This window comes from Schistocerca cancellata, chromosome 6 (genome assembly GCF_023864275.1).
Source record: "Schistocerca cancellata isolate TAMUIC-IGC-003103 chromosome 6, iqSchCanc2.1, whole genome shotgun sequence".
NCBI classification, from domain to species: domain Eukaryota; kingdom Metazoa; phylum Arthropoda; class Insecta; order Orthoptera; family Acrididae; genus Schistocerca; species Schistocerca cancellata.
In genome coordinates, this window is record NC_064631.1 from 609,024,349 (window position 1) to 609,595,189 (window position 570,841).

At 43.4% G+C, this 570,841-nt stretch overlaps 1 protein-coding gene, 1 non-coding gene and 2 pseudogenes across 2 annotated transcripts; 2 read left to right on the forward strand and 2 right to left on the reverse strand.

Moving 5' to 3' along the window:
• Window positions 1-19,090: 19,090 nt before the first annotated feature.
• On the reverse strand, window positions 19,091-369,177 carry LOC126088450 (ras-associated and pleckstrin homology domains-containing protein 1-like). Its single transcript, XM_049906592.1, has 4 exons — window positions 368,801-369,177; window positions 262,201-262,634; window positions 92,685-92,821; window positions 19,091-20,617 (listed from the first exon to the last, which is right to left on the reverse strand). Exons 1-4 carry the CDS (start codon window positions 368,941-368,943, stop codon window positions 19,091-19,093), a joined length of 2,241 nt encoding a protein of 746 aa, XP_049762549.1. The 5' UTR covers window positions 368,944-369,177.
• Window positions 87,176-87,293, reverse strand: LOC126089941 (5S ribosomal RNA; annotated as a pseudogene).
• On the forward strand, window positions 350,247-350,353 carry LOC126090332 (U6 spliceosomal RNA). Its single transcript, XR_007521177.1, has one exon. It is a non-coding gene; the product is annotated as a U6 spliceosomal RNA (small nuclear RNA).
• An 86,088-nt stretch (window positions 369,178-455,265) lies between the features above and the next one.
• On the forward strand, window positions 455,266-455,383 carry LOC126089525 (5S ribosomal RNA; annotated as a pseudogene).
• Window positions 455,384-570,841: the final 115,458 nt, after the last annotated feature.

The window sequence follows — 570,841 nt, forward strand, 5'->3', positions numbered from 1 at the left end:
TCGTAGACCACACCTAATGCAAAACGAACCAACAGTTTGTTCCTTTTGCCTAAGCTGGAGGAAGTGTGTAATAGTCAAACTTTGACCCTGCACTATAGGATAGTTACAGTAAGACGATCCTTGTGTTGGGTACACAAATAGTTCGTGGCCTAAGGGCTATCCAAAACACTTGACCCTACCTTTCCATCACCAATAGAAGCCGAGGTATGAGTTCCGGAAAAATCTCGTTTCTATGTACGGCGTTTTGGAACAAATTGTTAGTGCACGCTGCCGCACGCGTTCGGATTGAGTTAAATGCCGAAGAAAATATTTGGAAGCTATCGATATTGAAGACGACATGTGACTGTTTCACACTGTTGATAAAATTTGTCAAACAGTTAAAAAACAGTTACGTAATGGTCTCCTCTGCATTGGCAAAATGAATCTGGTATTGAGTTGTACAGTAACTTACTGGAAGAATAATAAACGAATACTTGTAAATAGCGAGAGATAAACGAACCTAATAAAAATCCAATGCATTCGGTTGTGTGGCGTGGCGACAGTAGCCATCCAAGTAACATAGACAACTTGAAGCAGGAGCCTTATCCAACCGATCTGAAGATGAGGTCTTCGTCGTGAACACCACAGCGTCGCAGTCCGAGGAACGCACTGGAGTTCCATGCGGTGATGGGGCGTCCTCTGCCTCGTGGTATTGTTCCCCATGCAACGCCGCTCCCAGAGCTCGGGTCGTATGTGAAACACGTTGCGCGCAATTGATATACGGCTGACACTAACGTCGCAACATAGTATATGTTGCACGAGCACACTGTTACCCAGACAAGTGACATGTGTCTACCTGCAACTGCCGCACATTTTGTTCTACATTGTTCGTTGAATTTGTTCAGGGCGGACGTCCGATGACACCCGTTCAGTTTGTTCGTTGATCCGTTCGCTCAGTTCTTTTATTCGAAAGGGTAGCTAACGCTTTGAACGAACACGCTTTTTTCTTTTTCTTTTTTTTCCTCAGCGCCGGCACAACTCAGCTGCAGCCGCTTTATGGTAAAAATGGCCACGCATATTTGACGACCGAAATTATCTTGCGATTTTCTCAGTAACGCTTGAGAAGTGCGCGCAACTGCTTACACATTTTGTTGTCCTCATGGAGTACTACGAGTGTACGAAGTTCACAGTAAATCCGCGTTCCAAACGTTGTGGCCTCCCCTTGTAAGTGGCCACACCTGCAATGGGTAATGTTTCGTAACTATTGGGTCGGTGCATATGTTTATAGCGTTTTTCCATAAGTTTTTATACAACATATACATATAACAGAGACATTACTCATCACTGTCCTTCACTGTTTACAACAGTCTGTCAGGCTGGGGTATCTTCACGCTTCTGCAGTGTAGAAATTGTGTGGTTTTGAGCCCAGGGTGCAAAGTCAGGTGACTAAGGCGAATGTGGAATGACTTCCCAGTCCAAATCTTGTGTAGTGTTTTGTCGAGTGCATGTTATCATGGAGTAGCATCAGTTCACGCGGTCTTCCTGGTCGTTGCCAGCAGTGGTGGATACACCTCGGGAAAGCAATTCGTCGTACACCACACCGTCGCTGTTCCACGTCGTCTTTTGTGGATCGCGCAGGTCTTTGTACAGGGAGTTGCTGCTTTGTTTGGGGGACACCATTCTTTCCTCTTCCTTACGTTAGCTTAAGGACACCACTTCTCGTCACTAGTAACGATACAGGATAGGAATGGTCGGTGTTGTTCACGAGTCAGTTGATGACGATCAAGCACAGACGCAGATATGGCTTAGAGCATGTAGTACCCTTACACCAGATTTTTGAACCGTCTCTACTGCATAGCAAATGTCGATTTTGGTGAAATCATAGTTCATCATATTTGCTAGTTGTCAAGTACACTGACATGAATCATTGTGTATTAATGCATTTAAACGATCTTCATCAAACCCTGAAGGTATTCCTGAATGTGGAGAGTCACTAATGTCAAAACGATCCTCCTTAAAACGAGAAAATCATTTTCTTGCTGTCCTCTGTCCAACTGCATTACTCGGCCGCTGTGGCCGAGCGGTTCTAGGCGCTTTAGTCCGGAACCGCGTTGCTGCTACGGTCGAAGTTCGAATCCTGCCTCGGGCATGGATGTGTGTGATGTCCTTAGGTTAGTTAGGTTTAAGTAGTTCTAAGTCTAGGGGACTGATTACCTCAGATGTTAAGTCCCATAGTGCTCAGAGCCATTTGAACCATTTTTCCAAACTGTATTATCCCCATACGCAGAGCAAACGTTTCTGGCTGCCCCCACTACTGTCAGCCCTCTACTGACGTCGAACAGAACAACATGTCGGAAATGATCAGATTTCTCGTCTTGGCACTCCACTTTCTGGCGTCCACGGCTCCACTCACTATCGCCAGATGACAAAACACGCTATGTAAACTAAAATAGCAACGGTGAACTACAGATAAAAAATGACAATTGGTAAATACACCTACAGCAACCATAATTCCAACATGCAAAACAAAAACGCTATGAACTTATGCAACAACCTAATAGTTTCTTGCACCCCCACTGTCATGATGTCACACACTAATTATGCAGAGAGAAGTAGCAAGTATGAAGTTGTTACATTGCAAAAATTGTTGTGCTAACATAATATTACACTGTTCTATTTGTCTTTTGGTGTTTTTTGTTAAATTAGTGCTGCAGTAGTGATAAAACATTTAACATTGTGTATTTCCATACATCTTACAATGGAGGTGTTGGTATTTGGGGAAAAATGGTAAAATGTGGGTGTGCTTACAGTAAATAATGCTTCAAATGCCTCTGAGCACTATGGGACTTAACTTCTGAGGTCATCAGTCCCCTAGAACTTAGAACTACTTAAACCTAACTAACCTAAGGACATCACACACATCCATGCCTGAGGCAGGATTCGAACCTGTGACCGTAGCAGTCGCGCGGTTCCTGACTGAAGCGCCTAGAACCGCTCGGCCACATCGGCTGGCAGTAAATAATGTCTTGATGGCTTTGGGGAGGGGAGGGGGAACTATTTTCCTATTGGCCCACAGGGCGTGACCTTGTCATCTGTTTGAGAACTCTCCCATGGTGCAGTGACCTCGCCGCATGTTGGGAAGTCTTATCTAGGTCAAGGTCGTGAAGAACTCTCTCAGTCGTGCTATGACCTTTTTCCCGACTTTTGTAACACATACGACAGACCAAAGGGGCGTTATCTTGGGGCGTTATCTTGGCTCGTAACGGTACAGTGGATAGGTGTCTTTATTTTACAGTCAATTTAGGTCATAAATTGGCCTGAGAGGTGGCGGCGGAACGTCACACGAAATTTCCCGATTTGCGGAGAGTCATATACGCGGCCTTTTAAATCTAATTTACGTCAATCACCTTTACATTGCGTCCCTTTAGAGTATGTCCTTTTACATTTCGTCTTTTTAAATCTAGAACTGGCCCTGTTACGCTACTTGCACTAACAGAAAAAAATGTAGGACAAAGTCTGTTGGCGTCAAAGCGAACTACTGCGAGAAAGGAATGAATATTTTTTCACTTTTCTATTGGAGGTCAGAGATCCTTTCCTTGGATAAAGCCGGAATGTGAAGAGCATTTGCAGAAGACGATGCTATGAACCTCGTCATCAAACATCGAAGAAAAAAAAACCGCTAGAACGAGGAGTGACGTCACGCAATGCATATAAAAAACAGCTGCGAGGGAGTTTGCCGATTCTAGATGCAAATAAGACATTACAAGCCACAGAGAGATGATAGCCCGTCCGAAAAAGTGTATTATATTCAGCAAACACTTTCCAGTTTATGACAGAGGGAGATTCTGTAACATTTCTCCACACTCCTGTTCCATTCCCGGGTTCACAGGAAGCTTAATTGTTGGTAAGCCTCTATATTAACCAGAATTCGTATTATCCTGCCATGATCTTTTCATTAGACGTATGTGAGGGTAAATAATTTGTTGCATGACTCCCTTGAAACGTACACTCTTAGAAATTCAACAGTAATCCTTTTCATGATGAACAACAAGTCTCTTGTAACGTCTACCACTTACGTTTGACGAGCACTCCTATAACGCTTTCGTGTTCACTAAAAGATGCAGTAACGAAACATGTCGCTCTTCGTTCGACCTTCTGTGTATCTTTTGATAATCCAATACGGTAACGCTACCAGACCGATGATCAATACTCTAGAACCTGTGGAACGAGTATAGGGCACTTCTTTTGTAGAAGAATTACATTTCTCAAGATTATTCTTGGCATCTGCTTTCCCTGCAGATAGTATTATGTGGTCATTTCACTTTAGGTCGCCCCGGACAGTTATTCCAAGATATTTCACAGTTGTTTCTCTTTCCATTGATTTATTCCCAATAACGTAATCTTCTGCTTTCAAGCAATACATTACACTTAATTACTGTCAGAAAGGTCACAGTAATTAACGGGAAGTTATCGAGTCAAATAGAAGTGATGTCTGTCGTACTCCAAGGAAGTGTTGTAGCCCCTCTGCTGTTCCTATCCACGTAAAAGATTTAGGAGGCAATCTGAGCAGCCCTCTTAGATTATTTGCAGATGATGCTGTCTTCAGATGACCAAAAAAATTCCAAAACAATTTAGACAAGATATATATACGGTGAGAGAAATGACAATTGACTCTACATAATGAAAACTGTGAAGTCATCCAGGTGAGTATTAAAAGATGAGTATTAATTTCGGTTACATTATAAATCACACAAGTCTCAAGGCTGTGAATCCAACTAAGTACTTAGGGATTACAATTATGAATAATTTAAATTGTAACGGTCACGTAGATAATTATGTGGGGAAAGCTAACCAAAGACTGCGATTTATTGGCAAACAGAAGATGCAACAGGTCTACAAAAGAGACTGCCTAAACTACGCTTGTCCGTCTTCTGGTGTTGCTGCGCGGTGTGGGATCCGCAACAGATAGGATTGACGGACATCGAAAAAGCTCAAAGAGGGGCAGTTCGTTTTGTTTTGTCGCAAAGTAGAGGGTGTCACGAATATGATGAGAGTTAGGGGGATAATCATTAAAACAAAGACTTTTTCGTTGCGGTAATATCTTTTCACGAAATTTGAATCGCCGACTTTCTCTTCCCGAGTACGAAAATATATTGTTGGGGCACACCTACACAGGCAGAAATGATGTTTGTTATAAAATAAATCAGAGCTCGCACGGAAAGATTGTGTTCGTTAACTTTTTGCGCGCTTTTCGACAGCGGAATGGTAGAGAGATAGCTTGAAGGTGGTTCGATGAACCCCCTGCCAGGTACTTGACTGTGAATCGCAGTGAAGTCACGTAGTTGTAGATTTAGACGTTCAGGACCAACAGTAACTCCTCGTGCCAGACGTCGATCTTGTGCAGGTCTGTCAGCAATTCACTACAGTTTGCCTGAGCTGCTACTTTTTTATATACAACAGCATCATCTGCGAACATCCTAACGGAACTTTCGGCAGTATTCACATCGGCTATAGGCTATACCGTGAATTGTAAAGTGCTCTATAATAGTCTTTTCGGTCACACCTGAACTTAGATTCACATCTGACGATTTCGTCCCGTTAACGACGACGTCTTGAGTTACATCTTCTAGGAATCCCTGTCACGTACCTAGTCCGATACTTGGAATTTTTTTCATTTGTTTATATTTTTATTAAGGCGACAAATGTAGAACTGTATCCAATAAATTCGTGAGTCAGTTTCTTTTTATTTCGGATCTTGTTACGGCACACAGTTTTACCTCGTCGCGTACGGCCAGTGCGGCCTGTACTCTGCTTACACCAAAAACATCTTTTTCTCAAAACATTGGATTTCTTCAATTAACACGAATTTCCAAAATTCCCAGAAGGAAATCGGCCTTCACTTACCTGTTTACTTACCGTATCCGGGAGAAACACATCTCACTATTCCACAGCAAAATTCCGCAAATTTAACGCCCTTTACTGTGGCATTTGAAATATCTTCTTGAGTACAAGATTCGTTTGTGTTTTGACAGATCAGAGGGTGAACAGGAACCTCGACTCGTAAGATGCTACACGAAACGTCCTGCACATGACCCCATGCCACCAAACTGCTTCTGCTGCTCCTGATCTATTAAGGGTTTTACAAGCACCGTAACGTAGGCGGAAACCACAGCTAATTTCTTCCCTTGGACTGAAGCCTTCTTGCTTCAGAGCACTTTCTTGCCACAGGAAAATACACTACTGGCCATTAAAACTGCTACACCAAGAAGAAATGCAGATGATAAACGGGTATTCATTGGACAAATATACGTATTATACTAGAACTGACATGTGATTACATTTTCACGCAATTTGGGTGCTTAGATCCTGAGAAATCAGTACACAGAACAACCACCTCTGGCCGTATTAACGGCTTTGATACGCCTGGGCATTGAGTCAAACAGAGCTTGGATGGCGTGTACAGGTACAGCTGCCTATGCAGCTTCAACATGATACCACAGTTCATCAAGAGTAGTGACTGGCGTATTGTGACGACCCAGTTGCTCGGCCACCATTGATCAGTCGTTTTCAATTGATGAGATATCTGGAAAATGTGCTGGCCAGGGCAGCAGTCGAACATTTTCTGTATCCAGAAAGGCCCGTACAGGATCTGCAACATGCGATCGTGCGTTTTCCTGCTGAAATGTAGGGTTTCGCAGGGATCGAATGAAGGGTAGAGCCACGGGTCGTAACACATCTGAAACGTTCAAAGTGCCGCCAATGCCAACAAGAGGTGACCGAGACGTGTAACCAATGGCACCCAATACCATCATGCCGGGTGATACGCCAGTATGGCGATGACGAATGCACGCTTCCAATGTGCATTCACCGCGATGTCGCCAAACACGGATGCGACCATCATGATGCAGTAAACAGAACCTGGAGTCATCCGAAAAAATGACGTTTTGCCATTCGTGCACCTAGGTTCGTCGTCGAGTACACCATCGCAGGCGCTCCTGTCTGTGATGCAGCGTCAAGGGTAACCACAGCCATGGTCTCCGAGCTGATAGTCCATGCTGCTGCAAACGTCGTCGAACTGTTCGTGCAGCTGGTTGTCGTCTTGCAAACGTCCCCATCTGTTGACTCAGGGATCGAGACGTGGCTGCACGATCCGTTACAGCCATGCGGATAAGATGCCTGTCATCTCGACTGCTAGCGATAGGGTAACCGCAGCCATGGTCTCCGAGCTGATAGTCCATGCTGCTGCAAACGTCGTCGAACTGTTCGTGCAGCTGGTTGTTGTCTTGCAAACGTCCCCATCTGTTGACTCAGGGATCGAGACGTGGCTGCACGATCCGTTACAGCCATGCGGATAAGATGCCTGTCATCTCGACTGCTAGCGATACGAGGCCGTTGGGATCCAGCACGGCGCTCCGTATTACCCGCCTGAACCCACCGATTCCATATTCTGCTAACAGCCATTGGATCTCGACCAACGCGAGCAGCAATGTCGCGATACGATAAACCGTAATCGCGATAGGCTACAATCCGACCTTTATCAAAGTCGGAAACGTCATGGTACGCATTTCTCCTCCTTCCACGAGGCATCACACAACGCCGGTCAACTGCTGTTTGTGTATGAGAAATCGGTTGGAAACTTTCCTCATGTCAGCACGTTGTAAGTGTCGCCACCGGCGCCAACCTTGTGTGAATGCTCTGAAAAGCTAATCATTTGCATATCACAGCATCTTCTTCCTGTCGGTTAAATGTCGCGTCTGTAGCACGTCATCTTCGTGGTGTAGCAATTTTGATGGCCAGTAGCGTATGTTGACGTCGGATGGTAATGTTCATTGCAAACCTTTTTCTAGAGTTAAGGCTATGTGCTGCAGGTGTACAATTGTGCATGAACTGTTTTTTATTGTACATCAAGTGTTTTGGATTTTCAGTCTGCTTCTTCCGTTCTATTCCCCCGCTGCTCTGTATCTTAAAGGTGGAGGTTCTGTGCTGGCCAATGTGTAGTTCTTTGGTAGTTGTGTTGGGCTAAGGCACATTATAACTAAGGGGACTGACTAGTTTAAAGCACAGTTGGCCGGAGACTCTAGGACTTTCTTCCCCATGTAGCACTCGTCAGATTTCTCAAGGTGTTTCTGTGGCAGACTTTTCCTTCCCAACCTGTACAATGTATTATGAAACATAAGTTCAACTACCTAAAACGTCTTTCCTTGGGCCGTTACATGTATGTCATCGCCTTTCAATTGTGTCAGATCGCCTTGCATCTGAAAGATGTGGCTGACGATTCGTATAGATGTTGTAGAGAATCGGGGACAACATACTGCCTTGAGGTAATCCATTCTCCTGGGTCTTTGAGAGCCTCTTCTTGCCTTACAACGTTACATCTGATCTTCTGCTCTGGAATGTACAGTCGTGGACAAAACGATCGAAACCCCTCGCCTTTTCATTATGCTCATCCGCACAGCTTTAAAGTCTGCTACACAGTATAACAGGCAAGGCGACGAAGTGCTACCAACATACTATGCACAGGCGTGAAATTGACAAACTATCCGAGCTTGGTCAGACTGTTTTCAATCATCTGTAAGACTATACTAATGCTGATTAGTGTGTTAAACACAACACGTAAATATAAGATATAAACGAAAGATGAAACGCTAATTAGTATGAACTGTATTAATAAACATGAAAGTCAGCTTATCGAGACAACATAACTGTTTTAGTAAGACAAAGTACCCCAGATAGTTACGAATTAGCAAAATATTAAGCGTATTCGGCCGCGAAACGGTCTGTGTCATCGTTCAGATCAGTCATACTGGATCCTAACATAGAAGCTCACCTTTTGACACCACCAAGGGACCGTATACCGCAGGAAGTGCGATACATTTCCGCTTATTATGTCTACTCGAAGTAAACGGGTTTTAAAAGTTGTGTAGACAGACAGACGGTCAAGAAAGTGAGACTAGTAGGGTTCCATTTTTACAGATTTAGGTGGCGAAATCCTAACAAAGAAAATAGCTACGACAGTTACTAAAGATGAGGGCCGCATAAATGATTCCCCCTACTCTTTATTCAAAATGTTCTAGTTGCAGTCGATACATCAGCATATTAACCGTAGCTACGCTTTCGAACCAAAACCCGTTTACAGGAATGCAGATAAAGTCCATTTGCCTATACACGTGATAATTCAGATCCCAGTATTAATGCCAATGCGTTTTAGAAGTGCGAGCATTCCCATTGCTAGCTAGCTTAAGAAACACTTCGGCTAATGAACGTTTTCTCGCTGTGGCGAGTCTAATGGAGAATTCGAAAAATTGTAGAATACGTTTGGCAACTACGTCGCCGTTTATTTCCTGGGGTGGTGCAGAATTATCCTACTATATTTACTCGCTAGTAACGGTATTTTCTTATTTCGATAAACATTCCGAATGATTGTCACATGAGCGGTGACATAAAGGTAGAAAATTTTTGGTTTTTGAGTCCAGAAAACTGTGTGCAGCAGAAATTGCAAATCATTTTGTCATTCACATTGCGAAATTGCTGGCTTATTCGTGTCTAGGGTAATAATAGAGGGCTGTTTGCCTGGGATGTCTGCTAGTGTAGTGAAAGGTGTTTGCTACTGCAAGGGAGGTCTGGTTTGTTTTCTGTTCTAATCTCTATGGAGGAAGATAGACTATCAGTAAAGCAATTTTAAGAAATTCTCGCGCCCCCAATACATTTTATTGCTACCTTTATTCTGTACCGGCTCCCTGTTGATGTCAATATGAAACTCTTCTAGAATTTCATACTTGTTACTGCCTACTTTGCCGGCCGGCGTGGCCGTGCGGTTCTAGGCGCTACAGTCTAGAACCGCGTGACCGCTACGGTCGCAGGTTCGAATCCTGCCCCGGCGTGGAAGTGTGTGATGTCCTTAGGTTAGTTAGGTTCAAATAGTTCTAGGGGACTGATGACCTCAGATGTTAAGTCCCACAGTGCTCAGAGCTATTTGAACCATTTGAACTAATCAGCATTAATGTAGTCTTACACATGATTGAAAACAGTCTGACAAAGTTCGGATAGTTTTTCAATTTCACACCTGTGCATAGTATGTTGGTAGCACTTCGTCGCCTTGCCTGTTATGCTGTGTAGCAGCCTTTAAAGCTGTGCGGATCAGCATAATGAAAAGGCGAGGGGTCTCGCTCGTTTTGTCCACGGCTGTACCTCTGAAACGTTCATCAGCCTGAAATTATTTACCATATCGTATAGTTCTAAGCCTTTTGATAATTACCACATCGTATGGAGCAACGAGGTCTATAAAAGCTGGATCAGTGACGGCCATCACAGTGGGCACATCAGATACACAGAGAGCATCGGCATCGAAATAGTGGTAGCTAACTGTTCATAGGAAAGTTCCAGGAATCACCTCCCTTTAAGAAAGCAGACGCCGTCGCACAATAACAGTACCTGTGACTTGTTTGAAACACAAAGGAGAAAGTGCGGAAATTCTTTATTGTAGCGGCACCACCGTTTAGCATAGGGAAAGTTAGTTTCGTGCGATATTGTGAGCACAAGTTACAGCAGATGCGGGCCGGATTGCAGTAAGTTACACTGATCAGCAGTTGCGAAGTGGAATGGAAGCCACAGGGGCAATTGAACTGCAGAAAAGCGTAAACGCAGCGGTTTGCATATCGCAAGTTACAGGAAGAAGGGGCCCACTGGCGAAACTGGAGTGTGGCGCATACGTGACTGGAGCGATGCGTTAGCGAAACAGAGGCGCGCGGCCGAGTATAAATAGGTGTTGTTTTCTAACGAGATTCATTGAAGTGTGGCAGCTCTCCTGGACGACGGCGAGTGTCACACCGCCGGGCTACATGCAGAAACAGATGGGGCGACAGCGTCCTAGTCCACGGCGGGTCGTTGGTTCGACCCTCTGAAGCCGACGTTGGGTCCGCAGCCAGCCAGGGTGGACCACTCTTCGGATCGCTACCGCGGGCAGTCGTCCCAGCTCCCGACACATGCCGTGGACTTTCGTGGCGAGGGCCGTAGATTCGGACGCCGGATCGCGTGCGGTAGTTGCCGCCGCGTTCCCAGCTACGCCAGCCGAGGAAGAAGCAGCAGCGGGGCCGGCCTACGGCTCCCGGCGGAGCAGCGCGGAGTCAACGGGGACGTGGCCGCTGAGTCGGCAGCTGGCGCAGCCATCCTGACGTAATTGGAACTCTACAGCTGGCGAACAAGGCCGGCACGACACAGTGTTGCGTTGCACAGGTCGCTGGGATACTGGCATCAGCAATGCGGGGCCTGTGACGCGGACCGAGGTGGACGAAGCTCTGTAGTGGAAATGAATAAATCATTTGGAAAGTTCTCCGACGAGTTTTAATACGGCACCTCCTGGCACCCATCCGCTACATTTGGTGCCACAATAGCGGACGTCGTCTGTCCAGTACGACGTTCGATCCCAACGCCTGCAGTACAGTCACAAGATGTAGTGAGTGCTGTCAAAATTGTTCTTTTGAGTGTTGGACTTTTTCTTTCTTGTTGGTGTTTTGAGTATGGCTTGCCAGAAGCTACATTTTAGATGTTTTGCATATGCATATTATTTATTTTGTCAGAATAAGTTTTAGTGTATTTGGGACAATAAGATGTTTTTCGTGGCATTTCATTACTTTGTATTGGTTTATGATGTTACTGAGTATGATGATACGGAGTCGTAGGAAGTCAGATTGTTCTTGTACTTAGTGCCGAAACAAAACAACTAACTGAGAACGAAAGCAACACAATGGCAGAGTCAAGGACGCAAGGTGTATTGGAACCTGAAGCGGTACGGATTTTAATGGAAAAGATTGCACAATTGACAGCGGACTATACGCAGTTGGGCAATGAATTAACATCTAGAAGTGAGCGGGAAACCGCATCTGATCAGTCGTTGTTGCCTAGGGAGCAGAAGATTGACCCAGCCGCCGTGAGTTTGATTATTCCATTTTCTGACAAGGCATCTGAGGATGTGCGTTCGTTTGTGGAGGACTTGGAAATTTCAGCTGCGATGAATGGTTGGTCTCATAAGCAGTTGTTACATATAGCCAAGATTAGATTAGATTAATGGGTTAAGCGAAAAAATATGTAAGGTGTTCTGAGGCCTTAAGGAAGGCAGGACAGTTTAAGCAGTTAAAGGAAGGGCTTTTACAAAGGCACAAGAAACAGAATAGCGCTCGGTACTTTAGGGAGACGTTAAGTACAAAGACAAAGAGACGGGGGGAGGCGGTTGAGAAATTTGCGGACAGGATAAGGGAAATTTATGAGTACACTTATGAGTTGGGTCAGAGCGATGAAGCAAATAGTGTTCTGTTGCAGGAGGCCGAGCAAAGGGCACTTGATGTATTTTTTGAGAGGGTCACGGAAAGTGCGTGAAGGGACTCCGAAAGATTGGTATTCGGCTATTCAGCTGGCAATTCAGTGTGAGGAAACAGACGTGGCAACAGGGGTATGCGAGAGGCAAAGTTATAAGTGTGGACGTACAGGACATGTGCAAAGGCAATGTACCCAGTCACTGAGGAATAGAGGAAAGGTGAAAATCAGCAGCGTGGAGGATGGAGAAATGGAGATAGGAAAGGTGGACAAGCGTTAAACGACAGAGGGGGCCCAAGACCCACCTAAAGAAGCTCCCGTTTAATTTCAATGCTACGAATACGTATGCAGATGTGGAATGTTCAGTAGTTGGATCCATAGGAACTGAAACGTTTAAAATTTTGTTGGACACTGGGGCCCAAGTGTCAGTGGCTACTAAGAATATAATGGGATGAAGGAAGTTAGACCCACCACATTATATGTTGCTTGGAGTGGGGAGCAAGGAGGTCACGCCTTTGGGGGCAGTGACAGTTGACTTTCGCATAGAGGAAGTCCGATTTAATGCATGCATCGAGGTAGTACCACAGGTGAGCGAGGGCTACGACATGATCCTAGGAGTAGATTTCTTGCATCAACATCATGCCAAAATTGACTTTGGACAACGGACTGTGGAACTTAGTGGAATGTTATTTCCGCTATGGGAAACTATTGTCAATGCAGAGCTGTCGCGGGGGGCGTTCAAAGTAATGAACAAACCAATTGAACCTCGTACATTAGCACTAAGGCTTAATTCACATGAGTATGTGTCTGGTGGCACCGAGAATCTACCTGTGGGTACTGTATGTATTATTGAACCATTGGAGGATAATGAAGATTTGGGTTCATTGGGTTGTTTTGTGAAACTTAGTGTTGTACGCGTACAGGAGAGGAACGACGGGTGAGTAGTTCCCGTGAACGTGGATAATATTAGAGCTGTAGACGCGAATTTGAAGAAAGGAGTTTTAGTAGCAAATTTGGATGTGCCAGATGATGAAGACTGGTGTTCGGGAGGTAGGCGAAGCGATCAACCACTAATTACCGATAGAACCGCACTGCGTGACAAAATTAAGCATTTGAAAGGAGGAGAAAGAGAGAATATGGATGAATTATTGTGGGAATTTAGGGATCTGTTGTTTCCACATAGGCCGTTACCAGCAACTCCATTAGTTCAACATAGGATACCAACAGGGAATGAAGCACCGGTTTACCGTAAACCATACAGAATACAGAGGTATTTGCAGCCGATTGCAGAGGATTTCATTGATCAGCAGCTTGCGGACGGTATTATAGAGCATAGTAATAGTTGCTGGGGAGCAGGCAATGTTATTCTGCCTAAAAAATGAATAAATCGTTTGGAAAGTTCTCGGACGAGTTTTAATATGGCACCTCCTGGCACCCATCCACTACACCATGATCATGTGAAACGTATACTGGAAAGACAAGACTCCATAGGAGGGGCAGCATTTATAACCGCAACTAGCGGAGGCATTAGATATTGCGTCGATAGGAACGAGTCCGACTGCGAACTCAAGAAGGAAGAAGGAACGGATGAAAGAAGGAAGCAACCTTAGGGTATTACGTCCAGTCGACGACGATGTCATTAGATACACAACAGAGGTTCGGAATGAGGAGTGACAGGGGAGGGAGTTGGCCCTGCTCTTCGAATGGCTCTGCATTTTAATAACGATTTAGAAAAATCGCGACAACCTAAATCTGGATGGCCAGATTGGGGTCTGAACCGCTGTCACTCAGAAAGCGAGTTCATGGTCTTACCAGTGCGGCCCCTAGACCCGCGAAAAATATGATAAATTATTTGCATACTCTGTGTCTTTTCCAAAGCTTAGATGCAATAGCCTACGAATTATTTCCATGCACTTTACAATATCTGCATTGACATATCTGTGACAACTTTGGTATTAATAAGTTCCTATTTGATTTGTATCACATCCTTGAGAACCATTTCTCTCAAAATCTGTGCAATGAGAAGTAAATCTAAACACACAAGAATTTTGTGTGTAATATGTACTTTGTTTATGACATTTTGCTTATTAAGGATGGTCCTCTGGAACGTACAGTGTATCTATTTTTACATACAGTTATCTTATTTGCTATTTCAAGAATTACAAATTAAACGCCTCACTACACTGTTGTAAAACGTTTATACGTACCTTCGGCCCTTTATCTTCCTTTCTTTCTCTTTCTTTCTTTCTTCTCACTACTTTTCGTTGAAATCTAGTAGTCAGCCAGGTGATTATTGCAACTGTAGAAATGGAAAACTTTCTAAGCGCCAGCTCTGATATTAGTTGGGAGAATGAAAAAATACTTTATCTCGTTTGCATGTAACTGATTTGTATCCAGATAATAAGAAAGTAATCTGATACCACAGAATTATGATGCTCACCACAAAATGTAATAAGAAATATTAGAAAATACTTTATTAAATCGTTCTAAGTGCCATACCACGAAACTGACTGTTCCAAGGTGCCAATAAGAATTTTCTTAATTTCTTAACATACCCGGAAATTGATGTTTTTAGGTGCCAATAACAAAATTTCTACAACTTGACTCATGCAAAGAAAAAAAGCAGCAACCAGTCGCTGTTAATAACGCTTTTTGCTTACACGTTACAGGTATTGAACGGACAGGTTCATCTTCATACGGCTGTTCACGTTTAATTAGATTAGTTATTGTTTAAAATAGTTGTTAACTGTTTTTTCCAATAACTAATGTAAACAACAAAGATGTACTTGTCGGTTCGAAAGCGGTAATGGCGCTATTTGTGTAAATAAATAGCATTATGAACAGTGGCTGGTTACTGTTTCCTTGTTTACAAGAATCGGCTTGTATTTTGTACATAACCACGGGCCAAAATTGTCAGTTTTCAATAAACTAGCAGGAATAAAGTTTTTGTTCCAAGTGCCATTAATAATAAGGATCTACTAATGCATGTTTGAGAGACTTCGTGCAATATTTGCACCTGGATCAGATATAGAAACATGCAACCGTGTACCGACAAAACAATAGCTTGAAAACGCCTTTTTAAAGAAAATTGAACTCCGAGTGTTTTCCATTTCTACTCTTCAACTGATGATAAAGGATTGTAGGGAAAGGAAAACAGAGGTGAGTGTGTTACATCATTTTAATTTAGTTACCTGCAGCGCAATACAAATGCACAAACTTAACAACATTATATAAACATTAAATATTTGCATTACTGTACAATGTTATGCACATTACTAAAGTTTCTATACAGTCTCACTAATCTGAGTTTGTGTTTTGGCCCAGACAACCAATACATCACAATTCGTGTGTTTCTAGCGACCATCAACTAGTTTCGTAAATAGCACCATAGAAGTACACACTGAACATTAGAAAAAAAGGCACACCAATGAATGAAACTGGTGACTGTAGGAGTATTCTGTAGCACGCTGTGTCCTGTCTCGCCCTTTCACACACATTCAATTGTATCTGAAAACAGCTTTAGGAAATGTTCGCTGATCATAGTTCCTGCAGCTCGTATAATATTTCGCAACAAAATTACTGCTACTGGAAAATGTTGGTGAAGTTCTGCTGTAGACAGTAGGAAGCATTTGTGCTAAGTATCCGACATTCCTAACTTTAGGCACTGAACATAAGGCACTCCTGATATGCAGAGGACGCCATCTTACAAGGAGGAAGCAAAAAAAGTATTAGGTGAATAAGATAAAGACAGAAACTAATAACACTTCCCAGAAACCGCGCATCAATCAGGGAAAAAAATAACTTTGGCCATCTACAGGTACTGTGATTAACGTAATAGAAACTGACGGCGAAGCTGATTACAAATAGAAATGTTAACTTGTTACCAACCGCTGTTGACGTATATGGTACGGTCAAACAGGAAATTGTCTAGAGTTACAGGACTTAACATGTTAGTCAAACACAGACTGATTAGTACACGCTTTCCTACACTGGCACATTGGATTGCTTAACTCAGAACGAAACCGCTATAGGTGCATCTGTACTTGCTTGTTGATGACACATGCCGAGAATACATTGGACTGCCGGACCTACCAACAAACATATCACACAGCTCACTAAATTAAAAATTTCTCTTGTTAGCAGAACAGTGAGATAACACTAGTTTACTTTGTCAATGCAATAGGATTTTCTCTCCGAGAAGGAGTGTCATTCCACCTACGGTGAACAGAAAAAAATTGAACTAGTAGCCTCATGATCACGGCGCATAAAACACACAAAAACAGAGGCGATCTTAATGCTGAGCGGAAGGGAGCCGTCTACAATGGCTCATTATGGACCTGAACGGAGCCAGAAACGATCCCGACGGAATGTGTGGCCAGATCTGAATCTTCTGCACAGTCGACGAGCGTTGCTTCCTTTTTTGTTTGGCGCTGAAGAATAAAGTTACGATTATGTGCAGTTTCTTGCATGTAAATGGGAGGTTTTTATCATTATACTGATCTCGTAGAGTCCGGGCAACAACTTGCGTCACGAACTGCCCGCATCAGAGAGTGAAGTTGCTCTGTTCTCCACAACGATAGCCTGTGTATTAGGACGTATGCAAGAAATCGCGCCCTCTTTGCTAGTAGGTGCCGCGAAGTGGCTTTTGGGGGATACTGAGAATAAAGGGGAGTTTACTGACGAGAGGGATTAAGAAGAATTTCCTCCTCTGTGCAATTAAGTGCGTGCCAGTGAATTTGAAATTAGCGATGAAGAAGAAAGTTACGTGCAGTTTCTTGCATGTAAATGGGAGGTTTATACTGATCTCGTGAATTTTTCGAACTCTGTTCAAAAAATGGGATTCACCTTTCCGCAAAGTTCTTGGATAACAACGGGACTCCAATATTTTCAAACCTTTTCTTTTTTTTTTGCAGGTTACCTTCTTCAAAAAATTACGAGCGCAACAAATGAGTATGCCACAGAGAGAATACAGACGGTGACTCCACTAATAAAACATTCAACGAGACATACATGAAAAGTCGTTTATTCGGAACAATTGAAGATTCTGAATTCGAAACGGAATTAGATGACTGTTCCACCGAAGGTTTGATGTAACGAATCCCATTTTTCCAGGATGTTTTCTCTCGTCTGCAATTTTTGCGGGTGTCCACTAATCCTATTCCCTCCCCCCCCCCCCCCCCCCCCGAAAAAAAGCAATGTTTCTTCTCTCCACTGTTCGCCATCCCTCTCCCCAGACTGGTTCGAGATCGCCACGCATCTTTCCCATAGCGGTCGCTGACCACCCAAAAAAACAGTCATCACCCAGGCCTCACTTGTTTCTGAAAATGAAGATATCTCATTTTCTCAACCGTTCCTACTCCCTGAAAGTCCCAAATCGTGAACCACAATCATCAGCAACAACGCCAAACACCAGAGGCTTGTATCAGTTTCAATTTACGTAAACATCGAGTAAATCCACTTTTATTTTTTAAGAAAAACTCAAAGAAAACCATTGTTTCTTTAACTTCTAAATTCTTAAATTTCTTTTCAAGGCTCTCGTGCTCAAGGACAGATATGCTGCCGCACTCACTGTCTATTCATACTTGACGGAACGGAACGTCGAAACGTCAACAATACATTTCAAATGGCGGCAGTCAGTCAGGCAGTGAACGGTACGTACCAGCACGTCAAAGATTTCTCGCAAAGACAGTTTTGACGTTGGCGTCCATGACGGATGGTGTCTTCGTCTGCCATCGCCGGAACTTAAATTGTTCTCTCTGCATCGCTCATATTATATCTGTGAATATTGAGATTTTGTGTCTTCTTCGTCTTTATTTTATTGTTTTCTCTGTTTCCGTGATACACTGCAAAACTTCTATGACGACACGGATATTTGTCCTAGGAATGTGCACAAAAAGACCAGATACCTGAAGCGGCAAATGATTTAGGTTCTAGAATACCTGGGCAAAGAAGACGTCCACCCTTTTCCCAAATAATAAATAAATTGATGAAACAAGTTTCTTTCAATAATTTTTCAATAACAGCGAAAAGGCTCTGGTGAAGGAGCGAATTATAGTTGCTTGCTTTGGCGTTATTTGGTGATTAGAAGGGAAACAAAACGAAATCGATAAGGTAAAAAGGCTATACGTATTGCCTTCTAAATATTGTCTGATGTACTTATATGCGCTTACTTTCCTAGCAAATAAATACAGATGACTCGAAATGTTTGGACGACATTTTTCCTATTGTTCCACTGTCTGCAGTTTAACATTCACACTTTGTCAAGCACATTTATCATAAATTTTGCTTTAGCCTTTAATGTACTTTAACACTGCTAGCGACTTAACTCCGGTAAGGCGTTTCGACTTTTCCTGTCTGGTATGGTGTGTCATAAACTCGCTTTCACCGTTCGGTACGCGATGTGACGTGCAGCCTAGTGTGAGGACGCCGCAATATGAGGGTAATGTCGCTTCTGTTCCGTTCCGTGTGAATCGCTCTTTACTCGGCAGATGATTGAAAGGCACGTGGTCGAAATATCGGTAGCAGTATTGGCGTTACTAGTGTTGCACGTCGGTAACATAACGCACTGTCAACACCTGTAGATGTAAATAATTTACTTGTGTTTAATCTCACAGTTGACCGTCGCTTCTGTTAGTTAAGAGGACGTTCCACACATCCCCCTGTGTTCTCGACAGAGGTGATCGAAAAGAGAGGCTTACATGGGGAAGGTGAGTTTGCAGCGGCAGAGTGCCTGAGCGGTTTTGGTGTAGCACGGAATTGGGCGAGTTTGTAGTGTGTGAGGCCCGGCGCCTCCGCCTCCCGCCTAGGCGTCGCGCGGGACCGGCTGGTGGCGGCGGCGCGGCGTGGGCAGCGGCGACTTGGTGCGCGGGGGCGACGCCTCCCCCGAGGCGGAGGCGGGCGCGGGGGCGGCGACGCCGTTGCGGAGCGGCGGCTGCGGCTTGGGCCCGCGGCCCGGGGGGCTGCCGGGCGGCGCGAACGTCTTGAGCTGCGGGGGGCCGCCGCCCGCGGCCAGCGGCGGCAGCACGCGGAAGTAGATCTTGCTGTTGAGCTCCTGCGCCGAGGACTGCCGCGGCGGCGGCTGCGGCGACTCCCTGCGGCCGCCGCCGTCCAGGCTCCTCCTGGGGGAGGGGGACGCCCTCTCCCTCTCCCTCTCCCCCCTAACCGCCGGGCTAGGCCCGTTCGCCGCCTGCTCTGCCTCGCTCGCCTCTTCAGCCTGCGGTTTGTCCCTCAGGTCCTCTTCACTGATGTGCAGCACCGGCAGAGCATTCGAGAGCTTCGACACTTCAGACTCCTTCTCGTCCGCCAAATCCGACTCCGTTATCTGGAGGACCGGTAAATCGCCCTTGTAATGTTGGGTCAGATAGTCTTCCCGAAAGCTCGCTAGCGCCGATTTGGGGGATTCCAGTACGCCATCTTCCTCGGCACCGTCCACTAACGGCTCCTTTGCGTCCGTCTCCGTCGGTGGAACATCGCTCACAGTCGCATCCGCTTGTTCGGGAGCAGTCGCGGTCTCCACCTTTACCTCCACTTCTACGGTCGGGTTTCCCATTTCTACAGCTGTCACTGGTCGGTTTTGCCCTATTTCGTCCTCCACGTCACGCTTCGTCTCTTGCGAGACTTCTGTTGCGTCAGTTGAGGTTGCGGTGGGTTCCTTGTATTCGCGGATGGTCAGCGTTAACACTTGTGGCGTATTTGCCGCTGGAGCATCCTCGGACACCATTGTATTCGAGGGCGACTCTGGCGTGGAAGCAGCCTCGACTTCTGCTGTAGTCGTCAACTGCACAGTGTCGCGATTCCCCACTTCCTTTTCCGAAAGTTCTGTGACTTGTTCTTCTGTAAGTTCCACTGCTTCTGAAGGTGCAGGTCGTTCTGTCCCTTCGGCTGACACCGCCGCATCACTGCTGGGATGGTCTTCAGAGGTGTTTTCAGTCGGTGGCTCATCTTGAGCTCCACCCTGCCTAGAAGCGTCAGCCCCCACCGACTCAGCGTCATCCACGGCCATGTCTTCCCCCTCGGCCAGCGGGGCGACAGCCTCCGCCCGCTGCTGCTCCCGGTCGGCCGGTCCCGCTGCAGAGACAGGGGTCCTCGAGTCGTCGGCTACTTCTGCGGGGGTGCCACTACCTTCGGCTCCAGCCGTCTCCTCCACTGCTGCCTGCTGCGTCAGGGACACTTCCGTCACCGGAGACTCTTCTGGGCTGCTCGGTGGAGGTGTAGGTGCGGCCACGGTCACCACCACTGTCGTGGTTTCTGTCACCTCTCCCGACGTCGGGGCAACCACCGCCACGCCCACTTCAGCCTGCTGCCCTGCGTTTTTCGTATCGCTTGTCTCCTGAAACAAAAATAAAGATCTACGTTACGTTCAACTGCCGATATTCCCGAACAACTTCTCCAAGAAATACAAATTTCTTCCCATAAGTGCAACCTTCCCCCCCCCCCCCCCCTCGAATGATCAAATAGAACTACTCTCAGATTTCTTTTTGGAGGAATTCCGAATGCGAGTCGAGTGTGCTAACCATTACGCCAATATTTTTCGGATAAAAAAAAATTAGCGTCATAGTTAGCACACTGGTCTCGCATTCGGAATTCCTCCGAAAAATATTCGACCATCTACCAACTACCCGCCTAAAATCCAGGAAACCTATATGGGAAGACGAAGTCCTCAAATTCCCAGAAAGGTACGACATAACAAGGGAATGGAGGCAATACTGGTCGCTGAATAATCACCATCCTCTCATCACTTATTGTGATCCTTCGATACCGCTGGAAGGAATGAAAATGCCCAGAAGAACTTGGTGCAGACTTAATCGTGTGAGGACTAACCACGGCAGGTGTAAGGCCATCCTCCACAAATGGAAACTCACTGATGACCCACGATGCGACTGTGGTGCAGAAGAACAAACACCTGATCTTCGAATGTCCTGCGAGGAGGTTTGAAGGAGAATGGAGGGATATCATGAATGCTACTCCACGTCCTGTTCAGTGGGTGACGTGTTTAGATGTGGACTTATAATAGCTGCAGCGGCTGTCTCCCTAATCTTTCGCATGTTGTTGTTTGCAATCAATCATTTAATAATATATTAGTAATTCGTTTATTATATTAATTAATAGTTTGTGTGCAATTTTACTCTGCAGATGCCATATGCTAAATAAATAAATAAACCATTACGCCACCTCAATCGATCTGTGAAACACAGGCTGAATTACTTTGAAGAGTGGTTAATATCTGTTACAAATTAATGGTTAAGTGCGAAGAACCAGTCCATAAAGCATTTGTAATCAGTGTTAACCTTGCAGCTATCGCCGTGTACTTTAACGTTTTTATTTGAAATTCCAACCGTTTCCACGCCATCAATCAGTAACCTATTGTCATGTTTGAAACTACTGAATAAGCAATGGGTATGTGATAACTGCCTGACAGCGTTCCTCGGATATTTTCTCACGTTTTAGTGACACACACACACACACACACACACACACACACACACGTTGTTGTATTTTAAACACAATGTAAGTCGCTTAAAAGAAAGCCATACAACATGTAAATACGACAACATGTGTGGGGAACTGTTAAGTGACGTCTCTGAATTGTATAATATCTCTGCTTTTGTAATGGAAGATGTTTTGTAACTTCTGTGATAAAGAAGTTCCGTGTAAATAAACTTGTATGTTACTTGTAGTTAAAAGCACTTCGTTTACCACACATTTTCGGGGACCGAAAGCTGGTAAAATTCGACACAGACGGAAACTTTGGGAATCCGTGGGATGTCTACGATACTTCGAAGGAACTCACATACCGATTTCTAACGACTAAACGGCGGAATTTATTCACGCGTAACATACAACGCACACTCTCAGGTATGTCATCTACGCATTACAATCTTCAGCTACTGTAACGTATCAGCTTATTGCACGTGTACTAGCTGCTTGAGTAATATTTGAGTAGAAGGTAGAAGAATAATTTGATCACGTAACAAGCACATAGCTGACCTCGAGCGAGAAAGTTTGCCGTTTACGCTTGTCAAGTGCTGCTACCTGTTAGCGAAGCTACAACTACGACTAAACGTGAGCAAAAACATTGTACTATCCAACACCTTCCTTGTTAAGATGAAACGTAAAAAATACTGAAGTAACAAACTCTCTTTCTTGAAACGTGAACTACGAACGCAGCGATTCAACGTCAAACGCCTCATTAACCAAATAAATTCGTTTGACGATTTCACGCTAAATACTGAGATAGAATAGGTTCGCAGTCGATTGTAGGGAACTTTAGCTAGTACCATCCAGGAATACAAATCCGAAGTCTTAGCGTGTGAAAACTATACAAACTCTGTGAAGCAGGCGATCCTGACGGCAAAATAGAGTACTGAAGGCACACTTTCAGACATCACGGCCAACACGACGATTTTTGGGGCTTCTGCACAGTCGTGGCTTGTGGCGGTCCTGCCACCAATTACATTAGAGTCATTTTCTAGTGACACAGAGCACTGGACTCGTTTCTGGGAACAGTTCGAATTCTTTATCGATGCAGATCCGAAATTGCCAACTGTCAACGAACTTTAGGAGAACCCAAGAGTTGGATAAAATGTATCACCGTAACTGCAGCTGCTGATGAACAAACCTAGGAAATTTTATGAAGAGTTAGTTCCTTGTTCCATCGATCAAATTCACGAACATGTCAGCGGAACGTAGGACACTTATAGCTGGCTATTTACAGTTTTTTAATAACCACTTATCTCTAATCAAGAGTTTCTCTATGGTATGGAAGGAGTTGTTAAGAAGAAACATTTTTAATCTATATTTTGAAACACCGAAACTATTTATCACATACTTTATGTCCATGGGAAGATTGGCAACGAGTTTTATAGGTATAAATTTCACCCCTTTCTGTGTCAAATTCAGGCTCATTAATGGGTAACACACATCATTTGTCCTTCTATTGTTGCACTTAAAAATATCTCGGTTACTTTCAAACTTGAATGGGTTGTTGATAAAAATTCTTAAGTGAATAAATGTACTCCGAGTTTGTGGTTAATGTTACCAGCTGCTTAAAGAGATACATGCTAAATGTGTATGTGTGAGCTCCGCACACAATTCTGATTACTTTCTTTTGCGCAATGAATACTTTTGCTTAAGTGAAGATTTACACCAGAATATTATTCCAGAATATCAGTGAATGAAAATATGCAAAACATGTTAACTTATTATATCATAGCAATTATTCTTATGACAAAAGTAGCTACATCTAACCGTTTTCGGAAGTCTACTATTTGGTTTCTCCAATATAAGTTTTCATCAATATGCACACCTAAGAAATTACAGTTTTCTACCCTGTTTTATAACGTTTTGTTGGCGTACTACGTTAGTAAGAGGTGGTATATTTTTTGACAATTGAAAACTGAATGAATTCCTTTTTTTCAAAGTTTAACGCGAGCCCGCTTGTGCAAAATTGTTCAGTAACTTTAATTTAAAAAATCATTTACTGTTTTCTCTGTTGCTGCTTCTTTGGTGGGTTTCACAACAATGCTTGTATCATCTGCAAACAGGACTAACTATGCTTACTGATTCAAATAAAATGGCAGATCATTAACATAAAGCTAGAACAGTAACAGACTAATGATCGAACCCTCTGCTACACCCACTATAATTTCAATGCAGATGACGTGGCGTCCGTCTTCAACTACTCGAACAACCTAGGGTAACTTTCTACATTCAATTTATTAAAGAAAACCAGGCATTATCTGAACTACGTACTCCATAAAATTTTAACTTCTCTAATAGAATATTATGACTGACACAATCAAATGCCTTTGGTAAGTCGCAGGAGATCCTATACGTGATACCTTACCATTTCAAGATTTTGTTATGTGCTAAGTAAATGTATAAGTAGGCCTACCTGAGTCATTAGAATGGCCCTTTTGAAATCCAAACTGTGATTGGCTAAGTGTCCCATTGCTTCACATGCAGTAACTTACCGTCTCAAAAATTTTCGAGAAGTATGTAAGAAGTGACACCGGGCGGTAGTTACTGACATCTGTGCAGCCATCCTTTCCATACACAGGCCTAAGAATGGCATATTTCAATTCTGCCGGGAAAACAGCCAGAAGTGATTAAGAAAATTACGTATTACAGGTCTACAACTTTTTAGTGTATTGTTGGAGATATTATCCACCCCACACGAGCTTTTACTTTTTAGACTCATGATGACTAGCGTTATTTCAAATGATGATATGTGCTCAATTTTTATTCACTAAATGTCCTCTGCACTGGTTCTTCAGTGCTCTGTTTTTCTTTCTCCTCTGAATTATTTGGACCAGTTTTCTCATGTATTTTTAAAAAGTAATAATTAAAGATACCTGCTACACAAGAACTCTTTTAAAATAATCCCTTTCTCTTCACCAGAAATAATGACACTTTCTGTGCCTTCTCTCCCTGACTCTCTTTCAATAATATTCCATACTGATTTGCTGTTATTATCTGATCTGTCAATTTCAGACAAGCTGTGCATACTCCTGGATTTTTTTTACAACTTTCCTTACTATGTTATAGCACTGTTTTTAATAGAAAAGTATTTCTGGGTCGTTACTTGTTATGGCTACCTTGTACATGTATTTTTTTCTTGGTAAAGTGAGATTGATACCTTTAATGATCCAATGTTTCATCAACGACTTGAAATTATTACATTTAACTCAGTTTTTAGGAAAACTACTTTCAAACACGAATACGAACTCATTAGGAAGAACGTTGAATTTTAGAGTTAGCATTAGGCTCGTTGTAAACACCACCCCTCAACATTCTTTAAGCTTTCTTAAAATCTTCCATAGGTTTGTCATTAATCATGCTCACTGCTTTCTTAGAGTGATGCCCCGTAAGGTCTCTGGTGCAACAGGACGATTGCAAACCGCTCGTTTTAGCATGGCCCCTGCATTCCCAGTGCAGTTTGGAGAAAATTGAGGCCATTTCATCCATCTGATTCTATGCTCCACTAGGGACGTACTCACCAGATTGTGACGATGATGGCGTGCTTTGTCGCCCATCAGTGTGAATCCCGCTACAATATGTTCACCAAATGGAGCCACAATGCGTGCGTGGGTGTCGTCCGGGGTACTTCACAACAGTCATCCTCCCGCGTATTGGCGAAAAGGGTGTCCTGCGGCCATACACGATTTCACTCCAAAATGTGACTGAACTGCCTTGATAAGAGTAACGGTTTGCGATACAGTTAAGGTGTAAAAGTTGTCCTCGTTGCCTCCAAACAAGGATATCATTATTGTGAGGATGGTGACTTATACGGATCTAATCAGAAAAGAGCGTTGTGTCCCAATGCTGCCCAGTCCACAAAGAATGGTTTCGTGCCCGTGCGACACGAGTGCCTCTCCGAACCCGATTTAGGAGAGGAGCCTTGAGAGGTCTTCCGGCTCTTAATCCCTGTTCATGGTGCCTATTTCCTATCGTTAGCGTTGACACCTGCACTGCCGTAGCTGTTTGGAACTGCCACCGTAGACGTGTAGTACTGTGCTGATGGCTCATGTTTACTGTTATACGCAGATACCGTTCCTGCACAGCCTTTGCTTTTCTTCTGCGGCCACTTCTGTGCCATCCTCAGCTTATCCTGTCGCCAGAAACTTATTTCACATTCTGGAGGCAACGCTGTGACTCACAACGGCGTAAGCTGGGGCCTCGACCTGTCTCACTCCATGCTCCATTAGAGTGGCTATTCGGAGCCTCTGATCGGCGTACATTACTGTTGTCCGAACCATCCTGAGGCAATACAACTCTCGTATGGTCGAACAGCACAAGTGATATGGTTTTCACAGACTGCACATACTGTCCCGTCAATGAAGAATATTGACTGTTTCCGCTACAAAACCATTGTATTGATATTATAACTTATTTCTGGATCAAAATGTGCCATATTAAAGTTTTAGCAATATGCAACATTTATTTTGACCACTGTATTTTCTGCCACTACACTACATTTATGTATATGGCTTTGTTCAAATCATTTTTGATCAGTGTTCTATGACTGCGAGCGTAATGCAGTGTGATTGTGCTGACACGAATATAAAAATGAATGTGTTTCTGTTCTTTTCGTCTTAGTGCTGCTTTCATTCCATTTGTGTGCCGTTGCTGCATTGTAAGTAAATGGGAGTTGTGAATCAACGTTGCAAAGAACTTCGCTCATTTAAATTATTTTTATCAGAAGTGTTTTACAAAAGTGGTTCGCTTTGTTTTTGTATGTTTTTTTGTATGCAGCAATCTTTTGGAGCAGATAATTCTATTCAGTTTTTGTATCTTGGTGTGTGGTTACGTAATTGTAAAAGTCAGGGACATAACAAGTTCAGATATTAGCTTGTTTGCATTCTATACTTAATTTTTTGAAGCAAACGTGTGTCGCTGCACTGGAATAATTGTAATTTTCGACACGCAAGTAGGGGCAATAGCTCAGGATATTCAATTATTATGCAGTTCAGTGTTGTTTCAAAACGGTCATTCTTTTATTACGTTCTGCACGCTGCAATAGCAATTTCACAATTAATTCATATAATACTTTAAACGTTTACGATCCAAAGGACCCGCAGCGTATAGAATATCTGTTAGAGACTTTCTGTAACAAAATCCAGATTGCTGCTATGCTAGTTTTATAATGTCTACATTTCGTCTAGCTTGCCATCTTCAGATCATCTGCGAAAGTTACATAACTTTTTCATTTTATTATAATGTTGGTTAATCATATTTTCGGATACACAGATTACATACTTAGTCTATATATCATCAGTGGTCGATGTCTCTCCGTATCGTATACAACGTGGCGTAGGTTTACGACTCCTACTCTATAAGCTCTTCTGTGGTTTACTCCTGTTGCTAATGGCCCTTTTTTTGTAGTTTTTATGATATGAGGTTTTATCGTCAGAAGTGACAGATGGATAGTGGCGACAGTTGGCCACACATACAGCCCGAAATGATAAACTTCAACACACCACAGCAACTGTAACCATATGGCATCTTTGGTCAGCTGCCGCAACTGTTAATCTGCCAAATCTGACGACAAAACGTCAAATTACACAAATTACAAGAAAGGACCATTAACAACCGAAAGCGGACCACAAAACAGCTTATAGCTTACGAGTCCTAAACCTACGCCCCACGTTGTAATACAAAACAGAGTGGCAATGACAAGTGGTAACATATGGACGTTTAAGTGCCAAATTTTTATATCCGAAAATATGATTAAACAACATTATAATAAAATAAAAAGCTTATGTAACTTTCGAAGATGGTCTAAAATTGCAATCTAACCTAAACAGATCCATCACAATAAATAGCTCATTAAACTGCTATAGAAACGATCTCGATTTTACTTTATAGTTAGTTCGAGAGCTGTTCTGCTACAGGCTGTTCCATACCGCACCTGGCCACACATGTTTATATTTTCCGTGGTTTCCCTAAATGCTTTAGGCAAATGCCAGGGTGGTATCTTTTTAAAGGACACGACTGATTACTTCCACTATTCTTTCTCATTCCGAGCTTGTTAACCGTCTCTCTCATCGACTGGACGTTAAACTCTAACCTTCCTTTTCCAGTCTGTTAGAACAATGTGGGGAACTGATGTTATCGAAGATGTTTGCATAAGGACCTGCGTTCACTTTACAGTCGCCCATTAATTCAGGACCAAAACCGGGCCCGACTCCGACAGCTGTGGCGACAATGAGATTCGGGGTATACGGTGAGGCACATTCACGGTGATGCCTTGCGCGAAGCACCGGAGTAGTTACACAGGCCTATGACAGATGATTACCTTCCGTATAAGCCCGAATTTTCGTATCTTCCCGTCATGGACACTTCACGAAATGCATGTGAGAGGACGTAACACGCTGCCCGACACTTTTTAAATGTTTCCTACACATACTCCAGGGCACAGGTATTCAGTCTGTCGAAAATTTAATTTCAGTTCCTACTTATCATATTCTTCTACTGATTTTCTTGGCATAAAACATATCATCCTCTCCACTGACCACCACTACCTGACCATCTGCGAAGAACAATGTATATAAACACTTATCCTTTGATATCTCAATGATAGAACACTTGCCCAAAAAAGACAAAGATACCGAGTTCGAGTCTGGGTCCGGCACACAGGTTTAATCTGCCAGGAAGTTACACTAACTGTTATTTATCAAGCATAACAGGACTACAGTATAAAAAACTGAAGTGTGTATTAATCTGATGTAAACACAAAACTAAAGTCTAATACGGTACTTCCCTATTTAAACAGTTTAAGGGTCAAAGTGTTAAATGGTTCAAATGGCTCGGAGCACTATGGGCCTTAACATCTGAGGTCATCAGTCCCCTAGAACTTAGAGCTACTTAAACCTAACTAACCTAAGGACATTACACACATCCGTGCCCGAGGCAGGATTCGAACCTGCGACCGTAGCGGTCGCGCGGTTCCAGACTGAAGCGCTTAGAACCGCTCGGCCACAACGGCCGGCTGCTGAAAGTATTAGAAAAGTTCAGTATAGTTAATGATTTCTTGTACGTCTGTTATGAAATAAACTAAGCACCACTGCTTTGAAAAGATCAAGAACAAGCTAATTGAAAAAAATGCTACCAAGGACTTAGTGCAGATATCTGACGTTGTCAAGGGCGTGTAATACGTCCGTTTAGTATCTACCACTGGAAGTTTAATTGAATTCTTCTTCTAAACCTTCTGGAACATGGCAGAAACGTTAACTTGTTTTTGGTTTGAGCTCTTTTTTTGTATAATAAAAGTTAGTGTTGTTGTTTGTTGTTGTGGTCTTCAGTTCTGAGACTGGTTTGATGCAGCTCTCCATGCTACTCTGTCCTGTGCAAGCTTCTTCATTTCCCAGTACCTACTGCAACCTACATCCTTCTGAATCTGCTTAGTGTATTCATCTCTTGGTCTCCCTCTACGATTTTTACCCACCACGCTGCCCTCCAATGCTAAATTTGTGATCCCTTGATGCCTCAAAACATGTCCTACCAACCGATCCCTTCTTCTAGTCAAGTTGTGCCACAAACTTCTCTTCTCCCCAATCCTATTCAATACCTCCTCATTAGTTACGTGATCTACCCACCTTATCTTCAGCATTCTTCTGTAGCACCACATTTCGAAAGCTTCTATTCTCTTCTTGTCCATACTAGTTATCGTCCATGTTTCACTTCCATACATGGCTACACTCCATACAAATACTTTCAGAAACGACTTCCTGACACTTAAATCTATACTCGATGTTAACAAATTTCTCTTCTTCAGAAACGCTTTCCTTGCCATTGCCAGTCTACATTTTATATCCTCTCTACTTCGACCATCATCAGTTATTTTACTCCCTAAATAGCAAAACTCCTTTACTACTTTAAGTGTCTCATTTCCTAATCTAATTCCCTCAGTATCACCCGACTTAATTCGACTACATTCCATTATCCTTGTTTTACTTTTGTTGATGTTCATCTTATATCCTCCTTTCAAGACACTGTCCATTCCATTCAACTGTTCTTCCAAGTCCTTTGCTGTCTCTGACAGAATTACAATGTCATCGGCGAACCTCAAAGTTTTTACTACTTCTCCATGAATTTTAATACCTACTCCGAATTTTTCTTTTGTTTCCTTTACTGCTTGCTCAATATACAGATTGAATAACATCGGGGATAGGCTACAACCCTGTCTCACTCCTTTCCCAACCACTGCTTCCCTTTCATGCCCCTCGACTCTTATAACTGCCATCTGGTTCCTGTACAAATTGTAAATAGCCTTTCGCTCCCTGTATTTTACCCTTGCCACCTTTAGAATGTGGAAGAGAGTATTCCAGTTAACATTGTCAAAAGCTTTCTCTAAGTCTACAATGCTAGAAACATAGGTTTGCCTTTTCTTAATCTTTCTTCTAAGGTAAGTCGTAAGGTTAGTATTGCCTCACGCGTTCCAACATTTCTACGGAATCCAAAGTTAGTGTTATGATGTGCAAATTCAAAACTTCTGAAGCGTTGTATTGTTGACTACTCTAAGAGAATTTTACAAAGGAGCCTCAGCTTAAGAGATGTGAGTTGTGGACGTGTCTTCTTCGTCAACCTCCGTTTTTGGTACCTCGTGTGGGTTGAAAACTCTTCGCAATATCATATCGTCAGTCAACTCCTCTTCAACAGCTAAATTTCTGACTGTATCGATCCATTCGTCAACTTCTGCTGCTAAAAACGCACTCAATTCATTAGCCGGTACAGGATTTACCATTTGCATCGCTTTCCATCTCTGCTACTTCGTCCAGTGTAGGGCATATTTTTCTCCAGGTCCTACGCAAAGCTTAGCAGCTTTTGCTCAAACATTCATCTGTACCTGCACTTGAAATTATGTATGGGCCGTTGGTCCATGAGTTTAAATACTGATGTAAAATTGGCAGAAAGAATGTGCGGAAAATATTATCTAACGCAAGCTCTGATTCTGGATGGTGAGCTCTGAAATTGTCAAGGATGAGAACCGCGTTAGAATTCATAAGTGGCTTATTTTTCCCAAATTTTCTTTCATATCTGGAACGAAATGGTAAAAGAACCAGTCTTTGAACGACTCGACTTTCATCCAGGCATTAATCTGTGCACCGTACATAACAGGCATATTTGTCACAACTTTCAGGGGTCTAGGCTTTTGATATTTTCCAGTCACAAACAACGGCAGTTTATGATCACCTGAAGCATTCCCACATAATAAGGCAGTGACTCTATTCTTTATAAGTCCTTTGCGCTGGACTCCTCGGCCGCTAGAGTTGAATTTGGCGAACACCGCCATAACAGGTCAGTCCCATCAGCTCCAAACTAAAAATGTGGGAAAATTTCTATCGGATCTACCGCATTATCGAGTGCTAGATTATCGCGGTCTTACTGCATTTTGGTATAAGGGGCCTGGGGTCTCCGGTTTTTCGTTACTGAGTAATTTCATGTCGTTTTTCTTTCTTACCTCCTTTTATCTTCGTATGTGTGTTGCTCTGAATATACCTGCGCAGCAGTGCGAATGGCAAGTGCGTGCACTGTTGTTCTTGTTTGGAAATGAACTAAGTAGTTCCATTCACTGAAGGTACTTATACTGTTGACGACAGTAAATCTCTCTTCGCCCTCAAGCGTGCAATTCGCCCTTCTTGTTTGCTTGAAACGGATCACAAATTACACAGACTATACCCATCCACTATTTCGTAATGCGAGCACTTAGCGGCTTCCAACAAACTCTTATAATTTCAAACCTATCCTAGACTTTTTATCGCTTACGTGCTTAAAGTCAGATATTTAAGACATAACTCTTGAAATAATCACACGTTGAAGGTGCGTTACATAAGGGAATTCTGTTCTTTAGAGGATGGGGGTTTACTGGTGTACTTACATTCAAAAATTGAAAATTTTTGCTAGCTACATGAACGGAGCAATATTAATTGTAAAGCTGCATGAGAAGTAATACTACATTGTAAAGAATCCTGTGACATTCTGATGTGTGCATCTATTTTCTTTGTAATCCCCTACATATTAAGCTACCAATACAGGATCAATATAGCCGAGGCTGCAGCAACCTTTTTCAAAGTAGCCCATTTTCTGCTTAATTAATATGTTAACTTACTTGGCGGATATACAGTCGGCACTTAACAAGACAGTGATGGTTTACTGTTGGTACAGAATACAGATAGTAAGAGTTGCTTGTCTTATGTTAATACACGACGGCGTGCCGAAAGTAATGTCTACGAATTTTTTATGTGAATGCTTTGAAGGCTTTTGAAATTAAATAAACTTTATTAACATGTCATGTCTACACATTTATTTCTCAATATAGTTACCCTGGCGACGAACCGCCTTCTCCTAACGAGAGACCAGTTTGTTGGTACCGTCACTGCAGAAAGTCTGACTTTGTCGTCAGAGCGATAACCTCACCTCTGCTTGCACCGCTTCAACACTATCAAAGTGCTTTCTCGAAGGTGTTCTTTAAGTTCCGGAAAAAGATGAAAAGAGGATGGGGCCAAGTCGCGAGTAAATGGAGAAAGATCGATTACAGTGAACCTAAGACCTCGGATTGTCAAAGATATCGCAGCGCTCGTGTGTGGTCTGGTATGTCAAGCTGAAGGAGAGGGTGGACGAACTCTTCGAATTCATGTTTTCAGCTTTCTGAGAGTCACTCACACGTACTGGGAGCCCTCTAGCAGCAGAGGGTAGCAATTTGCTTGAGTGAAGCGAAAACGTGGATCGAGTAGATGCACGGTATGTAATACCTCAACTGATATGGAGAGTGAAAAAAAAAATTCGGAGGCATACCTTTTCAGCAAGTCATCATGCATCTTGATTCGATCCACATACCTGCTGAGCGTTCTCCTTCTTGTTGAGACGTATGGAACACGAAAGAGGAATGAAGGAATGAGACAGTGCCGATATCTGTGACGGCTGAGAGCTGGTGAAGGGGACAGGCGTGGCTGGGTGAATCACAGGAGCGTGCATCGTGCCGGAAGCCAGCCATCGACTGCTGAAGATTAGCTGAACGGATTCTCTTACACTGCTTCCCGCGCTTATCGGCATCCACTGAATATCCCAGCTCTCATCCTCGCTGTTTGGCGCCCACAATTCATCACACAATAGTAAAATCGGTACAACAGTGATCACGTCTTACTAGGAGACGCTCGCCAGTGCATCGATGTAGGGCATTTGCCAAGAAGTCGCGTCACATTGCATCTCTTGACAGTGTACGGCTCAGTGACATTCAAAGAAAGGAAGGCTTGGCTTTGGCGTCCCCTTGACTACTGGGTCATCAGAGACGGAGCCCAAGCTGAGATTGCGAAAGACGTTGGGCTGTCTCATTTCCAGGAAACGTCCTGGGACTCCGTTAAGCAACTTAAGGAAACCATAGAAAATCCTAATCTGAATGGTCGGACTGGGATCTGAACCGCCGTCCTCTCGAATGTGGTCCAGTGTGTTACCATTGCGCCGTCTCGCTCGGTAACGAGGTAAGTGTGGAGAGTGTGTTTGTTTACGTGTCCTCCCCCTTGTGTTGGGTGGGGGTGAGTGGACCTCTCAACTGCGGTTCCAGTGGGGTTCGTCAGTATTATTCTTCTGCTTCCTGTGCGAGAAAATTTGTTGTTGTCTCTCAGCAAGATTGGTCCTACAACGGCGCAACGAAAACGTTGAAAAAAACCGTTATACAAAATGCTCATCTCGCTCGGGCTTAAAAATTGATTTCATTGATCCACATAACAATAGCCGTGTCAATTGTTGCAGCTGGATTGAAATTGAATATAAACAGTCACAACCGCAATAAACTTTTTTTCTTTTTATATAAGGTTACCGGTTTCAGCATTTTTTAGACCATCTTCAGATCCACACCATGATGGTAGATGTTGGCTCTGAATGGAGCAGACGCTATACCTCCACGAAGCAGTTAGCGTCGTAGGTTCGAATCCTGCCTCAGGCATGGGTGTGTGTGATGTCCTTAGGTTAGTTAGGTTTAAGTAGACCTCAGAAGTTAAGTCCCATGGTGCTCAGAGCCATTTGAACCATTTTTGTTGTCACCGAAAAATACGATAACATACTGACAATTTTTACGACAGTCTTTTGCACTAGTGTTTGTTACCAGTAATTCTTTTTTACACATAGTGATTTACACTGAACAGCAGTGAAACTCACCCACATATGCGCATTATTCACATTTTAAAAATTATATGGAGTAGAAGCAGTTTTCAAACAAATATAATGATTTCTGTTTGAGTTTGAATTTTATATTGTTATGTATTACATTTTTACTTGTAATAAAGTCCAAATCGCAATAAATGGCAATTATTGCAACTATTTTCGATGATCTTGTCGTTAGACAATCGTCGATTTGAGAAAAATTGTTCTTTATGTCTTCACAAAGCTGTATCAGCTGTTCTCAACATCCGACGTCACACAGACAATTGCTGTGAAGCAGTGGACACAACCTCAAGACTTAAAAGTAAGATTTCTCTCATGTAGACGAATGATCGAAATCGGTTTTAAAATGTATTATTCCCTCATAGATATGAACATATAATACGATGTACCGAAGGCACATGAACGTGATTGTTGTTCGCAGCAATACCGTTCGGCAACAGGTACTTCGTTTGCCCTCAATCTGCCGCCACGCATGCGCAACCCTCTTCCCCTCCACGACTACCTATCGCTCCGCCTCTACGCGCGGAAGCGTCGTCTTACGTGAAGTGGGCTACAGTCTTGGCTCACTGTTACTGTGACGACATTTATGTGGAGTGTACTGCATCCGAATAAAGCATTGGGCGCTTCATATTTTCGTAAGAAAATGTAGTCCTTTGCGACTACGCCGTCTCGTTCACACGTGATACACCGTTTTTTCCATGTTTTAAAATCAAATCTAACAGACAAACTAGTTTCCAAAATTGTGAAATTTAAAGTTTTCTCAGCGAATTAAATGTTCAAAGAGAGATCGGGATTTCAACCAGTCGTGGTAAACTTCATTCCACAATACTTCAAATGGACACCTGCCAGTCATCATCGAAGATGGCTGGCAGGTGTCCAGATGAAGTGTCGTGGAGTGAAGTTTATGAAGACCAGCTGCAATCCCGAAATCTCTTCGAACATCGCTTAAATTGCTGCCTAATGACACATTTATCAATATCGTCCGTGGGATATTTTATTATGTACACTCTCCTCCTCTTCCTTCTTCTTCTTCTTCTTCTTCTTCTTCTTCTTCTTTGCGTTAGATCTTCAACCCCACTGCGCTCAGCATCCGTTCTTCTTTCCGTAATTTACAAACGATCGTGTTAACAGTTTGATTTGCACGGTTTGCACACCTGCAACCGGCTCAGTCACTCCTTTCACTTTCTCATCGTCAGTAAATGCTAATGGCGTTAACAGCCAGACGTCGCGCACTATCCATGGCCATTTTCCGTGCTTGCACTACGATGTGTCAGCTCGCACTACTTTGAACAGGAAAGCCGGCCGCTGTGACCGAGCGGTTCTAGGCGCTTCAGTCTGGAACAGCGCGATCGCTACGGTCGCAGGTTAGAATCCTGCCTCGGGCATCGATGTGTGCGATTTCCTTAGGTTAGTTAGTTCTAGGAGACTGATGACCTCAGATGTTAAGTCCCATAGTTCAAAAAAATGGTGAAAATGGCTCTGAGCACTATGGGACTTAACTGCTGTGGTCATGAGTCCCCTAGAACTTAGAACTACTTAAACCTAACTAACCTAAGGACATCACACACATCCATGCCCGAGGCAGGATTCGAACCTGCGACCGTAGCGGTCGCGCAGTTCCAAACTGTAGCGCCTAGAACCGCCCGGCCACTTTGGCCGGCAAGTCCCATAGTGCTCACAGCCATTTGAACTGGAAAGCAGGTATACCGAGTCTACGGACCGGTTTGGCTAGTAATACAGGATTTTTCCTATTAACTGTCATCGTTGTTTGCAGCAAGACTTTTCTCCTTTGTTGATCACGATAATGTACGAATTAGATGCAGCTACAGACGCTTACTTGCTACTGCAACAACACAGAGCGACATGCTGTGCAGTCTGTTCTCCACACCCTTCCCCTTAGGCCGGTATTACACTATCAAATTTCTTTGTCAAAGATGTGATCAAATATTCGTCAAATATATTTGACAAAGATCTTTGACATGGCGCTAAAAGGGGGTATTACACTGTCATATTTTTTGTCAAAGTTCAAGACAACAACAACTTGTTATTAACCGCAGCAGTTGCATGTACCACAACTGCACTGTGTGCACATGCGGAGGAGAAGCGGGGGAAAAGAAGGAAACGTACCTGGGTGAAGCCGTGGGTTTACGACGACACGATAAAAGCATTCAACAAAACTTTTTATGTGAGCTTATAGTGGACGTCAAGTCGTACATCAATTACTTAAGAATGGATGAGCATAGATTTCTGTATGTGCTCAGTGAAGTGTATCCTCATATCACAAAGCACAATACTCACTTAAGAACTGCTATATCTGCAGAAGACAGGCTCAATGTGACACTCCGATTCCTTGCTACAGGAGAGCGTTAGGTTAGGTTAGGTTAGGTTAGGTTAGGTTAGGTTAGGTTAGGTTAGGTCAGGTCTCCAATCTTCTTAATCTATTTTTGTATTCAGGGTGCCTCACTTTGCAAAGCGCCTCATCAGCTTCATACATCTCTATTAATTTTGTAGTTGTCAGTACACACCAATTGTATTTACTGGCAATGTTTATAAAAACACTACAGATGACAGAACGCTGCAGAGATGCTAGAGCTCCACGTGGTAACATGTCACATTGTAGTGAACAGAAGACAAGCGGCTTCTTTGATCAAATCTACAGCGAGGCCCTAGATTTGATTAAATATTTGACGACATTTGACAAAGTTTCCTATTACACCATCAAATTTCTCTGACAAAGATATTTGACATATTGTAAGTAGGCTGCTTATGTTTTCTTTATGTAAGTAGGCTGTTTATGTTTTCTTATTGGCAACGTTACGTAGCGCTCTGTATGAAAATCACTGGCTGTGCTGTGTGCAGTCTGTGGCTAGTTTGCATTGTTGTCTGCCATTGTAGTGTTGGGCAGCGGCAGCTGGATGTGAACAGCGCGTAGCGTTGGGCAGTTGGAGGTGAGCCGCCAGCAGTGGTGGATGTGGGGAGAGAGATGGCGGAGTTTTGAAATTGAACTGCTATATATATTATGATTATTAAGGTAAATACAGTGTTTGTTCTCTATTAAAATTTTTCATTTGCTAACTATCCCTATCAGTAGTTAGTGCCTTCCGTAGTTTGAATCTTTTATTTAGCTGGCAGTAGTGGCGCTCGCTGTATTGCAGTAGTTCGAGTAACGAAGATTTTTTGTGAGGTAAGTGATTTCTGAAAGGTATAGTTTAATGTTACTCAGGGCCATTATTTTGCAGGGATCTTAGATAGTCAGATTGCGTTGCGCTAAAAATATTGTGTGTCAGTTTAAGCACAGTCGTGTATAAATTGTTCTAAGGGGACGTTTCAATATATATTGGGCGAAGAAATTTGATAGTGTAATACCGGCCTTAGACCACAGCCAGCCTATTCCCCACTCACGTAGTATCCCCTCAATCGTCGCGTCACGTTTGTATTCAGTCGATCAAGAGAGTGTAAACTAAATGGTAGATAACGGGTGAGAGTCTCCGACGCTGTTCATACACAATGTAGCTGTATACACGAGGTTCACGTTCTTAGAGAAAAAAATGAAATTCAGAAACACTTTTAGTATTTTCGTCATGATCAACATTTCGTGCAAGGACTGGCAACTGACGCTAAACAAAAATTACTATGATGATATTGGCATAAATGCACGATAACAGCCGATATAATTTGATTATTCACTTAAGTCTGTCACAACCGTCAACTATCTAGTAGTGCTGTATAAAGCGATTTGCGGACAGAAAAATCATAAATATCTGGCTGTGAGGAAAGGAGATATCGGATTTACATATTTATCGTAGGGGAATTAAGGAAGCGGTCGCCTACAAAACGCTCTTTCGACAGATTCTTGATTTTAGTTTCAAAGTATGAGCCATACCTACACTTCAGTTAACGCATGAGTAGGAGGGGACTGAAAGAAGAACTTCGTAATGAGTTTTCGACTACACGAAACAGTCAGAGAAATCCTCAATGAACTCTAGTGGGAGACGCAACAGAAAAGACGTTGTGCATCGTGGAGAACCTTATACTTAAAGCTGGTCTGAAGACGTGTGCGTGACGTTACACGTTTGCAACAGCTAGCCTGTTAGGACACGCACAAGGTTGTACGTGATGCAGCAGGCAAACAACCGCAGCCTCAAAGTTCTTTCCAGCAACTACTAGTTCTAACGCTTTGTCACGCCCGATGACAAGTGGATTACGGCTCGTAAGTGAACACTACGTCCCACGCCCCACTTGCTCGACTGACATTTGGTATTTCAGCGTGGCGCCATCGCCATCCGTATTAGCAGACAGCGCGGCTACAAATGAGGAAGCCGTCATTTTTCGTTCTCATACCCTACTACTACCTACGGGCTCACATATCGGCTTCGCTGGCTGAAGATGTGTCAAGCAGTGAGTTCGCTGTTAAAGTGTTTATGAAATTAAGTATACTTTCGTTCCTTATATCGTCAGCTTTTTGACTAGTTTGATCCTGTACTCATCTTTTATAGTGTTGTACAGATCTTTTCTCTCTACGTAACTACAACAACTGACATCCTTTACGATGTAGTTCGTTTGTCTACAGCTACTATCTTTCGCCGCTACTGCCCTTTAAATTACAAGTTAACTATTCGTGGAGGCCGCGGCGGATGTGTTTCTAACCTGTACCTTTTCTGGTAAACGTCATAAATATACTTATTTTCCCGCATCTTGTTCTTACTAGTTCATTTCGTGCTTTATCCACCCAGTTAATTCTGACGTTTTACTACGGCAACACATTTCAAATGCTTCACGCATCTTCGTCTCCGGACTTCCGAGTTCCACTTCCATACAATGATGTCCTCCGGGCGTACACGTTCAGGAGCTTCTTCCGCATTTCCATATCTATATCTTGTATCACCAGAGCTCGTATACTACCGTGTGCCAGTCTACCTCTTATGTCTTCCTAGCTTCGGCCAAAAATGGTTCAAATGGCTCTGAGCACTATGGGACTTAACATCTATGGTCATCAGTACCCCCCCTTTTTATTTTAATCTAATGAACCGCTGCAGGAGCAGGACGACGGGTAGGGCAGGGGTCGACACCCGAAGCCTGGCCATCCCGCCGCCACGCCCAAGCAACGTGTTCGAGTTCGAGGGTCGAAGGATCAGGAAGAGGATGTAGTGGGTTTGTCGATGTTGTTTTATTTATTTAGTTCTGTAATTTTTATAACTTTTTTTATAAATTTATTTGTGTTTCATTACAAAGAAAGATCCTACAACTGCCGTAGTCGTGCGGCCGAGTCGTCTTCTCGTCTGTTGGGAGGGGTTCATCCCTATTCCGTCCGTAGAGGATCAATATGCTCCAGGATTCTTCTTCATTTTCAGCGTCTCATACCCGGAACGCCCCAGTGAGCAGGAGGATCCACAAATAATGAACCTAAATAATTTGCGAAACGAGTTCTGTACTTCGGGTGGCGGCTGAAAGCTGCATGTGTCGTCATCAATAGGGACCAAAAGTCGAGCGTGCCTTTGGGAGCATCGCAAAATATGTAGTAAACGGCCATGCCTTTTAGCCAGTTAACGGCGTTCGTTCTGGTTGATGGAAAGTATACGCTGTCGGGGCGCAATACTTCATCAGGGGAGATGGAGTCCGGCAATCGCCGCAAGAGTAACGCCAGCATGCGCTGCGTCAGTAGCCAGCACTCGCTGGTCGCGGCACACGTCAGACGGTGTGCGTCCGAGTCAGCGACTGAGCATGTCGGACACAAGGGGTCGTCCGTCAGATGTATGGAATGTAGCCTCTGACGAGTAGCGAACTTCCCATTCACAACCACGTACCACAATGAACGCACCGTCGTAGGTAGAAAAGGCGTGTGTACCGCTCGCCACACCGTGTTCCAGGCAACTTCAGGATGTCTGTGGGTGACCGTATTTACAGGTTACTGCTGTTGATAGAGGCGATAATAGTCTTTTGTGCTGGGCTTCCGTGTCGTCGGAAGTTCTGACCGTAAGTAGCTGAAGTCAATCAAGAACTCTCAGGTGTGGGTGAGTGCCGGTGAAATGTGTCCTACAGAAACCGGGGGATGCAGAGAGTGTGGCGCCACTTCCGCTATCAGGGTGCCCGTCAGAGTGGCGTGGGCAGAGGTCCACTTGCGACGCATAGTGTTGAGATAAAGCGATCGCGCACGGTTATATACATGAATTAAACCGAGACCGCCCGCCCGCTGCGGCAGCGTCAGGGTGGCGTATCGGACTTTAAAAACCAGACCGGTGCTTACGAAATGTCCTTATGCTGCTTGAAATCTGTCGGCCATCGTAGCCGTCTAGGGAAGGATATGCGCAAAATAGTTCAGTTTTGAGACAAGATAGGTGTTGACATAACGTGTTCTGAGAAGCATATCCAAGCGACGCAGTTTGTTGTCCTGCAGCAGAGCACGTGTCTGGTGTAGGAGCCGGCGGTACGTAGCCGCCGCCGTGCGGCGGACATTGCTATAGAATTGCACTCCTAAACACTTGAGTACGGGCACCTTGTCAAAGGGCACCGCCGTTGTGTGGGAAAGCCCCCCTCCGACATCCTTGTATTTTGTCTTCTTCACGTTGATGACGCTCCCAGCGACCGCCCCGTACTGGCGTAGCCACTGTAGCGCCATATGCATTTCATTCTCTGATCTGGCCAGGAACACCACGTCATCGGCGAATGCACCACAACGAAAGGTCTCGTCCCGCAAGGAGATACCATTTAATCGCTGTCGTAGACCATGTAAAGCTGGTTCAAGCGCTGCAGCAAATAATATACCCGACAGGGGGCACCCTTGTCGCACTGACCGTCCAACAACAATGTGACCAGACTGATAACCGTTGACCATCATGCGGGAGCGCGCTCCGTGGACCAGTCGAAGGACCACCTGTGCAGACTCCGGAGAGAGGCCCATGTGTTGCAAAACTGCGCGTAAGAAGCCGTGGTCGACGCGGTCGAATGCGTGGTCAAAATCTACGGCGACAAGGGCGCCTCGTATTTTGCAGGCCGCCGTCAAAGCAATTACGTCGCGGTATGCTCCTAACGCCGTATGAATGTTGCTGACACCACCTAAACATGTTTGATCGGTGTGGATGGCTTTCCCGATAGCGGTGTGGAGACGCGCGCGGAGGATACGGGCGAAGACCTTGTAGTCGTTGTTGAGGAGTGTGAGTGGGCGAAAGTCCTGCCACCTACAACCACCATTCGGTTTCGGTACTGGGATCAAGATGCCTTCTGTGAATTCTGTGGGGACAGTGAAATCAGGGCGGATCAGGTCTTGAAACATTTGGAGCCACTTGTCACCCATAAGGTGGTAAAAAGTGCGGTAGAATTCCAGGGGTAAACCGTCCGGTCCAGGCGACTTGTTCGGTGCTCCCCGTGCCAAGGCCGATGTCAGCTCGTCGGGTGTAATGGGCAACAGCAAACTATCATCGGGTGCCACGTCCCGAGGGTCGGGAAAATCGTGCAACAGCTCGTAATAATCACGTACATTTCGCGGATCTTCCATGTACAAGGTCCCATAGTGTCTGGCGAACGTGTGCGCGATGTCCGTTTGTGTCACTGCGCGGCCGCCCTCCTCCGTATTTACCGCCGTAATGAGCTGACGTTTGCGGTGGCGCCTCTCGCGCACAATGTGATACACTGACGCTGTTTCGTTGGGGATGCAGTCTTGCACTCGCGCACGGATGCGGACACCTTCGAACTGCTCGGTCCTGATGCGAAGTAGACGAGCTTTGATGCGTTGTACGGACATCTGACGTTCGGGAGACGGCGGTTGCGTCGCCAGCTCACGTAACGCTGTATAGTAAAATTCCGATGTTGCCCTTTGCCAGTTCGATCTGTCACGTCCGTAGGCCATCAAGGTCTTTCGGAGTGCAGGTTTGACACATCCCAGCCACCACAGCAACGTGGAAGCATACATGGGCAGGCGCCTGATACATCTACGCCACGTGTCAGTGACTGCTCGCCGACACGCTTCCTCGCGAAGGAGGGAGACGTTCAGCGTCCACGGGCCCCTGCTGCGTCTTGTGAGTTGTCGGGGTAAGGTGACAGTGCAGATGTACGCGAGATGGTCCGTGAAGGCTGACGGCCAGAGTTCTGCATCACGGGTTGCTGTACGGAGGGCACGCGAGACGTATATCCGGTCCAGACGACTGGCAGAATGGCTGGTAAAGTGCGTATATCCACTCTGGGTCCCATGATGTAAAAGCCATGTGTCGTGGAGCGCGAGGTCACGTATCAATGCTTGTAGAGCCGGGCATGGGACGTAATGCGGTATCTGGTCCTCGGGCCGCAGAACACTGTTAAAATCGCCGCCCACTATGTAATGGTCCATATTTCCTTGCAAAAGTGGGGCTACCTCCTCCGAATAGAAGACATGCCTGTCACCACGGTGCGAATTACCGGAGGGAGCGTAGACGTTAATGAGGCGGACTGCGCCAAGTGTGAGTGCGATGCCTCGCCCGTTCGGCAAATACGTCGCGTTCGTCGCGTCTATGCCATCTCGGAGAAGGATGGCCGTTCCTCCTGCGCCATCACCTAAGGGTAGGCTGTAGGTGGTGTAGCCATATAGGTCTAAACGCAGCTCGGGACGGACCTCCTGGAGAAGGGCAATGTCCAAGTCTGCCGCTCTGATCATGTCGTGTAACATGCGGGTCTTGACAGTGGAGTGGACACCATTTACAGTGACTGTTCCCACACGGTATGACTGAGACATATCAAGTGGCGGAGGCAGTGTGCCGGTGCAAGCCCACAGTGATCTCACACACCACACAGCCATCCATCTGCATGCTGTGCATTACTGTGCCGTATGAGTCCCTGACTGGCAGAGCCCTCCGGGCTCAATGTCAACCATGGGCTCTGGTGGAGATATCAATGTTTGCTGTGCATCATCTGCCTCCATATCGTCTGCCCAATCACCAGGAGACGATTGTGATGTCATTGGGGGCTGGTCGGTTTCACAGGAGCCCACATTTTGGGAATCGACGCAATGCGCCTCGTTTTCTGGGCCACCAGATTTAGGAGAGTGTTCCTTGTCTTCAGGCACCTTCTGGTGAATGATGCCACTGGAGGCCGTTGCAATTGTGGACGAGTCAACGAAGTCGATGTCTTCCGCCGGCTTCACATCCCTGTCCTGTTCTTCAGCTGACAATCGCCTCTTCTTGTGTCGCTTGGGTGATTTTTGCTTTCGGATCCGAGATTCGACATCCACTGGAGGGCGGGGCTCGACACAGTCTCGGTCGCTCGGAACCCCTGTGTCCGATTCCGACAGTGACGGTGGCTGGGTGCTCACGACGCTGCGGTGTGCAGAGGCTGTAGGAACCTCTGCACCGTTGGGCTGCGGCGTCGTCGACGGCGCTGACTCTCCAACGGAGCTGGCAGCGGCTCGAGGAGGTAGCAGGTTTTGATCATCCATCACATCATGTCGTGCCGCCTCCACGTATGTTAGCGGGAGAGAGGTCATAGTGGATCGTTGGGGAAGTTCATTGCGCGGCACCTGAACGAGGCGGCGCTGCAGACACTCAGTTCTAACATGGCCTTCCTGGCCGCAGCCCGAGCAGGTCCTCGGTTGTCCATCATATATAACAATTGCGCGGCAGCCACCAACGAAAACATATGAGGGGACGTGCTTCTTAAGTTCTATGCGCACTTGTCGTAACCCGTTAAGGACAGGGTACGTTTCGATTGTGTTCCATTTCTCCTCTGTGTGGCTCAGAACTGTGCCGTATGGCCGCAGCGCATCAACGACTAGGTTGGCAGGAACTTCGAACGGTAGTTCAAAGATGCGCACGGTACGCACCCCCAGACCAGCATGGTCAACTCCGACCACGCTCACGTTACCGTCTGCGTGACAGAAGCGAAAGCCATTTGCAGATCGTTGGAGTAATCTGTCGCAGGCCGCTTCGTCAATCAGTTTGAGGTACACTGTGCTGGTTACAATAGACAGATGTATTCCTATCAGTTCTTGTGGTTCTATGTGCATGATGTCTCGTAGAAACCGTTCAATTTCATGGGCCTTCGGTCTCGTGTACGATGCGTTGAACGTTAGTTTGATTGTAGCTTTTCGATATGAGAACGCCATGTCGGGTCGGTACAGGTACTATACGGCAATACGACGACGCGACCGCGCGCTAGCGGGTAAACAACACCTGCGGAGCACTGCCCGGCGCGCCGAGCCCGTCCGCACGGTATCACGGCTGAAAGCCGACTGTCCCCTAGAACTTAGAACTACTTAAACCTATCTAACCTAAGGACATCACCCAACACCCAGTCATCACGAGGCAGAGAAAATCCCTGACCCCGCCGGGAATCGAACCCGGGAACCCGGGCGCGGGAAGCGAGAACGCTACCGCACGACTACGAGCTGCGGACTGCTTCGGCCATCCTGTGCAATCTGGCACCCGAGACAGGAGGATTCTCTCGCTTCTTGCCGCTGTTGTGTCATTTCCACTTTTCATGTTTAACAACCAGTTATCATCCTTTCTGCTACGCTTCGTTTTCGTCTTCGCTTTGGTTCTCCCCAGGCCGCATTCCGTGTTAAGGATGCTGTTCAATCCCTTTAACAGGTCTTCTAAGTTTTCCATAATTCGTCCAAAAGGGCTACGTCCTTTGCGAAGTTGGCACTGGAATCTTAACCTCTTTTATTTCGATGCTTCTTCCGAAATTTTGTTGCTATTGCTTCATCTCACCCAATGTCGCCAATTACATACGTACACATTCTAATATCTGTCCTCTCCTATCGTTTTTGCCCCCGACGGCTTTCTGCAGTATTATGGAAGTTACTTTCTGATATCGTAACACACGTCCTTCCAACCATCCCGTCTTTTCTTCTAGTTAGTGATTTCCATATAATCATTTTCTTGCCGAGTCTGAGGAGAACCTTATCAATTATTTTCAGAAGAGTTTATTTAATTTTGAACATCCGTGTATAGAACCACGTCTTTCTTCCCCGTTTTCGCTCAGTTCATGACACATTTCCATACAATTCCGTGCTCCTGACGTAAAAGTACATTCTCAAAAATTTGTCACTTGTTTTAAGGCCTATATTTGATGGACTTCTTTAAATGAGATTGCCCACTCTATGCTCTTTGCTTCGTCCGTCATACATTAGTTTGGACCAAGTTGGCAGAAATTTTTCGCTTCCTAATTTTGATGTCAAGTTTGTCGTTGATCTCCTTGCTGCTCCTCCATAATCCCTTCAATAGGTCTTGTAATTCTTCCTTACTTTTACGGAGGGTAGCAACGTCACAAACGAACTTACCACTGATGTCCTTACGTCCTGAATTCCCCTTCTGCTCGGAGAAAGATTGATTCTTGTTTTACAGCCTCTTCATGCCGAGCACTTCTTTCTTCGTCATCCATTTCTGTTGTCACCTCTTGATTTTTGCACAAGTGGAATATGACCAGTCTTTCTCATATAATTACAAATCCTGTGACACGTCCAGTATACACTGAAAGTTGATCCACGGATGCATAAATCTAATACTGCTAATACTGATACTATTTAATCTACAGCGATTGCAGAATAAGAATTACGAGGCACGTCTACAACGGCCTGCACGGAGTTCGCCGACTGACACGGTAAATCGTTCTGACTGACTGCTCTTCTCTTCTCTTTCCCGAGAATTTCCGTTGTGAATACACACTTGCGCCGGGAGATATGATACCACAGAATACAATACGATGAAGTAAACAAGCCTAAGCCCTTAGACATCCGAGGCAGCAGTGATTATTATTATTATTTTATTATTATTATTATTATTATTATTATTATAGAGGTGGTTGAATTTAATTTTTGTTCAGTATTCTGAATGTGATACTTCAAAAAGAGCTTTCCACTTTCCTTCAATCACCTTTGGACGAGACTAGTGACCCCGATACTTAAATAAATTGTGTACTGTAGAGGAGGCAGGCCCACCATTTTAACTCTTACTGCAGAATATGCAGTCTTGGTCACATTTAAATTTATTTGAATATATAACCGGTGTCGGCTCTACAGCCAGCGTCTGACCTAAAAGAAATGCAGCGACACAGAGAACGCATCCTCTAAGTCGCTGCTCCCCCCCCCCCCCCATTAAAAAAAAGATGATGGCTGTAAAGCGGAAACGGTTTATCTACTCAAATACGTTTAAATGCGACCAAGACCATAATTCCTGCAGAATGATTTTAAAATAGTCCGCATGTGTGATTATTTGTGCTGTGGTCGCAATAAAATTTCGCTTCTGTGGCAGAAAATGTATGCACTGCGTTTTGTTGCAGTTCACCTTCAATCTGTCCTCTGTAATCCACGTGTTAATGCCATTTTTTACCGTATTCACTAAATAAATTATATCAAACATCATGTCTGTCACGATAACACTTCTGTAAACTTCAAATAGAAAAATTCTTGAATCACCTGCTATGTTAGACAGCGTGTCATTTAAATACTGAGAAAAGCAACGAACCTGGAACAGAAGCCTGTATCAAACCCCTCTTATAAGCTCTTCAGATCCATTCCCTGTTTGTTGGCACAGGACAACCTTCTGCTTCCTTTTTTCCAGAAATGAAATACAACGTGCAACGGCCGCATGTATAAGCGCGGATGTTTGGACAAGTCTAAATGCACCTCTACGTTAACCGTCGACTGTGCGACGGAACGGGCATCCAGTCCCTAAAGGTTATAAAAAAAATTTGCGCAGTCATGACGTGATGAGCGCTATGACAGCGACGGAAATGCTCTCCCTATCCCCATTTGAATTATTCCAGCTTGTGGTTGTCAGTAATGCTTTGACTTTGCTTGAATCTGTGATGCTTTCTCTGCTCACGTGGCACTTTTATTGCATTTCTACACTCAGAAAAAGAGTGGTGATGTCCCAAGAGAACAGTTACGGAAACCAGGAGTTCCATCGTCCAAAAGACGGTGGGCGACTAGTGTGCCGATGACAACACAACACCCAGTCTTCGAGAGGAGAAAATCTCCAACCCGGCCGGGAATCTAACCGGGTCCGCTCCCTGGGAGGCAAGCACGTTACTACTCAGTTAAACATCGCGCTCAGTGTGTCGTTAGTATTCGAAATTTTAGTGCGCCGCATAGACACCTAACCAGCTTTCAGACGTAGTTACAACGTTAGTTATTTATCTATCAACAGGACGGCGCTCCACTGCAATAGACAGTCACAGCGAGGGAACAATTAATGACGCAACATGGACGCAAGGTACGGTATATGCTGCTGTCTGCAATGGAGGAATGTTCAGTGCTAATATGATACAACACGAACCTGGACTCTCCTACGTATGAATTTACCGTTAACAAGCAATAAATTATATTGTGTTCCTCTTTTCTGACATCCCAAACGCATCCCCCTATGCTTTGGAGCGATCGCGGCCGCTCGCCTTGCAGATGGTTGCACGTTCGTGTACCTCTATCCCCCACCCTCCTCGAGCAGCAAGTGCCCCACTTGACACAGCAGCACCGTGCTATGCAGTCATCTGAGACGGCAGGCAGCCGGCGTCGTCGGATACGCCGCGGCCTGCTCGGCTCAATGGCCCGCCAGCTGAGCCTAAGCGGCTAATGCCAGGAAGCGCCTCGTCACGTTAATTGCGACCGCCGCAACGCAAGGCGCTCGTTTCGCGAACGGCTTTCGCGCGGCCCCGATTCCGCATGCGCCCGCGACACAGGGGCTAGGTTTGCCAGGCGTCCGACTCCAGCCGGACACGTCCGGCTTTTACGGTCGTGTCTGACCGAATATATTCAAGTAGCGAACGCGCAACTCAGGTCCGTTGCGAGCAAATGACGTAGGAGCGAAGAGTAAGTGTAGGGAGAAATAAGGATTGGTTGTTTCGGGGAAGGAGACCAGACAGCGAGGTCATCGGTCTCATCGGATTAGGGAAGGAAGTCGGCCGTGCCCTTTGAAAGGAACCATCCCGGCATTTGCCTGGAGCGGAGAAATAAGGAGATATACTATAAGGACATAGAGGGTGTTACAAAAAGGTACGGCCAAACTTTCAGGAAACATTCCTCACACACAAAGAAAGAAAATATGTTATGTGGGCAAGTGTCCGGAAACTCTTGCTTTCCATGTTAGAGCTCATTTTATTGCTTCTCTTCAAATCACATTAATCATGGAATGGAAACACACAGCAACAGAACGTACCAGCGTGACTTCAAACACTTTGTTACAGGAAATGTTCAAAATGTCCTCCGTTAGCGAGGATACATGCATCCACCCTCCGTCGCGTGGAATCCCTGATGCGCTGATGCAGCCCTGGAGAATGGCGTATTGTATCACAGCCGTCCACAATACGAGCACGAAGAGTCTCTACATTTGGTACTGGGATTGCGTAGACAAGAGCTTTCAAATGCCCCCATAAATGAAAGTCAGGAGGGTTGAGGTCAGGAGAGCGTGGAGGCCATGGAATTGGTCCGCCTCTACCAATCCATCGGTCACCGAATCTGTTGTTGAGAAGCGTACGAACACTTCGACTGAAATGTGCAGCAACCACATGTGTCGTACTTGTAAAGGCACATGTTCTAGCAGCACAGGTAGAGTATCCCGTATGAAATCATGATAACGTGCTCCATTGAGTGTAGGTGGAAGAATATGGGGCCCAATCGAGACATCACCAACAATGCCTGCCCAAAAGTTAACAGAAAATCTGTGTTGATGACGTGTTTGCACAATTGCGTGCGGATTCTCGTCAGCCCACACATGTTGATTGTGAAAATTTACAATTTGATCACGTTGGAATGAAGCCTCACCCGCAAAGAGAACATTTGCACTGAAATGAGGATTGACACATTGTTGGATGAACCATTCGCCGAAGTGTACCCGTGGAGGCCAATCAGCTGCTGATAGTGCCTGCACACGCTGTACATGGTACGGAAACAACTGGTTCTCCCGTAGCACTCTCCATACAGTGACGTGGTCAACGTTACCTTGTACAGCAGCAACTTCTCTGATGCTGACATTAGGGTTAACGTCAACTGCACGAAGAATTGCCTCGTCCATTGCAGGTGTCCTCGTCGTTCCAGGTCTTCCCCAGTCGCGAGTCATAGGCTGGAATGTTCCGTGCTCCCTAAGACGCCGATCGATTGCTTCGAACGTCTTCCTATCGGGACACCTTCGTTCTGGAAATCTGTCTCGATACAAACGTACCGCGACACGGCTATTGCCCCGTGCTAATCCATACATCAAATGGGCATCTGCCAACTCCGCATCTGTAAACATTGCACTGACTGCAAAACCACGTTTGTGATGAACACTAACCTGTTGATGCTACGTACTGATGTGCTTGATGCTAGTACTGTAGAGCAATGAGTCGCATGTCAACACAAGCACCGAAGTCAACATTACCTTCCTTCAATTGCGCCAACTGGCGGTGAATCGAGGAAGTACAGTACATACTGACGAAACTAAAATGAGCTCTAACATGGAAATTAAGCGTTTCCGACCACATGTCCACATAACATCTTTTCTTTATTTGTGTGTGAGGAATGTTTCCTGAAAGTTTGGCCGTACCTTTTTGTAACACCCTGTATTGATAAATCGACCAGTGCTATTCTAAAAATAATGTTAAGTTGGATCTTAGTAAATTCTTTCATAAATAACAAAATTTGACGAAATTCATGAAACAAAAAGAAAAAGACTACTCTGTCTTTAAAAGGGAAGAAGAGGACAGTCTATTTCAGATCACAGTATAATGAAGACATTTATTCGGCTTTATTGAAATTCGCAGATTATTATTTTCAATTCCTCACCATAAGGCAACTGTCGAAACTAAGTTTGCTTTTATAAACGCCCTATGGGCAAAGGAACTCAATAAACTGCAAATCGACACAATTACAAAGATGTTGTTGTTGTTGTGTGATTAAAAATTATATTGTCAAGAATTCCATGAAATAATTTCCAAGAAAAATATCGTTCTTCCTAAAGTGGGTTCAAATGAAAAATATTATTACTTAACTACCGATTATTGTCATTTCTTTTGAGGTCTAATTGAAATGACCATAGTTATTCAATATTATTTTCCTTTCTGTCCCAGAAGAATAGATAATTGTTTATTTTGCTTAATGAAGAACTTTCAGTTTCTTTTGACATAAGATTATTTTAGGAAGAAGACTGAACAGTTCAGAAAACTGAGCACTTAGTTGCCATCATAACTGCCAAATGATAAGGCTGTTTACTGACGGTCTTTTTTCTGGTTGAAGTACGTTTAAGGTTGATCTCGCAAAAAAAAAACTTAATGTAACTGATTGTTAATAAACGACTGAAAATGTCTTAACTAATTATTTCTATTTAAAATAGGTAGTCCGACTTTTACAGCAAAAAGTCAGGTTGAATACAACGTCGAGTCCGGATTTTCTGTATCTACACTTGGCACCACTACCAGAGGCTACAGTAGACACAGGCTGCAGTGTCGCTAACGACGACACTTCAAAGTTAAGACGGGGAACCGGCACAGAAATTCTGGGAAACAGTAGAAAATGAACCACAACAACATGTACACTATCGTAGCGGCAACAATAGGATGGCGACTCTATGAAGCTACAGTCCTACCAAACCTGCTGAGCAATTGCACTACAAGTTACAACCTACACAAAATAATATCCTAAAGTCGAATATCAGAGCCCTACCGTGGGAAAGAGTCGCCCACATGCAAAATAAAAATTGTAAGTAGGCGTCCCTCAGTCGCCTATATGACAAAGAATTTTGGATCTTGACGCCCTTCAACACGAGATAATGGAAATTGCGTCCAGAACAACATGCCAAAATTTCCTAAAAGTCACAAAGCACAACTGTAAGCGCAATTTACAATCAACCCCTCATTACTGTGGTCAATCAATTTAACATTATTAGTGTAGCAGGATTTGTGTAACCCTATAATGAATTCCTTATTTGGAATTAAAAAGCATATCTTCTGTTCAAAATATGTTGGTAACATTATTAATGAGCCTTGACAACATTCATCAATTACAAAAAAGTTTTGCATTTTTTCATAACAGCATTATTTCTCAAAGTTCTGAAAAGTTTTGTAATTTTCAATCATAATGCTCACACTGCCAATAAGAGAAAAAAATAAGTACATTTTAGTTGTAATCTATAGTTTGTCTACGTATAATATTTAAAGCAAACAAAATTAATTCAATGTTTTCTTCATTATCGAGACACCATCCTCACTTGGAGCAATGTGTTCTTAGCACAAATTTACTGCACGTATGGCACCTAGTTTTAGTCCTTCGCCCTAGGAATTACGGTACACCTGCTTTGTGATGATACTTTTTAGGGGCACTTTCACTGGAATTTCTCTCACAGTTCCTTTTCATCCTCAATTGAAGATTTAGATTAAAATTCATTACGCCAAAAAAATTTCCTACGTCACAGTTGTCCTGAAATCCTCACTGAACAATTGAGTTACAAATAATCAACTCATGAACTAAGAAGAATACAACTTATATTATGGTTTCAACTTGCCATATTTGTGAAAACAGAGACACGCCATTAATGTGGTGGTGTTTGATAAACCTAGCAACTACCTTCCTCCACAGACGAAGTTTAACTGATGTTAATTACAATAACAACTACAAGTACAAATTGTGCGCCCTCTCATTACAATGTGAGGAATACGAATACACTGACTGGCGTGTGTGAAAACCCAGCACAGAAACGAAGGATTGAAGTTTGTCTTAATATTTTTGCACACGCATCTTAACCCGTAACGTCTCAGGTGCGGTCTCACAGACTGCTAGCGTTTTCTGTCAATCTGTTGCTAATGCATAAACGTGGGGTAGGAGTTACAGCGTTGTGTACTTCCTCTTTCCCGGAGCTGCCGTGGTTTCCTTTGTTAATAGCCTCTATACTATATTACTCCTCATTTCGTGCTGGCGGTCTCTTAGACCGCATCTCTTAGACCGCACCTGGGACTTCTTGTTTGGATTAAGTAGCCAGATGTACCTCTCTGTTCATGTTGAACGGACCCTGACTTAGAGGATACTGCTTTAAAATGGTTTGCACACAGTTTCGGAACTGATGGATCAGATAGTGACAACGTAATTCAACGTGAACATTATTCGGAACAGGAACAGTGCGAGAGTGAAGACGAATTTATTTTGACACATGTAAAATCCTTCAATGAAACAAGTGACCAAAGTGATGATGACATCATTGAAGAGACTCTATCTTTAGCTACAGGTTCTGCTAGAAATATATTTACTTGAAGCAAATATCGCTGGTCGTCTAAGCCTCTACCAACGATTTCCAATGGCATTATTTTTCCGCATGCTTGATATAAGTGGGGTGAATGCGAGCAGAAACTGTCGAACGATTGGAAAAACGCAAAACATGCTCCGCGTGTGACCCAAAACAGAAGAGGAAGACATCTTATATTCGCCATTATAGCAAGAAGTCAATCAAACTTGAAATCTGTATAAAAATTTCCAGCGAATGCAAAGAAAACCTTTGAGGAAAAAAAGCTGACCACCAGGGTAATTTTCATTTTTTTGTGTTTTGTGGGAGTTTTTATGTTTTTATTATTACATGTGTAATAAACAATTTTTGTTTGTCTTACGCTAGAAAATGGTGCTGCAGCTGTCTTGTGTTTCTTTTTTTTTGTCACAGTGACTTAATATGTCAGCATAACGCCCCAACACAGAACAATGACAAAATTTACAATATGCTCCTGTGACATCATTTTCAAGTCTTTCGATCCACTCTGCAAATTTACTATCGCGCAGCCATTCAGCCCTAAATTTCTGTGTACACTGTGCCCTCACTTTATCCATGTTTAGCCCTAAAACAACATTCACTGATATAAAATAACAACACTTTGACACGGGCACTACAGGTATCACTCGCACAATGTATCCTGGGCCCTGGGCAGTCGGCAGCGAACGTAAACAAACGAGGAATTGCCCGCAGGGCAGGCAGCCAACCCCCGTGTTCTCTGCTTCTGCGAAAACTGGACTGACTTAATGGTCATCTGCGTCGCTGATCCCGTCGGGTGTTGAGAGAGTCGTATTCGAAAACCAAAACAGATAAACATTAGTCTCTGCACTCATTTCAAAATAAAAAATGGAAACATCGAGCAACGCAGAACACAAAGCAAAGCGAAGTACACAAAGCATTCTGGAACGGCTACGGCGCAATTGTTACGTGATAGTTCAGATGCGACCTCTATCAGTACATTACGCAATCATAGACCAACCTCCGCCCCCCCCCCCCCCCACACACACACACACCTAAATTGCCACTAAAACATTCTGCGGAATATATTCTATGCATCCAAATGGAGATTTATTAAAACTACAGTACATAACAATATGGGCGTCCACAACACGGGAACGAAGATAGCATAACGTGTATTATAAATGTTTAGCTGATATAAATGTAAGAGCTACTGGTCGTTAGGAAATTAAATAGTGCTGTTACTGTTTTTTGCATGGATCGAGTGTTTTTCTTAAAATTATGTCATACTACGCAAATATTTTTTTTTCAAATTCACCATAATTCCCACTAGCCAGCAGATGCAAAATTTGCGCTCCTGAGTGGCACTCAAGAGCATCAGATTTAGTGAGAAAACCACTAACTTGGCAACGCTGCTCTGCGCGTAGCGTGTTTGTTACACTGTATGTTACCCGCAACTCGACCATCGCTGCTCCCTGCGATCCTCCGCCAGGCGATGATATCGAGCTGGTTTGTGTTTCGCGCTGCGACCATCGTTGTTAATGTCCTCAAACTTGAGCCGTGATTAGCTGCCCCGAGGTCACTCCAGCAGTGCCGCATTTGACGGTATGTGTGCTTCATTTGTGAACAGCTGCGGGAAATTACACCGCGGCGGGCAGCGCGAGGTGATGCTGCACCGAAAATTGCAACGACGCTACCGGCTAGCAGAGAAGTGCGATGTGCCATCAGCGAGACAAACATAGGACACCGTCATTGTTGTTTTAGATCCTTATGGTACATTTTATTCCTTGTCTCAAATGAGCTCGATGCCGGCGGGCCGTTAAATCTTAATCTTCCTTCCATTTCTTATTCCTCCTCAGGCTTATCCCTCGCGCTTACGTCATTGGGTTGGAACGGGCTATAGTTCTGCGTTCACTACTTCATCGCTGAAAATCTTAACAAAAGCCGGACAAGCAGACTTGCAAATATTTATCTGGTCGGACACGACCATAAAAAACCGGACACCGGGCAACCCTAGGCAGGAGGAGTACCAACTAGGAACATTTTGGAGGGAATTTTCTGTTCTGGCATTTGCTTGTGATCAAGTGAAACCTCTCAAAACCGTGGTCGGAACCATGAGATGGGATCTATTTTTATTTAAATTATGAGTCAAGATGTAGCAGACAACATACGGAAAGCCTGGTGTATTTATTTACGAATATGCAGAGTTAAGTATATAACTTGCTCAACATGTTGTTGTAACGAATATACGGAGTAAAGTATAAGACTGGCTCAAAATGTTGCTGTACCTACCGATCGCAAGAAACTTAGCCAACAGCGATCTGCCCAAGCCAACAGACTTCCCGAATTGCAGTGTAAATTTATTGTCTACCAGTAATCAAGTGTAATGGTTCAAAATACCATATTTGCGATGTATAATGTAACCTGAATGATTTTGTGCAGTGCCTGACGTCAGCACTTGAGTTGCAGATAACAATAATTGCTTAAAATTAACCATATAAAGTGCGTACAGAATCTGTCACAAAACTCAGATAAAAGCGATATTTTGTTAGCAGTATATGATAAAATAATCAGAGAGGTCTATCACAAAACGCAGTAGATCAGCAACAACACGCCTTCCCTGGACAAAGGGACAGGAGAGAACAACATTCTGGTCCCTATTTTCTCGAAAGGTAGGACAAACGAAGTCACTGGTGAGCATGTCCCCTAACGCTCCAACTTGCCGAAGATCAGAATTGGTAAGAGCCCACATATTCTCGAATACAACAACATTATAATCATTGTTTTCGAAGTCGGCGCTTCACACGTAAGGAAGGATGGTTTCAAGAGAGAAACAGAAGGTGTGTTTAAGAAATACAGCTTTTAAACATGGCCGCTGCTAAGCTGTTGTCGGCGATTCACACATGCACGTTGCCTACCTGCTTCGTTAGCCCTCCTCTCTCTCTCCCTCTCTCTGCACATCTCCTCCCCCCCGGTCTGTCCTGTTTCGTCTGAATGTTCAGTAGCTCCGTACACCTCCTCCCTCCCTACCCACTCCCTTAGCATAATCCCCACCCCTTCTCTCTCTGTCCATCACCTCCTCCTTCTTCTCCATGCTCATTTCTGACTTAATGTTCAGCAGAATATCGTGTAAAAATTTGAAGAAAATCGGTCATGAGGTGTTCGAGATTTTCGGTAACCACATTTTCCCTTTATATATTATGCCATTACCATCCACAATCACGAACCAAAAATTTTCTTTCGTACAAAACTTGTTCTGACAATAACGAAGTGATGATCTTTGATACATGCGGTAATTGATTTTTATTTATAGAGGGTGATTCACGAAGATGTGCAAATATTTTACTATGTTATTCTGCAAGTAAAACTAAAGAGAAAAGTTCATAAAAACATACATCCGCAAATGTTCAGTTACGGAGTTACGGCTAATAAATGATTTTTCCTGAAATTTAGCAACTTCGCTAATACGAAGCCATCGCAAAACTGTACTTGTATAATAATCTTTGCTTCTCTGCATGTTCCGAAAAACTACTGCAGATACACATCTGGGACATGTTTTATTACATTCGTCAGACCAATAACAACAAAATACATGGAAATCGTGCAGTTTTGCGATGGCTTCATGCTAGCGCAGTTGCTAAATTTCAGGCAAAATCTTTTAATAGCCATAACTCTGTAACTGAACATTTGCAGACCTGTGTTTATATGAACTTTTTTCTTTAGTTGTAGAATAACATATTAAAATATTTGCATATCTTCGTGAATCACCCTGTATAGCTGTTCAGTTAACTGAAATAACTACCGAGTGAAGAGTACTAACAGCAAATCATTTTCTGTGTGCAAATGAGGGGAAATCAGTCGAAAGTCAGCAGCACATTAATGAAGTTCATGGAGAAAATACTATTAGCGGTAAAGTGATTTTAAAAAAATGGATGAGGTCGTTTATAGCTGCTCGTGCCAATGTTCTTGATGAAGTGCAAGGTGAGCAACCTTCTGTCATACTCAAAACTTTGTGTTGTAAAGTTGCAAAAGCTCAAACAAAACTAACGTTGTTATTTAGGTCTCTCAGTCTGAATCAGTGTCCTTTATAAAATTCTTACAGAAAGCTTAAACACAGTTATTTGTACTCTAGATGGGCACTGAAAATCCTGACTAAAGGAGCATAAATCCAATCGAGCAGGCAAATGCTTTTAATTTCCCCGAGAGGTACAAAGATGAAGCTGATTAGTCTCTACGCCGAATGGTCACTGGAGACAAAAAGTGCTACACCATGTTACGCCAGAACTGATAACAGCAATCTATGGAACAGACGCACTCAAAATCAACAATGAAAGATTAAGTACAGTAAACTCACTGTTATCTATGGATAGATTAACTGCGGCCCATTTTCTATTAACCCAGGAGTGGTTGCAGGTAAGCCATAATCTCACTTTACAACACGAGTGCAGTAAACCATGTGCCGTTCGAATACTGTAAAGCCTGGACTGTATTTTGTTTCAAAGTAGTGGAAGATAATGTGAAATTGGATTGTACTGTGTTCGTCGTAAGTACCGAATTTTCAAATATACTATGATGATTAGTGACCGGGGAGAGTGGGGGTGTTGTGGATTTTCTTGGAAGGTAACATGATCAGTGTCAGATATTGTGATACCATAAGGGGCTCCGGAACGCCCTATACTTGCAATGTTAAAATAACGCTTATAAATTACATCTTTCCTCGCAAAGTACTTGAGGTAGGAAGTTGAACATTTTACAGATTATTTATTGGAATATGGGCTACAACTTAACACAGGGATTTTACAAAATTTTAGTTCAGTTATTAAAGATGATTATTTTTCAATTGTAATGAAAATTCACAACATTTTTTTGCTATTTTTTATTTATATATTCAAAAATATACAGTTTTTTGGAAAAAGGCTGTGTTAAATTATGCAGAAGGTACTGTGTAACATTTACTGAAAGTTTGAAACAAATATGTTTGGAAGATCCTTAGAAAACATGTAATTAGTATGAGAAAATAAAAGTTTTGGGAATGGAGCGACAAAGATTGGATTAACTTTTTAGTGCTTTCCAGGTCCATAGGATGGATTATCTTCATCCTCTGCAAACTCCTCCTCCAGCTTCCTCTTGTTCCTCCTCCTGTTTACTCTTGCTTGTATTTCTAGACTCTTTACAGCCCTGTCTGCAGCCCGAAGGCGTTCCTTGTCTAAAGCAAGCATCGCTCGTACCATGTTAGAATGTTATTATTTACAGTAATAACACATACCTTTGGCTTTCCAACATTTCTCCTTTTCTTAAAAGCCTCCAGAGGATTTCTAATAACTTTACTTTTACTCATTATTATACTTCAACAAAACAGAGACTCAAGAAACAGAATTAATTACGAATATTTTCGAGATAACGACAGAGTAAATAAAAATGAAACAATCGAAAATCACACCAGCGATATACTGTATATTGAACCATCACAGGTTAGCCACAACACATACTTTATCTCACATCACTAAAATGTACCTGATGAACACGGACGTTAATAATAACACCATTTGACAGCAGTTTAACAGCGCCACAGTGGGTCACGCCCATGTAGAACACATTTAAAAAAAAATTAAAAATAGTTGTAGTCTTCGGAATTGAATAAATTATATATCTATTAAAAGGTAATAGTCTGCAGATTCAGAAAACGCAAAAAAGTAAAAATTGAACTTTTCATGATTTTGAGCCCCTTAACTGAACTTCATCCAGTTATGCACACGAAAACTCGTGCCAAGCTCAGTTACGAGATTTTTTTGTTTCATGACAATGCCCGACACCATACGAAATACCAAACACAGCCCTGATTCAGCGCTCACTAATGACCACTTGTTCGAGTAACTGGAAAAACATTCAGGCTCTCATCGTTTCGACAATTATGTCAAAACGGCAATTCAACAGTGGTTGGTAAACGAGGCGGCAGATTTATAGCAGACCCGAACTCAGGTGTTGGTTGTTCATTATAACACGTGTTATAACATTGGAAGTTATGTGGAAAAGTAGAATAAGGTAGGCCTATGCATCCATGTAATAATAGGGTAGTTTTAAAAAATGCATGTGTGCTTAATCTAAAAACGACACTTATTTAAAAACGCACGCTTTATATTTTCTATGGCTGCTGCTTCTCAGCCCAAATGTATCCTATATTCCAATATTCCAGTTACAACAGTGGAAAAGAAAAAATAATACACGGACCAGCGCGTTTGCGTCAAACATTGGCTTCCTCGCTTGCAGTGTGTGTACAGAGATGGGAAGAAGTGCGGGGCCCCTGTGCCCCAGACATACCGCAAATTGTGAGCAGCTGCGGGCAGAACGGGAAATGGGGATGACGACCTCCATTAGCGCAATGGGAGATGAATGCGCGTATCATGTCTGGCCCGCAGCCCGGCGCTGCATGTGACGGGCGGCTCACTCACCGCACGGCCACGCAGCTCCAAGGTGTGTGCCACGCGACGGGCGAACACGAAAAGATGTTTGCTGGAATCGGCTCACCCTACATCTATATGACTACTTTGCAACTCACAATTAAGTGTATGGCAAAGGGTTCAACGAACCACCTTCAGGTTACTTATCTAGCGTTCCACTCTCGAAAAGCGCGCGGCAAAAACGAACACTTCAATCTTTCCTTCCGAGCTCTGAAAAATTTTCATATTCGGAGGAGAAAGTTCGTGATTGAAATTTCATGAAAAGATCCTGCAGCAACGAAAAACGAACTTTTTTAATGATTGGCAACCAAATTCAAGTGTCATGTCCGTGGCACCTTCTCCGCTATTTCGCGGTTAATACAAAACGAGCTGCCCTTTGAACTTTTCCGATGTCCTCCGTCAGTCCTAGCTGATGCGGATCCCATACCGCGTGCAATACTCTAGAAGAGCACAAGCAAGAGTAGTGTAGATAGTCTCTTTAGTAGACCTGTTGCATTTTCTACGTGTTCTGCTAGTAAATCGTAGACTTTGGTTCGTTTTCACCACAACACTATCTACGTGCTCCTCCCGACTGAAGTTATTCGAAATTGGAATCCCTACGTATTTAGTTGAATTTAAAGCCTTCAGATTTCTCGTATAACCAAAATTTTTCCTTTTAGTACTTATGTGCATGACTTAACATTTTTCATTATTCAGTGTCAACTGCCACTTTTCACAGACAAATATTTTCTGTAAGTCATTTTGTAAGTGGTTTTCATCTTATGATGACTTTACCAAATGTTAAATGACAGCAACAGCTGCACACAACTAAGAGGGCTCCTCAAATGGTCTCCTAAATCGTTGATGCCGCTGTGGCCGAGCGATTCTAGGCGCTTCAGTCCGGAACTGCGCTGCTGCAACGGTCACAGGTTCGAATCCTGCCTCAGGCATGGATGTGTGTGATGTCCTTAGGTCAGTTAGGTTTAAGTAGTTCTAAGTCTAGTGGACTGATGACCTCGGATGTTAAGTCTCATTGTACTCAGAGCCATTTGAACCATTTGAAATCGTTGATATAGATCACGAAAAGTAGAGGTCCTATAACAATCACTTCCAGATATTATTTCCATTTTATTTGATGACTGTCCGTGGATTACTAAGTACTGTGACCATTCTGACAGCGAATCTTGAATCCAGTTGCTCAACTGAGACGGTACTTCTTAGGCACGCTATTTGATTATTCGCTTTTGAGGAACGGCGTTAAAAGCCTTCTGCAAATCTAGACATATGGAATAAATTTGAGATCCACTGTCGATAGTATTCAATACGTCGTGAGAATAAAGAGCTAGCTCTGTCTCACAAGAACAATATTTCTGCATCTGTGGCGGCTTTTTGCTAGTAAAGCATTTTCTTCGAGGTAATTCGTAATGTTAACCACAGCATATGTTCCAAAATCCTCCTGCAAATCGCCGTTACTGATATGGATCTATAATGACTCTTATTTCTTCCTTGAGTTTTTATGTGACCTGCGCAACTTTCCAGTCTTCAGGTAAGGACCTTTGGTCTAGCGAGCGGTTTCATATGATTGCTAAGTGCGGATCTATTTCATCAGCGTACTCTGAAAGAAATCTTACCTTTATTAAGTGACTGAAGGTGTTTTGCTACTTTGAGGATATCTACTTGTAAGTTACTCGTGTTGGCAGTTGTTCTTGATTCAAGCTCTAGCTTACTTGCTTTGTCTTCTTTCGTGAAGGCAACTGGCACTATCATCCGTAACATTACCATTCCTATCGCGCAGTGAAGATGTTGATAAAGTTGCCGCTAATGTACTTTACATACGATCGGAATCTCTTTTGAGATCTCGAGACAGAGTTTTGTTATGGAAACTATTAAAAGCATCTCGCACTGAAGTCCGCACTGAGTTTCGAGCTTCAATAAAACGTCGCCAGTCTTAGAGGTTTTACGTTCTTTTCGATTTGGCACACTTTTTACGTTGTTTTTGCAACAATGTTCTGACATGTTTTGTATAACGTGGGAGATTCGTGCCATCTCTTGTTAATTTATTTGATATATAAACCTCTCAATTGCCGTCGGTACTATTTATTTGTATGCAAATCATACCTGCTCCACGCTTACACTGTCAGATTGGAAGGAGTGGAGACTGTCTTTTAGGAAGGCGTCAGGTGAATTTTTATCTGCTTGTTCAAATAATTATTTTTCGTTTATTTTTGGTGGATTTTAGTGATTTACTTGTGAGACGAGTACAAACAGACTGTTACATACGGCTAAATAATATCGGCTTTGGTACTGTAGCAAAACTAAGAAGAAAATCAAAGAAAGACAAGCATTCACACAGAACAAAATTGTGTATAATGGCAAAGTGGTGAAATGGACAGATTACACTCTTTGAAGAGTGTTTCCTACAGACATTGAATGTTATCGTTAGCTTAAAAATATATTTTAGGTAAAAGTAATCGGAATTGGAGTGCTTTATTACATAATTTCTTTCCCTTAAACGCTTTTTCGTTATCCTTCTGTCAGTTAGGGTTTTTAGGACAATAACTGTTTTTAATTTGTTATAAAAATGTAACAGCATTCTTTAGCATAAGGTTGCTACAATCCTTACCTGTGGGCTACTGATACATTGCGGGGGCCGAGAGAAAACCACAGATCTGCAGCTATTTGCCGAGTTCGCGTACTGGTGGTAAAGGGTAGTTGTGTGCGAATCGCAGTATGTCCGTCTTAGCTATTGCTGCAGTCGTCAATATCATCAGCAATTTGACCACTGCTGCATAAAAGTCTTCTCGAGATTCGACCAAGCTGCCACCATTTAGTTTGAAACAACAACATTAATCGCACTTACCAACAATGACGTCATATGAGAAAACTATCCATAATTTCGTGGAAGATTACCAGATCAAATCAGCTAGATGGAGATGGATGGGCAGTCGGCCGTGTTTGTATGGGAGGAAATATCGTGCACTGGCCTGGAGAGAAGCAGGAAATTCGCGGGAAATCTACATCTGGATGGCCGGGCCGGAATCCGAATAGCCGTCTACCCCAAAGAGGCCGGAATACGAGCCTGGTAATTAAACAGGGAAGCACCTCGCCCCATGCCACCGAGTTATAATGCTAGTTTACCGTCACTCAGAATCCTGCTCCGGACATACTTTTTCTGCCCGCGGACTGGGTGTTTGCGTTGTCCTCACCATTTCATCATCATCATCATCATCATCATTCGTGACAGTGGCAAAATTGGACTGTGAAAATTGGAACTTCGTACGGGCGCTGATGACCGCTCAGTTGAGCGGCCCACAAACCAATCATCATCATCATCATCATCATCATCATCATCATCATCATCATCGAACATACTTGTCCAATGCACATTTGATTCGATCCATTAGAAACGGTTAGTGAAAGGGTGCGACTGTACAAACAATGGATTTGTTTGCAAACAACCTTTTGGTACCAGTCTTTTATTTATGTTTTGCACGACACATTTCCGGAAATGATTCCCATTTTCAAGTGCGCTTTTTCCCGTGTACCATGCCATTTATTCGTGAGGTTCTGCATTGTTCTGTTGTGGTCCACTGTACAGCATAAATGTACATATTTATATACGTTTGTTATTTATGATTGTATATTGTGCGCAGAAAATTGTGATGGATGTTTAATATGTGTCAGATTTTGCATAAATGGACCACAAGAATACTAAATGACAACAAAACAGTACAGAACCTCATACATCATAAACGTCACGTACATACCGAGAAAAAAAAAACACTTGAAAATAGGAATCATTACCCGAAATGCGTCGTGCAAAACATAAATAAAAGAAAATCGTGACTGGTTGCAGAAAAGTTATTTAAAAACAAACCCAACGCACTTTGTACAAAGCCGAGAAAATCATTGATATCTGCATGTGCAATAGATTAGATATCTAGGCCTTAAAATAATAAGAGTAAATTTTAGATTTCACTGTTAGAGCTGCTACTATATCACGGAACGAAGAAGTTTTCGGATTGAAATTCCGTTGCATCTTAAAACAGTGTGTCGTACTTGGACTCGAACGTGGAACCTTCTCCTTTCGTAGACAAGTGCTCTCTATCGACTGAGCTACCGAAGCACGAGCCACCTTCACACTAGGGATGGGAAAAACCGACCGGGTAAAACCAATACCCGTATTTAAGTTCTAAATAACCGGTATTTTTCGGTATTTGTTCTCCATTATGACCAGTGTTTTTATTTTTCACTAACAACTGGGTAAAAAAACGAAATATCAATTAGCTATAGCAGCAGTGCTAAATTTTTTTATTTTTAAATAAACCTTTTTTAAAGAACGAGTATTTTTTATTCGTAAAACTTCCTTTGCTTTGTAATATTGCGTTATTATAGAAAAAAGGAAAAGCGATCTGTATCATTTTAATGACAATGCCAACGGAAACGAGTAACGAACACCTGGGCTAAGAATTGGTACAGCATTGCCGAGACAATATTTTACCTGTTACCACGTGGCGTGGCCTGATAGGTGGTGTGCGTGTACATGCAGTGCGGCTACAAGACTTGGCTGCATTTTGTCTAGATGGTAGTTTCTCACTGTCGTCGTCGACCATCAGCTGCATTACAGAATGGCACTATCTCTAGTCTGGGAATATTCTACGAAGCGGAATGCTCTATTTGATTTAAAAGATTATAAAAGGGAGGGGGCACAACAAACTTGTGACATAATGAGGGAAGCTGAAACTTAACGATTCTTTCGTAGTTAACAACGAAAATAGGAAACAGCTAATCTACTTCCTGTGTTTAGATAATGTGCCCTTATATGCTCGCGGCCCTCGAAAACGGTCAAATTAACACGAAATATATTCTTCAACCTAAGTTTTCACCCTTTATCACTGACTGTTCGTAGTGTCTAGGTAGTGGTATTAGTGGCATGATCCCCAGTTAACAACAAGAGTTTTGAGCAAGTTTTAAAAAATTTGGATAAGCAAGAGAATACTGATGATTTTTCGTAGTAGTCAACCAATTATCACTTTTCGAGAAATAAAGCGAACAGTCCACGAAGTTAAGTTTCCTTTTACTTCCGTATTTAATTTAATATTTTAATTCTATTTCTCTTGAAACCGAGTCGAAATTTTACAGTCTTTGTTTGATTTCCATGTTTATTGCAAGAATTAATAGGAATAAAAAACAGAAAATCGGTTATTTCAGAAAACGGTTATTTTAAGCGGTTTCTACTGACCGGTTAAACTGGCGTTGAAAAACAATTTAAGGTTTTTTTTAAAAAAAAAAAGCTATAACCGCCATCCTTACTTCACAACTCCACTTCCAACAGGTTCAAAGTTGCAAATTGTGACAGTGATCGAATATCGAACAAGTAGAAAGACAGTAGGAAAGAAGTCGATCCGAGTTAACGTGATGTACAGATGGCTAAAATGAAAAGAAGAAGAAGAAAGCTACGTGTCGATTGTCAGGTAGAGACATGCTGATACACGCAGCGGCCGGCGTGTGTCCAGCTGACCGGATTCCGCTGCGCCCACGCGGCTGCCGGCACAAAAAGAGCGGAAGGAACCCGGCCGCCGCTGCTGCCGCCTTTTAAACGCGAGTCGTCGTCCTTGGCGGACCCGCCCGTCAGCTGTTCCCGTGACGTCAGCAGGCTAGCAGCGGCGAAGACGAGCCGGCTGCTCCGCGAGGTCAGGGCCGCCAACGCACGAAAAGGCCGACCAAAAATAGTGCAGGTTACGTCGCTGGCCGCGCAGTGACCGTCAGCTACACCGAGAGCTGGCCATCTGCGCAGTTTGGCTACATTTCTCAGACCGTAAAACCGATCCGGAGAAGAAATCTAAATCATCACAACCATATTACAAAGCAAAACTCTTTTTTTAAAACTATTTCACTAAGGCAGATGGCACTGTATTTTCTCCTTTAAATCGTTGCACGAACGTAAAAATGACAGATATCGAAATATGTAACCATAAGACAGAAAAACAACTGAAATCGTTCATTGCAAGAAAGGCCTCTGGACACGATGGGTTATGATCATAAATACGAGTACAGTATGCGGAAGAACTAGCTCCTCTTCAGTCAGCGTGTACCGCAGGTCGCTGGAGGAGCGAAGCGTTTCTAATAATTAGAAAAAAAACCGCATGCCATTCCCATTTTCAAAAAGAGTCTTCGAAAAGACATACAAAACTATTGGTTTATTTCACGAATGGGCAACCCACACGATTGGTTTCAATCTGGACCGTGGAAGGAATTGGCAGAGAGCGAGGCGCTGGCGTTGTATTCCCTCCGGGGGTATTTTCGGACATTCGCCGTTCTATTGTTCGCATTGTTCCTCTTTGGCTTCTATATGATACAGCCGATGTATGCTCAGTTCAAGCTATTTTGACGTTTTAAAATGAAGAAAGAAATGATGACTTAATCTACTTAGTGTTGCAAAAACAACCCGTGCCTATGCGATAAATCATCAGAAGTATTTTTGGACAAATATTTAAAAAATGTTTGCTAATAGGGTTTGTTCATATTAACACACTATATATCAAACACTCTAATGACATGCCTAATTGCTTGTCGACTGGGATGCCTGTCTTATGACCGTATTTTAATTTTCTATTCTTTCTCGTGTCAACATTGGCCGGCCGAAGTGGCCGTGCGGTTCTAGGCGCTGTAGTCTGGAACCGCGAGACCGCTACGGTCGCAGGTTCGAATCCTGCCTCGGGCATGGATGTGTGTGATGTCCTTAGGTTAGTTAGGTTTAACTTGGTCTAAGTTCTAGGGGACTAATGACCTCAGAAGTTGAGTCCCATAGTGCTCAGAGCCATTTGAACCATCGTGTCAACATTAGTAAATACATTTTGTCCACTGTGTGCAACTGTTGAAATGAAAGCGGTTGGGGGTGGGGCGGTTGGTGGTTCAAATCCCCAGAAATGTTGACAGCTAGAGAAAAGGTAGAAGCGATCTCAAAATCGATTACAGAGTAATCTTTATTTCAAAATAACAGCGTTTTCAAACCGCGGCTGTTAACCAGTGTGGCGTGGTACGCGAGGAAAATAGGCAGCTAGGAAGCCAGCGCTAGCGACAGTATTGACATCAATGTGTGGGATGAGTCTCAAGGGAATGTGATTTCTCTGAGCCCTGGAAAATCCAGGTACCGCTGTCGCTGCATGAGAGTTATGAAAGGTTGTACATCAGTAGTCATTAACCGAAGATGGCCCCTAAGCTATTCTAGAAGTAAGTAAAACCTTGCATGAGTTTTCCTGGCAGTAGCTGGCCATTGCCAACCTCAGCGATCCAACACTGTTGTATCATTCATAATTTGATTTCCTACTCATTACTACCCACTGAACATAACGTTCCTATTCTGTCCTTTTTTGTCTGTCATTCCTATTATAGCACTGTTTGAGATGGGTAGTGCCAAACGCAGTAGAATCGTTTTCGGGATAGCTGGGTTCAGCCCCAGAATGGGCCATCCAAATTTGGGTTTTCCGTGGTTTCCCAGTTCACTCTAGGCGAATGCTCGGATGACTCCCGTCCATTAATAAAAAAAATCCGAGCACTCAGTCTCTGTTGACGTTAGCTGTCGACGAAACATAAAACACTTAAGTCACTTCGTTACTCGTACCATAGCAGATATTCAGTGGGTCTATGAGGTGGAAACTGTGCATGTGTTGTCAGCCCTGAGTACTTCTCTCTTTTCGTGACGGTGCTGCTTTCCCCCTCTCATTAACTCGTTATTGTTTGAAACTGTTGCACTTGTTGGAAAGACGTGGATTGCCGATGTGTATGCGAAAATGTTCACTGACGTCTCAAAACAACGTTTACTGCCGTAGAAAAACACATCTCCTTAGAGATACCATCGACAAAAGAATTTTGATACCATCGACAAAAGAATTTTACTGACTGATCTGTGCTTGATGATGAATGATAATATATATTAGTTAAATGATCCACAATAACTGAAATTACACATCTATTTTGTGTTCTATCACAAGTCCACTTTTCACAATGTCCATTAATTGAACCTCCCCTCCCCCTTCCCAGAAATCGATTCCTGGCTATGCCTATGATTTATAGTGAATTAGCAACAACCACGCTTTCATAGGCGTTTATCTTTCCCCGACTACGTTTCAACATCTCTGAAATCCCGTCTTAACATGCCGATATTCATTTACGTGTTGCGAACATCTTTTTTTACTAACGGCGTTGCAGAATTTTGCAGCGGAGGTTTTCAAGACGGCTGTTGTAAAATGTAATAAATAAAGAATCAAACTTGTTTGTACATGACAGTCAACAGCATGTATATATTTCAGGAAATGTATGACAACTTTGCTGTACTGTAATTCATGAATTTATTCCTATCAGTTTGATTTCTAAACCATCGTCCACTGAAATACAACAACAAGACTATTTTTACATGTCATACAACATGCCGCAGATAAATGGCATACTCTGTTTTGGCATCTAAAAGTCGTATTGCTTTTCTATTTCCCTGGACGTAGAGCCGGAACATGGCGGGAATTTCAATACAACAAAGTTGTCATGCATTTTTTGAAATAAAAATGTTCACGACGCGCAAATAAATGTAAACGTCTGAGAACAGAATATGAATGTACTCTCAAAAACGCGTGTTTTGAGGCATAATTTGCTGGCACGGTGTGTCGGAAAAGCGGAGGGCGCTACAGTTTTGATTTTATGCGCTAGGAGTGTTGCTATCGCATCAAGTGGCGAGCCGGCCCCCCAAGCTGACGTAGGTATTCAATGAGGCCCGCGGGTGAGCAAAGGCAGCCGATGCCCGCTCTATGTCTCTGACGTCGGTCTGTTGTAGAATTTTGGAACACGTATTGTGCTCGCACATTATGAAAATTCTGTAGAAATCACAATGGGTTTCTAATGCTACGATCGTGTGAAACCCAACTCGCTCTCTTCGTCCACGAGACCCAGAAAGCTGCAGTAACAGGCACCCAGTTGTTCCTTGACTTCGGAAGCCGTTCAGCACCGGCGCCTAATGACCAAACTACGAGCGTACGGAACATCAGACCAGCTGTGCGGCTGGATACAAGCGTTTACAGCAAACAAAACACAGCATGTCATTCTCAATGGAGCGAAATCTTCAGGCGTAAAAGTGCGACTTTTCTGCTTTGAATGATCGTCTCTGTCGTATCCCTGAACGACAAATTGTGTGTTGGCTTCTGTCTCGGGTTCTTCGGCCGACGTTTGTTTGATGATTTTTCTAACGTTTCGCTAGCACGAGTGCCTGGCATTGTCGAAGCCTCACCCTCCGTTGTGGTGGACAGGAGTCGAGCTCGGGACTGCAGATTAGATTATATGTATGTACAGGGGACAGGTAAAATAATGTGAACAGTGGTAGTAATGGGATGGTTGTGTTTGACGTTCAACAACGCAGGTAACACGCGTGCGTGTTCAGTACGGACTAGGCACCAGTGCAGGTTGTTTAGAACAGTGCACTCTCCGAATATGCATTCAGAGACCAAGTCGACGTGCAATGAAGGACCTAACAGAGTTCCAAAGAGGGCAGATTGTGGGGGTCCGATTAGCTGCAGCATCAGTAACCAAGACAGTCAACTTATTAAATGTTTTAAGTGCAACTGTTTCAACAGTCATGACAGCCTACGCAACACATGGAAAGACTTCACCGTGTAAACGTAATAGTGGGCGCAAATCAAAACTAAATGACAGAGATCGTCGTACGCTAGCACGAATTGTGTCAAAACAACATAAAACTACGGCGGCTAAAGCGACTGCATAGTTCAACAGCCATCTTCGAGACCCAGTATCTATCGATACTGTCCGCCGAGAACTCCATAAAGCGAATATTCATACCGAAGCCAGTAGTGACGACAACCAACGTAAAGAAACGTAAAAGATGGTATCAGGAGCATAAATCCTGGACAGCTTATCAGTACAACCACGTCATATGGTCCGACGAGTCAACGTTTTCGTTATTTCCAACATCGGGCTGGTTTGCGGCTGGAGAGCGCAAAAAGAAGCCTACAATCCTGATTGCTTGCTGCCAACGGTTTGAGCTTGGAGGTGGAAGTGTGATGATGTGGGCAACCATATCATGGTATTCTGCTGGTTCCATCATTACTCTCAAAGGCCGTATTACAGCCAACGATTATGTGGATATTTTACGTGATCAGGTGCACCCCATGATTCAAATGTTGTTCCCCAAAAATAATCCCGTATTTCAGGACGATAATGCACCCATTCGCACAGCCAGGACAGTACAATCGTGGTATGAGGACCATGCAACTGAACTGCAGAGTCTTCCCTGGAAAGCACAGTCCCCGGACTTGAACATTATCGAACCCATGTGGGCGGTATCGGAGCGCGGATTCCAGAGCAATTTCCGCCTCCTCGTCATTACAGGAGTTAGGTTCTGATCGAAGAGTGGTATAACATTCCACTGGAGAATATACAATCATATGCCAGTACTCCAAGAAGAATCGCAGCTACATTATGAGCAAATGGGAGTCCAACCCTTTATTGATAACCTGTTCCCAAGTAAGTACAGGTGTTCACATTATTTTGTCTATCCCCAGTTCTTGTCACTCCAATGTCCGAGGGCTTTTCTGTGGTTATTACCGCTGCGGTTCTCCTCTTGCTACCTGCAACGGCCGTTCGCTACAGCATGGGAAACCAGTGTCGGTTCACCCTGTGGCTTCCTTCTTCCGTGTTGAAGCTGTTGTCATGTTTGTGTATTTCTATAGCTTCCCTGAACAAGCGGGTGTGATAGCTAAAGCAAGAAATTCTGTATCAGCGAATTTTACTCTTTTGGCGAATATACAGAGGAACCTAAGCAACACAGAAGCCCTACCACCTCGGCTCTATGGATTAACAAGGGTCCACGAGTATAACGTTTCACTGAGGTAAAACCCTTCGCCTCTGTGTCCTCGACCGCACGTGGAAGAGTCTGACACATACATAAAGGACTCACGACATTTCATTTAGAAGGGCAAGAAACTAAAACTTGGACTAAATGACATTCTGGTCAGGTCTGGCGTCGTCTCTTTGTTTGCAAAATGCCACTAGTAATGCTCCGGAGTATACCGGTTCCATTTTTGCTTAATGTATAAGGAGCGATCAAAATGTTTCCGTTCGAAGGCCACAGTAACCCCTCGCCGACATGCTGATGCGCCACATACAACGGAGACAGCTTACAAAACCGTTTTCCGACCAAAACTAGAATACTGCAATTTAGTGAGGGATCTGCACCAGACGAGATTGCTAGAGGAAACACAGAAGCTCATAAGAAGAGCAGCACGTTTCGTACCAAGTTGGCTTACTAAGCGCGAAAGCGTCACGGAGATGCTCTGCCAAAATGCATCGCTGCAAATGAGGAGTCCTGCATCAAGGTGTGGTTTAGTGTTGCAGTTCCGAGAATCAGTGTATTGATTCCACTTACGTATGTCTAGGAAAAGACCACGAAAGTAACGTTTTGGAGATTCGAGTTCACACGGGCGCTTACCAGCAGTCGTTCTGCCCGCGAGCCATTCGCGACCGTGACAAGAAAGGGGGGAGGGGGGAGTGACAGTGGCCTAGAAAGTATTCTCCGCCATACACCGTAAGATGGCTTGCGGGGTATAGATATAGATGCAGGCATTTCCTGAATGTGATTGTGATCACTGTGAATGTTTACGAATAAAGCCTCTACATCACTTAATTTCAGATTCGAAACATTAAAAATTAAATGTTTTGAATTTTAGTGTTTTTATTAGATTATTAGACATACATTGTGCCAGAACAAGGTGAAAAACAAGTGTTACATAATAAATTGAACACATAGGGTGTGGTTTCAATTTGAGTCACTGCGCATGAAATGCAGTTGAAATGCAGTTACTTTTGGTGGTAAGGTAAACTGCAGTTCCTTTCTGCAGTTAAGCAGAGGGCTACTTGACAGAGCAAACTTCCATCTGTTTCTGCGAGGTTCCTTCTTTGTGCTACAGCGTACACACTGCCTTGAGGTGCCTATGTATTAGTAGACGCTTTACTTCTGTTGTGTCTTTTTCAACTGAAACAACAGTTTTACATTTTTTTGGTAATCGTTCTTTGCTCTCGCTCTCTGAAATAATGCAAGACCACTGATGTTTTCGTTCGAAAATCGAGATCACTGTCTTCAGCTAACAGCTCCACCTTCAGTGCTACTGTCAATCTGAGTCAGCATCAGAAAAAAACTCTTCCAAAGGCCACGTCAGAGTTTCCTCTTCCTTCATTTTGCGAGAGTACATCGTGTGAAACTGGAAATATAACAGCCTGTCACAGCTACTCATGTTGCCCTTAAGGCCGCGGTGGTTTCAAAAGGAACCACCATAACACTTACGAAAATAAATACATAAATTTAATTACTGTCGCAATACACAGAGTATAAATTTGAACAAGATAGTTTTCTGTATCTACTCCATGCGGAAAAGATGCCTTATAGACACAAATTCAGTCATCACTTGAAACTTGAAAACTAAGATAATCGTCCACCGCACATGAAAATGACTCCTACGCTTGCTCGTCTAACTGCTAACGTAAGATTGGAAGTAGTTCAAGCTGTAGCCGCTAGAGGGCATCATGTACTGAAGACGTAAAGGTTGACTACAGATGTCGCTACTGTGCATATGCCACGAAACGAGAAAATGCTAGGTGGCTCCAAATAGAACTAAATCATCTGAAAGGGTTAATTCATGTGGTAATTTATGCCTCACTTAGCAGTCCGTTTTATTGCAAATGACAATGAATTTTTTATCAAGCTCTAAGTTTTCATGTAATGACAGCAGGTGCTGAAGGATCGTTGTGTTGTTGTTGTTATGGTCTTCAGTACTGAGACTGGTTTGATGCAGCTCTCCATGCTACTCTATCCTGTGCAAGCTTCTTCATCTCCCAGTACCTACAGCAACCTACATCCTTCTGAATCTGCTTAGTGTATTCATCTCTTGGTCTCCCCCTACGATTTTTACCCTCCACGCTGCCCTCCAATACTAAATTGGTGATCCCTTGTAAACAAAGAAGTTTGTTTAGCTAACAAGATGGCCTTGTTCACAAAAGAATTACCACAATCCTCTTCCTCGTGAATTCGATACTCGCGTCTATTCTGATCCACCGCATCACCTCTAAATTATTCGGAAGCTGGAAAGTAACGCAAATAGTGACACTTGCCGTCAGTAAATAGCAGCCGCCATCTGACGGTGTCGAGAATTTGCCCCGAGGAAATATTGTGGGACGTGCAAAACGTGACCTAACGGGAAATCCTGAAGAGAACACCAGGTGAAAAGTGTTCACTGCATAGCTTTGTATGGTTCGCGCTAAAAGTTTTTCTTTTTGAAGGCAAGGGCAGAGACAGTCCTTCATAATCCGTCAGTGAGTAAACATTTATCAGTGTTGTTGATGACGTAAAAAGTTACGATTGTCGACTTCATGAGAAAAAGAGAAGATGTAATTAATACGGTATTTAATAAACTTCGAATTTACCGCACTTTTCATTCGAGTACATGAAAGTAGCTTCTCTACACAGTACAACTGCGAACGACCGGCACTTAAAAGTAACACGTGAAGTTAGTGGGTTTGCTCGCAAGCAAATACAGAAAGGGTCTAATCCACTAAAATAACATTTGTTTTCCTTTGTTGTGTTATTTGAACGTATTATTACCAGACAGGCTGAAAAATATGTACACTATCAGCAGTAGTAATTGCATAGCATTTTACACAAATTAGCAGTGGCTCGTGACGAAACCTCTTCACGTGTTTTCACTGAAAGTGTCACCCGCCTCTCTAGCCCCTGAAGCCGGCACGGTACCTCAGCGTGTTCGGTTAGAGAGCTGCCCTCCGTAATAAAAAGAACTGAGTGTAGCACTCAACGGTGAACTTGAAGTAGTGTCATGTCACGCCAAATGCCGAGAGCAAAAAAAGTCGCCAACACACACGCCTCTGCGGTGGCGCTCGACTCACAGTAAACCGATTCGAATCCTGGGGGCGAATGAAATTTTCAGTGCCAGTATTTGGCTGACAACGGGAGGAGAGGTGGCATAAAGTTCATGATCACCAAACCTGGTGCCATATCGTCATGAATAAAATTCCAAACCTTTCCGCAATGTCTCACGAACTGAGGGCATTGCCACAGTCGATGGTGATGCGTCTGTCGGGTGACAACGTTAGTACCCCTAGTTGCTTTTCCAGAGGACTAGGCTATATGCCGGCACCGGGTTTTATACCCTTTCCCTTCTCTCGTCGTCTCCTACACAAACAAGAGACTACACTACACAGACCCACCCATTACACTCTCCTGCACTTAACAGATACTCTTACAAACACAGCTCGTATTTCGCGAATGAAAGGTACCTGCAGGCACAGATAAAAGGAAAAACCTATCCAGTTAAGCGGCTAAACCTGCCCTTCGGGATCTCTTAGCCACTCATGTCCACGACTTCACTAAAGTGTCGTACGGTGTGCACACGTGGGGCAGAAGAGCAAGGAAAGCATAAGCTAGAGATGGGCAAACGATTTACCACAGCCGCGGCTTGTAGCCACACTGCGAAAGAGGCTGGCAGGCATCGCGATAGGGCTGCTCCACCGATCATGTTTCACTCCTGGACAAAGTCTGTAGCTGTTTACACAATGAAAATTGGCGCGTGTACTTAAATATTACGGGATTTAGCACGGGCGGGTTCTGAGTCGTGACTGAAATTATTCACACCGTAAACACAAATACCACACGTTCACCTGCTCATAGCATATGTGGAATTCTTATTTTAGGGTACCATGCCCCGTCAGTACAAAAACTTTCGAGACGGGATTACTAAAAAATAGAGTACATTAAAATGGTGGTTTTCATGCTTAACGTATTCTACAAAGTCTCCCCTCATATGAGTGCACCGCACAGAACTTCCATACAATCTTGTGAAAGTGCAAGAAATGTCCTTTGGAATGTTGTTCAACCCGCGCTTCGCTCTGGTTTGAATGACCGTTACCATATGTTGTCAAGGCGTTGACCCTTCACGTGAATTTCTGCGCCTAATCGTTTTGTGGTAGATTCGTGTTGATAAAGCCGTCTCGTCACCCGCTATAATTTCTTCCACAAAAGAACTGTCCACGTTTTGCATTTCAATAATATCGCGGAAGGCGCCCACGCGTCTTTGTTCATGTTCTGGAGTCTTGGTGTGTGGGGCAAACTTTGCACATGCTTTTCTCTTCCTCAAAACATTCTGAAGAGTGTCCTGAACACTTGATTCAGAGATGTTGCTCCATTGCGTTTGCGACAACAACAACGTTGGCACAGTATGGCCGCACGTCTACTTAATACTGCCCTCTTACGTCTGACTGCTCGCATGCACGTCTGTTGTTTACAATTGTTAGTTCCAGCTGCCATCGTAGCTGTTACTACGAAGACGACGCTTGTATGCCCGGAATAAAATCAGTTTCGGAACTTTTTAGGCGGACATGTATATTCTGTGACAATTGTTGCAAAAAGGAGAAAAAGAAGCTTTTTGGAGCTCCAACACTTCCAGCAGCAACAACAATGATCGATGCTCACATAGCCACTATTACTTCCGCTTTCCTTACAAAGGCCGGCCGCGGTGGTCTAGCGGTTCTAGGCGCTCAGTCCGGAGCCGCGCGACTGCTACGGTCGCAGGTTCGAATCCTCGGGCATGGATGTGTGTGATGTCCTTAGGTTAGTTAGGTTTAAGTAGTTCTAAGTTCTAGGGGACTGATGATCATAGATGTTAAGTCCCATAGTGCTCAGAGCCATTTGCTTACTAAAAATAAAAAAATAAAACGAATATATAATCAGCGACTTTGACAACGTGGATTTTCAGGGACCAAACAATTGATAAGCTTACACATGAATTTAGTCAGCTCTCTTATACTTTCCCTATGTTGAAGCAACATATTAATAACTTCACAATAACTCTTACCTTCGAAGGTCATATTTAATATTAATGAACCACGAAGAGATATTGAGTAGATATAAAAATAAAAAAAAGATAGCCCATTCCGTAAGAGCACTGCGTGCGAAAAATAAGGCCCCTGGTTCAAGTGCTGCTCTGACACACAGTTTTAATCTGCCGGACATTTCACTGTTTACTTTTGTTTTCTCGATCAACTGTTACATCCAAACGTTTGAATGCCTAACACAAGAAGCAGTTCGCAATTGTCTTTTGGACCTAACTCAGCAAGAGCCTGACATTTGATCTGACGTAATATAAATTTACTTAATGTTTAATGTAAACACCGAATCACGGTGCAATTAGGCATTTTTCACATACATAAATTACTGCCTGAGATGAAAGAAGCGATAAGTGATACAAATAATACTACAAGATACCGATGATTGAACCCTTGACCGTCGGAATTGTGGTCTGATACTTTGCCACATCTACTAATTACACAACTGTATGTTAAATGAGAAGCTTCAGTTTAAAGTCCTCACTAAGTTGTTAATTGCTCCTTCCAGTAGGTTTCAGCAGCGCATTTCAGCTGCACTGAACCCTTTTATTGAGGACAGATGACTGAATTGAATATTTATACTTTATGACTCTCATCCGACGGAAAGATCACTGCCACAAATGTCACACGCCCTCATCCCACGAGACAATGTGGAGAGGTTTGTAATTTAACCCCCCAACACTATCGCAACGTTTTGTGATCTGCAAGTTTAGTGACGACCTCTGCTCGCCTTGCAGAAGAAATTCTGGCCATTAAAATCTTACCCATTACGATTCGAACCGGGTACCTGCGAGCACCCGTCAGTGATCTCGCCTGAGAAGGCGGTTTATGGATACTACTTGGCAAGCAAGGCAAGCGCAAAAAATCTTACCCAGGCAGAGAAATATGTACTTTAATACTTCAGCACATTAACTGACTTTTCAAGAAGGGCGAGACATTGGGGCTCTACACAGACATCTACTCAAGGATTTCACAGTAATAGTGACTTCGTGCTGACACTGGACCAATACCCTGTCAGTAACGTAAGGGGAATGTTGAAAGGGCTTTTCGAACTGGATGCACCGTTCCTCCTTTCTTCAACTGGGTGAGAGATTTCAGTGTGAACATCTATGTTTTGATTTGAGCGGATCTGTAATTACAGTGTGAAGAACGAGGATGTGAGTAGCTTGGACAGACGTTCCAAGTCACACAAACGGTCACTGGGGAAGTGCTGAATGTGGATTTCAATGTGTTCAAAAATCTGGCGAGGAATTGTGAATACATAGCACTTAAGAGAACAAATTTAAGCTGTGAGCTCGCATACCGGCTTACAAAACTTTGGCGGCAGTCCCTTCAGAAATACTGCAGGACAGGAAGCCTATGTCTAAATGGGACTGTGGTATTTACAGTTTGGAATGTTAAGGCGACTCAAGTGGAAAGTTCACCAAGTCGTACTTACCAGCATTTAATGCACATATTACGGAACGCACAATTAGATCATATTATTTTCTAAACTTCCACGGCCTTACCCGCCATTAAAAAATGTAGATTATTTATGTCTTAGGTTAGCAATAGAATTTGACGTAGTGTTTTATAAGTAGTGATACACGCTAAATATACACTGAAGAGCCAAAGAAACCGGTACACATACGTAATGTCGTATAGGCCCATCGCGAGCACGGAGAAGTACCGCAACACGACGTGTCATGGACTCGACTAATATCTGAGGTACTGATGGAGGGAACTAATACCATGAATCCTGCACGGCTGTCCATACATCCGTTGGAGTAAGAGGAGAGGAGATCTCTTTTGAACAGCATGTTGCAAGGCAATCCAGATATGCTCAATAATGTTCATGTCTGGCGAGTTAGGTGGCCAGCGGAAGTGTTTAAACTCAGAAGAGTATTCCTGGAGCCACTCTGTAGCAATTCTGGACATGTGGGGCGTCGCATTGTCCTGTTGGAATTGCGCAAGTCCGTCGGAATGGATGAAGGGGATCAGAAAGGATGCTTACATACGTGTCTTCTGACAGAGTTGTATGTAGAGGTATCAAGGGTCCGATATCACTCCAACTGCACATTCCCCACAGCATTACATGTCTCAACCAGCTTGGACAGTCCCCTGCTCACATGCAAAGTCCATAGATTCATGAGGTTGTCTCCATATCCATACACGTGCATCGGCTCGGTACAATATGAAACGGGACTCGTCCGACCAGGCAACATGTTTCCACTCATCACAGTCCAATGTCGGTGTTGATAGGCCCGGGCGAGGAGTAACGCTTTGTGTCGTGCAGTCCTCAATGGTACACGGTGGGCATTCGGCTCCGAAACCCATATCTATGATGTTTCGTTGAATGGTTCGTACGCTGACACTTGTTGATTGCCCAGCATTGAAATCTGCAGCAGTCTGCGTAAGGGTTGCACTTCTGGCACGTTGAACGACTGTCTTCTCTTGAGTCTTCGTTGGTCCCGTTCTTGCAGTATCTTTTTCCTGCATCAGAGATGTCCGAGATTTGATGTTTTACCAGATTCCTGATATCCATGGTACACTCGTGAAATGATCGTGCGGGAAAATCCTCACTTCACCGATACCTCGATGATGCTGTGTCCCATAGCTCTTGCGCCGACTGTAACACCACGTTCAAACTCACTGAAATCTTGATGACTTGCCATTGTAGCAGCAGTAAGCTACCTAACAACTGTGCCAGACACTTGCTGTCTTATATAGGCGTTACCGACCGCGTCGCCGTATTCTGCCTGTTCAAGTATCTTCGTATTTGAATACGCATGGTTGGACCAATTTCTTTGGCGCTTCATCGGATTTTTTTTATTCCGTTCTCAATACCGGTTCAGGCATTGCACGTCTTGCAATACTGTTCGGTCAACTTTCTCGTTTTACTTACGCAACTTGCAACCTGCTGCCGCTAAGGGGACCGAATTGTAGGCACGACTTGAAGATGTGTAAGTAACTGTGTCGGTGCGTGAGAAACAGCGTCTTGTAATCGGATTTAAAATTGGAAGAGATCCACACATGGAGTACCCTCTCCTTCAGCATGACGCATGCCGGCCGAAGTGGCCGTGCGGTTAAAGGCGCTGCAGTCTGGAACCGCAAGACCGCTACGGTCGCAGGTTCGGATCCTGCCTCGGGCATGGATGTTTGTGATGTCCTTAGGTTAGTTAGGTTTAACTAGTTCTAAGTTCTAGGGGACTAATGACCTCAGCAGTTGAGTCCCATAGTGCTCAGAGCCATTTGAACCATTTTTTTTTAGCATGACGCATCATCAGACGCGTTACACTCACTGTTGTCGATCATTGTCCCAAGAGTCCCGACTTGGCCCCATACACTTTTCATCTATTTCCATAATTTAAAGAACACCTTCGAGGCCTTCACTTTGGTAGTGCTGACGCAGTGTGGGCCGAGGTGAGGTTGTAGCTCCGTCAATGAAGTCAAACATTCTACAGTGACGTATCAACAACCTGGTCTCTCCTTGGGAGAAGTGTGTTCGTTGTCAGGGGACTATGTTGAGTAATAAATATGACGAATAAAGATGTAGAAAGTTAATAAAGTTTGTTTTATGTAAAATGTTTTCATAATTTTCACATTAAAATTCGAAGGCATTACTTTTCAGTACACACTCGTATGTGAAAGGATGCAATACTTCGTTTCAGCAGAATGGTTGTTTTAAAAATACGAAACATGTTTCGAGACCTAGACATTCATTTACAGGCAGATGCACTGGTGGTATTTCATCAGTGAGCAGATACACATGGTGTTTTCTTTCAGAGTATTTATTTGTGTATAAATATTACGGATTTATTGGCAAAAGGAATTAAACACTTGCCTCGCAATGATAAATGCGGAGGGCCGGCCGCGGTGGTCTAGCGGTTCTAGGCGCGCAGTCCGGAACCGCGCGACTGCTTCGGTCGCAGGTTCGAATCCTGCCTCGGGCATGGATGTGTGTGATGTCCTTAGGTTAGTTAAGTTTAAGTAGTTCTAAGTTCTAGGGGACTGATGACCACAGATGTTAAGTCCTATAGTGCTCAGAGCCATTTGAACCATTTGATAAATGCGGAGATGTATGGCATATAGTGTAAATTACATTATCTTTATTCTGTCAGTGAAAAAAATTTCGTCACTTGTTGTTACGTATTTATCAATACTGGTAACAGCCGCCCCACGTGATGTACGAAGGAATGTTTGAATTACTGACTTGAAGAGGAAGAATTTTAACATAACTGCTGGGTAATAATATGCTGTAAACATTTTTCGCCTGAACGTTTTAATACTGTGGTCTGAAAACAAAAACAGTACCGACTATTTTCATTTCTTCTCCACATTTAGAAATTAAAGGGAGTAGAAGAGAAAGCCATAATTTTGGAAAAATACGTTGGAAGCCTCATCTATTTCAGACAGTGAAACATAAGACGCAGTTTACTCTTATTTTTAACATCATGATTGTGAACAAGTTAGAGAAAGAAAATTTCAACCGATTGAGCACGCAGTTTCAATTCTTGTTGCTTCATCACTTGTACTGAATTTAATAAAAGCCATAAACTTAGACGTCTGCTTGTGTAAAAACTGGACGCGATGGAAAAAAGCGAATATGATTCCTGTCAATAGAAATAAATTAGACGAATTTTTGTAGCATCACTTGAAATGAAATGCTTCCAACAGATTTATACTCTACAAGTGTTATGTGACGGCTGAACTTAGTGTTGTAAAGAAAAAAGAATCGTTGTCCAATGTTTGTAAAAATTATCTACAGACGTAGTTGTAAATAAAATGTTTCAAACATAGTTTATTATACTTTTAGCTGGCCAAATTTTAAAATGATAAATGTTACATACATATATTGGAAATGTTGCAGAAACACGTTAACTGTAATACTATCGCACAGGGTGATTTTTTTTCCACCGTGTTCAAACTCTAGGGATTCATCGATGAGATGATATGGAACAAAGAAGGTCTAATGACCTTGTGTCCGGAAATGCATGGTTTCCAAGCTAAAGACCATTTATTCAATCATACTTTGTTACAGAGACTGCGGTCTAATACACTCTGTACCATGCAGCATCAGTTACAGTGCGCATGGCTTCCTCCTAGAGGGTGGTACTGTTCCTCATACGTCATGCCCTAGCGCCCTCTCCTGCCATAGTATTTACTAAAGTTGTGTCCGATTCACTTTTCTTTCTGACTCACCTTGTAGTGGATATGATACAGCGTTGTACACAATGGTTCCGTATTCGAATCCAGAGCTCCGACATGGTGTTTACTTTCGGAAAGGCAAATAGCAACGGGCAGCGGGCGACAAGGTTGTGTCAGGACACCTGACCTCGCCGAAAACTGCCACAGAATTCAATGTTTGCAACAGTGTTACGCCGTTTGTCTGAGACAGGGTCGTCTCAGGAAGCAAGAAATCATAAAGGGCGTACCCGAAATGTTCGGACACCAGACTTGGAGGAAAATGTGATTAACACTGTGGAAGGCGACCGCTGTGTCAGTATGAGGCAGTTGGCCTGCCTGTGCTGGGTAAGCCAGACGACTGTGTGGAACATTTCCCGTGACAATCGTTACTACCCTTATCTCTTACAGCGTGTGCAGGGGTTACTAGCGACAGACTTTCCACATTGGGAGCAGTTTTGTCACTGGTTTCTTCACCAGGCAACTACTACTCCAGATTTGAGTCATCCATCCTATTCACAGATGAAGCCTCCTTTACGCGGAGTAGTATCTTCAGCTTTCATAACAGTCATTTGTGGGAGAGTACGCAGAGCCCTCGTGGTATAGTGACAGCGAATCATCAGCTTCAGTGCAGCCGGAATGTGTGGGCCGGGATCGTATCTTGGGACCAGTCTTCCCTTAACCTCGCCTAATAGGCCGCCACTACCGGTGTTTCTTGAAGGTGAGTTTGCCTCCCCTGCTTAGAAGTGCCGTTGATGATTCGAAGGGTTATGTGGCTGCTACATGATGGAGCTCCAGCCCATTTCGTCGCTTATGTCCGGACGCATCTCAATCATGTCTACCCTGGTCAATGGATCGGACGAGGGGGTATAGTTGCATGGCGTGCTCGTTCACCGGATCTCAACCCGTACGATTTCTGGTTATGGGGCCATCTCAAAAGTATCGTGTATGCAGAGGCCATTCCAGATGTGGAGACACCGGAGCAGCTATCCACGCTGCTTTTGACACTGTTAGAATGCAGCCTGGCCGATGTGATCGTGTGAGACAGAACATGCTACGGCGCGTAGGTTGGGGCACATGGAAACCATTTTCAACACATACTTTAACTGTGGCTGCATGGTACAACGCGTATTAAGACTGCAGTCTCTGTAACATTGTGTGATTGAATTAATAGTCTCTAGCCTAGAAACCACGAATTTCCGGATATAAGTTCATTAGACTTTTTTTCCGTATCCTGTCATCGATCAATCCATAGAGTTTGTATACGGTGGAAAAAAAAATCAGCTTGTATATATTATACTATTAGAATACGTCGCCGGCCGCGGTGGTCGTGAGGTTCTAGGCGCTCCAGTCCGGAGCCGCGCTGCTGCTACGGTCGCAGGTTCGAATCCTGCCTCGGGCATGGATGTGTGTGATGTCCTTAGGTTAGTTAGGTTTAATTAGTTCTAAGTTCTAGGGGACTGATGACCACAGCAGTTGAGTCCCATAGTGCTCAGAGCCATTTGAACCATTTTTTTTAGAATACGTCGCTTAACTGAAGACGTCGGCGGAAGAAAGTGCTAACCCACAAGAGCGTATTTTGAATTGTGTTATATAATATGTTGGGTTAGATTCAAATACAAGAACATAAATAGAGTACGACAAAGCAATTTATATAGCAGGCAGCATATTCTAGCTGTTCATATGGAACCACTTCTTACTAACACGTGATACATTCGAAAACAAAACAGATAATGTGAGCAAATCAATCCTCACTAAATCTAGGGTAAGTACTTTCTTCTGCTGACCGCTTCAATAGTTCTAAGCAGTGCTTGATTTCAGCTAAAATGTGACAGACGTCTCCACTTGTTACAGCGAGTAATGACAAGGATTCTGCGTTATTCCACCCATCATATGACTGCGATGTTCGTTTTCAAAGCTCAGCATGGTAAAGACAGGAGCATGTACGGTTTAAGCATTGTATTTATTCTCTTTAGAAACAAGAATTATCATTCCACTATTGCCAAGTAGCAGTGCGCCTTGGAAACCATATACTTAGGCAGGATAAAAGTCATATAACAGCGAATAACCGATAAGCCGGTTACAAGTGACTTCTCAGCACTTCATGTTTTTATAGGGAAAGTCATCAATAACGCGTACACAACAGAGAAAGAATTTTCGAAGTTATTATCAAAGGAAACGAGAAACTGTGCGGCTGTGTGAAAGATGGCACTGATAGAAATAAGGTTTATGATCGCTCTTCACATTTTACAGAGAAAGGATTAGTACTGAGATAAGTAGGGGCACAGGTGGCGATCAGACGGCACAGCACTTCCGGTCGGCTATAAGGAGGACCTTAAGTAACCTACTGAAGCACCGAGATTCTTTAGAAACAAAAAAAAAGTAAGGTGATGGATACAGTAATAGTAGAAATGAGAATAATGACTTCATCAATAGCAAAACTGGGAACAACACAGCAGTGAAATAAGTGAAAGAATTATTATATTTTAGGGAGCTGACCTACACAGGAATGCCGACGCAAGGAAGCAGACTGGCGGAGACAAAGAAACGGTTACTGACATAGACATGAGGAAGAAATTGCTTGAAGTCTGGAGCACAAGCACTGAATGAAAAAGAGACAAGGACCATCTGAAATCCGGAGGAGAAGAAAGTGCAAGTGTAGTGCAATCGAAGAGCGTTACAAATTAAGTAGACATATTAAGCAGTGTACACCATTACCAGAAAGAGGATCTACATCTACATCTACGTGATTACTCTGCTATTCACAATAAAGTGCCTGGCACAGGGTTCAATGAACCACCTTCAGGCTGTCTCTCTATCGTTCTATCCTCACACAGTGCGCGGGAAAAACGAGCACTTAAATTTTTCTTATTTTATCGTGATGATTATTTCTGCCTATGTAGGTGGGTGCCAACAAGATGTTTTCGCAATCGGAGGAGAAAACTGGTGACTGAAATTTCATGAGAAGATCCCGTCGCAACGAAAAACGCCTTTGTTTTAATGATAGCCACTCCAATTCAAGTATAATTTCTGTGGCACTATTTCCCCTATTTCGCGATAGTACAAAACGAGCTGCCCTTCTGTGTGCTTTTTCGATGTCACCGTCAATCCCACCTGATGCGGCTCCCACACCGCACAGCAATACTCCAGAATAGGGCGGACAAGCGTGGTGCAAGCAGTCTCTTCAGTAGACCTGTTGCACCTTCTAAGTGTTCTGCCAATGAATCGCAGTCTTTGGTTTGCTCTACCCACAATATTATCTATGTGATCGTTCCAATTTAGGTTATTTGTAATTGTAATCCCTAAGTATTTAGCTGAATTTATAGCCCTCAGATTTGTGTGACTTATCGCGTAATCAAAATTTAGCTGATTTCTTTTAGTACTCATGTGAATAACTCACAATTTTCTTTATTCAGGGTCAATTGCCACTTTTCGCACCATACAGATATTCTTAGGATTATCTTAGTGGGACACCTGCTATACCATCCACTAATAGTTAACTCGACAGTGGAAGGAGCAGAGAGAAAGACTGGCGTATGCAGAATAGATTATAGACAGTACTCGGAGTAGTAGTTACGTAGTTATGGATAGACTGGCACAAGATATGAAAAAATGGAGAACTGCGGCAAACCACACGAGAGACTGGTGGCTAGTGCCAATTACTAGCCCTTCGCAAATGAATAGATTTAGATTGAAATGTTTTCTTGAGCGTTGACTCCATTTGCCCGTCGTTATCGGCGCCTGTTTGTGAGGAATCCGCGACGGCACGTCGCGTCAGCAGCCAGACTCTGGGGTCAGCTCGCGTGATTGACCGGCGTGATCCACCAATAGGCGCTCGTCAACAGCCGTGTCTGCTCGCCAAGGAACGCAGAGTTTCGTCTGGTGGGGCGGAACAGCACATTTCAGTGGCAACTCACTGACGTGTACAGAAATCCGCCCTGAGTGCCACTCCAACAAACACCGACTAGTTTCAGACACTCTGAACTTTAAGGTATTTGTCGGGTGCTGGTGGCAACAGTTCTCTAGGACCCACTAAGTTTTTCCTCGTATCGAATTGGCACGAGGATTCCATTTCTACGTTTACAAAACTTGTCCAGTATCTGATCAAAAGTATCCGGACAACTCTTACGGGATGCGGAATTCACCACTCGATATCACGAGAGATGGACCCACCAGTATAAAAGACGGCAGGGAGTGTTGTGTTGTCAGCACAGTAACGTTAAGACCAGAACAGGTCGAGCAGGAGAACTCAATGACTTCGAACATGAACTGATCATTAGATGTCAACTAAACAGAAAATCCATCGTGGACTTTTCAACGGTTCTAAAGCTCCCTAAGTCGAATGTTGATGATAGGCCGGCCAGAGTGGCCGTGCGGTTAAAGGCGCTACAGTCTGGAACCGCACGACCACTACGGTCGCAGGTTCGAATCCTGCCTCGGGCATTGCTGTGTGTGATGTCCTTAGGTTAGTTATGTTTAAGTAGTTCTAAGTTCTAGGGGACTTATGACCACAGCAGTTGAGTCCCATAGTGCTCAGAGCCATTTGAACCATTTTTTTGTTGAGTGTGAAGTGGAAACGCAACGATCCACTACAGCTAAACCGAGACCGGTCAGACTTCACGTAGTGATGAACAGGGACCGTCGAGCAATGAGAAGGGTGGATAAAATGGTCGAGTAGCACCTCATAAGCCACCAATTTCTGTAGTCAGTGCTAAGCAACGCTTGAGGTGGTCTAAAGAGCGATGGCACTGGAGTGTGGTGGATGGAAACGAGTGATTTGGAGTGAAGAATCAAGCCGTACACCCTCTGGAAATCCGATGGAAGGGTTTTGATTTGGCGAATAGCTGGAGAACCTTACCTGCCATCATCTGTAGTGCCAACGGCGAAGTACGGAGGAGGTGGTATCACGGTATAGGCATGTTTTTCGTCGTTAGGGTGTGATCCCCTTATTGCGCTTAAAAAAAAAAGAGCTACATGCGGAGAAGGACATTAACACATTTTACAGCGATGTGTGCTGCATACAGTAGGGAAACAGTTCAGAGACGATGACTGAGTGTTTCAGCGTGACAGTGAAATTCCTGAAATGGACTGATGGCCCAGAGTCCCGATATGAATCAACGGAACACCTTTAGGATGAGTTGGAACGTTCACATCGCTTCAGATCCTAATTTCTAACAACATTAATTTTTCTGCTTTCGCCTCTCGAAGAAGAATGCGCTGCCATTCCTCCACAGTCATTGAGACACGTCACTTAAAGTGTCTCCAGCAGAGCTAAAGCCATGGTAAAAGCAACAGGTGGCCACACCCCCATGTGAAAGCCCATTAGCAGATGTCCGGAAACTTCTGATTAGATATTATACATCTTATATAAACTTTTGATTAGATATTATACATCTCATATCAGTTATTTTGGTTTTTTCTGTTCCACTCATTTATGGCTTTGGGTATAATTATGACTACATGCTTCATAGCATCCTGATATGTTTCTGATCATATCTTCACTTTTCCATACTAGTTTGGTATTTTGATCGGTGAATATCGTCAGTAGTTACGCCCTGAAAGTCAGTATTCGTAATTTTCTATGGTGTTAACACTGGAAATACACTTGGAAAACGTTTATTATATGCACATGTAAAGACAGACAGATGGCAGCAGTACATCCAAGACTGTGCGATGAAGATGAACTATCCTGAAGTGTGTTCCAATAGGAGGAGGAAAACACCTACCCAGAGGATGTTGGAGTGGATGGAAACTGACCCGATCCTGGCTCGAAACCAGCTCCGTCTCAGACAGACGAAAGGCGGAACGCGTAATGGGGCCTCTGCCAAGTGTGCCAGCACCACTGCTGAAATCTTGAAACTATTTCGCTATTCACCGCGAAACCAATGCTAGTCTTCGTCCCTGCTTCCCCTCTCCCCACTTCACCCATACTTCAGATCCTAAGCACGTTGTTGATGCGAAGTTGGTTGGAAGAAATGTGTGATACAGCAATGCGGTCAGAATTTGACAGTTTAACATCATATTTCCGGAGAATATAATTTACGTCGTTTTCCATTTTTACTTGTAATTAACAGGGAGTGCAACATTTTGACCACGGCTCCCGCAGTTGTAATCCTGTAGCCACTAGCTACCAAACGAGCGACTTTCAACTCAGGAAGGGCTACGGAAAGTTGGAGAATGCGCTGCTCCCGCAAGGGCGTGGGCCGTAAGGCGAGAAACTGTGCTGCAATTTCCGCTTCGCGGCATAAGCGCCACATCAAGCCTTATTGCTGCACCCACTCACGCTAATTAGTGCCGACCACCGTAAACAATTGCCGACCTGGTATGCAAAGCAGCGGAGGGACGGCTTCGCATCTTCCGCATGACTTGCGCCCTAAATTAAGGATGTCAGGTTCTGCTCTCCCCATAGGGGATCCTTATATGAATATGCAGCAAACAGAATTTTTAAAACACATCATTGTAGATATACTATAAATAAACTGTTTCGAATTAGATGGTGATCAATAAACCTCTGATTTTTGAAAGAATCCAATTCCCATGTATAAAGCAGCTTCAACGTCTGATTACTTTACAGATGAATTACTGTGTTAAATATTTGACGTGTAGCAAGTGAGCGGGAAAACGTATGGAAATGTTTGACGTTATGCTTCAAGTTTGCTGGAAGTCGCTAAGTGCTCTCGTTATGTAACCATGTATGAATATAGCATGCCACATTTTAAGCGGGATCTCAGTGTGTATGACGTCATATCTTCCGAACTACGTGTCGTACAAAGATATAATTTTGCAGGTAATTTTGCAGGTACAGTCAATGGTATATGTGGATACTGTACGCAAACTGTGTTTCGAATAGAGTCGGTAGTAAAGAACTAACCAATCAAAACGTCATACCTGATGTTGAAGTTTGACTGCATGAAAAGTGAAAATATAGTAAGCAATAATTTTTTTCCTTTCATCATTTTGTAGGGGATATCAGCGAGAGAAAGTTTCAGAAATGTCTGAAATTATGTGTAAAGTGTTTTGAAAGGTGCTCTCATTTTCAAACAGTGGATGAATAAAGTCTGGTTATTTGCGCGCCGTCAGTTACGCTGCGTCAACACCAACATACAGTTTCTAACTACAATACCTGGCATTTTGTTTCAAAGTTATAAGATTGTACCTCTTAATGAGTAGATTAAGACAGCGTCTTAAATTTTTAAACTCGGTCAGACATCACGCTGAATATTGAAAATAAAAATTATGTTGCCCCTGGAAGCTGTTAGGTAGGCAACTAGCCATTGCTACCGGTTCCAGGATAGTCGTTGGTAGTAAACATTAAAAACCCTAAACTCCGCTCGAACAGGCCATGAAGGCCCAACGGTACCAACCGGCCGCCGTCTCATCCTCAGCCCACAGGCGTCACTTGATGCGGATATGAAGGGGCATGTGGTCAGCACACCGCTCTCCCGACCGTATGTCAGTTAACGAGACCGGAGCCGCTACTTCTCAATCAAGTAGCTCCTCAGTTTGCCTCACAAGGGCTAAGTGCATCCCGCTTGCCAACAGCGCTCGGCCGACCAAATGGTCACGCATCCAAGTGCTAGCCCAGTCCGACAGCGCTTAACTTCTGTGATCTGACGGGAACCGATATTACCACTGCGGCAAGACCGTTGGCTAGTAGTATATTTTATAAGGAAAAAAAGACGACGCACCCCGAAGGAATTGTCCGAATGGGACAGAAATCGGCATGCGTGATGGACATGTACAAACAAACGAATGATTACAGTTTCAGAACAATTGGAGGATTTATTCAAGAGAAAGAGCTTCACAGACTGAGAAAGTCAATAATGCGTTGGCCCACCTGTTGCCTTTATCCGAGCAGTTCTTCGGCTTTGCACTGATTGACAGAGTTGTTATGGTGGTCCTGAGGGATACAATTCCAGATTTTGTCCAAATGGCACGTTAGATCGTCTAAACCCAGGGCTGGTTGACGGATCTTGTTCATAATGTCCTCAACGTTCTCAATTAGGAAGAGATCCGGCTGGCCAGGTAGGGTTTGGCAAGCACGGAGAGATGCAGTAGAACCTCTCACCGTGTGAGGGTGGGCATTATCTTGCTGAAATTTAAGGCCAGGATGGCTTGCTATGAAGAGCAACAAAACGGGACGTAGAATATCGTAGATGTACTGGTATGCTGTAAGGGTGCCGCCGGTGACAACCAAAGGGGTCCTGCTATGAAACGAAACGGCAACCCAGACCATCACTCCTGGTTGTCGGTTGAGTGACAGTCAGGTTGGCAACTGTGTAAATCTGAAGAGGGAAAAATCAGCCAACCAGTTGCAAATAAAGGTTTATAGCCCATGACCTAGGTTTCGATATTTGTAAAAGTATCTTCTTCAGAAGTAAACGAGGCCCTAAAAATGTATACAACCAGTTACAAAACTTCAAAAATATTTGTGAGGTAAGCGTACTCACTTGTTACATCACATGATTATACATTAGATTAGATGAAGCTGAGCGGCTCTTTTCAGAAACAAAAGAACAAAAATTATCGCAAGCCATGGCTTTAGATAGCAGCCAGATTACATATATTGTACTTCAGCATGGAATGCTGACTCGTAAATTCCTACAGGTAGAGAGGCCCCTGTCAACATAAAATTATAATAGGCGTCACAGGATAGAATATTTGCCAACTTACGTGTACCTCATGCCAGAGGCTAAGGCCAACTGCTACAAATATACAGGCTCAAGCGACCACCAAAAATTGGGCTGCAGAGCATGCTAAATACATGCGCGTAAGACTGTGCCTTATTTGTGATCAACGAGAGCATTTTACATTAAAGTGAGCATGGAATTTCCTCTACAAGGCTATTACAAATATAATAGATTTAGAAGTGTACATTACGTATAAAATTAGTAATACATTTGCTGACAGAGTAATACTGTACATAAATTCAGTGTGCAGAAGATAGAGTTCTGTTTACAGAAGATCACTGTTACAAATGCATGGGGAAAGAAGAGCAAATACAAGCTAAAACAACGTCACTAAAAAGAAAAAAACTTGGGCTTAACACTACGGAAGCTTAAGGAAAATAGGAAAGCACTGGGCGCTATATACAATATTGTGGTATTGCTTCAACGAAAATTTGCTACTTAACACCAGCAAGACGCAGTGCTTACGCGCAAGTATAATGTAACGTTTCGCATTCGTAGCATTGTTTTCGGTTGAGAAAAAAAATGCGGCGCATTACTTTCTCGGCAGCCCTCGTACTTCATAGCTGCTAGTGTCATAATTCTGGTCTTAAAAACGGAAGGAAATGTTCACAACGGCTGCCAACAAAATAAAACACCTTCAAAAGTTAATACTTTCTCGAAACTGCGATTACTGTGCTGTTCAAGATGCCATCCTCGATCATTTTTTGGTGTATGAAGAAAGGAAAGGGATGAAAAACAATACGAAGAACTTAAAATTTGTGACTACTTCTCACTGCCATTTGTTCTAAGTTCTTTGAACTATCCAACATACAAACGTTCTTATAATTTAATTCGATTTTACAAAATGAATCTTTAATAGTACTTCAATTTTGTAGTTACCACCTGACCAGTTTGTTAGTACACAGAAAAAAGGCGTACCACGAGGAATTTTCCGTATAGGATGAAAAACGCTGATGTACACGTACAGACAAACAAATGCTTACAGTTTCAGAAAAATTAGACGATTTATTCAAGAGAAAGAGCTTCAAAAATTGAGAAAGTCAATAACGTATTGGTCCACATCTGACCCTTATGTTATTCGGCCTAGCATTTATTGATAACGCAGTTGGATTACTTCCTGGCGGACATCGTGCCAAATTTCGTCCAGTCAGCGCGAAAGATCGTCAAAATACCGATCTGGTTGGAGGGCCCTCGCCATATGCCGGCGGGCATTATCTCGCTGAAATGTAAGCCCAGGATGGCTCGCTATGAAGAACAGCAAACTGACACAAAATATCGTCGACGTACCGCTGTGCTGGAAGGGTGTTGTGGATGACAACCAGTGGAGTCCTGTTATGAAAAGAAGTGGCACCACGACCATCACTACTGTCTGTCAGGCCGCATGGCGGCCGACAGTCAGGTTTTGCTGTCCCACCGATGTCTGGGGCGTCTCCAGGCACATCTTCGGCCTGGAATATCATCGACTGGAGTGGGATTGTCTTTAATGATGATGCGTCCCACGCGAAAATGAGCAGACGTCCAGGGCAGCGGTGGGATACCACTCTGGCTGCTCCCCGTCACAGGGCCTGACAAACAGGAGCGACGCTCCGGGATGCCATTTCTTTTCGTAGCAGGACCCCTTTCGTTGTCGTCCACGGTACAGTTACAGCATACCGGTACGTCAACGATATTCTACGCCAGTTTTTTCCCATTCATGGCAAGCCATCCTGGGTTTAGAATTAAGAGCCCGACTCCGCACGACGGGACTTTCTACAGTTCGTCTTCGTGCTTGCGAAACACTACCTTGGCTAGCAAGGTGGACGGATCTCCCCCCAATTGAGAACGTTTGGATTATTACGGGAATTCTGACGACCTAAACCGCCAACTGGGCAGACTTGGCACGATATCCCTCAAGAGGACATCCAACAACTCTAACAATCAATGCCATGCCGAATAACTGCTTGGAGAAGGTTAGATGTGGACTAACAAGTTACTGACTTGCTCAGTTTGTGAAGCTCTCTCTCTTCAATAAATCATCCATTTTTTCTGAAATTGTTATCATTTGTTTGTCTGTACATGCACATCACATCTACCGGTCGCTGTCCCACTCGAGTAATTCCTTTGTGGCGCGTCTTTTTTGTATTAGAGTGTATAAAGTGAAAGCTTACCTTCGCTCGTCACGATGCAGAAAATATCTTCATATTCACGAAAACAAAGCGTTAAAATACCGGGTGATCAAAAAGTCAGTATAAATTTGAAAACTTAATAAACCACGGTATAATGTAGATAAAGAGGTAAAAATTGGCACACATGCTTGGAATGCAATGGGGTTTTATTAGAACAAAAAAAGGTTCAAAAAATGTCCGACAGATGGCGCTGGACAGCAAAGCGTCAGTGACTGCGCATGACAATCGTGTATAAAAGGACTGCAATGGGAGAGAGAATCAGATGCACCAGCAGTCGCAGCATGTTGACGTTACCTGAAAAGGCGCTTTTAGTGAAGCTGTATTATCAGAATGGGGAATACCATCACTGGAGTGCAGCCAATAAAGGAAAGAATAAGACAGACCGCTCAATATTTCTATGAGAAATCACAGCAGTCAGAGAACAGACTGGTCTCGAACCTCGGGAACCAGATACACAGAAGGGGCACCACAAGATGGCCCGACCTGCTACGGCAGTAAAAACCACCACAGTAACGATTATTAACTAACATAAAATGCTCATAACAAAATAGGACCAACACACACGTTAGGCCCACTTATAATACATATTAGGAAACGCAGGAATAGTGCAAAGCACTTAACTTGCTTAACCTAGAGATAGTCAGGCACTATCCAACTAGGTAAAGAGCGAGAGAGAATCAGATGCACCAGCAGTCGCAGCATGTTGACGTTACCTGAAAAGGCGCTTTTAGTGAAGCTGTATTATCAGAATGGGGAATGTGCTAGTTCAGTGTTACGATCCTATCGCCATAGGAAGGGGATTCGAACGGGTAAAGGTCCGTTGACAAATGCAACTGTGGCGAGAATGATTTGTTTAGACGATAGACCCCGTAGTGGCCGACTGAGCACAAGGCGTAATGCTGCTGAACAGGTCAGGAAGAAATGGAGACTGCAGCGGGTTCGTCTATGCACGGGGAAGTCAACGCTCGTGCAGTCGCACGTCGCACCGGCATTCCGTACACTACTGTTTGGTTGGCACTTAGGCGTACCCTCCGATGCTATCTGTACAAAAACCATCGGCATCATGAACTGTTACCTGGCGATTTAGAGAAGCGGAGGGCATTTGCGGTATGGGCGTTTCAAAAGATGGCGGAAGATGACGATTGGTTGAGTAACGTGTTGTGGACCGACGAAGATCATTTCAGGCTCCAAGGGTCTGTCAACGCCCACAATTGCAGAATTTGGGCTACCGAAAATCCTAGAACTGTCGTGGAAACTCCATTGAACGACGAGAAAGTCATGGTATGGGTTGGATTTACCACATCTACCATTATCGGCCCTTTTTTCTTCAAGGAAATGCGTGATTCTGATTTTGTAACTGCTACCGTGACGGGTGAGAGGTACGCCGATATGTTACAGAATCGCATCATCCCCAGCCCTGCTGGAACGTACGATGTTTATGCAGGATGGCGCTCCACCCCATATTGCTAGACACGTGAAAGATCTCTAGCGCGCGTCGTTTGGTGATGATCGTGTGCTCAACTGCCACTTTCGTCATGCTTGGCCTCCCAGGTCCCCAGACCTCAATCGGTGCGATTATTGGCTTTGGGGTTACCTGAAGTCGAAAGTGTATCGTGATCGACCGACATCTCTAGGGATGCTGAAAGACAACACCCGACGCCAATGCCTCACCATAACTCCGGACATGCTTTACAGTGCTGTTCACAACCTTATTCCTCGACTACAACTATTGTTGAGGAATGATGGTGGACATATTGAGCATTTCCTGTAAAAAACATCGTCTTTGCTTTGTCTTACTTTGTTATGCTAATTATTGCTATTCTGATCAGATGAAGCGCCATCTGTCGGACATTTTTTGAACTTTTGTATTTTTTTGGTTCTAATAAAACCCCATGTCATTCCAAGCATGTGTGTCAATTTGTACCTCCTATCTACATTATTATGTGATTTATTCAGTTTTCAAATTTATACCGACTTTTTGATCACCCGGTATAAATGTAAAAAAATCATTATGTTAGTGTGCTATATTTGAAGTGGTGTTTCTGAACCATGTACCTGGTTTGATGAAACATTGCCAGCTTATCCCTAGAATATTTCATCAATGAAATTCGGCGAGAAAGCCTGCACTCCCGTGATTCGACACGCATATTTTCCGTTGATAAAAACAGCTAGTGAGATGAGACTTACGGCAGGTGGCGGCGTTACGCTGACGGTCGGGGGTGCGGGCGCGGGTGCTGGTGGCGGAGGCGCCCTCCTCTTCTTGGGCCGGTAGCTGGGGATCCTCTGGGGGAAGCCACCCTCTGCCAGCGTCCAGTTGGAGCCCGCTGCAACACGAGAGGCGCACAACGTCTCAGGGGCCGAAGCTGGCGGCGTAGCAGCGTGCAACTAGCAAGTTGCGCATGCAATCCGGCTTACACGTATGCACTTAGCAGGCAATTTTTTCCATCCTCGCATATGCCAATGCACCGCCCAGCCAAGGTAGTCCATGCTGTAACCAACCAGTCCAACACCTCTGCGGTCCAGCCCTGTATCTCCCACACGTTATACCAACTGCATTGGTTAATAAACTTCCACCACAGGGCCCATCACTAACAGCAGAACACACCAAACACTACTGCTTGTATGTTCTGTCTGCATGTACGTCCGTACTCCCACGGCCAGCAAGATTCCAAGCTTTTTCCCAGATACAAGGTAAGTGCGACCAGCTCGGATGTCAACTCTATCCCAATGTCAGTATCCAGACTGTCGAAAACCACTTACAGTAGTTAACGACATACTGATAAGTGGGCTCCCCCTGTCAAGTTCTTTGTAAGCGTGACTCGATTTTGTAATCCCTGACATAACATAACACACCCTCTCAATCCGCCAAGTTCCATTCTGTTTCCCCCTTCCTTTCTGGGTACATTACAGATCAGGTTGTTCTTATTCTGCTTGTTCCCCAGTGATGACTTTATATTTACTTCAGAGAACAACATTTCTTGTTTTCAACAGGGTTGCCAAACCCAGCTGTCCTCCTGCGACTCCTACAACAAATGACTTACATTCTACACAGCATCAGATTTACAATTATGATGTTGGGCTCTGTTCGCCATACACATTTTATGACAATGCAGAATATTTCATGCAAAATAAGCTCATTAGCTACAGGCGACAGTTACATATATTATTTTCTCCTGTACTCGAGAGTTAACAAAACAGACAAAACATTCAACCAATCTGCAAATTTGGAAGTACCTCATCTGTTATTTCAATGTATTAAACATACAGCAAAAATATGAAATCCGCATTGTTAAAATGTGAGCGCGACTTCAGCTTCATAGGAATGCGACTGTTGTTCGCGGTTCGATCAGTTAAGAGTATTTTAGCTCGAAGTGTTGCTCTTAACCTGTATCAATGAGGTCGGGCTTTCTTCACAAATGAGTGCAGTGTATGTCAGTGCAGAAATTTGAAGTAAGCAGTTCACATAATATGCAAAAAACTGGTGATTTCTCAAATTGGGGAACAATCAAGAATGGGGTGCCGCAAGGTTCGGTCTTGGGTCCTCTGCTGTTCTTAATACATATTAATGACTTGCCATTCTATATTCACGAAGATGCAAAGCTGGTACTTTTTGCCGATGATACAAGTATAGCTATCACACCCAACAGACAAGAATTAACTGGTGAAATTGTAAACGATGTTTTTCAGAAAGTCATTAAGTGGTTCTCTGCAAATGGGCTCTCATTAAACTTTGACAAAACACAGTATATACAGTTCCACACAGTAAATGGAATGACCCCATTAATAAATATAGACTTCGATCAGAAATCGGTAGCTAAGGTAGAATATTCAAAATTTCTAGGTGTATGCATTGAGGAGGGGTTGAACTGGAAAAAACACACTGAGGATCTGCTGAAACGTTTGAGTACAGCTACTTATGCTATTAGGGTCATTGCAAATTTTGGCGATATACATCTCAGTAAATTAGCTTACCACACCTATTTTCATTCTCAGCTTTCGTATGGCATCATATTCTGGGGTAACTATATATATATATATATATATATAGTTACCCCAGAATATATATATATATATATATATATATATTCGCTTATGAAATTTGTTATTAACAATCTGAACGAATTCAAAAGTAATATCAGTGTACATGGCTACAACACTAGCAGAAAGGATGATCTTCACTAGTGAAGGTTAAATCTAACTTTGGCTCAGAAGGGGGTAAATTATGCTGCCACGAAAGTCTTTGGTCAGTTACCTAATAGCATCAAAAGTCTGACAGATAGCCATATAGCATTTAAAAGGAAATTAAAAGAATTTCTTAATGGCAACTCCTTCTACTCATTAGATGAATTTTTGGATATAATAAGTGGGTAATTTCCCTAATACCCAAAAAAAATTAAGAATGTTAATTGTCAAGTAATATTTTGTGTAATGTAATATCTTGTATAGACACCTTTTATTAACCATATACGTTCCACATCATTACGAAGTGTCGTATTCACGATTTATGGAACAAGTACTAATCTAATCTAATCTAATCACGCCTGGTGACTGTCGTAAGGGAGCGTGTGTAGACGGCCAGGTACAAGTGGGCCCCCTCAGTCGATCACGTCAGTTTAGCAGACTGGAAGTAGGTCACCTACATTTTGGTTCGGTGTAACGCACGGGTGTAGGACGTCTCTGATCACTGTCGGGGTACATCTGAGGGCTGTGTAGAAAAGGAACGAGGTCATTCAACCGATAGTAAAGCCCTAAAACCAGCATTTCGGCGATGGATCCGTCTTTCAAGATTACAATGCACTACACCGGTCCCATCTCACAACCACCTTCCTCCAGGAGTCAATAATCAACCGAATGGAAAGGCACGGAGTGTCTGCATACATGAAACCGGTTTAGCACGCCTGGAGCCAGAGTCGTCACAACACTCCGCGTACAGTGGGACAGGCTTTGAACAGCGACATCGCCGTCACCTTGCCAAGGACGATGCGAGGATGTTACAACGCACGGGATGGATCAAGAAAGTACTGGACGTTCCAAAGCAAAAGATTTTGGTTACACAGATGAGGAAAAAATGTGTATTTCTAAACATACAGCTTTTATTAAGGTTATTGTTTTGTTTTTAGTTCAAATCAAAGTAATTATTAAGCTCCTTAAGGCCTAGTTTTTTTGAACATTTTAGTTCCCCACGAATCAAGCCCATAGACGTTCGCAGATTTATGGACAGTGAAAAATATTTGTTTAGCTGTTTATATGAACGACAATATAATCAGCTCTATGAGGGTATTAACAGATGAAGTAATTGCACACAGCGAGAAGCCATCGTTAGGAGCTTGTTACGGCATTCAGAGAGACTTGCAGATGATCAGTGCTGGCGCAGACGTTGACAGCAGACTCTGAACATCCATTGTCATCTGAAGCGCGACAGTAACTGAAAACTGTCGTAGCAATCACACCTAAAAGAACAGTGATGTAGTACCAATATCAAAGAAGCAAAACGCTGACAGATGTGAATACTACCAGGGTACCACTCTAATGACTTGTGGTCCAAAATACTAACACGAATTACCCACCGAAAAATGGAACGAATGACAGAAGACAATCTGGGGGAAGATCAGTTTGGATTATCGAAAAATGAAGGAATACTAAAACACTACTGACCCTATGACTTATCGTAGAAGGAGATGGAAGACCCTGCGACATACCGATTCCCGTAGGCCATTCAAAAGTAACCTCTGCGAGGGGATTTTGTTCACCATACTTCCGTTTTCGAAAAAAAAGAAAAAAATCTATAATGCCATCAACCAGGATCCGTTTGTGTAATTATTATAAAACTCGGAAATGACGTAATTTTGTTTATAAATACAATTTTGTTTATAAACACCAGCCCCGCCAGCCAGCAGGGTCCGAGGAATCCAAGAATTTGTGATTTCGGTTCTTCACAGATGTAATATGGAATGGATATAATATAGATATGGAACCGTAGTCCGCACGTTTAAGCTGTGACTTTACAGAAGCATCTTCCGTACGCATGGGCTCGATTCACATTTCATGGAATGCTTTTCATTATATATATATATGTATATATATATATATATCCCCCCATGAACCATGGACCTTGCCGCTGGTGGGGAGGCTTGCGTGCCTCAGCGATACAGATGGCCGTACCGTAGGTGCAACCACAACGGAGGGGTATCTGTTGAGAGGCCAGACAAACATGTGGTTCCTGAAGAGGGGCAGCAGCCTTTTCAGTAGTTGCAGGGGCAACAGTCTGGATGATTGACTGATCTGGCCTTGTAACATTAACCAAAACGGCCTTGCTGTGCTGGTACTGCGAACGGCTGAAAGCAAGGGGAAACTACAGCCGTAATTTTTCCCGAGGACATGCAGCTCTACTGTATGATTAAATGATGATGGCGCCCTCTTGGGTAAAATATTCCGGAGGTAAAATAGTCCCCCATTCGGATCTCCGGGCGGGGACTACTCAGGAGGACGTCGTTATCAGGAGAAAGAAAACTGGCGTTCTACGGATCGGAGCGTGGAATGTCAGATCCCTTAATCGGGCAGGTAGGTTAGAAAATTTAAAAAGGGAAATGGATAGGTTAAAGTTAGATATAGTGGGAATTAGTGAAGTTCGGTGGCAGGAGGAACAAGACTTTTGGTCAGGTGATTACAGGGTTATAAATACAAAATCAAATAGGGGTAATGCAGGAGTAGGTTTAATAATGAATAAAAAAATAGGAGTGCGGGTTAGCTACTACAAACAGCATAGTGAACGCATTATTGTGGCCAAGATAGACACAAAGCCCATGCCTACTACAGTAGTACAAGTTTATATGCCAACTACCTCTGCAGATGATGAAGAAATAGATGAAATGTATGACGAGATAAAAGAAATTATTCAGGTAGTGAAAGGAGACGAAAATTTAATAGTCATGGGTGACTGGAATTCGTCAGTAGGAAAAGGGAGAGAAGGAAACATAGTAGGTGAATATGGATTGGGGGGAAGGAATGAAAGAGGAAGCCGCCTTGTAGAATTTTGCACAGAGCATAACTTAATCATAGCCAACACTTGGTTCAAGAATCATAAAAGAAGGTTGTATACCTGGAAGAATCCTGGAGATACTAGTAGGTATCAGATAGATTATATAATGGTCAGACAGAGATTTAGGAACCAGATTTTAAATTGTAAGACATTTCCTGGGGCAGATGTGGATTCTGACCACAATCTATTGGTTATGAACTGCAGATTGAAACTGAAGAAACTGCAGAAAGGTGGGAATTTAAGGAGATGGGACCTGGATAAACTGAAAGAACCAGAGGTTGTAGAGAGTTTCAGGGAGAGCATAAGGGAACAATTGACAGGAATGGGGGAAAGAAATACAGTAGAAGAAGAATGGGTAGCTCTGAGGGATGAAGTAGTGAAGGCAGCAGAGGATCAAGTAGGTAAAAAGACGAGGGCTAATAGAAATCCTTGGGTAACAGAAGAAATATTGAATTTAATTGATGAAAGGAGAAAATACAAAAGTGCAGTAAATGAAGCAGACAAAAAGGAATACAGACGTCTCAAAAATGAGATTGACAGGAAGTGCAAAATGGCTAAGCAGGGATGGCTAGAGGACAAATGTAAGGATGTAGAGGCTTGTCTCACTAGGGGTAAGATAGATACTGCCTACAGGAAAATTAAAGAGACATTTGGAGAGAAGAGAACCACTTGTATGAATATCAAGAGCTCAGATGGAAACCCAGTTCTAAGCAAAGAAGGGAAGGCAGAAAGGTGGAAGGAGTATATAGAGGGTTTATACAAGGGCGATGTACTTGAGGACAATATTATGGAAATGGAAGAGGATGTAGATGAAGACGAAATGGGAGATAAGATACTGCGTGAAGAGTTTGACAGAGCACTGAAAGACCTGAGTCGAAACAAGGCCCCGGGAGTAGACAACATTCCATTAGAACTACTGATGGCCTCGGGAGAGCCAGTCATGACAAAACTCTACCATCTGGTGAGCACGATGTATGAGACAGGCGAAATACCCTCAGACTTCAAGAAGAATATAATAATTCCAATCCCAAAGAAAGCAGGTGTTGACAGATGTGAAAATTACCGAACAATCAGTTTAATAAGTCACAGCTGCAAAATACTAACGCGAATTCTTTACAGACGAATGGAAAAACTGGTAGAAGCCGACCTCGGGGAAGATCAGTTTGGATTCCGTAGAAATGTTGGAACACGTGAGGCAATACTGACCTTACGACTTATCTTAGAAGAAAGATTAAGAAAAGGCAAACCTACGTTTCTAGCATTTGTAGACTTAGAGAAAGCTTTTGACAATGTTAACTGGAATACTCTCTTTCAAATTCTGAAGGTGGCAGGGGTAAAATACAGGGAGCGAAAGGCTATTTACAGTTTGTACAGAAACCAGATGGCAATTATAAGAGTCGAGGGGCATGAAAGGGAAGCAGTGGTTGGGAAGGGAGTAAGACAGGGTTGTAGCCTCTCCCCGATGTTATTCAATCTGTATATTGAGCAAGCAGTAAAGGAAACAAAAGAAAAATTCGGAGTAGGTATTAAAATTCATGGAGAAGAAGTAAAAACTTTGAGGTTCGCTGATGACATTGTAATTCTGTCAGAGACAGCAAAGGACTTGGAAGAGCAGTTGAATGGAATGGACAGTGTCTTGAAAGGAGGATATAAGATGAACATCAACAAAAGCAAAACGAGGATAATGGAATGTAGTCGAATTAAGTCGGGTGATGCTGAGGGAATTAGATTAGGAAATGAGACACTTAAAGTTGTAAAGGAGTTTTGCTATTTAGGGAGTAAAATAACCGATGATGGTCGAAGTAGAGAGGATATAAAATGTAGACTGGCAATGGCAAGGAAAGCGTTTCTCAAGAAGAGGAATTTGTTAACATCGAGTATAGATTTAAGTGTCAGGAAGTCGTTTCTGAAAGTATTTGTATGGAGTGTAGCCATGTATGGAAGTGAAACATGGACGATAACTAGTTTGGACAAGAAGAGAATAGAAGCTTTCGAAATGTGGTGCTACAGAAGAATGCTGAAGATAAGGTGGGTAGATCACGTAACTAATGAGGAGGTATTGAATATGATTGGGGAGAAGAGAAGTTTGTGGCACAACTTGACTAGAAGAAGGGATCGGTTGGTAGGACATGTTTTGAGGCATCAAGGGATCACAAATTTAGCATTGGAGGGCAGTGTGGAGGGTAAAAATCGTAGAGGGAGACCAAGAGATGAATACACTAAGCAGATTCAGAAGGATGTAGGTTGCAGTAGATACTGGGAGATGAAGAAGCTTGCACAGGATAGAGTAGCATGGAGAGCTGCATCAAACCAGTCTCAGGACTGAAGACCACAACAACAACAACAACATATATATGTATATAATTGAAGATGTGCAACTCAGACAGAACAATAAATGAGAAATATCTATATAGTTGCTGAATCCCTCATGACGATTGTGTCCACTGTATTCAATTTCAGAAGTATTGGCTGATTTATTCAAGAGAAAGAGCTTCACAGATTTAGCAGTTCTTCGGCTAGGCCCTGACGGATAGAGTCGTTGCATGTACTCCTGCGGAGTATTGGCCCCAATTATGTGTAACTGGAGCGTTAGATGATCAAAATCCCGAATTTGTTGGACGGCCCTGCCAATAATGCTCCATCCGATGTCAGCTAGGGAGGGATGTGGCGACCCTGCTGGCCAAGGTAGGGTTTTTGAAGCACGAACACAAGCAGTTGAAACTCTCGCCGCAAGACAGTCTGGCTAGTATCCAACCGCTGTCTGGGGCGCCTCCAAACACGTCTTCGGCCTGGAATCTCATTTACCGGAGTAGAATTTCCTTCAGTGATGAGTACCGCTCCGCTTCGAATTGAACCCTGATGACCAGCAAAGACGTGTCTGGAGGCGCCCCAGACAGCGGTGCGAAACCAACTGTATGGCCCGATGTCCAGGAAGATGGTCTGGGATGGAATTTCTTTTCACAGCAGGGCCTGTTTGATCATCAGCCACGGTACCCTACAGCTCAGCAGTACGTCGACAGCATTCTGCAGAATTTTTATTATTTATTTATTTATTTATTTTTTGCGCTTCATGGCAAGCCATCATCAAGATGCTGCCCACCCGCACAATGTGAGATTTCCTACTGCTTGTCTTCATCCTTGCCAAGCCCAACCTTGGGCAGGAAGGTCGCCTGATCTCTCCCCATTTGAGAACTTTTGTACCATTACGGGCAGCGCCTTCCAGGCATCTCGGGATACTGACGATCTAATGAGCCAGTTGTTACTCCACGTAAAACAAATTTTCTCAGGAGCAGGGAAGAAGGCGATGGCCCATATGCCAACAAACTTTGGTGGCACGCGTTTATTCCTCGGTTAGATATAATTTTTTTCCATTTTTACTTGCAAAACGTACGATTATTGATCTCTTTTATGAAATGTAAAGACGGAAAAGAGACCAAAAGTTTTGTCCAATTGTGACACGTGATCGTTACGATCGCCTAATTAATGGCCCATAACACATACAGTTAATAACATAAATTTGCAGCGATAAGCTGTGTGCAAGTGTACATATTTAAGAATTCTCCTCTATAAATTACACTAGTTTATCCAAGACGATACGCCCTGAAATAAACAAGCAAGGTAAGTGCCTCCGTATGCGTAAACAAAGTACGCGTGCCTGGGTGCAGAGGATTACTCTGCTTTTCCAGGCGCGAGAAAATACGAATTAATGGGTGCAGCAAATGGCTCTGACGTTAACGCAGTTCTTATACAACCTGGCCACCGGTGTTGTTACCAAAAGACTTCCACTTGCAGTATCTGTGTGTAAATGATCGAAATCACATTTCTAAGAAACAGTTGTGTTACGGATCTGATAGGCGTAAACCATACCATCAAGTGCTTTAACGGTTCCACTTCGTACTAAACGGATCCCGCTTCGTGACATTCGACCTCGATTATTGCGCAAACGGAAGCGCAGTCACCTGTGCTGTTTCGGAGTTAGCATCGAGTGACGCCCCAGTCTCAGATTGGCTCGCATTTATCTACAACCACAATCAGCAAGCCACAATACCGGGCACGGTGGACGATATTTTGTATCACTAACAGCCATTCTCTTGTCTGTTCCACTCGCAAATGGAGCTAGGGAAGACAGTGTACAAACCTCCGTAAGTTCCCTAATTTCTTTTGTCTTATCTTCGTGGTTCTTTCGTGAAATGCACGTTGGCCGCAGTAGGATCTTACTGCAGACAGCTTCAAAAGACGATTATCTAAATTTTCTCAACAGTATTTCACGGGAAGTATGTCTTCATCCCTCCAAGGATTTCGATTTGAGTTTACGGAGGAACTCCGCAATACTCTTGTGTTGATCGAACGTACCTTAACAAATCTAGCAGCCCGCCTCTGAATTGCTTCGATGTCTTCCTTCAATCCGACGTTGCGGGGATACCAAACACTCTACCAGTACTCAAGACACGTTTTGTACGCGATTTCCTTCATATATATGAGCTACACTTCCCTAGAATTACCCCAATAAACCGATATCCACCATTCGCCTTCCCTACAGCTTGTTCCGTCCCATTTCACTTCGCTTTTGCAACGTTACGGTTGGATATTTAGTCGACATAACTGTGTCAGGCAGCACACCACTGATACTATATTCGAAGATTACAGGATTGTTTTTCCTATTCATGTGCTTTAACTTACATTTTCCGTATTTAGTGCAAGCTGTCGTCCATAACACCAAATATTAATTCTGTTTAAGTCATCTTGTATTCTCCTACAGTCGCTCAAAGACGACAGTGCAGCGTCATCAGCAAACAAGAGCGGTCGTATCGCTCTTCCCTGGGGCACTCGCGACGATACCTTTGTGTCTTACGCGCACTCACCTCCCACCCCAATGCACTGTGTTCTTTTAATTAAGGTGTCTTCGTGCATACGGAAAACTGTGTCAGACGTGCGAGTCACTCGGACCTCCGTTTACGGTCTGCAGTGGGGCAAACGCTTTACGAAAATCTTGGAGTATGGAATCTGCCTTTTGGCCTTCATACAATATATGGTTCGCAGGATATCGTGCAAGAAAAGATCAAACTTGAGTTTCGCACGAGCGGTGCTTTCTAAATAATTTTCGATTCGTGGTTAGAACCTTATCTCTCTCAAGAAACTTTATTATATTCGAGCCAAGAATGCGCTCAAAATTCTGCACCAAACCGATGTTAATGATATTAGACTATAAGTTGGTAGGTCAGTGCGCTTTTATCAAACGATTGGGACATCGCGCTGGGCGAGAAATTCGCGATGAATTCAAGCTAATGGCCAGTGCTGTAGAGTACTCTCTGTAAAACCGAATTGGAATTCCATCTGCTCTTGACGACTAATTTGTTTTCAACTTTTTTAACTGCTTTTCAAAGACAGGGATATACATTGAAGAGCCAAAGAAACTGGCAAGCCTGCCTAATATCGTGTAGGACCCCCGCGAGCACGCAGAAGTGCCGCAACGCGACGTGGCATGGACTCGACTGATATCTGAAGTAGTGCTGGAGGGAACTGACACCGTGACTCCTGCAGGGCTGTCCATAAATCCGTAAGACTACGAGGGGGAGGAGATCTCTTCTGAACAGCACGTTGCAAGGCAGTCCAGATGTGCTCAATAATGTTCACGTCTGGGGAGATGGTCGCACGGGAAAATCCCCACTTCATCGCTACCTCGGAGGTGCTGTGTCACATCGCTCGTGTGCCGACAATAACACCACGTTCAAACTCACTTCAGTCTTGATAACCTGCCATTGTAACCGATCTAACATAGGCGCCAGATACTTCTTGTCTTATATAGGCGTTGCCGACCGCAGCGCTGTATTCTTCCTGTTTACATATCTCTGTACCTGAATACGCATGCCTATACCTGTTTCTTTGGCGCTTCAGTGTATATTGCTATGTCGCCTATACGGAAGTTCGTGCACGCCCGAAATTTAATGGACTATTCATTACGCCGCGAGAAGTTGAAAATGCACAAATTGACGTCATGCTACGTAGCTAGTAGCCGCACAGGGATGACTATTATCGCAACTGTGACGATATTGGAAAAAAATAAAAATGTTCGGAAGGTAATCTAAAACTCGTACGGAAATCAGACTGCAATCGTAAGAGTTGAAGGCCATTAAGTGGAAGCAGTAGTTAGGAAGGTTGTGAGACACGATTGCACGATTGTGGCCTATCCCCCATGATGTTGCCCATTCTGTACAATGAGCGAGCAGTAAAAGAATCCAAGGAGAATTTTAGGGAGGGAATTTGAGTTCAGGGAGAAGAAATAAAAACACTGAAGTTTGCACATGACATCGTAATTCTCTGAGGGACGAATTCAAATGGCTCTGAGCACTATGGGACTTAACATCTGAGGTCATTAGTCCCCTAGAACTTAGAACTACGTAAACCTAACTAACCTAAGGACATCACACACATCCATGCCCGAGGATTCGAACCTGCGACCGCAGCAGTCGGGCGGTTCCGGACTGAAGCGCCTAGAACCGCTCGGCCACTGCGGCCGGCCTCTGAGGGACGGTAAACATCTCGGATGTTAAAGTCAATTGAATAGGTAGTGTCATGAAAAACGTCACAACTTGCACAAAAAAAAAAAAACGCCGGTAACGGAATGCAGCTGGGTTGAATCAGTCGATGCTGAGGGAATTAGATCAAGAAATGAGATGAAAGTAGTACATGAAATTTGCCATTTGGACAGCAATATAACAGACGCTGGCTAAAGTAGAGAGGATATAAAATGCAGAAAGGCTACAGCATAAAAAGTATTTGTGAAAATGATGAATTTGTTAATATCTAACACGACTTTAAGTATTGGGTAGCCGTTTCTGAAGATATTTCTCTGGAGTGCAGTCCTGTACGGAAGTGAAACGTGAACGATAAGCAGTTTAGACAAGAAAAAAAGTTTTCGAAAAGTCGTGCTCTACAAGAATGTTGAAGATTAGATGGACAGATAGAATAACTAATGGAATGGTACTCAATCGAGCTGGGGAGAAAATAGCTACATGGTACAATTTGACTAAACGAAGAGATTCGTTGATGGGACATATCCTGCTGCATCAAAAATTGGTAATTTGGTAATGGAGGAAAGTGTGGGGAGGCAAAATTGTGCAGATTGCATAATAAAAAGGTTCAAGAAAGAGGTGTGTGTGTGTGTGTGTGTGTGTGTGTGTGTGTGTGTGTGTGAAGGACGAGTGAGGGGAAGGAACTATAGAGAAAGGCCTAAGCGTGACAACAGTAAAGAGGTTCAAATGTATGGAGATTGCAGGAGTATGTTGCTGCTACTGAATATCGGTTCAAGGAGGCTGAACATCTGTCATCAGTCTTCTATTCACACCTCATCTGTCTGCGTCTCGATTAAATTCTAGGTGCAATTGTGAGAAAGCTTTCCAATTGTTTACATAGCTTGGATACAGGAGTTATGTATAGATAAACGGGCCTGCACAGGTTAGACGAGTGTGGAGAGCTGCGTCAAATCAGTCTTCGTATTCAAGAGTACAACAGAAATTGCGTGTGGACTGGGAGTCGAACACGAAACTTAACCTAGACCCAGCCTAATCTGCTCTCTACCGCATCTTTTCTTCCGGACGTCCCTGTGCTATAAATTTTTGCAGTAGAATTTCTGTGGAAAATAGCGTCGCACGAATGGTACCGCAATTATTTTCATTTATTTCATGAAGCGTTTATTCACAAATCTGTCATAGTTGCAGTGCAAAGTAGTGTAAAGCACCTATCGCCATTTTTATATTCGTTATTAAGATAAGGCACTTTCAGTGCAGCCTCGGCACTTTAGGCTTGAGAGTGAACCAGGTGGTTCGAGAATAGTCGCCAAGCATTTGTACTGCAATTGTGACAGGCGTACGAATAAACGTGCGATGTGATCAGGTAGGCTTAGTTAGTACGACAATTTACCACGAAATACTATCGTCAGTGGAAACAGGAACGATACCACGTCAAACGCTGAGTTATTACAAATTTCCTCTGCGTCCAGAGGAAATCTACTGTATATGTTCACCTGTTGTTAGCCAATGAACCCCTCTGACTGGAGGCATATCACACCGCGCGTGGTTCGTACCGTGGAAGTCCCGAGGTCGATATCCGCATCAGTGGTTTTTCCAACACTGGCTGCGCCGTAGATAACTCGCATGCTGGAAAAAGGGGCTATTTCCATGTTCGCTATTTTTATCTACGTAACGTATTAACTGCCATTTGCCTACCTACCCATGTAGGTAGCTCATGTATCCGATGCATTTCGTCTATCTTATTGTATTCGTCACACCTCTATCATTATGTTCCGTCGCAGTCAGAGCACTTTTAACCCCTCAAACAACTGATGTGTTTCAGATGATTGTTTATTAATATATTTACTACCAAGGCGATAAATTCGATGCATGTAACTAATCATAAATTGATATAATAGCAACCTGAAAATTTAGCTACCAAAAGCCTGTGATTGCGTTGTTACGAACGAGCATGAAATGAGAAGCTGAAAGGGATGAAACTTGCTAACTCACTGCAGAAGACATGTGAGTGTCAAGTGATCACCTGAAGCCTTACTACCATCTGCTGTCCGTTGCGACCTCTCTTCTGTAATAAGTTTGGTGTGCAGTTGGAAATGAACATTTATTTCATTGTCAGAATTCGTGTCAGCTATCAAAGATCCTTTGGTAGTATTGGTTCCAACACGGAGACATTAAACCGTATTAAACATATATATGTGGTACGTATTGTGAAGCCTTCAGTAACACAAGTCGAATAAAAGCAGGCGGGAAGGAAGAGGATCCAAAAAATTTGGAGGTATAACAGGAGAAAGATTTGGAAAGCGTATCGAAATGCGCAAGACCAAAGTGACTACTAAAACACAGACATACAGCATATTAAATATAACATTACAGGGGAAGGCATTTGAACAAGTGAACTGTTTCACTAACGTAGAAAGCATACTTAATGCAGATGTAACCTGTACTACTGAAGTAAGAATAATGACTGCACCTGGAAAGGAAACGCTTGGAGAAATAAAGGGCTTACTGACAACAGCAAAAGGATGCTCAGAAGTATTTAATTTTTCCGTCGTCGCTGGAGCTATGTGGAACGAAGTCACATGGTTACTTAGGAAAAAGTAAAGTGCCCCAGATTGCAATTAAATGGTCTTCATTGTATTATATCATGATCGATTTCGAAGATTCTAGCCTCATCATCAGATGTGTATCTTACGTGTACATTGAATCGATTTGCCGATTTGCTGTGTAGTAAACTTCGGAGCACGTCTTACTAACATAAATTGTCCTCCATTGATGTGCCCTTTCAAACAGGGACCCACAGAATCACTCACGAAGCGACACAGTCAGCGGCTGGTTGCAGACCGTTACCACTCCAACGACGAAGCTCATAGCCTAAGGAAACGCCCTGAGTCCAACCTATGAATCATAGCTCCGATTTCAGAAAGAATGAGTTACCAGACACATGTTTATTGCCCTTGTTGTTCCTGCTTAGTTGAGTACTATCATCTTTCAAAATATTCGTCACTTAACGCTCTCTGTTATGACGGCGATGATGATAGTGTTACATAAGGCCTATTATTGAATAACCATGGATCGTATAATTAGATAAGATTATAATTTCTTCTAAGTTATCTTTGAAGCGTGATATTCGCACGGTTAGATAGCTATCGAAAGCGTTGTACGAAAGTTCCCAAGATGGGGAGCCTGCTTTTGTTGACGGACTGACGCAAGATCTGCATTTAAACAATAATTGCTCTGTTAACCTGAAAGTGCAGTAAACACTGTACTTTATAAAACAACTGGTGACGTAATCGTGGACCGAATGTGGCTTAATCGCTACCGAAGGTAAGCGATAGTATTTAGCTGATTTCGCAGCGTGCCAAAGTTTCACGCGAATACTAGGAACGGCTCAAGATAGTACGAGCGGATTTCATAAAGTAAGTTACATATTATTACGACAGACCACTTTTTTTTATTCACTCGATGACGAGTTTCGGGCCGAGTCAGTTCCGAAACTAGTCGTCGAGTGAATAGAAATGTGAAACTTGCAACTTGGCTGATTTTCCATTGTACTGATAAACAGAAATTGTCGACCCACAGTTATTCCAGCATGCTGGAATTTCGTATGAAAAGGCTGCTCAGAAACCGCTACCAGGTTTAATGTAACAACGTGTTTCACGTTATGCATCTCATCTTCAGGCTGTAAAAAGCATTATTTCTGTGTTGCCTCTGTAGCCTGTAGATGACGTTTGTAACTCGAAACATATTATTGCGAATACATAGAAAGAAGGATCCTTTATTGTATGATTATATGATAGCGGAACAAACACTGGTAGCAGTTACTTCTGTAAAATATCTGGGAGTATGCGTGCGGAACGATTTGAAGTGGAATGATCATATAAAATTAATTGTTGGTAAGGCGGGTACCAGGTTGAGATTCATTGGGAGAGTCCTTAGAAAATGTAGTCCATCAACAAAGGAGGTGGCTTACAAAACACTCGTTCGACCTATACTTGAGTATTGCTCATCAGTGTGGGATCCCTACCAGATCGGGTTGGCGGAGGAGATAGAGAAGATCCAAAGAAGAGCGGCGCGTTTCGTCACAGGGTTATTTGGTAACCGTGATAGCGTTACGGGGATGTTTAACAAACTCAAGTGGCAGACTCTGCAAGAGAGGCGCTCTGCATCGCGGTGTAGCTTGCTCGTCAGGTTTCGAGAGGGTGCGTTTCTGGATGAGGTATCGAATATATTGCTTCCCCCTACTTATACCTCCCGAGGAGATCACGAATGTAAAATTAGAGAGATTAAAGCGCGCACGGAGGCTTTCAGACAGTCGTTCTTCCCGCGAACCATACGCGACTGGAACAGGAAAGGGAGGTATTGACAGTGGCACGTAAAGTGCCCTCCGCCACACACCGTTGGGTGGCTTGCGGAGTGTAGATGTAGATGTAGATATTGCTTCAATAAGGAATTTAAATAAGTCAGTCAACCTTTTTTGCACGAACTTACAGCAAGGTGGAGTAGCTGTGGGTCAGCAACTTCTGTTAATCAGTACGGGGAAAAACCAGTCCAAAGTTGCAAATTTTACATTTTTTTTAAATTCACACGATGACTAGATTCGAGCAGAGACCCATTTTCAAATCATCGTAACATAGTCAAAAATGGTATTTTCGAAGGTATGAAAACCATGTCAAAAATGTGCCACGAACAGTTGCAGCGCATACAGATAAACGTAAAAATTGCAACTTTGGACTGGTTTTTCTTTGTACTGAATAATTCTTGTGATTGGTAGCGGTCTCACAAAAACCTTTTCACAGTAATTTTTATTGAATGATGCCTACCAATCGTTCATCGACGACAGAAATCCGATCCTTGATTACGGAGTCACTCGAGAACCGCGAGTGAGCGTCCCCATCGTTGGAAAATTTCTTTCTCCCGAATGCTCTTGCCGAAAAAAGATGGAAATCGCGTGGTGCAAGATGTGGACTTCCCGCTCACCATCATCCTCCTATGTGCGGGCTCGGTCAAACTGTTGGAACCATTTTACTACAGCTGGGTGCGATACTGCATTAGGTCCATACACAGCCAGAATTTCACGATGGCTCAAAATGGCTCTGAGCACTATGGGACTTAACTTCTGAGGTCATCAGTCCCCTAGAACTTAGAACTACTTAAACCTAACTAACCTAAGGACATCACACACATTCATGCCCGAGGCAGGATTCGAACCTGCGACCATAGCGGTCACGCGGTTCCAGACTGAAGCGCCCAGAACCGCACGGCCCCGGCCAATTTCACGATGACTCTGCGTGCAATTTAGACATTTTGCGCACAAGGATCGTACTTTCCCACTTAATTATACTTTGGCGTACCTTCCGAGTTGCCGCGCCATTTCAATTGCACAGTGTTGTACACCTATTACCCAAACCGAAGCATAATTGTGTCTGCAGGATATCCAGACATATACTCTCTTCTGACAATACACCGCTCTTCTTGTACAATGGTCTTAGTGTGGTATGGTTCATGTAACTTACCTTCTGAAGTCCCTCCCTATCTCTATCAGTAGAGCCATGTTGTTTGTTACAATTTGATAATATGCATGCGACAATATGCGTACCTAATATGTTCCAAATCGCCACAAATAAAAAGGGGATTTTCTGATGCTCGTACCTCGGGTACTGTTAGTGATAAAAAGGTAGAGTCAATTGTTTTGGTTAGCCCTTGGGCTATGGACCATTTGTACAACGGAAGGATTGCTATCCTGCGTCAGATGTGGACTACAGTGGGCTCGACGGACTTACGGAGGCACCATTACTTCAAGGGCAGTTCCTCGGAAAACCCTCATATATTTTCACCGTCGCCAGCGGAGTAAGACTCAACCGAATATTCCAAGACGACATGCACAGCAAATTGTTGATTTTTTTTACAAGATATTCCTAAGATCCCAGTCTCGAACAACTTCCAAAATTTTCTTGATATCTTCATCCGTTTCCAAGGGACAGAGGTTCAAAATTATCTCGCTTCTACATGTAACATGGGCAACGGACTTGCCGCAGTGGATACACAGGTTCCCGTGAGATCACCGAAGTTAAGCCGCTGTCGGGTGTGGCCGGCACTTGGATGGGTGACCATCCAGGCCGCCATGCGCTGTTGCCATTTTTCGGGATGCACTCAGCCTCGTGATGCCAATTGAGGAGCTACTCGATCGAATAGTAGCGGCTCCGGTCAAAGAATACCATCGTAACGACCGGGAGAGCGGTGTGCTGACCACACGCCCCTCCTATCCGCATCCTCAACTGAGGATGACACGGCAGTCGGATGGTTCCGATGGGCCACTTGTGGCCTGAAGACGGAGTGCGTCTACACGTAACATCCGGTGTGACGTGAAATCTAAAAAAAACAACCGCAACAATTTTTCAAATTTTAACGTTATATTCTCAAGGCATTTATCAAGAAGAGCCCTCTCCCCGTTTTAAGAAATGTTTATCCGTTATCGAGAAACGGCCCAAAAACTAATTTTTTGGATGTCAAAGCCCAGCCGCGGTTTCCGAGACGCTATTAACAGCAAATGGATGTAATTTTTTTGATGTGTTTCTGAGATCCCGATCTCGAACAACTTGAAAATTACCTTGATGTTTTTATTCGTTTCCAAGATATAGAGGTTCAAAGTTACCCTACTTGTACACGTGAGATACGCACGTAAAATTCGTTGAGAAGCGAAAACGTAGTTTATAAAGTGCCGCAGCAGTGAGAAATATGCTGTAAAGTGTCTCCGTTATAATCGGGGAACCTCAAGTTGTAGCATTGAAGCACATGCAAAAGTTTTTGCACTTAAGATCCTTGTGAGGTACAATTATGTTTGCTTAATTTCAATTTCACAAACGTAAAGAACCTACAGTTTACTGATCGATACATTTCATACGAATTAAAGGTCCTGCTGCAGCAGGGAAAAGAAGGGAACCAGCGGAAAAATGCTTTTATCGGAGCACAAAAATTGCAAATACATCTCTGTTTGTTTAAAAGACTTTGACTGAAAAGTGGGGTACCAGCTGCCTCAACCTTCCTCAGCACCTTTAAAAAACTTTACTAGATTTTTGATATATTTGCGCTTTATTATGCCGAGAGAGAGAAGAAGACAATGGCAGTGGCAAAGAGACTGAAAAATAATAAATACTGAAAGATAGCAGACTGTGGTTGTCTCATAGAGAGAGGGAAGGAGACAATGGCAGTGTGAGAGAAAGAGAGGGAAGCACTTGCAGTGAAATACAGTTGACAGTGACGGAACAGTGCTAGGTGAGGAGTGAAGGCGACAGTGATAGGGTGAGGGGGAGGGGGGCGAGAAATAAAGAGAAACGGAAAGTGGAAGTGGGTGATGACAGTGATAAATGAGAGGCAGACGATACGACAATGACAACGAGGAAGGAGAAAGAGTAACATCGAGAAGAGACGGCAGCAATAGGAAGGAAGAAATGAGATGTTAACAGTAAGAGACAGCAAGGGGAAGACAGTGACAGTGAGAGGAGAGTGTAGCAGTAGGACAGGACGAAGGAGACAGTGGCAGTTAGAGACACATGAAGAGATATTGACAATGATTTGGGCTGAATGAGTGACTGACAAAGGGCAGCTGGGAGTGGGTGGGTATGAGTGAATTACAGCGATGGGCTGGTGGGTGTGAGTGAGTTACAGTTAGGGGAGCTAGTGGGAGTTTGAGGTGAGTTGCACTTTTAATGCTATCGTATATGTAGCACGCCATCACACAACAGCGAGCCACATATCTGTGACTGAAACCGACAAGCAAGTGACTTTCATCCGGCCAGAGTTTGTTTACCAGAGAGTGAAGGGAAGTCCCCTGGGCCACAGTGTTGAGCAGTGGGCGCTGTTGCTGCCCTCGGGCCATCACTGCCGTTTAGCGATGTGCGCAGATCGTTGCCGGCTCGGCCGCCCACTGCCCCACTTAGCGGCTGCGCGTCAACTGGTGCGGGGGCTGCAGCCGACACCGACATTCGCACTTCCTAAACGCCGCCAACCGTCACCGGCCTTGCGCTTTCGTATCTCAGTGCTTATCGATCGTTCACTAATGAGGGGACGTTGCGGTCTCGGACATTCACTTCGGGGATGAGACTTCAAGGGTGGCCACCCATAAAAGTTGCAAAGCGCGCTACTCACAAGATTCCGAGAAAAGGGCTCCAAAGTTCTACGCGCAGCTCATATACCGATCGATTTATACGCTATGGCAACAAAGCAAAATGGTTGCGCGTGTGGTATTGCATGCCACACAGGCGATCTAGGTTCCATCCTACCTTCGGATAACTTTTTATTTTGTTGTTTTTATTGTTTTAAAAATTATAACAACTTTTAAATAAAGTTACAGAAAATCCGCAGCTGTGATACATATTATGTAAACTGAACGCGGAGAGGAAAGGAAAGGAAAGGAAAGGAAAGGAAAGGAAAGGTAAGGTAAGGTAAGGTAAGGTAAGGTAAGGTAAGGTAAGGTAAGGTTTATGACACTTAGCAAACCTAGAAATAGTATGTTTGTACAGCCAAAACTGAAGACCTAAGACATACCCTGCAAAGAAGTCAGCTACAGCGCTAGTTTATGTGGAATCAATGGCAACGAGTGAAAATGTGTGCCAGACCAGGATTCGAACCGGGGATCTCCCGCTTACTATGCAGCTGCGTTAACCACTGCGTCATTCGGACACAGTGTTTATCGCACTTGCAGACTACCTCGGCACGCCTCGTGGCCGACCCACATCCCACCTGGCGCCACATATCCGCCATGCGCGCTACTTTTAGATAAGCGCACTTTAGTGTGTGCTTTATTAGAGTTTTTACCTGTCTACATAAACAGACGTCACAAGGCTGAACAAGAGGAGTAGAATTTGAAGAAATCACTTTAATGTTATATGTCGGTGATTTCTCGTCATCCAGATGGATTTCGTCATATAATTAGGGCCTCTCCTGTCCTCCCAAGGAGTCAGTAATTGATAGAAACTGTTTTTCCCCACACAAGACTTTAAACAACGGTTGAGAATATCAATATACAGTCCTGTAATTGGCTTCCCTGATTTCGAAAATAATATTTAGGCCCTTGACTTTATTTTAAAGTTATTATAATTATAAACAAAAAAGTTACAAGAAGGTAGGAACGAACCTGTATCGCCCGTGTACCAAGTGAGTCCGCTACAGGCGCAGCCATTTCGCTGTAGTGTCATGGTGTACGAACTGACTGGCATGTGAGCTGCGCGTAAAACTTTACAGCCCTTTCTCTCGGAGTATTATGGCTAGTGCGCTTTGCAACTTTCATGGGTGGACACATTTGAGGTATACTAGAACCTGCGAAGTCTCATGACGAACTGAATTTCTGAGACCGTACTATCTCCTTGTAAGTGAAATTCCAGAATGTTTCTGCTGCCTGCTGTGTTATCATCATCAGGTGAAATGATGCACCTAAAATGCAAAGGCTTGTCTGTGATACGCATTTTCCTTTCTAACACGAAAGTTATCTGCCTTTTATGCTACGCCTTACTTCCCAAAGCCTGGCTTCGATACATCACATGTTGGAGTTTATCATCTGCATTATCTGTGATTACGCCTGTTACACATTCTGGAGACATCAATACCACTGGGTATCGATAACTTCGCTAATGAATAGAACAATTCGTACGTAACTACGTTAATTAAAATGTATTACCGAGCGAGGTGTCGCAGATGTTGGCACACTGGACTCACATACGGGAGGACGACGGTTTAAACCTGCGTCCGGCCATCCTGGTTTGGTTTTCCTGTGGTTTCTCTAAATCGCTTCAGGCAAATGCCGCGATGGCTCCTTTGAAAGAGCACGGCCGACTTCCTTCCCCATCCTTCCCTAACCCGATGGAACCGATGACCTCGCTGTTTGGTCCCGTCCCCCACTTCAACCAACCAAAACTTATTATTCTATGCATAATTATCTATATTTTATGCAGTTAGGAAGGTTCTTTAAGTTTTAATGTGAAAATTTGTAAATCTATTTTACCAAGTTTTACTAAGTTATGTATCTGTTAATCCAAACGGTATCTTTGAGAGAAAGACGTTAATCATTTAAAACTTTTTGCCTCAAATGTTATCCGCTTGTTGGTACTCGCGGGAGGAATGATTGTACGACGGAGTTTTGGAAAGACGGTTGTCTAAAATATTGATGTTTAGTTGCGGAAAGTATGGTCTCAGTTGTGCGACTGGATTCGCGACTTCCTGTCAGAAAGATCACACTTCGTAGTAAATGACGGAAAGTCATCCAGTAAAACAGAAGTGATATCTGGCGTTCCCCAAGGAAATGTTATAGGACCTCTACTGTTCCTTACCTATATAGATGATTTAGGAAACAATCTCAGCAGCCCTATTACACTATTTGCAGGTGAAGTTATCATCTATCGTATAGTTGCGTCATAAGAAGATCAAAATCAATCGCAAAATGATTTATAGATGTGTACGATAAGAAAAGTACCAATTGACCCTAAATAATGAAAAGTGTAGGTCATTCACATGACTGCTAAAAGGAGTCCGTTAAATTTCGGTTACACGATAAATCACACAAATCTAAAGGCTGTCAGTTCAACTAAATACAAAAGAACTACAATTACGAACAACTTAAATTGGAATGATCACATAGCTAATGTTGTGGAAAGCAAACCAAAGACTGCGACTTATTGGCAGTACACTTCGAAGATTGCGTCTACTGAAGAGGCTGCCTACACTAAACTTGTCCGCCAACTGCTGGAGTATTGCTGTGCAGGATGGGGTCGTTACCAAAGAGGGTTGACGGAGGACATCGAAAAAAGTTTTTTATTCTCGTCATATAGGGGTAGAGAGTGATGGATATGATACAAGAGCTGGCAATCATTTAAACAAAGGCGTTTTTCATTGCGGCGAGATCTTTTCACGATATTTCAATCTCTAAAATTCTCTTCCGAATGCGAAAGTATTTTGTCTGCACCAACCTACACTGGAACGAATGATCATTATAATAAAATAAAATAAACCGGAGCTCGCACGGAAAGATTCAAGTGTCTGTTTTTCCCAAGCTCTGTTCGAGAGTGTTACGATAGAGAAATAGTGTGAATGTAGTTCGATGAATCCTTTGCCAGGCTCTTAACTGTGAATTTCTGAGTAGTCATGCAGATGTAGATGTGTATGTAGAAGAAGAGTTTTTGGAACCTTTTGTGAGACATCTTGTGAACCTGTTTTCTATGTGTTTTTGATTACGGAAGATTCAATCAAGAAACTGGTTTATGACACTTAGCAAACCTAGAAATAGTATGTTTGTACAGCCAAAACTGAAGACCTAAGACATACCCTGCAAAGAAGAAAACGAGGTCAAATTCAAGGCAATCAGCTAAGTAAAAAGTTATATTTCAGTAACGTGAACACACGCTGGAATAACACTTCCTTCAGAATAATGACGTCACTATATAGGTGTTATTGGTATGGTGTGTTATTACTATCAGTACTGTTGTTGTTGTTGTTGTGGTCTTCAGTCCAAAGACTGGTTTGATGCAGCTCTCCATGCTATTCTACCCTGCGTGAGCCTCTTCATCCCCGAATAACTGCTGCACCCTACATCCTTCTAAATCTGCTTTCTGTATTCATCTGTTGGTCTCCCTCAAAATGTTTACCCCCCACGCTTCCATCCAGTACTAAATTGGTGATCCCTTGATGTCTCAGAATGTGTCCTACCGACCGATCCCTACTTCTAGTTAGATAGTGCCACAAATTTCTTTTCTCTCCAATTCTATTCAGTATCTCCTCATTAGTTGCGTGATCTGCCCATTTAATCTTCAGAATTCTTCATTAGCACCACATTTCAAAAGCTTCTATTCTCTTCTTGTCTAAACTGTTTATCGTCCACGTTTCACTTCCACACATGGCTACACTCCAGACAACACCTTCAGAAAAGACTTCCTAACAATTATATCTGCATTTGACGTTAACAAATTTCTCTTCTTCAGAAATGCTTGTCACTGGCATTGTCTGTCTACATTTTATATCCTCTCTACCATCATCAGTTATTTCGCTGCCCAAATAGCGTAACTCATCTACTACTGCCGGCCAGTGTGGCCGAGCGGTTCTAGGCGCTTCAGTCTGGAACCGCGCGACCGCTACGGTCGCAGGTTCGAATCCTGCCTCGGGCATGGATGTGTGTGATGTCCTTAGGTTAGTTAGGTTTAACTAGTTCTAAGTTCTAGGGGTCGGATGACCACAGATGTTAAGTCCCATAGTGCTCAGAGCCATATGAACCATTTCATCTACTACTTTTAAGTGTCTCATTTCCTAATCTAATTCCCTCAGGCATCACGTGATATTTGACTTCATTCCATCATCTCAAATTGCTGTTGTTGATGTCCATCTTACACTCTCTTTTCAAATAACGGCTCTAAGCACTAGGGGACTCAACTGCTGTGGTCATAAGTCCCCTAGAACTTAGAACTACTTAAACCTAACTAACCTAAGGACATCACACACATCCATTCCCGAGGCAGGATTCGAACCTGCGACCGTAGCGGTCGTGCGGTTCCAGACTGTAGCGCCTTTAACCGCTCGGCCACTCCGGCCGGCCTCTCTTTTCAAGATATTGTCCATTCCATTCAAGTGATCTTTCAAGTCCATTGCTATCTCACAGAATTACAAAATCATCTGCAAACCTTAAAGGGTCTGTTTCTTCTCCCTGAACTTTAATACCTACTCCAAAATTTCTTTTGTTTCCTTTACTGCTTGCTCAATATACAGATTGAATAACATCGGGGATAGGTAACAACTCTGTCTCACCTCATTCTCAACCACTGCTTCCGTTTCATACCTCTCGACTTCCATCTGGTTTCTGTCAAATTGTAAACAGCCTTTTGCTCCCTGTACTTTACCCCTGCCACCTTTAGAATTTGAAAGAGAGTATTCCAGTCAACACTGTCAAAAGCTTTCACTACGCCTACAAATGTTAATGTAGGTTTGCCTTTCCTTAACCTACCTTCTATGAGAAGTCGTTGGGTTAGTACTGCCTTGCGTGTTCCGACATTACTTCCGAATACAAGCTGATCTTCCCAGAGTTCGGCTTCTAGCAGTTATTCTATTCTTCTGTAAAGAATTCGTGTTAGTATTTTGCAGCCGTGGCTTATTAAACTCATATTTCGGTGATTTTCACAGCTGTATGCACCTGTTTTCTTTGGAATTGAAATTCGAGGGTATTTTGCTTGTCTCATACATCTTGCTCACCAGATGGAAGAGTTTTGACATGGCTGGCTCTCCTAAGGCCGTCAGCTGTTCTACCGGAATGGCATCTACTCCCGGGGCCTTGTTTCGACTTAGGTCTGTCAGTGCTCTGTCGAATTCGTCACGCAGTACCATATCTCCCATCTCTTCTTCATCTGCGTCCTCTTCCATTTCTATAATATTACCCGCACGTTCATCTACCTTGTATAGACTCTCTATATACTACTTCCACCTTTCTGCTTTCTCTTAGGATTGTTTTACATCTGAGCTCTTCATATTCATACAGTTGGTTCTCTCTTCTCCAAAGGCCTCTTCAATTTTCCTGTAGGCACCTATCTTTTCGTTAGTGGTATATGCTTCTAAATCCTTACGTTTGTCCTCTAGCCATTTCTGCTTAGCCATTTTGCACTTCCTGTATATGTCAGTTTTTAGACATTTGTATTCCCTTCGGCCTGCTTCATTCACTGATTTTCATATCTTCTCCTTTCATCAATTAAATTCAATAGCTCTTGTGTTACCCGGGGATTTCTACAAGCCCTCGTCTTTTTAACTACTTGATCCTCTGCTGCTGTCACTGTTTCATCTCTCAAAGGTACCCATTCTTCTTCTAACGTAGTCCTTTCCGCTGTTCTTGTCAATCGTTCCCCAATACTCCCTCTGAAACTCTCTACAACCTTCGGTTCTTTCAGTTTATTCAGGTCCTATCTCCATAAATTCATACCTTTTCTAATTTCTTCAGTTTTTATCTGCAGTTCATAACCAATAAATTGTGGTCACCGTCCACATTTGCGCCCGGAAATGTCTCACACTTTAAAATATGGTTCCCAAATCTCTGTCTTACCATTATATAACCAATCTGAAACCTTCCGGTGTCTCAGGTCTCTTCCATGTACACAGCCTTCTTTCGTGATTCTTAAACTAAGATTAAACTATGCTCCGTACAAAATTCTACCAGGCGGCTTCCTCTTTCATTACTTACCCTCAGTTCGTATTCACCTACTATTTTTCCTTCTGTCCGTTTTCCGATTATCGAATTCTGGTCCCCCATGAATGTTAAATTTTCGTCTCCCTTAACTATCTGAATAATTTATTTTCTCTCATCGTAGATTTCTTCAATCTCTCCATCACCTGCGGCGGTCGTTGGCATATATAATTGTACTACTGTTGTTGATGTGGGTTTCGTGTCTATCTTAGCTACAATAATGCGTTCACAATGCTATTCATAGTGGCTTATCCGCGTTCCTATTGTCTTATTCATTATTAAAGCTACTCCTACATTACCTCTATCTGATTTTGTATTTACAACCCTATATCGACGAGACCAGAAGTCTTGTTCTTCCTGCTGCCGAATTTCACTAATTCCCACTGTATCTAACTTCTACCTATCCAATCCCCTTTTTAAATTTTCTAACCTACCTACCCGATTAAGGGATCTGTCATTCCACGCTCCAATCCGTAGAACGCCAGTTCTGTTTTCCTGATGACGACATCCTGCTGGAGATCAAAATGGGGGACTATTTTACCTCTGGAATATTTTACCCAAGAGGACGCCGTCATCAGTTAACCATACAGCAGAGCTGCACATCCTCGGAAAAAATGACGGCTGTAGTTTCCCCTTGCTTTCAGCCGTCCGCAATACCAGCACAGCAAGGCCGTTTTGGTTTATGTTACAAGGCCACATCAGTCAATCATCTAGACCGTTGCCACTGAAACTACTGAAAAGGCTGCTGCCCCTCTTCAGGAACCACACGTTTGTCTTACCTCTCAACAAATAACCCCCTATTATGGTTGCACCTACGGTACGGTTATCTGTATCGCCGAGGCACGCAAACCTCCCCACAAACGGGAAGGTCCATGGTTCATGAGGGGTGGACTATCTACACTGATATTCATAAAAATTGCAAAACCCAGACGGAAAGGTCGAAATCACTCCAAAATAGGGCTCTATGTACAGCAGTGGAACCGTAAGTGATATAAATTGCAGAGAGAGGCGTATTAGGCAGGTCTAGCAGCGCCTCGCTTTGTGTGATCGAACAGATCAGTGTTGCGTCACTCTCAGTCGGTGCAGAGCGTCAAACGAAGTTGAAACGTGTAAGCAAGTGTCAGTATGCCTCGTCGGCGTAAAGGAAGCAGTATAAAATTGTAACTGAGCTCGAACGGGGCAGAATGATGGAAGTCTGGGAAACGGCGTTTGTCGTAGCGTGACATTACGGCTCGTACAGGACACGATGCTACGACAGCGATGCGTGTGTGGAGCGAGTTGATATAAGACGGTCGCACACAGCCATGAGGGGTACTGTACCTCACAATGGGATCACAGCTGGGCATTGGAGTACTGCAACAGGTGTGCACGCCATCTGCTGCGGGCTGCACTTCTAGTACGCATGCCTTTGCGTCGTCTTCCACAGGGGCCAGAAAAGACAAACGTTCCAGATTCTAATGGCGCCGTCAACCCCATCACTGGCGTGCTGAGTGGCTATATGTGGTGTTTTCGAACGAGTCCTGCTTCAACTTGTCCTATAGTGATGGCTGCGAACGTGTTAGATGCTACCGCGGTGAACGCAATCGAACAGGCAGAACTGTCGAGCGGCATAGCGGAGAAACGCCAAGTGTTTATTTGGGTCGCTATTGGCAATAGCATGCAATTTTATATCCCACGTATTGAAGGTAGTCTGAACAGCAAACGCTACACCACGGAGTGTTTTAGAGTCCGAATCGTCGACCGCTGTGACCGAGCGGTTCTAGGCGCTTCAGTCCGGAACCGCGCTGCTGCTACGGTCGCAGGTTCGAATCCTGCCTCGGGCATGGATGTGTGTGATGTCCTTAGGTTAGTTAGGTTTAAGTAGTTCTAAGTCTAGGGGACTGATGACCACAGATGTTAAGTCCCTTAGTACTTAGAGCCATTTGAACCATTTGAGTCCGGATCGCTGCGCCTCCTGCTGTCAGGTTCACATGACATATTTCAGCAGGATAATACCCGGCCACGCATTTCGAGGAATGCAAGCCTTCTTAGAAGAACCACGGGTACCACTGTTCCCGTGACCTGCACGTTCTCCTGACATGTCGCCCGTAGAACATGTCTGCGGTATGGTGTGTCGGTCCTTCTGAAACCACTCTCGATGTTTTCTGGACGCGCCGATACACCGCGTGGCAATGTGTTCCACAGCAGCGCATCTAGGCCCTCTCTGATTCCATGCCGCGACGTTTAGATGCTTTGATTGCAACACGTGACGACTTCATTCCGTACTGTATTCTCAAGGTCAAAGTGCACGAACCGTTCTCTAATTCTAATAATTTATGTATTGTCGTGTCTCTAATCTGTGGAATAAATGTAACCACATCTCCATCTCTGCACGATCTCCAGGGACAGTGCGTAGACGGCTGAAGTACATTCGTGGTTTCTGCCCTGACGTTAGAAGTTTCCTAAACCGGTTCTCGCAACATGTAGAGTGTCGTTCATGGAACGTTTAGCACTTAAGATTTTTGTTTCACTTTTCCGCCGGTCAGACAAAGATGCAATCATTCGTAACACCCTTTTTTGTATACTTGCGATGTTCCTTGTTAGTCTGACTTGAAACGATTCTCAAGGACGTGGGTAATATCCGAGTATTTGCCGCCCAAGTTTTTTGTATGAAATCTGTTTTGTAGAAAAATGGCAATTCCCAATATCCTGCCAATGTGTCACATTTGCTTCACCTAAAACTGAGTTGATGCGGCCTCTCCACTTTATACATCTACGCACCGTCCCTTCCAGATGTCTGCACATGATTGACTCAAGCTGTGACTCGTTTATCCTCATGTACACCGATACAGAGTGCGTTCCATAAGTAATGCGACCAATTTTTTTCTGACGCAACGGTACACCACAGCATGTTGTAACTAACTGTGCTAAGGGGAGGGGGGGTGTTAGCTTCAAAACGCTCTTTGTCTCATTCGGCTGCAAGCTGCCGGAGAGTCAGGACATTGCGTTTCCGTCAACCCCGTTTTGAATTTATGTAACACGGCACAATGGATCATTCTGTAGAGCAACGGTACGCTATCAAATTTTGGGTTAAACTTGGGAAGTCTGCCACCGAAACGTTTCCATTACTTCAGCATGCCTTTGGGACTGATTGCTTGCCCAGATCACAAGTTTTCCGATGGCAGAAGTCGTTCACGGAGGGCCGAGAGGAATCACCGACGAACCTCGCAGTGGACGTCCATCAACCGCACGAGTCGACGAAAATGTGACGCGTGTGCGCGATTGTTTGAACTCTGACAGACGGCTGAGCCTTCAATTGATAGCACAAACTCTAAACAAGTCAAAAACAAGCGCTTTCCGCATTGTGACCGAAGATTTGAACTTCAGAAAGGTGTGTACTAAACTCGTCCCAAAAGTGTTGACAGACACACACAAGGGTGCCGAGAAACATTGGAAATGTGTGAAAATGATCCTCATTTTTTTAAACTCAGTTGTCACTGGTGATGAGTCGTCGATTTTTGAGTACGACCCTGAGACAAAAAGGGAGAGTTTAGAGTGGCACACCCCATCGTCGCCCCATCCCAAGAAGGCACGCATGAGCAGGTCAAGGATCCAAACCATGCTCACTGTCTTCTTTGACGTTAGAGGAACTGTAGACGACGAATTAGTACCTACTGGGACTACAGTGAACTCAGCTTTCTACTTGGAAGTGCTCAAGAGACTGGAAAGGAGGGTCTCGCGCTGCCGAAGGGACATCAAGAACAAGTGGAACGTTCAGCACGACAACGCGCCGAGTCACAGCGCCTTCAATGTCAACGACTTTCTGGCGAGGACCGAGACCCCATTGGTTCCCCAGTCTCCCTACAGTCCTGACCTGGCTCCCGCTGACTTTTTTTTGTTTCCTCGGATAAAAGGAGTCATGAAAGGAAAACATTGGGACAAAACTGAAAGCATCTAGGAGCATGTTACATCAGCTCTAAAGGACATTCCAGAAGAGGTATTCCAGGATGCCTTCTACGCATGGAAACACCGCCTCCAGAAATGTATCGATGCAAGATGGTGCAAGTTTGAAAATTTCTGATCATTTGTACGAATATATTCAATAAATGACTTTTTATGAACTTGGTTGCATTACTTATGGAACGCACCTTGTATTCATTTCTCTGCATTAACAGCTCGTTGCCAGTCGCCTCATGAGGCTGCTGTTTTGTCAAGGTCTAACGAGATACTGCTTCAATCATTACACAATGCATTTTCCTAATACAGAAACGCATCATCTGCTGAAGGCCTGAGATAGCAACACTTGGTTCGCGAGGCTTGTTTAATGTATATTATTGAACGGCTATCCCTGTTCACCGTTTATGATTTAGTGGCTCAATCCAAGGCAATAAAAATTTGATTTTCGATCTTTAACATAATTATTAAACTAATTTAATATTTTAAAATGCTGTCATAATCTACTCATTAAGAGGTCTAATCTTATTTTAAGGGTTTAACACAGTTTATGTCTTCAGGCACTGAAGCTGACGGATCGCAGATCACCCAGTATTTGAGAATGAGAGCATTAGTGACGGCCAACATACTTTTCGCAGAATGCCAAACATTTACGAAATTCCAGAATGAGGTTTTCACTCTGCAGCGGAGTGTGCGCTGATATGAAACTTCCTGGCAGATTAAAACTGTGTGCCCGACCGAGATTCGAACTCAGGACCTTTGCCTTTCGCGGGCAAATGCTCTATCATCTGAGCTACAGAAGCGCGACTCACGCCAGGTACTCACAGCTTCACTTCTGCCAGTATCTTGACTCCTACCTTCCAAACTTTACATAAGCTCTCCTTTCTTTCAGGAGTGCTAGTTCTGCATGGTTCGCAGGAGAGCTTCTGTAAAGTTTGGAAGTTAGGAGACAAGATACTGGCAGAAGTGAAGCTGTGAGTACCGGGCGTGAGTCGTGCTTCGGTAGCTCAGATGGTAGAGCACTTGCCCGCGAAAGGCAAAGGTCCCGAGCTCGAGTCTCGGTCGGGCACACAGTTTTAATCTGCCGGGAAGTTTCATTCACGAAATTTTTTCTCGCCGTCGACAAAATGATGGTGTAAAAGTTCAGCATAAGACAAGACGTTTTAATTTACGATTTCTTTACTACTAATTCTATTCGGAACACATTTTGCAGTCAGTACCTACATATACAATGAATGCACCTGCAAAATTATATCATTGTACGACTCATAGTTTAGGAGATATGACGTCATAAATATTGAGATGCGTGAAAACCCAGCTCCTGCTTAAAATAGAGTGCAAATTACCCTCACTGTGCTCATCCATTGTTTGTTAATGGCAGCACTTAGCGACTTCTAATAAATTGTAAACATAATTTCAAACCCCTTCTACACTTTTCTCGGTTACATGCTTATATACCTTCAAATATTCAACACATTAATTCATTTGTAACTTAATCAGACGTTTGAAGTTTTTTTTGTACGTGGCAATACGATTCTTCAAAGAGTCGGAAGGCTGTTGGTAAGACTCTGAATACAATTCGGTTTACAGACGTACGAGATGTGTTCAAAAAATACCGGAATATTCGTAATTTCGCGCCAATGGTGTGTTGGAGCGAAATGCGGCTGGCATCCCTGCACACGCCTTTGTTTATGTGTAACTGCCGGATTGTTGTATGTCTGTTAGTTTTTGTTCAGTAGAGATGGGCAAACTGAAACACGTAGCTGTTTCGAAACAAATGAAACAGTACAATGTAATGTTTCGATACGCTGTTTCGAAACAGTGAAACAGTTTGTGTTTTGTAATCTAATAAACCTAGACATTTTATCATCTTGAATGTCTACTGTATAGGTATGTCCAAATAAACACAAATGAGGTGCGAGAGCACTAATCATATCGCAGAAAGTATGAAACTATCACTTAAGCGTCTTGGCAGTTTCGTATTTCATGCAGCAAATACGCTGCTTTCGTGTCGTGTGACTTTCATACTTTTCAATTGGCTGAGGACAGCCACAGGTGAAGACAGAAGAACCACCACGAACGGAACTGGAGGTGGGAGCGAACTGCAGAAACAACGGATATGGTACTGGGATTCCCACATTCCGCTAGTATGGGAATATACCTATCCTGCTAATTCCCATGCACACAAAGGGAATCGTTGTGGATAATAGGCACAGTAACTATAGACTCACAAATAATGCCAAATAATTCGAATAAATAACGAAATATAACAGAAAAAATTGTCTTTCAAGGCGTTTCGAACCGTTACTATAAGTTCACCATGCTTCCCAGCCCTTCCCGTTCACCATTACACTATCAGTGATATGTCAAACAGATTGCTTGCAATTATACCTACATTAAATTTATGTATATTTATAATAACTGTCACTCTACGCCTTTTTTTTATTCAAAATGTTCTAGGCTTACTTGCGTTTCTTAATATGATTACTGTACTTGAACAGAGAAACGTATGGTATAAAAAAAAGTGTAATTTAACTGAATGATTTTCACATATTTATTATTTTGAATGTGAATAGTATGCGTTGTTTTATTGTTTGGTTAATGTTTATAAAGCAAATGTTACGCTATTTCGGAATAGGACAGTCATCTAGAAACGAAGCTTTATTTTCGGATATCTTAAGCTTCATGCTGTTGCTTGTCAAAACGATTTCGACACTCTTGAAAGTGTTTCACGAAGTGGTATGTTGTGTTTCAGTACCTGTGCCGAGCCCGAATCTCGTCCGACACAGAGCGGAATGAAACATCACTGTTTCGATACAATCAGTCCGTTCCAAGCACAGGTGGACTGAAACAGCCTTATTTTGAAACAACGATACAGTTTCTGTGTCTGGCTCGAGATCGAATCTGGTCCGGATATCCGAGACAGGAGCGGAATGAAACACCACTGTTTCGAAACAGTGAACCACAGCCGTTCTGAAACACTGAAACAGTTCCACGTATCGATACACTGTATCGAAACATAGAAACAGTGGCCAAGTCTATTGTTCAGTGCTGTAGTGAGTGGAACATAATGTCGCACAGTCTGCGAATTTCGAGAAGGCAGAGTTAGAGGAGCAACGCGTTTGCATTAAATTTTGCGTGATACTCAAGAAAACCTCAAAAGAGACTCTCAAATGATGCAGGAAGCCTACTGTGATGAATGCTTAAGCCGTACTCGGTATTACGAATGGTTCGCACGGTTTAAAAATGGCCGGACAGAAGTTAAAACCGGCCGTCGTGCAGGACGCCCTTTGACATCTACTGACGATGTTCATGTCAAGAGCTTCAACGAAATTGTACGTGCCAGTCGAAGACTGTCCGAGACATTGCGCAGAAGAATATGACATTTCAGTTGGATCATGTCATGTAATCGTGACAAAACGTCTTGGAATGCATCGGGTTGCCGCCAAGTTCGTCCCACGGCTCGTGAGTCAAGACCAGAAATACCTTCGCCTCGCAGTCTGTGAAGAGCTTTTGGATCGCGCAAATGAGAACGAAATGTTCCTTAAGAGAACCGTAACTGGTGATGAGACTTGGGTGTGCGGTTACGATGCTGATACCAAGGTTCTATCTTCCGAATGGCTCGGGAAAGGTTCTCCACAACCAAACAAATCTTGCTACGTCAGGTCAAATGTCAAAATCAAGCTGACAGTTTTTCTCACTTTGAAGGATTAGTTCATCATCAATTCGTGCCACAGAGACAAACCGTTAACCGACGGTAATATCTGGACGTGTTGCGACGCCTGCGAGAAAATGTGAGAAGGAAACGGCCTGAAATGTGGCGAGACAATTCATGGCTCTTGCATCACGATAGCGCACCCGCAGATTCATCCCCGTTGGTGCGTGACTACTGACCAAAAAACGAAATCACTGTGCTGCATCATGCTCCGTATTCTCCAGCCCTAGCCCCTCCAAACCTTTTTTTTAATTTTGAAGGATGAAACCTGTGGTGTCACCGCCAGACACCACACTTGCTAGGTGGTAGCTTTTAAATCGGCCGCGGTCCGTTAGTATAAGTCGGACCCGCGTGTCGCCACTGTCAGTGATTGCAGACCGAGCGCCGCCACACGGCAGGTCTAGAGAGACGTCCTAGCACTCGCCCCAGTTGTACAGCCGACTTGGCGAGCAATGGTTCACTGACAAATACGCTCTCATTTGCCGAGACGATAGTTAGCATAGCCTTCAGCTACGTCATTTGCTACGACCTAGCAAGGCGCCATTACCAGTTTATATTGAGATATTAAAACATGTACCGTCAAGAGCGATGTACACCAATTATGGATTAAAGTTAAGTATTCCAGCAACTACGTTCTTTTCTTACTAGACTCAACTACTTTACATTGTTCCAGACCTCACGCCAGTCTGCGTGAGCTTAAACGCGTGCATTTCGGCCTCCTCTAGCAACACGGTGTTGGCTCTTCTGCCAACACAATAAAACCCCCATTAAAGTTCTAAATCCCGATGAAAGGACGAAGATTTTCTACGATAGACGAGATAAAAGACAATTCGCAGACGGCGCTTCGCGCGATCAGCAAGAGGCGTATCAAGACTGTTTCTGGAATGAAAACGGCGTTGGGAGCGGTGTATCAATTATGGAGGCGAGTATTTCGCCGAATACCACGCACAATAAGCGAAAGGTAAGCGTAAAAAAATCTTTGTGGACGAAGTTCCGGAATTTTTTGAACAGACTTCGTATGTCGAACCGGTAATCGCGAAACTAGTTTCACTTCACGCGTGTGCAGTTGCTTGAATCCGTCCTCCACGAACGTCAGAGCGACATTAGTATCTATAAGAAACCGGTATGGCGGCACCCCGTTTATTTTGTAGCCAAGTTTTCTCATAACTCGACCCCGACTATGTTCATGACTGAGCACGAACCCCATCTATTTTCGATGAAATACGATAAAACACGTACGTGAAATGTATCTTGTGCAGTAAAAACGTTTTTATACACAGCTGAAGATGTGCGTAATGCCCAATAGTTGCTTTGTTAAGACTGCAGCAATATCCACATTAGGCAGTTTCAGTCGATATTTTTACATCAACTATTATGTCCAACAAAGGTGAGTACATGGCAAACTATGTAACAATCAAGTACACACCAAAAATGTATCCACAACACTACCTAAATACCAACTGTATATGGGACTAAACATCTGTGGTCATCAGTCCCCTAGAATTTAGAACTACTTAAACCTAAGCAACCTAAGGACATCACACACATCCATGCCCGAGGCAGGATTCGAACCTGCGACCGTAGCAGTCGCGCGGTTCCGGACTGAGCGCCTAGAACCGCTCGGCTACCGCGGCCGGCGCTAACAGCTATCGACAGTTGCAGATGACATGATGTATGCCAAAAAAACGCGGAAAATATGCCGGAAACAGCGGCAACAATCGTAAAATCACGCTGTAACGTATAATAAATAAGGCATTATACAAAAATAATTAACGGAAAACAATATTTGGAACAAAACAATACACATGCAAAAATGTTTTACTGTGTTTTGTAAGTATGCTACTTCTACAAGTTTTTGAATCAAAGAACCCACTTACGATGGCGATATTTGAAGATGAAATTAGTTTGGGGAATACATAACGAAAGTGTTTTGCATCAAGGCGGACCCACAATCCCATGTTGATTTTGTATGCTAACACGGACAAATGGAAGAGTTTCAAGATAAAATTAAACATTAAGTACGTTGATGTGGTCGTTTTCATCAGGAAGTGCTGATTTATGAATATTCGTTTTATAAATTAAAGTCCTTTTTCTTGCTGCAATAATAATATTTAGTTTTCAGACGCTTTTTGCCTTTATAGTGAAGGCATCCTCGGTGAATTTTTCTTGAATATGGAATAAAGTTGTGCCTTATCCCAGCAAAAGTTAAATATAATTACTACAAAAACAAAAGACTTTTACTTGCAGTGAGCCAGGTTAACTGCAGTCATTCAGAACACGCAACAACACAGTCTCGAATCGCGTTGCTTGCAACATTAATGCGAATCGTTTTCCGTTGTTGCACTGTCAATCAATGTAAATCCGTTAACAACAAACGCAACACATGCGGTTTACACGTTCGCTGCATTGGTCCACTTGGAGCGACTGTGTCTTTATCTACAGTACTAGCTGAAAACAGTGCGTTTCCGTACCAGGCAGAGGTACTACTCGACCACGATCTGGGCCGTTGCTGAGTGTTTTGGCGCCGAAGGCGAGAATTGAATAACGACGCCCCTATTTTTTACTACCATCGTTCTCTTCGATATCCTCCACCGCCATCAACATCCAACGGCACAAAAATGCAAATCTCCTATTATACTTTTAATCATTAAATTAAGATGACCAGACGTTTTCATTTCCTGGGAACAGACCCGAATTTTCACGCTCTGTCCTCAGTTCCTTTAAAGCTAATTGCCGGTAACAAATGTCATAAAGTTCTTATATTTTGTCCTCAGTTTTTGAAAATTTCCAGAGTAACTGAATTAACGAGAATATGTTCAACATTTTGAACTAGGACTCAACTGAAATACCAATGCAACTAAATTTGCCATCAACTAATCAATCATTAGTAAGTAAAGACTTTTCAGGTCACTGTTCCGTATGCTTTTGAACACAATTCGGTTCCCTGTTGTACATTTTTCTCCTAAATTTTTTTCGCTGTTTGATTTGTAATTAATTTTTTCGGCCCTTTCCGCCCCTAAAATTTTGCTGCCTTAGGCGGCCGCCTAGACTTGTCTAAAGGTAGCCACCACAACCACTTGGCCTCCCGTGGCCATTATCGGAAACATTCGTTGACGTACAGTTAACAAGTACAGGGGTGATGAAAGAAAACGCTCGCACTGTGAGCGCTGTCAGGACACTTGTGCGTATGTCATCATGTGGTTCAACATGTCTTCGTGAAATATCGCGATAAAAGCTCACTATAAGCCGACCGAAGGCCCTCGCTTCTAGTCTACAGTCCGTGACAGAGTTTGTGGCCTCTGGGCCGGGGTTGCACGGTGGACAGCTGCGCACTAGCGAATCGGCGCACAGTGTGTTTCCGCGTTCTGGCTCTGAGCACTATAGGGCTTAACTTCTGAGGTCATCAGTCCCCTAGAACTTAGAACTACGTAAACCTAACTAACCTAAGGATATCACACACATCCATGCCCGAGGCAGGATTCGAACCTGCGACCGTAGCGGTCGCGCGGTTCCAGACAGTAGCGTCTAGAACCGCTCGGCCACTCCGGCCGGCTTCCGCGTTCTGTACTGTGTAAACTTCTGTCATGTTTGAGAGTTCTGTCGCGTTTTACGAGGGCGAAATAACGACTGACCGATTTCTGCGTGTTCTGTGAGATTTCTCGTAAGTCTGAAACACTTAGAAGGCGCCATGTGTTTCACAAACGGCAACGGACCTTATTTTTAAAGTGCATTTGTTCTTCAAACGTGGGGCAGATCGGGCGTGCCAGCCTTGCGACGTTGCCAAGGTTCAGGAAAGTAAGGTCGTTGTTGTCTGTGCGCTTCCAGCCGGGTTGCAGCATTTCTTGTTAGCTGCGCGGCCAGAGGACATTAACGCGGTTACCGATTATAAGAGTTCTTAGAATCGTTGATCAATTTGCGCTTCCTAATTTTTTTCTAGCGTCACGAACCTGCGGCGCGACGGTATAGGTGGCCAGGGCTCGCGCCCCTGCCGCCGTAGCCTTTTTAAGGTCGGGACACACACGTCCGGGCCGTGTCAGGGCCGAGCGTCGGACTAAAGTGACGGCCGTGCTCCGCTCCTGCAGGGGCCACACATGACCGGGGCACGTCCGTGTCTTTGTTGTTCCTTGTAGTGACTCGGACGCGGTGATCTGTGTTTCTGTTTGTGAAAGCTTTAAAACATGTTCACTAATTTTCGTTATAGTGAATTATGCCTTATAGCACTTGCTTTGGAAAAAGAGGAAAAAGAACGAAGGCAAACAAGAAGAAGAAAATTATGGAACCATTCGGTATATTGCAACAGAAATTTCGAATATTTAGAAGAATCCTTCATGGAGATCCTAATAACCTTACAATGATTGTGACTGCTGCGTGTGTACTCTACAACTTTATTCGAAAAATGGAAGGTTATATGGTGCCCGAACAGAGGATGGATCAAAAGGCAACTGCTTAGGGATCCGGAAGATCATCAAATCTTCGAAACCTACTTCGAATTCGTGGGAGATCAACAGATGCTGCTTTTGCTGTACGAGAACAACTCGAAAAATTCCTGTTCTCCACAAGGGACTGTGGAATGGCAAGAACATGTCGCCTTGGCGATATAACGATGACATAAACCAAACATCTGTTTGTAAAATAAGAAGTAAATAAATATCTTTCGTGTATTAAAACTTGTATAGTTTTTATTTTACCTTTGGCTTGTAGATCTGTTGCAATTGTCTTCCAGACTCTGTCTTTGTACTCGATATTCCTGTAGTTTTCACTTCCCTGATCGTAAAGAACAGGAAATTTACGAACTTCTTCTATTAGTCGTTCCACATCCATGTTTTGTACACATAACAGTCTTGCACAGTTGCACAGCTCACAAGACAATTCTACCGTCAGGCCGTGTCCGTCACGTGAAAAATTAAACACGGCGAATCCCGCCCGGCCCGGCCCCGGCCCGTTGACATTCCCCGTGCACGGCCCGGTTAAGTGGGGCCCGCTACATTTGTTCTAATGATGTATTTCGTTGTCCGGGTGACGGCCGATACTCGGACGTGTCTCGGCACGGACACGGTCCGGACATGTGTGTCCCAACCTTTACGCAGTCGTGTACTCTACGCTCGTGGTGCAAGGCTGACGGCTTGCGACGCACGGTAGCGTCGCGCGCGTTAATTGTGGGTGTTATAACGGCGGCGGCGACGGCGACAAAGCAGAGTTAAGTGGCGGGGGTAGGGCCGGCCGCTGCCTGCCCCCGGCCGGCTCCGCTCCCACGCAATGCTCGCACAATGCCACGCTTAACTCACCCCGCCAGCCGGCAACCGACCCACATTAACTACCGCCTTCAGTAAGGGCCTTCCCGCGTCCAGCAGCTGGCGGCACGTCGGTCTAACCGACAACTATCTGGGTTGGTGGTGCTCCACTGGGAAGTGGCCGGATCCAATCCTGCTGGCGGAAGACGTTCTCGACAACACTACTTGGCCAGTAACGGGAGAAATGGTAATGTGATGCGCTTCCCGGTCGCCGGACTCGGCAGCGAAGTCACGGTTAAGCCGTCGGCACACGGACCGTGCTGTCGAACATCAACGTTGAGCGTGCTAAGTTCAACGTGCTGCTGAACGCTCAGGAACGATGCGACTTGTGCATACGGTACGTGGGCCCCAACGTGGTACACGCTATTGCAACGCACTCCAGCGGCAGTTGCGGGAAGTTTCTAGTTCGTAAATCATACTGTTCACTAAACGGGCGCGCGTAAAATTCCCACGTTAGCTCTATTAAAACACACATTTCCTCCATCGTCCACGAAAAGGGAAGTGCCATCTCCAATCAATAAGGACACAGGCTTATAAAAGTTACAAACAGTGCGATACAAATTTGCAATACTTATCCACATAAACATTATTTCATCATTCCCACATTTTAGTAAAACCCCAAGTCAGTCTTACTTGATCGCTGGTCCTACTCAGTAGCAGAATCTTTGCAACACGTGAATTACGAAGCGTAAAAGAAAAAGGAGCAAAATATCTTTACACAAATAGCGCAAGGTGTCCTGTAGATCAAGCCAATCGAACACCCAAAGAAAGGTGAACTTATACTTACATAACATCAAAAATTATAGTATATACATATATTAAACTAATAATAAAGTAACAGAACCTAATGAAAACGCAAATGTTAGGAAAAAAATTAAGTACTTGCGAGTCGCGAACCACTGCTTAGGCATAAATATTTCACCAATCAGTGAAGCTACTCACCACGCTAAACCAACATCATGAAGTTAGTTGCCATTTCTAGATTGTTACGAATTTTAGCACTTCTGAAATCTTTAATCGTTGTTAGGTTACTAACTGAATTTTAATTATAACAAATTGTGCATCCTCAGTGTACTGATGCCTTCAAATAGCATACTCTCATAATACGCAAGTTACAATAGTTCTTTTGCCACTAATATGATGTTTCTCATTATTTTATTGCAACGGATCATACAGTTAACAACGGGTTACCCAGTTATTCTCAATTTGCTGGTGCTCAGAAACGGCATATATATGTATAGGCTTGAAACGAATGCCAATATGGCGCCTCGCAACTTTGTGCTGATGGGAGATGGCGTGCATGTGACGTAGTTGGCGTTGTGCCATGTCATTGGTCGACGCTCAGACGTACGCTCAGAATATCTGACATGCTAGATATTGCTCTGCACGTTCGGAAAGACTCCCGAATGTGCTATTCCACGCTATGACGTCAGAAACTCGGCACGTTCAACGTTTGGATGCACGGTCCGCGTCCGACGGCTTTAGGTACGAAACGTGTCCGCAGCGTCACGTGGGGCAGGGTGAGTGATACTATCCGACGTTGAGGCGTTACGCTCAGCGCTCCCCGTGGCGCTATTCCAGAGGAATACTCGACACACCGGAAAAGCGTTTCACCTTCTACCTTACGCCCCATCATCATCAAAAACATCTACTGAGGTGAAGCAGTGGTTCAGATACTGGACACACGCACCCGGGACGACCGAGATTCAGATCCCTGCCTGGCCTGTTGGATTCAGGTTTTCCGTCTCTCCCCAAGCTCTTTTGATGCAAACACCGGAGTGATTGCTTAGGAAAGGACACAACCGATTTCCTTCCACATCTTTAGATAAAAATCACTATACCGCTAGCTGCGTCTATTAGCGTAAAAATATTACTTGAGATTTTTTTCGAAACTAAACTGTTTCATCATCAGGTACTTAAGGACGTAAATAAGTGTCTGACGATGAAGCGTTTTACAGTAGCTTCTAAATCGACCCCATACAGTACAGGGTGTTTCAAAAACATCTCTCACGACGCATCATTTCATTTATTGCATACCGAAAGACCTGCTGCCTATTTTAAAAAGCAGGTCGTACGTTTTACGTTACAATACATTCTTCCATATTTTTAATGTTTTTCTACTTTCCTAAGCAATAAAACAAGAGTAACAATAATGAGTTGGTACTGAAATAAAATGAACATGAATTGAGGAAAAGAAAACAAACGATTTAAATTTAAGAAGAAGCTAATAGGTGAGAAGTTTTTAATGGAAGAAAGTGTCCCACTACCTGGCTGTTCTAGGTGGGAGGGCATCGGAGCCAGACCCAGATGGAACTGAGATTTATTTAGATCCAAGTACAAATGGCAGTAATATGTTATTTAAATTTTTTCATTAAATACATTACATTAGTATACATTTCTCATATTAATTTTACTATTGATTACTGGCAATGTCATGGCTTTTCCTGCGGGAAGGGAGCCTCGGGAGCTCGTCGAGGCTCTTCTCCCCAGGAACTTTCAGCTCAATATATTTCTGTAATGTACGCCGTTATGAAGTTAAACTTAGCAATTACTTTTCTATAGTTACAATCCTTATACATTTACACATTATATTTTTATACATTTCCTATCGTTGGATAATGTTCAATACATACTTTTTTCATTATTCTTCTTTTTTTTAAATTATTGTATGACACCATATTGTCTTGTTCTGAGTTTGTTGAGGCATCCGAGTCAGTGGTTGTGTTGTTGTCGGAATCGTTCCATGTGTTTTCTTGCCTTGTGCGGTGATTCCCTATTCTCCGTCTCATGTATGGTCGCTCATCTCTGTATGTTGTGTGGAGGGGTTGCGAAATTTTGTCGGCGACGGTGTTTAGTTCTAACCAGTCATCTGGCTGTCTTATCCATTGTCATATGTCAGTGTAGTACTGTTGCGGTCGTATGTGTCTAAACATGTCCCAATATAATGTGATGTGTTCCGCTGTGTCGATTTCTACACATGTGCATGTGTCTGTGTCACTTGGTCCAACATGATGGAGATGTTGTGGGTACGGTCCATGTCCCGTAATGAAGTGGACGACACCACGTGTTGGATCCATATACTTCATGCTCATTCGTTCTCGGATGTTCGGGAAGAATGTGTGTCTCTCTGCGCCCTATTTCTGTTGCGTCCCATTCAGTCTGCCAAGTATCATTTCCCCATTCATTAAGTTGTTTCTTGTCAGTTATTTGTTTTCTTGTAATTTCCTGTACTTTGCCCTGTCGTCCCTTTTTCATCCAGTATGCTGCAGCTCTGAAACGTACTGTAATGTCTATTAGGTACACACGCAGGACGACGCATAATGCGTCTACAGATGTTGTCCCTGACATTCTTAAAAGGATGCTTCTCTGTTCGCGTCGTACAAAGGTTTTGTGTGATTTGAGGCAGAGACGATGGGCCCATGTGCAGGCTGCAAAGCTCAAAAAATGGACTCAAACAAGGCGATATGATAGGTTCATTTCATCTGGAGTGGTAGTCTAAACTGTGCAGTGTTGAGTCTGGCTAATTAATGCACCAGTTTAGTCGCTTTGTCAGTCGCGAGTTTTGCGTGGACTTCCAATGGAAGTTTTCCGTCAACATACACTCAGAGGTATCTTGTCGTAAGTTCTCGTTGTGTGGTGGTATTGTCAAGTCTGATGTTTGTTGTTGTAATGCTCGCTTTAGCAGTAGGTACACAGTTTTGTTGGCTACTATTTGAAGTTTGTTGATGTTGCACCAGTTATTTACTTTTTGCAGGATCTGTGTTGCCTTTAGTTCTAGCTTTGCTCATGAGTTGACCGATGTAATTCCCATTACGTCATCTGCATACGCAATTACTCCTATTACCCTGTTGTCCTCATCAGGAGTGTTTAAAAGAGGTTCTACAGCGTTGTCCCAGAATTTGGGACCGCATAGACCGCTGTGGGCAGCCTTTCGTAATTATTTTGATGACCCTTTGATGACCTGCAAGCAATTCTACAAATCTATTATCGCAGTAGTCTAGGACAATGTAATATGACGGTGTGGGTATCTGCATTTCCCTAAATCTTGCAAATAGTGCAGGCTACCAGAGGCTATCAAAGGCGCCGGGTATATCGATTAGGATCGCAGCTACATATTTGAACGGCGTCATCTATAGATTTTCATGGACTGAACCCGAACTGATCGGGAATAAGCCGAAAAGCTGCCTGTGCAATGGGAGTGTATCGCGCAGCAGTCTCTCCTGAACCTTAGCCAACGTGTTTATCAAGCAAAATGTCTTCGGATCCGTTGGGTCTCTGTCCTCAGTCTTCTTGATGATTACTGCATCTGGAGATTTCCATGTTGTGGGTATCTTGTGTTGTTGTAAGACGTCATTCAGTAATTCAGTCAGAAATGGTATGATCTGCAGTGCTGCATTCCTAACAGTTTCTTGGTGAATTCCGTCCGGCCTTGGGGCTTTTATGGGTTTGAGTTTGTTAATTGCCAGGGCAACTTCCTCCTGGGCGAAAGGGACGGCTACTTGGTCAGTAGCGTTAGTCGGCGGAGATTGATGTGTTGTTGTTGGCCCTCAGTTTGGCCATCGTCCGGGAGAAGCTTTTGAAGAAACTCTGGAGGGCTTTTTCATCCTCGCCTAGTGGAGCCATCTGGACGTCTCAATGGTGTTTTGATTTTGTCAGTCTGCAGTTTGTACGGTTTTCCCCACATATTATTTTCCAACTGAGTACGCACAAAGTTGTCCCACTGATACTGCCATGCCTTGTTAAGTTCGGTTTTATACCTGTCTTAAGCGAGCGTTGCGATATATTTGGAGTCTAATTTCCCGTTCTTATGCCGTTTTTGACCTTTGTAGTGTCGTCTTGTGTCTCGTGAGTCTTTCCAGAGTCTGATCAACGTTGTGGACCATGGCATTTTCTGTTTCCGTCCTTCGTTTGCTACTGCGATTGGGCTTTTAGTAATATATGTGTCAGTGGGTAAACTCTGAAATCAATGCTACCGTGTGTGGTGTAGAGGCATGAGTTATTGATCTCCTCTCCCAGAGTTTGCCAGTTTGCTTTGTGTAGCAGCAACCGTGAGTGCTGTGTTGCATGTGTGTTTGTGTCAGTAGTGGTTGCTGTGTGTGTGACTATTACGGTGTGATCACTATGTGTGATTGTCTAGGACATGCCAGTTTAGAATGTGTGTGACTATTTTTCATTTGCGAGAGTAATGTCGATGTTACTGGTTCCAACTGCATTCCAAAGAAGGCATCATCATCTACATGAATGAAGATAAAACCTTGGGGTAAATTTTAGCTTGGTCCGCTTTTGTAGCTGACGACGAGAACACGGCAAGTGCCATAATCTGATTTCCGAGAAACTTCGATCTGTGGAAGAGGAGCCAAAATAAAAGAACACGTGTCTAGGCTAATCTGTTGATACTCGACCGTTTCTGAGAGAACGACCGTCAAAATTTTCGACGTAATTTAGATGCCTTTCCGCGCGCGGTGTGCTCAGCCGAACCGGTAGTTTAGTGGCTAGCGTCGCGGCCTCTCACTTTTGCGTCCTGTGTTCGAACCCCGATATTGTTATTGTTTTATCTTATTTTTTCATTTATTTACCCATGTCCATAGAAGCTTAGTACACGAATGTTTCTTATCATGTTAGGGCATACAATGGTGTTAATGTAAAATAACACCTGGGTTTCACAATAAGTGTCATACATTTATTAGATGAAATACACTGATAAGCCAGAACATTATGACCAACTACCTAATAGCCGGAATGCCCGCCTTTGGCACTGATAACAGCGGCGACGCGTCGTGACGTGGAAGCAACGAGGTCTTGGTAAGTCGTTGGAGGGACTTGGCACCACATTTGTGCACACAAGTCGCCTAATTCCCGTAAATTCCGGGGAGGGGCCGATGACCTGTGACGCCACGTTCAATCACATCCCAGATGTGTTCGATCGGGTTCAGATTGCCGAGTTGGGGGGCCTCCACACCAACTGGAACTCGCCACTATGTTCCTCAAGCCCCTCCATCACACTCTTGGCATTGTGACATTGAAAAATGCCACTGCCGTCGGGAGACAACATCGTCAGGAAGGGGCGGATGTGGTCTGCTCCTTGGCCGTCACGGAAGCTCCACTGGACTCATGGATACCCACGATGCATTCTACACACGGACAGCACGCTCACTGATGTCACACACACCGTGAGTGTGTCTGACTAGCAGTCACTCCTCCCCCGGCGGCGCTGCTATTGCCTGGGCGGGTTTGTATCGATAGTAGTTGGTGGTCATAATGTTCTGGTTGACCAGTGTATGTGTATATGGTATTTTCACATGGTACATTATTTTTAAATACTCGTTTCTGATATTCATACATTTGAGTCTTATCTCAGTTCTTACTTTTTATACTTCATTCTTCAGGAAGATTTGGTGCATTCCTTCAGATGACACCCATAGGAGAAACATTCGAAACAGAGAAATTCAGAGCGTTGGCAATAATTTCGAGTCAAACCACGCGTAACGGATCACTTTTTCGAAAACTGGCGCTTACATTGATTTAGAATCAAGATATACTAAAGGAATTACGTCGAAAACAATTTAAAATAATTTTTCCATTATTTATTGATTCTTTCTTTTTCTTTAAAGTCCGCAGCTCGTGGTCGTGCGGTAGCGTTCTCGCTTCCCGCGCCCGGGTTCCCAGGTTCGATTCCCGGCGGGCCCGGGTTCCCAGGTTCGATTCCCGGCGGGGTCAGGAATTTTCTCTGCCTCGTGATGACTGGGTGTTGTGTGATGTCCTTAGGTTAGTTAGGTTTAAGTAGTTCTAAGTTCTAGGGGACTGATGACCATAGATGTTAAGACCCATAGTGCTCAGAGCCATTTGAACCATTTATTCTTTAAATTCATTCATCAGACATACAATCGGTAGATGAATAAGGACAACATTGTTGATGGTGTTGAGACAGCAACCAGCCATAAATTTACTTTTGCCCCTTTATTCAAAAGGCACCATTACCGGTTTCGAATCATTACGATTCATCTTCAGACGGTTTAGCCGCTCGGGATTAGCCGAGCGGTCAGAGTCGCTGCAGTCATGGAGTGTGCGGCTGATCCCGGCGGAGGTTCGAGTCCTCCCTCGGGAATGGGTGTGTGTGTGTGTGTGTTTGTCCTTACGATAATTTAAGTAGTGTGTAAGCTTAGGGACTGATGACCTTAGCAGATAAGTCACATAAGATTTCACACACATTTGAACATTTTTTTCAACGGTTTTCATAGTTTCATCACGTGTGGTGCGTTTTTTTACAGATTAATTGTCGTGAAATGTCGGTTTGTAGTGATGAGTGAGAAAAATTTACGTGTGCAACGATAAGAATGCAGTGGGAATGTATTCTCATCTCTTGGACTATAAAAAGAAACACTGCAAACCGACATTTCACGACATTTAATCTATAACAAAACGCACCACATGTAATGAAAGCATGAAAACCGTCTGAAGATTAATCGTAATGATTCGAAGCCGGTAACGGTACCTTGTAAATAAAGGAACTGAAAATAAATTTGTGGCTGGTTGCTGTTTCAACACCATCAACATTTGTCTACATAGTAACAGCCACGGTTTCCAACCACGTCATCATAAGATAAAATTGCAAGGACATCATCATTTCAATATACACTCCTGGAAATTGAAATAAGAACACCGTGAATTCATTGTCCCAGGAAGGGGAAACTTTATTGACACATTCCTGAGGTCAGATACATCACATGATCACACTGACAGAACCACAGGCACATAGACACAGGCAACAGAGCATGCACAATGTCGGCACTAGTACAGTGTATATCCACCTTTCGCAGCAATGCAGGCTGCTATTCTCCCATGGAGACGATCGTAGAGATGCTGGATATAGTCCTGTGGAACGGCTTGACATGGCATTTCCACCTGGCGCCTCAGTTGGACCAGCGTTCGTGCTGGACGTGCAGACCGCGTGAGACGACGCTTCATCCAGTCCCAAACATGCTCAATGGGGGACAGATCCGGAGATCTTGCTGGCCAGGGTAGTTGACTTACACCTTCTAGAGCACGTTGGGTGGCACGGGATACATGCGGACGTGCATTGTCCTGTTGGAACAGCAAGTTCCCTTGCCGGTCTAGGAATGGTAGAACGATGGGTTCGATGACGGTTTGGATGTACCGTGCACTATTCAGTGTCCCCTAGACGATCACCAGTGGTGTACGGCCAGTGTAGGAGATCGCTCCCCACACCATGATGCCGGGTGTTGGCCCTGTGTGCCTCGGTCGTATGCAGTCCTGATTGTGGCGCTCACCTGCACGGCACCAAACACGCATACGACCATCATTGGCACCAAGGCAGAAGCGACTCTCATCGCTGAAGACGACACGTCTCCATTCGTCCCTCCATTCACGCCTGTCGCGACACCACTGGAGGCGGGCTGCACGATGTTGGGGCGTGAGCGGAAGACGGCCTAACGGTGTGCGGGACCGTAGCCCAGCTTCATGGAGACGGTTGCGAATGGTCCTCGCCGATACCCCAGGAGCAACAGTGTCCCTAATTTGCTGGGAAGTGGCGGTGCGGTCCCCTACGGCACTGCGTAGGATCCTACGGTCTTGGCGTGCATCCGTGCGTCGCTGCGGTCCGGTCCCAGGTCGACGGGCACGTGCTTCTTCCGCCGACCACTGGCGACAACATCGATGTTCTGTGGAGACCTCACGCCCCACGTGTTGAGCAATTCGGCGGTACGTCCACCCGGCCTCCCGCATGCCCACTATACGCCCTCGCTCAAAGTCCGTCAACTGCACATACGGTTCACGTCCACGCTGTCGCGGCATGCTACCAGTGTTAAAGACTGCGATGGAGCTCCGTATGCCACGGCAAACTGGCTGACACTGACGGCGGCGGTGCACAAATGCTGCGCAGCTAGCGCCATTCGACGGCCAACACCGCGGTTCCTGGTGTGTCCGCTGTGCCGTGCGTGTGATCGTTGCTTGTACAGCCCTCTCGCAGTGTCCGGAGCAAGTATGGTGGGTCTGACACACCGGTGTCAATGTGTTCTTTTTTCCATTTCCAGGAGTGTATATTGGAAAATATTCGTGTAGTAATCTTCGACGAGCATGCGTAGACACTCGTAAATGTAAAATAAAAATCTGGTTTCGAACACAGAGTGCAAAAGTGTGAAGCCATCACACTAGCTACTGTGCCACCCTTTCCTTTGGACTGTATACTCGCTGAAACGCACATAAAATACCTCGAAAACTTTGACGTCGTTTTCTCAGAAATAGTCGAATATCTGCGGACAAAACGGGACACGAGTTCGCTTATTCTGACCCCTCCTCCTCTGAGCGAAGCTTCTGGGGCGTCAGGTTACGGCACATACCGTGTTGCTCTCGTTCGCAGTCAGCTTGGCTGACTGCTATGCCGGGGATTCGGGTTCGATTCCTGGTACCGCCAAGGATTTTTTCCTTGGTGGGAGGTCTGGAACGTGGTGTACTCAGCCTTATGATGCCGACTGAGGGCCTACTTAATCGAATAGCGGAGCGTCTCGGAGTGGAGTGTAACGACTGCCACCCGGGTCGGGGCCGACTGGCTCATCTGTGGCCGGAACTGCGATGCTGCTGCTGCTTTTTAAATTGGGCGTAGGATAACAAGTTTTTATTTTCGAAAGAGCCATCCGATTTTATAAGGACATATTTTTGAAATGGTTGCAACCTTTGGGTACTTTTTTTCAAATTACGTTTAAGTTCCAAGTTTTGATATACTATTCACAAATGTCCAGGCTGAATGAACTGGGTACGATTTGAGACAGAAACTTCGCTGCACTTCCGACGGACACATGAGGAATGACCAACTCTCGGCTGGCACGACCAGTGATTTTTCGCAGTGTTGTGCTCTCGACGAAAATCAGGGCGCGCACAGTTTAAACGGACTGCACCTGTTGAACGCAAATCGCCGTTTGTTACTGTGCTGCTGCTATCTAGACGCAGACTGAATGGGCGAGGGAGCGGGAGCTCTGCACCGAGCACACCACCACGTGGGCCGCCAAACTGCAGCTGGCGCCAGTGAAAACCTTCACTTTCGAAATGTCAGTTGCAATTCACCCCAAGTTTCATCTATCTCCAATGCGTTTTGAAGATACAGTCTTTTGAAATCGTATGAATCTTTTTGAAAAAGTCGTATTTCTACACCTATAAATGAATGCAGCTCAAGGGAACATTACAAGTACCATTTCTATCTACCACCAGCAGTCCAATTTCCTACTGGAATGGAACCAAGAAGAAGAGGTCCTGGTCACTCTCTTACCATGTCGTCGTGCCGAGACGTTAAACCCTCTCATTTTTTCCTCCTGATCACTAACTCCTTAGAACAATATGCATTCGTCACAGTTACCTATAATAAAACAGGTACACTTGAGACACCTGACACGCAAGCAAGGCTTTTAAGAGAACCTGAAATCACGCCTAATTCTGTTACAGGAGAATCAACGAGGGGGACTGAGTTATTTGCAGAAGAACAGGAACCGAAATGTCAAAGTTTTTCGTTGATATTAATCTGTGAAGGTGCAACGGGAAACTACACAAATAACTGTGATACATATATTGTAAGTAGGCTGTTTATGTTTTCTTTATGTAAGTTTGCTGTTTATGTTTTCTTATTGGCAACGTTACGTAGCGCTCTCTATATGAAAATCACTGGCTGTGCTGTGTGCAGTATGTGGCTAGTTTGAATTGTTGTCTGCCATTGTTGATGCGAACAGCGCGTAGCGCTGGGCAGTTGGAGGTGAGCCGCCAGCAGTGGTGGATGTGGGGAGAGAAATGGCGGAGTTTTGATGATTTGTAATACTGGATGTCAATTATGAATATTAAGGTAAATACATTGTTTGTTCTCTATTAATATCTTTCATTTGCTAACTATCCCTATCAGTAGTTAGTGCCTTCAGTAGTTTGAATCTTTTATTTAGCTGGCAGTAGTGGCGCTCGCTGTATTGCAGTAGTTCGAGCAACGAAGATTTTTGTGAGGTAAGTGATTTCTGAAAGGTATAGTTTAATGTTACTCAGGGCCATTCTTTTGCAGGGATTTTTGATAGTCAGATTGCGTTGCGCTAAAAATATTGTGTGTCAGTTTAAGCACAGTCGTGTATAAGTTGTTTCTAGGGGGACGTTTCATATGTCGACCCTTAGCCTAGGATACCTCACTGGAATCTTCTGATTTTTTTCTTGTAGTTTGTGTATTTAGTGTAGCTTTTGTTTATTGCTAGCGCGTAATTGTAGAGAGAATCTCCTTTGTAGTTGCAGTCTTTGATTGTTGTACTGTAAAACAGTTGTGGCATGCATGTAGATTTGCACCAAGTATTTCGCAGCTGCGCTTGTAATTAACTACATATTATTTTCAGTGCTATGTTAATGTGTTCTCTTATTTTTGCTATTCAAATTGTGCTTTTCTGTGTTATCGTGTGAAATATTGTGACAATAATGGCGTGTGAAAAACGTAACACTCGGCTCCAAAGTAAACTGAGAAATGACAGTGAAGACGAAAGCAGTGTGTTGGCCCCACCATGTAATGAATTAACTAATATTCAAAGTAGTAATTTGGTAACTGTGCATAGGGAAATGGAGCGGGCGTCAAACAATGGCGTAGGCAGTGAAACAGGTAGTGAACAGGGAAGCATTATCGATCGATCGGTCGGCAACAGCTCGCCTCAGGAATCCGAAATGACAAGACACAATTTTACAAATACTGTAGATTCAGGTTTTGGGTCCTCACCGGTTTCTCAAATGAGTCAAGACACATTTTCTGCTTGTCAAAATGTGAATGCTGCCGGTGAAAACGCACTGCCGAAAAGCGTAGAGGAACAGATTCCAGACACTAATGCATTGTTATTACAACTAATGCAACAAATGAAACAAAATCAGAGACAAACACAGCAACAGTTAGACACAATGGAACAAAATCAGAGACAAACACAGCAAAAGCTTCAAAAGTTAGACACAATGGAACAAAAGCTTCAAAAGTTAGACTCAGTGGAACATACGCTTGAACAAACACGTGAAGATTTAACTACTGAGTTACATAAAATCGTATCGAAATGTCAGAAAGTCTGTAATGACGTAAAAACACAAATTTGTGAGCATTTCCAACCTATTTTTTCGCGTCATGAGAATGAGTTACAGAATCACGAAGCAGCCATAAAAGAACTGCAGACCACTGTTCATGAAAATCATGAGACCTTGCAAGCTAAAATGGACTCAGTTGCATCTACCGATTCGGTTACGCAACTTGCAAAAACTCAGGAAAACTTAAAGGACACAGTAGAAAGACACATGGGGGAAGTTAGTTCATTATCAGAGAAAGTAGTTGAATGACACAAAACCAGTAGTCTTTAATGACACAGAAGAGTGCGAACAAATTAGGAAATTCAAACAAAATCAGAATCAAATTAATACGCAACACCAAAGAGAAATCCGGGAAGTACAAAATCAGCTGACACAGGTAGTACAAGAATTACGTATTTCAGAGGACACTCGCGCTCCAACACGGGAAGAGGAACTTAGAAATACGCAAAAGCCACAAAATAATAACACAGGGGATTTCGGTAATTATGAAAGAAATTGGCAAGGTACACCGAATTTTGAGATGGAACCGCCGACACGATATTCTACTCGCCGACACGATGATTTTGACTATAAGCTGTTCATTACTACACGTAAATTCAAAACATTTAAGAATTCTGGCAACGACATTCATCCACAAGCGTGGCTCCATCAATTCTCTCATTGTTTTCCTCCCAACTGGTCATTAGAACACAGATTAGAATTTATGTGTGGCTACTTGGAGAATGAACCAGCTGTAAGAATGCGATCAGTCATTCACGATTGCCACAGTGAAGGAGAATTTTACCATGCGTTCCTCTCAGCATATTGGTCACAAGCTACACAAGATCGCGTAAAACATAGCATCATGATGATGAAACACTTCGAACAATCAGAATTTTCCAGTCTTGTGAAATATTTTGAAGACATGTTGCACAAGAATCAATACCTGTCAAACCCATACAGCCCCTCAGAACTCATCCGCATTTGCTTAATCAAACTGCCTGAACATTTACGACATATTATTTTAGCAGGACGTTGCAAAGACGACATTGAAGCTTTTCAGGGACTGTTACAAGAATTATAAATTGACACAGACAGTCGTGGGATGCGAAAACAGGAAAACAATCACTACAGGTCACATCCGTCACAATTCTGTGACGACAGAAACGATAACTGGATGCGACAAGGCTATTCTCACCACACAAATCGTGACCAAAATAGACACCACCCGTATGACAACCGTTGGCAGAGTAGTAATAATTACAGGGAAAGATCACCTCTCCGCAGTAATGACTATCACAGAGACAATCAGAGAAACAGACAATATGGGAACCAAAATAATTATTATCAAGGGAGACAGAATAACTTCAGGCGCAACGGTCCAGCGCGCAGTTACGATTCAGGGAGAAATTCTCCACCACGTGACCGACAAGAAAGATACTATCGAATCTACCGACATGACGACAGACGATATGATCGTAACGACAGACCTGAATTGCATCAGAACTGGCGAGATTTAAACAGAGCAGAGCACTCTCGTCACGATGAATTTGTAGAAGTTAGGTCTCCAAATCCCAATAACGACACGCGCCAACAAAGAGACAATAGGCAATGACTCACTCCGCTGGCAGCGACAATACGTACTTATGAAACTGACGACGCAGCTGCCGTAGCTAGTAATTACGTAAAAATGGAAGACATTAGGGACATCTTACTCCAGGAACACGACGTAAAACATAACAACATTGCATATCCTGTGATTCACATTACTGTAAATGACGTAAAATTTACGGCAGTACTTGACTCTGGCAGTCCCATTTCAGTAATTAGTGAAACAGCTTTTAGCAAATGCAACAAATCGAACGATTGCCTCACACTTCCGTTACGTAAGATTAAATTACAGGGAGCAATCTTTGGAAAAAGTGTAGATGTACGCCAACAAACCAATTTAGAATCCTTTTGCCAAAGCCACAGCTTCTTTATGAACTTTTTTATTGTTCCATTATTGTCGACGGAAATTATACTGGGAGTAGACTTTTTGAATGAATACAAAGCAATCTTAAGCTTTCACGATGCTGAAATAAGTTTAGAGAAAGAAGGTAAGTCAATAGCTTTGAAATTTGAAGACTGGCTCTCAAACCATGATGAGGAAATTAATCGGCTTTACGTTCTGTTAGACAACAGTTCGGAATTTTCTACGGAAGTAGACACTAACAATCACTCTGCAAGTACTGACAGGGTTGACATCGACGGCATATTTGAAATTAATGAGTTAATTCAGAATAAAATTCAGACAATTGAGAATTGTAATGACACTGATAGGCAGGACCTTTTTGAGATTTTACAAGCACATTCCACAGTTTTTACTCACAAAACAGGAACAATCAAGGGATTTCAATATCAATTTCGTGTTCGTGCGCATACTAAATTTTGTGTTAGACCATACGTAATTCCAGCACATTATAGGGACCGTGTTAGAACAGAAATACAATCTATGCTTGACGAGGGCATTATTGAGCCTGCAGTAAGCTCATACAACAATCCGTTACATGTTGTTGAGAAGAAAAATGGATCGATCAGACTTGTCTTAGATTCGAGACAAATCAATACTATCATTATTCCTGAAACAGACAGGCCGCAGACGATGGAAGAACTTCTTCAAAATTTTAATGGTGTAAAAGTGTTGTCTTCCATTGATCTCAGATCCAGCTTTTATCAGATCGAACTACATCCAGAATGTAGAAAATACACAGCTTTCCTTTGTTTCGGCGTTTGTTATCAGTTTCGGAAACTTCCTTTTGGTTTGAACATTTCTTCAGCAGCATTCATTCGTGGGTTAAATTCCATATTACCTGAGTTCTTAAAACGTCACATCACCTTATATGTGGACGATATTCTAATAGCAGAAGCTTCATGGGAACAACATAACCGCATCCTCGACAGTTTGTTACGTATTTTTGCAGAATCTGGAATTACAGTTAACTTGGAAAAGTCTGAATTCGGTAGGTCAAAGGTGAAGTTTTTGGGACATACTATTTCTTCTGAAGGCATTCAGCCGGATCCTGAAAAGTTAGAAGCAATCAGAGCCATTCCAGTTCCATCCACAAAAAGACAAGTCCGCAGTTTTCTAGGTCTCGTAAATTTTTACCGTCGTTTTCTGAATATGCAAATTCTAGCTACACCAAAACTTTGTTCTCTCACTGGAAAAAATACTATTTGGAACTGGGACGAACAAGCACAGTTGAAATTCAATTCTTTGAAAGAAGCGTTACTTCACGCGCCAATACTAGCTCATCCAGATCTGTCACGAGATTTTTGCCTTAGCACGGATTCTTCTAAAGTCGGTCTTGGTGCCCACTTATTTCAAGAAGCCATAGAAAATGACACTACTGTTCAGAAAACCATTGCTTTTGCTAGCTGAGTGCTAACAAAATCTGAAAAAAATTATTCCGTTACTGAATTAGAAGCTTTAGCTATCGTTTGGGCATTTAACAAATTCCGTTTCTTTCTTTCTGGTAAGCACGTAAAAGTATACAGTGATCATCGTGCATTACAATTTCTTATGTCTTTAAAATTAAATCATGATAGGTTAAAACGTTGGGCATTGTTTCTGCAAGAATTCCGCTTCACAATAGTCTACATTCCCGGCAAGGAGAACATTGTTGCGGACGCGCTGTCACGCGCACCGGCTGGGCTTGAGAAAAGTAACACAGAAGGCAACCTCGAGAAAAATTTCAGTATTCTTTACATTCAGAAAGTCGCCTTTGAAAACTTCATGACCACATCTTTACAGGATATTGCTCATGAACAAGATAAAGATCCGATTTGGAAAGATATCAAAAGTAAATGGCATGAAAAGACACACACTCAGATTCGGCATTATTACCTGGTTAGAAACAACATACTCTTCAAACGCTGCACTGTTGATGACAAGCTATGGGTACTTTGCATTCCAGACGATTTTGTTAATAAGCTCATTTGGTACATTCATTTCAGCTACGCACATTTTGGCCCACGAAAATGTTATCATATTCTTCGAACGACTTGTTATTTTAACAATATGGAAAAGAGAATTCGAAGAGTCTTGTCTATTTGTAAACTTTGTCAAAAGGCGAAACCGTCTACTATCTCACATCGTGCTCCGTTATTTCCTATTATTCCTTCTAAATTAAAAGAATTTGCTGCTGTTGATCTTTTGGGACCCCTTGTCAGAACATCGAATGGATTTTCGTACGTTCTAGTCGCTGTTGAACTTACTTCAAAATTTGTTTCTTTCACTCCGTTACGTAAAGCCACTGGACGGTCTGTATCCAACGCCTTTGTTAAAAATTTCTTACGTGAAGTTGGACACATTAGTAAAGTCATTTCAGATAACGGACCGCAATTCAGATCTGCTGTTTGGTCACGCATGCTTCGGAATCATAAAATCAAACCTGTTTTTATTTCATTGTATTCACCACATTGTAACCCGTCTGAACGGATTATGAAAGAAATCAATAAGCTTTGCAGACTTTATTGTCACAGAAAGCATCAGCATTGGGACAGATATTTACACTTATTTCAAAATGTGCTGAATGAAATGCCTCATGATTCCACTGCTTTACCACCTACTCTTGTACTGAAGAATGAAGAACCTCCGAACAGAATCAGAGAGCTTGTACCTTTCCCGAATACACGTAAACTTCGACACAAAGACATAATTGATTTGGCTCTAAAAAATATAAAATCTGCAGCAGACAAAAGGAGAAAACTACACGGTAAAGCAAATGCAAAGAAATTATATATTGGTCAGAAAGTTCTCATTAAAGCTCATTCATTGTCACATAAGAAGAAACACTTGAGTCACAAATTCTTTCTAGTTTACAATGGACCTTACAGAATCCGACGTATGCCACATGATAATTGCGTTGAAGTTGAAACTCTGCGTACTAGGAAGAGTAAAGGTTTACACCACATTTCTCATGTAAAACCATTTATTGACAGATAATCTGCTTTTTAACTTAGTCTTTGCAATTTTCACTTCACGCTACTTGTACAGTTTGTCAGACTTAAGAAACTGTTAACATGCAACTATGTTTTAAAGCTAACTAACTATCCAGTCAAGAACATAGCTAACTTAGACAAGTAATTGCGAATGCATTGTTATTGCGAACAGACGACACAGTGTTGTTATTTATACATTCTTCCTTGTTAGTTGCACGATTTTATCACGACGTTACTAATGAGTGACAATTTACAATGTTGCTTTTGCGGTGTATCTGTTTGATATCTGCACAGTTTTTCTGAATTCTTCTGTAAAGTAAAACATGTTTTAGTAGTAACTTTTGTGCTATTTATTTTTAAAGATTTTTGAATTACAAAGAAAGTTTTTCGCAATACATTTCATTCCATTGCTGAAATCTGTAACACCTGAGGGTATAATTACAATAAACCTCAGGGGGGTACACGCCTACTTTGTGTACCATGTGTTTGGCAAGCACAAGGAGCCCTAGCTAATATGGTATTTGCTTATACAATTTAACACATCGGTACCATATTTCTCTAACACATAAATTACACAGCTATCTGATCATTTAACTGAGAGAGACAAACTTGTTTATTTCGTCAGTGACAGATGATTACGTGATTACACCGTTGGATAACTTCACACTTAAGAAATTGTATTTTGTCTGTACTTTGTGAACTGTTCATATTTTTTCAGAACCATTGTGATACTATGAGAGCTTTGAATGATGTATTTGGTAAGGGAGCATGATTTTAAAGTACGTTTGAGGCAGATGACACTTTTGACATGAGCAGAGAATTTTGTTAGGTTTTGAAATTATTGGAGGAAGCTACGACGATTTTGACATTTGACTGAGGTGTTATGATGTTATTTTTACGACGACGATGTGTATTATGCTGTTGAGGTATGTTTATGTCAATAAAATTCTTGACCTGTGAAATGTTTTTATATGAGACTGTCACTGTAGCGGAAACTACTGTCGTAAATATTTCCGTAAGAAAGTTAAGTGACCACCTGCACATAATGTGACGTGGGCACCCAGGTGTGTCAGACACCTGGAGAACAAGCCTTTTCAGACGCTCAGGTAGAAAAGAAAGCCATTAGGGTGTGCCAGAGGCACAGGTGGAAGAGAATGACAAAGAGAGGCCTATACCACTGTTAATGACATTCCTTTGTAGAGGGCATCGCTAATGCGACACGCTCGCTACTTGAAAACATATGATTTTTGTAATGCGTTGTGGGCACACAGCTGTGTCAAACACCTGGAGAACAAGCCATTAAGGTGTGCCTTTCACCGCTAATGCGACACCCTCGTTACTTAAAAACATATGATTACTCGCACTTTGTGCTAATTATTGAAATGCTTATGAATTGACAAGAAATATTTTTACATCTGCACACCTGATTATGACAAGAGTCTTTGTACGAGAGTTGAGAGCAATTAACTTATGAATTGAAATGTCACATGACTACTGAATGATATTTTTATGCTTTGCTTTTCATAGTTGCTTATTTCATTTGATATCTGGTTTCCAGCTGTGTTGCAGCATTGCTTTTATAAAATGAAATACATTTGCTAATGTGAACACTTTCTGTCAACAGATCTATTAAATAATTATTTTATGATCCACATTCTTTAAAAAAGGAGCACTTGGAAAGGAAAGAACAATAAGAAGGAACTAGTAACAGTAACACATAATTTTCTTTTCAAGTACATGGTAATATTTCTTTTTACAATAAGTTGTTGTGGTGCACCACTTTAATTACATAGACATTAAGATGTGAATATGCTTTTCCCTTGTCTGCATTGTTGTTTTTACTGTAATATTTTTTCTGCTTGAGCTATGTCATGTTTAGGTATAAGTTGCTGCTGTTTGCCAGGCATAGTGTTACTGAATTGGACTTTGTGTTACTCTTCTAAGCTAGTTTTTCTTGTTTCCTGCACAGTGCCTTATATTAGTTGTAATATTGCACTTGCTTTGCTAATTTATGCTGCTAGCTTTGCCAATTTGCATTTTTTGTCATTTCTGTTTGTGTTGATTTGTTGTGATGCTGCATTGCCTCGTCCCTTGGTATATATATCTGAGCTCAGTAGATTTAAGTTAGCTTAAGAGGGGGTAGACTATACAAGAAACTGACTATGGAGAATAGGTAAAGAATGCATTGCGAAGAAAGATTTGGGCCCCAATGAGTATTGTACAATCAGAAATAATTATTTTGAAAGAAATATGAATAGAATACAGGAACGAGGTATAGGTAGGATTTTCTTGGAAATAAATGATGAGGTAAGCAATGTGTGAACATATAAATACAGAAAGCATGCTTGGATAGGATTTTTTTGGTGGAAACAAATGTTGAAATAAGACGAAAGATCTATCGAATGAAGTTGTGGGGTGGACTGCAGTACCAAATGTTACACTGAAAACACACCCTGTCCTTTCCTTTTGTGTTACTCCGCTATATGTTTGTGTACCCTTGTGTATTTGTGTTTTTCCTGTCCTTATGTGTTTAGCTGATGACAGCTATGTTGTAGAATTTTTCTAATACTCTGTTATTTACCTTGTAAAGATGTTTAGACATTATTTATTCTGTTTTAATGCTCATGTGTGAAGTTGACGTTTCAAAAGTGATTCTGATCTTTTATTTTTGTACTCATGTCATCATTCCTGTAACACTGATGTATCTGTTTATTTCTATTCTTTTGTAAAGCCCCTATTACTACAAATGTTATCTGTATTGTTATGTTTTTAATGATGTATTTTGTATCTTTGTAATTGTATTCTTATGTTATATAATATTGTAATTGACACCAGTTCATCTAATTAAGTAACTTGTACATTACATTTCACTGCACACATTCTGTTGGTCACAGTATATGGACAATATGTGAGAAGTAGGGAGTGTTAGAGTTTGCACGTGTGTTGATAATTCAGCAAGGGACTGGATAACAGCATTGCTGGATTCCAAACACTTTGTGAGTGCACAAGTGGTGGTTATGGACTTGTTATATTAACTGCAAGACACTTCACTGGTGATTGTGCACCCGCACAGTCACAACAGATGGCTGCTGCCCGTCTCTACAAGGACTACAGTGGGTCTGCACCTCTGGTGGCCCACCAATACCACAATCTCTACCAGGACTACAGTGGGCCTGTCCACAATTTCTACAAGGACTGCAGTGGGTTAGCACCTCTGGTGGCCCACCAATACCATAGTCTCTACAAGGACTATAGTGGGTCTATTCTGTGATGACCTGCCTACCAATCTTATTCAAAACGTCGAATGACTCTTTCCTGTGGGTTTGCTCTGTTGTGGCCCATTACCTGTCAGCATTTCAAGAGTCAGCACTGTCTTTCCGTTGGAAGGACAACACTACTTCTTCAAGACTGCATGGAAATCCACTACTTCTGTGTGCAATTTCTTTTACTAATGAGACTTTGTGAAAAAAACTGTAATTACTATTATGATGAATGATCAGGACTGTCTTTATGGACTGTGAGAAAATTTTAGCTTTTGACCAACATTGTATCAATAAGTGTGTGCATTGGATATCTTTGTTAGTGTAATTATGAAAAATTTTATCAAATCATTATTGGCCACTGGCCAAAAACATTTGTAAAATTTTTTGTGGTGAGCATGGGGGCTATGTAAGTAGGCTGTTTATGTTTTCTTTATGTAAGTTTGCTGTTTATGTTTTCTTATTGGCAACGTTACGTAGCGCTCTCTATATGAAAATCACTGGCTGTGCTGTGTGCAGTATGTGGCTAGTTTGAATTGTTGTCTGCCATTGTTGATGCGAACAGCGCGTAGCGCTGGGCAGTTGGAGGTGAGCCGCCAGCAGTGGTGGATGTGGGGAGAGAAATGGCGGAGTTTTGATGATTTGTAATACTGGATGTCAATTATGAATATTAAGGTAAATACATTGTTTGTTCTCTATTAATATCTTTCATTTGCTAACTATCCCTATCAGTAGTTAGTGCCTTCAGTAGTTTGAATCTTTTATTTAGCTGGCAGTAGTGGCGCTCGCTGTATTGCAGTAGTTCGAGCAACGAAGATTTTTGTGAGGTAAGTGATTTCTGAAAGGTATAGTTTAATGTTACTCAGGGCCATTCTTTTGCAGGGATTTTTGATAGTCAGATTGCGTTGCGCTAAAAATATTGTGTGTCAGTTTAAGCACAGTCGTGTATAAGTTGTTTCTAAGGGGACGTTTCAATATGTTTTCTAAATTTTGTATTTCTTAGTATTACTCAGTTTCTTGTGAATATCATTCGGTGGATATACTGTATGAGAGACATCACAGAAAACAATTGTTCCAAAAAATGAAGTATACAGACATTTAAAGAGATCCTAACGAAGTGTCATAACCACAGTGAAAGTGCAGATAACGTAAGCATGTCTTTTATAGACTGTCTTTATAATTGACGGCGAGGCTAGACAAGAATTTAAAGGTCGAATCGATGTCTCATAGATTTCAGAATTGTGTCACACAGTTTGTTGGAAGTACATAAGAATAATTCGAAGACTGAGGGCGATCGTGAAACAAATCGTTTAGTGTTTTCCTAAGCAAATATTATGAATTTGTACTAGAAAGTATGTATAATGTTAAACAGCAAGCATCTACATCTTTATTCAAAATCATTTTATAAAAATCCATTGTTACCAGTTTCAAAATTTACATCCATAGACGATTTGCATCGTTTTATCTTAAGACCTTGCGTGCACAGCAGTACTGCCCCAAACTAAACTGACATTAACAATTCAAAATAATTATAGAAAAGCCGGTTTGCGATTAAAATCCAATGTTAGAACATAACCTTACGCGATATAGCCGTACGTGACACTTCTTTATCGTGCACTATAGGAGGTAATAATCTGCAACGTCATCATGGGTCATTTGTGAAATTTATTGAATTACGAACCAAGAAAGGCGATTTATATATACGATGTTTCAAAATGGAGGAAACTGTAGCTTTACTCTCGAAATGTTCTGCATAAAATAATGACCACTGTTGAGTTTATAAGACCGGAAGAACAGTTTTGGTTCTCGTATTGACAGAATAATCAGATGCGAGGACAGTCAACGTTAGAGCGTTTCATGCCGTCTGCTTGAGGCAATCGGTACGACAGCTCTACAGATGTCAGGGTGCGGCAAGAAGCAGCTATTCTAGTTATGAAACACGACATTCGCTACCCGAGCCAATGTCTACGACACAGTTAACGCGAGATATGGTAGGTCGAGGATTTTTACTCGTCGTATCGTTCCCTCCTTCCGGCTACTTGCACTTTTTTGCCTCCTTTGGCGGTATGTTGTGTGACGAGCTCCAAGTAGCGATTGTGGACACCCAGAATGATCCTTTTACAGCCTTTCAACTCCATCTATCGGATGCCTTTTGAACTACGTAAACCGTCATGCTGATGGTTTAGACGTTGCTGTCGAGGAGTACGGACATTAACATAATCTGATATTTGTTTATTTGTTGCGTGCGTGTATGTATGTGTACAAATTCCGCGAAAGCTTATTTTCAGCAACACAGACACTTGAACTGATTTAGAGGGTGTACGGCGAGTCATCAGAATCGGACAACGGTATTTGCGGGAGCAAGCGTGAGGGCATAACTATTTGGGACACGGAGAACATTGCAGCCGTCGCTAAACTGGGTAAAGAAGACTGGCAAGCGACATCTTTGACACAGAAGAAACGAAAAAATCCCAAAAACAGATCTTTTGTGGATGTTATACGAACATTTGAGCAAGAGAGGCTATGAGCAACTTTTGTCCAAGATGCTCTGACACAAGAGTACATGGATCATCGAAATGAGTTTTCTTAAGACATTTTAGACAAGGTTATTACAGTTGGTGAGGCATTTGTTTCGCGACCCTGGAACGAAACTATATTGTTGAAAGAAGGTGGGTGAACATGACCAAGATACAAAAAAAAGTACAGAAAGTGTCATTGGAAAGTTGCCACGTATTCAATTTACTCTAGAATTCTAGGACGCCCTTGTACAAGCTTCTGAACAGGAACCATTTCCCTACAATCTTCTTTCTTACCAATGAAATACGGACGATTTTAGTGTGTCGCAACACGGGCAGGCCGAAGACGCGAAAGCAGCGTCAGACAGGACTGGGGAACTTCCATGTGTGCAACTGTAGTGATGGTGGCGGTGGTGAGGGCGGGGGCAATGACCAATCCATTGGTTGTTCAGCGGCAATATTACACAATGGCAGAGTCTAAGACCAAAAAAATTTTCTATCCTACAGGACAAAGGGGCTGAATATTTATTTATACTGGTAAACAAAACATTGTGTAGCAATGCGATTAGAACAAACATTTCTTTCACAAATCTCTGGATCTCTCAGCATGGGAAAAGAGTGTCTTAAGTTGCAGCAATGAAAATTGCTGACAGATAATGTGATCAACGACAGGAGGAATCAGAACTGGTGAATCGTCAAAGGAGAATTTTGCCGAACTCTGGGGGGGGGGGGGGGGGGGAGAGAGAGAGAGAGAGAGAGAGAGAGAGAGAGAGAGAGAGAGAGAAGGTGTTGTACTCCTACTACGAGACACTTTGCTGCTACGGCTGATGTCAACATGTGCTGGGAGGTCTCTCAAGAATTTGTTTACGGGTATAAGTGACAACCATCGAGTCCTGGGCCACACGCATGTGCACACAACAGTCTTTGTCTCACGTGCACAACCTGTCGATGCTAGTTTGAGTGTCCACATACGACTTGGAAATCAAATGCACTAATGCACCTGACTAGTTCAACTGCCACCGTTCAATCTGACTCAAAGAAAACAAATACTGTGTAGAAAAATGACGCACAGAAAATTATTGATAATTATTAATTAACTAATACAATTACCGTATTACAATATACACTGAACCGGTATAGGCATGCGTATTCAGATGCAGAGATATGTAAAGAGGCAAAATACGGCGCTGTGGTCGACAACGCCTGTACTGTATAAGACAAGTGTCTGGCGCAGTTGTTAGATCGGTTACTGCTGCTACAATGGTAGGTTATCAAGATTTGAGTTTGAACGTGGTGTTATAGTCGGTGCATGAGCGACAGGCCACAGTATCTCCGAGGTGGCGATGAAGTGGGGATTTTCCCGTACGACCATTTCACGAATGTACCGTGAATATCAAATCTCCGACATCGCTGCGCAGGAAAAAGATTATGCATGAACGGGAACTACGACGACTCAAGACGCTCGTTCAACGTGACAGAAGTGCATCCTTTTCGCAAATTGCTGCAGATTTCAGTGCTGGGCCATCAACAATTGTCAGCGTGCGAACCATTCAACGGGACATCATCCACATAGGCTGTCGGTGCCGAAGGCCTACTCGTGTACCCTTTATGACTGCACGACACAAATCTTTACGCCTCGCCTGGGCCCGTCAACACCGACATTGGACATGTCTGGAAATATGTTGCCTGGTCGGACGAGTCTCGTTTCAGATTGTATCGAGCGGATGGTCGTGTACAGATATAACGACAACCTCATGAATACATGGCCCCTGCATGTCATCAGGGGTTTGTTCAAGCTGTGGAGGCTCTGTAATGGTGAGGGTGTGTGCAGTTGGAGTGATATGGGACCCCTGATACGTTTAGATATGACTGACAGGTGACACGTACGTAAGCATCATGACTGATAAACTGCATCCATTCATGTCCATTGTGCATTCCGACGGACTTGGGCAATTCCAGCAGGACAATGTGACACACCACACGACCGGAATTGATAGAGAGTGGCACTAAACTCTTCTGAGTTCAAACACTTCCACTGGCCACCAAAATCCGCAGACATGAACATTACTGAGCATATCTGGGATGCCTTGCAACCTGCTGTTCAGGAATCTCCAACCCCTCGTACTCTTACGGATTTATGGACAGCCCTGGAGGATTCACGGTGTGAATTCCCTCCTGCACTACTTCAGACATTAGTCGAGTCCAAGCCACATCTTGATGTGGCACTTCTGCCTGCTCGCGGGGGCCCAACACGATATTACGCAGGTCTACCAGTTTCTTTAAAGGTAGTGCTCCATAGAGCGAAAGAATTTGTAAAACGTCGTATTTTAACTGCCAGTAACAGCTGATAAATATATCTTTCTTCACAACTGGTTTCAATTTTCAGGCAGTCATTCGACATTTCCAAGTCTCCTGTAGCAGCTCATGTGGCAATATTGGAACTGCAGCCTCAAATAACGATGTCCATTCCAGGTCCCTGCCGTCAGTAGTAAAATATATTACACACTCACTCATACAATGTATTTTACCACTGATGGCGGTGATACCGGATGAATTTTATGTTAGTAGACGCCACAGGTTAAATATTGGAATGTAAACAGTTGTAAGTAACTTTAAGATACCTGATGATGGTCTGAAAGTTGGAACCGGTTATGAACAAACAAATTATCTATCTGCAGTTATTGACAGTCGAAATACGATGTTTTGTTTTTAATCTTAGTCTGTAATACATGTTACTTATTTGCATTTACATAATTATTTAGCTTCGTATATGGTAACTGACATCAGTTTAACTGTGATCCAAATCAAATAAATGTTATGGAAATAACACAATTGTAGTGCATTCTATTTACAATCCTGCAGCTGTTATCCTAATTTTTTCTGATTGCTAACGCTATATTTACGTGCAGTGTTTATAACCGATAATTTCGGTTCTGAAGGCAGATAGTATAATTAATCCAGTGCTGCATAAATTACAGTTTGGTAGTTAACGACAATAGCATCACTTAAAAATCTCCCCAACAAGGTAAGGGCCTGAACCAGATATAGTTGATTGTTTGGGCCAATTTCAGCCACTGTTGCGATTTAATACGAGTGATTACCGGTTTCGGTCGTTATCAGCCATCTTCAGATCTTTTCAGTTTTGTCACGGTGTAAAGCAACTTCATCGGCGTGTGTGGCTGTCTCAAGATTAAAATACGAAGTTGATGTGGTACACTGTACAAAGCTACCTAACTAACCCAAGGACATGACACACATCCATGCCCGAGGCAGGATTCGAACCTGCGACCGTAGTGGTCGCGTGATTCCGGACTGAAGCGCCTAGAACCGCTCGGCCACTCCGGCTGGCTGTAAGGTAAAGCAGGCAGCATACTTCACTTCATTGGTAGAATATTAGGAAAATATAATCACTCTACAAATGACACTGTTTGCAGAACGCTTGTGCGAGCGTTTCTAGAATTCTGCTCAGGTGTCCGGGACTCCCACTGGATACTGAACGCATATCACAGTGGACACTGAATGCATACAGAGAAGGTCAACACGAGTGCCCACAGGTTTGTTTGAACCATGGGATAGTGACTTGGAAATGCTGAAAAGGCTGTACTGGCAAATTGTTGAGAAACATCCGTAAACAATTCTGTGAGAGCCTACTTAGTAAACCAAAAAGTTTCTTTTCTGATAGGCCCGCAGCATTCATTAAGTCTGAAAATGATATAATATGTATTTTTCAAGCTTCTGCTGCACATTGATTTTATTAGCTCGTTATTTATATCCGACGAGTACAGCACAACAGCCAAAACTAGACATGTAATATGTAAACAACGAGCTAATAAAATCAATGTGGAGCAGAATCTGAAAAAAATATATACTATATGTCATTCACATACTCAGTAAGTTTCAACAACCTACTTTGTCTGAAGAACGTAGGTATATACTAAAATCCCACAAGTATAGCTCCCGTAAAGATCGCGTCGACAATAAGAGACCAACTGCAGCACGCATAGTGGCGTTTAAGAAATGATTCTTCCCTTGCACCATACGTGAATGGAGTCCTAATAAATGGTGCAACGAGAAGTACCCTCTGCTTAGTACTTCACAGGGGCTTTCACACCATGTATGTAGATGAATAAAATATCTGAAGATGCCTGTTAACGGCAGAAACCGATAAACGCCTACATTAAATCGCAACTGTGACTGAAATAAGTAATTAGCTATAACTTTCCTACAGTGACTATGTCTCTTTGCAGACTTTATGTCAGCCCTTATATGTATCAGAAACATTTGTGTCCTTGTCATCGAGTGCGTTATTTGACTCAACTATGGCGGTGAGTCAAGAAATGTCTCGAGAAGTGGTAATGTTAGCAGAGAAACTCTATTTTCATAGGCTTTCGTGGCCGCAGTCAGTGTCAATAAAAATCTTGTACGTCATGTTATAAAGTGAAGAACCAACCACTTTATCATGGGTGTGCGATACTGACTGACACTGATCGAATGTTGGTTCAAATGACGCAGCCTGTAAGATAGCAGAATTCTGTGAAAAACAACTCTGTGTTCTCGCATTTGTTAAGATTAATATACCGATAAATACGAAGATGGAGAATTTTATATTTTAGTATAAAAATCAAACACATCGGAATACAATGTACAAAAATTCAGTGTGCTGGACCATCTGTTGCTATAGAACTAACTCCCTAGTTGGCTTTACTTGTATTAATGGAGGGAAGACTGCTCAAAAGGACGGAAACTGTACAGAAAAACAAGATTGTGCGTTCTCAAGCTGGTCGTTGACTCACAAGTAATTCTTAGACTGTCACGTCATTGCGTCATATTACCAGCTTAACGATTTCCGCTCATGACTAGGGCCCGAATTAATACGTAAATACATATTTTCGTTTTAAGTAATTTTCATTCTTTTTGCAGTTTTCTACATAAACCATGACATCTGGAGTCTGAAAATGTAACTTTCATTCTCCATATTTCAGTTTAGTCCATATTCCTCCATATTTCAAAGGTGGGTCCATATTTTTACATCAGAAGTGCATGCATCCATATTTTCAGCGCTAACTTATATAAAACTGAACGTTTTACAGTGCAACAGCATTAAAAATTTATTAAATTGCTCTTCAAAGAGCGATTCCTGGTCTCGGAGTGGACGGGCCGAAAACACAGATCGCACCATTTGAAGCAGCCTAGTCTTTCATCTACATCTACATCCATACTCCGCAAGCCACCTGACGGTGTGTGGCGGAGGGTACCTTGAGTACCTCTATCGGTTCTCCCTTCTATTCCAGTCTCGTATTGTTCGTGGAAAGAAGGGTTGTCGGTATGCCTCTGTGTGGGCTCTAATCTCTCTGATTTTATCCTCATGGTCTCTTCGCGAGATATACGTAGGAGGGAGCAATATACTGCTTGACTCTTCGGTGAAAGTATGTTCTCGAAACTTTGACAAAAGCCCGTACCAAGCTACTGAGCGTCTCCTACAGAGTCTTCCACTGGAGTTTATCTATCATCTCCGTAACGCTTTCGCGATTAGTAAATGATCCTGTAACGAAGCGCGCTGCTCTCCGTTGGATCTTCTCTATATCTTCTATCAACCCTATCTGGTACGGATCCCACACTGCTGAGCAGTATTCAAGCAGTGGGCGAACAAGCGTACTGTAACCTACTTCCTTTGTTTTCGGATTGCATTTCCTTAGGATTCTTCCAATGAATCTCAGTCTGGCATCTGCTTTACCGACGCTCAACATTATATGATCATTCCATTTTAAATCACTCCTAATGCGTACTCCCAGATAATTTATGGTATTAACTGCTTCCAGTTGCTGACCTGCTATTTTGTAGCTAAATGATAAAGGATCTATCTTTCTGTGTATTCGCAGCACATTACACTTGTCTACATTGAGATTCAATTGCCATTCCCTGCACCATGCGTCAATTCGTTGCAGATCCTCCTGCATTTCAGTACAATTTTCCATTGTTACAACCTCTCGATACACCACAGCATCATCTGCAAAAAGCCTCAGTGAACTTCCGATGTCATCCACCAGGTCATTTATGTATATTGTGAATAGCAACGGTCCTATGACACTCCCCTGCGGCACACCTGGAATCACTCTTACTTCGGAGGACTTCTCTCCATTGAGAATGACATGCTGCGTCCTGTTATCTAGGAACTCCTCAATCCAATCACACAATTGGTCTGATAGTCCATATGCTCTTACTTTGTTCATTAAACGACTGTGGGGAACTGTATCGAACGCCTTGCGGAAGTCAAGAAACACGGCATCTACCTGTGAACCCGTGTCTATGGCCCTCTGGGTCTCGTGGACGAATAGCACGAGCTGGGTTTCACATGACCGTCTTTTTCGAAACCCATGCTGATTCCTACAGAGTAGATTTCTAGTCTCCAGAAAAGTCATTATACTCGAACACAATACGTGTTCCAAAATTCTACAACTGATCGACGTTAGAGATATAGGTCTATAGTTCTGTACATCTGTTCGACGTCCCTTCTTGAAAACGGGGATGACCTGTGCCCTTTTCCAATCCTTTGGAACGCTACGCTCTTCTAGAGACCTACGGTAGACCACTGCAAGAAGGGGGGCAAGTTCCTTCGCGTACTCTGTGTAAAATTGAAATGGTATCCCATCAGGTCCAGAGGCCTTCCCTCTTTTGAGCGATTTTAATTGTTTCTCTATCCCTCTGTCGTCTATTTCGATAGCTACCATTTTGTCATCTGTGCGACAATCTAGAGAAGGAACTGCAGTGCAATCTTCCTCTGTGAAACAACTTTGGAAAAAGACATTTAGTATTTCGGCCTTTAGTCCGTCATCCTCTGTTTCAGTACCATCTCGGTCACAGAGTGTCTGGACATTTTGTTTTGATCCACCTACCGCTTTGACATAAGACCAAAATTTCTTAGGATTTTCTGCCAAGTCAGTACATAGAACTTTACTTTCAAATTCATTGAACGCCTCTCGTATAGCCCTCCTCACACTACATTTCGCTTCGCGTAATTTTTGTTTGTCTGCAAGGCTTTGGCTATGTTTATGATTGCTGTGAAGTTCCCTTTGCTTCCGCAGCAGTTTTCTAACTCGGTTGTTGTACCACGGTGGCTCTTTTCCATCTCTTACGATCTTGCTTGGCACATACTCATCTAACGCATTATGTACGACGGTTTTGAACTTTGTCCACTGATCCTCAACACTATCTTTCAGATAGCCTGCACGCCTATTAGTGTTGCTTCTTACGAATTATTGGAAGAGGAAAATAAGAAAAATCTCTTCCGCGGAGTTAAGCATTGAAATAATGTTTTCGGAGTGGTGGGGAGGGCGGAGCAGTTTTTGACGTGTTGTCCACTTCTGTCAACATACCCTTCCCCACCAGTCATCTCCTGTAGTGAAAATGTCTCACCAAAGTTACAAGCTTTCGTGAAAGCACATTTACAAACACGCTATTATCAAAGGTGATACTTGTTTGTAGTAATGAACATGACATTCAATTAAGGCACTTATAACGCACTTTCTTTCGGTTGCAAAGGTTGTTGGTACCCTCAACGTCCTGAAACCTGCCAGTCGAAACTAGGGTGCAAGTGCTCACTAAGAAGTTTACCGACAGTACAATGTATGCCGTGTTCGTAATAGACATTTCACATGATTTCTATTCCTCCACGTTTTCTGTTTCGTCATTCGATTGTCTTTCGTGTGGAATGTAAAACAATTAGATGTTATAATCAAGCGAAAAAATGATTCAAATGGCTCTGAGCACTATGGGACTTAACTTCTAAGGTCATCAGTCCCCTAGAACTTAGAACTACTTAAACCTAACTAACCTAAGGACATCACACACATCTATGCCCGAGGCAGGATTCGAACCGGCGACCGTAGCGGTTGCGCAGTTCCAGACTGAAACGCCTAGAACCGCTCGGCCACTCCGGCCGGCATAATCAAGCGAGTTAGTTCATGCCAGCGATGCAAACAATAAGGCTGCAGCATTAAACGTTTCCATGTTGTTACACCCAAGTGTTTCGTTCACCACGCAGCGTCTGACGCGCACCTCCACAAGAAGTCCGCTAGCACTTCAGGTCCGTGTCATTCACTGTTGATATCAGCGAGGTTTGCCATACGCATCATTGTGTTATTTACACGCAACTACGTTATTTCAGATACAGAAGTTGCGTATCTCAGTCTGTGTGCTTGTGGTTTTTTTATATATACATAAAAATGCCGAAGGACAAGCAACCGTTGTGTTTCAAATTGCAAAAATATATTGAAGATTTCCCAATCCAGTCTTTGAGTACAGATGGTAAAGTGCTATTCCGTAATGTCTGTGGAAAATGCGTGTCAAATTAGCAACGGTTCCTAATATCACGGCACTTATCTACCACAAACGTAAGGTAAATATAACAAGGAGGAATAAATTCAAACAACTATTTGCTTTCTGATGTAACAGCCAGTGGCTTCCAAAGTTCTACCGTCTCGAAAGATTTGTGCTATACCACGGCTTGTACAGATATACCTTCCTGGAAACTAAATAATCCAGTGTTTAAAAGCTTCCCAGGGAAGTATTCAGGCAAACATATTGCTGACGAATCCACACTTAGAAAATCTATGTCAACAGCATTTACGAGGAATATTTGGCGTCGATTAGAGACGTAATTGAGGATGTTCCTGTATGGGTCGTAATGGACAAGATTACGGGCACCCAAGGTCGGTGCATTGGAAATGTGGTAAGCGAACGACTATTTGAGGATAAATCGAGCAGACATTTTTGTCGGCGTGCAAAGCCTAAATGTAACCACCAAACATCAGCAAAGCTATTTAATGATGTTATGAGTGTTTTATGGCCTAATGAGGTAAAACACGAACACGTTTTCTTGTTGGTTACCGATGTTGCTCCTTGTATGATGATTAAAGCTGCAGATGTGCTGAATGTTTTATATTCTAAAATGATCCATGTAACGCACTTGGCACACGGAATTAATAGATTAACTGAATGCATATGGATAAATTACAAAAAGTTGATAGTTTAATATCAAACGTGGAAAAAATATTTTTGAAAGCTCCTGGCAGAATCTCAAAATTTAAAGAGATGCATCTCGATATTATTTTGCCACCAGAACCAGTACTGACACGTTGAGATACATAGCTAGAAGCAGTTGAATACTACTTTGAGCATTTTAGTGACATTAAAACAATTATTTTTTTAATTTGAAGAAAAGTCTGCTTGTATTTTGAATGCAAAAGAACTTTTTGAAAATGATACACTACGGAGTGATTTAGCGTGCATCAAAAGCAATTATTGTTTTCTGTCGCTCGAGATTAAGGCACTAGAAAACCCTTCAACATCTCAGAAAGACAATGTATAGACTATAGAAGACATAAAAATGAAAATTAGCGAAGCAGAAGGACCCGTTGCTGAGTGGTTAAGTAAGAATTGGACTATGTATGCTGACAAAAATTAATAATATGCTGTGCGGAAGAACAGATGACAACCTTGACGTCCCCTACTCACTTCCAGAATTCTGCAAATTTATGTTTGTTCCTTTCAAACAGCAACAGTTTTAATTTTGAAAATGTAAATAACACGTGTGTTGGCCGATCCACTCTTTTAATCAAACCGTGCCATAAATTTCTTTTTTCTCCGATTCGATTGAGTATCTCCTCATTTCTTGTTCCGTGTACTCATCTATGCTTAACATTCTTCAATACATCGTATTTCAAAAGCTTCTATTTTCTTGTTGTCGGAACTGCTTATCTTCCGCGTTTCACTTCCGTACAAAAATGCATTCATCCAGCCGCCATAATATCACAACTCCGCGTTGGTTTTCGTGAAAAGGGAGGGAGAGGGGGGGGGGGGGAAGGAAAGGAACGAACAAATTAAGATTTCCTTGCCGTAGAACACTTTGTATTATACGTGCAGTAAAACTGCGATGCATATTAACTTAGGGCTATTGATCAAACCTCAATATATCGATATTTTTTCAAAAAGTATCGACATATATCGATGTATTTTTTCTCCGTTATACCGATATAGAAATGGCAATATCGAGTGCCGACATTTTTATTTTATGTTACATTTTTTTGCAATTTTCGATAAATATTTGAAGTTGTTCTTTTGATATCATAGTAGAACATAGTTTTACTTTCACTATGTGAAAGATTCTTACTACTTTTTGAGCTTTCATCACGTCCAGTCTTTCTCTTTGGCTAAGTGTAGGAAATGCAGGGGGGGGGGGGGGGGGGGAGTTTGGCGTTGCGAAGGGAATAGCAAGGTATCCGATGTGAAGAATTAACAGACTAGCTGCATTAAAAAACAATTTTTAACGCAACTCGTGAGTTATTTCATCACATCGGCATTCTTCAAAAACTTTTGCTGACACTGATGAACAAGAATCTAAATGACAAATTTGATCTTTGCGATGGGTGGAACGTGTGAGGGGCAATGATGACGAAATCGGCGCTCGGCGCTATCAACAGAAGCTACAGCGTTTAACTTCACCACGCAGTTTTGAGACAACTGCTATGTCGTTGCCGTTCTCAGAAATGAAAAAAAAGAAAAAAAAAAGGAAGTCGACATTAAGTGTTCCAGACAACTCCGACTTGTGAAGAAACCGAACGAAGGACCCATCGGAGACCTTTTACTGTGCCACTTACCTGCAGTTACCATTGTTACCAAAGTGGTTATCGCTAAGCGTTAACGTGCATCGTTTTCTTTTCAATTCTTGGTCGGAGGGGGATAAGCAAGTTGCTAGCTCGTTGATGTAAAAAATATCTAATAATATGTCAATACTTGGAACATATAGCTCTACAACTGGCAGTATATTTACAAATGTGCTGCCGATATTTTTTTCGACTGGTACATCAATGATTTCCGGTCGACATATCGATAATGTTTCCGATACTTTGAGGGCCAATACCGATATATTTTAAGTATAGATTTATCGGATTCCCGATATTTTTAAAAATACCAACAGTCCCATTGGTAACACTTTGACTGCTAATCCCGTCAGTTGACGAGAATCGGAAAATTTGGGAGAATACCGATCCCGTCATTTGGCAGCGTACGATTTCTCTCGCTTTTAAAAACAAAATTACATGTATTGACGGATTAGATCGGTCTTCATTGTGCTGCAGGTTACACGTAGTTTCTAAAACAGCAATAAATATGGCGGACATTCTGAGAAACGGTAGGTTTAGGTGGCCTGGAGTGCTACGATGTCCCAATAGTGTGGCAGCCTCAGGCATTTTTAAATGAAGTGGCTAGGAGCCAGTGTGGCTCAGTGCAATCTATAAAATTCGTGTTTGATCAAGAAATTTACAGAAATAGTATTTTTATAGGCTGCAGAGAACTTTTTTGTGAATGACCGCCGGCCAGAGTGGCCGAGCGGTTCTAGGCGCTACAGTCTGGAACCGCGCGACCGCTACAGTCGCAGGTTCGAATCCTGCCTCGGGCATGGATGTGTGTGATGTCCTTAGGTTAGTTAGGTTTAAGTAGTTCTAAGTTCTAGGGGACTGACGACCTCAGATGTTAAGTCCCACAGTGCTCAGAGCCATTTGAACCATTTCTGAGCGATGACCAACAATATGATACGTCGTGACCCGGAGACGGCAAGCAGGGAGCAGCTGTTCAGGTTATCACTATGCAGCGTCACCACAGGAAGATCATATCACGCTGCAGAGACCCATACTCCAAACGAGTGCAGCAAGTCTGCAGGAATCGGACCGACCCATCGCCCTGAGATGACCTCACAGATAGCTCATGACGGCGAGAGGTGTTTGCTTATGCAGGCCTTTCGTGACGTCACGAAGTGGCTGCCGGCCGACACTGCCAGACCCTCTGACTGCTGACGCAGCGTCACGTGGCGGCACGGCAGGAGGCGGGCCGTCAGCAGTTGCAAATAGCAGCCACGTTGGAGGCGAGGCGCTGGCATCGCGCCACGCGCAGAATTCAGCAGCTGGCCCGACAAACCAGGTGTCGCTCCGGCAAGCACACATGGCACGGTACTCACACTACAACGTTAGTAACAATATTTAGTGCATCTGTCCACGCATTCTCAAACACGATGGGGAGAATGCTCCAGTGAGACAGCTCGGAAAATAGTTCTTCACTATTACTGAAACAAAAGGCTTCTCCGCTTATCTCAACAATACACGTGTGCGACGTAACAGTGTAATGTACAAAATGTTGTTTGGTTCAAATGACTCTGAGCACTATGGGACTTAACATCGGAGGTCATCAGTCCCCTAGAACTCAGAACTACTTAAACCTAACTAACCTAAGGACATCACACACATCCATGCCTGAGGCAGGATTCGAACCTGCGACCGTAGCAGTCGCGCGGTTCCAGACTGAAGCGCCTACAACCGCTCGGCCACCGCGGCCGGCAAAATGTGTTTTTATGACATTAATTAATTATCCGTATTCAAAGTCCGTACAACATATAACAGAGACAGTAGGTTGCTTTTGTACAAACGTTTATTTTAGGGGTCACAATTGCTCTTCTTTCATTTCACCCTACTTTGTGGCACTTTAAATCAATCAATTTTTAATGATCTTTGCCCTTCAGTTAGGTCATTGTTATTTCAGTCCATCCGATCTTGCTTCCCTTTCTTTTTCAGATATTTGGATTGTTCTTTCGGTTTACATTTTGGCTTGGAAACTCTCTTGGCTCTGGTTATTTTTTCGTAGTTTTATCCATGATTTGGAGTTCTCGGAAGTCCTCCTCCGTTTTTTAAAACCAATTTAGCTGACTTTTTTCTTTTGTTGCGGAAGTAGTCAAAACATTTTTTGTTGATCTATTTGGGTTCATTCCGAGGATGTGTCCACACAAATAAATTCTTCTTTTGTTCTCTGTATCAGAGTTTTTCGGTTGTTTGGTAAAGGGTTTCATTTTTATCTGAATCAGTTTGTTGTTGTGGAATCTGGGACCAAGGATTTTTCTTAATATCTTCCATTCTTTGATCTCCAGCCTTTCAACGGTTTCACTTGCTACAGGGCTTCCGGTTTGATTACTGTGTTATAATGTCATATATTTGCGTTCCATGACAGGGACTTTTTGTTATGTGTGTTTTTGATGAGTTGGAAGGCCAGTTAAACTTTATTTCTTCTAGATTCCAGTATCTTTTCCTCGAGGACATTCCAGCTGATCCATTCTCGAAGACACTTGAATTTTCCACAATTGTTTCATTACAAACCTGAACTATATGTGTAAAATATGACCAGTGGGAACAGCCATGTACAACTAATAACGTATTAACACGTCGACCACCTATGGTACTTCAAGACGTGAAATGCATAAAGTCTTTTGTGAAAACCACAATTTGTGACTGAAGGTTATACACTTCTGGAAATGGAAAAAAGAACACATTGACACCGGTGTGTCAGACCCACCATACTTGCTCCGGACACTGCGAGAGGGCTGTACAAGCAATGATCACACGCACGGCACAGCGGACACACCAGGAACCGCGGTGTTGGCCGTCGAATGGCGCTAGCTGCGCAGCATTTGTGCACCTCCGCCGTCAGTGTCAGCCAGTTTGCCGTGGCATACGAAGCTCCATCGCAGTCTTTAACACTGGTAGCATGCCGCGACAGCGTGGACGTGAACCGTATGTGCAGTTGACGGACTTTGAGCGAGGGCGTATAGTGGGCATGCGGGAGGCCGGGTGGACGTACCGCCGAATTGCTCAACACGTGGGGCGTGAGGTCTCCACAGTACATCGATGTTGTCGCCAGTGGTCGGCGGAAGGTGCACGTGCCCGTCGACCTGGGACCGGACCGCAGCGACGCACGGATGCACGCCAAGACCGTAGGATCCTACGCAGCGCCGTAGGGGACCGCACCGCCACTTCCCAGCGAATTAGGGACACTGTTGCTCCTGGGGTATCGGCGAGGACCATTCGCAACCGTCTCCATGAAGCTGGGCTACGGTCCCGCACACCGTTAGGCCGTCTTCCGCTCACGCCCCAACATCGTGCAGCCCGCCTCCAGTGGTGTCGCGACAGGCGTGAATGGAGGGACGAATGGAGACGTGTCGTCTTCAGCGATGAGAGTCGCTTCTGCCTCGGTGCCAATGATGGTCGTATGCGTGTTTGGCGCCGTGCAGGTGAGCGCCACAATCAGGACTGCATACGACCGAGGCACACAGGGCCAACACCCGGCATCATGGTGTGGGGAGCGATCTCCTACACTGGCCGTACACCACTGGTGATCGTCGAGGGGACACTGAATAGTGCACGGTACATCCAAACCGTCATCGAACCCATCGTTCTACCATTCCTAGACCGGCAAGGGAACTTGCTGTTCCAACAGGACAATGCACGTCCGCATGTATCCCGTGCCACCCAACGTGCTCTAGAAGGTGTAAGTCAACTACCCTGGCCAGCAAGATCTCCGGATCTGTCCCCCATTGAGCAAGTTTGGGACTTGATGAAGCGTCGTCTCACGCGGTCTGCACGTCCAGCACGAACGCTGGTCCAACTGAGGCGCCAGGTGGAAATGGCATGGCAAGCCGTTCCACAGGACTACATCCAGCATCTCTACGATCGTCTCCATGGGAGAATAGCAGCCTGCATTGCTGCGAAAGGTGGATATACACTGTACTAGTGCCGACATTGTGCATGCTCTGTTGCCTGTGTCTATGTGCCTGTGGTTCTGTCAGTGTGATCATGTGATGTATCTGACCCCAGGAATGTGTCAATAAAGTTTCCCCTTCCTGGGACAATGAATTCACGGTGTTCTTATTTCAATTTCCAGGAGTGTATTTTCCGTTTCATATTTTACAGCTGTAAATCAATGACGGCTTCAACAACAGCCACTATGGATACAACTAACAGTGTGTGTAAAGTGTGTATCCCAGTTATGCAAGTCATCTGCGACCTGAACCTCCCTCGACGGTGATCTGAATGACGCTATATTCCACAACATATTGTTTCCCATTGTTTGTGAATAGTGTTTTTTTTACCACACCAAAAAAAACAATATCTGATCAGAGTACAGAAGGTGGAAACTAGCATTAGCATATTTTGAGAAGCCAACCACTAATTCATGTCATGTCGCACTAACATTAATGGTTTTCATATTCACAACGCGTAAGTATAGACCGTCTACTGTGACAATCATACTTCTATAAAGCTAAGCGAGACGCTGTACGCAAGCGAGATTTGTCAGCGGCGCCATTAGTTTTGGAACAGGATTTTTATCCACCCTTTTAAGTAAAGAAGTCATGTCGCATGTCCTCCCTTTGCCGCAGGGAGTGGAGTGCCCTAGTGAGTCAGCAAGCCTGTTTTTTCGGTTTGATTCGTTTCAGCGACTTTCTTCCCACGCGCACTGGTTTATTGGCGCAGTTAAGCGGCGTAAACGAAACCTCCGCTGCGCCACCAACAATAGCGGACCCGCCCGCTAACTGCTGGGAACACATTCTGCGCAGTCGTGTGTCCTACCATCAACGCGTTAAGTGGCCGCTAACTGGGCCCACAGCTATTCTTTTTGTCGCCAGCCACTTGTAGCACGATGCGCCGCAAACGTGTCCCGTCAGACACACATCAATTTTTTTTTTCTTTTTCACCGTTATTTAATCCCCCTGCCCCACACGGGTTTTACTGGGGTGTCAGCGGAAATGCAACCGCTCTTCACACAGATTTAGAAAGCACATTAATGTGATTTAAAAACATTACAAGATGTTAAGTTACATAGGGATTGCACACTGAAGGGAGCCAAAGAAACTGGCACACCTGCCTAATATCGTATAGGAACTCCAGGCGCCCGCATAAGTGTCGCAAAACGACGTGGCATTGACTGATCTAATGACTGAAGTAGTGCTGGAGGGAACTGACACCATGAATGCTGCAGGGATGTCCAGAAATCCGTGAGAATACGAGATACAGAGATCTCTTCTGAACAGCAGGTTGCAAGGCATCCCAAATATGCTCAATAATGTTCATGTCTGGGGAGTTTGGTGGCCAGCGGAAGTGTTTAAACTCAGAGGAGTGTTCCTGGAGCCACTCTGTAGCAATTTTGGACGTGTGAGGTGTCGTATTGTCCTGCTGAAATTATCCAAGTCCGTCGGAATGCATACTGGACATGAACGGATGCAGGTGATCAGACAGGATGCTTATATACGTGTCACCTGTTAGAGTCGTATTTAGACGTATCAGGAGTCCCATATCACTCCTGCTGCACACGCCCCACACCATTACAGAGCCTCCACCAACTTGAACAGTGCCGAGTTGACGTGTAGGGTCCATGGAATCATCAGGTTCTCTCCATACCCGTACACGTCCATCCGCTCGATGCAATTTGAAACGAGACTCGTCCGACCAGGCAACATGTTTCCTGTCATCTGCAGTCAATGTCGGTGTTGACAGGCCCAGGCGAGGCATAAAGCTTTGTGTCGTGCAGTCATCAAGGGTACACGAGTGGGCCTTCGGCTCCGAAAGCCCTTATCGATGATGTTTCGTTTCGCACTCTGACGCTCGTTGATGGCCAAGCATTGATATCTTCAGCAATTTGTTGAAGGGTTGCATTTCTATCACGTTGAACGATTCTCTTCATTAGTCGTCAGTCCCGTTCTTGCATTATCTTTTTTTCTGGCCGCAGCTTCCGAAATGCTGTGTCTCATCGCTCGTGCGCAGACTCTAACACCACGTTCAGGCTCACTTAAACCTTGATAACCTGCCAATGTATCAGCAGTAACCGATCTAACTGCGCCAGACGCTTGTCTTCGATAGTCGTTGCCGACTGCAGCGCCGCATTCTGCCTGTTTACATATCTCTGTATCTGAATACGCATGTCTATACCAGTTTCTTTGGGGCTTCAGTGTACGAATGTCTATAAAGAAAGTTTACATTTGAAGTGCTCTCTAAGGATGCGCAACAGATCGCAGGAGAATGGAGGATATGTTCAACGCTTGCTTGGCCTTTAGGAATCCAGTAGATATAAAGCGCTTCTCGGGAGCGGAGCGCACTTTCTGAGTTTGAGAATTTTTCAAAAATGGTGATTCGGCGACTGTTGAACAGGGGAAATTTTGCAGCGATCGTGGATTGCATAATGTAAATGATGCTCCAATCGTTCCTCTTATCCAGAAATGGATCAAAACGTTTGAGGAAACTATCAACACGGGCCAAACCGAAATCCGGGTGAGAAAGCTGATCAAGAACGGGCGAATCCGTGGAGAGTGTAAATCGGTCTGTTCACGACGGTCCTAACCTCTTTAATGTGCCTAGATCATCACTGCGCCGAATTCTGCAGAAAGACCTTAAGCTGCACCCTTACAGAATCCAATTGATGCAAGAATTACAGCCTCAGGATGCCAGGTGTAGGCTGCAGTTCCGTGTGACTGAGTGCCCTTCATTCAACAACATCTTGTTTTCTGACGAGCCTCATTTTCCCCTGAACGGCCACGTCGATAAGCAAAACTGCCGGTACTGGAGTGCAAGAATCCTGTTATTGAATGGGCTGCGATGTCAGTTCGAGAAATAATTGGCCTGTACTTTTTCGAGGATAAGAGTGGTCGTGAAGTTACAGTGAATTCGGATCGTTATGTGACGATGTTATACGACCTTTTCGTACCTGAATTGCAAAACTTTCCTGGTTATAACCAAAGAACATGGTTCCAACAAAACGGAGCCACAGCACACACTTTCAATGCTTCTATACTGTTAGTTCGTGCAATTTTCCCTGGAAAATTGATCTCTGCGTAGGGTGACATAAATTGGCCCCACAAAGTCCAGGTATGAGCCCCATGGATTTTTTCTCATGGGGATATGTCAAATATAAAGTGTACGAGGTGCATTCAAGTTCTAAGGCCTCCGATTTTTTTTCTAATTAACTACTCACCCGAAATCGATGAAATTGGCGTTACACCTCGACGTAATCGCCCTGCAGACGTACACATTTTTCACAACACTGACGCCATGATTCCATGGCAGCGGCGAAGGCTTCTTTAGGAGTCTGGTTTGACCACTGGAAAATCGCTGAGGCAATAGCAGCACGGCTGGTGAATGTGCGGCCACGGAGAGTGTCTTTCATTGTTGGAAAAAGCCAAAAGTCACTAGGAGCCAGGTCAGGTGAGTAGGGAGCATGAGGAATCACTTCAAAGTTGTTATCACGAAGAAACTGTTGCGTAACGTTAGCTCGATGTGCGGATGCGTTGTCTTGGTGAAACAGCACACGCACAGCCCTTCCCGGACGTTTTTGTTGCAGTGCTGGAAGGAATTTGTCCTTCAAAACATTTTCGTAGGATGCACCTGTTACCGTAGTGCCCTTTGGAACGCAATGGGTAAGGATTACGCCCTCGCTGTCCCAGAACATGGACACCATCATTTTTTCAGCACTGGCAGTTACCCGAAATTTTTTTGGTGGTGGTGAATCTGTGCGCTTCCATTGAGCTGACTGGCGCTTTGTTTCTGGATTGAAAAATGGCATCCACGTCTCATCCATTGTCACAACGGACGAAAAGAAAGTCCCATTCGTGCTGTCGTTGCGCGTCAACATTGCTCAGCAACATGCCACACGGGCAGCCGTGTGGTCGTCCGTCAGCATTTGTGGCACCCACCTGGATGACATTTTTCGCATTTTCAGGTCGTCATGCAGGATTGTGTGCACAGAACCCCACAGAAATGCCAACTCTGGAGGCGATCTGTTCAACAGTCATTCGGCGATCCCCCAAAACAATTCTCTCCACTTTCTCGATCATGTCGTCAGACCGGCTTGTGCGAGCCCGAGGTTGTTTCGGTTTGTTGTCACACGATGTTCTGCCTTCATTAAACTGTCGCACCCACGATCGCACTTTCGACACATCCGTAACTCCATCACCACATGTCTCCTTCAACTGTCAATGAATTTCAATTGGTTTCACACCACGCAAATTCAGAAAACGAATGATTGCACGCTGTTCAAGTAAGGAAAACGTCGCCATTTTAAGTATTTAAAACCGTTCTCATTCTCGCCACTGGCGGTAAAATTCCATCTGCCGTACGGTGCTGCCATCTCTGGGACGTATTGACAATGAACGCGGCCTCATTTTAAAACAATGCGCATGTTTCTATCTCTTTCCAGTCCGGAGAAAAAAAAATCGGAGGCCTTAGAACTTGAATGCACCTCGTATGTCAATAATCCGACTTCTGTGGAACAGATGAAACAGAAAAAAATCAGTAGCGAATTGGATGCCATCCCAGTGTCCACATGTCGAGCCTACACGCAAAATTTTGTTCATGGTTTAAACGAGTGCCATAGGGGTGCTGGAGTGCATTTAAACATTATTTTTAAAAAAATAAATTTCTAAACTGCCTGTTTCAATAATAAATAAAGATTCTGTCGAAAGACTTCAACATCTAATTTGACACATCATATACAAACTGTATGTTAAAATAAAGAAACTTCCTTTAAATATTCTTAAAATACAAGATCGGGATTTCTGCACAAAACTGGCGCCTTGCACTGATGTTTCTTGGTGGTAATGGTGGTGCACGGTGTTAGGACAGAGAGGGAGTAAAAATGGATGAGAACTGTAATTTGTTGATTTTAGCGGGAAAGAGTTTTGGAAACGAACATGAGGATGAAGGTCCCAAACCGAGCTGCTGGGGAGTGAGAATGAATGGAGGGAAGGAGAGGGGCCACGACATGGAATGGAAAAGGAAGTGTTCTGTTAAATCTGGAGGGATGCGTAGATCTCTGGGCGGATTTCATGTCAGACGGGGAAACGACTTGGTAGTCGCGCTGAGACAGGATGTGGAGAGTGTGTAGATATGCGGATGGGGGATGAGCTGGTATAAGTTCTAAGTAGGCTGTTTATGTTTTCTAATTGGTAACGCCACGTAGCGCTCTGTATGAAAATCACTGGCTGTGCTGTGTGCAGTCTGTGGCTAGTTTGCATTGTTGTCTGCCATTGTAGTGTTGGGCAGCTGGATGTTAACAGCGCATAGCGTTGCGCAGTTGGAGGTGAGCCGCCAGCAGTGATGGATGTGGGGAGAGAAATGGCGGAGTTTTGAAATTTGTAAGACTGGATGTCATGAACTGCTACATATATTATGACTTTTGAACACTATTAAGGTAAATACATTGTTTGTTCTCTATCAAAATATTTCATTTGCTTACTATGCCTATCAGTAGTTAGTGCCTTCAGTAGTTTGAATCTTTTATTTACCTGGCAGTAGTGGCGCTCGCTGTATTGCAGTAGCTTGAGTAACGAAGATTTTTGTGAGGTAAGTGATTCATGAAAGGTATAGGTTAATGTTAGGCAGGGCCATTCTTTTGTAGGGATTATTGAAAGTCAGATTCCATTGCGCTAAAAATATTGTGTGTCAATTTAGTGATGATCAGAATAAGTAAAGTGAGAAATGTCTGAGTACGTTCAGTTCTGCTTAGCTGTTTGAAAATCAAATAATGTAAGAGATGTATCAGCACAGTAATTCATTAAGTTTTCTAAGGGGACGTTACAAAGTACTGCGCAGGACGAGCGAGCTGTCAGAAATGAAACGTTTGGGTGTTTGGCACCAGGTTTGCGTGAAGTACAGGTGTTGCTTAAGAGAGAGCAAACGGAGGAAATACGAAGCTGACCCGGGGTGCGAGAGAGAGAGAGAGAGAGAGAGAGAGAGAGAGAGAGAACGTAGAGTGGCATGGAAGGCGAGGCAAGAGAGAATGGCAGTAGAGAATTTGGATGGAGCGGCAGAACTTGGGGGGCGGAAATACATACATAATAGGAGAGCAGTGATCGGATTCAGGCCTTGAAACAGACGTGTAGTGTGGTGGAGAAATGCAATACCTATGAGCAGCTTTCTGTTTGTTGTGGGCTGCTTGTTGTATGGTCACTAGGCGGGGATCACGTGTTAGTTAACAGTCGACGGTTAGTTCGAGGTATTCATTTAGAGGCATCGTATTACCGTTCCTCCTTTCCACCATCATATGAAAATGAAAATAACAGATATCAAAATAAGTAAGATTGAGTTAAAAATCAACTAAAATCGCGCAGCTAAAGAAAAGCTGCTGGCCCTGACTGAATACCAAACCCATTCTACGTTGAGTATGTGAAAAACCGTGCTCCTCTTTTGCAGCAGTCTGTCCTATACGTTGCAGGAATGAAGCGTTGCAATTGATCGGAAAGTCTTATATCTTTATCGGCTACAGATATCGATAACGTACGTTCCACGGGCGGCGATAATGAAGTATTATAATCCCCGTCCACGCCAACCTGCTGCGGAGCAAACTACGCAAGGGCATTGTAACCGACCGCAGAAGGGAACTACAGATTCTACTAGGGGAAGAATGCCGTCGCAATGGAAGCCGCCGCGGTCGCAGAGTACTTTGCCGGATTTCACCGCAACCACGCCTCTAAGGACTTTGACACCATGACGCGTAGCGCCTTCGCATCGCTCCTGTCACTTGCTAGGACGATATCGTTATAGGCATGAGTCATCGACAGATGTCATCAGCTGACATGGACCTGAGTTACAGAGCTTTACGTAGTTGTACTAGTAGGCGGCAGAGGTCAGCAGTTGACGGGCAGTGCTAGCAGTCGTAGTCAAAACAATGTTGTAAAGTTATGTTTGATTAATATTTAATGTTTCCAGAATGAGATTTTCACTCTGCAGCGGAGTGTGCGCTGATATGAAACTTCCTGGCAGATTAAAACTGTGTGTCCGACCGAGACTCGAACTCTGTTTGCCTTTCACGGGCAAGTGCTCTACCATCTGAGCTCTCCTGACGAGGTACTGGCAGAAGTAAAGCTGTGAGGAGGGGGCGTGAGTTGTGCTTCGGTAGCTCAGTGCTAGAGCACTTGCCCGCGAAAGGCAAAGGTCCCGAGTTCGAGTCTCGGTCGTGCACACAGTTTTAATCTGCCAGGAAGTTTCATATCAGCGCACACTCCGCTGCAGAGTGAAAATCTCATTCTGGAAACATCCCCCAGGCTGTGGCTAAGCCATGTCTCCGCACTATCCTTTCTTTCAGGAGTGCTAGTTCTGCAAGGTTCGCAGGAGAGCTTCTCTTAAGTTTGGAAGGTAGGAGACGAGATACTGGCAGAAGTAAAGCTGTGAGTACCGGGCGTGAGTCGTGCTTCGGTAGCTCAGAGCAGTCTGCCTTCGGCAGGGCAACAGAGCGGACGCGTACGTGTTGACTTCGTTCGGAGCGCGAGCTCGCCTTGTTTACATTCTGACGGCCGTTGCTTTAAGTGAGTTCAAATGGCTCCGAGCACTATGGGACTCAACTGCTGTGGTCATAAGTCCCCTAGAACTTAGAACTACTTAAACCTAACTAACCTAAGGACAGCACACAACACCCAGCCATCACGAGGCAGAGAAAATCCCTGACCCCGCCGGGAATCGAACCCGGGAACCCGGGCGTGGGAAGCGAGAACGCTACCGCACGACCACGAGATGCGGGCGTTGCTTTAAGTGTCGGCTTACCTTGTACGATTCATGGCGAACCGTTACCGTAAATCAACACTCCGATTTACTTTCTGCAACGATTATGCCCGACCCAAAGCATTCGAGGTGGAGCGTTTTCTGCGAGAGGAAGTGAAGATCCCGGCGACCGATATTATCGGCATACATTTGTCAATCGTGAGCAGCACGGTCTATGTGAAAATCATTAACGACGCGGCGTGCGAACGCATACTACGTGAGACCAAACAGGGGCTCCGCTTCTGTCATGCTGATGGCAATGTGGGGGAGGTAACCGTCGACCACGCAGGCTTAGGTATGCGAACGATACGCATTTTCGAATTGCCATTCGAACTTCCTGCTGAGGAAGTCGTCGCGGCACTACGCCCATACGGCACAGTCCACGGCCACACTGCGGAGAAGTGGACACAGTTTCGGACGTATCCTGTCCTAAACGGGGTCCGACAGATCACCATTGATCTCTGAAGCCACGTCCCGTCCTACTTACAGATCGGCGGATGCCGTGCAATAATTATATACGACGGCCAGCCTCGGACATGTTCCGGGTGCGGCAAAGAAGGCCACATTAGATCCGAAAACCTGCAACGGCGTATTAAGCAACTTCCAGCTGCCGAAGAACCACCCACGTCGCAACCTACAGTGCTACCGGTGACCTATGCCGCTGCTCTAGCTTCTCCTACCGCTTTGCAACGTCGCCCGATCACCACAAACGACGCCACCAACGAGCCCGACCACACACCGACGGAGAGCGCCTCGGACGGCCCGCCGCCTCGGCCGGCCATCGACGCCGCTGCGACGATGCCGACGCAATCGGACGCTGACCCTGACCCCAGAAACACGATGGAGATCGACTCGCTCATCGTTCCTACAGCGGCCTTTCTGCCAGAACGACGCGACTCCCTTCCGTCTTCGGACACGGAGGGTCGCACAAGGAAACAACGTTCTCCGAAACGTCGCAAGCGAAGACGTCGCACAGTTTCCGGCCAAGAGGAGACGTTACAAGTCGAGGAGGACGCAACCGTCGACCAGCACGAGGCCTCAGAACCCGCTACTGCTGACGAAGACGTTAGGAGCGCGGAGACATCTATTGGTGTGCCTGCGCCCCGTGCTGACGCTGAACTAAATCATGAACGTATCACAGGCGACACTACACCACGCACCATTACAACATCTTCTGCAGACAAAATGGAAGATACACCAGTGTCCGCTTCCACGGCGTGGCACGAGGAGGTCGAGGAGCAGGACCCGTTACGGGACCCTACGCCGTCACGGCCGCACCACTAATCATACTCTCCCCAGACTCCCCTGCGGGCCAGCGGGATAACGTTCCGCTGCGACGCCCACACCCTTGCGCGGACAGCGGAGTGGACCAGCCTCCAGCAATCCGCCACCAGGCCTACCGGATAGCAACCATCAACACCAACAACATCCTTTCCAGGGTCAAAATCCGCCTTATGCAGGAGATGTTCTGGGCTTCGGATATTGATTTCGCCCTTCTGCAGGAAGTTCACTTAGCTAGTCTCCCGGATATCAATGGCTATACCGCCTATGCCTCCGCGAGTGATCCTATGGGCCGCGGAGTGGCCATCTACGTCCGCCACGGGATTTCTGTGACCGATGTCGCCTTCCTTCCATCAGCTCGGGACATGGCACTCACTGCCATGGGGACACGTATCGTTAATGTCTACGCTCCCTCAGGCACCGACCGACGGCATGAAAGAGCCCAATTTTATTCCGAGGAAATCGCTCCCCTGTTTTTAGGGCGTCATGACCATTGCCTACTAGGAGGTGATTTTAACTGCGTTCTGCATCCCAAAGATCAGATTCCCCACTATACTATATGCCAGGAACTATGTGTAGTGGTGCTAGACCTCCTGCTTCACGATACCTGGGAAGTTCAACACGGCGACCGTTCTGGCCATACCTTTCTTACCAGTCATTCCGCAAGCCGACTAGACAGGATATATGTCTCACAAACTCTTAGATCTGCGATACGGGGCGCCGAACGCTGGCCGCTGGCCTTTTCCGACCATTGCGCTTACATCTGTTCGGTCCTCCTTCCGCCGCAATCAGTATGGCGCAGCCGTGCGCCATGGAAACTCAATACTTCACACTTGCATGACCTGGCGTGTCGCCAACAAGTCACTGAAACGTGGACAGCCTGCGAACGACGCCTTCCCCGCTACCACTCGACATTGACATGGTGGTTGGACTGCGCCAAGCCGGCGATCCGGAGGACACTGATGAGATACGGGAAGGACATGGCCGACTGGCATCGCACCACTGTTGACTTCTATTATGCGATTCTCCGAGATCTGGACGCTCAACCGCCAACCCCGGACAACCAGTTGGAACGGCAAAGAACTAAGGCGAAGATAATTGCACTGGCACGCTGGAAACTGCAAAGGGTCGTGATACGGACGCGACGCCACGATCACGCGGATTTAGAAATTCCATCTATGCATCATATAGTGTCCGACCAACGACGGCGTCGTCGACAGATCATCAGCACTCTGACCACGCCTCATGGCACGCAGGCGACCACTCAGAATGACATCGTCCACGCATTCGTCGAGCACTACCGTCGTACTTATAGTGAAGAAGACCGCTGAAACTGCAGCAGACGACTCCATTTTGCATTACGTCACGCGCACCCTCCCCCACACGGAGGCGGATGCTTTGACAGTGGCGGGCACGCTACACAAAGTCAACAACGCAATCGCCAAGGGTGCTGCCAACAGATCGCCCGGTATTGACGGCTTAGCAACTGAGTTTTACCGCACCTTTCGGGACCTCATGGCACCATGGTGGACGACTATGTATCAAGAACTGATGACATCTGACCAAGCAATCCCACCTGCCTTTGCTGAGGGCATCATTATACCAGTCCACAAACCAGCCCGTGGTTCGATGGTCACGAGTTACAGACCGCTCACCCTACTCAATGCCGATTACAAGATTTTCGCGCGCTTACTGGCAATGCGGCTCCGAACAATACTCCCTCATATCCTCTCGCCAGAGCAAACGACACCTGGAGGACAGGTTAACATACAGACTGCCACAGGGGAATGCCGCGACTTAATTGCGATGGCGGCGGCCTGCAGACTCCGTGCAGCGGTCGTCGCTATAGACTTCGACAGCGCCGTCGATAAAGTGCGTCATCGTTTCCTGTTTTCGGTGGCAGCCCGCATGGGCATCCCCCCTCCGTTTCTCGACGTCATGCGGCGTCTTTACGACAGTGCCAGTTCACGTGTCCAAGTCAATGGACGTTTAGCAGGGCCGGTACCTATCTGCCGTTCGATACGGCAGTGGTGCCCCCTCTCTACCCTCCTGTATGCCTTTGCCCTTGAGCCCCTTATTGGGGTCTTGACGACCAAGTTCTCTGGCCTCACCCTACGCCAACACACTTTTCGATGTCGGGCATATGCTGATGACCTCCTCCTCCTCATTCGCTCCGGCTCTGAGATTCGAGAAGTCCTCGAATTGATTACCCGTTATGGGGCTGCCGCTGGCAGTGCCATGAATGTCGCCAAATCTTCTGCAATGCACATTGGACGAGGTCTCCACGAGGGTGAAGTGGCGCCCCTGCCGCTTGTGCGGACTTTCCGGTACATGGGCATTACCTTTACCCCCACGGTCACACGCACAGCGGCAACGAATTTTCGTCGCCTGTTACACGTCATCCGCAACGACGTCCGCCAGAACCTCTTGCGCCGCCAGGACACACTTCAACGAGACACTTACCCTGCCCTCACGGTAAGGTGGCGTCGGGCTCGTCAATGTCCGTATGCGAGCTGCAGCCTTGCACATGAGTACCATGAGAAAACAGTGGACGGGCCAGGGTACATCTCTAACACGCAGGTTGCTTGAGGTCCTCCTACCTGCTTCCACCTCACCTCCGGTGTCTGTCGGCCTTATCGTGCCTCATTTGTCCCATATTTCGGCCTTTTTCGTCGACTACAGTTACATACATACCAGCCTCCCAGATACACGCCCACCCAGGACTAAGGATTTTTACAGCCTGTTGCTGCGCTGTGTTTCCCGGAATGTAATGGAGACCAAACATCCCTCCATCCAGTGGCCCATAGTGTGGACTACCGTCCACCAGCCCTTCCTTCCAACGAACGTTCGGGCACTGTGGTATCACATAGTCAACAGGAAATTTGCCACGAAGCAGCGCCTGCACAACATTGGCTTGTCAGAATCCCCTCTTTGTCTCCTTTGCCAGCAACTGGACACTGATGAACACCGTCTGACATGCGCCTCATCGCAAGATGTATGGCGCTTCGTGCAGCAAATCATTGCCTGCTATCTCCGGGTGCCACCAGACACTATCGAACCTCGAATGTTTCTATACCCAGAAGTACCCCCGCCACACGGCGTAAGCGAGCTTGCGGAGTAGATTGGAGTATACTTTTACGTAGCCGCCTCGTGCAGCTCACGTGTAGCGGGAAGCAGTGTATGCTGGCTAGCAGATGGCGTGCTTCCGGTGAGGCTTCGGGGAGGGTATTTGCCACGGCTGCGCGCTTTGCTAATCAGCCGCCACTAATTGCAGCGGAGCTGTGCACTCAACAAGCTACTGTAGTTGCGCAGTGGGCGCCACTCTGTGCCATACAAGAAGTAACTTGCTCTCATCCTCTTTAGAAACCTGGCGTAGTGTCGTTAGAGGAACCAGCTCCGCATTCGCGTTCGGTTGTCCCGAGGAAGTTATTGGAAAGCTCAGGCAGGAAGGTCGTCTGCGGCTTTGAAAACGAAATTGGAATACAGTAAAGAAAGCAATAGTTCAGCGTTCACCGAAATTTAGGCCACTGAAGAGGGTTTGATTAGGAGCGGTATCAGGAGGCATCTTCACACGGGATGGGAACGCGGACGTGGTTTCCCGCACGATCTCACGAGACACGATATCAGGTGCGTGATCAGCGACAGCAACGCCCTCCAAGGGAAGTTTCCGGCTACATCTGGAGCGTATAACAAGCTTTTTCTTTCTAAAACGGACACGTTTGAAATGGCTGCGTGAACTTCACTGGTTGTTCTCAGAGTTGCACGGAGAAAATCCTGATTATCATTGTACAGGTGACACGGGATTAAACGTTTAAAAGACATCTTTAAAAATATTCGTGTTTGTTTTGGACAAAATCTGATGGACGGCGGTTCAAATCCACGTCTGGTCATTCATAGAGATTTTCCATGATTCCCCTAAATCGCTTAAGGCGAACACAGGGATGGTTCTTTTGTAAAAGGACGGCCAATATCCTTTCTCCATTTGAGTTTCTGCTCCGTCTCTAGTAAAGTCATACTCTTCCTTCCGTCAAACAAACGTTTTATGTCCTTTTCACAACTGAACACAGATCCGCAAATTTCAAATAGGATATATACGTGCACATACACTGCTATGTGTTGCTCTGTGGGCCGGCCGGTGTGGCCAAGCGGTTCTGAGCGTTTCAGTCTGGAACCGCGCGACCTTTACAGTCGCAGGTTCGAATCCTGCCTCGGGCATGGATGTTTGTGATGTCCTTAGGTTAGTTAGGTTTAACTAGTTCTAAGTTCTAGGGGACTAATGACCTCAGCAGTTGAGTCCCATAGTGCTCAGAGCTATTTGCACCATTTGAGCCGAACGTGTTAACGCGCCGCTTCCTTGATTCGGTGAGGCGCGCCAGCTCCGGATCGAGAGGGCTGGAGAACCGACCAACTCTGATGTGGTTTCTAGGTGAAAGTGTCAAGAGCCTTTTGGAAATGCACGAATATAGGAACAACTTCAGATCCCTTTTCCAAGGTACTCATTAATTCGCGCGAATGCGGGGTGATCTGTATTCCACAATAATGGCGTTTTATGGATTCTTGTTTGTTATGTGACAATGTAGTATTCTTCGAGGTACTCGATACTCTTTTAACTCAATACATATTAGAAATTTCTACTACAAATCGATGTTAATGAGACGGGTATATAATTTTGCGGACTGCTTCCACTTCCTTTTTGTGTATTTGTGTGATCTGTGCAACTTTCTAGTCTTTACGTACAAGTCTTTCAGCTGAGCTTGCGGTTACGTAAGATGGTTAAAAGATGGAGCTGTTTCGGCAGCATAGTCTGAAATCAACCTAGCTTGTATATGATCAGGACCAGGTTTGCTTTAAAAAGCAAAGATGCGAGAGCACGAAATAAGTTCTCAATTATGTGTAACTGATTCGAAGAATTTTTGAGGAATAGAAGCCAGTACGATGTTCTGGGCGGTGAGTGTTCGTCAGAGACAAATTTCCTGAGGAATGTGACAACACCACTCCTCCATTAACACAACGATCTGTCGGATAGGGTGGGCGGCAGTCTTAGACTGTTTGCCGATGCCCGGACAGTATCGGCGTTGATGACGGGGGGACGTTTAGGATGACTTGTACGCAGTCTGTTTGGTGCGATGAATGTAAGCTTGCTTCAAATGTGGACAAATAGGATGGGTAGCACAAATATTTCCATTAGGTATGAATACTGGTTAATGGTATTCTGTTTCACTTAGCCTCTCCGATGAAAGATCTAAGCGTAGCTTTAAATGTATCTCCCCTAAACAGGAGACCTCGTTACAGAACGCTTGTGCAACGCAGTGTTGGGTACTGTTCGAGCGTCTGGGATCCACACCGCGTCGGATGAAAGGAAGAGATCGAAGTAATTCAGATGCGTGCTGCTCCGTTTTTACCGGTCGTTCAGTGAGTACAGTATTGTGTACATGCTCCGTGTGCTCGGATGGGAATGCTCGTAGGGAAGAAAGCTATTTCGCGAAAAGCTATTGAGAAAGTTCAGAGAACCGGAATTTGCTACAGACTACAGAACGATTCCACTGTCCCCCCATTTTCATCTAGCTTAAGGCCCATAAGAAACAAAATAAGTGAGGTAGGTCTGATACAGAGATTTCTTTTCTCTCGCTCGATTTGCGCGAGGAGCAGGCAAGGAATGACTAGCAGTTGTACCATGTACTCTTCGCCAGGCACTGAACATTGAATGTGTATGTAGCTGTAAGTTACTCATGCTAATAATTCCTGACTGAAATTTATGTAAGCAGCAAAAGACCGTTTCGAAGTCCCTTCACATGACAAGGAAAGAGTTCCGGCGAAAGAACGCACACGGTTCGAGAAGCTGACCATTGGCACCAGTAGTCGTCCCGGCAGAGCCGTGGGCGGCAGCTGAGACGTCAGATTGGTATACATTACGGGATGTGGGCTATTAGGGGCGGATTTCTCCGGGAAGTGCGGCCTGCCAAGTGGCGCAGCGCCTCGCCTCGCCTCCGCTCCTCCAGTTCCAGTTCTCCAGTTCTGTGTCCGGACGCGGGTCAGCCGGCGTCGCGCAGGTGTCACGCAGTGCCACCAGGTAGCGGGCCCACACTTTGGTTAAGATGGCACACCACTTCCGAAATATATACATTTTTCGGCGTTCTTGATAGATATGCTATACTTCTAGAGTTCTCTGTACGAAATTTTGAAAGGTCTCTGTTGGATTCCTTTCATGTTAATTTCTTAAATCTGTTGTCATTTACGGCATACATTCCACTTTTAAATTTACTGTGATGTTTCTGACTATCTGGGAGGAGACCGAGCAGTGGAACGCGTTACTTTTACACATAATCAAGAACGATCTGTCACACTACTACACTTTAAAACACAGTTTATATGTAATTCATGCCACACAGTCTCATACGGAACCTACATCCGCTTTCTTTTATATAGTGTATACGATACGATAATGTCATCCCCCTTCCCTTCTGTGTGAAAGGATGAATGAGCAAATGTATTTCTAGTTGCATGCTTGATGGTAGCAGACAAGCCTGTCTGTTAGAGAACAGTTAGACCAACGTCGGAACAGGTAACTACGCTTTCTAAAAGCAGAGAGGTTTCTATTTTCTATTCTTCGTACGGCCCTGTCCGTCCCTTGTCATGTTGGTATAGGAAGTTCTCTGGTCACTTCCGTTTGTATCTGTGAGGCATCCTCGGTAGGGGCCCATGGCAGTCTGTCCGCGGCGAGCGTCTGAAGTGGTAAGATCTCCGGCTAAGCGTGTCTCTGCTAAGTCTGTAGGACAGTGGATTTCTTAAGTTCAGCCCAACTGAAAATTTAATCACCTTTATTTCAGATTTAGATCTAAAATATCTAATGTGATCTTAAATTGCAACGCAGTGTAATTCGAGTGTGAAGTTCAGAATACCTTCCGGTAGTTGCTTTGTCACTACTTTGTGAGTAAAGTGGAACCACGTGTTGATCAGTAACTCTAACTAAGATTATCAATCTTAAATGCGAATGTGTTTTTTTGACAATATTTCTCAATATAGCAACTTTTCTTTATGTTCAACCCACGTGGGGTGTACTTTGTGAGACCAGTACCACGTGCTTATACAATTGTTTGACCCATCAGGTTAATAGTAAGACGATAGTAAACAGTTCGAGGTTTTTCTTTTGTAAATTGCGTTTCGATGTAATTTATTTTAATTATCAAAATTATTGTGGAGTTACACTCTTTGTGTAAACCAAGTTGACCACGTGAAGCATGTGGTGTAAGCATCAAAGTAGCCCTCAGCTATTCTTTTCGGGAAGATTTCACAGAGAGTTAGTATGAATTTAGTATACCAGTGTGTGGTAATTTCATGACGGACAGGATTGCGCTACGAGCGTAACTTCTTTGGGTGAAAATTGAATCGGTTGGTTGTGGTTAATTTCCTCTTGCATATGTTTCAACGTTCTTCGTGTGTTATTTTATGAATGCATTGTTGTATGCAATCTCCCAATCTTGGCTCCATATTTGATGTGTTCCGTAAGATTACAAACTCACATTTTCACAATCCTAAATAAGGCACCAGTTTAGTTATGAATCAAGTTTAATATGCTGAAATTTTAAACGGAACAGTGATCAATGTTAAAAATAAATGTCCAAATATAAACTGATTTATTTCTTTTTAATTAAATTCTCTTATATATATATATATATATATATATATATATATATATATATATATATATAATGCAATATATATATATATATATATATAATGCAAGTTTAACTTCCCCAGATAGCTCACAGCTTTTAACCCGCTTTTATTGTCTTGAATATCAGCACCGCTTTCAGAACAACTTAATGCATCAACATTACAATTTAAATAGGTCTGCTGAGTTTTGCGAAGAGAATATCGTAAACAAACTAAAACTGCCAATTTGCGAAAAAAAAATTATCATCAGAAATCTGAATAGCTCAGCAAGAGTTCTATAGAAAACACAAATGACATTGAAACTTGCTGGCATACGAAAATTGTGTGCAGGACCGAAAGTCATTACACAAAATAACAAGTAGATATTGTCAAAAACATTGTTTAAGTTCGTTTGTACGAACTTGGAAACTAATAACATCGCTAGTTAGTACAAAACTCAACGATGCTTCATTTCCTAGTCGACTGCACTGACTCAAGGTTATCGAGTCCGCATGTTGTGAGTGTGATGGAACATCAGTTGGAGATTTGAACCATGTGGTTTAATTTTTTCCTGCAGGCGGTACGGCTGTCAGGAGAAAGACCTCTTAAACTTTTCAATAAAAGTTGGCTAATAACTGCTGGCGCCTATTTGTTATCGACGCGAACGATAGGAGGATGTATAAATTTTTATGTGACTCATATATATTTATTAAAAAAAAACGGTTCAAATGGCTCTGAGCACTATGGGACTTAACTTCTGAGGTCATCAGTCCACTAGAACTTAGAACTACTTAAACCTAACTAACCTAAGGACATCACACAAATCCATGCCCGAGACAGGATTCGAACCTGCGTCCGTAGCGGTCGCGCGGTTCCAAACTGTAGCGCCTAGAACCGCTCGGCCACCCCGGCCTGCTATATTTATTAAAAGGAGACAGTAGTAGTAGTAGTAGTAGTAGTAGTAGTAGTAGTTGTTGTTGTTGTTGTTGGTGGTGGTGGTGGTGTTGGTGTTGGTGGTGGTGGTGTCGTTTGATGCAACTCTGTATGCTATTTTATTGTTAGCATCGTATCCGCATAATTACTGCAGCCTTCATCCATTTGAACGTTCTTACTGTAATCAAGCCTTGGTCTCGCTCTACAGTTTTACCCATAAGTCTTCTTGCATTATTGATTTCTTCTTTTAGTCAAGTTATGCCACAATAACCATCAAAAGAAAATCTTGTACAACATGTGTGTTAAGAATCCTTGTAATACATAGATGGCTGTACGGCCAGGATCGCCAAACACCAAAAGGCATTAATAAACTGGCACAAGCAGTTGTAACGGCAGTATTTCTGAAGGACTGAAGTGCTGTCGGCGCAGCGTCCTGAGAGGAGGGGCCCTGGTTTGGAACTCTGTGTTAAAGGCTGCGAGCACCACATGATGCTCTGATACTGACGCCCAGCGACGTCGTAGCCAGCGAACGAAGCGATGGTGGTCCAGCTGCTGCATGTAGTGGTCAGCTAGGCGTAACTTCCTTTCCACAGCGCGATCTCTGCAGACCATGGGTGGCCAAGAATTCGGCCTGCGGGCCGTACCCTGGCACGCGTGCCCACAGCTCAGCCTTGCTGCCATGTCTCTCCCACCTCCACAACACGCCGAGATTGAGGGTGGGGGGGGGGGGGGAGAGAACTGCGAAAGCGCCGCGTTTAATTAGCAATGCACTCGTACTGCGTAAAACTTGGTTTTATATTTCATATTTCTCTACAACATATATATAAACAAATTTTCAATATTACTTAATTATTTTTGGCACGCTGAAGGCATAGTTTTTATCTGGTACAAAATATCGACATACGAAAAAACGTAGACAATTTCACACATTTTCTCACTCGCGCTGCCAGGTGATCGTAGCTTACTTAGTTTCATAATCGAAAAAAACGTCTTTAACACACACATATTGGTCGCAATATTGTAGTACTTTTGAAACCTCATTATGCACACGTCGAAACTCGACCAGAGGAAATTAATGCAGATGGCCTGGACAGCGTTAACGATAAAGGGATTTGCCGGCCGCGGTGGTCTAGCGGTTCTAGGCGCTCAGTCCGGAACCGCGCGACTGCTACGGTCGCAGGTTCGAATCCTGCCTCGGGCATGGATGTGTGTGATGTCCTTAGATTAGTTAGGTTTAAGTAGTTCTAAGTTCTAGGGGACTGATGACCACAGATGTTAAGTCCCATAGTGCTCAGAGCCATTTGATAAAGGGATTTATCTTTATATCGGAAATTACCTTGCACAGATGAGTCAGTTACATCTGCACATGCAAAGGGGCGTTTTCAACTGAATGGACAAGTGTTCTCGAAAACAGATGTAAGGGTGCCAGAGTACCCAAGCTGTTTAGGAAACTAGTAATTCTGTCAAGTGCACACTCAATTTTTCAAACCTCCCATTTTCTTTAAAGCCAATGAGCTCAGAGAACTGGACTGTGTGTGTCAGAATGCGTCCCTTCTACAATGCGATTTTCTCTTTAAATGCATCTCCAACTAATCCAAAACGAATTGTTTCTCTCCTTGCAGGGTCCGATTGTGGGCAGTGTCCACTTCAAATGTGAGGGTCTGCAAACCGTGCTGGGTGTCCTAATTTTCGTTCCTCCACTTTTTTTTCCTTCATAAGTTCAACGAAGCGAGTCTTAAATCGAAAAACTTCCAGGCATGGCCCTTGAATTGACCTACGTATTCAGAAGTAAGACAAAGTCCGTATACTCATCGTTCAGTTCCATCGGAAACTGTAGCAACTGACAGACGAATAATGCGAACGACTTCAGAAATTTTACTTTTCGCATCGCCAGTTACTTCACGTACTCGATGATCGCAAATTTAGCACAGAGTGCTAAGTAATGTAGTGAAAAACGAATCCTGTCTGTCGAGTGTTGTAATTTTTGGATCTTTCATTGCCAGCTAAATCTCTGAACTCTTTGTGCATTGTATTGTAATGCTATGTCATACCAAATTTGCAGTACCCCTCCGTAGTGCGACTGCATAATATGCATTAAAAAATTCTCATCCTTCTCTTCTGTCATTCTCATTGATTTTAAAGGGAGCGCTGGCACCACGATTCTGCCGAACTTATGGAGGGTTTTTTGTGTTCGAGCAGATTTTTGTGTTTGTTACCCCAAAGCTTTGCGGACAGTTTGAGAGAATGTAAGGGGAAGTTGTATCACCGCTTACTAGTAGTGCGGTTTTTCGTCGACCGAGGTCCCACGATATTACACCATCGACCGCAACATGAACATAGCAATTGAAGTTCTCACAGTAAGGGATGGTTAAGCATATTCATGTGACCACTCAGGGGGCTTCAATGTAGGTAGATTAATTTATTTACTGCTCGGCTAATTCAATCTCTACAAGGCATAGCCTCTTTAACCTAAAGCTAATCTCTACAAGGCATAGCCTCTTTAACCTAAAGCTAACAAATACTCTGAAGAGCCAAAGAAACTGGTACACCTGCCAAATATCGTGTAGGGCCCCCGCGAGCATGCAGAAGTGCCGCAACACGACGTGGCATGGACTCGACTAATGTCTGAACTAGTAACCTGCAGGGCTGTCTATAAATTCGTATGAGAACGAGGAGATGGAGATCTCTTCTGAACAGCACGTTGCAAGGCATCTCAGATATGCTCAATAATGATCATGTCTGGGGAGTTTGGTGGCGAGTGGAACTGTGTAAACTCAGAAGAGTGTCCCTGAAGCCACTCTGTAGCAACTCTGGACGTGCGGGATGACTCATTGTCCTGATGGAATGCACAAAGGACAGGGATGGATGCAGGTGATCAGACAGGATGCATACGAATGAGTCGCCTGTCACTCGTATCTACAAGTATCAGGAGTCCCATTTCACCCCAACTGCACACGCCCCACACCATTACAGAGACTCCGACAGCTTGAACAGTCCCCTGCTGACATACATGGTCCTTGGTTCATGTGGTTGCCTTCATACCCGTACACGTCCATCCGCTCGATACAATTTGAAACGAGACTCGTCCGACCAGGCAACATGTTTCCAGTCATCATCGGTCGAATGTCGGTGTTGACGGGCCCAGGAGAGGCATAAAGATTTGTGCCGTACAGTCATCAAGGGTAAACGAGTAGGCTTTCGGCTCCGAAAACCCATATCGATGGTGTTTCGCTGAATGGTTCGCACGCCCACAGTTGTTGATGGTCCAGCACTGAAATCTCCAGCAATTTGCGGAAGGATTGCATTTCCGTCCTCTTCAGTCGTCGTTGGTCCCGTTCTTGCAGGATCTTTTTCCGCAGCAGTGTCGGAGATTTCATGTTTTACCAGATTCCTGATACTCACGGTACACTCGTGAAATGGTCGTACGGGAAAATTCCCACTTCATAGCTACCTCGGAGATGGGTGTGTCCCACCGCTCGTGTGCCGACTGTATGACACGTTCAAACTCACTTAAATCTTGATAACCTGCCATTGTAGTAGCAGTAACCGATCTAACACCTGCGCCACACTTGTCTTACCGAGCGCAGCGCCATATTCTGCCTGTTTACATACCCCTGTATTGGGATACGCTTGCCTATAGCAGTTTCACTGGCGCTTCAGTGTACATATATTTGTCCACCTTCCGACGTTTTTTCATGCGATATGGTCTGCCCACATCCATATTCGAATATTTATCCTTTCCTCAACATCCTGATCTCCTGTTGTTGGTTATGTCTGCCCTTCTTTTCCAGTCTTTCTTAGTGAGGCTTTTCCACAGCTAACGTGACCAGACGTCCTGCTTTGGCCCGGACAGTACCGATTTTTATACTCCAGTCCCTTTGTCCCCATCGGGTTCTGCCGAGCGTTTAAATGTTCCGGTTTTTGGAAATCAAATCAAATTTCCGGTCATGTGCAATTTGAACACGTAACTTTCTATATTAGTATTGAAAAAGTGTCTACATTTCAATAACTTATCCATACTCTAATAAGTTAACACGACGCTCCACATTATGAAATAAGTTCACACGGCCTACGTGATGATGACTTGCGCTGAAGTGTCTTTTAACATTTCAAGACACGGAATTTGTCATTTCACATCACAAAACTCTATAACGCTTTCAAAGAACTTATACATTTTCATTTCTAAATAAAAGGCACTGCAAGTGGTTATCTTCATGCATACATTATCTAATGAAAATTCCCACACATTTCGGCTCTTCTGTAAACTGTACTCATTTATCAAGAAGCAAAATTCTGAAATTATTCCCCTTTTCCCGTCACCGATATTTCACTCCTTCGCACTGACGACTCGCAGTGTATATTGCGCTCTTCAACCGAGAGCACTTAAAAATATGCAAGCACAGTATAAAAAATGATGAAATATATACAAAATTTTAAGTCCGACAATGGCTACAGTATCAACAATGGTTGTTATTATGTTCTCGTTTGCAATAGCTTCTTTATCAATTTTTACGTTACAGAAACTACTGCGTTTTTTACTTAGTTCGAGTCACACATGGTAAAAATCATCGCGTTCTCCTCTCGAATCGTCAAAAGTGGCACGCTTGCGTTCTAACGTGAGCCCCGCCACAAAACTAAGCCAAGGCCGCGCACGCATTTATTTTTATGACAGTTCCCAGGACTGCTTAAGTATTTCGCAGCTGCGCATCGTTTCCGTGACACACACTGGGAAGGTGGCGGACTCGAAGCAAAAGACACAATTCCAGTTGTGAGTCAGAAATTATTCCCCTTTTCCCGTCACCGATATTTCACTCCTTCGCGCTGACGACTCGCAGTGTATATTGCGCTCTTCAACCGAGAGCACTTAAAAATATGCAAGCACAGTATAAAAAATGATGAAATATATACAAAATTTTAAGTGAATAAAAAGAACAAAATGACATTGAGTATGATAAAAACTGATTGTATGTTTTAAAATGCAAAACGTGATGGTGGTATTTACAGTGAAACAACTACTCGACTTCACCCATGCAAGTTGCCATACCAGTATAGCGAAAGTACAAGCTGGGAATAGCGCGGTTATGTGCTGTTAGGGAGAGTGGGGTATTTGCGGAACTGAAAATGAAATGATCGTATGGCATTTTTGGCCCCGAAACCCCAGCTACATCTACATGGCTACTCTGCAAATCACATTTAAGTGGCTGGCAGAGAGTTCATCGAAACAACTTCACATTAATTCTCTATTATTTCACTTTCGAACAGCTCGGACTTCCTTCATTTTACTATGATTATCGATTCTCCCTATGTAGCTCGGCGTCAACAAAATATTTTAGGAATCAGAGGAGAAAATTGGTGATGAAGATCACGCCCGCAACGAAAGACGCTTTTATTTTAATTATTTCCACCCCAAATCCTATTCGTGACACTCTCTCCCCTATTTCTCGATAATACAAAACGCGCTGCCCTTCTTTGAACGTTCTCGATGCACTCCGTTAATCCTATCTGGCTATCCTATCAGTACTCCCAAAGAGGACGGACAAGCTTAGTCTAGGCAGTCTCTTCAGTAAATCTGTTGCACTTTCTAAGTGTACAGCCAATAAAACGCAGTCTCTGGTTCTCTTTCCCCACAACATCTGGGGTTGTTCGGCAGCCCAATGCAAGCCCTTTTATTTGACTACTTTGGCGACTTGCCCGTCGATGATGTTGAAATGATGATGGGAACAACACAGGACCCGGCCCCCTGGTGGATAAAATCTCCGATTAAGCCGGGAATCGAAACCTGGGTCTCTCGCATGGCAGTCAGGTGTTCAGGCGGTCACTAATGGAGCTGGTGGGTTGGTATGCTGGGGTGTGCACTGTGAGATCGTGGGTGGACGATGGGTAGAGGAAGGTGCGTGCTGGTGCGAATGAGCAGCTGCAGCATTACTGACTATGCTGGTGAAAGCCACCGGCGATGTGGATACCCCGAGTAATAATTACTTCGTGGTTAAAAGGCGAAGGGCAGAGTCAGTATTATGTCAGTCTATTTTTGCATGCGATCGATAACAATTGTTTTTGTTTTACGCCATTATTATTATTATTATTATTATCATCAATTTGGGTTGGATTGCCGCTTTGTTGGCAGGGGTGCGCGGTGTCCTGGAGACAATGGATGTGTCTATGACACCTGCAATGAAGACGGCGATGTGCCGTTCCTCTCACTTTACACATCCTATTTCCGTCGTACAGAAGCTGCCTTATGTCTGACTCCTTCCCGTTTCGTTTGTAGTAGCAGCCGACAGCTGCCAGTAAGTGACATGAAGGCTGCTCAAGCTGGAATACTCCGTCGTTTGGAACTTAAATACCTCATGGTTTGTCTCCTGTTTCTGTACCAAATACGACATAAATAGTGTACAGTATAAAACCACTGAATCTCTCAACATCTCTCTTAAGTACAAGTAGACATAGCAACGTTTATTGAATTGAGAAGTTAGCATGTCAACAGGATTTAACATTATAGCAAAGTAACTAACATTTGATAAACCAACTATATGGCTAAAATTTGACACTGTGCAAGATGTCACGTCAACCTGTGGCACAACTTCATTTGTCTTCACAACGTTCAGGAAGTATTCTGGAGAAAATTTCACACAATCATTTTCAGTAATTACGTCAGAATATTCTAACTTCAGGGATATATCGATAGTATGACAGGGTGAGTTGTTTTATTACAGACGAAAATTCAGACTTGGTGCAAGTCTGCAGACGGAGCTCCAGTATACCTAAACGGTGAAAGTGATTTACAATATCTTAAGATCCACAAACTTCTTGTCTTGGGAGTGATGCTGTTTGGGCTAGGTGTGATTAGTATGGAGCCCAGGAGATGGTTATCGAGAGAAAAGAAAGGGACGGACTCGGAAAAGAGGAGGGAACCCTTATTTCATATAGGATAGTGAGGAATGGGTTGCATCTGATAGGAAGGGTAAATGTCTGGGCTGATTTGGACGTCTGGGAGTGGGAGGCTGTAGAGAGGGGTCGGGTCAGTGGGATTTCTTGGTACTGACTCGGCACGTGCCAAGTTGGGTAATTTGGGACAGAATAAAAGGTTTGTTCAGATTCAAGTTAGTGAGGTGCGTAGGACAGTCAAGCTGGTATCCCACTACTGTCCGGGGCGTCTCCAAACACGTCTTCGCTAGTCATCGGGGCTTAACTTGCAGCGGGGCTCATTACTCGGAGACAGTTCAGTTCAATGAGATTCCAGGGCGAAGGCGTGACTGGACAGCAGTGGGATACCAACCCGACCGTCACCCTTGTACGACCCAACAACCAGGAGCGATGGCATGGGGTGCCATTTCTTTTCACAGAAGGAGCCCTTTGGTTGTCAGCCGCAGCACCCTTACAGCACAACGGTGCGTCGACAACATTCTGCGGCCCCTTGTGTTTCCCTCCACGGCGTACATTATGGCAAGGTAATGCCCGCACGTGGTGAGAGCTTCTACTGCTTTTCTTCGTGTTTGCCGAACCATACATTGGGCAGCAGTATCGGCGGATCTCTACCTACTGACACCGTTAGGGGTATTATTGGCAGAGCCTCCAACCATCTACGGATTTTCAGGATTAACGCGTCAAATGAACAGAATTTGTCAAGATATCCCTCAGCAGTGCATACAACACCTCACCAACCAATGCCAAACGGAATAACTGCTTGCATAAGCGTCAGAGATTGATCAACGCGTTACACACTTGCTCAATAATTGATGCTCTTTCTGTTGAATAAACCATCCATATTTTCTGAAGCTGTAATCATCTGTTTGTCTTTTGTCTGTACATATCACCACATTTCCAATTTCTGTCCCATTCGGATAATTTCTTCGCTGTGCGTCTTTTTTTTTTTTTGTCTTAAGAGTTTATTTTCTAAAGAATCAGGTTCTGGATTGACATTTCCAACGACTGCTGCCTTGACGTGTTCTACCTGGAACAGTATTTTGAAGTGGTGACTATCTCTCTCAACACGTGTAACCGCTCTTGCGCAACAGTGTTTGCGGGCCAACCGCCAGATGGCAACCAAACTATTCACGTTGCGGATAAGAGCGGCTGCAGTCAATCCGTTCACCTGCCACGGTACAGGAAACCGTGTCGACTCCGGTTTATTCTGGTTGCTATTTTTGTCTTTGGATGCGTTACATAACTGGGACGAAACGCAGCACTCGTGCATAGTGGCGCTCCGGTACATGAGCAATAGTTATAATTCCTCGTTTCAGTTTCTGAATTACTGGAGAGAGAACACGCTATCAGTAAAATATCCGGAGGTAATATCAACGATATTTGCCTAATAATGTAATAGTGGATTGACTTTGTACTCAACACTAAAAGATGTTGGACAGCTAAGTCGTTAAAAAATGAATAGCTGTGTTTCTCCAGAGAAACATTAACAGAAATATATTTGCGATGTACATGCAGCTGGTTTGACATATTCTGAACTTTCGAGCTATCGGCAGTTATTTTGACGTCGAGTAGCTTACCTCGTCTACCGGCTTTAGCGTGTAATTTTCTAATCTAATGCCCTCGACATTAATCCCCTTTACAAATTTCTCTTTCACTCCTTTCAATGTTTGATCTATACGTAGATTAAATAACATGATGCATAGACTGTATCCACATTTCAAAAGCTGATATTTTTAACTCGTATGTGCTATTGATCGTTTACTTTTCTATTCCATGTAAAGCCACACCCTGAATAAGCAGTGTCAGAAAGGAGTACATAATACTATCTCATTCTTTTCTCGACTAACGCTTGCCTTTCATGTCCTTTATCTCATATAACTACAGATTGGTTTCTAAACAAGTTGTAGATAACTCTACACTCCCTGTATTTTATCTCTAATAATTCCTGAATTTCATAAACCGTATTCCAGTCACTATAGTGGTAAGCCTTTTCTAAAACTACTGAAAGTTATAGATGTGGGTGTGGCTTTTTTCAACCAATTTCCTAAGACATATCCCTGCGTCAATATTGCCTAGCTTATTCCACTCCCATTGGATCTCCGTCGCAGGGCAGCTTTTATCAATCCTTCATTCTGCTGTAAATGACGCTTGTTGGTATTTTTCAAGTATAACTTATTCAACTAATACTTCATAATATTCACATCAGTCAGAATAAGTCTTCTTTGGTAGTGGATTATAATTATTCCGTTTTTTTTTTTTTATCTCAGGGTGTTTCGAGTGTGTCACACATCCTGTATATTGTGGTTGATTCTCTTGAGGTTCGTAATAATTCTTAGGGAATGTCATCTACTCCAGGTGCCTTGCTTCGATTTACGAATTTCAATGCTCTGTCAAAATCTTCTCGCCCTATTGTATTCCTTATCTTAGCTTCATCCAATTGCTTTTCTCTTTACATAATATTATCTTCACGTTTTTATTCATTTTGTATAACCTTTCTATTTATTTGTTCCACCATTCAGTCTCATCTTCTTTGCTTCATTTTTGGATTGTCATCAGAGCTCCTTCCATACTGCTGCTTACGTTTCCTCCAAAGTTTTGCTTAATTTGCAGCTTCTCTCAGTCTCATTCCTTAGGTATTTCTATTGTTTCCTGATTCATTTTTACATCTTGTCCCTTCAGCAGTTAAATTTATTATCTCATGTCTGCTTGTCCTTGTCTTTTTCCCCGCTTTCCTCTGCTGCCTTCACTATTTCGTTTCCCAAAGCTACCTATTCCTCTTGTGTTCTATTACTCTCATAGGTCCGTAGTTATGAGTTCTAGACGCAGGACAACAGAAAACCAAAGTGGCTGGTTGGTACTTAAAAATATTAAAATAAAAAAAAACTTAGTTGTCTATGTCCCTCACCTTCTACTACTCAGTGGCTGCCGAGTAAAATTCCAGTTTTACGGCAATAAACAGCCCACGCGAATAGTTACCTGACACGTGGGGGATCTGTGTTCGATTCCCGGCACCGGCGCCGCACGTTGAACTCAGTAACTGCAACAAGCGCAGCTCGACAGAAGGAGGCGGCCAACAAGCTAATTCTGGTGACATCCGTTACGATATTTCCAGCTGCGCATACTTGGCTGGTGGCCCGCGCAAATGAAAATATGCTGCAGAGAGACAGGCACTCGGATTGCCCACGCAAGACACGGGGTGCTCACACATGTCTCTGGATATTCCTACCAGCGCCTCGTTTTGCTGCCGGAAGTTCCTCACTGGCCCCTGGTGACGATACCTTGTCTAACTCTTCTGTTATTTGTCTGTCTCTCTCTGTGTGATTAGCTAGATTATTTATTGCTGTCAGATTCTTCTTCTGTATTAATCTCTAAGGATGCAAGTATCTTTTCAGGGCAGCTGATATAAAACTTTCGGACCATTTCCACACTACGACCACTCAGGGCGTCCAAAGCTTTCTGCACCTAGCTTCTCCCGAATGAGCGTAAAATGTTTTGACCGCACAACCGGACAATTGCTATACAGATCTGCACCGAAACCTAGTAAAGACAATACGTTCTTACGAAACACTGCAACAATTACACGATACGATCAAGGAGCACAGCATATCATCAGCCTCAAACAGGACTAATTGCCTCAAAAGCGTTCAGGTTAACTCAGTCTGGTGTGATATGGTCTCTGCTGTTCACGATCTGCATAAATGAAGTCTGAAGTTCTGTATGTCTTTTCGCAGACGCTTTTGTGTACAGGGAGATAACTGATGGAAAATTTTCACAACTGCAAACAGACTGGTGGAGAGATTGGCAGCTCACCGTCAATGGACTGCAATCACTAACAACCTTCAAGTATCTGTGAGATAATGAGTGTCTGGGAGGTGCAGAAATCAACCTTCTATGTGATGTATCTAATACACTTCACAACATTGACATTTTCGAAATTCAAGAAATGTTCACAACAAACCATTAACTAGCACCACGAACACCGAATAAAAAATTGCGCGCAACAGTGATCAGAATGGTTCGCACCATCAATATCGAAGGCAAACTCCTTGGGAATTAACAAGCCGTGCAGGACGCTCAGTTAGGTACTCACTCTTAAAGAATGCATATAGAATCATATTGGGGTAACGGGGCGATGAGAACTGATGGAATGTGATGGCATGCACACCAAATGCGAAACTGTCTGTCGTGGAGCTTATCGAGAATCTAGCTATCCTTTAAAGCGTAGCTGCAGGTAGTGTGATAAAACCTGTATGCTCTATAGGTGCAGAAAAACAAACATCCAGAGGCTGAATTTGTCCATTGCTTCCAGGTGGTGTGAATTGCAATGTCACATATTTTTCAAGGGCATAATTGTATACGAATGTGTTACGACCCTGACGTTAGTTAGTCTTGATATAAATCTCTTGGTACTTCTATTTCCAGCTGGCCGGGGTGGCCGAGCGGTTCTAGGCGCTTCAGTCTGGAACCGCGCGACTGCTACGGTCGCAGGTTCGAATCCTGACTCGGGCATGGATGTGTGTGATGTCCTTAGGTTAGTTAGGTTTAAGTCGTTCTAAGTTCTAGGGGACTGATGACCTCAGATGTTAACTCCCATAGTGCTCAGAGCCATTTCTATTTCCAGGATTCCTTTCACATTATTTTCCTTTTCAAATCCACATTGGTCGGACGGAGTTGGAAATTTGTGGTAAATTCCTATGGGACCAAATTGCTTAGGTCATCGGTCCCTAGGCTTACACACATCTAACTTAAACTAACTTACGCTAAGGACGACACACACACACCCATGCCCGAGGGAGGACTCGAACCTCCGATGGGGAGGAGAAGCGTGAACCGTGACAAGGCGCCTAAGACCGCACGGCTACCCCGCGCGGCAAGTTGAAAACAAATTCCTAACAGAACGATAGGATAAGTTTGTTTATCCAATTTACATATTTTCGGGACGAGTCAGCAGTTTTCTCTGTGCATCGTCAAGTTGACGATTTGTTCTTTACTACGTTTCACTGGAGATGGCATTTGTGGCTCTCTGCCCGACAAGGATGATGAACTACATGTCTCGACACCTATTTCTGTATCATTTTCATTTGTCAAACACGTATCATCATCACTGGACTCCTTATGCACATTGTCTGAACGCCGAGAGTATACGACACTACACGTTGCACTGACTCGTCTTAAACAAACGCTAATGTTTTTCATTTGCCACTTCTTTCTCACTTTCTGAAATTTCTTAGGTTACTTTATGACGAAATGACAACTTCGGCAACTGTTCTTTCACATGTAATGCAATGTCTACTTCGTTTATCGTTGCCACCGTTCTGCTTTGTATCAACATCACTAGCAATGTAGCACTGCTGTGAGTTACCGGTCAATACCACGGTTCGATCGTGTCCGCATTGCTACTTTGTGCCAGGAAGGGCTCTCAACAAGGGCAGTGTCCCAGGCGTCTCCGAGTGAACCAAAGAGATATTGTTCGGACATGGAGCAGTTACAGAGAGACAGGAACTGTCGATGACATTCTTCGTTCAGCCCGCCCGAGGGCTACTACTGCAGTGGATGACCACTACCTACGGATTATGGCACGGAGCAACCCTGACAGCAACGCAACCATGTTGAATAATGCCTTTCGGGCTGCCACAGGACGTCGTGTTACGACTCAAAATGTGCGCAATACGATGTTTGATGCGCAACTTCACTACCGACGTCCATGGCGAGGTCCATCTTTGCAACCACGACACCATGCAGCGCGGTACAGGTGGGGCCAACAACATGTCGAATGGACCGCTCCGTTTTGGCATCACGTTCTCTTCACCGATGAGTGACGCATATGCCTTCAACCAGACAATCGTCGGAGACGTGTTTGGAGGCAACTCGGTCAGGCTGAACGCTTTAGACACACAGTCCAGCGAGTGCAGCACGGTGGAGGTTCCCTCATGTTTCGGATTGGCATTATGTAGGGCCGCTGGTGGTCATGGAAGGCGCCGTAACCGCTGTACGATAAGTGAATGCCGTTCAAAAATGTTCAAATGTGTGTGAAATCTTATGGGACTTAACTGCTAAGGTCATCAGTCTCTAAGTTTACACACTACATAACCTAAATTATCCTAAGTACGAACACACACACACCCATGCCCGAGGGAGGACTCGAACCTCCGCCGGGGCCAGACGCACAGTCCACGACTGCAGCGCCTTAGACCGCTCGGCTAATCCCGCGAGGCGTGAATGCCGTCCTCCGACCGATAGTGCAACCATGTCGGCAGCATATTGGCTAGGTATTCGTCTTCATGGACGACAATTCGCACCCCCATTGAGCACATCTTGTGAATGACTTCCTTCAGGATAACAACATCGCTCGACTAGAGTGGCCAGCATGTTCTCCAGACATACACTCTATCGAACATGTCTGGATAGATTGAAAAGGGCCGTTTATGGACGACGTGACCCACCAACCACTCTGAGGGATCTACGTGGAATCGCTGTTGAGGAGTGGGACAATCATGAGCAACAGTACCTTGATCAATTGGTGGATAGTATGCCAGACGAATACAGGCATGCATTCAATGCAAGAGGTCGTGCTACTGGGTAATAGAGGAACCGGTGTGTACAGCAGTCTGGACCACCACCTCTGAAGGTCTCGGTGTATGGTGGTACAACATGCAATGTGTGGCTTTCATGAGCAATGAAAATGGCGGAAATGATGTCTATGATGATCTCTATACCAATCCTCTGTACAGGTTCCGAAACTCTCGGAACCGAGGTGATGCAAACCTTTTTTTCATTTGTGTATAAAGTAACTGACTAGATTATAATATTTTCTAAAGGTGGCCACAAAATACCCCTTACCGTCCCCCATCCCCTTGCATTGTGCGGGTTCACTGGTTGCTTTGGAGCGCTGTGCAGACGGTGCAGAGCTGGTAACAGGTGGTCACGTGAGCCTCTCTCGATGACGAGACTCACGCCAGTGAAGTGGTGCATATGTGGCAGTCGCCTGCTTCGGATGAAGTTCCTCGGTTTGAGGCGTATCAAAACAAAGTATTCAATGAGTCTACAAGTAATGGAGCGCCACACACAACCATGTAATAAGGTGTGAGAACAGCGGCAGTTAAAAGATCATAACCGACGGGAACCTGAAACTAATGTCACGTCTATTCAATGACAAGAGGCTTCCAGTCCGATACAAGTTACTGCTGTTAGTGGATGCAGTTCCATCTCAGTCAGTTTCCGTGTGAACAACGCGCAGCCAACTGCATTCGACGGTCATTTGGAGACAGGTGTAAGTAGCCTGTTTAGGTTTTCTTATTGGTAACGCCACGTAGCGCTCTGTATGAAAATCACTGGCTGTGCTGTGTGCAGTCTGTGGCTAGTTTGCATTGTTGTCTGCCATTGTAGTGTTGGGCAGCTGCATGTTAACAGCGCGTAGAGTTGCGCAGTTGGAGGTGAGCCGCCAGCAGTGGTGGATGTGGGGGGAAGTGAGATGGCGGATTTTTGAGACTGGACAATCTGGAGGTGTGTCCATCAAAAACAGTACATTTGTAAGAATGGATGTCATGAACTGCTATATATATATTATGACTATTAAGGTAAATACATTGTTTGTTCTCTATTAAAATATTTCATTTGCTAACTATGCCTATCAGTAGTTAGCGCCTTCCGTAGTTTGAATGTTTTATTTAGCTGGCAGTAGTGCCGCTCGCTGTATTGCAGTAGTTCGAGTAACGAAGATTTTTGTGAGGTAAGTGATTTGTGAAACGTATAGTTTAATGTTAGTCAGGGCCATTCTTTTGTAGGAATTTTTAAACGTCAGATTGCGTTATGCTATAAATATTGTGTGTCAGTTTAAGCACAGTCATGTATAATTTTTCTAAGGGAACGTTTCACAGGTATCTCTTATCTGGCCATTGTCCACAACGGCACATAAAACAGGATGTCCTCAATGGGGCAAACAACACAGAAAGTTATCTGTGGCTGAGCGGAGGTGTGCAGTGTGGTAGTCCGGTGAGTCTCGAGTCTGTCTTTTCACATGACGCACGCCGCGCAGTGCACTGTCAGCCCAGTGGGGCGTTTAACCTGCGTTCTGTGCGGGGTGTAGTTTAGGCCGGAACTGGTTCTGTGCCATGATGGTGCTTTTCGTATCATAAATGGGGAACATCATTCTAGTTACCGTGAGTATTGATCATGATTTTATTTTAATACTAGTTGAGAAAGCCGACAATTCACTTTGCCACTTTTCTATTAAAAAGCAAAACAACAAATGTACTGTGTTTGTAGTGTAACATCCAAAAAATTTCGTTTCCATGTATTCGTTAAATTATGAAACACTTGTAAAAAGAAATGTGCATAATAAACAAATGTGTAAGTACAGCTGCTTCGAGTGTCTCCAACGCGATATCTTAAGCGTCTGTATGGAAATGCCTCCTCATACCTCTAAAGAGGCCATTGTTTTCGCTTACAGCCGTTTGCGTTACGCAGCTGAAAGATATCAAAAGCGCTGCCATTTGTCAAGGGTTTCCTTAAGCTGACTCGACTATCGGAGCGTCAGATTATTTGTATTACAACTTCATGCATGACGCAGCAGTTTTTCATGCTACTCAGTGTATATGACATCGTACCTCGTGATCTAAGGATCATAAAATATTACAATTTTGTACGTACATTCAGTGGCATACATGGATAGTGTCTGCAAAAATGTGTTGCGAATAAAGTTTGTAGCACAAAAGTAATAAATTTAAACTTGCATGATGAGGGAGTCATAGTTTATGACATCAATCTCCTAGACTCTGACAGGTAGATGTTTCTTACCCCGACAGCGATTGTTGCCTGACAGTAAGGGATGTGTCTACCAAGTTTGGTGGAAATCGGTCCGGTGGTTTACGAGGGGATGTGGAACATACACACATACATACATTTTTATGACGTGTACGGATTTTCTGTGACCAATTGTCGCCGTATCTTCTACATCTTCATGGTGAGAATGTTGTAGGTACTCCTGTCTTCCCAGATGACAACGGCCGGGCTCACGGGGCTGCATGCATATCTTCCTCGTTTGGCGGACACTGAGGCAGCCCACTGCACCTGCACTGGCCCTCTAAATCGCCCCATGGAAAATGTCCCACACCATTTTAAACAAGGTGAAATGTTCTCGCAATTTTCTGGATCTGCGCGCTACGACATCTAATCATCAGTGAGTGGCTTCTGATAGATACGGCTTACCAGGAGAAGAGGCTACTGCAATCTCCTCGTCGCCGGATCGAGGCCATTATCAACGCTACAGGTCATGCTGCCAGGTATTAGCGTATTGTCTCCTGGGACTGAAAGTTTCGTCCGATGTGCCATTTATCTGAAAATTCCTAAGGAAATCTCTTACAAAACCCTCGTTTCTACCCAATTTTTGAAAAATTTTCTTCGATCTCAGACTCACACCACGTTCGTTCAATAGAAGGGATGGAGAAAATTCAGAGACGGGCAGCGCTATTCCTCACTGGTTTGTCTAGTCAGTGCGGTGCATCATAGAAATGTTGAACAAACCTCTGTGAGAAATGCTAAACGGAAAACGTTGTGCACCACGAACTACCTTACTCACAAGACTACGAGAACTCTTGTTCCAATACCACTCAGGAAACTTCTGGTCCGTTCACTACACAGCTCCACTAATAACCACGATGCTAAAAATAGTTCTCTGTGGCTACAGACCAGCTGTAATATATAGGCCTACCACAGTGTGGCGAGGAATGGACATATCTAATACAGGCCATAACAGAAGTTGGATAGAAAGATACAGACACAAGAAACGTAACAGCGAACAAATTGTTGAAGACAGAAGCAACCCTTGAATTAACCGACGAAAGAAGGAAATACAAAACTGACTACGAAAAGAAGGGAATATATCGATATAGGTCACTTAGAAATTATATTAATTGGTATTGCAAGGAAAATATGAAATGGTTGCAGGAGAAATGTGAAGACATCGAAAAAGTAATGGTCACTGCAAGGACATATCAGTAAACAAAAACGTTAAAATAAATTCCGGAGAATTTAGAAGCAAAGGCGTCTACAGTATTAGCGCATAGATAATTCCACTGTTAAAAGCAAAGGAGAGAAAGAATGAGAGCAACTGGTACATTGAGGCCCTCAATGACAGTGAGAAACTGTCTGCTAATGTCATAGAAGAAGAAATTAGTGTCCATTTGGAAGACAAGGATATTCAGTATTTCAGTAAGAGTTGGACAGAGCACTGGAACTCTTGCGTCCAAAAATATCAGAAGGGATTCCTTTCGAATTTCTAAAATCATTGGGGGAACGGGGTGTTCAGTGATACTCAATTCTGTGCGAAGAATCAGTGAGGCATGCGGCACAATTAGGGCGACACTATCGAAAACCTGCCGCCCAGAGTCACGGATGGAATTCTACAAGACAAGAGAATGGCAGTTCCAACTCTTGTGCGTGGCATCCAACTGTGGATCCCAAACAGCAACGACAGACGCCAAATTCAATCGACATCATTTAAGTTTCTGAGATGAATCAAAGGTTGCAGCAGACTGGATGACATCTGTATTGAAGACATTAGAAAAATACTGGCGAAATTTTATCCACACTAGAAAAATTCGAAGCGTACAGGGAAAATGGACTAGCTGCGTCCTTCGAATGGACAATAGGCAGCTATCAAAGCAAGTAATTGAATGTCGACAGTAAGCAAAAAATGACGGGCATGGACGGGACCACAGCACTAAACTGTGAAATAGATAGTGATTATGATGAATCTACGACACCGGAGAAATACTACTGGGCTTTCGGAAGAATTTCGTCCACACAATCCGGAAAATATCTAGGACAAACAAATGAGAGAATTATAATAAAATCAGTTTGACAGTCCATGCTTCCAAGTTGTGGACCACAGTAATGTATTACAGAATCCAAAAGAAAGTCTAAGATCTGTTAGATGACAACCAGTTTGGTTTTATGAACGGTAAAGGCACCAGAGAGGGAGTTCTGACGTTGCGCTTGATAATGCAGGTAAGAAGAAACAAATCAAAACCTGTTCATAGGACTTGTCCATCTAGTAAAAGCGTTCGATAATTAAAATGGTGTAATACGTTTGAAATTCCCAGAAAAATTTGTATACGCTATAAGGGGTTGGGTTGTTTGGGGGAAGAGACCAAACAGCGAGGCCATCGGTCTCATCTGATTAGGTAAGGATGGAGAAGGAAGTAGGCCGTGCCCTTTCAAAGGAACCATCCCTACATTTGCCTGGAGCGATTTAGGAAATCACGGAAAACCTAAATCACGATGGCCGGACGCGGGATTGAACTGTCGTCCTCCCGAATGCGAGTCCAGTGTACTAACCACTGTGCCACCTCGCTCGGTATACACACGCTATAAGGAAATACGGCAATAATATGTACAAGAAACGAAAGCTAACGATAAGAATATATTTTGGTTAAAATAACAGTGCAGCGAGAAACGCTCGGATTAAAAAAGAGTGCAGTACAAGGATGAAGTCTCTCTTCTCTACTGTTAACCTGCTTACTGAAAAAGCACTGGAAGAAAGAAAATGTGAGAAGACGGATCAGAATTCAACATGAAAGTATATTTATGTCAAGATTCGTTGATAACGCAGAGAATTGTGAAAGTACGGAAGAATTACAGGACGCTGAATGAAATGAACAGTCTAATGAGCACAGAATGTGGACTAAGAGTCAACCAAAGACGGACGGTAGTAATGAAGAGCAGCTAAAATGAGCAGACCACTTAGTAGAGGAAGTGAAGGGATTCTGCTAGCCTGCAAACAAAATGAGGCAAGATGAACGTAACAAGAAGGAAATAGAAAGCAGCCTGTCACAGGCAAATAGAGAATTTCTCACCAAGAGAATGGAGAGGAAATCGTGGTGGGTCATACAGAACCAGTCAGAAGACCGAAGACGAGAGAGAGAGAAAGAGAAAGAGAGAGAGAGAGAGAGAGAGAGAAATTCGGGATCGTCCGCGTTGCTGCAGTACGCATGTGTTTCAGTGTCGTTCACCTCCAATGTGATACTCAACAGATTTGGAACGCTTTGCATAAACATAAATACAACGCAGTAATCCCTTGATACGGCACACCTCAGCGTCGGCAGGATGTATACTGAAATCTGCAATAAAATACAATGTAGTAATAATACAAGCCTGACCAGTCAGACGACAGTGTTTTAGGTCTTCCTCAGTTAAGACGCTGAGCGCAGGTGGTGAGCATGAAATACAGGAAATTGCTTCAGTAAGACAGGTAGCAGAGTAAGACAGGTAGCAGAGCAAGCAGGCCGTCCGCGCCTTGGGCGTTCCTTCTATAAATACGTCGCCGTCACCGAGAGCTCGTGACGCGACTAGCGTGCCTTGCGCTGGCAGCCGTGACGTCACGCGCTGCCTTTTCGATGGCGGAGCATCACGTCACTTCTTGAGGCCTCGCATGTTGTGGCTCTTATGGCTGTCCTCTAACATTTTTACAGTGAGTTCAGCGAAGGTTATTCTCGTGGCAGACTGAAAACAATCTTAATTCCGCGGTCATTCTAAATCTACATAAACCGCACATTACGTTTACATATTGTGGAGGAACGAGTTTTGTTGCGTTCAAAAATAGCAGCTGCTCTGGGCAACAGCGAACATAAATAACGAGTTCTGAGAAAATCCTCGAACATATTTTCTTATTGGATAAGTATTTGTTGTTATCTGGATTCTAATGAGAGCAGTACTATTCTAATGACTGTGTTATGTTGTTATTATTGTTGTTGTTGTGGTATTCTGTCCGAAGACTGGTTTGATGCAGCTCTCCATAGTCTCCTGTGCAAGCATCGTCATCTCTGAATAACTACCGCAACCTAAATCCATCTCAGCTTCCTTACCTTATTCTCCCTCTGCAATGTTTACCTCTCCACACTCCCCTTCATTACCAAACTGGCTACCACTTGCCTCAGGATGCGTCCTATAAAACGATCCCTTCTTTCCGTCAAGTCGGACTGCTACGGTAGCAGGTTCGAATCCTGCCTCGGGCATGGGTGTGCGTGATGTCCTTAGGTTAGTTAGGTTTAAGTAGTTCTAAGTTCTAGGGGACTGATGACCTCAGATGTTAAGTCCCATAGTGCTCAGAGCCATTTGAACAATTTTGTTACATGTGCAGTGAACATGGTCTGAAAATATACGACCTATCGTGTACTTTCAGACCGTGTTCAATGCACATTTAACGACTGTATTGATATGCATTTCATGGCTCAGTTTTTCAATGGTTGGAAAATATGTTTGCTACCTGTCTGCAAATTTTTGTGATTTCGTACTCATCTACATGCTGAGACACCCTGTTTAATAGATCTTAACGATGACTTCACTTAACAAAGTCACATTACATCCAACATTGTTGTACTTCGTAGTGGCTTAAGGCCGAAATCAGGATAGTAATGTAAAATGAAGAGGTCTAGCAGTCAAACTGCGAAAATATCATTAAAACATTGTTACATGACTGTGGCCCAAAATATGAGAAGATTAACAACGAATGAAACGTTCGGCGGATCCGGAGTCTTTGTGCCACAAGGACGTTCCTCGCCACTTACATGTCGGCGCTAGCTCCATAACTCTCCGCAGGGAAGAAACAATTAGGTGGCTTTTCCTATGAATGTGGGCAAACTAAAATAATCACACGACACTGCATTTATTCGGCACAGCGTCTCGCGCGAGTGTCCGTAAAAGTTCAAATACTAGAGGCAACACTCCGCACATTACAAATTAATTTTCAAAATCAAAATAAATTCAAAGTCATTAACGAGACATGACACTGAAATTCTTCAGAGAAGTGATTTTCCATAACAGACTGTTTAATTTTGAAATAACCACTTCCTTTCATTACTTAGCGGTTTTCTAATCCGCCCCCTTGAGCATTATGAAACTACTTAGTCGTAACAAGGGTGTAGAAAGTTATAGCAGCTCCAGGAAAAAACAAGAAATGAAATAAAAATATACACATATAACAATTTACACGCCTCTCTTACTTATATATGCATTACGGATTTTTACTGAGGTGTAAGAGAGACATGTATATATTCCATTTTATTCCTTGTTTCTTCGTAAAGCTGCTACAACTTTCGGTATTGTTTTTACCAGTAGGTAATTTGAGTATAAGCAAGGGCGTCTTAGTCTCTCATCTCTAAATAATGAAGTTAAGTCGTTATTTCAAAATGAAACAACATAGCAGGAAAATGAATTCCCTCTAGCTGTGCACATACAAAAGACTATTGTGATATTGAAGAGTAACTTATTATAAGTCTACGCACTTAAGTGTTGCTTATTGCGTTACAAATGAATATCACACAGAGCTCAACCCGAGACGGGTGTATTTGAAAAATCATGTTTTAATCATGACTGTTGTCAGCGCACCAGATTGCTAACCGAAGGGGCCCGAGTTCGATTCCCGGTCGGGTCGAAGATTTCCTCCGTTCGGGGGACTGGGTGTTGTGTTGTCCTGACCTTCATATCGTCGTAACAGAGGCGAAAATCGCCTGCATGGTTACACATAACAAGTGTAAACCTATGTAACTTCCTATCAAGGTAAGGCTTGGCACTAATCAATGTTCTGTAAATTGTCGCAGCACACTGACGTATCGCCTTTCCACTGTTGAGATGGCTGTACGGACACGTACCGGAAAAAAAGTTCACTTCTGTTAGTCTCGCACGTACTCCATACTCAAAGTTCGCACATCTACGTGTACGTCCGGAAATGACCGTTTCACTTTACAACTGATTAGATAATGCTCGCCTATTATTTTGTTTATTTATTTTTTATTTTATGGTGTTCATTGGAACATTATAGTCATTTATACACAGGTATATGCAGTTGGTTGTTATTCAATAACAATTCAATGAGAAATTTCAATAGTACAGTGGTTATACAAGGATTATTACACTGAAACGGCAAAGAAACTGGTGTAAGCATTCGAATTTAAGTAGGGATATATGTAAACAGGCAGAATACGGCGCTGCGGTCAGCAATGCCTATTTAAGACAACAAGTGTCTGGCGGAGTTGTTAGATTAGTCACTGCTGCTACAATGGCAGGTTCTGAAGATTTAAGTGAGTTTGAACGTGGTCTTATAGTCCGCGTACGAGCGATGGGGCAAAGCACTCTGAGATAGCGATGAAGTGGGGATATTCTCACACGACCATTTCGCACGTGTACCGTGAATTTCAGGAATCCGATATGAAACATCAAATCACCGACATCACCGCGGCCGGAGAAAGATCCTGCAAGAACGGGCCCAACGACGACTGAAGAGAATCGTTCACCGTGGCAGAAGTACTGCCCTTCCGCAAACTACTGCAGATTTCAGTGCTGAGCCATCAACAAGTGTAAGCGTGTGAACCATTCAACGAAGCATAACCGATATGCGCTTTTGGAGCCGAAGGCTTACTCTGTACTCTTGATGACTGCGCGACAGAAAACTTAAGACCTCGCCTGGGCCCGTCAACACCGACATTGGACTGTTGATGACCGAAAACATGTTGCCTGGTCCAAAGAGTCTCGTTTCAAATTGTATCGAGCGGATGGACGTGTACGGGTACTGTTTTATTTGAAGCTGTTTTCCATTGCCCGTTTACTTGACATTGTTTACTGTTTATTTATAGATGTCCTAATTATCCTTTTTCTATCTTTAGTATTTTGTCAATTTCTTCCGTATTAGTTGTGTTGAAGATGGTTTCAGCTACGTATGCTATTTCTGGTTGTGTAACTGTTTCACATTGTTTTAATTTTGCACGTGTGGATAGGTTTTTTGTTGTGTGTGTTTTCGGTAACGTAATTATCTTTATTCAGTTTTTTTATTCCATTCTGCCATGTAGGTTTGTCATTTAGATTGTTTGTTACGATTTCATAAATATTTAAATTTATCAACAATTTTATTTCCTCATCTACTGTAATTTTGTTTGCAAGCTGTGGATCATTTGGTGCAATCCTTTTTTTTTCCAAATGACATTCTACGGTCAATTTTTTGTGCTATTTCTTGTAGTGATTTAACTTGCTGTCTGGCTTCTTGAGCATTGTTGGCTAGGAGAGAATGATCATCAGCAAATCCCAAGCAGTTCGCACTTCCTATTCTTACGTTCTTTGAGTTATCCTTGTACCATTCTCCCATTATATATTCCAGGGCACAGCTGAACAGTAATGGTGACAGACAGTCACCTTGTCTTAATCCTGTTTTTATGACTGATGATTCAGAAATTTCTCGTCTGAACTTCATTTTCCGTTTGGTGTTGGTTAGAGATAAGTCCTATTAGTTTCATTAGTTTTGGATGCAGTTCCAGATTACTTAAAAATTTTAAAAAAGAAGATCTACAGCCGCGGTCTACAGCCGCGCGGTTTGAGGCATCATGTCACGGATTGCGCGGCCCCTCCCGCCGAAGGTTCTAGTCCTCCCTCGGGCATGGGTGTGTGTGCTGTTTTTAGCATAAGTTAGTTTAAGTAGTGTGTAATTCTAGGTACCGATGACCTCAGCGTTTCCTCCGTTAGGAATTCACACACATTTGTACATTTCTGAAAGTCTACAGAGGCAGTCACACACCTTCGAAAGATCTACGAATATTACTGCCGGAGATGTGTTCGGTTTTCTGAAGTATGCCGATGCTAAACTAACGTAGTGGATGGATGACGGCCATGGTCCAATGTTGAGGGAATTGTTATGTTATCCAAATTTTTTTTGGAGCCTTGTATAAGGAGGTTTGACTGTGCCACTTGAATATTTCCACCTTTCAACAAGAACCTGATCTTCCCAACACGCCTCATAATTTTTTTTTCGCATCACCATGGCGTTGACAATAAACAGTGTTTCGATGAGAGCACCTTTCTTAGTTATTGGCTTCAGTTAATATAAGCAACAAGTATTGCCAGTCTGGCGGCTATATCAGTAGCCCTGAAGAGCAGCAACATTATCAACTTTAGTTCTGCGTTCCAGCTGCACTACTACACAGTCAGGTTGCGGATAGTTAGCTAATCAGCCAGTGTCACTGAAATGAGCCATATGCTCTTCTCTTGTGTGTGAACGAGCGAATTCTTACTTTTAAACAGCAATCCTATTCGCGTTATTGAGCAGTTCTTTATTTGTTGTACTGAGAAGTCTTTCAATCAGCTGTATTAAAATGAACCGAATAAAATAAAATAATGAAAGAAAAAGATGCGACTTCTATTATGGAGATGTCAAACACATACTAAAATCTCTTAATACATTAATGTGATTAAAAATATTAAAAGACGAATAACATATAACCATTCCCTAAAAATCAATTGCATACATACACACACACACACACACACACACACACACACACATATGCGCGCGCGCACACACACACACACACACACACACACACACACACACACACACACACGCGCGCACACGACATTAAAGTAAAATCATATTTAAGTTATACAACTTTCTAAGACAAAAGAGCAAAATAGTGCAATGGATGGATGCGGCTGATTGCTCACTGGACTAAACAAGGCTAAGCCATTCACTCTACAACACAAAATCTCCAGCCTGAAGGCCTTGGATGGAGTCCAAAGAATATGCAAAATTTTACGAGTTTCACGAAACTCGTTTCATCGTCACCCATGACAGACTGGTTCCCACTTAAATGAGCTGTTTCTCAGTGTCACAGGAAAATACTTGTAACTTGGATGGCGCAGCCAATTGTTTGAACGATAAAAAAAAAAAAGACTACGGCGTTGCCAGACACAGTCTATGATCTACATTCACCTCATTGCTGCACACTATTGTGTCTACTCTATGAAGCGGCAGTAACTATCTACGAAGGCGCACTGCTCCAGTCGGAAAACTGTAGCTCCACGACTTACCTCTATTATTCAGGCTGGCGCCACACAACGTTACGGCATGTGGGCGTGTTGTGGATCGTTTTAACCATTTCTTTGCACAGTATTACCAACATACTTAATAGAGAGCAATAATGCGAATTGCACATGTTGTTCTGGCCCTGGTATACGTTTGGAAAAGTTCATTTCAAAAGGTTGCTCTGATTTAAACTGTACAATCCTACATGAATTTAAAATGTACTGTTTTTGCTAAATGCAAGAAGCAAGCTTTGTTAGTTTTCCTAGCTCTAGTTTTTACACAGAGGTGCGCGGTTAGTGCATTGATGGCGCCGCCTCGCAGCCGCCCTCTGGGGTATCGTCAACTACAATCTAACACTTATTTGTTCGTCTTCTACACGTTCCTGTACCATTCATCCGATTACGATGAAACTTTGCTGAGTTGTGCTCACGCCCGAGAATGTGCAGGGGTGAAATAGAAGCTTACCTCAGGAACGTCTGGAGCAATTTCTATCAAATTTTGGGTACAAATGCCTCATTATTTGTACAAAAATATTGTGGGGTAATATACCCAACCATACCCGGGGGGGGGGGGGGGCGGAGGAGGGGGTGAGAAGAAGTGGCATGAAAAATTTTCGACAACGACCGGCGTTAGTACCGAATCCACAGTTTTTGGGGTCGCTAGACTTACTGGTGACAGTCGCGACGACGTTTCACCGTTAGAGTTGGGGGTTTGGGATGGGGATGCGAAGATAGTGACATACCAGCATATCTCTGTAACGCCTGAAGGAACATCTAACGAAGTTGGCACGCGACTCACCTGCTGTCTAAGAAAAGTTACTGTGAAAGTAAGACACCCCTAGCATCCCGGTAACTGATTGTCTGAGGTGAAAAACCGTAACTCAGGAATAGAACAATTTCAAACACATTTCGCTTATACATTACTCGTTATCTGCATCAAAGTACTGTGTAGTAAGATACCCTACTGCCACTGGGGGTGGGGGGTGACGATGAGACGAGTGACTTGTAGAAACGTCAGAAAATGACCTGTTGGTATTTCTTTCCCGTAAATACTTCACCTGGAATACTTTAACAATATGAAGTGCCATCTGTGTCATTTGAAGTGTTCAATGCATCAACCACACCGTGCTTCGGGGCCAAAGATGAACCCACGCGATACAATATTACAGATGCATTTAACGTCCTCCCTAGAGTCTCTCGGTGTAAAACAGCGGGGAATCAGACAGCTGCCAGCGGCAATCCTTTTTCTCGAAACGACGACCAGTTACTGGCATACATACGAGAATCCTGAGAAGTCAGATGAAAATGCAGGGCGAAATTCGCTAAAGATACGGAAAAATGTGTAGAAATACGTGTGAAATCTGTTAAATGTATGATCAACACATATAATTATGAAATGTATATGAGCACCTACTCACAAAGGAAAAGATACATTGTAACGTATGCCGTGTACGGCTAGTTAACAAATAAAAATACGTGGCGCCAGACAAGGATTAGAACACACTGTGGAATGGGCTTGGTAAGATGCACGTAGAACTCAGGACAGCCTTGGACACTAAAATTGTTAAACTGTTAATTAGTCTCCTCCGAGATATTCTGGTGAGGTGGTATGGTGAATTATATTGTTGAATGCACTGGTTGCTAGTCTGGCTGTATAACTGTACAAATGGGCGCACTTGCTGTAAACGTATCCCTGCACAGATTGGTTGTCAGGGACGACGGCATACCTACCGGCGTTCACATTAAATCCCGCGTGTAGATTCCCATATGAAAATACCGACACGGACAGGTAGTTTACGCTGACTTTCGATGTGCTCGTATCGTACTCGTATCCTTGCCATCATCGCGGACATATGTGAAAAGGAAAAAATAAATTTTTCCTCGTTTAAATGAAGACTTTTTTTTTTTTTTTACTCATGGTGATCTCAGTGCCTCGCGACGTGCGATTAGCCAATTAGCCAGTCACAGCATCTGTGCACCGAACTGAGGAGGCAGCCGTGGAGGGTAGAGCTCGCAGGCTGACGTTCAACACTGATGATGTGGGTGAGCTGCTGCACTGTGTTTCGTCTGGTAACTGCTGACACGTGACCTGACCAGTGGTGACCATGCTCATTCACACGTTCTTGACAGCTGTTGACTCTGGTGCTAGTAGTTTTACTCGAAGCGCGACTCGAAAAATAGAACGGTGGTGGTGGTCTAAGAAAAGCAAAGCGCCTACAGACTTTGCGTCTTGCTCATGCTGTGCGGGCCTGTCACTCCGATACCCCGATACTCTCCAGTGTGGCAGACATCTGCAATGTAAATGCACTTTAACACGTACAGTGTCAGTGTTCGCTACGACTGCATTTTAAATGTCTTCTTAAGGAATGATTACTAAGTTTGGAAGATAAGAAAACTTCGTCTAATGTTCTGAACGCTTTACACTGCTGCATTTTCTTTAGAACTCTGCTCTCACAATTACACTGAGGTGACAGAAGTCATGGGACACCCCCTAATATCGTGCCACACCTCCTTTTGCCCAGTGTTGTGAAACAACTCGGCGTGGAATGGACTCAACGCGTCCCTGGAAGTCCCCAGCAGAAATATGGGAACCTACGCCTCTATCGGCTTCCATTGTTGCGGAAGTGTTGCCGATGCAGGATTTTGTGGACGAACTGACCTCTCGATTACGTCCCACAAATCTTCGATGGAATTCGTGTCGGGTGATCTGGGCGGCCACACCATTCGCTCGAATGGTGCAGAATGTTCTTCAAACCAATCGCGAACAGTTATGGCCTGGTGACGTGGCGCATTGTCGTCCATAAAAATGGTCTCCGAGTGATTCATCTGGACCAGAGGACCCAGTCAATTCCGTGCAAACACAGGCAACACCATTATGGAGCAACCACCAGCTTGCACAATGCCTTGTTGACAACTTCGGTCCATAGCTTCGTGGAGCCTGCGCCACACTCAACTTTTACCAACTGAAATCGGTACTCATCTCTCTACGCCACAGTTTTCCAGTCGTCTGTGGTCTAAACGATACGGTATCGGGCCCAGGAGAGGCAGTGCAGGCGATGTCGTCTAGTTAGCAAAGGTAGTCGCACTGTTCGTCTGTTACCGTAGCTCATTAACGCCAAATTTCGTCGTACTGTCCTAACGACAAGTTCGTTGTGCGTACAACATTGATTTCTGCGGTTATGTCACGCAGTGTTGCTTGTCTGTTAGCACTGACAATTCTACGCAAACGCCGCTGCTCTCCGTTCGGTAACTGAACACCGTCGGCCACTGCGATGACACTGGTGAGTAGGAACGCCTGAAATCTGGTATTCTCCGCACACTCTTGACACTCTCAATCTCGGTATAGTGCATTCCCTAACGATTTCCGAAATGGAATGTCCCAAGCATCTGTGTCCAACTATCATTCCGCGTTCAAAGTCTGTTAATTCCCGTCTGTTGCGGCCATAATCATGTCGGAAACCTTTTCATATGAATCACCTAAGTACAAACGACAGCTCTATCAATGCACTGCCCTTTTACGCCTTTTGTACGCAATACTACCGCTATATGTGTTTGTGCATATCGCTGTCCCATGACTTTTGACGCCTCGGTGTATTTATCTATGTCATTCTCATATTTCCCGATCGCAAGAACAATGAAGCTCTTATTTCGGTCAAAGAATGTTGAAGTTTGTTGACTAGTGGTATTCTTCAACGAACTTTCACCGAATAGTAGCGTACTACTTAACTGTGATTCACATTGGATAAGGAAACATTGAATTTGTCAATCGAACGACGGACAAAGTTCATTCGGCAGTGTAGAAAAACGATATTGTGATTTTTTTGTGCCTTTTGTACCACAAAACATGTCCCGGGTAAAGAACCGACAGATTTGGCATGGCCTCCGCCTTTAACGTCATTCTCAAGCTAACATAAGCTCTGACAGAAGAAATTACGCAACAGTGACAATGCCAGTCAGACAGGATGTTTCCTAGTCAGTCACTGTGCTGTATCAAAGCGGCCTCACCACAAAATAAAGAGAATAAAATGATCGACTTAAAATTATATGAATGATGTACTCAGCTTACTAGCTATGACACGAGCTATGCGGCATAAGAAATGTAGAAAGCTATTTTTAACAATATGGCAGAATAATACGACCGGAGGTGCCACCATAAAGCTCCTAACCGAAAAGTCAAGTTTTTGGCTGCACCGCAAATGAAGTGTCCTTTAAAGGGCAGCGACAAAAATGTGATGCTCAGTAATCTCTCCTCCCGCCCTCTCATTCATTCTCTCTCTCTCTCTCTCTCTCTCTCTCTCTCTCTCTCTCTCTCTCTCTCTTCTATATCTCTATCTACGCTTGTGTGTGTGTGTGTGTGTGTGTGTGTGTGTGTGTGTGTGTGTGTGTGTGTGAGAGAGAGAGAGAGAGAGAGAGAGAGAGAGAGAGAGAGAGAGAGAGAGAGAATTACCACAAAACAAGGAGGTTAAACGTGATCACCATAAAATTATATTTTCTTGCGATCGTACTAATTACTTTCCCCAAACAAAGCCATACACGTTTTTGAAGGTGATGTACAGTGAAACACATGCCGAGCAAGTCATCGGCTTTATTCTGTTACACATACATAGAGATGTACATGACAGCACTATATACTCATATTGTTCTTTGGGCCCCAGAAATAAAATAGAAGTAACTCAAATTCCCTGGCTCCGACCAAGGTTTCCGGGATATTTTTATTGTTAACACCATCCCAAATATTACCTCTGCCCACTCGCTGCGATTTGGTTTGAAAGAATCGAGCTTTACAATGAGTGGGATAAAACAGTTCGCCCTACTCTTTGAGGTGATGACAAAAGGAATTATGGTGAAAAACCGCCATACGTCGTCATATGAGTGCGGTACGGCCGGTGAAATCTGTGCCGTAGCACGATGCAGGTTGTGGCGTATTGAGTACGTTAACTCCTTTAGTATGCAGGACTGTATTTTTATGCGGGCGAAGATGTTAAACAGAGGAAGTCGAAACCTTTCACAGTAAAGTAGATGTAAAACTCGTCTGGTCAGCGCATTCTGAAATGTGGACAATGGGCGCTGTTAAAGGCAGTGATCTGATTTTTGTTAGCTCGATAGGAACAGCACCCAGTGCGAAAGGCAAGGCTCGACTTTGGAGTTCCCGCCCAGGATAATGTTTTAGTCTGTCCGTAAGTTTCGTAACAGCGACACTTCACCGCATAGTGGAAGATTCTAGATGTCATATCTTTGATATTTAACTAAATAGAAACAACGAAAATGCTACATTGATCGCTGTCTGCTGTCATTTCTTCTTCCTTCGTTATAGGCTGGTCCTTGACCTACTGAATCAGCTTAGATTTACCATTTTTCTTATCTTCGTCTGTTAACCTTTTCTTTCCTCTCTTCTGCTTTCCATCTTCTTCCCTGCATGAGTGAAATTTTCATGCTGCAACAGTGTGCGCGCTGATATGAAACTTCTTAGCAGATTAAAACTGTGTGCAGGGTCTAAGCACCTACCTTCAGATGAGGTTCTGGCGGAAGTAAATCTTTGAGGCTGGGTCATGAATCGTGGTTGGATAGCTTAGTTAGTAGAGCACTTGCTCGGAAAGGCAAACGTCCAGGATCCGAGCTTCGGTCCGGTACACAGTTTTAATCTGCCAGAAAGTTTCTTCCCCTGCGTGCTTGGAAATGTTTGAAATCTTCACAATTATTAATTTGTTTCTGTTCTTTGTTCTGTCTTCAATTTCTTCCTTATTATACCAATTTCTTCTACATCTTTCTGCATTTTACTGACTCAGTTCGGTTGGTCTTCAGTTGTTCGAAATATTGAATGATTTTTCTTGTCGATGTGCTAGGACTCATCCTTTGAACGTGCTGATAAGGAATGTTAGTCTTTCACCGTAATTTTATCCGTAATGTTTTCGACATGTCTGTGCATTTCTGCGCTACTTCCTAATTTAAGTTTTTCTATCTCCTAGTAATTTCAGAACAATCTTTCTTCCCTTTTTCCTGACCATTTTCATTGGTTGATCATCACATTAGTGAGTGTTCTGGTCGCATTATCGTTTTGTAAGGATGAACTTCTGCTTTTCTAGAGCGCAATTTTGGCTACACAGTGCTAAGTCCATCCTCCGCAATTTTGCTCCAATATGTTATTTTTCTCCGCTAATAAGGGAAGGCACTTAAATTTGTCTGTTCTTCTCCTATTTCCATACTTTGTGATTAATTTTGGTGGTGCAATCTTGTTGTTTGTCAGTACCTCTTGTTTTTTTTTCCGAAGGAGATTTGTAGTAATACTATTGTGGTGTTTAAATATCTCTCTCTGTTCTTATATTACATCTACACTGTATACCGGAATTTCTAAATCATTTGCAGATGCTAAACTGACAGTTTTGAGATAACACCTTTTCACGCGAATTTATAATTGACTTTTGACGTAAGATCCTGATAATCTACTCCTCCATTATCTCCTATTTCGACCTAGTGGCAATAGGGGGGACAAGGGTGATTCTAGCACATTTTGTTAGTGTGGGTTACGTACATCAGGGTCAGGTCTGCCCCTGAGTGCATACCTGCCCCTGATGTAGGCAACCCGCCCCTACTAGCGATGACTCGAAATGAGTCTCACATATCAATGTGGGCACAGCAAACTCTCTTACACCGCGACTCGCACTACGACGTGAAGTCCCCAACTACGGAGCATGGCCAGAACATAAGGACCAGCATGGATTGTACTAGATCACTGCGGATCTCCGAATTGCTACTGACATGACCTGAATCGATCGTGCATACCTACCATTGGCTGTAAATTTCGACACATACTCGATTACTACATTCTCTGACGCCTCTCTTAATTTCAAATGAGTCTGATATTTTTCTCCAATCACCAAACTTCAGACGCAAAGCTACAAAAATGAAGAAGCGGAAAAAATAACAAAGAAATGCTATCTCCCAATTCATCATGATCTGCACACAAAGGATCGACTGAAGTCGACGACGCCTCTCTGGAAAACCAGCTAAAGGTTTGACATGAACACTGGCGAAAAAAACACCTCGAAGAATGAATCCCTTATTGCTGACGAGATCAAGCATGTTCCTGGTTTTGACCTTCCAAGATCTGGACAAGCTTAAACACAATAAGAACTGGACCCGATCGGGGTAAAAGCTTAATGCAAAGTGAGGTCTTGCAAATGATGCTTTCTGTGTGTGCGGTGAACTTCAAAGTATGGACTATATTTTAAATTGTGACATTTATGGTTTCACAGGAGGAGGAATTAAATACATCCACTGTGTACGCGGAGAAACCCTCCAATGTGCTTTTTGACTAGGTGTGTCTACAGTACATCTTCCTCAATAATAGAATTCCGTTTTTTAAAAATAATTCTTTTAGACTCACGAGGTTTTGTGCTTTTCATCTCATATTTGCTATCTGTTTTGCAGTGTGCATTGTGCATCTTCATATCAACTTAATAATTTTTCCTTATATGTTATCTGGTTTATTATCATTCGAGTTTTTTCCTTTATGATATAATATTGTCTTGGTCATATCGAACGAATATACATGTCCCTCGTATTTTGTTGTAGCTTTTGTATTTCTTGTAGAAGCTCCTGCACTTTCTTATTTATTACATCTGTCTGTAGAGTGACAAGTCCCTCTAAAGTCTGCAAAGGTATGTCAGTAACAGCTTACTAGTCAGTTCTTGCAATATTGGCTTCAGACTGATGATCTGTAGTGAACAGTTCTAGTATTTGAAGTAACTTCAATATCTTTGTGGAACACTAGTTTAGAACAAAAAAATTTGAAACAAGAGACCATCTTACATTTAATTAGGCGCATTACAACCAAAAAAACTGAACACTGTGCAATATAAATAGTGTTACTAGAGAATTATTATGTTATCTGAGTAAGAAGTTATGCAAGAAAATTTCCAGGTCTCTAAAAGACGCTCCGTGTAACAACGGGCACGCTCTGACAACGCTCGGGGTTGCTCTGACCGGATAACACCGACCGAAAAGAACGTGGCTTCGGCTTTCTAGTCTTGCGTGCAGCTTGTTGTCGGAACAATGGGCGTTATCTGTGTGGGAGGCGAACAAGACTTTTCCGGTTGACTCCTTTGTGTCTGCGTGTTAAGTACGTCCGATTGCGACCGCTAACGCCGTTAAATTGCAACCGCTGCCGGCATCGTTTCGAAACAATTAACAGCGTCCATTAGCAGTTCCAGCCAAGTACCTGAAGAGACGACAAACGCCTTGTTACTGCCGGTTGCTACCAGGCAGAATAGTGCTTGTAGAGCTACTGCGTGCAAGTTCTGTCTTCGTTGGTCGGCAGTATCCTCGCTTTCCTACCGCGCGGTGTAAGGCGGAGGGCACTTTATACTATATATTATTCTCCGTTACTGCATCTCTAATGAATGGTGTGGGAATAAAAAGGATTCTCACTGTATGCAGGACCCACCTCCGTGGTGGATATCGCTTACGGTCGATCCATACTAGACCACAGTGATTTAGTAACCAAACGCGTTCAGTACAAACAGAATTAGTCCAGCAGTTTAGAAAAATAGTTAGTGGGTCTTATCCAGTATCGCAGTTGTCCAATAGACGACTGGGAAGCTTTTTTTACTTCAATCAGCTACCAGTAGCTGTCCATTAACAAGTCTCAACATTCTTTTTTTCCTTTTTTTGTCATTAGTAGTGTTTCCTCGTCCGCTAAGGACAATGCGTCATAAATGAAATGACTCGGCAACATTAGAGTTTTCAGATTTCAAAAGTTGTGTTACAGTAATAAGGTGTGTGTGTTTTCCGTTGGTCATTTATAATGGGTTTGGTGAGGTATTAGCAAAGTATCCTCAGAACTCAGGATAAGGTAATAATCCCTATATCAAAGAAGGTAGGTGTAGAAATGTCTGATCATTATCACAGTATCACTAAGTCTTAGTCGTAAAATCCTGACACAAATTATCTGCAGACACCTGGTACTACTACTAGAAACTAGCCCGAAGAAAGATCCGTTTATTTTCCGAAGAAATGCAGTAATATGCAAAGCAGCACAGGTACTAAGGCTTAGCTTTGAATATAGGTTGAAGAATGACAAATCGACATTTATGGGATTGCAGATTTAGAAAAACGTTTTGACAATATAGACTAAAATACACTTCGGAATTCTGGGATAAAATACAAGGAGCCAGATGTTGTTGACATTTGCAGAAACCAGACCCTAGTTACAAGGAAGGATGGAAGAAAGTTCTGTGTTTAACGTCTCGTCGATAACGACGTCATTAGAGACGAGTTCGAGCCCGGATTAGGGAATGAAAGCGGCCGTGCCTTTCTAAAGGAACCATTCCGGCATCTGTCTGGTGCAATCACGGGAAACCTAAATCTGGATGGCTGGACGGAGATTTGAAGAGTCGTTCTCTCGAATAAGAGTCCACTTTGCTGACCAGTATTTGCAAGTGTCGAATTATACGAAAGAGAGGCGGTAATACAAAAGGTAGTAAGACGGGTCTATAGCGTGTAAGCCATGTTAGTAATTTTGTACAGAGAAAAAACAGCAGAGGAAACGCAGGAGACATTTGGAAAAGAAATTTAAGTTCATGAAAAAGAAAGAAACTGGATTGTAGATAAGTCTGTCAGAAATGGCAGAGGACTTGGGTACATCAATTGAGCTTAAAGAACATAATCTTGAAGAGAGGTGCTGCGACGAAAATCCATAAAAGTAAAAGAAGAGCAATTGAATGTAGACGAATTGAATCGAGTTGCTGCGACGAGTAGATTAAGAAATATTTCCGAAAAATAGTAGACTTGTTTTGATATTTGGGGACCAAAGTAACTAACGACGGTGGAAGTAAAAGAGGATATAAAATGTAGACAGCATATGGATATATAAGGATTTCTGAAATAGATATGTTAACATCAATCATAAATTTTAATGTCTTTACTGGAAATATTTCTCTGGAGTGTAGTCATATATGGAAGTGAGAGGTGGGCAAAAGAGAGCAGAAATTTTGAAACGTAGTGTTGAAGGAGACTGCTGAAGATTACAAGCGTTGATCTGGTAACTACTGAGGTGGTGTTGAATCGAATTAGGAATAAAAGAATCTTTTATAGAGCTATACCAAAAGAAGGGACAAGTTGGTAGGGTGCATACATAAGGATCAAGCAATCGTCAGTCAGGTAGTGGAGAGAAGTCTGGGAGGAGGGTGGTGTAAAAACTGTAGCCCAAGACATGAGGACAGTAAGCAGGTTCAGATGTACGCAGATCGCAGAAGCTGTGCAGTAATTTTTTTGGAAATTTGTGGTAAGGTTTTATGGGACCAAACTGCTGAGGTCATAGGTCCCTAAGGTTACGCACTACTTAATCTAACTTAAAGTTACGCTAAGAACAACACACACACCCATGCCCGAGGGAGGACTCGTACCTCCGACGGGGCGAACCGCCAGAACCGTGACAAGACGCCCTAGACCGCGGAGCTACCCCGCGCGGCAGCTGTGCAGAGATGAAGAGGCCTGCACAGGGTAAACCAACGTCGTGAATTTCATCAAACCAGTCTTCGGACTGCTAACAACAACAACAACAACAACAACAACAAAGCGACAAGTTTTCCCAGCTATACCTTTTTTGAATGAGCATCAGTATGCGGATCCAAGACTGTACATTTTCTAACAGCAAGAAATGCCTCAAGGTTCATCACCTTCCTCGCGTTGGGCGTGTGTGCCTGATTTACGATTGGTCTCGAATTTTGCTTCTAAAATCTTTACCACCGGTAAATATTGGAAACATCAGACGAGCTGACAAAGGTCAGGGAGGGAGGGAATTAGTACGAGCCTGACAGGCTATACGTATAATCCGTATAAAGTATTATGGACTGCTAGAATGAGTAGCGTACCTTTTGTTCGGGTAGACTGAAAGTCTGCTTGGTTTATTCGTTAAATAACTAAAATGCAGGCACCTGCAAAGAACTTGCCTACGAATGTTACGATATTAGAGCAGAAAATAGGTAAACAAATTGAATAAAATCTTCTCGGGCTTCCAGCCACGAGAAATGGTTACAAGCACTAGAATTTTTACATTACGACTTAACTTATTTGTTCCCTAGCCGTTGCCCGGTGGTTATTGACTAAGATGTGCTTGCCTGCCTCGCCCTCGTATAGCCGCGGGCTGGCGGCGACGTCCCTGGTGCGCATTCCATCGCCGACGCGGGTCGGAAACGTAGCCTTGTACGGCATTGGACTGCACAACAGTGACGTCACAGCTGATATCACCGAGGCTCACGAGACAGACAGGCTGTGGCGCGTACGTCACAGTACGTGACACCGCAGGTCTTAGGAGTGCCAGCAGCCGTCTCACACGACAAAGTTAAGACGTTTAATGAGTACCTTTCAAATCAAGCATTGATATCCCTTGGGCCCTGCACGGAGCTGAGCGTTGGCGAAGTGTGGCGGGCAACCCGACTAGTGTGACGTCAAGTTCGTTGCGGGGCCCGTGTTTCTCGTGCACCGTGTGATACCACAGCCATACGATGATAACGGTATCACCAGTCGCTGCTGATTGATAGCGAAGTAGGTACACTGCACGTGTCGAGCAAATTGTCTACTTTACCCTGGATACGCACAAACAAATATATGTGCTCTACGCTTACACCAAATATTGTCAGGAATATGTTTTGTCTCACAGTTAAATTAAAAATGGTTCCCATTCCCAGTTCTGACCACGGTTTTCAGGAGCTTTCCATTTGGTTCCATGACAAGTGTCGGAAATAGCGATCCCCTCCGAAATGTTCCCAATAGAGACTCGTTCTTTCCGACTACCAGCTGGTCTGGTATATTGCCTGGCTCTGTAATGAGGCACTACTGGAGGTGGCGCAAAAAATTAAAAGTGCATGAAAAAAAGAGATGGAAGACAATAACCACTTGATAATGGCCGAAGATTACTTGAGACGTGGTTAGAAGCTGTGAAGATCAGACAAAGGGGTCGGTACCCCGCGATGTGTAATATCGGTGACTGCTACGGCAGGCGGTAACAGGCGCCATCGGGTCGTCACATGGGTCAGGCCGCTGGTGTCAATCCGAAAATAAACGCCGACCGCGGGCCGCTTCGAATCGTGTTACCGAGTGAGGTGGCGCAATGGTTAGCACACTGGACTCTCATGTGTGAGAGGGCGACGGTTCAAATCCTAATCCGAGCATTCAGATTTAGATTTCCTGTGATTCTCGTGAATCGCTCCAGGCGAAGCCAGGATAGTTCCTTTTAAGAGGGCACGGCCGATTTACTTTCCTATCCTTTCATAATCCGAGTTTGTGCTCCGTTGCTAATGGCATAGTTGTTGGCTCGATGTTGAACTCTTATCTTCCTTCCTTCCTTCCTTCGAATCGTGCTGTGCTGAGGTCTCTACTTGGCTTACACTGTACTTCCGTGACCCGACTTTTTACTGAATTTGAACTGGAATACCGAGAAGTAGCGGAATGGTTAGCACACTGGACTAGCTTTCGGGACGACATCGGTTGAAATCTGCGTCCAGCCATCCTGATTTAGGTTTTCCGTGATATTCCTAAATCGCTTCATGCAAATGCCGGAATGGTTCCTTTGAAAGAACACGGACGACTTCCTTCCCCATCCTTCCATAATTCGATGGGACCGATGATATCGCTTTTTGGCCCCCTCTCCCAAATCAACGAACCAACTATCAACTAGAATGCTTTTGGATTGCTGTTCTACGGATTATTGATGGTTTCGTTTGCGAATGGATTATCAGGTTTAGTTTCTTGCTGTCATTAACCATTTACGACGACCTGGCGTAGACTGAAATTGTGAACAATCGGCTGATTACAGCGCATCCATATTTTTTGTGTACAAGATAATGTGTTACACCGTAGTAAATACACTCCTGGAAATTGAAATAAGAACACCGTGAATTCTTTGTCCCAGGAAGGGGAAACTTTATTGACACATTCCTGGGGTCAGATACATCACATGATCACACTGACAGAACCACAGGCACATAGACACAGGCAACAGAGCATGCACAATGTCGGCACTAGTACAGTGTATATCCACCTTTCGCAGCAATGCAGGCTGCTATTCTCCCATGGAGACGATCGTAGAGATGCTGGATGTAGTCCTGTGGAACGGCTTGTCATGCCATTTCCACCTGGCGCCTCAGTTGGACCAGCGTTCGTGCTGGACGTGCAGACCGCGTGAGACGACGCTTCATCCAGTCCCAAACATGCTCAATGGGGGACAGATCCGGAGATCTTGCTGGCCAGGGTAGTTGACTTACACTTTCTGGAGCACGTTGGGTGGCACGGGATACATGCGGACGTGCATTGTCCTGTTGGAACAGCAAGTTCCCTTGCCGGTATAGGGATGGTAGAACGATGGGTTCGATGACGGTTTGGATGTACCGTGCACTATTCAGTGTCCCCTCGACGATCACCAGTGGTGTACGGCCAGTGTAGGAGATCGCTCCCCACACCATGATGCCGGGTGTTGGCCCTGTGTGCCTCGGTCGTATGCAGTCCTGATTGTGGCGCTCACCTGCACGGCGCCAAACACGCATACGACCATCATTGGCACCAAGGCAGAAGCGACTCTCATCGCTGAAGACGACACGTCTCCATTCGTCCCTCCATTCACGCCTGTCGCGACACCACTGGAGGCGGGCTGCACGATGTTAGGGCGTGAGCGGAAGACGGCCTAACGGTGTGCGGGACCGTAGCCCAGCTTCATGGAGACGGTTGCGAATGGTCCTCGCCGATACCCCAGGAGCAACAGTGTCCCTAATTTGCTGGGAAGTGGCGGTGCGGTCCCCTACGGCACTGTGTAGGATTCTACGGTCTTGGCGTGCATCCGTGCGTCGCTGCGGTCCGGTCCCAGGTCGACGGGCACGTGCACCTTCCGCCGACCACTGGCGACAACATCGATGTACTGTGGAGACCTCACGCCCCACGTGTTGAGCAATTCGGCGGTACGTCCACCCGGCCTCCCACATGCCCACTATACGCCCTCGCTCAAAGTCCGTCAACTGCACATACGGTTCACGTCCACGCTGTCGCGGCATGCTACCAGTGTTAAAGACTGCGATGGAGCTCCGTATGCCACGGCAAACTGGCTGACACTGACGGCGGCGGTGCACAAATGCTGCGCAGCTAGCGCCATTCGACGGCCAACACCGCGGTTCCTGGTGTGTCCGCTGTGCCGTGCGTGTGATCATTGCTTGTACAGCCCTCTCGCAGTGTCCGGAGCAAGTATGGTGGGTCTGACACACCGGTGTCAATGTGTTCTTTTTTCCATTTCCAGGAGTGTATAATAATTCTGTTACACATAGCTGATGAGGTGAACAGAAAAAATTACGTTAAGTGATTGCTTATTTCATATCTCCGTGATAGATACGTTGTTGTGTGGTCACGGTGTTGGACTGTAAAGTGGGAGATCTGTGTTCAAATCTCCCTCGTGCTCTTTTTTTATTTATATTTATTTTTATTTTTTAAATTATGAACTTCAGCGTCCTGTCATTGGCATGTCCGCTTTCCTTCTGTTGTCTTGGCAATTGTCATACTATAAATTCGTTACAGAATATGAGTCATGTGGCAAGACTATATTACCGTTGCAAGTAAATGTAATGAATAGTGAGAGCAGGCGAGGTGCCGCATAGATCTCTCACGTAAATGAAAACAACGAATAAACGGATATGAACTATGTTACAACAAAGGAATTCAAGCGTCAAATCTTCCAAAACAGAACGCAATAGTCGTAACAAGTGGTACTTGCGTAGAGCAAACAGGAGGTACGTACCAGAATGAGATTTTCACTCTGCAGCGGAGTGTGCGCTGATATGAAACTTCCTCGCAGATTAAAACTGTGTGCCGGACCGAGACTCGAACTCGGGACCTTTGCCTTTCGCGGGCAAGTGCTCTACCAACTGAGCTACCCAAGCACGACTCACGCCCCGTCCTCAACGCAGGAGACGAGGTACTGGCAGAAGTAAAGCTGTGAGGACGGGGCGTGAGTCGTGCTTGGGTAGCTCAGTTGGTAGAGCACTTTCCCGCCAAAGGCAAAGGTCCCGAGTTCGAGTCTCGGTCCGACACACAGTTTTAATCTGCCAGGAAGTTTCACAGGAGGTACGTACGTCTGGAGGTCCCTTCCTTACTCCTCGCAGTTGCAAGCGGACGTTACACCACGACACAGACAAAAATTTAAATACAACAGTCACTGCAATGACCGGACGAATAGTTTATAATGGAACATTTCAACACGGACCTCCCTCTTTCTCAGTCCAATACCGTGACCAAACAACAACGACGTCGTGGCTGTTCGAATTCGCTCGATGTTGCACATCTTGAGCTTGAACCGTTCACAGTTGCGATTTTGCTTCTTTATTCACAATTCATTACACTTTCTTCCTGCTTTAACGCCTGATCTGTGTTCAGTTCTCGACGGACTTTCCACGGGCTCATCTTAACACTAAACCTGAGAGAGGTTCGATGGGGAGTTTCCCTTGTGAGATGACAAGTGTCATGGGATGGAGATAAGCACACATACAGATGGCGGTAGTATCGGGTACACATGGTGTACAAGGGCAGCGCATTAGCGGAGCTGTCATTTGTACTTGGGTGAATCATGTGAAAAGGTTACCGATGTGATTGTGGCCTCGCCACAGGAATTAATAGACTTTGACCGCGGAATAGTAGTTTGAGCTAGACGTTAGGAAATGCAATATTCCGAGATTGACACTGTCGACAGTGTGCAGAGAATATCAGATTTCAGGCATTACCTCTCACCACGGGGGACGCAGTGGCTGATGGCCTTCAATTAACGACCGAGAGCAGCAGCGTTTGCGTACATTTGTCAGTGCCAACAGACACGCAACATAGCGTGAAAAAACCGCAGAAATCAATGTCGGACGAACGACGAACGTATCTGCAGGAGACTGCGGCGAAATATGGCGTTAATGTGCTATCGCAGCGGACGAGCGCCGCGAGTGCATTTGCTAACAGCACGACATCACCTGCAGCGCTTCTCCTGGGCTCCGGACAATATCGGAGCCTTGGAGACTGGAAAACCGTGGCCTGATCGGGTGGGTCCCGATTTCATTTGGTAAGAGCTGATGGTAGGATTCGAGTGTGGCACAGACCCCACGAAGCCATGGGCCCGAGATTTCGACAAGGCACTGTACAAGCTGGTGGTTGCTCCATAATGGTGTGGGCTGTGTTTACACGGAATGGACTGGTCCAAATGAAGCTATCATTGACTGGGAACGGATATGTCCGCCAACTTGGAGACCACTGCAATCATTCATGAACTTCAAGTTCGCAAACAACAATGGAATTGTTAAGTATGGTTCAAATGGCTCTGAGCACTATGGGAGTTAACTGCTGAGGTCATCAGTCCCCTAGAACTTAGAACTACTTAAACCTAACTGAAGGTTCGAATCCTGCCTCGGGCATGGGCATGGGCATGGGCATGGATGTGTGTGGTGTCCTTACACCACACACATCCATGCCCGAGGCAGGATTCGAACCTGCGACCGTAGCGGTCGCGCGGTTCCAGACTGTAGTGCCTAGAACCGCTCGGCCACTCCGGCCAGCTGTTAAGTATGACAATGCGCCATGTTAGAATGTTCTGGTCAATTCGAGCCATCAACATCCCTCAACATTAATCCCATCATTTATGGGACGTAAACGAGAGGGCCTCGTGATGAGTGGGTGTTGTGTGCTGTCCTTAGGTTAGTTAGGTTTAAGTAGTTCTAAGTTCTAGGGGACTGATGACCATAGATGTTAAGTCCCATAGTGCTCAGAGCCATAAACGAGAGGTCAGTTTATGGACAAAATCCTGCACCAGCATCAGTTTAGTAACTATGGACGGTTATAGAGGCACAGTGGCTCAATATTTCTGTAGGGAACTTCCAAAGACCTTTTGAGTCCATACCACGTCGAGTTGCTCCACTACGCAGGGCAAAAGGAGGGCCGACACGATATTAGGAGGTATGCCATGACTTTTGTCACCTCAGTGTAATCACTTCGCTGTCGACAAGACACTGATCCTGCGGCTAGCTGGCGGTAATGTGCCAGGCACCACAGAGACAGCTGGTGAGCTGGCGAGTGCGCTCATCTCGGGGAGGGGGGTGTGCGACGAGAATGAAGAGGCGGCGGCTGCGTGTCAAGAGGTCGGCAGAGGGCGGCGGCGCGCACCTCCATCACCGCCAATTTGGCGGGCCGGCCGCGAGCTGCAGTGAGCTGCCGCGTGCAGCTGCGGCCATTTAATGCCGGCCCGCACTCCGCGCGTGTATCCGCACACATCGCCGCGCCAACAGCAGCTAAAACCGTCGACACGTCGTCTCGCAAAACTGTAACAGAGCCCAGCAGAATAGTATCACCGAGGGCCGGCGAGCCCTCCCCTTGCGACAGGCCTTCTGTTACCACAAAACGTGCACGTGACTCACACGTCCAGTATTGATACAGAGTGGCTCCAGGAACACTCTTCTGAGTTTAAACACTTCCGCTGGCCACTAGTCTCCCCGGACAAGAACATTATTGATCATACAGGGTGAAAAGTATTTAAACCGACAAACTCTGGGAGGTTGTAGGGGACATCACAATAAATATTTTTCCCTAATGTCATTTTTTCATATGAGGAGTATTTAAGCCGGTGGAGGCCGTATTACGCTCTTCAACAGTTCGAGGGCGTATTACGCTCTTCTGCTGTCCCCAGTGTAGTAGTGCATTGTCTCTGTTTACTAATGGAGCGATACACCTGGAGCGAGTACACTGACATGCTTGGTGCGTACTACGTAGCGCACCACAACGGGCGAGCTGCACAGCGGGTTTATCAACAACAGTATCCTAATCACCGTATCCCGCATCATGCGACCTTTGCTGCTGTGTACCAACGTCTGCGTGAGACCGGGTCATTTAGCAGATTACCTGGACAGGGACGCCGGTAAAAACGTTGCAATTTGAGGAAGCTGTCTTGCAGCATGTGGAGCGGGATCCTTCAATCAGCACTCGTGCAATTGCACGTAACATGGGGACGAATCAGGCGAATGCAAAAACAGTCCTTCGAGAGCAGTTGTTACGTCCATTTCACTTACAGCGTGTCCACGACCTGGAACCAGTTGATTATCCACCCAGTTTTCGCAGTGGTACCTGGGACACTGTGAAATGCATCCTACATTTCCATCCTCTTGTGTTGTTTAGCAACGTTCGGGCGTGATGGAGTCTTCAACATGATAATTCGCATGTTTGGAGTGAGGATAACCCACATGCCACAGTTACTAGCGCTCATCAAGTGCGGTTCTTCGTTAATGTGTGGGTCGGTGTTGTTGGGGACTGTTTAACTGGGCCGTATCTGCTACCTAGGCCATTAAATGGCAGGCACTATTACAATTTTCTGAACAGGGCATTGCCAGAATTGCTGGAAAACGTCCCGCTCCCTACAAGACAACGCATGTGGTTCCAACATGACGGGGCGCCGGCACATTTCAGTCGTCGTGTGCGTCGATTCCTGGACCGACGGTTCCCAGAAACGTGGGTTGGCGGAGGTGGTCCTGTACCATGGCCTGCTCGATCGCCAGATATGTCCCCTCTGGACTTTTTTGTTGGTTTAGTTAATATTTCGCGAGAGAAATTTTCCTCTACTAGTTTAAATACTCCCCATAGGAAAAAATGACGTTAGGGAAAAATATTTGTTTAGATGTCCCCAACAACCTCCCAGAGTTTCTCGGTTTAAATACTTTTCACCCTGTATATGGGATACCTTGCAATGTGTTGTTGAGAAGGGATCTCCAGCCCCTCGTACTCTTGCGGATTTATGGACAGCCCTGCAGGATAGATGGTGTCAGTTCCCTCCAGCACTATTTCGTACATTAGCCATTTCATGCTGCGGCTCTTCTAGCGCGCTCGCTTGGGCTCTATACGATATTAGGGAGGTGTACAAGTTTCTTTGGCTCTTCAGTGTATTTTACTTTTCAGTATTGACAGCTGTAGAGTACAGTGGAACTGAATGTAAAGCCACAAGATATTACGAATGAAATAGTATCTTTTTTGCTTGTGCCTCTGTACCGCATCGGCGCAGGGTCTGGACGGATTTGGCACGGTTAGGCTTATGGGTGTCCGAATGCCTCTGCTGTCTCCACCCGGTTATCCCCTGGGATGCAACAAGTGTATCGCAACTAACTCCGTGGAGTGTTGTTCAAGTGAAAGTGAGCGAAAGATTTCTAAATGTTTACGGAGCGTGTGACTGATGCGGGACTTGGTATTCACCCTAGAGGGATGTAGGAAACCGCCCAAAAAACTCATCCAGGCTGGCCGGCACATCGACCCTCGCCGTTTACTCCTTGAAGCTACGCTGTAACATGCACTGCCATCCGGGAGGGTGTGTATGACGTAATGTGACATACTGAATGCATCATAGAAGGAAGCATAACTTTTTTCTGTCTGACCTTGACGAGTTCTGCGAATGTTCAGTGAAACAGTGAGGTAACCGTGAGATCCGTCCTCACGAGAGTCGGACGATAAGCGACGGATTAACGAACCGACTTCTTAGGCCGATAAGACGACTGATAGTGCTCGCCCAACGCTCACGGGCACACGCCGAGCAGCCGGCCACATCCCGTGCGTTTACGAGGAGCACCTGCTCTGGCCAACTGCACATATAGTCCGGATGTTCACATACCAAGGCTCGGAAAAATATTGGTGCAACATGACAATGTCGTGCAGTATACACAGCCGAGCTAACCAGTGAAGGGCCTGATTGTTCAATTATGCTCTGAGGCTTAGAAATTTCCGCCGGGAATCTACACAGCGTCTCCCAAACTTTTGGATCAGAATTATACAGGGCACTTTGAGATACGAAGTAAAAGTCGGAAGCAAATATTTAGCTTTTTATTGATCAATATTTTGCACATCGTAGCAACCTGATGTTTCCTGTCGAGAGCAGCAGGAAGCATCACATTAAATGCAGCAACATCTTTCTCTTCCAAAAAGTTCTGATAAGCTGGTAAACATCTGCTTGTTTTTCCTTATCTGTCACTACTGTTCATGTTATCCCTCCAAGCTGTGATTTCCCTAATATAGCTCCAGGCAAATGCAGGGATGGTTCCTGGGAAAGCGCACGGCCGACTTCCTTCCCTGTCCATCCCTAATCCGATGAGACCGATAACCTCGCTGTTTGGTCTCTTCCCCCAAACAACCCTCCAAGCTCTGTCCACGTACGGAACAGCCTCATTTTTGAAACGTCCATAGTAGAATTCCAGACATTATAGAAGGATTCTGTTGACAAAGATTGGGTTAACTCTTTCAAGTATCCACTTTTATATAGTGAAAAAATATGGACAAAAAAAATTGCTCTGAGCACTATGGGACTTGACATCTGAGGTCATCAGTCCCCTAGAACTTAGAACTACTTAGACCTAACTAACCTAAGGACATCACACACATCCATGCCCGAGGCAGGATTCGAACCTGCGACCGTACCGGTCGCGCGGTTCCAGATGAAGCGCCTAGAACCGCTCGGCCACACCGGGAATGTCTCCGAATTTTTCGTGTGTAAACTCTTAGAGATTTTTAAATAAAACAAACTTGGTTAACATTCTGCATCTGAATGCATCATAGAAGGAAGCATAACTTTTTTCTGTCTGACCTTGACGAGTTCTGCGAATGTTCAGTGAAACAGTGAGGTAACCGTGAGATCCGTCCTCACGAGAGTCGGACGATAAGCGACGGATTAACGAACCGACTTCTTAGGCCGATAAGACGACTGATAGTGCTCGCCCAACGCTCACGGGCACACGCCGAGCAGCCGGCCACATCCCGTGCGTTTACGAGGAGCACCTGCTCTGGCCAACTGCACATATAGTCCGGATGTTCACATACCAAGGCTCGGAAAAATATTGGTGCAACATGACAATGTCGTGCAGTATACACAGCCGAGCTAACCAGTGAAGGGCCTGATTGTTCAATTATGCTCTGAGGCTTAGAAATTTCCGCCGGGAATCTACACAGCGTCTCCCAAACTTTTGGATCAGAATTATACAGGGCACTTTGAGATACGAAGTAAAAGTCGGAAGCAAATATTTAGCTTTTTATTGATCAATATTTTGCACATCGTAGCAACCTGATGTTTCCTGTCGAGAGCAGCAGGAAGCATCACATTAAATGCAGCAACATCTTTCTCTTCCAAAAAGTTCTGATAAGCTGGTAAACATCTGCTTGTTTTTCCTTATCTGTCACTACTGTTCATGTTATCCCTCCAAGCTGTGATTTCCCTAATATAGCTCCAGGCAAATGCAGGGATGGTTCCTGGGAAAGCGCACGGCCGACTTCCTTCCCTGTCCATCCCTAATCCGATGAGACCGATAACCTCGCTGTTTGGTCTCTTCCCCCAAACAACCCTCCAAGCTCTGTCCACGTACGGAACAGCCTCATTTTTGAAACGTCCATAGTAGAATTCCAGACATTATAGAAGGATTCTGTTGACAAAGATTGGGTTAACTCTTTCAAGTATCCACTTTTATATAGTGAAAAAATATGGACAAAAAAAATTGCTCTGAGCACTATGGGACTTGACATCTGAGGTCATCAGTCCCCTAGAACTTAGAACTACTTAGACCTAACTAACCTAAGGACATCACACACATCCATGCCCGAGGCAGGATTCGAACCTGCGACCGTACCGGTCGCGCGGTTCCAGATGAAGCGCCTAGAACCGCTCGGCCACACCGGGAATGTCTCCGAATTTTTCGTGTGTAAACTCTTAGAGATTTTTAAATAAAACAAACTTGGTTAACATTCTGCATCTTTATTCTTACTGTCTACATATCTGTTTCCCAACAGTTACCCTGGCGACGAACACATTTCTTCCAACGATAGACCAGTTTCTTGATACCGTCACTGTAGAATGTTTGACTTTGTTGACGGAGCCACAACCTCACCTCCGCTTCATCACTATCAAACTCTACTCCTAGAAGGTGTTCTTTAAGTTTTCAAAACAGACGAAAATCAGATGGGACCAAGTCGGGACTGACTATATGAAGGATGATCGGTGACAAGTGAATCCAGAGCGTCGGGTTGTTGCACATGTCGCAGCGCTCGTGGTCTGGCATTGTCAGGCTGGAGGAGAGGGTGCTCCACATGTGGATCAGCTCTTCGAATCCGCGCTTTCAGTCAGAAATTCAGTTACAGCACGCTGTTTCTCACGCACCGACATTTTTACATTACACATCGCCAGGATACACGCTACAGTTCACAGTCTTGTAGCAGCACACGGTTACAACTTGCACAGCGAAGCGCGAAAATCGAAAAGAGTGATGGGCATCACATGTAATACCTCAACCGATATTGCGAACGGAATAAAAAATTCGGAGACATCACTTTTCAGAACGCCCTCGGACTAGTAATCTAGTGAGTTCAAGACCATAGTTGTTAACCGATCCATGAACAGATACATAATAATTTCCACACTTCTTCGATATTTCACTTTGTGCATTTTTGTTATTACTAACACAAAACCTGAAATTTATAACTGTGGATGCAATTGGCGTATCGTGTAAAATAGCACAAACTCGAGTTTTCTATTCGTACTCATGCCTTAACACTAGCCCCATCATTCTGGTGTCTGACGGAGGCAGAGCACAGATTATAAGACTGTTCAATGTTGTTCAGATCTTGTCTTGCAAACAAGTATATTCTTTCCAATTTCGAATCAGCCACTGAGTTCCAGATTTTGACTAAAATTTGCTAGATCTGCCGCTATGCTGTCCTCGTCTTTTCCTGATAAACTTAAATGACGTAACATAATTTTCAAATCCAACGTGAGTTGAGATAAATATCACGAGGCATGTCCATCCTAATCATGACGCCTTTTTGTACAGACGCCTGACATTCTAGTGCTGCCTTGAAGCTTTTCGTAAATGTCTGACACCTTTACCTATGGAGATAAAATAGGGTGAACGATGGCATAAATAATAATGTGTCAGAGAACTGTCAGCAGCAAATTCAGTCCCACTGTTTTGACATACAGTGAATCCGTCGGCGTCTCTTGCCTCATGCTTGCAGCTCTGAGTGTCGTCAAAGGAAGAGAAATTCAGTTCTTCGCACTTAAGCTTTCTTTACAGGATGTCAAATTAAACACCTTTCAGTCGTCTAGTTTCCCAAAATTGTTTTATTTGGCCACCAGTTTCGGCGAATTACTACGCCATCTTAAGGCCCCTGACCAATATGTCGGAAGATTCCACCTCGGTGCTGTTCAAAAACGTCGATCAGGGGCCTGAAGATGGCTTAGTAAATCGCCGAAACTGGTAGCCAAATAAAGTAAGTTTGGAAACTATACGGCGGAAAGGCGTTTAATTTGATATCGTGTACCGAACAGCCGAGTCCCGCAGCCATCTCTGAAAAGACCCGAGCCCCAAAGCCATCTCTGAAACGACGTACATACAGAGATTTATTTCGTGTGCCAGTGCTAAATGTTCTGACAGCTTTCTGTGAGCTCTTCATGGTTACAAATGTAGCATCTCAGCGATCTGTTTCCACCAACATCTTCATGACGATGACTTCGTTGATGTCGTCTCAGGTCCTTCTGGGACGCCACAACGTCCAGCTTCCTTGGAAGCGCCTTAGTTATATAGTTTCTCAAATTTTTTTCTTAGCGTACGCCCTTCCGCGCTCTGAACGTTACAACTGCTTCGTTTCAGTCGTGGTGGAAGACGTTGGATATTTCAGAGTCTCCCCACTGCCATGCGTTGGGTTCGTGACATTTCGTCTAACAGCAGCAGCGTTCGCAGCGAACCCTCCAGTTACCTTCCTGTCGCTAAGATCGCATTAGGGACACAACATGCTCGGCCTGCAGTGCTGCGAAGTATCCGCAGGATTTTGTGAGCCGCTTTGTGTCCATGCGAACGGCACCCGCAGCGGTTCGGCGCAGAGCGGCACTTCTGCCGCCCGCAGCCCCATACGGCGCCGCCAACGGCTGACCCAGTTCCCTGTCTGCAAGCCACGGCCCTAGCTTGTGCGGCGACTAACAACACACACGCGCAGTGCCGCTACCGTGGCCGTAGGCAAATAAGCACACAGCATTCGTGGTGCTGCTTGCACAGCGTAAATGATAGTAGCTAAAACCGCCAAATTTCACGTACACTACTTCCACATGACCTCTCTAATACTGATCTTCCGCTAATAGATTTTCCAGTTCTGCTTCCGGTTGGTCGTGTTAAAAACTTTGTGTTCTGCGTTACGGCAGGTCTTGTCATGGGGGAAGCCTCGACATACAGGTCCACCGCATGAGCGTCTAGGGAAGTGATTCCAGTGGTGGTTTCCCGTTGCCTTCCACTGATGACGATGAAATGATAACGACAACACAACACCCAGTCCCTGAGCGGAGAAAATCTCCGACCCAGCCGGGAATCGAACCCCGGCCCCTTGGCGTGACAGACCGCCGCGCTGACCACTCAGCTATCGGGGCGGAATTGGTCGTGTTAAGACGTCCAGTACTCCTCCTGGGCGTGCGGTTCTAGTTTCTGGATTTCATTTTCTACAAAAGGTTTTCGACACAATATATACGTTCTAACGTGTCAAGAGTCGTGACAGGATCGTGAACTTGCTACTTGCTTTTAAAAATATTCGTTAATGCGGATTAAAGGAGAAGTGGTGGGCTGATCACGAACCTATTACTTCCCTTGTTTCGAAAATAACTATTTTCCCTTATAATCACAACGATTTCAATATAAAATTACCATTTTCAGCGTGAACCACGGCATCTGTCTTATAGTCGTAAGTTGGCCGTTGTTGGCCGAAACCGGTAATTTTGTACTGAAATTGCTATGACTGTGTTGCTAAATAAATCATTTTCAAAAACAAACATTTCATCACTCGAGAGCGTCTTCAATACAGCGGGATTTGTGTTTCGTGTGATGAATGTCAGCTTGTTCTAAATGAACAAAAACGAAGGTTAATGCAGATGAAAAGGAAAAAACTATCCTGTAAGATGCTGGTTGCGTGCCATTTCGATTAAATATCTGAGTGTAATGTTGCAGAGCTGAATGAAATGAGACAAGGACGTAAGCTCGGCTTTACGGAAGGCGAATTATTGTGGGAATTCTAAGAGGGCGTAGCTCATCTACAAAGAAGACCGCGTACAGAACACTTCTGCGACCCAGTCTTGAGTTCTGCTCTAGTGTTTGGGAACCCCATCAGGTCGGATTAAAGGAGGACATCGAAGCTGTTCACAGGCTGCTAGATTTGTTACGGTAGGTTTGATCAAAACAGGAGTAGTAAGAAAATGCTCTGGGTACTCAAATGGGAATCCGTGGAGGGAAGAAGACGTTTCGCGAAACACTATTGAGACAGATTAGAGAACCGAAATTTGCGGCTGACTGCAGTACGATTCTACCGCCGCCAATGAACATTTCGCGTAAGGAGCGCGAAGACAACGTAACAGAAATCAGAGCTCGTGCGGAAGCGTGTAGACAGTCTGTTTTCCCTCGCACTATTTGAGTGTGGAACAGGAAAACGAATGATTAGCAATGATTCCTGTCCACAGGCATACAGAGGAGGTGGTGCTTAGTTTGAAGCCGATAGAGGAGTTTGTTGAATTTCCAGTGATAAAATTTCAGCCATGCTATAACACTCTCGAAGCTCCTTGATGTTTGTGCTTATCATATTGTAGTACTCTTGGAACTGTGGGATGGTTTAGTGCGTAGTAACTGTCTTTGATTTTAGATGTCCTCGACAATTCCCCTTGCCTGTCCTAGGACAACCGCTTTCTGAACACTGGTATCATATCTGTTAGAGGGAGTTTATCATATTTTGTAGTTCCATGTAGAGATTCGTCTTTCGCTAGAACATCTGCTTTTTCATTTCCATCAGTGAAGTGATTAGCGACGCAACCATCGCGGCTCACAACGCAGACCAAATCAGCGTGTTCCACCTGTCGATGGAAGTACAGGAAGAGACCTGCAGGCCTCGCAGAAAACGCCAACGGGACCACACAGAGGAAGAAGGCCAAGAGCACCAACGGGACAAAATGGAGAAAGTGCTACGATTCGGCAAAGCCTATGGAAGTAGAACAAGTACCTGAACGAACTACCACTGTATACACTGCGCGACACAGCGTCCCGATTTTGTCTATTTCGCCTCTCGAAGCTAACTGAAAACTGATTATTTGATACAGCTAGAAAATCATTTCTGGGCTTCCACATCAAGAGGACAGAACAATCAACTTCATAAATTCAGTTTTAGTCTTCTGAAAGTTGCGTTGTATATAACTGCTGTGTCACAAGATTAAACAAAACCATTTAGGGTATCATACTTTACGTAAAGATATATATTTCATTCACTGATTGTCATAGGTCACACCCTCACTAACCATATAGTTGACTGAATTACGACATATAAGTCGCATTAATATGGATTTGTGTTTCGTGACGTGTTAAGAGTTCGGTTGTTTTTCGATCCGGAAGTGAATCCTTACGTCGTGACTCGTTTGATTAAAATCGATCACCTCCGGTACAATGGATGAGCAGATTTTTGCAGCTGTGTTCTATTGATTTGCTGGAAGCAAAAACCGAAAAAGAAATGTAGAAATATTTTTAGCGGGGAAGTAAGTCAATGCAGACGTGTGTGGACTCATATGACTTTTAAGGCGACCTCCACTTTTGAGCCTATTTGACCGCAACACTTTTATTAATCATCAGTCTTGTTTCTTTCCTGTCAAACTTCTTACACGACCACAACAACACGTCTACAATAAACTGTTCGCCCACTGCCGCTGAGTTCATCTAGCAAGCTGAATCTCGTCACAGCACAAAAATACAGTTCTAGGTCGATAAAACAGTCGGAAGCAATACTACGACAAATAGTTCCTTAACAACGCGACCACTTTCGTTTCAGTCCGGCTGAGAAGTGCTTACTGCTTCTCAGCAAAATTCCACTTGCAAGATGAGTAATCGAGCAGTTGCGTAAACACATACGTGGTCTTATCTCTCTCAGTGCTTGAATCATGCCTCGCTCGGGCATGTGTTTGTTCAATTATTCAACTACAAACTTCCTGGCGAACCTTCGAAACATTCGGTGCAGAGATAGCCTCCACCCCTTCCCTCCAACATACACGCGCACTCACAGGCACACACTGATGAGCGCGCGTGACTTATCTGCGCGTGAGCGCAAACCCACAAACCGAGTGCGTTGCGTCCTTCGTTCCGAGTTTATTATAAATGTAGCTTAGGGACTGGTTAGCGCTAAGAATTTTGTATAGGTTCCGATTTCATGATTACGGTACCATCCGTCGGAGGCAATACCTGGTCTCGTACAGGAGGCACCGAACGAGGTGGCGCAGTGGTTAGCACACTGGACTCGCATTCGGGAGGACGACGGTTCAAACCCGCGTCCGGCCTTCCAGATTTAGGTTCTATGTGATATCCGTAAATCGCTCAAGGCAAATTCCGGGATGATTGCTTTGAAAGGGCACGGCCGATTTCCTTCCCTATCCTTGACGCAATCCGAGCTTGTGCTCCGCCTCTAATGACTTCGATCTTAACGGGACGTTAAACCCCCAGCTTCCTTCCTTAGACTGGACGCTACAGTTATTATTTGTGTTACACTTCTTTCAGGCGTTATACACTCCTGGAAATGGATAAAAGAACACATTGACACCGGTGTGTCAGACCCACCATACTTGCTCCGGACACTGCGAGAGGGCTGTACAAGCAATGATCACACGCACGGCACAGCGGACACACCAGGAACCGCGGTGTTGGCCGTCGAATGGCGCTAGCTGCGCAGCATTTGTGCACCGCCGCCGTCAGTGTCAGCCAGTTTGCCGTGGCATACGGAGCTCCATCGCAGTCTTTAACACTGGTAGCATGCCGCGACAGCGTGGACGTGAACCGTATGTGCAGTTGACGGACTTTGAGCGAGGGCGTATAGTGGGCATGCGGGAGGCCGGGTGGACGTACCGCCGAATTGCTCAACACGTGGGGCGTGAGATCTCCACAGTACATCGATGTTGTCGCCAGTGGTCGGCGGAAGGTGCACGTGCCCGTCGACCTGGGACCGGACCGCAGCGACGCACGGATGCACGCCAAGACCGTAGGATCCTACGCAGTGCCGTAGGGGACCGCACCGCCACTTCCCAGCAAATTAGGGACACTGTTGCTCCTGGGGTATCGGCGAGGACCATTCGCAACCGTCTCCATGAAGCTGGGCTACGGTCCCGCACACCGTTAGGCCGTCTTCCGCTCACGCCCCAACATCGTGCAGCCCGCCTCCAGTGGTGTCGCGACAGGCGTGAATGGAGGGACGAATGGAGACGTGTCGTCTTCAGCGATGAGAGTCGCTTCTGCCTTGGTGCCAATGATGGTCGTATGCGTGTTTGGCGCCGTGCAGGTGAGCGCCACAATCAGGACTGCATACGACCGAGGCACACAGGGCCAACACCCGGCATCATGGTGTGGGGAGCGATCTCCTACACTGGCCGTACACCACTGGTGATCGTCGAGGGGACACTGAATAGTGCACGGTACATCCAAACCGTCATCGAACCCATCGTTCTACCATTCCTAGACCGGCAAGGGAACTTGTTGTTCCAACAGGACAATGCACGTCCGCATGTATCCCGTGCCACCCAACGTGCTCTAGAAGGTGTAAGTCAACTACCCTGGCCAGCAAGATCTCCGGATCTGTCCCCCATTGAGCATGTTTGGGACTGGATGAAGCGTCGTCTCACGCGGTCTGCACGTCCAGCACGAACGCTGGTCCAACTGAGGCGCCAGGTGGAAATGGCATGGCAAGCCGTTCCACAGGACTACATCCAGCATCTCTACGATCGTCTCCATGGGAGAATAGCAGCCTGCATTGCTGCGAAAGGTGGATATACACTGTACTAGTGCCGACATTGTGCATGCTCTGTTGCCTGTGTCTATGTGCCTGTGGTTCTGTCAGTGTGATCATGTGATGTATCTGACCCCAGGAATGTGTCAATAAAGTTTCCCCTTCCTGGGACAATGAATTCACGGTGTTCTTATTTCAATTTCCAGGAGTGTATTATCTGTGTTTTCTAAAATGGTGGTCATGCAGTTTGCGGTCGAATATCGAATATTGTTTGTATCGGCATCTATATTTGCGACTATAACAGTAGTAGTCGATTGTTTGACTATGGCTTGTGATCTAGTACAGCCCCTTTCCATAGGAGTGCATAGAAGTGAACACAAACGAGTGCGCATTTGCAGGTAATTCGCCAGTATTCACTACCATTCGCTCGTATTTGTGAACGAGCATTTACACTAAACGGAACATGAAAGAACACTAGATAATGAGCACAGCCTATGAACTTTGTGTTACAGATTTTTGGTGCACATACGATACTATAAACAGGGAGTCCGTCCGAAGAGCTGTTAGGCGCATTTTCTCTGGCGTTTCGGCAGATATTTTTAATTTCGTTTTTGCAATGTGTAGCTGCAGTATACCCAAACATATGCCGCTCATCAGATATTTCATGCAGCGTCCAGTGTCGACGGAAAACGACGGCTTGTTTCTCTTTGCAAATAAAATTATTTTTAAATAAGAATTTTACATGCCCATTCGATATATGTATATCAACGTAGCGTGACTCCGATAGCGGTATGTAAGCACCGACATGTTGGCAAGGGATTAGTGTGGTATTCTTGTGTTTCCTACGTGCGTGCGGTAAATGCGGAAATACCACCACGGGGACGTTATTACCAAACGCGTCCAAATAGGACCAACGCGCTGTTGTTTTCTTCTTGGCTGTCGAAGGAGAAACACCGGTAGACATGCCATCGGAGAATGAAGAATATGTATGGGGCACCATATCTGTCGAAAATTACCGTTGTGGAATGGTGTTTCAAGGGGTGAGCTGCTTACGATAACGCACGTCTCCGTATCGCGAATTTCATAACCGAAAAGTAATGCCAACTCAAGTGTGAGACACTCGAGCATCAGCCCTATAGCCTGATCGCTCGCCACGAGACATCACGCTTTCTGCCCCCCCCCCCCCCAAAAAAAAAGAAAGAAAGAAAGGCTCTGAAGGGGCGACGAGGATGTACAGCAGGCAGTTACGGACTTCTTCACGCAGCAGGACACAGTGTTTTGCCAAGCGGGTATCTTCAACCTGGTGCTTCAGTGCTCACGACGACTTTTCCTGATTGGCGTACCAATTCTGAACTGTACGGCCTTCGAACAGGAACTTTTTGATCGCCCCTTATATTTCGTTGGTGCATAAGTTTGTAGCATTTTCCATTCGTTTAATAAACACAACAGATACTCATAACAGAGAATTTAATCATCAATAGTATATTTTCCTTTACTATTTACAACAGTCTGCCAACGCTGGGGTAGCTTTTCGATTCCGAAACTGTCGAAATCGCGCGGTTTCGAGGCGAAGAACTCGTCAAGCCACGTTCGGAGCGCATTTTCATCAGGAAAGCAAGTTCCCTGAAGGTTGTTGAGTAGAGAGGAAATGGTGAAAATGTGAGGGCGCAAGATGAGGTGAAGAAGGTGGGTGCGGAATAACTTCCCAACTGAAGTCCTGTATAGCCTCGCAGACTGCGAGCGGCCGTTACCGTGGAGTAGCACCGCTTCAAGCATTCCTGCTGCGTCTGCTGGACATCTCAGTTGTTGACAGTAAATGCCAGCAGTGATGGCTACATCTAGGGGAAGCTGTTCCACCAGATGCGTAACATTATCTATTGTGGATGCGCGAGTCTGTACGGGGAGTTTCTATTTTGTTTCGGCTCAACCATCCCTTTCTTTTCATTATGTTACCATAAAGACACCATATCTCGATCACCAGTAACAATACAGGATAGGAATGGTCAGTGTTGTTCACGAGCCGACTGATGACGGGCAAGCAGAGATGCATATATGACAACCCGCAGATTTTTGTGATTTTGGCTTAAAGCACATGGTACCCATACATCCAGTTTTCGAACCTTCCCCATTGCATGCAAATGCCGCACGATGGTGGAATAATCACAGTTCATCACATCTGCCAGTTCTCGAGTACAATGACGTGGATCATTGTGGATTAAAGCGCTTAAACGAGCTTCATCAAAACCCGAAGGTCTTCGTGAACCTGGAGAGGAACTAATGCCAAACGAATCTCCTTAAAATGAGAAAACCATTTTCTTGCTGTGCTTTGCCCAATGGCATTATCCCGTAACAAAGAGCAAATGTCTGCCTCCGCTACCGTCAACCTCTATTTAACCCGAACAAAAGGGTACGTCAGAAGTGTAAGAATATGTCGGAAATGTTCCGATTTCTCTACTTCGCACTTGGATTTCTAGCGTCCACAGCTTCACTCACTCTCTACAAATGACCTAATGATAATATATAATAGACAAATAGCAACAGTGAGCTACAAATAAAAAATGACAATCGATAAAGACACTCATAGCAACCAAAATACGAACATGCAAAACAAAACGCTACAAACTTGTGGCTGGTTTGTGGGGGTTGAAGGGACCAGACCACAAAGGCCATCGGTCCCTACGAAGTTATGCACCAACCTAACATTATCATCAAAAAACTTTAACATAACAGTGACACATCAGCCATGTACTTACGGATATCATGAATGTATGCTGCGTGAACGATCAGGTCTTTCGTATATTTCTAATTTTAATTATCACTATAGCTACACCTTCGCATTTGTTTACTTTCAAAGAATTTTATTTTACTTTTTAATAAAAAGAAATAAATAGCTTGTGCTTAAGCATACCATTTCCGACTGATGCAAACGTTAACTCCGTCCACAGGCCCTGGCGGACCAAGTGGGTACCGACCGGTCGCCGTGTCATCCTCAACCACAGGCGTCACCGGATGCGCACATGGAGGGTCATGTGGTCAGCACACCGCTCTCCCGGCCGTATGTCAGTTTTCGCGACCGGAGCCGCTACTTCTCAGTCAAGTAGCTCCTCAGTCTGCCTCACAAAGGCTGAGTGCACCCCGCCCGCCGACAGTGCTCAGCAGACTGGATGGTCACCCATCCAACAACTGCGGCAAGGCCGTTGGCCATTTCCAACTGATGCAAGCATCTAATGCGGTTTCGTCGTTGTCATATCCCCAGTTGGACCACTAATTGCTTCGGCAGTTTTCTAGCAGTCTTATTTCTTTTTTCCAACATTTTTACTGGGACTCACTTGGATCTCACGGACCTTTGATGTCCCAGCAAATCACTCCACCACCGAGCGAGGTGGCGCAGTGGTTAGCACACTGGACTCGCATTCGGGAGGACGACGGTTCAATCCCGCGTCCGGCCACCCTGATTTGGTTTTCCGTGATTTCCCTAAATCGCTCCGGGAAAATGCCGTGATGCTTCCCCGTCCTTCCCTAATCATATGAGACCGATCACCTCGCTGTCTGGTCTCCTCCCCCACAACAACCCAACCCAAATCACTCCATCGCTCACGGAACTCTATCAGCACAAGAAAAGACAGCACACGAAAGCTTTCTGTGCTGCTAACGCCGAAGCGGAGAGAACGCGTACTTCCTCTGGTAGTTAGTTAAAAGACAAACAACTAGAAAAACATGAGCAAATACAAGCGAAAGCGAATGACCGAATGCCATTTGCTCACGCGTGCCTATCAACAACACCGGAGAGAATTATAGACTGCTGTTGCACGTTATCTTTTGTTCGCTTCGATTTATAGAGTGAGGAAGGTGGCGTCGATTTTGCTGCTTGCTGAACCATGTGCCATAAAGACGTACACCCCTTGTTAAAAGTTCTAATTAGGTAACGATCTTGGTTACAATTGAATTAATTCATGTTGTTTCAAAGGTAAGATGCTATTTGACGAAGGGTAGCTTTCCCACTCCATTGAGCAAAACCTGATCCAGTCTTTGACTAAGAAGTTTTTTCGAAGCGACCGATCTCAATTTGTGTGTTGCTATTCTAAGCAACTAGGGTTTCGCTTGGCGCTCACTTGTCACTCTTACAGTTAACTACTCTCGGCTGTGACCAACACTACTGGTTTAATATCTTCTTCGCATTTCTACACATTACTCATATCCACTCATGAAGCATCTACGTGTCCCTGACCCAACATGAACTCCACATGTTCTTGATGAGTTTTGTAAGTGCATGGCAAGTTTCTTGACATCTGACTGATACAACCGGGCTAGTTCAAAATTTGAGCTGCTGCCAGGATTCTAACCGAGTATCTTTCTGTCTTTGCTCTCGTCGCTGTTCCACAAAGACGGCGTGTTGAAAACAATTTGCATTCGATTAAAACATATATTCACATCTTTCTGTCATCCTTTGCAATGCAGTGTTTATTATTGTTTGATGCTTAGATATTTCAGTGTGCGTTTATGTTGTTACATGTGGTTTCTGGAACGTTTGCCACAGAAACCTTACCGTGGAGACATCGTCGGAGGCTGTGGAATCCACTTGTTAGATTCTCTGACCTGTACTGTTTCAAAAAGCGAAAAAGTGAAACTCATTACCGGTACAAATGACTAAAAAGTCTTAGCTTCAACAGGTGAATTGTTTATTCGTAACCATGCAACGTCGTCGTTTCTGTCGTTATTCGAACATTGCCGAAATTAGAGCAATTGATGTTTAAGTGGGCGCAAAGGCTTTTCCAGTAGATGGGTTAGCTCTGTTTGTTTTGTGTAATTGTTAACCCCCAACGAGTCTAATTCATGTCATGCTTTTCTGTTGTTGTTGTTCTTGTCCCTTGGAATGAAATTTTTTTTAAAAAAAGAAAACAGTAAATCTAATTGACCCACAACCTCTCTCACTGTAGACACAAATCTACGGGAAAAAATATACCTTCGACTAATCCGAAATACAAGCTGTCACCAAGAAAATGTCTGATTAGTTTGAAAAATTGAATGTTCACAATACTGAACTCCGTGTAGTACAAAGTTAAATTACTGTTCACTTGCGGAAATAAACAGAAGGTCAAGGATGAATTATGTAGTTGTGTTAGCTTACTGTTGCAAGTCAAAATGATAGGTTGCTGTTGAGTGCATATTCGTAATTAGAAGCGCAATCATTGCATGCCAAGACATTATAGTAATTAAAGTGTTTATTATTATTATTTTATTTATTTATTGATTTTTTTAAAATTTAAACATCGCTACACTTCAGCAACGGTGCACGTAGAAAATGTGATAGTACTGGACACAACAGCCAACCAGTTGCACACTTAAAGGTTTATTATCCTTTTAAATGGTTTCGAGAAATATAAATTTGTCTTCTTGAGAAGCGAAATGGACATACTGAACAAATCATTACAAAATAGTTACAAATGCTACTCAGAGAAGGAACTAAATTTTATAAACAATAATTACGAAAACTGGTTAGAATAGCAAACTCACTCGTAAAATCACATATTGACATAAACGGATGGTGAAGCCATAACGCTCTTTCTGGTACAAATGTGCACGTCCTCCACAAATATCAAATGTGAAATGCATAATTGAAGTTAGTAGCCCAATAGGTAGGGCTTTGCCGTAAAACTTTAAAAGAAAGACATTTAGTTTGGCACATACAAGGCTAGAGGCTAGTGACATGAGCCGACTGTCTAAGATGTGATGGTACTGGCGGTAGGTAAACTATGACCCTCCCACCGGAGGCTCGAGTCCTCCCTCGGTTAGTTTAAGTAGCGTGTAACTCTAGGGACCGATGACCTCAGCAGTTTGGTACCTTAGGGATCCACACACATTTGAACATTTGTAAACTGTGGTAAGTGGCGCTTACCGCGCGAACGAGTGTGCGAGTGGCCGCACTGAGAAGCCCCAACGCCAGATTCAGCAAGAAAAACTGTTAACGGCTAAAACTAAAACAGAATAAAATTAATGAAAATAGGAAAAGTAGGGAAAGTGGCAGGGAGGCGTTATACTCATATGGCATGTAAAGAGCAAACAGACTCAGGTAAACAGGGCTAATTATTTGCATATGCGTGCATAATGCAGCGCGAGGAGAACTTGTTAATAAATTAGGGAATGCGCCAAGTATCAGCACAAGAAGCCAATACACCACGTAAGACGTGTTAACATAATGTAAAAAAAGGCATAATATGTATAGCCGCGTTAATCACCACTTAACATTCCTATTTTGAATAGTTTTATTCTGTTTTAATTTTAGCTGTTAACCATTTTACTTGTTTAATCAGGCATCGGCTGCTCAGTACGGCTAGGTGCAAACTCGGTCGCGTAGTAAACGCCACCTACCATAATTTACGTGTCGCCAGTGCCTGGACCAATGACAGTCGGATCATGTCACTAGCCTTGCATATGCCATACTAAATGTCTTTCCTTTTAAAGTTTTACGGCAAAGCCCTAGAGTATTGGGCTACTACCTCCCGTTATGCACCTGATATATGGGGTGACTCGCAGATAGTATTAGACGAGAGCTTTATGGCGCCAACATCCTTTATGTCAATATATGATTTTATGAATGAATACGCTCCCCTAAAAATGTTTGTAATTATTGTTTATCGGATATGGATCCTTCTCTGGTTGACATTTCTAACAGTTTTGTAGCATATTGTTCTCTAGGTCCATTTCCTTTCTGAAAAAGACAAATTTATATTTGTCGAACAATGGTAAAGGGTTAATAAATCTTTAAGCCTGCAACTGGTTGATTTTATTCCAATCCTAACACGTTTGTAGTTAAAGTTATTACAAGTTTCATGAAAAAATAACTCGAGTTAAGCAGTTAGTGCTGTTTAAGTATCTTTCAGGTCTATATATGGAATTTCAAAACTTTTGCGATAAGGAAGTCTTCCAACATGGCGTACACCCCCTAATTACTCTTTTTTGTTAATGAAAACCAAAGCAACGAAATTCTCCATAATGATACAACCCCTCAGCCTCGCTTCCATCCTTTTCTGGACACAAAGTATCCGAACCATATGTTCCCCCAATTTTCCGCGTAATCTGTCCAAAGGTTCTCAGTTAGAACCAGTAAGTATATCGTTTTCGCCCAGATGTTGGAATCCATTCGTGAAAGGCACTCGAGAGAAATATCTGTCGGTATGCCTTAATGTGAGTTTCGAATTCGCCATATTGGTAATTCCGTTGGTTGGGTGGTTGATTTGGAGGAGGGGACCAAACAGCAAGGAGGTCGGTCCCATCGGATTAGGGACGGGCGGGGACGAAAGTCTTGCCGCGCCCTATCAAAGGAACCGTTCCGGTATTTGCCTGAAGCGATTTAGGGAACTCAGGGCAAACTTAAACTACTGCAATCTGCATCCATCTGATTCTTCTTACTGTATTCGTCTCTTGGTTTCTCCTACGAGTTTTACCTCACTCCCTCCCCCCCCCCCCCCTCACGCTTCCCTCCGTTACTGAGTTGGTGATCCTTTGATATCCCAGTATATGTCCTATCAACCGATCTCTTCCTTTAGTCATGTTGTGCCTCAAATTACTTTCCTCACCAATTCAATTCAGTATCTGCTCATGTACGTGACATACGTCCCAAGTAATCAAGAGTTAAAATTACAGACCTTAAAGGATCCTAGGATAAGTGTTATCAAATGGTCGCAATTTTATGTCTCATGATGTACGATGTCTCGAAAGAGCAGTGTCTGTCACAAAGATGTCTGTAAAATCCGTTTCATAACAAACAATGGCTTTCCGTATCAACGATGTTGGCGCCACCTTGAATACCGATAGACAATAGAATATGGCGTGTCCACGGTAGAGTTTACCGCTCATTACAGTTCATGATTGGTTTTTGAAAATGGAGCATATTCCTCGTTGCAGAAATTCGCGGATATGCATTTTTAAGCGTGGTACAGCAGGACGTAGTGGGCGGAAAGTCGGACGAATGAAAACACTACACTTTCGCAACAAACATAGCGCTACTTGGAAAGAATTATCACAGTGGACAGAAACTTAAGAAAAATTAGATCGTTCAAGCTACGCTGCTGTCCTTGACGAAGAGTAGCTCCCTCGCCAAAGAAATGGTCGCACAGAAGAATGAGAGATGTTTTGGATCGGTTGTGGAAAGATCGCCAGTAAGCACCCGTCTACTTGTCGATGAAATTCACACTACGAAGACAATTGTGCAGAGAATGATGTTGGAGCAGCACATAAACCCATTTCATAAAAAGTGCAAATAAATGACCACATGATTTTGAACCCAGAATTCAGAAGTTTCGGTAGATTTTGTGCGACGTTTGCGGCTGGAGACCGTCGCATTGAAAAATCGCTATGACTACAAGTAGCTGCTACTATGTGTATGTTAATTATGTCAATAAAAATCTAAATGGTTCAAATGACTCTGAGCACCATGGGACTTAACTTCTGAGGTCATCAGTCTCCTAGAACTTAGAACTACTTAAACCTAACTAACCTAAGGACATCACACACATCCATGCCCAAGGCAGGATTCGAACCTGCGACCGTAGCAGTCGGGCGGTTCCAGATTGAAGCGCCTAGAACCACTCGGCCACTCAGGCCGGCAATAAAAATCGAATTATTCACTTTTGACCATTAACTGATTATGAAAAAGCACTCACTTTAGGTTGTTCTACGAACTACGAGTGGCGTTCAATAAGTAATGCAACGCATTTTTTTTTCTCGGGCAATTTCGGTTGAAAAAATGCGGAATAAGTTGCAGAACATCGTGAAATATTCGCGCTTCAGCGCATATAGCCACATGAAGTTCCGATAGGTGGCGTCTGTAACGGAGGTGCGTTCCAAGCAGACTGCTGCCATTGAGTTGCATTTGCCGGAAAACCAGAGCATCTCAGATATTCATAGGCGATTACAGAATGTCTACGGAGACCTGGCAGTGAACAAAAGCACGGTGAGTCGTTGGACGAGGCGTCTGTCATCTTCGCAACAAGGTCGCACACACCTGTCCGATGTTCCGCGTTGCGAACGGCCGCACACAGCTGCGACTCGTACAATGTTGGAACGTGCGGACGCTCTCATTCGAGGTGATCGACGGGATCATAGTCAGAGACCTCGCTGCACAACTGGAGGTCTCTGTCGGTAATGCTGACACACTCGTCCACCAGTTGGAGTATTCAAAGGTGTCCCCCCACTGGATTCCTCGCCGCCTAACAGAAGGCCATAAGGAGTAACGAAGGACCATCTGCGTCGTACTGCTTGAGAGTTCCGAGGCTGATAGTGACAATTTTTTGTCAAACATCAACACGGGCTATGAAACATGGGTTCATCACTTCGAACCGGAGAAAAACCGCAACTCATGCAGAAGCGCCACACTACCTCTCCTCGCATAAAAAGTTGAATGTGCGCCTTCAGCTGGAGGGGTTATTCTGTCTGATGTCCTCCCTCGTGGTGCAACGGTCAACTCTAAAGTGCATTGTGCTACCCTCAGGAAATTGATGAAACGATTTCAGTGAATTTTTCGACACAAAAAAGCAAACGAACTTCTCCATGACAACGCTAGATCTCACATACGTCTGTGCACCCGACAGGAGCTGACAAAACATCATTAGACTGTTCTTTCTCTCCTACACTACAGCCCTCATATCGCATCTTCCGACTTCGATCTTTCTGGCCCAATGAAGGATGCACTCCGCAGGAAGCAGCACTTGGATGAAGGGGAGGTTACCGGTGCTCCGACGTCGACCGTAAAGTGCTACCATGCTGACGTACAGACCCACCCAAGTAAGGTGGCGTAAGGCCGCGGCCTTGAACGTACATTTGGTTGAAAAATAGGATTTTATAGTTAAAAGATTATTTAATACTATGGAGCATTGGCGGCCCGGAGCATTGGCGACCCGAATAAAACCAACCTGCTTTCCAAAAAAAGTGTTGCATTACTTATTAAAGGCCCCTTATACACACATCAAAAAAAGTTTTGCATAACCTCAGTTCCAAGACTTCTGGAACCTGTACAGAAAACTGGAATAGAGATCAACATAAACATCATTTCCGCCGTTTTTATTGCTCATGAAAACCACACCTTGGATGTTGTACCACCATACACCGAGACATTCAGAGGTGGTGGTCCAGACTGCTGTACACTCCGCTGCCTCTAATACCCAGTAGCACTGATGCATGCCTGTATTCGTCGTGGCATACTATCCACAAGTTCATCAAGGCATTGTTGGTCCAGATTGTCCCATTCCTCAACAGCGATTCTGCATAGATCCCTCAGAGTGGTTGGTGGGTCACGTTGTTCATAAACAGCCCCTTTCAATCTAATCTAGACATGTACGGTAGGGTTCATGTTTGGAGAACATGCTGCCCACTCTAGTAGAGCGATGTCGTTATCCTGAAGGAAGTCATTTTCACAAGATGTGCACGATTACTACCAGCGGCGTACATCGGCCCCACATAATGCCACCCCAAAACAGCGGGGAACCTCCACTTTGCTGCATTCGCTGGACAGAGTGTCTTCAGCCTGACCGGGTTGCCTCCAAACACGTCTCCGACGATTGTGTGGTTGAAGGCAAATGCGACACTCAAGTGAAGAGAACGTGATGCCAATCCTGAGCGGTCCATTCGGCATGTTGTTGAGGCCATCTTTACAGCGCTGCATGGTGTCATGGTTGCAAAGATGGACGTCGGGAGAGAAGTTGCGCATCATGCAGCCTATTGCGCACAGTTTGAGTCCTAACACGACGTACTGTGGCTGCACGAAAAGATTATTCAATATAGTGGCGTTGCTGTCAGGGTTCCTCCGAACATAATCCGTAGGTAGCGGTCATCCACTGCAGTAGTAGCCCTTGGACGGCCTGAGCGAGGCATGTCATCGACAGCTCCTGTCTCTCTGCATCTCCTCCGTGTCCGAACAACATCGCTTTGGTTGATTCCGAGACGCCTGGACACTTCCCTTGTTGAGAGCCCTTCATGGCACAAAGTAACAATGCGGACGCGATCGTCCGCGGTATTGACCGTTCAGGCATGGTTGAACTACGGACAACACGAGCCGTGTACCTCCTCCTGGTGGAATGCTGGAGCTGACCGGCTGTCGAACCCCCTCAGTCTGATAGGAGCTGCTCATGCATGGTTGTTTACATCTTTGGGCGGTTTAGTAACATCTCTGAACAGTCAAAGGGACTGTGTCTGTGATACAACATCCACAGTCAACGTCTATCTTCAGGAGTTCAGGTAACAGAGGTGATACAAAAGTTTTTTTTAATGTGTGCGTAATATTCGAGCCTTTAATTTGGGGACAGCCTTGCGGGACGATGTAATATGTTGGTTGACTCTTGGAATGTTAACTGAAAACTTCTTCGTGAAGCACACAACCTCTCGTGTAGCGTCTGCTGCTGAAGTTAGCTGAGCACCTCTGGCGGTACTCTCGCGCTCTGCGCATCGCACCCGTAATGAAATGCGTTGCTATTTTTGGATCTTCTCTGCCTGTTCCACTAAACGAACCTGCAAAGTGTCCCAGACTGACGACCAATACTTCAGAATCGATCGAATGAGAGTTTCGTAAGTCCATTCTTTCGTGGATGAAATACATTCTCTAATTATTCTTTCGCTAAATTTGAAAAAGACATCTGGCATTCTCACACAAGTTTATTTGCTCTCATTCTACTTTCAATAGTTCCGTACACATACTCATTGGTATAGCGTAATAAAACAATCCGCCTACATTCGCGCATTCCGTTAAATTTGTGTACATTAGGGGTCAACTGCTACCCCATGCACCGAGCGCCGACCCCCGGCATTTTACAGCAATTTCCTATCATTGCATCTTCCCTGTGTACAGCAAAGTATTACGGACTTCCGGTCAACCCCAGAAAATCTAAATCCAGATGGTCGGGCTAGGATTCGAAACGTCGTCTTGTCAAACGCGAGCCGAGCATGTTCTCAATGCGTCATCTCCCTCGGCATTTCTTGTCGAGACAATGAGCTGAGTTCTGTTGACTACGAGCTGTTTGTGTATAGATCATAAGCACAGGCGAGTGGACATACTGTACCATTTCTGGCTTCACTTGCGGCTCACGTGATCTGTTGACGTTAACGTATTAGCTCCTAGTAGAGAAAACCTGGTCGGGACCCCTCTGGAAGGATATCATAAAACTTATATGTTTATTTTTGTATTTTAATGATTGTGGAAAGTTTGCAAATGCAAGATCTGTCTTCGCATCTGAATTTATTACAATGCCAACAGCATAAAATTCCATGACTCAGAGGAGTGAAGTGCCCACGAATAATCGCAAAGTTTTGGACAGTAATCTGCATGACTTTGCAGGTACATGAACACGTCGAAAGTCGCCTGTTCCTGATCAGACTCTACTGTTAACTATATTATATCCTGAAACTTCCTGGCAGATTAAAACTGTGTGCCCGACCGAGACTCGAAGTCGGGACCTTTGCCTTTCGCGGGCAAGTGCTCTACCAACTGAGCTACCGAAGCACGACTCACGCCCGGTACTCACAGCTTTACTTCTGCCAGTATCTCGTCTCCTACCTTCCAAACTTTACAGAAGCTCTCCTGCGAACCTTGCAGAACTAGCACTCCTGAAAGAAAGGATATAGCGGAGACATGGCTTAGCCACAGCCTGGGGGATGTTTCCAGAATGAGATTTTCACTCTGCAGCGGAGTGTGCGCTGATATGAAACTTCCTGGCAGATTAAAACTGTGTGCCCGACCGAGACTCGAACTCGGGACCTTTGCATTTCGCGGGCAAGTGCTCTACCAACTGAGCTACCGAAGCACGACTCACGCCCGGTACTCACAGCTTTACTTCTGCCAGTAAGTTGCTCAGTTGGTAGAGCACTTGCCCGCGAAAGGTAAAGGTCCCGAGTTCGAGTCTCGGTCGGGCACACAGTTTTAATCTGCCAGGAAGTTTCATATCAGCGCACACTCCGCTGCAGAGTGAAAATCTCATTCTATATTATATCCTACGAAAATCGTGTTGGAAAATACACCGACAGCTGCTAAGTGAATCTCTTTATTGTGCTGCCAGTTTCCATCTACAAGATGATCACCAGGCCACTAGGTACTACCTTAGCATGTGTGCGTATAAGGCATCATGATTTTGGTAAGGGTCACTATGTCTAAATTTATCTCTTTGAAATGTCAGATACCAATAAAATACACCCATTCAGACACTTCGGCTTTTCAAAAATCTTTCCTTAAGAAGCTCGACTTTTCAAATTAAGCTTTTTATGACATCCGTTACATATGTTCAACCTGTAATTTTGTTCATATAAAATGTTTCAAAGGTAGAAACTCAGACAATGGTCATTTCCGATGTAATGAAAAAAGCCGCATGTTAACTTGCGGCTTTGTGGCCTGAATGATGTTCTCATATACCGGAACCCCTAGCAGAAAATAATCGTTTACTTGGCAGCCGTTGATGTGTTTTCCAATATGACGTCCTTCTAATACGTAATAGCTGTGGAGCACCGCCAATCATAAATGGTTAGCGATAGATACATCAATTAATCAACAGCAAAACGTAAACTGCTCTACTTTAAGATTGGTGGCTGATTCCAAGAAGATGATGATAATGAACGGGAAAGGACTATAATGCGAAACAGGAGTTGAGTTGATTTATCATCAGGGCTTTCTCGAGTGTCCAACTGTAGTGCTTGATTATTGCGGTTCCCCAGGCAACTCTTTGCACAGTCGCTACCTTCTGTGGCGTATGGTGTGTAATGTCATGAAAGAACAGCAACCTGGTATTTCAGCAAACGGAAGATTTTTTCGCTTTTCTGTCACATATATATATCTGTTCACTCATCTTAAGATGCCAGACGCGTAATATTTGGGATACAAGAGTTTACACGGCTGCTGTTTCACGTCCATCGAAACTATTCCCAGATCGTGGCACTATAGTTAGACGGTGGACTCGCATTCATGAGATGGCGGGTCAGACCTCCCCCCCCCCCCCCCCTCCCGTCAACCACATTTAATGTATATCTGTGTTTTCTCTAGGTCGCTTAAGGCAAATGCCGGTACGGTTCCTTAGAAAAGGGCATGGCCGATTTTGTTCTTCACCCTTCCACCGTTTCGACCATGCGCACTGCCTCTAATGACTTCGTTGTCAACGAGGCGTGTCGTGTAACCCTAACCTACCATCCTTTACCATTCTGCCCACCACCTAAATCCTCTGCGTGGATTCGCTGCATTAATTCGTTGGCTGTATCCAGAACGTTGCAGATGGCAAAGCCTAGGTTAATGTGTGATTTCTTGATTATTTTGGTTCCGCAGGCAACTAAAAAACAAAAAAGAGTCTTCCTAAAAAACAGTACACAGAACGTAAATGGCACTACTAACTCCTCTCAAAATAGGAAATCAAAGAGCTTGCATTGGAAAAGATTTGTTTACAGTATCGAAGATGAAGAAGTGGTCATAACTCTTAAAATATGCATTTTACAGCCCGAGTTTACCGGACGTTTTTGCTTCCTGCGATCGCACCTGCCATCCATAAATACTAACCATTCCTCCAGGGACATCCTGTACATTTCGAAGCGAAACTAGTCTCTGGTGGACCTCAAAACGATGTACTGACATGAGGCAGATGGGATGAGTGTGCTCACCTTACTAAGCATTTATGTGCTTTATTAGTGTGCGACTGTTTATTGGCCTGGAACATTTCTCGCCGACATGACGAAAACAGTAACTTATGTCGTATCAATAAATGTTGTTTCAAAACACCAGCATATTGAGGAACTCTCGAAAAAGTGTTGGTACTGGTGTTATTTGTTGTAATAGAATGACTAAAAACGTCAAGTCTTTCTGAAAGACTGAAGTCACACTTTTGCGATCGTTTGGTTCACAACGCCTGAGGCGAATGGTGTTCAAAACAATAACGTTCGCCTCAGAGTGGACGCAGGTGAAGCACTTTCTTTACAGCAGCGTACGTTAGCCTCGAAATTAAGTTGTTTGTAAATGAATTAAGTTCTGCATTCATGTGGACAGAGGTGTTGATAAGGAAGAGATTAAAGTGTCTGTATGAATAATTCCGAAATTTACTGAAAGGGTTGTACCATGTTTTTCCTAATATGTCTTCATCATCCCCGAAAGTAAGACAAGCAACAGACGAGTTCCAGCCAGAAAGCATGTATCCAATAACGTATATATTCAACAGTGTTCATTAAGATGTCTCTACAATATAAGTTTATTTTTAGTTGCAGGAGTTAGTCTATAATTTAAAAGGGTGGTATTTTACATCTCTTTGTTCCAGGCCTGGATAAGGTTATTACTTTAGTGCTATCATACACTGGTGTCCAAAATTAAAGCAACAAACGGAAACTTTGCAAAGTTGCGTTTATTTTTCCACAAAACAGTATGAACAGGTGATAGTAAAGTAGAAACAATGTAAAGAATACAGAACGTAATCAGCTACAACATGCATAACGTTAGACAAAAATGTTCTTCCTTGTTTTCCAAACAAACGTATTTGCACACACATTCCGACAACTGGTTAATATGCTCAGTGTGGGGCGTTACTACCTCTGGCACCAACACAGGCCTAACGAGACGGAGCATGATGTGAATGATGTCATCGATTTTATGTTGAGGTAATAACGCCAGTTCGTCCTGCAGAGCTACTCACAAGTCTTGGAGAATGGTTGGTGGATGCTGATGTGATGCAACCCGCCTCCCAGGTGCTTCCCAGATATGCTCTGCAGGATTCAAATCGGGAGAGCGAGCAGGACACGCCATGCGTGCAAAATCTTCCGTTTCCAGAAAAACATCAACCACTCGTGATCTATGAGGTCGACCATTATCGTCCATCAATATGACGTCTGGACCCACACCACCTGGCAACAACCGCGCATGAGATCCCAAGATCTACTCACGGTACCTGACGGCAGTTAAATCCTGCTGATTCACCCGTACCATTTAATGAAGAGGTGTTCGAATGGTCAACATAATCCCTGCCCACACCATTGGATCCTCCTCGATATCGGTCTCTTTCCACAATGTTTGGGTCCCGAAATCGTGTTCCACGTGGCCTCCAGATGCGAATCCGCCGAGAATCACTCTCCAAACCAAATCAGGACCAGAGAGTTTTTAGGTGTCTTCTCTGTGCCATCTGGATCGTCTGTTACTGTGTACACAGTGATTGTGGATTTGGAACTACGCTGCGAACACTACCCCGTTTGATAGATGCCCTGACATCATTGCTGAGGTGTTTGTTCTTTGATCGAAATGCCATCTTCTGCGCAGAACACGAAGGTAACGACATCTGTTGACACTTTATATGATTATATCGTGAATTAGACACAGGATGGGGAAACAACAGTTTTTTGCTTTAGTTTTGGACATTTTGGTAACGGAGACAGATATTTCTCACAGATGCCGACAGCGGTCCCACAGGGACCCGTTGGATCCAATGACGCGCGCCCTCTGAGCCACGCCTTCAGCGGATCTGACTACGAGCGCCCCCTACCGCCGTGGTATAGGACGGCCGATGGCGGCTACACGACCCAGTCTCACATGGGGAGGCCACGACGTTTGGAACGCGGATTTACTGTAAACTTCGTACACTCGTAGTACTACATGAGGACAACAAAACGTGTAAGCAGTACCGCGTACTTCTCAAGCGTTACTGAGAAAATCGCAAGATAATTTTGGTCGTCGAATATACAGGGTGATTCAAAAAGAATACCACAACTTTAAAAATGTGTATTTAATGAAAGAAACATAATATAACCTTCTGTTATACATCATTACAAAGAGTATTTAAAAAGGTTTTTTTTCACTCAAAAACAAGTTCAGAGATGTTCAATATGGCCCCCTCCAGACACTCGAGCAATATCAACCCGATACTCCAACTCGTTCCACACTCTCTGTAGCATATCAGGCGTAACAGTTTGGATAGCTGCTGTTATTTCTCGTTTCAAATCATCAATGGTGGCTGGGAGAGGTGGCCGAAACACCATATCCTTAACATAGCCCCATAAGAAAAAATCGCAGGGGGTAAGATCAGGGCTTCTTGGAGGCCAGTGATAAAGTGCTCTGTCACGGACTGCCTGGCGGCTGATCCATCGCCTCGGGTAGTTGACTGTTTATACCAACGTTTAATACACCACCTATCAGGAGGTTTAACACCATACGTCGTTCGAAATGCACGCTGAACAACTGTCGTCGATTCACTTCTGCCGTACTCAATAACACAAAAAGCTTTCTGTTGACTGGTCGCCATCTTAGCATCAACTGACGCTGACGCCTAGTCAACAGCGCCTCAAGCAAACAAATGTACAACTAAATGAAACTTTATAGCTCCCTTAATTCGCCGACAGATAGTGCTTAGCTCTGCCTTTTGTCGTTGCAGAGTTTTAAATTCCTGAAGTTGTGGTATTCTTTTTGAATCACCCTGTATATGTGTGCGTGGCCCGGTGGATCCAATGATGCGCCCTCTACCGCCGTAATATAGGACGGCCGATGGCGGCTACACGACCCAGTCTCAGTCACAGTCTGCAGTCTTAGTCAGCCTTTGACAGTTCGCTCCTGCATTAGTAGCGGGAGCCTCACATTGCACTACGCTCTTTAGTTTGCTTCTTGTAATAGCTTAACTTAATTGCTGTCTGTTCTTTGTAAGGTTTCTTCGCAAAGCTTGGAGAAAGCTACAAGCTAAGTAAAACTTCTGTTTACTGTATTCGTCATTTCTGCTCCTGCCCAGTTTTCCTACGACGACAGCTGCCGCACCGCGCTGTAGCCCACCTCACTTACCGTTGTGTACGATGTAATACTCAACAACCTGTGGAACCCCTTGTGTTATTCTGAATAATGACTTCAGTGTTACAGAGTGTAATGTGAAGTGAGAAATAGTATCTCCTGTTATAAATAAAGTAGACCATGCAGTCCTGAGTGTACAGACAATACCAAATCACCAAAGTCCTGCGGTCTTCGACACAGAGCGTGGTGTCAAAATGACGTCACGTTTGCCTCGTGTGCTGTGAACTGAGTGTTCCCCGCCTACGAGATCCGCGAGCAGGCGCTGTACAGGTTACTGCCGCCTCCACATCTAGTCTCCTTTCATTTCGTCCCTGCAGTCGGATCTGCTCTTGGAAAACGAGACAGGTGTGAGTGGCCAATCATTGAGCGGTTAGTCTCTTCAGTTAGCGAAATTAGAGCGCAGGAATGCCGTTTCAGAAATTTAATTGCATCAGAAATCTCGCTAAACTTGATAGCTTGACGTCTCTAACGACCTCGATGTCGACTTTAAATCTCAATCTTCCTTTTCCTTCGATAATTTGCGCAACTGTGTGATTTCAAACGAGGAATACTGCGTGAACCGTGTGATGCTATATACATTGTAAATGAATCAGTTCAATCGGAATTTTCGCGACCCAAAGCATGGACACCTGATTCTAATCCCAGTTCGACCGTTACAAATCCGCACGCTGACTCAATTGAACTGTGCACGGGCAAGTTTCAGCAAGGCAAGATAGCTCCATGTATATGTCAGGAATCTGTGGTGGATTGCGGATTACAATGCTGAAGCCAACTATTAGATATATTTACAGTTTATCGTAATACGCTTCAGATGTGCCCTAAAATTCATACATTCTTCAGTTATGCGCTAGTAATTTATATACTCTTCATTTATGCGCTATTAATCGTCCTTGCGTATCACCCGCATGTCTTAACTGAGAAATCTCTCTCCCTATGGGACTGGCCGTTGTAACAAAACACGTTGGGTCGTGTGGAGTACCCGATACAGCAGGTTTCGTAGTATGCGATACGCGCTAAAACAGATGTGTGTAGTGTATAATGACACTTAGTGAATAACGTCACTTAGTGCAATAGTGTGAAATACTTGTAACGAAAATGTTAAACTGTGTCACAGGCCAATTAATGTATGTTCTTTATCAGGTACAGTAATATACAGTTACATTATCACTTTGATATGAATTTCGAGATGTTTTGAAGAGAAAGAACAAGTTCTGGAATCAGTGTTAATAGTGTATAAATGTTAGTAACCTTTTCCATTCAGTTTTGTAATTATAATTCAATTAGTAAAATTCATTGTTACCATAACGCATATTAACTGTGTAAACCATTAATTTTGGAAAAGCGTAACATTTATGTATCTTTGCAAGTCAGAACAACACATTCTTACCAACTAAAAACCTGTAATTAAACTCGTAATTAATGTTTCTGGAACATTCTATAGAGAAATTAAGTGCAATGGCCACATATTACGAAAACTAGAGAAGATTCGTTTAAACCGGAGACATAACCTGATTCAGAAAGACAATTTGTACCGTAAATAATGTTAGAAGAACGATTCATTAATTTTTTGTAACACGATTTAAAGATTTTGTGATGTGCGTAATTACTCCGCATTTTAGCCTTCAAATGTTGTAAAAAAGTCATTTTGAACGTTCTGTTTGTAATTTTTATGTTGTAGAAATATTACCAGCTCAAAATTGTTTAATAAAATCGCATAATTAATTAAATTACCTAAAGATATTCGAGAATGTTCTGGGCTGAATAATAAGAACTTAATTGTTAACATAATGTATGTTTCAAAATTGCACTTGTAAAAGATAGTTATTTTGGGAATATGAATTATCATTGTACTCGTTTTAATTTCTACTAAAACTCTGTAATGTCAGTTTTTGATAGATTAACTTACTGCAACTGTAACATCAAACATGAAGTAACATAATGTCAAGGAACGTAATTGTTACAAGATGTATAAATACACATTGTCCAAAGCCTTGGGGGCGTGACGAGGGCGGTTGGAGTACTATCTGGTGTGTCCTGATTCCTGTAAAGTTGTGACAAATAAACAAGTATTGTCAACAGATTAATTGGTTTACGTTTGATAGTGACCCAAGACTTTCTGCACCGAAATTATCGCCTCCAAATATGTAAAAGATGGTACGATCAGCTGTACCAAGTTAAACCTGAATTGACAGGATTACCACGTTAGATTTGGTGAATGGAGCTGGTACGTTAGATTTGACGTTGGAGCTGGGCTTCTGGATCTGGTTACGTTTTATCGTCTGTGCTAAGACAATGCTACCTCCTATCCTGCAAATAATCCATTACCCGGTTTCATTTCTCCCTCGTCTAAATCAACGAAACGCTTGCAGTATGGCTCGAAGAGTCGCAACGGAAAACTTAGTTACTGAGTAGTTCAAGAGGATCTACGATAAAGGACTGTCCGTACAATACTTGGATATAAGGCTGAAGCCATTCAGGTTAAGTTAGAGGTGGAAGCGAGTAATACATTGTCCCTCTTGCTTGACATTTAGCAGTTTATCGCACGTGCGTCCAAAAGATTAGTTTATTTTAATCGCAACGTTCATGCAACTTTGTTACCAACATACGCGTAAAAATTTCTCGATGTGTAACCCGCGTCAGGTTTTAGTAAAATCACGAGTTTTCCAAGATATTCATTAACTTTATCGTCCGGTGCTGTCTGACTGAGCAATTTGTGTCTTTCGTATACTGCAGTGGTCTGTCATTATAGTTGGTGGATTGATGTTATTTGGGGTGGGATTTGCATGCGGAAATGGGAGAAACGGACAGCGAGAGCACGGGCCCTGTTTTGGTTTGGGGATTGTAAGGAATACTGTTGGAATACCTTTGCCGTTGGCAGAATAGGTTCGCACCATTATTTAACAGTGAACGCATTTTTTACTTGGTGCAGTTTATAATTTCTTTTTGTTTGGACACGTCCTTCAAGTCTTTTAATTCAGACTGCAGACTGACATTGTCTTAGTTCTGTGTATTACAAATTTTCAAGTCAGAATATTTCTGGGTAGGTAGTGGAAACTCCGTTCGTTATAGTCGGTTTCCTATACTCAGTCACCTATCTTACATTCCACCGAATCAAAAATTACCTCGTTTTATTTACTCCTTATAAATCTCATATCCATTGTACAGAATTGATGTGGTCCAAGAACTGGTTTACATCGTCCGTTCTTCCAGGACAGATTAAGAAAAGCTGTCATCAACATACCCATAGAAACAGGTAAAACAGAAGCTAACAGAGTTTGTCAGGCCTTCATAATCTTCCATGACGAAGTTGCCAGTGGTCTGACATTACGAGGAAACCCACTGCTGTATCACCTCCGGTAGCTGTCCATTTCCCGCACGTGCACAAGCGAGTCATCCCACGTGACGTCTCTCCACCCAGTAGTAGACCGCTTGTGTGGACTACGAGCTTAACGCCCGCTGCTTCGCTTGCGTGGACTGTATGGTCTGTACAGTTTTTTGTTCTTTTTTGTTTTTCTCTAATCTAATATTTATGTTGTTCACAAACTGCAACGCCTTCTAAACTTTTCACGCTATTCAATGCCATAAACGCATTGTCTTTTCCGAATATACTTTTGACCAAGAAGGGATTTTGGTAGCTAATGATCCAAGGTCTTTCTTAATCAAGGCTTTTGCGTTCTTGTGATAATATTTCCATAGAAACATTCATTCCCCAACACGTATTTCTGTATATCTAACCGAGAAGTGAAATACAAACTTCATAGATTCAGCTTTCGATTTTTTAACATAACGAAATATTTTACTAACTATTTTCTTCCCCTATTTCATCCCCTTAGGATGTGAATTTTCACAAACAGTAGAAAACGTGTTTTTTATAAATTTCTGACAGGAAAGCCAATTACAAATTTTCATACATTTACCTTTCGAAGTTCCAAAAATACTGAAACATGCATTTTTTATTTGCAATCGAGAATTCTTTTTACATTTTAGTAAAAACATTCACCCAAAATTTCACGTACATATGGGTTAAATTTCCAAAAATGCAGAAACACGTATTTCTTTATTGCTGACCAAGAAACCCAATACCAATTTTCGTTCGTATAGCTTCAAAATTGTCTTAATAACGACTTAATTTCAAAAAACCTTTCATCCTCTATTTTACCCCCTTAGGAGTGGAATTTCGAAAAATACCTTCTTAAACGACGCCTACAGTATAAGATCATTACCCTCTCCAAATTTCACCCTTCAGTCCTTACAGGTTTGGGCGGGCATTGATGAGTCAGTCATTCAGTCAGTCAGGGCACTTACTGCGGTTCATATCTGTACATATAGAAGGTTAAAAAAAGTTAATGACGATGAAGGTCTTGAATATCTTAGAAAGCTCGATTTTTAACTCACACAAGACGCGATTTCACAACGAGATAGTTTTATATACGAATGCTATTATATTACCGAGCGCATGCAAAAAGTAATACCATATCCACTGCGGGTTAAGTCTTCAGTAAACGTCCCGTTGTTAAAGTCCTCGGTTCATGCACCGTCGACACGGGGTCCGCGGTACTCACCCCTAGAGTTGAGGCCGGAGGCGTCGCCGATTGGGGGTGGCGTCGTGGGGATGGCCTGCGACTGGCTGCGGCGGATGCTGCCGCGCAGGTCGGGGGCGGCGGGGGGCTGCGCGTCCCTGGGCGGCGGCTTGGAGGAGGCGGGGGCGGCGCCGGGCCGGAAGCGGCGCAGCAGCGCGGGGGACAGCAGCAGGCGGCTGCCCGCGTCCAGGGTGCGGCTGAACGAGAAGCGGCGCCGCGCGGGCTTACCGGGGGTGGCGTCGGGGGCCGGCGGCGGCGGCTGCGTCAGCGGCCGCGGCGGCGGGGGCGGCTGCCGCTGCACCTCCGACGGCGGCGGCGGGGGCGGCGACAGGCTGAGGCGCGGGGGCGGCGGCCGCGCGGGGGTGGGCCCGCGCACCGTCACCGCCACGTCCAGCGCGGGGCTCGGGCTCGACTCCCTGCGGACAGAACGGGGCCAGCTCACCGTCTGTGTCCGCAGTCCGCACCGTCGCCAGAGCGCCACTGTTTTAGGAGCAGCGAAACGCTCGGTAGCCGTCACCGAGACACAGACAGCTACATTAAATTACGTTTCCCACTGTACGACCTCGCTTGCGGCTGCGACGGAGCTCCCCGATGGGACGCGCGGCTGATGCAGTTCCTGTCACAGCACTGCATCAGTATGCAGCGCTGACACGGTGTTCTGACAAGGGCAGGGTCTGGCATGTGGGTCAGCGATTTTGATCAAGTTTTGCAGGATCTATACTGAAAATAGTGAGACACGTGTTTCGTGTTTTTGTTCCACGCTCAGCAGTTTATGAAAAAATCGACGTCAAAATTGATGAATGAAGGTCAAAGATGATAGTGGAAAATCGCATTTTAAATTCTATACATCGAAAGAGCCTCTAAAAACAAACATATTTTATTAATATAATGTGGGGTCAAAAGTTAATAATCGCGTTATTACGTTTTTGGGTTTTCATGCTTTGTGTATTCGTCACTCAGTGCATCAAACAGAATGAGGTCGGCGGTCGGATGGTCCAGGCAATAGACTACCAAATCTCTGGTCCGTATTCGAAACGTCGTCGTGGCATTTTTTCCATTTGAAATTTTTTCGGTGTATCTTATAATATTCTGATAATCGGGATACTTTTTTTACCTTTTTTTGAACTAACACATCGGGAGGTGTGATTAATAATCAAATAAGTATATATTATAATGTAATGACAGTTGTTTCCATCGTTACAGACTGTACAAAAATACGTCTATTCGTGATCGTCTATAATTTACATTCCAAAGAAAGCATGTGCTGACCGGTGTGAATGTTACCGAACTATCAGATTAATAAATTATCGTTACAAAATACTAACACTTCTTCACAGAAGAATGAAAAAACTGGTAGAAGCCAACCTCGCGGAAGATGAGTTTGGATTCCGGAGAAATGTAAAAACACACGAGGCAATACTGACTTACCTTAGAAGATAGGTAAACGAAAGGCCAACCTATAATTATAGCATTTGTTGACTTAGAGAAAGCTTTCCACAATGTTGACTTAGAGAATACTCTCTCTGAAATTTTGAAGGAAGCAGGGGTAAAACAGACCGAGGGAAGGGTATTTACAACTTGTACAGAAACCAGACGGCTTACTGTATAAGAGTGGAGGGCCATGAAAGGGAAACAGTCGTTGAGATGGGAGTGAGACAGGGTTATAGCCTACCCCCATGTTATTCAATCTGTACATTGAGCAAGCATTAAAGAAAACCAAAGAAAACTTTGGAGTATGAACGGAAGTCCGGGAAGATGAAATAAAATCTTTCAGATTTTCTGACGACGTAGTAATTCTGTCAGTGACAGCAAAGGACTTGGAACAGTAACTGAACGGACTGGACAGTGTCTTAAAAGGAGGATATATGACGAACATCAGCAAAAGCAAAACGAGGATAATGGAATGTAGTAGAATTAAATCAGATGATGGCGAGGGAATTAGATTAGTAAACGAGACACCTAAAGTAAAAGATGAGCTCTGCAATCTGGGCAGCAAAATAATGATGATGGGCGAAGTAGAGAGGATATAAAATGTAGACTGACAATGGCAAAAAAAGCGTTTCTGAAGAAGAGAAATCTATTAACACAAAATGTAGATTGAAGTGTTAGGAGTCTTTTCTGAATGTAATTGTATGGAGTAAGCCAAGTATATAAGTGAAACATGGACGATAAACAGTTTAGGCAATAAGAGGATAGAAGCTTTTGAAATGTGGTGCTACAGGAGAATGCTGAAGATTAGATGAGATCATGTAACTAATGAGGGGGTAGTGAACAGATCTGGGGAGACAAGAACTTTGTGGCACAACCTGACTACCAGAAGGGACCGGTTGATAGGACACATTCTGAGACATCAAGAGATCACTAACTTAGTGTTAGAGGTAAGAGTGGGGCGTTAAAACCGTAGAGGGAGACTAACGGATGAATGCGTTAAGCAGATTCGGAAGGGTGTATGTTGCAGTAGTTATTCGCAAATGAAGAGGCTTGTACAGGAAAGAGTAGCATGGAGAGCAGCTTCAAATCAGTGTTTACATGAATCCATATGAAACAGTTTCTAGGGATGACACTCTTCTCCACACGTTCCATTGAAGTTGATGATAAGTTCTCGATACGTGAATCACGAGCTTGTTATGCCGTGACCTAATACTCTTTAATCAGAGGCGTAAGTGTCGTTTCCGACCCTGTAGGGACACATTTTCTCAGCAGTAATCTACTGAATTCGGTTTTTTTTTCGGACAATACTATACTCACATTAAACGTGGCGCGTGTAAAGTGATATTTCCCGTCAAGGGAACCAGTGGTAGACATTTCAGTCGATTTCACGCTATACGTGCAGCCCTGTTCGAGCCGACAGACACATCTCTCCAAAATCCAAGAAGAGTTTGTTCCGGACGTTTCCAGTGCTCATAGATATAAATCTTCGGAGAGTTTTCCGGGTTGCCTTACCTGGGCCGCCCAGTTATGGAATAAACTACAGTAAAAGACGTTCAAAGAAAAAGTACAGGAAAGCGGGGCAATGCTGCTCAGTGGGTTAACACCGTGCACAGCTTTTTCCAGTTTCCTAGAGGGACTACAGAGGGCTGCAAAGTGCTGCCGCAAAGCGGAAGGAACTGCAATCAGATCCAAAGAGCTAGTGTGATTTTAATGCCCCAGTCGTTTTCGACAACTGGTTTCATTTGATTTCGACTGCTTTGTTGTAAAATCAGCAGATCACGTGTGTACAAGTAAGGAAAGAATGTTAATAGTAACAATATTTAAATTAGCTCTATTTAACTGAGCATTTTTTGAACTTGTTTCAGACATCATCAAATGTTAACAGTCAACATCGTGATTGTTGGGTTAGAATAAGAATGAAAAATGCTGAGTCATATTGTCACGGGGAACTGTTCTAAAGTAAGTTTTGGTAAAAAAAAACATGCATTTTGTAATGAACAGGGAGATGACACAGCTAATAGTGTGCTATTGTTAGCGAAGACATTTCCGGAATACCTTCAGTGGAGCTGATGAGATCAGTGTATAAACATGTCGAGGCAAATAATATTCAGCATACTTTTAATAAGTCATCCAAAATAGCTGGAAAGAATTGGTTCGCAGGGTTTCTTACAAGAAATTCGTCAGTCAGCATTCGGACCAGTGTTAATCGGATCTCAGCTTTTAACGCAAGTGAAGTTAAGCCTTTTTTTCTCGAACCTCACCGCTTTAATGCGTGTAGACAAGTTCGGTGACGCTAGAATTTATAATTTTGATGAAACGGAAAACGGAGATATCAACAGTTCAGTTCAAAAGCGAGGAAAAATTTTAGCACTCAAAGAATCTAAGCAAGTTTGCTCAGCAAGATGCTGGGAGCGTGGGAAGAATATTACAGGTGTTGTGCAGTGAGCACCAGTGGGGCGTATGTGCCTCCCATGTTTATTTTTCCTCGGCTTCGTGTGAGCCCTGCCCTACAGGGAGGGGCGCCACGAAATTCAATATATAAATGTAGCAAGAATGGTTGGATGACTGAGGATCTGTTTCCAAAGTGGCTGGCGCATTTTGCTAACTTACCAAGGCATCTCATCTCAGAACCATACAATTCTTTTGATTTTAGTTAATCACACTACACAGGTGTCCCTAGAAGTCTACAATTTTTGCAAATACAATGGAATAGTAGTGGTAAGACTACCCCCTCACTGCTTCCACAGGCTACAACCTTTAGATGTGGCCTTTCTCAGCATCTTGAAGGCTTCATTTAATCATGAATGTGACATTTGAACGAAGCTAACCCCCACCAGAAAATAACACTCTATGACTTTTGTCCTATCTTTAGCAAATTCTTCGAGGATTGCAGATATTGAAAAAGGTATATGTTTGGCTTCAGTAAAACAGGAATTTTCCTTTTAGATCCTACCAACTTTAGTGACGACGACTTAATGCTACTGCATCCAGAAGAAGAGACAGCTTTACGTACACCAGTTTCTGAGAATGGCAGCGCTAAAAATGATGAAAGTAATGAGACAGTGGCACTTTGTTCTTCAAAGACAGTGTCCTCGACGATGCAGACAAAGACTTAGAAGTTCAGCTTGCAGTTGAGCTACAGTTCAAAGATATTTCTCCTTTACCAAGCTCTCCTAAACTTATGGAAAGAGCCCTAACTAAGGTAGTTTAGGAAAAGCTGCAGAGAGTAAAAAAGCAAAATTAAGAAACAAAAGAAGTTTATCTTTAGGAAAATCAGAGTTAAAGCCTAAGGGAAAAGTGAGTTCAGAAAGTTTGCATCAAAGATAAGATCTTAGGAATGTGAATATCTGAGTCTTGATCAGATGATCATTTAGACCACTGTTGAACAAACTCTGTAGTGACGATGACGTGGATGACACTGACCCCTGTTACAAGAAACATGGCACATTTACTGAGAACAGTCCCGTCTGTCTACTGAGTGGAAACAGGGAAAACAGGGAGCTGTGGTATCGATGTATGATTTGCCGTGGATGGGTTCATCCAGAGTGTAGTAGATGTGACACTGCTGAAAAGTATGTTTGTGACTAACACCGTTGAAAAAGGCGCTACATGCGTTAAACCGCACGGCCAACCGGGCCTGCTATGCATCTGATTATACTTCGTGTTGCTTCAAGCCGACACACGCCCACATCCAGTTAGCGGGTAACCTGCCCCTTCTCTGAGCGGACCCTATTCGACTGTCGAGAGCTATGAAGTCGAGGGTATTGTGATTTAGCCCAACGCTGGTTTTCCTATATGGCAATAGGCTTGTGCTACGTTATTAAGTTAAGCGTCGAAACGCAAATGGGGGTAATAAAAGTTAAATAACAAGAAAAGCAGGGTCGCAAACAGTGGCTAAACTAATGGATTAATTGTGGGTAAGCTTACATCTTTTTATTCAGGAGGTCCATGCGTTGATTCTTTTTAGTAGCAAAGTTATCAATCACGTTATCTTTAAATTTCTTATCACTTGTAAGATGTTTAACCAGGTTTTTTTTCCAAAACAACTGTGCAGAAAGACCTTAACCTATCATTTGTCATTGAAATGCAAAGGCAGTTTTTAATTCTTTTATGGGTGCTCAAACTTCTTTCAGAAGAAGCAGCAGTGACAGGGAGTGTATGAATCAATTTGTTAAGCTTTGTTACTTCGTTATAAATATTTTGAAGATCCATGTTCAGTATAAATTTCAGAAGATCTGCAGTGATTAATATTTATGTTTATCAATATAAATGTTTTCTAACTGAGTTTCCTTTTGTTCTTCGTTGAAGAATGCGAAAGGTGTGAGGAAGCCTTTCAATTTCATTGTTGGGAAATTTCATTTATTATTTCCAAACGGTTTTTTATCAACCAACTCCATAAACTGAATAATCTGATGACCTCCAAAATGCATTTCCATTTGCAGTATCATATTATCTACGATATGATACGATAAATCTTAAGGGACTGGAAGTCTCGTCACTAACATTCATTTGACTGTGAAATTTCTTTTTACAGCTTTCAGTGCATGAGATCACTGTTTCTTCTGATCTCATATCCTTCAACAAACTGACAGTTTCTTGATCCCACTATTACACATACTAATATCACAGGCAATTTTGCGTTGAAGAAGTGCATGGAGATGGTCAACGAATACAAATATTTCTTTATAAAGACAAAGCAGGAAAAGGAATTGGGTTTTATTAAGAAAGCTAAGCAAGCCAGAAGCACTATTAAACGACTCTGCAAGCCGATCTTCATCATCTGTGTGATATTTTGGAAAATGTCTTTCAATTCATAGTATTTTATATATATTGTCTGAACTGTTCGCAAACTGAAATTCCAGCATGTAGTACATGTTTTGAGCCAATCTGGATCTTTTATTTTCTATCAGTTGTGTTCTCTTTGAGAACTCGCTAAAATTTTTGGATAGGTCAAGCCTCAAAAGCCTCTGTAGAGCTTCGCCACCGGTTGCAATTAATCGTCACTGTTGTTCAACTTGATGGTCGAAAACGAACTGAAGAAAAGAGCATTGAAGGCAATCTCAGAAAAGCAATAAAAATGCAAGAGGAACGGATAAGAAGGCTAAGGTTCGCAGAAGACGCAGTTGTTTTGGGAAGATGTCAGAAGTTGATGAGAGGATTGTACAGCTTACTTCACGAGAATACGGCTTTAGGTTAAACGAAGTAAAGACGACGGTGATGAAGGTAACAGAAAGGAGAACAGAAAAAAAATTCCCCGTTAGATAACATGGGATGTTCGAAGCAAGAAAGGTATATTATAAGTGACTGGTATCAGATATTGATATAGAAATGGAGTTCCTTAAAGTGTGTTTCGGGAGCACAGTCGGGAGCACAGCACTGTCTGGAAATGAAATATGGAGCAACGCAAACGCCGAAGAACAAGAAATGGAAACATATGAAATGTAGCTCTATCCAATAATCCTAAAAATTTACTGAACAGATAAAGTGCAAAAGGGTAAGTACTGAAATGAATATATCAGGAAACAACTCTATGGAAGATCCTTGTTAGTAGAAGGAATAGGTCAGTGGAACACCTTCCAGGCATCCACGAATAGCAAAAGTGGCACTACGAGGAGCAGTAGAGGAGTACTTTGCAGGGCTGACAGATATTAGAACATACACTACACATTACGGAGGACGATGCAACTGCATAGAGAAAAGCTTCCCGAAGGACTGGTCGAAGTAATGCGCTCAACAAAGTGGGCAAATAGTTCCTAACAGTCATTGTTATATGAATGGTTCAGTAAGATTGGTTTAAAACAAAAGTTGGTTCAAAGTGGTTTAGTAACAAGCTTAAATTGTACAATTCTATGGACTGGGAAAAGTATATCAAGAAAAAAATTATTTCTGTAGTTTATATTTCAGGCTCATAATTTACGATGTGCCAAACAATTATTTAAATTCAGAAATGTTACTTAAATGATTCATTTCCTTTATTCCAGGCAAAAATTTTACACTTGGACCAGAAGACAAAACTGTAGCATACAAGAAATAATAACACCTCCCCTTGAACAAAGGTAGCCCTTGATATGTCAAGTAAATTTACAAATTTAATGCCTCAGTTTGCAATATACTGACAGTCATAAATTGGATCTTCAGCCGACGAAAGAGAGGTATGTTGTGGAAGACTTTGTATACCTCCTGTATCAAAATACAATATCTCGGTTTCCACTGAACTGAAACAGTTTTTCTGTCCGTATTGGAGCCAACTGGTTTCGAACTTTTGTTTGAATATGGCCATTAGCGGATCACCTGTGTTCTGCCGCAAGTGATGTTGGTGGTACATTTGAAATCACTGATGCCAAAAGTTTGCGCAAAGGTTGCTTACTGCACAGTCTTCGCCACCAGTTGCATGGACATACGTGATAGACAGCAGCACAGAGATAATCTCTCGAAAAGAAAGCTACACCAACTCGAAATTTTGCTAGATTTGCCTCAGTTGGAGCAAATTACTTAGCGTTGCCACACAGTCCACTGCTTGACTTCCCACATTTGCAGTAAAATGGTTCAAATGGCTCTGAGCACTATGGGACTCAACTGCTGTGGTCATCAGTCCCCTAGAACTTAGAACTAATTAAACCTAACTAACCTAAGGACATCACACACATCCATGCCCGAGGCAGGATTCGAACCTGCGACCGTAGCAGCAGCGCGGCTCCGGACTGGATTTGCAGTAAGAGCGTCTACCTTGTACCGAGGGTACAGAAGATCTGTTACTGTGGGTATAATTCTGCATGTAAATTCTTTCCTCCGTTTCACGATAACTTCAATAACTGACTGGTCTTGTGCAGGAAGTATGTCACTCTGCTACAGAACTGCCGCAGTTGTTGCTAAAATCACAGAAAAAGCTTATATACTTTCGAAAAAAAAAGGTATTATCTGCTTTTGCTAGTGTTAAAGCGTCATAGGTTTCAGGAATCGCAAAGCCTTTTCCAGTTTCTGCTAAGTCTCTGCCTCTAGCATGTCACTCTTCACAACCTTTTCGAACTGCACATTGGGACAAACAGCTGTTTCCTGTATAGCCCCTGTTCTTCAACAAGCTATCAAAACACATTACTGTAGCAGCCCATCGCGTTCGAGATAGAAGTTTGAGTGTGACAAATGACGTACCACATTTTTCTTTCCTCTTATCCCACAATACTGCAAGGGGAACATGGCTATACTTCGGAGATATAATTATCTTTCTGGCTAGATGTTTAAGTTCGTGAAGTGCTTCTATAGCCATAATTTCTTTTCTTAGGAGGTTGACGCTGTGCTCTGCGCACCCAATGCTGGCGATAAGCGGATATCGTTGGTCTATAATATTGCCTGCAGCCAGCATATTTCGAGCATTGTTTGCTATGACAGCAATGAAATTTTCATTGCCTATCGCTTCGATAGCATCGGTGATAGTATCTGTACAACAATGGGTACTTTCCTTTTACCCTCCAGGACGAATGCTCTTGTGAAATACTCCATGCGAAGTGGATATTACGAAATTACCACATTATTACCGCAACATCCGTCCAGTCATCTACAGCGAATGCGAGCGAATGTGACTTCTGGATCTTTGGCAAAACAGCTGCCTGCACACCATGTTATTTTGGGCCTCGAAGACCTCCTCCAAGTGCGTGACGCACAGATGCCTCAGTGGTAGGTCGTATCTTTTGGAAGGTAACTCGCCAGTATATCAGTATCTGGAAGCTTAACAATGAAAGCGGTACACTTGTTGCATACACTGCTCTAACAATACTTTCGTCAATTTCTTCGTTTGTGACAGTAAGAGATGGAATGGCAGACGATGATATATGTAACCCCACGTCATGCCTCTGCAGACCAAGACATGCTTACTGATTTAGACGGCGTTGGCTGAACACTACTCCATGGAGTTTCTACTTGCGAGTGCCTCTATTTCTATCTTGCCGTAGTTTGTGACGAGCTCATGTGTGTAACATATTTTGGACGTACCTTGCAATATTTACATCTGATTTCTGTTTCTCCATCCAGAATTCGTGTTCCTTACTGATACTATACACTGTCAACAGGCCGCATCATTGCAAAAGGCTTGATAACAACGGTGGACACAAACACTTCCACGGAGTTAGACAGGACGATTCAGCTGCCCCTACCAATACGTTTTATGCAACCTTCAAAAACCACATGCGAGATTTTCATGTTCTCTCGCTTGCTATGCTCAAACTTTTAGTCTCACAGAAAAAATGAAACGGTTCTTTTTGCACAATTTAATATAGTTAAATTTTGTTTTGGTGTATATTTTCGCTGGAGGCTATGGTTTTCGAGTTATTTAAGAAAAACGCGTTTGGTCACTTTTGTACGTTATTCATGAATAATTCGACCATTGCAGCCTCTAGCGAAAACGTATCCCAGTACAAAATTCAACTACATTAATTTACCTACAAAAAGGTCCTGTTCACTTTTTCTGTAGCAGTAACAGTTCGCGTGCAGCGAGTGAAAGAATACGAAAATCTTGTGTGTGATATCTGGAGGTATTCAGAGTCGCATAAAACCCAACCGCAGGGGCAGCGCCAGTGGATCGGCTGTCCTATTCGCCTTCTAGTTCTTGTACTTCCTTCAATGAGGGTTTCCCCCTCTGGAGATGTTCGCAGCTCCCCAGAACACATCGGCCTCCCGGGTTGCCGCAATTTAAGGAACCAAATAAACTCGCAATAAAACCGTTTTAAACTTTGCCTATTGCAATTAAACAATTTAATATGGCAGTTTTACATCTCTAGTAGACAGTAGTATGCCGATTTTCTGTAATTTGAGAGGGTGTGGAGACGCTTTTGGGGCACAACCATGCATAACATTTTCGACATATGTTTAAGCACGAAATTTCCCACTTGTAATTGACCCTACGGTCAGAATTACATTCTTGGTAAGTGGGAATAAAAGCTAATAGTAAAAGGCCTGAATAGCGTCCATAAAATCGGGTCCTAGAACCACAGAAACATTCACTTAGAAACTGTAACTAGCCGATTTCCAAGATATATTAAAAAAACAGCTTTTAGCATTATTATAATTGTCATTATTAATATTATTAACGAGCCACCTGAAGATCGTTTCGAATTTGAGGTAGATCACCAGAGACTGCTTACTCGTCGTCAGTGGTTTGAAGACTTTTCCGAGAACAGGGCTGATCGATTTGTCTTCCTGAGAAGTAATATTTACTGTGACTGTTCATCAATGCATTTAAGATACCGACTTTGTCAGTAGACTGTTTCTGAATGAACTGTGAACAAAGATCCGCACACGCTTTGCCAAGTCGCCCTCCAACCGTTCTCTAGTTATACAAGGTGATCCTAAACTATGAGTCAATAACGTAAAGGCAGGTAGAGGTGACCTAAATAAGCATATTTTGTATAGAAATGTGAGTGCAGTAATGACACATTACAACACTAACTTGTACGGCAGTATGAAATACAGAAAACTGATAAGGCATGTGAAGATGAATGACATCAGAAATTTATTACTGGTTTACAAGAGATGCTCGAAAGACCGGCCACCAACAGGTGTACACAATTCACAGCGACCGCGCATGGATCGGCGTACATTAGAAGAGACGTCAGGCATGTCGATCACAAGTCCAGTAGCAACAGACACGCGGGCGACTAGATCTTCTTCAGACGTGACGGGTCTCTCGTATACCGCGCTTTTCATTTGACGCAAGAAAAAAATCCATGCAGGTAAAATCGAGAGAACGAGATGGCCAGGGAACTGGTCAGCACCGTCTGTCCAATACTGATCCTCAGGTGATTCCTGAGCTGGGGCGCCATCGTGCTGGAACCACATTCGTCTGCGGACAGCTACAGGAACATCGCCCAGAAGTTCAGGTAAGACCTCTTGTAGGAATGTGCTGTATCTGTGGCCAGTTAAACGAGTAGACAGATTGTACAGTCCTACTACCTTACTGTGCAAACATTAATGGAAAACCTTTCTTGACAGGCATGTGCTATTGTGTCGTGTGGGTTACTGTGAGTCCACAGGTTAGAATTATGGATGTCCAACATACCCGACCGCGTAAAGGTACCTTGATCAATAAATAAAACATCTACATGGGAGGTTTCATTGGCTGCAGTCTGGTGTGTAGCAACGGGCAAACTTGAGACGTGGAAGATAATCGTGAGGGGTCATTGCCTGCACTGTCTGTAAATGATACGGATGCATTCCGTCTTCACACAAGACCCTCAAAAACACTTTGATGGCTAACACCCAATGCACGTTCTACACCTATCGAGTTTGTCCGAGTATTATCCTCTACTGTATTTACTATTCGTTCCTCCACTGTAGGAGTTCTGCGATATGTTACAATGCCAGTTCCACGCGTGGAAGTACAAAACGATCCACTCGTGCGCAACCCCAGATGAAGATGCTCGAATGTTGGCGATACGGCTGATTCCTATCCGGGAATCGCTCCCTGTACATACTCTGAGCAGCTAATCCATTTCCTTGTGCAGTCCCATGTATGAAATGCATGTCGGCCAGCTCCACACTGGTGAAACAATGCACGCGCTTTTTATACACCGCAGTCGTCATCAGCGCTTTCTACCGGCTCAAGGCGGTATAAACGCACACACTTTCCTATACGACACCTACATATTTCAGTCCCCTCTACGCACAGTTACATTTTTAGCATGTAGTTTAGGACCAGCTGCACACTGGACCGCGACCTTAGTCGGCTATAATCAGGTGCTACAAGGGCCGACTGTGAAACACGGCGGCCTTCCTTAGCCGCGAAGTAAACATCCGACTTGGGTTGCGTCACAGCGGAGAGGGCCGAGGTTTCCGCCGCACGTGTCTCCTACCGCGTGTACACAACCTGATTATGTAGCCACGTGGCGGACTGAAAACTAAAAAGGCGCCGCCTGGAAAATCTAAAGCGGCAACATCTTATGTGAAGGCGTTAACATGTTCATTTCTTGAATGCCTCGCTCAGTGTCTAAGACGTTTGGACGACAAGCATTCAGACAAAGATTTCCGTATCAGCAGACATTTAGGCACTTGATAAAGTGATGTAGAACAGTGGAACATCAGTACTATTAGAATATTAACATAGTACGTTAAATAAAAGAGAAATAAATCCTTTTCGATTAAAATCTGCGTGGATTCTAAAAACATCGATCATTAGACACGGATCTCTCGCTTTACACATTCTTCAGTCGGTTCTTGAAATGTTCTAAGCAGGTATTTGTGGGATATGTGGCAACTTTCTTCGAGTATCTGCCAGTTAAGAGTTTTCAACATTTCTATTATGCTGCTTCGCCACTCAAATTGTGACCATTCGCACCGTCCTTTTTTCTAAGCATTCTGACTTCCCCTGTTATCCCAACGTGCTAGAGAGCCCAACACTTGCGTGCTATTGTTTTGTTGACAAGTTGCAGCTTTCCTCATTTTCTACAGTGTATCGTTGGCTACCTTTTCCCTTACTTCAACTGTGTCTATATGGTTGTTCAGACACACATATCTACACATTGCTACAAATATTTGTATGATGATTAACTATCAGCGGGCCATTAATCCAGTAGCCCCAGGATACCTTGCTTTTATGTTTCGTTAGTTACCAGTTTTGCAAAAGACTGGTTTAACTCGATATTACTGTAATTTTTAGCATATAGCATACAGGAACTCCTGCGAAAAGTTTGAGACTGGAACTAATATTATACGTTAGGTCATTAATTAAAAAATAAGCACCAACGATCCTAGTGCACTAACCATGTATTACTTCAGTGTCTGTACGCAACTTTCCATTCCATATACCGAGCGGTGTCCGGCATGTCGCGTAACGTTCGATCCAGATCTGATTACATATCCCATAGGAACGTATTTTCTTTATAATTTTGTCGACATGTTACTGAATCAGACGCCTTTCGAGAGTTCAGAAACATCAAATCGACCTGTTTTCTTCTGTACACTGTACTGAGAACTGTTCCGGCGTAAAGTCAACCGCAGGCACGCCTTTCGGGAACGTTAGAGCAGAGAGGGCTGTGGAGAAGACGTCAGCCAGTTGCACCCGGACCGACCCCTCTCTAGGACAAGCCATCGCGACGGCAGTGTCCTCGACACGAAAAGGACACAAGCGCCACGCCGAAGACTGCCCAGTTCCGCGAGTTCCAGAGCAGCGAGTTCAAGAACAGCATCAAGACTAGTTGGGGGGTTGGGGTTGTTTGGGGGAGGAGAACAGACAGCGAGGTCATCGGTCTCACCGGATTAGGGAAGGACGGGGGGCCGGCCGCGGTGGCCGTGCGGTTCTAGGCGCTCCAGTCCGGAGCCGCGCTGTTGCTACGGTCGCAGGTTCGAATCCTGCCTCGGGCATGGGTGTATGTGATGTCCTTAGGTTAGTTAGGTTTAAGTAGTTCTAAGTTCTAGGGGACTGATGACCACAGCAGTTGAGTCCCATAGTGCTCAGAGCCATTTGAACCATTTTTGAAGGACGGGGAGGGAAGTCGGCCGTGCCCTTTCAAAGGAACGATCGGAACATTTGCATTGAGCGATTTAGGGAAATCACGGAAAACCTAAATCAGGATGGCCGGACGCGGGATTGAACCGTCGTCCTCCCGAATGCGAGTCAAGACTAGTCATTTTGCTTCTACACTCCTGGAAATGGAAAAAAGAACACATTGACACCGGTGTGTCAGACCCACCATACTTGCTCCGGACACTGCGAGAGGGCTGTACAAGCAATGATCACACGCACGGCACAGCGGACACAGCAGGAACCGCGGTGTTGGCCGTCGAATGGCGCTAGCTGCGCAGCATTTGTGCACCGCCGCCGTCAGTGTCAGCCAGTTTGCCGTGGCATACGGAGCTCCATCGCAGTCTTTAACACTGGTAGCATGCCGCGACAGCGTGGACGTGAACCGTATGTGCAGTTGACGGACTTTGAGCGAGGGCGTATAGTGGGCATGCGGGAGGCCGGGTGGACGTACCGCCGAATTGCTCAACACGTGGGGCGTGAGGTCTCCACAGTACATCGATGTTGTCGCCAGTGGTCGGCGGAAGGTGCACGTGCCCGTCGACCTGGGACCGGACCGCAGCGACGCACGGATGCACGCCAAGACCGTAGGATCCTACGCAGTGCCGTAGGGGACCGCACCGCCACTTCCCAGCAAATTAGGGACACTGTTGCTCCTGGGGTATCGGCGAGGACCATTCGCAACCGTCTCCATGAAGCTGGGCTACGGTCCCGCACACCGTTAGGCCGTCTTCCGCTCACGCCCCAACATCGTGCAGCCCGCCTCCAGTGGTGTCGCGACAGGCGTGAATGGAGGGACGAATGGAGACGTGTCGTCTTCAGCGATGAGAGTCGCTTCTGCCTTGGTGCCAATGATGGTCGTATGCGTGTTTGGCGCCGTGCAGGTGAGCGCCACAATCAGGACTGCATACGACCGAGGCACACAGGGCCAACACCCGGCATCATGGTGTGGGGAGCGATCTCCTACACTGGCCGTACACCACTGGTGATCGTCGAGGGGACACTGAATAGTGCACGGTACATCCAAACCGTCATCGAACCCATCGTTCTACCATTCCTAGACCGGCAAGGGAACTTGCTGTTCCAACAGGACAATGCACGTCCGCATGTATCCCGTGCCACCCAACGTGCTCTAGAAGGTGTAAGTCAACTAACCTGGCCAGCAAGATCTCCGGATCTGTCCCCCATTTAGCATGTTTGGGACTGGATGAAGCGTCGTCTCACGCGGTCTGCACGTCCAGCACGAACGCTGGTCCAACTGAGGCGCCAGGTGGAAATGGCATGGCAAGCCGTTCCACAGGACTACATCCAGCATCTCTACGATCGTCTCCATGGGAGAATAGCAGCCTGCATTGCTGCGAAAGGTGGATATACACTGTACTAGTGCCGACATTGTGCATGCTCTGTTGCCTGTGTCTATGTGCCTGTGGTTCTGTCAGTGTGATCATGTGATGTATCTGACCCCAGGAATGTGTCAATAAAGTTTCCCCTTCCTGGGACAATGAATTCACGGTGTTCTTATTTCTATTTCCAGGAGTGTACTATGTAGCACTGTGAATAGGGAAGAGATTTCTCATTTTGTCTGTCGTCCTTTGCTTGCGGCCCATCTGTATAAATACAAAGTTAAGTATTGTCATTTATTTTCTGTAATAAACTTCATTAATACGACTTGCTTTGTTGTCTAGCGATCCGAGAAGCAGGTTTCCTAGGCACCCCATATTTGACGAGTAGGCAGGGTAAAACAAGAACATGATGTGTTTACAGTGCGAGTGTGGAGTCCTGTGTTCCACGATTTTTCTGAACCCATGCTGATTTCGATGAAGAGTATTATTTTCCTGCAAGTAGAGGACAATGTTTGAACTCAGAATATGTTCTTGGATTATGTTGGAAACAGATGTGACTGATAAAGTACCACAGAGCTAAGAGTGAGTGTTACTTCAATTTTCGTAAATGTGTGTAAGTTTTTGCCAGTTATGGGGAACGTATCTCTTCTCAATGGACACAAGTTTGATTATTTCGATTTGCGCTTTTTTTTCTCGGGTGTCCCCATTCAGTCACCAATAAACATAAGAACACTATTTGATCATAACTATCTGGACAACCCTCTGTAATGCGGAACTGACAACTAGGATATCACGAAAGTCGGTCCCGCCATTATAAAAGGAAGAAGCGAATACTGAATTCTCAGTAAAGAAGCTGCACGAACAGAACGGATCGGTCAGTGACTCCGACAGTGAATTAGTCATTGGATGCCATCTGAAAACGAATCCGTCACTGGCATTTCAACCCTTCTAAAGCTGCCCAAGTTGACTGCCGGCGATGTGACGGTGCAGCTGAAAGGTGAAGGGAGAACCACAGTTAAACCAAGACCAGCCAGATATTGTGCGCTGACGGACAGGAGCCGTAGAGCGGTACAGCAAATGGCTGTAAAAAATAGCATGCAATCATTCGAAGGAGTCACTCGTGAGTTCCCAAGTGTCACCAGCAATCCCGCTAGCACAGTGACTGTAGGGAGTTTACAGAATAGTCGAACAGCAGCTCATAAGCCACACTCCTTTTTTAGTTCGACGCTTGAGATGGTGTAAAGAATGACAGTACTGGACAGTCGATGACTGGAAACGAGTGGTAGATACCGCTATACCCTCTCGCAATCCGACGGAAGCGACTGGGTTCGGCGAATTCCTGGAAAACGTTACCTGCTATCACGTGAAATGCCAACATCGAAGTAAGGAAGAGGTGGTGTTATGGTGTGCCCGTTGGTTCAGTAGCGACAAGTTGTCTCTCTAGAACGGGTGTGTGTTCAAGTTTTTCAAGACAGTCAAGAGTCGCACTGAGTTTTGCTCTTTAATTTAACAAGAGCACCACCAGAGACTCTGGAATTTACAGTTTGAAGTACAGTAGTTGCCTGTTACAATAAAGAGCGAAACCAATCAAACGTAATGAGTGCAACTTGTGGCTTTAGTGAAAAACTGAGCTAATAGAAAGTGACATGCACTACGTGAAAAAGAAAATGTCTTCATTGACAAATTTTCTCCATGAACTACAAAGGGGAACAAGCAAAACTAGGAGTGACTATTAAATTTCTGCTGCAGTTGAAGCTTTCCCAAAAGAAGTATTATCTTTGGAAATTTTCGGGCCTACACAATTCAATAACAATTCGAAATCTGTAGCTTTTATTGAAGAAAAAAAAAGTGAAATAGCCCACACTCCAATTCAGCTTTAAGGCAGGCATTAATTTTGTCCCACCACGCTGCCTCCCCTTTTTAAAAGTGATGTCGTTCACCCTTTGTTTCTTCTTCTCTTTCAGGCGATCAGCTTCTTGTGGTGAAATAAATGCTGCACATGCGACGACTGTTAAATACTCATCTTCACTCGTATCGGCCGGTGAAATTGTAATTAAAACGCTACTTTATAACAACAACAATAAAACAGGAGCTAAGTCTGCAAATTATCAGACGCAACTGTGATTAATATACAAATCCATATTAGAGAGTGTGGTTCTGTATGGAACGGAGACCTGGACAATTAACATGAAGCACATTAAAAAAATTACAAGCTCTAGAGATGGACTTTTGGAGAAGATCGGCAAGAATCTCCAGGAAAGAAAAGATACGGAACACCGAAGTAATAAGGAGAATGGAAATAAAAGAAAGAATATATGACGTAATGGATAGGAAGAAATTACAGTGGTACGGGCATGTACGACGAATGGAGGAAGCCAGAACACCAAAACTGATACTGGAGTGGGAACCGGAGGGGAGAAGAAGAAGAGGACGACCTGTGACCACCTGGCTCCAAAATGTACAGCACACAATGAGGAGAATGGGCGCAGAGGAAGAGGACACGCAAGATCGAAACACCTGGAGAAATATTTTGAGAGTATAGTTTAAGAACGTTTATTGTTTGTATTGTATTTTCCAAGTAAATTATTATGTTGGAGATAAGCCTCTGTAATGAGGAAAAGCTCAAAAAACAAAAAAAAAACTGTGATTCCACGTTTCCAAATCCGTTGGCCCCAAGCCAAGTGAATGAGAGGCCGAACGCAAGCGCATTCGCGACCAACGTTCGGCGGAATCCAGCCTCTGTCGTTCGTTCGCCTAGTAGTGTGTACGCGCCTTTACGGCAGGTCGACGGCCGTGCCCGGATATGACGTCATCCAGCGAACGGCCGCTCAAAACTTGCGTAAGCCGGTGGTGTAGATATTATGCGTGGTACGGGGGACATTCACACGGGCTTCCGCGGTACCTGTGGCACTAATCAAAGGCACCATGACAGGCTGGCGTGGACTACAGGAACATTAGTGAGGAGCACCTACACCGCTTCATGTCTGATGTCTTCACCGACGGAAAAGGCGTGTTCCAGCAGGATTACTACCCGTGTCACAAGGCCTGGGTCGAGCTACGGTGATTTGAGGAGCACGATAGTGCACTCACGTTGAAGTCTTGGCTACCACATTCGTGCTGATCTGAACCTGAGGAAACACACCTGGGACGCTATCGGGCACCAGTTACGCGCCCACACACCGTCGGCCCGTAATTTACGGCAACTGTGTGGCCTATGCGTAGATACCCGGTGTGACATACCCCCGAAAACCTACCAAGGAGTTGCTGAATCTGTGGTGTGCAGGATAGCTGCTGTACCGCCTTCCAAAGATGGACGAACACGCTGTTAAACAGGTGATCATAAGGTTTTGTCTCATCTGTGTATGATCCTGCACCGGAGGTTGACAAACACACCACCAACTACAGCAATCAGTACATACGTTCATGCTCTTCCCTCTGATGGAGACCTAAAGAGATATCCTGCTCCCAACTTAATCTGCTCCTAACAAACACACCGAAATCACACAAGTACAGACTCGTGAAATACTTCAGTGCCCTAGTTGGTACTGTCTATACTATGGTCTGTCATGACTGGCAAACATGCTATGGGTAAGCCCGATTCAAATGGAACAGGTTTCCTCAATAAATGCCTGTTATCTTGGTACCAGAAACGCCCTGTTTAATAACTCGTGGGAACATTTTACCTCGAAGCTTTGACATCTAACTGATTACGTAATTCTGCTTGCCAGAGATAAATTGTGCACAGTATCTGATCAAAAGTACCTGGAAACCTGATAGTGGACATTAATACGAAGTGCGTGCTTCCTTACGCTTTGTGAAAGCTTCAGCTCGACAGGCAGCACTTTCAATGTGCTGTCTCAGTGTCTGTGCCGGAATGGCAGCCCACTCTTCCTCAAGAGCCGAAAGTAGGGAAGGTAATGACGCTGCATGCTGGCGTCAGGAACGAAGTCTACGGTCAAACTCATCCCAGATGTGTTTCACTGGCTCCATTTGAGGAACGTTAGTGCTTACAAACGATTGCCGCACAGATGCTGCTTTACGACAGGCTGCACTGTCATGCTGATAATGTCAGCGTTTCTGAACTGTTCCTCTGCCGCGTGCACTGCACAATATCGTAAAATGTGCTCATATTCTTCCGCATTTAGTGGTTTCTTAAGCGCAATAAAGAATCACACCCTAAACACGAAAAACACTCCCATACCGTAAAAACACCCTCTCCGTACTTCACTGGCGGCACTATACATGACATACTGTCGTAACGAGTAGCGTGATTCATGAGTCAACACCACTCGTTCCAGTCATCCGTTGCCCAGTCGCGTCGCTCTTTGCACCAAATCAAGCAATGACTACAGAAATGTGTGGCTTATGAGCGGCTGCTAGACCACTTCACCCCAATTTTCAAACTCCATACGCACAATCGTTGTGCTACCTGGACTGCTTGACGCGAGTGGACCCTTCCGCTGATCTCACAGCCACCTTCGCAATGCTCCACAGACACTGTTCGCCAGGACACGAGGCCTGTCTGGTCTGTAGTTGTTCCTCCGTGTTTCCACTTCACAGTCACATTACGACAGGCGACTTGCGGATCTTTAGGAGGGTTCAAATGTCCCTGATGGATGTACAGTCAGGTGACAAATGGCTAGTGCACGATCGAAGTCTGCTGTTACTCCTTCTCTGCTGACAATACTCCCCGACTCCTATTATAGCGGGACCGCTTCTCATGCTAGTCAGTGATCAGTTCCGCATTACATAGCGGTGTCTGGATAATTTTGATCAGATTTGATCTAGATTTCTAAACTAAAGCTCTACCCACTGCGCTAACTGGGCAATGCTGTAACTGAGTGCTGAATGAGTTGTTGAACATCTGATTACAGTGTTTCAAAATAAACACAGGAAGAAATTTTTGTCACATAGATTTCTGTATTCCAAACATGCACAGAAGCACTCTTTGAAGCCCAAGAGCTAGAATTTTTCTTACCCTGTACATTAAAACTCTGTCTGTGATCAGTGACTGATGTTTCAGGCGGTCGAGGCTTTTTAGTAACGCTGTCGACGTGGTCATTTCGGTACATGCAACCACACACAAAGTTTATTTTTTAGGCCTTCCTATTCGTCGTAGTCGTACAGAGTTCACTGTACGATGTTGATCCAATGAAACTGTTTGAACCAACCGTTAATAAACATCATGCGAGATATACCGAGTTAGAATTCCCTCCGCAGCTGGTCCCACGGTACCAGACGGTGGTTCGTGTCGTCCGCGTGGTCACGATGTAGTGTGTTCCTTTCGTCGACTGCGGCGGTCTCGTCCCTTTGTCCTACTTCTTCCTGGCGAGTGCTGTATCTTGCGGATTACGTCTCTTCGCAAGAGTGTCATTATTACTTTTCACTGCAGGCACGTGGGGATCTTCTCGTGCATTATGGGAGACAGATGTACGACCATCAGCTCCGTTAATGGAGCAGCTGTGTGCACACCGTGTGATCACTCGTTAATTAATATACGGGCAACGGAGTCCTGCGCTCTGGGCAAATGACGCACTAACGTCACGGGCTTCAAGTTAGGAGGTTAGGGATTTCTAAATCTACAGTTCAACTGCGCGCAGGCCAGTGTACAGTGTGTGGTGCGGGGTACTTAAGAGTACCATCCCCCATTACCCTCACGACCCCCCCCCCCCCCTGCCCTTTTTTATTACAATCATGGATGGTACGCGGGAAGAAAAACTCTCTAATCCTCCTCCACGTGAGTCCGAATTTCTCCCATTTAAAGATTATGGTCCTTACGCGCAATGTACAGGGTGATTATACTTAAACATTCAAACCGCTGTACAGATAACACCACTTTCCAGAATAACATCAAATTGCAACGGAATATTATCGGAGAAGGGGGAAAATGTATGGCAGAAGAAAAATAAATAGTTACAAAACGTAGCAATAGATGGCGCTGTAAGCATCATAATAGCGGCCGACTGCAATTGACAAATGAATCATACTACGACGCCTAAGGTGTACGACTGACTTTAAAGAAACTGTACTACTGAGTGTGCACGGATGTACAGGTGTCATACTGTTGCTTACTTAAGCCCATCCACCATGGCAAGGTCACATTACACTCACATCTGTTTTTAATTGTCCTTAGGCCAAAATCCGCATAAAAAGCACCAGTCAAAATCAAATCGGAAAGCTCCTTTCTGGCCGCACATGTGGTCTGGACCCCTCCACCATCCTCCACACCTATAAATCCCTCATCCGCCCTATCCTCTGCTACGCCCACCCTGCCTGGATCTCCGCCCCTCCTACCTTTTACAAATCCCTTCAAATCCTAGAACGCCATTCTCTCCGCCTCGCCTATCGCATCCGTCTCCCCTCGCCTATCGCATCCGTCTCCCCTCCCCCACGCGGATCCTGTACGACCTTATTCCGTTCCCACACCACCTCCTTTTCCTCGTACAGATACGGATCCTCTACACCTCCCGTAAACTTAATCCCCCTCACCTGCTTGTCTCTCCCATCCTCTCCCACCCCCATCCACTGCCGCACCTGTTTTCCCACATCCCACCTCCTCTCCATCTCTCCACTTTCCATGCCCTCTCCCAAGGTGGCTTCCACCAGCTCCCTCTGCCTGATGTTGCCCTCATCCCTTCCATCTACCCCTCCTGTCAACTTTGATCCTCCTCTTCCACTTCCTGTGTTTTTTCCTTAGGGCACCCTCTCTCCCTTCTCTCCCTCCTCCCTTTCTCCCCCCTCCTCCCCCTGGGCTTCCCCTACCCCACACACCTTCTTTCCTCCCCCCATCTCCTCTGCCACTGGCATCTCCACTCTCCCCTCTCCCTCCTCCCCCACCTTTTTCCCCTTTTGGCAGATCCCAGGACTTGTACACCTCCCGTGAACATTAGCGCGCCGGAGATCATCGCCATCGGTTTTGTGTGTGCGCCGTCGTGTTTGTGCTTCAGTGTTTTCGCCGCCCACGCTCCATCGTTCACGTGTGTCATCTCAATCATCAGCGTTCGTGTACAGTGCTGACAGTTTTTTTCTTTTTCTACGCGTGTGAAAGACTTCGTGTTTTTTTAATTACTGTGTCTCCTGTTTTTTGTCCACCGTTATGTTCATTCTGTGTCTTCACTGTTTTCTCTTTGCACTGCCTGTGGCTGAAGAGCGGCGTACTGTTGCCGCTGCCAGCCCACCTTTTGTATAAGGTGTAAAATCACAATAAAGGAAAAAAAAAACAAATCGGATTATTAATTTCCGTGTGACTGGCGCAAAACATGTTCAATATGCTGTCCACCGTTTTCTGCAACAAGTTGAAATCGAGAAACAGCATGTTCCACAGCTGACTGAAGTGTTTCTGGGGTCACGTTCAGAAAGTGTTGCGCAATGCGTGCCTTCAATGCAGGTAAGTTTGCAGTCGGAACACTGAACACAACATCTTTCAGATAGCCCCACAGCCAGAAATCACACGGATTGAGAACAGCTGATCGGGATGGCCACGCTGTACGGAAAAGGTGGCTGATAAATCTAGCATTTGCGAAATGGCGCTTCAGAAGCTGTTTAACTGGATTTGCAATGTGCGGAGGTCCGCCATCTTGCACAAACATCACACATCAACGCCGTCGGAGAGCTGGAATGATGAAGTAGCGCAAAAGACACTCATAGCGCTTACCAGTAACGGTCCAGGTAACAGGACCGGAAACACCTGTCTCTTCGAAAAAATATGGCCCTATGACAAATGATGCCGTAAACCCGCGCCACACAGTGAGCTTTTCGGGATGAGGTGGTACTGGTTGATTTGCGTGAGGATTTTCCGTTGCCCATATTCGACAATTCTGTATATTGCCATATCCTCTCAGATGCAAGTGGGCTTCGTCTGTTCACAAAATCTTCGACGGCCAATCACTGTCCACTTCCATGCGAGCAAGAAATTCTAAAGCAAAGGTCTCTCTTACTGGCAGGTCGGCCGAAGTGGTCGTGCGGTTCTAGGCGCTGTAGTCTGGAACCGCGAGACCGCTACGGTCGCAGGTTCGAATCCTGCCTCGGGCATGGATGTGTGTGATGTCCTTAGGTTAGTTAGGTTTAACTAGTTCTAAGGTCTAGGGGACTAATGACCTGAGAAGTTGAGTCCCATAGTGCTCAGAGCCACTGGCAGGTCCACAGGATGCAACTCGTGCACGGGGATAATTTTGAATGGATAGCAAAGAAGGATGTTTCCTAGGATTTTACGCACCGTGCTCACGGGTATATCCCATGTTCGGGCTATTCTCCGTGCACTACACGTTTGCACACCACCACTCGTCTCCTCCTGCATTGCTGTGGCCACTGCTTCCACTGACGTCGAATCAATTCGTTACCTGACTCTACCAGGTTGCTCGCCAAAGGAACCCGTCTTTTCGAATTTCCGAATCATTTTCTCCAGACCCCCGGCAGTCATCTGACCAACGCCTTTTTTCAAACCCTCTCAGTGATCGGAACTTCTGCAGAGCGACGTGTGCACAGTCATCATTCTTGTAATACAGCTTTACAAGCAGAGCGCGATCCTGTATTGAGACAGTCATGGCGAACGTCGCAGTCGCGAAAGCAGGAAAAGCCGTGTACCCGGCGTGTTTATGCCAAATTCAATGGATCATGCGCATGACATGTGTTTTCTTTTACGTATTTTGACACATACAGCGGCATCTATTGATCAATTTTCACACTGTTTTTTTTCTTCTGCCATACGTTTTCCCCCTTCTCCGATGATATTCCGTTGCATTTCGACGTAATTCTGACCAGTGGTGTTATGTCTACAACATTTTAAAGTTTAACTTTAATTATAATTACCCTGTATATTGGAGTACGTTGATTCATTTTCTTGACTCACTGTGGAATGCTGGCTTACAGAGATTTGTGAATAAGGCCCTCCATAAAGGACAACTCCTTTCTAGTAGCGTTTCTCACTGCAGTTAGTTGAACATTTCTATGAGGCTCTCTTAGTGATCAGAGAAACGTATGACGAATCGTTTGCTCTTCTTCCAGTCTTCTCTATCTCTTCCATTAATCCAGGCTGATAAGGATCACCAACTGGAGAGAAGTACTCAAGAATTGGTCGAACATGGGTTCTGTAGAATGAGATTTTCACTCTGCAGCGGAGTGTGTGCTGATATGATACTTCCTGGCAGATTAAAACTGTGTCCCAGACCGAGATTCGAACTCTACATCTTTGCCTTTCGCGGGCAAGTGCTCTACAAACTGAGCTACCCATCATCATCTTTCTTTATGCGTGAATTACTCTTCGTTACTATTCTGCCCATAATTCCGAGTGTGGTATTTGCCTACGCCACGGTTATGTTGTGGTCGTTCCATCTTAAATCGCTCCGCACAAGGTCATTTTTGGGTGGGGCATCTTTATTTTCAGTACTACACTAGTACAAAGTTTCAATCAAACTATGTTAGCTACTTTATTTTATCAGAAGATTACCTCACGATTTCCAGGTTTTCCACAGCAAATTTTACTTTACTAGTATTCGTGGCCCCAAAAGAAACCTTTTTGCGTTACCACCATATACGAGTATATAAGCGATTATTCCAAGTTCAGTTTTGTTTTGTTTCTCAAAGAATAATATCACGTTTGTAACACAGTTACTGGAGGGCCATTCCATGAAAACTTAAGGATCGAAAAATTTATTCTGGTGACAACGATTAATGAAAGGACTGGTTGGGCAGGTCCACTTTAGGAATATTTCTTATAAGTAAGTTTTGAATAACTTTGAAAATTAATCTTTTTTCACTTGCATGTAGACTCTTAGCTACATTTGTATTTAATTTATTTTTCATTGTTACTTCATATTACCTCACATTGCAACTTTAATTATCATGGTTAAAGTATCACATTACGTCACAGAAAAAATGGATTTTTTTGTATTACATTGTAACAATTACCATTTATTCAATGCTGTTCTGTATGATAAAAGAACTTTATGTGATAAACGTTCAACAGAAACCTCGCCAATGTCTCTATAACCTGAGAGATAAAACAAAAACAGAATAGTGATGCCCTGTGCGAGGTTAATGATTAAGTCAAGCAATTTTATCAAAGGAATCACTGCAAGGACGTTGTGACAATAAGAGCGAATGAAGAAAAAGAAAAAAATTCAGAAGAGATTTGTGTACACTACTACTTCAGAGGCATATCAAATACTTAAAAAGTAAAACCCTGATACAAAAGTGGGTAAATCAAAATTCTTTTCACTGTGACCAAAATTTGTCCTTCCAATCAGTGAAATGCCTCACCACAGCTGCTTGTGTCGGTATCATTTCATCAATTTACTCTTGAATGCTCTATGTGGGTATAAGAAGGATATTCCTAAAATGTCATCAGAACTAATCAAATGGTTCAAATGGCTCTGAGTACTATGGGACTTAACTTCTGAGGTCATCCGTCCCCTAGTCCGCAGCTCGTGGTCGTGCGGTAGCGTTCTCGCTTCCCGCGCCCGGGTTCGATTCCCGGCGGGGTCAGGGATTTTCTCTGCCTCGTGATGACTGGGTGTTGTGTGATGTCCTTAGGTTAGTTAGGTTTAAGTAGTTCTAAGTTCTAGGGGACTGATGACCTCAGATGTTAAGACCCATCGTGCTCAGAGCCATTTGAACCATTTTGAACCATTCGTCCCCTAGAACTTAGAACTACTTAAACCTAACTAACCTAAGGACATCACACACATCCATGCCCGAGGCAGGATTCGAACTGGCGACCGAAGCAGCAGCGCGGTTCCTGACTGAAGCGCCTAGAACCGCTCGGTCACAACGGCCGGCCCAGAACTAATCATGACATCAGTATGCAATCCTGAAAATGAACTCTGCATGTCAGTCACATGTGATACTTGTCGTATCAGAAATCTGCTTAACTGCTTAACAGATGATATAAACTACTTAGCTTGGTTTGTTTGGAACACTGTTAATGGAAAAACTGAAAAAGTTATGAAGGAAAACACTGTCTCTGAAGCATTTGAAGAACTTGTTGAAAAAATACCTCAGTTCTTAAAACCCTGATTTATAGTGAAAACGAAGGGTACATATTTTCAAGAAAAGAAATGTGCTGTAGATGGTACAGATTATGCCGAAAATTATGCTGTCAGATTTCAAAACGAAATTCAATCTCACCAGATTACAATCTTCACAGCAGTAGCATGGATAAGTCCTGGAATGGTACAAAATTATGCAATCGTTAGTGACGAAATATCACATGATAAACATGCTGTCAACACACTCCTTCGAATACTGATTTCTGTGACAAGGGAAACTTATCCACTGGCATCAACAATAAACATTTTTTCAGATGGTGCTGCAAGTTACTTTAAACGGTGTTATTCTCTCTTAATTTTAACTCGCCTTCAGGAAGAGTTAAAAGCTCTGTTACGATGGAACTTTCTAGCTACAGATCAGGGTAAGGCAGTGTCGATGGTGTTGGTGGGGAACTGAAGAGATTAGTATGGCACTAAATATTATGCGAAAAACATCTTGTTACCGATCAGAGTCTTTTTGCTCGTGTGCCACGAAAGTGACAAAATCATTGGAGATGACATTTTGTTCCGAAGATGAAGTGGATCGACAGAAGCCACAATATGACGCCAGTGTTAAAGACATTCAAGTGACACCTGACACTCACTCTAAACACTACAATGAAGTTGTATACCCATATAATGTGATGTACAAAGAGCATGCGTTGGCCAAAAAAAGTTCCAACATTGATTTTATGAGGGGCCCCTGTGTCCAGATTGAAACATTGGAAGTACATTCAAATATTGAAGTAGGTACTTTTGCAGTGGTGAATTTTATGACTAGAAAGACAACTAAAAATTTCATAGGGCAAATTTTACAACTCGACAACACAGAATGTGTGACCACATCTATGAGAAAAAGCAACTCGGATTTCAAATTTTAATTCAAAGGCAAAGACACGTCATGGGTTCAAATTTGTGATACATTGTAAGTACTTTCATCACTTATATATCATAATGTGAGTTCTGATAAAGAATACTGACACTGTGACATTAGAAAAGTAATTATTTTATGAAAGTTGAAGCTTCAGAAGTTTTCATTTGGTACCTATCTCTTTACGCACACTAACTGTCCCTTTCTGTCACATAACTAAAGATAACTGAAAAACAATAATTTTCATATAGTAATCCATACTCTTACATTAATACTACATTATGTGGCTATTAATTACTGAAATTATGTGACAGCACATTTTTGTAGTTTCACAGAGCTTAAGATATTTCATTTTGTATGAGTCCCTTTTCGACACAAGAAAATTAGTGCATATATTTTTACTTCAGTTAACAAGACGTTTTATACCTTTTATGCTTTTTGTATTAGCCTTAGGATTGAAGTTATCTGTTAAGAAAAAAATAAACATTTATAATTTGTTTTACGTATTATTTTTGTAACAATACAGAACGAACAAAACCTTCCAAATGACGCATTCCGTCACACAGAATGGCCCCGGAGATTAGTTCAGAATATTTTATAATAAACTTCTTTTCCTCCGAGAAAACTTACAAAATGCCTTATTTTATCATTCAAGTTTGTTAAATTTAACTCAAAGTCAATGCAGAAGAATAGGAATTTTCACGGTACTTGACACGGCGAGGACGTCAGCAAAGTACTACTTTGAATAAATTTAGTGAAAAAGGACTGAAGTCTGAATGACAGTCCACAAAATTAATGCATAAAAAATATTGATCCGCATTTATATTTTTAAATTAAAAACCCAACTTTGGTTTTGTGCGTAAGACGAGATCACAATTACATCACTAATTCTCTCGCGCACGTTACAAATGTACCTTTCGGAAACTTTGACACACATTCAGTTCCGTGGCTGCTCTAGCGCCTGAGGGTTAAGCAGCCCCTACGACACCCCTCTGGTGATGTTTGCCTGCTTTCAGGCGCTAGAGCAACCGTAAGGCAGAATGGTGCCGAGGTTTCTGACAGGTAAAAATGTAACGTGCTTAACTGAAGCGCGTGGTGGCAGCGAGGGTGTTGCTAAAGTGGGGAGGGGGTTTCGTAGAGGAACCTCTGCCGTTTAGTTCACACACATGTTGATTTCGCATTCCCCCACCCCCGCGATCACGAGAGCGCGAAAAAGAAGGCATGAAAAAGCATATGAACCATTTGCTGCTTCGGATCACGTTAAGATTTCACAGTCCCTAATGACTCCAAGCTGTACAGCAGTGCCAAAGTTGGGGTACAGCAGTGCCAAAGTTGCGGTCGCGCTACACTCCAAAGGGGTCAGATCTCTTTCAATGGCGCTGTAGCCCCACGACGCCCTTATAGAAGGATAGAAACGCTAAGGTTTGGCATCAATGTCGAACGTTATGAAGAACTTCGTCCTGTTGCTCATCGCAACGCGAACTGTCATTTTCGACTGCGAAATCTGTGGGTAGGGGTTGTTTCAGTGGCGTCCTTCATGCCACCCCCCTGTGGCGTTTTAGTGTCGATTCTGGTGTGCATGAAACATTTTTCTGGGCCAACCGTAAGAGGACTGCTTGGTTTTAACGCTGCGTGTCGCGGTCCTAATTTCCATCGCAGAGGCGGCAAAAGAAATGGTGAAATGTGTGTAAGAAAGATTGTGATAACCTTCCCATCGTTTGACACTTGCGAGGCAGCGTTGGGAAAAATTGTGGTGAAATTTGGTGTCAATGCGGCGTACACCATTTACCCTCCTTACAGCTCACAGGAACCTCTGAGCTGGCTTTTTTCGCACGTTTCGATACCTTGCTGCTCGAAGGCAGGGCGTCACGCTTCTGCACTATTACATAGAATGTTCGTAGGCATCTATGAGCCAAATTTCAAACATGGAAGTCGGAAAGAGAGACAATTACGCGGTAATGCGGGTGCCAGCACGGAAAGCGCAGGTGCTGGCTAATGCGTGTGCCACTGCTACGCACATCGGCCTACTGGCGTGGCAACAAGCTGAACGACTGCCTCGACGCGTCACCGAGCGCCCTCGATCTGCTCAGCAGGCGAGTGCTACGCGGCATCTGTAGAGGCCAACCTACTGCTGCAGCTCCCACCCACATCCAACTGTCTGCGTTGGTCCAAGGACGCCGTCTGCTGCCCCATTTAACGCACGCCTCACCTGCGCCCTAGCTGCAACGGCGAGCGCTCTGCTGTTCGCCTTTTAAAAATGCGAGATAGCTACGTGTGTGACCTCGTGACCCCACTGGCAGTCCCGTACTTCTCCGGGAGGCTTCTTGCCTGCAGACGCTGTGTATCTCGCTGTACTCAGGTGGCACTCACGACCCTGGGAGCAACAATCATTACGTCTGAGGCTCCTTCTGCCCACATATATACTCTGTCGCTACGGAGAAATTGCGACAGCACATGTTCGGCGATATGCTGTCCTAACACCAATCTAGTACTCCACAAAGCAAACCTAGATAGCGCGAACAAGCCTGATCACGTGATTACCTACAGCAACGTTCCCGTTCAAAATCATGTTGTTACCTGGTGGCAGTGGAAGTACGGAAAGTGACCACGGGAGACGCCGTCGCGGGCTAACACGACGGCTTGCTGCTAACGCCACAAAATAGATTGTCGATGAGAAGGGGAAAGAAGGCACTGTGGTGAAGGGGAACGAGACGAACCGTGATATGAAAATGTTGAAGCCAGTGGTGTGCACACTGTGGAATGGGAGACGCGTTACCGAGCAGAGCGGGGTTCAGGTGCCTCTCACAAACAAAAAGAAATAACGTGCGAACAATAAATATTTCACGATGATATAGGCAAATATCAGTAATCTCCCCCCCCCCCCTTCCACCTGTTCTTTAAACAATGCATCAAACAGCTATTTTTTATGCTTCGGAATGTTTCTGATACCAAATCTGCACTATTTGAAGTGCAAATAATATAATAGTATAGGTACCTTCAGTGGTACGAGTGTACCTGGATAACGGCTGCAAAACGTGTTGCAAACACAGTTAGTAGTAAAGAAGTAATAAATCTAAAGAAGTAATAAATCTATGGAAATAATAAATGTAAGGAAGTAATAAATCTAAAGAAGTAATAAATCACCATGCCTGACGCGGGTGTTTTATTGCATGAACGGAAAAAAGGTCTAAGCCGTTAGATAACTAATCTGGGTGACCGAATAACCGTCTAGTACTATTCAGATATTACGAGGGCTAATCGGCAAGTAAGGTTCGATCGGTCGCGAAATGGAAGCCACTGTGAAAATCAAAAATGTTTTATTTGCTACAGTTAGCTGCACCTTCCAGCTACTAATCTACGTAATGCCGCTCCGACTTGGGCATTTGTCGCAGCACTGTACAAGCTTTCCAATACCCTCGTCATAGAGAGCTAGGTCCGATCGGTCGCGAAATGGAAGCCACTGTAAAAATACAAAATGTTTTATTTGCTACAGTTAGCTGCACCTTCCAGCTACTTCTCTACGTAATCGCCGCTCCGACTTACGCATTTGTCGTAGCACTGTACAAGCTTTCCAATACTCTCGTCATAGGAGGAGGCCGGCCGTGGTGGCCAAGCGGTTAAAGGCGCTGCAGTATGGGACCGCGCGGCCGCTACGGTCGCAAGTTCGAATCCTGCCTCGGGCATGGATGTGTGTGATGTCCTTAGGTTAGTTAGGTTTAAGTAGTTCTAAGTTCTAGGGGACTGATGACCTTAGAAGTTAAGTCCCATAGTGGTCAGAGCCATTTCATAGAAGGAAGCCGCCTGTGCTTCCCGCCAACTGGTCAATTCTCTACGCTGGTCTACAACTCGTTGTATGTGCTGCCAAAATGTTGACTTTATGGCCAGCCGTTCATGTGAGCAGAGATGAAACTCAGCGGGAACTAATTACGTGTTGTACTGTAGGTGATCAAACACTTCCCATCGAAAACTATTTCAATTTATACATAGCGGACATCCCAAACCTGGAATCTCGTTCTTTCGAAGAACTGGAAGAAATTTTAAACAGGGATCTGGAACGACTACAACAATATTATGACAACTGGCACCTCAAAGTAAATCCGACTAAATCCGTGGCATCAATAATGCACTTGTGTAACAAAGATGCAAATCGTGAGCTAAAAGTGCAAATAAAAGGTAAATTGTTGAAAAACGATAGAACGCCAAAATATCTGGGTGTTAAGCTAGATCGCACTCTCACATATAAGAGCCACCTGTACGAAGTCGCCCAAAAAATGAAAACAAGAAACAACATCATAATGAAACTGGTAGGAACAACCTGGGGATGTTCCACTGAAACTCTACGTACATCAGCACTGGCACTTCTGTATAGTGTAGCGGAATATTGCGCACCCGTCTGGGCCCGCAGTAGGCATGTCAGATATATTGATGTGCAACTTAACGAGACAATGAGGCTCATAACAGGAACAGTAAGACCCACCCCGAAACCTTGGCTGCCCGTCCTTGCCAATATCGAACCACCCTCGATTAGACGTGAAAGAGCAATCCAGAGGTACAAAGAAAAGTTCAGGGACCTACCTCCTCCCCCTGACAGATTGATGTCAAGAAATCCCTTCTGGAAAGAACTCAAACAACAGATTGATATCGATAACCTGTGGAAACAGCAATGGCAGGAAAGCAAAGTGAATAACAGTTTCCTTATTGAGGACCCATCTCAACGAGTTCCAGGCTTCCAACTCCAACGTAGAGTGTGGGTAACTCTAAATCGTCTGCGGACAGGTGTTGGTCGGTGCGGATATTTGTTGAAAAAGTGGGGTTTCTCCCAGGACCCCAATTGTGAGTGCGGAGAGAGTCAAACCATGCAGCATATAGTTGAGTGCGACGTACACGGACTTAAGGGAGGAAATCTGATGAACATACATGTGATAAGTGACCAAGCACTGTTGTGGCTGGAAACCCTGAAAATTTTATTGTATATCATTGTTAATGTTAATTTAAATTTTTATGTTGATGTTTGTAAGTGTATCACGCTTTGCCTGTAGCTGAACGAGAAATAATCGAAAACGCTGCGGAAGCATCTTCGTTGCCCCTGTAGAGTGCCGCCAAGAATTGTCATGGAGAAGGAAACGCAAACACAGTTATGTTACGTTGGCTGCGTGACATCAGGCGAAATTTCTCACCAATCCCTTACACTTCGCCGGAGACAACATCTTGTAGGCATCTGTACGTGCTCACTGTGCGTTCTGAACTGAAAAGAGCGACCTGACGCGATCGAAGGGCATGCTAGAGACACTGTACAACACACCTGTCCGAGGCTTAATCGAATTTTCACTGTGGTTTCCATTTCACGCCCGATCGGACCTTCCTTTCCGAATAGCCCTCGTATTAGGCAGATATGTCTGCAGTACTATGAACAGTACGTAGAAATATCGAATTTGCAAAAGCTTCACAGCTCTTGCCGCACACAACTGAACTTGAAGACAAGCAATAAAACTTGTGAGAAAAATTGTTCCGTCTATGGGATTTTATTTCGAAAGGTGATCGAATAAATGAGTCGTTATGTGGGAACGAGAGAACCTAGTAGCAAAAAGTGTATGCTACATTACTTTTTTGCGATGAAGTAAAGCATCAAGTCTTCTCCTGTTTACTACATTGATAAAATTTTGCAAGAAAATGAATTTCTTCTCCTTCGTACCAGCGCCTTAGCATCCATACTTAAATTCCACACAATTAATCTGGGATCTTACAAAGAACAATATCCGTGCTGCCACCCTGATCAGGTCTTCAGTGACCTTTACCGGGTTATTTTATTCATTTATTTATTTTTTGCTTTGGGCTGCAACAGTAGTTACAAAAGTCCCGTATTAAAATAATTGCAATGTCCACAGTAGAACAATTACAAATAGTTCGCCAGACAAACGTAAGTTCTTAATATAAAATAAAAACACTAGAAGACGAACACCAGACAGCCAGCAGTAGTTACAACAGCGCCAAGTTAACATTAGTGCAATTTTCACAATGGAATAATGATGAAAGTTAAGTTCGTTATATAAATTAAAAACACAAAATGGCAACTCATAGTTCGAATCGTGCCGGTTCCAGAGGAGAACGCCATCCACAACAAATTATAATTGAAAGCAGGGCAACAGCGTCATTTACAACGATAAGTTTTTTGCAAAGTAAGAACTCTTAAAAGTCCCTGCTTTCGAACCGTGGACAAGATCCACACAACTTATAGGCAAAAAGTGGATACCGGCGTCTTTTAAATAGTTCGCGAGCAAAGAATATATTTATGTATCGATAATTTGCAACCGGTACGGGTGGCAGGATAGCACCTGTCAGCCTCATGCGGATGAGGGAGGTCACTTGACGTCTACCGAGGTGAACCATGAGCAAGAGGAGACGTTCGGTTATGGCCGCCCTTGTAGTGGTGGGATACGTGCTACTGTGTAATAGTTTCGTAGGTCGCGGCAGTCAAGTTGTGTCTACTTAGTGTGTGGCAGTACTGTGCTGAAAACAGGATATGATGATGATGATGATGATGATTGGTTTGTGGGGCGCTCAACGACGCAGGTATCTGCGCCCGTACTACGTCGAATCTTTACACTGTACAGTCTCCCCAGTTCCCCGAATGATGATAAAATGATGAGGACAACACAAACACCTAGTCCCTGGACGGAGAAAATCTCCGACCCGGTAGGGAATCGAACCCGGGACCCCCTGATCCAAAGGCAGCAACTCTAACCACTACAACACGAGCTGCGGACTGAAAACAGGATATCTGATCAGATATACGTTATATAAAGATAAGCTTATGTCGTCCATGATGGACTGTGCTTAGGAACTGGAGACCGTTTACGACAAAAAAGACAAATTAAAATTTGCTACAGGATGCGTTGTAACTTTTGCTGCTGTCTGCTTAAGTGATCTAAATCATAAAATAATTCAAGTTTTTTTTTTAATTTCTCAAATTTTTTGTTTGCAATAATGACAATCTTAAGTAAAAAGGTTGTAAACAATTAAATAATTATATGTTTGTTATCTGTAACTTTGACACCCAATGAAAACTAGTAATGAATCCCCTTTTGACTTACAGGGCACTTCATCTCTACATTTGTACAGTCTGAGGACTGATTATGTTATTGGTTAGCGTGACATCTAAAGATGAAAATGTATATCTGTGACGAATCTCTCGGGCTTCTTTCTGCTGGAAATATATTGTACGTAGCTTTATTATAGTTCAAAATTTGTAATCCTAGTGCCATATTACTTTAAAATATCCTGATTGTGCCGTATCATCCATAGCGAACCATGAATCGATAGGCCTGGATGGTTCCTTTTTCCGTCTCCATCGCGAACTCGAGCTGCCACCAATGACCTCGATGTCGACAAGACGAAGTCTTTCCTTCTTCCCATAAATAATTTTACTTTAAAAGGACGGAGCGTCTTCAGTGTTCTAAGCTCTTCTGCAGGGAACAGAGGGAGTATATCGTCAATAACGTGCAAGCTTTTCTTAACCTTTATTCTGTTTCGTCTTTCCTTTTCCTTTCGCCTATCGAGATATAACCGCTCCAACGACAAATGTATGTTTGAAAATTCTGAATGCCACCGTATTATCAATCTCAAACCCCACAGGCTTTATAGTAATTTAAGCTAAAGACCCCACAAAGACATATTTTCGATGGTCACGGCACTAGAGAATTAAGCTGAATTTTCTTTGAGCGAATTTCGCCTATCACGTGTTTCTGAGCAAACTTCACTGCTGTCTTGTCTTGGAGCACAGGCACTGTTATATTATACCGATCACGCAAATAGAGAAAAATATATGACAAATATAGAACTTTTTTTCTTGGAGTTCTTATTTTTTCTTAGAAACCTATTCTCAATCTATTATTAATCTAAAACTTATGTGAGTTAATGCGAAGTACCATTGTTTGAATAAGTTGGATTTTCGCGGATATTGATTCCAGTGGAAAGTAAAAAATTTTACTTCAATACTACTCGTTACAAGCACCAAAAAATATGTATGAGAGAGAACTTCTGGGTGATTAACATTCTTTTGATACCTTAGATAAAGGAATCCTTACATGAAAAATTACTAAAATTAATTATAATTGTATTTGTGTACAGAAATCAAACTAATTATTTCTTGCGGACGCCACACTACGAACTTTCGGAAACCAAAGTAGAAGAAATGATCAAAGATATGTCAGTTTGGGCAGAGGAAACGAATGGTTTCGAAATGGTCAGTAAAGGGGAACAAAGTAAATTAATTCAGTCATCAAGAGTCTGTGAACTTGGAGCAACGATACTTGGTCCGCAATTTTTAAAAGTCTGCTTACAGTTGTCGGTAACCATTGGATAGAAATGCGTTTCCTCTGTCCCTTCCTGTAGAATGGACCCGTGGTGCCGTGGGACCGGTTAGCCATCGACGAACAGTGTCGCCTTTCAGGCACTCCCAGACGACACGGCAAACACATTTACAGAAGAAGAAAGACAGCACGACACAGGATCCCGCCACCGGCTGCTGCTGTGGACGACACACACGCGCCGGTCCTACCGTCTCCCGTAGCTGAAGGAGTGCGCGCGGCCCAGCTGCGACTGAAGCGCCCCCTGCCGCGCGCCGCCGCCGCCGTCCACCGCGTCGGCCATCAGCGCCTGGTAGCCGCTCCTGCGACCGCCACACACAAAACGTTACTCCGAGGCACCGCCACAGCTGAGCACCAGCGTCTCACCGCAGTCTCAAAGTTGCGTATCACTGGCCGTTCCTCTCCTTCCACCCACCCCCGTAGTCTGTCCAGCCCCAGAGACATAGAACCCAGTACGTTGTCCTCGATGGTGAGTGTTCATTGGAGGTGAGGGTATCATCTGGAGTGCCCCAGGGAAGTGTGGTAGGTCCGCTGTTGTTTTCTATCTACATAAATGATCTTTTCGATAGGGTGGATAGCATTGTGCGGCTGTTTGCTGGTGATGCTGTGGTGTACGGGAAGGTGTGGTCCTTGAGTGACTGTAGGAGGATACAAGACGACTTGGACAGGATTTGTGATTGGTGTAAAGAATGGCAGCTAACTCTAAATATAGATAAATGTAAATTAATGCAGATGAATAGCAAAAAGAATCCCGTAATGTTGAATACTCCATTAATAGTGAAGCGCTTGACACAGTCACGTCGATTAAATATTTGGGCGTAACATTGCAGAGCGATATGAGGTGGGACAAGCATGTAATGGCAGTTGTGGGGAAGGCGGATGGCCGTCTTCGGTTCATTGGTAGAATTTTGGGAAGATGTGGTTCATCTGTAAAGGAGACCGCTTATAAAACACTAGTACGACCTATTCTTGAGTACTGCTCGAGCGTTTGGGATCCCTATCAGGTCGGATTGAGGTGGGGGGGGGGGGGCATAGAAGCAATTCAGAGGCGGGCTGCTAGATTTGTTACTGGTAGGTTTGATCATCACGCGAGTGTTACGGAAATGCTTCAGGAACTCGGGTGTGAGTCTCTAGAGGAAAGAAGGCGTTCTTTTCGTGAATCGCTACTGAGGAAATTTAGAGAACCAGCATTTGAGGCTGACTGCAGTAAAATTTTACTTCCGCCAACTTACATTTCGCGGAAAGACCACAAAGATAAGAGAGATTAGGGCTCGTGCAGAGGCATATAGGCAGTAGTCATTTCCCCTCGTTCTGTTTGGGAGTGGAACAGGGAGAGAAGATGCTAGTTCTGGTACGAGGTACCCTACGCCACGCACCGTATGGTGGATTGCGGAGTATGTATGTAGATGTAGACATACGTACTGCTGGCAGGATTTGCGTCTGTGGGGACGACTTGTTGGTCGTGACTGTAGAGCTCATTCGGTAACAGTCCGTACACCTAAGCCCGTTCGACACGCAGTTATAACTGGCTACTAATTAATGCTGTAACACTATACCAACAGCCTTATATTGATATTGCTTTATTAGGCAACCAATTTTGATATTCCATTCACGTCATTCTCAGGCCCATTGCATGAAAGACACCAAGTACCACTCGCGCATGTATAAAGACAAGGCACCAATACGCGTATCTGGGTGAAGTGAAGAGTACACGTGCACATGAAGTTCGGATATCTACGGAACCAGATACGAGTATTGGTGCCTTGCCTTATACACCGACGAGCTAACACACCATGACCACCTGCTTAATAGCGTGTTTGTCCGTCTTTGGAACGACATAAATTACTAATTCTGCATATCACGGATACGGCAGTTTGAGATAGGTTTGTGGAGGTACGTGGCGTTACGTGTCTACGCACAGATCACGTAATTCGCGTAAATAAAGGGCTGCAGACCTGCGTACGTGGTGATGGTGCCCGATAGCGACCCAGATGGGTTCCAAACAATTTACATCAGGAGAATTTGGGAGCCGAGAGATCAACGTGAGTTGACTGTAGCACTGTTCTGGCTCCGAGGCACGGACAATTATCCTGCTGAAGAATGATATCGCCTTCTAGGAAGACATCAGACATTAATGGATGGAGGTGGTTGGCAGCTGTCAGGGTGTGTTCAATTACTACCACAGATCCCATTCAAGCGCAAGAGAATGTCTCCTGCATCATAATACTGCTCCCACCAGTCTACATCAGTGGCGCGCTGCACGAACCACATGTTCTGTGAAGAGTTGTGGACCCCCAACCATTCAGCACCTGTCCTTCTACCTCTTTCCGTAGATGATCACGACAGCAGCACCTGAACGTACATTCGAGATACTAGTTCACAGGCATTGCTTGATAATATCTGTCTTTTGGCAAAATTTACCGTCTGCAGTCCATATCTTCACTACGGCGGCTCCCAATTGCCTCTGCTGCGCTTACATACTTTTCATAGCGCCTAACGTGCCCGCATCACTAACAGACGGCATCCAACGTCGTGGTGAGCAGTGGTCATAATGTTTTGGCTTATTGGTGTACCTGCACGAGTGGCACTTGGCATCATTCATGCGACAGGCCCGAAGATGACGTCTCTGGAACATGGAAACAGGTTACCTAATAAAACAATGTATTAATATAACGGTTGTTGGTATAATATTACTATACTTAATCGACCAGCCGCCGTCCCATGCTCTTGAAGCCAGGATGGATTTACATTTGATGTTCCATCAAGGGCAGGTTAGTCGATCAGAGTGCCAAGTCAAACCTGGGCACTTGACGTAGTAACTGGAGTAAACAGGGAAGGGAGAGGGTGGGGGTGAGATAGGGAGCAAAACAGGAAGGGGATGGACGAAGAGTGAAGTATAAAACAGATCATTTACGACACTGAGTGCAGCATATACATAAAGAAGAAGAAATAAATGCTGGATTGCATTGAACTAGTCGAAAGACTGGGATACTCCTAAAATTTCGGATTCTTCGAGATATAAGAATAATGTTTTCGCCAACTAAATCCACATAACTATTTAAATATACAGGATGTTCGGGAATTCCCGTTGCATGCTTCTAGGGCTTGTACATAGTACTTCCAATAGGAAGCCACGTCTGGAAACCCACTGTTTCCGTTCTACGACGGATTCAGTTCAGATGTGTAACACGTCCACGTCTGCTGCACAAGAAATTGAAGAGACACCAGGTGGGATGGACAGTGTGTATCAGAACACGCTTCGTACGTTCAATGTGTGTAACAGCGTTGGCGCCTCCACAGTAGTTGTAATGCATCAGTACTGTTCTGCGCGTACAGTGCGCTGGGTTGTTTTTGGTTTTGGAAAAATGGAAATGGTTGAAATGGCTCTGAGCATTATGGGACTTAACAGCTATGGTCATCAGTCCCCTAGAACTTAGAACTCCTTAAACCTAACTAACCTAAGGACAGCACACAGCACCCAGTCATCACGAGGCAGAGAATTTTGGTTTTGGAATAATGTAAACACGTAATTGTTGATGCTGGGTTCGTTTTTATTTTGCAATAATATAAACATGTAATGTTTATGCTAGGTTCTTTTTTGTTTTGGAATAAGAAAACACATAATTTTTAAGCGGTTATCCAAGCAAATGTCCTTCAATGATAAATGGATGTTTCGTTATGTTTCCTTTCGAATTGTTACCTAATGATTGTACTGAATCACTCCTAATTCAGTTCTTGAAGCAGAAGAGAATTAGTTAACCAACTGAACCGAAACCGTTGTAGAGCGGAAACGGTACGTACTCACTCCCATCTATTATAACGGGAATTTCCGTACACCCTGTATTATTTGCTGGCGCCTGCAACTTGTTCATCTGTCTATAAATCAAAGAATATACTTTTTTTACTGACTGAAAAGACGTGCTTTATTTTTGCAACTGATACCTCTCAAAAGAAACACATCTACATCTTGACTCTTAAAACCACTTTACGGTGTGTGGCGACGGGTATTTCATGTTACAGTACCAGTATGCCCCCTTTCCTGTTCCATCCCTGAATAGTGTGGTAAGTCTCTAATACATGCGAACATGGTACCTCGTCAGTACCTAAGCACAGAGGATGTGGGAGGACACACAGTGGAGTGCTATAGGACCGATCACGTGTTCCACGAGCCTAACCTGTGGCATCAAGAGTGAGTCCTATTTAATAGTTTCCTTTTTTTGAGTAAAATACCTGTTTCAAGCTGTAATGAATAACTGCCTACACAATACATGGGGTATTTGTTAATTATACATAAATCAAACAAATTATGAAGATATAATTTAATCGTAGATGGGAAAGTGTGGTAGGACCAACTTCACCAAATAATTAGTAAATAAAAATGTATAATATTAAGAGTCGACACTGTGTATAACAAATAAACGCACCGAAACGTCCCTCAAAAACACAAAACAAAACAAACACCGACGAAAGATAAGAAGCACCAAAATTATACATATCGTCAGATGGGCGCAATCACAACATGAAGAAGACACAAGTTGAATGACAGGGTTTAAACTGAAGGTACTGATGAAAGGATGCCATAGTTTTCTATCCTGCTCGACATACGTACAGCTAGCTCTATGGTCACTGACGCTGTCTGTGACGCATAAACCGGTGGAACAAGCGGATAGTTCCCGTGGTTAATGGCGGCGGGGTTCACGATATGAGCGACTAGCCATAAGCAAAGTCTAGAGGGCAGCTGAGTCACCGTAAACGTGTGCAAACACTCCAGGCAGCGATCCGGATCGAAAAACACACTCACAAACCAGTTCGATTACTGTACTACGTATCGAAGACTTCATAGAACATCGGACTGGTGCGAAGTCGCGCTATTCACAGGCTCTTTGTCGCGTTAGTGGACGGATTAGGCGGGGTATACGAATCCCTCGCTGAGACTAAAAACAGCTTTCACACGCTACAGTGTAGCTGAAAGTATAAAATTAAAGAAAAATCTGATCATTCGCTATGTGCAAGTGTGTTATTTAAAGCAGTGAATCGTAATTTAGAATACGTTGATCTCACTTTGAGGTTCAACAGTGATGTGCGTTTATAGAAGTCGTTTAACTTGAAAATTCAGAAGCAACTCAAGCAATCGTTGGTGCTAGGTTCGTAGAGTTTTTTCGTCAATACTATATTCTCCTTCACCATTTACAACAGTATGCCATCCATGGGGTAGCTTTTCGATTCTGCGATTTTAGAAATCACGTGGTTTTGAGGCGAAGAACTCGTCGAGCCACGTTCGTAGCGCATTTTCATCCGGAAAGGGTACCTTGAAAGTTGTTCGATAGAGAGCGGAAAAGGAGAAAATCTGAGGGCGCAAGATCGGGCGAATAAGATGCGTGCGGGGTGCGGAATGACTTCCTAAGCCAGCTCCTGTATAGTGTTTTTCGTCAGTATAGCAGAATGCGAGCGATCATTACCGTGGAGTACTATCACTTCGCGCGGTCTTCCTGATCATTGTTCTTGGTTTGCATCTACAGGAAGTCTTAGTCGCCAATAGTGACGGTTACCCCACCGGGAAGCAATTCGTAGTACGCCACACGGTCGTTGTTCCACCAGATGCGTAACATGATGTTTTGTGGATGCGCGCTATCTCTGTACGGGGAGTTGCTGCTTTGTTTAGGCCCAGCCGCCATTCCTTCCTTTTCCTTACGTCAGCATAAAAACACAATTTCTCGACACAGTAAAAATACAGGATACGAATTATACGTGTTGTTCGCGAGCCATTTGATGACGAGTAAGCACAGATACACATATGGCTGCCGGCAGAATTTTGTGATTTTGGTTTAGAGCCTTCGGAACCCATAACCCCGGTTTTTTAACCTTCCCCGTCGCACCCAAATCTCGCACGATGGTGTAATGATCACAGTTCGTCATTCATCGCATTTGTCAGTTCTCGAGTACAATGACTGTGAATTAATGCGTTTAAACGATCTTCATCAAATCACGAATCTTCCTGAACGTGGTGAGTCACCAATATCAAAACGATCGTGCTTAAAACGAGAAAACCGTTTTCTTGCCGTGCTCTGTCCAAAAGCATTATCCCCATACATGCCCTCCGCAACTGTCACCCGTCTACTGAACTAAAACAGAAAAATGTGCCGAATTCTCCAGCTGGCACTCCATTTTCTAGCGTCCACAGCTCCACTCACCATCTCCAAACGACAAAATCTCTAATATCAAATAGCAACAGTTAACTACAAATAAAAAATGACGATCGATAAATAAACCTGTAGCGACCGATATAACAACATTTTATTATTCACGCAGTGTTTTTCATCTGTTAGCAGTGACAACAGTACGCAAACGCCGCTACTTTCGGTCGTTGAGTGAAAGTCGTCGCCCAATGCGTTGTCTGTGGTGAGAGGTAATGCCTGAAATTTGGTATTCTCGGCACACTCTTGACACTATGGATCTTGGAATACTGAATTCCCTCACGATTTCCGAAATGGAACGATCAGTGCGTCTAGCTGCAGCTACCATTCCGTGTACGAAATCTGTTCATTCCCGCCATGTGGCCATAATCATGTCGTAAACCTTTTCACAAGAACCACCCGAATGCGTATGACAAGTGCGTCAATGCACAGTCCCTTTTATACCTTACGTACGCGATACTACCGCCATCTGTATATGTGTATATCGCTATACCATGACTTCGTCACCTCATTATATACTATTCGGAGTTACTTCAATAGACTATAATAGCAAACGACGACGATCACGCAGAAAACTTTACTATTAATCATGTATGCCAATCGATACGGTATTGTCAAAATTCCTAAAACCTGGATGATGCAACAGGCATGCGTATTGAAAGGACTCCCAGTTATCGAAGTAACGTCAAGAGAACAGCAATAGAACATTAAAAGAGCGACAAAATTTGAACACCAACTGGTCATTCACTGCCAGTCGCCAACAAAGGTCACAAAGAGAACCAGTCACCAGCAATGTCCACATATAACGTACATCGTCCAATAAAAACGACAGTAGAGCCTTAAAACAATTAGAGATAGTTGAAAGAATACTGATAACAGCAGCCATCCACCATTTGGTTTCAGTTTATTATATTGAAAAAAACATCTTTAAGGCTTGATTTTCGGACGGCTAACATATTTTACGTTCGGAACACATGGCTCATAGTTTTACAGTTGCGTTGGCTTATGACAGACGGAGATTTGGCACTTTACAATGTTTGGCAGAGATGGTGGAAATCGAGGCTGAGTTTTGAACCACGTCTCGGTATGCAGTTTATGTGAGAGAAACGCACAATATATTTATCCCAGGCGAATAATATTATATTGTTCTTCAGGTATGCATAATCACATAAAGTGTTTATCATTTTAAACAGATTTATTGGGTAAAAACATTTGTTGTTGAACAGCACCGTATGCTTTAACTTACTTACACTACATAAAAACAGAACATATTTATACGGTATAAGAGCGTCAAACAAGTTGCAATACATAGATGCGTCTTAAAGATAAGGCACGTAAAGAAAAGGAGGCGTGTATCACTGTCAAATTAGACGTAAATGTAGTGTTTTAGAGTACGAAGATGATGATGTTTGGTTTGTGGGGCGCTCAACTGCGTGGTTATCAGCGCCCGTACAATTACCCAATATTTGCTCAGTCCAATTTCGCCACTTTCCTGGATGATGATGAAATGATGAGGACAACACAAACACCCAGTCATCTCGAGGCAGGTGAAAATCCCTGACCCCGCCGGGAATCGAACCCGGGACCCCGTGCTCGGGAAGCGAGAGCGCTACCGCGAGACCACGAGCGGCGGACAAGTTTTAGAGTACGTAGCGTATTTTCGAGCCACAACGTAGCATTTAGGGACGTACGTTATTGCTAAACTGCGTTATAAAACGCAATACAAACAAATACGTTTAAATAGATAATGAATAAAACAAATGTAATGTTTACACGGTGCTGACAATCGTGTTTCAGTGTTATTTGTCTAGCAAACGTGGTTAATGAGGACCACTGTTTGTGGTTGTGCATGCCTCAAGAACAGTGCGGATTTTATTCGCTGGCAAAATACAATAAAAATAAACGTTCAATGCGGCCATCTTGCGTACGATGCACTCCAACACGAGAGCCTCAATTCCCACCATCACTGTCACACATATCAAACTTCATTTCTGTCCAACCTACGTCACACACCTGCAAAACGACCTACCATTTGTTTTAAACGTAAGAGCATGTAAACTACCTGAATATGAATTTCGTTGATTTGAAACCAGTACGCTGTTTTTTTAAAACAAAATGAACTAAAGCAAAGATACGACTGTCCGCTACTTTATGTTATAGGCTAAATACTCTGTTGAGTAAGAGGAGTGGCCGTTAAGATTTAAACTACCACCTCGAGCACATAAAGTTACGTAACTACTTGTTTGTTTGTCTGCAGGTAGAGCGCTGCATACATGGTGCGTATTGGAGTTCCCGTGCCACAGTACCGCGCAGCAGCGCACAGCTAAAGGAAACCAAACAGAATGATGCAGCCCCATCTCCCCTTCATCAACAGGCAGCGCCACAATGTTTTGGTTCCAGGAGGTAAGATACTGTAGTGTAAGATTTTAGTGTGTGCTACAATAGTGGAAATCGGTATGAAGGCAGGGTCTCATGAAAGTAATAGTACAATGTCTGAAGCATGCATGTATCGAACATATCATGAAAGTAGTAGATACATATAAGAAGTCATCGGTTACGACGGAATTAACAAAGTTTACATTTCCTGGATGGAAATTGCTATAAAGGCACTCTCTGTAATGTGTTATTGCACTGTTAGTACTTTGTCCAACCTCTGTTTTTCCTAATTACCTCAAAAATTCTCCTCGGCATTGATTTTGATAGTGCTTGTAGTTCTTGCAAAGAAATTGTCGTCACTCTTCTCGTATCGCTCTTTTCAGCTCACACGCGGCCTCATATTACCTTCCACCGCGATATACACGCCTTGCAAGTATTCCACAAAGGTTTTCCACGGGGTTTAAAACTGACTACGTGCGGGCCAGAGCACTTTTTGGTTTGGTCTGGTTTTAGCAGAACCACACAGAAATGCATTAAGTTGTTGAAACATGCGTCCCCTAGATCCTCATACATTCTAATCAATCCTGTTTGTAGCATCGCAGTGTATATGGAGTCCATTCTAGTGTTCGGCCGAGCAATGCGTAGTTACCGTTAGTGCAGAAGGCTGCGCAAATCATAAACACTTCCACACCAAAATTTCTTCTCATTCTTATTTGCTGCTCTGTTCTCAGATCACGCCAAAAATGCTGAAACCCATCCTATCCAGATCACGCCAATAATGCTGAAATCCATCGTGTCCAGATCACGCCAATAATGCTTAAATACATCCTGTCCATCTAAATTAAACTTCTTCCTATCACTGAAGAGCACTTTATCCCACTCTGAAGCCCATGACACACACTTTTCAGCAAACCCTAATGCAGCCAGTTTATGTTCGGATCTTAATGCGGACTCCTGCAGTCGTTTCTCGAATGTAAGATGTTCGTCATGTGACAAAATTTGTCGTACACGTCTGGCAGTTACTGGCAACTGTAAATCAAGAACAAGTTGAAAAGAATAACGGTTTACGGCTCTTGCCTTGCGCAAAAGTAACACTTTATATGTCTCCGATATTTTTCTACTTTGCCCAAATTTTCCGTTCTGTCCACATCGTGCGCCCAATCTAACGGAATTATCAATCACTGTACTTTAACAGTTCATCTTCTTGGCAATTGTACGACTAAAGAGTCTCATTTCCTTGTATATGCCGGTTTTTGATTTTTCATCACATGATAACTGTCTTCCGTGTGGCATTGTCGCAGTCGTGATTTACGTACACAAAATTCACTGCCACTAATGGTGTATGTTTCGTATCTGCAGTAAAGGCACGAACGCTCACACTAACACTGCAGAGAGGTGACTGCCTGTATACCGAGTTCCACCTTCGACCACATAAATAGTTAATGTCTTGGTATACAGGGTGGTCCATTGATCGTGACCGGACCCCAAATATCTCACGAAATAAGCGCCAAACGAGAAAACTGCAGAGAACGAAACTTGTCTAGCTTGAAGAGGGAAACCAGATGGTGCTATGGTTGTCCCGCTAGATGGCGCTGCCATAGATCAAACGGATATCAACTGCGTTTTTATAAATAGGAACCCTCATTTTTATTACATATTCGTGTAGTACGTAAAGAAATATGAATGTTTTAGTTGGACCACTTTTTCGCCTTATGTTATAGATGGCGCTGTAATAGTCACAAACATATGGCTCACAATTTTAGACGAACAATTGGTAACAGGTAGGTTTTTTAAATTAAAATACAGAACTTAGGTACGTTTGAACATTTTATTTCGGTTGTTCCAATGTGATACATGTACCTTTGTGAACATATCATTTCTGAGAACGCATGCTGTTACAGTGTGATTACCTGTAAATACCACATTAATGCAATAAATACTCAAAATGATGTCCGTCAACCTCAATGCATTTGGCTATACGTGTAACGACATTCCGCTCAACAGCGTGTATTTCGCCTTCCGTAATGTTCGCACATGCATTGACAATGCGCTGACGCATGTTGTCAGGCGTTGTCGGTGGATCACGATAGCAAATATACTTCAACTTTCCCCACAGAAAGAAATACGGGGACGTCAGATCCGGTGAACTTCGACGACCGATCCACCTGTCATGAAATATGCTATTCAATACCGCTTCAACCGCACGCGAGCTATGTGCCGGATATCCGTCATGTTGGAAGTACATCGCCACTCTGTCATGCAGTGAAACATCTTATAGTAACATCGGTAGAACATTACGTAGGAAATCAGCATACATTGCACTATTTAGACTGCCATCGATAAAATGGGGACCAATTATCCTTCCTCCCATAATGCCGCACTATACATTAACCCTCCAAGGTCGCTCATGTTCCACTTGCCGCAGCCATCGTGGATTTTCCGTTCCCAATAGTGCATATTATGCCGGTTTAGGTTACCGCTGTTGGTGAATGACGCTTCGTCACTAAATAGAACGCATGCAAAAAATCTGTCATCTTCCCGTAATTTCTCGTGGCAGAACTGTACACGACGTTCAAAATCGTCGCCATGCAATTCCTGGCGCATAGAAATATGGCACGGGTGCATTCGATGTCGATGTAGCATTCTCAACATCGACGTTTTTGAGGTTCCCGATTCTCGCACAATTTGTCGGCTACTGATGTGCGGATCAGCCACGACAGCAGCTAAAACACTTACTTGGGCATCATGATCTGTTGCAGGTCGTGGTTGACGTTTCACCTGTGGCTGAACACTTCCTGTTTCCTTAAATAACGTAACTACACTTGGATGATGTCGCCCAGGATACCGAGCAGCATACATAGCACACGCCCGTTGGGCATTTTGATCACAATAGCCATACATCAAGACGATATCGACCTTTTCCGCAATTGGTAAACGGTCCATTTTAACACGGGTAATGTATCACGAAGCAAATACCGTACGCACTGACGTTTGTGACTATTACAGCGCCATCAATCACAAAGCGAAAAAAGTAGTCCAACTAAAACATTCATATTTCTTTACGTACTACACGAGTATGTAATAAAAAATGGGGGTTCCTATTTTTAAAAACGTCGCTGATATCCGTTTGACCTATGGCAGCGCCATCTAGCGGGCCAACCATAGCGCTATTTGGTTTGCCCCTTCAAGCTAGACGAGTTTCGTTCTTCGTAGTTTTTTCGTTTGATGCTTATTTCGTGAGATATTTGGCCCGGTCACTATCAGTAGACCACCCTGTATACTGTCCTACTGACATACCATTTGACAGCATTTGTCGGCATACTGCATTTCATACTATTACATATACATTGGGCACAAGGCTAATTGTCCAGCAAATATCCGTGGCTCTATTACTGATTTTCACTACTGTAGATAAGTAGTGTTATATCTGAAAACAAACAAACAAAATGATTACGTAACTTTATTTATTCTAGGTGATAATTAAAACTTTGTGGCTACCCCTCATATAACTGCCACGGATCAACAAAAATGTCGATATTTGACAAAATGACAATTAACAGATCGACGAAGCGAGACGGTAACGACACGTACAAGTGACATATCGAAAAGAAAAAAAACGGTTCACAGAGGCAGACGTGAAGACACGAAGGGAAAGGACGGGTAACGATTGCACAGCAATCGTCAAACAAGGAACGCCGGAAGACGTAGGCACACCATCCACGGTCACAGGTCCGTCGACTGCAAGGCCGACGGATGACATGTGGCAGCGATCAGCGCTACCCCGCCCACACAAAAGCCCACACACCGCTCTCGAGACACCGGACGGAGACAAAGATAAGAGAGCAGAGCAGACACGGCTGTGACGTCAGCACCTGGAGGTGTAGCGCAGCCGGTAGCTGTCCGACTGCGTGCGCCCCAGCGCGGCGGCGCCGTAGCGAGGCCCGACGGCCGGCGACGCCGACGCCGACGCCGACGCCCGCGGCTCTGCCCCCTGCTGCCCGCCGCCCGCCTCCGCCGCCCAGCCGCCAGACCTGCGGTAGTCAACAGCGCGACCGTCATCGCAGGCGGAGACTGATGCAGGACGGCACCACACACAACACACTCACCTATGTGAATCACCTTCTTCTTCCTCCCATGCTGGTGGATGGTCCAGACAATACAGTTGGTGAAACTTCCTGGCAGATTAAAACTGTGTGTCGGACCGAGACTCGAACTCGGGACCTTTGCCTTTCGCGGGCAAGTGCTCTACCAACAGAGCTACCCGAGCACGACTCACGCCCCGTCCTCACAGCTTTACTTCTGCCAGTACCTCGTCTCCTACCTTCGAAACTTAACAGAAGCTCTCCTGCGAACCTTGCAGAACTAGCACTCCTGAAAGAAAGGATATTGCGGAGACATGGCTTAGCCACAGCCTGGGGGATGTGTCGGCCCGGCACACAGTTTTAATCTGCCAGGAAGTTTCATATCAGCGCACACTCCGCTGCAGAGTGAAAATCTCATTCTGGATACAGTTGGTCGTGATATGTAAGTGTAATAACGTTTCCTTCGGCTGTGTTTGTTGATGTAAAAATATTACTGGGGATTGATTTCAAGGTTAATACAACTCATTATTAGGAACCCTTACTTGATAAAATCCTCAATCACACTTCATTTAATCAAGGGTAGGTGCATGATCATGAACTGTATTAGCCTGAAAACCAATCACTTGTAATATTTCTTACATCAGCGAACACCGTTTGAATTCCCCGTCCACAGTAGCTTAGTTTAAATTAATTACTTGAGACATGCTAATTAATGAGTTGTATGTTTCCATATTAATTTTATGTCTGTTAGAAGGACGGACGAAAGATAATATACAGGGTGTTCACGTATTCCTGTAACATACTTCTAAGACTTGCAGAGAGGAGAGTACATAATGTTTTGAATAGGAACCCATGTCCGGAAACGCACGGTTTCCGTTCAACGACGGTATAAATGAGATGTGTAACACGTCCACGTTTGCTGAGAGAAAGACAGTTGCTTGTCTCTGTATGAAATAGGGTAGGGAGTGCTGTGTTGTCCGAACAAGTCACAGCCGCGGCAAAAGCACCGCAGGCGCGAAGATGCGAGCTGGTGCCAGCGCCATAGAGATCGCCACTTGCGCTAGTTCCACCAGCGCCACAGCCGGCGCTGAGGAAGAAGGCATCGACTCCGCTTCGGCCACCTGCTGGCGACTACAATTCGCCAATGACCGGACGACAACGGACAGAAGCCTACTCGGAAATGAGATCATCGTGCAGGGCTGACTTAGACAGTGAACGTCGTTTAGTGAACTTTTAGAAATGAGCAGACAGTTGTCGTAATTGCATTTGCTGTGTACTCCGAAGTTTACCTATGATTATTTGCGCTTTGCACTTAGCTACTGAGGGCCTTTTCTGTGTTACATTACAAGCAGTGTTGCCGACTCCAGTATTTATCTAGGCTCTAATATACACTCCTGGAAATTGAAATAAGAACACCGTGAATTCATTGTCCCAGGAAGGGGAAACTTTACTGACACATTCATGGGATCAGATACATCACATGATCACACTGACAGAACCACAGGCACATAGACACAGGCAACAGAGCATGCACAATGTCGGCACTAGTACAGTGTATATCCACCTTTCGCAGCAATGCAGGCTGCTATTCTCCCATGGAGACGATCGTAGAGATGCTGAATGTAGTCCTGTGGAACGGCTTGCCATGCCATTTCCACCTGGCACCTCAGTTGGACCAGCGTTCGTGCTGGACGTGCAGACCGCGTGAGACGACGCTTCATCCAGTCCCAAACATGCTCAATGGGGGACAGATCCGGAGATCTTGCTGGCCAGGGTAGTTGACTTACACCTTCTAGAGCACGTTGGGTGGCACGGGATACATGCGGACGTGCATTGTCCTGTTGGAACAGCAAGTTCCCTTGCCGGTCTAGGAATGGTAGAACGATGGCTTCGATGACGGTTTGGATGTACCGTGCACTATTCAGTGTCCCCTCGACGATCACCAGTGGTGTACGGTCAGTGTAGGAGATCGCTTCCCACACCATGATGCCGGGTGTTGGCCCTGTGTGCCTCGGTCGTATGCAGTCCTGATTGTGGCGCTCACCTGCACGGCGCCAAACACGCATACGACCATCATTGGCACCAAGGCAGAAGCGACTCTCATCGCTGAAGACGACACGTCTCCATTCGTCCCTCCATTCACGCCTTTCGCGACACCACTGGAGGCGGGCTGCACGATGTTGGGGCGTGAGCGAAAGACGGCCTAACGGTGTGCGGGACCGTAGCCCAGCTTCATGGAGACGGTTGCGAATGGTCCTCGCCGATACCCCAGGAGCAACAGTGTCCCTAATTTGCTGGGAAGTGGCGGTGCGGTCCCCTACGGCACTGCGTAGGATCCTACGGTCTTGGCGTGCATCCGTGCGTCGCGGCGGTCCGGTCCCAGGTCGACGGGCACGTGCACCTTCCGCCGACCACTGGCGACAACATCGATGTACTGTGGAGACCTCACGCCCCACGTGTTGAGCAATTCGGCGGTACGTCCACCCGGCCTCCCGCATGCCCACTATACGCCCTCGCTCAAAGTCCGTCAACTGCACATACGGTTCACGTCCACGCTGTCGCGGCATGCTACCAGTGTTAAAGACTGCGATGGAGCTCCGTATGCCACGGCAAACTGGCTGACACTGACGGCGGCGGTGCACAAATGCTGCGCAGCTAGCGCCATTCGACGGCCAACACCGCGGTTCCTGGTGTGTCCGCTGTGCCGTGCGTGTGATCATTGCTTGTACAACCCTCTCGCAGTGTCCGGAGCAAGTATGGTGGGTCTGACACACCGGTGTCAATGTGTTCTTTTTTCCATTTCCAGGAGTGTAAGTACACATTTTAACTCACTTGTGTGACTTTGTTACTAATTTGTTGGAGTGCTGTAGACCCTTTGTTCTCCTATCCTGTTAGCTGATTCTGGGGCACAGCTGTGTAATAGTGGCAGAGAGCAATTGTCTTAGCAGTGTGCTGCACCAGAAGCCGTTTCGGGAACTCACACACTCGGCCTACCGTAATAACAGTGGCAACTCGGCCTCGTCAAAAGTAGCGACGAGGCCTTTACAAAGCTGGCGACGAGGGATTGCAAAAGAAAGGGTGACATGCACTACATCAGACGGTCACCTGATGTCAGTTAACACCGTATGCAAAGTTTAATGTACGAGATTTCTGAAGACAGAGGAAGACCTGCTTGCATGAGTTCTGGCCGCTGCAGATTGAAGAGGCACCAGGTGGGATGGAGAGTGTGTACCAGAACATGCTTCGTAGGTACAATGTCTGTAGCAAAGTTGGTGGTCGCCAAGTCGAGCCGCTGTTGTAATGCATCAGTATTATCTTGTAGGTACAGTATGCTGAGTTCCTTTTTGTTTTAGAATAAACACGTAATGTTTTAGGCTAGGTTCTTGAAAGATCGTCACTTGAGAACGGCGCGATCGATGTGGTTGATTTTTTTTTCTTGTGTTCGTAATTGTGGATGGTAATCGTTTGGTATATGACAGTTACATACACAATATAATATATAAATACATAAATGGGAAACGTTGTTACCAAAAGTGTCGAAAAGATCTTGACGGATGTACTTCAGATTTTTACACGATATTCTACTGAACGTCCAGACGGAAATGGACATAGAAAGCGGGGAGGAGGAGGTACCACACATTGATATGGTGGGATGAGATGTAGGGAGCTGCTGAACATTTAGACAGAAATGGCAGTAGAGATGGGGAGGAGATGAAGAGAGAGAGAGTGTGGAGGAGGAGGTCGTGCACAGAGAGAAGATGTACGGTAAGAGACGGGGGATGAGAAGATGGGCAGAGAGAGAAGAGGGTAAGGAATTTAGGATGTACAGTATATCCAGTTCCCATAAATATTTAGCAATTGCAAAGCATTGTCAGGCTCGCTAGTGACCTATACAAGTTGAACATTTTAAGCACAATTTGCGTCATTTCAGTGCTATCACATTAACTGGTTAAGTGAGCTCCTTGTATCTGTATCTGAGGATTTTACTGAATATATTCGTTTCTTTGAGCCTGTCTGCAACTATTATTTCCATGGTTTTGTGATCTACCCACCTTCCTTAATTCCTAGTAGTGGCTTTATCACAATCATTAAGCGAGAGGCCAGGTTAACTACGCCTGAAAGTACGAAAGGAAGGTGACTCCTGGGTCACAGTCGGTACAGAAGGCCGGAGAGTGGCTGCCCATTTAAGCAAACGCAGGCGGCATGAGGGTAGTGGTCTGCAAGCTAGTTTCTTGTTATGAGTTCAGATAACACTGAACGTAGAAAGGCCACTGCGATACTTCTTGCGACCAAGTATTTACAGCTGGTGATATGGCAGATACCAGTTACGTGCTTGGAAAGCAGGACAAGATTACAGAAACCCCGTGAAAGTTTTTGCTCTTCTGTTAACACTGCCAGTGGTAGAAAAATAAGTATCCGGACACGAGCGGAAATAGAAAATACGAAAACAAAAGCTCAGCATTGAATTCTGTTTTCAAAACTTACTCAAGAGAGTCAAAGTTTGTTGCCATCATGGAATAGATGTATTTCTGCTAAACTGAGTGATATGATAATACTACTGGTGATGTTGAAAAAATCTTAAATGGATGAAAATTAATAACGTGCCGAGGCCGAAGCAGTCATTTCTTTACATGATTTGCGAACGTATTAGTTCCGATCTTGCCTACAAGTTACAGCGTATACTTTGAGCAGAGGCACGTTCCCGGTGATTTGAAAACTGTATAGGTCCCATACATCTAGAGAGAAGGAAGTGCAACTCATCCGCAAAACTGCCGTCCTACACCACTCATATTTACATGTAGCAGAATACTATAACATACTTTGAGTTCAAACATGGTGCTCTAAGAATTTTTGGTTCAAATGGCTTTAAGCACTATGGGACTTAACATCTGAGCTCATCAGTCCCCTAGACTTAGAAATAATTAAACCTAACTAACCTAAGGACATCACACACATCCATGCCCGAGGCAGGATTCGAACCTGGGACCGTAGCAGCGCGGTTCCGAACTGAAGCGCCTAGAACCGCTCGGTCACACGGCCGGCTGAATTTTTGGCATTACGCTGGAACTTCAGTGACTGCACCAGAAATAAAAATAAAAAGGAACGGTCGAAATCGGAGCTTATTTTCATTCTACTGAAAGTGACCGATTAAGTTTGTAATAATCATCACCAGATCAAGATTCCTGACGACATGAGAGTGCAAACTTGGTTTGATGACGGTTATTACAACAAAAATCTTCAGCAAAACGAAAGTAAATTGGGATTTGGACTGTTACTTTATATTTTTATTATGAAATGCCAAGAATATAATAATTATCAATGCAAATTAGCATAGGCTTCAAAACCACCAATCCTAACAAACACAACTTACGCTCTTCACACAGTGCTATGGATAGAGGAAACGAAAATTTCCTTTTTCTAATTCTTAGAAAAGCTTTGGAGTCAGCGGGATACCAACGCATCCCATGGGGTATCTAACCAGGTTTGTAGCTTATGGCAGTTCTGGATTAAAAGGTTTAATATCCGTGTTTTCCAGAGTATCTTTGAGCTAATTCCAGCCATGCTCTGCCCATCACAATAATGCGAGTAAGGATGTCTGTAATATCGCATATTTTTAAGGCGTGTTACTAAAAATGCTCTCGTGGCTATGATCTTGTCTCGTCTTTCTTTAGGTCTTGAACAGATCACATGTTAAGTTCCATTTATGCATACTGGCGCCACCATCGTACCAAATAACTGTCTTAATTAACTGATTAAAGCGTGCATTAACTGACGAGGAGAGTGTTTACTATTTGCATCTGAGATTTCTCCTCATGTTAATCTCAAGGAATTTCTATGTGATTAACCGCCATTAAGGAAATTCCGCTGAATGAGCTCCTCCGTGTTTTATCTGATGACCAAACGATCCACCGTCTTCACGCTCTATCGTTACTTATTTCGTCATTAAAGTCGAGCCTGCTTCTGTTGGTGACATCATCTTTGAGTTTAACTGTGATTTGGACTTACTGCTTAAAAAATTTTCTTTTGTCATCGAAGTCATCGGATATTTCACTTAAGGGAGATCAGCACGACAATCCTGGAATGTTACGTAAGTACTGGCGCGCTGTACATAAATAAGAGAGTACATGTAAAACTTTACATAGTAGATTTTGATATCTTCAATAACCCTAGGAAAAACTGAAGCTTGTAAGATGTTCACAAACGGTATTACTTTAATGACAATCCTGTAACAGTTCATGCTATTCGCATTAAACCTATTTGATAGTTTAGTAACTTGATCAGTCTATGTCAATCACTTCTTTTACGGAGTTAGTTCAAGCGGAATCGAAAATTTTCGTCTGTGGCAGTCCGCTGCGCGTGTGATCAACGATTATGACTTTTCCATGCTCGCGACCACAACTTTTTACTACACATCCACCTATCAACAGTATCGTCACCATAAGCAGCCTTTAAATGACGATGAGTCTCACCGGGAGTCACTTTGTCAGCGTTAAAAATTCGATGACAGCACGTCGTTTAACTCACGTTGACACAGCACTAGAACACGCCTCCGTACTTCCACTACTCAAAATAAACTGGATAACGCAACACATTCAAACTGCACATGCGTGCAAGCCGGGGGGAGTTACGCTCCACATGCCACATGGCGCCTTCCTTCCTTAAGGTGATTTTGATCACGTTCTGCAAGAAGCATGTTTGTATTACTTTCCAGCTTATCTTCGTGCTATACATTAACTATTAAAAGCATAGCTTCACTGCAATTTCAGATTTTTCGTAGTTACCAATGAGGAACTCTTTCCTCTAAAATATACTTAGTTAGACGTCGAAAATTTTGACCTTGTGCGAAGAAGGACAAGTTCAGTTGTAGGTGAAACATCGATTTATTGTTAGAATGCCGGGAAACGTGGATACTGCTCAAGTGTATGGACCCATATCAGGTGGGACTGACAGGGTACATCAAGCGTAAACAAAGAAAGGTGGCGCCGCTGGTCACAGCACAGGCTTATTTGACCAGTAGTAGGGTCTAATAGAAATGTCGAACACTAAGAAAAGAAGCTATACATCTTGAGAGAAACTACTTACGTAAATTTCAGGGCAGGAACTACGAATGTCGTTCAACCCCCCCTCTCTCTCTGTTCTGCAGAGGTTGCCAAGGTTAAACTGACCAAGTAACAATTCTGACAGAGGCGTACCAGCTGTTGCTTTTCCCATAGACCAACCGTGAAGGTACACTGTGTGATCAAAAGTATCCGGTGTAACACCCTAATGAACCCCAAAACCCAATTAGGAAAGACCATCTTGATATAAAGTAGGGAAAAGTTATCCTGATAGGTACGACAACTTGGCCGATGATATAACACCAACATTAAGCATTACAGAGTGTGTTTTGGTAGAAAGGAAGACGAAAGAAAGGCCATCTTTAGTTATTTGCCAAACATCTAAGTAATAATTGCAAATTAATACCATGAAAGTTAAGTCCAAAGAAATGTCGGTCAAAGATACATTTTATGTGGAAGAGAGTTGTAAACGCAACGAAGAAATTCAATGCGTCTACAATACTCGTTCGCGGAGAAAGTTACTCGCTTGCTAGCTATCGTGCTATCAAGGTCATACGAGAGCAGCTTTTGCCATAGGTGAGCGAACGGAGCGCGACGAGATTATTTCACTTTCAAGAGTCGTTGTTGCGTGACGTAGACGCACGTGTTTTGTGAACTGATATTCAGACTAGAGTCTTGAACCGAGATAGTATGCTGACTGTGTATACCGAGTTGTTCGACTTTATTAACGGAAGTAAGCAATATTGGACTCAACATTCATATAAGTGAACTTATAGAAAGGAATGGACAATGTTTCAAAAGACTATAATACACGTTTAGTCTCGAGTAGGAGACATTGACACGAATACATGAAGAAGATACAATAACGCCGCGGGTTAAAGCTGTTGTAATTGTCACGATACTTGAAACTAACAGAACTGCCAATGCTAATTAACCGTGTGTACGTGTGGCGTGATGTTTATAAAGTATTTAGCGAAAAGGAACAATAAAATTATTCATCAAAAGTGGAATTTCAACGTGTCGCCTCCATCATTCTATGAATATTTGGTAATTGCTCATCAAAAGTTAATGAACAGTGACTAACTTGGAAGCAAATTCGTGGACTGTTAGTTGTGACAAGGAAGGTTTGGACATACAATATTACGACGCAAGATAATTAAGACATTGTTAAAGAGTATCTGTGGATCTCGCGTCATATAGAGCGAACCATTTTACTTAGCAACGAACAAACAACCACCAATACGATCTGCAATTCAGCTTTTTCCTCGCTTTTGGTGATGTGGACAATGCGCATGAGGAAAGATTCATCAATTACTGCACTAAAGTGTTAACTGGGCACATAATAATTCAACTTCAAACCATAAGAGACAATCAGAGAGCGCAGTTCGCATTAGTAAGGAAACTGTGCGGACTCGCAATCAAACTTTCATCATTACGCTAGGAAGGATTTCTTAAGAGCTTGTCTCTCGTCAACCGGCGGCGACATCCATCATCGCCCATCGCGTCTCGACTCCACCGACCGAGCTGTAGCAGTAACAGCTGCACGGCGTCGACAACACAGCACGCGGCGGAGAGAGGACGTCACACCGGACACGCCCAAAAACATAAGTTTTTCATATTAGGTGCAGTGTGCTGCCACCTACTGCCAGGTACTCCATATCAGCGACCTCAGCAGTAGTCATTAGACATCGTGAGAGAGCAGCATGGGGCGCTCTGCGGAACCCTCGAACTTCGAACGTGGGCAGTTGATTGGATGTCACTTCTGTCAAACGTCTGTATGCGAGATTTCCACACTTCTCAACACCCCTAGGTCCACTGTTTCCAATGTGATAGTGAAGTGGAAAAGTGAAGGGACACGCACAACACAAAAGCGTACAGGACGACCTCGTCTGTTGACTAACAGAGACCGCCGACAGTTGAAGATGGCCGTAATGTGTAATAGGCAGACATCTATCCGGACCATCACACAGTAATTCCAAACTGCATCAAGATCAACTGCGAGTACTATGACAGCTAGGCGGGAGGTGACAAAACTTGGATTCCATGGTTGAGCGGCTGCTCGTAAGCCACACATCACGCCGGTAAATTAGAGATGGGGGATGCGCTCTTGAACTAATTCATAGAGTTGAATCTTTCAAAGGAGTGAACAATCAGTGATTCAGAAAAAAAGAACGGTAGCTCCAAACGTTTCCCACGGCAGAGAGAGAGAGAGAGACGGAGCATATCAGCAGCGCTTCTGCTGGTCACAGCACAGTGCACGCCACACAACACAGCCAGCGCCGGCCTCTGCCCTGCTTCTACCTTGGCTGCCTGCATTGTGCAGTGCCCCATTGGATTTTGTGTTTCACATATGCCGTGCTGTCTCTGTGCGTCGTCTGCCGCGGGCAGTGTCTGGCGCAGCTTAACTTCGCATCGCACTCTGTCGGCGATCGTTTCAGTCGCACGTCCTGCCCTCTGGGCAGTTGATGCGAGCAACAGGACAGAGAGCCACCTAGCGGATAACATAGGAACTACTTGCAACAACCTGCTCGCAAGGGAACGGACGATTTGTCTCGGAGCGGGTGAGTTCACCGCTCCCCCCACCCTCAGAACTCGCCCGCTCAACGCTCACCCCACCGTTCTCGACTCTAGCCAGAGCGTTGAGCAAAGCAACTCAGGTGTCACTCTGGTCTCTGCGGTCTTAGCTCACGCAGTAATACAGCTCACGGCTCGACCTGCTTGACTCAGTGCTTCTGCATCGGAGTTCGTCTCTACTGGATATTGTTCTTCGTAGTAATACCGCTATCTATATTACATTATTATGTTATGTATACATCATTTGTTTTTATTTTATTTTTATTTGTTTAAACTGATCAGATTAGGTTCCTGACGACTCCTCTTACTATAGGATTTTTATTATGGACACTCGAATTTACGCTTTAATTACGAGCGAACCGATAAACGTATCGCAAAATGTGATACACCAATATTTTCCTTGTTTTATTCTGCGTAAGGCTATATGCAGCACTTTCGTTTTACAGTCAAATTTATATATTTTTTTCTTATTCTGGTACGGATTTTGCGATTTTAGGCGTCTTCGGAAGGAAACGTTCACTTTAAAAATATATGGCTTGCGATGTATTTGTATGAGGTTAATGAAATTTTAATACATTGTAGCCAAATATATTGTTAATGTAAATCTCAAGTTACAACATTTTCCGATCACCCAAAAAACCACAATAGTGCAAAATAATTCAATAATCAAAAACTTTGTCATATCGTGGAAATTTCAATAAACAATACAAAATTCTTACTCATTATCTGTGTTACTTCAAAATAGGATCAAATAAGATCAAAATACAGGTATAGTACTGGAATAAACCAAGTTTAAAGGGCAATGTGCCTTCCATTTATTTTCTATTGTAAATGAGTGGTGAGTCATGAAAAAGAGCTAATTCATTTCAGGGAGTGAACAGTTCTGATCCGATCTCTGAAAAGAACAGTTTTGCCCATCTCTATGGTAAATGCCAAATGACGTCTCGCTTGGTGTAAGGAGCGTAATCATTGGACGATTCAACAGTGGGAACTGACGAATCACGGTACACAATTTGGCGATCTGATGCCAGGGTGTGGGTATGGCGAATGCCCGGTGAACGTCATCTGCCAGCGTGCGTAGTGCCAACAGTAAAATTCGGAGGCGGTGGTGTTATGGTGTGGTCGTGTTTTTCACGGAGGAAGCTTGCACCCCTTGTTGTTTTGCATGGCACTATCACAGCACAGTCCTACATTGATGTTTTAAGCAACTTCTTGCTTTCCAGTGTTGAAGAGCAATTCGGGGATGGCGATTGCGTCTTTCAACTCGATCGAGCACCTCTTCATAATGCACGGCCTGTGGCGGAGTGGTTACACAACAATAACATCCCTGTAATGGACTGGCCTGCGCAGAGTCCTGACCTGAATACTTTTTTGAAGGCCGACTTCGTGCCAGGCCTCACCGACCGACATCGATACCTCTCCTCAGTGTAGCACTCTTTGAAGAATGGGCTGCCATTCCCCAAAAAACCTTCCAGCAACTAATTGAACGTATTCCTGCGAGAGTGGAAGCTGTCATCAAGGGTAAGGGTGGGCCAACACCATATTGAATTCGAGCATTACCGATGGAGGGCGCCACGGACTTGTAAGTCACGTGGCCGGATACTTTTGATCACATAGTGTATATACGGCACAGTCACAAGTACCTCATGCACAGACTTCACAGCGATTCACCGAGTATGGATGTCGATGCAGACAAGGGCGTATTTGGTAGTAAAGTTTAAGTTTGTTAATGAATGCAGGCCTGTTGCAGAAGCTGAACATGCTGACAGGAGGAATTTCAACTCGTGAACACCACACCCATCTGGCGAATAGGTGGACTGGAAACTGACGAAGTACGATAGATTTGACGTCGAAATTACACATACTCTAGGCGTTACTAAACAAAGCGTTCTGAGATGAGAGTCCATGGTCGGGAATGCGGAAATCAGTATTTCAGGCGTTAGGAGATCTTGAATGAGCAACGCGGATAAAGAACGTTTCTGTACACTGCTGACGTTTTGTAACACAGAAATGGTTGCAGCAAGGACGTTGGAGGCAATATATTGAGAAACGATATTTGTTATTACTTGTATATATAGGGTGAAACAGTACTCCACCGACAAACTTCCACAGGTTGTTCAGGACGCCTTCCGTGTATTTTGCTATAAGGGATCCACGATCTCCGTCGACTCATTTAAAAGTTGTTGCATTCTGTTTGGTTTCTTGCCCCCATTAGCTCTGTATCTGTATCGCACTGAAAGTAGTGCACAACAGTGCAAACGCCGGCGGTATGCGCTCGCTCACGTTTCCTGCTGTTGACAATGCTAATGCCCTCTTTAACTCGCAGCCCTCAAGTTTGCAGTCAGTACTGCTCGGTTCTGTCTAGCGTTTCGTTTTCCGCCAATGTCAGCTGTGCATTAACAGTGAAACACAGCAGTAATGTGGATGAGGTTACTAATAAATGGTTGACCGGCATGAACCTCGTCTATGGGGATCACAAAAAGCTACGGGACGGCGGCACGACGCTGTGCTAAGCTGTACCGGCAATCACAGTGCTTTAGCATCTGAGGGTTGCTGCATTACTCTGTGTTGTGTGTTGTACGTTGTAGCTATTACGTATTACAGGCTTCTTCACTGTTGGGGAGATGTTTTCAGAGAAACAAGGGTGATTGTGCTAACAAACGGAATAAATCATAATTACATTATTACTCTCTAACGACACGCCGCTCATAGGGGTATTTCATGCAAAAAGTTAGCCAAAATTAGTGTTCGGTAGTTTCTGTAGTATGAGACCCTAGAAATATACTTGTAGGATAATAATGTACGAACATCCTTGGTAACATGAAATAAAACAAGAATTGTGGTATTTAATTAGATTCCTTATATCTTACCTACAGTACTATGTACTACTCCGATGATGTCTCACAGCCTATTCATCTGAGGAGTCTGTTTCTCTTGGGGACATGTTTACATCACTCGTTTCAGCTTGAGGGACGTGCCTAACCCATCCTTCGCTTGGCAGCAACACATGTAATTCCTCTTTTAGGAATGGCTTGCTGGTTTTCTTTGGCTTCGATCTCACAGCTGTTATTGATGGACCGAGTTTCAGTAGTAGTCTGTTAATTACATCCAGACTGTATTCTTCTCGTGAGAATTTCCTGGCAAACGTTTGTCTGTGCAGACGAAAGTTCTTATTACGAGCCTCGGCTGCATATCCTTATGAACTTCCTGTGGTTAAGAGGACATATTCAGTGACAATTGGGCCATGCACGAAAATCTTGTGTGCAGTGGGAGATATAGGATGCCACGAATGTAAATCAGTATACAGTCTTGCTGTTTCAACAGTATAAGCAGCAAATTTGTCTATGTCTATCTTATGTCCACCGCAAATAGCCTCTGGAATAACCCTGAAGTAACAGGTGCACTTAAGTGCCCGGCAGAGGGTTCATCGAACCACCTTCACAATAATTCTCTATTATTACACTCTCGAACAGCGCACGGAAAAAAACTAACACCTACATATTTCCGTCCGAGCTCTGATTTCCCTTATTTTATTATGATGATCGTTTCTCCCTATGTAAGTCGGCGTCAACAAAATATCTTCGCATTCGGAGGAGGAAGCTGATGATTCAAATTACGTGAGAAGATTTCGCCGCAGCGAAAAACGCCTGTGTTTTAATGGTGTTAATCCCAAATCCTATATCATGTCCGCGACATTCTCTCCCCTATTTCGCAATAATACAAAACGTGCTGCTCTTCGTTAAACTTTCTCGATGTACTCTGTTAATCCTGTCTGGTAAGGATCCCACAACGTGCAGCGGTAATCCAAAAAGAGGACAGGACACACAGGGGTAGTGCAGGCAGTCTCTTTAGAAGATCTGTTACATTTTCTAAGTATTCTGCCAATAAAACGCAGACTTTGGTTTGCCTTCCCACAGCATTTTCTATCTGTTCTATTCAATTTAAATTGTTCGTAATTGTAATTCCTACGAATGTAGATGAATTTACGGTCTTTGGATTTGACTGATTTATCGTGTAACCGAGGTTTAACGGATTCCTTTGAGCACCTCCGAAAATATATCAGAGGAGTTATGGTTCACCCTGATTATTTCAGCCTCAGGTCACATCATTTCACCGGTTTACGACTATCGACAGACGATGTGAGTACGTTTAGTAACTCTTCAAAAAAACTGAAACAGAATTAAATGCCGACTGGAATACATAGATAAAAAAATTTACAAAACTGTGATTGTATTTCTCTCAGGCAGTATTGTGTGTATTAAACCGGGCACCTAGAGACAACTGAGAGGCTTCGTTCCGCCGTAGCCCACAGTGGTCCACAACCCCACAACAGGCCACAGCAGTCCACCCACACCGCCGCCGCCCCGCACCGAAACCACGGTTATTGTGCGGCTCGGCTCCGAGCGGATTCGTATCCGCCGGGCTGCTCGGGAAGCAGCGCGTTAGACCGCGCGGCTAGCCAGGCGGGTTTTCAGGCAATATACCGGCCCTAGATTTCTTTTTTGGGATGGGATGGGGGGCATCAGTCTTCGGACTGATATGACGTGGCCCGCAACGAATTTCTCTCGTGTGCCAACTTCTTCTGCTCACAACAGCACTTGCATCCTACGTCCTCATTTATTTGTCCTGGATGTATTCCGATTTCTGTCTTCCACTACAGTTTCTGCCCTGTAATACCCATTTCTACCAATCTCTCTCATCTTCTTGTCAGTGTTTTCCATATGTTCCTTTCCTCGCCGATCCTGCTGAGAACCTCTTCATTCCTTATCGTATGAGTCCGCCTAATGTTCAGCATCCTTGTGCAACACATCATCTCAGACGCTTCGATTCTCTTTCTTTCTGGTTGTCTCGTCACTACTACATAACGCTGAGTTCCAAACGTGCATTATCAGAAATTTCTTTGTCACAGAAATGCTCCATTCGTCGGCTCTAATCAGCTTTTTATGTCCTTCTTGCTTCGTCCGAAGTGTGTTATTTTGCTTCCAGAGTAGGACAGTTACTTCGCTTCATCTATTTTAAAGTTTGTCGCTAATATCATTTCTACTACTCCTATTTGCTTTTGGCTTTCTGTGGTTTATTCTCACTTTATATTTTTTACTCATTAGACTGTTCACTTCATTAACACGTCCCGTAATTCTTCTTCACTTTCACTGAGAACAGCAATGTCATCATTGAATCTTACATTCCTATCCTCTCACCCTGAATTTTAATTCCTTCCGGAACGCAAGCTTCATCAGTCTCTACAGATCTCGTCATGGCGGGTGAAACTGCAAACTTCCTTCCTTCTTTGACATTCTTCTTGCAATATTTCCTTTCTTTTAGTTATTATAGATTTCGAATTCCAATAAGTAAAGTTTTATTCTAGTTCTGAGAAAGAAGAACGGATCTTCGGAAATACAGCTTTTGGTGGTTAGTGTTTAACGTCCCGTTGACAACGAGGTCATTAGAGACGGAGCGCAAGCTCGGGTTAGGGAAGGATTGGGAAGGAAATCGGCCGTGCCCTTTCAAAGGAACCATCCCGGCATTTGCCTGAAACGATTTAGGGAAATCACGGAAAACCTAAATCAGGATGGCCGGAGACGGGATTGAACCGTCGTCCTCCCGAATGCGAGTCCAGTGTGCTAACCACTGCGCCACCTCGCTCGGTGGAAATACAGCTTGTCAGATATAAAACGTCCACTGGATATTACTCTTTTGCTGAATTTTGGATCGGGTTACGAGGCTCATTAATTTGGAAATTCACATAAAATGTTTCCAAACAACCACAGTTATACAATGTAAATAAGACAAAGAGTTTCGAGAGTTCATCTTTCATTGTCAAATGTCACGTGTGGCCATTTAAAAAAATAAAAAAATACCCTTTCGCCAATAGAACCAATGAAGTAAATTTGGGAGGTCCATATGGCAGAGCAAGAAAACATCGAACTAGTCGGCTACTCACATCCCTCGCCCATGAGTAGGCAATCGGATGTTCATAAGTTTGCCCCGTAAACAGCTCACACGCTTCTTTATGATTCTATTTGCCAAAGCCGTTTAACCTTTTTTTCCGTGGTCGCCACACAACAAGCGATCTTCGTAACATCTGTGGAAGATGGTTCAAATGGCTCTGAGCACTATGGGACTCAACTGCTGTGGTCATAAGTCCCCTAGAACTTACAACTACTTAAACCTAACTACTTAAACCTAACTAACCTAAGGACATCACACACATCCATGCCCCAGGCAGGGTTCGAACCTGGGACCGTAGCGGTCGTGCGGTTCCAGACTGTAGCGCCTTTAACCGCTCGGCCACTCCGGCCGGCCCATCTGTGGAAGAGAGCTGAATTCTCGAAACCGGTTATGCCTTATATAAACCGAATAACGGTAGTTGTTTGGAAACCCTGTAATGTAAATTTCCACAAAAAATGTTCGTTTCGGTTTGGAGAGTTGGACTACCAAGAGAACTATGACCCTGCACGCTCGGCGCTAGATGAGTACGATGATGTCTGTGTGGGGCCACCTAGAAGTGGTGGCAGGCACTAACGGGTGCCCAACAGGGATCGATACTTTTCATCTAGGTCAACCTTCGCACGCTGGCGATGACCACTGTATGCACTGTTCTTTGGCTTTCAGAGATGAAATGTTCGAAGTTTCAGAAACATATTCTTTTTTGCGTTCCACTGATTTTTCTTCATTTTTCTAAAACAGGTTAATAATGAGAGTATAATTTTACTCGTGGATAAAGCCATCCTCATCCCCGGTGTTTCTAACACCTCCTGATATCACAGTATCAAGACTTGGAGTACACACGATTGCAGCGAAATCAAATAGCAAAACGGCAGCACCCCGTGCTTGTTCAGAATAGTTCTGTAAAAATGCTTAAAAAAATGGCTCTGAGCACTATGGGACTTAACTTCTGAGGTCATCAGTCCCCTAGAACTTAGAACTACTTAAAACTAACTAACCTAAGGACAGCACACACATCCATGCCCGAGGCAAGATTCGAACCTGCGACCGTAGCGGCCGCGCGGTAAAAATGCTTCGAAGTGGCTTCGGAAACACTGGGATATTTCCTGGCCCACTTTTTCACATTTGAATAAAAGACACCTTTGCACCTTGGCACCTTAACGTCAAAACTGTCTGCTATAAACAATTTTTTCTTCCAACTCTATGCACAACTGTGCAGTAACGAAAATATATCTGGGCAAAACACACTATAAGTATCATAACATAAAAGTAAATGTGCAGACTAAAAGAATAAAGCTCTTATAAATTGTTACGAGAAAAAAAAAACAGCCGTGGCAAGAGAGTTTTCCTTAAAAAGTCCGTTTTATCCTTCAAATAATTAATTAAACGAATTACTTGCGGATAAATGCGCGAAGAAAACTATAAACTTTTTTCGTCAACATTTTTTGACAAACGTCCAACTCGTTTTCTATATATTGCAAACATTTTAGTAAACACTTACATGACACTAACCAACAAGCAAACAAATTCTGACACGCTATCACACTCCTATTCATCTACATCTACATTTATACTCCGCAAGCCACCCAACGGTGTGTGGCGGAGGGCACTTTACGTGCCACTGTCAATACCTCCCTTTCCTGTTCCAGTCGCGTATGGTTCGCAGGAAGAACGACTGTCTGAAAGCCTCCGTGCGCGCTCTAATCTCTCTAATTTTACATTCGTGATCTCCTCGGGAGGTATAAGTAGGGGGAAGCAATATATTCGATACCTCATCCAGAAACGCACCCTCTCGAAACCTGGAGAGCAAGCTACACCGCGATGCAGAGCGCCTCTCTTGCAGAGTCTGCCACTTGAGTTTGTTAAACATCTCCATAACGCTATCACGGTTACCAAATAACCCTGTGACGAAACGCGCCGCTCTTCTTTGGATCTTCTCTATCTCCTCCGTCAACCCGATCTGGTACGGATCCCACACTGATGAGCAATACTCAAGTATAGGTCGAACGAGTGTTTTGTAAGCCACCTCCTTTGTTGATGGACTACATTTTCTAAGGACTCTGCCAATGAATCTCAACCTGGTACCCGCCTTACCAACAACTAATTTTATATGATCATTCCACTTCAAATCGTTCCGCACGCATACTCCCAGATATTTTACAGAAGTAACTGCTACCAGTGTTTGTTCCGCTATCATATAATCATACAATAGAGGATCCTTCTTTCTATGTATTCGCAATACATTACATTTGTCTATGTTAAGGGTCAGTTGCCACTCCCTGCACCAAGTGCTTATCCGCTGCAGATCTTCCTGCATTTCGCTACAATTTTCTAATGCTGCAACTTCTCTGTATACTACAGCATCATCCGCGAAAAGCCGCATGGAACTTCCGACACTATTAGATAGACTCTTGAGTACACCCACATGGTTTGCACAAAAACATGGAATCACCGCGAGAAATGCTTTCTTTGCAGTGTCCTCAATATATTGCAAGAGTCAGTCGTGGTTAGAAAAAGTTCTGTGCAGTTGTGGGTGCGTTACGAGGGAGCTGAGTGAAGTCGAACGTGGGCAAACTGCTCGCGCTGGTATCGTGGCTGTTTCCCTGACCAAGGTACATGAATTGCGTGCTGTTTCAAGTGGCACCGAATCGAAGACTTATACCGCATACAGGGAAAGCGGGAAATCAGTTACAACGTGGACGTAAGTATGTGCTGAATGATCGTGACGGACGGTTATTGTAGAGAACAGTGGCGAAAAATAGGACGACAGCTGCAATAGTCACTGCCTAATTGCGTGTCACACTCGCGAAACCTGCCACCACTAGAACGACACGAAGTGAGCTCATAAGCCAGGAAGTTACAGGGCGAGGTGTAATTCCTAACCCACTTATCAGTGAGGGAAATGCCCGTAACAGGAAAACGTGCTACAGAATCCATAAAACCTCGACTATGGAGGAATGGAAGAGTAGTGGACGCACGGTTAGAGGCGTCATGTCACGGATTAGCTGTCAAAAATAAGGACGTAAAACTATCTAGGAAATTTTTGTGTTTTAGTAGCACCTGTTCATTTAAAACTAAGCCATCTTTATCAGTGAAATGCTTAATAAATTTCTAATTCTTCCACCAAATGTAATATGTAACTTTTAACTTCCTTATGCAAGAGTTCTTAAACCTAGTTTTCGATTTGAAGAAGGAAGTGTTCGGCGAAAGTTGAGATGGACAGATTTCTACCTCTCTTAGGTAGCATATACTCTTTGTATCTTGTTTTAAAAAATCTCCCTGTCTCTCGTATACAATAATTGGGACAGTCATTGCACACTATTTTATATACACTTGTCTTTGTGAACTGATGTTCTTGAGCACTAACTTTGTGGATTAAATTGTGGTTAAACTATTATTAACAGGGGTGACGCTGGATGAGTCAACGTGCGGAGTATACGTTCAGGGACAGCAGTTAGCATTCCGAGGCAACTGAACGAAGCCTTACACGAAGTTCGAGGACTTGCTTCGCAGATCTGCCCGACTGCCGTTTTGTGGACTACGAATATTACATACGACCGGTTTTTTTTTCATTGCTGCGGGATCTTTCTTGCTTTTATTTACATTCAAAGACAGCTGCCATCCATTACACCGAATGGAAATTTTCATCCGAGTCTTTCTGTATTTTCTTACGATTGTCCAACTACGATGCTGTCCGGGACACACGAGTCTCATCAGCGGACAATCTGACCATGCTTGGTTTAGAGAGGTATAACCCAGCTCATAATAAAGATGGGCAGAGACTGAAATTAAGCTCGCAGAGAATCTGAAATGTTAAAAGGCACAGGAGATAGTAGTTAAATAAGATGTGTGCAGTGTCTCGTCCGGTAAATAATCGAAGCACGCCAATCGCCTTAACCAGTCCTAAAAATCTAGTACACATATTTTTCAGATGAAGCAGCGAGGAGAAACGATAAAAGAAAAATGCGAGGACTCACTCCCACCTACCAGGAAGATACGCACCAGCTGGATTACACACCTACATTGAAACCATTTCGGGCTTGCTCGTTGAACAACGGTATTCTATTCCTACAGGGTGGTCCAAAAATATTTTTTTCTTTGTTGTCCCCTAAGTATTTTTCTGTTCGGGTAGTAGGTTGTTCTGGCAACATGCAGCGGTGTGTACTGCGTATTTATGCCATTTTCCATGTTTAAGTAAGGACGTCAAACACTTGAGCCGCATCTTGTAGCTAGGTCGGGGATGGATAAACGTCCACACACGGGAAAGAGGGTGTGCAAGCGTTATTGCTGTCAGGCTTAGCAGACAAAATGGCTCTGAGCACTATGGGACTTAACATCTGTGGTCATCAGTCCCCTAGAACTTAGAACTACCTAAACCTAACTAACCTAAGGACATCACACACATCCATGCCCGAGGCAGGATTCGAACCTGCGACCGTAGCAGTCCCGCGGTTCCGGACTGAGCGTCTAGAACCGCTAGACCACCGCGGCCGGCGCTTAGCAGACATTCCATTAAAAATTACAGATATTGTACTTGGGACCGCTTTAACTTTGGATCGTCGGAGAACAGACGTCCTTCGAAGTGGCTTGGAACATGCGCTTCAAGGGCGGAATCGGTGGCAAAATCTTTCGAAAAGTCACTGCGGAAATGATTAGTCAAGTTCGCGAACACGCAATACGGTTTGGATTTACAGACGGCTAGGTACTGCTAATGCGAGAAGTCTCCCTTTTGGACTGCTAACCAGAACAATACACAGAAGAAAATACCAGAAAAACTGAAGACGTAACTGACGATGACCAGTTTTGATTCAAGTAAGGGAAAGGTACCAGACAATCAGTTCGCACGTTGTGCTCGGTAGCGGAATACAGTTTGATGAAAAACCAGAAAACGTTGGACAGTGTGCGATGGAATAAAAAGTTTATAATCCTTATATAGTAAGAGTTATCTTTAAGACCTCGAGTATAGAGCACACACAGACAAATAATTTAAAACTTGAACAAGAAGTCAAAGTGGAGTAGTAAAAGCGAAACATTTCTAACTGCAAGTTTTCCTTCGATGTCTCTTCGTTGGATGCAACTTCTTTGCAACATATGTCCGAGCCAAGATATTTGGCTCATTCTCATCTATACAATTATTTTTCCTCTTTCCTTTTCATTGTGCGCTATTCGTTGCCATATAATATTACACACATGACAAAACAGTTGCGAATCTCTTTCTCAGCTCTATGGTAATTCTTCTTACTGTCAACAAACCTTTCCCAGTTTTCAAAAGCTCTTTTAACCATCGATTTTCTAATTCTTATTTTCTTCACACAGGTCTTATTTTGTGTCACTAAACTTCCCAATTACGAAAAGGATTTTACGGATTCCAAGGTCTTTCTTTCTAATGTTGTTTTGATGACACTTTCATGTCTTCGTCTCTCCTATATTCATCCCCATATCGTACTCTTCTCTCTTTGAGGATCCTCCCCATCATAAATTTCTCAAGGTCTACCAACTATACACATCTGTATCTGGAAGCTAATATCTGTACCCCACATAAATGTAGCAGAAGTCCTTGTGTACACTTGCAAGCTTATCACTGCAGATACTCGAATCTGTAAGATCATAAACACATGGCCGCCCTCAGCGATTGTAACCTGTTGTCGGCCGCACTGTCTTATCTGCTGGCGTGTCTACAGCCCGGAGCCTTTGTGACAACTGTCCATGAAACAGATGCAGATCTAAAGTCCGGGAAGGCCACCCTAAAATCATGGCTGAGGATTCGAAAGTCGCTATCAGTTTTTTGCCTCGGTAACCTGTTCCATTTCTGTTTCATCAGTGTGAGCTATGTACCTCAGTTTTGCCTGCCTGCCTTTAATTGTTGCCCTGTGCTGTCGACTGCTGCGCTTCTGCCAATTTGACTACTCTTGGAAGAGTTACCTCTCCTACGAACTACCCTGTCGTGGTAAATTGCCTCTACTTTCCCGTACTGTGTCTACCGCCTTTTCAGTTCGCTACATCACTGAGTACTGCCATCTTAATTAAGGTCTAGCAGCCTCTCGTAATATTTGTGATATATTCGTTCATATTAGTTTTTAAAAAAGTGCTCTCTCCACCATATGGACGCAAACTGTAACCTGTTCCACACATTATGCAAAACGACCCCGTCAGCTGTTTACATTCACTGCCACTAGGTATCACACACCTACGAGCAGCAAGTGTTCATTCCTTTAACTTGTTCATTCGCATTTGTTCCTCGTACGTCTACTTCATTAAATGTCATATCATGTCTCTATTTCGCTGCTGAATACTTTCCTAAGCTTGCAACTTGTCGGTAACAATCATAAGTCTTTTTTATTATTGTTTCGGCATTGCAAATTAAAACAGCAAGTATAAAAAAGAAGAATGCGACGAAGAAGAACCAGAAGCAAAATGGAGGGAAAATCAGTTTAGACAGTACCACCAATAGCCTAACGATATTAATGTGTTTTGTGCAAGCCACTACTGGTTGCTAAAAGAGAGAGAGAGAGAGAGAGAGAGAGAGAGAGAGAGAGAGAGAGAGAGAAGAAGAAGAAGAAGAAGAAGAGAGAGAGAGAGAGAGAGAGAGAAGATTAGCCTCCAGGAAACTAAAAAATTGTTTTAAGAAATGTCATATTTAACCGATTATTACTTTTAGCATTTTTATGTGTAATGTAAATTCGAAATTTTTTTTTACATTCAGAATGTTTAAATGTTTGCCATTGCCTACGGAAACATGATTGTAACCAGGCGTGTACATCTTCGTCCCAAGAAAATCGACGGCTACGAACGTCTTTCTTCATGGCTCCAAAAATATGGAAATCGTATCAGAAGAGATGAAAATTGTAGGGGCGAAACTTCTTTGGCGCAGTGGAAAGAACTTTGGCAAGGTGTACCGCCCGATCTCTCTCCAGGCGGTTTCCATATTATGGAGCACTGAACAATGACATTCATGGCGGTCTATTTGCCTGGGATGAAGACGTCCACATCTGAGTACAATCATGGTTCTGTAGGCAACCGCAAACATTCTTCACGAAGGCATTGACCGTCTTGTCTCACAGCGGGGCAAATGTATTAACAGTTATAACAATTACTTTTGAAATAATAAACAATTTATTATTTTTTCTATCTGTCTCGCTTTCATTTGACTGCCGCTTTTATATATAGGGTGTTCCACGAGGGATGGCCAGTATTCAGGGATATAACAGGAACGATCGTTCAACACAAAAAAGTTAACTAAATGTTGGTTTTAAAACGTTATTAGCACTTCGTCGTCTTCGGTATTGTGAAACAAATCTCTTCCAGTGCAAGCTCTTTGCTTTCCATATTCCGGGAGGTGGTAGTATGGACCAAAATAAGAGAAAATTATCTGGTAAACAGAGGTACCAAAATGCATAGCTCAAGAGCTATGAGCACTTTCACTAGTGTAGATTAAGAAGTTAAGTTATGACAGCTCTTGAGATATGCATTGTAGAGACCATGTTTACTAAAACTTTTTGCTTCGAACGATCGTTCATGTCATATTGCTGAATATTGACTATTTCTCTTGGGACACACTGTACATGAAGGGTATCCCTCTTAAAGAGTCGTCAGGCGCATTTTCTCTCGTGTTTCGCAGATATTCGTAATTTAGTTTTTGCAATATGTAGCTGGAGTCTGCCGAGACAAATACTGCTCATCAAGTCTTTCATGCAGCGCCCTGTGTCGACGGAAGCCGTCGGGTTGTTTACCTTTACAAACAAAATGATTCTTAAAAGCCGGCCGCCGTGGCCGAGCGGTTCTAGGCGCTTCAGTCCGGAGCCGCGTTGCCGCTGCGGTCGCAGGTTCGAATCCTGCCTCGGGCATGAATGTGTGTGATGTCGTTAGCTTAGTTGGGTAGTCCCTGAGATGTTACGTCCCATAGTGCTTAGAGCCATTTGAACCATTTGATTCACCCACTGTCGACGGAAACCGTCGGCTTGTTTCCCTTTACAGACAAAATTATTCTTAAAACGTTATTTTACCTGACCATTCAATGGAGCAGACCCAAATTAGTCTAGTGCTGTATTTGTTTTATGGATATGTATTAAGAGGGGCCATAAAAGACGAAGCAGCGATAGCGCTGTTGACCCGTGCTGACTGCTACCTCCAAGCAACGGCACTGCTCATTCGCTGCTGGAGTACTGGTTATTCTTCGTGTTTTATTGCCCCTGTTAATACATATTCATAAAACAAATATAGCACTAGACTAATTTGGGTCTGCCCTATTGAATGGCCAGGCAAAACAACGTTTTAAGAATCATTTTGTTTGTAAAGGGAAACAACCCGACGCATTCGGTCGACACAGTGCGCCGCATGAAAGACTTGCTGAGCAGTATTTGTCTCGACAGACTCTAGCTTCACATTGCAAGAACTACGAGGGCAGTTCAATAAGTAATGCAACACATTTTTTTTCTCCGCCTATTTTGGTTGAAAAAACTAGAAATTTCTTGTGGAATATTTTCAAACATTCCCGCTTCGTCTCGTATAGTTTCTTTGACTTCCGACAGGTGGCAGCGCTGTACGGAGCTGTTAAAATGGCGTCTGTAACGGATGTGCGTTGCAAACAACGGGCAGTAATCGAGTTTCTTTTGGCGGAAAACCAGGGCATCTCAGATATTCATAGGCGCTTGCAGAATGTCTACGGTGATCTGGCAGTGGACAAAAGCACGGTGAGTCGTTGGGCAAAGCGTGTGTCATCATCGCCGCAAAGTCAAGCAAGACTGTCTGATCTCCCGCGTGCGGGCCGGCCGTGCACAGCTGTGACTCCTGCAATGGCGGAGCGTGCGAACACACTCGTTCGAGATGATCGACGGATCACCATCAAACAACTCAGTGCTCAACTTGACATCTCTGTTGGTAGTGGTGGCACAATTGTTCACCAGTTGGGATATTCAAAGGTTTGTTCCCGCTGCGTCCCTCGTTGTCTAACCGAACACCATAAAGAGCAAAGGAGAACCATCTGTGCGGAATTGCTTGCTCGTCATGTGGCTGAGGGTGACAATTTCTTGTCAAAGATTGTTACAGGCGATGAAACATGGGTTCATCACTTCGAACCTGAAACAAAACGGCAATCAATGGAGTGGCGCCACACCCACTCCCCTACCAAGAAAAAGTTTAAAGCCATACCCTCAGCCGGTAAAGTCATGGTTACAGTCTTCTGGGACGCTGAAGGGGTTATTCTGTTCGACGTCCTTCCCCATGGTCAAACGATCAACTCTGAAGTGTATTGTGCTACTCTTCAGAAATTGAAGAAACGACTTCAGCGTGTTCGTAGGCACAAAAATCTGAACGAACTTCTCCTTCTTGATGACAACGCAAGACCTCACACAAGTCTCCGCACCCGAGAGGAGCTCACAAAACTTCAGTGGAATGTTCTTCCTCATGCACCCTACAGCCCCGATCTCGCACCGTCGGATTTCCATATGTTTGGCCCAATGAAGGACGCAATCCGTGGGAGGCACTACGCGGATGATGAAGAAGTTATTGATGCAGTACGACGTTGGCTCCGACATCGACTAGTGGAATGGTACCGTGCAGGCATACAGGCCCTCATTTCAAGGTGGCGTAAGGCCGTAGCATTGAATGGAGATTACGTTGAAAAATAGTGTTGTGTAGCTAAAAGATTGGGGAATAACCTGGTGTATTTCAATGCTGAATAAAACAACCCCTGTTTCAGAAAAAAAATGTGTTGCATTACTTATTGAACTGCCCTCGTAGATTACGAATATCTGCACAAACACCAGAGAAAATACGCCTGGTGTCTCTTAGGAGAGACACCGTGTATATCACTAGTGATGGCAAACGACTCATTACACTATTTCCTTGTATCTGCTTTATAAAGTTGACTTCATGTCCCTAAAGGTCACCATGATAGCTCATTTAGGTGACGTACAGTAACTCTGAGACGCGATGTTGACTTCAGACTTGGTTCATTAAGCGCAGCTGCGAGTGCAGCTGTTTCTCATTCCAGAGCCCTCTGACGTTCACAATCACGCAGCGAAGGGTGTGTGTTCGTTGACTTTGCCGCCGCTCCATCAGACGCGTCGTAGTTCGCAAGGCTGTTGTCGAAGTAAACTGAACATTTCACTGAGGAACACAGGATCTTCGCGAGTCGGTGACACTGGTTGACATGAGTGTATGTCATTCGTAAGGGCTGCATATTCTGTACGCGCCCTTATAATACGGGCCAGAGGCAGGTGACACAAAATGGGAGAAACGACGAGTACAAACTGCTGTTCTGTTTACTTGAAGCAACAGCTGCAATTCATTACACCACCTGGAAGTCTTATTGCGCTACTATACGATCATCGAACGAGGAAACTATCTTGTGGACATAAGCATCGTCAGCGTACACTGTAATAGTGTTCACTGCCCTATTTTGCACACCGTCTACGTGTAAGAAAAGATCTCATGTCATTGTTGACTGGGAAACCCCGAGGGTTTGTTCAGCCGGCTAAGCGGAAAACGTTTCCTACCTCCAAAAATGGTTCAAGTGGCTCTGAGCACTATGGGACTCAACTGCTGTGGTCATAAGTCCCCTAGAACTTAGAACTACTTAAACCTAACTAACCTACGGACATCACACAACACCCAGCCATCACGAGGCAGAGAAAATCCCTGACCCCGCCGGGAATCGAACCCGGGAACCCGGGCGTGGGAAGCGAGAACGCTACCGCACGACCACGAGATGCGGGCTTCCTACCTCCGCCCACAATTACTCTTTTTACGCGGTGCGTAGGAGTTGCGTCTTTTAAGTACATATGTCGAGTGCAAGTGACTGTAATGTATGTGTGTAGTGTGTTGCTACATTCGTGTTGTACTATTATGGGAGAAGGAAGAGGGTGGAAACCTTACTCCTCTTGGTCAGCGCCGGCTTTAACACCCGTCCCTATGCGACGGTCGGGTCGCCATCAACAGTGTCACATGTCCTCGCTTCTTGAGATTCTGCTGAGAGGTTTCGAATTTAATGCTGGATATTCGTGTAAACTGTAAAGTTTGGTAATAAGAAACTTCACATCTGCTCTGCTCGCCTCCAAATGCTGCTGGCGCGATGTTCTTCCACTACCAGCATTCGATCAAGCTATCTCCGAGTCGAGTGCCACCGCACGCGTTAACGACACGGTTACACAGGCGACTTGCTTATGTACAGTGATAAGTGAGTGGTCGTATTATAATTCCATGGGCAAGCCCAATGTTGCTTCCGTTTATGTTCGCCAGTCAACGTGCGGTGTAACGCACAGGGTTATATCGGTCAAGATTTCTTCACAGCTATCGCATCCCCGTTTCGCTACCCTGGAAGACCCTATGCTGTTTATTAGACGAGGATTTAATGTAACAATCGGGTCCCCAACAACACGCTCGCGGTCACTTTGGCGCCTGCCAACGATTTACATGTGCCCACCACTACGCCACGATAAAAAGGTAGGTATTGAACAAAATATTAATTTACTTCTGATGGAGCACTAAAATGGTAGGTAATATCAATGGAAAGAAATAAAATCATTTCTAAACTTTATTTCGTATCGCTCGCTTCCTTCCTTCCTTCCTTCCTTCCACCCCTTCAGACAAATCATGAAAATTGTTACGAAAATAGCCGGCCGCGGTGGTCTAGCGGTTCTGGCGCTGCAGTCCGGAACCGCGGGACTGCTGCGGTCGCAGGTTCGAATCCTGCCTCGGGCATGGGTGTGTGTGGTGTCCTTAGGTTAGTTAAGTTTAAGTAGTTCTAAGTTCTAGGGAACTTATGACCTAAGATGTTGAGTCCCATAGTGCTCAGAGCCATTTGTTACGAAAATAGTAAAGCTTGATTCGAGCAGGCCCATTACAACAACGCCTTTTCACGACCATATCAGCAGATCCTGTAGATGTTAAAGTCATCCTACATACTGAAGTTCGTTGGCTCCTTAAAGGTAAAGTTGTTGCATGACTTGTAATTGTGATTGAAGAAATACAAAATTATCACGACACCGCAAATAAAAATTTTGTTGACGTAATGGACTAACGCTGGTTCGAGGATTTCGGTTTCATCATAAGTATAATGGAGTAACTGACCGATTTAAGCTTGGTCCTACAAGGAAAATAACAATCTGTAAGCTGGTTTAAACATAAACTGGTTTTGTAGATATTGTTTTTGCAGATGCTGCCACCCGTGCATTTCCCACATCTGGAAAAAATAATAATTAGCGACGCTTCAATTTCCCTTGTCATCATTGGATATCAACCTTCGGCTACTTCAAGGGCAGTTTGAAACGCAATATCACGACTTTAATGCCAATGAGCCAGTGGTTGCCTTTTTATTAACCCTTTTATTTCCCAAGTAAATGGAACGGAAATAACTGCAAACACTGCAGAGTTTCTTCAAGCAAGGACATAATCGATATAGAAATTTTATATTGTCGTAACATTCGATACAACTTATGAGCCAAAAATTCTGTAACACAGATTACAAAAATAAATTTTCGTCCTCGAAAAAATTATCATATAAGATAAATTATCACTTTGATGATTCCTTATGAATAGGTACATCATCATACTCTGTTAACCACAAGGCAATGATCAATGAAATACAGTGTAAAAATATATAAAATTTGAAATTCGACTTTACTGTAAAGAATTTGAGTCTGTTTAACGTTTCCGTTCCGTGTATTTCTACATAATTACTTATTTACATGATTCCAAGATTGCGTTGGTATCCGGCTCAGACACTCAATATATTTGTAATTTATTAATTAAGGGTTCTGTCAGAGTTGCAAATAATATTTTTATTAGTGTCTAGTTTCGAACTTTTCATTCATTCGCAAACCATTACCTGTTTTACAAGACACAATGTTATTAACAAAACATGAAATACAACATTTTGTGTGCGTATGGACACACAGTAAACAACTGAAGGCGCCTGTCAAATTTTTATGTCCAAACAACTAAAGAGGCCTTTCGAACTTCGAATGTATCAAGGCAACCGTAATACAGTCAAATAACATTTGTACATTTGTTATACTGATCCGATGTAAAAATGTATTACGTACAGTGAAACATTACAAATCCAGGTATGTCACAAAAGATATATTGCAGTGCTGTAATCTGTGCACAAAAAATATTTGAAAATTTTGTATTTCATGTTTCGCTAATAGTACTATTCTTCTAATACAGGGTGTTAGGAAATTCCCGTTACAGATTTCTATGACTTGTAGAGGGGATTGAGTACATATTACTTTGAACGGGAACCCATATCCGGAAACGTATTGTTTTCGTGCTACAACTGTTTGAAAACATGTTTGCTAGGTAGGTTTGCAACAGGGTAGTCTTTGGGGGAGGGAGTGGGGGGGGGGGTTACGTCGGATTGGCTGATGTCGTTTGACGTCCATCCTACCTCTCTCATCTGGTTCGAGTCTCATTCACGTGTTTGTGAGCGTTAAGAGGTGGTATGGAGTGTTGAAGGTGGTATAATGTAGTTGTTGTCATCTACAACATACCAGACGGTGCTTGGACCAACATCCACTACTCTTGTTCTCATTGAAGGGTTCTCTTCAACATGATGCAGTTCCAGTTTGAGTGCGCGGCGTCTCCTTGGCGTACCAGAGTCACGGCTGCTGACGGTGAAGGCACGTCTTTCTCGAAGTCGTGGCGTAAGTGTGGCGAAAAAGAGTATGCGATGGAGTCGGACGTTGTGCATAACGATTTTGATAAAGGGGACGAGGAGCTCTTCCATTACTGAGAGTATCGCCATACAGAACTATCATGTCAACAGTATTCTGCAAACATGTACTCCACCATTTTGCTGTAACACTCACAGACACATGGATGAGGGTCGAACCAGGTCAGAGATGTGGGATAAACATCAAATGACATCAGCCAATCCGACGTAAGCAACTCCCCCCCCCCCCTCCAACCATAACTACACTATTACAAATCTAGTTAGCAAACATATTTTCAAACGGCTGTAGCACGGAAACCGTACGTTTACGGATATGGGTTCCTGTTCAATATATTATGCTCTCATACCTCTCTATAAGTCCTAGAAGATTGTAACGGAAAATCCGAAACTAGTCACTGATAAAAATGTTATTTGCAACTCTGACACAAACCTTAATTAGTAAATTACAATTTTCTTATTTTACTTAAGATTATAAACAATAATTTTTGTGTGTTAAATTTATAGTTTTGGAATCATTTTTGTTGTTTGTGGTGTGTGTATTATTAAGTATATTCCACTACAAATTTAATCTGAAGAGACAAAAAGCACATGACACTCGCCATTGTTCAGTATTTCAGTATGTGATGTTACATATAAAACGGCTGGGCGACCTTATGATACAGTATATAGCTCAATTACCGCGGCTGGAAAATGGAGGGTACTTGATTGTGCCACGCTGTCGCGAAAGGCCCCGAGGGCGGCACTGACCACAGCTGGCGAGTCCTGTGGCCTTCGAACAGCAGCGCTGCCTCCTGTGCTGCCTAGAAAGCGTCGTCGAGGTTCTTCGGCCGAGAATGCAGGCCGGGATTTGAATATGACTGAAGAAGGGTTGCGCTCGGATCTAGAGATGGGGAGAGGGAGGGGTCATTCTTGGGAGCTGGCCCACGTGGGAACTGGCCGAAAGGTTACCTCTACACATCTGTAGAACGGGTTCGTAGCATTGTGTGCCGCCGGGAACGTATCGGAGGCAGCGAGACATTCATCTCTTGCTCGAATAGCGGCTCGATCCCGTGTTCATGGCTAAGGGGCGATGCTGAGGGCAGAGCGCCCGTGGAGGAAAAAAGAAGAGAGAATTTACTGGCCCCTCGACATCTGAGGTCAGTAGAATCGCAGCAATCGCCGTCAAACTGATTCCGATGAATACGGCGCAGTACTCGGGCAACAGTAGAAAGTAATTCCTGTGAAAGGATTTAGGTTATTGCGGTTCCGTTTTTGAAAAATCGTCTTCGAAGGTCATAAACACAGGGTTCCTTTTGGTTCATATGAAATCGTTACAGCACTGGAACATAAGCAAATTTTATTTGTAAATGTAAGGCCCGTTACCTAATAGTTCCCGAGAAGTCTAAGAATTAGTAGCTTCGATCAGGTTCTGAAAAAGTGGGAAGCCCCTGCTACCATATCTACGAGTAAAGTACACTGAGGTGGCGAAAGTCAGGGGATACGGAAGCGCACATATACAGATGGCGGCAATGTCGCGTACACAAGGTACAAAAGGTAAGTATTTTGGCGGAGCTGTCATTTGCACCGAGGTGGTTCATGTAAAAAGGTTTTCGACGTGATTGTGGCCGCACGGCGGGAATTAACAGACCGAGGGAGGAATGGTAGTCGGAGATAGACGGATGGGACATTCCGTTTCGGAAATCGTTAGGAAATTCACTATTTGGAGATCCACAGTGTCAAGAGTTTCCCGAGAATACCGAATTCCAGGCATTACCTCTCACCACGGACAACGCAGTGGCCGACTGCCTTCATTTAACAACCGAAAGCAGTTGCATTTGCGCTGAGTTGTCATTGCTGACAGACAAGCAACATTGCGTCAAATAACTGTTGAAATCGATATGGGACGTATAGAGGAACGTATACGTTAGGGCAATGCGACGAAATTTTTCGTTAATGAGCTGTGGCAGCAGACGGCCGACGCCACAAGGCCTTTGCTAACAGCAAAACATCGCCTGCAGCGCCTCTCGTGGTCTCGCGACCATATCGGTTGTGCCCCAGACAACTGGAAACCCGCGCTCTGGTCAGACGAAAACGTGGTGCTATGCTTACGACCCTGAATCAAACCAAGCATCAAGTCAGTGGAAGACTTCCAGTTCGCCACCCCCAAGAAAGCACGTCGGGTTAAATCAAACATGAAGACAATGCTGACTTTTTTTCGATGTGAGAGGAGTCATCCATTCAGAGCTTGTTCCGCAGGGTCGAACGGTTAACCAGGCTTTCTACTTTGAAGTTTTGAGAAGACTGTAGCAGTGTGGAGCGGACGTGGCCTGATTTGCGGCAGTCGGGTGACTAGCTTTTCCCTCATGACAATGCCCCTGCTCACACAGTCCTGTCTGTACGACAATCCTTGAACAAACCTCCACACCCCCCAAACTCACCCGATCTTGCCCTGTGCAACTTTTTTTGTTTTCTAAAATGAAAAAAGACATGGAAGGAAAACGTTTTGCTGATGTTGCTGAGGTGAAGGAAGAAAACGACGGAGGAGCTGCCACCTATCACAAAAGATGAATTTAAACGTTGTTTTGAAAACGTAATAAACTATTACACAAGTGTATTAGTGCAAGTAGAGAGCACTTTGAAGGGGATTGAAGGTTTATGCTTAAAAACAATATGTTCGGTTTCTTGTGGGTACCCCCTCGTATATAACAGTGCATATCGTACAGACAAAATTATTCAAATAAAGGATTGTGCTCAGGAGTACAAGCCATCATTGTTTTCGGCTCCATCAGTGAATGAAAAAGGAGGAAACCTTAATATGTGGCTCTATCATTAGTATGTTTAATTCCAACATTTCAACTGTCGTGCGGCGGCACGTATGGCTGAAGAAGGATACAAATTTGTTAATTGTTATAAGTAATTAATTTATTTCACATGTCTCAAGTTAGAACAGGTGGACGGTTTCAAGTACTTAGGATGCATATTCTCACAGGATGGCAACATAGTGAAAGAACTGGAAGCGAGGTGTAGCAAAGCTAATGCAGTGAGCGCTCAGCTACGATCTACTCTCTTCTGCAAGAAGGAAGTCAGTACCAAGACTAAGTTATCTGTGCACCGTTCAATCTTTCGACCAACTTTGTTGTATGGGAGCGAAAGCTGGGTGGATTCAGGTTACCTTATCAACAAGGTTGAGGTTACGGATATGAAAGTAGCTAGGATGATTGCAGGTACTAGTAGATGGGAACAATGGCAGGAGGGTGTCCACAATGAGGAAATCGAAGAAAAACTGGGAATGAACTCTATAGATGTAGCAGTCAGGGTGAACAGGCTTAGATGGTGGGGTCATGTTACACGCATGGGAGAAGCAAGGTTACCCAAGAGACTCATGGATTCAGCAGTAGAGGGTAGGAGGAGTCGGGGCAGACCGAGGAGAAGGTACCTGGATTCGGTTAAGAATGATTTTGAAGTAATAGGTTTAACATCAGAAGAGGCACCAATGTTAGCACTGAATAGGGGATCATGGAGGAACTGTATAAGGGGGGCTATGCTCCAGACTGAACGCTGAAAGGCATAATCAGTCTTAAATGATGATGATGATGATGATGATGATGATGATGATGATGATGATGATGTCTCATTTCCACAATTCGTCACTTTTAACAGCTGAATATGATTTTCGTGGAAAATCTAGATGATCCAAGAAACACTACAACTTGAAGCAACATATACTGCAGTGAACCATTTCCAGATTTCCAAGGTGCTTTCAGTTTTTTTTTCTTTTTCCTTTGTACCATTTCTTCCAATACTGTTTACTTTTGGAACTGCAATCTACTTGAATCGTACTATTCTGTCCAAGAAGACGCGCCCCAGCGCCGTAACCTTCACTGGCTCCACGTCCGCCTGCAGGCAGGCCGCCAGCAGTTGACAACTGGAGCAGTCCTCGTAAGGAAATGGACTCTCTCAGGAAATCAGGCAGCGAGCCAGCGCTCGGCACGTGCTTTTACAGGGAGAGAGGCAGGCGCATGGCGACCACAAGACTGAGTGGACGAATTCCGCAGATGGTCAATGTCAACGCACGGGAAAGAAAAAGCAAACGATTACAAGTTGCTGGTCGATGTTATAAATCTACATTTCACCGACGTCAAGCATAAGTATACAGTGATCTTATCGCTTTAAAATTATGGAGCTATTCAGGGATACAATGTACGTAGGGAAAAGTTATCTATGAGTTTACATATTGTCATTTTATCATTTGGAGATTGTGAATGGAGCTGTGGACGCTAGGAAATTGTATGCAAAGTGCGAAGTCGGAACAAAAAAATGGCTCTGAGCACTATGGGACTCAACTTCTGAGGTCATTAGTCCCCTAGAACTTAGAACTACTTAAACCTAACTAACCTAAGGACATCACACACCTCCACGCCCGAGGCAGGATTAGAACCTGCTACCGTAGCGGTCGCGCGGTTCCAGACTGTAGCGGCTAGAACCGCTCGGCCACTTAAGCCGGCGAAGTCGGAACATTTCCGATATATTTTTGAATTTGAGTTCAATAGAGGAGGACAGCAGCGGAGGCAGTCAGAAACATTTGCGCTGTGTGTGGTGATAACACCACCGGACAGAGCACAGCAAGGAACTGGTTCTGTCGTTTTAAGGAGGACCGTTTTGGCATTAGTGATTCTCCACATGCAGGAAGATTTTCGGAGTTTGCTGGAGGTCGTTTAAACGTATTAATCCACGTCATTCTACCCGAGAACTGGCAAATGTGATGAACTGTGATCATTCCATCATCATCGACATTTGCATACAATGGAGACAGTTCAAAAATCAAGTGTATGGGTACCATATGTTCTAAGCGAAAAATCACAAAAATTAGCGGGTAGCCATACGTGCATCTCTGCTTGCTCGTCACCTGTTGGCTCGTGAACAACACCGACCGTTCCCACCCTGTATCCTTACTGGTGACGAGAAATGGTGTCTCTGCTAACGTAAGGAAAAGAAAGGAATGGTTGAGCTCAAACAAAGCAGCAACTCCCCGTACAAAGAACTGCAAGTATCCACAAAAGATAAGGTTATGCATCTGGTGGAACAGCGGCGGTGTGGTGTACTACGAACTGCTCCCCCGAGGAGTAAGCATCCCTGCTGGCATTTACTGTCAACAACTGAGACATTTTGCAGACGATATCCAAGAAACGACCAGGGAGACTGCGTGATGCCACTCCACGATAACGCTCGCCTGCATTGTGCTAGATTGGGAAGTCATTACCACCTTATTCACTTGATCCTGTGTCCACAGATTTTCATCTGTTTTGCTCTCTATTGAACAACCTCCAAGGAACTTCCTTTCCGAATGAAAATGCGCTCCGAATATGGCTCGGCGAGTTCTTCGCCTCAAAACCATATGATTTCTACAGTCGTGGAATCGAAAAGTAGCCCCAGCGTTGGTAAAATGTTGTAAATATTGAAGAATATAAAGATGAAATGGGAGATATGACACTGCGTGAGGAGTTTGACAGAGCACTGAAAGACCTAAGTCGAAACAAGGCCCCGGGAGAAGACAACATTCCATTAGAACTACTAACAGCCATGGGAGAGCTAGGCCTAACAAAACTCTACCATCTGGTGTGCAAGATGTATGAGACAGGCGAAATTCCCTCAGACTTCAAGAAGAATATAGTAATTCCAATCCCAAAGAAAGCAGTTTAATAAGTCACAGCTGCAAAATACTAACGCGAATTCTTTACAGACGAATGTAAAACTGGTAGAAGCTAACCTCGGGAAAGATCAGTTTGGATTCCGTAGAAATGGTTGAACACATGATGCAATACTGACCCTCCGGCTTATCTTAGAAAATAGATTAAGGAAAGGCAAACCTACGTTTCTAGCATTTGTAGACTTAGAGAAAGCTTTTGACAATGTTGACTGGAATACTCTCTTTCAAATTTTAAAGGTGTCAGGGGTAAAATACAGGGAGCGAAATGCTATTTATAATTTGTACAGAAACCAGATGGCAGTTATAAGAGTCGAGGGACATCAAAGGGAAGCAGTGGTTGGGAAGGGAGTGAGACAGGGTTGTAACCTCTCCCCGATGCTATTCAATCTGTATATTGAGGAAGCAGTAAACAAAAGAAAAGTTCGGAGTAGGTATTAAAGTCCATGGAGAAGAAATAAAAACTTTGAGGTTTGCCGATGGCATTGTAATTCTGTCAGAGACAGCAAAGGACATGGAAGAGCAGTTGAACGGAATGGATGGTGTCTTGAAGGGAGGATATAAGATGAACATCAACAAAAGCAAAACGAGGATAATGGAATGTAGTCGAATTAAATGGGGTGATCCTGAGGGAATTAGATTAGTAAATGAGACACTTAAAGTAGTAAAGGAGTTTTGCTATTTGGGGAGCAAAATAACTGATGATGGTCAATGTAGAGAGGGTATAAAATGTAGACTGGAAATGGCAAGGAAAGCGTTTCTGAAGAAGAGAAATTTGTTAACATCGAGTATTGATTTAAGCGTCAGGAAGTCGTTTCTGAAAGTATTTGTATGGAGTGTAGCCATGTTTGGAAGTGAAACATGGACGATAAATAGTTTAGAGAAGAAGAGAATAGAAGCTTACGAAATGTGGTGCTACAGAAGAATGCCGAAGATTCGATGGGTAGATCACATAACTAATGAGGAGGTACTGAATATAATTGAGAAGAAGAGGAGTTTGTGGCACAACTTGACTAGAAGAAGGGATCGGTTGGTAGGACATGTTCTGAGGCATCAAGGGATCACCAATTTGGTACTGGAGGGCAGCGTGGAGGGTAAAAATCGTAGAGGGAGACCAAGAGATGAATACGCTAAGCAGATTCAGAAGGATGTAGGCTGTAGTAGGTACTGGGAGGTGAAGCTTGCACAGGATAGAGTAGCATGGAGAGCTGCATGAAACCAGTCTCGGGACTGAAGACCACAACAACAACAACAACAACAACAACAACAACTTGTTATTGATAATTAACTTCGCTGTTGTTGTTATTAAATTCAAGGAAAAACGCTACCAACTTATGCATAAACCCTTTTTTTTTTTTTTAAATATAGTCGTGTAGGGCAGTAAAAAATAGGGAAAGTTGTACGGCGTGAATGGCTAGGAGATCCCGACGGGCAGGTTCAGTTAGCTAATTGGAAAAGTTTTTTGCATCCTCAGCTCCCGCAGGCGCCTACCCTTCGCGAAGTGCGAGCTAAGTTTATCAGTTAAGTGTAGATGAGTGTAATTGTGCCTGTGAAGTGTAGTGTCTGTTCGCGTTGGAGATGATGAAAGGCGCGAGAGGGTGAAACCCGGCGCCGGCGCACAACCTAGTGGTCTCAAAGAACACCAACGAGGCAGCCGAGCTTAACCGTGCATTGCTACTGGTGGGTCTCCCGCACCCTGACTTGTGTGAGTTATTCGTTTTCGTTAGGTTCACAACACTGCACACGAGCAGCGTTCCTTGTAGCTCCCTACCTTAAACAGCTGTGCCATTTGCTCGTCCAAGTGACGGAGGAAGTCCAATGTCTATGAGTGCTTGTAGCGTGTTTTTGTCTGCCATAGCAAGTAGGTGAGTACTTGTTGGAGCTGTAGGACCCAGAGTAGCAATGATGGTATCTTTTGTCCCAACACAAATACGTCTGTAGCACACATTCAAATTGCTGAATCAGCCTATTTATTTCAGACGAGGGCTATAATGGATCGTTAGTGACGAAGGTGGAGACGCAGACGTCGAACTGTATAGTGAACACGATACGTAATGAGACTAAAGTGGGGATGACAGAGGTAGATGTCAGAACAATAAGAAATATTTTGTTGGTAGGGACAAGCCTACTAAATGGATGAAACACATGCCTACTGCTCGTATCATAAAGAGGTCACATAATATCGTGTCACATATTGCTGGTGTGAGGGAAATGACAAAGAATAAAAAGACAGATGTAGAAATATGGAGGCTGTTTTTCACGGATGAAATAATGGATGAAGTAGTGATACATACTAACCAATGTATCGAATGTGCTAAGTCGAGATACTCTTCTTCTCACACCTTTATTCACGAGACAGATAAAGGTGAAATTGAAGCATTTCTTGGTCTGTTGTATTTGGGTGGAATCTACAAGGTTGGTAGGTTTAATTTAGAAGAACTCTGGGACACAGATGGAATAGGATTGGAATTATTGTACTCTACAATGACCCAGCAGAGATTCAGGTTTCTGGCACTGTGTCTGAGATTTGACGATAAGTCAACGAGGTCCGACAGCCGAAAATAGGATAAATTGGCTCCTATACGAAATGTATTTGATTTGTTCACCAAAAACTGCATAGCACACTATTCTCTTGGAGAATATGTCACTGTAGATGAAATGCTTGCCAAATTTCGAGGACGATGTAGTTTTCTAATGTACATAGCTTCCAATCCTGGCAAATATGGAATAAAAGTGTTCAGTCTAGCCGATGCAAGAACGGCTTACACGTCAAATTTGGAAGTTTGTTTAGGTGAGCAGCTAGATTGTCTGTATAAGTTGAGTAATCGTGCAGCTGATGTCATCAAAAGGTGTGTAATCATATTTCCAAAACATTAAGGAACATAACGATGGATACCTGGTTTACGAGCTATGAACTGGCCCTGTCACTTCTGAAAGACCATAAATTGACACTTTTGGGAACAGTAACGAAGAACAAGACGGAAATTCACTCAGAATTCGTGAACACAAGAGGCAGAAATGCGTTTACATCTTTGGCTTTCAGAAGACATGCACATTAGTGAGATATGTACCAAAGAAAAACAGGTGCCTAGTTCTAATGAGTACAATGCACCATGACAACAGAATTGATGCAAGGACTGGGGAAGAAATGAAGTCGGAGATGATAACTTTATATAATGCTACTAAGGGTGGGGTACAATTAGTAGATCAGATGTGTGCCAACTATGATGTAGCAAGAGCAGCTAGAAGGTGGCCGTTGGCTTTATTCTTTTTCTTACTGAATGTAGCAGGCATAAATAGTGTCGTCATCTTCAGAGCTAACAACCAGGGGGAGACCCACGAGGAGAGACTTTCTGAAATCGCTTGGGTAGGCTCTTGTCAGAGGCCAATTACTACACGGGCTGGAAGTAAGCTTATGAGCCGACCTCTCAAAAGATCTGTCAACAGACTGGCGGGGGTCGAACAGCAACACGATGGGAGTGTGAGCCATGGACAGGACGGTGAAGATAGCAAAACGCGATATATTTGTTACAAATGATCTAAGATTGTGTCTCTCAAAAAACACTCAAGTTTAATTTGTAAAGACTACATGTAGTGGCCTGGTGTGGTAAAACGACATGTGGCGTTTTCGTACATGTTTTTTCTCATCTGTTCATACCTGCGTTTGGTTTTCGTTGCTTTCATTGCTCTATTTTGTGTGCTATGACACACGACAGTCACACTGTGTAACCATTTTTGTCCTGTACGGTATGTAAATGTTAGAATCACTGCCCAATTTGCTTGCGTAGTAATAATGGACAACAATTTGCTCAAACCCAAAGCAAAACGTGTTTGTTTACTTCATCTAGACAACATACGTGAATGTGAAGCCTTTTTGTGCTCCCTATCCTTAACAAATCAGACTGATACGCAGGTCGGGTCTGTGAGACCCTTCGTAGCAAGGGTGGTACAAATGAACACAGAAGCAACGCAGGGTTAACGTCCCCATCAGAACAACGGATCGCCATCAACAGTTTCGCATGGCCTCACTCCATGAGACACTGCGGAGAGATTCGGAACTGAATCCAGGACATTGGCGCAAAGAAACTTCACGCTCCCCCCCCCTGCTCCTCTGCCATCAAAATGTGACACAAATGGACTAAAAGAAGGGATAGCCCTATGGAAGACATTCTGAGACAACAAAGAATCGTCCAGTTGGTAATGGAATGGGTCTGTATAATCCTTTCATCCTAAGTATAATCCTTTCATCATAAGAATAAACCTGACGTAAACAAACACAAAAAAATGGTTCAAATGGCTCTGAGCACTATGCGACTTAACTTCTCAGGTCATCAGTCGCCTAGAACTAACCTACGGACATCACACACACCCATGCCCGAGGCAGGATTCGAACCTGCGACCGTAGCGGTCTCTCGGCTCCAGACTGTAGCGCCTAGAACCGCTCACCCACTCCGGCCGGCTGTAAACAAACACAAACGCGGTGATTGCTCAGAAGCCGTAGCACACTTAAATGGTGTTGTTATGCTCTTGAAAGTAGGTCCTACTTGTGTATTAGGTAACTTATTACTAAGTTACGTTAAATGAAAGATTTTCAAATGTATAAACAGCCATCAACGTTTTTCTTAATCAAGTTTTAGCTACGTAGTTTTTACTTCAAACATCGTATACAGTCACAGTCTCTGCAGCGTCGTGTTATGATTGTCGCTCTGTTAATGCGCACTATGAAAATGGCTGAGGCTGCTTTCTGTTCCGTGGTGAAACATGAGCGTAGAACGCGGTTAAAAAGTGCCGAGAAATAGGCTGTTCTTAATGTTTTTCATAAATTTACGAAGATAATTTGCGTTGAAGTTTTGTCAGCGTCGTATATACTACAGTTGATGAACAACCCCACACTGGACGTACTCGCTTCGGCCGTACGTATATGTACTAAAATTGGAGCGGTACAGAGAAGATTAGCATGGCCCCTGCGCAAGGATGACACAAAATCGTGAAGCGCTCCATATTTTTTAAACGATAAGAAAGAACTACAAAAATAAAAAAATATAGCGCAGTAGCTAGCGCAATAGAATGTAAACCAAATGCGGCTCTTCGTGCGTTGGTTCAAATTTCCCCAGAATCATTTTTTTTTCCTCATTCAATTTGAAATGCCTACATGTCGCTCATCATCATTTTTTATAAACCATACACGTCTTCTTCTTTCTAATTACATGTCAGCCGCGAAATTCCTGTTTCCATTTGACATACAAATTCTTAATTATCGATGTTTCATGAACGACTGTTCATAAACATTATTTAAATTAAGAAAACATAACAATTTAATTATTTTTAGGAAAAATGAAAACCAAATCCTCTTTATTTGGACTATGTCCATCGTTTTATACCACAGATATAGATAAGTATCGTAGAAACATGAAAGACAATAATTTTCACAGTATCGAGCACATCACACAAATGCTGCATTTGTCATTTGCTACTGTACCATTACAATATGAACCCATCAGAACTGATCTGGAGCCAAGCTGCGAGATGTGGCCCGAGAAGTAAGAAGACTGTTAAGCTGCCAGACGTACTGGAACTAAAGCACGCAGCTTTTTCACCCGTCACTGCCGAACGCTGGCGGGATGTAGAAGGGCTCCTCATAAACGAAGAAGAGAAAATGCTGTGCCTAGTTGGCTTCGTGGATTCTGTTGTTGATAGCCATGTTATCAACGTAGCAGGCGGCACTTCCACAACTGAAAAGTATTTCTCGGATTCGGATAAGGAAGGAGCTACGAGATTACCAGACGACTGACTGTAAGTAATACCTTCAGTGGCTTCAATATTTAATTATACGGTTAAATCCTGCAATAGTCTCTTACGTTATACACAGCTTATGCAGAAAAATTACCCTGCGGGTAAGTCCGGGATTTTCATCATTCTTGTTTTTAATTACAATAGTACGTTAGCTAAATACGATAACGTGTTGCGGTTTTCGTCCGCTCGTCTAAGGAGCGTATTGTGGGAGATTTGCAGTGTACTATTTCATTCCGCTTAAAATTTAAATGACATTCGAAGCAGTATCGCTCCTCAGCTCGTCTCTTTCTGCTGGCCACGTCACTGCAGGCTAGCTGTACCAGCTGACCGGCCAGTGCTGTCCAAGTTAAATGCGTAGGTAAAGCCGTTGTCCCGTATTATCGCTAAGTCGATGTGCGCGTAAACGTACCCTTATTATCGTACTGGGCGGTACTAGAGACTGCTTTGCTGCACTCCCACGTGAAACGGAAATCCAATGAGGTTCCAGCAAACGCGGAAGAATACATAGTGCAATGTTTACATCAGGCTTATTCTTATGATTAACGGATTATAGATATGGGGGTGTAGTAGGGGGGGGGGGGGTGGGGGGTAAAAACTGTAGGGGCAGAGAACTGCATCGAATATTCGGACTCAACAACCACTATATCACTATCTCAAAGAGTATTATCTGAAGTATAGACATCAGCAACTGGTAGCATATGTCACACTAATCGGAAGTTGGCACACGAAGGAGAAAAGCTGAAAACAATTAAGAAGGTACGTTGGGAATGCAGTTTTGTCGCGCCGCTATTCCCAGACAATACTTCCGCCCATTTCTTGCTGCGTCAAATTTATAAGGGAACTCCGTCTTTCGTGGACTTAATACCTTTTCAAAGAAAAATGACAATTTATTTTTAGTATTTAGTTATGATGTTTTCAATTTTTACTTTTTGAAATGTCAAAACTAAAGTGGATAGGAAGTAACGCAACATTTTAACCCCCTTTCACTCTATATGGAAGAGGCAATCAGACAAAAATAAAGGTCTTAAGGATCTGAATTACACAAAGGCAAGGTGTTTTCCATTTTTTAATGATTAGTATAATAATGGAAAAATTGCAGATTTTTTCTGTTACTTATAAAGAAAATTTGTTTAAAATATCCAGTCTTAATGAGAACTATACTGTGTTGATCATAAGAATAACTTTGACATTGTGTTCTGCCTAACGGCAGGACTCGTCATGGGGAAGCCTCGTCAGAGAGGCCCACCGCATGAGCGTCCAGAGAAGTGATTCCAGCGGTGGTTTCCCGTTGCCTTCCACTGATGACGATGAAATGATAATGAGGACAACACAACACCCAGTACCTGAGCGGAGAAAATCTCCGACCCAGCCGGGAATCGAATCTGGGCCCCTTGGCGTGACAGACTGCCGCGCTGACCACTTCTTTTTTTCTTCAATTTGTTCGTTGTTGATGGCTGCGTTTGGTCGTTGCGGACGTCACATGACATCCGTTCAAGTTCGTTCATCTTTTCACTCAGTTTTTTAATACAGAGGCCAACCATCTCTCTGACCGAACACGCTGAGCTACCGTGCCGGCTATCTCATTTTGTTCGTTGCTTTTGTTCGGGGTGGACGTCTCATGACACCCGTTCAAATTCATTGTCGACCCATTCACTCAGTTTTTTTATTAATGAGGGCAGCTGACCCTCTGACCGAACACGCTCAGCTACCGTGGCGGCACCACTCAGCTATCGTGGCGGACTCATAAGAATAAACCTGATGTGCTCTTCCGCGTTTGGAACCTCATTGGATTTCGTTTCACGTGGAGCAGAAGCCAATCTCTCTAGAGTATAGTCAAGTACGATAATGAAGGTACGTTTTATGCTGTGCGTTACGCTACATCGACTCAGCGATAATACGGGACAACAGCTTTACCGGCGCATTTAACTTAGAAAGCACTGGCCAGCCACCTGGTCCAACTAACCCGCAGTGATGTGAACAGTTGTAGTAAAGACGGAAATGTCATTTAATTTTTGAACAGAAAGAACTAATGGTAAACCTCGGGCGATACGCTCCTTAGGTGATGTGAAGGAAAACATGCTCTCAATTTTAGCTAACATAGTACTGTGAAAATTCCTGACTTTAACAAGTGTAATTTTTCTGTAGGAGCTACGTGCGGCTTAAAAGCGCACTGCTGGGATTTCACCATGTAGTTAAATACTGAAGCCACCGAAGGTATTACAGTCAGTCGTCTGGTAATCTCTGCGAGCCTTCCATATCAGACACCGAGGTAAGCGGTACATTTCAGTACTCTACCGAGGCCATGAACAACAGATTCCAAAGAAATCGACGCTTCCTCCTCCTCCTCCTCCTCTCTTATGACGCGCTGTTCTGCATTTCACCATCGGTCGGCACTGACGTGTCATAACGCTTCGTGCATTAGTTCCAGTAAGTTTGGCAGCTTAAATGTCTTCTTATTTCTCGCGACAAATCCATTAACTTGGCCCCAGATCAATTCTGTTGGGTTCAGATAGCTGTGGTACGGTGACAACAGTGAAAATGCACCACTTGTACAGCGTGCTCGACGGCGTGAAAATTGCTTTCCGTTTCTCTACGACACTTGTCACACTGGCTCGTGTGAGACCAGGTCTGTACTAAAAAACAGCCGGCACATTCAAACAAAGAGTATTTTATTTTTCTCCAAAAAATTTAATTGTATAATGTTTTCTTAATTTCAAAATCTGTTACAATCTTTTATAATACATCAATAATCAATGTGTATTTGCAATAAAAACCAGAATACTGCATGTGTTATATAATTAGAAACCAGAAGACGTACAGTTTTCTCGAAAAAAATTATAGTTAAGAATGATTTAATTGCCACGTATTGATAAATTTCATATTTAAATGATTTAGGTATACAAATGGAGCCGGCCGCGGTGGCCGAGTGCTTCTAGGCGCTTCAGTCCGGAACCGCGCGACTGCCACCGTCGCAGGTTCGAATCCTGCCTCGGGCATGGATGTATGTGATGTCCTTAGGTTAGTTAGGTTTAAGTAGTTCTAAGTTCTAGGGGACTGATGACCTCAGATGTTAACTCCCATAGTGCTCAGAGCCATCTGAACCATTTTCTACAAACGGAACAAAACAATTGTTGACCACAACGGGTTTCAAACCACCGCCCTCGAACCCGCTAGATTATGACACATTAATGCTACCGAATACTCCAAGATTACAATTACACCCTTGTCACTTATATTTATTACATCGTGTCTCTCAATAAACGTCAAAGCTCATTTTTATCTGTAATATTGTGAAAAACATTAAGAACAAGTTGTTTCTAGCCATTAACGGTGTTCCGCGTGCGTGTTTCACTACGAAGCAGGAATCAGTGTCATCAATTTTCGCGGTACATCTGAACAGTGAGACAGCCAGAGCAGAAGCAGCGCTTACTGAGACTGTGACTGTACACGAGCCGGCCGGTGTGGCCGTGCGGTTCTAGGCGCTTCAGTCTGGAACCGCGTGACCGCCACGGTCGCAGGTTCGAATCCTGCCTCGGGCATGGTTGTGTGTGCTGTCCTTAGGTAAGTTAGGTTTAAGTAGTTCTAAGTTCTAGGGGACTGATGACCTCAGAAGTTAAGTCGCACAGTGCTCAGAGCCATTTGAACCATTTGAACTGTACACGATTTTTGAATAACAATTACGTAGCTAAACTATGATTAAGGAAAACGTTGATGCCTTTTAATACACCAGAATGTCTTTTAAAGTTTCATTTACAGCAAGATAGTAATAAAATATCTAATACGTAAGTTGGACCTACTTCCATGAGCGGAACAACAAAAGTTTTCCGGAGCTGCGGCTGCTGACCAACCATCGTGTTTGTGTTTGTTTACATCAGGTTTATTCTTATGATGAACGGAGTATAGATGAGACCTCTTTCGGTGAACTGCGATCGGCGAATCGCGACAAAGAGCTGGTTCATTCAGGACAGCCTCAACTATGACGAGAAAAACACAGCGATGAAAACTTGAGATGGACGATTTGGAGGGGTCTGAAGCGCATCAGAGCGAGCGTGGCACCAGTGAAGGAAAGCTGGATCAAGAGCGGCCTTGTAGACGGCACGAGTGATTGCCACAAATATCAGGATACGGAACATCTCTAGACCTGTCCTAATTGTCCCAGTAAAAGTAGCCTCAGTCAATTACGGCAGCGAAGCAAGGAAGCATTGGCTGTAATTCAATTACGGGCTGAAAAGTTCTGATCTCTGGACACGAAAAAGTGAAGCAAAGCAAGTGAAGTGAGTGAGAGATGCTGTTTCGATCTCCGAAAGAAATAGTTTCCCTTGTTAACGCGATACTGAATCATGAGTTACCAGCACCGTAACAGGTAACAACATTTTATGAAAGAAAAAGGAAGGTCAAGATTATACAAGGTATTCACTGAACGCTGGTGTAGATTATACAGAGTGGTCCGTGGATAGTGACCGGGCCAAATATCTCACGAAACAAGCGTCAAACGAGAAAACTTCAAAGAACGAAACTCGCCTAGCTTGAAGGGGGAAACCAGATGGCGCTATGGTTGGCCCGCTAGATGGCGCTGCCATAGGTCAAACGGATAGCAACTGCGTTTTTTAAAAATAAGAACCCCCATTTTTTATTACATATTCGTGTAGCACGTAAAGAAATGTGAATGTTTTAGTTGGACCACTTTTTTCGCTTTGTGATAGATGGTGCTGTAATAGTCACAAACGTATAAGTACGTGGTATCACGTAACATTCCGCCAGTGCGGACGGTATTTGCATCGTGATACATTACCCGTGTTAAAATGGGCCGTTTACCAATTGCGGAAAAGGTCGATATCGTCTTGATGTATGGCTATTGTGATCAAAATGCCCAACGGGCGTGTGCTATGTATGCTGCTCGGTATCCTGGACGAATGGTTCAAATGGCTCTGAGCACTATGGGACTCAACATCTTAGGTCATAAGTCCCCTAGAACTTAGAACTACTTAAACCTAACTAACCTAAGGACATCACACACACCCATGCCCGAGGCAGGATTCGAACCTGCGACCGTAGCAGTCCTGCGGTTCCGGACTGCAGCGCCAGAACCGCTAGACCACCGCGGCCGGCTATCCTGGACGACATCATCCAAGTGTCCGGACCGTTCGCCGGATAGTTACGTTATTTAAGGAAACAGAAAGTGTTTATCCACATGTGAAACGTCAACCACGACCTGCAACAAATGATGATGCCCAAGTAGGTGTTTAGCTGCTGTCGCGGCTAATCCACACATCAGTAGCAGACAAATTGCGCCAGAATCGGGAATCTCAAAAACGTCGGTGTTGAGAATGCTACATCAACATCGATTGCACCCGTACCATGTTTCTATGCACCAGGAATTGCATGCGGCGACTTGAACGTCGTGTACAGTTCTGCCACTGGGCACAAGAGAAATTACGGGACGATAACAGATTTTTTTGCGCGCGTTCTATTTAGCGACGAAGCGTCATTCACCAACGGCGGTAACGTAAACCGGTATAATATGCACTACTGGGCAACGGAAAATCCACGATGGCTGCGACAAGTGGAACATCAGCGACCTTGGCGGGTTAATGTATGGTGCGGCATTATGGGAGGAAGGATAACTGGCCCCCATTTTATCGATGACAATCTAAATGGTGCAATGTATGCTGATTTCCTACGTAATGTTCTACCGATGTTACTATAAGATGTTTCACTGCATGACAGAATGGCGATGTACTTCCAACATGACGGATATCCGGCACATAGCTCGCGTGCGGTTGAAGCGGTATTGAATAGCATATTTCATGACAGGTGGATTGGTCGTCGAAGCACCATACCATAGCTCGCAAGTTCACCAAATCTGACGTCCACGGATTTCTTTCTGTGGGGAAAGTTGAAGGATATTTGCCATCGTCATCCACCGACAACGCCTGACAACACGCGTCAGCGCATTGCCATTGCATGTGCGAACATTACGGAAGGCGAACTTCTCGCTGTTGAGAGGAATGTCGTTACACGTATTGCCAAATGCATTGAGGTTGACGGACATAATTTAGAGCATTTATTGCGTAAATGTGGTATTTACAGGTAATCACGCTGTAATAGCATCCGTTCTCAGAAATGAAAGGTTCACAAAGGTACATGCATCACATTGGAACAACCGAAATAAAATGTTCAAACGTACCTAATTAATTTAAAAAACCTACCTGTTACCAACTGTTCGTCTAAAATTGTGAGCCATATGTTTGTGACTATTACAGCGCCATGTATCACAAAGCGAAAAAAGTGGTCCAACTAAAACATTCATATTTCTTTACGTACTACATGAATATGTAATAAAAAATGGGAGGTTCCTATTTAAAAAACGCAGTTGATATCCGTTTGACCTATGGCAGCGCCATATAACGGGCCAACCATAGCGCCATCTGGTTTCCCCCTTCAAGCTAGACAAGTTTCGTTCTTTGTAGTTTTTTCGTCTGACGCATATTTCGTTAGATATTTGGCCCGGTCACGATCAATGGACCACCATGTATAGTAACAATAAGGCAAGAAAGCGGGTGCGGTACCACAAAGTTATATCACAGTAATATTTGAATAACCCGCTGTGTCCCGCGCCCAATATTAAGGAACCATTCTGTAATGTTACTGTATTTGTTAGTATTAGCATCATTTTTTCAAACACTAACGAGCAGTAGTGAAGATTGGTGGGGCCCTTTGCCCTGTATTCATGCTTGCGACGGAAAGTTTTCGAGACTGGCTACCACCTGTTGCAAGAGGTGCGGACCCGTCTGGTGTTCGCCGGGAGCCGTTAAGGAGATTAGCAGGTGTCTGCCATCATGAGCGCGGTGCTGGCGCGGCCTCAGGGGCAAGCGTGGCCAGTGGGTCTTCTGCAACGACTCGCGACCGCCAGCACCGCCGCGCCTTCCACGTCTCGTGCATCGCCAGGGCAAAGCGCACAAGCCAACATGTATACCTCCGGGCTGCCGCCGCAGATTCTAGGCAAGTTAATGTCAACTCTTTCTTTTCTCTCTATTGCTCGTTCTCTTCTTCTATAGTGAAAATTAGGGGACTAGTGCGGTCAGAGTGATGGCAGAAGCAAACTGTAGCGAAAAGTCCTTGTTCCTTCCTCTCTCTCTGCCTGCTTCAAAATCATTCGACTGAAAATTATATTGTTCTTATACGACTGTATTGACGGCCGTCTAAATGATCTGTGCATGTGACTAGGTGACTGCGGAATGTGCAAGCGTCCGAAGTGTCCTTGATGTGTGTGTGTGTGTGTGTGTGTGTGTGTGTGTGTGTGAGAGAGAGAGAGAGAGAGAGAGAGAGAGAGAGCGAGTAGAGGGGGTGGGGAGGGGAGAAGAGGGAGAGGGAGGGTGGGGTGGCGGCAGTGGGAGTCGGGAGGGGCAGTGCCGTATACGGATGATTTAAACGAGAGAGAGAGAGAGAGAGAGAGAGAGAGAGAGAGGGGGGGGGGGGGGAGTCGGGACGGGGGAGCAGTGCCGTATACGGATGATCTAAACATGTAATCAGAGAAGAATTTTTGTAGGAGAACGTGTAAAACACAGAGACCTGGTTTTGATAGCCAGCAGTCAGAACGATTGTTTTAAACCTCTGAGGAGGCGTAACTTATTAATAAGGGAAATATGTGGCAGTAATGTTCATAAATTTTACGAATAATGCTTGCTGTCTGGATCGCTTCATTAAAAATATATAATTTAATAAATGAAACATTATGAAGCGACCTAGGGAGCGATATTTGTAAAATAAGGCTACATAACCGCCTTCATTACGGTTTTATTGGAGATGAATTAAACCCCGTATGTACTAAATGGAAAATTAGCCACTTGTTATTGTTTGTACATTTTTCCCCTCTGCTTGTTACCCTTTAGCCACATTATTGTGTTCTTAAGCTGTGGGTATAGCTTTGGAACTAACTTTCGGTTTCCTGTGTCGAGTGAAAAAGTGTCAAAGAATTATTAAGTTTTACAAAATTAAAAAAAAACTTTGCTTGTGGACCCATTACGCTGTCGTCTTTGAACACCAGCATTGCAGTATTTTTTTCTATTCGGTACGTCTGTCATTGAAAATAAACAGTTGAGTACCAGAGTACAATTTATGGCACCGCACGGGTAATACTACTGTTGTTTGTATGTAAACACAAGAAAACACCTGGAATTATATAACCCGATAGTAACGCATTTTTTTACTCTTGGGAGTGCGAAAGACAGTAATAAATGTGGATGACACTGCTAGCTCGATATTTCCATGGGGGGGGGGGGGGGGGGTTGTTAGAAACGCTCTCTACTGGAACACTCGGCTGAACGCAATGCTTATTTTCATTGTAAAGTGTTTGACAGAAGACTTGTCTCATTACACAGCACACAAAGATTATTTTCAATCATCAAGGGGATGCGTTACACGATGACAGCTTGTAACTATGCTTCTGCCTGAGGTTAAAAGCACGTCTTACTTTTATGATCCCGTCGGCATAGTGAAATATTTCAAAATGCACCTCTAAAAAACTCGTTCTTAAAAGTTTGTGGGTGCTTTCTCGCGCGATAGAATTTCGTGTGCAATACTTTCGAGTTGATTATATTCGTCATTAAAGACCGTGGGAAACGTGGAAGTAACCTTCTATTAGTCGTTTGCTACAATGGTATTCATTTTAATACAAAAGCCGATGAAAAACGGTCCACACAAGTGTATGTACCGGCTAGACGATAAAGCTACTGAAAGCAAGTGTGCTCACTAAAGAATATGAAATATACGTGTTGCTTCTCGTTACTTGCCATACTTGTTCTACATTGAGATTTCTGTAGTGTGTGAGAGAGGCACAGTAGGATAAAGATACAGCAGTAAACACTGAACCTAATCAATACTTCACCAACAACGGAGGGGAAAACTAATCACATGAAACACTTACTAGCGTCTTTCACACAATAACAGTGGATTCATATTCCAGGGATGTTCGTGAGGTGTTTCCCTGTAGCCACGTACGTCCAGCAATGCATCTACATCTACATATATACTCCGCTAGCCACCAAGCGGTGTGTGGCGCAGGGCACAATTCGCGCCAAAGTCATATTACCCCCCTCTGTCCCACTCGCGCAGCTAATGTTCTCAGCATAATATGTAAATAACTCACCTCATAGGATCTGCATTCTCAGAATGTTCCTGATCTATATTAACGACGTAGGAGACAATCTTGAGTAGCCGTCTTACATTATTTGCAGATGATGCTGTCATTTACCGTCTTGTAAAGTCATCAGATGACCAAAAAGACTTGCAAAATGATTTAGATAAGATATCTGTATGGTGCGAAAAGTGGCAATTGACCCTGAATAAGGGAAATTGTGATGTTGTTCACATGAGTACTAAAAGAAATCAACTAAATTTCGATTATGCGATAAGTCACACAAATCTGAGGGCTGTAAACTCAACTACATACTTAGGGATTACAATTACAAATAACCTAAATTGGAACGATCACATAGATAATATTGTGGGTAGAGCAAACCAAAGACTGCGATTCATTGGCAGAACACTTAGAAGGTGCAACAAACACGTCTACCAAAGAGACGGCTTACACTACGCTTGTCCGACTTATTCTGGAGTACTGCTGTGCGGTATGGGATCAGCATCAGGTGGGACTGACGGATGACATCGAAAAAGTACAAAGAAGGGCAGCTCGTTTTGTATTATCGCGAAATAGGAGAGATAGTGTCACAGACATGATACGTGAATTGGGAGTGGCAATCATTAAAACAAAGGCGTTTTTCGTTGCGACGGGATCTTCTCATGAAATTTCAATCACCAGTTTTCTCCTCCGGTTGCGAAAACATTCTGTTGGCACCCACTTACATAAGGAGAAATGATCATCACGATAAAATAAGAGAAATCAGGGCTCGCACGGAAAAATTTAAGTGCTCGTTTTTCCCGGGTGCCGTTCGAGAGTGGAACGGTAGAGAGACAGCATGAAGGTGGTTCATTGAACCCTCTGCCAGGCACTTTATTGTGAATAGCAGAGTAATCACGTAGATGTAGATGACTACGACGCGGCTGTATATGAAATATCATCGCCCGGAGATCGCGAGAAAATGAAAATGGCCTAACCAGAATTTCCTGTTTATGTAATGAATGGTTGCGCTCTTAAAATGTGGGTAAGTATACTATTCGATTACATAACCAGTATACAAAACGCGAGTAGCTCGTGAAATCAGTAACAGAGTAGTAGTAGTTCTGGGATGGCAGTGTTGTAGAACGAGCAATGCATCTGTAAAGAATATGGCAGTAAAAACGCCAGTGTGACCAGTAGCGTATTCTAGAGTACTGCACCGGTGTTTGTAGGTCTCGTCGAGTGGAACGAATGGTGGCACGCGTTGCAGGGATCATATCAGACCGATATAAGTGTAACAGTTATGGTCAATGAACTTCAGTAGAAATGTTTGGGGAAAAAAGTGCGACGTTCTTCTTATGGAATCCTGTTTGTTAAATTTAGGCAGTGCTGCCGAGGAAAACTGCGCAATTGTGCTGCCAGCATGGTATATCTCGCGTAGGGGCTGTGAGAACAAGATAAAGAGAGATTAGAACGCGTACATAGGCGTACAGATAGCCATTTTCATCCCGTCCATCCCCTAACGGATCAGGGCAAGGTCTCCCGTGACCGATGGAGTGTGTATGTAGGTGCAGGCTGCGGTACAACGCGATTGTGGAGCCACAACCGGTTATGTGCACCTATAGTGATAAAAGGAAAACGGTTGCATCTCATTACGTGCTCTAAGCGCACAGAGCGGAAACTCACTAAACATACGATTTAAAAAGCATTTGCTTTGTTTAAATCAGTACCGAATTCCGAGCACCTACCAGTGCTGTACTAAACATTTAGTATGCTCACCTGTCTGAACTTCAAATGTACACCAAAGATTATCCATTGCTGTAGTAAGGCAATAGCAAAAACAGAACAGCCTCAATTATTCTACACCCATGTTTCCCCCAGATTTATTTGTAGTACCACCTATACACAAGACGGTGCTGATACTTGCTAATACGTGATTCCCCGGCTGGGAGTGACCGTATCACACCTAACAATGGACTGCTGCGCTTTTACGCACGAAGACTGTTTTCTAAAGCAGTACGCTAGTTCATAGAGGATGCAGACAAGTTGCTACTATCCGGTATTATTCTATCTGGAAGCCAGTCAAAACATTATCTCACAATTGTAAATTAAGTTCATTATACACTGTTGTGTCAGGTCAGAAATTAATTTCAGCAGTAGGTGACAATTATGGTGTTTCATTATTAGGCCTAAAATAATTTTATAGTTTCATAATTTTTACTGCACTTGATTTACAAAGAATAAAGAAATACACATATGGTAGCGAATTATGGATGAAACTAGTTTGAGCGTAACAACAATACGAACCAACAAATCCCTTACACAGCGCCCTGACGAGCACATATTCGTCAAGAATTGATACAAAGAGAAAAAATTACTGGATTCGTCGAGGTACGACGTAGCACGCAATTTCAGAGGAAGCTGACCGTGTAGTTGAGTAAACGTAATTCAACACCACCTTTCCGCCCGCAGGCAACAGAACTGTGTCGTCAGAATACAGGACGGCCTGGCCTGGTGACATTAGCAGCGGCGCTATCACGAGCTCGTCCCGGAACACGAGATAAGGCAACGCTGCGGGTTCTTTGTCAGGTAGATCACACGCCGCACTGGACGTCGCAGTCTGCGTGCGGGTCTCAAAACACCAGTTTACATGCGGCGCAACTTGACTAGGAGGAAAACGGAATTTCGGGAACCCATTTTTGCTAGGCCGTTTGTTGGGCCTCAATCGATTTCCCTAGCTCGATCAAACTACGTTGTTCGACCCTAAGTTGTTTTACACAAATGGTGCCTGTAAATCAGCTGTTCTGATGTCGTCGGTGTGGCGAAGTAATGAACCAATACCTTCGTCGTATATTATTATACTTATAAGGTATCCTTCAGAGACGTCTGTGAATCCATGAGGAGGAGGATATTGTTGAAGAAGAGGTTCACAAATCATATCCACTACAATCAACTCGCGCAAAACTTTTATACCCACCTAATGTCCGCTGTGGAAATAAATATTAAGTACTTACTGGTGGTACATTATTGTACTTCCCGAAACTAGGGATCGTTATGGCCAGAAGGCTATCCGATGAATGAAGTTAAGATTCTTATCACTGTCCACAAGATTACTGAATGTTTTCCCTCCTGCCACTGACTGTCTACAAGAGCCTTCGCTGCTGAGAGAGAGAGAGAGAGAGAGAGAGAGAGAGAGAGAAAGACGTAGAAGAACAAAGAAAGGAATTGAATTACTTCCTAAACACTCCAATACGCTTTCCCTTCACATCACATACAACCAACATTTTAAAAATCAAGCAACAACCTGACAACTCTCTACTAAAATGCGGCGGTGTTTATATGGAGTGAAAACCTACTGCGGGAGAACCAATCCGGTAGATAAACCCGCTATTCCAGAATCGCTGTTGGAGTGTTTACATGTTCAGCAGAAATCTGCATTTGCAAATAAGTTTTCTGAAAACTAGATTTAGGAACTCATTATAGCAATCAAGACGCAGGCGACAACTCGAAAAGGCTTTTCTCGATTCTACGACAATGAAAACAGCGCCGCGAGTGGCGCAGTTTAAAAATAAGCCACCAGTTCAGTCTCCTGTCGCTGCGAGCTTCCCGTAGGCCAAGCGGGAAACGGAAACGGGGAGTGTCATTTTACTCTCAGATGAGCTTACTCAACAGCAAAAGAGTATTCTGAGAACTCTACAGTGAATTCCATGCAAAACACGAATAATTCTGCAGGAGTAAAAAGTTTTTTTCCGTACGCTATGCGTTTCGACGTTTAAACCATCATCATGTGGACGGCAGCTATTACAAAACGGTTTTTAGAGGAAAACATTGGCGATTTCTCCCAGCAGTGAGGTAACAATGAATAAGTTGCCTCTTGCACTGGTGATAATCATCTATGGACATGTTTGTAGACACAGGTAACAGTCACGATTTTTGTTTACTTGCTTAAATTTTTCAATTTTTGAAAACCGTATTGCAACATATTTCAAGGTCTAGCCTCGACACATCTTGCAATACGGTATTAATTTAAGCAAGTTAACAAAATTTGAGACTGACAGCGGTCTCTAAAATACCTGTTCAAAATTTTAACCAATAACGAAGGTCGAAGAAAACCAAGTTTGGCTCCAAAATGTAAATAACACACTACATTAGCCACGCATCTATAGGTACGACATGGCAGATAGTTTTAAAGATGTAAAAGGTACTTGCAGTGGATGAGGTTCATTATGTGTGCTGTATTCCGTGGTAGAAAATCGTATTTACTTTTCACAGTACCTCAAGCGCCACGATGCTGTAGTTGTGTTGCAAAGAAGTTAAATTTTTCGTCGAAGATTTTAAGGCCAAAAAATGTACTTCGAAGATTTACGCCAAACAGACGATGGATACTGGGACGTATGGCCATGACTGGTGTCATTGTGGCCCAAGCAGAATTTTTTCTATCACGGAAGAAACAAGGAACATTTTGAGGCATATATTTAATAACAAACAAAATCAAAACGGGGATAATGGAATGTAGTCGAATTAAGTCGTGTGATGCTGAGGGAATTAGATTAGTAAATGAGACACTTAAAGTAGTAAAGGAGTTTTGCTATTTCGGGAGCAAAATAACTGATGATGGTCGAAGTAGAGGGGATATAAAATGTAGACTGGCAATGGCAAGGAAAGCGTTTCTGAAGATGAGAAATTTGTTAACATCGAATACTGATTGAAGTGTCAGGAAGTCGTTTCTGAAAGTATTTGAATGGAGTGTGGCCATGTATGGAAATGAAACATGGACGATAAATAGTTTAGACAAGAAGAGAATAGCTTTCGAAATGTGGTGCTACAGAAGAATGCTGAAGATTAGATGGGTAGATCACATAACTAATGAGGAGGTATTGAATGGAATTGGGGAGGAGTTTGTGGCACAACTTGACTAGAAGAAGGGATCGGTTGGTAGGACATGTTCTGAGGCATCAAGGGATCACCAATTTAGTAATGGAGGGCAGCGTGGAGGGTAGAAATCGTAGAGGAAAACCAAGAGATGAATACACTAAGCAGATTCAGAAGGATGTAGGTTGCAGTAAGTAGTGGGAGGTGAAGAAGGTTTCACAGGATAGAGTAGCATGGAGAGATGCATCAAACCTGTCTCAGGACTGAAGACCACAACAACATTTGATAACAGTAGTGATAGAATAAAACACTATTGTATGTTACACAACTTACTGTAAGTTACAAAATTTTCTGTGGTAGTGTAATGAAAACGAATTACAGCTATTGGAATTCTTGACAAATGCACTGTAACTGGCTCCATATTTATTTCTTAGATTTTAAAATTTATTAGATGTCACAACAACATTGCAAATGAGTATAAACGTTCTCGTATGTCTTTTGTTTGCGGTAAATCTGCGATGAATATACTTTTTCTTTAAATCTGTGATGAAACATATGATTCCTTTGCTACACGACCACAGCACTGTGTTATTTTCTGTACCGTGAAAAACGGATGCAGTTTTCCGCGTCAGAATGCAGCACATACATTGTTTGTTTTCTTGTCCTGTATGTACGTTTCATGTCTTTCAATTGTCTGCTACGCAATGTATGTTGATTCTGTGGTTTATCCTGTTAATCAGTACCAATACAAGGTCAGTACATTCGCTGCGGTACATCACACGCTGCTATCAGGAACTGCCCAAGCTTGCCTCTAAAAACAGTTATGCAAGCCGTGCCTTCCATTTGATGATTTGATGATGATTAACTGTCGCTATGCATGCGCAAGTTGATGAAATGAAAAAGATGCTCCTGACTAATGCAGAGAATGTTTTACTTTTCCAGTCCAAGTAGCATTCGCAAGTCTCACACCACATTTCACACTGAATGAAATGCGAAGGAGGCTTTGTCCGTAAAACTGGAAGGAAATAGGAACTGTAAACTTTTAACGAACAATTAACGATCATACCACAGCTCATGGCTAATTTAAATAAACTGTCATTCGATTTACGGTCTAATAATGACACAAGTGGAACACTTTGGCGACGGTATTGCCAACAACGTTATTTGTTTATAAATAAAAATACAATACTGTGTGTGTTCTACAGGACCCTGTAGAACATATACAATATTGTATTTTCAATTATAATTATGTTGTGCTACCAAAAAGCGAAGGAAGATTCAGGTAACAACATTATTTATGAAACGGCAACGCGAAGGAATGTCGGCACGCCCTGAGACTTTGCGCCCGCCATCTCGGATGCGATGGGTGCGCCGACGGAAATACTTTTGCACCTGGGCAAGATTCCCGCTCGGCAACTATACAGACATCGCCTAGACAGGAATACCGCAGGCTACTGCTGCAAGCAGCGCACTGAGGCGTGTCTGAGCGCGCAGAAACAGGAAACAGGTCTGGCTCTGGGTTAATCTTGTTTCTCGGGGATTACGTAAAGCCAGTCACTCTCGATACCAACTTGCAAAAACTAAAGCATTACTGCGTCAAATCAGCGTACAAAGTTAGCTGCCCTGCTGATATAAATAGACTAAGGATACGCCAGGCATATTTTTGGTGACGAGTAGCGCCTGACGGGGCAGATATTTACTGATTAGACAGTAATATTCATCATATTATCATCTGTCCGCCCTGCATTTCTCCTACTCATTTACGGTGTCTCTTCTGCCCTGAAAAAGACGACAGTCAGTAAGCCATGCAGTACCACCCAATGCTGTAATCCATCAAAACCGTTGAGCGCTGCATAAAACAGTATTCACACATCAAAGTTTAGAGCGTACCATATGTGACAGTGTTTTCATTATTTTCGCATTAGTCTATTTCTCTCATGGAAACGTTTCAGAGTTCCAGAAAGTGATTCCCAATCGACTATTATTACGATAGCTTATTCGCCGCCGTTGACTTCCCTGCGACGGTGCTCCCTGCCGAACGTGAGCTGCCCCTTCTCGTCTACATGTACATGAATACATTGCAATTCACATGTAAGTACTTGACTGAGGGTGGAAGATATCAGTTTCGAACTGTATGCTAGCGTTCCTATCTTGAATTGAGCATGGAAAAATAGCTTCCAAATCTTATCGTATGAGCTCTGAACTGCTTCACTGTAACACAATTGTCATTCATCCCAGTCTACGCCGCAAACAACAAATTATTTTGACACTTGGAGGGGAAAGTTGTTGACTGGAATTACGTCAAAATATTTTGTCTCTACGAAAACCGCCTTTTAGATTAGATTAGGTTAATACTTGTTCCATAGATCATGAATACGACACTTCGTAATGATGTGGAACGTGTCAGGTTAATAAAAGATGTCTGTACAAGATATTACATTACACAAAATATTGCATGACACAAATATTAAAGGTTTTTTTTTAAGTATCTGCCAAGCAAGTCGCTTGATGCGTCTATCGCACTCACTGTCCCAACTCGGGCAACACAAACCGAGCAGGCCATCTCTGGATATTTTTATGTCTATTCGGTCCATCCTCTCTAGCACAGTTCCTATACTGCGCAGCAATATACTGAAACGAGCGCACAAGCGTAGTGTGAGCACTTCTTTGATGGATTTATTGCCCATGAAATCTATTTGTTCGGCTTCTGTATAACTTTTCTATACAATCGTGTCAATTTAAGCCTTTCGTAACTATAACTTCTAAATTTTTGTAGTCTCGGTAATTTCAAATTTGTACTGTGTGTCAGATAACTTCGGTCAACGGAATTATTTTAGTACATATAGAAAGCACTTGACACTTCACGTGTTTAGAGTCATTCATTAGTAACTCCAGAATATGACTCAATAGTATATTTTATACATGCGACGGCTCTCGTGTTAAATTTCTGGAAAAAGAGAATTTACCTGCATCGGACTGCTTTTTAATTGATACTAATGTTTACAAAAACTCATTTTCATGCATGAGGCTGATTTTTATTTGAAATAAACACTTTGTTTCACTGGAGATTTACTAATTTCGCTACCTTGGGGCTACCTCATTGCTCCGTAATGACCAAGGAGGCTAAATTTGACAATCGGCAATTAAGTAAACTGACAATTTCACTGAATGAAAAATTTTCTCATGCATGAAAATGACGTTTGTCAAGATATACCCCCCTCCAATTTAAAAATTACTGGCAACTCAGAAACTCTCACTTGTGAGAGAAAACGTTGAAGTTATTGGTCATTACTACTTAGCTGCTGACCAAGGAGCAATTTGCAGAGATTGGGACTTTGCAGACAGAGAAGCTGATAACGCTGTTGCTTCTCTGGCAGGTGGAAACTATCAATCTTCTACACAGCTGGAAGACTTATCCTGCTAAAACTGATCATGTTATGTGGGCAGGAGCTTGAGAAAAACACGAAGCTTGTTATGTAACATAAATTTGAAACCGCTCTAGCCGGCTAAATATCGGTTCACATCCATGTACGAGAGGTTCGCAGAGATAGTGCAGTAACCAGGAGAAAATCAACTCAAAATTTGCAGCTCAAGCGGCTGTCGTACGGCACGCACCCACGCGCGTGACGTTGCAGCAGGCAGCGGCGGCGACGGCTCTTTAAAAGTCTCACCAGGCATCCTTGAGCGATGGGCGTGCCCTCCTGCGGCCGGTGGTGTTGAACCTGTTGTTGCGCAGGTCCTCATTGTCGTCGGCGAACGGGTTGAGGTGCTCCGGGTAGTCGTCGACGCTGATCTTACGGCTGCGCGTTATCATCTTGTGTGCGATGTCGGCGTGCGCCTCTTCTTCCAATGGTGTATCACACGGCGGTGCCTTCTCCTGTCATCGCCGAACTGGCACGGTCACACGTCACTCCGGAACACGGCGATAATCGACCCGTTATCTCGCTATCGGCGAGCGATCGCGCCGTCGCGAGCGCTGCGGAGACTCACTCCCTACCCGGCAGTGCCTGTCGCGCGACTTTCCGCTGTGGGGGTCTGGTAAGGACTGAGCGGGCCAGGCGACGCCGGCCTAGCTCAAGTTCTGCTTTCCCCCGCCAGGTAGCGCGCGCGAGGAGGCGATGAGACGGCGCCGACTGCAGACGGGCTAGCGTCGCGTGACATCACACGCCGCATCTGGATAAGGGGAAAGTGGGAAGGGGAGCGACTGGGGCAGTCAGCTGTTTATGCGCTTGCCGCTGGAAAGTGACCTTGGCTGCGTGGACGCCGTGGGCCGGCGCCCCACTGCGTCCTTAGGGCCAGACAGTTGGAGCCTGAACTATCCGTCATGCTGTTGTAGTTAAGGACAAATTATATCGCAAAGCGTACTGTAGTTCTGTCACCAAACCAATTAGTCCTTTTTGTCTTCGGGTCATCAGTTTTCTGACTGCTTCCATCCGGCCCGCTCCGATTTCCTGTGCTATGCCAGTACTTTCAACTCAGATCAGCACTTATCCTTAATGCCATCAGTTATTTGAGCTATATATACCATTTACGTGGTTTTGGCCTCCCTTTAGTACTGTAGGAGTTATTCCCTGATCTCATAACACATGTCTTATCATATTGTCCCTTGTTCCAGTTAATGTTCTTCACATATTCTCTCCCTTGCCAATTCTGTGGAGAGTCACCTAATTTCTTATCTCATTAGTCAATTTTCAGCATCCTTTTGTAACATCAAATTTACGCTTCGACACTTACCGGGTTTTGTAACTCTGAATGAATCACTTGCATGCACGACTCGTGGGATCCAGTAATCGCTAGAGGGCGTGTCCCCAATTAGTGGGGAGTGGGTACATCGCTGATATGGGTGACTGGAGGAAACTGAACTACTTCGCACGGACCAACAGTCAAGCTACCACCTTGTAATTGAGTGTTGAGTCATTTAATCACGTAGCTTAAAACTGTGGATCAGCGACAGACCCATGTGATAGGTCAGCAGATTACTTGTCACGTCAGTATGGCTCATTGTCAAAATTTAGGTGTTGGGGTGACGCTGGGGTGCCCCCCCCCCCCCCCACTCCGTAGGTAACACGTGTGGACCGGGCCCGATCGACGGATGCGACTGTTACCGGCATTATCGGAGCGGGCCTGTTTAAACAAGCGAGTTCTGGACGTACGCCCTGCTTCTCTCAGTATTGGTATGATGACGGGAAGAGCGCGTGAACTACCTAATGTTCTAAAATGAAGGAGATTTGACCTCGGCATGGTGCAATAGATAAGGAATTATCCAAATCATACGAGAGACGTTTTCGGCCAATTTCAGTTGAAAAACTGCGGAATTTGTTGTGTGACATTGCGGGATATTCCCGCAATGCCCCCATAATTTCATGAAGTTCCGATAGGTGGCAGTGCTATACTTTGCCTTCAAAATGGCGTCTGTAACGGAGGAATGTTCCAAGCAGAGATCTGTCATTTTCTTTTTTTTCCTCGAAAACCGAGCATAGCAGATATTCACAGGTGCTTGCAAAATGTCTACGAAGACCTGGCAGTGAACAAAAACTCGGTAGGTCTTTGGGAGAGGGATACGTCATGATCGAAACAAGGTCACGCAAACCTGTCCTCCCGCATATCGGCCGGAGACAGCTGTGACTTGCAACGTTAGAGCGTGCGGACACCCTCATGCGAGGTGATCGACGGATCACTGCTCAACTGGATGTCTCTGTTGGTAGTTCTGGCACAGCCGTCCACCAGTTGGGGTATTCAAAGGTGTGTCCCCACTGGATTCCTCGCCACCTAACAGAAGCCGGAAAGAGCTTGCGGGTTACGAGGCTAATCGTCACGGCTTTCTGTCGAACATCGTCATAGGCGATGAAACATGGGTTCACTGCTTCGAAACGGAAACAAAACGGCAATCCGTGGAGTGGTGCCACACTACCTCTCCTATGAAGAAAAAGTTCAAAGCCGCACCCTCAGCCGATAAAGTTATGTCGACGGTCTTCTGGGACTCTGAAGGGATCATTCTGCTTGATGACCTCCCTCAACGGTCAACTCTGTAGTGTACTCCGCTACCCTCAGGAAACTGAAGAAAAGATTCGGTGTGTTCGTCGCCATACAAATGCAAACGAACTTCTCCTTCTCGATGACAATGCAAAGCCTCAGAAATGTGTGCGCACCCGAAAGGAGCTCACCACTCCTCATTGGACTGTTCTTTCTCATCCACCCTATTACCCGAATCTCGCACCTTCGGACTTCCGTCTCTTTGGCCCAATGAAGGATGCACTCCTTGGCAAGCAGTACGTGGGTGGTAGGTAGGCCGTTGATGCAGCATGACGTTGACCAGTAGGTAGGTAGGACGCGGGCATACAGGCCCTCCAGGTAAGGTGACGTAAGGCCGCCACATTGAACGGAGATTATATTGAAAAATAGGATATTGTAGCAAAAGGACTGCGGAACAATACGGTGTACTGGAATCCTGAATAAAACCAACCCGTCCGCCGCTCGTGGTCTCGCGGTAGCGTTCTCGCTTCCCGAGCACGGGGTCCCGGGTTCGATTCCCGGCGGGGTCAGGGATTTTCACCTGCTTCGAGATGACTGGGTGTTTGTGTTGTCCTCATCATTTCATCATCATCCAGGAAAGTGGCGAAATTGGACTGAGCAAAGATTGGATAATTGTACGGGCGCTGATAACCACGCAGTTGAGCGCCCCACAAACCAAACATCATCATCATCACATAAAACCAACCTGCTTTCAGTGAAAAATCTGTTGCATTACTTATTTTAAGCCCGTCGTGTATTGTAATGACAGCCCAGAACTAATGGTGTTGGAATCATTGCTAATGAGAATTTCCAGGATTCTGTTGCTGAATAGGATGTTTTGATGATAGACTCTTGAAGACAATTCTAGTCAGAGGTGTCCAGAAGATCGATATTTTCTCGTGGTACCCTCTGCAAACGGTTTGCCCCAAGAAGTTAAAAGACGATTTCTAGAAGTTGCCTGATGAAAATATCCTGGAGGTGCCACAGAAAGATACTATAAGCGTGGCTGGTGATTCCAAAGATCATGTTGGGTGGCAAGAAGACGTCTATCGATTACTCGGCAGAAATGGCGTGGGTGTATTTTTGAAGAAGGTAAGGAAATATTACATTTTGCGGAAGCTCACCAATAATTATCACAAACATGTTTTAAAAGAAGCATCTTCGGACAGTGGCAGCATGGCAGTAACATCAGGTAGATTAACTTCATTCTTGTGCGAAAATGTGATGAAAAGCTGGTACAAATACAAAGGCCACTCCTTGTGAAACTGTGCTTCCTCAACAGCATCCACTTGTAGCTCAACTGCGCATCAAAATAATGACTCAAGAGAAAGAAGAACAAAATGGACCAGGATAGGTAAAATGGTAGCGGTTCAAGGAAACCGAGACACACAGCATCTCAGACATCACTCTTCCATCTGTTACTGACGTCAAAACAACATGGGGTCTATTAAAAGAAACTGTTGAAGCAGTTAACTGTGGACAAATAGGCATGTCCAAATCTGGATGCCATAAAGTAGGTCGTCGGACGTGGTTGTGGACAGAGGTTAATTGCAAAGTGAGAGCTAAAGAAGAGTACTATTACAACTGAAAAGGAACCTGCGAAGGAACAGCTTAGGCATATGGCACACATAGATACATTTTGTTGCACCAACGACCAAGTACTTACTGTTGAACGAAATAAGGCAGCAAAACGCTGGCGGCGGTGTTACGAAGCGGTCTCCAGTGAAGTGTTCCCACGTTCCCCAGTATAGCAGTTGGCGCCCGTTCAAGGATCCATCCTGCCGATCACCAAGCCTCAAGTTCTAGAAGCCCTGGGGCAGATCAGACTCGAGAAGGTGACTGGGCTGGATGATCTGCCAGCAGAACTCTGCGCATCAAGGCACTGAACAGCAGTTTTTCTCCACTGGATCACTGAAGAGAGAAAGATGCTAGGCAAGTGGACATTGAGCGCTAAGTCCCAGTCTGGACTCAGAAGGGGAGCCCGGATGAATGTTCCAGCTATCGTTCTGAAGCCGACTGTGGCGTACAGTGAAGATCTTAGAGAGCATCGTAGAGTACAAATTGCGTAAGATTGTCAGTACTAGCACCAAACCTTGTGGCTGTGTGGAAGGCTGTGACACCACCGATGCTATTCATGCAACTCGCTTGCGTATTGAGACAGACTATGAGAAATCTAAATATCACCTCTTCGCTTTCCTGGACATGAAAAAGGCTTGCTAACGAGTTCCATGTTATCTACACTACTGGCCATTAAAATTGCTACACCAAGAAGAAAAGCAGATGATGAACGGGTATTCATTGGACAAATATATTATACTAGAACTGACATGTGATTACATTTTCACGCAATTTGGGTGCATAGATCCTGAGAAATCAGTACCCAGAACAACCACCTCTGGCCGTAATAAAGGCCTTGATACGCCTGAGCATTGAGTCAAACAGAGCTTGGATGGCGTGTACAGGTACAGACGCCCATGCAGCTTCAACACGATACCACAGTTCATCAAGAGTAGTGACTGGCGTATTGTGACGAGACAGTTGCTCGGCCACCATTGACCAGACGTTTTCAGTTGGTGAGAGATCTGGACAATATGCTGGCCAGGGCAGCAGTCGAACATATTCTTTATCGAGAAAGGCCCGTACAGCACCTGCAACATGCGGTCGTGCATTATCCTGCTGAAATGTAGGGTTTCACAGGGATCGAATGAAGGATAGAGCCACGGGTCGTAACACATCTGAAATCTAACGTCCACCGTTCAAAGTACCGTCAATGCGAACAAGAGGTGACCGACACGTGTAACCAATGGCACCCCGTACTATCACGCCGGGTGGTACACCAGTATGGTGATGGCGAAACACGCTTCCAATGTGCGTTCACTGCGATGTCGCCAAACACGGATGCAACCATCATGATGCTGTAAACATAACCTGGATTCATCCGAAAAATTGACGTTTTGCCATTCGTGCACCCAGGTTCGTCGTTGAGTACACCATCGCAGGCGCTCCTCTCTGTGATGCAGCGTCAAGGGTAACCGCAGCCATGGTCTCCGAGCTGATAGTCCATGCTGCTGCAAACGTCGTCGAACTGTTCGTGCAGATGGTTGTTGTCTTGCAAACGTCCCCATCTGTTGACTCAGGGATCGAGACGTGGCTGCACGATCCTTTACAGCCATGCGGATAAGATGCCTGTCATCTCGACTGCTAGTGATAAGAGGCCGTTGGGATCCAGCACGGCGTTCCGTATTACCCTCCTGAACCCACCGATTCCATATTCTGCTAACAGCCGTTGGATCTCGACCAACGCGAGCAGCAATGTCGCGATACGATAAACCGCAATCGCGATAGGCTACAATTCGACCTATATCAAAGTCGGAAACGTGATGGTACGCATTCCTCCTCCTTACACAAGACATCACAACAACGTTTCACCAGGCAACGCCGGTCAACTGCTGTTTGTGTATGAGAAATCGGTTGGAAACTTTCCTCATGTCAGCGCGTTGTAGGTGTCGCCACCGGCGCCAACCTTGTGTGAATGCTCTGAAAGCTAATCATTTGCATATCACAGCATCTTCTTCCTGTCGGTTAAATTTCGCGTCTGTAGCACGTCATCTTCGTGGTGTAGCAATTTTAATGGCCAGTAGTGTAATATGGTTTGGCCTCCGAGAGCATGAAGCACCCGAACAATTAATTGAATAGATTCAGCTACTATATCACAATCCTAAAAGACGAGTACTTTCTGCTGCAGGGCTCTCAGATGACTTTCAGTTTTCTATAGCTGTCCATCAGAGATATACTCTTTCTACCCTTGTCTTCATCAGCATAGTTGACACAATCGCCAGAGATCTTCGGAAATTAGCACCTTGGACACTGCTGTATGCTGATGAGGTTCTACTGGTTGATGCCGACAAGAATAAACTTCAACGATGTGCCTCAATATAAAGAAGACTGAATATTTGTCAACAGATCCAAATAACACGGACACCATCAAGATCGACGGTATAGATCTTACAATATCTTGTCTCAAAAATCGTTGGTAACTGCTCACTCGTAGCGGAAATCACAAACCGCGTTAGCAATACGTGACTTAAATGGCGAAGAATAACTGTTGTGCTTTGTGATAAGATCCTGGACCTACGCAAGTCGAAAACATAGCACTCTGCAATCCACACAGTTGGCTTGGGTGGTGCAGTATGTTGACCCGCAACAAAAGAAGCAGAGATATCACACGTTGTAATGGAAACAAAAATGCTACGGTGGGTCTGACGCTTCATGACCATGTGACAAGTCACGAAAGTTTCAGGTCGTACGAAATGACACCTATCGCTGAGACAATGAGGGAAAGTCGTCTACGATTGTATGAACACGTACTTTGAGCAGATCAAGAAACAATGGCTAAACATAGGTTTCTGGGAGACCAGCGCGACGTTGGGTACCCTGAATGCAGACTTCAAGATAGTAGGCCAAGCGCAGGATGGCGCCCAGTGGGGACTGTCTCACACGCCGCGGCACAGTTTACGTCACACTTGCTGTACGTCATCATCATCATCATCATCATCATCATCATCATCAGCCGTGTAACAGCCAATGCCGGACATAGGCCTACCTTCCCAACACTTGTCCAGCATTAAGACCTTCAACTACACACACTGATGTCACTGCTGCATGTCTACCGAAGTCACCTATTCACTTCCCATTACACTGTTTTATCGGTCCTCTCTTGTATCTGGGAACTCAGCAAAGTACTTCTTTGATCCTTCTGCGATCACTTCGCTGACCTAGCTTCATTTAATATTCATTACGGTCACAATTACATCTTACAAAAAATGGTTCAAATGGCTCTGAGAACTATGGGACTTAACTTCTGAGCTCATCAGTCCCCTAGAACTTAGAACTACTTAAACCTAACTAACCTAAGGACATTACACACATCCATGCCCGAGGCAGGATTCGAACCTGCGACCGTAGCGGTCGCGCAGTTCCAGACTGTAGCGCCTATAACTGCTCGGCCACTTCGGCCGGCCACATCTTACACTTGAGTTGGTTGACTAATCATTTTGTTTCGTTTTTCCTGCTTCATCTAACGATTTCCAACGTACGAGTATCACTCTCAGCTGCTCGCTGCAGCATCTGACTGGTTTTCTCATTAAAAGTCCATCTCTCACTGCCATAAGTCACATTATGTCATGATTTCAGACATGCCCCCATTTGACCATCGGGCAGACTCCCGAATGGACGACATAGAAATAAGCATACCTGGCGTAGATAAACAACTGAAAGATTTGAAAACAAATAAAATACCAAGTCCCGACAGAATCCCAGTTCGATTATACAAAGAGTACTCTACCGAAATGACCACTTACCTAGCTTGCATTTGTCGTACATCTCTCACCCGCCACAAAGTCCCAAACCAACGGAAAAAAAGGCAGGTGACTCCCGTAAAAGGACGGACCCGCAAAATTACAGACCAATATCCCTAACTTCTGTTTGCTGCAGAATTCTTGAACATATTCTCAGTTCGAATACAGGGTGTTACAAAAAGGTACGGCCAAAGTTTCGGGAAACATTCCTCACACACAAATAAAGAAAAGATGTTATGTGGACATGTGTCCGGAAACGCTTAATTTCCATGTCAGAGCTCATTTTAGTTTCGTCAGTATGTTCTTCCACCTACGCTCAATGGAGCATGTTATCATGATTTCATACGGGATACTCTACCTGTGCTGCTAGAACATGTGCCTTTACAAGTACGACACAACATGTGGTCCATGCACGATGGAGCTCGTGCACATTTCAGTCGAAGTGTTCGTACGCTTCTCAACAACAGTTTCGGTGACCGATGGATTGGTAGAGGCGGACCAATTCCATGGCCTCCACGCTCTCCTGACCTTAACCCTCTTGACTTTCATTTATGGGGGCATTTGAAAGCTCTTGTCTACGCAACCCCCGTACCAAGGTAGAGACTCTTCGTGCTCTTATTGTGGACGGCTGTGATACAATACGCCATTCTTCAGGGCTGCATCAACGCATCAGGGATTCCATGCGACGGAGGGTGGATGCATGTATCCTCGCTAACGGAGGACATTTTGAACATTTCCTGTAACAAAGTGTTTGAAGTCACGCTGGTACGTTCTGTTGCTGTGTGTTTCTATTGCACGATTAATGTGATTTGAAGAGAAGTAATAAAATGAGCTCTAACGTGGAAAGTAAGCGTTTCCGGACACATGACCACATAACATATTTTCTTTCTTTGTGTGTGAGGAATGTTTCTTGAAAGTTTGGCCGTACCTTTTTGTAACACCCTGTATAGTAAACTTTCTTGAGACTAAGAAGCTTACGTCCACGAATCAGCATGGTTTTAGAACGCATCGCTCGAGCGAAACTTAGCTTGCCCATTTCTCACATGACATACTGAGAAGTAGGGATGAAAGGCAACAGGCAGATTCCATACTTCTATATTTCCGGAAAGCATTTGACACCGAGTCCCATTGCAGGCTGTTAACCAAGGTAGGAGCATATGGATTAAGTTCACAGATATGTGAGTGGCTCGAAGACTTCCTAAATAATAGAACCCAGTATGTTGTCCTCGATGCCGAGTGTTCATCAGGGACAGGGGTATCGTCAGGACTGCCCCACGGAAGTGTGATAGAAGCGCTTTTGTTCTATATATAAATAAATGATTTGGCGGACAGGGTGGGCACCAATCTGCCGTTGTTTGCTAATGATGTCGTGATGTACGTTAAAGTGTCGAAGTTGAATGGCTGTTGGAAGATCCAAGACGACTTAGACAAAATTTCCAGTTGGTGTGATGAATGGCAGCTAACCCTAAATGTGGATAAATCTAAGTTAATGCGGATGTGTAGGAAGAACAAACCTGTAATGTTCGGATAAGTATTACTAGTGTCCTGCTTGACACAGTCAAGTCATTTAAATGTCTGGACGTGTTGTTGCAAAGCGATATGAGGTGGAACGAGCGTGTGAAAACTGTGGTAAGGATGGCAAATGGTCGACTTCGGTTCATTGGGAGAATTTTAGGAAAGAGTGGTTTACCTGTAAAGGAGAACGCATATAGGACGCTGGTGCGATCTATTCTTGAGCATAAGGTAGACATCGAGGCAATTCAGAGGTGGGCGGCTAGATTTGTTACCGCTAGGTTCGAGCAACACGTAAGTGTTACGGAGATGCTTCGGGAACTCAAATGGGAATCCCTGGAGGGAAGGAGACGTTCTTTTCGGGAGCTACTATTGGCAAAATTTAGAGAACCAGCATTCTTAGCTGATTGCCGACTGATTCTACTGCCGCCAGCATACATTGCTCTGTATCCCGCCATTGTCTTCAACTACTTTCGTTGTGTGGAGCCATGGCGAAGAATAGCTTGGCAGCTCGGTGACTTCCTAAGACACCTGAACAGCCTCCATGCAACCTGAAATTTACTATGGAAGTAGAGAAGGACAAAAAACTACAATTTCTAGATGTGCTGGTCAGAAGGGATGGCGAAAACCTGGGACACAGCGTGTATCGGACGAATTGTGAGCCGCAGCACCTCAGACGTGAAATGCACCACATGGAAAATGACCTGAGGATCAATGGGTACTCCACAAGTTATATTAGAAGTGTAACAGAGCCAAATACTTGGCAAAGTTATTAGAAAAGGAAATATCGGCCTTTCTGTCATACATTCCCAGAGCGACGGACAGAATCCGCCGTACATTGCGCAAACACGGCGTCAAGACGATTTTCAACAAGTGGCCACGAAAGCCTTAAAGTTTTTACACATCACTGACATACAATGAAAAGAATATAGGACCTGTTACCGACGCCTGATACTACCTGCCTTCATTGAGACTTTATGGTGCCGGACATGACGCATTGCTGGCGAGGCGTCAGGTCTGAGCGAAACCGTTGGCAGATATTTTGACTGCTAAGTTTGGCAAGTAAAATATCGAAGTGGCAATGGTTAAAGGCTTTCCTGAAGTCTCAGAAGCACATGATAGTTGCTTTTTGTGCATCCATTGCAAGCTTCAGGTCATCTGTTATCTTTATTAAGGCGATGTTTATGGATACCAGACTGGTATTTGTCTAGTAGGTTGTTTGTGGTTAGGCAATTTGTTAGCTGGTCGTGGACTATATATTCTAAGGCCTTGGACAGTGCAGAAAGAATGTAAATAAGTCGGTAATCAAGGAGTGCTGTGGCAGCGTCCTTTTTAGGTAGTGGTTTAACTAGCCCCTGTTTCCAGGCCTCAAGGAAAACTGTTGTGGTTAAGGAGCAGTTGGAAGTAGTTATAGAGGGCAGTAGTAGGTCAATAATAAGCTTCATCATTTGGACTCTGATGCCATCGTGTCCAGTAGATGCTGATCGAATATACACGAGGGACTTTTTGAGGGTATCGCAACTAACATGCTTTAGAGAGAATTGTTTGTGGGTACAGCCGTTTACGCCTATGAAGTAATCAATGAATTTCTCATTCGCTTGTGCTGCACTATGGGACTTAACATCTTAGGTCATCAGTCCCATACAACTTAGAACTACTTAAACCTAACTAACCTAAGGACATCACACACATCCATGCCCGAGGCAGGATTCGAACCTGCGACCGTAGCAGTCCTGCGGTTCCGGACTGAAGCGCCTAGAACCGCACGGTCACCGCGGCCAGCGGTGCAGTTGTGGTTGCAGGTAATGTGAAGTGGCGGTTCAGTTCTCTGCCTGGGTCATTTGCATCAGCTGCTTCTTTTACTTTGCATATACTAAGACCATGCAGGTTTTTCCATAGGGCAGCTGGTCTAATTCTGTTGTAGTTTTGCATTTATCACAGCTTCACTGATTCTGCTGTAAGCAGTATGGTTTTCAGGAGTGGGGTATGGTTTGCATGCTCGATATGCAGTATCTCTGAGACTCATGTGTTGTTTTAGTTCTCGAGTTAGTCAGGTTGCAGATTTCGTTCTTACTTTTCTCATGTTTAGGGGAGCACATTTGTCGTATAGTTGAGTGAGTTTCTTAGTAAATCCATGAATTTTTTAGTTTATAATGATGGAAGCTATGTTTGCTATACTGCTGCTTTTGTGTTATGGCTAGCACACCTGCCTAGTAAGCAAGGAGACCTGTGTTCAAGTCGTGGCTAGGGTACAAATTTTAATTCATTTCTTCAGCTTCCATCATTATTGTATATAAAGATGAGACTCAAATGTCTCAAACAAAATTTAATTTTTAGTTTATCTTCAAGAAAGAAAAGAAGACATCGCCCAACTATTTCTTGCACCTTAGTTGCAATTTCAGTTAAATTAATGTGTTTGCAGCCTCGGTATGTAGTCGGTCGTGGTGTCTTTCTGAGACATTCTAAAGAGTTCGTCATGAAATTGTGTGAGAGGCAGACCAGCCAGATGCAGGTATGTGAGAAGTACGAACTACACTTGCTGTTGAAAACTGACTTCAGTGGAGTTGTGACCATGCAATTTGGTGATTGTGTTAATCCTTCAGTACATATTTACTCTTCAGCGAAACAGATTGTTCCTAACGAAGGATGACGTGGCTGACTTCTTGGTTAAGAAACCGGCATTTTGTTGTTGAGGAAACTTTCTACCTGTAAAGTCACCTCGTCATCATTTTGGGAACACCTGCCTTGTAATGGTTGTTTCATCCGCTTCTTTGGGCTCTCAAATTTTGCCTCACATCTCGTATTCTGCTGCCACTGCACTCAATGACGTGCCATGTCAGCTGAATGCGAGGGACGAGAGCCTAAAGAAGCAGCAGAGACGACTTTGTCCTGTGTAGGACGAGCTGGAGCATTGTGGTGCAGCAAAAATACTCTTTTCGACACTTTCCCATGTTCATTTTCTTTATTGGGGTTCCACAGCCATATATTTGCCGAACGACATTATTGTTTGAACCTGTTTACTGTATTTAATTTAGCTCGATTGTTCAAGAAAATACGTGCGAAATTAAATAAAGTTGGAAGCATTACAATGTGCTTCGGCTTCTCATGATGTCTTATCTTTGCAGTCTCCCGTAGCATGCTCCTGTGACAGTTAGCCTGTTACGACTGTACTCTGTTATCTCCACGCCTAGACAGCTAGAAAAAAATCAGTCGACATTACCTTGCCCTATGATATACATGAAATGTATTCGCAGTTTGAATATCAACAACCATCAGCTGTATAAGCCTCGGTTCGGCAGCGTTTTTGAACCGGTGTGACCAGTCGCATGTAAGATATTGAAAAATGATCTGCAAATAATTACCACTTTTTCCACTGTCATTTCTACGGTATAGTCGAAAGATCGCGGTGCCACACCACAGTCGGCAAAGAGTCTCAATACCACAGACATTAGTGATGTGTCGCTGCAGTCAGCAACGTCGAATGGGAGAGGCTAAAGAAGACAAGCCTTCCCTGTCGCACGGAGGTCAACAAAGAGCCGAGCATGGAGAGCTCTGCCCCGATTCGTGACTTCAGCTGAAGCAGTCACAATCATCATGTAGGAATAAAGAGTTATTTGAGTCTCAGACGGTAAATGTACTTTTGTAAACGTTGAACAGTGTACGTCAGGAGAAGAGTCGTAACTGGATGCCTCAGGCGATGCTTTAATAGTGTGACAGTTGTAAATTATCAAGGTCTCCTGTGGCAATGGATTATATCAAGTTCAGTAAAGCTTGTTATTCATTCACATAAAGTGAACTAATGTCTCATATCTTGTAGTTCCAGTGAGCCATCTCCCTGAGCAATCAAAGAAACCACAGTTGCGCCTGGATGGTTGTACCATATTCTGGTCATAACGACTTCGATCATGATACGCCGGTTCTCGAGCGCCAGGGCGTCCACTTCTCTTGCGATTCCCATTTCTTCGTAGAGAGATGGTCTGTCACTTCATTCTATGTCATTCAGATTTGTTTAACCACACTGAAACTGTATGCGCCACCCAGCCACTCTCTCAAATGATGTATTGTTGCCAGTGTCGTTTCTAATTGTCAGGCAAGACTAGACGGCTGCTTAGGGCGGCAAAATTTTGGGGAGGAGGGGGGAGCAAGAGGCTGAAAAAAATTGAGCATATGAGGATAAAAAATGAAAAACGGTAAAAATTAAAACATCGAATTGCTTTCAAAAACATACGAAACGGTTACTTAATAAGTCTTGACGTACTCTGAGGAAAGTAAACACATTGCCTCTACCTACCACAAAACTAAACCAGCCGCTACCGAGTACGAAACGGAAACGAACATGACGTTGATTCATCTGTGGAACGCTGGGGCGGGTCACGTGTGTTGAGTTGGGATCACGTTGCGACTTGATACCATACCTCCCGCAGTCCCGCTCCTTGTTTTTATCTCTGCAGATCATTTGTCAAGCGTCTGTTGTATTGAGCGGTTCTATTGATGTTTTATTTCTACTATTATTTCCTATGGATAATCGAACACATATTCACAAGTTAGGTTTTGGACTTCTCTCAGCAAATCTAAAAGGAGTAAAAGGTAAGTGCAGTTCATCACATCCATACATAAAAATGGGTTGGTGTCTGTCGCAAGTCTGTCTCTGGGTGTCCGAGACTAGCATTACGAGAAAGTACTACACTGTCTTTTCTCAAACAGTTTAGCTGTCGTTTCCAAAAAACTGAGGACAAAAAATAAGAAACTGGGGACATTTCTTGTCCTCGATCAGTTTTAAAGGAATTCGGGACAAAGTATGAAAGTTGAGGACTGTCCACAGAAAATGAGGACGTCTGGTCACTTTGGTTTAATGATTAAAAGTATAATAGGAGATTTGCATTGTTGTGCCGCTGGATGTTGGATGTGGCGGGTGGGGTGGGGGGCGATATCAGGGAGTCTGATAGTTGTAGTCATGCGTCGGTGGGAGGATGAGTGGCTGGAAGTTGTAACCTCCCCCTCACTTATCGACCTTAATGACAATGAAAAATTAAACCGCGTGTACCTAATGGAAATTTGGGGAAAGCAATCGTCACCGAAGTTAACCTGTCGGTAAAGAGGGAGGAAAGGGTTACATCTAAATGAAAGGAAAAATGCTAATGAAACTGGTGGAAATTAATTTTGAAAAGGGGTAAAGTTAATAAAGAAAGTAAATGTGCAGCCGTTACGTTAACAATTAACTAGCGGTAATTAGGTATTTGAGATTTGGGGGAAATTACGGTCGCCAGTCCTAAGGACAATTACTATAGTAACTGAAAAAGAAAGGTTATTACACATATAATTAGCACTAGAAGCGTGGCAACTGAAGGTTGACACGTGTAGTGTGAAAACTGAAAGTTTGTCAGAAGTAATAAATTTCGCTGCACCCTGACTTATTTAGCAAAAGAATTAATAAAACCGGAAAATCGAAAGCTCATTTAGTGACTGAAGTTAATAGTGAGCTTTCTTTCTGAAGCACATCGAAATTCAGTAAAATACGGTTAGTCTTGGACTACCTCAACAATCATTTAAAAGCTACTTGAATCTACGCAATTTAGAAATAAGAGATTTGACTTTGAACTTGAATTAAATGATTCTGAACAATTAACAATAGTAAAATTTAGTACGTACCAAGCTGAGCTGCAGTCACAGGTATGCTAAAATACGGTAACAAAACTCGCACTCTTAATTCGTGCTTGTGTAATCTAAATATTGTAGCCAGCTATGAAAACTTTAACTGAACTTTGAAATTAAAGCAGTGAAATGCTATATTCTTATTTTAATGCTGGCGTTTGAATTTCAACGACACTCGGGTTCATTCCGGAAAAGGAAGGGACCCTGCTTGGTAATGCAATTGGGACAATGAGCACAAATGTTCATGCTAAGTTGCTGTAATTATAGTTACGAAAATGGTACAGTTTGAAAAGCTGAGGTCTGTCATACAGTTCTAAAACTTTACGTGCTTCCAGTCTTCTTTGATGGTTGATTGAAGGTTTGAAGCCGTCGATCGAGGAGGTGGCGACAGTCACTCATTGTCGGCCGTCGCTGTTGCAGAAGCTGGATGTTGGCGCGCCTCCTTCTCGACACGGTCACCAGGCGAAACGGGCTCTTGATGTGCGCCAGCTAATGCTTCCCGTCCGCGACACCGTGTCAGGAACTATCATCGCAAGTCGAGCGCAATTACATGCTGCCAAACCCCGAAAGCGCGGCAACTCGCGGGAGCTTCACACAACACACCTGCTCCACTCGCTACTCCAGCCAGACTCTCTCTCTCCTCAGCTCGCGCTCCACGCGACCGAGTTAACACTCCCAAAGATCCTAAACACTCTGGTTCTCCACACAACCTATCGACGTATTCGTTCGATAGCATAGTTTTCCCTAGGCAAGACCCAGCGTAAAAATACAAATACTATTTACAAAACAACCAATTATACATCGACATAAATGCATAAATATATATATACAAACAGTAAAACAATTACAATATATAAAGAGACAGAAATGTCATATCTTGAGGTAACAAAACAAGGGAAAAAATTATAGTACAATAAATGGAAATAGGAGGATATGCATTTCCGGCGTTACAAAGTGACTGAGAATAAGCTCCGTATAGTCAAGCCCACAACGCGTGTGTGGTGTACTTCCTTTCAGGCCCATCGACGGGTCGAGGTTCTCCTCACTCGGCTTCGGATAGGCCACAGCCCTATGACGCATGGCTTCCTGCTCCGGCGGGAGGACCCTCAAATGTGTGGTGCTTGTGGCGTCCAGGTCACTGTGCGCCACGTTTTATTGGATTGCGTTTTATTTTCTGACTAGCGGGCCGCGGCTGACTTGGCAGCGGACCTGCCATCTCTTTTAGGCAACACTCGGACGAATGTGGTTAAAGTTTTAAAGTTCTGTGCCATGTCAAATGTTTTTACGTAGATTCTAGGGAGAGGATCTTAATTTGCTCACTGTGTGCCAAGCTCGCCCATATTTTATGTAAGTGGCCAACCAGTGACTATTTCCTGTGGCATTCTTGTTGCTACGTTTTCCCTTTCCTTACGTTTTCCTTTCTTATGTAGCATTTTCCTTCTTTTCCTGCCTTCTTTGCGTGTGTGTTTCAGTTTTATTAGGCCTGTCCACATTCGTTCCTTTTAATGTGTGTCAGGGTGCTGATGACCTCGACGTTGAGCGCCCATAAGCCCCAACAAACACACACACACACAGTTGTAAGAAAGAGGGGGCTTCGTTTTTCAATTCTCGCCTAGGGCGCCAAAACACCTAGCTAGCAACGGCCCTGGTTGTTGGCATACACTTCCACCAACTCTGTACGGATTGTTGCGGCGTTTTCCTCCTTCAAATGCAGACGAACTCCCATACGTCACGGCACTTTATCAAAAGGTTGCGCAATTTTATTTTGGCTGCTCTATCGTCGTGCTGTTGTACTGTGGCACAGGGATGTCAGTGTGTACCGGGACTGCACAAATGTAGCTGAAAAAAAAAGAAAAAAAACTACGTAACTATGTTTCTTTCGGCGTGACATTTAAAACTTTACGACTACCTTCCGAGCAAGGTTCACATAGCGACCAGCAGGTGTTCGACGGCGGTGACATTTGAAGTTACTGTGCGTGTGCCTTACAGCCACTGCGGCCCACGTGAGTCGTCCTTCACGTGGGTGGGAGGGCGTGGTCATTCGAACGCGGCCACCAGCGGCCACTGGAAAGCCGGCGCCTCGCCGCAAACACGGCTAATTGGAATGTGGCGGGTCGCATTACACCGCAGTGAGGCGACTCGCCGCACTTGACCCGTGAAGGGGCGGACGGGCGCAACGGGACGTGACCTCGACAACTGCGCGGTCGCCTGTCAGCTGGGGCCTTGTCGCCCGCTGCCGGCTCGCATCTGGCGCTTCCCCACTTATTCGCATTCGGCTACCTGGGGACCATTTGCATCCTTCCGTGGACTTCATTCCCAGAAATGATGCAATTTTACGGATGACAGTGCGCCATGTCACCGGGCCACAAATGTTCGCGATTGGTTTGATCATTTTGGACAATTCGAGTGCATGATTTGGCCACTTACATTGTCCGACATGAATACCATCGAAAATTTGTGGGTCATAATCGAGAGGTGAGCTCGTGCACAAAATCCTGCACCGGCAACACTTTCGCAATTATGGACGGCTCTTTATTTCTGCAGGAGACTGGCAATGACTTGTTGAGTCCATGCCATGCCGAGTTGCCGCACTGCGCCGGGAAAAAGGAGGTCCCTAACGATAGTAGGATGTACCAAAATGTTTCAAATGGCTCTGAGCACTATGGAACTTAACTTCTGAGGTCATCAGTCCCCTAGAACTTAGAACTACTTAAACCTAACTAACCTAAGGACATCGCACACATCCATGCCCGAGGCCGGATTCGAACCTGCGACCGTAGCGGTCGCGCGGTTCCAGACTGTAGCGCCTAGAACCGCTCGGTCACTCCGGCCGGCTTAGGATGTACCCCATGACTTTTTTCACCTCAGTTTATACATATCGGGCTGGCAACCTAACGCATTCCAAAAGTCGAAGAATCAGTTATTTAGAAACGTTGCAAATATACTTGAGTATTTGCCCATATGTTACAAGGCCTGCATCCAACTCACAGTCGACTTTCTTATACGTGATGTAAGTAGGCTGTTTAGGTTTTTACGTTGGTAACGCCACGTAGCGCTCTGTATGAAAATCACCGACTGTGCTGTTTGCAGTTTGTGGCTGGTTTGCATTGTTGGAATATTTGCTATTGTAGCGTTGGGCAGTTGGATGTGAACAGCGCATAGCGTTGGGCAGTTGGAGGTGAGCCGCCAGCAGTGGTGTATGGGGGGGAGAGAAAGCCAGAGTTTTGAGATGTTAATATGATTCGACGAGCTGGACGTGTGTCCGTCAGAAAGAGGAAATTTGCCAAACTGTATGTTACAAATTATACATACATATTATGACTTTTGAACATTATTAAGGTAAATACATTGTTTGTTCTCTATCAAAATCTTTCATTTGCTAACTATATGCCTGTCAGTAGTTAGTGCCTTCAGTAGTTAGAATCTTTTATGTAGCTGGCAGTATTGGCGCTCGCTGTATTGCAGTAGTTCGAGTAACGAAGATTTTTGTGAGGTAAGTGATACTGATATGAAAGGTATAGGTTATTGTTAGTCAGCGCCATTCTTTTGCAAGGATTATTAAAAGTCAGATTGCGTTGCGCAAAAAATATTGTGTCTCTTTACTGTTGATCAGAATAAGTAAAGAGAGAAATGTCTGAGTACGTTCAGTTTTGCTGAGCTGTTTGAAAATCAAATAACGTAGAGGTTTTCAAGCACTGTGATTTATAAATTTTTCTAAGGGGACGTTTCAGTGGTTTCCGAATCGCCCTTTTTGCGATATTCTCTACTGTTTGGCAATAGGATGAAACAGTAATTTATACATCGCTCTTTCGAGTAAGGAAAAAAGTGGTGAGCGCTAAGTGGCAACGAACTTCGTGTGTTTTCCTCGTAACAAACTGTAAGTTTTTATGTTCTCACAGAGCAATGAATGTACAGTTTAAAACTGACCAAACTGTTATGCAATTGTTGCTGCTCTACCCAATCTCTCTCTCTCTCTCTCTCTCTCTCTCCTTCTGTTTCTCCAAGACTTACTTATTTTCTTTCTGTCATGGATAAGGCTTCACAGTTCATCGTTGACATTCAACATAGTAGCAGGGAAAGTACAGAAATTCTTTGCGCCAAGAACACTACATGACAGCTGTTTTGATGTTTGCACGTATTTCCATCCGAATATAGGACGGAAAGCATACTTCATTTACGTTTATGAAAACATTTTACTTGCCCGTTAATTTCGACGTGGTCCACTGGCAACAAATTACACTGACCAGCTAGAACATTATGACCACCTCCCTGACAGCGGGTATGTGTTTGTTTGACACGGATAACAGCGACGACACGTCGTGGCATGGAATTAATGTGGTCTTGGTAGGTCGCTGGAGAGAGTTGGCACCTAATTCTCGTAAACTCCGAGTAGGGGGGCGGTGCGCTCTGACGCCACGTTCAATCACATCCCAGGTGTGTTCGAACGGGTTCAGATACGGCGAGTTTGGGGGGGGGGGGGCAACACATCAACTGGAACTCCTCACTGTGTTCCTCGAACCACTACATCACACTCCTGGCCTTGTGACATGATGCATTATCCAGCTGAAAAATGCCAGTGCCATCTGGAAACATGATCGTCATGAAGATGTGTACGTGGTCTGCAACCAGTGTTCTATGCTGTTACGCCGTCACAGTGCCATGCACGAGCTCCACTGGACCCATGGATGCCCGCGTGAATGTTCCCCAGAGCATAATGGAGTCGCTGCCATCTTGTGTCCATCCCGCAGTTCTGGTGTCAAGTTGAAACATCTCCTTAGAAAAAATTTATGAATTACTGTGCTGATAAACCTCTTACGTTATTTGTTTTTCAAACAGCTCAGGAAAACTGAACGTACTCAGACATTTCTCTCTTTACTTACTCATATCATCACTAAACTGACACACAATATTTTTAGCGCAACGCAATCTGACTTTCAATAATCCGCACAAAAGAATGTCCCTGACTAACAATAACCTATACCTTTAACGAATCACTTACCTCACAAAAACCTTCGTTACTCGAACTACTGCAATACAGCGAGCGCCAATACTGCCAGCTAAATAAAAGATTCTAACTACTGAAGGCACTAACTACTGATAGGCATAGTTAGCAAAAGAAAGATTTTGATGCCGAACAAGCAATGTATTTACCTTAATAGTGTTCAAAAGTCATAATATGTATATCAGTTCATGACATCCAGTCTTACAAATTTCGTTTTTCTGACGGACACACGTCCAGGTCATCCGCTCTCAAAACTCCGCCATCTCTCTCCCCACATCCACCACTGCTGGCGGCTCGCCTCCAACTGCGCAACGCTACGCGCTGTTCACATCCAACTGCCCAACACTACACTAACAAATATTCCAACAATGGAAATCAGCCACAGACTGCACATAGCACAGTCAGTGATTTTCATACAGAGCGCTACGTGGCGTTACCAACATAAAAACCTAAATAGCCTACTTACATAGCCGCCATGCTTACCACAAAAAAATTTACAAATCCTATTGGGCAGTGGCCAATAATGATTTGATAAAATTTTTCACAATTAAAATAACAAAGATATCAAATACACACACTTATTGATACAATGTTGGTCAAAAGCAAAGATTTTCCTCAAAGTCTGAGCAATGCTGACGCTCGACATGCAGACAGGTAATGGGCCACAACAGAGCAAACCCACAGCAGAGTCAGTCAAAGTTTTGAAGAATATTGGTAGGTAGGTCATCACAGAGCAGTCCCAGTTTAGTGCTGGAAGAGAGTATGGTACTGGTGGGCCATCAAAGGTGCAGACCCACTGCAGTCCTTGGAGAGATGGCCAGCAGCCATCTGTTGCGACCGTGTGGGTGCACGATCACCATAGAAGAGTCTTGCAGACAATATAGCAAGTCCACAAACCACCACTTGTGCACTCACAAACTTTTTTGAATTGTCCTTAGAACCAGCAATGCTGTTAACCAGTCCCTTGCTGAATTGTTAACACATGTGCAAACACTAACAGTCCCCCCTTTTCTTTTTTTTTTAACTTCTCACCTATTGTGCATATACTATCACCAACAGAAACATGTGTAGTGAAATGAAACTTAATTTGAAGAACTGGTGTCTATACAATTATAAATTTGCAACATAAGGATACAACTACAAATATACAAAATACATCATTAAAGAACGTAATAATACATATAACATTTGTAGTATACAGGCTTTACAAAAGAACAGAAATAAAAACATACATCAGTGTTACAGGAATTATGACATAAGTAAATAAATAAAAAGAATGGGAAGAGCTTACAAAACATTAACTTCACACATGAGCATTAAAACAGAACAGAATACATAATGTCTAAACATCTCTACAAAGTAAATAACATATTATTAGAAAAATTCTACTATATAACTCTTATCAGATAAACACACAAAGACAGGAAAAACACAAATACACAAGGGTACACAAACACATAGCGAAATAACACAAAAGGAAAGGACAGGGTTTGTTTTACTGCAGTATTTATCGTATTTGATTTGCAAACAAAACTTTCTTTACTTCTTGGAGATCTCCCTTAGTTCATCATTATTACCAAAAAGTCCTATCTATACCTGTTGTCCCTAAACCATACTGTTTGGTACACATCTTCTTTCAAAATAATTATTTCTCATTGTACAATATTCATTTTGGCCCAAATCGTTTTCCTATAACTTCTCAATGCATTTCTTCCAATTCATCACAACTCATTGTCTTATATAGCCTACCCCATCTTAAGCTAACTTAAATCTCTTGAGCTCAGATATGTATACGAAGGGATGAGCCAATGCACCAGCACAAAACAATTAACAGAAACAGCAATGACAAAAAAATGCAAATTAGCAAAGCAAGCAGCAGTATATGTAAATTAGCAAAGCAAATGCAACATTACAACTAATATGAACCAATGTGCAGCAAAAAGAAAAATAAATCAGTAGTAAAACTGGTTTAATACAATGTAAAATTCAGTAGAAATATGCCTGGCAAACAGCAGCAACAAATGCAATAACTTATACCTAAACATGATAAAGCTCAAGCAGAAAGAATATTACAGTAAAGATAGGAAATGTCTAATACCTACATCAGATATTAACACTAGAGTGATGCATCACAAAAACTTACTCTGCCAAAAAGTTACCAAATCGTTGAAAAAATTATGTATACAATTCCTGTGAAGTGAAATGTCTACTTGTGCTCCCCTTCTTTTTTTTTTTTAAAAAAAAGAAAGTAGATCATAAAATTATTATATACTGCGTCTGTAGACAAAACATTTCTATTAGTACATCTATTAAATTTTATTTTAACCAATGCTGCAGTGCAGCTAGAAACTAGATATTAAACAAAATGAGCAAATATATACATAAATCAAAGTGTAAAACGTCATTCACTAGCCAAATGGCATTTCATGAGGCAGTAAAAAATCTTTCAACTAGCAAGACAATAGACGTAAAATGTTTCTCATCATTTCATTAGGCATTTGAGTAAATATCAGAAATTATGAGCTCAAAAGTGTATTCATATGTTTTCAAGTATGAGCGTGTCGTATTTGCGATGCTTTCTACAAAGAAATGTCTATAGCGAGGTTAATGGCCTCTCGTTCTTTTTGTTGTGCCTCTGAAAGGCACGGCTTTTTTTTCCAGGCGACTGTCGCATAGCTGGCGCCTACAGCGCATTACATCAAGGTCACTTAGCTTTCTTACCGAGATATTTACGACAGCAGTTTCCGCTACAGTAACAGTCTCATATAAAAAAGATTTCACAGGTCGAAAAATTACAGTAGAAATGTGTAGAAAAGAAATATAGTGAATAGCAGTGTTGTGATACATTCATGCATGTACACACATTTCAAAACTCTTAAAGTATGATTCTTGGTTTCCAACATCCTTTTTCACAAGCCCGAGTCCCTAACTTCAATTCATTATTCATATACAAATAAACACATAATCACATTCCTCATATAGCATCAGCTTATTGATCATAAACATACCTCAACAGCATAATACACATCGTCGTCGTAATAATAACATCATAACAGATCAATCACATCTCAAAATCGTCGCAGCTTCTTTCAATAATTTCAAAACCTTCAATAAAGTCATCTACCTCAAACGTATTTCAAAAATCATGATCCCTTACCAGTAGTATAGTGGGCAGGTATGGGACACACAATATTATGGTCCTCATCAACCATAAAAAATATACTTTAAAATAGTGGTTCAAGTAACCATAAACATCCAAACAGTCAATAAGCAGTTATATAATGGCCCCACCAACCATAAAAGTACATCATAAAAAACAATGGTTAAATAATGGTTTCCAGTGACCTTTAACCACCCTCATACACCAATTAAGGTACCAATCAGCCATAAATGGCATCAAAAAGTACAGGTCCAAACTTAAGGTACTAAGGAACCATTATTTTCAAAAGAAAAACGACTGAGAAATGGTACTACCCCGCCATAACTTGACCAGCAATTTAAAGGTTCTACCCCGCCACTACTTTTTTCAAAAAAATATTTCAATGTAAGAGAAATTCCTTTTTTAAGGTAATAAAGAACCATTAATTATACTACCCCTTAAAAAGGTAACAGAGAACCATTAATTTTTCCCGAAAATAAAAATAAAATTTCAAAAAATTTTATTTAATGGGTCAAAAGACCATTAAATTTGAAAATACTTTTGAAGTCACGTTTAAAGGTACTTAAGTACCACAACTTCTTATCCAAAGTCTTTTTCGTTTAAAGGTACTTAAGCACCACAACTTCTTATCCAACGCCTTTTTCGTTTAAAGGTACTTAAGAACCACAACTTTTCATCCAACGCCTTTTTCGTTGAAAGGTACTAAAGAACCACAACTTTTCATCCAACGCCTTTTTCGTTTAAAGGTACTAAAGAACCACAACTTTTCATCCAAGGTCTTTAATATTTAATGCTCACACCTACCATAACTATAAACTATAGGGTAGGTTTATAAAAATGAAAAATATAAATAAAATAAGACAGTTAATAAATGGAATACAACAAACAAAATGGTATGCGCCGCAACGGCGCAACTGTTAAAGAACTAAGGGCTCTGGCTAAGGAGCTCAAAATTACAGGTTTCTACAAGATGAAGAAGGTGGATCTTGCTGAAGCTGTGACCAATGCAACGTCCAAGGCTATGAATAATGATTTATTTAATTATACAAATGAAGAAGTGTCGGCAATGACTGTTCGCCAACTGAAACAATTTGCAAGGGAGAACGGAATTAAGGGCTACTCAATGGTTCATTCAAAGAACGGATTGACGGCTTTGATACGAAGTGAGAAGGAACGGTTGGATAAAATCAGGCACTTCAACTTTGCTGAAGACTTGTTTGAAACTAAAGTACCCCCTCAACCACGCAAAGAAATAGTAATTAATGAGAAGTTAGGTCAAATTTTCCCATTCAAACAAAAATTGTTCGATCGAAGTGTGGAGAAAAAATCTCCTTTTAAGATTCATGAAGGAGACCGTACCTTTCTTAAGACGTTCAACGTTTGGCAAACTAACTACACCATACAGGTAAAAGATTTGAAAGGAACACCCCTTGAACAAATGAAAGCTGTTAGGGCAGCTGTCCATGCAACTATAAAAGCTGTGAAGAAAATGAGTAATTACAGTCCAGGAGATCAGATGAAAATAGTCGCAGATAATGAAAATTTTCACCATACAATTTCGGCCAAAAGAAATCAGAAAATCAACGCCTCCCTTTTACTCAATCAAATTGAAAGAATTGTTACATCTAATGAAAATGTAGATATAAATACAACCAGATTTGACTTTCAAGTTTATAAAATCCCCAGAGGCGGTGTTAATAAAGGCAAAAAAGTAGTCAACCTTCAGAAAGACGTTAAGGCTAAAAGATGTATTAACAAAATAGATAATAAGGACAATATGTGTGGTCCAAGAGCTATAGTTACGGCATTGACATACGAAACAAACATCATTCTTGATAGGGAACTCACCAGTAATGACTTAATTTATATAAGGAAAGGTAGGAAATTGCAAGAAGAGTTGGCTAAGGAATTATGTATAAGGATGGGGAAGAATTGCGAAGATATGTTCACCTTAGAGGATATCCAGGATGCTGAAGAGTTTTTGGATGTTCAAATTAAGGTGGTTTCGGCTGCACATTTCAACGCAGTCATACATTCTGGAAAAGAAAGAGACACTACAATCTACCTATACCTTCACGACAATCACTATGACGCTATAAATAACATGAAAGCCTTTTTTGGAAGCTCATTCTACTGTCAAAAGTGCGACAAACCCTATAATAACAAGGACCAACACACCTGTAAAAGTAGATCTAAAAAATCTGTGTGTAACTTGTGTAAAGGACCACAACATCAAGATGGTAAAGATCGTGTTAGGATATATTGTAATAAGTGTAATAGATATTGTTTTGGTAAAGATTGTTTCAAAAACCATGAAGAAGTGTGCAAGGAAATCTACAAATGCAGAGGATGTAATTTAATACTTTTAAGGTCTAAAGAGCACAAGTGTGGATATTCCTTTTGTTATAACTGCATGGAACCATTTAAGGTTGGTGAACACCAATGCTACATCCAATCCAAGGGTCAAAAAGGTGGTAGATGTGAAGGCGAATGTATTTGTAATGCTAAAGATAAAAGTAAGTTTCTAAAATGTTATATGGTTGCAAATAGGTTAGAATTGTTCAAAATACCAAAGATTAAAGAACTCCAAAAACAATTTTTAGCTGGAAAAATTTCTCAAGAAAGATATAATTTATTATTAAACAATATTTTGATCGACATTATCACATACGAAAACGGTTGCAGTTACACTGAGAAGTACTACTTCTTCGATTATGAATCCGAGCAAGATACTGGTGTGCACAACCCTAATTATGTAGCCGTTCACAGCTTCAGTGGCAATAGACGAGATTTTCTAACTAATGATGAGTTTTGCCAATGGCTTATTAGCGAAGCCCACAAAGGATACACATGTATTGCTCATAATTCTAAAGGTTACGACTCATACTTTATTCTTCAATATTGTATCAAAAATGGAATCAAACCAAAGACTATTTACTCAGGGTCTAAAATAATGCAGCTTGAAATACCTTGTTTAAGAATAAAAATAATTGACAGCATCAACTTCATCCAAGGAGCTTTAGCATCATTCCCGAAAACGTTTGGTATAAAAGAAATTAAAAAAGGATACTTTCCCCACTTTTTCAATACAAAAGAAAATCAAAATTACGTTGGACCTATTCCACCCACCAAATTCTATGGTGTCAACACTATGAAAGATGGTCAACGTGACGACTTTTTAAAATGGCACGCTGATAAGGTAAAAGAAAACTATGTATTTGACTTTAAGAAGGAACTAGCAGAGTACTGTCATTCGGACGTTGATATATTGCGTAGGGGGTGTCTTGAATTCAGGAAATCATTTTTAGAGATTGCCAATATAGATCCTTTCCAATACGTAACCATCGCTAGTGTATGTATGGCTATTTATAGATCAAAGTATCTCCAAGAAAATACTATTGCAGTAGTGAAAGACGACAAGAAGGAAATGTTTAGTAAAGAATCCATAGCCTGGTTGAATATGTACCCTAATGTACGTCACGCACTAAATGGTGGTGAAGTAAACATATGTGGTGCTAAAGTTGATGGTTACAATCCCAAAACTAAAACAGTTTATCAATATCACGGTTGTTTCTGGCACGGATGCCCCGACTGTTACAACCCCGACACCATCAATAATGTAAACAATGAAACTATGGATGATTTGTTTACTAAAACTATGGACCGAACTAACACACTGAGAAATGCAGGTTACAATGTAGTTGAGGTGTGGTCTTGTGAGTGGAAGAAATCCAAAGCTTACAAACAAGCCCTAAATAAAACGATCAACGTTGTGGAACCATTAAAGCCTAGAGACGCCTTTTTCGGTGGGCGAACAAATGCTGCAAAACTGAAAGTGACTTCAAAGAAAATGCGGTATATAGACATATGCTCTTTGTATCCAACTGTAATGTTCTACGATTGGTATCCTGTTGGCCATCCTACTAAAATATTGAAACCAGAAGAATACAACAAGGAATGGTTTGGTTTGGTCAAATGCAAGGTACTAGCTCCTAAAGGTCTTTATCACCCCGTACTTCCCATTAAGCAAGAAAAATTGTTGTTTGCTCTCTGCGCCAAGTGTGCTGATAAGACGACAGAGCGTTGCAACCACAACAACGAAGAGAGAGCTTTCACAGGCACATGGACTACTGTAGAAATAAATAAAGCAATCGAAAAAGGTTACAAAATACTTGAAACTTACGAAGTGTGGAATTTTAAAAATAAAAGTAATGCCCTGTTCAGAGATTACATTAAAACTTTCATGAAAATAAAGCTAGAAACTAGCCCTTGGGAAGACGATTACAAATCAAAAGAGGAATACATCCAAGCCATAAAGGAGAAGCAAGGTATTGAACTGGACATTAACAAAATTGAGCCCAATCCCGGAAAACGTGCTGTCGCCAAGATTTGTTTAAATTCTCTATGGGGTAAATTTGGCCAAAGACAAAATATGACACAAAGCGAGTTCATCACTGATCCGCAACGTTGGTACGAACTATTACTAGATGATAAGATAGAGATATCTAATGTGATCTTCATCAATGAAGATATGATTGAGGTTACCTACAAGTACACCGATGAATACATTGAGGATAGTAATGCCACCAATATATTTATAGCAGCCTTCACCACCTCCAATGCTAGGATACGATTGTATGAGATGCTAGACAGATTAGGAGATAAGGTTGTATACTATGATACTGATAGTGTTGTATACACTGATGATGGTACGAATACTGTAGAAACAGGGTGTATGTTAGGAGAATGGACAGATGAGTTGGGAAAGGATGATTATATCACAGAGTGGATAAGCACTGGTCCAAAAAGTTATGCTTATGAAACCCTAAAAGGCAAACGTGCGACGAAAATAAAAGGTTTTACCCTCAACTACGAAAATAGTTTGAAAATTAACATGAAAACAATGGGTGAACTGATATATGGCACCAGTGATAAAATAACGACAAATAACAATATGATAACTAGAGATAAGAAAAATAAAAGATTGATAAATAAGCTTATGGTTAAAGAGTTCAAAGTAACCTACGACAAACGAATGGTCTTGAAGGAGACAGATGGAATAATTGACACACTACCTTGGGGATACTGAAAAGTAATTACACACAGTTAATAAATGAAAACAATCATCCAAACCATTCAAGAACCAGTCTACCCACTAGGGTAGACTGGTTTCCAACAACGACTTGCCAAAAGTAGTCAAACATAACCATATTTAATTTAAACTTAGTTATCTTTATAAATTCCATAATATCAAGTAGTTTAAAGGAAGAATCTAAAGCTTTTCTTATCTTAGGATTACTTGAACCATTTTCAGTATCAATTGTAATACCTAAAAAATTAATACTACTTGAATCCATATTTTCAATTATTTTATTGTCTTCTAATTTACCTACGTAAAAATCAATTTTTTTATTGACTTTATCTATTATGGTATATACAGTTTGACGAGACACATTGTATTCTTTTGCAAGAGAAACAACAGAAGTACCTCTAGTATACTTCTTAACTTTCTTTGTTTGAAATAAATTGCCCTAAACAGTCATCTTCTATTGTAGAAATAATAAGTACTCTAAAAAATACAGTTACCCTGTTAGAACAAATAAATTTTTAGTTAAAAAAACATATTTAATAAATGAATAGTCAACAACAACAACTTCTACTAAAACTCAATAGTTTTAACACACAAACATCGTTTTCTCGTTTGCGAGATCTCGAAATAGATTATGAATATCTTATTACAGATGTAGAGTTCAAGACAATGAAATTCGGTAGTGCATACATTTTAGAACTTGAGAATGAACTTAAAGTTATTTTGCCTGAAAGGTACAACAAAATCCTAAGTTGGGAAGACTCTAGGTCTATTATAGGATTAAAAATGGTTTACAAAGGTATGACACACGGAGACATTAACATAAAACCCAGACACATCATAGAATTTTTATAAAATACATTTTTAATTTTTAATTTTTAATTTTTAATGCCTGAGAGGCATTAAAAATAGGCATTAAAAGCTTTCATTTACTATACCATGCTTTGCATCATAGATCAAATTCTTTTTGGTATACATCACAATATAAGCAGTAGTGTTTTCAGGTATGTTAGCATTAAAATTTGCGCACAACTTCATACTTGTTTTGTTTGCTGCTACAACATTTCGCCTCTTGGTCATATTAATAACATAAATGGGATACGAATTAATGAAGCTGTAAGGACTAATTTTCGTATCACCTCTTAACTCGGTTATCCGCTTAAAGTCTAAGAATGCATTGTAGGCCTTGAAGTAAATTGAAGGAGGAGCAATGTTCCATGCTTCCTCAGGAAATATTTCGTTTCTACCATTCTTTAGATAAATATTTTGAAGGTTGACATGATCGTACTCTGACGAATCTCTTTCTTGGTTACCTTTTCGGTTAGTCTGGAACACAACAAAAATAAAGTAAGGCATATCAAACTCTAAGGATGTGTAGTAATTGGTAATGTCAATTTCAAAGTTCCTCCTACCACTGAGCCCCGCTATCTCTTGAGTCTGTAGTTCAAAGAATGAAATGGGTAGTTTAGGTTCTCTGAATATTTTGTCTCTTAGTTCAAGCTCATAAGTTGGCTCATATTTAACTACAGGCATTCTTATTTCCATACTTGTGATGGTTACTTTCCCTTCTTCTGGACGAGTTCCATCAATATCAACACCAGCAGCATTTTTTGAAAACCATCTCTCCAAAGCATCTCCACCACTCGCGCTCCAAGTGAAACAAATCGTTATATCTCCTTCCCACATAATCTCTTTGTAGTCTTTAAAGTACCCACCCAACATTTTCAGTGGGTACAATACTTCATTTGATTTTGACTTTAGCTTACCATTGTTTACAAAGTTCCCTTCATACATTACATCCTCAGCAATTGAAGAGGTGAGGTGATACAACACCGTTGAAGAAATACTGGGATGTTCAATTCTGGAGATGATAACTCCTTTCTTTTTAATGGTAATTGCGGAAAACAACTGCGATACAAAATTGTCGATCAGCTTTACATTAGATTTTCCATCGTAGCTAGTGTAATCAGAACCATTAACGTGAGTTACATTAAAATTCATATAAAGAAAAGCATTCTTACTGTCAATCCACCCATCACCAACTTTGATGTCTATTTCAACATCTTTGTTTGGTATGTTTACATTAAATTTCGTCTTCTCATTTACGGGAAAAGACTGGTATTGATAACTTTCTATCTTGTTCATTTATTAACTGAGTTTTTGTTTAATTAATTAATTAAACTAAATTTTTACTGCATTTCTAAAATTACCGTGACATCGGCTCCACCAAAATCAATCAAATTATCGTCTTCATCAGTTACAGTTACTACCAAGTACTGAATTCTGTCGTGAAGGGGAACAAATGAGTGGTTCTGTGGTTCATAAATAATAGGGCCACCAAACTCCACACCGATTTTAAAAGAAGCTATAATATTAGTTTCTCTGTGGTAGTGTTCACCACCCTTAACTAACATACCATCTGCCAAGTTGAAATGAACATTAATCGTTTCGAAGGGAATAATTTTAGGAATACCAGTACCAATAGTCTTTGTGTTAGGTTCAACGATTTGATTATTAAACCCCAGCACACTTCCTATGCTATCCTTTCTGTCCATAAATAGCTTCACTTCACTTTCTATAACAACTCTGTTTGAAACCTTGTCTGCCTTAATACTTATTTCAGGGTTTTTGGTACGAATGTATTTTTCTAAACTTTGTATACTGTACTGCCCAGGTGGAATATTTAACATGTTAACCACGCCATCTTTCTCATAGTACAACTTATTATTCTTTGTGGTTACATTTGGAGTCAAGAACGTCGTGTAAAATCCTTTTAAGGCCACACCTTTAAAGTGGTCTCTAATCGGGACTGTCAACCTCTTTTCTAGTACAGAGGATCTACCGCTCAGCTTAAATAATCTTGTCATTTATTAACTCAGTTAATAAAGTTAAATAGAGAATAAAGAAAGGAGAAATGAAGACAGACTGGGAACCTAAAGTTAGAATACCAGAAAGGAAAAGAAAATTGAAGCATGGGGAGCTTTTACCTAATTCGATACGTTGTGGAATTATCGGTCCAAGCGGATGTGGTAAAACAACACTAATGATCGACAATTACCTTCTTGCACCAGGGTGGTTGAACTGGGACAAAGTAAATCATGTATACATATATTCAAAAAGTCTAGATCAATCAAAGTATCAAGAACTAATGAAAATGTGTGACAAACTAGAAGAAAAAACAGATTTGAAGGTAGCATCATTCATTGAAGCTGCACAAGATATAATACCTTTAGATGAATGTACGGAAAATTCAGTTGTGATATTTGATGATTTTATTTTGGAGAACCAAGATATAGTTAGGGAATATTTCACCAGAGGTAGACACAAAGGAGTAGACTGTTTTTACTTAGCACAAACATACACCAAGATACCTAAACAACTGGTTCGTGATAATCTGAACTTCCTGAATGTTTTTAGACAAGACAATAGGAATCTAAATCATATTTATAATGAATTTGTTGGGGGTGATATGAGATACGATGATTTCAAAACCATGTGTAGTAATTGCTGGAATGAAGACGATTTTGGTTTTATAACGCTAGACTTAACGCGTAAATCTAATGATGGCAAGTACAGAAATAAGATCAAACAATTCTTAAACTGCGTAACACCCAACGATTAACGCTTAACGCTTAACGCTCAACGCCTACCGTCTAACGCTTAACGCCAACGTCTAACGTCTAACGTCTAACGCTTAACGCCAACGTCTAACGTCTAACGTCTAACGCTTAACGCCAACGTCTAACGTCTAACGCTTAACGCCAACGTCTAACGTCTAACGTCTAACGCTTAACGTCCAACGCTTAACGTTTACTGTAAAAAATCGCATATAATAAAGATGTTTGCAAAATATAATCCTGATGCTATTAAGAGTGCACGGAAGAACAGAAAAAAGTTTGAAGCACTCAAAGAAGGTTTTAAATCGTGGAAGAAGCAACCAATAACAGAGTATGAAAAGTATAAAAAAGAAGACCAACCTGTTATCGATGCAATTAAAGAAGTTAAGGGAGAACTGGAGGGTTTGGGTGATAATGTAATAAAAGCAATAGAACTAAACAGAGAAGTAGAAAAGCAGCTGGTTCCATATAAAAAAACAGATTTCGAAGACATGTTTCCAATTCCCTCAACGCCTGACGAAACGTCATTTGAAAAGAGTATATTTCAGAACAAGGACGACAGCGATATCTCTCCAAATACAAAACAAAGATTAGAATCAACCTTAGCAGAAATTGAAGAGAAGGAAAGGGAAAAGATGATTAGGAAGGGTGAATTAACTAGTACACCAAAGGCTGCTATAACCAATTATGCCACAACTTATTTAGGCCCTACAATCTCCCAGTATTTAGGTGGTTTAGGTGACAAGGTGTTTGGCTTAAGATTTGATAATGGTAAGCATTTTATTGGCGATTCAGAAGTTAACTTCCAGGATGATGATATTATAATCAAGGATAAACGAATTAAAGCTACTAAAGGTTTAATGACTCTTCTAACACAGAAAGATGTAGATGAGAGTGTACCACTTGATGACCACAACACTTATGCGGATATATTAAAATTAACAAATGCTATATATCAGAACAACGATCCCACAAAGGGTCCAAAATCAAGTGTGAGTGAAAAATATAATAGATTGATTAAGCCAATATACAAAGCAATAAAGAGGCCAAAGGTAAGTCCCACAAAGACTGGAAATGGTTTCGTGAAGAAATATAGTGACAGGCCGATTGAATACATCTGGATGGACGATGTCCGGGACTTAATTGATAGACTTATGGTTATTCATGGGGAAGAAAATGCTGGAAACACCAACTACCACAATGAAAAAGTTGCAATTACTAAAATGCTCAGTAATAAGTTTAATGACTTTATTATCGATAATCCGAAGGGGATCCCTTACCTAATTAGATTTCTAAACCACCTCCCTCACACCTTCTGGAAGTCAGAAAAACATGGGAAAGGTTTAGTGAACACACTAATTAATAAGCTCCCGGTTGAATTGCACCTTCCTGGATACAACTACTGCGGCCCTGGCACCAAATTAGAAGAAAGATTAGCTAGAGGAGATGCAGGAATCAATCCTTTAGACGAAGCATGTAAACAACATGACATTGCTTATCGAGATCATAAGGATTTGGAGAATAGACACGTAGCTGACAAAGAACTACAAAAAGCTGCAAAGGAAAGGATGTTCAGTAAAGATGCTTCACTTGGTGAGAGATTAGCTTCCACAGCTGTTGCTGGAATAATGTTCGGGAAACGGAAACTGGGAATGGGGTTGGAAGTCGATGAAAACGGTTTTGGTTTGTGAAAAGGTGTAATTTTAATGCAGATTTTATGCTTTTAAAGTATAAAATTAAAATTGAAATAAATTAATAAATAAATGAGAGGATTTAGTATTGATTACAATGTTTCCCCCAGAGGGAGTCCAAAAGCAAAATCTATTAAAATAAAATTGTCCAATGATGATTTGAAAAGTCATGGGTTTCTTGATGGTTTCCTCACAGAGGCTCAAATGAAACAGAAAGCAAATAAACTTAAGAAAGGTGGTAGTTTACTTATAACACTATCTATACCTATTGTGAAAAAGATTCTTGATTACCTTAACTCAAAGAGTTTAAAAAAGGGTTCTGGTATGAGTAAGCACGAAGGAGGATTCCTACCACTGATACTGGCTGCCTTAGGCGCAATTGGATCATTGGCTGGTGGAGCTGCTGCAATCACAAGCGCCGTTCATAAAAAACAGAAAGAAGATGCAGAACTGGCTGAACAGAAGAGACACAATCTAATTTTGGAAAAATTGGAAAAGAAGGGATCTGGAATGAAAAAAAAAAGTTCAAAAAAATAATCATAGACTACCCTCATGCTTTAAGCAACTTTGACATAGTTAAATTAGCAAAAGAATTGAAAATTGAATCTTTCAGAGGTGTTTACATGATTGATAAGTTACCTACTAAACCATTAAAGTACGAATCAGGAATTGTGAATTTAGACTCGTCTAATCACACTGGTTCACACTGGATCTGTTACTTCAAAAAAAGCGACGAAAAATTTGTTTTTGATTCATTTGGAGGAAATGTACCTGATGAATTGGTCCGTTACCTAGGTTCAAAGAATTTGTTTTACAATACAGAAAGAATACAGTATTATGACGAGTATATTTGTGGTCACCTGTGTATGCTCGTACTTAAGCTATTTACAGATGGGTGGAATTTTAACGAAATTTTGAATGTAATAAATGGACGTTTTTGGGAATAAACTAGCTGTAGCTACTGATGTAGCGTTTCGAATGACGGCAGAAGAGTTAGATAAGATAAAAAATGTCGAAAAGAGCTTTACCAAGTTTCAAAAATATTTCACAGATGTGTTGAAGAAATCAAAGCGTTATATTAATTTTCTAGGTAGAAGATTAGTCAATGTCGATGATCCTGTTGATGATATGGATGTAGTTACCAAGAGATTTCTGCAAACAAAACTTGTAGAGAGTAGTGCACAATACACAAGTCTCTTAACACAATTCAGTAATTATTACAGCAAGAAGGAGATTGAGAAAGTTCTTTCAGATTATTTTACTAAATCAGATTTGAAGCCGTATATTGAGAGTTCTCAGAGCACTATACATGATAAACAAACAGTTGAATTCACATTTGTGACAGGTGATGAACAAAAAATGCACAACTTTGAATACACCTTTCAGTTAAGAAGAGTTGTTGCAATTGGTGAAAACGTTAATGGACGTCTGTCAACTAAGGACTTTGATATGGCAGTAAGTGTATATGACAAAATACATCTAATTAATGGTGGAAACCATTCAATAACAATAAATGAAGGAAATTTTTTCTCTGTAAGACTAAAAGATAGTGTTAAAACCGTACCTGTTAACGTGAAATTTCTAATTTATGGTGAACTTATACCAGTTGTCGAGGATATTGAGAATTAAGAATGACTTTTTAAAGGTCTTTAGGATCTTTAAAAAGTGTGTACTAGTAAGAAGATTATATTTTAGATGTAACACTCAGTTAATAAATGGACGACTATCATATTTGGTGTTTAAAGTGTAAAAAATACACTAACACACTTCATCCACACCGTGTTATGACTAAAAACGGACGAACAAGAATGGAAGGTATCTGTTCGGAATGCAAAAGCAGGAAAAGTAAATTTGTAAAAAAAAAGACGTAGAAAATGTAGGTTGTAACGTTCCTAAGGAACAACCATCTGTTCGTGAAGGTATTGTAAACGAGCTTCACACACCATCGAGAAAGAACTTCCCAAGGAGAACTGTCATAGCTTATGGCGTAGATGATTTGTGGCAAGCTGATTTGGTTGAGATGGATTCTGGACACCTAAAAGGGGTGTCTAAGATTAACAAAGGATACAAGTACCTATTAACGGTTATTGATGTGTTTTCAAAGTATGCATGGGCTATTCCTGTTAACGACAAATCAGGTGTGAATGTGGCCATTGCTTTTAAAAGTATTCTACAAGAAAGGAAGCCAAGGAATCTACAAACAGATAATGGTAAAGAGTTCTACAATAAACACTTTAAGGAACTGATGAAGCTTGAAGGCATAAACCACTATTCCACATTTACAGAACTTAAAGCATCAGTAGTTGAAAGGTTTAACAGAACGCTAAAAGAAAAAATGTGGAAACAATTCTCGATTCAAGGTAATCAAAAGTGGATTGAGTTACTTCCAAAGCTCATATATGACTACAACAACAGAAAACACAGAACAATAGGGATGAAACCAATAGAAGTGACTAAAAAGAATGCAAAGATATTGCTACCAGCAATTGAACTTAAAGCAGACCCACCAAAGTTCAAGATAGGTGATAAAGTTAGGATCAGTAAATTGAAAGGTTTGTTTGAGAAAGGTTATACTGCTAACTGGTCGACAGAAATATTTGAAGTGAGTCAGATCAGTAACACAATTCCAACCACGTACAAGCTGAAAGACACAAATAAAGAAGAAATTGAAGGTAACTTCTACGAACAAGAATTACAGAAAACTAAGTATCCTGACGTCTATCTTGTAGAAAAAGTAATAAGGAAAAGGGGTGACAAAGTCTATGTGAAGTGGTTAGGGTTTGATAACTCACATAATAGTTGGGTGAATAAAAGTAACGTAATATTTTAATGGTTTTTAACCATTAAAATCTGATAAATGTTTTGATTTTGTTACGGTTCGACTGCAATGAGGGTAACCATCAACTTTTCAAATTCTTGTTCTATTTGTGCTATACTTTCGCCTATTTTGCAGAGGTCAGTCTGGTCTTCTACTAATTCCATAACAGTTAGTTGTAGGTACTGCATTTTCTTTAGATAATTAAAAACGATACCTTTTAGGTGTGGTGGCACCCTATTTATATCAAAAGGAAGTACTGCTTGTTTGTCACCACCTTTCATTACCCACGTCATGCTACAAGGAGGTATTAGTTGATTGTTCATTTATTTACTTTATTATTTTAATTGAAAAAAATGTCGAAAACAGCAAAACCTTGGCGCCAAGGAACCCTGTGGGGACTTCTCTTTCTGTCTCTTCTTCGCTGCTTTCTTCACCCCACAGGGTTTTTCCTCTTTGTTACCACGTCTCGTCCCATGCATCTTGGTTGATGAGGGAGAGCGGTTCTTTGCGGACGTCTCATGACGTCACTCAAAATTCCACAACGAAAGGTGTACTCAGTTTCTTTATTACAGAGGTTGGCCAGACCCCTGACCGAACGCGCTGAGCAACCACGCCGGCGAGAGAAAACTAACCGTGTTCGGGTTATAAGTCATGATGAAGCTGTTAAGAGTGTCATCTACTAGCGAATGAACGAGTTAATATTACGTATCAGCTGGCCTTCACCTCGCGGCTTGGCGGGTCGCCAGATGTGTGTTTAACGACCTCGACTCTGATTATCTGTTTCGGATTGCGTAACGACTTCACGGCCGAGGTCACCGTATTTCTAATTTGCGCCAGCGACAGACTCAAAGAATTCAAACTTAATATATTCATTGTCAGTGTTAAAATATAAATCAATTATGTGCTCTCTGACACCACAAGTTATTTCCCACCCATCATAATCATCACGACGAGTAACTACATTCTTAAAATGTGAGAATTTATTTATATCAAGACTTTCAATATAAAATGTATACATCAAGAATATGTATTCATCATCATCATCTTTAACATATATCACTTTTCCTTGTTCATTTAATTTATAGTTTATATCTAAATTATCTAGTTCTCTCAAGATAGCATACAGAGCCATTTTCTTTATTTATTTATTAACTGTCTTATTTTATTTATATTTTTCATTTTTATAAACCTACCCTATAGTTTATAGTTATGGTAGGTGTGAGCATTAAATATTAAAGACCTTGGATGAAAAGTTGTGGTTCTTTAGTACCTTTAAACGAAAAAGGCGTTGGATGAAAAGTTGTGGTTCTTTAGTACCTTTCAACGAAAAAGGCGTTGGATGAAAAGTTGTGGTTCTTAAGTACCTTTAAACGAAAAAGGCGTTGGATAAGAAGTTGTGGTGCTTAAGTACCTTTAAACGAAAAAGGTGTTGGATGAAAAGTTGTGGTTCTTTAGTACCTTTATACGTGACTTCAAAAGTATTTTCAAATTTAATGGTCTTTTGACCCATTAAATAAAATTTTTTGAAATTTTATTTTTATTTTCGGGAAAAATTAATGGTTCTCTGTTACCTTTTTAAGGGGTAGTATAATTAATGGTTCTTTATTACCTTAAAAAAGGAATTTCTCTTACATTGAAATATTTTTTTGAAAAAAGTAGTGGCGGGGTAGAACCTTTAAATTGCTGGTCAAGTTATGGCGGGGTAGTACCATTTCTCAGTCGTTTTTCTTTTGAAAATAATGGTTCCTTAGTACCTTAAGTTTGGACCTGTACTTTTTGATGCCATTTATGGCTGATTGGTACCTTAATTGGTGTATGAGGGTGGTTAAAGGTCACTGGAAACCATTATTTAACCATTGTTTTTTATGATGTACTTTTATGGTTGGTGGGGCCATTATATAACTGCTTATTGACTGTTTGGATGTTTATGGTTACTTGAACCACTATTTTAAAGTATATTTTTTATGGTTGATGAGGACCATAATATTGTGTGTCCCATACCTGCCCACTATACTACTCTTACCAAATACAACATTCAAAGCTCTCATAGTATCACAATGGTTCCAAAAAAATATGAACAGTTCACAAAGTACAGACAAAATACAATTTCATAAGTGTGAAGTTATCCAACTGTGTAATTGCATAGACATGTGTCACTGATGTAGTAAAAAAAAATGTTTGTCTCTCTCAGTTAAATGATCAGATAGCTGTGTAATTCTGTGTTAGAGAAATATGGTACCGATGTGTAAAGTTGTATAAGCAAACACCATATTAGCTAGGGCTCCTAGCGCCTGCCACATGCTTAGTACACAAAGTAGGTGTGTACCCCATGAGGATTAATGTAATTATACCCTCAGGTGTTACAGATTACAGCAATGGAGTGAAATTTATCACCAACAACGTATGTATCTTTGTAATTCAAAAATGTTTAAAAATAAATGTTTTAAGTACAAAATTAATCACTCAAATACGTGTACTGTAGCGCTAAGCTGTGCGTCTTGTTGTAAGACAATCTCTGTCATTACTTAAGGGCAAAAAGGTGCAAAGTGTCGTAATTATCGAGGTCCTTAAGCAAAGTTTTGTAGAAGTCAATGTACTTACCTTGTAATAAACAAAAGTTAAATGCTGTGCGTATAGATATCGTAGTTATTACGTACATTTCTGTGATCAAGAAAGTACTGTACTGTTACGTATTGTTGTGCTATATAAAAGGCTGTCTCATTGTAGCTATACCACAAAAGGTACTACTAAAATATATTTTACTTTGCTAAGAATTCATAAAAACTGTGCAGATATAAAACAGATACAGCGCAAAAGCAATAATATAAGTTGTGTCACTGATTAGTAGCGTCGTGATATAATCGTGGAGCTGTCAGATAAACTAACCGCTGTGTCATTTAGTATCTCTCAGAAAGTACTTTAAATCCAGAATGTATTTTCAAGTAAACCAAAATGTTGCATTAAAATCTCATTCGCTGTACCGGTATATGTTCTAAGTATGTAGGTCTTATAGTCGTTACGTAATCGTGCAACTAACAAGCAACAACATACACACACAATAACACTGTTTCGTCTATTCACTATAACAATGCATTCGTAATTACTGTCTAAATATGTTACCTACATTCTAGACTGGATAGTTAACTTCAAAACATTGTTGCATGTTAACAGTTTCTAAGTGTGACAAAGCGTACTAGTAACTTGAAGTGAAAAATTTTATAGCAAAGACTAAGTTAAAAAGCAGATTATCTCTCAATAAACGGTTTTACATGTGAAATGTGGTGCAATCCTTTACTCTTTGTAGTATGCAGAGTTTCAATTTCAACGTAATTATCATGTGGAATACGTCAGATTCTGTAAGGTCCATTGTGAGTCGGAAAGAATTTGTGCCTCAAGTGTTTCTTCTTATGCGACAATGAATGAGCTTTAATGGGAACTTTCTGACCAATATATAGCTTCTTTGCATTTGCTTTACTGTGTAGTTTTCTCCTTTTGTCTGCTGCTGAATTTATATTTTTAATAACCAAATCAATTAAGTCTTTGTGTCGAAATTTACGTGTATTCGGAAAAGGTACAAGCTCTCTGATTCTGTTCGGTGGTTCTTCATTCTTCAGTACAAGAAATAGGTGGTAAAGCAGTGGAGTCATGAGGCATTTCATTCAGCACGTTTTGAAATAAGTGTAAATATCAGTCCCAATACTGATGCTTTCTGTGACAATACAGTCTGCAAAGCTTATTGAATTCTTCACTAATCCGTTCAGATGGGTCACATTGTGGTGACTACAATGAAATAAAAACAGGTTTGATTTTATGATTCCGAAGCATGCGTGACAAACAGCACACCTGAATTGCGGTCCATTATCTGAAATGACTTTACTAACGTGTCCAACTTCATGTAAGAAATTTTTAACAAAGGCGTTGGATACACACCGTCCAGTGGTTTTACGTAACGGTGTGAAAGAAACAAATTTTGAAGTAAGTTCAACTGCGACTAGAACGTACGAAAATCCATTCGATGTTCTGACAAGGGGTTCCAAGAGATCAACAGCAGCAAGTTCTCTTAATTTAGAAGGAATGATAGGGAACAACGGAGCATGATGTGAGATGGTAGATGATTTAGCTTTTCGACAAAGTTTACAAACAGACAAGACTCTTCGAATTCTCTTTTCCATATTGCTAAAATAACAAGCCGTCCGAAGAATATGATAACATTTTCTTGGATCAAAATGTGCGTAGCTGAAATGAATGTACCAGATGGGCTTATTAACAAAATCGTCAGGAATGCAAAGTACCCATAGCTTGTCATCAACAGTGCAGCGTTTGAAGAGTATGTTGTTTCTAACCAGATAATAATGCCGAATCTGTGTGTGTCTTTTCATGCCATGTACTTTTGATGACTTTCCAAATTGGATCCTTATCTTGTTGATGAGCAATGTCCTTTAAAGATGTGGTGATGAAGATTTCAAAGGCGACTTTCTGAATGTAAAGAATACTGAAATTTTTCTGGAGGTTGCCTTCTGTGTTACTTTTCTCAAGCCCAGCCGGCGCGCGTGTCAGTGCGTCCGCAACAATGTTCTTCTTGCCGGGAATGTAGACTCTAACATTCTGCGTGGGGTCTGTCTGTTCTAAGTCGTGTCTCTCTACCACTTTCGCGCAACGACGCTCTGAGCGTGTTTTTTAGGGAATTGACTGGTTTGAACCTGGGACCTGTTGCTGGTAAGGAGACGCCAGACCACACATGACATGTAGAGTTCAGAAGAGTTCAGTGAGACTAGCGATGATATAATCAAATCCTTAATTGTTTCAGCGTCAGCTCCACTGCACTCCCTGTAAAAGAATCTTAATACTAACTAAATTTCGTGGAAGGGATTCAAGGCTTTCCTATTTTTAGTTAGCTGGTAAAATAACGTCGAAAAAGCAGTTAAGTTTACCATTGGAAATTTTATTCTACTCACAAAACATTGTTTATAAAATGCACTATTGATAAACGGAAATGTTTTAATACAGGATGATAAAAACCAACTGTGTCCAACAAAAATGTGAACGAATATTCCCTGAATGGGTTTCCAAGTTCTACAATGGATCGAAGGATGACCTATGCCATATCACATCTATATTCTAGGTTTAAATTAAGTTTCACAAAAGAGAAAACTATCAAAATTGTCTACAGTGACCTACAATTGTCTTTAATTACTTATCTAACTTGTCGTAAATTACAGTGGCTGATGTTGCTTCTCAATAATTATATAACAGAAACATCATCGTGTTTCAGATTTTAACTTACGTAGCAAATGTGAATACCATGAGCTTCAGTTGACGATCGACACTAGTATTACGTAAAAAGGGGATGTAACAGATGAGACTTCTGCAGTTCTGAGTGAAGCTTTATGCACTCAAAAATGCGGCATCGCGTGCGTTCATTACCTTGTCGGTGTTCGTCAGGGGGCGGCGGGCGGCGCAGCTCCATACTGCTCGCCGTCTCCGAAGCAACTCCTTTCTAACTTCTCCTTACTACAATTTACCGCAGTTGGTTTAAAAAAAAACTATGTGGCTGTGTTTTCATCTGACCAATCAGGGCCTCAATGTTAACCTTAAGCTCCGCCTACAAAAATTCTGTCTATCCAATGAGAAATGTTATAATTTTCGTGGTGGGGCAATGTTTTTAAAGTTTGCAACATAACAGAGACGCGAAAAAGTCTCACGCTAAAACTTGCAGCTGGTGGGGCCCTTTTAGTGTTATCGTAAGATCTATACTGTTCTTCTGGAGGGCTCTATCTTTTAATATGGGCTGGGGGGTGGTCCTGGCGGTTACTTTTCATGGTGGGGCAATGTTTTTAACGTTTGCAACATAACAGAGACGCGAATAATTCTCACGCTAAAACTTGCGGCTGGTGTGGCCCTTTTAGTGTTATCATAAGATCTATACTGTTCTTCTGGAGGGTTCAAGCTTTTAACATGGGCTGGGGGGTGGTCCTGGTGGTTAGCTGGCGACGTGGGTGTCCATCCCTTATCGTAGGGCCTTCTAGCTTAATGCGGTTCTGCTCTCGGCTTCTGTTCTCGTTTCTCCTCTCGGAACAGCGTCTGTCTCACGGTGGGAAGGTATGACATGCATTTAGGCATTCTTGTGTTAGTCTGTGGTATTCCATTTGCTCACTGGTTACTCGTATTACTTTGGTTAATTTATTGTCACGATTTATTCGGAGCTATGTGACATACTACTGGATTTGCTTATCATGTCAGGGTTTTCATGGAAGGTGTTGGATTTGCCTGACACCTTACAAGACTATTGTGAAGTGGAATTCTTGCAGAAACAATGCCTAACGTTTTAACCTGTCATGATTTAATTTTGAAGACATAAGAAATTGTAATGCACGATGATCACTGTATACTTTTATGTGCTTACCAGAAAGAAAAAAAACGGAATTTGTTAAATGCCCAAACGATAGCTAAAGCTTCTAATTCAGTAACGGAATAATTTTTTTCAGATTTTGTTACCACTCGGCTAGCAAAAGCAATGGTTTTTTGAACAGTAGTGTCATTTTCTATGGCTTCTTGAAATAAATGGGCACCAAGACCGACTTTAGAAGAATCCGTGCTAAGGCAGAAATCTTGTGACAAATCTGGATGAGCTAGTATTGGCGCGTTAAGTAGCACTTCTTTCAAAGAATTGAATTCCTAATGTGCTTGTTCGTCCCAGTTCAAATAGTATTTTTTCCAGTGAGAGAACAAAGTTCTGGTGTAACTAGAATTTGCATAATCAGAAAACGATGCTAAAAATTTACGAGACCTAGAAAACTGCGGACTTGTCTTTTTGTGGATGGAACTGGAATGGCTCTGATTGCTTCTAACTTTTCAGGATCCGGTTGAATGCCTTCAGAAGAAATAATATGTCCCAAAAACTTAACCTTTGACCTACCGAATTCAGACTTTTCCAAGTTAGCTGTAATTCCAGATTCTGCAAAAATACGTAACACACTGTTGAGGATTCGATTATGTTGTTCCCAGGAGGCATCTGCTATTAGAATATCGTCCACATATAAGGTGATGTGACGTTTTAAGAACTCAGGTAATATGGAATTTAGCTCACGAATGAATGCTGCCGAAGGAATGTTCAAACCAAAAGGAAGTTTCCGAAATTGATAACAAACGCCGAAACAAAGAAAAGCTGTGTATTTTCTACATTCTGGATGAAGTTCGATCTGATAAAAGCTGAATATGAGATCAATAGAAGACAACACTTTTACACCATTAAAATTTTGAAGAAGTTCTTCCAACGTTTGCGGCCTGTCTGTTTCAGGAATGATGATAGTATTGATTTGTCTCGAATCTAAGACAAGCCTTATCGATCCATTTTTCTTCTCAGCAACATGTAATGGATTGTTGTATGAGCTTACTGCAGGCTCAATAATGCCCTTGTCAAGCATAGATTGTATTTCTGTTCTAACACGGTCCCTATATTGTGGTCTAACACAAAATTTAGTATGCTCACGAACACGAAATTGGTATTGAAATCCCTTGATTGTTCCTGTTTTGTGAGTAAAAACTGTGGAATGCGCTTGTAAAATCTCAAAAAGGTCCTGCCTATCAGTGTCATTACAATTCTCAGTTGTTTGAATTTTATTCTGAATTAACTCATTAGTATAAAATACGCCGACGATATCATCCCTGTCAGTACTTGCAGAGTGATTGTTAGTGTCAAGTTCCGTCGAAAATTCCAAACTGTTGTCTAACAGGAGGTAAAGCCGATAAATTTCCTCATCATGGTTTGAGAGCCAATCTTCAAATTTCAAAGCTATTGACTTACCTTCTTTCTCTAAACTTATTTCAGCATCGTGAAAGTTTAAGATTTCTTTGTATTCATTCAAAAAGTCTACTCCCAATATAGTTTCTGTTGACAATATTAGAACGATAATCAAGTTCATAGAGGAACTGTGGCTTTGACAAAAGAGTTCTAAGTTGGTTTGTTGGCGAACATCTACACTTTTTCCAACGATTGCACCTTGCAATTTAATCTTATGTAACGGAAGTGTGGGGCAATTGTTGGATTTGTTGCATTTGCTAAAGGCTGTTTCACTAATTACGGAAATGGGACTGCCAGAGTCAAGTACTGCCGTAAATTTTACGTCATTTACTGTAATGTGAATTACAGGATATGTAATGTTGTTATGTTTTACGTCGTGTTCCTGGAGTAAGATGTCCCTAATGTCTTCCATTTTTACGTAATTACTAGCCACAGCAGCTACGTCGTCAGCTTCATAAGTATGTTTTGTGGCTGCCAGCGGTGTGAGTCATTGCCTACTGTCTCTTTGTTGGCGCGCGTCGTTATTGGGATTTGGAGATCTAACTTCTACAAATTCACCTTGTCGAGAGGGCCCTGCCCTGTTTGAATCTCGCCAGTTCTGGTGAAATTCATGTCTGACATTATGATTATATCGTCTGTCGTCATGTCGGTAGTTCCTGTAGTTTCTTTCTTGTCGGTCATGTGGTGGAGAATTTCTCTCGGAATCGTAACTGCGCGGTGGACCGTTGCGTCTGAAGTTATTCTGTCTCCCTTGATAATAATTATAGTCATTACTGTGGAGAGGTGACCTTTCCCTGTAATTATTATTATTCTGCCAACGGTTGTCATATGGGTGGCGTCTGTTTTGGTCATGATTTGCGTTGTAAGAATAGCCTTGTCGTGTCCAGTTATTATTTCTGTCATCACGGTATTGTGATGGATGTGACCTGTAATTGTTGTGTTCCTGTTTTCGCATCCCGCGATTGTCAGTGTCAATTTCCAATTCTTGTAACAGCCCCTGAAAAGCTTCGATGTCGTCTTTGCAACGTCCTGCCAAAATAATATGTCGTAAATGTTCAGGCAATTTGATTTAGCAAAAGCGAATAAGTTTTGAGGGGCTGTATGGATTTGACAGATACTGATTCTTGTGCAACATATCTTCAAAATATTTGACGAGACTGTAAAATTCACATTGTTCAAAATGTTTCATCATTATGATGCTATGTTTTACGCGATCTTGAGTAGCTTGAGACCAATATGCTGAGAGGAAGGCATGATAAAATTCTCCTTCACTATGACAATCGCAAATGATCGAACGCATTCTTACAGCAGGTTCATTTTCTAAATAGCCACACATAAATTCCAGTCTGTGCTCTAATGACCAGTTGGGAGGAAAACAATGAGAGAATTGATGTGATGAACCATGCTTGTGGATGAATGTCATTGCCGCTTTTCGCGGATGATGCTGTAGTATACAGAGAAGTTGCAGCATTAGAAAATTGTAGCGAAATGCAGGAAGATCTGCAGCGGATAGGCACTTGGTGCAGGGAGTGGCAACTGACCCTTAACATAGACAAATGTAATGTATTGCGAATACATAGAAAGAAGGATCCTTTATTGTATGATTATATGATAGCGGAACAAACACTGGTAGCAGTTACTTCTGTAAAATATCTGGGAGTATGCGTGCGGAACGATTTGAAGTGGAATGATCATATAAAATTAATTGTTGGTAAGGCGGGTACCAGGTTGAGATTCATTGCGAGAGTCCTTAGAAAATGTGGTCCATCAACAAAGGAGGTGGCTTACAAAACACTCGTTCGACCTATACTTGAGTATTGCTCATCAGTGTGGGATCCGTACCAGATCGGGTTGACGGAGGAGATAGAGAAGATCCAAAGAAGAGCGGCGCGTTTCGTCACAGGGTTATTTGGTAACCGTGATAGCGTTACGGAGATGTTTAACAAACTCAAGTGGCAGACTCTGCAAGAGAGGCGCTCTGCATCGCGGTGTAGCTTGCTCGCCAGGTTTCGAGAGGGTGCGTTTCTGGATGAGGTATCGAATATATTGCTTCCCCCTACTTATACCTCCCGAGGAGATCACGAATGTAAAATTAGAGAGATTAGGGCGCGCACAGAGGCTTTCAGACAGTCGTTCTTCCCGCGAACCATACGCGAGTGGAACAGGAAAGGGAGGTAATGACAGTGGCACGTAAAGTGCCCTCCGCCAAACACCGTTGGGTGGCTTGCGGAGTATAAATGTAAATGTAAATGTAAATTGTTAAATGTTTTGAATTTACGTGTAGTAATGAACAGCCTATGGTCAAAATCATCGTGTCGGCGAGTCGCATATCGATCATTGTTACGTCGTGTCGGCGGTTCCATCTCCAAATTCGGTGCACCTTGCCAATTTCTTTCATAATTTCCAAAATGCCCTGTGTTATTATTTTGTGGCTTTTCCGTATTTCTATGTCCGTCTTCTCGTGTTGGAGCGCGAGTGTCCTCTGAAATATGTAATTCTTGTATTACTTGTGCCAACTGATCTTGTACTTCCCGGATTTCTCTTTCGTGTTGCGTATTAATTTGATTTTAATTTAGTTTAAATTTCTTAATTTGTTCATACTCTTCTGTGTCAGTGAAGGCTACAGGTCTTGTGTCATTCATATCATCTACCTTTGTAGGTAAGTTAGTGAACTGATCCGAAAGTTCGACTACTTTCTCCGATAATGAACTGATTTCCTCAATGTGTTTTTCTGAACCAAGTTTCAGAGTGTCCGTTTTTGTTGAAAGCGTATATACTGTGTCCTTTAAGTTTTCCATAGTTTTTGCAAGTTGCGTAACGGAATCGGTAGATGCAGCTGAGTCAATTTTAGCATGCAAGGTGTCTTGATTTTCATGAACAATAGTTTGCAGCTCTTTTATGGCTGCTTCGTGATTCTGTAATGCATTTTCATGCTGCAAAAAAATAGGTTGAAAATGCTCAGAAATTTGTGTTTTACGTCATTATAGACTTTTTGACATTTCGATTCGATGTTTGTAACTCAGTAGTTAAATCTTCACGTGTTTGTTGAAGTGTTTCTTTAATGTGGTTCTAATTTTGTTCCATTTGATGCTGTGACTGTCTCTGATTTTGTTCCATTGTGTCTAACTGTTGCTGTGTTTGTCTCTTGTATTGTTCTATTGTGTCTAGCTTTTGAAGCTGTTGCTGTGTTTGTCTCTGATTTTGTTTGATTTATTGCATTAATTGCAGCAATAATGTATTAGTGCCTGGAATCTGTTCCTCTATGCTTTTCGGCACTGCATTTGCACCGGCAACATTCGCATTTTGAAAAGCAGAAGATGTGTCTTGACTTAATTGCGAAAAAGGCGAGGATGCAAAACCTGAATCTACAGTATTTGCAAAATTTTGTCCTGTCATTTCGGAATCCTGAGGTGAGCTGTTGCCGACCGATCGATCGATAATGCTTCCCTGTTCACTAATTGTTTCACTGTCTACACCATTATTTGCCGCCCGCTCTATTTCCCTATGCACAATTACCAAATTACTACTTGGAATATTAGTTAATTCATTACATGGTGGGGCCAACACACTGCTTTCGTCTTCACTGTCATTTCTCAGTTTACTTTGGAGCCGAGTGTTACGTTTTCCACACGCCATAATTGTCACAATATTTTACACGATAACACAGAAAAGCACAACTTGAAGAGCAAAATAATAAAACACGTTAAAATAGCACTAAACGTAATATCTAGTTAATTGCAAGCGCAGCTGTGATATACTTGGTGCAAATCTACATGCATGCTAAACTGTTTTACTGTACAACAATGAAAAACTACAACTACAAAGGAAATTCTCTCTACAATTACGCGCTAGCAATAAACGATAGCTCCACTAATTGCACAAACTACTAGAAAAATTCAGAAGATTTCAGTGAGATATCCTCAGCTAAGGGTCGACATATGAAACATCCCCTTAGAAAAAATTTATGAATTACTGTGCTGATAAACGTCTTACGTTATTTGTTTTTCAAACAGCTGAGGAAAACTGAACGTACTCAGTTTTCTCTTTACTTATTCATATTATCACTAAACTGACACACAATATTTTTAGCGTAATACAATCTGACTTTCAATAATCTGCACAAAAGAATGGCCCTGACTAACAATAACCTATACCTTTCACGAATCACTTACCTTACAAAAATCTTCGTTACTCGAACTACTGCAATACAGCGAGCGCCAATACTGCCAGCTAAATAAAGGATTCCAGCTAGTGAAGGCACTAACTACTGATAGGCATAGTTGGCAAATGAAAGATTTTGATAGAGAACAAACAATGTATTTACTTTAATAGTGTTCAAAAGTCATAATATACATATCAGTTCATGACATCCAGTCTTACAAATTCACTGTCTCTGATAGACACACGTCCAGATCATCCGCTCTCAAAACTCCGCCATTTCTCTACCCACATCCACCACTGCTGGTGGCTCACCTCCAACTGCGCAACGCTACGCGCTGTTCATATCCAACTGCCCAACACTACAATAGCGAATATTACAACAATGCCAACCAGCCACAGGCTGCACACAGCACAGCCAGTGATTTTCATACAGAGCGCTACGTGGCGTTACCAATATAAAAACCTAAACAGCCTACTTACAACTTCTCTATGAAGTGGTCTGGCAATTGGCATTCTGCCACATATTTCAAGTTTCCACCGCTGGTAAGTGCTGTAGCGCGCAGATGGTGAGAATTTAAAAATTAAGGATGGTGCTGGGAAAAAAAGCACTCCGTCTTGAGGCCACGAGTGGCCTACCGGGCCCATCCGACCGCCGTGTCATCCTCGGTGGAGGACGCGGATAGGAGGGCCGTTGGGTCAGCACACCGCTCTCCCGGTCGTAAGATGGTTTTCTGTGACCGGTGCCGCTACTATTCCGTCGAGTAGCTCCTCAATTGGCATCACGAGGCTGAGTGCACCCCGAAAAATGGCAACAGCACATGGCGGCCTGGATGGTGAACCATCAAGTGCCGGTCACTCCCGACAGCGCTTAACTTCGGCGATTCTAACTACTGAAGGCACTAACTACTGATAGGCATATAGTTAACAAATGAAAGATTTTGATAGAGAACAAACAATGTATTTACCTTAATAGTGTTCAAAAGTCGTAATATGTATATCAGTTCATGACATCCAGTCTTACAAATTTCGTTTATCTGACGGACACACGTCCAGATCATCCGCTCTCAAAACTCCGCCATCTCTCTCCCCACATCCACCACTGCTGGCGGCTCACCAACAACTGCGCAACGTTACACGCTGTTTACACCCAGCTGCTCAACACTACAATAGCAAATATTCCAAAAATGCAAATTAGCCACAGACTGCACACAATACAGTCAGTGATTTTCATACAGAGCGCTATGTGGCGTTACCAACATAAAAACCTAAACAGCGTACTTACAAAGTACCTGTTCTCTGGAAGACAATGGATTCGTGCTCTGCCATCGTCGTGATGGAGAAGGTGTCGGGATTCATCAGACCATGCAACGCTCTGCCACCGCGTCAACGTCCGGGGCCTATGGTCACGTGCCTACTTCAGTCGTAGTTAGTATGTCGTGATGTTAACATCGGCACATGCATGTGTTGTCGGCAGCGGAGTCTTATCGTTAGGAGCATTCGGTGCACTGTGCGTTCAGACACACTTGTACTCTGCCCAGCATTAACGTCTGATGTTAGTTCGCCACATTTCGCCATCTGTCTCGTTTTACCAGTCTGCCCAGCCCACGACGTCCGGTATCTGTAATGAGGCGTTGCCGCGCATCCCCACGACGTCTGGACGTAGTTTCATCCCGGTTTCGCCACGTGATGAAGAAACTCACCACAGCAGTCCTCGAACATCCGACAAGCTGTGCAGTTTCCGAAATGATCGTACCGAGCCTCCGGGCCATCACAGTCTGCCCTCGGTCAAACTCAGATGGATCACGCGTATTCCCCATTCTGCACACGGACAGCACGCTCACTGATACTTGTTGTTGTTGTTGTGGTCTTCAGTCCTGAGACTGGTTTGATGCAGCTCTCTTTGCTACTCTATCCTGTGCAAGCTTCTTCATCTCCCAGTACCTACTGCAACCTACATCCTTCTGAATCTGCTTAGTGTATTCATCTCTTGGTCTCCCCCTATGATTTTCACCCTCCACGCTGCCCTCCAATACTAAATTGGTGATCCCTTGATGCCTCAGAACATGTCCTACCAACCGATCCCTTCTTCTGGTCAAGTTGTGCCACAAACTCCTCTTCTCCCCAATCCTATTCAATACTTCCTCATTAGTTACGTGATCTACCCATCTAATCTTCAGCATTCTTCTGTAGCACCACATTTCAAAAGCTTCTATTCTCTTCTTGTCCAAACTATTTACCGTCCATGTTTCACTTCCATACATGGCTACACTCCATACAAATACTTTCAGAAATGACTTCCTGACACTTAAATCTATACTCGATGTTAACAAACTTCTCTTCTTCAGAAACGCTTTCCTTGCCATTGCCAGTCTACATTTTCTATCCTCTCTACTTCGTCCATCATCAGTTATTTTGCTCCCCAAATAGCAAAACTCCTTTACTACTTCAAGTGTCTCATTTCCTAATCTAATACCCTCAGCATCACCCGACTTAATTCGACTACATTCCATTATCCTCGTTTTGCTTTTGTTGATGTTCATCTTATATCCTCCTTTCAAAACACCATCCATTCCGTTCAACTGCTCTTCCAAGTCCTTTGCTGTCTCTGACAGAATTACAATGTCATCGGCGAACCTCAAAGTTTTTATTTCTTCTCCATGGATTTTAATACCTACTCCAAATTTTTCTTTTGTTTCCTTTACTGCTTGCTCAATATAGAGACTGAATAACATCGGGGAGAGGCTACAACCCTGTCTCACTCCCTTCCCAACCACTGCTTCCCTTTCATGTCCCTCAACTCTTATAACTGCCATCTGGTTTCTGTACAAATTGTAAATAGCCTTTCGCTCCCTGTATTTTACCCCTGCCACCTTTAGAATTTGAAAGAGAATATTCCAGTCAACATTATCAAAAGCTTTCTCTAAGTCTAATCATACAGTAAAGCTGCATGCCCTCGGGAAAAATTACGGCCGTAGTTTCCCCTTGCTTTCAGCCGTTCGCAGTACCAGCACAGCAAGGCCGTTTTGGTTATTGTTACAAGGCCAGATCAGTCAATCATCCAGACTGTTGCCCTTGCAACTACTGAAAAGGCTGCTGCCCCTCTTCAGGAACCACACGTTTGTCTGGCCTCTCAACAGATACCCCTCCGTTGTGGTTGTACCTACGGTACGGCTATCTGTATCGCTGAGGCACGCAAGCCTCCCCACCAATGGCAAGGTCCATGGTTCATGGGGGGTCACTGATACTACATGCACAAAAATTGCGTGTGTGCGTGTGGCTAGCAATCATTTCTCTCCAAGTGACGCTGCTATCGCCCGGATGGTTTTATATCGACAGTAGGTTAGTGGTCACAATGTCCCCAGTGATCAGTGTATAAAGGGTGGATAATAATTAATAGCAAAATCTAACAAGGATGAAATTAGATGACAACAGAAGCATAAAAGTTTCAGTAAAAGTTGATCCGTGAAATAACCGTTTGTGAGATATTAGCAAGTGATTGGTCACGACTCGGCACTGACATTAGTCACTTGGCGAGAAATGATGGGCTCTCACCGTTACTGTTCGATTGTGCGCTTGAGAAAGTAGTCAGAGAGTGGAACACAAATATTAAGAGTGGTATAAGACTGGGTTGCAAACAGAAGAACCGTAAAGTAAATTGCATTGCTTTTGCGGATGATATGGCCCTGTTTGCTGAAACAATGGAAGAAGCACGGGAGCAAATCCTTGAACTAAAGAAACAAGCAGCTAAAATAGGTCTTCACATCTCCTTTGAAAAAACTAAGATATTCACAATATCAAGCACTCGTGTAAATACCTCAAAGTTCAAGAACAAAAGATTGAAACAGTAAAAGAATTCAAATATCTTGGAAAATGGATTAGTTGGAATGCTGGGGAAAGCAAAGCAATAGAATCCAGTAAAAATAAACTGCAATTGGCCTTCCAACTAACAAAAAATACATACAATAAAAAATCCATTTCATGGGGGACCAAAATTACACATTACAAGATAGTGATTAAGCCAGAAGCTCTGTATGCAGCAGAAACACTAAACACGAATTTCAAAGGCCAAATGGAGAAACTTGAGCTAAAGGAAAGAAAAATTTTAAGAAAAATCATAGGATCAAAATTTCGAGACAATAAGATTATATACATGAAAAATGAAACTCTCTACAAGAAAATTGAAAAACTTACAGATACTATGCGAAAAAGAAGGATAAATTTTTATGGTCATCTTCTCATAAAGAATTCCAACAGATTAACTAAACAAATCCTTGACTTTTTCCGTAACCGCAAAACGAAACCCATCTGGTTTAAAGAAACTGAGAAAGACCTAGTAGAATTAAAGATTTCCAAAAATTCACTTATTGATCGAACAGCTAAATTAATTACTAAAGATGAAAACATAAGGTTCTAAGACAAATCCACACAAAAGTCCAAACCCTTCATCTCGGAAGAAGAGAGGAGAAGATCAGAAAAAATGAAGAAATACTGGGCCCTAAGAAAAGAACAACGCACAAAGAAATGATTGATCCAGCGTCCCCCAAAGAGGGTGAAACTAAAGAAGAAGAAGAACAACATATACAGGGTGGTCAAAAACGGTCTGAAAAACCTGTAAGCGTGTTATAGGCTGTTGTGGTGAGAAATAATTGTTAAGGAAAAAGTCGATACGTTGCGCCGTTTCCCAGTGAATTAGTACTGAAGTTAACCAGTCAGGCCGTTGCGCGCGCAAATTCAAGCGGCCCGCCAGCGACGGTGTCACCAAACGTGTCCTTAGTTTAGTTTCCTAAAATCGGACAAGCGAGCGATTCATAAAGTGGACTTGGGCCAGGAGTAAGGGACGGATCCGAGCCAAAGGTTGAGCAATCTCGTGTGCTTTCATCTACGCTATGAGAACCACTGACGCTAATTGTGTCTGCCGGGCAAATTGACTTTCCGCGCTACGGCCTCAATGGCTAACTTCAGTGCTAATCAACTCGGAAACGTCGTAATGTTTCGAATTTTTTCCTGAACAATGATTTCTCAGCCTGCAACAACTTTACAAGCTTTCCACATTAGCGGATGTTAATCCACCCTCAAATAAATACGCGCTACAGGAGCAACACTCTATGTGCCGAAACCAGATTTAACCGTCTCCCTTCTAACAATACAGTTTATTGCACTAAAAGCTTTAGAAAAATACTGTGTCCATACCGCTTCCCTCTTCAAAGTAATTATCGATCGCTCGACTGATAAGTCATGTCCAGTGGCTACTTCGTGATTCATAGAGAAATTATGTGATAAGACGAGCTCCTCCTACCCGCGTCACTGAAGATCGGTCTGCTGGTGGGAGCCTCGCATCTTGCGTGATGCTCGATAAGCTACGGTGCAGTTAATGACCAAGAGTTAGCAGATAGCTGTAAAGTGGAAGCTGGTATAGCCACAACGTTGTTTTGAGCAGTTTTTGACGGTAACAAACTTGGTTGATCCTACTATTCTCGCGGTTACTCACGCCTATACGGCAAACAAGAACATGTCAATTACTTTCTCACACCTAAGATATGCATCATACACCTTCCGAAGCAATGTAATGTTTAATGCACAAGCTACACTTTCCCTGTTCGAGAACCATGTCACGCAATAGATGGCCCATACCCGATTCTTTTGCAGTCTGGGAAAACTATCCATTTGAAGTGGTTAACTCTCCTTTACTCTGTTATTATAACAGCAAGTTAGCGTTATCCTATTACAGGATTTATTACAGTAAGCGTCTAAGTAACAGAATTTAAGTAAGCGGACTGTTGGTTTCACCTCCTGAACACCACATTACTTTGTACAGAATAGTATGGATTCGAAAGAAGTGTTTCAATGGGCATTCTTTTAGTAGCTGTAATTATTTATAGCTAGGTAAAAATACAGTCGTCAGTCCAAATCGGACATAAAATTTTTAACATTGTTGATGATAATGTTAACTTCACAGATTCTTCAGATAATATGGACCTTTTTATTACGAATTTCAGGAGTCGAGGAATACGCAAAATCAATTAACAGCTTCTATATTGTCGCGTCCCAGACTGCTCTTACCCCCAGGTTTGGACGAAGGTATGACGTCTACGCGCAATCAGGACGTTGACGACAATGTGGTCTAAGGTCTACTAAAATACCTTTAATGAGTTGAGAGGAAGAAAGTCGCTTGGACATTCCACACAGGGGATTTTGGAACGGAGAGGGGCAGTTGTTGACTTCGTAGGAAGTGGTTCAAAATGGTTCAAATGGCTCTGAGCGCTATGGGACTTAACTTCTGAGGTCATCAGTCCCCTAGAACTCAAAACTACTTAAACCTAACTAACCTAAGGACATCACACCCATCCATGCCCGAGGCAGGATTCGAACCTGCGACCGTAGCAGCTGAGGAGAGCTCCGCCTACCATCCTAAGGGAGCCATGGGTCTGATGATGGTTATGTAAAAATAGCCGAAAGCGGTTACCTATGTCATTGAAACATAAACGGTGTGATCAAGGCTGAACTTAAGTCAAAATATAATAATCAATTGATCACTGTATTCCAAAAATGTTTACCAAAATTGTAAAACTGAAGAAACTGCAAAAAGGTGGGAATTTGAGGAGATGGGACCTGGATAAACTGAAAGAACCAGAGGTAGTAGAGAGCCTCAGGGAGAGCATTAGGGAACGATTGACAATAATGGGGGAAAGGAATACAGTAGAAGAAGAATGGGTAGCTTTGAGAGATGAAATAGTGAAGGCAGCAGAGGATCAAGTAGGTAAAAAGACGAAGGCTAGAAGAAATCCTTGGGTAACAGAAGAAATATTGAATTTAATTGATAAAAGGAGAAAATGTAAAAATGCAGTAAATGAAGCAGGCAAAAAGGAATACAAACGTCTCAAAAATGAGATCGACAGGAAGTGCAAAATGGCTAAGCAGGGATGGCTAGAGGACAAATGTAAGAATGTGGAGGCGCATATCACTAGGGGTAAGATAGATACTGCCTACAGGAAAATTAAAGAGACCTTTAGAGAAAAGAGAACCACTTGTATGAATATCAAGAGCTCAGATGGAAGCCCAGTTCTAAGCAAAGAAGGGGAAGCAGAAAGGTGGAAGGAGTATTGCATGGGGGCTTAGTTAAATATTAATGAAAATATTTTTAGTAGCTGTCTGTCCGATTACGCAAGTCTCGTAAACGGCTGGCCCTGACTAGTATTATTACGCAATCTGACTGCATAGAACAACAACAAAGAATGTAAGAAAATTTCAGTTAATACAATTAATTAATTAAGTCCCCAGCAACTATAAAACCTACGAAACCAACAAGCACAAGTGTAGCTGTTCTGTATGTGGTAGTATGACTCAACGCACATCTGGCACGGTTCTTCTTCAACAGGACAAGAATTTTTAAATACCAATTATACTGACGTGATAAAAGAAAATTAGAAATACTATAATTGTGCAAGAAAACCAAAATTACACTCTAATACAAGAACACAAGCCAGATGCTTTGTTGACTGAACCTGTAATGATGCATTATTTAGGTCACTGAAATAATGAGAGAGAAAAATAAAAGTAGTTTGTTACCTTAATTTATATTGACGAAATGCACACTGATCATTACAATGTCTCCATTAGAATAACATCTGCTATCTCTCCCATCAAATAGCTGCATAAAACATGGAACAACACTCTCCACTACCATATCTCACTCTGACTTCACGACAAGCAGTGTCCACCACAACTTCTCGGTAAGAACTGCCTGCCGCTACGTCTCAATAAGCACTGCCAGTGGAGGCGGCATAACAATACTCTCTGGCGCGATCTTTGGCCCTGTGGCTCAGTGTGGCCACCTTTCATATGCCCCTCCTCCACGGGCTAGAATTTGATGGTATTTTTGCCAGCATTGGTGGTGAAAATACCACCAAATTCGTCAAAGAAAAATACAGACAAAAATAAAAGATAATATTAATACGTAAATATCATATAACTAGATAAAATTTTGGCTTTGCACTGACCTTACAATAGCCTAATATATAAAATACAGTAAGGAATACAAATTCTTTCATACATATGACTTTACATAATAGTTTACACAAATATTATGTGGTTAAACAGTTCAATCAATAGCGTCAGCAATGACGAATATGTACAGGTAAGAGTCTCATAACTTTTCACAAACAGTAATACACAAAAAATCAGTTTTGACAGTTCCAGTAGTAGCACCCAGCAATGTTGAATAGGTGCAGACAGCAACAAGTGACATCATCTCAGCAGAAGCAGTCCATCAGTGGCACCCAGCAATGTGGAGTAGGTGCAGACTCCAACAGGTGACATCATTTCAGTGGAAGCAGTCCATCAGTGGCACCCAGCATTGTGAAACAGGTGCAGACTCCAACAGGTGACATCATTTCAGTAGAAGCAGTCCATCAGTGGCACCCAGCAATGTTGAGTAGGTGCAGACTCCAACAGGTGACATCATTTCAGTAGAAGCAGTCCATCAGTGGCACCCAGCATTGTGGAACAGGTGCAGACTCCAACAGGTGACATCATTTCAGTAGAAGCAGTCCATCAGTGGCACCCAGCAATGTTGAGTAGGTGCAGACTCCAACAGGTGACATCATTTCAGTAGAAGCAGTCCATCAGTGGCACCCAGCATTGTGGAACAGGTGCAGACTCCAACAGGTGACATCATTTCAGTAGAAGCAGTCCATCAGTGGCACCCAGCAATGTTGAGTAGGTGCAAACTCCAACAGGTGACATCATTTCAGTAGAAGCAGTCCATCAGTGGCACCCAGCATTGTGGAACAGGTGCAGACTCCATCAGGTGACATCATTTCAGTAGAAGCAGTTCATCAGTGGCACCCAACATTGTGGAACAGGTGCAGACTCCAACAGGTGACATCATTTCAGTAGAAGTAGCTCCATCTGTGCACCTGGTATTGTTGAGTAGGTGCAGAGAGCAACAAGTGACATCATTTCAATAAAAGCAGTTCCATCAGTTGCACCCAGCGATGATGAGCAGGTGCAGAGAGCAGTCCATCATATTCACTATCACTGATCACACTGTTCATCACAGTTTATAAGCAGAAATTAAACATGTCCTATTGGCACCAATCATGTAGAAAAAGTACAAGTAACAGTCCATAATATTTACTATCACTGTTCACACAGTTCATCAGCAGAAATTAAACAACTATCACTGATCACACTGTTCATCAGCTGAAATTAAACATGTCCTAGTGGCACCAATCTTGTAGAAAAAGTACAAGTAACAGTCCATAATATTTACTATCACTGATCACACAGTTCATCAGCAGAAATTAAACATGTCCTAGTGGCACCAATCATGTAGAAAAAGTACAAGTAACAGTCCATAATATTTACTATCACTGATCACACAGTTCATCAGCAGAAATTAAACATTTCTAAGTGTCACACATCATGTTGAAAAGTGCAGGTAACAGTTCATAATATTAACCATCACTACTCAGACAGTTCAAGCATGAACAATAGTTTGAATACACATACAAATGCTTTTACAATGCTCTTACACTAAACATACAAATTCTAATAAACACACAAATGATATCAGATAATTGTCATATTACTATTACAAATACACAAACATCAGTACACCTATAATATTTATGGGTGTCAGTGCAAGCCACTACAAACAAATAAAATAATGTTTAGGAGATAGGTGGGTAGGATTAGGAAAGGAAAACACACAAAACACACTCACTCATCTTTCATCCACATTAAGTACTACTGTGTAATTGAATAGTGTTAACTGTGTAAATGCACTTCTGTCAAAATTTCATGTTCATCATGTGTATCAAGTAGTAGTGACAGCAATGTGTAACAGTCAATAATAGTTAAGTCAGCGTCATAGTCATCATGTCAAGACCAATGTTTGCCAAACTAAATAAAAATGTACGGTTGCTGAACAACTGTCAGTGTGCCAAGATATGCAACTTCCTCTCTCCAAAAAAAAGTACATACTGCTTAGTGATTTAACAAAGTGTGTGTAGACAATCTTCCTTCCATTTTAGTGTTCTAGTCTGCTATCTTCATCCTCCTTGTTCCATATAGACCAACAAAAAAAAAATGCACCTCACTTATTTTACCTCTTATACACCAAAACTCCAATCAGCTTCATATAATCTCAATACCTCAATAATACCTCTTCAATACGTCGATACATATAAACCTTATTGCCAGTATCATTTCACTTCCATAACAACTCTTTCCTCTAGTTAGTCTCCTCGAACAAGTACAGATAAAATCCTAATGCAAACCTCCACATCCCATACAATCCGAAGACACACTGTCAACACACAACCTCTGTGTAATCCATCTGACTCAAATCTTCCACTCATTATGAATTATAAACAAAGAATGCATACATGACCTCTAGCAGACTTAGTTCGAATAACTCTCAGTAATTAAGTACGATTACGGAGTGTGAATGATCCTAATATTTCACAGTGTGTACACCACTTCAAGAACTATGGCAAACAGAAGCAAACATGTGGAGTATTTCTTGTGTCAAGTGTCACTTCATATTTCAATTGCTCACGAAAAATGCAATGTAATAACTGTGTTGGTATGTCATGTCGTTAGCTTCCTTCCTATTGGCATACATTTATACAGCTTTCATAAAACCTCCAGCTCATGTGACTTCTATGAAGTTTCTTGTACTAATGTCATTCGTCGAATTATAGCAGTTCATTTTCTTATCTTAAAAATATAAAGCACTGAGCGTAAGCAAAACAAGCAATAGCGAGTAAATATACCAGTAGAGAACAGAATGTCAACAAGTGGATGCAGCACAAATCTTACAACGAGGCTCTGCCAAGCGAACAATCTATGACTAATACCATAGTGTAACCTAAACTCTATGTTCATTCACAGTATATCAGCATTTCTATATACCAAATTAAAGAGTAGTTGTGACGACAAACAGAGATGTATAAATATGCAATCCATACGCATAGCAGCAAACATATATCTTACGTACTAAACAGGTCATTAGCATCATATCATCATAAGCAAATAATGTTCATATGTAATCTTAATAAGTAAACATGAAGGCGCAAGCAAATAAGTAAACATGAAGGCGCAAGCAGATAAATCACAAAGTATAACTTACATACCTAACCACATCAGCACAATTAATCAGGTGACAATTATAATTTAAATAAATAGGCACAGCAGGCACATAATTAAAAAAATATGACATCAGTGAAAAAGCAGTGCAGTCAAGCGATGCATAATATACACAAGTTACAACCCAGTTTATTAATAATCACTGTCAAAATCAGTTAACGTACGCAAGCACGTCGCTTCACAAGTAAATTCATAGAACATGAAATTAGTACAAAGTATGAATCATGTAATCGTGAGCAGCAAATTATGTCTAAAGTACGTACCTAAGTGGAAATATGTTACCTGAAAAATAAACTCAATTAATAGTTACCTTTTTTTTTAGTTTATTAGTTTCTTCTTGGAAATTACATTCTTCCTGAAAATTTCTCGATAGCAAGTCGTCTTAACGTCGGACACGCACAGAATTTACCTGAAGTTCTTAAATATTTTATAGAACCGTATCCTGAAAAATACTGAATGTTAATAACATAATTCATCAAGTCACTATAGCTTTATACTGATTTTATTCGGAGAAAGACTGTGTACTTGTTTACGGCTGTCAGTGCATTCGCACCGAGTGCTCGATCAGCTGTAGGCGCATGACGTAGAAAGCAATTGTTTGCGGTCAACGACTGCCCTGTGCGGCGCGCAGACTTGACTGTTGCTTTGAGTATATGCCGCCGCCAAAACACAGCGCGGTATCCTTTGTACTCTCCGCATGTTTACATCTAGCTTTTAGTTTCTCACAAGTATGTCATTCCACAAAAATTTTAACGTTTAATATATGATGTATTCCCTTAGAGCGTCGAGATTTAAGAGTTTCTACTTCAACAGTGTTATCATGAATAATTTTGCGAATTCTATATGGACCGTTATAAAGCAGAAAAAATTTGCGACATAAGCCTTTTCCTTTGTGAGACAATCGATGAGACTTAATTAACACTTTTTGACCAACTGACAAGATTTTTAAACGACCAGGACGCTTAGCTGATTTCTCTCTTCTAGCAGCCGCAGATGCAATATTTTGTAGAGCCAGGTTGACAACTTCAGAATGCCGCAGTTTCCGTGAAGGCGGAAAAGGAACGATTTCAGAAATGCGATTTGTCGGTGCTTTGTTTTTTAATATCAGTATAGGCGGTAAAGAAGTTGAGTCATTAGGAAGTTCATTCAGAATGTTTTGAAAAATACGAAGATACTGATCCCAAGTTCTGTGATTCTGATGACAATAAAGACGACACAATTTATTGATTTCCTTCATCCATCTCTCTGAAGCGTTAGATTGAGGGTGAAAAAGTGAAATGAAAATTGGTTTAATCGTACGACGCCGTAGAGTACGAAGCCAAATTTTAGAACGAAACTGTGATCCATTATCTGATATAACCTTATCAACATGACCAACTTCTTCAAGAAAATGTTTGATGAAAGCGTTAGATACTGAACGAGCTGTTGCTTTGCGTAAAGTTGTAAAACACACATATTTTGATGTCAACTCCACTGCTACGAAAATGTACGCAAAACCATTAGTAGATCGAACCACTGGACCGAACAAATCAACTGCAGCCATGTCCTTTAATTTCGCTGGAATGATAGGAAACAACGGTGCTCTATGAGAAATTGTTGGCGGCTTAGCCTTTTGACATAATTTGCATTTGGCAAGAACAAATCGAATACGTTTTTCCATATTATTGAAGTAGCAATTTTCTCGTAATTTATGAAAGCATTTTCTGGGACCAAAGTGTGCATAACTGAAATGCGTATACCAAATCAGCTTATTAACCCACTCATCAGGAATACAAACTAACCAAACAGAGTTGTCGACCGATTTTCGTTTAAAAAGAATGTCATTGCGAACTGAATAATGCTGTCTAATCGCTACGCTTTCCTTTCTCCTCCACTTCTCCTTAATGTCCTTCCAGATTGGATCCTTATTTTGCTCCTTAGCAATGTCCTGGAGCGAAGACGAAATAAAGTTCTCAAACGCAACACCTTGAATATACATCAAACAATAATTGTTTTCCTTGCAGTCCTCTTCAGCACTTTGTTTCAAACCCATAGGTGCACGTGATAAAGCATCAGCAACAATATTTGAAGAACCCTGTATGTAAACAATACTAAAATCAAATTCCTGTAGGTACAACGCCCATCGTGACAATCTGCCATGAGTTAATTTTGTCGACATAAGAAACTCCAGAGCTCGATGATCGGTGTAAACCTTAGTATGTCTGCCAAACAAAAATGTGCGAAATTTTGTAAAAGCCCAAACAACAGCCAAAGCTTCAAGTTCCGTAATCGAATAATTCTTTTCTGATTTAGAGAGAACACGACTTCCAAATGCAATAGTTTTCTGGACTACAACGCCGTCTTCTTCTATCTCTTGAAATAAATGTGCACCTAGGCCTTTGTATGATGAGTCCGTCGCCAAACAAAAATCTTTAGATAAATCCGGATGTGAAAGAAGTGGAGCAGCAACTAAAGCATCACGAAGTTGTTCAAATTCTGACTGAGCTTCCTCATCCCAACACCAATTAGATTTCTTTCCAGATAGTTCACATAAACGAGGTGTGGCCAAATCGTCCAATTTAACAAAGCGTCTAAGAAAATTACAGACACCAAGAAAACTACGAACATCACGGTTTGTGGTAGGAACAGCATAATTACGAATAGCGTCAAGTTTTTCTGGATCAGGAAGAATACCTTCTGTAGAAATAATGTGACCGAGAAATTTCACCTGGGAACGACCAAATTCAGATTTTTCCAAGTTTACTGTAATGCCAACTCTTGCAAAGATACGTAACAATGAATCCAAAATTTTGTTGTGCTCACTCCAAGAATGTTTAGCAATAAGAATATCGTCAACATATGAAGTAATATTGTCACGAAGATAAACAGGTAAAATTTCATTTAAGCTACGAATGAATGCTGCTGAAGATACAGTAAGTCCAAACGGTATTTTCCGAAACTGGTAACAGTTACCAAAGGCTAAAAAGGCAGTATATTTTCTACAATCAGGGTGGAGTTCTATTTGCCAAAAACTTGCGCGCATATCAATCGTGGATAAAACTTTAATTCCATGAAAATGTTGAAGAAGTTCATCTAAATTTTGTGGACGGTCAGTTTCAGGAATGATGATATTATTTATCTGTCTCGAATCCAGAACCAAACGAATTGACCCATCCTTTTTAAGAACAACGTGTAATGGGCTAGTATAAGGACTGACTGCAGGCTCAATAATGCCCTGATCTAACATGTATTGAAGTTCTTTCTTAACCTTGTCTCTGTAAGCCAAAGGAATAGCGTACGTTTTCCCGCGAAATGGTATGTGTTCTTTTACTTTAAATAAATATTGTAAGCCTTGTATAGTTCCTGTGTGATGACTAAATACTGTAGCATGTGGAGTCAAAATGTGGTGCAGCTCTTCTCTTGCAACATCATCTGGCACTTCAGCTTTCTTAACCTTTTCATTAATTAATTGTTCGCTATTAATTATATCATCCATCGCGTCTCTGTATCTATTGTCATTGTCATGAATAAACACACTGTCGTCATAATGCTCAACGAAAACATCAGAAGTAAGAAACCTTAAACATTTTGTATTTGACTCAGATCTTGTTAAACACTCGAAAAATTTCAAACATTTCGGCATTCCGGCAACACTCAAATCCACACTTCCTTCTTTAAAGTTCAAAATTGCCTTATGTGCGTTAAGAAACTCCATACCTAATATAATTTGTGTACTGAGCAATGGAACAATAATAAAATTAGCAGAAAATTCGTATCCTTGACAATTGAAATTTAGGTTGGTCTGTTGTTTGACTTCTACACTTTTTCCAGAAATCGCTCCTCGAATTGTAGTTTTAGAAATAGGTGACACAGGACAGGCAATAGTTCTTTCACGTATACGAAAAACTGATTCACTAATGACATTCAATTGGCTCCCAGAATCTAAAACTGCAGTGAACTTATTCTTATCCACACATACTTCAATAACAGGATGTAAAAATGCGTCTACATTATTTTCCTTTTCGTCTAACAAAATGTCTCTCATGTCTTCCAGGCGTATGTAGTGTAAAGTCGTAGTGACATTACTTTCTGAACCGTCTATATTGCTGCCAGAAGCCGAAGCTGCAAGTCATTGTCGATTGTTTGCGTCACGTCTTTGAGTATTCGCGTCATTTCGCGGATCCATTTCTACGATTTGCACTTGTCTCTCTGAAGTTCTGTCACGTGGAGGATGCCAATTAGGTCCCTCCTGTCTGTTAGATACAAAATCTTGGTTGTGTCTGTTACTAAAATTTCTGTTTTCCTGTCTGTCTGCATAACTACTACTTGTGTAATTTCGACTGTCACTTCTGAAATTATTGTTGTATCTACTACCCTGGTTATTTCTGTAGTAAGAATTTCTATTACTGTATGAATAATTTCCGTCTTGATGATACCGATTACTGTTTCCGTATGATTGAACATTCCGGTAGGAAATACCGTTATTATAATTGTCTGTGTAATTTCTGTTAGAACGTCTGTTATTGTCATAAGGCTGGTATCTATTGTCCTGTCTGTTACGTCTGTCATTCTCAAAATTACCGCTATAACGTCCGTTCCGATCACTATCCCTTTTTTCTGAAAATCTAATGTAATTACTGTTACTGAAAAAATTACAGGAAGTCCCGTCGTCATTGTCATACTCGAGTTCTTGTAGCAAAGTCTTAAAAGTCTCAATGTCGTCTTTACATCTTCCGGCTAAAGCAATTTGTCTTATGGATTGTGGCAGCTTAGTTAAACAAATGCGAATTAATTCAGTCGGGCTATAAGGGTTGGAAAGGAACTGATTCTTTCGAATCATGTCTTCAAAATATTCCGCTGGTGTGCGGAACTTAGACTGTTTGAAATTACGCTGCATAATCAGACTATGTTTGACTCTGTCTTGTGTGTTTTCGGACCAATATGCCGATAGAAATGCATGATAAAAATCATTCAGATTATTACAATCTCTAATGAGTGCGCGCATCCGCGTCGCCGGTTCGTTTTCTAAATATCCACACATAAATTCCAGTTTGTGACTTAGTGGCCAATTTGGTGGGAGTGCGTACAGAAATTGATCTAACCATGAACATGGATGTATGTCATTCTTAGAATTGCGGAAGATCTTAAATTTCCGAACAGTCAAAAAGTGTTTGTAGTCAAAGTTTTCGCCTCGTGGCGACAAAGACCTACCGCGTCTGTCCCAATTCGAATGTCGATTATTGTCAAGTTCGCGCGCCTGGCGCTCTCTTGTTGCTTCTCGTAAATGAAACAAATTATTTTCTTCAAAGCCCTCTGCTATCTGTGATTCTAGATTTCTTCTGCTGTCTTTTCCTACGATTTCGCCTTCAATTTGTTTGACTTGCTTTTTTAATGCCTCAAATTCCCTTTTCACGCATTCATTAAATTTTCCCTGGTTTTCAACATGCTTATTTATATTCTGGTACTCTTCGGTTTCTGCAAATGGTAATGGTGCTGTATCATCTGAATCTCTGTCCCCATTTAAACTAAGATTTGTCTGAAATCTCCTCAACTCTTTCCGATAAATCACCTATTTGTTCTTTCTGTTTATTTACGTCTTCCGTAAGTGTCGCGACTCGGGTTTCAGTATTAACACATTTGGTAGCTAACTCTTCATATTGTTGTGTTAGATTATTTAATCTGTCATTTGGTACGGATTCCTCGATTCTCTCAAATATTTCTTTCTTATCGTGTGCACGTTGTAAATTTAACTCGGAAAATTTTTGTACTATCACGCGATCTCTTTCTTCCTGTTCTCTATTCTGTTCCCTTTGTCTAATCTCTACTGCAATTAATCTATTATTGTGAGAATTCAAAATCGGTTGTACTTCTTCTCTGATTTCTTTCTTTAACTCATCTTTCATATTTTTGAAACATGTCCCTATTCGTGAGTCTAACCGTGTTTCCAGTATTCCCATCTCAGTTCTGATTGTTCCTATTTGTGAGTCCAACCGTGTTTCCATTGTTCCCATATCAGTTTTTAATTCAGATCCCAAAGTTCCCATCTCGGTTTTCATTGTTCCTATCTCTGTTCTTAATTCAGATCCAAACCGTGTTTCCATTGTTCCCATTTGTGATCCCAGTGAGTCTAACCGTTTTTCCATTGTTCCCCTATCTGTTTTTAATTCAGATCGTAACTGTGGTCCCAAATTTAATATTGCACTCATCAACTGCTCCATATCAGCCGGTTCGAAATTCTTTTCGCCCCTAACATTTCCCACAAAACTAACTTCCTTCTGCATAGCCATAAAGCTATCTGTGTTCGATACTATTTCAGAATCTTCTATCGTTAATCTCGTATTCTGTGAATTTTCTGATTGAGAAAAATTTTGAAATGGTTCCGGACTATTTTCCCGACTTATTACATTGTTTTCCACTTCATTATTCATCACACTGTTTTCTTCTGTTGGCGAGTTCGCCATGTTAACAATTTCGCCATTCTCACTATCCATCATTTTTGCTTTTTTCATCGATCGCGTAATCATTTACAAAACATAAAAAATTCGTCACTGTACGAAAATTACACACAATGACTCCTCATCTTCAACAATACCATTCACACGAAATATTTCCCTCAAACACGATTAATCGAACAATTGAAATAATTGCACCAAATCGTCAAACGCGTATACAAGGCAATAAAAATTAAATTTTGAAAAATACCATCAGAAGAATGCCAATTACCAAATCTACACATGCAAAATGGACTACAATTACTAAACTACAAATTACTACAAAAATACTACTGTCTACTATTTTTGCAATCAGAAGAATTCCAAGGGACGATCCAAAGCAGCGGTCGCCACGTGCATGGGGGCTTAGTTTTAAATATATATAAGGAATGCAAATATTTTTTTTTGTCTGTCCGATTACGCAAGTCTCGTAAACGGCTGGCCCTGACTAGTATTATTACGCAATCTGACTGCATAGAACAACAACAAAGAATGTAAGAAAATTTCAGTTAATACAATTAATTAATTAAGTCCCCAGCAACTATAAAACCTACGAAACCAACAAGCACAAGTGTAGCTGTTCTGTATGTGGTAGTATGACTCAACGCACATCTGGCACGGTTCTTCTTCAACAGGACAAGAATTTTTAAATACCAATTATACTGACGTGATAAAAGAAAATTAGAAATACTATAATTGTGCAAGAAAACCAAAATTACACTCTAATACAAGAACACAAGCCAGATGCTTTGTTGACTGAACCTGTAATGATGCATTATTTAGGTCACTGAAATAATGAGAGAGAAAAATAAAAGTAGTTTGTTACCTTAATTTATATTGACGAAATGCACACTGATCATTACAATGTCTCCATTAGAATAACATCTGCTATCTCTCCCATCAAATAGCTGCATAAAACATGGAACAACACTCTCCACTACCACATCTCACTCTGACTTCACGACAAGCAGTCTCCACCACAACTTCTCGGTAAGAACTGCCTGCCGCTACGTCTCAATAAGCACTGCCAGTGGAGGCGGCAGAACAATACTCTCTGGCGCGATCTTTGGCGCTGTGGCTCAGTGTAGCCACCTTTCAGTATATAGAGGGTCTATACAAGGGCGATGTACTTGAGGACAATATTATGGAAATGGAAGAGAATGTAGATGAAGATGAAATAGGAAATATGATACTGCGTGAAGAGTTTGACAGAGCACTGAAAGACCTAAGTCGAAACAAGGCCCCGGGAGTAGACAACATTCCATTAGAACTATTGACAGCGTGGGAGAGCCAGGCCTAACAAAACTCTAACATCTACTGAGCAAGATGTATGAGACAGGCGAAATACCCTCAGACTTCAAGAAGAATATAATAATCCCAATCCCAAAGAAAGCAGGTGTTGACAGATGTGAAAATTACCGAACTATCAGTTTAATAATCCACGGCTGCAAAATACGAAGACGAATTCTTCACAGACGAATGGAAACACTGGTAGTAGCTGACCTCGGGGATGATCAGTTTGGATTCCGTAGAAATGTTGGAACACGTGAGGCAGTACTGACCCTACGACTTATCTTAGAAAGTAGATTAAGGAAAGGCAAACCTACGTTTGTAGACTTAGAGAAAGCTTTTGACAATGTTGACTGGAATACTCTCTTTCAAATTCTAAAGGCGGCAGGAGTAAAATACAGGGAGCGAAAGGCTATTTACAATTTGTACAGAAACCAGATGGCAGGTATAAGAGTCGAGGCCGCGCGGGATTAGCCGAGAGGTCTAAGGCGCTGCAGTCATGGACTGTTCGGCTGATCCCGGTGGAAGTTCGATTCCTCCCTCGGGCATGAGTGTGTGTGTTTGTCCTTAGGATAATTTGAGTTAAGTAGTGTGTAAGCTTAGGGACTGATGACCTTAGCAGTTAAGTCCCATTAGATTTCACACACATTTGAACATTATACGAGTCGAGGGGCATGAAAGGGAAGCAATGATTGGGAAGGGAGTGAGACAGGGTGCAACGTCCCCTTAGAAACAATTATACACGACTGTGCTGATAAACCTCTTACACTATTTGCTTTTCAAACAGCTGAGCAAAACTGAACGTACTCAAACATTCACTAAAGTGACACACAATATTTTTAGCGCAACGCAATCTGACTATCAAAGATCCCTGCAAAAGAATGGCCCTGAGTAACATTAAACTACACCTTTCAGAAATCACTTACCTCACAAAAATCTTCATTACTCGAACTACTGCAATACAGCGAGCACCACTACTGCCAGCTAAATAAAAGATTCAAACTACGGAAGGCACTAACTACTGATAGGGATAGTTAGCAAATGAAAGATATTAATAGAGAACAAACAATGTATTTACCTTAATAGTCATAATATATATATATATATAGCAGTTCATGACAAATTACAAAACTCCGCCATCTCTCTCCCCACATCCACCACTGCTGGCAGCTCACCTCCAACTGTGCAACGCTACGCGCTGTTAACATCCAGCTGCCCCTCTACAATGGCAGACAACAATGCAAACTAGCCACAGACTGCACACAGCACAGCCAGTGATTTTCATATAGAGCGCTATGTAACGTTGCCAATAAGAAAACATAAACAGCCCACTTACATAGCCCCCATGCTCCTCACAAAAAATTTTACAAAATTTTTTGGGCAGTGGCCAATAATGATTTGATAAAATTTTTCATAATTACAATAACAAAGATATGAAATGCACACTTTTAATGATACAATGTTGGTCACAAGCTAAAATTCACAGTCCATAAAGACAGTCCTAATCATTCATCACAGTAAAACTGCCGTTTCTTTTCTCAAAGTCTGAGCAGTAAAAGACAATGCACAAGGAAGTAGTGGATTTCCATGCAGTCTTGAAGAAGTAGTGTTGTCCTTCTAACTGAAAGACAGTGCTGACTCTTGACATGCTGACAGGTAATGGGCCACAACAGAGCAAACCCACAGCAGAGTCATTCGACGTTTTGAAGAAGATTGGTAGGTAGGTCATCACAGAGCAGACCCACTGTAGTCCTGGTAGAGATTACGGTATTGGTTGGTCATCAGAGATGCAGACCCACTTGTAGAGACGGCCAGCAGCCATCTGTTGCAACTGTGCAGGTGCACAATCACCATTGAAGAGTCTTGCGGATAATAGAGCAAGTCCATAACCACCACATGTGCACTCACAAAGTTTTTGGAATTGTCCTTAGAACCAGCAATGCTGTTATCCAGTCCCTTGCTGAATTATTAACACACGTGCAAACACTAACAGTCACAACTTCTCACATATTGTCCATATACTATGACCAACAGAAATGTGTGCAGTGAAATGAATGCTTACAAGTTACTTAATTTGATGAACTGGTGTCAATTACAATATTATAACATGAGAATACAATTACAAAGGTACAAAATACATCATTAAAGAACATTACAATACAGATAACATTTGTAGTACAAGCTTTACAAAAGAATCGAAATAACATATACATCAGTGTTACAGGAATTATGACATGAGTACATACATAAAAGATCAGAATAACTTGCAAAACATCAACTTCACACATGAGCATTAAAACAAAACAGAATAAATAATGTCTAAGCATATTTACAAGGTAAATAACATATCATTAATGCCAATTATATTTGAGGATAACAGTATTCCTCATCATAGTGAATGTAGCTTAATATTAGAAGAAAAAATTCTATGAAACTACACAGAGACAGGAAGAAAACAAATACACAAGGGTACACAAACACATAGTGGGATAACACAAGGAAAGGACAGGGTTTGTTTTACTGCAGTTTTTGGCAAACAAAATTTTCTTTGCTTCTTGGAGATCTCCCTTCATTCATCATTATTCCCAAAAGGTCCTATCTATACCTCCTTCCTGTATTCTATTCATATCTCTTTCAAAATAAGTATTTCTGATTGTACAATACTCATTTTGGTCCAAATCTTTTTCATATAACTTCTCAATGCATTCTTTCCCTACTGTCCATAGTCAGTTTCTTATATAGTCTACCCTTCTTAAGCTAACTTAAATCTACTGAGCTCAGATGCTAAACTAAGGGACGAGGCAATGCAGCAGCATAAAACAATTAACACAAACATCAAGGACAAAAATTTTAAATAGGCAAAGCAATTGCAGTACTACAACTAATATAAGGCACTGTGCAGGAAACAAGAAAAATAAATTAGTAGTAAAACTGGCTTAACAGCGTAATACAACGTCAAATTCAGTAACACTATGCCTGGCAAACAGCAGCAGCAACTTATATCTAAACATGACATAGCTCAAGCAAAAAAAACATTACACTAAAGACAACAATGCAGACAAGGGAAATGCATATTCACATCTTAATGTCTATGTAATTAAAGTGGTGCACCACAACAACTTATTGTAAAAAAAATATTACCATGTACTTGAAAAGAATATTATGTATGCAGTTACTGTTATTAGTCCCTTCTTATTTTTCTTTCCATTCCAAGAGCTCCTTTATCGAAGACTGTGGGTCATAAAATAATTATTTAATAGATCTGTTGACAGAAAGTGTTCACATTAGCAAATGCATCAAAGTTTATTTTATAAAACTAACGCTGCAACACAGCTGGAAACCAGATATTAAATGAAATAAGCATTTACACAAACCAAAACATAAAAATATCATTCAGTAGTCATGTGACATTTCATAAGTTAGTAGAAATTCTCTCAACTCTCGTAGAAAGACGCTTGTCATAATCAGGTGTGCAGATGTAAGTATCCTTCCAAGTAATGAGGGTGTCGCATTTGCAATGTTTTCTCTAAAGGAATGTCAATGGCAAGGATAATGGCCTCCCTTTTTTTTTTCACCTAATGGCTTTCTTTTGTCAGACGACTACCTCTCAGCTGGGCGCCCAAAACGCATTACGTGCAGGTGGTCACTTACCTTTCTTACTGAAATATTTACGACAGCAGTTTCTGCTACAGTGGCAGTCTCATTTAAAAATATTTCACAGGTCAAGAATTTGCGTTGCAAATGTGTAGAAGCAAAATCTTACAGCATAATACACATCGTCGTCGTAAAAATATCATAACATCTCAGTCAATTCTCAAAATCGTCGTAGCTTCCTCCAATAATTTCAAAACCTAAAAAAATTCTCTGCTCATGTCAAAAGTGTCATCTGCGTCAAACGTACTTTAGAAATCGTGATCCCATACCAAATATATCATTCAAAGCTCTCAAAATATCACAATGGGTCCGAAAAAATATGAACAGTTTACAAAGTACAGACAAAATACAATTTCATAAGTGTGAAGTTATCCAACGGTGTAATCACGTGAACATCTGTCACTGACGTAATAAAAAAGTTTGTCTCTCTCAGTTAAATGATCAGATAGCTGTGTAATTTGTGTTAGAGAAATATGGTACCGATGTGTAAAGTTGTATAAGCAAATACCATATTAGCTAGGGCTCCTTGTGCTTGCCAAACACATGGTACACAAAGTAGGCGTGTACCCCCCTAAGGATTATTGTAATTATATCCTCAGGTGTTACAGATTACAGCAATGAAATGAAATGTATCACGAAAAACTTTCTTTGTAATTCAAAAATCTTTAAAAATAAATGTTTTAAGTACAAAATTAATCACTCAAATACGTGTCCTGTAGCGCTAGATGTGCGTCTTGCTGTAAGATAATCTCTGTGGAAGTGTCGTAGTTATCGTCCTCCAAAAGCTAAGTTCTGCAGAAGTCAATGTACTTACCTCATGATAAACAAAAGTGAAATGCTTTGCGTATAGATATCTTATTTATTACGCTTATTGCCATGATGAAGAAAGTACTGTGCTGTAACATATTGTTGTGCTGCGGAAAAGGCTGTCTCATTGTAGCTGTACCACAAAAGTTACTACTAAAACTTGTTTTACTTTCCAGAAGAAATCAGAAAAACCGTGCAGATATAAAACAGATACTCCGCAAAAGCAACATTGTAAATTGTCACTCATTAGTAACATTGTGATATAATCGTGTAGCTGTCACATAAACTAACCACTGTGTCATCTGGTATCTCTCAGAAAGTACTTTAAATCCGGAATGTATTTTCAAGTAAACCAAAATGTTGCAATAGAATCCCATTAGCAGTACTGGTAAATGTTCTAAGTATGTGAGCCTTATAGTCGTTACGTAATCGTGCAACTACAAGCAAGAATGTACACACACAATAACACTGTGTCGTCTGTTCGCAATAACAATGCATTCGTAATTTCTGTTTGAATAAGTTCACTTGGTTCTTGACTGGATATTTAACTTTAAACATTGTTGCATGGTAACAGTTTCTAAAGCATACTAGTAACGTGAAATGAAACGTTTTATGACAAAGACAAAGTTAAAAAGCAGATTATCTTTCAATAAACGGTTTTACATGTGAAATGTGGTGTAAACCTTTACTCTTCCTAGTACGCAGAGTTTCAACTTCAACGCAATTATCATGCGGTATACGTCAGTAAGGAATACTGGAATTTTTCTCAAGGTTAGCGTCTATGTTATTTTTCTCTGAGCTAGCTGGCGCACGAGGCTGCCTGGGGTGCGAGTCATTGTCTGTTTCTTTGTTGGCGCGCGTTGTTACTGGGATTAGGAGGCCTAACTTCTACAAATTCGCCTTGCCGAGAGGGCCCAGCTCTGTTAGAAACCCGCCAGTTCTGATGCAATTCAGGTCTGTCGTTACGATCATATCGTCAGTCATCATGTCGGTAGATTCTATCGTTTCTTTCTTGTCGGTCACGTGGTGGAGAATTTCTCCCTGAATCATAACCGCGCGCTGGACCGTTGCGTCTGACGTTATTCTGTCTCCCGTGATAATAATAGTTCTGGTTGCCAAATTGTCTGTTTCTTTGATTGTCTCTGTCATATTCATTACTACGGAAATGCGATCTTTCTCTGTAACTATAACTCTGCCAGTGGTTGTCATACGGGTGGTGTCTGTTTTGGTCACGATTTCTGTTGTGAGAATAGCCTTGTCGTGTCCAGTTATTATTTCTGTCGTCACGGAATTGTGACGGATGTGACCTGTAGTGATTGTTTCCCTGTTTTCGCATCCCGCGACTGTCTGTGTCAATTTCTAATTCTTGTAAGAGTCCCTAAAAAGCTTCAATGTCGTCTTTGCAACGTCCTGCCAAAATAATATTTCTTAAATGTTCAGGCAATTTCATTAAGCAAATGCGGATGAGTTCTGAAGGGCTGTATGGGTTTGAAAGATATTGATTCTTATGCAACATGTCTTCAAAATATTTGACAAGACTGGAAAATTCAGATTGTTCAAAGTGTTTCATCACCATGAAGCTATATTTTACTCGGTCTTGTGTAGCTTGAGACCAATATGCTGAGAGGAACGCATGGTAAAATTCTCCTTCACTGTGACAATCGTGCATGACCGATCGCATTCTTACAGCTGGTTCATTCTCTAAATAGCCACACATAAATTCTAATCTGTGCTCTAATGACCAGTTGGGAGGAAAACAATGAGAGAATTGATGGAGCCACGCTTGTGGATGAATGTCGTTGCCAGAATTCTTAAATGTTTTAAATTTACGTGTAGTAATGAACAGCTTATAGTCAAAATCATCGTGTCGGCGAGTAGCATGTCGGTCATTGTTACGTCGTGTCGGCGGTTCCATCTCAAAATTCGGTGCACATTGCCAATTTCTTTCATAACTTCCGAAATGCCCTGTGTTATTATTTTGTGGCTGTTCCGTATTTCTATGTCCCTCTTCCCGTATTGGAGTGCGAGTGTCCTCTGAAATAAGTAATTCTTGTATTACCTGTGTCAGCTGATCTTGTACTTCCCGAATTTCTCTTTGGTGTTGCATATTAATTTGATTCAGATTTTGTTTCAGTTTCCTAATTTGTTCGCACTCTTCTGTGTCATTAAAGACTACCGGTTTTGTGTCATTCAAATTATCATCTACCTTCGTAGATAAGTTAGTGACCTGATCCGAAAGTTCGGCTACTTTCTCTGATAATGAACTAATTTCCTCCATGTGTCTTTCTGAACCAATTTTCAGAGTATCTACTGTGTCCTTTAAGTTTTCCTGTGTTTTTGCAGGGTTGCGTAACCGAATTGGTAGATGCAACTGAGTCCATTTTAGCTTGCAAAGTCTCATGATTTTCATGAACAATAGTTTGCAGTTCTTTTATGGCTGCTTCGTGATTCTGTAATGCATTTTCATGACGCGAAAAAATAGGTTGGAAATGCTCACAAATTTGTGTTTTTACGTCATTACAGACTTTTTGACATTTCGATTCAATGTTATGTAACTCAGTAGTTAAATCTTCACGTGTTTGTTCAAGTTTGGTGTCTAACTCCCGAAGATTTTGTTCCATTGTCTCTAACTGTTGCTGTGTTTGTCTCTGGTGTTGTTCCATTGTGTCTAACTTTTGAAGCTTTTGCTGTGTTTGTCTCTGATTTTGTTCCATTGTGTCTAACTTTTGAAGCTTTTGCTGTGTTTGTCTCTGATTTTGTTCCATTTGTTGCATTAGTTGTAATAACAATGCATTAGTGTCTGGAATCTGTTCCTCTACGCTTTTCGGCAGTGCATTTGCACCGGCAACATTCACATTTTGACAAGCTGAAAATGTGTCTTGACTTATTTGAGAAAACGGTGAGGACGCAAAACCTGAATCTACAGTATTTGTAAAATTGTGTCCTGTCATTTCGGATTCCTGAGGCGAGCTATTGCCGACCGATCGATCGATAATGCTTCCCTGTTCACAACCTGTTTCACTGTCTACACCATTATTTGCCGCCCGCTCCATTTCCCTATGCACAATTACCAAATTACTACTTGGAATGTCTGTTAATTCACTACACAGTGGTGCTGATAAGCTACGCTCGTCGTAACTATTATTTCTCAGTTTACTTTGGAGCCTAGTGTTACGTTTTTCACACGCCATTATTGTGACAATATTTCACACGATAACACAGAAAAACACAATTTGAAGAGCAAAAATAAGAGAACACATTAACATAGCACTGAAAATAATATCTAGTTAATTGCAGCTGCGAAATACTTGGTGGAAATCTACATGCATACCACAACTGTTTTACTGTGCAACAATGAAAAACCACAACTACCAAGGAAATACTCTCTATAATTATGCGCTAGCAATAAACAAAAGCTACACTAAATACACAAACTACAAGAAAAAATCAGAAGATTCCAGTGAGATATCCTTGGCTAAGGGTCGACATATGCAACGTCCCCTTAGAAACAATTATACATGACTGTGCTGATAAACCTCTTACACTATTTGCTTTTCAAACAGCTGAGCAAAACTGAACGTACTCAAACATTCACTAAAGTGACACACAATATTTTTAGTGCAACGCAATCTGACTATCAAAGATCCCTGCAAAAGAATGGCCCTGAGTAACATTAAACTGCACCTTTCAGAAATCACTTACCTCACAAAAATCTTCATTACTCGAACTACTGCAATACAGCGAGCACCACTACTGCCAGCTAAATAAAAGATTCAAACTACGGAAGGCACTAACTACTGATAGGGATAGTTAGCAAATGAAAGATATTAATAGAGAACAAACAATGTATTTACCTTAATAGTCATAATATATATATAGCAGTTCATGACAAATTACAAAACTCCACCATCTCTCTCCCCACATCCACCACTGCTGGCGGCTCACCTCCAACTGCGCAACGCTACGCGCTGTTAACATCCAGCTGCCCCTCTACAATGGCAGACAACAATGCAAACTAGCCACAGACTGCACACAGCACAGCCAGTGATTTTCATATAGAGCGCTACGTAACGTTGCCAATAGGAAAACATAAACAGCCCACTTACAAGGGCTACAGCCTTTCCCCGATGTTATTCAATCTGTATATAGAGAAAGCAGTAAAGGAAACAAAAGAAAAATTCGGAATAGGAATTAAAATCCATGGAGAAGAAATATAAACTTAGAGGTTCGCCGATGACATTGTAATTCTGTCAGAGACAGCAAAGGACCTGGAAGAGCAGTTGAACGGAATGGACAGTGTCTTGAAAGGAAGATATAAGATGAACATCAACAAAGGGAAAACGAGGATAATGGAATGTAGTCGAATTAAGTCGGGAGATGCGGAGGGTATTAGATTAGGAAATGAGACACTTAAAGTAGTAAAGGAATTTTGCTATTTGGGGAGCAAAATAACTGACGATGTTCGAAGTAGAGAGGATATAAAATGTAGACTGGCAATGGCAAGGAAAGAGTCTCTGAAGAAGAGAAATTTGTTAACATCGAGTATAGATTTAAGCGTCTGGAATCGTTTCTGAAAGTATTTGTATGGAGTGTAGCCATGTATGGAAGTGAAACGTGGACAATAAATAGTCTAGACAAGACGAGAATAGAAGCTTTCGAAATGTGGTACTACAGAAGAATGCTGAAGATTAGATGGGTAGATCACATAACTAACGAGGAGGTATTGAATAGAATTGGAGAGAAGAGAAATTTGTGGCACAACTTGACTAGAAGAAGGGATATCGGTTGGTAGGGCATATTCTGAGGCATCAAGGGATCACCAATTTAGTATTGGAGGGCAGCGTGGAGGGTAAAAATCGTAGAGGGAGACTAAGAGATGCATACACTAAACAGATTCAGAGGGATGTAGGTTGCAGTAGGTACTGGAAGATGAAGAACCTTGCACAGGATAGAGTAGCATGGAGAGCTGTATCAAACCAGTCTCTGGACTGAAGACCACAACAACAACAACTGAGTTGGTATCGGAAAGTTCCCGATATATTATTACATCTTACCTAGATCTTCTTCTTCACCATCATCTAGAAGTCAATGCCGTTGGGAGCAAATACACTGACCTGAACGGTTCTGCTTGAGAAATGCATCCTGGGAGTCTGTCCTTAGTACCCACTGCGATTCCACTAGAATCTCCTCCACTGTATCACGTCTTCGCCCTTTCAATTTTACTTTCATCTCGGGGAAGAGGAAGGAGGCGCACTGAGTCTGTTGAGTACCGCGGGTGGGAAAGATTGTCATGTTGTTTTTTGCAAAAATTCCTGATAATGTGAGATGCATGCAGTTGCCAGCTGTCATGGTGGGATTTCCTGCTATTGGTACGTCACTTTCTTGGATGTTTATTCCTCATGTCCTCCTTCAGACACCTTAGATTGTTATAACATTGCGATAGAACTCTTTATTGACTGTCTGACAAAACCGAGGAATTCTTAACGAAAAATCCCGTAAAAATTTAGCTTAGCGTAATGTTACTTTTGGTTGTTGAGCTTTTTTTTTCCCCAAGCTAAAGATGTCTCTTCTGTTGCTACTATTGCTGCTTACAAGGGAACATCCCCATCGCACCCCCCTCAGATTTAGTTATAAGTTGGCACAATGGATAGGCCTTGAAAAACTGAACACAGATCAATCGAGAAAATAGGAAGAAGTTGTGTGGAACTATGAAAAAATAAGCAAAATATACAAACTGGGTCGTCCATGCGTAAGATAGGCAATATTAAGGGCAATATGAGGCGAGGAGCGCCGTGGTCCCGTGGTTAGCGTAAACAGCTGCGGAACGAGAGGTCCTTGGTTCAAATCTGCCCTCCACTGAAAATTTTGCTTTCTTTATTTTCGCAAAGTTATGATCTGTCCGTTCGTTCATTGACGTCTCTGTTCACTGTAATAAGTTTAGTGTCTGTGTTTTGCGACCGCACCGCAAAACCGTGTGATTAGTTGACGAAAGGACGTGCCTCTCCAATGGGAACCGAAAACATTTGATCGCAAGGTCATAGGTCAACCGATTCCTCCACAGGAAAACACGTCTGATATTTTTTATACGACACTGGTGACGGCATGTGCGTCACATGACAGGAATATGTTGTCGACCCACCTAACTAGTACACTTGGCGAATGGGTGAAAAGTTTCTTCTACCTTGCCCGATTTAGGTTTTCTTGTGGATGTAATAATCACTCCAAAAAAAGTGATGAAAACATAAGAGTTTTTCACATAAACTGAAAATAAAAAGTTAAAATTTTCGGTTGAGGGAAGATTCGAACCAAATACCTCTCGTTCCGCAGTTGTTCACGCTATCCACGGGACCACAGAGCTCCTCACCTGACATTGCCGTTAATATTGCCTATCTTACGCATGTACGACCCAGTTTGTATATTTTGCTTATTTTTTCATAGTTCCACACAACTTCTTCCTGTTTTCTCGATCGATCTGTGTTCAGTTTTTCAAGGCCTATCCACTGTGCCAACTTATAACTAAATCTGAGGGGGGTGCGATGGGGATGTTCCCTTGTTAGCTACGCGCTCATAGCTATGAACTCAGGCTTCGTCAACAGTGACAACCTTTCGAAGAAAGTATAGCTCGTCTTGAAGCAGCCGTTTAAGTTCCCTGAAGACTTCCATGTGATGCTGGTTTTGGTCGTCTTGACGCAGTCGTGGTACAAACTTCGCCGCAATCCTCCTCATGTTAAATTCATGTGAGAGGATAGGTGTAAATGTACGATAACTTATTCACACGGCACTGCAGAGGTCTTGTATGGTGTGTACGAAATCTTGCAGAATCAGATTCCTCACTATGTAAAAATTTTCTCATGTCAGTCCAGTCGAGCCAACGGTCATCATCATCAGTCGAAGTCCACCCGTTTTGGAAATGCTTATACGAGGGATATTTCATAAGTAATGCAAAGGTAGGTATTGGATTGTTTGGTGCAAGAACAATAAAAATTGTCAGATGGAATTGGGAGCTTGAGGAAAAGCACGTGTTTTTGATTTTCACTGTGTACTCTAACATAAAATTGGCGAGAGGTAGAAATGGACCCTTCAGGGGTCTCGGGTACTGTGACTATTGAAGATCAGAGGTTGTCAATCAAGATGGAAACTTCACGCGGCTAAAACACAACAGAAATCCACAGTGCGTTAAGTGAAGTTTTGTGGCGAGTTTACAGTGGATCCTACTACAGTTTCTCGTTGGTTAATCGTTTTCGTGGTGTTCGTATGAACATAGGCGATAGTCCAAGATCGGGAAGGCCAAAAACGTTAACAGAGGGACGAACTGTGAAGCTTGCGGCAGATGCTCTTTAAGAAGACGGCAGTGCAACTTGTAAGGAACTCTCTGAAGCCACGAGAATTCCCCCAACGCCAGTATTTCGTATTCTGACAAATGATTTGGAGAAAAGAAAAATTTCTGCGAGATGGGTCCCACACAGTTTGACTGTTGAAGAGAAAAAGAAACGCCTGGACATTGCAACCTTGCCTAAACAACGATTGGACCCTGAAGGTCAAGGATTCTTGTGTCGAATTGTCGCTATTGATGAAACGTGGACAAGAGACTTTGAACCTGAGTTGAAATCACACCCCAATTAGTGGAGAGCTTCAGATTCGCCACGTCCAAAAAAATTTCAACGCGCTCAATCAAAGCTCAAGCAAATGACGATTTTTTTCCTTATGATCACCGAGGAATTGTCATGACAGATAGAGTCCCATGTGGAACAAGTGTCGCAACAGTGTATCATCGTAACTTCATGCAAAACCTGCGCAGAAAAATGCACAAAATCCAATACCGCTTTCTCGATGCTGTACCGCTCATTCTCCACGAAAATGCTCGCCCACATACCGGCAATGTTACAGCGTAAAAACTGCGCGAATGCGGGTGGGGCGTGTTGCCGCATCCTCACTGCACCAGGACATGAGTCCACCAGACTTCGACTTGTTCCCGAAGTTGAAAAAACCTATGCGTGGGACATCGTTATCTTTCTCTGGAAGAGGTTTCTACCACCGTTACACGAGCCATTCGACAGATGAACAGAAGTAGCGTCCAGGAGGGAATAATAGAGTTGCCGAGATGTTGGGATTCACACATAGAGAGGCAGGGAGACTAATTTGATCGACTGTAAAGAGATATTGAAAAAATCTTGGACGTAAAAAAAAGTGTGCATTATTTATGAAATATGCAGGTGATAAAGCTGTCCTAGCTGAAAGTGAAGAAGATCTTGTAGTCCTACTGAATAGAATGGATAAAGTTATGGGGGAAGAATATAATATGAGAATTAATAAAGCAAAAACAAAAGTAATGACATGTGACAAAAAAGATCAAGCGAAAGTCCAAGTTCATGTAGGCAATGAACTGCTTGAACAAGTTGATAAATTTACTTATCTGGGCAGTAATATTACTAGGGATGGAAGGAGCAAGGCAGCAGTGAGAAGTAGAATTGCTCAAGAAAAGGCTGCTTTTAACAAGAAGAAAAACATCTTAACATCTAAGAGCATCAGCCTTGAAGTCAGAAAAAGATTTTTGAAATCATATGTGTGGAATGTGGCATGCTGTGGGTGTGAAACATGGACTCTCGGGACGGAGGAAGACCAGAAGCTAAATTCTTTTGAAATGTGGTGCTATAGACACATGCTCTAAATAAAATGTATCGACAAGGTCGCAAACGAAGTGGTTCTGGAAAGAGCAGGTGAGAAGAAAAGCTTCTGGAGTTTCATTGTTAAAAGAAAAGTGCAATTTACAGGCCATCTATTAAGATATAAAGGACTCCTGAACACAATCATAGAGGAATACGTCGAGGGAAAAAGACCAAGAGGAAGACCACGCCTGAGGTACATGCATCAAATCGTGAAAGATGTGGGATGTAACACCTATAAAGAAATGAAGAGAAAAGCTGAAAGACGCACAGAATGGAGACAAGCTGCCATTGTGGCTGTTGCAAACCAATCCTTGGATTGACCACTACAGAAGAAGAAGATCCGTAAGTCTTTGGCTGCATGCTTCAACATTTGGTGCGTCTTTGCAGCGGTTTTTCCAAGTTTACAACGAAACTTTATTGAGAGACGCTGCTCTTTCAGGTCATCCATCGCAAAATCGCAAACTGACAGAAAAACGACAGTGGAAATATGCTCACGAACAACTAACTAAACCATGCAGGTCGCAGGCACTGGTCACACCGAGTGAAGAAGAACGTATGGAGAGACACCAAGCGGTGTTTCAGAGTACCCGTAATCGTTTGAGGGCAAAATTTAAATTTTGGGAACTTTCATATAACACTTGGTAGCAAATCCTTGATCCGCCCCATCCTCTGTTATGCCAGCGTAGCTTGGATTTCCGCCCCTCCCCGGTTCTATTAAGCCCTCCAAATCGTCGAACGCCATGCGCTCTGCCTCGCCTTCTGCATTCACCTTCCGTCCCCCACACACATCCTCTACAACCTCATCCCCTTCCCCCGCCTTCTCCTTTTCCTTGAACACATCCGCACACTATATTTTGTCTGCCACCTTGATCCCCCTCACCCCCTGGTGTCTCCCTGCCTCCCCACCCTGAACTAGTTGCCGCGCCTTTACCGTTGTGTCCCACCCTCTCTCCATCTCCACACCCTCCATCTCCTTTCCCAACGCAACTTCCACCATCTACCCCTCCCAGATGATGAGCTTCGCCCTGACATCTACCCTTCCTACCAACTCTAACCCCATCTTCCTGCGTCCTCCTCAGGGCTCCCTCTCCTCCCCCTCCCTCCTCCTGAGCGGCTTCCCCCTCCTATTCCCCCTGCCACTCTTGTGCCCCTTTTCAGTGTCTCTGCACTTCCTCCTGCCTCGTCTTCCCTCTTCATCTCCTGCCCCACGTGTCTCCTGCCTCTTAGTGTACTCTCTTCATCCCGCCACTTCCCCTGCTGCCCCTTGCTCTCCCCTCCTTTTCCATCCTCTCTGACCTTGCCCTCGGCAGGTCCCACCTGGCAGTTTTATTCTTTGTCGTGTGTGCTCCAAGTGGGTTTTAAGTGTGTTGTTCTGGAGTGTTTTTAATACTGTGGCCGACTTTTAACCTGCGCATGCACATTCAGTGTCTTCTCTGCGTTTTAAGAATCGCCAACTGTATTTTTTAACTTTCTGGTGACTTTTTTTTTAACTGTCCACCATGAACGTCTTCATGTCAGTGTATTTTTACCTCCATTTTCTCCCCTTATTCCGTTTTACGTTCCCCTTTTTTATTGCCTTATGTATGTATCATTTTATTCTTGTTTTAGTTGTCGTGTCACTCGGCTGAAGAGCGGCGGATTGTACCGCTGACAGCCTTCCCCTGCCCATATGGGGCAGAGGAATGAAATCACAATAAAGGAAAAAAAATCACTCGGTAGTTTCCAGCTGAACCCCCCAGCTTCGCGACAGTGTGGGCGCCGCCGGTGGGCGAGTGTGTCGTCATGTGGCGGCCGGCGCTGGCCGCGGTCGCAGATCACGCGGCTGGCGGCTTTGTGCGGCCGGCGGCACAAAAAGTGACGTCACTGGCTAACTGGGCGCGCCGCGGCCGCAGGAAGCTCGCATTGTCGGCCCGTCCAGCCCGCCCGCCCAGAGGCTCGAGGATGGGCCGCCTCTGGAAACAAGAGGCCGCTGTTTCCTGGCTCTGCGCTCGCCGGCAACGCCACTTCCGCGATCGTTCCCGCTCACCCGCCGCGGACATCGTACATCGTGGCCCAGGCGGAAACGTTGGATCCCGTGCAGCGATTAAGGCCCGATTTTCGAACGTAACTTCTGTCGCTGGCTGATACGCGATTGCACGTATAATATAAAACACTTCGATAAAAAACATTTTAACAGCAATTTCTTCGTTCATAAACTACACCACTCTTCAACATGGAATGAATGTAGACAATCGATTCTTTTCTCTCGTACGCAAGAGAAAAGGAAAGTTTCGCGTCACTGGCTTCTATGAGGAAGCAGTGGAAAACAGCATTATAAGGAGATAGTCTGTTACGGCCGGGTGGTTATAATTAAAGTTCAGCTAATGTTGGCGCCCGCCCGGTTGGCCGTGCGGTCTAACGCACGGCTTTCCGATCGGGAAGGAGCGCCTGGTCCCCGGCACGAATCCGTCCGGCGGATTTATGTCGAGGTCCAGTGAACCGGCCAGTCTGTGGATGGTTTTTAGGCGGTTTTCCATTTGCCTCGGCGAATGCGGACTGGTTCCCCTTATTCCACCTCACTTACACTGTGTCGGCAATTGCTGCGCAAACAAGTTCTCCGTGTACGCGTAAACCACCATTACTCTACCACGCAAACATAGGGGTTACACTCGTCTGGTGTGAGACGTTCCCTGGGGGTGTCCACCGGGGGCCGAGCCGCACAATAACCCTGGGTTCAGTGTGGGGCAGTGGAGGGGTGAAGTGAACTGCGGTAGTCGTTGTGGAGTTGTGGACCACTGCGGCTGCGGCGGGGACGGAGCCTCTCCGTCGTTTCTAGGTTCCTGGTTAACATACAATACAATACAATACAACAATGTTGGCTGTACCAAAGAAATGCCACGCCTGCGACTGCAAATATTAAAGGACAATTAATTACATAAGCTCATTACAAAGATCGTGTGTAGCCTTTTACTCAGAAAATTAAAAAGAAAAACTGAAGACAAGATTGGAGGGATCAGTTTGTATTCGGGAAAGGAAAAGAAAAGGGACGCGAGAAGTTACTGGAAAAATTGTTTGAGAGAGTGGACTGGAATATCCCCCTGACGACGTTAGATGATGCTGTCGAGTGGAAGAACGGAAGACATGTAAAGGAAGTCTATGGAAGACAGAGAGAGTGAGATGGTGCAGTTGTCGGCACACTGTATGCACCTTGGGGAGGACGAAGGTTCACACCAAGTCCGGCCATCCTGATTTAGGTTTTCTGTAAGCTCCCTAAATCGCTTCAGGGAAATGCCGGGATGGTTCCTTAGGAGCGGTACGGCAGATTTCCTTTCCCCTCCTTCCACAATCCAATCTTGTGCTCTGTCTTTACTGATCTCGATGTCGACGGGGAATTAAACCCACTCTTCCTTTTAACACGACAGAAAAGGGTAGTAAGGACTGGCAATGAAGAAACTAACGAGGCAGGTGTTGTAAGATATATTAGACGCGAGTGTTGTTTGTCACCAATGCCTTTCAATATTTCTACTAAGAAACTAAGAGGTAAAGCAATGGGAGAAGAAAGAGCCAAAGTAGTAGAAGGAGAAACGAAAAGACAACTAACTACGCAGATGATAAAGCAGTATTGGCTGAATAAGGCAAAAAACTGCAATTTATGATGGAGATGATCGTAAAAGTGGGAAAATATTATGGAATACAGATAAATGTAGGAAACACTTAACTGATGACAAATCAGCAAGGTGAAGTTCTGCCAAAATGTCATGGGAAGGAAAGACTTTGGAAAAACCAAAATCTTTTAGATGCTTGTGGAGGAAATGATAAGTAGAGTATCTATGAGTAAAAGAGCTTTTGAAAAGGTGAAAATACTTGAAAGCAAAAAAAATTCCGATATAATTAAGAAATGAGTCTCGCCTAATCATCGTGTGTTGCCTTTTACTCAGATGTTTAGTTTAGTTTTAGTTTTAGTTATGTCATGTTCCGTAGATCATTTTCCCCTATTATTTTATCGATATGATGTAGAACAGGCCAGATTACAAGATATATATATATATATATATATATATATATATATATATATATATATGAATAGTGCTAATATTACTATTAATGAAATTTTTGGTTCTACACATGCAGCTACTTTTAGAGGTACAATTTTTTTTACCGTTTCTGAAACAGAAACTCGTCCACGGAGTAGAAGGAGTTGTCCAAAAGAAATGATTTAAGCTAGATTTAAAACTTTACCTGCTACCTGCCAGACACTTTATGTTGTTGGGCAAATGATCAAAGATTTTTGTTGCTCAATAATGCACTCCTTTTTGAGCAACTGACAACTTCAATAACGGATAGGAAAGGTAATTTTTCCCTCTAGTGTTGTACGTATGAACATCACTGCTCTTCACGAATTGAGATGGATTATTTGTAACGAATTTCATTAGCGAATATATGTACTCTGATGGTGCAGTTAAAATACGTAACTCCTTGAAAAGGTGCCTACATGACGTCCTTGGGAGAACACCACTAATTATTCTCACTGCTCTCTTTTGTGCAATCAATACTTTATGTCTAGGTGGTGAGTTACCCCAGAAAACTATTCCATAAGACATTATTGAGTGGAAATATACAAAGTACGTTAGGAGGCTGATCTGTTTATTACCAACACTAGCGATTATAGGAAGAGTGAAAGAAGCTGAACTTAGTTGTTTAAGAAGCTCAGTAATATGTTTCTTCCAGCTCAAGTTGTCATCAATGTGAACACTCAAAAATTTGGAGAAATTTACCCTGTTAACTGAGCCCTGTTCATATGCTACACCAATTGTCGGTATGACTCTATTCGGTGTACAGAACTCGATATAGTGAGTTTTCTCAAAGTTAAGGGAGAGACCATTTTCTCAGAACCACTTAATAATTCTTTGAAAGACATCCTTAACAATATCTTCAGCTGCTTTTTCTGCAGTGGAATTTATTATAACACTTGTGTCATCTGCAAAAAGTACTACTTCCACTTCTTGAACGTTAAGTGGGAGGTCATTCACATGAATAAGGAACAATAGAGGACCTAAAATTGAACCCTGTGGGACTGCCTTTGTGATAACTTCCCATTCACTAGAATTTACGACCCTCCCAATATTATTTGTGCTATTCAGCACAACCTTTTGCCTTCTGTTCATTAAGTATGATTCAAACCAGCTTTGTGTATAGCCTTCGGTTCCATAAAAGCTGAGTTTTTCTAAGAGTATTGTAATGCCATCGAATTGTGCACATTCAAAAATAAAAGGGAAATATGTTTGCATACTTTTGAAATTTGACTGTGGAGAAAAATGCTAAAAGTGAAACGGACCTGCAAGTGAAGAAGTACTCGTAAGAACAGGGGAGGAAAGAAAACTAGTGAACGGTATAAGAACGAATGCATCTTACTGTGAGGTTCATCTTTCAATGAATCGAGATGGCTAAGCTAAAACTGAATTCATAATTCAGGCAGAAAACTTTATTAATCATCATTCGGTTCCTAAGGTTCAGTTAATATTGATTATTACAGTCACAGAATTTTTGCAAGAACAACATTGACGCTAGTAGCAGTTATCAGGACACAAGAAGACGGGCAGTTAAGAGAGAGCGAGTGTTACAAACCTTTTTCAATGCGTCTCGGCCTTCTGCACCCACGTCGCTGCCGTCTACCCACTTTCCACCAGGTCGTCGTCTCGGTGGTAGATTATCTCTTGGATGCCATGAAAGAAACTCCTCGGTGCATCAACAATCGATTCGCCTGCCCTCCACTCCACTCCCACAATGACATCCTGCACTGTAGTGTGTTCTCTGACCCACTCGTCCGTTGTTTTGTGTCTCCCTGTAATTGCCATCGCGCATCAACTACTCACTGAGCAATCCAGTTTTTGAACAGTTTTCGCAATAAAGCTCCACGCGTCACCTCCATTGGTCAAAACTAGTAAACTATTACATTTACTTTTTAGGCACATCAGAAACTTTATTCTGAAAACACTGTTTATGAAAATCAGTGCAAGGGATTTTTACTCAACCGTTTATTTCTTTTGCTATTCATGTAGTCATTCAGATATTGTAAATAAGAAAAATTACAAACCCTGGCACCTGACGCAGCTGGATCCCTTAGAGCATTTTATTCCTCTTGTTCATGCAGGCGACCTTCCTTTAGCAACGCAATCAAAGACGTTTGAGGAGGCTGAACAGGTTCTTACAACAGCACTGAGAATTTTCACTGAATATGACGATAAGAGCCAACGGCCTTGCCGCAGTGGTAACACCAGTTCCCGTCAGATCACCGAAGTTAAGCACTGTCGGGCGGGGCTAGTACTTGGATGGGTGACCCACCGGTCTGCCGAGTGCTGTTGGCAAGCAGGGTGTACTCAGCCCTTGTGAGAGAAACTGAGGAGCTACTTGATCGAGAAGCAGCGACTCCGGTCTCGTAAACTGACATACGGCCGGGAGACCAGTGTGCTGACCATATGCCCCTTCACATCCGCATCCAGTGACGCCTTTGGGTGGGGATGAAACGGCGGTCGGTCGGTACCGTTGGATCTTCCAAGACCAGTTTGGACGGAGTTTAGTTAGTTAGTTTTTATGACGATAAGAACAACCGAAAACCTAATTCTCAGAAAACGGGCGTTTTCTGAGCACATTTCCACCTTCGAAACAGACAGACAAATACAAAACTAAAAGTTACTGGGAGGGTACCAATTCAGATATTGCTTTACAGTTAAATGCCTTGGCGTCACCTTAAACAGATCTTTGACATACCGTAGACATTGTTTCAACAAGCTAAAAAAGAACCAGCCCGAATTAAATTATTCGGAAACTCACTGGCAGTAACTGGGGAGCCCAACCTCATGTCACCAGAACCTCCGCCATCTCTTTCTCTTCGTGGGAGTAAGCGTGCAATATATGGTACAACTCTGCCCATGCGATGGCCGTCAACCACCAAGATGTAGGCTGAAATCCAGAAGATCATTGAACAGGCTAAGTTCAGGTTTGGGTAAATCCAGGGACAACCTTCTCAGATGGGGTGGGGGGGCGGCTTTCCAAAGGACAGATAGAACTCGAAGAGTGTGTCACGTATGCTATTGTACATGCTGCCCTGAGTCATGCGGTGATGAAAGCTGAAGGCGGTACAATTCTGGGCGAAGATCATTTAGTTCTTACTGTAAACTAAGTAAACTACAAATTATGCAAATTGTTGTTTTATTAGTGTCCCTTAATATTGTGCTGTCATATGACGTAGAGTTTTCTGAGGCTTCTAACTCGAGTAAATAAATAAATAAATAAGTGATTCCATTGTTAATTGGTTCCATTGTCTTCCACACATGATTATTATTCATTACTTTAGTGCTACTGTATCTGTTTTTCAGAGCTTTAATATTGCGCAGTCACACGATGTAGAATTTTGTACGGATTCCGACTCGAGTAAATATATAAATAAATGACTCTTGTTAATTTGTTCCATTTGTATTCCACATATGATTATGATACACTACTTTAATGTTACTGTATTTGATTTTCAGACCAACTATCAAACTTTCAAACTTGCTTCTTTAAGTTGTTACATTGGTAGTTGAAGTTTGTTTTGCGCTAGAGACAAACTGTACAGTGTAATCACCAAAGCGAAGGCGGTTCAGAAATATTCCATTGACGCGTATTCCTACTTCGTGTTCCTCGTATACGGTCCTGAAAGCTTCCTTTAGGGCTGGTGACAATACTTTCAGTAACATAGAATCTGCTTGTCTAACTCCTATTTCGCTCTTGGATTCGTCACTATCTGATGAAGTGTTCCTTAAGTAATAGCACTAACATATATTTTCTTCAGTATGGTAACACAGATTGAAACAATACCTTGATCAATTCTATTAGTAGAAATTTTGGTAGACCGTAGTCAAAAGTTTTCTGAGAATCTACGTATTTACGTCATTCAGAGTGCTAATTCATCTACATTACATCTACATCTACATTTATACTCCGCAAGCCACCCAACGGTGTGTGGCGGAGGGCACTTTACGTGCCACTGTCATTATCTCCCTTTCCTGTTCCAGTCGCGTATGGTTCGCGGGAAGAACGACTGTCTGAAAGCCTCTGTGCGCGCTCTAATCTCTCTAATTTTACATTCGTGATCTCCTCGGGAGGTATAAGTAGGGGGAAGCAATATATTCGATACCTCATCCAGAAACGCACCCTCTCGAAACCTGGCGAGCAAGCTACACCGCGATGCAGAGCGCCTCTCTTGCAGAGTCTGCCACTTGAGTTTGTTAAACATCTCCGTAACGCTATCACGGTTACCAAATAACCCTGTGACGAAACGCGCCGCTCTTCTTTGGATCTTCTCTATCTCCTCCGTCAACCCGATCTGGTACGGATCCCACACTGATGAGCAATACTCAAGTATAGGTCGAACGAGTGTTTTGTAAGCCACCTCCTTTGTTGATGGACTACATTTTCTAAGGACTCTCCCAATGAATCTCAACCTGGTACCCGCCTTACCAACAATTAATTTTATATGATCATTCCACTTCAAATCGTTCCGCACGCATACTCCCAGATATTTTACAGAAGTAACTGCTACCAGTGTTTGTTCCGCTATCATATAATCATACAATAAAGGATCCTTCTTTCTATGTATTCGCAATACATTACATTTGTCTATGTTAAGGGTCAGTTGCCACTCCCTGCACCAAGTGCCTATCCGCTGCAGATCTTCCTGCATTTCGCTACAATTTTCTAATGCTGCAACTTCTCTGTATACTACAGCATCATCCGCGAAAAGCCGCATGGAACTTCCGACACTATCTACTAGGTCATTTATATATATTGTGAAAAGCAATGGTCCCATAACACTCCCCTGTGGCACGCCAGAGGTTACTTTAACGTCTGTAGATGTCTCTCCATTGAGAACAACATGCTGTGTTCTGTTTGCTAAAAACTCTTCAATCCAGCCACACAGCTGGTCTGATATTCCGTAGGCTCTTACTTTGTTTATCAGGCGACAGTACGCAACTGTATCAAACGCCTTCCGGAAGTCAAGGAAAATGGCATCTACCTGGGAGCCTGTATCTAATATTTTCTGGGTCTCATGAACAAATAAAGCGAGTTGGGTTTCACACGATCGCTGTTTCCGGAATCCATGTTGATTCCTACATAGTAGATTCTGAGTTTCCAAAAACGACATGATACTCGAGCAAAAGACATGTTCTAAAATTCTACAACAGATCGACGTCAGAGAGATAGGTCTATAGTTTTGCGCATCTGCTCGACGACCCTTCTTGAAGACTGGGACTACCTGTGCTCTTTTCCAATCATTTGGAACCTTCTGTTCCTCTAGAGACTTGCGGTACACGGCTGTTAGAAGGGGGGCAAGTTCTTTCGCGTACTCTGTGTAGAATCGAATTGGTATCCCGTCAGGTCCAGTGGACTTTCCTCTGTTGAGTGATTCCAGTTGCTTTTCTATTCCTTGGACACTTATTTCAATGTCAGCCATTTTTTCGTTGGTGCGAGGATTTAGAGAAGGAACTGCAGTGCGGTCTTCCTCTGTGAAACAGCTTTGGAAAAAGGTGTTTAGTATTTCAGCTTTACGCTTGTCATCCTCTGTTTCAATGCCATCATCATCCCGGAGTGTCTGGACATGATGTTTCGAGCCACTTACTGATTTAACGTAAGACCAGAACTTCCTAGGATTTTCTGTCAAGTCGGTACCTAGTATTTTACTTTCGAATTCACTGAACGCTTCACGCATAGCCCTCCTTACGCTAACTTTGACATCGTTTAGCTTCTGTTTGTCTGAGAGGTTTTGGCTGCGTTTAAACTTGCAGTGAAGCTCTCTTTGCTTTCGCAGTAGTTTCCTAACTTTGTTGTTGTACCACGGTGGGTTTTTCCCGTCCCTCACAGTTTTGCTCGGCACGTACCTGTCTAAAACGCATTTTACGATTGCCTTGAACTTTTTCCATAAACACTCAACATTGTCAGTGTCGGAACAGAAATTTTCGTTTTGATCTGTTAGGTAGTCTGAAATCTGCCTTCTATTACTCTTGCTAAACAGATAAACCTTCCTCCCTTTTTTTATATTCCTATTAACTTCCATATTCAGGGATGCTGCAACGGCCTTATGATCACTGATTCCCTGTTCTGCACTTACAGAGTCGAAAAGTTCGGGTCTGTTTGTTATCAGTAGGTCCAAGATGTTATCTCCACGAGTCGGTTCTCTGTTTAATTGCTCGAGGTAATTTTCGGATAGTGCACTCAGTATAGTGTCACTCGATGCTCTGTCCCTACCACCCGTCCTAAACATCTAAGTGTCCCAGTCTATATCTGGTAAATTGAAATCTCCACCTAAGACCATAACATGCTGAGAAAATTTATGTGAAATGTATTCCAAATTTTCTCTCAGTTTTTCTGCCACTAATGCTGCTGAGTCGGGGGGTCGGTAAAAGGAGCCAATTATTAACCTAGCTCGGTTGTTGCGTGTAACCTCCACCCATAATAATTCACAGGAACTATCCACTTCTACTTCACTACAGGATAAACTACTACTAACAGCGACGAACACTCCACCACCGGTTGCATGCAATCTATCCTTTCTAAACACCGTCTGTGCCTTTGTAAAAATTTCGGCAGAATTTATCTCTGGCTTCAGCCAGCTTTCTGTACCTATAACGATTTCAGCTTCGGTGCTTTCTATCAGCGCTTGAAGTTCCGGTACTTTACCAACGCAGCTTCGACAGTTTACAATTACAATACCGATTGCTGCTTGGTCCCCGCATGTCCTGACTTTGCCCCGCACCCGTTGAGGCTGTTGCCCTTTCTGCACTTGCCCGAGGCCATCTAACCTAAAAAACCGCCCAGCCCACGCCACACAACCCCTGCTACCCGTGTAGCCGCTTGTTGCGTGTAGTGGACTCCTGACCTATCCAGCGGAACCCGAAACCCCACCACCCTATGGCGCAAGTCGAGGAATCTGCAGCCCACATGGTCGCAGAACCGTCTCAGCCTCTGATTCAGACCCTCCACTCGGCTCTGTACCAAAGGTCCGCAGTCAGTCCTGTCGACGATGCTGCAGATGGTGAGCTCTGCTTTCATCCCGCTAGCGAGACTGGCAGTCTTCACCAAATCAGATAGCCGCCGGAAGCCAGAGAGGATTTCCTCCGATCCATAGCGACACACATCATTGGTGCCGACATGAGCGACCACCTGCAGATGGGTGCACCCTGTACCCTTCATGGCATCCGGAAGGACCCTTTCCACATCTGGAATGACTCCCCCCGGTATGCACACGGAGTGCACTTTGGTTTTCTTCCCCTCCCTTGCTGCCATATCCCTAAGGGGCCCCATTACGCGCCTGACGTTGGAGCTCCCAACTACCAGTAAGCCCACCCTCTGCGACTGCCCGGATCTTGCAGACTGAGGGGCAACCTCTGGAACAGGACAAGCAGCCATGTCAGGCTGAAGATCAGTATCAGCCTGAGACAGAGCCTGAAACCGGTTCGTCAGACAAACTGGAGAGGCCTTCCGTTCAGCCCTCCGGAATGTCTTTCGCCCCCTGCCACACCTTGAGACGACCTCCCACTCTACCACAGGTGAGGGATCAGCCTCAATGCGGGCAGTATCCCGGGCAACCACAGTCGTAGTCCGATCGGGGGTTGCGTGGGACGAGCTGGCCGTCCCCGACAAACCCCCATCCGGACCTCCACAGTGATGCCCATTGGCAACAGCCTCAAGCTGTGTGACCGAAGCCAACACTGCCTGAAGCTGGGAGCGAAGGGATGCCAACTCAGCCTGCATCCGAACACAGCAGTTGCAGTCCCTATCCATGCTAAAAACTTGTGCAAAGAACGTCTGAACTAATCTACAGAGAGCGCAAACAAAACGACACAAAATTGAAGCGGTTATTAAAATACAAGATTGCCTAGTAAATGCAGTAATGCTGCCACTTGTGCACTGCTGACACACTGCTCGGCGGCGGAAGGAGACTACGCGATTTAACACTATTCGAGTACTAAAACGTGATGCTACAACTCTCAAATACTATAATACGCCCGAAATTTATGAATTAAACAATGCAAGTACCAAAAACACGCAAAGAAATTAAGAATTAAACTATGTAACAAATGAGTGAGCTAGGAGTATACGACTTGCTGCTGCAGCTGCTTATCCAACGGCGGCAGGGAGCACACTGACTGTGACCAACCGACACTGGCCGTTCAAAACAAAAACAGATGACAGACGACTACGCGAATTTACACTATTCAGGTACTAAAACGCGATGCTACAACTCTCAAATACTATAATACGCCCGAAATTTATGAATTAAACAATGCAAGTACCAAAAACACGCAAAGAAATTAAGATTTAAACTATGTAACAAATGAGTGAGCTAGGAGTATACGACTCACCGCTCTTCACGATTTTCAGACAGTTGATTTTCCAGGGGTTCACTTTTAAAGGTAACCTGTACCTTTTCCAGACTAAAATTTAATGTTTTTCTATGCTTCATAAGATGTACTTATAATATATTGGCGGTTTTTGATATGTCGCCAACTTGATCTTCTTTTCCCTCTCAGGTTTGCTTTATGCGTCCTACTTACAAAAGCGTCATTTAACAACAATGTCTCTAATGACCTCGTTGTCGACGGGACGTTAAACACTAACCACCACCAACAATTGTCTTGGAGTTTGTCCCACATGGCCGACCGTGGTGGCCACGCGGTTCTAGGCGCTGCAGTCTGGAACCGCGCGACTGCTACGGTTGCAGGTTCGAATCCTGCCTCGGGCATGGATGTGTGTGATGTCCTTAGTTTAGTTAGGTTTAAGTAGTTCTAAGTTCTAGGGGACTTATGACCACAGCAGTTGAGTCCCATAGTGCTCAGAGCCATTTGAACCATTTTTTTGACTGCGTAGTTTCTAGAGTATTCACAGCAGTGGAGTCTTGTTACAAGTGTATCTTATTAGCGTTGTGGAGAGAAGCCGAACCACTTTCACGGTCTTTCAACCTAACCACCACGAGTTCCGAAAATATTTTTCGAGCGACAAATATTGCGTGTCCTACACACTTGGTGAACGAAATGGCTCTCACCACTAAAATCTAGAGTGTCTCTAGGGTTCTCGCATGAATTCTGTTTAGACCAATAAATTATTTTAAAATGCTATATCTGCAATTATGCCGCTTCGCATAGAAGAAAGGCGAGTTAAATATTTGATGATGATGAAGTCCCATACTCCTTGACAGAGCGTAGGGTCCGATGCGGGAGACCCGCGCCGCTGTACTAGGCAAGGTCCTAGCGGAGGTGGTTTGCCATTGCCTTCCTACTGTCGTAATGGGGATGAATGATGATGATGAAGACGACACAACAACACCCAGTCATCTCGTGATAAATATTTAGTCTGTACTTATTGTTCGGAAAGCTGCATTTTGCACTTTTGCCTTCACGATGTGTCTGCGTGCAGTGGCCAGTAACGCAGTCTGTGTTGTTAACACTGCTCCGACATCTTAGCAAGTGAAGATGGAAAAGAAGGCGGACGCTGCCGCATGCTATTGTATGTTCTAGATGAACCCTACTGGAATCTCCATCCTCCTCGTTTGTAGGTTTGATGTTCTTTTACAGTACTGCTGTCGTTACAGGTGCCTTATAATGCTGTTGCTACAGTTACGTAGAAAGAACCGAAATGCAAATACAACGTCTGTAGCGAAGGACAGTGTTAGATTGCCCGATAGCAGGGCTCACACAGTGCGATGGCCCCGCGTTGTCGCCTTTGTTTCTCAGCAGGCGACTGTGAGAACCTTCCAGTTGCTCATTATTCATTCAGCCGTCGGTAATGCAAACGAATTCCGCCCCTCTGCCGCGCAAGCGCTTCTGTTGTCAGAGCTGAGCTTTCAGCTCAGTTAAATTCCACCTGTGCAGATGGCGGGACTGAACCCGTGGCACTGCGATTTCCTTTTCCTCGTCGCAGACGATATGGCTGAACGGCGTCATTACGGATGAAACTTTAAAGTGATCACCAGAAAAATTCCTAGCACAAACCAGTGATGAAAGTCTGAATCTTCTGATTTGTAATTTGGCACTTATAAAACGAGATACCAAGACCCCCATAAAGAGAGAATATTATGAGAGGCTGAGCTAGGTTTTCTAACGCTCCCTGGGCTGCCACACCTTGGTTTTTTGCAGTGTATACTGTAAGTTTTCATTACCCGATCTAATGGCCACGGCGGTCTCTCAGATGTGGCTCATTGTAAGGCTCGTTTAATTTTCAGCCAAATCCCAACGAGTCTGAACGTGGGCAAAAGGTTTTCCGATTTGCATTGGGAGGGGAAAATCATTTTCGAAACTTGCGTTACAACCAAGGGAAACCTCCAGAATACCAGGGGTGGTGAGTCTCTATTTATTTGAAACTGAGAAACTGTACAAAGTCTAAGAAATATAATATGCAAACTATAGCACAGTGTGTCGTGGAGGGAGCTTCATGTAAATGCCAGTCATTTTATGTCCTGTTGGAGTCTGGTGTTGAGCGTCCTTAGAATCATTCCTGTAATGTAATATACAGCGTGTTTAAAAGAAAGTGCTCCATATTCTTACAGGAGCTAGTAAAATACTGGCCATTAAAATTGGTACACCAAGAAGAAATGCAGATGATAAACGGGTATTCATTGGACAAATATATTATACTAGAACTGACATGTGATTACATTTTCACGCAGTTTGGGTGCATAGATCCTGAGAAATCAGTACCCAGAACAACCACCGCTAGCCGTAATAACGGTCCTGATACACCTGGGCACTGAGTCAAACAGAGATTGGATGGCGTGTTCAGGTACAGCTGCCCATGCAGCTTCAACACGATATCACAGTTCATCAAGGGTAGTGACTGGCGTATTGTGACGAGCCAGTTGCTCGGCCACCATTGAGCAGACGTTTTCAGTTGGTGAGAGATCTGGAGAATGTGCTGGCCAGGGCAGCAGTCGAACATTTTCTGTATCCAGAAAGGCCCGTACAGGACCTGCAAATAGCGGTCGTGCATTATCCTGCTGAAATGTAGGGTTTCACAGGGATCGAATGAAGGGTAGAGCCACGGGTCGTAACACATTTGAAATGTAACGTCTACTGTTCAAAGTGCCGTCAATGCGAACAAGAGGTGACCGAGACGTGTAACCAATGGCACCCCATACCATCACGCCAGGTGATACGCCAGTATGGCGATGACGAATACACGCTTCCAATGTCCGTTCACCGCGATGTCTCCAAACACGGATGCGACCATCATGATGCTGTAAACATAACCTGGATTCATCCGAAAAAACTGACGTTTTGCCATTCGTGCACCCAGGTTCGTCGTCGAATACACCATCGCAGGCGCTCCTGTCTGTGATGCAGCGTCAAGGGTAACCGCAGCCACGGTCTCCGAGCTGATAGTCCATTCTGCTGCAAACGTCGTCGAACTGTTCGTGGAGATGATTGTTGTCTTGCAAACGTCCCCATCTGTTGACTCAGGGATCGAGACGTGGCTGCACGATCCGTTACAGTCATGCGGATAAGATGCCTGTCATCTCGACTGCTAGTGATACAAGGCCGTTGGGGTCCAGCACGGCGTTCCGTATTACCCTCCTGAACCCACCGATTCCATATTCTGCTAACAGTCATTGGATCTCGACAAACGCGAGCAGCAATGTTGCGATACGATAAACCGCAATCACGATAGGCTACAATCCGACCTCTATCAAAGTCGGAAACGTGACGGTACGCATTTCTCCTCCTTACACGAGGCATCAAAAGAACGTTTCACCAGGCAACGGCGGTCAACTGCTGTTTGTGTATGAGGAATCGGTTGTAAACTTTCCTCATGTCAGCACGTTGCCGGTGTCGCCACCGGCGCCAATCTTGTGTGAATGCTCCGAAAAGCTAATCATTTGGATATCACAGCATCTTCTTCCTGTGGGTTAAATTTCGCGTTTGTAGCACGTCATCTTCGTGGTGTTGCAATTTTAATGGCCAGTAGTGTATTAGTCTAAAGTAGCACGAAAGTCCTACGAACCTGTGTGTGGAAACAAATACAAGGTGCCCAACGGAAGACGTCCGGGAGGGGCCCTCGCCGGTGGCGCGGCGCCGCCCCCTGCCGCCGCCACCGCATCCGCCAGCCACCGCCACGCCCGGCTCTCGGACGCTAATTTGCCGGTTGAGGTAAGCATAAACGACGTTGCCATCTACATCTACATCTACGTCTACATCTACATCTACTTCCATACTCCGCAAGCCACCTGACGGTGTGTGGCGGAGGGTACCTTGAGTACCTCTATCGGTTCTCCCTTCTAGTCCAGTCTCGTATTGTTCGTGGAAAGAAGGATTGTCGGTATGCCTCTGTGTGGGCTCTAATCTCTCTGATTTTATCTTCATGGTCTCTTCGCGAGATATACGTAGGAGGGAGCAATATACTGCTTGACTCTTCGGTGAAGGTATGTTCTCGAAACTTTGACAAAAGCCCATACAGAGCTACTGAGCGTCTCTCGTGCAGAGTCTTCCATTGCAGTTTATCTATCATCTCCGTAACGCTTTCGCGATTACTAAATGATCCTGTAACGAAGCGCGCTGCTCTCCGTTGGATCTTCTCTATATCCTCTATCAACACTAACTGGTACGGATCCCACACTGCTGAGCAGTATTCAAGCAGTGGGCCAACAAGCGTACTGTAACCTACTTCCTTTGTTTTCGGATTGCATTTCCTTAGGATTCTTCCAATGAATCTCAGTCTGGCATCTGCTTTACCGACGATCAACATTATATGATCATTCCATTTTAAATCACTCCTAATGCGTACTCCCAGATAATTTATGGTATTAACTGCTTCCAGTTGCTGACCTGCTATTTTGTAGCTAAATGATAAAGGATCTATCTTTCTGTGTATTCGCAGCACATTACACTTGTCTACATTGAGATTCAATTGCCATTCCCTGCACCATGCGTCAATTCGCTGCAGATCCTCCTGCATTTCAGTACAATTTTCCATTGTTACAACCTCTCGATACACCACAGCATCATCTGCAAAAAGCCTCAGTGAACTTCGGATGTCATCCACAAGGTCATTTATGTATATTGTGAATAGAAAAAGATGATTAACTTAAGCTTACCTTTATTTACAGTGGGCGCTGAAAATGATGTCCCTCTCTGATAAATGCAGCCTTACATCTCCTGAAGACATTAGCAAACACTCGACGAATTTCGGGTGCCGAAATCTGGTGACTAGCCGGACCCTGTCTTCCAACTCTTCGAGCTTGTGGGAATTCGTTGCATAGCCTTGTATTTTAACATTCCCCACAGATGAAAATCACACTGATTTACATCTGGAGAACGAGAAGACCAGTCAACTATCCTATCATCAAAAACACTTCTTATTGCTGTCTTAGAAGCATTGGCGATAAGTGATCTTGCATTGTCCTGCATGAAATAACAGTTCATCTTTTCGCTAAGTGTTAGTTATCGATAAAAAGGCTGCAGTATATTGTTTACATACGTGTCAGAACTTATTGTATCGTGGAAAAAGACTGGGCCGATAATTCGTCTTGCACTAACTGCACACCACACTCCTGTTTTCACATCGTACAGAGATTGTTGACGTAATTCGTGAGGATTTTCGGAGTCCAACGTCGACTGTTCTGAGAAATTACGCACCCTGATAAATACAGCCATGCTTCGTCAGAAAAAACGACCTTATGATCGATTTCCCCATCGTGTACAAACTGTAACAGCCAGTTGCACGAACAGTACCTGAGTTCCTCAGCTGATGCACTACCGTTACGTTGTGTGGTTTCAGTTTCAGTTTGTGCGCAGCTCTGTTGCCAGGTGCTCTCGACACACCAGTCTGAAGTGCCAAACGGCGCAGAGATTTTCTCGGATTTCATTCCAAGGCCTCCCCTTGCTCGTCTAACTTATTTTCGGTTCAAACACAAAGTTCTCTAGGCCAGGGATTCCCAACAAAATTTTCTCGAGGACCCCTTCATCCAGCATGATTGGTACCTTGTCATATCACAGAATCAAGTACCTAAAAAAGCCAAATTAAGAGTCTTTTTATACGTTTTCTATTTTTGGTACTTAGAAAAAACATTGACATATTCATTATTGAAAAAATATTGAGCTTAAAACTGCTCATACAGGAAGCGGCCAAAACAAAAAATCTGTTATCATATGAAATATATTTAACATATTTTTTATTCTAATAGCATCTTGAGGACTCCTCTGGCATAGCTCGCGAACCCCTGGGGGTCCGCGGACCACCTGTTGGGAACCACTGATCTAGGCCTTCGTTTTGTGTAACACAGATCCAGTCTCTTGAAATTTCTTCACCAAACTGCATATCGTCGAATCACTGGGAACATGTAGACCGGGAAATTTTCGTATGATTCCAAGCCGACATTCCAAATACAATTCTCCTTTTTCATAGCTCAACACAAGGAACACCCGTCGATCCTTCGTGTATATCGCACCGAATGGAAACTTAGCAGCGAACTCAAAACAAAACACCCGAACACACAGTCGCACAGTGTAGAAGATACGCGTTCGGTGTTTTCTGTCTGAGGACCGAGCCCAGCGCCGGCCGTTGTGGCCGAGCGGTTCTAGGCGCTTCAGTGTGGAACCGCGCGACCGCTACGGTCGCAGGTTCGAATCCTGTCTCGGGCATGCATGTGTGTGATGTCCTTAGGTTAGTTAGGTTTAAGTAGTTCTAAGTTCTAGGGGATTGATGACCTCAGATGTTAAGTCCGATAGTGCTCAGAGCCATTTGAACCATTTTTTTAACCGAGCCCAGCGACATAAGGAAAGGGAAAGCCCCGGACTCGGGGCAGTTGCAATAATGAATCTAGCAACAATAACTGAAACGGCTAAACTTGACAAAAAACTCTAAAGAAAACATCACTATACTCAGTCGTACAATGTTGGGGGACGCACGAAGTATTGGTGTCCGAGAATTACGCATAGCGACAACTGAGAGAAGCGACTCGGGGACCCTTCCCGAGCGTCTTTGTGCCACATGCTGTACATTTTGAAGAATGGGACATTGTGTCCTATGACAACCATTTTTCTGGTAACTCCAGAACAGTGGTCGTCAAACTGCGGCTCGAATGAAGTAATCGAGCGGTCTGCGGCTGTAAGCTGCATTTTATAACAATATCATCTAGCAACCAACAGACGAATCGAAAAACGTCAGCTAACTTTGAGAGTTTCTTGCTAGTCAGGGTTACCAAAGCTTCTGGATACCAGGTACGTCAGGGAATTTCAAAAACACATCAGGGAAATTTGAAAAAAGCACTGGAAAAATCTCGTTTTTGTCTGAGTGGATGAAATGGTTTGTTTACTGAGGTGTCATGCATCGTCACTGCTGGGTGCAGCTGAGAACGTGCGCCGCTTCCCTACTCCATTCCTACTGTTTCTCCCCTTCCTGCCACTCCCCTCAGCTTGCAGTCAAGGCTGCCACCACTTCTTGCCACTAGCCTAGAAGCTGCCGACGAGAGGCAGGGAGGCATGAGGAGTGGTTCGTTTGGATCTGATTCTCAGAGACTGTGGACGCAGCGGCCGGACACGGCGGTCATGTGTGCATGAGTTGTATCTGAGTGATTGTGTGAATGTGTGTGTGCTCTCATTTTCTGACAAAAGCTGTGGCTGAAAATTTAGTTGTGAAAGTGTGTGTCTTTTCTCCTTGCCTGTCTGCGGCTCAGAAATCGTCTTTACGGTGAGTTGCTACATATCCTCATTATTATTGATTGACAGAGTATTTGAACAAAGTTATCTGTTGCATGGATTTGTCGCTGTGGTCTCATTTCATCAACGTGACGTCTGCGGGTCGTGAACAGAGGGCCACATGAGTGGATTTCAGTGACGGGATAAACGGCAGGCCTTTTCTGCGGTTATCTGCAATGGATCGGGCCTGCCGATATGAAGCTATTCGGCTTCCCACCAATGTGCAGTCCCTGCCCGTCGGATCTTGTCTCACCGATCTGTTTGTGTGTGGCGTAATGCAGCGGAATTTCGTGGTTTATCTACGGACCCAGGACTGCGGTGTTCCTCAGGAGGCCGGAGGCCGTGGGCGCTGGATTTTAGGAATTGCGACTGTCTCACTGCAAATACGTTGTAAAGTGTGGCGTTTTATAGACATTTAATTTGCTCTAGTACATTTCGGCACTTCAAAAGTAGTTTATATGTTAGAAAGTATGGACGATAAGGGGAAGAAAATTGTGTCAGTCTCTGGGGGTTATGCGCTGTGTACTCACGTACGCTGAAGCGCCAAAGAAACTGGTATAAGCATGCATATTCCATTATAGAGGTATGTAAACAGGCAACGATGACTGAAGAGAATCGTTCAACGTGACACAAGTGCAACCCTTCCGCAGATTGATGCAGATTTCAATGCTGGGCCATTAAGAAGTGTCAGCGTACGAACCATTCAACGGACATAATCGATATGGGTTTTCGGAGCCGAACGGCCACTCTTTTACCCTCGATGGCTGTACGACACAAAGATTTATGCCTCGCCTGGGTCCATCAACAACGACATTGGACTATTGATGACTGGAAACATGTAGTCTGGTCGGACGAGTCTCGTTTCAAATTGTATCGAGCGGAGGGACGTGTACGGGCATGGAGAGAATCTAATGATTCCATGGACCCTACATGTCAGCTGGGGACTGTTCAAGCTGGTGGAGGCTCTGTAATGGTGTGGGGCGTGTGCAGTTGGAGTGATACGGGACCACTGATACGTCTAGATACGACTCTGACAGATGACACGTATGTAAGCATACTGTCTGATCACCTGCATCCATTCATGTCCCTTGTGCATTCCAACGGACTTGGGCAATCCCAGCAGAACAATGCGACACCCTACACGTCCACAATTGCTGCAGAGTGGCTCCAGGAACACTCTTTTGAGTTTAAACACTTCCGTTGGCCATTGAACTCCCCAGACATTAACATTGTTGGGCATATGAGGGTTGCCTTGCAACGTGCTGTTCGGAAGAGATCTCCACCCCTTCGTACAGCCCTGTAGGATTCATGGTGTCAATTCCCTCTAGCAGTATATCAGACATTAGTCGAGTCAATGCCACGTTGTGTTGCCGCGCTTCTGCGTGCTAGCGTGGGTCCTACGCGATACTATGCAGTCTACCAGTTTCTTTGACTCTTCAGTGTATTAAAGGTGTTGTAATACCACACAATGAGTAGAAGAAAAATGATATTCAAAACATTTAGTAAATGTTTCTGATCGTGTCTTGTATTGCGTAATGGATTTAGATAGAACAACAGTTATTGTTATTATTCAGCTAATAATCCATTCACACAGACAACAGAACAACACTTCGCCAGCCAGTTACAGTGTCGCAACTTAGGGGTTGCTGAGGGTGGAAGCAGTCTGAAACGGAGAGCAGTTGCTTGAATACTGCTCAGCAGTGTGGGATCCGTACCAGATAGGGTTGATAGAAGAGATAGAGAAGATCCAACGGAGAGCAGCGCGCTTCGTTACAGGATCAATTAGTAATCGCGAAAGCGTTACGGAGATGATAGATAAACTCCAGTGGAAGACTCTGCAGGAGAGACGCTCAGTAGCTCGGTACGGGCTTTTGTCAAAGTTTCGAGAACATACCTTCACCGAAGAGTCGAGCAGTATATTGCTCCCTCCTACGTATATCTCGCGAAGAGATCATGAGGATAAAATCAGAGAGATTAGAGCCCACACAGAGGCATACCGACAATCCTTCTTTCCACGAACAATACGAGACTGGAATAGAAGGGAGAACCGATAGAGGTACTCAAGGTACCCTCCGCCACACACCGTCAGGTGGCTTGCGGAGTATGGATGTAGATGTAGATGTAGATGTAGACGCGAAGTGTTCCGAATGGTTCCGACTTTTAACGATCAGTAGCTGGTGGCCGGGTGGGCAACTTACTGCGCCCCTACTGTAGCTAGTCTATTGCGGGTTCATAACATACTAATTTGACTCTGTTACTAATTAATAATAAGATCGGTACATATGCGGCCCGAGATGCCGCCCCACAATGTCAGCACGGTATTGGCCGTTGAACAAAAACGTTTGACGACGACTGGTTCAGAGGAAATGGTCAATTTTATTGCCACTCATTCTTGCCCGTCCTTCAGCCCAGTTTCTCAAAGACTAACGAACTCGCGTGAACACACCTGGCTCTTCTCGGATTTGCTCACACGTGTGGGACATACGCTAGTGCACTGTGTGTGGGTTGTATGTGTGGAATTCACGAATGCCTTTAAACAGGGTGTATCAAAAAGATGGCGCAAACTTACACGACTTAAAGTACACGATAATAGAAGCACAAATGTCAAGGCAGCATGGGCTCTAAAACGCATACTTTAAGAGCTATGAGATATTCTTGATTTTAAATACTGTGAAACATATCTCTTCTACTGCAAACTCTTTGCTTTCCATATTTTGGGAAGTGGTAGTATAGACCAAAACAAGAAAAAAAGTGTCCAGTAAACATGTGCTGTAAAACGCACACCTTAAAAGTTATGAGAACTTGTTCATTAGGAGAGTTGTGTTCCTAAGTACCGAAGACGCACAGGTGCTCATAGCTGCTAAGGTATGCATTTTACAGCACATGTTTACTGGACATTTTTTTCTTGTTTTGGTCCATACTACCACTTCCCAAAATATGGAAAGCAAAGAGTTTGCAGTAGAAGAGATATGTTTCACAATATTTAAAATCAAGAATATCTCATAGCTCTTGAGGTAAGCGTTTTAGAGCCATGTTTACTTGACATTTCTGCTTCTATTGTCGTGTACTTTCAGCCGTGTAAGTTTGCGCCATCCTTTTTGATACACCGTGCATGTCTCCATAGTCAGAAATCCAAGGGATTAAAGGCACGTGAACGAGGAGGCAGTGACACTTGACCTCCTCGATCAGTCCATCGCACATTAAAATTTAGTTTTAAGTACTGTCGTATGAGGCGTAGAAAATGGGTTTGTGCCTCGTCGTGCATCAACTGCAACCGTTTTCTTTCTGCAAGGATAATTTCCCGTGGAGAAATTTGTGATACATCTACATCTACATTTATACTCCGCAAGCCAGCCAACGGTGTGTGGCCGAGGGCACTTTACGTGCCACTGTCATTGCTTCCCTTTCCTGTTCCAGTCGCGTATGGTTCACGGGACGAACGACTGCCGGAAAGCCTCCGTGCGCGCTCGAATCTCTCTAATTTTACATTCGTGTTCTCCTCAGGAGGTATAAGTAGGGGGAAGCAATATATTCGATACCTCATCCAGAAACGCACCCTCTCGAAACATGGACAGCAAGCTACACCGCGATGCAGAGCGCCTCTCTTGCAGAGTCTGCCACTTGAATTTGCTAAACATCTCCGTAACGCTATCACGCTTACCAAATAACCCTGTGATGAAACGTGCCGCTCTTCTTTGGATCTTCTCTATCTCCTCTGTCAACTCGACCTGGTACGGATCCCACACTGATGAGCAATACTCAAGTATAGGTCGAACGAGTATTTTGTAAGCCACCCCCTTTGGTGATGGACTACATTTTCTAAGGACTCTCCCCTGGCACCCGCCTTACCAACAATTAATTTTATATGATCATTCCACTTCAAATCGTTCTGTACGAATACTCCCAGATATTTTACAGAAGTAACTGCTACCAGTGTTTGTTCCGCTATCATATAACCATACAATAAAGAATCCTTCTTTCTATGTATTCGCAGTACATTACATTTGTCTATGTTAAGGGTCAGTTGCCATTCCCTGCACCAAGTGCCTATCCGCTGCAGATCTTCCTGCATTTCGCTGCAATTTTCTAATGCTGCAACTTCTCTGTAAACTACACCAACAGCACTTAATAAGTTTTGAGCAAGGCGTATGGCACTACGAGTCTGTCACACACAATTCCTCTGTGCACATCCATTGTAAGGCGATCCCCACGCCTTGCTTCCACGGTCGCTCGAGGATTTGCAAAATGGTTCAGATGGCTCTGAGCACTATGGGACTTAACATCTGAGGTGACGTAATTTTCAGTGCATGGTGAGTGCTACCTACAACACCTCCTCAGAAAAGAAAGCTAATTATCCACGTTGACGGTAGATTACGAAACGTGCTTCGTCTGCACCGCTCCCCTTCCTAGCGACACTTGCTTCACTCACAGCCTGCAACCCCATTTTAGAATCAACCAAGTCAAAGTGTGTACACTATACCTACTGCTTGTGTACCACTAGATTCCTGGACTCCTTACCCCTGAAATGGTAGAAACTGGAAGACTTTAGGCTGCCAATGCTATGCGTCTGACCGACGCCACACAGCAACCTGGTAGCCATTACATGATTACAGCTGCGTTGTGATCTCAGTTAGATCGTTTATTGTAGCGATGTGAATAATGAAGCAGTTTCTGGTCCGTTGTGGGAACGATATACAACACGGAGAAGTCATTTCCATGAGATATTTAAGCGTATGTATACATCAATTTCACTGCCACAGATGTATGATGCGATGTATATGGGCAGTAGGTGGACTACGTGAGGAACAAGGAAGATGTTCGTACATTCGTTTCACAATCTGTAACATCCACCACATTGTCTCATGCGTTAATGCTAGAATTTGAAATAAAAATGTAATTACTAGTAACTTATGCAATCAGTATTACACTTATACGAAATAGTGATGATAATAACAATGATTTTTTTTAAAAATAGTTCAGTTTCGAGACCCAAACGTTACTGAAACATTTTTTTACTTCATTTTACCCCTCAGGGGCTAATTACCCCCAGGTTGGGACCACTGACTTAGAGTCACGAAATTTCGCAAGAAGCAAGGTTTCACGGCACAAGTAAAGGAAAAAATCCGAAAATTGTTAATTTCTAATTATATCATATACAAAATATTTTTTGCATTACAAAATTACATTGCCCTTGTAATTTGCCAAAAATCTCAGGAATTAATGTAGGGGCTTGGATCTGGTTTTCAGTAACAGGTAGTGTGATTCACGAGGAAGGTTTTCTTATAAAATTTACAAATATTTCATGCTAATTGGCTGAACTATGACGAAATGAGAGCCCCTGCCGCTGTGAAAACGTTGCCTTTGCCGTCTAGCTGTAACGGGCATAAGGCCGCCCGATTTCTGTGCCACTCCGGCACTAGCATCGAAGGCCCCTTACGAACTGCTCATTCTACATACAAACCCTGACGGTGTTCAATTGGTTCAAATGGCTCTGAGCACTATGGGACTTAACATCTGAGGTCATCAGTCCCTTAGACTTAGAAATATTTAAACCTAACTAACCTAAAGACATCACACACATCCATGTTCGATGCAGGATTCGAACCTGACCGTAGCGGTCGCGCGGTTCCACTCCCTAGAACCGCTCTGCCACACCGGCCGGCCCTGGCAGTGTATGCCCACGACACGTAAGGCATCTGCGATGTTTCAAAGCAAAGTAATACTCGCAATTGATGCAGGACTGTATTTCCATTATTTGGAATGAGGTTCCGATATCCTATAAAATATCCATTGAACCATTCAACAGAATAATTCGATATTTGCGTAATATCTACACCCTATGGCCGGATGTACCGTTTTTTTCTCTGGTGACTTCGGTCAGATCTTACCAGTAATCCCAACAGGGACGAGAGCAGACGAAGTCAACGCATGCATGGGACACTCCACCTGCGTTATGGTTCGGTCACCATATCAGTGACGCAAAGTGAGGAACTCGATTCGGGGAATACAGTCGTCGCAAGAATCAACTGCCATCGGCAACAACTTCTTGATGAGAAGGGTCGCGTCCGGTATGGCGGATTGTAAAGACCCATTCTGTAACAAACCCTGGCCACTTCAGAGGTGCTGTACAGCAATGGGTCAGTAAGTACAGCATGCAGGACCAACTCCTCACCGTGGGGTACGGAAACTACCAGTTCTCTCATGTATCACTGCTCACCGCAAGTCATATGGTACAGTGATTGGAATGGCCACGCGAATTCCATTTCTAGATCACCTGCGGTGATGATTCACGTTACTCTATAACTTAATTGGATTTTTGCATTGCGACAATGTGAAGTGCTGCTGTAACAGTTCAAATACTCATATAAGATGTTTTGTAAAACTGCCGCTAGGATATACCTAACACTACTAACATTGTTTGAAAACAAAGTTATCACGGGCGGAGTGATTGATGTACTCAAATACCTTAACTATACAAGGGTATAGACATCGATACCACTACTGTTTCTCGAATCTTACCGTTACCCACTCTGCTGAACCCACGATCACAGGGACGTTGGAATGCCTAACCAACTAGGAAGTGGGGTGAGCTTTTAGTGTCTGCAAAAAGGGTGGATGGGTAGTTAGTTTGCGAAATCGGCTCATGAAATATTTATTTTATGGTTGACGTGGTGCAATATGGATCACTACATTTTTCTTCTTTCTTTCTGTAAAAGCTCAGTCTGCAATTGATTCAAAATTTTCTTCTCCATTCATCGTAAATGGACAGATGTAGCTTTAGCAGAGATTAAGAGTGGTAAGGCTCTTGGATCTGATAATATACATCCAGAATTTTTATCCCATTTTGGGAAAAATGACAAACACTGAGTGAATCGCTTCTTCTCTATTATTTTGAAGACAGGAACACTTTCAAAGGAACTGTAAAATCCACTAATTGTGTCAATCTCAAAACCTAACAAATCAGGGGATCTTCACCAAAACTTTCAGCCAATTTCGCTGCTTAATTGCAGGTATAAGCTCTGGTAGAGATTTGTTTACAATACAGTTAGTAGATGTATTCCAGAACATATTCCAATACAACAAGCGGAATTTAGGCCTCACCGAAGCCGCTACGACCAGATGCACACTCTGACGACTCTAATAAAGACCTGTTTCCAAGAGGAACTAATGGCCTCTGTCGATCTTACGGCAGCATATGACACCGTCTGGAGGGAAGGGATGATTTACAAATTGCTGAAAATAATTAAATCCCGAAGAACAGCATCTCTTATTAATAACGTGATAAGTAATCGATGCTTTCAAGTGTGCTTGGTGAAAACAGAAGCTTCATAAAGAAACTAAATAATGGCCTGCCACAGGGCTCAGTTCTCGCACCTCTCCCATTCAGCCTTTATATTTCTGACCTTCCAAAAACATCTTCAAGGAAATTGTGATATGCAGACGATACCGGTCAGCCTTGTCAATAAAAAGAGCTTGGTCAGTCAGAAGGAACACTAACATAAGGCTTACTATCCCTTAACTTATATTTCAGAACATGCATACTGAGCCCAATACCAGTAAGAGCGAGGTTTGTGTGTTTTACCTTAACAATAAACGAGGTAAGACTGAACTCAATGTGCAATTTGATGGCAGTATTCTTTGTCACAAGTACCCTAAGTATTTTGGCGCAACACTCGACCGCATTCTATCTTACAAAAAAAATCTGGAAAACCCAGGTGCCAAGGTAATAACTCGCAACAACATCATTCAGAGGCTTTGTGGCACAACCTGAGGGCTTCAGTGGAGACTTTGCGTACATCTACCCTTGCACTGATTTTTTTGGTTGCAGAGTATTGTGCTTCAGTGTGGTGTAATAGTTGTCATACCAGCCTCATCGATGCACAACTCAACATCACGATGCACACTATTACTGGTACAATCAGACCAATTCCTTTAAACTGGTTTCCCCTGCTAAACAATATCTACCCACCACAGATTCGCAGGACTGAGACCCTACTTAGAAAGTAGCATAACATACAAGAGAATAAGGAGCTACCCTTTCATCATGAAATACCTGTCTTATGAAGAAACAGGCTTCGTTCGAGACACCCGCCACACTGAACAGCTTGCTCCAAGTAACACCAAAGTAAGAGATCCCAGCAACAAGAACTGACAACATATCGGAAATTACAAAACACGGGAATGGTTCGAGAAATATAACAGTGATATTGTGAATGTCGAACTTGACAGGAAACTATGGGTTAAATTAAACAGAATCCGCACCCGATGTGGTCACTGCTCTGACTCACTCTATAAATGGGGTGCTGTGGAGTCTCTGAGTTGTGACTGTGATACACTGAAGGAGTCTATCAGACTTATAAAAGAGGAGTGCATCCTATGAAGCTATAAGGGCATGTGGAGTGATTTTGTGAAAGCCAATGCCACAGAGATGGAATGGATTAAAAACCTACGTATTAATATTTAGTCAGTTTATTTTTGATTTATGCAACGATATTTATTACATATTATAAATATGCTGTATGTGTGTGCCATACAAATGATGAAAATGATCTTCAAAGTTCTTGAAGGGAATCTTCAAGGGCAATACCTCACTCCAACGAAAATGTGAATAGTGTACATGGTCCCGTACTCTGAGGAGACTCAGAATGGAGTAAGGACATTTCCATGAACCCAAGATATTAAAAACACAGTGTTAATTATACATGGTTTAATTTCAAGATCCCTTTTCACCATAATATGCTCGCTGACTCAGTTGTATTGAAGAGAGAACACTTGGCACACAGAGACACAGTTATGTAAGTTGTTACAGCGATACGTGTATCCTGGCACTAAGTTTTCAAGAAATGCTGTCTACAAATAGTCCAACGCTGAATCACTACGACAGAAAACAACAGGTCAAATAAACTAACAATTTATAATAAAATCATCAAACGACCGGAGAACATACAACAATTACACTACTGGCCATTAAAATTGATACACCAAGAAGAAATGCAGATGATAAACGGGTATTTATTGGACAAATATATTATACTAGAACTGACATGTGATCGCATTTTCACGCAATTTGGGTGCACAGATCCTGAGAAAACAGTACCCAGAACAACCACCGCTGGCCGTAATAACGGCCTTGATACGCCTGGGCATTGAATCAAACAGAGCTTGGATGGCGTGTACAGGTACAGCTGCCCATGCAGCTTCAACACGATATCACAGTTCATCAAGAGTAGTGACTGGCGTATTGTGACGAGGCAGTTGCTCGGCCACCATTGACCAGACGTTTTCAATTGGTGAGAGATCTGGAGGATGTGCTGGCCAGGGCAGCAGTCGAACATTTTCTGTATCCAGAAAGGCCCGTACAGGACCTGTAACATGCAGTCGTGCATTATACTGCTGAAATGTAGGATTTCACAGGGATCGAATGAAGGATAGAGCCACTGGTCGTAACACATCTGAAATGTAACGTCTACTGTTCAAAACTGCCGACAATGGGAACAAGAGGTGACCGAGACGTTTAACCAATGGTACCCCATACCATCACGCCGGGTGGTACGCCAGTATGGTGATGACGAATACACGCTTCCAATGTCCGTTCACCGCGATGTCACCAAACACGGATGCGACCATCGTGATGCTGTAAACAGAACCTGGATTCATCGGAAAAAATGACGTTTTGCCATTCGTGCACCCAGGTTCGTCGTTGAGTACACCGCCGCAGGCGCTCCTGTCTGTGATGCAGCGTCAAGGGTAACCGCAGCCATGGTCTCCGAGCTGATAGTCCATGCTGCTGCAAACGTCGACGAACTGTTCGTGCAGATGGTTGTTGTCTTGTAAACGTCCCCACCTGTTGACTCAGGCATCGAGACGTGGCTGCACGATCCGTTACAGCCATGCGGATAAGATGCCTGTCATCTCGACTGCTAGTGGTCCAAATGGCTCTGAGCTGTATGGGACTTAACTGCTGAGGTCATCAGTCCCCTAGAACTTAGAACTACTTAAACCTAACTAACCTAAGCGCGGTTCCAGACTGTAGCACCTAGAACCGCTCGGCCAATACGGCCGGCGACTGCTAGTGATACTAGGCCGTTGGGATCCAGCACGGCGTTCCGTGTTACCCTCCTGAACCCACCGATTCCATATTCTGCTAACAGTCATTGGATCTCGAGCAACGCGAGAAGCAATGTCGTGATACGATAAACCGCAATCACGATATGCTACAATCCGACCTTTATCAAAGTCGGAAACGTGATGGTACGCATTTCTCTTCCTTACACGAGGCATCACAACAACGTTTCACCAGGCAACGCCGCTCAACTGCTGTTTGTGTATGAGAAATCGGTTGGAAACTTTGCTCAGGTCAGCACGTTGTAGGTGTCGCCACCGGCACCAGCCTTGTGTGAATGCTCCGAAAAGCAAATTATTTGCATATCACAGCATCTTCTTCCTGTGGGTTAAATTTCGCGTTTGTAGCACGTCATCTTCGTGGTGTAGCAATTTTAATGGCCAGTAGTGTAGAACGATTAATATAGTGCCAGAAAAAGATTAGTACACTCTTTAAGAGATTTGCGTTTCACTCTTGGTTTGTTATTGCAACAGTGCGTATGGAGTATATGAAATGATTAGATTTACAGATCAATAGTTCAACCTGTTCCGTAGTACCAGGTATCGGCCCATGCTGAAACACCCACATTAATAAGTGATGTAGCCTCAACGGACAGCAATGCAGGCGCTGACTCTAGCATCCGGTCGATCGTATATATGGCGAATACTGTCCTGGGATACTTTATGCCACGCCTGCTCGATCTGTTCTCGTAGGGCTGTAAGAATTGTTGGTTGATGACTCGTACAAGTCACTTCTCGTCCCATCATATCCCACGTGGGCTCAGTTGGAGACAAGTTCGATACAGTTCCCCACAGTCGTTTAATGAACAAAGTAAGAGCATATGCACTAACAGACCAATTGCGTGATTGGGTTGTAGAGTTCCTACATAATAGAACGCAGCATGTCATTCTCAATGGAGAGAAGTCATCCGAAGTAAGAGTGATTTCAGGTGTGCCGCAGGGGAGTGTCGTAGGACTGTTGCTATTCACAATATACATAAATGACCTTGTGGATGACATTGGAAGTTCACTGAGGCTTTTTGCGGATGATGCTGTGGTATATCGAGAGGTTGTAACAATGGAAAATTGTACTGAAATGCAGGAGGATCTGCAGCGAATTGACGCGTGGTGCAGGGAATGGCAATTGAATATCAATGTAGACAAGTGTAATGTGCTGCGAATACATAGAAAGGAAGATCCCTTATCATTTAGCTACAATATACTAGGTCAGCAACTGGAAGCAGTTAATTCCGCAAATTATCTGGGAGTACGCATTAGGAGTGATTTAAAATGGAATGATCATATAAAGTTGATCGTCGGTAAAGCAGATGCCAGACTGAGATTCATTGGAAGAATCCTAAGAAAACGCAATCCGAAAACAAAGGAAGTAGGTTACAGTACGCGTGTGCGCCCACTGCTTGAATACTGCTCACCGGTGTGGGATCCGTACCAGATAGGGTTGATAGAAGAGATAGAGAAGATCCAACGGAGAGCAGCGCGCTTCGTTACAGGATCATTTAGTAATCGCGAAAGCGTTACGGAGATGATAGATAGACCCCAGTGGAAGACTCTGCAAGAGAGACACTCAGTAGCTCGGTACGGGCTTTTGTTGATGTTTCGAGAACATACCTTCACCGAGGAGTCAAACAGTATATTGCTCCCTCCTACGTATATCTCGCGAAGAGACCATGAGGATAAAATCAGAGAGATTAGAGCCCACACAGAGGCATACCGATAATCCTTCTTTCCACGAACAATACGAGACTGGAATAGAAGGGAGAACCGATAAGAGGTACTCAAGGTACCCTCCACCACACACCGTCAGGTCGCTTGCGGAGTATGGATGTAGATATAGATGTACATGTAGAAGCCTAGAGATCGTGCTGGCTAGGGAAGTTGCTGCACGTGTTGCAGAGCACTTTGAATTTCAAGGCCAGTGTGTGGGCGACCATTTTCCTCTTGGAACAAAACATCACCTTCCTGTTACACGAACGGCAAAAGAACTGGTCTAACAACATTGAGCGCTGGTTAGCATCCGCTCCAGAAACACCAAAGGTGAACAAGAGTTGCAGCTTATTGCACTCCAGACTACAAGACATGGGGTTGGGCCGGTGTGTCCTGGACGAGTATACTCTATGAGACAGCGCTCACCAGACGTACGTCGTACTCGTAAACGACCATCACTTGCGTGCACGCAGAATCTGCTTCCATTGCTGAAGACCACCGCAAGCCGTTCTACCTCCCAAGTGACCCTCTGACGGCATCAGTCGAGCCGTGGACGTCGAGGCTGTGCCGTGAGTGAAAGATGGGCTAGAGGTGTGTGTGCCCGAAGTCCCACCGCTAATAACGCGTTCGCAACAGTTCTTGTTGACACGTCTGGGATCACACGCCCTCTGATCTGGGCTGTTACATGGATGATCTGCGACTGCTGCCCTTCCAGTACGTCGACCCTGGCGGACGTCTGTGCTGCATGGACGTCCAGAACCTCGTCTACGGATGTGAGCACGTTCACATGGCCATTGCACAACTGACGCAGCACCTCCAATTTGTGTGGCAATTCGCCGAAAGGACCATTCCACCACTCGGGAGGCTCAAATTTGACCCCTCAGTTGGCCATAGGAAGAACGAATACGTCTCCTTGGAAGGTTCGCCTGCTTGCTTCACTCGTTTGCACCACCATAAGCCTTCTGGCTGTGAGCGTTCCCTATTAAAGGGAAGACACAGATTGCGCTAGCTAGCTATTCCACAACGCTGTCTGTTGGATGACGACGAGAAAACCTTTAACAGTACATCTGATGAAAATCGACGTCGTCTTCCAGTTGTACTGATTTTTTCCCCGGCAGTGTATACTGATAAGCCAAAACAATATGGCCACTGCCCATTGCGACGTTGGATGCTGCGGGTACGTGACGCGGTAACAAAATTAACTGTAGGGGTGTAACCTCCCCCTCACTTATCGACCTTCATGACAGTGAAAAATTAAACCGTGTGTACCTAATGGAAATTTGGGAGAAAGCAATCGTCACCGAAGTTAATCTGTCGGTAAAGAAGGAGGAAGGGTTACATCTAAATCAAAGGAAGAAATGCAGATGAAATGGGTGGAAATTAATTTTGAAAAAGGGTAAAGTTAGTAAAGTAAGTAAATGCGCGGTCATTACGTTAACAATTAACTGGCGTTAATTAGATATTTGAGATTTGGGGAAAATTACGGTCGCCAGTCCTATGGACAACTACTATAATAACTGAAAAAGAAAGGTTAATGCACATATAATTAGCACTAAAAGCGTGGCAACTGAAGGTTGACACGTGTTGTGTGAAAACTGAATGTTTGTCAGAAGTAATAAATTTCGCTACACTCTGACTTAATTTAGCAAAAGAATTAATAAAATCGGAAAACTGAAAGTTAATTTAGTGATTGAAATTAATAGTGAACTTTGTTTCTGAAGCACTATGAAATTAAATAAAATAAGGTTAGCCTTGGGCTACCTCAACAATCATCTCAAAAGCAACTTGAATCTACGCAATTTAGAAATAAGAGATTTAACTTTGAACTTGAATTAAATGATTTTGAACAATTAACAACAGTAAAATTTAGTACGTACCAAGCTGAGCTGCAGTCACAGGTAAGCTAAAACATGACAACAAAACTCGCACTCTTAATTTGTGCTTGTGTAATCTAAATATAGTTCTGTTTGGTTATTGTAGCCAGCTATGACTACTTTAACTGAACTTTGAAATTAAAGCAGTGATACGGAATGCTATTACTTTAATGATGGCGTTTGAATTTCAACGACATTCGGGTTCATTTCGGAAAAGGAAAGGACCCTGCTTGGTAATGTAATTGGGACAATGAGCGACAAGGGTTCATGCTAAGTTGCTGTATTTTAGTGATGCAAATGGAACAGTTTGAAAAGCTGAGGTCTGCCATACAGTTCTAAAACTTTACGTGCTTTCATTCTTCCTTGTTGGTTGACTGAAGGTCTGAAGTCGTCGATCGAGGAGCTGGAGGCAATCACTTATTGTCGGTCGTCGCTGTTGCAGAAGCTGGATGTTGGCGCGCCTTCTTCTCGACACGGTCACCAGGCGAAACGGGCTCTTGATGTGTGCCAGCTAATGTTTCCCGTCCGCGACACCGTGCCAGAAACTATCATAGCAAGTCGAGCGCAATGACATGCTGCCAAAGCCCGAAAGTGCGGCAACTCGCGGGAGAGTCACTCACACTTGCTCCACCGCTCTACTCCAGCCAGACTCTGCTCTGCCCACGCTCCACGCGGCAGAGTTAACACTACCAAAGATCCTAAACACTTTGGTTCTCCACACGACCTATCGATGTAATCGTTCGATAGCATAGTTTTCCCTAGGCAAGAACCAGCGTAAAAATACAAACAATATTTACAAAACAAACCAATTATACATCGACATAAACGCATAAATGTATATATACAAATTGTACAACGATTACGATATATAAAAACACAGAAATGTCATATCTTCAGGTAACAAAATAAGGAAAAAATTTATAGTACAATAGATGGAAATAGGAGGATATGCGTTACCGGCGTTACAGGGGGATCACCCCAGTGAAGGTATGGGCTTCAAATAGAGAAATCCAGTGAGATAAGTGACTTTGACAAAGAGCAGATTATTATTACGCAGAGCCTGAGAACGAGTACCTCGAAAATGGTGAAGCTGTTCGAATGTTCACGTGTTAGTGTCGTGAGCATCTACAGAGAGAGGTAGAAGAACAGTCAAACTACCACTAGGCGCTAAATGGTTGGGCGTCCATGAGTCTTCACAGGACGTGGCATTCGGAGGCTTGTCCGCTCTGTAAAGTAGGATAAATGGTGATCTGTGGCATGTCTGTCTAAAGAGCACAATACTGGTGGATGTACAATGGTTTTGGAGCACGCCGTTCATCGTACATTGTCGAACATGGAGCTGCTCAGCAAACCACCCCTACGTTTTCTCATGTTGACCTGACGACATCGTCAATTACTTTTGCAGTGGGCACGGTGCTATTGGCATTCGACCGTCAATCAATGGAAACGTGTCGGCTCTTCAGGTGAATCATATTTTTGCTGCCCTAGATCGACAGTTGTCTCCACAAACCACATCAAGGAGGTGAAGAGCGGCTCGAAACGTGCAGCACGCCGCTGATGCAGGCTGGTGGCAGGAGCATTAAACTACAGGAGACATTCTGCTGCGCTTGCATGGGGCCTGTGGTAGTCATCGAGGGCACGCTGACAGCTGCGAACCACCTGTATCCCTTCATGCTTGATGTCTTCCCCGACAGCGATGTCATCTTTCAGCAATACAAATATTCCTGTCTCGGTGCTAAAACCTTGCTACAACGCTTTGAGGAGCATTATAGTGAACTCACGTTGAAGTCTCGGCTCCCAAATTCTCTTGGTGTTAACAGTAGGGAACCCATCTGGGTTGCTATCGGGCGCCATCACCACGAACGCAAATCAAGGGGACCGTTATTTAGGCGAATTACGTGAATTGTCCGCAGACGTCTAATGCTTATACCTCCACAAACGTACCAACAAACTGTCGGTCCTCTGATATGCCGAGTCAGTGATGTATTTCGCTCCAAAGACAGACAAAGAAGCTATTAAGTAGGTGGTCATAATGTTTTGGCTCGTGAAGTGTATAATAAGCACATTTACGAAACCAAAGACCAATGGGCAAACCTGTCAGCTTTCACTGGAACATGGTCAAGTCAGCGTCTATACGCTTTCGTCCCCAATTTGAAACCTGTCCTTCTCTTTCTAGAGAAGCTGGGTATATAATCGTTCCAGTAACTCGAAACTGTTGATCTCTATCTCCCAAGAAAGGCGATATAAACTAGCGAATCAAGGGGCTTCATTACCTCCACTGAGCTAACTTTCTATCCTTATTATGTCATTTATTACGATTTAAACTGCAGTACTTATGACCTGTCCAGCCACTTCCGGAATTCGGTCAGGCGCGCTTGTCCCAGATTGAATCAGCCCCAGAGGATTAACCGACGAGGGTCGGAGTGCTGGCCATCCTGGATGCGGCTTTCAGGAGGTTTCTCACATCCGAGTATGCGAATACTGGGCTGGTGCCCACGTCCTACCTCAGTTACACACAATTCACAAACTGTCGGTCCTCTGATATGCCGAGTCAGTGATGTATTTCGCTCCAAAGACAGACAAAGAAGCTATTAAGTAGGTGGTCATAATGTTTTGGCTCGTGAAGTGTATAATAAGCACATTTACGAAACCAAAGACCAATGGGCAAACCTGTCAGCTTTCACTGCAACATGGTCAAGTCAGCGTCTATACGCTTTCGTCCCCAATTTGAAATCTGTCCTTCTCCTTCTAGAGAAGCTGGGTAAATAATCGTTCCAGTAACTCGAAACTGTTGATCTCTATCTCCCAAGAAAGGCGATATAAACTAGCGAATCAGGGGGCTTAATTACATCCACTGAGCTAACTTTCTATCCTTATTATGTAATTTATTACGATTTAAACTGCAGTACTTATGACCTGTCCAGCCACTTCCGGAATTCGGTCAGGCGCGCCTGTCCCAGATTGAATCAGCCCCAGAGGATTAACCGACGAGGGTCGGAGTGCTGGCCATCCTGGATGCGGCTTTCAGGAGGTTTCTCACATCCGAGTATGCGAATACTGGGCTGGTGCCCACGTCCCACCTCAGTTACACACAATTCACAAACTGTCGGTCCTCTGATATGCCGAGTCAGTGATGTATTTCGCTCCAAAGACAGACAAAGAAGCTATTAAGTAGGTGGTCATAATGTTTTGGCTCGTGAAGTGTATAATAAGCACATTTACGAAACCAAAGTCCAATGGGCAAACCTGTCAGCTTTCACTGCAACATGGTCAAGTCAGCGTCTATACGCTTTCGTCCCCAATTTGAAACCTGTCCTTCTCCTTCTAGAGAAGCTGGGTGGGTATATAATCGTTCCAGTAACTCGAAACTGTTGATCTCTATCTCCCAAGAAAGGCGATATAAACTAGCGAATCAGGGGGCTTCATTACCTCCACTGAGCTAACTTTCTATCCATATTATGTCATTTATTACGATTTAAACTGCAGTACTTATGACCTGTCCAGCCACTTCCGGAATTCGGTCAGGCGCGCCTGTCCCAGATTGAATCAGCCCCAGAGGATTAACCGACGAGGGTCGGAGTGCTGGCCATCCTGGATGCGGCTTTCAGGAGGTTTCTCACATCCGAGTATGCGAATACTGGGCTGGTGCCCACGTCCCACCTCAGTTACACACAATTCACAAACTGTCGGTCCTCTGATATGCCGAGTCAGTGATGTATTTCGCTCCAAAGACAGACAAAGAAGCTGTTAAGTAGGTGGTCATAATGTTTTGGCTCGTGAAGTGTATAATAAGCACATTTACGAAACCAAAGACCAATGGGCAAACCTGTCAGCTTTCACTGGAACATGGTCAAGTCAGCGTCTATACGCTTTCGTCCCCAATTTTATACCTGTCCTTCTCCTTCTAGAGAAGCTGGGTAAATAATCGTTCCAGTAACTCGAAACTGTTGATCTCTATCTCCCAAGAAAGGCGATATAAACTAGCGAATAAGGGGGCTTAATTACCTCCACTGAGCTAACTATCTATCCTTATTATGTAATTTATTACGATTTAAACTGCAGTACTTATGACCTGTCCAGCCACTTCCGGAATTCGGTCAGGCGCGCCTGTCCCAGATTGAATCAGCCCCAGAGGATTAACCGACGAGGGTCGGAGTGCTGGCCATCCTGGATGCGGCTTTCAGGAGGTTTCTCACATCCGAGTATGCGAATACTGGGCTGGTGCCCACGTCCCACCTCAGTTACACACAATTCACAAATTGTCGGTCCTCTGATATGCCGAGTCAGTGATGTATTTCGCTCCAAAGACAGACAAAGAAGCTATTAAGTAGGTGGTCATAATGTTTTGGCTCGTGAAGTGTATAATAAGCACATTTATGAAACCATGGACAAATGGGCAAACCTGTCAGCTTTCACTGCAACATGGTCAAGTCAGCGTCTATACGCTTTCGTCCCCAATTTGAAACCTGTCCTTCTCCTTCTAGAGAAGCTGGGTAAATAATCGTTCCAGTAACTCGAAACTGTTGATCTCTATCTCCCAAGAAAGGCGATATAAACTAGCGAATCAGGGGGCTTAATTACATCCACTGAGCTAACTTTCTATCCTTATTATGTAATTTATTACGATTTAAACTGCAGTACTTATGACCTGTCCAGCCACTTCCGGAATTCGGTCAGGCGCGCCTGTCCCAGATTGAATCAGCCCCAGAGGATTAACCGACGAGGGTCGGAGTGCTGGCCATCCTGGATGCGGCTTTCAGGAGGTTTCTCACATCCGAGTATGCGAATACTGGGCTGGTGCCCACGTCCCACCTCAGTTACACACAATTCACAAACTGTCGGTCCTCTGATATGCCGAGTCAGTGATGTATTTCGCTCCAAAGACAGACAAAGAAGCTGTTAAGTAGGTGGTCATAATGTTTTGGCTCGTGAAGTGTATAATAAGCACATTTACGAAACCAAAGACCAATGGGCAAACCTGTCAGCTTTCACTGGAACATGGTCAAGTCAGCGTCTATACGCTTTCGTCCCCAATTTTATACCTGTCCTTCTCCTTCTAGAGAAGCTGGGTAAATAATCGTTCCAGTAACTCGAAACTGTTGATCTCTATCTCCCAAGAAAGGCGATATAAACTAGCGAATAAGGGGGCTTAATTACCTCCACTGAGCTAACTATCTATCCTTATTATGTAATTTATTACGATTTAAACTGCAGTACTTATGACCTGTCCAGCCACTTCCGGAATTCGGTCAGACGCGCCTGTCCCAGATTGAATCAGCCCCAGAGGATTAACCGACGAGGGTCGGAGTGCTGGCCATCCTGGATGCGGCTTTCAGGAGGTTTCTCACATCCGAGTATGCGAATACTGGGCTGGTGCCCACGTCCCACCTCAGTTACACACAATTCACAAACTGTCGGTCCTCTGATATGCCGAGTCAGTGATGTATTTCGCTCCAAAGACAGACAAAGAAGCTATTAAGTAGGTGGTCATAATGTTTTGGCTCGTGAAGTGTATAATAAGCACATTTATGAAACCATGGACAAATGGGCAAACCTGTCAGCTTTCACTGCAACATGGTCAAGTCAGCGTCTATACGCTTTCGTCCCCAATTTGAAACCTGTCCTTCTCCTTCTAGAGAAGCTGGGTATATAATCGTTCCAGTAACTCGAAACTGTTGATCTCTATCTCCCAAGAAAGGCGATATAAACTAGCGAATCAGGGGGCTTCATTACCTCCACTGAGCTAACTTTCTATCCTTATTATGTCATTTATTACGATTTAAACTGCAGTACTTATGACCTGTCCAGCCACTTCCGGAATTCGGTCAGGCGCGCCTGTCCCAGGTTGAATCAGCCCCAGAGGATTAACCGACGAGGGTCGGAGTGCTGGCCTCCTGGATGCGGCTTTCAGGAGGTTTCTCACATCCGAGTATGCGAATACTGGGCTGGTGCCCACGTCCCACCTCAGTTACACACAATTCACAAACTGTCGGTCCTCTGATATGCCGAGTCAGTGATGTATTTCGCTCCAAAGACAGACAAAGAAGCTATTAAGTAGGTGGTCATAATGTTTTGGCTCGTGAAGTGTATAATAAGCACATTTACGAAACCAAAGTCCAATGGGCAAACCTGTCAGCTTTCACTGCAACATGGTCAAGTCAGCGTCTATACGCTTTCGTCCCCAATTTGAAACCTGTCCTTCTCCTTCTAGAGAAGCTGGGTGGGTATATAATCGTTCCAGTAACTCGAAACTGTTGATCTCTATCTCCCAAGAAAGGCGATATAAACTAGCGAATCAGGGGGCTTCATTACCTCCACTGAGCTAACTTTCTATCCATATTATGTCATTTATTACGATTTAAACTGCAGTACTTATGACCTGTCCAGCCACTTCCGGAATTCGGTCAGGCGCGCCTGTCCCAGATTGAATCAGCCCCAGAGGATTAACCGACGAGGGTCGGAGTGCTGGCCATCCTGGATGCGGCTTTCAGGAGGTTTCTCACATCCGAGTATGCGAATACTGGGCTGGTGCCCACGTCCCACCTCAGTTACACACAATTCACAAACTGTCGGTCCTCTGATATGCCGAGTCAGTGATGTATTTCGCTCCAAAGACAGACAAAGAAGCTATTAAGTAGGTGGTCATAATGTTTTGGCTCGTGAAGTGTATAATAAGCACATTTACGAAACCAAAGACCAATGGGCAAACCTGTCAGCTTTCACTGCAACATGGTCAAGTCAGCGTCTATACGCTTTCGTCCCCAATTTGAAACCTGTCCTTCTCCTTCTAGAGAAGCTGGGTATATAATCGTTCCAGTAACTCGAAACTGTTGATCTCTATCTCCCAAGAAAGGCGATATAAACTAGCGAATCAGGGGGCTTCATTACCTCCACTGAGCTAACTTTCTATCCTTATTATGTCATTTATTACGATTTAAACTGCAGTACTTATGACCTGTCCAGCCACTTCCGGAATTCGGTCAGGCGCGCCTGTCCCAGATTGAATCAGCCCCAGAGGATTAACCGACGAGGGTCGGAGTGCTGGCCTCCTGGATGCGGCTTTCAGGAGGTTTCTCACGTCCGACAATGCGAATACTGGGCTGGTGCCCACGTCCCACCTCAGTTACACACAATTCACAAACTGTCGGTCCTCTGATATGCCAAGTCAGTGATGTATTTCGCTCCAAAGACAGACAAAGAAGCTATTAAGTAGGTGGTCATAATGTTTTGGCTCGTGAAGTGTATAATAAGCACATTTATGAAACCATGGACAAATGGGCAAACCTGTCAGCTTTCACTGCAACATGGTCAAGTCAGCGTCTATACGCTTTCGTCCCCAATTTGAAACCTGTCCTTCTCCTTCTAGAGAAGCTGGGTATATAATCGTTCCAGTAACTCGAAACTGTTGATCTCTATCTCCCAAGAAAGGCGATAAAACTAGCGGATCAGGGGGCTTAATTACCTCCACTGAGCTAACTTTCTATCCTTATTATGTAATTTATTACGATTTAAACTGCAGTACTTATGACCTGTCCAGCCACTTCCGGAATTCGGTCAGGCGCGCCTGTCCCAGATTGAATCAGCCCCAGAGGATTAACCGACGAGGGTCGGAGTGCTGGCCATCCTGGATGCGGCTTTCAGGAGGTTTCTCACATCCGAGTATGCGAATACTGGGCTGGTGCCCACGCCCCACCTCAGTTACACACAATTCACAAACTGTCGGTCCTCTGATATGCCGAGTCAGTGATGTATTTCGCTCCAAAGACAGACAAAGAAGCTATTAAGTAGGTGGTCATAATGTTTTGGCTCGTGAAGTGTATAATAAGCACATTTACGAAACCAAAGACTAATGGGCAAACCTGTCAGCTTTCACTGGAACATGGTCAAGTCAGCGTCTATACGCTTTCGTCCCCAATTTGAAACCTGTCCTTCTCCTTCTAGAGAAGCTGGGTATATAATCGTTCCAGTAACTCGAAACTGTTGATCTCTATCTCCCAAGAAAGGCGATATAAACTAGCGAATCAGGGGGCTTCATTACCTCCACTGAGCTATCTTTCTATCCTTATTATGTAATTTATTACGATTTAAACTGCAGTACTTATGACCTGTCCAGCCACTTCCGGAATTCGGTCAGGCGCGCCTGTCCCAGGTTGAATCAGCCCCAGAGGATTAACCGACGAGGGTCGGAGTGCTGGCCATCCTGGATGCGGCTTTCAGGAGGTTTCTCACATCCGAGTATGCGAATACTGGGCTGGTGCCCACGTCCCACCTCAGTTACACACAATTCACAAACTGTCGGTCCTCTGATATGCCGAGTCAGTGATGTATTTCGCTCCAAAGACAGACAAAGAAGCTATTAAGTAGGTGGTCATAATGTTTTGGCTCGTGAAGTGTATAATAAGCACATTTACGAAACCAAAGACTAATGGGCAAACCTGTCAGCTTTCACTGGAACATGGTCAAGTCAGCGTCTATACGCTTTCGTCCCCAATTTGAAACCTGTCCTTCTCCTTCTAGAGAAGCTGGGTATATAATCGTTCCAGTAACTCGAAACTGTTGATCTCTATCTCCCAAGAAAGGCGATATAAACTAGCGAATCAGGGGGCTTCATTACCTCCACTGAGCTAACTTTCTATCCTTATTATGTCATTTATTACGATTTAAACTGCAGTACTTATGACCTGTCCAGCCACTTCCGGAATTCGGTCAGGCGCGCCTGTCCCAGATTGAATCAGCCCCAGAGGATTAACCGACGAGGGTCGGAGTGCTGGCCATCCTGGATGTGGCTTTCAGGAGGTTTCTCACATCCGAGTATGCGAATACTGGGCTGGTGCCCACGACCCACCTCAGTTACACACAATTCACAAACTGTCGGTCCTCTGATATGCCGAGTCAGTGATGTATTTCGCTCCAAAGACAGACAAAGAAGCTGTTAAGTAGGTGGTCATAATGTTTTGGCTCGTGAAGTGTATAATAAGCACATTTACGAAACCAAAGACAATGGGCAAACCTGTCAGCTTTCACTGGAACATGGTCAAGTCAGCGTCTATACGCTTTCGTCCCCAATTTGAAACCTGTCCTTCTCCTTCTAGAGATGCTGGGTATATAATCGTTCCAGTAACTCGAAACTGTTGATCTCTATCTCCCAAGAAAGGCGATATAAACTAGCGAATCAGGGGGCTTAATTACCTCAACTGAGCTAACTTTCTATCCTTATTATGTAATTTATTACGATTTAAACTGCAGTACTTATGACCTGTCCAGCCACTTCCGGAATTCGGTCAGGCGCGCCTGTCCCAGATTGAATCAGCCCCAGAGGATTAACCGACGAGGGTCGGAGTGCTGGCCATCCTGGATGCGGCTTTCAGGAGGTTTCTCACATCCGAGTATGCGAATACTGGGCTGGTGCCCACGACCCACCTCAGTTACACACAATTCACAAACTGTCGGTCCTCTGATATGCCGAGTCAGTGATGTATTTCGCTCCAAAGACAGACAAAGAAGCTGTTAAGTAGGTGGTCATAATGTTTTGGCTCGTGAAGTGTATAATAAGCACATTTACGAAACCAAAGACCAATGGGCAAACCTGTCAGCTTTCACTGCAACATGGTCAAGTCAGCGTCTATACGCTTTCGTCCCCAATTTGAAACCTGTCCTTCTCCTTCTAGAGAAGCTGGGTATATAATCGTTCCAGTAACTCGAAACTGTTGATCTCTATCTCCCAAGAAAGGCGATATAAACTAGCGAATCAGGGGGCTTCATTACCTCCACTGAGCTAACTTTCTATCCTTATTATGTCATTTATTACGATTTAAACTGCAATACTTATGTCCTGCCAGCCGCTTCCGGAATTCGGTAAGGCGCGCCTGTCCCAGATTGAACCTGTCCAAGAGGATTAACCGACGAGGGTCGGAGTGCTGGCCATCCTGGATGCGGCTTTTAGGAGGTTACTCACATCCGAGTATGCGAATACTGGGCTGGTGCCCACGTCCCACCTCAGTTACACAATTCACAAACATTTGGAAAACATTCACACTCTTTCACGTTGATGAAACAATATGCAGACAGTTGGGGTACAGAAATTCCATCTGGGGGGATTCAGGGGTGTTGAACACGAAAGGCATCCGGCGATCTTCGAACATATCAATGCCAAATCTGATAGAAACTATGCTGACCCCATGTAGGTATGGGATAAAGGCAAAAGAAAAAGACGAAAGAAGAGAAATTACGATACTCGAACATGTAAGAACTGCTCTCTCTGCATTTTCCGTTACGTTGGGTCGTAGTCTCGTCCTGAGACACAGGCCACCAAGCTCGTTGGCGTCCTCTGTTTCCAACGCATGAGGTGACACTTCTTGATGCCAGAAACGCACACCATCAGTGCTGGCCAATGGCTCTCGCTTCCAGTGTGAAAGCCTCCGAATGCCTTGTGCACTTCGACAGAGTAAAATCTCCTTTCTTGAACCTTAGTTTTGGCCTGTTTTTTGCGTATGACTTTGTACACAATGATAATGTGAGGTGGGCTACCGAGTGGTGCAGCAACTGTCGTTGCAGGAATGCTGGACAAAAACAGAAATGATTAACGAACAAATTAACACACTAAACAGAAGATTTACTTAGGTCATATTTCTCCAAGCTTATGACGATTTATCACAAATAATGCTGCGAGAAACAGTGTCCAGCACTCGTACATTAGCAAGAAGGATGGGGCTCTCCTAACTAAAGGACAAACGACGGCATTGGAGCCGTGATTATTTGGCGTCTGCATAGCACCACATAGTGAAGAGGCTCCAAGTGCGAGTGGGCCGCGTGGCAGCCGCCAGCCGTCCTACATCGCGGTGGCAGAGGGCGCACGTGCTACAGAGCTGCTGGAGGCGTGGCTGTGCTGGTGGGCACCATTGCGTCCGCCGGATCTCACCCAACCGCTACCGGCAATTGATGGAAACTTGCAGCTCCACTGCCAACTTTGTGATGCCTTGGGGTGGTATCGATACGTGATGCCTCATCGTTATTTTGTGATACGTCCCAACATTTGGGTACACGCCAATGACAGGATAGAAATACGTAGAAAACTGCAACAGGCGATGCATCCCACAGGCCAACAGGGCACCGACAAGACGTGAAGGTTGCAATCCCGCGAGGAGGTTGTCTAAGTGAGGCCAAATACATGGACTCCAGGTGCGTGTGCCCTCTTGGTGAAATATTTAGAAATCTGTATCTCTTGATATGCACCATACAGAATCCTGTAGGCGGCAAGACAATGTGCAACCCCATGATCAAGTAGCTTTCGCTCTGTACTTCAGTAGCTGAGAAAATAGCCATGTAGCCACGGGATTTCGATGTACCTTGACTCAGTGATAAGTAATTTGTTCCTGATCTGTATTAACGACATAGGAGACAATCTGAGTAGCCGTCTTAGATTGTTTGCAGATGATGCTGTCATTTACCGTCTTGTAAAGTCATGAGATGACCAAAACGAATGGCAAAATGATTTAGATAAGATATCTATACGGTGCGAAAAGTGGCAGTTGACCCTGAATAACGAAAAGTGTGAAGTTATTCACATGAGTACTAAAATAAATCAGCTAAATTTCGATTATGCGATAAGTCATAGAAATCTGAGGGCTGTAAATTCAACTAAATACTTAGGGATTACAATTACATATATCCTAAATTGGAACGATCACATACATAATTTTGTGCGTAGAGCAAACATAAGACTGCGATTCATTGGCAGAACAGTTAGAGGCTGCAACAGGTCTACTAAAGAGACTGCTTACACCGCGCTCGTCCGCCTTGTTCTGGAGTATTGCTGTGCGGTGTGGGATCCGCATCAGGTGAGACTGACGGATGACATCGAAAAAGTACAAAGAAGGGCAGCTCGTTTTGTATTATCGCGAAATAGGGGAGATAGTGTCACAGATGTGATACGTGAATTGGAATGGCTATCATTAAAATAAAGGCGTTTTTCGTTGCGACGGGATCTTCTCATGAAATTTCAATAGCCATTTTTGTCCTCCGATTGCGAAAACATTCTGTTGGTACCCACCTGCATAGGGAGAAATGATCAACACGATAAAGTAAGAGAAATCAGGGCTCGCACAGAAAAATTTAAGTGCTCGTTTTTCCCGCGTGCCGTTCGAGACTAGAACGGTAGAAAGGCAGCTTGAAGGTGGTTCAGTGAACCCTCTGCCAGGCACTTTATTGTGAATAGCAGAGTAATCACGTAGATGTAGATGTAGAATTTGTTTCATAAAAATCAAGCACTTTTTCTTCATTCAACCTTTTGTAGCACTCTATGAAATTTTGATAACAGCATGCATACACACAGCAACATTGGAAGAAAAGAGCAATGCTGATCGTGTAACAGAATCCAACCAGAATTTCAAAAATAGAATTTTGGGATCGACTCTACGAAATCGGCACAAAATCCACAACTGCCGCAACATCTATCTCAGACCAACATACGGGAGCAGTAGTGAAATGAAAAGACAAAAGTAATGTTAGTGTTTCGACACTCTGACGCTGAGTGTGTGTGATATGGCATTCTTCTCGCCCAAGTAAAGAAGAAACAAAAAATAAAAGAAGAATCAGTCTCCAGAAGCGGAATCTCTGTATCGCGGTTGTTTTATGGAAGCTTTGAGGCAAGTAAAAATGAGGCAGCCGTACAGAAGCGATGGCACGGCTTTTTCCGCGGTACACATAAGGTCAGAGAGACGCTGCCGCAGTTCTTGTGAGAGTTTGCACAAGCGGGCGGACTCCCGCTTATCGGCATCCGGTACAGGCGGTTCCATCGACGGCCTCAGCTGCGCTGCAGCTTGTGTCGGAGGCGGCGACGGCCAGAAGACAACTTGCACAGTCTACATCCTTCATTTGTAAGTAGTCTCAGCATTAAGCTAACCTAAATGTGCTGCTATGAAACTATGCACACCATTAGCCATTAAAATTGCAACGCAAATTGCAATACAAATGTCAAATTGACGTGAATGGTACTAAATGCGTACTTCAGTTGAGCTGCACGAATTAGAGAGGTAGATACAACTAAGGAAAAACCACAAACCAGGAGGGATGCAACATATCATCCTCGTGCTCACAAAAACACTCCTGGACAACGAGCGCTATGTGAACAGGAGCCGTGTCGTCTTGGAACACAGCATCAGCATTTGAGAACAAACATTGTACAATGGGACGGACTTGATCAGCCAAAGTGGGCATGTAATCCTCGGTAGTAACGCAACCTTGCAGGGTAACCATGGGGCTCACGCAGTACCACGATATCTCTGCACAAGTCGTCACCGAACCCACGCCATGTTTCACTCTTGGGATTTTAACAATTTTAAATTTTCGGATAATAAGTTGCCGTCTCTTTATCTAAGAATAGATGATGAATGCAGCTAGCCGCTATCTCTGTGTAATGTCTTGTCTGTATAGACGTGTATCTGTTGCCTTTAAGATCACTTCACTTTCACACATGAATCTATACAGTAATGTAAGGCCCTCCCTGTTCTTGGCTGATCCGTGATAAGACAGGCGAAAAATTAGACTAATGGAGGATTATTAGTATTATCTCTATTTTCATTCGTTATCTCTCTTTCTCTCCTTTATCTATGTATATTTTTTAATATAATATTTCATTACGTGAAATCAGCCAAATAGGATCTTTGGTGGAGTCCTTCGTCTTGGTAATCAGCGGCTGGCTTGCTGTAAGAGATCTTTTCATTTATTATTACTGTTAAACACTGCAGTTAGTCGGGAGAATCAATTGTTTGGACAATTTGTTCCTTTTACGATAGATTGCGAATTCCAGATGTGTACGAAGCCTTTTTGGACGATTTAACACAGACTCAGTGATTGCAGGCTCTCTTCGACACAGCTGAAACTTCCCCACTAATTACAGGGCCAACGTGATCATCAAATGATTCAGAAAAAACTCATTCGTTCATTCACTCCAGAACAAAAAAGTCACAAACCTTATTTATGGAGGAAATTGTGTATTAAATCCAACTCCATTATATATCCAGATCTCCGGTGATTCCACCCCTTAATTATTTACCTTTTACAGTCTCTTTCTCTTCAAACAAACCGCTTTAGCGAGAAGAAAAGCAGAATATGTATCTCTCAGAAACACGTCAATCCCTCAACAGATACTCCAGAAGCTGTCCAAGTTACCACTCTTAACAACCATGGAGAATGCATATATGCATCTCTGTTATTTCAAAGAATAAACGCACTAGAAAATACTTTGGCGTCGTCGTGCTGTCGCCACATATATTACGCGAAAATCAGATCAGATAACTTTTCCAAAGTGAATGAATGTGGATGGTTTGATTGAAAATGAGTAATTGGTGCGTGGTAGAGGGTATTTTCTGTGGGGACATTACAGGATGTAAACATGGCCAGAAGTTGGAAACAGTGTGCAACAAAACCCATCCGACCAAATGACATTCTTCCGTTGTTCCGTAGTGCAGATTTTATGGCTTCGGCACCACGTTTTCCTGTTACGGGCATCCGCATAACTGATGAGATCTTTCTGAATTCCAGCTCGCACTAGAGTTCCTGGCTGCTGGAGCTCCCTTCGTGTTTCTCTGGTGCTGACAGGGTTCGAAAGTCCAACATTGACTTGTTCTGTGGCCTTTGTAGCTGTTGACTTCCTATTTCTCGTCAGAATCCTCTTCAGTGACTGTCTGTCACGATCACTCGTAGCACACTTTCGTCCGCGTTGCGAGTATCGGATGCTGTTTTTCCGCATTCGTTGTATGCTGTATATATCTCCGCTACGGTGCCTCATGAGACACCAATCACTTCGTCTACCTTGGTTACGGAAGCACACATTACACGAGAACTAACAATTTTCACCTTCGAATTCACATAACTCCGACGTAATGTATTCACGGCTGCACAGAACACTGTTCTGACCACGACTCACACCTGCAACGTATTGAGGGCTTTACGCAGGTGCCGTTGGCGGTCAGACACAACAGCGCAACCCGCAGGCTTGGCTAACATCTGCATTTATGTTCAAGCACGCGTTTCTCGCAGTGTTTCCATATTTTGTCCGACACTTGCAGGTACAATTGTCCCGCCAAGTACGTTGCGTACATAAGCAAAGATTACGCAGTAGGTTTCTGCTTCAGAAATTGCATTTGAATGTTATTAATTTGTGAAAAGATCGTGTTATGCCTCCTGCAAGAGCCGGTCGCCGTGGCCGAGCGGTTCTAGACGCTTCAGTCCGGAACCGCGCGACTGCTACGGTTGCAGGTTCGAATCCTGCCTTGGGCATGGATGTGTGTGATGTCCTTAGGTTAGTTAGGTTTAAGTAGCTCTAACTTCTAGGGGACTGATGATCTCAGATGTCAAGTCCCATAGTGCTCAAAGCCATTTGAACCATTTGAACCTCCTATAAGAGCGATGAACAACAACATACAGCAACAAAATGGGCGTATCCGTGTGTCTAGTCTCCGAAGAAAATGAACTTTGCCAGACTGCATTCTCATCGTCATACAGGCCTGATGGTATGGGGTGTCATTGCGTTCACAACACGATCACCTCTGACCCGCACAGCCGATAATTCGGACAACGGGCGTTACATTTCAGACGGATGAAGGCCGGTGGCTGTGCTCTATCTGAGTGCTCTCCGTTACAGCATGTTTCAGCAAAATCGCAAGGTCGCATGTTATCCCTCCCCCCCCCCTCCCCTCTCTTGTCCTACCTCGGTACGGAGGGACTTCCACGGTTAGCTTGATCAGCACGTTCTACATCTCTCACCCACTGAAAACAACTGGTCACGGGTGGCCAAGGGACAGCCACGTCACCGTTCGCAGGCCATTTCGACTGATGAACTCTGGTGGCAGCACGGAATGGCGTGCTCCTGTCTGTCACCGAACCTCCGTTCGACACGATGCCCAGCCGGTTTAGAGTCGTTGCTGCTGCCAGAGATGGCAGCTCAGTGTATTAAATTCCGCACGCAAATTCTCCTTTTTTTTTCTTTATTGTGATTTCATTCCCCTGCCCCATATGGGCAGGGGAGGGCTGTCAGCAGCACAATCCGCCGCTCTTCAGCCGAGTGACATGACAACTAAAACAAGAATAAAGTAATACATACATAAGGAGATAAAAAAGGGGAACATAAAACAGAGTAAGGGGAGAAAATGGAGGTAAAAATACACTGACACGTAGACGTTCATTGGGGACAGTTAAAAAAGTCACCAGAAAGTTAAAAAAACACAGTTGGCGATTCTTAAAACACAGAGAAGACACTGGATGCGCATGCACAGGTTAAAAGTTGGCCACAGTATTAAAAACACTCCGAAACAACACACTTAAAACCCACTTGGAGCACACACGACGAAGAATAAAACTACCAGGTGGGACCTGCCGAGGGAAAGGTCAGAGAGGATGCAAAAGGAGGGGAGAGCATGGGGCAGCTGGGGAAGCGGCGGGATGAAGAGAGGAGGGGCAACCGTGGGTTCACGAAGAGGCAGGAGACACATGGGGCGGGAGAGGAAAAGGGAAGACAGGGCAGGAGGGAGTGCAGAGACACTGATAGAAGGCACAAGAGATGGAGGGGGAGTAGGAGGGGAAATCCGCTCAGAAGGAGGGAGGGGGGGGGAGAGGGAGCCCTGAGGAGGAGGCAGGAAGAGGGGGTTAGAGTTGGTAGGAAGGGTAGATGTCAGGGCGAAGCTCATCATCCGGGAGGGGTAGACGGTGGAAGTTGTGTTGGGAAAGGAGATGGAGGGTGTGGAGATGTAGAGAGGGAGGGACACAACGGTAAAGGCGCGGCAACTGGTTGTGAGTGGAGAGGAAGGGAAACACCAGGAGGTGAGGGGGATCAAGGCGGCGGACAATATATAGTGTGCGGATGTGTTCAAGGAAAAGGAGAAGGTTGGGGAAGGGGATGAGGTCATAGAGGATGCGCGTGGGGGAGCAAATTCTCCGTTTATTCCTCCTTGTATACCGCATACCCACAATAAGTAAAATTTCGCTATTTGCTGTCCTAGTTGGTGTTGAAATTATAGTGGGCAAAACGAAATATACGTAGCTTATCGAACGATTTCTTTTATTTCTTCTATAGATCACTGCAGAAACATATATGGTTCAAAACAAAAAGATGAGTTACAGTTATTACTTTCTACTAGGAAAACAACATTGAGTTATTAGGCCTGCAACTTTGCTTCTGCAGTTTTGCAATAGATGGCAGTAGCGGCAAGTCATGGAGCAGGTGGTAGGTCGTAAGTGTCATACAACAAGCTTAGGCATTTCTGATTATAGCCCCATCAAAATATTAGTTGATTTGTGATTGCATCATAAAGTTATTCTAGACTGAATACATCAATTATGAGCCCTATTTTCGTCATAGGCGGGAAGTTTCAATTTTCCGTTTTAACAGGAAGAAATCTGTGGCTGAGGTTCATAAAATGCTGGGAAGACCTATGGTGGGTGAAAGAATGTGGAGAGAATGGTTTCAACCTTTGAAGAACAGTGATTGTGATGTAGAAGACCTGCAGGGCGGTGGAAGAGAGAAGATTTTCGAAGCTACTGGAGCCGACGGACAGAAGATCGCAATTCGAAAGCAATTGATGCGTTTGAGTCGAGCACTGAAAGACAAACGGCCACAACACAGCGGTAGAGAGGAAAAGGCGATTCTGTAACATGACAATGCTTGACCGCATGTCGCAAAACCCGTCAAAACATACTTGGAAACGTTGCAAGGGCAAGTCCTACCCCGCCCGCCGTTTCTCCAGCCATTGTTCCCTCTTCTTGGCTTTCCCCTTTTCCGATCAATGGCACACGGCGTAGCTGGCCAGCACCTCGCATCATATGAACAAGCGCAAATTGGGATCGATTCATAGATCTCCTCAACAGATGCCCAGTTCTTACGCCTCGGGGTCCATATATTAGCCTAAAGATGGAAGAAAGTAGTGGCCAGCGACAGCCAATACTTCGAATAGTAAATTTTTTGTGCGATTGTCACAATAAAGCGTCGAACTTGGAGAAAAAAAGGATCGAAGCAAAATTTTAGACCTAATCGAAACTGTGGAAGAAAGACTGCAAATGATAACAATATAATCTTCTTCATATACTACCTTCCTTAAAACGAGGAAAGCCACTCGCAAGCTATAAGATCGATTACAATGAAACTTCGAAAATGACAACAACGCATGAAACTACATTTGAATAACTTGAGAAGTTAGAGCTACAGAGTATTGACGCTTGGTGCAGAGTCTTGTAATTGATACATGGCATAAACTCAGGTAGAGCATAGCGTACAAATAAGTGTAAGAACGAATTCTGATTTGAGAAAACGATTGGTAGTGAGTCACTAGAAGCACACATAGCCGTTAAAAATATGAGAGAACTCGTTCCTGACGATTCAAAGTTGAGTGACCAGATAGAACTGGCTTTAGCAAAGGAAAATGTCACACTGACATACGTTGGAAGAACTCAGGTGGACAGTAAATCATCCACGAAGAAGATAACGTATAAAACCTTAACGCAATGTGCGGGGTGTTTCAGAATCCCTGTCACAGGCTTCTAGTAGTTGAAGAGCGGACTTAGTAGATCATATAAAAAAGTTTCTCGAGACCGGGAAGCTTATGTCCACGAATGAGTATGAAGCATCGCTAGTGCGAAACTCAGGGTGCCCTTTTCTCACATGATATACCGCGAACGTCGATGAAGGCCAACAGTCAGATTACATATTCCTAGATTTCGGCTGGCGGACACGATGGGCAGCAATCTGCGGTTGTTTGCTGATAATGCTGTGGTGTACGGTAAAGTGTCGAAGTTGAGTGACTGCAAGATGCAAGATGCAGATGCAAGATGACATAGACTAAATTTCTAGTCTGTGTGATGAATGGCAGCTAACTCTAAATGCAGAAAAATGTAAGTTAATGTGAATGAGTGGGAGGGACATACCTGTAATGTTCGGATACAGTGTTGGTAGTTTCCTGCTTTACACAGTCAAGTCGTCTAAATATCTGGGCATAGCATTGCTAAGCGATATGAGGTGGAGCGAGCATTTGAGAACTGTGGTAGGGAAGGCGAATGGTCGATTTCGGTCATCTGTAAAGGAGACCGCATATAGGACGCTGTTGAGTATTGCTGGAGTGTTTGGGATCCGTACTAGGTCGGACTGAAGGAAGACATCGAAGCAATTCAGAGGCATGCTGCTAGATTAGTTATCGGTAGGTTCGAACAACATGTAAGTGTTACGGAGATACTTCAAAACTTCAAGTGGGAATCCCCGGAGGGAAGGCGGCGTTCTTACGCTATGGAAAACACATACAGCCATGCCCGAAGGAGGACTCGAACCTCCGACGGGGGGAGCCGCGCGGACCGTGACAAGGTACCCTAGACCGATCGGCTACCTCGCGCGTCTCTTTTCGAGAAACACTGTTGACCAAATTTAGAGAACCGGCATTTGAAGCTGAGTGCCAAGCGATTCTACTGCCACCAACATACACAGTGCGTGAGGACCACGAGTATGGAACACGAGAAGTTAGGATTCCTACGGAGGCGTATAGAAAGTCATTTTACCCTCGCTCTATTGTCGTGTGGAATAGGAAGGGAAATGACTAGTAGCGGTACAGCACATCCTCCGCGACGCACCGCACAGTAGGTTGCGGAGTATCTACGTAGATGCAGATGTGGGTAGAGTCTTGATAAGGACCTATATCCCGCATCACGGTATACATAAACCGAAAAGCGGGCGCCGTCGTCGGTTCCTGTTGAAATTGTGACATCACATACCATTTTCGTCTGACTACAAACACGTTTACGAGAAACTGGCACGTTCGCAACTTGGGGGATTGACTGTGGTGCTCCACGGACGCGCCGCACTCTCCACGTTCAGAGGATGTCCTTCATCAAGCAAAATAGAATCCCACTCGATATATCGCCCATGCCACGGGCTCCTGTAGAGCGCTCTGGTCAGAACTAGAGATGGGGGATCCGCTCCTGAACTGATTCATAGAGTTGAATCTTTCAAAGGAGTGAACAATCAATGATTCAGAAAAAAAGAACAGTAGCTCCAGACGTTTCCCACAGCAGAGAGAGAGAGAGAGAGAGACGGAGCATATCAGCTCTGCGGGTCAGAGCACACTGCACGCCACACAACACAGCCAGTGCTGGCCTCTGCCCTGCTTCTACCTTGGCTGCCTGCATTGTGCAGTGCCCCATTGGATTTTGGTTTCACATATGCCGTGCCGTCTCTGTGGTTCCTCTGCCGCATGCAGTGTCTGGCGCAGCTTAACTCAGCAACGCACTCTGTCGGCGATCGTTTCAGTCGCACGTCCTGCCCTCTGGGCAGTTGATGCGAGCAACAGGACAGAGAGCCTCCTAGCGGTGAACATAAGAACTACTTGCAACAACCTTCTCGCAAGAGAACGGACGATTTGTCTCGGAGCGGGTGAGTGGTGGCCGTTCACCGCTCCCCCCACCCTCGGAACTCGCCCGCTCAACGCTCACCCCACCGTTCTCGACTCTAGCCAGAGCGTTGAGCAAAGCGACTCAGGTGTCACTCTGGTCTCTGCGGTCTTAGCTCACGCAGTAATACAGCTCGCGGCTCGACCTGCTTGACTCAGCGCCTCTGCATCGGAGTTTGTCTCTACTGGATATTGTTCTTCGTAGTAATACCGCTATGTATATTACATTATTATCTTATGTATACATCATTTGTTTTTATTTTATTTTTATTTGTTTAAACTGATCAGATTAGGTCCCTGACGACTCCTCTTACTATAGAATTTTTATTATGGACACTCGAATTTACGCTTTAATTACGAGCGAACCGATAAACATATCGCAAAATGTGATACACCAATATTTTCCTTGTTTTATTCTGCGTAAGGCTATAGCAGCACTTTAGTCTTACAGTCAAATTTATATATATTTTTTTCTTATTCTGGTTCGGATTTTGGGATTTTAGGCGTCTTCGGAAGGAAACATTCACTTTAAAAATATATGGCTTGCGATGTATTTGTACGAGGTTAATGAAATTTTAATACATTGTAGCCAAATATATTGTTAATGTAAATCTCAAGTTACAACATTTTCTGATCACCCAAAAAACCACGATAGTGCAAAATAAATCAATAATCATAAACTTTGTCATATCGTGGAAATTTCAATAAACAATACAAAATTCTTACTCATTATCTGTGTTACTTCAAAATAGGATCAAATAAGATCAAAATACACGTATAGTACTGGAATAAACCAAGTTTAAAGGGCAATGTGCCTTCCATTTATTTTCTATTGTGAATGAGTGGTGAGTCATGAAAAAGAGATAGTTCATTTCAGGGAGTGAACAGTTCTGATCCGATCTCTGAAAAGAACAGTTTTTCCCATCTCTAGTCAGAACTCATTGTGTCCGCTGTGTGCGTCTCGTGAAGTGGGCGATTTGAAAGTGGTCCAGTTTTCAATATTTTTTTACAACCACATGATACATGTCCGAACATGGGTCCTTTGCCAAAACTTCATCAACTAAGTCCCCTCTGCAACCCCTAGAAGCCTCTAATACGATTGTGAAACACTCTGTGTCCTTGGGTATAACTCGTCAGTCTGGAACCCTTAGCAGATAAGATTAACAGATGAAATTTTAAACATTTTTATTGGCTGAAATCCAACAACCGTACGATAGTTAATTACAGGATGTATCTATAGCCATCTCGGTGGCACAAAATTTTTATCAAATCTTAGAAGAGCTCGAAATTTTTGAACACGTATCTCTGAAGGACGGTCTCATTCTTAACGAACAGTTGCAATTACGCAACAAAAACTTTTTTCAAGCTATGTAGCCACTAATAAAAAATGGTATACACGCAGTCTCTTAAACAACGTTTTCCCTTCCATTTTCATGTTTTCTCTGTACATGACTTGAACTGTATTTTCTTTTGTAGAATACGACTGTTAAGTTATGTTGTAACTTTCATACACTGGTTCCTGTTTGTTACCTGTAACGTTTAAAACTGTCTTTGCAATGACTTATTTGATCTTGTCCGTAATTCGATTACTTCTTGCTAGATGCCGCGAATCTGTTTTCGTGTCCACCTCGTGTGCTGACTTGGCCTGTTAGCCGTTTAGTCTGACAGTAGCGGCTGTGTTGATGCAGTTCTTGGCCCTAAGCGACCCCGCGGCTGCCGTTTGTATTTCCATGGAGTATTTTATCCAGTTGATAAGCATGTTACATTTTTACATTTTAGTTTTTTTCTTGTGACAATTTCCATTTGACGAGAGCACTTTTGCTCAGACGTTTTTCACCCATGGTGAGACTACATGTAAGTACACTCTGTTTGCACAATTTATGGACGTAATTCTATTAAGTATATGGTATTTCAAAGTGTGTCATTATATTTTCTAGATAATCCTATCTAATTTTTTTTATTCTGATGAAGACTGCCTTAGCGCAATCGAAAGCATGGTCAATTTGACAACAGTTTTGTGTAACCGAGGTGGCTATACATACATCCTGTAATTAATTAACAAAAGAGATGGACAATGTCCAAAGAAAAACTTGTCATGGGTACAATAAACAATCGCGAGGCCGTCACGTAATGCTCACCAAACTCCTGTGACAGGCACTGCAAGAGAGGCGTTGTGCATCACGGAGACGTAAGCTGTTAAAATCTCTCCCACCCAAAGTCACTGTAATACGACTTGGCGGAGTGTAGATTTTGTACCAGAAGAAAACTACGTATTCTAAGTTAAAATATGTTAAAAATTAAAATGTGTTTGTGTGGTACATCTACGTGGAAACACAATGCCAAAAAAAACTATGTACACAAAATTTTAGAATGTTTAGAGCAGAGAAAAGAAACTACTCTTAAACACTCAGATTGCAATCATATTTCTAGCTCGCTACTTGAGAACTTCTCTGACAGGTCGCTAAGCACCACAGTCAATTCCGGCAGAATGTCATACACGCTTTACACAGTAGCACGTCCTTATCGCCTCTCAATGTTCCACGATCAGCAATGAATGACGACGTGTAGAGCACTTCGGGCAGTCAGCACGGCGACCACTGTCGCAGCTTCCCACGATGCGGCTGCAGAGAGAGAGCTGCACTCAGTGCTGTGAGTGCAGCGGCAGCAACGAATAAACAAATGGCAGCGTGTCCGCTTTACAGACTTGTTTCAGTTCTGAAGTTTGGCGGATTACGTTTTCCATCGTCATATGGGCACACACATAGTGTCATAGTATGGAGTGCAACTGGGTACAGACCACGATCACTTCTGGTTCGCTTGGTCGGTAATTTGGACAGCAGGCATCACCATTTATGACGTGTTAAGACTAGTGGCTTTGACCTATCTTCAAGGTGTCCGTGATGTTATCTTTCAACAACATAACGCAAGACCGGTTGTTACCGGCACTGTCCTTACCTACTACGACACGGAGTCTGTTTAACAGCTGGCTGGCCAGCGCATTCTCCAGATCTCTCACCCATAGAAAACCTCTGGTCGTGGGTCTTCGGGAGACCGGCACGCCACCACTCACCAGCCACTGCGACTGGGGGTGTGAAGTAGCAAAGAATGACATACCTTTACCTGTCATTCACGCCCATATACAGGGTGTTTCAAAAATGACCGATATATTTGAAACGGCAATAAAAACTAAACGAGCAGCGATAGAAATACACCGTTTGTTGCAATATGCGTGGGACAACAGTACATTTTCAGGCAGACAAACTTTCGAAATTACTGTAGTTACAATTTTCAACAATAGATGGCGCTGCGGTCTGGGAAACTCTGTAGTACGATATTTTCCACATATCCACCATGCGTAGCAATAATATGGCGTAGTCTCTGAATGAAATTAACCGAAACCTTTGACAACGTGTCTGGCGGAATGGCTTCACATGAAGATGAGATGTACTGTTTCAGCTGTTCAATTGTTTCTGGATTCTGGCGGTACACCTGGTCTTTCAAGTGTCCCCACAGAAAGAAGTCACAGGGGTTCATGTCTGGCGAATAGGGAGGCCAATCCACGCCGCCTCCTGTATGTTTCGTATAGCCCAAAGCAATCACACGATCATCGAAATATTCATTCAGAAAATTAAAGACGTCGGCCGTGCGATGTGGCCGGGCACCATCTTGCATAAACCACGAGGTGTTCGCAGTGTCGTCTAAGGCAGTTTGTACCGCCACAAATTCACGAAGAATGTCCAGATAGCGTGATGCAGTAATCGTTTCGGATCTGAAAAATGGGCCAATGATTCCTTTGGAAGAAATGGCGACCCAGACCAGTACTTTTTGAGGATGCAGGGACGATGGGACTGCAACATGGGGCTTTTCGGTTCCCCATATGCGCCAGTTCTGTTTATTGGCGAAGCTGTCCAGGTAAAAATAAGCTTCGTCAGTAAACCAAATGCTGCCCACATGCATATCGCCGTCATCAATCCTGTGCACTATATCGTTAGGGAATGTCTCTCGTGCAGCAATGGTAGCGGCGCTGAGGGGTTGCCGCGTTTGAATTTTGTATGGATAGAGGTGTAAACTCTGGCTTATGAGACGATACGTGGACGTTGGCGTCATTTTGACCGCAGCTGCAACACGGTGAACGGAAACCCGAGGCCGCTGTTGGATCACCTGCTGCACTAGCTGCGCATTGCCCTCTGTGGTTGCCGTACGCAGTCGCCCTACCTTTCCAGCACGTTCATCCGTCACGTTTCCAGTCCGTTGAAATTTTTCAAACAGATCCTTTATTGTATCGCTTTTCGGTCCTTTGGTTACATTAAACCTCCGTTGAAAACTTCGTCTTGTTGCAACAACACTGTGTTCTAGGTGGTGGAATTCCAACACCAGAAAAATCCTCTGTTCTAAGGAATAAACCATGTTGTCCACAGCACACTTGCACGTTGTGAACAGCACACGCTTACAGCAGAAAGACGACGTACAGAATGGCGCACCCACAGACTGCGTTGTCTTCTATATCTTTCACATCACTTGCAGCGCCATCTGTTGTTGAAAATTGTAACTACTGTAATTTCGAAAGTTTGTCTGCCTGAAAATGTACTGTTGTCCCAAGCATATTGCAACAAACGTTGTATTTCTATCGCCGCTCGTTTAGTTTTTATTGCCGTTTCAAATATACCGGTCATTTTTGAAACACCCTGTACAACTGGGTTAGAGCCATTTTGTTGCCAGAGTTTGCAGTCCTGCATACCAAGTATCTTATCCTTTGTATTAGTCCAAATAACCTACAAACTGAATTATATATTATTTCTGCTGTACTGTATACGGAGACTGAGTTAAAGTTCGTTGCTTGCTGCACAGCCTGGTGTTGTAATTTTAATGGCTTGCGTTGTACAGCGTTATTCAGAGGTGCCTCCAGGGTTTCAGAAGACAACTATGCGAAAACTACAAGACATACACTAAACATACACTTATCAGTCGGTAGCGCATCTCTCAAAACTTTTAGCTAACATTACAGGTGTTCAATATATGCGCTGTTTGTGATGCGGCAATTGCCACATTGGCTGGGCCACATTGAAGACGACGAGTGTTTTTGAACCACACATAAGATAGGGATGGTCCGTGATATTTAGTTAACACATTTAAGTTACTTAGAATTTATTAATTTATGATTCTCTATTCTAAATAAGCAAGGTGGAATTGAATCGGCATTATAAATGGGATTTCATATATTAGGTATTGGTTAGGTATCGGAAATCATAGAATTATTGTAACATTTCACTTTGAATTTTGCCAAATAATGTGTCAAAATAAAATTCGAATGAAGTGGTTGCAATTTTCAGGGTATTCTCAAGGTGTTCGTCTAAGAACACTTTACTCTTGAAAATAACTGTTAACAAACATCCATCCTTCCAGACAAAGATTATATGTATAACACATGACTGTACAGCAAGGGATATTTCTCTGTGGGCAGGTGTGATTTTTAAAAGTCCAATAAACATGTTTTTGTTGTTGTTGTTGTGGTCTTCAGTCCTGAGACTGATTTGATGCAGCTCTCCATGCTTCTCTATCCTGTGCAAGCCACTTCATCTCTCAGTACCTACTGCAGCCTACATCCTTCTGAATCTGCTTAGTGTATTCATCTCTTGGTCTCCCTCTACGATTTTTACTCTCCATGCTGCTCTCCAGTACTAAACTGGTGATCCCTTGATGCCTGAGAACATGTCCTACCAACCGATCCCTTATTCTAGTCAAGTTGTGCCACAAACTCCTCTTCTCCACATGATCAAATTTTTCTTTTAGTTGGATGTCAAACTGCAACCCTAGGCATTCCACCTGCAATTCTTCTGGCAACGTCTCTATATTGTTTGTAAAACGTGTCGCATAAATACAAAACTGTTCATAATTTTTTGAAAATCCTGAAATCTATTTTCAAATTCTTGTATCAAATCGAAAAATATAGCTGCGTATTTCGTCACATCATTAGGACTATTTTTCAGTTGATCATAACTTTACACCAACGGTATTCTATGGAATTTTCTCTTTTTCACCGATCTTGTCACAGATGATCGCTTCCTGGGCCGCACTGACACTTGCTTTGGACGGCATCCGGCCAGCGGGCCGCGGGTTGGACACCTGTGGTCTACAAGTCCCCTGAAGCTGCGCTCTACAATTACGCCAAGGCACGTGTTAGACTCAGGACTTAGGTAGATGTCGTATCCATTGCTATGTTTCCTTTCTCTCTATGTCTTACAGTTTTCACTTACTGGTCTTCTGAAACCCCGGAAGTGATTACGAGTAACACTGTACTTGTAATTAATTTCCCAAGCAAAAATTTTTATTACAAACAAAACCGCTGTTTTTTCCACTAAAATTCCAATTAATTTCTAATTTATGGACCATTGAAAAGATTTTTGCTTGTTTTGCTATTGTATAACATTTGTTTCTCGAAACAGAGGCCGAGCGGAATGGCCACGTGGTTAGAGACGCCATGTCACTGATTGCACGGCCTCTCCCGCCCTAGGTTCGGGTCCTCCCCCGGGCACGTGTGTGTATGTGTGTGTGTGTGTGTGTGTGTGTTGTTCTTAGCATAAGTTAGTTCAAGCATTGTGTAAGTCTAGGGACCGATGACCTCAGCAGTTTAATCCCTTACGTGTTTGCTGGCCGCGGTGGTCTAGCGGTTCTAGGCGCTCAGTCCGGAACCACGCGACTGCTACGGTCGCAGGTTCGAATCCTGCCTCGGGCATGGATGTGTGTGATGTCCTTAGGTTAGTTAGGTTTAAGTAGTTCTAAGTTCTAGGGGACTGATGACCACAGATGTTAAGTCCCATAGTGCTTAGAGCCATTTGAACCATTTGAACCTTACGTGTTTACACACATTTTCGAAACAAAGATGCAGATGCTTAAGAAATTGAAAGCAGCCTGTCACGACATCTGCTGAGTAAGCTGACTGCATAACATAGTCGTATACTGCAAGCCGTGTAGTGTTTACACTGTAATTTTTCACACATAACGCTTCGTTTGGAACAGAAGCAGCAAGAGAAAGCTTCTATTAAGTAATCCAAACCTTGAATCTTATTTTTTATGCATATCGTTCAACAGGGTTAATGACAATCTATGATGAGCGATGAATAATGTTAGGAACAGGTCGCCACACAGTCGCCATTATTTTATTTGTTGAATGACAGTGGTGCAGGTATTCGCTTGGATCAGAATGGCTCTGAGCACTATGGGACTTAACTTCTAATGTCATCAGTCCCCTAGAACTTAGAACTACTTAAACCTAACTAACCTAAGGACATCACACACATCAATGCCCGAGGCAGGATTCGAACCTGCGACCGTAGCGGTCGCGCGGTTCCAGACTGCAGCGCCTAGAACCGCTCGGCCACAAGTTGGATCAGAATGAATGTTACATTATGTAACGAGGTGATCCATGTAGTGGTACTTCCTGACAGATTTTAAGTGTCTCCAATTGTGACGCGAATCCAGACCTTTGACTTTTCCAGATAACTGTCAATGTAGTGCTCCCACACTAACCAAACAACTTTGCCCAAGCGATTTGAGAAAGTCGTGCGACTGATCGCTGTGTAAGTAGTAAAAGTTGATAAAAGGCGTTTTTATGTTTTTAAGAATATTGTGTTTTGTAATACAAGAATAGGGAAAAGCGAAAGTAGTTATTTTAGCAGCGTCTAGAATGGTGCCCGGACAAATATCTTCCGAAATAAAAAATCGCATGTACCTGCAGAAAATCCTAATTATCTTTTAGCTGTTACCGGTGCCTGCAAGTGTGGAATGCCGATTTAGTATTTTTATCGAAAGATGGGAAATTTTGTTTCGAGTACCAGACTGATGAAATTTATGTCTTCAGATCGTAACGCTTAACTGAACCACTTTTAAAATATCCGTCGGTGTTTTTACAGAACATTTGCTGTGTGCTGTAATACACAGATCTCGGGCTTGTAGGGGGCCCTGGGTGGATGTGTTTGATTCAAATTTTTAATGTGCAGTGTTATGTTGTCTTGTTGCGAGACTGTACCATCACGGACTGTTCGCCTCTCTGTAAACATCTGCAACGTCACAGCGTTCATAGAACCGCAGATAATACTCAGCTCAGTCTACGAATTGCCAATACAGAGTATTTATTCCAAGCAGTAGAGAGTTCTGTTGAAAGCAGCCTTATCTTACCTCTTTAACTGGAATACTGGCTGAGCCTTTACACAGCTACACTTATCACTACTGAGTGGCAGGTTTCATTTCTCGTCCTGGTAACAACATCGAGCGTCTTAGGCTGTGCCAAACACACACACATACACACACACACACACAGAGAGAGAGAGAGAGAAAGAGAGAGACAGAGAGAGAGAGAGAGAGAGAGAGAGAGAGAGAGAGAGACAGAGAGAGAGAGAGAGGAGAGAGAGAGAGAGAGAGAGAGAGAGAGAGAAAGAAAGAGAGAGACAGAGAGAGAGAGAGAGAGAGAGTGAGAGAGGGAGGGGGCGGGGCGGGGGGGGGGGGTGTTCTGCTTCTGTTGGGAAAGGTGCCGAATGCCATGCGAACTGCATTTCGTCTAAGAACGTGTCACTGCGTCTCCATGTGTTTGATGCTTAATGCAGCATCTGAAACATTTATACACAAATCAAAAAAAGTTTTGCATCACATCGGTTCCGAGAGTTCCGGAACTTGTACAGAAAACTGGAATAGAGATCAACATTAACATCATTTCCACTCTTTTTACATCTACATCTACATCTATACTCCGCGAGCCACCTTACGGTGTGTGGCGGAGGGTACTTATTGTACCACTATCTGATCCCCCCATCCCTGTTCCATTCACGAATTGTGCGTGGGAAGAACGACTGCTTGTAAGTCTCCGTATTTGCTCTAATTTCTCGGATCTTTTCGTTGTGATCATTACGCGAGATATATGTGGGCGGTAGTAATATGTTGCCCATCTCTTCCCGGAATGTGCTCTCTCGTAATTTCGATAATAAACCTCTCCGTATTGCGTAACGCCTTTCTTGAAGTGTCCGCCACTGGAGCTTGTTCAGCATCTCCGTAACGCTCTCGCGCTGACTAAATGTCCCCATGACGAATCGCGCTGCTTTTCGCTGGATCATGTCTATCTCTTCTATTAATCCAACCTGGTAAGGGTCCCATACTGATGAGCAATACTCGAGAATCGGACGAACAAGCGTTTTGTAAGCTACTTCTTTCGTCGATGAGTCACATTTTCTTAGAATTCTTCCTATGAATCTCAACCTGGCGCCTGCTTTTCCCACTATTTGTTTTATGTGATCATTCCACTTCAGATCGCTCCGGATAGTGACTCCTAAGTATTTTACGGTCGTTACCGCTTCCAATGATTTACCACCTATGGCATAATCGTACTGGAATGGATTTCTGCCCCTATGTATGCGCATTATATTACATTTATCTACGTTTAGGGAAAGCTGCCAGCTGTCGCACCATGCATTAATCCTCTGCAGGTCTTCCTGGAGTACGTACGAGTCTTCTGATGTTGCTACTTTCTTGTAGACAACCGTGTCATCTGCAAATAGCCTCACGGAGCTACCGATGTTGTCAACTAAGTCATTTATGTATATTGTAAACAATAAAGGTCCTATCACGCTTCCTTGCGGTACTCCCGAAATTACCTCTACATCTGCAGATTTTGAACCGTTAAGAATGACATGTTGAGTTCTTTCTTCTAGGAAATCCTGAATCCAATCACAAACCTGGTCCGATATTCCGTAAGCTCGTATTTTTTTCATTAAACGTAAGTGCGGAACCGTATCAAATGCCTTCCTGAAGTCCAGGAATACGGCATCAATCTGCTCGCCAGTGTCTACGGCACTGTGAATTTCTTGGGCAAATAGGGCGAGCTGAGTTTCACATGATCTCTGTTTGCGGAATCCATGTTGGTTATGATGAAGGAGATTTGTATTATCTAAGAACGTCATAATACGAGAACACAAAACATGTTCCATTATTCTACAACAGATTGACGTAAGCGAAATAGGCCTATAATTATTCGCATCTGATTTATGACCCTTCTTGAAAATGGGAACGACCTGCGCTTTCTTCCAGTCGCTAGGTACTTGACGTTCTTCCAGCGATCTACGATAAATTGCTGATAGAAAGGGGGCAAGTTCTTTAGCATAATCACTGTAGAATCTTAAGGGTATCTCGTCTGGTCCGGATGCTTTTCCGCTACTAAGTGATAGCAGTTGTTTTTCAATTCCGATATCGTTTATTTCAATATTTTCCATTTTGGCGTCCGTGCGACGGCTGAAGTCAGGGACCGTGTTACGATTTTCCGCAGTGAAACAGTTTCGGAACACTGAATTCAGTATTTCTGCCTTTCTTCGGTCGTCCTCTGTTTCGGTGCCATCGTGGTCAACGAGTGACTGAATAGGGGATTTAGATCCGCTTACCGATTTTACACATGACCAATACTTTTTAGGGTTCTTGTTTAGATTGTTTGCCAATGTTTTATGTTCGAATTCGTTGAATGCTTCTCTCATTGCTCTCTTTTTATTGCTCATGAAAACCACACATTGCATGTTGTACCACCATACAGCGAGACCTTCAGAGTTGGTGGTCCAGATTGCTGTACATAGCGATACCTGTAATACCCAGTAGCACATACTCTTGATGCATGTCTGTATTCGTCATGGCATACTATCCACAAGTTCATCAAGTCACTGTTGGTCCAGATTGTCCCACCCCTCAACGGCGATTCGGTGTAGATCGCTCAGAGTGGTTGGTGCGTCACGTGATCTATAAACAGCCCTTTTCAATTTATCCTAGGCATGTTCAATAGGGTTCACGTCGGGAGAACATGCTGGCCACTCTTGTCGAACGATGTCGTTATCCTGAAGGATGTCATTCACAAGATGCGCACGATGGAGCGCGAATTGTCGTCCGTGAAGACGAGTGCCTCGCCAGTATGTTGCCGATATGGTTGTACTATCAGTCAGAGGATGACATTCACGTATCGTACAGCCGTAACGTACCAGTGTCGTACGTCGGCCCCACATAATGCCACCCCAAAACAGCAAGGAACCTCCACCTCGCTGCACTCGCCGGAGAGTGCGTCTAAGGCGTTCAGCCTCACCGGGTTGCCTCCAAACACGTCTCTGACGATTGTTTGGTTGAAGGCATATGCGACACCTATCGGTGAAGAGAACGTCATGCCAATCCTGAGCGGTCCATTCGGCATGTTGTTGGACGCATCTGTAGTGTACTGCAAGGTGTCGTGGTTGCAAAGATGGAGGTCGCCATGGACGTCGGGAGTGAAGTTATGCATCATGCAGCCTACTGCGCGCAGTGTGAGCCGTAACACGACGTCCTGTGGCTGCACGAAAAGCATTATTCAACATGGTGGCGTTGAGGTCGGGTTTTCTCCGAGCTATAATCCGTAGGTAGCGGTCATCCACTGCAGTAGTAGCCCTTGGGCGGCGTGAGCGAGGCATGTCATCGACAGCTCCTGTCTCTCTGCATCTCTTCCATGTCCGAACAACATCGCTTTGGTTCACCCCGAGACGGCTGGGCGCTTCACTTCTTGAGAGCACTTTCTGGCACAAAGTAACAATGAGGACGCGATCGAACCGCGGTATTGACCTTCTAGGCATTGTTGATCTACGGACAACACGAGTCGTGTACCTCCTTCCTGGTGGAATGACTGTAACTGTTCGACTGTCGGACTCCCTCCGTCTAATAAGCGCTGCTCATGGATGGCTGTTGACATCTTTGAGTGGGTTTAGTGACATCTCTGAACAGTCAAAGGGACTGTGTCTGTGATACAATATCCACAGTCAACGTTTATGTTCAGGAGTTCTGGGAATCGGGGTGATGCAAAACTTTTTTTGATGTGTGTACTTTGTTTCTTCGATACCGCATTTTATAGGGTAATTTACACTCGATAGCGTAAACAGGGGACAACTTCGCGTTCGCCGGTTTGTCCTGATCATGTCGTCAAGATCAGATTACCGAATGAAATGATCTTCCAGACGTAGAAATTCATGGCATTTTGAGGAAAATGAAGCACGTGAGACGTATTAGAATTACAACATTTCTCATTTGCTGCAACTCCAGAATGCACCGGAAGCCATCCAGAAAAACTGAACTACTTCATTTTGGGCTCCCCACTGCTCTTACAATGTACAGAGAAGGAGCTGGCATTCTGCTGAACATTCGTGGCAACGAACTAATCAACGGGACCTTATAACGCTATTTTTTAAGAAAAGGATGGGGACGGCGGATTATTATAATAATGTTCGCCTACCTATCCGTTAACGGTGGCTTTCTTAAAATGCCCTATCCAACTTTGAGAAGCGCCAGGTTGTATTAACATTACAATTTGTGAGGGTATATATTTTCACTTTCCTATTATTACTGACTTTGGTTTGCTTAACTCGCGTCTTGTAAAGTTGTCTCGTAGATCTCGTCCCGATTGCCGTCTTCTCCATGCAGGCGCAGCATTCGACGTGTAAACAACAAACTGTGCCAAAGTGAAGTGGCAGTGTGGGAGAAAATCCAGTGCTAAGTAATAAAGTTATCAAAACATAGGCTGCCACTTGGTTTTTATTCATTAACATTGAGTGGTAATCAAGAAACAAAGGTAAGAGCCTGAATATGTTCATTCATTAAATAAAATTCCACGGAAGCTAATTACCACGGCAACAAGACAATTCACAGTGTTACGAGATGTGCTCTTAACTTCACATGACCATTCACCAAGGCTCTGTTCAACACGACAAATGATGTTCGGTAACTCGTTACACTATACCGTCCAAAGCACGTGTTGCATTTGTTCATATCTGATACAAAACTTCTAATGAGCTGTTACACACAAACGTTTTTCGAGTCACTGTTAATTGCAACGAATAATCATCGGTATCTTATTCCGCTTGACCGTCTCGATGCATGTTGCGTCGCTCGTAGCCGGTGGAGGCGAACTACAGTAACAGTACGGCGCCTTCTTATTAAGGGGCTCCGGAACGCCCTATACTTGCAATGTTAAAATAACGCTTATAAATTACATCTTTCCTCACAAAGTATTTGAGGTAGGAAGTTGAACTTTTTACAGATTATTTATTGGAATATGGGCTACAACTTAACACAGGGATTTTACAAAATTTTAGTTCAGTTATTAAAGATGATTTTTTTTCAATTGTAATGAAAATTCACAACATTTTTTTGCAATTTTTTATTTATATATTCAAAAATATACAGTTTTTTTGGAAAAAGGCTGTGTTAAATTATGCAGAAGGTACTGCGTAACATTTACTGAAAGTTTGAAACAAATATGTTTGGAAGATCCTTAGAAAACATGTAATTAGTATGAGAAAATAAAAGTTTTGGGAATCGAGCGACAAAGATTGGATTAACTTTTTAGTGCATTCTAGGTCCATAGGATGGATTATCTTCATCCTCTGCAAACTCCTCCTCCAGGTTCCTCTTGTTCCTCCTCCTGTTTACTCTTGCTTGTATTTCTAGACTCTTTACCGCCCTGTCTGCAGCCCGAAGGCGTTCCTTGTCTAAAGCAAGCATCGCTCGTACCATGTTAGAATGTTATTATTTACAGTAATAACACATACCTTTGGCTTTCCAACATTTCTCCTTTTCTTAAAAGCCTTCAGAGGATTTCTAATAACTTTACTTTTACTCATTATTATACTTCAACAAAACAGAGACTCAAGAAACAGAATTAATTACGAATATTTTCGAGATAACGACAGAGTAAATAAACATGAAACAATCGACAATCACACCAGCGATATATATTGAACCATCACAGGTTAGCCACAACACATACTTTATCTCACATCACTAAAATGTACCTGATGAACACGGACGTTAATAATAACACCATTTGACAGCAGTTTAACAGCGCCACAATGGGTCACGCCCATGTAGAACACATTTCAAAAAAAATTTAAAAATAGTTGTAGTCTTCGGAATTGAATAAATTATATGTCTATTAAAAGGTAATAGTCTGCAGATTCAGAAAACGCAAACTAGTCCATCGTCTTCCACCAATAATGACTAAGCCAATATGTTCTTAACTTTTACTTTTTCACTTTACGAAATTATTTTTAACTTTCCGTTAGCGCAACTAATGTTGACGGCATGGCTGGAGGAACATAGCAGTGTCCAAATGGTAAGTAGTAAGTAACAACACTGTACAGCTTCCCTGTGTGATTGGCGGCTGTCTGTACTGTACTGCACCTTGTTGCGGTCACCGTCAGCACGCGCGTTCCCACGGTCTGAAACCATCTGTCGCCCAACTCCGTGCACCGTACTTCTTCCCTACGTTGCTGCTGTTAAATGTTTCTGTTCGACTGGTTCAAAGTAGAAGTAAAGTAAAAATGTAATGCGGACGAAAAATGTGCTACAACCCATGAGTGCAGTGACCTGCCTGTTGAGTCACGGGGCCAAGTGTCATTTGGAGTATGTTCGGAAGAGAACTGCAACCAACTACCTGCCCGTGGCGAAACCCACTCCAGCGACTGTGCGGAATGAAGTCTCACTTAATGCCTCCGGACTGGGCACTGCCGTCTGCTGGGTGAGGGCACACCGGTATGCGATCCTTGGGGAGTGCCAATAGTACGGCACATTTTGCTAAAGACTGCATGTCGATCGAGTGGGGAGCGGTAATCTGTTTTTGCTGACAATAAACAGTGTCTAACATGCAGTAAATTCCTGGGTCTTGGAAGGGATATTTAGCTTGCTGATGAAAATAATTAAACTGTCAAGTATTATAACTTCCTTTTTTCCATTTTTACACATTATTTTGCCCTTTCTTGTAACATTTTATCTATTTTGTGCTTGTAGTGAGAGGCACCCACATGCCTTGCTCATACTGTGGCATCAAGCAGTCAGGCCTGCAAGATGAGTGGTCTGCCAAGCGAATGGATTCATTCTTATTTATCGAGTAATATGAACTCTCGTACACTCAGTTATGTTACACATTATCCTCCTGTATGAATAATACGCAACGGAAACGCACATCTGACTATCAGTAATTTACAGAACCCTGACTGTTCACTACGCACTGGCAATACCACATTTTCTTTTTGTCTTTTATCTAACGGCTTTTATCAACACGTGGCCACCGCACTGAATATGAATGGCGCACACATTATAAATTCGGGACATCATGACAACATACAATTCGAAGGAAAAGTCCACCAATCTTTTTCTTTTCGCTATCTTATTTATTCCGATAAATTCTATAACCTAAACACACAAATTCTATAACCTACAACAATAACACATGAGAAATTCCGCCCAGTGGGCATGGCTTTACATTGGTGAATCTCTATCTTATGGTCTCGTAATTATTTAACGCTACAGTGCACTTTCTGGATAGCATGGTGGATCTTTTATTATACCTCACACTTCGACTCTCACAATCATCATCACGAAACTTTCTTCCAGACCGAGCAGTACAAAAGGAACACGCATAACCCACTACCTCTGAAACTACCTTGCTACTCTCCCATGCAAACCACACATACTTAAATTACATGACATACACCACACTACAACATGAAATACAACACAGGGATTAGTCACAACATTATCACTTTCAGCTTTCCCACTTCAATTAATATTTATCCCAGTTTCACACGACACTGCCCCACTTTGTAATTCTACTTTCCTACTATGAACTCTGGAGATATATGCACGTCTTCCTGTGCAATGCAAGCCAAGTGGCGTTGCTGGATAGACGGCCGACTCACCTTGCTTCTCTCTCAGAGTTTTATAGTTTGAATCAAGCGTCACACGGAATCATATCATGCAAAGTAATATTAAAAACATATTCATCACATACGCGAGTACTCAACTGATACCATGTACGAGTGCTTTACTTTATCCTTTGTCTCATACATAGATTGAGACTCACACAGTACTCACCACGTGGAAGTACTCGTCCCTAATTTCAAGTCCTGCACACGCCATTTCTTAAATATTTCAACTTATGGTACACACTGAAACGTCCCCTTAGAATAATTTATACATATGAAATGTCCGCTTAGAACAATTATACAAGCCTGTGCTTAACCTGACACACAATATTATTTAGCGCAACGCAATCTGACTTTCAATAACCCCTACAAAACAATGGCCCGACTAACTTTAACCTATACCTTTTACAAATCACTTACCTCACAAAAATCTTCGCTACTCAAGCTACTGCAAAACAGCGAGCGCCACTACTGCCAGCTAAATAAAAGATTCAAACCACTGAAGGTACTAACTACTGATAGGGATAGTTAGCAAATGAAAGATATTAATAGAGAACAAACAATGTATTTACCTTAATATTCATAATTGACATTCAGTCTTACAGATTACCAAAACTCCGCCATCTCTCTCTCTCCCCACGTCCACCACTGCTGGCGGCTCACCTCCAACTGCCCAGCGCTATGCGCTGTTCGCATCCAGCTATAGCAGTTCATGACAACAATGGCAGACAACAATTCAAACTAGCCACATACTGCACACAGCACAGCCAGTGATTTTCATATAGAGAGTGCTACGTAACGTTGCCAGAATTCTTAAATGTTTTGAATTTACGTGTAGTAATGAACAGCTTATAGTCAAAATCATCATGTCGGCGAGTCACATATCGGTCATTGTTACGTCGTGTCGGCGGTTCCATCTCAAAATTCGGTGCACCTTGCCAATTCCTTTCATAATTACCGAAATGCTCTGTGTTATTATATTGTGGCTTTTCCGTATTTCTATGTCCCTCTTCCAGTATTGGGGCGCGAGTGTCCTCTGAAATACGTAATTCTTGTATCACCTGCGTCAACTGATCTTGTACTTCCCGGATTTCTCTTTTATACTGTGTATTAATTTGATTTTGATTTTGTTTGAATTTTCTTATTTGTTCATAGTCTTCTGTGTCAGTGAAGGCTACGGGTCTTGTGTCATTCAGATCATCATCTACCTTTGTAGATAAGTTAGTGACCTGATCCGAAAGTTCAGCTACTTTCTCCGATAGTGAACACATTTCCTCAGTGTGTTTTTCTGAACCAAGTTTCAGAGTGTCCATTTGTGTTGAAATCGAATCTACTGTGTTCTTTAAGTTTTCCTGAGTTTTTGCCAGTTGCGTAACCGAATCGGTAGATGCAACTGAGTCAATTTTAGCCCACAAGGTCTCATGATTTTCATGAACAATGGTTTGCAGCTCTTTTATGGCTGCTTCGTGATTCTGTAATGCATTTTCATGCCGCGAAAAAATAGGCTGAAAATGCTCACAAATTTGTGTTTTTACGTCATTACAGACTTTTTGACATTTCGATTCAATGTTATGTAATTCAGTAGTTAAATCTTCACGTGTTTGTTCAAGTGTGGTGTCTAACTTTTGAAGCTTTTGCTGTTCTAAGGGGACGTTTCAACACGCTATTTCTTAAATATTTCAACTTATTGTACACACGCTAGTAATTCAGCTTAACTTAAGCACACGGAAGTATTTCAACTTATTGCTACACGTGGTTTCATTGTGACCGTTGGTCGCTTCCAAAGATTACTACGATCCCATTAATATTACCTGCCTGTCATTTAATTCTCCCCACAAAAGTTCCTGAAATAGAGAAATTATTATTTCAAACTACTCTTAAATATTCCACATGCTTACCATGTCTCCACTCTTTTGTCTTTACAGAGCACAACGAAGACAGGTCTTAGCAGTACAAGCTCCAGCGGCAGAGTGCTGCGGTTAGCAGACGACCATACATTCATTCATTTCACAGATCTCACCAAACTGGATGTAGGAATTTATTTTGTGGGAGTGCACATATGATAAATTAAATAAATAAATTGTCATTCTTTCCTACACTGGTATCCGGCTTCGCTGTAATAATTGAAATTGAGTTATTTTACAAAAAAAATGTGTTGTTCTGACAAAAATAATGAAGTATGTTGTACCTATTTTCAATGTCGGGCGGTACTGTACCCTTTCAGTAGTACACATTTTGAACAATATTTGCAATTGTTTTTAAGTAACATCTATTTATTAAGCTTGACTGTGTTCAAAGGATCAAGTTGCTATGCATTTATAACCCCAACAGCATCGATAACAAGGAAATTGGAGGGTAAGTAATTTTTCTACTTGCGATGGCAATGTTGTTGGCTTTTTTTTTTTTTTTTTTTTATAACGCGCTGAACCTCTATTACAGAATTATAGCGTTCAAAAAGTGAATTAAGAAAAGGCTCAAGGAAACTAAATCACAACAAGGCGACGGTTCGTGTCTTTATAGAACAAATAAAACAGGAAGAGTTACACGTCCAGTCGACGACGATATCTACATCTACATCTACATCTACATCTACATCTATACTCCGCGAGCCACCTTACGGTGTGTGGCGGAGGGTACTTATTGTACCACTATCTGATCCCCCCTTCCCTGTTCCATTCACGAATTGTGCGTGGGAAGAACGACTGCTTGTAAGTCTCCGTATTTGCTCTAATTTCTCGGATCTTTTCGTTGTGATCATTACGCGAGATATATGTGGGCGGTAGTAATATGTTGCCCATCTCTTCCCGGAATGTGCTCTCTCGTAATTTCGATAATAAACCTCTCCGTATTGCGTAACGCCTTTCTTGAAGTGTCCGCCACTGGAGCTTGTTCAGCATCTCCGTAACGCTCTCGCGCTGACTAAATGTCCCCATGACGAATCGCGCTGCTTTTCGCTGGATCATGTCTATCTCTTCTATTAATCCAACCTGGTAAGGGTCCCATACTGATGAGCAATACTCAAGAATCGGACGAACAAGCGTTTTGTAAGCTACTTCTTTCGTCGATGAGTCACATTTTCTTAGAATTCTTCCTATGAATCTCAACCTGGCGCCTGCTTTTCCCACTATTTGTTTTATGTGATCATTCCACTTCAGATCGCTCCGGATAGTAACTCCTAAGTATTTTACGGTCGTTACCGCTTCCAATGATTTACCACCTATGGCATAATCGTACTGGAATGGATTTCTGCCCCTATGTATGCGCATTATATTACATTTATCTACGTTTAGGGAAAGCTGCCAGCTGTCGCACCATGCATTAATCCTCTGCAGGTCTTCCTGGAGTACGTACGAGTCTTCTGATGTTGCTACTTTCTTGTAGACAACCGTGTCATCTGCAAATAGCCTCACGGAGCTACCGATGTTGTCAACTAAGTCATTTATGTATATTGTAAACAATAAAGGTCCTATCACGCTTCCTTGCGGTACTCCCGAAATTACCTCTACATCTGCAGATTTTGAACCGTTAAGAATGACATGTTGAGTTCTTTCTTCTAGGAAATCCTGAATCCAATCACAAACCTGGTCCGATATTCCGTAAGCTCGTATTTTTTTCACTAATCGTAAGTGCGGAACCGTATCAAATGCCTTCCTGAAGTCCAGGAATACGGCATCAATCTGCTCGCCAGTGTCTACGGCACTGTGAATTTCTTGGGCAAATAGGGCGAGCTGAGTTTCACATGATCTCTGTTTGCGTAATCTATGTTGGTTATGATGAAGGAGATTTGTATTATCTAAGAACGTCATAATACGAGAACACAAAACATGTTCCATTATTCTACAACAGATTGACGTAAGCGAAATAGGCCTATAATTATTCGCATCTGATTTATGACCCTTCTTGAAAATGGGAACGACCTGCGCTTTCTTCCAGTCGCTAGGTACTTTACGTTCTTCCAGCGATCTACGATAAATTGCTGATAGAAAGGGGGCAAGTTCTTTAGCATAATCACTGTAGAATCTTAAGGGTATCTCGTCTGGTCCGGATGCTTTTCCGCTACTAAGTGATAGCAGTTGTTTTTCAATTCCGATATCGTTTATTTCAATATTTTCCATTTTGGCGTCCGTGCGACGGCTGAAGTCAGGGACCGTGTTACGATTTTCCGCAGTGAAACAGTTTCGGAACACTGAATTCAGTATTTCTGCCTTTCTTCGGTCGTCCTCTGTTTCGGTGCCATCGTGGTCAACGAGTGACTGAATAGGGGATTTAGATCCGCTTACCGATTTTACATATGACCAAAACTTTTTAGGGTTCTTGTTTAGATTGTTTGCCAATGTTTTATGTTCGAATTCGTTGAATGCTTCTCTCATTGCTCTCTTTACGCTCTTTTTCGCTTCGTTCAGCTTTTCCTTATCAGCTATGATTCGACTACTCTTAAACCTATGATGAAGCTTTCTTTGTTTCCGTAGTACCTTTCGTACATGATTGTTATACCACGGTGGATCTTTCCCCTCGCTTTGGACATTAGTCGGTACGAACTTATCTAAGGCGTACTGGACGATGTTTCTGAATTTTTTCCATTTTTGTTCCACATCCTCTTCCTCAGAAATGAACGTTTGATGGTGGTCACTCAGATATTCTGCGATTTGTGCCCTATCACTCTTGTTAAGCAAATGTATTTTCCTTCCTTTCTTGGCATTTCTTATTACACTTGTAGTCATTGATGCAACCACTGACTTATGATCACTGATACCCCCTTCTACATTCACGGAGTCGAAAAGTTCCGGTCTATTTGTTGCTATGAGGTCTAAAACGTTAGCTTCACGAGTTGGTTCTCTAACTATCTGCTCGAAGTAATTCTCGGACAAGGCAGTCAGGATAATGTCACAAGAGTCTCTGTCCCTGGCTCCAGTTCTGATTGTGTGACTATCCCATTGTATACCTGGTAGATTGAAGTCTCCCCCTATTACAATAGTATGATCACGAAACTTCTTCACGACGTTCTGCAGGTTCTCTCTGAGGCGCTCAACTACTACGGTTGCTGATGCAGGTGGTCTATAGAAGCATCCGACTATCATATCTGACCCACCTTTGATACTTAGCTTAACCCAGATTATTTCACATTCGCATTCGCTAATAACTTCACTGGATATTATTGAATTCTTTACTGCTATAAATACTCCTCCACCATTGGCGTTTATCCTATCCTTGCGGTATATATTCCATTCTGTGTCTAGGATTTCGTTACTGTTCACTTCCGGTTTTAACCAACTTTCCGTTCCTAATACTATATGCGCACTATTTCCTTCAATAAGAGATACTAATTCAGGAACCTTGCCCTGGATACTCCTGCAGTTTACCAATATTACGTTAACTTTTCCTGTTTTTGGTCTCTGAGGACGGACGTTCTTTATCAACGATGATAATGTCCTCTCTGGTAAGCCGTCAGGTATTTTATCGTTTCGCCCAAGGGGGGGTCCCTCTAACCTAAAAAACCCCCGTGTGCACGCCACACGTACTCTGCTACCCTAGTAGCTGCTTCCGGTGTGTAGTGCACGCCTGACCTGTCTAGGGGGGCCCTACAGTTCTCCACCCAATAACGGAGGTCGATGAATTTGCAACCATTATAGTCGCAGAGTCGTCTGAGCCTCTGGTTTAGACCCTCCACACGGCTCCAAACCAGAGGACCGCGATCGACTCTGGGCACTATGCTGCAGATATTAAGCTCAGCTTGCACTCCGCGTGCGATGCTGGTTGTCTTCACCAAATCAGCCAGCCGCCGGAAGGAACCAAGGATGGCCTCAGAACCCAAGCGGCAGGCGTCATTCGTTCCGACATGTGCTACTATCTGCAGCCGGTCACACCCAGTGCGTTCAATAGCTGCCGGAAGGGCCTCCTCCACATTACGGACGAGACCCCCCGGCAAGCACACCGAGTGCACACTGGCATTCTTCCCCGACCTACCCGCTATTTTCCTGAGGGGCTCCATAACCCGCCTAACGTTGGAGCTCCCTATAACTAATAGGCCCGCCCTCTGTGACTGTCGGGACCTTGCCGGAGAATCGGCCACTGGCCCAACAGGCGAGGCATCCTGTGGTGGCTCGGAAACGATGTCATCACCACTAGGAAGCACCCCGTACCTGTTGGAAAGGGGTAAGGCAGCTGCCACGCGGCCAGATCCCACCTTCGCCTTTCGGCCAGGCACGCGCGAGCCCACCACTGTCCGCCATTCACCCTGGAGTGATGGCTGACCGGAAAGATGCTCACTGCCGGAAGACGCAGCGACATCAGGGGCTCCATGTGATTCCAAGGCCACCGAAGTAGGCATAGGTCTCACCACAGTTGCCCCAACGCCACTACGAGCCGACGCCTGCGCCTCAAGCTCGATGAGCCTAACAGACAAAGCCTCCACCTGCCCCCGAAGAGTGGCCAATTCTCCTTGCGTCCGCTCACAACAACCACAGTCCCTACACATGACTATGTTTACCCTACCCTATACGATGACAAATTCCCAAGATAATCTTCTGATGAGCTACTCTGATAATCAAGAAACACTCACTGAAATACGAGACGCGAAAACTACGCTAGGTTTTCCCAGAAAAACTATTTAAAAGCTAAGCGCAGCAAATAAGTACAAAAACGCTTTATACAAACACTACTCGCTGCTGCTGGTGCTCTCGCTCTGGCTGTCACAAGACAACTGCTGATTCAAGTGACTAGTGGCTAACGGCCGCGAAACAAACAAAGACGGTTTTAGAGCGCTTTCTGTTCTAAACGATCAAGAAAACACTAAGAAATCTAACACGAAAACTACGTAAAGTTTTATCAAGAACTGTTAGTTACTATGCAGAGCAGATAAACACAAATAGAATCCCTTCCTTAGTGGAAGGTCGTAAACAAAATGCAAAATAAACGCTTTATACAAACAGTACTCGCTGCTGCTGGTGCTCTCTCATTACACACATCACATGAACTATTATTGGACAAGGGTGGAGATGGGGAACATTAGTGGTCTTGCTGAATGATTTACAAAAGCCACGGAAAACTTAAATGCCAACAGGCCAAAGGGTATCTGAACCCCACTTTCCCGAATACGAGTCCTCGAACTGACGAGACGATTTTCTGTACTAAATTGAGACGGAAGAAAACTCGGCTAGCTCTTCACACATCTGAACCTAAGTGACGGTCGATAATGTGGCACTGATCGCACTCGTCGAAAACTCAAAACATCTGCTACGTAATCAAGAGTCATTGTAACCGTATTTGGTATATAAGAATAACTGTTTGTCGAGTTTTTGTACGCTGTCATTGTTAATATGAAGTGTGAAATGTTACAAAAACAATAAATGCGTCGTACTATGCGAACAAACTAGGTAGAATGCTGTCGCGGTAAATTTATTTATTACATGACACGTGCATCTACCACTGACGACAGCGCACTCGAACTTTTGAAGCTTTGAAGCATCAGTCTTACAATCTTTGTTTCCAAAGATGAATAAATGCCGAAGTGGAAAGACTCGTCAGAGAACGTCAAAGATGAAACCCATAATGTGCTGTTAGGCGGTTATGGGAGTAGTGTCATCATGTCTCCGACTATGAAATACAATTTTGTTACTCAATATGAAAAACTTTTTGGATATCACTGGTGATCGTGAAAATAAGTAATTAGGCCTACGCTCTAAAATATGTTCAAATGTGTGTGAAATCTTATGGGACTTAACTGCTAAGGTAGCTTACACACTACTTAACCTAAATTATCCTAAGGACAAACACACACACCCATGCCCGAGGCAGGACTCGAACCTCCACCGCGACCAGCCGGACAGGCATTGCTGCTGCGACTAGACCGCTCGGCTAATCCCGCGCGGCTACGCTCTAAAATATTACCTTTTAAAAGAAAAACATGGCGCTACATAAATATTTTTTTGTACTTGAACAGTACTTCGACTTGATGTACTGAACGGGAGCTGTGTGTAATATCTACAAATGCAACAGAACGGCTTTAAAGATGAAGAATCTTATAGTATCCAATTTGTTGGTTAGTAGTAAGTGTCTGTAGCCTATCACACAGTTTAAACATTTAAGGGTCGTATTACGTTCCAGTATGATATGGGACGAACTCACTAAATCAATAGTGCGAAGAAGGGGGATGAGAGATTTGTGGGGACGGTACTGCAAAATTGTGGTGCATCTGGATTGGAAGCCACACACAAGATGTCAGTGCAACCAATTCCGCAACAACAGTCTAGTTTTTGCAGTCGTCAAGTATGCATGGTGGCAGACGCTCACCGTAATTGGTCAGTATACTCCATACTGAAGTATAACAGAGGAGTTCGGGGAACTTAAATGGAAATCTCTGGAGGAAAGGTACCTTCGTTCTCGCGAAGCACAGTGAGATAAATTTAGAGAAACTGTATACAACGAAGACACCGATAATTCTTCTGAATCTATCATATGTCTCGCGTAGACATTGTGAGAGTACAAGGTAAGAGAGATCAGAGGGCATACAGAGGCTTATATACATTTGATCTTCGCTTCATACGCGTATAGAGTACAACAGACAGTACATCCTAACTTCCACCAAGCTAAAGTAGCTAACGTAGTGTGCAACTCGATGTTTATACAGTTTCTGGTGCAGTTGGCTTTCATTCTTCAGTTTCTGTAAAACGTGCATTTTGGACTAAAGGAGCCGGTGTATACTAGAAAACGCATAACAAACGACAAGTGCTTATCATACACTGAAGCGCAAAAGAAACTAGTATAGGCACGCGTATTTAAATACAGAGATACGTAAACATAATGACCTGTAGATTAAAACTGAAGAAACTGCAAAAAGGTGGGAATTTAAGGAGATGGGACCTGGATAAACTGAAAGAACCAGAGGTTGTACAGAGTTTCAGGGAGAGCATAAGGGAACAATTGACAGGGCTAGTAGAAATCCTTGGGTAACAGAAGAAATCTTGAATTTAATTGATGAAAGCAGGAAATATAAAAATGCAGTAAATGAAGCAGGCAAAAAGGAATACAAACGCCTCAAAAATGAGATCGACAGGAAGTGCAAAATGGCTAAGCAGGGATGGCTAGAGGACAAATGGAAGGATGTAGAGGCTTATCTCACTAGGGGTAAGATAGATACTGCCTACAGGAAAATTAAAGAGACCTTTGGAGAGAAGAGAACCACTTGTATCAACATCAAGAGCTCAGATGGAAACCCAGTTCTAAGCAAAGAAGGGAAAACAGAAAGGTGGAAGGAGTATATAGAGGGTTTATACAAGGGCGATGTACTTGAGGACAATATTATGGAAATGGAAGAGGATGTAGATGAAGATGAAATGGGAGATACGATACTGTGTGAAGAGTTTGACAGAGCACTGAAAGACCTGAGTCGAAACAAGGCCCCCGGAGTAGACAACATTCCATTGGAACTACTGACGGCCTTGGGAGAGCCAGTCCTGACAAAACTCTACCATCTGGTGAGCAAGATGTATGAAACAGGCGAAATACCCTCAGACTTCAAGAAGAATATAATAATTCCAATCCCAAAGAAAGCAGGTGTTGACAGATGTGAAAATTACCGAACAATCAGTTTAATAAGCCACAGCTGCAAAATACTAACACGAATTCTTTACAGACGAATGGAAAAACTAGTAGAAGCCGACCTCGGAAAAGATCAGTTTGGATTCCGTAGAAATAGTGGAACACGTGAGGCAATACTGACCTTACGACTTATCTTAGAAGAAAGATTAAGGAAAGGCAAACCTACGTTTCTAGCATTTGTAGACTTAGAGAAAGCTTTTGACAGTGTTGACTGGAATGCTCTCTTTCAAATTCTAAAGGTGGCAGGGGTAAAATACAGGGAGCGAAAGGCTATTTACAATTTGTACAGAAACCAGATGGCAGTTATAAGAGTCGAGGGACATGAAAGGGAAGCAGTGGTTGGGAAGGGTGTAAGACAGGGTTGCAGCCTCTCCCCGACGTTATTCAATCTGTATATTGAGCAAGCAGTAAAGGAAATAAAAGAAAAATTCGGAATAGGTATTAAAATCCATGGAGAAGAAATAAAAACTTTGAGGTTCGCCGATGACATTGTAATTCTGTCAGAGACAGCAAAGGACTTGGAAGAGCAGTTGAACGGAATGGATGGTGTCTTGAAGGGAGGATATAAGATGAACATCAACAAAAGCAAAACGAGGATAATGGAATGTAGTCGAATTAAGTCGGGTGATGTTGAGGGTATTAGATTAGGAAATGAGACACTTAAAGTAGTAAAGGAGTTCTGCTATTTGGGGAGCAAAATAACTGATGATGGTCGAAGTAGAGAGGATATAAAATGTAGGCTGGTAATGGGACGGAAAGCGTTTCTGAAGAAGAGAAATTTGTTAACATCGAGTATAGATTTAAGTGTCAGGAAGTCATTTCTGAAAGTATTTGTATGGAGTGTAGCCATGTATGGACGTGAAACATGGTCGATAAATAGTTTGGACAAGAAGAGAATAGAAGCTTTTGAAATGTGCTGCTACAGAAGAATGCTGAAGATTAGATGGGTAGATCACATAACTAATGAGGAAGTATTGAGTAGGGTTGGGGAGAAGAGAAGTTTGTGGCACAACTTGACCAGAAGAAGGGATCGGTTGGTAGGACATGTTCTGAGTCATCAAGGGATCACCAATTTAGTATTGGAGGGCAGCGTGGAGGGTAAAAGTGGGAGGGGGAGACCAAGAGATGAATACACTAAGCAGATTCAGAAGGATGTAGGTTGCAGTAGGTACTAGGAGATGAAGAAGCTTGCACAGGATAGAGTAGCATGGAGAGCTGCATCAAACCAGTCTCAGGACTGAGGACCACAACAACAACACGTAAACAGGCAGAATACGACACTGCGGTCACCAACGCCTATATAAGACAACGAGTGTCTGGCGCAGGTGTTAAATCGATTACTGCTGCTACAACGGCAGGTTAACAAGGTTTAAGTGGTGTCGTATAGTCGGCGCACAAGCCATCTGACATAGCATCTCCGAGGTAGCAATGATGAAGTGGGGATTTTCCCGTACGACCATTTCACGAGTATACCGTGAATATCAGGAATCTGGTAAAACATCAAATCTTCGACATCGCTGCGGCCGGAAAAAGATCCTGCAAGAATGGGACCAACGCCGACGCCGACGGAAGAGAATCGTTCAACGTGACAAAAGTGCAACCCTTCCACAAATTGCTGCAGATTTCAATGCTGAGCCATCAACAAGCGTCAGCGCGCGAACCATTCAATGAAACATTATCCATATGGGCTTTCGGAGCCGAAGGCCCACTCGTGAACCCTTCATGACTGCACGACACAAATCTTTACGCCACACCTGGGCCCGTCAATACCGACATTGGACTGTTGATGACTGGAAGCTTATTGCCTGGTGGGCCGAGTCTCGTTTCAAATTGTATCGAGCGGATGGACATGTACAGGTATGGAGACACCCTCATGAATCGATGGATCCTACATGTCTACATGTCAGCAGGGGACTTTCAAGCTGGTGGAGACTCTGTAATGGTGTGGGGCATGTGCAGTTGGAGTTATATGGAACCCCTTCTACGTCTAGATACGACTGTGACAGGTGACACGTACGTAAACATCCTATCTGATCACCTAATCACCTGACTTCGGCAATTACAGCAGGACAATGCGACACCCTATACGTCCAGAATTGCTGCAGTGGCTCCAGGAACACTCTTCTGAGTTTAAACACTTCCTCTTGCCACCAAACTCCCCAGACATGAGCCAGCCGAGCGGTTCTAGACGCAAAAACGGGCTGTTCGAGCTATATGTGGTGTAAGTTCGAGAATCTCTTGTCGACCCCTATTCAAAAATCTGGGAATTCTGACATTGCCCTCACAGTATATATTTTCTTTAATGTCGTTTGTTGTTAGCAATATTAGCCTATTCCCAAGAGTTAGCAGCTTTCACTCAGTTAATACTAGGCAGAAATCAAATCTGCATGTAGAATGCACTTCCTTGACTCTTGTGCAGAAAGGAGTGCAGTATTCTGCTGCATCCATTTTCAATAAGCTACCACAAGAACTCAAAAATCTTAGCAGTAGCCCAAACTCTTTTAAGTCTAAACTGAAGAGTTTCCTCATGGCTCACTCCTTCTATTCTGTCGAGGAGCTCCTGGAAGAGCTAAAAAATTAAGCAAATTCCAGTGTTACATTGTTGATTGTCTTCATTTAAACTTACGACTTGTCACCTGAATATGTTTTTTTTTATATTTCATTTTATCTGTTTCTAATATCGTGTTATAATTTCATGTATTGACTCGTTCCATGACCATGGAGACTTCTCCTTAATTTGGTCCCACGGAACAATAAATAAATAAACAGTCCGGAACAGCTCGACCGCTACGGTCGCAGGTTCGAATCCTGCCTCGGGCACGGATGTGTGTGATGTCCTTAGGCTAGTTAGGTTTAAGTAGTTCTAAGTTCTAGGGGACTGATGACCTCAGAAGTTAAGTCCCATAGTGCTCAGAGCCATTTGAACCATTTTTTTGAACCATTTTGAACCCAGACATGAACATTATTGACCATATCTGGGATGCCTTGCAACGTGCTGTACAGAAGAGATCTCCACCCGCTCGTACTCTTACGGAGTTATGGACAGCCCTGCAGGATTCATGGTGTCAATTCCCTCCAGCACTACTTCACACCAGAAAAGAAAGCAGATAAGGAAGATTTTCCTTATCGAGCGTATACAATACTAGTTGGAAGAACATAGTATTAAATATGTGGGTGGAATGGGTTTACACAAGCAGCGAAATATAGTATACAGACCAGCCACCTATGGCAACAACAATGGCGACAACCTGGTTGGGCATCGAGACGAGATGATTTTCGAACTTGGATGACGGACACGGGCACCTCATTCGAAGCTGTTTCAAATAACTCGCAGAATAATTGTATTGTAAACGAAGTAATAAGCCTACATAGAATTTGATAGAACCCCTTTAAAATACTTGCATTGGCTAGCAGTGCACTTACCCCAACGATGAAGCCATTTCTGGAAGGCTTCTTTCGGAAGAGTGTTCAGCTGCTCTGTCGTGGCCCTCTCAGTGTCAGAAATGGCATAAAAACGTTTTTCTCCAAGCATGAGTTTAATTTTTTGGAAGAGCCAGAAGCCACATTTTGCTAAATCTAATGAGTAATGCGGATGTGGACAGACAGAAACACTTTTTCCGGCCAAATACTAGCGAATCAAAAGCGAAGTGTGGCACGGCACGTTGTCTTGATAAAGAAGGAAGCAGCCAATCCATTTTTCTGGTTTCTTTCTTCGTACGTCGTTTTGCAAACGCAAAATTCAGCGATTACAGTTGTCGCTTTTGGAACGAACTTTGACAGCACTATGCCCTCAGAATAATAATAAAAAAAAGAGCAAGACTTTGATACTCGATTTTGACTGACGTGCCTTTTTAGGGCGAGGAGATTCACTGATTTTCCATTGGGAACTCTGAATTTTTTTTCTCAGGGTCATTCTTATAGAACCAAGTTTCATCTTCAGATACAACTTTGTACATGAGGTCCGTATCTGAATGAAGATGATCCTTCAACATCGTGCAAAGTATGCACGATCTTCCTTCTGTTAATAACTCTAAAGCCTGAGAACAAATTTTGGACTCACGTTCAGTAAGTTCTCGAATGGTTATTTACCTATTTGAACGAACAATTTTTGTCACTTTTTGTACGTTTTCTTCTGATTTTGAGGTTAATGGACGTCCAGAATTCGAGTCAGAACTTAATGTTCACGCATTGTTCGAAGTCCATGATGCGCTACCGACACTTAAGCGTCTCTGGAGCTGATTGACAAGTCAGAACGTGTTCCAACTTGACGCTGCCTGTCTCAGCGGATCAGGCAATCCGAAAAATTACGCCAGTTGATTGTGGCGTCAGCAGTTGAGCAAAAAATTTCATTCACCGTGTTTTTTGATTACACCTCGCATTTCGGAGTTGATAATTCGTAGTGGCTGGCGAGAGTTGGAGTGCCAGTCTCTGGGCAACCTGTGACCAATTTTTTTCAGTGGGTGAGCATCATGGCCAGTGCAACAGCCGAACACCCTCTGTATCGACGTTGGTCAGGTCAGCAAGGGCAAAGAGTGACAAGAGGTCTTGTGTTATCTTGGTGAAAGATAACGTCACAGAGGGCTCAAAAAGATAGTGCACCACCACATGTCACAAATGTAATGGCTACTTGCGAGTGAGCGTTCGCACTGCAGACAGTTTGGCTACGAGTCTGATGGGTGGGACGAACGCCGCTATAGTTTTATCCTCGTGCACACACAGTTTAATCGTAAGCTTTTACAGGCAAGCACCGATGACAGACAAATAAAGTCAGGCAATAAAACAAGTAAATAAATAATCGATAAAAGAATTTAAATAAAACTGAGTAAATGAGTGGAACGGATAATTAAGTAAGGTAGTAAACACAATGACGAAGCTGATTTAAAATTGATTGCTGTGTTGGTAGTAAAACTCACACAAATACACTCCTGGAAATGGAAAAAAGAACACATTGACACCGGTGTGTCAGACCCACCATACTTGCTCCGGACACTGCGAGAGGGCTGTACAAGCAATGATCACACGCACGGCACAGCGGACACACCAGGAACCGCGGTGTTGGCCGTCGAATGGCGCTAGCTGCGTAGCATTTGTGCACCGCCGCCGTCAGTGTCAGCCAGTTTGCCGTGGCATACGGAGCTCCATCGCAGTCTTTAACACTGGTAGCATGCCGCGACAGCGTGGACGTGAACCGTATGTGCAGTTGACGGACTTTGAGCGAGGGCGTATAGTGGGCATGCGGGAGGCCGGGTGGACGTACCGCCGAATTGCTCAACACGTGGGGCGTGAGGTCTCCACAGTACATCGATGTTGTCGCCAGTGGTCGGCGGAAGGTGCACGTGCCCGTCGACCTGGGACCGGACCGCAGCGACGCACGGATGCACGCCAAGACCGTAGGATCCTACGCAGTGCCGTAGGGGACCGCACCGCCACTTCCCAGCAAATTAGGGACACTATTGCTCCTGGGGTATCGGCGAGGACCATTCGCAACCGTCTCCATGAAGCTGGGCTACGGTCCCGCACACCGTTAGGCCGTCTTCCGCTCACGCCCCAACATCGTGCAGCCCGCCTCCAGTGGTGTCGCGACAGGCGTGAATGGAGGGACGAATGGAGACGTGTCGTCTTCAGCGATGAGAGTCGCTTCTGCCTTGGTGCCAATGATGGTCGTATGCGTGTTTGGCGCCGTGCAGGTGAGCGCCACAATCAGGACTGCATACGACCGAGGCACACAGGGCCAACACCCGGCATCATGGTGTGGGCAGCGATCTCCTACACTGGCCGTACACCACTGGTGATCGTCGAGGGGACACTGAATAGTGCACGGTACATCCAAACCGTCATCGAACCCATCGTTCTACCATTCCTAGACCGGCAAGGGAACTTGCTGTTCCAACAGGACAATGCACGTCCGCATGTATCCCGTGCCACCCAACGTGCTCTAGAAGGTGTAAGTCAACTACCCTGGCCAGCAAGATCTCCGGATCTGTCCCCCATTGAGCATGTTTGGGACTGGATGAAGCGTCGTCTCACGCGGTCTGCACGTCCAGCACGAACGCTGGTCCAACTGAGGCGCCAGGTGGAAATGGCATGGCAAGCCGTTCCACAGGACTACATCCAGCATCTGTACGATCGTCTCCATGGGAGAATAGCAGCCTGCATTGCTGCGAAAGGTGGATATACACTGTACTAGTGCCGACATTGTGCATGCTCTGTTGCCTGTGTCTATGTGCCTGTGGTTCTGTCAGTGTGATCATGTGATGTATCTGACCCCAGGAATGTGTCAATAAAGTTTCCCCTTCCTGGGACAATGAATTCACGGTGTTCTTATTTCAATTTCCAGGAGTGCCTTACAAGAGGTTACAAAAAGCGTGTCCGTTGCGCTTCAAGTTGATCAGTGAAAATTGTAGTGAGTGCGGTTCGGTTTTCGTAAAATAGAGAACTGTTTGGCAGAGTCCTCTATAAATTCAGCTAACATAGTGATAATATCAAAGTCCACATCTCGACGAAATACTACAGTGAACTCTCCTTAGTTTCCTTCATCAAGAAATATACTATCACTCGCCCCAAGCTAATGTTCTTTAGTCGCAAGAAAAACGCAACACTCGAAGCAGTGAGAAAAGATCAAGTCCACACAGTTGCTGCTGTTCTTTCACACACACGTTTTCGAAGTGTAATAACGGTGTGGATATACTACGACTCAGAAAACGAAGTCTAACTCCCGGTCAAACCTGATCCAGACTCTCCACGCCCGACCGTCTCCACTGACTGCTGAGCAACAAAAGACCACGAGGAATTCCGGCGCCGCCTCTTCCAAACTTCGGAAATCAGAACACACTAGTCAAATTCATGATTTGTCACAGAATTGTCGTTAAAATTACCATAATCAATAATTACATAGATTTCATTATAAAGCATGTCAAAATAAGTGTCTTCTCACGTTGATTACTCTCCCACTTCCCATACCATTCTAACTTGAATATTACAGCAGAAATGAGTACTGAATAAACATCGAGTGGTGCTATCATACAGTAACATTAAATTAAACAACACATGAAGAAATATGTATATGTGATGACTGTACTATGCGAAAAAGGTACACAAGCTTCTGTTTTTTTTTTTCTAGTGATGCACTCAGTTCAAAGGTAGAACACACCAGATTTTAATTATGGCCGATGTTTCAATCTACCAACGTAATACGTAATTTGGCTCATAAAAGTAATTTAGAACTAACATTAATCATACTTAAGGAAAGGTTAAAAGTACAGGGTGTTACAAAAAGGTACGGCCAAACTTTCAGGAAACATTCCTCACACACAAATAAAGAAAAGATGTTATGTGGACATGTGTCCGGAAACGCTTAATTTCCATGTTAGAGCTCATTTTAGTTTCGTCAGTATGTTCTTCCACCTACGCTCAGTGGAGCACGTTATCATGATTTCATACGGGATACTCTACCTGTGCTGCTAGAACATGTGCCTTATCAAGTACGACACAACATGTGGTCCATGCACGATGGAGCTCCTGCACATTTCAGTCGAAGTGTTCGTACGCTTCGTAACAACAGATTCGGTGACCGATGGATTGGTAGAGGCGGACCAATTCCATGGCCTCCACGTTCTCCTGACCTCAACCCTCTTGACTTTCATTTATGGGGGCATTTGAAAGCTCTTGTCTACGCAACCCCGGTACCAATGTAGAGACTCTTGGTGCTCGTTTTGTGGACGGCTGTGATACAATACGCCATTCTCCAGGGCTGCATCAGCGCATCAGGGATTCCATGCGACGGAGGGTGGATGCATGTATCCTCGCTAACGGAGGACATTTTGAACATTTCCTGTAAGAAAGTGTTTGAAGTCACGCTGGTACGTTCTGTTGCTGTGTACCGGCCGGTGTGGCCGTGCGGTTCTAGGCGCTTCTGTCTGGAACCGCGTGACCGATACGGTCGCAGGTTCGAATCCTGCCTCGGGCATGGATGTGTGTGATGTCCTTAGGTTAGTTAGGTTTAAGTAGTTCTGAGTTCTAGGGGACAGATGACCTCAGATGTTAAGTCCCATAGTGCTCAGAGCCATTTGCACCATTTTTTTCTGTTGCTGTGTGTTTCTATTGCATGATTAAAGTGATTTGAAGAGAAGTAATAAAATGAGCTCTAACGTGGAAAGTAAGCGTTTCCGTACACATGTCCACATAACATAATTTCTTTCTTTGTGTGTGAGGAATGTTTCCTGAAAGTTTGGCCGTACCTTTTTGTAACACCCTGTATAAAGGAACACATACTAGTATCATGCTACTAGTTTCTGTGAATTACTTTGAGCAATGTTTCGTTTGACTGAATTATATTAATTAACATCATCATTACTATGGTATAATTTGAGTTTCAGATAATCCAAGTTATTCTGCTTTTACACTCTATAAAAACTTCAGTGATACGTATTGATGAAGAGTGTGACTGCTCTGGATTGCCAGTAGTTTAGCGTAAAATGTTTGGTAAGTCATAGTTTACAGAAATTCGTGTTACTCGTGAACTAGAAGTCATACAGCGAACTGCAATACTGCGATGATTTCCTGAGGTCAACGAGCACAACTTCATATCCTTAAGTACTTTGAGGTTCCATTAGACTCAATTTTAGCGTTTCTCATACATTTCCAGGTTGTTTTCAGTGGCTGGAAAGCGACCCTTTGGTCAGTGGCGTGTATGTTTCCCGCAACTCCTGGGTATCCCCTGTCGCTATCCTTTGCGCCCGCGCCCGGGCTCAGCACGCCAAACCCGGCCTTTACCCTGCTACACTTCTCTGCCCTATCTGGCTAAGACTCAGCCAGGTCTGTAAACTGACGTGCTTTCTAATTTACCGGACATGCAAACCAGAGGTTACATCTACATCTACATCTACATCCATACTCCGCAAGCCACCTGACGGTGTGTGGCGGAGGGTACACTGAGTACCTCTATCGGTTCTCCCTTCTATTCCAGTCTCGTATTGTTCGTGGAAAGAAGGATTGTCTGTATGCTTCTGTGTGGGCTCTAATCTCTCTGATTTTATCCTCATGGTCTCTTCGCGAGATATACGTAGGAGGGAGCAATATACTGCTGGACTCTTCGGTGAAGGTATGTTCTCGAAACTTTAACAAAAGCCCGTACCGAGCTACTGAGCGTCTCTCCTGTAGAGTCTTCCACTGGAGTTTATCTATCATCTCCGTAACGCTTTCGCGATTACTAAATGATCATGTAACGAAGCGCGCTGCTCTCCGTTGGATCTTATCTATCTCTTCTATCAACCTTATCTGGTACGGATCCCACACTGCTGAGCAGTATTCAAGCAGTGGGCGAACGAGTGTTATGTAACCTACTTCCTTTGTTTTCGGATTGCATTTCCTTAGGATTCTTCCAATGAATCTCAGTCTGGCGTCTGCTTTACCGACGATCAACTTTATATGATCATTCAATTTTAAATCACTCCTAATGCGTACTCCCAGATAATGTATGGAATTAACTGCTTCCAGTTGCTGACCTGCTATTTTGTAGCTAAATGATAAGGGATCTATCTTTCTGTGTATTCGCAGCACATTACATTTGTCTACATTGAGATTCAATTGCCATTCCCTGCACCATGCGTCAATTCGCTGAAGATCCTCCTGCATTTCAGTACAATTTTCCATTGTTACAACCTGTCGATACACAACAGCATCATCTGCAAAAACCCTCAGCGAACTTCCGATGTCATCCACCAGGTCATTTATGTATATTGTGAACAGAAACGGTCCCATGACACTCCCCTGTGGCACACCTGAAATCACACGTACTTCGGAAGAGTTCTCTCCATTGAGAATGACATGCTGCGTCCTGTTATCTAGGAACTCCTCAATCCAATCACACAATTGGTCTGATAGTCCATATGCTCTTACTTTGTTCATTAAACGACTGTGGGGAACTGTATCGAACGTCTTGCGGAAGTCAAGAAACACGGCATCTACCTGGGAACCCGTGTCTATGGCCCTCTGAGTCTCGTGAACGAATAGCGCGAGCTGGGTTTCACACGACCGTCTTTTTCAAAAGCCATTCTGATTCCTACAGAGTAGATTTCTAGTCTCCAGAAAAGTCATTATACTCGAACATAATTCGTGTTCCAAAATTCTACAACTGATCGACGTTAGAAATATAGGTCTATAGTTCTGCACATCTGTTCGACGTCCCTTCTTGAAAACGGGGATGACCTCTGCCCTTTTCCAATCCTTTGGAACGCTACGCTCTTCTAGAGACCTACGGTACACCGCTGCAAGAAGGGGGGCAAGTTCCTTCGCGTACTCTGTGTAAAATAGAAGTGGTATCCCATAAGGTCCAGCGGCCTTCCCTCTTTTGAGCGATTTTAATTGTTTCTCTATCCCTCTGTCGTCTATTTCGATATCTACCATTCTGTCATCTGAGCGACAATCTAGAGAAGGAACTACAGTGCAGTCTTCCTCTGTGAAACAGCTTTGGAAAAAGACATTTAGAATTTCGGCCTTTAGTCTGTCATCCTCTGTTTCTGTACCATTTTGGTCACAGAGTGTCTGGACATTTTGTTTTGATCCACCTACCGCTTTGACATAAGACCAGAATTTCTTAGAATTTTCTGCCAAGTCAGTACATAGAACGGTGTTGTGCACTCACTGCCACCCAGACAGTTACGGCAGATGCTAGGACCAAATCACACAGACGAACGGAACCTGGCAACATTCGTTTTCTTCATAGCTTCCACACACAGATAAGTCCGTCGTGATACTGTGTATATAATGGAGAGTCATGTGAGAAGAGCCACCTATGCAGTATTGTCACTGGGCGCATCACTATAGTCGACGAGAAGTCAGTAGTACGATGGACATGGTAACGAACGCTTTCAGTCGAAGTACGCGACTGACTGAGCCGTTGAGATGTGGCGGTATTTCTGCCAGGCGCGAGAGGCACTACTGGCCGGTGAGTTCACGTACTCACTAGGCGAGTGCAGCTCTACGGCGACACTGTCCTCTATCGTCCATCGAGGTCCATTTGCTCCAGCGGGATTTCAACTTCCGCGCAGCCCGATACCAGTATTTGCGCTTGGAACATACTACTGTAATGGAAAAACATGTCGCTGATAACAATATTGACCAATTGTAAGCATGTACAAGCCTGTACCAAAATTAATGTCACAAGCAATCATGTAATTAATTCCCGAACATTGGGTGGATATCGGATTTGGTTCTTTACCTACAACAGACATACATAACACACTTAACTGCATTTTCTGTCTGAAGTATATTGATTCTTAGTTATACCCACTAAACAAACAGTGACTAATAAGTGTCAGGATGTGAGCAGCAACTACACTCATGCTCATAAATTAAGGATAATTGCAGAATGTGGTGCCACACAACGTGGCACTACACAAAACTGGCGCTAATAGCATAGGCACATAGGAACCACACACGACACAGATCTGTAAGTCCACGGTATTGGTGATAAGTTGAGAAAACCATCCCGAAACACATGTGCTTCAAAACGCCACTGCTTCCTTCGCATGTACCCCGACATCAATATTGGGTATGATCACCATGCATACGTACACAGGCCGCACAATGGGTTGGCATACTCTGGATCAGGTGGTCGAGCAGCTGCTGGGGTATAGCCTCCCATTCTTGCACCAGTGCCTGTCGGAGCTCCTGAAGTGTCCTAGGGGTTTGAAGACGTGCAGTGATATGTCGACCGAGAGCATCCCAGACGTGCTCGATGGGGTTTAGGTTTGGAGAACAGGCAGGCCACTCCATTCGCCTGATATCTTCTGTTTCAAGCTACTCCTCCACGATGGCAGCTCGGTGAGGCCGTGCGTTGTCATCCATCAGGTGGAAGGTGGGACCCACTGCACCCCTGAAAAGGTGGACATACTGGTGCAAAATGATGTCCCGATACACCTCACCTGTTACAGTTCCTCTGTCAAAGACATGCAGGGGTGTATGTGCGCCAATCATAATCCCATCCCACACCATCAAACCACGACCTCCATACAGGTCCCTTTCAAGGACATTAAGGGGTTGGTATCTTGTTCCTGGTTCACGCCAGATGAAAACCCGGCGAGAATCACTGTTCAGACTATACCTGGACTCGTCCGTGAACACAACCTGGGACCACTGTTCGAATGACCATGTACTTTGTTCTTGACACCAGGTTTTACGGACTCTCCTGTGACCAGGGTCAGTGGAATGCACCTTGCAGGTCTCCGGGTGAATAAACCGTGTCTGTTCAGTCGTATGTAGACTCTGTGTCTGGAGACAACTGTTCCAGTGGCTGCGGTAAGGTCCTGAGCAAGGCTACCTGCAGTATTCCGTGGCCGTCTGCGGACACTGATGGTGAGATATCGGTCTTCTTGTGGCGTTGTACACTGTGGACGTCCCGTACTGTAGCGCCTGGACACGTTTCCTGTCTGCTGGAATCGTTGCCATAATCTTGAGATCACACTTTGTGGCAGACGGGATGCCCGTGCTACGATCTGCTGTGTTTGACCAGCCTCCAGTCGCCCTGGTATTCTACGCCTCATAACGTCATCAATATGTGTTCTTTGAGCCATTTTCAACACACAGTCACCATTAGCACGCCTGAAAACGTGTGGACACTTACTCGGTGCACCGTACTATGACATGCACCAACACACTTCTGTGAATGTGGACTGCTGCCAGCGCCACCGTGCGACGACCACAGGTCAAATGCACCGCATGGTCATACCCCGAAGTTATTTAAACCCGCAACCGCCCACCAGAGCATTGTTTCACAATGTATTAGCATTATCCTTAATTTATGAGCATGAGTGTAATTTACCCTTAGTTCATCCCTCTGAGATAAATAACAAAAACAAAATATGATGGCCGCCCAACCTGACTGGACAAATTTTGTAAGTGAACTGAATTACTTTTATGCAAGCTTTTCCTTTATTGTTGCAAAGTTAGTTGAAAAAAAAACAAACAAGATGGATGCCAGCAAAAGTCTTATTATGTAGTTATTTAGATATCTGTGAAGTACTGATGTGAAATTAATTACTAAAATTCAGTCACAATGAAGTTCAAAAGTAACATTGAGGTGACAAAAGTCATGGGACAGCGATATGCATTTATGAAAGCGGCGGTAGTATGGCGTACACAAGATAAAAAGGGCCGTGCCTTGACCGATCTGTCATTTGTACTCAGATGGTTCATGTGGATAGATTTCTGACGTGATTATGCCCGCACAACGGGAAATAACAGACTTTTAACGCTTGGGACATTCCATTTCGAAAATCGTTTGGGAATTCAGTGTTCCGAGATCCGCAGTGCCAAGAGTGTGCCGAGAATACAAAATTTCAGGCATCACTTCTCACCACGGACGAGGTAGTGATCGACGGCCTTCACTGAACGTTCGAGAGCAGCGGCGTTTGCGTAGAGTTGTCAGTGTTGGCAGACAAGCAACACTGCGTGAAATAACCACAGAGATCAATGAGCGACGTTCGACGGCCTTTAGGAAAGTACGGCGAAATTTGGTGTTACAGTGCTACGGCAGCAAAGGACGGACGCGAGTGCCTTTGCTAACAGCGCGACACCGCCTGCAGAGCCTCTCCTGGGCTCGACTCGAACACCGTTTCCTGAGTCCCGACTACAGTCGGTAAGAGCTGATTGTAGGGTTCGAGTGTGGCGCAGGCCTCACGAAGCCATGGACCCAAGTTGTTATCAAGGCCCTGTGCAAGCTGGTGGTGGCCCCATGACAGTGTGGGTTACGTTTAAGTGGAACTGAACCAATCATTGACTGGTATTACTACATTCGGCTACTTGTAGACGATTTGCAGCCTTTCATGGACTTCATGTTCCCAAAGAACGGTTGAATTTCTGTGAATGACAACGCGCCATGGCACCTGGCAACAGTAGTTAGCGACTGCTTTGAAGAGCATTCTGGAAAATTCGAGAAAATGGTTTGGCTGCCCATATTACCCGACATGAATCCCATTGAACATTTATGGGATATAATGGGGAGGTCAGTTCGTGCACAAAATCCTGCACCGGCAACTCTTTCGCAATTATGGACGGCTGTAGAGACAGCATGGCTCAATATTTCTGCAGGGGACTTCCAAGTACTTGTTGTGTCCATGCCAATTCGAGTTGCAGTACTACCACGTGCAAAAGGGGTCCGACACGATATTAGAGGTATCTCATGACTTTTGTGACCGCCGGCCGCTGTGGCAGAGCGGTTCTAGGCGCTTCAGTCCGGAACCACGCGGCTGCTATGTTCGCAGGTTCCATTCCTGCCTCGGGCATGGATATGTATGCTGTCCTTAGGTTAGTTGGCTTTAAGTAGTTCTAAGTTCTAGGGTACTGATGACCTCAGATCTTAAGACCCATAGTGCTCAGAGCAATTTGAGCCAACTTTTGTCACCTAAGTGTACAGCAAACGAATTTAACAACGGAAGGTTGTAAAGCGACCAAGCTCCTTTGTGACCATTAATACCAGTAAGTAATTTGATAAACAGTCGACATCTCAACAGTCGTATCAAATTTTAACACTTACTGACTTAACCAACTCTTTGTAAAATCACGTAGGAAACGAGACTGGAGGTAGTATTAAAACAGAAAACTATCGATAATTAACACATTGTATTACCCAAAATGTTTAAAGTTGGATCACGTACCTGTAGATTACTGTTAGTCCCTTTACGTGGTTAAATATCAGAATATATAAAAGTTTCTACATGGTAGGAATTGAGCAGTCGTAATTGGTGGTGGCGAATAATGTTCCTCAATTTCTTAACATTTCTAGTAATATAGACAGTTGTGGTTCATGATAATCTCTTCCAGAGCCACAGTTTTTTATGTGCTTCTGCCGTAATTATTCCTCTGCAATTTACCTTCGGAAATTGTTGCATCCGTGACAAAACTTTTCCTGAGACCACTTACAATTCCATTCCATTGTGCTAATTATTGCGATAGCACTCCAGTGAACTCCTGATCACACTTTTGACGTAAACATCTGTTTATTTTCACTGTTTGCTTTAGCATATTGGCATCTACATCTACATCTACATGGATACTCTGCAAATCACATTTAAGTGCGTGGCAGAGGGTTCATCGAACCACCTTCACAATTCTCTATTATTCCAATCTCGTTTAGCGCGCGGAAAGAACGAACACCTATATCTTTCCGTACGAGCCCTGATTCCCCTTATTTTATCGTGGTGATCGTTCTTCCTTTTGTAAGTCGGTGTCAACAAAATATTTTCACATTCGGAGGAGAAATTTCGTGAGAAGATTCCCTCGGAACGAAAAACACCTTTCTTTTAATGATTTCCAGCCCAAATCCTGTATCATTTCTGTGACACTCTCTCCCATATTTCGCGATAATGCAAAACGTGCTGCCTTTCTTTGAACTTTTTCGATGTACTCCGTCAGTCCTACCTGGTAAGGATCCCACACCGCGCAGCAGTATTCTAAAAGAGGACAGACAAGCGTAGTGTAGGCAGTCTCCTTAGCAGGTCTGTTACATTTTCAAAGTGTCCTGCCAATAAAACGCTGTCTTTTGTTAGCCTTCCCCCCAACGTTTTCTATGTGTTCTTTCCAATTTAAGTTGTTCGTAATTGTAATACCTAGGTATTTAGTTGAATTTACGGCTTTTAGATTAAACTGATTTATCGAGTAACCGAAGTTTAACTTCATAGGCTGCTACCAAGCCTCACTCTGTTTAGAGTAAAAAATGGTTCAAATGGCTCTGAGCACTATGGGACTCAACTGCTGAGGTCATTAGTCCCCTAGAACTTAGAACTAGTTAAACCTAACAAACCTAAGGACATCACAAACATCCATGCCCGAGGCAGGATTCGAACCTGCGACCGTAGCGGTCGCGCGGCTCCAGACTATAGCGCCTTTAACCGCACGGCCACTTCGGCCGGCTGTTTAGAGTCCGGCACTGTGTTTGACCCTTGAGGTAGCCAAGGTCAACCAAACAGATCTATCCATCTGCATCTACCGTTTGCAAGACGTAGTCTATTTATAAATTCAGCTGCGCTTCACACTAGTGGTACTTCGTGGTCCCGCGCTTGTTAAAATTAAGACTGCTTCAGCTTCGGGCTTCAGTTGGTGTGTTTTGAAATTCCATCTCACGTCATCAGTTAAGTGCTGTATACGATAGTGTACGCGAATGCTCAGCTGCTAAGTTATATCTCATCAGTTTTTCTTGTTTGTTTCTTGTGTTGCACAAGAAGTTCGTTTCCTCGGACGCTGTCTAATGTAACACCGCTTTGTCAGAACGTGGAATCCGTGAAGCAATGCGCATTCGGCGGACCCCGGGTCAGCTGTGGGTATCGACTTCCTCAGCGAGCATTCGTGGTGCAACTGCCTGCTCTGCATCGCCACGCTGTTGCGTAAGCGTATCGCTGCAGCCACTGAGATGGAGACGGATGGGCCTCGCTGGTCTGCTGGTGTCGCGTTACAGCAAGAGCACGCCAGTCAATTGAGGAGGCGCCTGCCTGCCTGCCTGCCTGCTTGCATTCCTACAGTTTTCGATTTGACCTGGATGCTATAGGGTCATTCCATGTCAAATCTACCAATTTTATTACATGATTTGAACCATGACCTCTCAGATTTTGATTTTTTTTCAGGTAATGTACCCACTAACACTAGTTTAAAATTGAGATTTCAAATTTTTCTGATCTTTGGCTTTTGAGTTTCTAGGGTTTAAAAATTAAAAAAACCTCTGTTTTTTGTCAATCGATGATTGTTATAAAATGTTGTAGCCCAAATACTATACAACCTAGAGAGGTCAAACTTGCACCATTGTTTTCCTCTAAAAATTCCCTTCAATTTGATATGTAACGAGATTATGCTACTTAAATCTGAAAATTTTAAACTATTCCAAAAGAACATTTTTTGAAATTTCCAAAATACCTACCCTCCGATTTCTTTATAAAAATTATGTGTGTTGTCCAGTCTAACTGAGTACACGCATGCAAAATTTCAAGATGAGATCTCAACGGATTCTTGCATAAAATAATATTTTACTACCGCAATACACACTGGTGAGGTGAAAAGCAGACCATTTCTAGGCTATGAATACTAAGGTAGGCCTATGTAATTCTAACAAACTTAAATTATTATGTTAGCCTTTATATGCAACATTACCCTCTAATTGTTTGTTAATTCATTAAATGATATAGTGTTGCTTTAATTTAATGTTCATGATCCTTTTAACTATGCATCAGAAGGAAGTGAGCACATTTTAATTGGTGATATACGTGCTACAAGTTAAAATTTTGAATAAAGCCACTCACCTTCATCCTTAGTTGTAAATGGCAGAGATTATCTTTTTCTTGGTTTTCCAGTGTTATTTGTAATCATTTACAAGTTCCTTATATTATAAATTGCCATATAAGTAATTTCGCTTGGGAAAAAGATTAACTTGTTGATATCTGTATGGATAGAACTGTATTTCTAATACCAATTGGTATTTACAAAGTTAATACTCATGGTATTTGTACAACTTAGTGTTTAGTGAGGGTAGGTGTAATATAATTTAAACGTGCTTCTTTTATGATCTTTTAAGATATTTTTCCAAAGCAAGAGAAGACAACTTCATTTCTTTAGCACTTAAAAGTGTAGGTTCTTCCTGTAGTTGTTGTTGGATTCGCTGTTTGTAAAAGAGTATTTCCTGGGACATCTAATGTATCTCTTGGTTGTGGATAGTAAAAAGAGTGGGATGGACTCTTTGGGTGTAAAAAATTTATTCGGTACATGTCATTGTATTTTTCTTCATTGCATCCTAGCCACCAAGACTCATCATATGCTACTGTCACAAAACCAGCAGTAATATCTTCCATATGTGACAGTGTTATTTGGTTCAGTGTTGTCACATATTCAAGACTAAAATGATAAGGCTTGACACTAATTTGACTCTCTGTGCAGGGTTTATATGAGTGAAACTTTTGTGTTCCCACAATCGCTTTTGTGTAACTAAACCGACGAAGTAAGTATTCTTTGGTCAGTTCATAGTCCTCTGTTGTGCAATATTCAAAGTCAATGTTTTTTATGTTTTCCATGACCAATACATAAAGTGATTTGGGTGTTAAGATTTGTTGGTGTTTGTAAGCTGGCTTTAGCAGCTAGCCGCTTAACAGTTCCGCCAAGGCCATCGCATGCGCTCTTGCCATGGGATGTTGCAAAGAACTCCCACTCTGCCTCAACTTCAAAATCAGTTTTATGCAAACACAAATTACTGAAGTTTTTCTTATTTTTATATCGTGCATCGCTGCCATCAGAAAAGTAAGTAATTTTTTTAAGTGCAAAATGCAAGGTTTGCTTTATGATTTCTAGCAGTTCTTTCTGGAATACATAGAAAGCGACTGCAGTATGTTTCAGGCAATCTGATATGAAGACATACTGCAGATGTTTTAGTTTTCCCTCCATTTATAATATATTATGAAATGATGCAGTATAGCTTCCCCGTTACATCAAGGTGGCCGGAAGTGGGATAGTGGCCAAAACTAGACCCTTGACCCTATATAAAAATCTCACTTTTTTTTATGATAAAAGGTGAATGTCGTACAAAATCGTAAGATTCTAAAGTTATTATTTTTTATGTATTTTATTCTTGCATTAAAATATCATTTAATGAAGTAACAAATAATAAAGGGCAATGTTGCATAAAAAGGCTAACATAATAATTTAAGTTTGTTACAATTACATAGGCCTACTTTAGTATTCATGGCCTAGAAATAGTCTGCTTTTCATCTCACTAGTGTGTATTGCGGTAGTAAAATATTATTTTATGCAAGAACCCATTGAAATCCCATATTGAAATTTTGCATGCGTGTAGTCAGTTACACTGGACAACACATATAATTTTTATAAAGAAAGCCGAGGGTATGTATTTTAGAAATTTCAAAAAATGTTTTTCTGGAATACTTTAAAATTTTCAGATTTAGGTAGCATAGTCACGTTACACATCAAATTGAAGAGAATTTTTAGAGGAAAACAATGGTGCAAGTTTGAGCTCTCTAGGTTGTATACTTTTTGAGCTACAGCATTTTAAAACAATCATCGATTGATCAAAAACAGGTTTTTGTGATTTTTAAACCCTTGAAACTCAAAAACCAAAGATCAGAAAAATTTGAAATCTCAATTTTAAACTAGTGTTAGTGGGGTACATTACCTGAAAAAAAAATTCATCCAAATCTGAGATATCAAGGTTCATACTGTTACTTGATTTGAGATGGAATGACCCTATATTAATTTCCCCGTGTAATATTTGTGGCTTTGCAGCCATCATACAGGGTGCGGCAGCGTTCATAGTAGGATATTAAAAACACACTGTAATGTTATGTGAGCCTCACTGCCCTTTTTTTAAACTAATTTGTGTCTGATTTTATTCTGAGCTCAGTAATGTATGTAAATACCGCAAATGTAAATTTGATTAAAAAAGTACTTGAGGTGAAGTGAAGCGCAGCTGGACAGCAACAAACTCTTTAGCGCGCAATCCCCGCAACGATAGTAGTTGTGAATCTTTGTGTATGGACTAAAAAAAACTATTGATTTATTAAAGAAAAAGAGCACTGTTAATCTGTATCTTGTGGAAAGAGGACGTGTTGCTAGGCCGTCGATCAGAACGTATTGTTACCTTTAATGAAAATTGATATTTTAGTGATAAAACCGAGTAAAGTATGTGTAAAAATTGCCAAACATTTATGTATACAAATTTTCTGGAAGTGAAGAATAGAAATATCTTGTTTTTGGAAAAGGAGGTGAACTACATTGTCGTCGCCGTCTATCAATCGACAGAATTGTAAGTGTATAATGTTAACTAAAATACAGGAAAAGAAATGCACTCTCTATAGTTTTCATTCAATAAGTAACAACCTCTCATAATTTCTTAATTACAGTAATTGGATTATGTTCTTGTACAGTACTATGGTGCCTCATTCCACTGACCAATTTCTCACGAAAAGCAGATTGCTGTTTGATCTTATTTGCTTACAACAGTGGTCCCTTAGGTATGAAAAGCTACGAAAACTTGGGCTCAAAGCTATCCGCAATACGACCAAGTAACTAACAAAGTCCTATTTTAAACCTTAAAAACAATAACTTCGGCCGCGCAGGATTAGCCGAGCGGTCTGAGGCGCTGCACTCATGCACTGTGCGGCTGGTCCCGGCGGAGGTTCGAGTGCTCCCTCGGGCATGGGTGTGTGTGTCTGTCCTTAGGATAATTTAGGTTAAGTAGTGTGTAAGCTTAGGGACTGATGACCTTAGCAGTTAAGTCCCATAAGATTTCACATACATTTGAACATTTTTTAAACAATAACTTCCTCCAATTTGTGATACGTCACCAACTGGTGCAGAAGCTGATCATTCAAGGAGGCAGCAACCAAAATTCAGGTACCAGTTACGGCTTGAAGTAAAATTCTCAATCAAAAATCAATCCCTCTCTCTCTCCAAACACATATTTAAATATTCATATTATTAAGATAAAAGTCATTTTATAACACCATCAGGCAGTAACGGTAATTTATTTATTACCGCATATGTCAATTAATAGTTAAAGGTATGCCATTTACTAATGTGTAAGTCATTGTCCAGTGCGTGGATTACTTTTTTTTTAATATGACTCCTGTCAAATGATGCCCCCTCTGCACAACACATTCATGTAGGCGGCGCTGGAAGCTTTCCGTATCTCGGCGTAACGTATTCCCTCAGACATTGCCGACAGCAGTTCTGATGCGATCCTTCAACTCAGGAATGGTGGCACAACGTGTTCGGAACACTTCTTGCTTTCGGTAGCCCCAAAGGAAAAAGTCTGCACACGAAAGGTCAGGTGAGCGGGACGGCCAGGAAATGTCACCAAAACGAGAAATTAATCTACCGGGAAATGTCTGTCACAAGAAATCCATGCAAATTATGGCCACCATTCCTCAGTTGAAGGATCGTATCAGAACTGCCGTCGGCAATGTCCCAGGGAAAACGTTACGCCGAGTTATGGAAAGCTTCCAACACCGCCTAGATTAATGTGTTGTGCAGAGGGGCATCATTTGACAGGAGTCATATTAAAAAAAGTAATCCACGCAATGGACAATGACTTACACATTAGTAAATGGCATACCTTTAACTATTAATTGACATAAGAGGTAATAAATAAATTACAGTTACTGCCTGATTTTGTATTTTTAATATCCTACTATGAACGCTGCCGCACCCTGTATTAGGCTGCAAGAAGCTCTTCTTAACAGTTGAGAAGGCAACGGTGGGAAGATGACGTAATGTGGTGTGAGGTACCGACGACAGATGGTTTGTTCGGTACGGGTGTTGTGAGAAAGACCTCTTAAATTGTGGTCCTCCTACGCGATTTCCTGCTGCGTTCGGTAGTTGCACACCAAAATCATAATCTTCTGTTATTAATTCTAGGAAGAGGAAGACTGCATTGTAGTTCCTTCTCTAGATTCTCGCACAGATGACAAAATGGTAGGACCGAAATAGATGACAGAGGGATATAAAAACAATTACAATCGCTCAAAAGAGGAAAGGCCGCTGGACCTGATGGGATACCAGATCGATTTTACACAGAGTACGCGAAGAAACTTGCCCCCCTTCTTGCAGCGGTGTACCGTAGGTCTCTAGAAGAGCGTAGCGTTCCAAAGGATTGTAAAAGTGCACAGGTCAACCCCGTTTTCAAGAAGGGACGTCGAACAGATGTGCAGAACTATAGACCTATATCCCTAACGTCGGTCGATCAGTTGTAGAATTTTGGGACACATATTATGTTCGAGTATAATGACTTTCTGGAGACTAGAAATCTAATCTGTGAGAATCAGCATGAGTTTCGAAAAGGACGATCGTGTGAAATCCAGCTCGCGCTATTCGTCCACGAGACTCAGAGGGCCACAGACACGGGTTCCCAGGTAGATGCCGTTTTTCTTTACTTCCGCAAGGCGTTTGATACAGTTCCCCACAGTCGTTTAATGAACTAAGTAAGAGCATATGGATTATCAAACCAATTGTGTGATTGGATTGAAGAGTTCCTAGATAACAGAACGCAGCATATCATTCTCAATGAAGAGAAGTCTTCCGAAGTAAGAATGATTTCACGTGTGCCGCAAGGGAGTGTCGTAGGACCGTTGCCATTCAAAATATATATAAATGACCTTGTGGATAACATCGGAAGTTCACTGAGGCTTTTTGCGGATGATGCTGTAGTATATTGAGAGGTTTTAACAATGGAAAATTGTACTGAAACGCAGGAGGATCTGCAACGAATTGACGCATGGTGCAGGGTATGGCGATTGAATCTCAATGTAGACAAGTGTAATGTGCTCAGAATACATAGAAAGAAAGAACCTTTATCATTCACCTAAAATATAGCAGGTCAGCAACTGGAAGCAGTTAATTCCATAAATTATCTGGGAGTAGGCATTAGGAGTGATTTAAAATGGAATGATCATATAAAGTTAATCGTCTGTAAAGCAGATGCCAGACTGAGATTGATTGGAAGAATCTTAAGGAAATGCAGTCCGAAAACAAAGGAAGTAGGTTACAGTACACTTGTTCGCCCACTGCTTGAATACTGCTCACCGACGTGGGATCCGTACCAGATAGGGTTGATAGAAGAGATAGAGAAGATCCAACGGTGAGCAGCGCGCTTCGTTACAGAATCATTTAGTAATCGCGAAAGCGTTACAGAGATGACAGATAAACTCCAGTGGAAGACTCTGCAAGAGAGACGCTCAGTAGCTCTGTACGGGCTTTTGTTGAAGTTTCGAGAACATACCTTCACCGAGGAGTCAAGCAGTATATTGCTCCCTCCTACGTATATCTCGTGAAGAGACCATGAGGATAAAATCAGAGAGATTAGAGCCCACACAGAGGCATACCAACCATCTTTCTTTCCACGAACAATACGAGACTTGAATAGAAGGGAGAACTGATAGAGGTACTCAAGGTACCCTCCGCCACACACCATCAGGTGGCTTGCGGAGTATGGATGTAGATGTAGAAAACTAAACAGCGTATTTACTTGCAATTCGAATTAAAGCATCTCTCAAGAGCGTGCTATCATACCATTATTTCACAAATATTAATAACCAGCAGAACAATAAACAACTCCTATACGAAAAGGCAGACGAAGCACTTCGGTGATCTTCGGATCGCGCCTAACTTGGATGGCGGACGAAGTGGTTCGGCTGTAAGATGAGAGCCGGTTCAGCAGTGTCGGAGGACAGACGTGTTGTCTGCCGCGGTCGCTGTCAGTTAAGACTTCATTAGCAATTTGTGGCTATTTGGACATGTAGCTGAGAACAGTGTGATAGTAATTAAGCAAACACGCAGTGATTATTTTGCTAAAGAATGGAAATTATTTGTGACTCTAAAGTGAAATGTAATTGTACAGTTTTTCGTGTTCTGCTAATAAAAAGCGAGTGGTATCCCGTATGAACAAAGTAACTGGAAATTTAGTAATCAGTTGCTCGCTAAGAGTTTATTACAGCCTCAAGATAACGGATTCACGACCTGCGTGCTGTTTTCTGCACAGGGGACATCAGCTATTGGAGACTGCAGGTTGGTGAACATTAATTAGAACTTATGCATTCCATTGAGGGCGTTGGAAACAAATAGGCAACTCGCGTGTACTGCAGTTTTAGTATAAATGAGATCAAACTGCCTATTGGCTTCTGTCTCGGGTTCTTCGGCCGACGTTCATCTAATGATTTTACTGACGTTTCGCCAGCACGAGTGGCTGTCATTGTCAAAGCTTCACCCTCCATTGCCGGTGGTGAACTGCAGCTTTCCATGCTACTCTATCCTGTGCAAGCTTCTTCATCTCCCAGTACCTTCTGCAGCTTACATCCTTCTGAATCTGCTTATATATTCATCTCTTGGTCTCCCTCTACAATTTTTACCCTCCACGCTGCCCTCCAGTACTAAATTTGTGATCCCTCGATGTCTCAGAACATGTCCTACCAACCGATCCCTTCTTCTAGTCAAGTTGTGCCACAAGCTCCTCTTCTCCCCTATTCTATTCAATACCTCCTCATTAGTTACGTGATCAACCCATATAATCTTCAGCATTCTTCTGTAGCACCACATTTCCAAAGCTTCTATTCTCTTCTTGTCTAAACTATTTTTCGTCCACGTTTCACTTCCATACATGGCTACACTCCAAACAAATACTTTCAGAAACGACTTCCTGACATTTAAATCTATACTCGATGTTAAAAAAATTTTCTTCTTCAGAAACGCTTTCCTTGCCATTGCCAGTCTACATTTTATATCCTCTCTACTTCTACCATCATCAGTTATTTTACTCCCCAAATAGCAAAACTACTTTACTACATTAAGTGTCTCATTTCTTAATTTAATTCCCTCAGCATCACCCGACTTAATTCGACTACATTCCATTATCCTCGTTTTGCTTTTGTTGATGTTCATCTTATACCCTCCTTTCAAGACACTGTCCATTCCGTTCAACTGCTCTTCCAAGTCCTTTGCTGTCTCTGACAGAATTACAATGTCATCGGCGAACCTCAAAGTTTTTATTTCTTCTCCCTGGATTTTAATACCTACTACGAATTCTTCTTTTGTTTCCTTTACTGCTTGCTCAATATACAGATTGAATAACATCGGGGAGAGGCTACAACCCTGTCTCACTCCCTTCCCAACCACTGCTTCCCTTTCATGTCCCTCGACTCTTATAACTGCCATCTGGTTTCTGTACAAATTGTAAATAGCCTTTCGCTCCTTGTACTTTACCCCTGCCACCTTCAGAATTTGAAAGATAGTGTTCCAATCAACATTGTCAAAAGCTTTCTCTAAGTCTACAAATGCTAGAAACGTAGGTTTGCCTTTCCTTATTCTTTCTTCTAAGATAAGTCTTAAGGTCAGTATTGCCTCACGTGTTCCAACATTTCTACGGAATCCAAACTGATCTTCCCCGAGGTCGGCTTCTACCAGTTTTTCCATTCGTCTGTAAAGACTGCAGCTGTGACTTATTAAACTGATTGTTCGGTAATTTTCACATCTGTCGACACCTGCTTTCATTGGGATTGTAATTATTATATTCTTCTTGAAGTCTGAGGGTATTTCGACTGTCTCATACATCTTGCTCACCAGATGGTAGAGTTTTGTCAGGACTGGCTCTCCCTACGCTGTCAGTAGTTCTAATGGAATGTTGTCTACTCCCAGGGCCTTGTTTCGACTCAGGTTTTTCAGTGCTCTGTCAAACTCTTCACGCCGTATCATATCTCCCATTTCATCTTCATCTAAATCCTCTTCCATTTCCATAATATTGTCCTCAAGTACATCACTCATGTATAGACCTTCTATATACTCCTTCCACCTTTCTGCTTTCCCTTCTTTGCTTAGAACTGGGTTTCCATCAAAGCTCTTGATATTCATGCAAGTGGTTCTCCTTTCTCCAAAGGTCTCTTTAATTTTCCTGTAGGCAGTATCTATCTTACCCCTAGTGAGATAAGCCTCTACATCCTTACATTTGTCCTCTAGCCATCCCTGCTTAGCCATTTTGCACTTCCTGTCGATCTCATTTTTGAGGCGTTTGTATTCCATTTTGCCTGCTTCATTTACAGCATTTGTATATTTTCTCCTTTCATCAATTAAATTCAATATTTCTGCTGTTACCCAGGGATTTCTACTAGCCCTCGTCTTTTTACCTATTTGATCCTCTGCTGCCTTCACTATTTCATCCCTCAAAGCTACCCAATCTTCTTCTACTGCATTTCTTTCCCCCATTCCTGTCAATTGTTCCCTTATGCTCTCCCTGAAACTCTGTACAACCTCTGGTTCTTTCAGTTTATCCAGGTCCCATCTCCTTAAATTCTCACCTCTTTGCAGTTTCTTCAGTTTTAATCTACAGTTCATAACCAATAGATTGTGGTCAGAGTCCACATCTGCCCCTGGAAATGTCTTACAATTTAAAACCTGGTTCCTAAATCTCTGTCTTAGCATTATTGTATAATCTGTCTGATACCTTTTAGTATCTCCAGGATTCTTCATGTATACAACCTTCTTTCGTGATTTTTGAAGCAAGTGTTAGCTATGATTAAGTTATGCTCTGCGCAAAATTCTACCAGGCGGCTTCGTCTTTCATTTCTTATCCCCAATCCGTATTCACCTACTATGTTTCCTTCTCTCCCTTTTACTACTCTCGAATCCCGGTCACCCATGACTATTAAATTTTCGTCTCCCTTCACTACCTGAATAATTTCTTTTATCTCATCATACATTTCATCAATTTCTTCGTCATCTGCAGAGCTAGCTGGCATATAAACTTGTACTACTGTTGTAGACGTGGGCTTCGTGTCTATCTTGGCCACAATAATGCGTTCACTATGCTGTTTGTAGTAGCTTACCCGTACTCCTATTTTTTTATTCATTATTAAACCTACTCCTGCATTACCCCTATTTGATTTTGTATTTATAACCCTGTATTCACCTGACCAAAAGTCTTGTTCCTGCTGCCACCGAACTTCACTAATTCCCACTATATCTAACTTTAACCTATCCATTTCCCTTTTTAAATTTTCTAACCTACCTGCCCGATTAAGGGATCTGACATTCGACGCTCCGATCCGTAGAACACCAGTTTTCTTTCTCCTGATAACGATACCGTTAGGGAATTCAATATTCCGAGATCTACAGCGCCTCTCCTGGGCTCGTTGGACCCTAGACGTCTGGAAAACCGTGGTCTGGTCATATGAGTGATACGAGCTAATGGTAGGGTTCGAGTGTGGCGCAGATCCCATGAAGCCACGCACACAGTCGTTAACAAGGCACTGTGCAAACTGGTGGTGTTTGTCGAACTGAGATTGTAGAAAGTTTGACTTTGTTGAAGCAACCACAATCTCACTTCTGCTTGCGCCGCTTCACCACTATCGAGGTGAAGTCCTCGAAGATGTTCCTTAAGTTTTGGAAGCAGATGAAATCGGATGGGGCCAGGTCGGGATTGTACGGAGGTTGATCGATGTCAGCGGACCCAGGGCGTCGGATTGATGATGATGATGTTTGGTTTGTGGGGCGCTCAACTGCGTGGTTATCAGCGCCCGTGGGGGGAGGGCGTCGGATTGCAGCAGTGTGTGGTCTGGTGTTGTCACGCTGAAGGAGAGGGTGTTCCACGCGTGGACGAACTCTTCGAATTCGTTCTTTCAGTTTTCTATGGCTCCCACAGTACACTGACATAGCTACGTTACACACCGCTATGTTACACGCTGCAATTCGGAGTCCTCTAGTGGTAGAGGGTTGCAACTTGCGTCAGTGTAGCGGCAAAATCGACCAAATAATATGCAATGACATGTAAACTCTCAACCGATTTTGAGAACAGAATAAAAAATTCGGATACATTACTTTTCAGTACGCCCTTGTACCTACAGTTTTGTTTCTGTTTTTACTTGTCGCGTTGTCTTATCCGCTTTCCAAACACACAAGTATTTTTTTTTTTTAAAAAAAAAGAAGGTGTTTGGCATTTGCATCCCCTCCAACTGGGATTGGCTGGTAACAGCAATGTTATGCCTCTTTGGTCTTACCTGACTAATAAAAAGAATATGAAAGTAAATTATAGTATGATAGAAACGGTGGTGATATGCAGCACGTGAAGTTGATGATGTGCGATATTCTGTTCCATGAAGACCATTGGGAAAGTCAGTTATTCCATTCAACTAATAACCTAGCAGACACTAAGCTGAATGTTTCAAAAATGGTTCAAATGGCTCTGAGCACTATGGGACTTAACATCTGAGGTCATCAGTCCCCTAGAACTTAGAAGTACTTAAACCTAACTAACCTAAGGACATCACACACATCCATGCCCGAGGTAGGATTCGAACCTGCGGGCGTAGCGGTCGCGGGGTTCCAGACTGAAACGCCTAGAACCGCTCGGCCACAGCGGCCGGCTTAATGTTTCAGTCCAAGCTAATAAACAACAATAATTATGCAGTATATTTTTACATCACATTTGATAGTTTGCTGACGTGTAAAAACTAAGCACAGTATTGGGGGCAGAAACTAAAAACCATGACCAACGTAATAAAGAAGACGGAAGGAACAACCAGGGGTGCGCAACAAATACTCTATGGATAACCACACAATCCTTAGTACAAGAACAAGTACGCCAGAAAAATAGATGTACGCCTAAATGAGGCAATGTGCACTGTAACTGGGACGCTGAAATCCTCACCATTTCCATACTCCATGCCCCTGCAGACATTCCTCCGCCAGACCCGAGGCGATAACAGAACATAATGACAGAACGGAACAAATTCCATACCCCCACACCTACAAAAGCACATCCAATCCACAGTGAACTGGATAAAGCTCCAAACTCTCGTCTGATCCCACAGATCTATGTGGGAAGATGATGTCCAGCCTATCTCCTAAAGGAAGCATTGAAAATAGGTGGATTTCGATTATAGGAATCCATCGTCATGGCTTCAAAGACGCCTGTGTACCAGCTGGTGTCGCCTTAACAGGGTTCGAACATGCCACGCCTGAACTCGGGCAACCTTACACAGCATTTAATATGGCTCTGTAGCGACAGAGGAGGTACTGCATTCCATCATCCAACATTGTTCCAAGAGAAGATATCCTGGCAAATGGAGTGATGACCTGAACGCTACTCCAGAAGCTGGTAACTAGTTATTTAACACCGGTATTGGTATCTGAATACGGGGAGAGTGAAATTTTTTTTGCAGAATATGTAAGTTCCTTCGTAAGTTTGTAATTTGCAGCTTGTAGCTCTTAGTCTAACATATAACAAGAAAATAAATAATGATGGCAGTGAAAGATGGTATGGAATTAGGGTGTGGCCTATATTAGAGAGGATATTATTTGAAACATTATGTGGTTTATGTGTGGGGGAAGAAAATTATAGTTGGAATGTAGGAATAGGAGATGAGTAGGTTTTAAGTAAGGCAGAAAGAAGGTGGATCGGAGTCTTCATTTGTGGCTGGGCAAGTGGGGACAGAGAGTATTTCTTAGGGTGGGTAGATGACGGGATTATTTCAAGTTCTGTGAAAAAGATGTGTTTCACAGTACACTGGGAAAGGAAGGCGATCGACTGTAGATGAAAAGAAGTTGGGATCTGCTGATATAGGCGCTGCAACAGACCAGATTCTCAAGGGTGGACGGCCTAAGTTTACTGTAGATGTAGGATAGGCTTAGGTTTTCTAAGTGTGTGAGGAGATTTGGAAACCTTGTAAGAGGTACGAGAAACGTGTGGAAGAATATATTAGAAAACAGAAAGCAAGGAAACTTGCAGGAAATTGGAAATTTGTGGTAACGACTATGGGACCAAACTGCTGAGGTCATCGGTCCCTAGGCTTACACACTACTTAATCTAACTTACGCCAACGACAACACACACACCCATGCCCGAGGGAGGACTCTAACCTCCGAGGGGGGGAGTCGCGCGACCCGTGGCATGGCGCCCTAGACCGTATGGCTACACCGGTCGGCAAGAGTGCAGGTTTTGGTGGGAAATTTGTGGTGAGGTCTTATGGGATGAAACTACTGAGGTCATCGGTCCCTAGGTGCAGGTTATCCGAAGGTTTGGAGGAAGTAGTGAAACCTAGGACCCACGGAGGTACATGCTACATATGCACAAATGAAGATTCGGCAGATGATCTTGTGTGTATACAGGGTGATTTTTTTCCACCGTGTACAAACTCTAGGGATTGGACGATGAGAGTGTACGGAACAAAAAAGAGCTAATGAGCTCTTGTCCGGAAATGCATGGTTTCCATGCTAGAGAACATACATTGTTACGGAGACTGCGGTCTAATATCATGAAGCCACAGTTACAGTATGCATGGTTTCCTCCTAGAGGGTGGTACTGTTCCTCATTCTTCATACCCTAGCGCCCTCTCCTGCCGTAGTAGTTCGTAATGCTGTGTCCGATTCACTTCTCTTGCTGACTCATTTTGTAGTGGATGTGATACAGCGTTGTACACAATGGTTCCGTATTCGAATCGAGAGCTTGCCGACATGGTGTTTACTTACGGAAAGGCAAATAGCAACGGGCAGGGGGCAGCAAGGTTGTATCAGGAGACCTATCCGTGCCGACAACAATTACAGCATTCAATGTTTGTCTGAGACAGGGGCGTTTCAGGAAGCAGGAAAGGACGTAGACTAAATGTTCGGACACCAGACTTGGAGGAAAATGTGATTAACACTGTGGAAGGCGACCGCCTTGTTAGTACCAAGCGGCTGGCCCGCTAGTACAGGGGAAGCCAGACGACCGTGTGGGACAAAAAAATGGTTCAAATGGCTCTGAGCACTATGGGACTTAACATCTGAGGTCATCAGTCCCCTAGAACTTAGAACTACTTAAACCTAACTAACCTAAGGACATCACACACACCCATGCCCGAGGCAGGATTCGAACCTGCGACCGTAGCAGTCGCGCGGTTCCAGACCAGACTGCAGCGCCTAGAACCGCGTGGCCACCGCGGTCGGCCGTGTGGGACAAACTCCAAGACAATTGTTGGTGGTGGTTAGTGTTTAACGTCCCGTCGACAACGAGGTCATTAGAGACGGAGCGCAAGCTCGGGTTAGGGAAGGAGTGGGGAGGAAATCGGCCGTGCCCTTTCAAAGGAACCATCCCGGCATTTGCCTGAAACGATTTAGGGAAATCACGGAAAACCTAAATGAGGATGGCCGGAGACGGGATTGAACCGTTGTCCTCCCGAATGCGAGTCCAAGACAATTGTTACTATGCTTATCACTTACAGCGTGTGCAGGGCTTACTAGTGACAGACTTTCCACATCGGGAGCAATTTTATCACTGGTTTCTTCACAAAGGAACCACGATGCTAGGATTTGTGTCATCCAACCTATTCACAGATGAGGCGACATTTACCCGAAGTGGTATCTTCAACTTTCATGACAGTCATCTGTGGGATAGTATGGAAAGCCCCCGTGACAGCGAATCGTCAACATCGGTGCAGCCGGATTGTGTGGGCCGGGATAACTGCCGACAGTATTTTGGGACGAGTCTTTCTTCCACGTCGCCTTACAGGCCGGAACTATCGGCGTTTCTTGCGTGTGACTTTGCGTCCTCTGCTGGAAGAAGTGCTATTGATGATTCAAAGGGTTATGTGGCTGCTACACGATGGCGCTCCAGCCCACTTCGCCGTTAACGTCCGTATGCATCTCAATCGTGTCTTCCGTGGTCGATGGAGCGGACGCGGGCGTCCAGTTGTACGGCCCGTTCGTTCACCGGATCTCAACTCATGCGATTTGTGGTTATGGGGCTATCTCAAAAGTATCGTGTATGCAGAGCTCATTCCAGATGTGGAGGCATTGGAGCAGCGTATTCATTCTGCCTTTCACACTGTTCGTATGCAACTTGGCCAAAGTGAACGTGTGAGACGCAACTTGCTACGGCGCGCACACGCATGCGTTGAGTCTCGTTTAAACCATTTTCAGCACATACTGTAACTGTGGCTGCATGGTACAGCGCGTATTGGACCGTAGTCTCTGTAACAATGTATGACTGAGTAAATGGTCTCTAGGATGGAAACCAAGCATTTCTGGACGTAAGTTCATTAGACCTTTTTTGTTCCGTATCCTGTCATAGATCAATCCATAGAGATTGTACACGGTGGCAAAAATCACCCTGTAGATAAGGGTCTCCAGACGTAGTCTCCATATTCACTTAGTTACTGTCTATTGTGGGCTTTCTTTTGTGTGTTTAGTGGATGGGAATACCAGATTAGTCTTTCATTGAATGGATTAGATTAGATATGATGTTCGTTTCAAAGATCCATAGTAAGGAGGTAGTCAAGGGTGTAGACCACCTCGGGAAAACAAGGATAAACAATACTATTTAGATTGTGGATAACAACAGCTTTCTCGACCAAAGTAAGTAACGTTAAATCTTCGTGAACATTATTGTTATTTCTAGTAAGACAGGAGTGCTGGTGTTTTAGTTAGGTGTATTGTTAGCTAAATTTCTTGTGCACAGGACGCGCGAGTACTTTCTCCTACAATTATTTCTGGATTTTTGCAGGGTTAATGGAGAGGTATCCTTAGTTAGATCATCAAATGAAATCGTTGAATCTGAGCTGAAGGGCGGGATCGTTGAGAATACTGGAGAGTTAGATGGATGGAAGGAAAGGTAGTGTCATCAGCACAGTGGAGTAGGTACATAGGACAGGGCGATTTTGGGACGTCTTCTGTGTACAGGAGACAAAGGATCCTTGGAGTACTCCTACATTTGGGTATAAAATGAAGGAGTAGCGAGTTGTTTATGTGTCAAGTACTATTCGAGATGTTCGGTAACAACGTTCCGTCCGCCCAAATGTTCATTACGGAATCGTGTAGAAATTTGAAGTAAATCTGCCAAGAACTTTTAGAGATTTTTGGTAACAACATTTCCCCTTTAATTATTACATACATATATGTTTCAAGTCAGATTACAAAACCTTACGTACGCAGTGATCTTCCTCTTGTTTTGAAGGTAAAGTGTGCACAATATCATCAAGATCAAAATGAAACTGTATACTTCTGTGAATTACAAACAAACAAATGGAAACTCTTCTTTATATATTACAGTCGTAACAACACGTCCTAATCCAGTCTGTTCCCTGATCTATTTCTTGCTCTGAATGTTGTACTGCTGTGTCAAATATTGTATTTTCAACCAGTCTGAACTACATTTTGAATTGAAGAACATTATCATCAGGATCCTAGAATATTGCTCGAATGTGTGTGTGGGACCTCTAAAAAATACGACTAACAGGTTATACTGAGCGTATGCAGAGAAATGCAGCACGAACGCTCACGGTATGTTTGACCGATGTAGGAGCATCATGGAGCTACTGAAAGAGATGAACTGGCAAACGATTGAAGGTAATCGCAAACTATCCCGTGAAAGCGTACTCGGTAACGTTCAAGAACCAGATTTAAGTAATGAATCAAGAAATATACTATAACCTTTTAAGTATCGTTCCCATAAGGATCATAAAGATAAGATCAGCCTAATAACAGCGCCCACAAAACCTTTACAGCAGTCATTCTTCCCGCGCTCTATACGTGAACGGAAGAGGAAAAAGTGCTTACAACTGGTACAACACGAAGTTCCCTCTGCCATGCACTTCGTAGTGGTTTGCAGAGTACGAATACAGATTTAATGTTACCTGGCAATGGAATGCTAGTTGAGGTAAAGATCCTCAAGTCTTTCAGATTGAATCTCTGAATTTTTCGGACGAAACTCTGCCACCTGATGGAACGCCACAGCTTCCCTCCACTAATGTTTAATTAGACGCCAGTCCGCCGCCACGTTTTTACCAGCGAGGAGGCGTCATAAACAGGACGTTACTGTCATACTCGCTTATAGTACACACAGCGCTGTTCCAAGGGCAGCGGCTGTTACGCGATATTGGAACAGATAACGCTATCAACCGAGTTTCAGCTTCCAGTTCGAGATAAGTCTTTGATAATCCTGTGGGTACGCTTGCTTTTAACAAGTTAAAACGAAAGATTGTGATAAAAGTGCCGCTGAGGTCTTACGTAAGTGGGATCAATTATTGTTGCAATACTTCGTGTGAGCTCCTACATCTATGCTTTCCGAATCACTGTGAAGTCTGTGACGGACTGTACGTTTTGTGGTTTCTTGCAATTCCTTTCCCTGATGGAGCGAGGGCACAATAATACACACACCAAAAAAAGTTTTGCATCACCCTGGTTCCCAGAACTCCTGAAGATAGTTCCATATCACTGATACAGTCCCTTTATTCAGAGATGTCACTAAACCCGCCCAGAGATGTAAACAACCATGCATGAGCAGCGCCTATTAGACGGAGGGGTCCGACAGACGATCAGTTCCAGTCATTCCACCAGGAAGGAAGTACACGGCTCGTGTTGTCTGTTGTTCAACCATGCCTAGACGGTCAATACGGCGGTTCGATCGCGTCCGCATTGTTACATTGTGCCAGGAAGGGCTCTCAACAAGGGAAGTGTCCAGGAGTCTCGGAGTGAACCGAAGCGATGTTGTTCGGACATGGAGGAGATACAGAGAGACAGGAGCTGTCGATGACACGCCTCGCTCAGGCCACCAAAGGGCTACTACTACAGTGGATGACCGCTACCTATGGATTATGGCTCGGAGGAACCCTGACAGCAACGCCACCGTGTTGAATAATGCTTTTCGTGCAGCCACAGGACGTCGCGTTAGGACTCAAGCCGTGCGCAGTAGGCTGCATGATGCGCAACGTCACTCCCGACGTCCATAGCGAAGTCCATCTTTGCAACCACGACACTATGCAGCGCGGTACAGATAGGCCCCTGCAACATGCCGAATGGACCGCTCCGGATTGGCATCACGTTCTCTTCACCGATGAGTGTCGCATATGCCTTCAACCAGGCAATCGTCGGAGACGTGTTTGGAGGCAACCCGGTCAGGTTGAACGCCTTAGACACACTCTCCAGCGAGTGCAGCAAGGTAGAGTTTACCTGCTGTTTTGCGGTGGCATTATGTGGGGCCGACGTACGCCGCTGGTGGTCATGGAAGGCGCCGTAACGGCTGTACGATACGTGAATACCATACTCCGACCAACAGTGCAACCATATCGGCATCATATTGACGAGGCATTCGTCTTCATGGACGACAATTCGCGCCCCCATCGTGCATATGACTTCCTTCAGGGTAACGACATCGCTCGACTAGAGTGGCCAGCATGTTCGCCAGACATGAACCCTACCGAACAATCCTGGGATAAGAAACTTCCTAGCAGATTAAAACTGTGTGCCGGACCGAGACTCGTACTCGGGACCTTTGACTTTAGCGGGCAAGTGCTCTACCAGCTGAGCTACCCGCCTCACGCCTCGCCCTCACAGCTTTACTTCTGCCAGTACCTCGACTCCTACCTTCCAAACTTTACAGAAGCTCTCCAGCGAACCCGCAGAACTAGCACTCCTGAAAGAAAGGATATTGCGGAGACATGGCCTGGGGGATGTATCCAGAATGAAATTTTCACTCTGCAGCGGAGTGTGCGCTGATATGAAACTTGCTAGCAGATTAAAACTGTGTGCCGGACCGAACTCGAACTCGAGTTCGAGTCTCGGTCCGGCACATAGTTTTAATCTGCTAGCAAGTTTCATATCAGCGCACACTCCGTTGCAGAGTGAAAATCTCATTCTGGAATCCTGGGATAGATTGAAAAGGGCTGTTTATGGACGACTTGACCCACCAACCACTCTGAGGGATCTGCGCCGAATCGCCGTTGAGCAGTGGGACAATCTGGGCCGACAGTGCCTTGATGAACTTGTGGGTGTATGCCACGACGAATACAGGCATGTATCAATGCAAGAGCACGTGCTACTGTGTATTAGAGGTACCGCTGTGTACAGAAATCTGGACCACCACCTCTGAAGTTCTCGCTGTATGGTGGCACAACATGCAGTGTGTGGTTCTCATGAGCAATAAAAAGGGCGGAAATGATGTTTATGTTGATCTCTATTCCAATTTTCTGTAGAGGTTCCGGAACTCTCGGAACCGAGGTGATGCAAAATTTTATTTGGTGTGTGTAATTTGTATTTCTCTGTGCGAGCTGTTATGTGGCTGATTTTAACTGCACACTCTCTACAGAGTGGATACGTAGTGGACTGAAGAGCCCCAGATATGGCTCTTGAAGTTTTCTGAGCAGTTTCACGTGAAATGAAGAGCGCCTTACTTCGAGTGTCTGCAGTTAAGACGCAGTTCTGTCACACACTGTCGCCAGTCAAGCAACTGTGGTAATTTCCGGAGTCCTTCTTTGCATACACTCTATGTCACTTGATAGTCTGAGCAGATATGAGTCCCATAAACTCGAGTAGTACTCTAGTCTACACAAGTGTTTTGTATGCAGAGAAGCATCCATTTTCCAGCCATTTGCTTAGCCGACAGGTGAGTCTATATGGCGTTCCACTTCTTATATCTCACTCCCAAATAGATGTATGACATGAGTAGCTTTAGTGTTGACTCAAAGTCCTGTAGTTAAAGTATAAGAACTAGTTGTAAGTTTTTGCACGAGACTCAAATTTTTCGAGAACTAAGTGGATATTATTACGATTTTCACAGCACGTAATTTCCTCGTCGACAAACGCGAGGCACCCGGACGTCTGGTCGTACCACTGAAAACATGCCGCGGACATATGAAGGTCAAACTACAGTTAATCTTATGTACGTTTCCCCAAATGACTTCTGTCGAATTCTGTCATAATATCTCCAACACGCACCAGATCAGTTTCCTCGCCCATTCTTATTTGGTGTTTCATCGCTACTGGCAGTGACATCGACGGGAAGTTAAGGTCTAGTCTCGCTTCTTCCTTCAGGCCTGGCGTTACGGAATGCCATGTAAGAAACGCCCACCTGGAATTTACGACACCGAGCGAACTATCATATAATTATACAAAAGTGAGACATCTGAAAAATGTACGGACGTTATGGGTCGCCTTTTTGTTGTGGTTATCAGTCCGAAGACCGCTTTGCTGCAGCTCGCCATGCTAATCTATCGTGTGCAATGTTCTTCATCTCTGCGTAACTGCTACAACCTACATCCGTTTGAACCTGCTTACCGCAGTCAATACCTGGAGTTCCTCTACAGTTTCTAGGAGAAACAGAACCGCAACTGACTAGATATTTTTGTTGAGACAAGTGCAAGAGAAATTTTTATGATTATGGCAAGAAGTTTCATTAGCTATACATTAATTTTAAAGAAGCGTACGACAGTATAGACAGAAATTAGGTTCTCCAAAGTACGAGAAATTTTAGAATCCTACTGAAATTATTGAGCTGGTTGGAAATGAGAGCGACAGTTTGCAAGGTCAGAAAGAACAAAAGTTGTCAGGAGAGTTTCATGTACAGAGGGGGCTGCAGCAGGGAGATATTATCTCTGCATACTCTTTAACTTAACACCATGGAAGGCAATTCGGAAATGCCAGCAAAGCTGAGGGAAACAATATTTAACTGGCAAGTCCAGCTGGTGACACACGCTGATGATATAACATTAATTGCGAGTATTGTCACACCTTTCAAGGATTCTTATGTTGCATTAGAGAGAGCGGAGCGAAAGTTAGAACTGGAAGTGAATGTAGGCAAAACAAAGTATATGTTCGTGGTAGATGCTGGTAGGGATAGGGAAGAGGTTTCAGTAAAAATAAACTGGAAATTATATCAAAAAGTGGGAGAGTTTAAGTATCTAGGTTCGACAATAACAGCAGATAATATGACAGCAATAGAATTCAACAAATGATAGCGAGTGGAAACCGATGCTACTATTCCTTGTAGAATATATTCAAATTCAGAAATGTTAGCAGCAAATTAAAAATCAAGATACCGGGTGATGGTTCAGTATAAATTTGAAAACTTAATAAACCACGGAATAATGTAGATAGAGAGGTAAAAATTGACACACATGCTTGGAATGACATGGGGTTTTATTAGAACAAAAAAAAGGTTCAGAAAATGTCCGACAGATAGCGCTGGACAGCAAAACGTCAGTGACTGCTACCGTGACGGGTGAGAGGTACGCCGATATGTTACAGAATCGCATCATCCCCAGCCTGGCTGATAAACCCCTGCTGGAAAGTACGAAGTTTATGCAGGGTGGCGCTCCACCCCATATTGCTAGACGCGTGAAAGATCTCTCGCGCGCGTCGTTTGGTGATGATAGTGTGCTCAGCCGCCACTTTCGTCAAGTTTGGCCTTCCAGGTCCCCAGACCTCAGTCCGTGCGAGTATTGGCTTTTGGGCTACCTGAAGTCGTAAGTGTATCGTGATCGACCGACATCTCTAGGGATGCTGAAAGACAACATCCGACGCCAATGCCTCACCATAACTCCGGACATGCTTTACAGTGCTGTTCACAACATTATTCCTCGACTACAGATATTGTTGAGGAATGATGGTGGACATATTGAGCATTTCCTGTAAAGAACATCGTCTTTGCTTTGTCTTACGTTGTTATGCTAATTATTGCTATTCTGATCAGATGAAGCGCCATCTGTCGGACATTTTTTGAACTTTTGTATTTTTGTGGTTCTAATAAAACCCCATGTCATTCCAAGCATGTGTGTCAATTTGCACCTTTCTATCTACATTATTCCGTGATTTATTCAGTTTTCAAATTTATACCGACTTTTTGATCACCCGGTATATCTGACTACACTCATGGAAAAATATTACAGCACCAAAAAGGAGTTGTGCTACATAAAAATAGTTGGCAGCCGTGTTTCTACATCTGAAAGATGATGTCTATTAAAATTTCTCGCCAGTCGCATTAGAACGACGCTAGTAGCACCACTATGAGGATGCAAATAAGATTTTGCTTTAAATACACACTGTATCAGTCGTGAGCGTTAGTTACCTTTGAGACTGGACGTGGTGAGTTGATGTTAAGGAGACAAAGACGCCATAATTAACATTTCACTGAGTTTGAACAAGGTCGTGTAACAGGGCCACGAAAAGCTAGATGTTCCTTCTGTGATATTGCAGGAAGACTTGGCAGAAATGTAGGCACTGTACACGATTGTTAGCAGGGGTGGTCACGAGAGTGTATGGTCGGAAGAAAACCGGACTCCGGACAGGCACGTTGCATTACCGAGAGGGAAGACCATCGTGTTTGGCGTACGGATCTCACGCATCGCACTGCATCTGCTGCAGCAATCTGAACAGCAGTTCGTACCACAGTGACACAACGAACTGTTACAAACCGGTTACTTCGAAGACAACCCGAGCCAGACGCCCTGTTCATACGAGAGCTCATTGGAGGGCACGCTGGAGGTCTTTTGTGTTTTCTGATGAAAGTTGGTTCTGTCAGTGATGGCCAGTGGTGGCCAGTTGACGGCCTGCAACCAACCTGTCCGTGTGGTAGACGCTGTGGACCTACAACTGGAGCTATGGTCTGTCGTGCGATTTCATATGGCAGCGGGAGCGCTCTCGGGGTTATCCCACCCACCTGACTGCAAATCTGAACGTGAATCTGGTGATTCGACCTATTGCACTGCCATTCATGAACAGCATTCCAAGAGGGGTTTTCCAACAGAATAACGCTCGCCTATATACCGCTGTTGTAACACAGTATGTTCTACAGAGTGTCGACATGTTGCCTTGGCCTGCTCGATCACCAGATCCGTCTGCAGTCGAGCACGTATGGGACATCATCGGATGTGATCCACAAAGAGCATAAACTGTCCCTGTACGTACGGACCAAGTGTAACAGGCATGGAACTCCATCCCACAAAGTGGCATCCAGCGCCTGTATAGCACAAAGCATGCACGTTTGCTTTCTTGGATTCAAGATTCTGGTGGTTATATTCGTTATTAATGTACCAGCATTTCACATTTGCAATTACTTACTTCACATCTACGTTAACCTGTGATCTTGCAATGTATATCGCTTAAGTGTGTTACCTAGACAAACGTATTGCCCGCATCTCGTGATCGTGCGGTAGCGTTCTTACTTCCCACGCCCGGGTTCCCGGGTTCGATTCCCGGCGGGGTCAGGGATTTTCTCTGCCTCGTGATGGCTGGGTGTTGTATGCTGTCCTTAGGTTAGTTAGGTTTAAGTAGTTCTAAGTTCTAGGGGACTGATGACCATAGATGTTAAGTCCCATAGTGCTCAGAGCCACAAACGTATTCTCGAAATATCACTACTCTGCGTCAATTATTTTTTGGTGTTGCGATTGTTTCCCTCTGTGTGTACTAAGCCCTTTAGGAACGTATGGATCGGAACACTGGGTGATAATTACAATGGAAGAAGATGGAAACTGAGAATAGAAAGGAAGGTTTTGAGGCAGATATTTGAGTCCGAGAGAAAGGAAGAAATCTGAAGTATAAGAACAAAAGCAAAACTACAGACGCTTTTTGAAAAGATGAGTATTGTAAGGAAAATCAAGCAAAGACGAATATGATGGGCTGGACACATACAGAGAATTCCATAAACTCGAATGTTAAGAAAGTGTTTGCAGGAAAGCACAACGAGAGAAGAAAAAAGAGGAAGTCACAAGAAAAGATGGCTTGAAGGTATGGGAGACAATCTCAAAGCAATGGGAAACAAGAACTGGAGAAGGAAAACGATGTACAGAGGTGAATAGAGACAGGTGACAGAGGAGGCCGTGCCCGCATCTCGTGGTCGTGCGGTAGCGTTCTCGCTTCCCACGCCCGGGTTCCCGGGTTCGATTCCCGGCGGGGTCAGGGATTTTCTCTGCCTCGTGATGGCTGGGTGTTGTGTGCTGTCCTTAGGTTAGTTAGGTTTAAGTGGTTCTAAGTTCTAGGGGACTTATGACCACAGCAGTTGAGTCCCATAGTGCTCAGAGCCATTTGAACCATTTGAACAGAGGAGGCCAAGGTTTTACAAGGACTGTTGCGCTGACTGGTAAGTAAGTAAATAAATAAATGTTCCGCCATTTGACATATGGTTTCGAAATCTGTCTAGCTGTTACATAATTTATCGGAAATCTTCTGTTGCCTCCAGGTCTCTGTTACGTAAACAGTCTTTTTTCATGCTCCTTAAATTAAGTGTTATCAGTGATTAAATTATGTTCTGTGCAAAATTCTGTCAGGCTGCTTCCCTTGTTATTCCTTTCCTCCAGCCCATGTTCTCCGACCATTTTTCCTTCTCTTCCTACTGTCGAATTCCAAGATGCCATCACAACACAATTTTCGTCTCCCTTAAGTATCTGCATAATTTATTTTAGCTCAAAATACATTCTTTCAGTTCCTTCGTCATCTGCAGAGCTAGATGGCGTATAAACTTGAACTATAATCCGTCCATCATAAGAATAAACCTGATGTAAATAAACACAAACGCGATGATTGGTCAAAAGCCATAGCACACTTACACTGGTGTTCTTACGCTCTTGGAAGTAGGTCCTACTTATGTATTAGGAATCTTATTACTAAGTTACGTTAAATGAAACTTTCAGATGTTCGAATGTATTAACAGCCATCAACGTTTTTCATAATCACGCTTTAGCTACGTAGTTTTTACGTCAAGCATCGTGTACAGTCACAGCCTCTGCAGCGTTGTGCTCTGATTGTCGCACTGTTAATGCGCACTATGAAAATGGCTGAGGCTGGATTCTGTTCCGTAGTGAAACACGCGCTCGGAACACGGTTAAAAAGTCCCGAGAGATAGGCTGTTCTTAATGTTTTTCATAATTTTACCGAGATAATCGGCTATGGAGTTTTCCCAGCAATGTGTATATTACAGTTGATACAGAAACCCACAGTGAATGTGTAGCGCGGTGGGTAGCGTAGCGTAACGGAATGTGAACTAAATGCCGTTCTTCGTGCGTTGGTTCAGATCTCACTAGTGTTCTATTTTTTGTTATCGCTCAGTTTGAAATACCTACATCTCGTAATTATAAAACTCATCATCATTTTTATGAATATGTTTCTAAATACGTATTGGACGCGAAATTCCTGTTTCCATTTCAAATACAAATTCTTAATTATCGATGTTTTATGAAAGACTGCTCATAAAAATTGTTTAAATTAAGAAAATATAACAATTTAATTTTTAAGGCAGAACTGAAAAACCAAATCCTCTTCATTTGGACTATGTCCATCGTTTTATACCACAGTGGTAGATAAGTACCATAGAAACATGAAAAACAATCATTTTCACTGCATCGAGCACATCATACAAATGCTGCATTTTTACATTTGCTACAGTACCATTACAATATGAATCCAACAGAACTGATCTGGAGCCAAGCTGTGGGATTTGGCCCGAGAAGTAACAAGTCTGTTAATCTGTCAGACGTACTGGAACTATCGCACGCAGCTTTTTCACACGTCACTGCTGAACACTGGCAGGATATAGAACGGCTCGTCATAAAAAAAGAAGAGAAAATGCTGCGCCTGGTTCGCTTCGTGGATTCAGTTTTTGCATAGGCTCGTTATCAACATAGCAGTGACACTTCCAGAACAGAAATGTATTTCTCGGATTTTACTATACGGTGAAATCCTTCAATACTGTCTTACGTTACCCGCAGCTTATGTAGAAAAATTACCCTGTGGTTAAGTCAGGAATTTACATCATTCTTGTTTTTAATTACAATAGTACGTTAGTTAAAATAGATAACGTGTTGCGGTATTCGTCTAGTCGTCTAAGGAACGTATTGTGGGAGATTTGCAGTGTATTATTTCATTCTGCTTAAAAATTAAATGACATTCGAAGCTGTATTGTTCCTCTGCTCTTCGGTTTTCGTCTAGTCGTCTAAGGAACGTATGGTGGGAGACTTGCAGTGTATTATTTCATTCTGCTTAAAAATTAAATGACATTCGAGCTGTATCGTTCCTCTGCTCGTCTCTTTTCACGTGTGAACTGCAGCTGGCCACGTCACTGCAGGCTAGCTGTGCCAGCTGACAGGCCAGTGCTGTCGAAGTTCAATGCGCCGCCAAATCTACTGTCCCAAATTATCGCGAAGTCGATGAGCGCGCAACGCACAGCACAAAACGTACCCTTATTATCGTACTTGACAGTACTCGATACAGCTTGGCTGAAGCCCTTCCTGGAACGGAAATCCAATGAGGTTCCAGCAAACGCGGAAGAATACATAGTGCAATGTTTATATCAAGTTTATTCATAAGATGAACAGATTATAGTGTGGTGAGTGTTGGCATTTTGTCTATCATGACTACTATAATACA

What these genes read in the sequence shown, in the direction of transcription:
- LOC126088450 (XM_049906592.1), bottom strand. Translation starts at nt 368,943, where the DNA reads ATGATAACGCGCAGCCGTAAGATCAGCGTCGACGACTACCCGGAGCAC. An exon ending in CCATCGCTCAAGGATGCCTG is followed by an intron (nt 262,635 to 368,800) that starts GTGAGACTTTTA and finishes TTCTGTCCGCAG; the next exon opens with GGAGTCGAGCCCGAGCCCCG. An exon ending in CTCCGGCCTCAACTCTAGGG is followed by an intron (nt 92,822 to 262,200) that starts GTGAGTACCGCG and finishes CTCGTGTTGCAG; the next exon opens with CGGGCTCCAACTGGACGCTG.